The 576716-nt window shown below is 41.0% G+C and overlaps 9 protein-coding genes and 1 long non-coding RNA gene across 45 annotated transcripts; 4 read left to right on the top strand and 6 right to left on the bottom strand.

Annotated features, from left to right (window-relative positions):
* Positions 1-53861: 53861 nt before the first annotated feature.
* zgc:113279 (uncharacterized protein LOC553749 homolog) lies at positions 53862-71561 on the top strand. 2 transcript variants are annotated; one of them, XM_034239893.1, is made up of 12 exons: positions 53862-53975; positions 54056-54203; positions 55326-55447; positions 56918-56942; positions 57855-57901; positions 58003-58120; positions 58824-59118; positions 62079-62184; positions 62565-62711; positions 64164-64224; positions 65103-65266; positions 69581-71561. In XM_034239893.1, the coding sequence occupies exons 2-12, from the start codon at positions 54068-54070 to the stop codon at positions 69611-69613; spliced, it is 1254 nt and encodes a 417-aa protein (XP_034095784.1). In that variant the 5' UTR covers positions 53862-53975; positions 54056-54067; the 3' UTR covers positions 69614-71561. The 2 variants fall into 2 exon arrangements, with proteins under 2 accessions (XP_034095784.1, XP_034095785.1); XM_034239894.1 differs by having other exon boundaries at positions 53930-53975; positions 54059-54203.
* An 8748-nt stretch (positions 71562-80309) lies between these two features.
* atf5b (activating transcription factor 5b) lies at positions 80310-85113 on the bottom strand. 2 transcript variants are annotated; one of them, XM_034240005.1, is made up of 4 exons: positions 84430-85113; positions 83495-83716; positions 81960-83148; positions 80310-81534 (listed from the first exon to the last, which is right to left on the bottom strand). In XM_034240005.1, exons 2-4 carry the CDS (start codon positions 83631-83633, stop codon positions 81348-81350), a joined length of 1515 nt encoding a protein of 504 aa, XP_034095896.1. In that variant the 5' UTR covers positions 83634-83716; positions 84430-85113; the 3' UTR covers positions 80310-81347. The 2 variants fall into 2 exon arrangements, with proteins under 2 accessions (XP_034095896.1, XP_034095897.1); XM_034240006.1 differs by lacking the exons at positions 83495-83716; positions 84430-85113 and adding an exon at positions 83348-83455.
* Positions 85114-142380: 57267 nt separating this feature from the next.
* On the top strand, positions 142381-186926 carry LOC117562127 (alpha-2-macroglobulin-P). Of its 5 annotated transcripts, none has more exons than XM_034239936.1 (37): positions 142381-142639; positions 146017-146197; positions 147464-147620; positions 149484-149536; positions 152188-152208; positions 152692-152860; positions 152963-153047; positions 153538-153658; positions 153753-153867; positions 153963-154072; positions 154816-154971; positions 155684-155920; positions 156207-156270; positions 156758-156903; positions 157013-157162; positions 158834-159061; positions 159284-159359; positions 160512-160544; positions 160642-160768; positions 162865-163090; positions 163373-163499; positions 164950-165071; positions 165663-165714; positions 166320-166403; positions 168157-168333; positions 168666-168747; positions 175395-175551; positions 177669-177743; positions 178381-178546; positions 179393-179589; positions 180324-180539; positions 182396-182514; positions 183008-183098; positions 183245-183313; positions 183457-183562; positions 186172-186213; positions 186356-186926. In XM_034239936.1, exons 1-37 carry the CDS (start codon positions 142551-142553, stop codon positions 186376-186378), a joined length of 4449 nt encoding a protein of 1482 aa, XP_034095827.1. In that variant the 5' UTR covers positions 142381-142550; the 3' UTR covers positions 186379-186926. The 5 variants fall into 5 exon arrangements, with proteins under 5 accessions (XP_034095827.1, XP_034095826.1, XP_034095828.1 ...); XM_034239935.1 differs by having other exon boundaries at positions 160630-160768; XM_034239937.1 differs by lacking the exons at positions 160512-160544; positions 160642-160768 and adding an exon at positions 160820-160961.
* phldb1b (pleckstrin homology-like domain, family B, member 1b) lies at positions 186638-354536 on the bottom strand. 23 transcript variants are annotated; one of them, XM_034239914.1, is made up of 27 exons: positions 354400-354536; positions 354270-354317; positions 294333-294434; positions 288108-288231; positions 285836-286006; positions 252692-252817; positions 244323-245839; positions 225200-225511; positions 224018-224155; positions 223014-223151; positions 220504-220632; positions 217794-217949; positions 216785-216895; positions 216570-216659; positions 215383-215517; positions 213462-213566; positions 212398-212559; positions 211224-211364; positions 207353-207469; positions 206839-206941; positions 201302-201620; positions 200046-200136; positions 194729-194875; positions 193723-193942; positions 192513-192598; positions 192325-192354; positions 186638-189268 (listed from the first exon to the last, which is right to left on the bottom strand). In XM_034239914.1, exons 2-27 carry the CDS (start codon positions 354294-354296, stop codon positions 189128-189130), a joined length of 4938 nt encoding a protein of 1645 aa, XP_034095805.1. In that variant the 5' UTR covers positions 354297-354317; positions 354400-354536; the 3' UTR covers positions 186638-189127. The 23 variants fall into 23 exon arrangements, with proteins under 23 accessions (XP_034095805.1, XP_034095807.1, XP_034095801.1 ...); XM_034239916.1 differs by lacking the exons at positions 354270-354317; positions 354400-354536 and adding an exon at positions 352485-352655; XM_034239910.1 differs by lacking the exons at positions 354270-354317; positions 354400-354536 and adding an exon at positions 339134-339229.
* A 14721-nt stretch (positions 354537-369257) lies between these two features.
* arcn1b (archain 1b) lies at positions 369258-385428 on the bottom strand. The gene is made up of 10 exons (XM_034239992.1): positions 385192-385428; positions 383212-383475; positions 380179-380358; positions 379686-379894; positions 378605-378766; positions 374633-374798; positions 374108-374255; positions 373868-373976; positions 372961-373165; positions 369258-370618 (listed from the first exon to the last, which is right to left on the bottom strand). Exons 1-10 carry the CDS (start codon positions 385192-385194, stop codon positions 370529-370531), a joined length of 1536 nt encoding a protein of 511 aa, XP_034095883.1. The 5' UTR covers positions 385195-385428; the 3' UTR covers positions 369258-370528.
* Positions 385429-398135: 12707 nt separating this feature from the next.
* Positions 398136-416163, top strand: LOC117562156 (porphobilinogen deaminase-like). 2 transcript variants are annotated; one of them, XM_034239977.1, is made up of 14 exons: positions 398136-398374; positions 403307-403360; positions 403657-403729; positions 405076-405125; positions 405798-405853; positions 408854-408931; positions 409583-409660; positions 409738-409813; positions 409952-410065; positions 412056-412094; positions 412214-412333; positions 412429-412482; positions 413371-413457; positions 413889-416163. In XM_034239977.1, the coding sequence occupies exons 1-14, from the start codon at positions 398351-398353 to the stop codon at positions 414063-414065; spliced, it is 1080 nt and encodes a 359-aa protein (XP_034095868.1). In that variant the 5' UTR covers positions 398136-398350; the 3' UTR covers positions 414066-416163. The 2 variants fall into 2 exon arrangements, with proteins under 2 accessions (XP_034095868.1, XP_034095867.1); XM_034239976.1 differs by lacking the exon at positions 398136-398374 and adding an exon at positions 403036-403168.
* A 21355-nt stretch (positions 416164-437518) lies between these two features.
* ubash3bb (ubiquitin associated and SH3 domain containing Bb) lies at positions 437519-493891 on the bottom strand. The gene is made up of 14 exons (XM_034239892.1): positions 493610-493891; positions 447457-447510; positions 445860-446046; positions 445475-445673; positions 443410-443579; positions 443126-443334; positions 442606-442750; positions 440869-440992; positions 440647-440766; positions 440459-440551; positions 439979-440123; positions 439377-439483; positions 439150-439259; positions 437519-438542 (listed from the first exon to the last, which is right to left on the bottom strand). Exons 1-14 carry the CDS (start codon positions 493735-493737, stop codon positions 438405-438407), a joined length of 1929 nt encoding a protein of 642 aa, XP_034095783.1. The 5' UTR covers positions 493738-493891; the 3' UTR covers positions 437519-438404.
* Positions 493892-494710: 819 nt separating this feature from the next.
* On the bottom strand, positions 494711-520504 carry gkup (glucuronokinase with putative uridyl pyrophosphorylase). Of its 2 annotated transcripts, none has more exons than XM_034239947.1 (23): positions 520042-520504; positions 518994-519100; positions 518846-518890; positions 517308-517461; positions 515015-515086; positions 514797-514885; positions 513861-514008; positions 513141-513218; positions 511806-511897; positions 509657-509762; positions 509486-509565; positions 509318-509386; positions 508693-508753; positions 508579-508595; positions 508428-508485; positions 506297-506389; positions 506145-506205; positions 505948-506061; positions 505501-505558; positions 504614-504682; positions 504467-504530; positions 504266-504337; positions 494711-495382 (listed from the first exon to the last, which is right to left on the bottom strand). In XM_034239947.1, the coding sequence occupies exons 1-23, from the start codon at positions 520096-520098 to the stop codon at positions 495287-495289; spliced, it is 1860 nt and encodes a 619-aa protein (XP_034095838.1). In that variant the 5' UTR covers positions 520099-520504; the 3' UTR covers positions 494711-495286. The 2 variants fall into 2 exon arrangements, with proteins under 2 accessions (XP_034095838.1, XP_034095839.1); XM_034239948.1 differs by having other exon boundaries at positions 519012-519100.
* LOC117562135 lies at positions 501156-506547 on the top strand. 3 transcript variants are annotated; one of them, XR_004571495.1, is made up of 3 exons: positions 501156-501202; positions 504443-504554; positions 506318-506547. It is a non-coding gene; the product is annotated as an uncharacterized LOC117562135 (long non-coding RNA). The 3 variants fall into 3 exon arrangements; XR_004571494.1 differs by lacking the exon at positions 501156-501202 and adding an exon at positions 503346-503424; XR_004571493.1 differs by lacking the exon at positions 501156-501202 and adding an exon at positions 503361-504349.
* A 253-nt stretch (positions 520505-520757) lies between the features above and the next one.
* usf1 (upstream transcription factor 1) lies at positions 520758-535794 on the bottom strand. Of its 4 annotated transcripts, none has more exons than XM_034239949.1 (11): positions 535682-535794; positions 534979-535040; positions 534791-534840; positions 533717-533829; positions 529064-529177; positions 528136-528289; positions 527798-527885; positions 527585-527643; positions 527408-527502; positions 527166-527294; positions 520758-521513 (listed from the first exon to the last, which is right to left on the bottom strand). In XM_034239949.1, the coding sequence occupies exons 2-11, from the start codon at positions 534984-534986 to the stop codon at positions 521424-521426; spliced, it is 900 nt and encodes a 299-aa protein (XP_034095840.1). In that variant the 5' UTR covers positions 534987-535040; positions 535682-535794; the 3' UTR covers positions 520758-521423. The 4 variants fall into 4 exon arrangements, with proteins under 4 accessions (XP_034095840.1, XP_034095843.1, XP_034095844.1 ...); XM_034239952.1 differs by lacking the exon at positions 535682-535794 and adding an exon at positions 535561-535631; XM_034239953.1 differs by lacking the exon at positions 535682-535794 and adding an exon at positions 535217-535235.
* Between the last annotated feature and the right edge of the window lie 40922 nt (positions 535795-576716).

The following is a 576716-nucleotide window of genomic DNA, read 5'->3' as shown; positions in this document are numbered from 1 at the left end:
TTGTGTTTTACGTTGCACCTCAGAGACAGTGTGATTGTCAGGCCTATAAAGTTTGGCAAAAAAAAAAGTCAGCTGATCAAATACATTTGCCTCACTTTGAGCTTCACATCACTTGTGCCTTGTACCGCAGAGTTTGTAACGTCACAAATAAATGGTGCCAATCTTCAGTCAGATGTGAATGTGTAATCTAACATTTTCAGCAAGAATAACGGACAAAAGGAGTGCAAATACAATTTATTGAAATGTGAACTAAAAGTTATCAAGCATGAACCATCACCATTTTTTTTTAAATAAAAACGAAATAATATACATAAGTTACACTAAATGTTAATCTGTTCATTGACAGGCTAGGCCTGTGCAGGTGGTAACAGCTATGCCCAGCATGGGCTAAGTTCTGTAGGTGCAGCTGGTGCAGGTCCTCCTCCATCAGGTCTGGTCCTCCTCCCTCAGGCCTGCAGGGTCTTTCCCTGCGAGGAGGACTCCTTGCAGGGAAAGACCCTCAGCCCTCTCTGGCCAACGCAACAGACAGGACGTTCATAAAGCTGTGGTTTCCCCCAAAGTCTCTAATCATCCATCCTGTGAATATGAGAGGGGAACAAATAGTGTAATAGATGCTTTGGACAATAAGAAATATAAAGTTAACTGTTGAGTTGCTCAGTTTTTTAGATTGACAGGGTTTAATAACACAAACAAAAGGAGAGAAATAAAGATTGGTATTTCAATAAATTGTGTTGATTTTGTCTTTTGAATTGTTTGTCTGAAGTCAAGTAGCTAGAACTGTTACTTATAGTTTGAATGATACAGTCTGGTTATAATGTTTGGAGGAGGCATCACAGGTAAGAGCACCATTTGTTGTGTTCCATCCACAACAATTTGATGTGTGTGTATTTATTTATCTACTATTTCTTGAATTATTACTGTCAGTCCAAAACAAGAGATTTTGTTTTGGTAACATTTTTTTTTTAAAAACCTCTCTTTTTCACTACACTATCTTGAATACTTTAGTTTTTACGTCACTACATTTATCTAACAGCTTTAACATTGTAAAGGTGTCACTTCGGACTAATTATGACAGCATGTCCTACTCAGCCCTAGAGTCTCTAGGGCTCTGGTCCTACTATTTTGAGAGTTTGAACAAACCAGACCTTCATCTATTAATGTAGAAAATAGTTGGCACATTACACCATTATGAAAGTAATAATTAGTTAGCTCATTGTTCAAAATGAGCTCCAACTACAACAGTTAAGTCAACTCGTGCATCGGTAATAACAATAAATCAAATGATATAATATAATAGTATAACTTGTGTCTACTTTAACAACACTTTCCTAATTATACTAGCATACTTTTACTAAAGTAACATTAACATGTTTAAATGCAGGGCTTTTGTAAGAGAGTATTTCGTATAGTGTAGCATGGTCTACTTGACTTATCTAACCGAAGTGATCGTTACGTTACTTTGCAAACCGTCACCCCCAACCAACCAACACACGTTGTGATTCACTTCAATTAATGGTAACGGAGCTTGCTAACAGCAAGGCACAAGGCTACTTCACTAATTTAGCTAGCTAATGTAAGATACAAATGCTGTCGAGCCCTCACTGCTTGTAAAATAAAGAGCACAAACTGACTACTTACCCGAGCGGCGAGCCCCGCTGTTCTCCGTCATTTTTCTCCCGGGTTGTTGTGATCACATGACTGACAAAGCCGTGCTCTGATAGGCCAGAAGTCGGAGTAGCATTAGGGCTCGATTGCTTATCCTGTCTGCGTAGCCCGGATGATGATGCTGCATCGCAATTTTGGACATCGAATTTTATACATCGAATTTTTTTACTTCGAATTTTTTGACGTCGAATTTTTGGGATCTAAATTTGAACATTCGAATTTTTTTCACTTGAATTTTTACATTTTTATTTCACATAGGTAAATTCGGAGCAAAAACATTTAGATACATGATTTTCAAAGTAATTATTTTCAATGTTATAAATTCGGTGTCTAATACAATTCAAATACTTCTGTCTCTTGTTTGCTTCCATACGGCGGGCTTCAAACACGTTCCCTCCACTGGTTTCAACCAAGCACTAAATTAGATGTTTTCCAACCAAATACGGTTGAACTTACACTCCCCCATATTTATTTGTAAGTAGATTCGAAGATAGGCTACATAAGCTGAAGCTTGGTTGCTAGGTTACTAGCTGGGTGTTCTCCAATAAGGGGCCGGGGGATACAAAGTTAGTGATTACTGGTTCCATGTTGATTTAATTCAATACAAATTGTTGGGGGGAACTGAAAGGCTATTACCGCACTGGTTACTTTGCAGCCCGGACATTTCCCCCAAAACACATTTAGACGCTATCGCAACATAGAAGTACCTTTCAAATCCGATAATTTGTAAGACCTTCTGAATCATATTTAAGACCTTTTTCAGGCCTTAAATTCTGATTATCAAATTTAAGACTTTTTAAGACTTGTTAAGACCCCGCGGGAACCCTGATTGTAACTTTTTTTTAATTGTCTGAACTTCTCCCACCTCTGACAATAAATCCTGAGTGGTTACCAAAAAAAAAACCCTGCTCTGAAGGTTATTTTCATTTTACAAATCCTGCACTCAGCTTTGCTTTCTCCAATATCATTGAAAAGCAGCCAGATGCTGCTTCTTTTTTCGGTTTTCGCTCATTTCTTGACTTTTTCCCACGCGCTTGCATTTAAATCCGGCTCCCCGTCACCCCGTCGCTCTGTGCAGCTGGCCTGTACCACTACACATGCTGTGCCCCCACCCTTCTTTCACATAATGGTATGATCCTAGTGTGTCCTCGCATATGATTGGCCGCATGGTGGCCCAGCTAAATAAAGACCCGCCCCTGCCTGCAAGGATTCTCAGCAAGAGTAGGAGCAGCTGAAGATTCTGCTTTCCCCGACGGGAGTCTGCTCTTCTAGCGGCAGCTCGCGATCGGCGTGTTGGAGACCTCTGAATTAAAGTAGCAAGTCACCTCAAGTCAGAAGGCTCAAGTCCAAGTCAAGTCCCGAGTCATTGGTGTTCAAGTCCAAGTCGAGTCGCAAGTCTTTTGTGATGTTGTCAAGTCGAGTCTCAAGTCATAAAATGTGTGACTCGAGTCTGACTCGAGTCCAAGTCATGTGACTCGAGTCCACACCTCTGCTATTTACTCTGCTGTATTGTTACTTTCACATGAGTGAAGGATTCTCAACTAGTGTGATCCTAGTTGAGACAATAAACTAATGAACTCCCATCCTGTTGCAAAAAGTCAAAATAAAAACTGTAACCTACTGTAAATACTGCTCATAAAAACACTGCTGGGTTTCACTGCTCTAAAAAATAACAATTGCACATGAAAGAAAAATTGGGTTAGTTGATTAAACATGTATACTAAAGGAAAGTAAGGGGTGGGGCTCCGTGGAATGTATAGATTGTGGTGAAAAGTATTCATTTAAATAAAAAATAAAACATGAATTCTTTGCCCATTTTCTGATCTCTTGAAGACTTTGCTCAGCATGGCAGCCATATTCAGGAAGTTAGGGAACTTCCCTTTTCAGTTTATGAGCAGGGGCATGGGTAACTGTGCCAGGTGCTTTTACAGTTTATCTTAGTTAAACATCAGCTTCCCTCAGAAGTGGCCAAATCACCTCTCTCATGAACGGGGCAGACAGACAGGCTGTCGGCACACTGCGTAAACTCGTTCCACTTGTCTTAAAGAGGAAAACTCAACCTCGGGAAAACTGACTTTTATGAACACTCATAACAAAACAACCATATAAAAGGTTATTTGCAGGTCAGGTGCGTTTTAACAGACGGATCAAACATTAAACAGGTTTTAATTATGCGTAAAAGTCTTTTTTTCAGAGTGACTCAATGGTGGGTGGTTTATCATTCATTTATTAGGCTTTTGCCACGTGCAAGAAGCTGTGTTTCATATAATGCAGTCTTCATGTTACAATACAGAGGTGTATCAAGGGGAGAACAGAGACATTAACAATAAAACCAATAAATTGAGGGAAAAAAATACCAAGAAAACTCTAACGGGGAAAAAGGGACAAGGATATTGTGCCAAAAAAGTATTACATATTACAAAACCATGACCAAATCTATAATTTTTCTCAACAAAAGACTAACAGAAAGCCATTGACGCTACTAGCAATGCAAACACAACAAATACTTGGTTGCACCAGTCACTTCATTTTGTGTGTCAAACAAAGGTTGATTCCGCAAAAATGTAATGGGTACCCCAAAGTATCTATTCATATTATTTTAATACAAACAACAAGGACTTATATAAGGAAATGACCAGGTTTCCCCACAAAAGTGTGTATATGCAGACACTCTGAATGCTCTATGCTTTATACTTTTAGACAATATTTAAAGATTAGAAGTTGCATAACAGTTTTGGCTATGGCAATACTTAATAACTAAATATTATATTTTTCACTAATGTTTTGTGATAATATTCCTTGTCCAGTTACTAAGGGTGCAGCACTGTGTGAGTTCTCCTCTATCACAGTGAAGTATCTTTTAACCGCCTTTGACTCAAAAGCATCGCTGTGAGCTGCAGTGAAAGTATTCATGCTGCACTGAAACTCCTCTAATGAGCTACCTTCACCTCTACACATGTGGGGACTTGCACAGTTTCTACAGTAGGAAACAAAGTAAACCCTGGCTTAATACTCACACACACACACACACACACACACACACACACACACACACACACACACACACACACACACACACACACACACACACACACACACACACACACACACACACACACACACACACACACACACACACACACACACACACACACACACACACACACCACACACACACACACACACACACACACACACACACACACACACACACACACAATGTGTCCTGAAGTTCATTTTATTTGAAAGCATAATGGGGCATATAATGTTCCCTTTTACTATGTTATCCCATATGTTTGACTTATATCAACCTTGTGATTATTTGTGTGGCGGGGATGTCTGCAGAGGCAAACCCACCATTTCATAATAAGCCTATTGAACTGTTTCTATCTATGTACAGTACAACTAATGCAAAGACAGGCAGCTCTTTATGGCCCTGCAAAAGTAAAACAGAATTGAGAGTAAATGAAAAAGGAATACATTCAATTATATCAACATAACTTGTGGTGGCCTCAACGGCCTCACCTAACCAAAAAGCAGAGGAACAAACTGTCAGAGGAGCCAGCACACAGGTGGGGTTAATTCTTATACACTACTGCCACCTAGTGGTAAACTGTCATTACTACGAATCATGCAAACAAATACCATGTTGGAAGGCAACTAAACACTAGGCGGTGCTAGAGGGCTAGACATAAACTGTGTGCTCTGCTGCTAAAAACATATACAGTATATCTTAAACTGGATCCTGATGAAAAAAGATGATGCAAGGGAGGTTGAAGTTTAGTTATAGCAGACATTGGAGCATGTGCAGTTATAGGGGGGGGCAACAGGGGCCAGTGTCCCTGTAACACTGAACTGGAACTGCGAGTGGCCCCCCTAGGAAACAAGAGTCTACCAATTGTAATAGTGTAGCAGAAAAAACTTGGCTTTAAGTTGAACCAAAGTGGTGTTAATGTGTTTTTAATTTTAGTTATTGCAATTTAATAACACATTGTAAATTGGTTATTGAAACAAATTATGTAAGTATTTCATATAATGTTTATTTGTGCACTTTAAGAAAATAATTATCTTTTGTCCCACATAAATTGTGGCCTCATAATTATAAGATTACTGGGCCCAGCATCACCGCCTACAACTTAAGCACTTTAATACCAAACAATTAAGTGTGTCATAGAGCAGAGGCCTGTACTACGAAGCCAGTTCAACATAACCTGGATATGTTTGAGTTAGCCGCAGTGTTGCCAACTTGGCGACTTTCTCGTTAAATTCGGCGGCTTTCCAAACCATACGGCTACTTATTTTTGTCAAAAGCAACTAACGACTAATTTAACGACTTGTAATGGTGTTATTGGGACTTTTCTGGTGTTTGGAGACTCACATATTGTTCAGCAGTTAACGAGGTGCTGCCGTGAGCCCCTCTGCCCTCCCATAGTACTCACAGGTGCTCAGACTCACAGTTGCCTCCCGCAGCAGCTCAGCTGCAGTCAGAGCAGAGAGGAGACAGCCACACTCTCCCGCGTCGAGACTGCAAATGAATTGAATTGCGCATGAGCGGGATTTAAATGTAAAATGTAAATGTTTCTTCACTGTCACACTATAATAAATAACTGCCTTTGCTTTGCTTTGACTCACACACAGCCTCAGTCACTTAATCACCTTGTCCACAGTGTGTGTGCCTCTGTGACAAGCTAAACATCCACGTAGGTCATCATGTCACAGTCTAAACTGTATTCACAAAAGTACAGAAAGGAGTGGGAATCAAACCCTGAGTTTAAAGGATGGTTGAAGCCATTTATTGGAGATGACACACAGGCATACTATACTGCCTTTATTGTAAGGGAGATTTCTACTAAAACTTTCTACTTTCTACTTTTTCTAATAGAGACATTTCTGATCACTGTCGTCTGGATTTACTCTGGTGGTTTCAAGTTTTGATCCTCCTTGAAGGGGGTGGAACGTTTTTTTACCGCCATTGCATGATATGCAAATTAGGCAATGACGTCATTTAGGGACTTCTGGCGACTTTTCGGACAGCCAATAGCTACTTTCCTTACTAAGGAGTTGGCAACACTGGTTAGCCGGTTGGCCTAATCCAAAACATACGCACTCTCGCTAAACGGTCCTACGACCCTGGTTATCAAGTGGATCGCTCAAGCCAGCCGTGCCCTATCTAGTTAGGGGCACGTTCACATAAAAGGGGTGGTATTTGGAGCGATCGTCAACTATAATATTAGACATATGAAGAAGTTAAACTTTAAACATCCATGACTTAAACACTTTATCCAGGATAAAAGCCACATAGCTGCACCTGCAAGGTGAACACAGCTGGTAAAAGAAAGTGTTTGAATGCGTACATTAACAGGTTTATGATATCACTGCCCCGTCTAAGACACGATCTGACTTTAATGACTCGAGTGTTTCGTCAACTTAATGTGTTGCTTAAAATAATACTTCTGCATACAGTATGTGACACTGTAAGTGTTGCACGGCCAGATACGGCTCAAGAAGCTGACTCAGACAAGGAAATATATGATACATTATGATGTGATATGATGTGACATTTTTGAAAATTGTCAAAAAGTGCTAAAACTTCACATGTGTGCTAACAGTCCAGCCGTGAAGACATCTACGGGACAGTTTTGAGATTTATTCAAATGCCGTTGCCATGGCAACACAATGCTCGCCATGATAAACGGTTTTCTTATAACTTCAGTGAAAAGCTCCAAACAGCCTAAAACTTCACAGGTTTGGTAACGATGCAGCCATCAACATATATAAGCGTATTATGGGGTGTCTTCAAATATCGTTGCCATGGCGACAGATCATTCGCCATCAAGGTAGTTCAATAGTTTGCAGTTCAAATATTATGCTGCTTTTCCAAGCTTTTTTACTTTCTTTTCTCTTCTTAATACACATGCATCCACTACTACTTACATCTGATATGTAACTCCTTCAGCCTACTTTCAGCTACAGAAACCATTCAACTATTAAATTATTCAGCTATTTCAGGACATTGAGGCTATACATGTTGTTGTAAACCTTTTTTTTTAAATGTCTTTTAAATATTAAGCTTCTTCACTATTTTTCCTACTCTTCCAGTTTAACATTTCACTTTCAAGTTTTCAACAAAGTCATTGCAATGCATTTGGGCTGTAACAATTACATTCAAATCATTTCACTTTTCTGCATTTCTCCGCTAAGTTCAGCAACACACTTACTTGGTTTCTGTAGCTAAAAGCAGCTACCATTCAGCTAATAACATATTCAGCTTTTTCTACATTTTCAGCTAAATTCAGTCACAAATGTTCACAGTTTACAGCATTTGCACGCATTTTCTGCAGGAAATGCATTTTCTAGTTCTTCCTCTTATTTCAACCAATACTTAAACTCTCAATAACGTCAGCATACTTTCAGCTACAGAAATCATTGAAATATCAAACTATTCAGCCTTTTCGGCATATGATGGGAAACTTTCAACTTTAAAAAAATGTTTTATACTTTTTGAAATATTCAGCTTTTTAAACTCTTTTTTTAACATGGAACTCAATGGGAGGAACCTTCAAATCCTCTTTTAACTACACCGTGCGCCAAATGCTTCTCCTTCCACATACTTTCAGCTAGAGACTTCATTCCAACTTTAGAATGATCACAAGACATTCAGATTGTTCATATATTTTACACTTCTTGAGATATTTAACTTAGTTTGGAGCTTGGTAAAGTGGCCTTCTTCAGATTTTAACATTAGTGTGTATTGAGCAGCTCGTTAAGTCTAGAGTGCTTTGATCTCAAAACAGATTGGAGGAGTTCTTGAAATTCGCCCAACATTTGTTTTTAAACCTGCCATAATTCCCAAACCCTCCACTCCTTGGACATAATTTTTCATGAAAAATGTAGGAAAACCTGTCCTACGTTGAAAAATAAAAATTAAACAAAATGCCTCTTGAGGGCATGAAGAGACAACAACTTGTCAAAATGTCCACCTAGCTCCCAATAGACTCCCATGTTACATTTGTCCGGTTCTTTCTTCAGAACAGAGAGAAGTAAACTTTATACAAACTGCTCCCATCTCCACCTTTTACACACAAAACCCAAACAAAAACCATATATCATTTCATTGGGGTTCCCTGATGCTCACTGTCTGTTAATCTTTTGATAGGAGCCATAGTTTTTGAATAGGTGGCAAAATTGTCAGATATAATCCTCAATGCATTCTTAATGGGACTCAGTTCTGCAGTTGGTTACCATGGTGTTGCTGGGCAGATTGGGGCCACAAACCTGAGTGACATCATCTAAACAGAGCAGACACGCCCACAGACAGACTGGCACACACTGGCACACACACTGACACACACACACACACAACACACACACACACACACACACACACACACACACACACACACACACACACACACACACACACACACACACACACACACACACACACACACACACACACACACACACACACACACACACACACACACACACACACACACACACACACACACACACACACACACACACACACACACACACACACACGTTGACATTTTACCAAAAGCAGCTACCGTTTTTAAACTATAGTTAGAAATGTAAGAGGTGTATTTCTCCTTCAGAAAAATGGAAAGGCTCTCCTTTCACAGCACATCTCCATGGAAACCTTTGATATTTGGGCTCACGTAAACAGGTGTTTGATAACGTTGTCACCATGGTAACCTTTGATCTCTGGGCTTACTCACTACTACTTACATTTAATATCTAACTCCTTCAGCCTACTTTCAGCTACAGAAACCATTCAACTATTAAATTATTCAGCTATGTCATGACATTGAGGCTATACATGTTGTTGTTTATACCTTTTTTAAACCTTTTCTTTTAAATATTACAGTTTTTCTCAATTGCTAAACCCACTATTTAGAATCAAAATTAATTTCTTCAAAACAAGAACATAGCCATCTAAACAGAAACACACTTGCCATAACTCTGAATATATTTTACAAAATGCACTTACATGACCAAAACTGAAAATACAGGTCACAAAAAAGAATAAGTCGATCGAAACAGAACAAATTGTCCTCTAATGAGACAAATGTGTTTTCATAACTGAAACTCCGGTCACCATAATAACACATTCTACCATAACAATATACATTTCTTGCAAAGTGCTCTAAGGCACTCAAAACTAAAAATACCCCTTCCAAAACCAGATACCTTCTCCAAAAACAAACATTTGTCAGCTCATTAGAAGACTATTTGAACAGTCATTACTAAGTGGCACACTAAATACTGACTATAATCATCAATACACAAACCTCAAGCTATCGATATTGGAAACTGAACGGAAAACTGACAAGTTGGGAGAAACAAACTTACATATACTGTAGGAAAAACAGTATGTTACTGTAACTATGTCATTGTTTTTATTGTCTCATTTTCAGAAGAGCACCGTAACAGAAACAAAAGATGAATAGCAATACACTGGAAAAAAAATAACATGGGTAAATGATGTAAATCAGCAGTAAAGCAGAGAATGAGATCTATATAGCTTTACTGATCTGCTCTTTGGCATCTGTCTGGCCACATAGCCTCATCTACGTCACAGCGTATGTCTTCCCTTGCAAGGCAGCGTGGGAAATATCTCCTTGCGTGTCGACACCACCCTTGACAGGATTCCGCATTCATTGCGTCCAAAAGGGGCATTCTGTCATGAGGATGATGGTCATAAACCTTCCAACTCCAGGCAGAGAAGAACTCCTCAATGGGGTTTAGAAATGGGGAGTATGGAGGGATGAACTCCATGGCCATGTGTGGATGAGCCTCAAACCATGCCCTCACGTCACGAGAGTGGTGGAATGCCACATTGTCCCATATGACCACGTGAACCGACCTCACTTGATCCCTCTCTTCTGGTGGCACAAGTCGGTCATACAGGACATCCAGGAAGGCAAGGACACGTTGCGTGTCATATGCTCCCATTACAGGGATGTGAGCAAGGACGCCTTGTGTCGAGATAGCCGCACACAATGTTATGTTTCCTCCCCTTTGGCCTGGAACAAAGACTGTTGCTCTTTGCCCAATAAGGTTCCTCCCACGCAGTGGTGTAGTGGGGATTTTTTTACTGGGGGGACGCTATGTTAATTATGTCATCCCAAACAATGCCACACAAGTGCGCACGCGCGCAGTGCACACACAAAACGGGCAGACAGGTCCACAGAAACTACCGGTATGCTTAGTCCTACTTTAGTTACTGTACTTCAAAAAGCAGACGGCGCTGCACTCAACACACACATAGACTCAAAACCATGGACACACTGGCACATAAATTACAACAATTTATAGGCCTAAATTGCAAAAGCTACAACTAAGCAGACAGCTCTGCTTCTCTCTATCTCCACTTTCAAAATCTATTTAAAACTCATAACAAACAAACAAAATTCCCAAAGTTGTCCTGAAACTAACTTATTAAATAAACGAAACGAAAAATATAGCCTACTAATGCAAACATTGAATCTGGACTTGAAATTATTTTGATTAGGCCTAGCCTACATTGCAAATAAGCAGACAGCCTGCTTCACACACACACACACACACACCACACACACACACACACACACACACACACACACACACACACACACACACACACACACACACACACACACACACACACACACACACACACACACACACACACACACACACACACACACACACACACACACACACACACACACACACACACCACACACACAGATTGATACATCCGAAATGGATGAACAGCAGCCCAGTTTCCCTGCTGTGCAGTCTATCCACGGGTAGCCTCTTGTTTCCTCCGCCACATCTCCTCCGTCCACACCTCTGGGAAAGGTGAACTTGAGCTAGCCAGGGGAACGTTGCTAGCGCAGCTAACGTGCCCGTTAGCTAGCATTATCCACTACATCATCTCTTCTGATGATGTAGTACTAGTAGCAGCTTCACTTGTAGCTTCGGTGCTGCTAGCCTCTTTCTTCTTGTGAGTCAAGTAAAAAACGTTTTCCTTCCATTATAGAGCTTTTTCGTTAGCGTTGGGGGAAAGAGCTGCCGCAAAATCTGCGGGCGGTGAGCTGTCACTGACACATCCCCAGCTCGCCGCGGGGTCACGAGCGTGATGACGAAACATAATTTTTTAAGGAAATCGTTTTTATTTTTTATTATAGGCCATTACTGTGAAATGTATTATGTTTTTGTCATTATTACAACAAATACACACTTGCAACTGATAAGACTGGCAATGATTTTATATTTATTAGACTATTAAAAAAAAGATCATGCTCCAAATAAGTGGGGGTACGGCGTACCCCGGCGTCCAACGCCCACTACACCACTGCTCCCACGTCTCCTCACTTTGGAGAGGTTGAAGCCTGCTTCATCTACATATACAAAAACATGTGGTAATGCATTGCCTTCCAGCTCCATCATTCGCTAAAGAAAATGAAACAAACAGAGGACCGTTTTACATTACTGTAAGCAGTCCGACATACTAAAAATATAGGCAAGCCATCACTGTGATTGAGGTCCTTACCTGTACATACCGGTGCCTTAACTCCTTCACACGGTCAGAGTTGCGTTCAAAAGGAACCTTATAGATCTGTTATATTTCACACAGGCTCCGCCCTCTACTGGACTCTATGGGTACTACTCTCTATCATGCTGTGCGTGCTTTCACCTTACTGAGTTTACGTAAACGTAGCCGGCCAATCGGGGCGAGCCTACCTGAATGCGCGCGCAGGCCCACAGTATATAAAGGCGGCTACACCCGCCGCCCACTATCCTTTTTCTCTTCAGACGAGCTGACAACCGAAGAGTTAAACGAACGAATATTAGAAGATTAGAAGGAAAAATGGACTCACCATTACTGGAAGCTCGGCCATGCACCTGCGCTGGTTTGATCGCGGGCGCCGGTCTCCACCACCTCTGCTTAGAGTGTTTGGGGGACCAGGATATGGCCGAGGCGGTGCCATTCACGTCGCCATTCCAGCGGGGCGGATGGCTCCGTTTGCCGTTGTCGGGCACTTCCGGGTCCGGTCCATGGAGGTCCACCGCCCTAGGTGATGACCATGGCGGCGGAGCGCAGCTGCTACCGCGTGACAAGGCGACTGCAAATAAACACGGGTGTGTTGGGCATCTCGCTCATTGCTGGAGATGCCCCCACCTCCCCAGATCAGAGCGATTATTTGTAGCTTGATCGTAGCCGCCGCCGTTGTCTGCCGTGTGATATCCCGGTGAGGGATCACGCCGCATGGCACTTTCCAAAAGGACCGTGTTGTTGATCTCCCGGGCCGGGAGCCCCCGTGTTTACGGAAGGGCTCTTTGGATCGATCTCCTTGGTTACGTGGGTGAGGAGCGAGGAGTAGTCGCAGCGTGGCTGCTTCTTGCTCATCCACAGAGGAAATAACACTGTCCCACACTCCCCGCCCCCTCTGTAAACTCCAGTATAGGAGCCAGCAGGTGGGCGCGTGCACGTGAGTGGAATAAACCGAAGTGCTGTCAAAACACTGTGCGGGTTCAAGAGAGAGTGATGTGTGTGTGTGAGAAACGCATTCAGTGAAAACGATTGCATTTATCCCAGAGTAAGAGTCATCTCTCTCCACAATTCCACATTTTCCCATAATGTCTCGTTGAGATCGGCAAGGCCGTTTTCATACATGTTAATTGGACACCCATTGTGAGAGTGGCCGCGGTGCGTTCAGGGACCTCCGCAGAAGAACAGTGGGTTACGTAGTGTATGTTACGTACACGTATGTGTGTGTGAAATGCATTCAGTAAAAACGAGTTAATTTATTCCAGAGTAAGAGTAATCTCTCTCCACATTCCACATTTCCCCATAATGTCCGTTTCAAAGAGATGGCATTATGACGAACCCCCCCCCCCCCCCCCCCCCGAGAGCGGGCCGCGGTGCGTTCATGGACAGAAGAAGCTCAGATTAATGCCTCTTTCTCTCTTAGAGAAAACAGCATTATGGCGGAGCACGCGCTCTCACGGTACGTGCCATGGTGTGTTCAGAGACCTCAGTGAAAAATCGACCGTTTTGTTCTCTGAGTGGAACCTCATTATAGAAAAACGGCCCTTTCTGTGTCAGCCCCCCATGGGTCAAACTTCCTTTTATGGAGGGTTTGACGGCGGAGTGGACCACCAGAGAATACCACAGCCTCATAGCTGCGGCTCCGCAGCTGATTGCACATCCCCTAACACAATGTTATGTGGAATGGAAAATCAGTGGTGTATTAACAGGGCGGACGGACAGGACACTGAGACTGGGTTTTTCACTCTAGTTTTGCAGCATCCCTCCTCCGTTCAGAGGCATGAGAGAGGCAAATCTGTCATCCCAGGAGGAGATAGGTTTCCTCTCGGCATGTGCACTCTCAAGTCAGAGAGAAGGGGCACTATTCCCTGTACTTCCTGGTTCCCAAGAAGACAGGAGAATTCAGGCCCATTCTGGATCTTCAAATGCCTGCACCAGCACATTGCATTCAAGAAGTTCCATATGTTAACTATGAAACAGTTACTGGGACTGGTGCAGCCAGGTGATTGGTTCACAACCATCGACCTGAAGAACGCTTACTTTCATGGCGAAATTGCTCCAAAACACAGAAAGTATTTGAGTTTTGCCTTCCAGGGGATAGCCTACGAGTACAACAGACTGACGTTCGGCTACTTCCTATCCCCACGCACGCTACAACGCTGCAACCGCTGCGGGACCATGACATGAGGATGTTCTTTTATCTGGGCGACCTCATAGTCATGGCCAGGTCCAGGGAATGGGCAATGTTTCACACAGCCCAATTGATCCTACACCTAACCAAGTTGGGTTGAAAAAGAGTTGCGGTCAATTGGAAGAAGAGCTCCCCCATACCTCACCAGCAGGTAGAATATCTGGGGGTGATGCTCGATGCAGGCAGACTACGTGCCACCCTGACAGAAAGCAGACAGGCATCCCTGCTGCGGGCAGTCTGCAGGCTGTGTCAGGGGGCGACGGTGACAGCTTTGATCATCATGCAGACTTTGGGTCTCATGACGGCTGCTCACTCCGTAGTGCTACTCGGACTTCTGCATGCACGTCGCATACAGAGGTGGCTTACCGGCCTTCGTTTAGATCTCAAGACACAAACGACGTCTGGTGACCATCCCCCCCTCAGTAGGGAGCAACCTCCGATTCTGGGGGTCCCCAGAGAATCTGCGGAGGGGAGCTCCACTGGGGCAAGTGACCTCCTATATCACAGTCTTTACAGACGCTTCAGTGACAGGATGGGGGGGACGTGCCTAGAGAGAGCTGTAGGTGGTTGCTGGCCTCTGACAGAGGCTCGGCACAGCAACCTCCTGGAGCTGCAAGCAGTGATGCTGGTCCTACAGCACTTCAAACCCTTAATACAGGGCAAACATGTGCTAGTGAGGAGCGACAACCGCACCACAGTGGCGTACATCAACAGGCAAGGTGGAGTCCACTCAATAGCCTTGTTGACCGCGACAGAGAACCTGTGGTTGTGGGTTTCACAGATTGTGTTGTCTCTAAGGGCCCTGCACATCCCGGGACGGGAGAACGGGGGGGCCGACCTCATGTTAAGAGGCGGACCCCTGCCAGACGAGTGGAGGCTTCACCCGGAGGTGGTGAAGCAGTTCTGGACTCAGTTCGGGAGAGCAGAGGTGGACCTGTTCGCCAATCGGCGCAACAGCCACTGTGCCCTGTGGTTCTCCCTGGCCTGGTGGAACAATCCGCCCTTGGGGGTGGACGCATTTGCACACGAGCCATGGCCAAGGAAGTTGCTTTACGCCTTTCCACCGCTGCACCTTATCCTCCCCCCCCCCCCCTTCTGGATAGGGTGAGGCGGGAGCAGCTGTCAGTCATCCTAGTGGCCCCAGATCGCCGCCTGGCGCCGTGGTACGCGGGGTAACACAGATGATGGTGGGCCAGCCCTGGGCTATTCCTCAGGTCTGGGGAGTGCTGTCTCAGGAAGCAGGGGCAATAGGGGCGTTACCCACTCTGGGCCAACCTCTCCAGGCTTGGCTCCTGAGAGGGACAGGCTGAGACAGGTGGGGCTGTCTGACAACGTTATTCAGACTATCCAAGCAGCAGGAGCAGAATCCACCACAGCCTGTTACAGGCCAAAGTGGGCGGGATTCCGGCGATGGTGTGAAGGAAGGAGTCTAGAGCCTCTGTCATGCACGCTGGGCTCTATTCTTACCTACTTACAGATACTGGTGGACAGGGGGCTGGCTCATTCCACAATTAAGGTGTATGCAGCAGCCATTTCGTCCTGCCATGAGGGATTTGGAGGCAGGTCAGCCTTCAGTCAGCCGCTTCTGTCGCGGTTTTTGCAGGGGGTCAGGAGGCAGCGCCCAGTAGTGCACGCCTCCGCCCCACAGTGGGACCTGCCGTTGGTGCTCGAGGCTCTGGTCACAGAACCATTTGAGCCCCTGGAACTCTCCTCCCTGAAAACACTGTCATGGAAGACAGCATTGCTACTTGCCTTGACTTCGGCCAAAAGAGTGTCCGAGCTGACCGCTCTGTCGGTGCACCCAAGCTGCCTTTTGATCCGGGGTGACCGTAGCGGGGCGACACTCATACCGAGCCCCTCCTTTACTCCTAAGAGCCTAAGGAGTTCGTTCAGGTCAAGGACTATTCAATTAGGTGGCTTTAATCTTCCACCCCATATTGAGGCCAGGGAGGCTAAATTGCACCTCCTCTGCCCAGTGCGTGCGCTAGCAAGTTATGTAGAGCGCACTGCCATTAGATGCACTGAACAGCTGTTTGTGTGCTTTGGGGATGGTGTGGCTAGAAAAGCTCTCTCCAAGAAGCGCCTAACAGGATGGCTATGCGGGTGCATTACATTACATTACATTACATGTCACTTGTTAGACGCTTTTATCCAAAGCGACTTACATACTTAATACTGTGGGAAATCCCCACAGGAGCAATTTCGGGTGAAGTGTCTTGCCCAGGGACACAACGACATGCTGACTGCAGTGGGGTTTGAACCTGTGACCTCCTGATCCGAATACCAACTCACAACCCACTGCACCACATTACACATGCCTATGGACGGGCGGGGAGAGTCCTCCCCACTGGGGTCCGTGCGCATTCTACATGGGCTATGTCAAACAGCCTTATTCAGCAGCGTGAGTTAAGAAGATATATGCACGTCGGCGTCTTGGTCTACGCCAGGCTCCTTCATAAAATGTTATCTCCTGGACATGTCTGGCTCCTTCTCGTCGTCTGTGCTTGCCGAGGCAACGCATGACTGGTGAGAGGGGGGGTGGCTGTGGGTCTCGGGAGACATGGTGCGCAATCAGCCCCATACAGGGCTGGAGGCAGACTGGGAGAGCCTTCCTCACTATTGTCCATGCCCACTCTACACGGAGCGTGTGTGAGTGTGGGGGACGTGGTGCACTTATGTTTTCCCATGCTCCTGAGGGACCTGGGGAACATGGTGCGCGGTAGGCTCCAGACGGAGTCACCGCACAGATCTTTTCCATGCACACTCTACACGAGGTAAGCGTGTGTGAGTGTGCCTTATCCAAATTGCGGCCCCAACTTCTCTACGGTTACAACCGGATGGGAGGAAGTGGGGATGCAATGGATGTTAGCCAAAAGCCGGTCAGGGACGGTGTGGTGGGTCGATGTTGTTGGATGACAGGGCGTGTATACATCGAGCCTGTGTGAAATATAACAGGGGGTTACGTATTGTAACCCTAGTTATATAACCACAGGCGGAGCCCTCTACCTGGGGGCCCTGTCTTTCCTAGTCCGCTCGCTGAAGAATGTATAGGATAGTGGGCGGCGGGTGTAGCCGCCTTCATATACTGTGGGCCTGCGCGCGCATTCAGGTAGGCTCGCCCCGATTGGCCATCTACGTTTACGTAAACTCAGTAGGTGAAAGCACGCACAGCATGATAGAGAGTAGTACCCATAGAGTCCAGTAGAGGGCTCCGCCTGTGCTTATATAACTAGGGTTACAATACGTAACCCCCTGTTATATATCTCACAGGCTCCGCCCTCTACTGGACTCTATGGGTACTACCTTATCATGCAAGCATTCACCTACTGAGATTTCTATGGACGTAGCCGGCACCGGGGCGGGCCTACCTGAATGCGTGCGCATCTCACTTCCGTATAAAAGGAGGCCTCGCCTCCTGACCACCATCCTTTACTCTTCAGCGAGCGGAGGTGATAGCCTAGCACTGAGTCCGAGACGTATTTTTTGAGTGAAAGGAAGAAAGAGAAAGAAAGATAGCGGGCACCGACCCCCACCACCTCTGCTTTGAGTGTTTGGGGGACCAGGTGCCATTTTCACGTTCGCCATTTCCTTCAAGCTCCCTGGATGATGATCATGGCGGCGGGTGTGTGGGCTACTCGCTCATTGCTAGAGATGCCCCCGCCTCACCAGGTCAAAGCGATTATTGGGCCGCAAGGCCGAATAAGTAGCTTGGTCCACGAGCCTTGCCCCAGGCCCGGTTCCCCCGGGGACCGTGCTCGGTGGCTTCACATGATATAGGGTCGACCCTAATTCATCACAGGCCGCCGCCGCTGCCTGCCTTGTGATGTCCCTGGGATATCACGTCGCATGGCATTTTTTTCCAAAGAGGACTGTGTTGATCTCCTGGGAGCCCCCGTCTTTACGGGAGGACTCTATGGATCGATCTCCTTGCTCACAGGATAAGGAGTAATCGCAGCGTGGCTGATTCTTGCCCATTCCCAGCGGAAGAAACACTGTCCTACACTCCCCGCCCCCGCTGTAAACCCCAGTATAGGGAGCCAGCAGGTGGGCGTGTGCATGTGAGTGGAATAAACCGTGTGCTGTCAAAGCACTGTGCGGGTTCAAGAGACGCTATTGCCGGCGTGCTGTTGTCAGAAAACACACCTTGCCTGGTATAATAGCTCTGATTAATGCATTTCACCGTTGAAGGGGAAATACAGCATTAATGCGTGGTACGTTCAGGGACCTCCGCAGGGGAACGGTGGTTTACGTTTGTAAACTCTAGTTCTAGAGTGATGTGTGTGTGTGGGAAAAATGCATTCAGTAAGAACGAGTGCATTTATCCCAGAGTAAGAGTAATCTCTCTCCACAATTCCACTTTTCCCCATAATGTCCGTTTCGAAGAGACGGCATTGTGACGGCGCGCGCGGCCCCCCTCCCCTGAGGGCGGGCCGCGGTGCGTTCAAAGACCTCAGTAGAGAGAAGAGTCACCACATAGCGGTGTAGGAAGCAACCTAACCTCCTCTAGGGGGGTCCGGGGGCATGGTCCCCCGGGAAGATTTTTTTTTAAATGTTGAAGTTAAAAGCATCAATCTGGTGCACTTTGAGAGCAACATTAGGGACTAAATCTATGGATACATCTCAACAACACCCATGTGAAACAGAACTGAACAGATTTACTTTTTCTTTATGCATATTTTACAAATCACTCCCTTTTTAAACTGTAGTATGAGTTGGAATGATTTCATACCTGTTATTCTGTTATTCTGTTATTTCGTATAACTATAATGATCATATAAAGGTGTGCCTTGGAAATACTTGTTTTGCATCAATCTTGATACAGGGTACTTATTATATGTCATAGTTTGGATTCCTAAAGCTTTTAGTCTACTATTCCATCATTCAAGGGTGGTTTTCACAATAAGTAATGGTTTATTTTTTGCACAGACACTATCATTTACATTTTTTTACTATGTTCAATCTGAATTTACTTTAAAAACATCTATATTGATTCTGACTTTTTCTACATCCAACTCACAGGTTTATCATTGCTTTGAGAAAAAAGATTATTCATTTTACCATTTTTAGAAGTGAAGATATAGTCAATTGTTCTGGGAATGTCATTTTCAAACCTGAGACCTGAAAAACAGGCTTGGGGCTTAACTGGTTAAAATGTTTTACCATAATGTCTAATTGTGCATTGCATTACATCGCCCTATTTTATCTAGTTTAGCTTTTCTTGTTTTGTTGTTTGTAATGGCAGAGATTAGGGATGAATAAAGTACAACTATAACCATAATCACATTAAAGCATTTCAATCCATAGAAAGGTCTGTGCCACGCAATTTCAGTAGAAACAGGAACACTTTATTGCCCTTTTGTTTTACAGCCACGACTCGCACTAGCTGCTTGCCGCTCATTCAAAATCAAAAAGACCCACAACTTCCTCCCAGACACCCGCCCAAAAAGCCCAACCCTCAAGTAAAGGACCCAAAAGCCTTTTTGCGCTTATCGTTGGCACTGATAAAAGACTGGCATATTCCTTCAAGGTCCAATCTGTCCAGTTTCTTCTGGTGCACATGACATATGGCCACATTATTCAGCCTCGTTTGACTCATCGATGATCTAAGCCATGTCTTAAGCCTCCTCAGGGCACTAAAACTCCTCTCAGCCTCTGCAGAAGAGGCAGGGACGACCAACAGAAGCCTTACTAAAGCTTCCACCTGACCGAAGAGACCTCTCACCTCTGGCACCATTTCCCGAATAATGCTAGCAACATCTGAGCTTGTTTCATAGGTGTAATTAGCCCCAAACATGGCCAGCTGCACCTGCAGTAGTCTTGAATTCAATTCAGGATACTCTTCTACCACCTTGTCCATGTCTCCGTGTAGCAGCACATTTTCAAGCTGCTGCAGCTTGTGGAATCCAGCTTGTTCAAACCTCTCTATTAATTGAGTATTCACTGTGTCCAAGGCATTGTAGAATTGGACTCTGTACAAGGACTGGGCATCGGGATGGATATGGGCTGCAGCCTGACTGGTGTAATGCTTTGTAGGTTTGCGGACATGAGGGATCTGAATTGGTTGTAGGTCCAACTTTGTTGCCACAGCAGTTGCTTTCGAGAACAATACATCAAAATGCTCCTCCGTTCGTTTGACCTGCATGCTTGTTTTGACATGGTCTACAGCCTCCAACATGCCTGAAATGGTCTGTTTCCTAAGCTGCAGGGAGGTGTTCAGGCACTCCAAATCCCCCATCAGGTCTTCAGCCATTAAAAGGCAGAGCACAGTGTTCCCTTTAAGACATTTTCCATGAAGACCATTGGCCTTTGCTGAAGTTTCAGGTGAGCTGCATGATGCCATTTCTTCAAGGGCCATCAGCACTGACTCATACTGCTTGAGAACTGAGCGGATGGCAGGGGTACGTACAGTCCACCTGGTGGGACAGAGAGGCTTCAATGAGGTGAAAGTTGAACCATGCTCTGATTTTGCGATATTCTGGAAAATCAACTTGAACTTGCCAGATTGATTAAAGAAGCCCCCCAATTCATGGACCAGACCCATTGCATCTCTTACTAGTGTAGAGGCTCCACAGGCAGCCTGCGTAATTAAGTTCACGCAGTGGGGACCACAGTGACAAAACACAGCCAGCGGTTGTTCTTTCCTTAAAATGGCTTGTACTCCCTGCAATCGTCCAGCCATGTTTGCGGCACCATCATAAGTTTGTCCTCGGAGTTGAGACAGATGAAGCTGTAGGCGCGTCATCATATCACATGCCATCTTGGCTATATTTTGCCCTGTTGTTGATGACACTTGGTAGATTCCCAGGAATTCTTCCTTTGGTTGTAGATCTGCATCTACAGAGCGCACACATATTGACTCCTGCTCAGCTCCTGATATATCTTGGGTGCCATCAATGATAATTGCGAACTGGACCACTGGCATTGATGTTATTTCCGACACAATTTCTTTGATGATTGTATTGGCCATCACCTTCAACAGTTCGTTCTGCAATTTCGGACTGGTGAAATCGAGGGGACCTTTTAGCCAGGAGGTCAGCTCTGCATCGCCCGTTGCCTTGTACTTTAGAAGCTGGCTTAAATTCCCACTCTCCTTCTGATCGCCTCGAAAAATCAGACCTTGCCGCGCCAAGTACCTCACACCCTCAACAATCTTCATCAGATTTCTTCTTGCTTGTTGCTGCCATCTTTCAAGCTCATGTGAAAGTTGCACACAAATGCCCCTTTCACACCAGCGCTTTTTCAGCTCCGGCTCGGAGCTGGAGCCTGAAAAGCGCCGTTTTTTCCTGTTCACACCGCAGCGGCGCCGGCTCTTAGCTCCGGAATCCGGTTCACTTCCAGCTCCAAAAAATTGTCGGTCTAGAGGCAAGAGCTTCGGAGCTAAGAGGCGGCGTCGCTTACGTCTCTCTTACGTCGAGGCGTGCAGGAAACTAAACCCACCTCCCCTGAACATGGGTCGACTGTCATGCCTGCCTACAAGCAGTAGTGCTTATAAACACACTTTATAAAGTCAGGCAACACTAACCAGGCTTCGTGTGATTCTGTTTATTTGTACCTTACTTTGACCATCCGTTCACTGTTATTGATCATTGTGGAGAGAGGCAGACGTGTTGTTTTGTATTATATAGCTATCGGAAGGAATCAATACATGGGCTGCACAGGTTGTCGTGTCCGACTATCACAAGTAGAATCATAATAAAAATACGCCGGTAAAATGTGCCTGTAGAAAACGGTTTATGCCACAATAGGATAGCGATAGCAAGTAGTCAGTTTAGCTTCGGTTGCTATGCTAACATCACCCATTTTATACCAGAGAAACTTTCATAACAGCGTTGTGATGCCAAACAGCGTCAATTCAGACTGACACACATTTACTTAGGCTAAGCAGTGGCGTTTTCTCCCGGAGGCCAAGGGAAGCCAGGCTTCCCCTGTTTTTTCGGATTTTAGGCTAGTTATAATTTAAATAAATAAAAACACTTTGTTTTGTTTTGACTGTTTTGTTTTGCTCCTTTGCTGTGTGTTGCTGCCGGCCCGTCTCTCCCCCATTCTCATTGAGTATTTTACAAAGAGTGAAACAAACAGCGCCCCTCTAGATGTTATGGTGAAACAGTAGATTGCACTCACTGTTGCGAGAGGAGGCCAGCCGAATCTGGCTTCCCTTGGTGAAAAAAAATGGAGGGATTGACCAATCAGATGAGGCTCACGTGATGCCCCTGCCAACCTGTGATTGGTCAGGGCCATGCCAAGGGAAGCCAGAGGCGGCTGGGTTCCCTTTCCTCACAATCCAATCAAATCGCATCAATTTAGTGTTGCAGTGACGCATCCTAAAATCCGGAAGTAAGCTGCGCTCGGCTTCCCTCGACAAAAACGCAATGGGATTTCTCCATAGGATTTAGGAAAATAGCTCGAAATAAGGTCAGTGGAAAACGAACCTGTTAGATCAGGGGTGCCCAACCTTTTTTGAACCGAGAGCTACTTTTAAAGTTGCCAGTCTGCCGAGATCTACCAGTCCAAATAGACGGGCGTAGCCATTACTGACAGCCTCCTACCAGGTAAATACACACTTCTACTTGTATAAAACTTACCTTTGTACGATTAACACTTCATAAAATACTGCAGATCCTTTATCTTACTTCTTTCTAATCTACACACATACAAGTATTTAACTGAAGTTACACAACAGTGTTGTTGATACAGAGTTGGAGTGTATTCACACGTCACGTACTACAGTGGATAATGTTTTCAAAAAACATTGAACAGTGCTGCCACATATGACACAGGAAAAAAAGAAAAGACTCTGAACCCTTTCTTTGCCATTATATAAAAATAGTGTTGCTACAAAAGTATAAATTAGGCTTACTAATAAGACAACTCAGATCTAAAGCTACACAGGAATCTGCTGCCAAAGTGCAATAAAAAAGACAAAATTAATAGAATCAAACCCTTTTTTTGTTGCATTTTAGTAGATTATAAAAAGAAATGCCTTTTTAAAATAGGATGCAAGCAACACTAGTTTCTTAACCTGAATTGATAATAGACTATAATCAATTTAAGTTTGCATTCTTATACCATTTTGTACAATAATTATAATGAATAAGTTCAAACAAACTCAAACTTACAGCTGATTAATAACGGTATCTAACTTGAGTTTTTATCATATCAAAAACCTGTTGAAATGCTACTGTTATTTTTATTACGCATCGGCAGCCTCCAGGAATGCTTCTTTCACAACTTCGCCGTCTTTGAAAGACTTCATGTGTTTCGCAAGAACGTGACTGACTCGATAAGATGCTATGTTAGCAGCCTTGCTCTTGTTGTTGGGCCTGGTGGAAATGGACTGCTGTGCATTTAGCTGTCCTTTCAGGCCCCTCCCCTTTTGGGAGCGTAGGGCAGAATTAGGAGGGAATTCCGTCTCGTAGCGTTTGTGCACTGTTTTGAAATGCCGCTCCTAAATTACCCTTCTTCGATAAAGCCACGCTCGCATTGCAGATGTGACAGATGGACTTTGAATTGGAATAGATACAAAAATAATCATCCTCCCACTCGGAGTGAAAATTATATATGTTTTGCTTCTGCCATAATTGCGGTCTTGTGTGTGTGCGGACTGTCAATCCTACGGACAACGTTAGCGAACTAGTGCACTGCCCACTGCTCACCAGCCACGCCCCGACACATGGGGTCACGCCGGCCAATCACAAAGCTTTGATGCGTTCAAGTGCATTATTCTGCCACAGGAAGATTATGTTACAGGACATTAACGATAAAACAGAATATTGTTGTTCTATTTTTAGACACATCTCACGATCGACTGGGAATCTCCCCGCGATCGACCGGTCGATCGCGATCGACTGGTTGGGCACCCCTGTGTTAGATAAATGCAAGTTTTGTTCAGTCGGATAATATCCACATGTCTACCCTACTTTTATCATTTTCGAATCATAAATCTAATCGATAGAAGATAGATAGCGCCACTGCACCACTCTCACCGCCGTTAGAAAGTAGCAAGCAACTGAAGCAAGTGCAATTATGGAGGGTGGAGATTTGGAGTATTTCATCAAAAATAATTGTACTAAACTTCCGCTACAGCAGCAACAACAAATACAATCTGATGACAGGCCAATGCCCAAACTGGAGCTGTGTACAGCGAGGAAAAAAGGAGTGAATCGGACGTAAAACGTTAAAGGTCTCCTGATTTAGTTTGTGAATGAATGCTTATTAGAGTTTCGGCTGGAGAGTGCGTGCGGACCTGTCGGTTAGATAACAGGCGTGTGTAAGTCCTGCATCTGATACAAATGTGTGTAAAATGATACCGGGTGCTGTAATCACTCATCTGGTTACGTTATTACATTGACCACCACACCCCCGACCCAAAAGAAAGGACGTATTATTGGCTTCCCCTCATTTTTTTCCCACGCTACTGAGGCTGGGAACTGGGGATATGTATCAGCTGCTTGTGTGAGTCGGACAGTGAATACTTTAGAGCGGCCGCTGCAGTGTGAGCTAACCAGGAGCTAACGGGAGAATAAACTCCCGTGGAAGAGCAGCCAACACTGCAGCGGTCGGTAAATGCTGCAGAAACACGGCACTCTGGAGCAAAGTATAAGGTTGGAGAAGCCGTTATTCAATTTATTCTGGCTGTGTGATTAAAAGCAACACGATTATCGACCCGACGCAGTTCCCCGTTGTTGTTGTTGTGAGCGCCGTAATGCCGTTGGGGAGCAAATCAGCGATGTAAACGGTGACGTCATGACGCAGCAGCGGCAGCACCAGTCGGGTGCTGGGCGGTGTGAACAGAGCGGGAGCAGAAAAGGGAAACCGGAGCTGAACCAGAAAAGCTCTAGCTCGGAGCTAGAAAGGGAAAAGCGCTGGTGTGAAAGCCGCATAACAGGCTCTGGCTCCTGAATCCTAGTCATCACAGCTAATTTGTGACACTGGCTGTGTTTATGCACACTACATTTCTCCAGTGCCTTCTTCCAATTGTTAAAACCAGTCTTGACAAACGCTGAATCTGCTTTTGACGCAAGCTTAGACTTGTGTGCTGCAAAGTATTTAGCACAATAGAAACAGAGGACCCCTTTAACAGAGGGGCTGTAATGGAGCCATGTATGATCTTCAAACCACTTCTCCTGAAGGTAGAGTATTCTATTTGATAGGGTTTGACTGGGTAATGGGTATGACTTTCACATTTGGATGATTTGGGCAAAGTCCAAGCTCCTCCCCTTCCTTTCCTGTACCTTCATTTTCGCCTGCCTGGCTGCTCTCTCTCTCATTGTCAAACTCACTCTCCCGGCTTGATGGTATTATCTGAAATACATATGAGGATGATCTCATCTTAAATTAACATTAACATTAGACTGCTATGTTGTCATTATTCTGTCTTAACCATCAATATGGCTCCTTTCTGACTTACCTCCATGTCACCAGCGCACACTCTCCCTGTCTGGTCGCCATGCTCACATTCTCGCTCTCTCTCTCCCTCTCTCTCTTTACTCTGAACACACCAGAGTGAACATGGAAGAAATATCAGTAAACTATTGACTAGAAAGACTGTTGATACACATTATACATATGGGGGGACACAGGAGTCTGTACATTAAAGTGGACCTATCATGCTATATTTGAATAATATAGTGTAGGACCATACCTATATAAGGCATATTTATACTTTTTTGTTTTCAAAATACCAAACAGATCATCAATTCAAAACCTTTATTTATCCAGGTAAAATCCCATTGAGATCAATGATCTCTTTTTCAAGGGAGACCTGCAGCAGTAGGTTCCACAAGAAGACATAAACAACAGAACAACAAAAGGACATCATACAGCAAAATGTACAGGGATTACAATTTACATATTTAACCACAAGTACAGGTACCAACAGCATCTGATTTTGTAGCATCCAACCGAGCTTTAAAAACATGTAGTGGTACTAGCTTGGTAATTTTCCATTCTTTTTGCAGACTGTTCCATGTTAGTGGAGCTACACATCTAAAAGCTTTCTTCCCTAAGACAGTCCTAGCACTTGGCACATTTAATAAAACCACAGCATGCGATCTCAGGCAATAAGTACTTTCAATTCGCAGAGAGATCAGGGAGCAGATATAAGATGGTAGTTTATCCAACATGGCTTTGTAAATGAAAAAGTACCAGTGACTGAGCCTCCGTACAGCAAGTGATGGCATAACCGCCTTGGTATACAGGGTACAGTGATGCGTAAGTGCTTTACAATTTGTCAAAAATCTCAGTGCACTGTGATACGCAGCATCTAACTTGCTCAGGTAATTGGCAGGTGCATTCATATATAACAAATCACCATAATCCAGCACAGGTAAAAAGGTCACAGTGACTAGCCTTTTCCTGGCCTCAAGCGAGAAACAGGACTTATTTCTGTAAAAGAAACCTAGCCTAACCCTCAGCTTTTTAAGCAGGTTATTGACATGAAGTTTAAAAGTGAGACAGTCATCAAGCCAGATACCCAAGTATTTGTAACAGGTAACCACTTCAAGTTGTATTTCTTGCGTAGTTACAATATCCAAAGCAGTCTCTGGTGTATTTTTAGCTTTAGCTTTAGAAAAGAGCATTACCTTGGTTTTATCCACATTTAAAAGAAGCTTAAGCTCAGAGAGCTGAGCCTGAATAATGTTAAAAACAGCCTGTAATTTAACAACAGCCTCGTTAATCGAGGGACCTGCACAGTACATAACGGTATCGTCCGCATAAAAATGTAAGGTTGCTCCTTCGACATTTTCACCTAAACTATTCATATAGATAGAGAATAATAGCGGACCTAAAACTGAACCTTGTGGTACACCATTAGTGATGTTTAACCACTCAGAAGACAGCCCATCAAACTGAACACATTGGGATCTTTCAGAGAGGTAGTTTACAAACCACCCTACTGCATGGCTGGACATGCCTATACTGACCAGCCTTTGCTTCAAAATGCAATGATCGACAGTATCAAAAGCTTTGGATAGGTCAACAAATAGAGCTGCACAACTCTGCTTATTATCTAAAATACTCGTAATGTCATTTACCACTTTCATTGTGGCAGTGATGGTACTATGTTGCTTTCTGAAGCCTGACTGATGTTTAGACAGGATGTCATTGTTACATAAAAACTCCTTTACCTGTTCACTCACTAAGCGTTCAAGAACCTTGGCCAGAACTGACAACTTAGAGATGGGTCTATAATTGTTTAATAAGGTGGCCTCCCCTCATGCATTTTAGCCATTCCTCATTTCGCTCAAATTAACACTGAGCCTGACATTTTGGATTCAGTGAGAACAGCACCATCTTTTGGCCTTTTAAATGTACTACAGCTTCTACAGCTTCTACAGCTTCTCCAGCACTTTAGAAAGGCAAAGCACGTGGCTGTCTCCTCCTGATTGGTGGAGTTGGCCCAATAGACGTAGCGCCACCGTCCTGACGTCAGGACGGTGCTCAATCTGGATCCGTTTTTTTCAGATCCGTTGCAGCCCCTTTTTTAGAGATTTGGGCACGGAGGAAAATAGAGAGGGTTGTGTTTTCTGACTCTTGGTGGGTTCCCTGACGCACCGGGAACACATATTCATGTTTAAAAGACGTACAAAGGTGCATTTTGCATGATAGGTCCCCTTTAACATTAGACTGCTATGTTGTCATTATTCTGTCTTAACCATCAATATAGCTCCTTTCTGACTTACCTCCATGTCACCAGTGCACACTCTCCCTGTCTGGTCGCCATGCTCACATTCTCTCTCTCCCTCTCTTTACTCTGAACACACCAGAGTGAACATGGAAGAAATATTATCAGTAAACAAGCTATCTGACTGGTAACAATACTCACTTTCTCACTGCTCTTAACTTACTTTTTTTCTTTTCTGAGGCTGCCCAAAAAACTGTCTAATGTCACTGCCACCCTTCCTCTTGCTCATGCTTACAGCTTGACCTCGGCGATCTGCAGTTGCTGATGTGATGAATACGGGTCAGCAGCGCTGGATATAAGATAATTAAACATGTTTATTAGCAATTCTGATCGTTCTAAACCCAGCTCAAGCTATGATGCACACTGCAAACCTCCTGCGTGTGAGTATCTTTTAAATGCTTCTGACGATTATGAAATACTATTTCATAATAATTGTAGAGTATTTATTATTTAATTAATTCTGGCACCTTTGGTATTCCATAAGTGTCACACATCACAGTTTTAAATCTTTCCATACGCTACAAATTACAAAATAAAATAGAAATAATCCACATGAATAAATATCTATTGGATTACATCCAAAACGACACCGTCATTTTCCACATAGCTGACACTAGCCCGCCAAACCCTGGCTAACAACTGAAACCAGCTAGCCCACAGCTAGTTAGCTACTATTCCTGAAAAGTGCGGTTTTAACATCAGAACTACAAGTTACTTACACAAAGAAGCTAAACCGGAGGGTTCATTAACATTACCATTACGAAATAAAACAATATAGATTACTTTAGGGCTGACTAGAAAATATACCAGAACTGATGGAGGGCAAATTAAAACATGACTGACCTGCTTGGAGCATCAAGCTAACTGAAGGTGGACTCAGACGTGCAACAGCGAAATACACCCCCGGGTACAAAAATAAGGAACCAATTTACATATGAAAAGAAATATCATTTTGGTGAAGTTCACAATAACAGAAAATATAGATTTTCAAGTATACAAATAACCAAAATAAAGAAGTCATAGAATAGCAATTTTATTTTAATAAAAAAATAAAAAAATATTATTTTTTTGCTATTTATTGGGGGGGGGGGACATTTTGAGTGTATCTGAATATTGGGGGGATGTGTCCCCCCCAATGTATATGGTGAATACGGCCCTGGGTTGATCTGTATCAAAATCTGAGTGTCTTTTGTTTCCACAAATGCTACACTTAGCCTACACACAATGTTAACCGTACAAATTCCCTATTCGCTGCCCCAGCTGTAGCTCCTGTAAAGAAGGTGGCTAGTGGGCATGCGCAGATGAGAGGGATGAACCAACCCAGTCTCACAAAAAAACGTGTAATAACTACGTTGGTCCACAACGTAGGACGTAGTATATCTACAAAAACGTCTCTGAAATTGTAAGATGCCTACGTTTTTTTTCACCATTCATTCCAATGGCTGGCTTCTATGTCACGTGATCTTCAAATTTCTCCCTGCAGAAAAAAAAACATGGCCGACCTTCGTTTTATTCTCGGTGTAAAATGCCTATTTTAAGGTTAGTTTGGTCATTAAAATGCGTTTTGATGTCATTTCATGCGAGAAATATGAGTTGTTATTTAAGATTATGTGTGCAGTGGGTGTACACGATCTTTAGTTTGCTAGTTATTACGAAGATTACATTAATTGTGTCCATTCAACTTTTTCATTGTTACCAAGATGGTTGCTAGGGACGCTGCTATCGATATTATTTCTGTTATGTTGTGTAAAATGGTGTTATCTTTATTGCTACCCCATTCCCCGTCAATGTATAGTGTTGGTCCACAGTGCAAACGTAGGCCTATTAATTTAACAAAATCAAAGGTACAAGCTAGACTTTTTGAAGATCACGTGACATAGAAGCCAGCCATTGGAATGAATGGTGAAAAAAAAACGTAGGCATCTTACAATTTCAGAGGCGTTTTGTAGATATACTACGTCCTACGTTGTGGACCAACGTAGTTATTACACGTTTTTTTGTGAGACTCGGTTGGATGAACCGCAGGGAGTGCTATCTAAAGGAGAGCGCTATGCGGGTGCAGGGACATTATGGCCGGCGTATTGCTGTCAGAGAACACACTACGCCTAGAGCAAAGACTCCAATTAATGCAGTTTTCCATAGTGGTAAAGGCTGCATTATGGCGGAGCCCGCACTCACACAAGAGCGCGTGGCGGTGCGTTCAGGACCTCAGTAGAACACACTACGCCTATAAAGACTCCGATTAAATGCTGTTTACCGTAGTGGTAAAAACAGCATTATGGTGGAGCGTGCGGCGGTGCGTTCAGGGACCTCAGTAAATAATCGGCCCTTTCTGTGTCGACCCTCCATGGACAAATCTTCCCTTCACGGGGAGTTTTGCGGCGGAACGGGTCACCAGAGAGTACCATAGCTGCGGCCCCACAGCTGAGGGCTTTCCATTAACACAATGTTATGGGGAATTGAAACTCAGCTGTGTACTAACAAAGTGGATGGACAGGACGCCGAAACGGGGCTATTCACTCAGAGGAAATCTGTCTTTCTAGGAGGAGATTGGTTTCTTCTCAGCAGAGATTCTGGCTCTGGTGCAGAAACAGGCTGTGTCTGTTGTGCACCCTCAGCACAGAGAACATTTTCTTTATTCCATGTACTTCCTGGTTCTCAGGAAGACAAGGGCATTCAGATCTATTCTAGATCTCAGCAGCCCGAATCGCTACATTGCCTGTAGAAAATTCTGCATGTTAACTATAAAAACAGTTAATGGGGCTTGTGCAAACCGGGCGATTGGTTGACCACCATCGACCTGAAAGACACATACTTTCATGTGGAAATTGCTCCGGAGCACAGAAAGTGTCTGCGTTTTGCCTTCCAGGGGATAGCCATATGAGTACAACAGAGTACCGTTCGGCTACTCCCTATCCCCACGCACGTTCAGTGAATGTGTGGCCACTGCGCTTCAACCGCTGCGCGCCCACGGCATGAGAGTTTTTCTTTTACCCAGACGACCTCTTAGTCATGGCCGGGTCCAGGGAACAGGCAATGCTTTGCACAGCACAATTGATCACACACCTAACCAAATTAGGCTTTGCGATCAATTGAAAAAAGAGCACCCCCATACCTCACCAACAGGCGTTGTAGTTGGGAGTGGTGTTCGATGCAGGCGTGCTACGCGCCACCCTGTCAGAGAGCAGAAGTGCGTCCCTTCTCCGGGCGGTTCACAGGCTGCGACAGGGGGCGACACTGACAGTTATAACTGTCATGCAGACTTTGAGTCTCATGACGGCTGCTCACATTGTGGTCCCGCTGGGGTTACTGCATATGCGCCGCCTGCAGAGGTGGTTCTCCAGCCTGCGTTTGGATCCCAAGAGGCACAAACAGCGGCTGGTGACCATCCCCCCCTCAGTGGAGGGCAACCTCCGGTTCTGGGGATCTCCCGGGCGCCTCCGGAGGGGGTCTCCATTGGGACGGGTAACCTCCTACATCACAGTGTTCATGGGAACAGGATGGGGAGGGACCTGCCTGAAGAGGGCTATAGGTGGGCGCTGGTCTCGAACGGAAACATGACACAGCAACCTCCTAGAGCTACGGGCGGTAGTGTTAGTCCTCCAGCATTTCATGCCCCTAATTCAAGGGAGACATGTCAAATTGGACAGGAGCGACAACAGCACCACAGTGGCTTATATCAACAGGCAGGGCGGAGTCCGCTCCGCCGCCTTGTTGGCCACAGCGGAGAAGCTGTGGTTGTGGGCATCAGAGGTGGCTCTGAGAGCCCTTCGTATCCCGGGACAGGAGGACAGGGGAGCCGACCTCATGCCGAGTGGCGGCCCCCGGATCGCGTCGGGGCTCTGTGGTACTCAGAAATGACGCAGATGAAGGTGGGCCAGCCCTGGGCAATTCCCCAGTTCTGGGGGGGCGATGTCACAAGAGGCAGGTGCAATCGGGGCGTTACCCACTCTGGGCCGTCCTCTCCAGGCTTGGCTCCTGAGAGGGACAGGCTGAGACAGGGTGGATTGTCTGATAGCGTTATTCAGTCTATCCAGGCAGCTAGAGCTCGATCCACCACAGCCTGTTACAGGCCAAAGTGGCTGGGATTCCAGCGATGGTGTGAGGAGCGGAAAGTGGAGCCCCTATCTTGTGAGTTGGGCTCTATGTTTTCCTTCTTACAGTTATTGGTGGACAGAGGACTTGCTCATTCTACTATAAAGGTGTATGCAGCAGCCATCTCGTCCTGTCATGAGGGATTCAACGGCAGGTCAGCCTTTTTCTCATCCACTGATGTTGCGGTTTTTACAGGGGGTCAGGAGGCTGCGCCCAGTAGTGCGCGCCTCCACCCCGCAGTGGGACCTGCCGCTGGTGCTCGAGGCTTTGGTCACAGAACCATTTGAGCCTCTGGAGCTCTCCTCCATGAAAGCACTGTTGTGGAAGACAGCATTGCTACTTGCCTTAACGTCAGCCAAAAGAGTGTCCGAGTTAACCGCTCTGTTGGTGCACATTACATTACATTACATTACATTGCATTTAGCTGACGCTTTTATCCAAAGCGACTTACAATAAGTACATTCGACCAGGAAGACACAACCTTGAAGAAAACAGAATCATATAAGTACATCAGGTTTCATAGAGCCAAACATTTCAAGTGCTACTCAACTGGCTTTAGGTAAGCCAGTCCTTTATTAGTATAAAAGTGCTTCGTTAATAGTTCTAACGCTCGAAGTGGAGTCGAAAGAGATGAGTTTTCAGTTTGCGCCGGAAGATGTGCAAGCTATCTGCCGTCCTGATGTCAATGGGGAGCTCATTCCACCATCTTGGAGCCAGGACAGCAAACCCACGTGTTTTCGCCGATGGGAACTTGGGTCCCCCTCGCAGCGAGGGCGCAACGAGTCGTTTGGCTGATGCAGAGCGTAGTGCACGCGCTGGGGTGTACGGTTTAACCATGTCCTGGATTTAGGAAGGGCCAGATCCATTCGCAGCATGGTAAGCAAGTACCAGTGTCTTGAAGTGGATTCTAGCAGTTACCGGAAGCCAGTGAAGGGAGCGGAGGAGCGGAGTGGTGTGGGAGAATTTAGGAAGGTTGAAGACCAGACGAGCCGCTGCATTCTGGATGAGCTGCAGAGGTCGGATGGCACATGCAGGTAGACCAGCCAGGAGGGAGTTGCAGTAGTCTAGGCGTGAGATGACGAGAGCCTGCACCCGAGCTGTTTACTGATTCGGGGTGACCGGAGCGGCGCGACACTCAGACCGAACCCCTCCTTTGTGCCCAAGAACCTAAGGAGTGCGTTCAGGTCAAGGGTTATTCAGTTGGGGGGATTTAGTCTTCCCCCCCATGGTGGGGCCAGGGAAGCTAAATTACACCTCCTCTGCCCGGTGCGCGCGTTCGCATGATATGTAGAGCGCACAGCTACTCTGAGACGCACTGAACAGCTGTTTGTGTGCTTCGGGGGCGGGGTGACTGGAAAAGCTCTGTCCAAGAAACGCCTGGCAGGCTGGCTTTGCGAAGGCATTGCACACGCCTACGAGCAGGCAGGGAGAGCCTGTCCCACGGGGGTCCGTGCGCACTCCACACGAGCTGTGGCTGCATCAACAGCCTTATTCAACGGTGCGAGTGTGGAGGATATATGCACGGCGGCGTCTTGGTCAACGCCAGGCCCCTTCATAAAGTGTTATCTCTTGGATATGTCTGGCTCTTTCTCAACGTCTGTGCTTGCTGGGGCAACACAGGACTGGTGAGGAGGGGGGGGGGGCTGTTGGTCAGTGGGCATCTGACCCTCTCCCCGGGCGTAAAATGCCCTTACGTTTCTCCGGACCCCTGGAGGGTCGCGGGGGACGTGGGGTGCTCTGGGCCCTTTTTCAGGGCTGGAGGGCTCTCCATACTATAGTCCCTACACACTCTGCACAGGGTCAGTGTTTGAGTGGGGACATAGGGGGCTCTTGCATTCTCTCCGTGTTCTTTAGGGACTCAGGAGGGAGAGTGCATAGTGAACCCTTACAGGGCTGGGAGGTTTTCCCTGTGTGCCTATAAGTGGACGCAGGGGAGCCCTCAGCACTGTTTTTTTCGAGCACACTTTTTTTCGCGAGGCAAGCGCGTAAGGGTGTGCTATATCGGCCGCAGCCCAGACTTCTCCACGGTTACAACCGAGGGGGAGGTGAGGCTGCAAAAGCCGGTCAGGGACAGTGAGGTGGAACGGTGTGCTGGACGACAGTGCATGCATACATCGGGAGCCTGTGAGAGATATAACGTTGGGTTACGTATTGTAACCCTTGTTATATTAGCACAGGCGGAGCCCTCTACCTTGGGGCACTGTCTGTCCTATACCGCTTGCTGAAGAGTGGTGTAGGATGGTGGTCAGGAGGCGAGGCCTCCTTTTATACGGAAGTGAGATGCGCACGCATTCAGGTAGGCCTGCCCCGAGGCCGGCTACGTCCATATAAATCTCAGTAGGTGAATGCTTGCATGATAAGGTAGTACCCATAGAGTCCAGTAGAGGGCTCCGCCTGTGCTAATATAACAAGGGTTACAATACGTAACCCAACGTTTCATTCTGAGGTGGTGCCTCTTTAACACCCGGTCAATGGTTGCAACACTTATAGATGGAATGTTACTGAAGACATCCTGGTCTGCAATTATTCTGGCCTGAATCTCCCTTAAGCGGATTTCATTGTTGGCCACAACCATATCAACAATGGCAGACTCTTGTTCTGGAGTAAAGGCCTTTCCTCTGTCACCAGAGCGGGGTGCTCTTTCAGTTCTATCAATAAATATTTGAGAATGTTATGTACTGTAATATAAAAACAGTGATCGAAACCTACATAAAAATAGAAATGCATAAAGTGCTGTAAAAAAGGGTTACAGTAGCTTACCTATTTTCGTGCCTGAAGATCCTAATAATGGATGCCACTGTTGATCTCCGTATATTGGGCTGAACCCTTTGGCCAGCCTCACTGAGGGACATGCCATGGTTTATGACGTGGTCCACAATAGTTGCACGGGTGTTGTCCGAAACTACTGTTCGCATTGGTCCCCTTTCAACTCTTCCACCACGCATACGTACAGCCCTCCCTCTTCCTCTCTGAACATCAGGGTTCCCTCTTCCTCTCTGAACAACAGGGTTCCCTCTTCTTCTCTGAACAACAGGGTTCCCTATTCCTCTCTGAACAACAGGGTTCCCTCTTCCTCTCTGAACAACAGGGTTCCCTCTTCCTCTCTGAACAACAGGGTTCCCTCTTCCTCTCTGAACAACAGGGTTCCCTCTTCCTCTCTGAACATCAGCCCTCCCTCTTCCTCGCTGAACAACAGGGTTCCTTCTTCCTCTCAGAGCTCCTCTACCTACTCGATCAGCCATTTTGTTCACACAAACATCTTGGAGGGTGAGGGAGGTCTTTTATAGGATTCTCACTAATTACAATTACTATAGGAAAGTCATTGATATCAGCTAACAGTAACATCATTACTGTAAGGTATACAGTACATTCCATGCAGTTACCTTTTTCAATGGGGTGATTGACTGATAACAAGTGTTAATATTTTGCACATCAAGTGTCAATTAGTGTAGCTATATGGTCTAAGTTTATGAGGAGTAAGTGTTATCCACTGTGAGAAGATTATTTTGTTTTGTAGACATGAGTTACACAAAAGATTTTTGATGTTTGTGTAGAGAATTGTAACTTCAGTTAGAGAATTGTGTGATCTGTTTTGCAAAACACTGATTAGCATCTGCATTTTGTGTGATATCAATGATAAATGGTATACTGTTGTAGATAAATGGTTTTCTGTTTCGATGGCTGTGCTGTTGGTTTGATGAAAGGAATTTTGATTCTAAATAGTGGGTTTAGCGATTGAGAAAAACTGTAACCTTCTTCACTATTTTTCCTATTCTTCAAGTTTAACATTTCACTTTCAAGTTTTCAACAAAGTCATTGCAATGCATTTGAGCTGTAACAATTTGATTCAAATCATTTCACTTTTATGCATTTCTCCGCTAAGTTCAGCAACACACTTACTTGTTTTTTGTAGTTAAAAGCAGCTACCATTCAGCTAATAACATATTCAGCTTTTTCTGCATTTTCAGCTAAATTCAGCCACAAATGTTCACAGTTTAGAGCATTCGCACGCATTCTCTGCAGGAAATGCCTTTTCTAGTATTATTTGTTGTTAGACCCATATTACAACAATGTAGCACCAATATTAAACCATAATTACACTGTTTTTATACCCCTAATACACCCATATAAGACTGTTATTACACCCACATTACACATTAATACACCTCTATTGCACCATTATTGCACCCATCTGTTAAAACCTTGTTACACTGTTATTTCACCTATTATTTGACCCATATTACACCCATGTAACACCAACCTGTGACTTAAGTTTTTCATTGACATATCTACACTATAAATGTACAAATTACAATAAAGCCTTGAATCTTGAATATTACACCCATATTAAACCCATTTTACACATGGACACAGCCTGTCAAATGACTGTATCCCGAGGATACAGAATCCATTTAGGGGTTAATAAAGGGAAAATGGCACTAAGAATATTTTTGCTTTTTTAACAAGGCTGCAAAAATCAAATCAAATCAAGTTTTATTTATATAACACATTTATAAACGATTTTTGGTCGAGCCAAAGTGCTGTACATATAATAAAATTAGCCTACAGTAGAGATACTTTAGCAAATACAACAGCACAGATAGTTCAGAATATCAGTATGAGAAAAACGACACCCTCTATCCTTAGACCCTCACATCGTACAAGGAAAAACTTCCAGAGAAAACCCACAGTTTAAGGGGAACATGGGAGAAACCTCAGGGAGAGCAAAAGAGGAGGGAGTCCAGGGCAATATACATTTCATTGTCGTATGCAATGGCTTCAGATTTACTGATACTTGCTCAGAGAGCTATGTTTTTTATTTTAGTTGTATTTATTTGTATTTGTTTTATGTCTATAACTATGTTGCATCTTACTGAATTATGTATTTAAAAACATAAAGAATAACAACAATATAGGAATCCATAAAAGAAAGCCTGCCAAACACCCTTACTCCTTCAGGTATTTTAAGAATTTATCTTAAATAACATGTATTATTCTGCACTGTAACATAGAGTTCAAAGAGAAGAACTTAATAAGCATCCACCAGTTATTGTTGCAGCAGCGCTTCCATTTATGTCTGCCCCTCTGAAGCGCTTCACTGCCACGCTCATCATGCTGTCAGGTGCAAAGGCCTTTTATTTCTGCAGTCATAATATGAGTAATTTTCTTGTCTGTAAGCTGCTGCAGCCGTAATGCTGAGCATGTAAATTATGTAAAGTGCTCTGCCTTTGTCCCGCAAGAAATACATTTGTCGAAGCAACCGTTCAACATATTTTAAACCCTGCATTGAAAACAGCTGCTAGCCCTTTGTAGTGCTTCAGTGTCAGTGGAAAACTACTGAGGATAATATCTGACAAATTAATATAAAGTATTGTTCATATGAAGCATGTTGCATGTGTATTTTAATTATCAACAAATTAGGAGTATAGTTAAATGATTGATTGAAAATGTAAAGAATAGCCATAACACTACAGCTTGTTTTTCATATAGAGTATGGATACCAAATAAAACTTTGTAAATATGTCCTTAGAAACACACTGATTATAGAGCCAAACGTCAAAAATATATATCAACTCACTTTCTGCTGACTTGAAAAATAGGGTACATGAGAAACATTGCAAAAAGAAGAGACACATTTGAACCCAGAACGATGGTACTTGTACATGCTTTTATTATAAGCTGCTGTGATAATCATGACTCTCTTTTTACTGGTCTCGTTAAAAAGTCTTTAAAATCTTCAAAACAATAAAATAAAGTCATCACTGCACTGATGACCCGTATCTTTTAGAATTAATTTTAAAGGGGTCCTGTTGTTCTAATTTTCAGGTATTTTGTGCCTCTACTGTGACATGTTTCCATGATTTAATGTTCAAAAAGTGTGTTGGAAAGAAACATCTTTGGAAGCGCCTTTGGGATTTTGGCCTTTGCAGACCATTTACATCCACAAAAACCTATATTACTCACTGCAGGAAAGGGAAAACCTAAAAAGGCATAATAGGGCCTCTGATTAATTGTACTAATCTACAAAGCCTTAAATATTGTAGCACCTTCATATATCAGCAACTGAATATCACGTTACATCCAAACAAGAACACTATGATCTTCCACTGCCTTTTTCTTCTGAAGTTCCTAACGTGTCACACAAGAAATATGACGAGGCTGCGTTCTGTTAATAATAAATAAATTAAAGACTTTTCTTATTCATTTGTATTCGTAATATTACTGCATTACTGCATTAGGGCTGCATCCTTGCATGAATGGTGCTTTACAAATAAAATAAAGATTAATACTACCCACTTGATGTGAGACCCATGCATATCCAAACACCCTACACTGGTCATAAAAAGGGATATTGACTATAGATGACATTTTCATCTGAACTTTTCTTAGGTCAAGAGTTGGTTGGAACTGGCTAATAAGTCAAACAAAACCTAGACCATTTTTTGTATTTGATCGGGTAGAAATTAACAAAGGAACACATTTTAGTACTCAGATTAATTACTTTAGTAAAAGTAGCAATACAAATACTCAAGTTAAAGTAACAAAGTAATACGCTTTAAGTATTAAATAAATACTTTAAGTAATTGTTGTGCAACATTTCTAGCATCAGATAAGTTTGATTATTTTATTAAATGTGTTAAATGATTAATGTGTTCATCGCTTCACTGTTGCACTTGGTGAAAGTGGGGTTGACTTGAACTGCTTTACACACTACTGGGTAGCTTAACCTATATTACAATGTGTGTCGATTCATATTTTGTATTAATAACCCTAAATCTGAAAGATGCCTAATAAGTCAAAAAAATGTAATGGAGTATAAAGTAGCAACATGTGCAAATACCTATTTTGTAACAGTACTTGAGTAAATGGACTTAGTTACATTACACTGATGGCAATATGTATTATATTACCAAATATTTGGACTTTCTACGTTATGTTGTTTCCCTGACTCATTTTTTCATACATCTAAATCAGTTGTAAAATATATAATGAAAATGTATCTAAAAAACTATACATGAAAAAGACAGATCGGAAATCAGCGGCCCAATGAAAAAAAAAAAAAATGTGACGCTTGATTGAGTTGGAAATATTTTGTGTGATGCTAAAAGCAAGATTGCAGTGAGTGGAATGACAGCTTGCTTTGAATTGGATGAGGCGCTGTTTTCTCTGCTCCATGTAAATGCACCGTGTCGGGCATAAATCACAGCCAGGCTGGAACCTTCTGACCACCGGACTGATGGGAGGCAGTCATTTCAACCAAGCATTGGACTTGGTTATTATTATCAGAATTATTCCGCTCATTCTGTGGGGAAATAAGTGAATTACGGAGGGACAATTTTTTCTCTGTTTCCAGTTAAACTCTTCAACTCTGATTTGTCATTTACTACCTTTTAAGATGCTGACAATGGGCAATTTATCAGCTTTTAAAGCCCCTTACTGTTTGGGGAACCTACTTAGGAAGCCAGAAGACAAAATATTGACCTCTGATCGAGCAAATGTTGAGTCTGAAGTTGTTGGAGTGTACCTGAGAGACACATGCGTTACAGCCTAAGGTGACATTCTTATCATAAGGAGTTCAGCATGAGGAGGGATGGAGTTATTCAAGGCAGTCCATCAACAGTTTGGAACTCATGGCATTTTCCAAGACAATTTGTGTCTCTTGTATCTGTATTACAACAAGGACTTTGAACAGATGCATCACCAGATAATGACAGTTTTACAATTTGAAATGCAACATTTGACTTTTACTGCATAGTTTTACACAGGTGATACTCTGTGTTGAGAACATTCTGTCAAATGGCTCTTTGGCGATCCCCAGACATCAAACTGTCGGAGCTACCATGTCAGAAACTGCAGTCCCTGATCAACTTATAAAACTGCCATTTCACAGAGGCAGACAAAATAATCAACAATATGTGTTTGAAAGATATATTCAGGATTTCCAGATTACTCAGCAGTGAAAAAAGGTGGAAGAAATAAAGATAAACTGTAAAGGGCACAGATCATTGTACCATAGAAGATTACCACTGGATCACCTGGCGATGGAGATAAACAACGGTGGGAGAAGTATCCAGATGCTTTACTTGAGTAAAAGTACCAGTTTATACATTAGTGTCAAAAAACGTCATTACAAGTAAAAGTCCTGCATTTGAAATCTTACTTAAGTAAGTACAAAAGTATTATCAGCTAAATGTACTTAAAGTATAACAAGTAATCATTGTGCAAAAAAATTGCCTTTATGTGTATGTAACTATATTTATACATTTCTAGATAATACTGTTGCATCAAGTAGCCTTTTACAGTTAAAGACAAACAAAGTCTTATTGATTTTTTATAAATATTTAAATAATTGTACTCTTTTGCGACTTAAATAGTAAGTCCACTAGTTTAATTTTTAAAGATACATTTTGTTAAAAGTCGCTAAGGCTTAAATAAATATAATTTAGTAAAATTACATTATTTCCCTTTTAAGTTTAGTGGAGTAGAAGTATAAAGTATCATAAAACAAAGTAAAGTTCAAGTACCTCACAATTGTACTTAAGTACGGTACATGAGTAAATGTACTTAGTTAATTGAAGAACCCAGATCTTGTCCTTAAGTTAAAGTAGAACTACCAGAGTGCAAGTACCAAGTACCAATTACAAAAGTATTATCATCGAAGTGTACTTAAAGTACCAAAACTTAAAGTACTCATTGGGCTGATTGGCCTATTTCAGAATACTATATATTATATGTTTTGATTATAATTATTGATGCATTCAAGTGTTATCACAGCTGGTAAAGGTGCAGCTAATGACTTTGTATACTGCAGGGTAGCTTGTAAATTTACTCCAGGTGTAACTATAGTCTTATTTTAGTTTTGATTATATTTCACATTATTAATCCAAATGTGCAAAGTAACTAAAGTTATTATATAAAGGTAGTGGAGTAAAAGTACACTATTTACCTCTGAATTGTATTGGGGTAGAAGCAAGCTCGCCTTAACCTGCCATCAGGCCCTGGGGCTGATAGTTTTTGTAGGCCCCCTATTTAAACAACAAATCAAAGTCATTTATAGCCTCGGCAGGCTCTGTGATCGCACTTCTCCATTCTGCTCTACGCGCGCCTGGTCCTCTCCTCCAGATGAGTGACGTATCGGGCCTCCCTCATGTATTTGTCCGGTTGCCGTTGGCTCCTCTCCACGTAGCAAGTCCTCGTCGTCCTCCCATCTCCTCCAACGGATAATGTCCCTCCTATCTGTTTTTCCTCTCCCGCTACTCCAGCAACTCCATCGCGGCCGGCCCCCGCGGCCGGCACCGCTGCCGCTCGGTACAGATTCAGAACTCATCTGTCCTTCCTCCTAATCCTGGCCTACAGGTTTAAAATAACCTGTAAACTTCGGCATATTTTGTAATAGCTGCTTGTCTCGAAACTCCTTTTCCCTCAACAATTTCCTTTTCTGAGCGCCACTCTCAAACTTGTTCTTCTCCGACATTTTCTCCTAAACAACCTTCATCTGTCACTCAATCACTCGCAATTTGAATAAGTCACATGTGAAACATATTCTCATTCTGATTGGCTGTTAAGTGGTGCCCACTGACTGTTACGGAATCAACATTTTTGAGAAAAATCTCTGGAATCCATCGATCTGATTGATTAGCGGAGCAAATGATCAAAATAGTATGGAGGGAAGATATTTGCGTTTGGATTACTGGTCTGGGGGAAGCTCACGAGCGTGTGTGTGTATACCAAGCGGCAAACTGTGAGGTAGAGCCGGGAAGCCAATACGGAAGTGCCACACACTGCAGTTCATATATTGGCCGATAGGCGATGGCTGCAGAAAGGAGCCATTTCCATAGACCCCCATGTTAAAATGCCCAACTTTACAGCAGAAAAAACATGTTTCTACATGTTTTCTATACATTTTATTAGCGATATAGTTAGATTCCACCTTCATGATTATGGATCTGTGAGTGAATTGTTTTCTAACGCGACCCTTTTATTTATATTAGGTCTTAAAGTTTGTGCATAAATTAGGGCGTGGTCACATTGAGTGACGGCTCTGTCAAGTGCCTGCCGCTGTTAGCTTCTTGTCTCTCTGCTACCTGCTCCGTGAAGCTAGCTACAGGGACTCTGCCTGCTCAGCTCATCCAGGAAACACAACTTGTAGCCGGCCGTGGTTGTTTGTTCTTCATGCTTATATATCGGACTATTGTGACTCGCTCTGCGGTTAAAACAGACGGTGCATGAATGCGGTAAGTGAAATTCGAGTGCTTTATTTATGTGTTAATGATTTTAATCGGCTACGTAATGAATGGTAAGGCTTGGGTTAGCATGTAAGCTAGTGGTAGCTACATCGGTGCTAACGATTGTAATCGTAGCCTCCAAGTTAAAATCATAGACTGTATATATAAAGGTTAAAACTAAATAGACAAGTATTAAGTGGGATAATACTGTTGAACAAACGGCTTCTGTTTGAGGTTGATAAAATAAGGTTACATCCTTGTAACTTAGAGATATTTTATTATGTAGGTAGAACTGTATGCATCTAAGGTTAATTTAAATTGGCTATGCTCAAGTATGTAGACAAGCTAATGTCGAAGTAGTGTATGTGAAATCAACCTCACAATAAGATGTGTGTATATTACAATTATTAATGTCATATTTCAAGATGATTACTTAGATATTACAATATGGTTGGTTGAGCTGGAGTTCATTATCGAGCTTACACGTTAACGTCACAGTCATCTGAAGAACGAACCCAAACCTTGTTGTTTTTATTAATTGCATTACCAAATGGGTATCAAATAAACAGTAAGCATTGGTAACACAACTTCCAAAGTTACAGTAAAATAAAAAGGACCCTGACTCGGACAATACACAATCCAACATGTTCAACAGAAGAGAATCAGTTATATTGTTTGTACACATGGTACTTTACATATATATCTGTTTGTTTAAAGTGTCCAGGTGATGCAGACAGGCTGGACCAGAGAGTGAGAGACAGAACTGGACTCCTCACAGCAGTGAACTTCAGCACAGGTACAAAGACTCTTTTTTCATACTGTACAAAGAATCAAGAAAGATATTGGTTTAAATGAATGAAGTATTGACTTGAATACACTGATATACATTCCATTAAACAATACTAAATACTAGATCACCTACACATCAGTGAAGTTGAGGGTTTTTTCCATGCAAAAAGTTACATTTAGATATTTAGCAATATGACTTTGTCAGCTTTCTAATTTAATGTATTGAAGGCAAAGATATTGAACACATAGTGAGAACTGCTACTATTTATCTCTCAATATTGTCTGTAAAAAACGTGGTAAAAGTGATTATTTCAGTGAGACAACAGAGCAAGCTTCTACAGTTGCGCTACGTTTTGATAACAGTTCAATATTATTTTGATAATAACATATATTTCAATGTTGATGAACTTCATACTGTTCATTCATAATCTGATTGTCTTTGTAGCTCATTGTTGAATTACAAAATAATTATATCTACAGCCCCTAAACACACAAACACACCGCTTTCATAAATAACACACTTGTTCTGCAATAATATGTTTTATGTTTCCTGTCATTTTTGTTAGGAAAGGACATGCCTGAAAGACACGACATGTTCTCCTTCTCTGAGGGTCAAGAAGAACATCCAAGAGGATCATTAAAAGCTGATGTTATGAGATTTTAAGACCAGTACAGGACATTCACTAAGAAACTACTTTTATTGTTAAAACAGTCAGCTGATCGAATGCAGCTATTTCCACATCTACACTCCATCAGCTGATTATTTCTATTTGCCTCACTTTATGAGCTTCACAACATGTACCTTGTTTTGCAACGTCACAAATAAATGGGGCCAATCTTCAGTCAGATGTGAATGTGTAATCTAACATTTTCAGTAAGAATAATGGACAAAAGGAGAGCAAATACAAATACAATTTATTGAAATGTGAACCAAAAGCACATATGGACAGAAGGTGTAAACCTATTAAATGTATAAGTAAACACATTTAGTCAAATAAAGTTGACAGACTAGGCCTGTGCAGTTGGTATCAGCTTTGCCCAGCATGGGCTCCTTCATCAGCCCTGGTCCTCCTCGCAGAGGAAAGACCCTCAGTCCTCCTCGCAGAGGAAAGACCCTCAGTCCTCTCCAAACCAACAGACAGGACGTCCATCACACGGAGGTTTCTCCCTGAAGTCTCTGCAGCTCTCTGGACACCATGCTGTCTCAATCCGTCCACATTGAATATGAGAGGGGGAAAATGAAAATAATAAATGCTTTAGACAATAAGAAACATAAAGTTGACTGTTGAGTTGCTCAGATTTTTTAGATTGTCAATACTATTACTGTATAACTAATATCTCAGGTTAAGAGGCACATTCAAATAAAGATTGGTCTTTAAATACATTTTATCTTTTGAATTGTTTGTCTAAAGTCAAGGATCTATAACTGGTACTTAGTTTTAATGATATAGTCTGGTTATTATGCTGTTTGGAGGAGGCCTCACAGGTAAGAGCACTAACTAGCTACCATCACATGTACCTTAGCTTGACTTAAATGTATTAAACGTATAGTTAAGTGATATCAAAATATAAATAACTAATGTCATGCAAACATATTAATATTTGCTTGATTCCAGTGTTGAATTTGCATACAAACGTTAAGGGGTTTTAAGATTCTGAAGTATTATGCTAAAAACTCAATAACTTAGATTATTATTTATAGTTTCAAGTCCGCTTACCTTAGAAACGTAAAATGCGACGGCAGTGTGCAGATGGGGAGCATGTTAGCTTAGCTTGGTAGCTTCAGCTAGCTCTGGAACTTTCAGCTCGGTGGCAGCAGGTCCCGCCTCGGCTCCGCCTCTTTGCCCTTATTTGGAGCAGGCTGGAGAAGGCGGGAGTTGAACTCTGACGTCACTGTCGAGCCGTTAGTGGCCGACTCCGCCTACTAAGGGCTTCACGGCAACTCTGCAGAATCCTATGGGTGACGTCACGGACCCTACGTCCATTTATATATACAGTCAATGGTGTATACGTGTGTGTGTTTGTGTAATTTTTAGGGCCGGGACTTTAACGCGTTAATTAAGATTAATTAATTACACAAAAATTAACGCGTTAAAAAAATTAACGCATTTTAATCGCACTTATTTTTGCACCGCGGAACGTTTCTCACTGGATGAGTTTCAGGCGTACCGATTATACTGGAGCACCAACTAACGTTCATGACTTCAGACAACAACAAACCACAGTGAACAACAGTGGGAAATGTTGTTTTAAAAAACGGACGGATGGAAGCGTCGATAAGAGCACGGTTGTGTGCAAATTATGCAAAAAGGAATTCGCATATCACTGCAGCACATCAAGCCTCAAGTATCACCTCAATGCAAAACATATAGCAGCTAGCGTGGAAGCTAGCGTGGACGTTAGCCTATTTTATCGCGTTCACACCAAAAAGAGCCGGTACTCAAATTAGTTCATGAGAACCTTTTTACCCCCATGAAAGTCCCTGCTAGAGAGCAGAGAGCTGCTAGAGAGCAGGGACTTTCGTGCGGCTCTCTTGTGAGAAAAGAGCTATATTTCTGATTGGCTGGGCGGATTGCAAACCACGCCCCGTAAAACTCCCAAAAAGTTTTGTGAAGCCGCCATTTTATTATCCTCGCATTAGCATTATTAGCATTAGCCCAGCGCAGAAACGCAGAGAGACTAACTTATGGCAACACAAAATAAAACATGGGAGCGGTGGAGATGAGGAGGTGTCGGCGTTCTGGCGATTTACTCGGAAGGCTGCTGGGACTCCCAGCAGCTTCTACTGAAGCCTTCCCCAACTCCGGGGACTTCCGGCCGGGGACTTTGGGCGGCATTATACGCCGTGAAGTGGTTTGCGGCCTGCCAGTAAACCCAAAGCAGAAGAAGAAGAAGTGACGTCAGTGGTTTCATTTGCCTAATCCTCCCCCAGGTTCAAAGAGTTCTCATGAACTAAGTTCTCATGAACCTTTGTGGGAAAAGTACTGCGGTGTGAATGCGCCTAATGGTATACTAAAATCCATGTGAAAAAAGTTGCTTCTCACTGTTCTCAGGTCAAATATTTATATGTGATTAAAAATGCGATTAATTTCGATTAATTAATTACAAAGCCTCTAATTAATTAGATTAATTTTTTTAATCGAGTCCCGGCCCTAGTAATTTTGCGTTTGTGTGTATTGTGTTTGTTTCCCGGGGAAAACACTCACGAGAAACACCGGCTGTTGTTGTGCCTGCTGTGACGTCAAGTTACTCTGTTCTCCGCTTGTAATTATGCCGTTACAAGCTTCAAAGTTGTATTTATCACCTGAATTTGCTGAAACAAGTTTAATATTCTGAAAGCCAAGACTTTGTTTATTTGAAATCAGATGAAAACAAACTGTAACGGACCCTGCCGTGTTATCTATGATTACTATACACCTTACATTCATAATTTCAGCCGGAGGGAGGGGCGCTGTGGAAGTGCAGGGTGGCGAGGGAGAGCTGTCTTCTTCCCTTTACAAGCTTCAAAAATGTATCTATCGTGTGATTTTGGAAATAAAAGTGTCATATTCTGAAAGCCAAGACTTTGTTTATTTAAACATTTTAAAAAACACCCGACATTTTTTTTTGTTGAATTTTTTTTATTGGCTCATGATAGGCCCCCGATCTCCGTAGGCCCCTGGGCTTCAGCCCAGGTCAGCCCGTGCATTAAGGCGGCCCTGGGTAGAAGTACAAATTAGGAAAAACTTAAGTAAAGTACAAGTCTTTCAAATTGTACTCCAGTATAGTACTTGAGTAAATATACCAGTTACTTTAGCTCCCTTTTATTAACACTCAGTTTTTTTACACGGACCACTATTGCGGTAAGCATGTTGTAACTTCCGGTTGTTGTTGTTGTTGTTGTCATCTCGGGGTATCCCGTGTGCCTGTTCTGCTGCTAATAGCTTATTATCTTAACTTAATCGATCGTTTTAAAACTCTTGATCACGGCAACTGCCTGACGTTGTAATCACACGTTACTACAGCTTAAGCACTCACAACTATCCTTCTCTTAGCGACTGTAACTCCACAGTTGCCTACACTCTTTTCGGGTTTGCTAACGGTAGCTACTTTAGCTTGATATCTAGCCATGGCTCTTTCCCCACCCTCGGGTGCTATTTCCTGCTCTACCTGTCTCATGTTTGGTTACTTCCCTACCTCCTTTACTGGTACCGGTACATGTGTTAAATGTAGTATAGTTGTTAGGTTGGAGGCGGGAATCATAGCCATAGAAGCCCGGCTCCGCATCTTAGAAAGTAACTCAGCTACAGTAAAGCCCATGTTAGCCGGTGCGGACCGGCAAAAGGTAGCTCCTATTAGCCGTCCCCCGGCAACTCCCGAGCAGCAGGGAGACTGGGTGACTGTTCAGAAGGGGCATAACGTGAAACCTGCAGGTCCCCACCAACCCGTTCACGTATCTAATACCTCATTCACACCAACGGTGTTTCAGGGCCGGTTCGGAGCTGGAGCTTGAAAAGCACCGGGTTTTCCTGTTCACACCGCAGCGGAGCAGCCTCTTAGCTCCGGAATACGGTTCGTTTCAAGCACAAACAAATTGTCCGGCCAGAGCAAAAGCACCACAAACGTCACGCTTACGTCGAGGCGGCTCCTCCGCGGATGCATTTCCGGGAATGGTGGAGGCGTTACGCACGGCCGGACTTATCTCAGCCAATGACAGCTCTGCATGTATCCCCTTGATATTCTTTTAGTAACTGCTTTCATCACGACGCGATGTTTACAGTGAGAACAGCTGTGAGGTCCGTGCAGAAAGCAGAGCAGTGTGTAAAATATATATCACTCAGTATAACAGGCCAGGCGCGCCGGATTCATTTTAGATGTGGGGGGGGCAAAAAAAGTGCGTGTGTGTGGCCCAATCCCAAACCACGCCCTACACCCTACCCCTACACACTCCCCCTCCGTGACGGAGTGAACTCCGTGGAGTGACACATTAAGCTCCCTCCTGTCAGATGGAGGGAGTAAATACAGCGGCAAGCTTTGGGACGGCCTCCCCTCTCTCCGGCAGAAACAGGAAATGCCGTAACTGTATTTAGGCCTAACAACAGTTTCAAATCAGCATCTCTTTGACAAAAAATGTAAATTAATAACTCAAATACAACTCCAAACATCTTTAATTGTGTTACTTTTTTGTAAAGCTATTTTAGTTTTAAACCTGATGTTTATAGTTTCTTAGTTTTTGCAACAGTCTGTAAATATACACAACTTTATAATAAAATGTACACAATTACCTTTTTCTAGACTAAACACAGGTAACATCCTAAATAAAATAAAAATGTGGTTATCATGAGGTTGCTAACATCGCAATTTATCACTATCGTTTAGTGGTTTTGCAAAGAATTAACCACTCTCTGTTTTTGTACCATTCTGCGTTATTTGAAGTAGCATACCTTCTCTTTGCTCAAATAATCTACTAGCGGTCTCCTTTTTTCCGATAGTTAGCTGTACACAGGGTTCGAGTTATAAACTGAGCTCTATGGGGGTCTTTAAAACTAACGCATGCACCTTATGCGCGGGTGCACGCACGCGCAGGCGCGCACACAGTCACAGATTGCGCAATAATGTATTGCACACCTTGGAGGTGCAGACTCCAAGTCTCATTAAACATGCTGGAGCTCAGTTCTGCAACTTTCTTCGGAAGCACTTCTTTTAGTTTGAGCTCCGCTTTTTCAACAGCTCGTTTATGAGCAATATGTAAAAAATCGCGGTGTATGTAAAAAGATGTCCGCAAATGCTTCTGCACAGGGCTACTCACACAGTACCATTGGTCCAGGCATCAGTGGCGGTTCTAGACCAATTTGACTGGGGGGGCCACTGGGGGGCCAGTTATTTTCTGAGGGGGGCACAATAAATGCAGGACGAAAAAGAGAACTAGACAGTATGAAGTAATTGCGCATAAGAAAACAATGCAATAGTTATTGGTATTTGTTTCAGTACACTTATTTATTTCAGATAGATCTTATAGTTATTACTGTTAGCTTCAGCTTAGGTTATAGTGCAATGTTTGCACTAACACCATATTTATATAAAAATAAAGGCAATGAACAGTTACATCTCTACTTTACATAAGGGTGTCTGCACAATTTCACATTACAGAAACAAAATCCTGCGGTTTTTGGCAAACCGAGTACCAGAAAATATACATTTAAAAAAAAAAAAAAAAACGTTTCATTATTAGGGGTGCCACAGGGGGGTCAGAGGTCAGTGTTAGTGGGGCACTGCCCCCCCCCTAGAACCGCCCCTGCCAGGCATCCACCAAATGCGTTCCATATTTTTTCTCCGAAAGTAAGAGAGTCTTGGCTTCCTTACAGACGAGGCATCCAAGACCACCCTCCTTTGAAAACAGCCAGGGGTTTCTTTCTTTCCAGGATCTCCACTGATTGTGTCCCCAGTTAAGTGGTGGTCCTTCTGTAACAGTACCTCCTGCCTCCTCATGCCGCTCCGCTTCGGAACTTTCTACGTGTGTGCAGGTGGTCCCACATTCAACAGCATCAGGTCCGCTAGCAAAGACAGAATCCTCCGTAGCAGCAAGGTTAGTGCTAGCTGCCACGCTAGCAGGTGCATTTTGGTTGTCAAAAGCTGTTTCTTTGTGAGAAAACCAAAACTAGCCAGGCTTGTAGACCCCGTCGGCGGCAGTGGCCTTTTTTTGGGCGGCATGGTAATCGTCTGCTAGCCTACGGTACTCGTAGTATGTGTGTATCTTGTCAATATATTTGAATGTGTGTTGATATAACGGTTCATTCTTCGGGCGCGCGTCCCACAGCCTCACAGGCATAGATTGCGCAATATTTTATTGCGCACCTTAGAGGTGAAGTGCAGGCATATTGTCATTCAAGAGAGAAGAATACGATGCGTAGTTCTTTTGGAAAACATTGTTTTGTTTGCCTATTTACCTCGTTAACGTACATAATACTCATTACATTGAAAAATGCATTATTTGTGATGAAAATAATGGTTGTTGGTAATGTATATTAGCGACCCCCACAGATGTTTGATTTCACTGGGTCCGTGGGAGCTCAGGCCCCTCCTTATGGGAGCTCAGCTCCCATTGGCTCCCACGTAACTCGAACCCTGGCTGTACAGCTTTACCCCATACTTGCCAACCCTCCCGATTTTCGCGGGAGACTCCCGATTTCACTGGCCTCTCCCGGTTTCCTCCCAGGGTCATATTTCTCCCGCATTTCTCCCGATTTCTGACAAAATCAGATTGGACTGTTTCCACTCGGACTTTAATACAGCTACACCATTGTTTGGTTTCTATGGTAGCGCGTCTCTTTAGCAGCGCACGCAACTGAAAGTCTGAGAGGGTGGGGAAAATAGTCACAGAAAACAGAACAAGAATTGACAACTCTGCTCACTCCTGTCCTTCACATATGCTCCATAAAGGATGGTGCTACAGGCCGCAAGGCAGTGCCCTTACAATTACAATAAGCATGTTAATGTTAATCCAGCTCCGGCGATCCACTAGCACCCCTCCCCCGCGGTGGTTTTGAAATGCTCCCGATTTCTGAGGTCTCCAGGTTGGCAAGTATGCTTTACCCGCCTCAATGTCCCGACAACAAACCTCCATGCAGTCGGAACCAGCCTGTTTCGGTTCAACAACGGCGGCGGTGGGGGCGGCGGCGGTTTTGACAGTTTCTGCGGCCGCAGAGCTGCTGCTTACGACGCTGAAGTTGGCTTCCGATTCAGAGCATCCGATTCGACAGTTAAGGGGAAAGTTAAGGGACATTTAATTGACAGCGCTGAGCGAACAATCCTCCCTGTTTGAACCTCTTAAATCGCTGCATAGCCGATTTATTTGGACTGGATTATCCCAGAGACTCTAAAGATTCTTTATAACACGGTTTGAGATTTGTGAAACCTTAATTCTATTTGTGAAAATTAAAAAAAGGCAGCAGACAACGTCGTTCATCTGGCTTCGCTGTTTGAAGAAGGTCCAGGCTCCGGAGATGTGGATGTCAGGGATGTGACCTTCCAGTTGTTAAATTTAAGTTTAGATTGACTGTATTTAGTTTTCTTCTGCGCTGGTTCTTCTGACATGTTTGCAAGTGTATATATTCTTTCTATCTCTAGGTTAACGGCTGACACACACAGAACAACGTAACAAATAAAGTAAACAACGTAACAAATAAACAAATCTAAGCTTTTTTATTGGTTGTAATTTACATGGATACATTAGAATGGTGTAACAATGTCCTATTTGATTGGGTTAAAATGTAGGCCAACATATTCTTCCTGTTATGTCTGCCTGCTTTATTTTACCTAATGCAAAGTGACCTGCTCCATCGAAATCAGTCGCATTGACCCGAAGACACATTTTGATTCCTAGCTTTCTAATGATATCAGGATTGTTTTTGTAGGCTACTCCAAATATTAAGCAAAATATGTCACATTATATAATGACTGTTACAGAGTCATCATTTTGAGAAAAAGGCCTTTAAAGTGTCCTCTTCTCTGGATCGATCTGATTGATTACGAGAAACACCGGCTGTTGTTATGCCTGTTGTGACGTTAAGTTACTCCGTTCTCCGCTTGTAATTATGCCGTTACAAGCTTCGAACCTGTATTTATCATCTGAATTTGCTGAAACAAGTATAATATTCTGAAAGCCAAGACTTTGTTTATTTGAAATCAGATGAAAACAAACTGTAACGGACCCTGCCGTGTTATCTATGATTATATGCCATACATTCATAATGTCAGCGGAGGGAGGGGAAGCGGCGCTGTGGAAAAGCAGAGTGGCCAGTGAGAGGCGAGCTGAGGTCGTCCCTTTACAAGCTTAAAAAATGCGTGTAGCTACTGAGATTGAATATATATATAACAATAAAAAATAACAAAATGTACACAGCTAGATCAGATCACGTTTTAGATGCGACTTTAGAGTAGAGGGGAATTATTGAAACGGGATTTGTACAGTTTTCCGCGGCATCTGCGAAAATGTGGGGCAGGGCTGAAAAGTGGGGGGGCCAATGGCCCCCTGGCCCCCCCGCTTCCGGCGCCCTTGTAACAGGCCTACATTACTCTCTGTATTTGTATGCTGCAGTTTAGTAGATATAACAAAGAGTCAATATTTTAGCATTTTAAACCATTTAGTGCTTCACATAATAAAATACACAACGGCTGTAGCCTGATTATGCTTTAGGAGCTGTAGGTGTGTGTGGTACAGTGTGTAGGTGTGTGTGTTGTACAGTGCGTAGATGCGGCGGACAGACGGGTCTCAGTTGGTTTGGTGTCCTCTGCTTACTTTTAAAGTTTGTAAATACAACTTTTGGCCCGTAATTTCAATTCCCCATTTCAGCGACCAGAGAGAGAGGGGGGGGATATATCCAGTCTCTGATTGTGTTACGTTATTATGAGAGTGCTCTCATACTTGTTTGATTCTGAAATTGTATATATTTATATAAATATATGTGTGTGTATATATGTCCGCATCTTGTCTCATTATACCGCACTGTCAATGAATTAAAAGTAAATATATAAGTTGTCATGAACACATCTGTCTTATTATTCTTTCACACACAGTGACGTCAGGAGCTACCCACAATGCAACACGCGCCATATATATATATATAAATACGCCATTTTCCTGGAGGTGCAAATATCCTGGAAGTGCAAATATAAACAGCTAGCTAACGTAGCAAGGCAGAGCGCACTAGTTTTTTTTTCTGAATTAACGACCGAAGAAATCGCTGCATGTCTTCGGATTACATCTCTGGACTTGAGGGGTGTGCTTTAGGTCGTTACCAGCGTAAACTAGAGCTGTGTGGGTTGTTACAGACTGCCTGCAGATGTATGGAAAAACGACAGTGGCCATCGTCGATTTTGGCTGCATCTACGTCTAATTTCTGGAAACACCAGGTGAATACTCCACTTGTCACAATAATATTATCATGCCATTGCATATATGTGGTATTTTAGAGTTGACTAGATATTGATTAAGGCAATAGACTATGATATTCAGTACAGGAAGCTTAGCAACACCTAGACGGTGTACGGCTGCTTGCACCTCGCGTAAAACGGCGGATACCGGAAGTACGGTGTCGCGCTCGGCCCAATACCCGTATGTGTGTGTGAAAGAATACATCCATGGTGTCGGTTATAGCCTCCTCGATGCTCGGCCCTGGAAGTGCATTTAGAGAAATTAGATGTCCTTCAACATGGTGCGCTGAAATTCATTTCCAGGTCACGACCGGAGGACCAAGGAGTTGAGGAGTCGAGGAGGGGACATTTAAGAATTGAGAAGCCTCTAGAGTGCTGCTGTGCCTCCTGTCATCATTGATGGACGTCTCTTTAAAATGACCGCTCAGAGGAGAGGAGTTCTCATTTCTTTAACCGCCTGCTGCTTCCCCTCCTCTCTCCTCAGTTCCCCTCCTCAGTCCTCCGCTCGCATCTCCTGTGGGCGGGACTAAGTCTCGAGGATAAGAGTGGAGGAGGGGAAATTTGAGAATTGAGAAGCCTTTCTTGCGTATCTCCATGCTTCCCTGGTGGGAGGGACTAAACGCAAGGAAACGACGAGAGTGAGGGACGCAAGGATTCCATTTAACAGACTTGAGATGCAGCCACATGTCCAATTGATTCTGACAGGTCGCGTGGGAGTGGAGCGCATGTTTCCCCCAGGCAGTGGGCGTGGTCGTCATCCTATTATGATGGCAGACTGAGCGTCTACCTGACAAACAGGTGCAGTCAACTCGGTGAGCGGTTCGAGCTTTGCCCAGCCACAGGAATTGGGTAGGTTTTTTAATGTGTATTTTGAACGTAGCCTACATTGAGCTCAATAACGTTTTCTGACTTTTTAATTTAATTTTCAGTAGTTGTACAACATGGGAGGACGGTGCAAACTAAAGGAGCTCGAAGAAAGAGGTTATGAAACAGCCGACATTGGGGCAGTGCTCTCTCCACAGCCAGACTCACCTGTTCACGGCGAGACTTTCCAGGATGTGGGCGGTAAACGAAAAGGTAAAACAACTTATTCAACAAACAACTTTACTCGTTCAGTTTCAATGTAAGCCGGTTTTGGCCGGTGTTAACTGATTGTTAAACTCAGTAGACCTATTCCTAAACGGTATGCTATGTACAACAATGCCTTTAATTCTCAACTTTAAAGAGGCACTAAATGGTAGGTTTTGATTCTAAAAGCAATTAAAAACATATACTGAACATTCAGTCATTACCTTCATGAAGTGAGGATGCATGAACTGCCAACTGAGTGTATGAAATATGTAAATGTATAAACTGTAAAGCAGGGGTGTAAAGTGACTAAGTACATTTACTCAAGTACTGTTCTTGAGTTCAATTTTTAGACTTTTACTTTACTTGAGATAAGACTTTAGTTACACCTGGAGTAAATTCACAAGCTACCCTGCAGTATAACAAGTCATTAATAAGCCGCACCTTTACCAGCTGTGATAAACACATGAATGCATCAATAATTATAACAAATACGCATAATTATTCATTTAACTTTTAAGTATATGTTGTTGCTAATACTTTTGTACTTTTACTTAAGTACAACATCTCAGTACTTGTTCCACCTCTGCTGTAAAGTAACAACCTGTCAAGCAGTCTAAAGTAAAACATATTTTATGTAGTCAATCAAATTGCATACAATGGAAATAGCCTACTCAAGTTTGTAGGCTACAAGCTTCAACATTCTACTCAAGTATAAACTTAACTTAATATTAGTTACTTTCCACCACAGATGGAAAGCTGTTGGCTTTGAGGTATCTGACTGCTTTTGCCATTTTTTATAACAGACAGTAAAGATACAGGCAGAGGAAATAAATATGCACTGGGCAGTGCCACATGACGTTGTACTATATCAGAGCTATTTGAAGCTAGTTAAAGCTTGTTCAATCAAAATCTGTTATGTTTACTCTCAAGTCAAAGAAAACAGTGTATTTAAAGAGTGTGTGTTTCATATTAATAATTATCTTTTTGCCAGCAAGATAACTATACTGATCTAAATGCTACACATGTGTATATTCTGATAATGACCTCCAATTGAAGTGTTAAATATGTTGGTCTGTCAATTATGTATAGTTGGATCCTGCAATTAATCATCCATTGTTACCTTAACAGGTGAAAAATGTTCCAGTTATGATGGTGACAAGGTCTACCTTGGGGTCCGTGTCAAAATGCCAGTAAGGGATCTACTGAAAAAGATCCGCATAGACCAAGGCTGGGAAGATAAAGACTTACAGGTAATCTTTTGTTTTGCCCAGGTGTACTTAGCTCAGTGAAACAAATAAAAACTGATATTGGTTAAGATATTCATCAAGATAGGGATTTTCAGTAAACATTTAGACAATCATTAATATTAAAATAACATTTCAATCAGGAGAGGCTTAATGTTGTTTATAGAACATTTATTGACACATGCCATATGATAAATGTTAAGTCTTTGGCGATTAGACCCCAATCCTGAAATCGTATATCTAAAGGGGGAAATGCAGCCGTGAGCATATACAGTAGGGAACCCCCCGGGGTCAAGACACTGGTGATGATGCTGAAGATCTGGATTTGATGAGGAGGTGTGATAAGGTCTTTGGATTAGCTCTCCTCGCACTGGATATGATGAAAGGAGGTGTATGGGGTCGGCAGCATGAACACCTGAAGTCACAGCTGACTGCAGGAGAGAGGAGAACCATTTTAAAGTTTGGCTGCCGCACGATGATTGGCTGCTGGAGATTGAGGTCAAATGTAATAGGTTAAAAAGAAAGCCTGTGATGAGCTGATTATAAGCAGCTGCGGAGTGAATGTATACCAGTCTTCCTGAAAGAACTTGCGCAGAGATTCATTTCATTCTGTAATGCATTTTAAAGTTGGTTTCTTGATTGTTGCTGTCTTATATACATAAAGTGTAAAGAGATACAAAAGTTACATGGGCTCAAAAATAACCCATATTTGAAGAAGTTTTTGATATGTTTAAATGGCCTATTTGGATATGGTTCTTATTACTTCTGATGAGCATTATAGCCAAATATGTTGTCCCTCTTTCTGTCCATCTCCCTTTTTTTGGCAACAACTTCTTCAGAGAAGTCAACATTTGCACGATGAGAGGTCAACATTCTGTCTTCTGGCTCTCTTAGCAGGCTCACACAAACAGTAAGGGGCTATAAAAGCTGACAAATTGTCCATTGTCAGTATGAAAATAAAGGACAAATCAGAGTTGAACTGGAAACATAGAAAAAATAGCACTGAAATATGAGAAGACATTGGCTGATTTTAACAATCTAAATGTTAAAAAAAAACTAGTTACAATTCTTACAAATCAGCCATTTGAACTTTGGGTTTAAAGTTTCACCGAAATCGATTTGCATTTGATACACAGAAGACATGGGCTTATGAATGTTTTTGATTTATTATTTGGATTTGGATTATAAAACGTGCCTTTTCGTGATTGAATATCCACCAAGAAACTATATACATGATATGCGACAGTACAGTTTTGCTTAAAGGAAATCTTTGTTTTTTTATCTGCATAAATATGCTGAGCGATATAACTTGAGATGTTAACAAACCACTGACTCCTGATCTCAGGCAATGTCGTTATGCCTATTAAAAATCTGTACTTTTATACCTGTCAGCAGGGAACTCCTATGTTTGTGTCTCAAAAATCTGAATCATAAAACTACCACTGATGCTACTGTTGTTTCTTTTGGTGTGAACAGGAGATATACAGCAAAACAGTCAAAGGTCAGTAAAAACCAGATCTATTAACGTTAGTAACGTACTGTAGGTGTGGTGGATTTTTTGTTTCTTCTTTATCTACACTGCTAGCAAATAGCTTGATTTGGTACAGTGAGATGTCTGAGAGCAAATGTGTCTGAATGATCTTAATGTGTGTTATAAGTTGGTGCGCTTATAAATGGTCTGCAAAATCCCAAAGTTCGCTCCAGAGGGAGTTTCTCTCCCAAAAATACTTATGAGTAACATTTAAATTAGAAAAAAACTCACATTTCTGGTCATTGCTAAATAACTGGAAGCTTAAGCCTCAAAATGTGTGCAGATTTGAATACGAACGGCTTCCAGTTTCAGTGCCAAGTTCAGCAAAATGCTTTTCATAAGCTGAAATTCACAATAGGAGTAGAAATTGGAGGGTTAGCACTATTTAAATAGCAGCTGATTACATCATAACCAAATGACAGTTTAAACGTCTTCAATCTAACCGTGAGAAGTTGCAAGGGCTCAAAGGAAAACAGAAATCTCAACATATAAAGCCACACAGCTCCGTTGGGGTTCAATGATGACTAAAGGGAACTTACACGTTTCTGGACTGGAAAACTATTTTAAATTGAAATAATTTGTGGAGAATAAATTCTTCAGGAGCCAAAACAACATTTGGTGTCTAACTTAAATATATAGTAAATATATTTCTTTTAATCTTGGTTTAATAGGACAGTACAGATTTGATTAAAAAGTAAAAACATCAAATCAACTCTGGAATTATGAACGTATAACAAAATGTGTATGTTCTGTATGAATAGGTTGTTTGGCTAATAAACCAACAGGAAGGAACAAAAACCTTAGGCCAAATATATTCCACTCTTCTTTGATGGAAAACACTGTAAATCCTCTCAACCCTGAACTTGACATTTTCTTCAACAGGAGGCAAGCAACGAGTCAAAACTCGCAGGGGACGCCGAACCGCCAAGGTGAGTGTTGAGTGTACGAAGCAGGTTTATGGAAAGCTGTAAATAACGTGCCAATTTTAAGAAGCTGTTTATATAACTCTGCATACCACTTTGGCTCGCAGAGAAAAGGCTCCACACAGAGCCTGGAGGAGCTGGCAATTATCGTGGAGGTGCTAGAGGAGGACCTCAGGACTGGCAGCATCTGCCACTCCCCGCCACCTCTTATGTCCTCTCCAACTGGTAAGTCATGGAAACCTTGATAAATATGCTATTATTACCCTGCTACTTGCAATATTGATTTTCTAATTACTTTTATTGATTTTAAAATGATCGTACTATTTCACTATGAAGAAGTAGTCCATTCTGCTGCGGCACAGGAACATCAAATAAAATGACTGCAGAACTGATCAAGCTTTTTCTGCAACTGTTCAAGTCTGTTCACATTTTCTTTTCCATTAACCCGTCTTCTAACACTGCCAGAGCCCATAGTGTTCCTGTTAGTGTTTACTTCCTGTCTGTCTTCTTCTGCCATTCCCTTTAGTGTTTACCTTCTTCTGTTGATTTCTCTGACGTCCAGCACTATGTCATTTAACCTCTTTCCTTCTCTTGCTCTCTTTTTCCCTTCTTTTCGTCTGCGGGATAGTTAAACCATGAATCCAAAGGTTTGTGCTCTCCACAAATACAAATACAAAATAATATTGAGAAGAACTCCAAGGTGTTTCTGACGGAGGAAACAAATGTATTTTAAATTGACCCGACTTCTCTTTGTGGATTGATATGACTGCACATAGTCACTTAATCCTCCTTAGCAACAGTCTAGCGAAAAATAGCAGACCTCCGAATGTTTAAAGTTGACCAATCAGCATTGAGTATTCAACTAAGTCGAATAATAACTGCATCTATTACCAGCCCTTACATGCCACATCCTCTCACCGTTTCCCAGGCTATAACAGTGATGATTCTGATGAGATGATCCCCAGCCCCCAGTCCTACATGAGTTACTCCCCCCTCCCAATGGACTACCAGCAGACCTTGTCCCCTGATGGCGTCATGCACACCAGCCTCCAGCCTTCCAGCATGGGAAACTTTGGGAGAAGAGGGAAGTGTGTCGACCCCCAGAACCACGACTGGAACCTGAACAACTCCTCTTACTTCCTGGCTCAGCTTAAGAAAGAGGAGATCCAGCTCATGGACGTCTCAAACGCCGTACTGCTCGCTCCCGATGAACACGGCAGGACGTAAGTTTAGTGGCTGTAAATGTATTTGGAAATCAGCATCAGAGTTGGGTTTATTGCCAAGTTGGTTTACACATACGAATAATTGGTGTTGATGTATAACGGTGCCAACTTTAACACAAAAAAAGGAATTATTTGGTAAAAATTCTTAGAAAAAGGGATCAAATGAGTACTTCTGTGTTAAAGGAACACATTGCATTGTGTAAAATCTCTAAATGAGCAAACAAAACAAGACGACGCGTATTTTACTACAACACCCAGTCAGCCATCATGCGCCATCTTTATCATCTGATGCAATTGAGTTGGCGGTGAAAATGAAAATTCCAGCATCAATTGTCGATACAAATGTCCATTGTTAGACCAGCAGATAACTTTCTTAAAGGGGACCTATCATGCAAAATGCACTTTTGTATGTCATTTATACATGAATGTGTGTCAGGGAACTCACCACGTGTCAGAAAACACAGCCCTCTCTCTTTTCCTCCGTACCCATATCTCTAAAAACGGGGCTACAACGGAGCTGATCCAGATTTCCATCCGCTGTGACGTGTCCATCCGCTGTGACGTGTTCATCCGCTGTAACGTCATAGCGACGGCGGACCCACAGAAAGTTGCTATCAGAAACAATGCCTGACGTGTTTTGGACGTAATCTCGTCTTTGTTTACATTAGCAAGCCTCGCTAACACTCAGAGCTAACCTGTACTGGAGAGCACATGTGTTTTAAAAAGCAGGAAATAAAAAATGAACTCACCTTGTGATAAACCTGCAAGAGAAAAAGCATTTGAGCTCCATACTATTTCAGAAATAATCCTTGACGTGGTTTAAACAGGATGGCGTTTCATCACAGCAGAATTTAACTTTATATCCGGTAGAATTCTGATCAGGCATTAGCTCCGCCTCCTCTTCTTTTTTTGTTTCAAGCTAAGGACCCAAGATCCGCGTTTCTCTAACAGGGCTGCAAAAGAGGGGTTTGAGCAGAATGAGGCATGGCTACAAGGGGTGAACTCTTTGGTATTTTGAAAAAAAAACTTCACAGACATGTGTTCTATAGGTATGGCCCTACAATATATATTTCAAATATAGCATGATAGGTCCACTTTAAGTAGGGGCAATATTTTTGCGGTACTTTATACCGCAATTTACTTATTTTTTCAAGTTACATTTATTTACAATTGTGACATTTGAAAACTAAGAAAGTAAGACCCAAGGGGCACAGAAGAAACTGGTCTAATACTCCACATGCTGTCAACATTTCCAATATGTGTTATGCATTGGTAGTGCACAGGTTTTATTTAACCTGTGTGGCGTCTTAATAATGAAAAGCTGATCCTAGTTTGCTCTTTAAAGATAAAACATATCTATCTTAGCACGTAGAAGAATACTCCTAGAATGGAAATATTCTATACCACCTAAAGCATCTCTATGGCTTAAAGATTTAATGTTGTACCTGAACTTGGAGAAGATTAAATATAACCTGAGGGGCTCCTCAAAACTATTTGAATCTGTCTGGGGCTCTATGATAGCCTACATAGCTGAACTTAAGACACTATATATATATATATATATATATAAAGACAAAACAGTATTTATTATTGAGAATGATGATGGCTCACTTCTATTTAGCTCATAGGCGGCGCGTGAGGCTCAGGTTTGGGAAGGCTAAATAACTTCTTTTTTTATCTGACGCTGCCCGCGTCCGGCATCTATAGAAAAGAGATCAACTCAGTGAAAGCACCGCCTGCTGACCAATCAGAGCTCAGTGTGTGGAGTTTAAATCTATCAAGTCATATTACAGGATAAAGGAAATGCAGTTTAAACTGCCGTATGCAGAGAAGACGCAGACGTGTCGCACTTATCATTCATATCACACTGACATCACATCATCAATCAGATCATCGATCTCACAATATTTCCTTATCTGAGTCAGCTTCTCGAGCCGTATCTGGCTGTGCAACACTTAGTTACATTGTCACATATACTGTATGCAGACATATTATTTTAAGCAACACATTAAGTTGACGAAACACTCAACTCAAATGTAATAAAGTCAGATCCCCTCGTGTTTTAGATGGGGCAGTATCATAAAACTGTTGTACGCTTTCAAACACTCGGTAGTTATTTTTTAACGAGTTGTTCTGTATTCTCCTTGCAGGTGCAACTATGTGGCTTGTATCCTGGATTATATGTTTAAGTCATCATGGATGTTTAAAGTTCATATTTGTCTAATATTAGTTTACTTTTCATTAATGAAGTATGACACTGCGCTGTCAGTACACTTGTCCCTGTTTGTGATTGGTCAAATGTAGCTAACCCCGCCCCTTTCACGTGAACACGTTCTCAGCTGGAGAGAGAAACCCTGGCTTGATTTACCGAGTTGATAACCAGCGCCGTAGGACCGTTTAGCGAGATCGCGTTTGTTAGGGTTAGTTAAGATAACTCAAGCATATCCAGGGTCTGTTGAACTGGCTTCGTGGTACAGGGCACAGGTGGCTGCATAGCAGCGCTAATGTCAAAGACATTATATTTTTATTTTACCAGGATGCAGTGACACAAGTATTTGGGAAGGCTTAGCCTTCCCTAGCCTACAGCACCCGCCGCCCCTGATTTAGCTGCTTCACCTCCTGGCAGTGTGCATGTTTGCTAAATGTCACACCTTATTTACCTTAAGTGACACTTGATCACATTGTTAATACAGTTGTTACACCCATCCTTGTTTTCTTATTTGCCAAGTCAAAACGTCTGCTGTGAAAAAAGACCTGTTGTTGTTGTTCAGCTTGTTGATCTCGCTGAAGGCCGCAGGCTTCTTGTAATTAGAAGCAAAAACGGCTTTTCCAAATACCTCCGCTAACCACATGCTATATAACCCAGGTTCAGACCTGTTACCCTTTTACAGGACTGCCTTTTGGTGTCAGGAAATACTGATAGTGTGAAGTCATTTTGTAATGTCTGATGTTTCTTTCAGAGCCTTCCATAAAGTGGTATGCGTCGGGAAGAGGGCGCTAGGCTACGCTATCGCAAAGAGGATGGCTGCGCTCAACAGCCTGGACCTCAAAGACTCTGATGGAATGGTACGCTATTTAAACTATAAGATTTAGATCTCTTGTTAATGCAAAAAAACATAAACAAATATCAAGGGGTGCAAGATTAGCCTAACTGTCTGTATTGTATTACATAACAAATTCTGGACAATCAGAACTTTTATGCTTATACTTTCTGTAAAATACATGTTTAAGATTAAGGTTTTAAGAACTAATGTGCTAAAAGATTAATGACATAAATACCTTCTCCACCTTCTGCAATGCAAATCAACACACTCTGCTTCTAAAATAATCTATGCCACAGGTGGGTTGTTAAGATTGATTGGATCATATTGTATACTCAATTATTTATGTCCAATTAGCAAGTAAGTCACATTCTCTCATTAATGTGTATAACTCTCTGTTCATAGACCGCCCTGCTCCATGCAGCAAAGCACAACCAGCACCTGATGGTGGCAGATCTGATCCGTCTCGGGGCCAACGTTAATGAGACCAACAACCTAGGAAAGACCTGCCTGCACCTCAGTGCTGAGAAAGGCTACATCAGAGTCCTGGAGGTGAGAGCATACCTTCATCTCTAAAGAGGACCTATTAAGCTTGTTCCTGTTGGGAGTTGTATTTATTTGTGCATGTTAATGGTCTGCAAAGGCTGTAATCCCAAAATTCCCACCATAATTGTAGAGAGGCTTGAATGGTTGTCCATTCGCATGAATAAGGAAGTCGTACGTGATAAGCTAAAGTGCGGGATATCTCTAGTGGTTGCTCAATCACAACCGAGCCGGCCAGCTAACCAATCGGAGCAGACTGGACTGCAGCACAGGCAGTATGAGAAAAATAAAGACCTTTTTGAACATTAAAGCATGGAAACATGTCACAGTAGAGAAAACATATATAAATATGAACCTGAAAATGAGAAGAATAATGCCCTCTTAAACTGTGGTAATGATGGGGTTTCCTCTGTTTGTCATGAGACACAAGGTATTTCAGACGTAGGTTACTTTGAGTCAAACAAGTTATTCAGATCTTTGTTTTAGGCTTTTATGGCTGGAAGGTTTTTATTTGTGCGCGAGGTAGTATATCTGTCAAGTGATAAGAGGAACAAATGTGACAAAAAGCAACAGAGCCGGTTCCGTTAAACACATTGTACAGAAAGTCATTAATTTCTCATGGGTGCAGCCAAAGAGCAACTTGGGTAACCTGTCATTATGCGTCACACTGTTTTTCACAGAACAAGATTTTATTTGTGGTATGATCGTGGTATAATAACGCTTATTGTTACATTTCCTGGCGTCTCATCTGTGGGAAAAACTAAATTGTTTTTTTAACATTAAAGCGTGGAAACATGTCACACTAGAGGCACAAAATACAAATATGAATCTGAAAATTATCATAATACGGCCCCTTTAATATTCTGGCAGGCCAACTGTGTTTATGAAATAGCACATTCTAAGTGCAAACTGTAGATGTTGTTTGGCAAGACAGGCGTGTTCTCCGCAGATAGACAGCAGAACAACATTATAAGGGTCAACAAACACAAACTATTTGTATTATGGTGACTCACCAAGTCAAAAACAAAGTGGTATTTTTTATTAATTTGTATCTGCCCCTTAATGTCTTGTACAAAAAACAGATTTGACTGATGTAACTGAACAGCAATCATACTGTCAGTATTAGGCAGACGCCTCCAGACATCTGAAGACGCCAGGTGTGCGTTCCTTGAGATCCACTCTTAGTGAACAACACCACTGATATCCTGTGGTGGAAGTCTTCACAATCATTATATAGTAACAGTAGAAGAACCATAGTCTTAATATCCTTCATTTAAAGTAAAAGTATTGCATTACAAAATTGTTATATAAATTAAAGTGCAGTCGACTTCTTTTACATAATAAAAACAATATTTCCGTCTTGAGTAGAAGTATAAAGCAGCAGAAAATGTAAATATTCAAGTAAAGTATATTGTGTGTGTGAACTTCTATCCTGAACTAGTGTTTATGTTTTCCTTATAGGTTCTAAAACAAACAATGATGGATGGTGTGTATGTCGACGTCGAAGCCACTGATAGCTACGGTAAATACTGTCACCTTTCCAATTCTTTCCAAAACCCACTTTGTTGTCACATACTGACAATAATGCATGCTATCACTTAATTGGCAATATATGGCATGAAAGCTGTAGTATCAGGCATTCAGTATCTGTGACTGTCAAGTTAAATAGTTGACTCAACCAAAATAAAAAATAAATCCTGCGAATAAGTTAATATAATTCTTCTTGTCAGTTACCATTTTACAGATATGTTTAGATGTTGAAGACTGTTTGAGTGGATGTAGTCTAAAAAAATGTGTGTGTGTGTGTGTGTGTGTGTGTGTGTGTGTGTGTGTGTGTGTGTGTGTGTGTGTGTGTGTGTGTGTGTGTGTGTGTGTGTGTGTGTGTGTGTGTGTGTGTGTGTGTGTGTGTGTGTGTGTGTGTGTGTGTGTGTGGTGTGTGTGTGTGTGGTGTGTGTGTGTGTGTGTGTGTGTGTGTGTGTGTGTGTGTGTGGTGTGTGTGTGTGTGTGTGTGTGTGTGTGTGTGGTGTGTGTGTGTGTGTGTGTGTGTGTGTGTGTGTGTGTGTGTGTGTGTGTGTGTGTGTGTGTGTGTGTGTGTGTGTGTGTGTGTGTGTGTGTGTGTGTGTGTGTGTGTGTGTGTGTGTGTGTGTGTAGTGTGTGTGTGTGTGTGTGTGTGTGTGTGTGTGTGTGTGTGTGTGGGTGTGTGTGTGTGTGTGTGTGTGTGTGTGTGTGTGTGTGTGTGTGTGTGTGTGTGTGTGTGTGTGTGTGTGTGTGTGTGTGTGTGTGTGTGTGTGTGTGTGTGTGTGTGTGTGTGTGTGTGTGTGTGTGTGTGTGTGTGTGTGTGTGTGTGTGTGTGTGTGTGTGTGTGTGTGTGTGTGTGTGTGTGTGTGTGTGTGTTCTCAGAAATGAGCGTCATCCAGTGCGCTTCTGTGGCTCTGAAGGCCACCGTACGTCAGCTAAATAGCAGCATGACCCCGAGTCAAAGCAGACTCCAAATGCTGCGCCAGGAGCAGATGATGGAGACGCTGGAGTGTCTGCTGCAGATGTGCAGCTACCTTCATACCATGGTAGGACACTCTGTTAGATGCCATTCTGGTCTCTTTCATTAGCTTTTGCATGCATATTAATTGTGATTAAAGCTGGGATTTCTACACAGCTGCAGATAAAGACTAGGCCACACTAACATTAGTTTTATACTGTAAATCTAAAATCAAATTATTTTTTTAAGAACGTTGTGAAAACCATTAATGGTTTTATCTAACAAAATATTCTGCCTCACTCCATATTCCGTTGGCGTTTAGTACGGTAGCCGACAAGTGCAAATGGATTACAAAGGCCAGAAACATTTCCATTAGGGAAACGGGCTGCAGATTCAGAAAACTATTCAAATATAAAGAAAGAAAATGTGCTGAAACACATGCAAATTTAAGAAACTTTTCACAAACTAGTAGGGATGTAACGATACCAAAAAGTCACGGTACGATAATATCGCGATTTAAAAAGTCCACTGTACGATATTTATCGCGATATTGAAAAATAAAGAAAACACTTCTTTTTTTTACTTGAATTGTTTTCCTTTATTAAATAATAAATCTGATTGTACAGCATTTTAGTAGGATAGTAGTATTTTAAAGTGTCAACAATATAATAATCAGACCCTGCAATAGAATAAATCAAGTTTCACTTTAGTTTTTCAAGTAACTCAACTCTAACTCACTCACTCAGCATCATCAAGGTTATCTTTTAGGAATATGAGCATGTCCACATTTCCAGGTAGAAGCTGGGATGTTTGGGCGTTTACAATATCCCCTGCTGTGGAAAAAACTCTCTTGCTTGGTACTGATGTTACTGGGACAGAGAGATATGCTTTGGCCATGGGTGACAGCAGTGGGTCAAACTGTGCATTGTCTCTCCACCACTTCAAAAACAATACCGTTTTTGCCAAGAAGGTGTGGCTTATTGACAGAGATATAAATATACTGTTGGTACTTGTCAATGTCTCTAGGTATGTACATGTAGCCCTGTAAATACGATGTCCTTTATTGTTATCTGTTGTTTTATGTTCATGTTGTAACCTACTTGCTGCCATGTTGGACAGGTCTCCCTTGAAAAAGAGATCGATGATCTCAATGGGACCATCTGGTTGAATAAAGGTTTAAAAAATATATATATTTAAAAAAAAAAAAAAATTGCGGTATATTTTGTCAGTCTCATGACGGTATTGAGAAATGTATTTACCGCGATATTCGATATATCGTTACATCCCTACAAACTAGACAACACATTCTCTCACATAGTTAAAATAAGCTGATAAAACGTACACTTTAGGAAACTTGCCAACAACAATGACAGTGGGCCAACTTTATCAATCCCGATTCTCCGTTTGCCGCGCACAAAGACATGCACACATTTCTATTAACGGGGTAGTCTAAGAGACAAAATAAGCTTTGACTAAAAATAAAAAAGACATTCCAACTTGTTACAACTTAAAGCACTATTAAAATTCAATTTGTAGGAAATGATGGTGAATGACACGTGATCATGCTATGGGAAAACTAATCAAGTTTTTAAGAAGCAGTTCAGACTGGGGATGTGCATCTCCATCACTGAGGCCGATACGATGCGCATCTCGATACGTTGCCACGATACGATACATTAACGATACCTTTGAAACACCAGGCGATGCGATACGATTCACCCCTGTTGCGATACAGTTCGATACGATTTAATTCAACACGATGCACAATAATGATACAATTCAATATGGTACGACAGAGGATGTTGTTGTATTCCTTATATGCAGCAAATCATACATTAACAAATAAGTGCTTTACATATTTGGTTCTCTCTACTAGTACTGCGCATCCCATCATGCTGTTTATTTTTTACCTTAAAAAAAACAAACACTTGGACCTTTCACAAACTGGCCCTTTCACAAGTGTAGTAGTGTTCTCTGTCTCCAGAGTACAGTACAATGTTATAACACCTCACAGTTAAACAATGTAAGGATGCATTGCTCATGATTAACAATGTGCAAATAACAACTACCATAGTGGCCCAAACAACTGCCAGCCTGATGTGCTTAACACTCATTCATAGCCTAACTCACCAGTGAGCAGAAAGCAGTGGTTTCTATATGAACAATAAAGAATACAAATAACCTTTCACAAACAGGTATTTCATAACTGCTTACAGTGAGGAAGACATTTACATTATTATTGGCTGTCACAGGCTGCTGTAAACTAAACACCACTCTCTCTGACAGAACACCTCACTGAGTGATTTAACTCATACGTCTAACTTTCAGGTTTCTCTTTTCAGCCGCAGACCCCATGTCGCCTCTTTATGTGCGTCGCTAAGTTCCTCGTACTACTTGTGTACTTTAAAGCGGCTCAGCATCGTTAACAATTTGCGAGCGATTTTTCAAGTTGTCCGTCTTTCTTGAAAAATCCGAAGTGTTGCTAAACGTTTGATTTGTAGGTATTTTTCGGTGCGCTGTGTTTCTCTTTCTCCTCAACTCCGTAGTGCGAAGCAAAGATCGTGTCTACTGAGTGCTGACTGGATGAGGGGATTTTACAAAACGCTACAATCGATGCATCGCGAGTTCAACCCAAACTGTAGCCGATGTGCACTCTTTCAACCGGTGCACTCGCATCTTGAACGTTTATGCCGGTGCACCGATGCGAATTGGTGTATCTCAACATCCCTAGTTCAGACCCCCTCCCACACAGCCGGAGACACACACACTGAACAAACAGTGCTGTAGAGACTAAGCACGGATGTTCCTTGTTTGTGGTTGAGCTTTTTGGCGGGGCAGCACATCTTAAGAGCATGAACTAATAGAGTCAACGACAATGTTAAACTTGGTTAGCAAATGTACTTAGGCTCTATTGATAAACGTCCAAAAATGTCTGAAATTTTAGGAGGGAGGCATAAGTAGTGCTATTTTTTATTCAAGAAGTATTGAATAGGCCTTTTTTAAAGTCATTTATTCGTAAAGGTGAACTCGCACCCTGAGGCCTTGTTCCTCTCTGTTCCAATGTTGTTGTAGAGTACTGTTACTGAGTATTCTGGTATGCTTATGGCGTGTCAAACAGTAATTTGCTTCATGAAGATGAGTCGGCAAAAAGGCTGGGGCCATTTGACTTAAGTTTGCTTGACTGGTCTATTTTTAAATGTACTTGCTGTCACCGCAGAGCCAGCAGCATGCCTTTAGGGACTGAAATGTCTTTCCTCCAGTGGAACACTAAGTTCAGATTCTTGATAACAATAGGAGAGGATAAAAGGGAGGCTACAAGTCAACCGCCTCATGACTTTTTACTAAGACTACAATTTACCTTGAGCGGAATGATAATTATGGTGGAAGGAGCTGCCTATTCATATCAGGACAACAGAAAAGCTACACATCTTCTGTTGTAGACTGAAAACATACCTGTTTCTCTGGTACCTTGGCCATTGACGCCAAAAGAAATTAGCACTTGAAAATATTAGCCCATTTGAAGCTAATGCACCAGCAATGGTTTAGCTTACTTAAAGGTGATATATCTGCATTTTTCAACCAAATTATACTTTTTATTCTTTGTAAAAAGTGAAATGAACATCATTTTGTTGTTCTAAAATTGAAATAAGCAAATGTTATAATGCTTGATCAGCTGGCTTTTATAAAGTCATTTTAATGAATTATATTACTAAAAACCTCCAAATTGTTCAATACTGACCGCCAAACAATTAAACACTTTCCAAATATATTTATGTGAAACCCTATATTGCATTAAATGGCAAAAAAAAACTTGGACTTTGTGTTCCAATAAAATGTACTCTCATATTAGGTATTTTGTTTAGATTAATGTGTATTGCGCTTATTTATGTATCTAGTACGGTGGCTGACAGGTGCGTTACAACGGCCCAAAACATTTCCATTAGGAGACTGAACAGAAATATAAAAACACAAATGTGCCAACTTGACAAAACATGCGCAGCATTTAGGCAACATTCACCAAAACACAACTGCTGTAAACACAAACGCTGTTTCATAACTGTAAGCGTTTTGTCAGTATATTCAAAATGACTAGGTTAGGTAGCTAGCTTACAGCAGATCTGCAATAATATTGAGAATGAATCATGTGATTGCATTGTTAAAATAAGCCAATACAACAGTGACATTGAAAGTTGGCCAACTTTAAAATCCAGTCCCAGCTGTGTGCATCACTTTTTAGTGTCCCCGTTTCCGTTGTGTTTCGAACTTCTTGCAGCGTTTGGTATTTGCAGCATTTTGTTTGAACCTGTCGGACACCATAATCTTGATACACTTATGCAGACACTCATTTTACATTTGATACAGACTTTTGATGACTAACATTATTTTTCCTTCTCTTTCTCAGGGGAGCCTGAGTTTTCAATCTCGAATTGGATGACTCCCTGGTAGTTCGGCCCGGCAGGGCTTTACGGAGACCCGACAGTAATGTTCTGAGTTGGTTCAGGCTTAAATTCAAATGGAGAGTTTCATTTCTCTCTAAACTTGAGTTTTGGCCATTTAGGTAAAGCATCTGGAGTTTTGTGTGTGGTAAAAATGCCTGACTTGCAATCAGGTGTTTTTTGTAACCCGCACAGAAACGTTAGATACCCATAAGTTTGGTTTCTGTGAAACTTCCATTGTTTGTTACATTAGAGTAACAAGTTGTCCTCAGTTAGTGTGTCCGTGGAGATTTAAATGTACAATTCTATGAGAATATTTTTTATTATGATAAACAATTGGCTTTTTGGACCGTCTAGGGTCAACTATTGTTTTATAAGGCTGAAGAAGTGCCATAAAACAATGTTTTATGTAATATTGTAATATTAAGGGAGCACTGAACCACAGTTTGTAGTTCAGTGCTGTATACAGTATTCCAAAATGCCTGTGATTACATGAACAGGATTATTCTCTTGGAAGAACAAGATAATTTCTCATAGATTTTCCATGTCAAATCTTATAAAGGACGTTTGTACTGAGGACTTTTAAATAAGTATTTTATGGTGATGGGTAGTAAATCCACTTTTTATTTGAGTGTCATATGTGTTGTTCCTACTGGGAGTATGCAGTTTAATCTCTCTGTGTTCTATAGAGAAGCATTAAAAATGTGTTTAGCCTAGCTAGCTTAGCTCAAAGACATGACGCAGGGGGAAATGCAAGGCTAGAAAAGTCAAAAATGACAAAGTACTTATCGTATCATCTGTATTCAATACGGGCAGAATAAAATAAAAACATTGTGGCCTGACAAATGGTTATCTTAAGCATCAGAGCTAACAAACCTTGCAGCAGTGACGCAGCATTTTTTGAAATCTTGTCATTATAGTTGTCAGCTTTCCCCAAATAAAACATAGTTGATTTATTACTGTACTGGTAGTTAGCCAGCTAGCTAACAATACACAACATGTAAATAAGGCAATAGTAAGAGTTTCATAGAATGAATATCGTTCCTTGACTTATAGCTGGGTCTGTGGTCTGTACCTTGCATTCAGTCTTTGCGCTAAGCTAAACATGTCTGACAAATGCATAACCCACCCCTCTGTCCATCTGATTGGCCTACCGTTATGTCCTTACAGAGATACATTTTAAATATATATATATTTGGTGTTGGGTCACTGATGTAGACCATTCAAAGCTTTTAAATAAACTAGTATTAGCATATTATAACTTTTTACAGTTTTTTTAGGTGTAATAAATTGATCCTCAGATTCGTTTAAGACATATGAGTTTAGTTTGTTATTATTTTAATAAATCATAAATGTTCATTTCTGGGTTAAACTTAACCCAGAAATGAAAGCAAAATTCCCTGTGTAGACTCTATAAGAGGTTCTGTGATGACCTGATCTTAGTCTTCTATACTCTTTTTTTACTGTTAAAAAGATGGGAGTATTTTGCCATGCTAGATGTACTGTAGTAGACCACAGCTTGTATGACATGTATTGGTTTGGAACGAAACTTTAGTCGTGAACTTATTTAACCTTGAATTAAATGTCTGGGTGTTTTTCTATGACAGTTTCATACATATTCATTTATATGGTTATAATGTGAGGGGTTATATATTATAAGGAATTAATAGTTCTCTGAAAGTGCAATTTTTCAGTTATGCTCATTATTTTACCTTTGTATTTATCCACCAAGTGAACAATGTTTTTTCTCTTTTCAAAGTTGAAATTGTATGAAAAGTTTTGTTTAACTGAAAACTTGAGTCATGTGATTCTGGTTTATAACCAATTATATCTTGTATTTGTATTACTTTATAAGTCATGTGATTGGTGGTGGGCATGATGCATGCTGTTTTAACAACATGTGAGTTTTCATCATTAAAAAACTCTATAAACTTTTGGTTTATTGAACACTGTCTTTTAAATTATTTCTTGCTTGACGTTAAAGTGCAAATCTTTGAAAAATACATTGAAAAAACCCTAGAAAGCAAGACTTGATTTAAAGGTCCCCTATTATACTCTTTTCCATCAATATATTATAGGTCTCAGATAAAACATGTGGCTGAAATACCAAACCGATCACCCATTGCAGCATCCCATAATCCCCTCTGTTTCAGCCCTGTTTCAAAAGTGCTGATTCTCTGTCTACTGTATGTGATTGGTTACACAAGCCAAACAATTGTTATGACATCACAAAGTGGCCAAAATCTGATCAGCTCATTTTCAGACAGGTTTTATATAAATGGATCAGGACAAAAAGAGAGTGAATCTTTTTTCCTGAAACGTTCAGAATCCCTTTACACAGAGGGGACACATGTTTATGTATAAAAGACATGAAAAAGTGGATTTGACTAATAGGTGACCTTTAAGATGAGATGGATGAGTTATTTAACTGTCAAGCCTTCCTCCATTACAAAGCTATGAAGCAGAACACTCCCCAAGCTGTCGGCCTCTTTCATGTGTCACACAACTATTCCCTAGATGTGTTGGTGCTTGCTGGGCCAGCGTAGGTAGATGAATAGCTACGAGTTGTTTGTTTCTTCGCACCACAGTTTGATGGGAGAACAAACCTTTGGCATAACATGAGAAACCGTGTCATGACACATATACATATTATGACTAAACAAGATCCTGTGCCAGATGTAGAGAGATTATCTCAGGTCAGGTTTACACACCTTTTTGTACAACACATTTCAGAAGCTTTATCACAGAAACATTTAAATCTTGATCATTTTAAAGTAGTGTTTTTATGATTTGGCTGTGTTTGTCCTCTTTCACACATATTTCTATCTTAAAGTTTGTACATGTCATTAGTGAGATGAATCCCCAACTATGTGCTAAATTCACCACTTATTTTTGGTTTTTGACCATGTAATTTTCAATTTTATAGCTCAACTTACATTAAATGACACACAGGTAACGCTGTGTGCTGAAAAAGGAAATGAAAAGCAATCATAAACACATCGAACCCAGCCAATTTAATCAAAATTGAGTGACGTTCAATCAGCTGAGGAAAAAAACCGCTCTGACATCAATGATGTGGGTGCGGCCAGAGGTGCAACATGCTTGAGGGTTTAATTCCTGTAGCAGTAGTTTTATTCCTGTAGATGTGTGCCGGGGGCCTTCAACAGGAACACACAGTGCTGATCATGTCCTAGCTATTTGGCCTATCTCTCCATAAAGCTGTATTCACATGATACGAAATGTTGTCTTTGCTCACAATATAACTGGCCAGCTCAACAATTCGATCAGACTGGGCTCTGGTTTTAGACAGAGGGTGAAAAGAGGTATGAAAAAACCTTTTTGTACATTAATGCATTTAAACATGTCCCAATAGAGGCAAACAAATACAATTATGAAACCTGAAAATGAGCATAACAGGGCTGGTAAAACACAGAGTTGCACCACTTGTTTGGTCTCTCCCAGACTGGCCTTATTCTACCCCCTATCTACTCACCAAGCAGAATTAACCTCACCCCCCACCCCCTACTGTTCCTCCCCCACTGGCTGCACATGCTGCTCATAACATATTTAAAACCTTCTTGCTGGTGTACACACAGCCTCAAACAGAGCTGAAGGCCATTCTGCAACACTGTGCTCCCTCTAATCCTCTGCTCTCCACCATTACTAAAGTCTCACTGTAGGCCCCCCCACCCCCTTCCCTCTCTTTTCCCCCCGTTCTTGCATCACATACCCTCTCCCACATTGCCCACCCCGCCACCCCCCACTGGCTCTAACGTGATCCTGTGTTGCCTTGGTATTACCTCTTTTTTTTTCTTAAGCCAGTATCTATACTCACAACCTTTTCAATATTTCACTGAGCATGGTTAAACCTGTTAAGCCCGAAAGACCCCGGTACCGGGGCACTGCCGCAACATCTTGCAGGAAACAGTGTCTGAGGGCATGTTCATTTAATAAACTATGAATGTTTTATATCCATGTAACGGGAAGAAACTCATCTAACTGATCATTATTTTTATTTTTTTTAAATAAAATCCACAATGCTAACGCTGAGCCTCCGAAATCGCGACTTTATAAACAAAAACAGACATCAAAACATGTGGCGCTACGTAGCTAAAAATGCTAACATGGCTCACCTGTGTCATAGTCTGGTCAAAAGTGGTCTTCAATGGCATTAAAACGATAAAAACGCTGCTGAAGTTAATCCATAGGTTAATCCAATGTCCCTTTGAAATGATTTCTGATAATCCATGAGAAATAAACCTGCTTTTCGGTTTCCAGATGTCAGAGCTAGAGACAGCTTCACTCTCATGCAAAACAAAATTGTTTTACCATGTTTGTGAGTGGGGAGATTCCCCTTCGATTGTATTGGCTCTAACGGTCAGAAAGAGATGTCAATCACCAAAATCGACCAATGGCTTCCAGAGAAACGGTAAAACCCCCATGTTCACCCAAATCACCTCAGAGGTGGAGTCTTTTTGGCTAAACCTCTCTAAAAAGGTCAAATGTCACTTGTTTTGCATCAATCTTGATACAGGGTACTTATTATATGTTGTACTTTGGATTCCTAAAGCTTTTAGTCTACCTTACCATCATCCAAGGGTAGTTTTCACCAGTGCTTGAATTGGGCCGGCACTTCTGATTTTTACCCATGTGGTACCGGCACTTCTTACCTCAGTTTACCGGTGCTCAGTAAAATGCCGGAACTCAACCGCAGCATCTCATGACGCATCTCATGACCCATCTCATGACCCATCTCATGACCTATCTCATGACCCATCTCATGACCCATCTCATGACCCATCTATGACACGCTGCAGCGATAGACTAGAGCAGAAAATACATCACATAACGTTAGCATTTCGAAAATGTCAGCGTGGCTTAATAATAGTGCGAAAAGACAGCGGTTGTCGCCGGACAAGGATTCCCTCTCTCCTTTCCTGCTGAAAGATGGTGAGTGTACTCGGGACGAGGAGTCATTTAACCAGCCGCCAGTAGGAGTCAGGCTTTACTTTCTTTTATATCCATAAAGAAAAATTAAATCTGTTTACAGTTGTTTCATATGGATGTTGAGAGGTATCCATATATCTCTTCATGTTGCTCTCAAAGTGCACCAGATTGATGCATCTAACTTCAATATTTAAAAAAAAATCTTCCCGGGGGAGCATGCCCCCGAACCCCAGGGCCACTCCCCATTTATAAAATAGCACTTTACCACTGCACCCTCTCTAATCTCAGATGCACCCTGAGTCATTTTGTTTAAGTAGTGAGCCTTTCGAAAATATACAGTAAAGAGACGAACCCACCAGTATTATAGGATATACTATGACTTTGAGCCAAATAGGGCTGTATAAATATGACTTGAAACAGTTGCTGATTTTTTAGAGTACTGGCACCTTTTTTATTCCAATTCAAGCACTGGTTTTCACTATAAGTAAAACATAATTTTTGGATGGACAGTATAATTTAGAGTTTTTTATGTTCAATCTGAATTTTCTTTAAAATAAAAAACATCTATATTGTTCTGACTCTTCTACATCCAACTCACAGGTTTATCATTACTTTGAGGAAAAATATTATTAATTTAACCCTTTTAGAAGGGAAGATACAGTATGGTCATTTGTTCTGGGAATGTTATTTTTCGAGCCTGAGACCTGAAAAACAGGCTCAGGGCTAAACTAGATGCTGCTGGTGATGGAAGTTGTCATATGGAATTTGGAACGCCTCATGTTATTGGTTATTAACTGGGTTTTAAGCCACAGTTCTGAACACAAAACTAATTTCATGCAGTTTTTTTAGCTGCATTCACACTTGAAAATGACAACCCAGTCCAGTCAACGACTTGTTTTTCAGAGTGTTTTTGATGGACCACAATGCAACGCATAAAGGAAATTGAGGAGCTGTTCACGGCAGGAAAAAATTACAAAAATGAGGATGATTATAGACAAAACCTTGACTATGAGATGAGATTAGTGTATCAACTTTTGTTTACAAGATCAGGAATGAACTGTGAAGCTTTATTTCACTTTTTCTTCTCAGTTTAATAAGCAGCAGTGTTCCAAGGTTACCATTAGGTTTACATCCATCTGTGCATGTATTGCATCATTTCCAGTAATATATTTGTTTGTGTACTGACTGAAAAAACAGTATACAATGACAATGTGAGTATGACTTCTGTTGAGGTCAGACTTCTCAAGGAAAAATAATGAAGTTGCTTTCATTTCGATGTTCTCTCAATAAGACTCTCATTAAAATCAGCTACATGTCTAATGAGCTCACGCAAATCATAAAGCTCCTGATTTTCCAGAAAACCCCATCAATATGTTGGTCAAATAATGTTCAGATTGCCATGACTTTTTGTGTGGATTTTCACAAGCCAACTGATGACTTTTGTCTTTTAAATTAATTTAGCGATTTGCTATCATATGTTGTAGTCACCATTTGACCATCACTTTGAGTCAAGGCAATGTATACCACAAAGTAATAGACTACAATGAAATTAGCTGTTTTATGCTTCTTTGTATTTAAGAATGAATCGTCCTGTTTTTGTTCCCATACAAGAAATATCCAAATCCATTCTCGGTTTTGCTAGGAATTGACTAAATGTTTTCAAGCTCCCCAGAGGATGCGCCCTTTTCATTTTGAACACTCGATGACTTAAGGACAAAACATTCAACATTGGCAAAGTGAGACGGTTTGATCCAAATGATTACATGTTTTTTATATTATTCTAGGGGTTGAAATGATGGTCAACAATTGTGGTCAAGACTAAAATATGGTCCCCAGATATTAAATTCTACACACTTTGGTGATCCTCTAACATTTCCACTGGTGCCACAATAAGGTTGACATTTGTGTTTTTTGTGAGATGTCTGAGGATTTCCATGTCCCTTAAGGATGTTTTCCAGTGATTTTAGTGATATTTTCTCAAATGCCACCAGCATGTCAAAGGTTTAAGTTCCTCAGTAAAAAAAAACCTCTATATTAAGAATATATTGTCACCAAGTTTGGGACAGAAATGAAAGTTGCCAAGAGGATGTATTGTAAGGAATTGTCGACCACCTGACTTAGCTTCTAGCATCACGATCCAATTGACAATTTAGATTTTCCTTGATATAACTAAAATAACTGGTAGTTTACTTAGGATAATTAATAATAACTTTTAGATTCCTGACCTCACAGCTTGACACATACATGTACCTGCCTGGTGTGAGAGTGTTTGAAGAAAGATGTATGACCTTAGCCACAATGCCAATTTACGGTTTCAAAAACCAGAGTCCACAAATGAATGGGGAGACATCAACGCACTACGTCCACTTCTTATTTAGAGTCTAATTTGTTTTGGTGTTTGGGGCAGAGTAAAATATTTCAGTTTTTAACATTGAAAAAGCTTTAGGTCATCTGAGTTGGGGCATATTTAATTTTTGTTATGTGATTGGTTTCCTCTGGCTTGATCGGTATATAATTGGGTTTCAGTTGCATAACAATGAAAGTGATTCATTAAGATGTTGGCTTATGTAAGCATATATAAGGTGAACAGAATAGGTCATAGTACAGAACCCTGTGGTAACTAACTATGATTTCATTGAGAAATTGTCGTTAACATTAACAAACTGAGACCGTTCAGATAAATAGTACTTAAACCATTTTAATGCAGTTTATTTTATTAGTTGCTTAGTGTAGTTGCCCTGTTGTATACGATCTACATACAAAACAAATGTCTTGGTTTATGGAATACATGTTATAGATGAAACTATATTCTTGCATGCATTATCTTTTAGTGGAAACACTTTATTGGACATCCCGCCTACAAAAAGTTAATGGAGTATTTGTAACATTTCAACAGCTTTTTATATTCTTCCATCACTGGTGTTCTACTACTTTTTCTTCCTTGTTTGCTTCTATGCCTCTTCTTCTGTAATTAGTTTTGATTGAATTGGACCTTTTTAGAAAGAAAACTGTACAAAGCTCAACATCTGTACTGGAATGTGGTATGTTCACACTATTTCTTGTTGCAGGACTACTGTAGAAACAGCTGTGCGTGGCTTTTTCTCAGCTTAGAGGGACACCTGGTGGTGAGAGAGATCTCTGTACAGTAAATCTGAATGGAAATATGTGCGCTCACTAAAACTGGATTCACTTCTCCCTGTAAACACGGTATTTCCACCACTCTCACTAGAACCATTCATTTGAAATGTGTTGAAATGTGCATATCCAGTCAGTTTTAAACAATATTTTATATGATTATTTTTGATTGTATCCTACTCGTATGTGTTGGGTGATATGGATTTGATTCTTGGTAATACTATATTGTTTGCTTAGTATGTCAGAATACATACAGGCTACACAGCTTCATTCCGCTGATAGATTGAACATATATTGCTCAATTCAAAATGAAAACATTTGTAATGAAGCACAATTATGGCTCTGAATCAATCTTATGTATAGCAAATGTATCAAGGGATATCAAGTGTGTTTATTTGTAAAGGAATCCTTCCCCTGACCCTTGAAGTAGCCAGACTTTAAAAACATCAACAGGAAGACAGCAGGTCACATTTTCTTCAGTTTTGTCCTTGTTATAATGAGTTAACAATATCTATTGACACTGACTCACCCCATGAATGCACATCATGTGACCACATCTTGTTTTGTCTAATACTGTGAACCCTGCACATCCCAGCGAATATTCTGCACCTTTCTGTTTAACACAACCTCTTTTAAAATCTACATAGCCCTCCACTTTTAATATACTGTACTCTGTCATATTTTCACTTTTTCGTATATTTATATTACATGTAAATATTTCTCTTTATTTTTTAAATGATAAATCGTTTTTTATATATTTGTATATATAAATAGTTATTTAACTTTGCACCATACTTGATAATAAACTTAATTCTGATTCTATAATAACTGTCTGTTAAAAATCCAGTAATGTGACAAAATGGTATGCTTATTTCAATGTAGTCCTTTTTTTAAGCTTGGGGAAAAAAGACCAGGATGGGTAAATTGTTATTTTATCATTTTGTATAGTTATTTTATGCTCTGGTTTAAGGTATTTTTTACATATGACTGAAAGAATTGGCAGAAAATATGTTATTTAAATAATGTATATATAGTACATTGTTCATTCAAATGTATTTCCCCACATATTCTCTTGTTTTTACCTGTGCTTTTATCCTTCGATTACACTTATCATCTTAGATATTATGAGCTATGATGATTTAAACAATATATAACTCGTTATTAATGTTTCAACAAGACGTAAGTATTATTAAGTAGGCTCCGTATTAATGTTAGTGGATTAAAATGTTAAATAAATCCAACTTTAAATGATACATTTTCCCTCAACATGTATTTTAAATGTATTCGCTATATTTATATGCTTTTTTAAATAGTCATTTAGCCCACTTCTCTGCCTTATATTCATGTTATTGTATCATCTATTTAACAAATCAATCATCTGACATGAGTATTATGCAATGGCAGAGATCACTATTGAACAGGCTGCAACATCCCATTATAAATCGTGTGTCGGCATTACAATCCGTTTTCACATTGCATCTTTATCAAACAAACAGAGAGAATCAATAGATTTAACGGCATTCTCTGTCAACCCTCTACTTTCTTATTCTGATAGTTCACTCGCATCTCTCCTCCTCCTGCAAGTATTGTGTGATATTGCCTCATGCACTTGAAAGGCCTACGACTGCTAGGAGAGATACCAAGAGATTTCACACGCGCACACACACACACACACACACACACACACACACACACACACACCCTCAACGAGCTGGGAGATGAGATAGGCAAATGATGTTGTCTGTTGACTGCTGGAGTTTTGATATCACTCCTGCCCTTAGGCTCAATCATAATTCTGAAATATTGGTAACAAAAACATTAAAGATACTTATTAGTATTTTCATTTGAACATTTCCCTGTTTGGAGAAGTTGCCTCGATCCAAGCTCCTGCGTCTAGAGGGAACATGTTGTTTTGATGCTCAGATGTCAATCAAAACCTCACGGAAGAAACTGAAACGTTGACTTAAATGAATTATGTCAACAGATTTCACATAACTGTGTAATGTTAGTTGAAAGCAATACTATTAAGTCTAAATAGGTTCAACTTAATATGATTGTTTTCAACTAACCTAATAGATAGATGATATATATATACTTTATTAATCCCAAATTGGGAAATTCTTTAAATACAGTTTAGGTAAAGTGAACATTTCAGTTTTTTCAGTTCTGTCTTGCTGTGCTGCCGTCCAGCGGTGAATCCTGGGAAATAACTTTAACTGCATTGCAGCCCAGAAAGAGGGCAGCAGTTATTATGGGCAGGGTAATGGGAGTGCCCCTCTCTATCTCTTAATCCCACCCCTCTTATTCTGCGTGTGCTGTTCTGGGTGTGAGATACACTGAAAAAACTCAAATGTTGACTTCAATTAAATGTATTATGTCAACAGATTCCACATAACAGTATTAGGTTAGTTGAAAGCAATACTATTAAGTTGAACCTATTTAAACGTTATACTCTGGCTGTCAACTTACCTAATATAGTTATATGGAATCTGTTGACATAATACATTTAATTAAAGTCAACGTTTCAGTTGTTTCAGTGTATGGACAGTTGTGTTGTAATGTCTGCGGAATGAATGAGCAGCATGCAGTGAAAAACAGTGCAAAAGGCAGAGGTCAATGATACTACATAACTTGGTTTATTTGGCTGTCATTTTCCTGATGTATAATATCCTGACATTGACATCGGTTATTAGTAAAAGGACCTGAATTTCAGACAAATTGATGGATTGAAAGGAACATTCCCATGAAGTTACCCAACAACGATTTATTGTTGCGTCAACAGGTGATTGTTTGTCCGCGAAATACAGCCGAAAGAGACAAGAGAAGAAGAAAAAAAGGAAATAAAGCCAGTGAATGTTTCACATAGCGGGGAAACAAAGAAAAAAAGGCCTGAGCATGAATCACACTGGCGGGGGGCTCAGGGGAAAGTCGCCAGCTGATGAGAAATCAGTTGAAATTGGAGATCTTGAAGCCATGCAGTTAACAGAATATTGCCTTCAAATAACACTCGCACATGCTTTTTTTTCCAAAATCAAACATGCATTGGGTATTTCAGTGGGGGGGTAAAAAGAGTGTCAATACTCAACATTTTAGCAAATTCTATTAATGTTTCCGATTTGTAGAGCACACTCTTTTTTATTTCCAGAAATCCCTTTTATTTCAGTCATTTGATTGTTGAAAGCAAATGATAAATGAACATTAAGTAAAAATATAAAATAAAATATATATTTAGCGTGGATCTGCCTCGATGTGTGAGTCACAAAAAAAACACAAGCATATTCCGTCACTACTAACTAATTCAGTTTGTAAAATCATAGCAAGCACAGAGTCAGTCATCGCAAGGCTGTGAGTGCAGTTCGGATCACAGTGGTCACGGACAAGTCCAGCATCTCCTCCACCTCACTAAGGCTTCTTAGAAATAGTCACTCGTTTGAAAACTTCCCCGTTTCGTTCTCCTTTTTTTTTTGGATCATCCTCTTGGAACATATTTGTTTTGTTGTTGTTTAGAAAAGAACTATCAAAATCATGCAACTACCATTTCATTCCTGTGAGACGAAAAAGCCAGTCTTGACTTGATTTTTCTCTTGGTGCTGGTTTTTGGGGAGTTCTGGAAACGGAGGTCGGTGTGGGCGTTTCTTTTATTCATTTGTTTCAGGCACTGCCGTCTGTTTTGTGCCGCTGACTGCGAGCCTTGTAGACCTCGATGAGTAAATCTTTGACGTACTGGATTTCTCTCTCCACAGACTCCGCCTTGTCACGAAGCTCCCGGTTCTGCCCCTCGAGGCCGTGCAGCTCCTCCTCCAGACAGTCCAGCTCCACCCTCTTACGCAGCCTGTACCTGCAACACAAGGGACCGCTTAGTTCCACATTTCTGCTGCCTTGCATCTTTGTTAGCGATCCTTGCGAGCGTGACCCCTGAGCTACATCACACAGACATCTCTCCCCTGAGAAAACTCTGATCAGTTTCTTTTTCTTCCAACTTTTTACTATCATTTTTAAGACTTTTCCTGCATATTTAGCTTTTCACATCTCATACACAGACAGAGCAGACTTAAATAAATGGTTAGGTGGGGCTGAATTTGGCAGGCAGTGAGGGACTTTCCATTCCCCTCCTACACACTGCAGGACATTTAAAGCTTTATGTAACACTCCTGCCATGTTCAGTTTCTATTGACAAACTTTCACTTCTGACTACAAGTCTAATTTGTATACCTTTTTGAGGCATGCTTTCAAAACGAGGAGGAGAAGAAAAGAAAAGCTTACCTGTGAGCAGCAGTTTTGTTCTGGTCTCTCTTCTTCTGCTTCCTCTCTCCGGGGACGCCTTCCACAGGAACGCTGCCCATCACCAGAGCCGGCTTCATGGAGCAGTGCTCATCCTTTAGCCTCTGGGTGGGGCGGTGGATGGGGGCACCCATCAGCGTCCCCTCGCCCTCCCCTCTGGACAGACATTCGTAGCTTTGGTCTGCAAGGCATTCTGGATAGAGGTAGTGGCCATGTTGGGGCTCCACAGCCTGAGGCTGTGACGGCTGGTCGAGGTCCCCTATAAAGCTATGGTAAGGCTCCGTGCTGGCCATGGACTGGTGGAAGTAGCCGTCTCCGGCCACCATTGTCTCTTGGGGAATCCCCCCGGAAAGTCCTCCATCTTTACCGCAGTGCAAGACCTCCAGCCCCGTGCTGTCGTAACTTACATTGACCTTCACATTGTGCATCAACTGTCCTTCGCGCTTGTGGTGGCTGTCGTACGAGCCACCCAGACAAAACCCTCGAGCGATCTCCTCGCTGCAAAACATTCCCTCGGAAAAACAATAACTTTCCTCTTCCTTCAACGATAAAGCACATTCTCTCACCTTCTTGACGCTGCTGAAGCTGTTCTTGCTCACTGTCTTCAGCGTGGAGTAGTGGTTCACAGACAACTCCGCGCTTCCTGAGTAACTTCCCCTCGAGCCCCACGTATCGAGTCCTACTTCCTCCCCGACCTTCACTGCGTCGCCGATGATCCTCCGCCCATTATTGTGGTGGTAACGGTGGTGGTAGTTGTACGGAGCAGGTCGTGCAATTTTGGTTCTGGCGATTGGACCGCCACAGAAGCTGGCCAGGTCCAGTTCCCCTGTTGCCAAGGTAACAACCACAGGGCTGGTTTCTGATTGGCTGGTCCCATACGAGCTGTAGGGTAACTGATAATAAGACTGGGAGCCCATGGCTTGAGCACCCTTGTCACATTTTGAGGATTTCTCCAACTTGTTTGTTGTGGTTGTGGTCTCGGAGCGGAAGTAGTCCTCCAGCTGAGCCAGCTCCTCCTGCAGTAGAGAGGTCATGACCTCCAGATCCGAGGGCACCTTGACATCTTGTTCTAACGGCGAGGGTGGAAGGGATGAGCTGGGAGAAGACTCGGTCGTCGACACAAATGAAGACAAATCAACTTTTTCCGTCATCCAATCTGAGTGACCATCACCTATGAAAAAAATCAAAAAAGAATCATAGAATCAGTAAAGCAATCCACTTTTTTTCATTTCAGCTGATTGTGTAAAATAGCTGAAATAAAAACTACAAATTTAGAAAAAAAATCTTAAATCACGCAAAGAGGATAAATCAAATAAAAAATAAGCCCAAAATGAAAGAATACATCCGAGAAATCCAAGTGAACAACTAACCGATCATCTGAAAATGATTGAACAGCATCGTCTGCGTTCGATAAATATCCACTTAGCTGTACTCACTGTACGACATTAGCCCCGTGCTGCACTGCGGCTCCGACCTCGGGATGTGGAAAAATAAAAAAGCGTCTTGGCAAAACTCACCAATTAAGTTCTGCCTCTCCGCTGGCTCCGCCCCCTTCCTTGGCCGTGATTGGCTTTGGCTAGCCTGTCGGAGAGGGGGAGCGCCAAGCTCGCTCGTGGAAATGGGAGGAATATTCCTGCGAAGGATCGATGCCGCCATTGTGTCTTCTGCCTCGATTAAATTGTTCAAAAGCGAAAACCATGCAATGGGTGGATGAAATAATTGTGGAAACACCTGAAGACCTGTGGGAAAGAAATTAGGAAAATAAACAAATGTTAAAAATCTATATATATATTAATGTAAATTTCAAATTCAATCCAGTAAAGCGTTAAATATTTCCCCAAAAAGTAAAAAATAAAAATGTATATAAATATTTGAAAGCTAAAACAACAAAATAAAATAATTATAAAAGTGTATTCTGTTCAACTTAACCCTTTACATTTGTGAGCACCTGTAACCTCATGCTGTGAAGCCATTACTGATTAATGTCAAAACATAACAATTTCCCAAAAAAAACTAAAAACAGTTAGTTGAAATACTTTGAACAAACAATAAACATGAAAAGATAATAAAAAAACATTGCAATTTTTTTAAACATGATATAGTCTTAAGCACTACCTTCATAACCTAATTATAGACTAAAACATACATACATACATACATAGATAGATAGAAAGTTATTGTTCAGAATGTAAGTAGTAGTTGTCAAGTTAAAAACAGTATTAAGGAACAAAAAATAAATGAATTCACATTTTAAAATAGTCACAATTACTTTAACATAGTTATTTTAAAATACTAATAAAGGCTAATAAAGTCCTGTAAAAGATGTTAATACAAAATAAATTCAGGATTAAATTAAATGTTAATTTAAAGAGTGTCTAAAGTGGTTTGTTAGCTTTAGTAAGACTTTATTCACCTAACTTTCCCCCAAAGCCAGAAAGCACTTCTTACTCACCCCATAGTTTCAGAATAGTCTTGGAGTGCGTCGCGAGAGCAAAGCACGCGGAGCTTTATGGTGAGGAAGAAGACGGTCGAGGTTTAAAAAGCCATATTATCCCTTTTCATAGTCAGGGAGTCTTCATCAAGTGCTATTTCGACGAACAGAAATGCAGACAGAAAGTTTTTAAATCCGCTACTTCTGCAAACTCCTATTGCTCCGGACCGGATCACAGCAGACGAGATTCATCCGCAGTTTACAGAGTTCAGCTGGCCGTTACGTCATGAACCTGGGGACTTTCCCATTACCCAGAGACACGCTCAAATAATATCTCCTCATTCCCTCAATGTATAAACACACTGTTATTGTATCTCATCTGAATTTTCTCCTTTCATTTGACTAGTTGTATGTTATTCAAGTTGCCTTTTCATGGTAATATTGACATAAAGTACAAATAAGATGCATTTAAAATGACATACTGACTATAATTTCGCTTTAACAGTATTAAGGATTTATCTAGATACTGAAAGTATAGCAAAAAAATGTATATCGTAACTAAAACATAGTAGGTTGCCTGCCGGTAAAAGGTTGTTGACAGAAAAACATGGGCATGAACTCTATCTTACCTAAAAGTCCCGTCACGCAACAAAAACAAAACATAATAAAAACACGTAGAATATATTATTAAAACCCTAAACATCCTTAAAGAGTTGACCAGAGACAGTGTGGAGAGCATTCAGGGAGAATTAAGCAGACGGTGAAGCCGGTACTAGTTTTCGTAGCGCCACAGCGGAAGGACATCATGTTGCAGTTCGAAGGTGTAACTTTAGTTGCAGTCCTGTTGCATCAGATCCGCAGGGGATTCGCTGAGCGCTGTAACAATGTGGCCTCACCATTGGTTTATGTAGGGGAACTTTTTTATTTCTATTGGCCTGCCATCGGTCTTCCACTGATTGCTAATCATTACACATTAACACCAGCCTGGGACTGCTTTGTTGTAAATTATCACCAGTTAATAAAGCATAACCTACAACTAGGATCATAACCTGACAGACAGCCACTTAAAATCTATAACAACTCCAGATATGTTGCTTTTCTGAATGGTTCCCACTTTAACCTCAGTGTATGCTACTAAGTGTATTGCTGGATTAATTTAAAAAGATTCTCAATTGAATTAAAACATTTAGCCTGCTAACATAAACACTGAATACAATCCCAAGTAAAGTCACCTTATTCAACTTTTTATTTTAGTAATTAAGTTAACGGCTATTTCTACGGCTTCTATTCAAATGTTTTATCATATTAAACACTTTACTTTGTTGTATCTTAAGTGGGAAATATAATTTAAAAAAACATTGTGTGAAATTGCAAGAAATATAGATATCATGTCACTGTGTTGATGGTTAAATGGTTTTATTAAGTGTAATGACTAACGCAATATATTTCTTCATGATATACGTATTGAAGGACATTAAGTTCAATTGAAGTTAAGGATATACTTTATTATTAATCCCCCACTGTGTTCACCCATCCTCGTTTTTTTTAACCTAGTTGTATCTAACTTATATTCCTTTTTGGTAGATGTACAGTAGAAGAAGCTAGTAGAAGAAACTTAAGCAACCTCCACACATAAAGTAGTCCTTACAGACACCGATTCAAATGGTTTATTTGAATCTGCAAGGATTCAAAAGAGCAGTGAGGTTAGATTCAAAAAGTAACTTCTATGATCTGAATCCAAAACAAGATAGATGCTCACAGGTAACTCTGCCACTCATAACAGTCAGTTTGTGAATCATCAGTATCCAGCTCGTTGATATTTAAAGAGAAAGACCGATCAGTTTATATTTAGAGTATACATAGGAGTAATACAGCTCCTCATTTGACAATATTAGTGCAGTACAAAACCCTGTATATTAGGGCTGCACGGTATTGAAAAAAACGGACATCGCGATTTCCCCCCCCCCCCTTGCGGTATATATTGCGTTTTTTTTAACCTGTTAAACCCCAAAGTCCCGGTGGGTACTTTACTTTTTTTTTTCACGACACTGTGTCTCAGGGGATCGTAATATTTAAGAACCTATTCATGTGTTATACCAGATTAACGGAAATAATCTCAGCTAACTGACGATACAAACCATTTTATACCAAAACAAAACACAAGTCTCATAAGAAGCATCTAAATGACCCCTGAGCGAAAAATGCTAACGCACTTTGGCACAGAACTCAAGATAAAAGTACCCTTATTATTACTTATCGTAGCTGCATTTACAAGATATCCGATTAAAGCTGAGGTTCCACAGATTATTTAGGTATATAGTATCATCACTGAGTGATCTGAACTCGGACAGTGGAAGCAAACACAGACATCACAACACGTACCTTTACGTAGCTTCTAGGGGAGATGTCTCACCGTAGCTGTCAATCTGATCAAAAGACGTGTTCAATGGCATTAAAACGAGAAAGAAAAAACGCGGCTGAATCGGTTAATCCATAGGTTTTTAACGTCTCTGTATAAAAAAATGATTTAATTTATAATCCATAATTCCATTTGTTATGTAAATATCGCAGAGAAAAAGTTAGCTGCTAATAGTAGCCACCAGAGTGGCTGCTGCTTCCGGTCTTGGCGATGCGGAAGTCTCACACACACACATTACCAAATAAGGACTGTGTGATTTCCCCTCGATTCCATTGGCTCTGACGGTCAGAAAGAGATGTCACATGTCAAAATCCAGCAAGGTGGGCCAGAGATATGGAAAATCCACCCAAATGGCCCCAGAAGAGGTTTTTTGTGCTAAATCTGTCTAAAAAGGTCAAATATCAGGGGAAGTTCTACACACACCAACACATGAACAAATAAGGAGTGAGAGTGACGACGCGTAGCCAAAACCGGAAGCTGCATACCACCAAGGTGGCTACCATTAGCAGCTAACTTTTGTGATCCGATTTTTACATAAAAATGGAATTATGGATTATAAACAATTGCTTCAAAGCCACAGATACATTATCAACCTATGGATCAACCGATTCAGCCGCGTTTTTTCTTTCTCGTTTTAATGCCATTGAACACGTCTTTTGATCAGATTGACAGCTACGGTGAGACGATCTCCCGTAAAAGCTCCGTAAAAGTACGTGTTGTGATGTCTGTGTTTGCTTCCCCTGTCGCGAGATCGGATCGCTTAGATACTATACTTAAATAATCTGTGGAGTCTCAGCTTTAATCGGATATATTGTATGTGCAGTTTCGATAAGTAATAAGGGTATCTTTATTTTGAATTCTGTGCTAAAGTGCGTTAGCATTTTTAAAAAAAAGAATAAAACCACACGTCCCTGCGGTGTGATTAACCGTGTGAATACCGCGCATGCGCATACCGCGGTTATCGCCATGACACGGTATATCGTTCAGCCCTACTGTATATCCATTCCCACTGTGCATGTATACTGAAAGGTGTATCTGAGTAAAAATGCATTAACCGATACCACCACACACATCGTTCTTTACACGTAACAAATCACTGGGGTCACACACACACACACACGTGTTGAAACACATAACCTTCAAGAAAAATACCATCTTTAATTAAAAATAAAAGTGGAATGTTAAGATATCAACACTGCACTACAGTACACTGTGTTCACCTCACCACTGTTTATTCTAATTGTATTACAAAATGGTCAGCAAAGTCAGTAAGATATAGATGTGAAATATAGTAATAATATGTATTCTTTTGTTTTTGTTTGCTGCTGTGGACAACCATAAGTGGAGGTGCCTAAGTAACAGGTAATATATGAAAATAGATGAAAAAAACACACTTGTAATAATAACAATTAAGATATCATTTCAACAAATACTGTTTTCTTATAAACTCTTAATACATGTAATTATATTTAATAACAACTACACTAAAGTGTATTATCATAATTCAAAAATTGAAAAAATAAGAAGAAATATATTTAACAAAACAGCTCTTAAGTTACCTCTGGCATATTTATATTGAAGATGGAAACTGCAATGTTGATTAATGTGCACTGTCCGTGTTAAAAAATATATACATATCAATCAAATTGCTTCAAGTGGTCTGCCAATAGTTCAGATTGTATGTGTGTCATATAAAACATGCTTTTGGTACACCATCACCCGGCTCTCTACTCTTCTATGGTGATGAAATCCTCGTCTCCGTCACTTCATTATCATTCAACAGGCTTCACAAAACATGATCTTTATTAATGTTTAATGTGTGTAACGTGTTCTCATATGAGTTTTTTTATGACATGTGCTTGCCTCTTTATTTAATACTGTTTTATTTCGGTTTTTGATCTATACTGTGCCCCGTTGCGGTTACAATGTCCATTGAGTGAAGGATTTCTGATTCTGATTTGACCTTCTTTAGCCTCTTCTTCTCGGGCAGCACATACCCGGAACACTGTACCCACAGAACTAAGGAACATTACATCTCTCAAATCTTTTTCCAAATATGTAAAACAGTGGTTACCGAACAATCCAACTCGCTGTCACAAACTGGAGTAAGGTTTATATCATTGTTTTTCATCCATTCTGCTTGTATCTTTGCTTATGTATGTGCTTTTGTGTTTTATCCTGTTCATGTGCATGTACCTGTGCTTAATGCTGCCGTTGTGCTCATGTGTTTTTCTGTGCTTATGTGCTCTTGTTTGTTTTATTTTAACGCCATCAAACTGCCCTTTCAAAATCCAAATGAGCCCCCATGGCTAGATCTGGCACATTTACATGATGGACTAGGCACTCAAGTTCATTAATGTGCATTGTCCCTTCTTAAATAAAGAAATACAAAATACACATGATAATAAAACAAGTAAAGACATGTAAGTTAATGCAAAAGACGTAGAAGTTATTGACAGAGGAAGAGGAGTTTACAGACAGTGGAAACACAACACTCTGGTGACAGCGATTTAAACCAAATAAAATGTGTGTGTTCTTCTGAAAATCCCTCTGTAATGTGATGCCGGATGTTAGTCCCAGTTTTGCTGTCACTCTGTTTGAGCCGCTGCTCGCTGACCTCTGCAGACAGGCAGCGTGTCGGCCGGTGACAGGCGCACTATGGGATGTGTGGAGGCCTCATTAGTAAAACCAGGAGGACTCGGCATGTCTGCCCGGCTGGAGCTACTCTGCCTATCCTCTGCCTCCGACACACCAGAGCTGATTGAAGCAGCCAGGTCTTCTTGTTGCTATAGTAATAGGCAACACTGGCTTACCCCTCTCCAAATCAAAACATGTTTTTTGGCACCCCTGTAGCCGTGGGTTTAATATGGCCTCCCCCTCGGAAGCTCTTACACCCCCATTGTTTACACTCTTCCTCTTGCTATTTTTGCAGACGGTGCAGTTTTTATTATGCATCATGCGCCGCATTAAATCGTAATTAAGCGAGGTCGCAGGGATCAGGAGAAAGTTGGGGTGATGTGTGCAATACGCGTGCAACAATTTAATATTTCATCTGTTTCTAACCTCTAACAAATCACCTATTTGAATCAGTCGTGAACGCATTTTGTTTTTAATATTCAAATGTTGTAGTTATTACACGAGGATATAGAGAAACACTCTTTATTTCTTAGATTTTCAAGAAACAATAATAAATAAATAACTGTAATAATATACAGGCATTCACAAGACCAAGAAATAATACATCTAAATAAAATATAATAAATAAATATAATATAATAAATACATAAAATACAATAAATATAAATACAATTGAATAAATATTTTCTTTTAAAAAGAAAAAAAATGAATAAAAAGATAAAATAAATATTTGTCCTAAAGCTAGGAAAACCAATGTCTAACTGTATTTATTGCATGCAAACAAATTCAAATGATTAACCTGATTATAAAATGCTGATTTGTAGAAATAAAAGAAATCACAGCATCTCAAAAATGTAAAATCTCAGTGACCTTGATATAAAATTACATATCCTGATGAAATGAACCCCCCATACTGTAAATACATATTTACAGTAGCGTCCACATATTTCAGTGTTGTGTGCAATCCACAATGAATTCCTGAACTCGCAGCCGTTTTTCTGTATTGCGGCAAAACGATTGCTTGCTTTTCGTGCAGTATTGCCCTCCATCTGTCCGTTTGTACTGTACAAGCACATACAGGAGCCCTCTCCAGCAGTGCATCGTGGGATGGGAAGAGCCTCCTTCAAAGACGAAGGCGGCCATGCACTCCTCTACCATGGCACGTTGGTATCAGTTACACCATAATTTCATCACCAGCAGCTCCCTGTGAATCCCGCTTACATTAACTTTTTACAGGGATTGGCAACACAGACGCAGGGAAGCATGGCAGTGCCAGCACTTGAACCCATTTTAGGATTTTAAACAGTGGCTCCCGACGTATTGTTATTTGTTGATTAATTGTTGTATTTGTACGGACAAATGGCGGTGAAGAATCCCTGCCGTTACAGTGGGATTACATTGAGAGAAAAAAGGAGAATGGGGGATTAAAAAAACAAGAGGACGGGGGAGACTTCAAAGTGGCAAAGTATGCAGGGCTGTGTGTGAATGATGGCTGGCGTATTGTTTTGATAAGTGTTCCCTGAGGAGAGCATGTGAGGGAGCGTGTCACTCTCTCCTCTCATCTCCACACAAAAAAAAGGGGCACCGAGAGAACATAAAAAAAACTGCCGTAATTACAGCATTCATGCCTCACATACACACATGCACATTTAGAATAAAACATGCAGCTAAATGAACATGTTATAGTCCCTGAGATGATTATGGTGATAATACCGGTGCACAGGGAGCAAGGAGGAATATCAAATGTAGACAATTTAATTCAATCCCCTTGATACACACATGCTCGTTGTGGTTTTATTAGCTACTGCAATAGCATGTTCGGAGACAAAACACAATGTCAAATACACTGTGTGTTTCTGTATTTGTTTACAATGGAGCTGAAGCGTTAATTAATTGTGTAGAAGTAAATGCAAATGAAAGCAGCATGAATAAAGATGAGTTCATTAACCCATTATTGTGGCCATGAATGTCTTTTATATGATGGAATGGTTATGAAATTATGTTTCGACCTAATTTACAGATTTTTAGACTGCAAACAAATTTTTCTTAACATGAAAACAGACAAATTGCAGGTAATGTCACAGATGAAAGTGCAGGCTATTTGGCAACACATGTAAATATTCAGACAAAAGGATAAGGCCTTGACAACAAAAACAATACTATTCAACCCATTGTATTCTGTCAATTCTTTCTTTTGCAGTCCTCCCCAGTTGTTTTTTTTGTTTACCTCTTTTCAAAATCTTTGCTTTTGTCTTGAAATACTGCAACGTTTTATTTACTCGTGCCTTAAAAATGAAACAATTTGAGCCGGTCACCGCTCAGAAACATGAAGCCTTTAATGAAAGGGTGCAAGAAGATGCAGCTTTTTTCAAGGAGATGTCAAACAGAACAGTGAAATTGATTTGATTTATATCTGTGGCAAAAAAGAAATCATATCCGGATAGAAATTGAAGAGCAAAAGAGCAGGGATCCCTGTTCTAGGATGACAAGCAATGCAACAAAAACACTGTTTTAATGATGCAATGGGATCTTTTTCCCCTATGACTAATATTTGGTTTTATTAGGAATTTATTTTACAGATAAGGGTGGAACAGATCAGGGGTATGCTGTTGTTTACCAAATCCCAAAACAATAATATTCCGAGGCAAGATTTTAATAAAATTCCACCTAAAGGAGCACTTTACTGAGAGTGAAGTAAACCATTTGTAAATCATAGCGTTTAATAATTATCAGCACTAATTAACAGCTTAGTGGTTTCATTCCGTCAGATTGCTTTTCTTGCATGTCGTACCATTTTCTCTTTCTCACTGCATTTTCTTTTTGCACCTCTATACTGTAACTATCTACAAAAAAAGGCAAAATGCCTCAAACACACTGCTAAGAAAGATATATCTAAACTAATCTCTTTACAAGACCTACTTACATAGACCTGAATTGATGATAGAAACATGAACACACACACACACACACACACACACACACACACACACACACACACACACACACAAGGTATATTTACATTATTGGAGGTTTATTACACTGAACAAAAATATAAACGCAACACTTTTGTTTTTGCTCCCATTTTTCATGAGATGAACTCAAAGATCTAAAACATTTTCTATTTACACAAAATAACCATTTCTCTCAAATATTGTTCACAAATCTGAAAAGATCTGTGATAGTGAGCACTTCTCCTTTGCCGAGATAATCCATCCCACCTCACAGGTGTGGCATATCAAGATGCTGATTAGACAGCATGATTATTGCACAGGTGTGCCTTAGGCTGGCCACAATAAAAGGCCACTCTGAAACGTGCATTGTTGCTTTATTGGGGGGGGTCCGAAAACCAGTCAGTATCTGGTGTGAGGGGTAGGGGTAGGGTTAGGGTTAGGGTAATGTTATGAATCGAGTGGCCCATGGTGGTGGTGGGGTTATGGTATGGGCAGGCGTATGTTATGGACGACGAACACAGGCCACTCAATTCACAACATTACCCTAACCCTACCCCTCACACCAGATACTGACTGGTTTTCGGACCCCCCCAGACCCCCCCAATAAAGCAACAATGCACGTTTCAGAGTGGCCTTTTATTATGGCCAGCCTAAGGCACACCTGTGCAATAATCATGCTGTCTAATCAGCATCTTGATATGCCACACCTGTGAGGTGGGATGGATTATCTCGGCAAAGGAGAAGTGCTCACTATCACAGATCTTTTCAGATTTGTGAACAATATTTGAGAGAAATGGTTATTTTGTGTAAATAGAAAATGTTTTAGATCTTTGAGTTCATCTCATGAAAAATGGGAGCAAAAACAAAAGTGTTGCGTTTATATTTTTGTTCAGTGTACTTCAGTGTCAGTGAACTGAGAGAAGAAAAGGAGTGAGTGCTAAATACAATTATTTCTGTGCAGAGCTATTCTTTCATTGCAGGAAAACTGATTATATCCTCAAAGCGCTGGTATTTATTAAAGCTCAGATATTAAACCGCTCTCCAAGCAGGATCACACACACCGACACACACACATGGAGAATCCAGCAGAGCAGAGCAGTTTACATCCAGAGAAACCCACATTACTAGATTACTGTTGTCTTTCAGGGTGTTCCACCACGGTAACGATGCTGTGGTTTGGGGGGGGGGGGGGGTGTACCGAGCCGTCCCAGCGATTTCAAGTCATCGTGGTCTCATTACAGCAGGCTGTTGGTAATCCTCTGCCTTTGATGTGGGAGCTGAAGGGAGCTGTGTTTTACTGTAGTTTAAACAATGTTCTGCCTGCTCCCTCAGCACCTCCACCAGGAGCCCTGTGGTGGCGGAGCAGCCACAGCCCCACAATATGAGCAAATTGTGGGGGGGGGGGGTGGTTTGTTTTTCAGCTAAATAAAGGTGATACAGTAACACAGATGGAGCATTGTTGGGGGTGAATCTGAGATGAACCAGAAGGAGATTCATTCCGTTGGGGGGGCGGCACAACAATGGGCTCAGATGAAGCCTGCTTTCAATATATTCAATTCTGAATACTTTATTTATGCCTTAAGGGAGGATTCAAGACAGGCGGGCCACAAATAACAAGAGCACAGATTATCATTCATACACAAGAACCCACGAAGAAAACAAGAGATGGAACAACAGCGTTATAATCACAAAAAGTGCATTTATTTGTTTATATATCTGGTTTGAATTTAACGTTTATTTATAGGGTCTTTTTTAAATGATGTTCCTGATCACCCAATGCGACCAGTGTTCTTAAAACGTTGATGACCTATTTTAAACTTACTTATGTACTTAACCAATGTCATATACGTAACATATTTTACTTCATACGCAACGCAACTAATTAAAGGGGCCCTCTTACGCTAATTTTCACGTTTCATATTTGTATTTCGTGCTTCTATAACATGTTTACATGCTTTAATGTTCAAAAAGCTCTTTATTTTTCTCATACTGCCTGTGCTGCAGCACCTCTTTTCACCCTCTGTCTGAAACCAGAGCCCAGTCTACTCTGATTGGTTAGCTGGCCAGCTCTGTTGTGATTGGTTAACGTCTTAGTGAAATACTGCCTCAAAGCCTATCATGTACAATGTGTTGGAGCGCTAGCCAATACAGGCTTGAGTGTTACAAAGTGATGTCACTATGTTACGAAGGTAAACAAAGGAGTCCGGCCCAAGCATTTCAGAAAGGGGGGGGAGTGTGTGGGAGAGAAACTCCCTCTGGGGGGAACTTTGGGATATTAGACTTTGCAGACCATTTACATGCACAATAACCTATATAACACTACAGGGAAAGGGAAACCCCAGACATAGTGCCACTTCAAACACAAACTATGATATTATACTAAACCTAAAGAAGAAGTTGTCTCTCAATTTAAGTTAAACGTAGTCTGGAAGACAACAAGTCTCTCTCGAAATGTAATTGATATGCAGGTGGTTGTGTGATGAAGTAGTTTTTAGGACACATGGGTTGCTCCTAGAGTAAAAGATGTCTTTCTTCTTGTATTGCTCTTTTTGCGTAAAAGACTCAGTAATATTTTGAAGGATGGCTGAAAAAAACACAACAAACATTTTTTCTTTTTAAAGAGGCCGCTATTAAATAACATTCAGTGCTACGATCACCGTAAGGGATGCAAACTAACATAAGTGGAAAGGTGATCATACTTTCAATAAAAAAGTCCCCAGATGGTTTTTGCCTACACCAAAAGACAATCACATCACACTGACATCATCTTTGAATTCTGAAACTATGCAGGAAATCCCATCACTAAGTATTTTGCTGTTTGTTGGCCTTATTAATATAGCATTTGAAGGCATCCAAAGAGTCACAACTACACACTGGGAGGAATCCATCACAGATCAGGCAGATATTTCATAGTTTACAGTAGCCTTATTTGACCATAATGCAATGCAGCTGCTGAGCATGTTCTCTGAGTTAAAGATGGGGCCAGAGGCTTAAAAACACTATCAGATACAGTAAAGGTAAGAAATATCATCTTTAAAACAAACTGTGGCCCTTTTAACTTTTTTTAATCAGATCATGTTCTTCGAGAACATATAAGTTCAAAGTTAACATAAAGCCAGGAAACAGGGGGAAACCGCTAGCCTGGCTTTTCCCCAAAGGTTAAAAGATCCACCTCGCAGCATACACTGTATTACAAGCAGCACATGGTAAGTGTTTCTACAGGGATTAAAGCAACCAGTGGCTTCATGGTTTATTCCTGAACCTAATTTTAATAACTTTATGAAGTGAGTTGGAAAAAAAACTGCTCATCAATTCCCTGAAGAGCTCTTTGAGGCATTGGGGTGTTTCTATTCTTCATTGCTCCACTGGGCTTTCCCCATGGATGCTTATGTCATCATCTCAGAGAAAACAACCAATCAGGAACAAGCAGTTGCAATGATAAACAACAATTGCAACATGAATGTTACATTGTTTTTCTTGTTGTTACGAATTGTAATATTTCTGCATTGAATGACAATAGTTTTTATTTCCTATTTTACCTAGTGTAGCTCTCTTCACGACAGACACAGGTCGGGAAACGGGCATTTATTTCTTGGAGTTTTAATCTTGTAGCCTCCCCTCGTCAGTTACGCCGTGAGACCTACAACAACGAATTACACATATACATAGCCAAACACATTAGCATAGTGTGCTACACATATATGAATGAAAATATATAAAGGAAAATAGGACACATGAAAACATAAAACAAATACCTCGTTGGCCGCTTGTCGTGAAAGGATATTAATCTTAAAAGTTCCTTTTCCGAATAATGTCAAAATTATAACTTTGTCACAGACTTCAGCAGAGCTTCAAATAAAGACGTCAACCCACGTTGAGTTGTCCAGTGTATCAACAAAACACGCAGTACCAGTACATGAACAAACATTAGTTCCTAGGCACAAGAAACAACAAACACTTATCTTACGCTTATTGGTTTAACATATAAAACAAACTGTATTAAATCATGCCATATTTAACGATTATAATATTACATGAAATAAAGTACCCATTTATTGAATTCAACTATGAAACCAATTGTGTTGTTATTTTTGATTAAGGCAACTTTGTTACGTAATTTTTTTTTCAGGTTTATTTATTCTCTGTCTGTTGTTCATTCTTAAGCTTTGTTGTGCTAAGTGCACATCTAAAACGATGACCACATCTTACCTGCTTAGAAACAGGTTAAACATGTTAGGCTTTTCATAGTGAGAATGTTAGCATGAAGACATTAGCTTTCATTAGGCACCACTTCTTTGTGAGCTTGTAAGCCAACCCAGTCTCACGGCATTTCGTGTTATAGTCACGACATTTAATCTATTGATTTTAAAAGCAATGTATTTATATTGGTAGTATGTTTCGTGCCTGCACCACGTATTTTTGTCCGGTCGGGTCTTGGAAGACCAGAGGCTGTGGGTTGATAAAAACATGTTCTTACTCAATATCAAGCCACGATTATTGTTTTTTATTTTAAATCGTTTAGTGTCGGACTTTCTTTGCCGTCCGCGACAAAAAGAAATGGGGCTCAGAGCCTCAGAATACTGAAATCTGTATTTTTGTAATCTTTTTTTCCTTCTAATTTGTTATTATTTTCTAAATAACACACAATTAAACACTATTTGTTTGATTCTATGATATCGGGCTTTTTTGGCATCCGTCAGGAACTGAATTTAAAAATAAAATAACCAGAAATAGGGGGAAAGTAGAAGGTCAATGATAGAAATATAGAATATAAAAAATCAAAAAGATACTATAAGTGATCTCTACAATAAAACAGTTTAGTGCAGAATGTACAAAGATATTAATAGGAGGAGGTGCAAAACAGAAAAACGAATTAACCTTTATTTAAACATTAAATAACAGATTAAGGTCTTCTTTTAAATAAGAAAAACACTTTGGGGGTATCTATCAACAGATAAATATTAAGCCTGACAAAGTACTTAACGTCTAATATATTGCTTTCCTGCAATGTTAACTATGTTGAAGCACTTATTTTAACTGATATTATACATATGAATTATACTCTTATGTATGTAGATAGAATAAGAAATGTGCAGAATATGACAGTTTAATGGTGGCGGTACACACATATTGATAGATGTCTTGTAATGCACTGTTGAGGAACCTGTGACCCAAGTGTTTCATTCATTGCATAACTTCACCGTAGTTGTGTATGATATGTCAATAAACCTTTGAAAATCTTGAAATCTTGAAAGGGATGTGCAAAATAGCCATAATATACAGTCTTTAATGAACTATTAGTAGAGAATAACGAGTAATGAATATACTTTATAGGGATCTGCAGATAAATGTTTAGTCTTCTCAAGCACCAACTATCAAATATCTCTCCTGATTGTTGGCACTTGACAATCACCTTTCCCTGAATTTTACCCAGGTGTAACTAAAGTTTGATTTAAGGGTTGTTTATATTTCACATCATTAATCAGAATCTGCAGAGTAACTCAAATAAATGCAGTGGAGTAAAAATACCAGGTTAACCTCTGAATTGTAGTGGAGTAGAATTACAAAGTAACAATGAGCTGTCATGTGGGTATATATTAATGCTGCCCATTATGGAAACAAGCGATTTTCCCCCATGTATTAATTATATGTTTTACATTTGATAACACCAATGTGTTTCATACTGGCAACTTCTAATTGTGGGGAAAACGAAAACGTTCCCAGTAGAGACGTCCCATAGAACATTTTGCGAAACACAATAGCCAGCGTGTGTAGTTCTGGGAGGGGGTTTATGAACCCCACAGCTTCTGGTCTTCCAAGACCCGAGCGGACAAAAAGACGCGCTGCAGGCACGAAACACATTACCAATATAAATACATTGCTTTTGAAATCGTTCTGTGCGACACGAAAAAAAGGGGGAAATCGTGTTGGTGAACACGAATCAATAGATTAAATGTCATGACTATAACACGAAATGCCGTGAGACTGGGTTGTGTAAACTGCTAAAACGGCATGTTAGCATACTCACTTCATTACCAGAAATGCCAGATTGCTGATGTTAGCATAAGCTCGATAGTGCAGCATCACAGAGCTTTAATAGACTGATGCTGTGTCTCAGTGTGCGTTTTTAATTACTTTTGTTTAGTATTTTAGGTGTCGCTTAGCAGTGATAAATATGGCAAAATGAAGTGCAATTCCATGTACCCACTTAGTGTACTCATAACTGTAAATAAGTTAACAGTGGACACTCAATTGTCGCCAACTTGGCTACGTAGCAGAAGGAGAGGGGCTAACAAATGTGTGGCTCCTACAGTGAACACCGCACTATACAAATATAAGTTATACATATGGGCTGTTTTTGTTAGGATCTGTCTGTGTTGTAGTTTTGTATGTCTGGTTATGGGTATTTTCATCCTTGTATATTGTCTGGTCCTTCTTCCTGTGTTTTTCCTCCCGTCGTTAGTTTCCCTGGTGTGTCTAGTTGTCTGATTGTTTTCACCTGTGGCCCTTGTGTTTCTCCTCCCCTGCCCGGCTGTGTCTCGTCTTGTGATTACCCCTTCCTGTATTTAGTCTTGTCTCTTCCTGTGTTCAGTGTCGGTTCGTCTTCTGTTGTGAGTAAACTGCGGTGAGTGTTCTGTTCTGTCTCTGAATATTGTAGCCTTGAAATAAAGGAATTATTTTGTCACTTAAATCTGCATTTGGGTCCTGCTTCCTGCACACCGTAACATTACGAACCGACCAAGAATGGACCCAGCGGATTTTAATTTTGATTTGGACTTGTTATCCCTAGAGTACACTCTTCAGTGTCATTATGCTGAATGGAGTAGAACCTTGGCTAAAAGGGACAAAGAGGCTGTCCTCAAAAAGGCACAAATGGAGGTGGACAACATGCCATGGTTGAGAGGCTCATTGCCTGAGTTTCTCAGAGTTTTCTCACGCAGCCCTGAATGCCAGTCTCCATTCTCTGACCCTTTCTTGGGATCCCGCCTGGCGTTTGGAGGTCCACGGAGCCTCCAAAAGACTTCTAAAAGACGCAAGGTCAGGAAGCCAGCTCGTACTCAGGTACCGGTCCTAGCAGCCATGGTTCCGGCTCCAGAGCCGGCCCATACAGCCATGTTTCCGGCTTCAGAACGGGATCTTACAGATAGATGTCTTGTAATGCACTGTTGAGGAACCTGTGACCCGAGTTTTTCATTCATTGCATAACTTCACCGTAGTTGTGTATATGATATGTCAATAAACTTTTGAAGATCTTGAAATCTTGAAAGGGATGTGCAAAATAGCCATAATATACAGTCTTTAATTAACTATTAGTAGAGAATAACGATTAATGAATATACTTTATAGGGGTCTGCAGATAAATGTTTAGTCTTCTCAAGCACCAACTATCAAATATCTCTCCTGATTGTTGGCACTAGACAATCACCTTTCCCTGAATTTTACCCAGGTGTAACTAAAGTCTGCTTTAAGGGTTGTTTATATTTCACATCATTAATCAGAATCTGCAGAGTAACTCAAATAAATGTAGTGGAGTACAAATACCAGGTTAACCTCTGAATTGTAGTGGAATAGAATTACAAAGTAACAATGAGCTGTCATGTGGGTATATATTAATGCTGCCCATTATGGACACAAGCGATTTTCACCCATTTATTAATTATATGTTTTACATTTGATAACAGCAAGGCAAGTTTATTTATATAGCACTTTTCAACACAAGGCAATTCAAAGTGCTTTACAAAAAATGAAAGACATTAAGAAAATGGCATTTAAAATCAGTCATTAAAAATAAAAGCTAATAAAATAAACATTAAAAGAAAAAATACATGGATAAAAGTTTCAGTGCAGTCTAAGATATGAATAGTTCAATTAAACATTAAAAGAAAAAGTACATGGATAAAAGTTACAGTGCAGTCTAAGATATGAATAGTTCAATTAAACATTAAAAGAAAAAGTACATGGATAAAAGTTACAGTGCAGTCTAAGATATGAATAGTTCAATTAAAAGCAGCAACAAAAAGAAAAGTCTTCAGCCTGGATTTAAAAGTAGTCAGAGTTGCAGCAGACCTGCAGGTTTCTGGGAGTTTGTTCCAGATATTTGGAGCATAATAACTGAACGCTGCTTCTCAATGTTTAGTTCAGACTCTGGGGACAGTAAGCTGACCAGTCCCTGAAGACCTGAGAGATCTGGATGGTTCATAATTTAGCAGGAGGTCGGAAATGTATCCTGGGCCTAAACCATTCAGTGCTTTATAAACCAGCAGCAGTATTTTGAAATATATTCTTTGACACACAGGAAGCCAGTGTAAAGACTTCAGAACAGGAGTGATGTGATCCACTTTCTTAGTGTTAGTGAGGACTCCAGCAGCGGCGTTCTGAATCAGCTGCAGCTTCCTAATAGATTTTTTAGTGAGACCTGTAAAGACACCATTGCAGTAGTCGAGTCTACTGAAGATAAAAGCATGGACAAGTTTTTCCAAATCCTGCTGTGACATTAGTCTTTTAATCCTAGATATATTCTTTAGGTGATAGTAGGCTGATTTAGTAACTGTTTTAATGTGACTGTTGAAACTCAGGTCAGAGTCCATGACTACACCTAGATTTCTGGCTTTATCTGTTGTTTTGAACATTGCAGACTGAAGCTCAGCGCTAAATTTTATACGTTCTGCCTTGGCTCCAAAAACCATTACCTCAGTTTTATCTTTGTTTAATTGGAGAAAGTTCTGACACATCCAGTCATTGATTTGTTCAATGCACTTACTCAGTGTTTGAATTGGAGCATAGTCTCCTGGTGAAATTGTTACGTAAATTTGTGTGTCATCTGCATAGCTATGGTAACTTATTTTGTTGTTTTTCATTATCTGAGCCAGTGGTAGTATGTAGATGTTAAAGAGAAGAGGCCCCAAGATGGAGCCTTGAGGAACCCCACATGTCATATTTGTCAACTCAGATGTGTATTTACCTATAGAAACAAAGTTGTTTCTGTCCTTTAAGTAGGATTCAAACCAATTTAGAACTGTTTCCGAAAGTCCCACCCAGTTTTCCAGTCGGTCTAGTAATATGCTGTGGTCAACAGTGTCAAACGCAGCACTGAGATCTAATAATACTAACACTGAAGTTCTGCCACTGTCTGTGTTTAAGTGGATGTCATTAAAGACCTTTAAAAGAGCAGTCTCAGTGCTGTGGTTTGGACGAAAGCCTGACTGGAACACATCGAAACAGTTATTTAAATGCAAGAAATTACTCAACTGTTGAAAAACAACTTTTTCAATGATTTTACCTAGAAATGGGAGGTTTGATATGGGCCTGTAATTGTTCATTACTGAAGCATCTAGATTATTCTTTTTTAAGAGCGGTTTAATGACTGCAGTTTTCAGGGCCTGTGGAAAAATACCTGAGTGAGGAGATTTGTTTACTATATGAAGTAGATCTGAGGCCATGCAAGGCAAAACATCTTTAAAAAATCCTGTTGGAATAATATCAAGGCAGCAAGAGGAGGATTTCAGAAGTTGTATAATGTCCTCTAGGTTTTTATCATTAATCTGATGGAATTGTGTCATGGTGTTTGAATTGATGTTAAGTGGACACAGAGACAACACATTTGCTGTTCCTGATGCAGAGGCACTGACTGCTTGTCTGATTTTCTGAATTTTGTCAGTGAAGAAGGAGGCAAAATCATTGCACGCCCTGGTGGATAGAAATTCAGAGGCTACTGACACTGGGGGGTTAGTTAGTCTGTCGACGGTAGCAAACAAGGCACGTGCGTTGTTTTTGTTTTTGGTAATGATGTCAGAGAAGAACGATTGTTGTGCGTTTTTCAATTCCAAATTATAAAGGCCAAGTCTCTCTTTGTGTTTTTCCTCCCGTCGTTAGTTTCCCTGGTGTGTCTAGTTGTCTGATTGTTTTCACCTGTGGCCCTTGTGTTTCTCCTCCTCCTGCCGGGGGTCCTGCCAATCCTGTGTCCTGTCCCGTTGGGGGTCCCGCCGACTGCCCTCCTGGCGTGGGTCCTGCCAACTCCTGGTCCTCTTCCGTGGGGGATCCTGCCGAGGCCTGTCCCACCAGCGCCGGTTCCTGTCCGGCCGACACCGGGTTCTGCCCGGCCTCCTGAGAGCCGCGGTCTTCGCCCTCGAGCCCGGCCCCCTGTCCCGTCGGGGGTCCCGCCGTCTACTCTCCTGCCGGGGGTCCTGCCAGTCCCATGTCCTATGCCGATGGAGGTTCCGCTGGGGGTCCTTCCGGCTCCATGTCCAGTCCCGTTGGAGGTCCCGCAAACTACTCTCCTGCCGGGGGTCCTGCCAGCCCTGTGTGCTGTCCCGTTGGGGGTCCCGCCGACTGCCCTTCTGCCGGGGGTCCTGCCAACCCTGTGTCCTGTCCTGTTGGAGGTCCCGCGAACTTCTCTCCTGCCGGGGGTCCTGCCAACCCTGTGTACTGTCCCGTTGGGGGTCCCGCCGACTGCCCTTCTGCCGGGGGTCCTGTCAACCCTGTGTCCTGTCAACCCTGTGTCCTGTCCTGTTGGAGGTTCCGCCGACTGCTCTCCTGCCGGGGGTCCTGCCAATCCTGTGTCCTGTCCCGTTGGGGGTCCCGCCGACTGCCCTTCTGGCGGGGGTCCTGCCAACTCCTGGTCCTCTTCCATGGGGGATCCTGCCGAGGCCTGTCCCACCAGCGCCGGTTCCTGTCCGGCCGACACCGGGTTCTGCCCGGCCTCCTGAGAGCCGCGGTCTTCGCCCTCGAGCCCGGCCCCCTGAGAGCCGCGGTCTTCGCCCTCGAGCCCGGCCCCCTGAGAGCCGCGGTCTTCGCCCTCGAGCCCTGCCCCCTGAGTGGCGCGGTCCTCGCCCTCGGGCCCGACCCCCTGACTCTTCCTGCCATTACCTTCGCCCCTCCATAACCCCCTTTTCAAGCTCTGCCTTGCCCCTGGGCTGTCAGCCCAAGCCCGTCCTCCAGACCCCCTCCACCCACCCTGTTGGCCCTAGTTTTGTGGCCCTCCTCCGGTCCCCCTCCACCCACCCTGGTGGCCTAACCCTGTTCTGTCTCTGAATATTGTAGCCTTGAAATAAAGGAATTATTTTGTCACTTAAATCTGCATTTGGGTCCTGCTTCCTGCACACAGTAACAGTTTTTAACCAAACAACTGCTGTTAAATTGAAGCCATCAGTATTGGCTTAATTAATGCTCTGTAATGACTTTATACTGCGAACGATATGCTGGCTAGCTAGCCTATGGCTACTACAGTGAATTGTAACAAAGATATCTAAATTAGTTTCTTTAAGAATTAATTATTGTAAGAATTTATACAGTGCTTTGTAAAAACACAGTAAAAAAAGAATCTGCAATAGATAAGATGATTTCACATTTCACAAACATTTCACTTTTAACAAATAAGTTATCAAAAACTTGAGTGAGTCGTTTTTACAAAATGGACATTTCTACCAACCTTATCAGAGTGGGACGATTCCTTTTTAATTGTAAGCCACACAAAGCATAAGCTTTAAGGCAGTGTCCAGGTCTCTTGAACACTCATGGGAATCCAACCAAAACTGCGCTTAATACACCTCTAGAAACTATACGGCTAAAAGAACTGAGGGAACCAAAGGTAGCCAGCTCTCTGCTAAATCCACCACCTGAGGCTCAACATATCCCTGTTAAAGTCTGTACACACAGACAAACGCACACAACCCGTGGATTTTGTTATACCAATATGGGAATCATATGGCTGGAGATGGCCTCACTGACAAAAATTCTCTGGGATTGTGCTCATCGCTGGCTCATGTACCGCCGCTGTGCACTTCTGTTTGTCCCTGATCTTCAACATTTTGGTAGAAGTGTGGATTCCAATAAAGGCTTGTTAAACAACAGATTTCATTCTCCGACTCAAGAGGGTCTCGCATGGCCCAGAGGCGTAAGCTGCTCCTTTGAACATCTAAATCCCCATGCAGCGTCTGACTTCCCTTTGTTATTCGCTGGTGGATGTTCCTTCACTGTTTTTCCGTGTACTATCGCTCTGGAAAGGCTCCAGCAGACCGTGTAGAGGGAGCTTATAGCTGTAAAAGATCATCTCATTGAGATCATCAAGCCCCAGTTAATTGAACTTTAATATGATAGCTTTGTAGGGGTGCAGGATGAACATATTGTATTAATAAAGAATTCATCAGCCAGAGATGGGGAGCCAGATTTAATGAGCCCCTCCCTGGATTGGAGACGAGAGACATGAAACAAACAGTGTGCTCTCAGCCTGAATGTCTGCTGCCCTCTCCTGCCTGCTGCTGTGAACACGCACGCACGCACAGTCACACACATTCATTTTTTTAAAACACGATATAATCCACAAAAGCTAAATCAGACTCATTTAAAACATGTTATAATTGCTATCAGTACCAAGTTCCAGGAAGTACTGTACAAATGCAGTTCCCAAAATCCAAAATGTATTTTATTATCTTTCTGCTAATATTTGTGCGCGTACATGACCTACTTTTTTAATTTCAGATAAATGCAATGACATTACGGCAAACTAGCTGTCAAAAAAACTGTGGCCTGGTACTACTCCACTATTGTTTGCCATGCAGGGTACATACACAGGCTCCAGGGGCCCCCACTAACATAAAATATACACAATTTCACTCAGTCTGAGAGTAAAAGCTGTCTCGAAGGTTCGTTTTGCTTTCTTACAACGTTACGTTAATGTTAACTTAAACTTAAGTTTGCTATGAAGCTATATTGTTACTTCCCTTAATGGTCCCATGTCATGCTTTTGTCCCCTTGTGTGTTATGTATCTTTTTCTGCATGTAAACGGTCTGCAAAGTCACAAACCCTCAAAGTACACCCTGTAGCGAGTACAACTCTAACACAGAAAAGACCTGTCTATGCTGCCCCAGAACGCCTCGTTGGAGATTTTTCTTTTTCCATTTTTTTTCTTCCTGAGTATTGTGACGTAACCATACCCAGGTCCAAATGGACCAATCCGTGGAGCTCCTCACACACAAACTCACTCAGCCTTATCTTTTCTCATCCACGGTACTCCACGGAGTTTCGCCGGCACATACACTCACTCAGCCTTATCTTTTCTCAGCCGCGGCTCTGTGGATCGCCACTCACGTGTGTGTGCTCAGACTGAGTTCCGCAGTGTCTCGCTGTCTCACAGACCCCACGCAGCAACCAGGAAACGACACCAGTAATCCAGCTCACACTGTCCGCTCCTCGAGCCTCAAAGGGCGGAGCAGCGAGCCCTGTAACGTCCCGCCAACACAGCACCCAGACCCCACGCAGCATTCTCATCTGTTTGTCATTACTGGTGTCCTTTTCTGGTTGCTAAGAAACTCCATTGTAACACAAACACACATCAGAGCACAGTGGGCTCATAGGAAGGGGGGGGGGGGGGGGCAGGAGCTCCAACAAGGCGTGTAGGACAGTGAATACACATACTATACAGAGATGCTGTATGAGAAACCAATGTGATTTTGGAACATTGAACAATGTAAATCTATTCTAGTAGACCTCAACAATGGAATTATGATCAGTAGAAATTGCCATGACATGGGCCCATTAACAAGAGCTAGCTGTCTTAGCTAACAACAGTTAGTAGCTAACGTTTTCTGCAGTTTGTGTTTCCCCTGAAAAACGTGATGTAGTTATTTAAGGGTAAGTTAACTTAACGTTTTCTTACAAGTTGACAGTTAAGTTTTGTTTAAAATCGTCAATGTAATGCACGTTAGAGGTTTTGTGTTTAGCGAACTGTAGCTCACTCTACCAAAGGTTAGCATGTTAAGCTGTACTTTCTGTGGCAGTTCGCTTAGCCTGTTAAGCCCCAAGCCTATTTATCAGGTCTCAGGCTCGAAAATGACATTCCCAGAACAAATGACTATTATCTTCACTTCTTAAAGATTCGTTCACTGATTCGTTCACCGGTTCGCGAACGACTTCTGGTGATTTGCACGTTCGCGAACGATTCGTCTTTGTACTTAATTCGTTCAGTGAGTCTTCACTACTGCCGAAGTGCGTACAAGAAGTTTGCTGGCGTAAAATGTATGATATTAAAACACATTTTACACCTCACCTTGTTGCCCCATAAATTATGCTCTGGGAATAGGCTACATATTATTTAAGAAATATAATTGGCCATTGTTAAATCTCATAAATGTGTGCCTGACTATACGATGTATTACAGCAGGCTAGCACGTTATACTTTCAAACCCATGCACGTACTATGTGGCCTAACTTAAATCCCAAAGCATTAAACTCCATTTGGCCGAGTTCAAAGTGAATAAAAAAATATATCCTCTACATCGTTGACGATTTATTCATATTCTATGTGCCCATCTATGTTTACCTTTAGCTAGCCGCTAAGCTAGTGGGACGCTATGGAGCCCAGCTATCCGCCCTCTGAAGCTTTTAGGGCCGACAGGGGGAGGAGAATGTCCCGCTAACGCTGTGTGTGTGTTTCACATTAGCAGGACGCTATGGAGCTCAGGTATCCGCCCTCTGAAGCTTTTAGGGCCGACAGGGGGAGGAGAATACAACGCTGTGTGTATTTATCGCTAAGCTAGCAGCTAAGCTAGCAGCTAAGCTAGCTGGACGCTACGGATAGGGTTGCCAACCGTCCCGTATTAGCCGGGACGCCCCATATTTGAGCCAAAAGGGGCGTGTCCCGTACAGGACTTTGTTTGTCCCCGACTCCCGTGTAAAGGGAAAAATAAAAATTCTGTTTGCGCGCAATGCAGTGTGTCTGGCTGTGTGTTTGTGTGCTGTATGCGAAGGGCGCTAGGACCGCTCAGTTGACAGGCAAGGCACAATGCTCGCACGTGTGTGTGTGAGATTTTCTCCGGTGGGCCGCGGGCGCGGCATCATTGTTTGTGTGGCATCTCAGCCTGTTCAGTCGTGTGGGAAAATGAGCGCTGCCGGTGGAGGAGGTGATAATGAAAGAGGAGAAGAGAGAGAGGATGTGGTTCTGGGCCCTGGCCCTTCTAAAAAGAAAAGACTTGTGTCTTACAACAAACAGTGGGAAGAAAAACACAGTTGGGTAAAGCCCGTGAGTGGAGATCTGTCTCGGGTCTTGTGTGTGTCTGTCTGTCTGTCTGTCTGTCTGTTTGTTGATAGGAAAATGGTTGGTTGAAGGATAACATTAAGTCTAATAATGATGTACCGTGCATGTTCACATCATGTATACTTTGCATTACTTAATACCATTTTTCAACTATTTTATTTTTTAACATTTTGGACAAAATAGCCAATTGTATGTACATCGAGGTGCCCAGATGTCCCTAGTGCCCACCTATCCGATTTGAACATGCTGATATACAATGTGATGTAGTAGCCTAATGCAGGTGTAAGACCATTGTGTTTGTATTGTGTTTTAGGTATGCATAGTTTTCTATGCATTTTGGGGGGTTTGACCCCCAAAAACATTTTCGAACCCCAGAGGCTGGCTCCCCCAAAAGAATTAAATAACATATCCCTAACCTAACCCTAACCAGTGGTGTAGTGGGGATTTTTTTACTGGGGGGACGCTATTTTAATTAGGTCATCCCAAACAATGCCACACAAGTGCGCATGCGCGCAGTGCACTCACAAAACGGGCAGACAGGTCCACAGAAACTACCGGTATGCTAGTCCTACTTTAGTTACTGTACTTCAAAAAGCAGACGGCGCTGCGCTCAACACACACATAGACTCAAAACCATGGATACACTGGCACATAAATTACAACCATTTATAGGCCTAAATTGCATAAACTACAACTAAGCAGACAGCGCTGCTTCTCTCTATCTCCACTTTCAAAATCTATTTAAAACTCATAACAAACAAACTAAATTCCCAAAGTTGTCCTGAAATTAACTTATTAAATAAACGAAACGAAAAATATAGCCTACTTATGCCAACAACATTGAATCTGGACTTGAAATTATTCTGATTAGGCCTAGCCACACCCACCCCCCCCCCCCCCACCCCCCCCCACACACACACACACACCTTGCGTTTTGAAGACTGGTCAATCCGAAATGGATGAACAGCAGCCCAGTTTCCCAGCTTTGCAGTCTATCCACGGGTAGCCTCTTGTTTCCTCCGCCAAATGTCCTCCGTCCATACCTCTGGGAAAGGTGAGCTTGAGCTAGCCAGGGGAACGTTGCTAGCGCAGCTAACGTGCACTTTAGCTAGCATTATCCACGTCTTTAGGCGGCTCTTCTGATGATGTAGTACTAGTAGCAGCTTCACTTGTAGCTTCGGTGCTGCTAGCTTCTTTCTTCTTGTGAATTATATTATTTTTAGAAAAGTCAAGTAAAAAAACGTTTACCTTCCATTATAGAGCTTTTTCGTTAGCGTTCTTGAGGGAAAGAGCTGCCGCAAAATCGGCGGGCGGTGAGCTGGGGGTCACCAGCGTGATGACGAATCATCATTTTTGAAGGAAATCGTTTTTATTTTTTATTATAGGCCATTACTGTGAAATGTATTATGTTTTTGTCATTATTACAACAAATACACACTTGCAACTGATAAGACTGGCAATGATTTTATATTTATTAGACTATTAAAAAAAAGATCATGCTCCAAATAAGTGGGGGTACGGCGTACCCCCGCGTCCAACGCCCACTACACCACTGACCCTAACACTAAAACCGAAATAAAGTAACAAAAAAAAGTAACTAAATCCGCCAGAAACCCGAAAATCTTCGCGCGCGGGGGACACCTGCATGTGTCCCGTTTCTCCATTTCTGGAAGTTGGCAACCCTAGCTACGGAGCCCAGCTATCCGCCCTCTGAAGCTTTTAGGGCCGTCAGGGGGAGGAGAATGTCCCGCTAACTGTGTGTGTGTGTGTGTGTGTGTGTGGTGTGTGTGTGTGTGTGTGTGTGTGTGTGTGTGTGTGTGTGTGTGTGTGTGTGTGTGTGTGTGTGTGTGTGTGTGTGTGTGTGTGTGTGTGTGTGTGTGTGTGTGTGTGTGTGTGTGTGTGTGTGTGTGTGTGTGTGTGTGTGTGTGTGTGTGGTGTGTGTGTGTGTGTGTGTGTGTGTGTGTGTGTGTGTGTGTGTGTGTGTGTGTGTGTGTGTGTGTGTGTGTGTGTGTGTGTGTGTGTGTGTGTGTGTGTGTGTGTGTGTGTGTGTGTGTGTGTGTGTGTGTGTGTGTGTGTGTGTGTGTGTGTGTGTGTGTGTGTGTGTGTGTGTGTCACATTAGCGGGACGCTATGGAGCTCAAGTATCCGCCCTCTGAAGCTTTTAGGGCCCACAGGGGGAGGAGAATACAACGCTGTGTGTATTTATCGCTAAGCTAACTGGACGCTACGGTTCAGGTATCCGTCCTCTGAGGCATTTATGGCGGACAGGTTGAGGAGGATGTCCCGCTCCTGTGTGTGTGTGTAATGGAGCTCAGATGAGAGGGCTCTGATTACAGTTTTAATCCTCTGTCAAACTGCATGTTTTCTGCTATATTTGATGAGAGATAAAATGATTTTCTGCTACAGGAGTTTGACAGAGAATAACTGAAAGTACACCGTAAAATAACTTCATAGTAGCCTACTTGTGGTAGAAGTCAGCGGCGCCGGATTCATTTCAGAAGTGGGGGGGCCAAAAAGTGCGTGTGTCTGTGACATAGCCTACTTGCCAACCCTCCCGATTTTCGCGGGAGACTCCCGTTTTCCTCCCGGGGTCATATTTATCCCGCATTTCTCCCGATTTCTGACTAAATCTGATTTGTTTCATTCTAACATAACGAACCAAATGTTACTGTTTCCACTCGGACTTCAATACAGCTACACCATTGTTTGGTTTCCATGGTAACGTGTCTCTTTAGTAGCGCGAGCAAATGAAAGTCTGAGAGGGTCTTCAGGAGGAAGATAGTCAGAGAAAACAGAACAAGAATGGACAACTCAACCCTCTGCTCACTCCTTTCCTGTACATTAAACTATACAGACCAGCCCACATATGACAGCGCAGTTGCTCATTCCATCTCTTCTTTTTTCCTGCTACGCTCAGTTATTATGCTCCAAATATCTGGAACAAACTCCCAGAAACCTGCAGGTCCGCTACAACTCTGACTACTTTTAAATCCAGGCTGAAGACTTTTCTTTTTGTCGCTGCTTTTAATTGAACTATTCATATCTTAGACTGCACTTTAACTTTTATCCATGTACTTTTTTCTTTTAATGTTTAATTGCACTGTAACTTTTATCCATGTATTTTTTCTTTTAATGTTTATTTTATTAGCTTTTCTTTTTAATGACTGATTTTAAATGCCATTTTCTTAATCTCTTTCATTTTTTGTAAAGCACTTTGAATTGCCTTGTGTTGAAAAGTGCTATATAAATAAACTTGCCTTGCCTTACGCTCTTATTTGACAAGCTGAATGTTGACTGGTGTTTGACTGAAGTAAGCTCTGTGAAAAGTTCCAGTTATTAACTCGGTATTTACAAAGCTGTCATCTCCACATTTGGAGAAAGTTACAAGCCGTTTGACAGCAGTACATCTGCATATTTCACAGAAGGCTCGTTTAGTGGTTTTGCAAATAATTAACCACTCTCTGTTTTTGTACCATTCTGCATTGAAGTACCCTCTCTTTGCCCAAATAAGCTTTTATTGGCCCGTCACAATGTCCCGACAACAAACCTCCATGCAGTCGGAACCAGCCTGTTTCGGTTCAACGATGCCGGCGGCGGCGGTTTTGACAGCCTCTGTGGCCGCAGAGCTGCTGCTGGGGTTCATATGGCTGCGCTGGTTCTATGGTTGAAGGACCAGGCTCCGGAGTGTGGATGTCAGGGATCTGACATTCAAGTTGTTGAATTTCAGCTTAGTTTGACTGTATTTTGTTTTCTTATGCGCCGGTTCTTCTGACATGTTTGCAAGTTTATCTATCTAGGTTAACGGCTGACACACACTGTAACACATAACACATAACGTAAACAACGTAACAAATAAACACATCTAAGCTTTGTTATTATGGGCTCAGAACAGTCTCATAATACACACATGCACACAGAAGGATTCAAACTTGTATTTCCGGATCCATACTTGTGTTTTTCAATGCACACACAAATGTATTCCGTTTCATATACATGTAAATAAAATCCAAATACAGAAAAAAGTTTACATATGTATTTTTGATCCTCACTTATTACTTTCCCGTATAAATCCTCTGAACCTGCAAACACAAACAGCTTTCTGTGCACGGATCGCTTTGCATTCGTGTGTGGGTTTTTTTAGACTCCCCTGACGGTCAGCCGATTCGTACTTGTAATTTTTTCTATCTATAGCCAATCAGATGTCTCCTTCATTCTAAGCCAATCATATGAGCGCGCCCCCACGAGGGTAAGATTACTTCATATACGCATTTTGCGCATGCCGGTCAGCTCGCTAAACAGAGGGCGGAGCATCAGGTGATCATGCAGAGCAGCGTGTCTCCATCAGACTCAGCAGCTGATCTGATCTCTCTCTTGCGTCCGGTTATACTTCACTCGCGTTTATGTCCATATCGATCAGATCCAGCTCTCCTGATCGGCCTTTATAGAGAGCACCGATCAAACTATTAAGAGTGAATATCGGCCGATAATGTCTAGCACAGGCTTCGTAGTGCACTGATCGATTAGGCTAAGCTAACCTGTAGCTGCTCCCTCCACACTCACAACAACTTTATACAGACATAAATAAAGCAGCTGTATTCGCCATACAGGAAACACACATTTAAAACCGTTTTGCCTGCCATTTTTGTGTACACAAGCATTCATCAATGGTTTGGAAAGTGGCGCTGTACCTTAATAATATAAAGGCTTGTATTTGCGTGCATTGCCTGTTCGGAAAGTGTCAATGTACTGAGAGTGGAGGCGTCCTGACCATAGGTCCTGACACATTAGCGCCTGCAGGCAGGCTCCATGGAGCTGTCAGCTCCGGACTGCGCAAAATGCGTACATGAAGCGCTACGTCATGAACGCAAGAAATCTACCCTCGTGGGGGCGCGCTCATATGATTGGCTTAGAATTGAGGAGACATCTGATTGGCTATAGATAGAAAAAATTACAAGTACGAATCGGCTGACCGTCAGGAGAGTCTCAAAAAACCCACACACGAATGCACAGCGATCCGTGCACAGAAAGCGGTTTGTGTTGGTAGGTTCAGGGGATTTAAACGGAAAACAAATATGTGAGGATCAAAAATACATATGTAAAACTTTTTTCTGTATTTGGATTTTATTTACATGTATATGAAACGGAATACATTTGTGTGTGCATTGAAAAACACAAGTGTGGATCCGGAAATACAAGTTTGAATCCTTCTGTGTGCATTTGTGTATTATGAGACTGTTCTGAGCCCATATGTTATTGGTTGTAATGTACATGGATACATTTGAATGGTGTGACAATGTCCTATTTGATTGGATTAAAATGTACATATTCTTCCTGTTATGTCTGCCTGCTGTATTTTACCTAATGCAAAGTGACCTGCTCCATCGAAATCAGTCGCATTGATCCGAAGACACATTTTGAGTTGTATACACTGTTGGAAAGAGGAGATTCCTAGCTTTCTAATGATATCAGGATTGTTTTTGTACTATATTAAGCAAAATATGTCACATTATATAATGACTGTCACCGAGTCATCATTTTGAGAAAAAGGCCTTTAAAGTTTCCTCTTCTCTGGATCGATCTGATTGATTATTAGCGGAGCAAATGATCAAAGTAGTACGGAGGGAAGATATTTTCGTTTGGATTACTGGTCTGGGGGGAGCTCGCGAGTGTGTGCGTGTATACCACGTGTGTGTGTTTGTGTATTTTTGCGTTTGTTTCCCGGGGAAAACTTTCAGCAGAAACACCGGCTGTTGTTATGCCTGCTGTGACGTTAAGTTACTCCGTTCTCCGCTTGTAATTATGCCGAAGCTTCAAACCTGTATTTATCATCTGAATTTGCCGAAACAAGTGTAATATTCTGAAAGCCAAGACTTTGTTTATTTGAAATCAGATGAAAACAAACTGTAACGGACCCTGCGGTGTTATCTATGATTACTATACTCTTACATTCATATTAATTTGCCTTGCATTCATAATGTCAGCGGAGGGAGGGGGAGCGGCGCTGTGGAAGAGCAGAGTGGCGAGTGAGAGGCGAGCTGTGTTCTTCCCTTTACAAGCTTAAAAAATGCCTGTAATGAGATTGAATATAACAATCAACAATAACAAAATATACACAGCTAGATCAGATGGCGTTCTTTTTAGATGCGACTTTAGAGTAGAGGGGAATTATTGAAACGGGATGTGTACAGGGTTCCGCGGCATCCGCTGCTGCGAAAATGTGGAGCAGGGCCGTAAAGTGGGGGGGCCAATGGCCCCCTGGCCCCCCCGCTTCCGGCGCCCTTGGTAGAAGTCCAACTAGTACTGAGTCCAACAGTAAAGTACTTCATTGTAGGCCTATGTGTGGTAGTTGTCTAACTGAGTCCAACTCTGTGTAGACGGAACATCCAGTATTTCGGAGGGGCCCTAACGGGACCCTCCTCTTGAAAGAAAGGGATATAAGATAAAAGAACTGTAGGAAACAGTTCTGAACTGTTTCCGCCAGTTCTTTAAGTTCGTCGTTCGCGAACAGCTTCTCTTTAGCTTTTGGCGGAAGGCGGCGACTCAAACAAACGAATCGTTTTGTGGGAGGAATCAGTTAATCTCGTTCCCTTCAAAGATTCGTTCAAAAAGAACGAATCGTTCGCGAACGACCCATCACTATTGTGAGACTCCCGCAGGCATGGCGGACAGAGCGAAGCGATCGAAGGCAGTGTTGCCAACTCCATAGTAAGGAAAGTAGCTATTAGCTGTCCTGAAAGTGGCCAGAAGTCGCTAAATGACGTCATCGCCTAATTTGCATATCATGTAATGGCGGCTGTAGGACAGCGCATGGCAGAGGGGAGTACAAAAAACGTTCCCAACCCTTCAAGGATCAAAACTTGAAACCACCGGAGTTAAATCCAGACGACAATCAGAAATGTCTTTGCCTTTTGAGTATGTTTTGGGGTTTTAACATGACCGTTTGGCATATAAAATCCCCCTTACAATAAAGGCAGTATGCCCGTGTGTCATCTCCAATAAATGGCTTCAACCATCCTTTATACTCAGGGATTGATTCCCACTCCTTTCTGTATTTTTGAGAATACAATTTAGACTGTGCCATGATGTTTAGCTTGTCACAGAGAGGCACACACACAGTGGACGAGGTGATTGAGTGACTGAGGCTGTGTGAGTCAAAGCAAAGCAAAGGCAGTTATTTATTATAGTGTGAAAGAGAGTGAAGAAACATTTACATTCAACATTTAAATCCCGCTCAAAACCAGGACGGCTTGGCAGTTGGCGCATGCGCAATTCATTTGCAGTCTCGACGCGGGGGAGTGTGGTTGTCTCCTCTCTGCTCTGACTGCAGCTGCGGCCAGACAACTGTCAGTCTGAGCGCCTGTGAGTACTATGGGAGGGAGGCGGGGCTCACGGCAGCACCCGCGGCTCGTTAACTGCAGAACAATACGTGAGTCTCCAAACACCAGAAAAGTCCCTAATAACACCATTATAAATCGTTAGATTAGTCGTTAGTCGCTTTTGACACAAATAAGTAGCCGGAGGGTTTGGAAAGCCGCCAAATTTTACGAGAAAATCGCCAAGTTGGCAACACTGATCGAAGGTCTGGGTGCACTTTAAAAAATGTAGTGGCGATAGTGCAAGGTGCAATCTATGTACTCAATTAGTTGCTTGTAAAGGGGGTAACACAAGCAACTTAATGAAGCATTTGCAAACGAGACACTCATTGAATCTAAAACGGTGCAGCGTATTTGACAGCCTAAACAATGTGGCTGCTAGCGATACTGCTAGTGCTAATAGTGCTAGCGGGCTTCAGCCGCGCCGTGTGTAAATGTGACCTGAGCGAAGGCTCGCAGGCAGGTTAGCTGCTGTGCACGGGTAATATGTTTTGTTTACCTGAGTGAAGTCTTGCAGTCACATCGCCTTGTCTTTTTTTAGTTTATTAACACTGACAGTGTATTAATGTGAGCTCCTACACCTATAATAATTTGGCCTTTCATTGAATTCTTTATAAACCAGTTAAACTTACAGATGTCATTGTGAATTAGAAAACTGCTTTTAAATGTTGTTAAAGGTCAATGTTTCAATTACTAGGAATTTACATATTTTAAGCTCAAATACTTTGTTCTATGTTTAAACCTTCACACATTTTGACGTGTTTCAGTTCTGCACATCATTTATTTTGTGATGATTTAAAAGTACAATCCAGAATAATATACGTACACGCCTTTATCTTTATGCCATCTTAGCCTTTTTACCAATTTCTTCATATCACAGTTTTGCATGATGTCACTGTAGGACAATGTTTTAAGGATCTCTTGTCAAGCTAGGTTGTCAGTTTGAAATGTCTGGATGAAGATGTAACTGATTTACAATTTAATGTTAACAAATGTTTTCAAAAATGCCTATTTTCATCCTCTGTCTGAGGGAAAAACCCCAAAAGCATGATAGGGCGAGCCAGGCCCCTTTAAGTTATTTTATTTATTTTTGTCTGCTTCTGAGAAGCTAATGTATAAGTTATACAGTTATTTCTGCAAGAATGTTTAATCTTCACATCTTGTATTCATGTCTATAATTTAATAATTAATTAATTAATAATTTAATGTCTGACACACAAAACGTGTGTCAGAATCTCGACACAAACTGATGAACCCAAATGCACGACCCAGAGACAAAGTCTTGAATGTTAAAAAAATTAATTTTAATTTCACAGATCAGGTAATCCCTCTTAACAGAGTAGGTACTGGAAATAACAAAAGGTGCTCACAAGGAGGGAAAAAAAACTAGGCATAACAAAAAGAGAAATTAAGAAAAACTTAAGCCTACAAAATTAACAAAAGAAACAAAACTGACATGAGTGAAAGCGATCCTTTCCGAGCTGAGGCTTGGCACGACCATTCGGAGAAATAAACAAGACGAACTGACATAGGACAGGGGAGAGACAGGACTATTTAAACATGAGGTGAGTGGGAACAGGTGGAAACAATCGGGGCGGGGCAGACACTGATGACGGCGGGAAAAACACACAAGGGGAGGAAGAAACAGGGCCTGAAATGAAAGACAAGACACATTTGACGAGACAGAACAACGTGATCCGTTTCTTAAATTTGTGTCAACCACAGACCTTATTTCGAGCCATCCATCCACCCATCTTCTCCCGCTTATCCATGGTCGGGTCCCGGAGGAAGCAGTCCCAGCAGAGAGCCCAAAACGTTCCTTTCCCCGACCACATCAACCAGCTCTGACTGGGGGATCCCAAGGCGCTCCCAGGCCAGCGAAGAGATATAATCCCTCCACCTGGTCCTAGGTCTACCCCTCAGTCTCCTCCCAGCTGGACGTGCCCGGAACACCTCCCTAGGGAGGCGCCCAGGTGGGATCCTTACTAGCTGCCTGAACCACCTGAACTGGCTCCTTTCTACGCGAAGGAGGAGCAGTTCAACTCCGAGTCCCTCCCGGATGACTGAACTTCTCACCTTATCCCTAAGAGAGACGCCAGCCACCCTGCGGAGAAAACCCATCTCGGCCGCTTGTATCCGCAATCTCGTTCTTTCGGTCATGACCCATCCTTCATGACCATAGGTGAGGGTAGAAACGAAAATGGCCAGGTAGACAGAGAGCTTTGCCTTCTGGCTCAGCTCTCTTTTCGCCACAACGGTGCAGTAAAGCGACTGCAGTACCGCTCCCGCTGCTCCGATTCTCCGTCCCATCTCACGCTCCATTGTTCCCTCACTCGAGAACAAGACCCAGAGATACTTGAACTCCTTCACTTGGGTTGCGAACCGATCCAGTGAGTGCTAAAGGTCGCAGACCGATGAAGCCATTAGAACAACATGATCTGCAAAAAGCAGTGGTGCAATCCTTAGTCCACCGAACTGCAGACCCCCTCCCCCACGACTACGCTTCGAAATCCTATCCATGTATATTACAAACAGGATTGGTGACAAAGCGCACTACTGCCTAGGACCCGGACACAGCTCTCGCTTGGGGAGTACAGAGATTGGATGGCCCTGAGTAGAGACCCCGTACTCCTGCAGCACCTCTCACAGTTACTCCCTGGGAACCCGGTCATACACCTTCTCCAAGTATACAAAACACATGTAGACCGGATAAGCGTACTCCCAGGCCCCCTCCAGGATCCTTGCGACAGTAAAAAGCTGATCCGTCGTTCCACGACCAGGACGGAATCCGCATTGTTCCTGCTCAATCTGAGGTTCGACAATCGGCCTGACCCTCCTTTCCAGTACCTTAGAGTAAACTTTCCCGGGGAGGCTGAGTAGTGTGATGCCTCTGTAATTGGCACACACCCTCTGATCCCCCTTTTTGAAAAGGGGAACCACCACCCCGGTCTGCCACTCCTTCGGTACTTATTTCGAGCTATTTTCCAAAATCCTATGGAGAAATCCCATTGACTCTGAGATGAGGGAAGCGGTAGTGGTAAAATGCTAACTCACTTCCGGTTTTTAGGACTCGTCACTGCACCACTCTATTGTAAACTTTTCTTACAAATGTGTGTTAATCTACCTGAAATTGTAGGGACAGTTTGTTACTACTCAATGATCAGTGGCGACTGGTCATTAGGGGCAGCCCCACCTAGTGTCAGCAAAAGGTAATACAAATAATGATTCCAAAAATGCAAAAGATAAATTGAAAAATATATTAAATATATTTTAAGATCATGTTTCATCATCTGATTCGTCTGTTCATTGCTGTTTTAGTCTGTGTTCTTCTAATTAGTCTCTACAGTGTGTGCCTATTGTGCTGTTTAGAGCCATGTGGGACAAAACCCGATCCTGCCCCTCCCTCTTACTGTCTAAGTCAATGGTGACTGTAAAAACTACACTGTGCATGCTCAGAATATTTTCCTATTTAATGTGTGTGGCAAAAAAATAATGACCATTCAATAAATAAAGAACACAGAATTATTAAATATAAAACACAGAATTTGTGTGATTATACTAAATGATTTACAAATAAACACCACTGCATATTTACAACTGTTACACATGCTGATGTAACTCAAATGTTTCCAACTTGGGATCAATAAAGTATATCTTATCTTAAGATGATCGATGGCTACTGCCATATTTGCAAAATGTGCCTCTGAACCTTGACAAGTGCATGTTTCAGGCTCATCAATTAACAACAGGAGGGGTCACAGACATAAGCTGTTAAATAAAGCTCTTCTGACCTTAGCTGTCATGTGGGTATATATTCATGCTGCCCATTATGGGCACAAGCCATTTTCACCCATTTATTAAATTATATGTTTTGAATTTGAGTGTTTCCTATCCCCTAAACCTCCAGGGATGTACACAGTTTAATACTGGCAACTTCTTATTATGGGAAATACGAAAACGTCTTTTAAAACTACAATTCCCAGTAGAGACGTGCCATAGATAGAGAACATGTTGCGAAACACTCAAACATCCAATCACAGAGCTTGAGGACTATCACAGGGTTTGTTAAGCGAAGCGGAGAGAATACTTACTTCCGGGTGTAAAATTCTCTAAAGCAACTACTATCAGCTGCTCCGACCCTCGGTCCTGACGGACTCCAACTTGTGTTTATTAATCAAACAAATAAAGAAACACAAGGATAATTATGTGTTATTGTTGAGTAAAACAGTGTGTGGTTTAGAAAATAATACAAAATTAGAAGGAAAAAACTATAAAACAATACAGATTTCAGTATTCTGAGCCCCTACTCTCCCCATAACTGACGGCAACAAAAGTCTTACATTATTCAATTAAAACAAAGAAGTAAAAACAATAAGTGTGGCTTGATATTGAGTAAGAAAAAGGTTAATAAACGCTGTGAGAATGGATCTGCGGAGAGCATTTTGCCGCAATCTCAAATCGTCTTATTACCAACGTTCAGGGAGCTCTATGCAAGTCAATGGGACGCCCTGCCCGTTGAAAACTGACTCTCAAGGGGTACCCTGTCCGTAATAGAGTGACGGGGAGGGGCCCTGACCGACCGTCAACATGTGACGGGTTGGGAGTGAGAACATGTTGTTTATAAGTATTAGTGCAGGATAGTTTTTTTGGAGATGGCAAGGCATTACAGCACACAGGAGGCTCTGGAGATTATCATGCACTCTGAATGCGAGGATGGCTCCTCATCCTCCTCCGAGGACTCAGAGGCTGACACAGAAGAGGCCTCAGAGTCCACGGAGGACGCCTCAGAGGTGGGAACAGACCAGCTAGAGTCCAACTCAGACTCATCTGAAGCTGAGAGCAGAGGGGAGATGGTGTTTTGGTCTCCCACAAACACTGAGACGCTCCGCTACGTCCCAGCAGCCAGAAGTTTGATCCCGGTGTTGCAGTATAACTTGAGTCATGACAACTGGCGACATTCTATTATTTTCGTCATAGGAATCCGGGGCGTGTACATTGAGGACCCATTGTTGACTTACCAGGAAATAAACATGTTGATCGCCTCGTTTGTCGTTTACGTTCATCTTTTGCTATATCTGCCTTCCTAAGATCACTTTGATGCACATTCAGTACTCGTATGTGAGGTTGTGGGTGAGAGGTCGATATAATGACGCTTACAGGGAGTTATCGAACATTACAAAGTAGGTGACTGTGTGGATGCCTGTTCAAAACATTGCAAACTTGAATAAATCATTTATATTATATATTTGTGTCCGACTTTCATTTGTACATCGTTCTTAATGTGATATATAGTAGCTTTGATAGCTGTCCATACCTTCAGACAGCCTAAAAGTAAAACACAAGTCGTTTATTCACAGCCCGAACGCTCATCGAGATGACTGGATCACTCATGACAAGTAGTGATCAGCTCTGATTAAATTGTGATATAAATGCTGTAGCTATTCTGCAGGGAGCACGTTTTTTTTATGAAATACCTGTATCCCTCTCATCACAACAAGACTACACTGTGCAGGAAAAATAATTACATACATGAAAATAACCTTGATGCATAGGAATAAAACACACAAACTATCTTCCGTGGCTATACTGATATGTCACAGTAACGGTCAACCACAGAAAAGTAAGTCCAGCGGGGCACAAGTTGAATATATAACATTTGTACATTGTTCTTAATGTGATGTATAGTAGCTTTGATAGCTGTCCATACCTTCAGACAGCCAAAAGTAAAACACAAGTTGTTTATTCGCAGCCCGAAAGCAGCAACGAGATGACTGGATCATCTGCAGTGTTGGGCAAGTTACTTCCAAAATGTAATACAATGACTTATTACTGTCTTTTTTAAGTAATAGCCTACGTTACATTACAATATTACTGTCTCTGAAATGTAATGAGTTACACTACATTTATATTAGCCTACTTTTGAGTTACTTTACCAAAAGAGCATCAGGACTGTTGGAGGCATATGATAGCTATGTGATTAACATGATGATTCAGCCTCTATGGAGATAGACATATGACAAGCATGATCATTTCTGACGTGAAGCTAATCTGAAGTAAACATAGAATACTGCTTTCTATTCCTCCATCTTGTGACTGTGTAACTCCCTCTCTTGGATATCAGCATGTGAAGGACACTGTTCAGGAACTAGTTGATGCTCTGTATGTGATGACTACTTCCATTCTGGAGAGGATCACAGATACATGGGTCCTGAGGTTGAAGCTCAAGCCCGTGACGAGTGAGATTGTTCTAACAATTTCCAATAAAGGTTATTCTGAAACATAACTATCACTGTTGTCTTTCCTTCTATAACGGTAATGTAGGCCAAGAAAAACTTTGCATTGCATAATATTTAAACTTACATTTAGGAACTATAAATTAAGCCAAAAATATGTCAAGTTCGGGCTTAGCCCACCAAAAAGTGCATAGTTGCAACTTAGGCAGTTAAGCATTTTATATCAGTGGGTCCTAATGGTGCAACACGGAAGGCAGACAGAATTGCTAAGACACAGGTGTCACATGAAATGTAAATGTTCTGGAAAGTTCCTTATACTAAATCAGCCTACTATCACCTAAAGAATATATCTAGGATTAAAAGACTAATGTCACAGCAGGATTTGGAAAAACTTGTCCATGCTTTTATCTTCAGTAGACTGGACTACTGTAATGGTGTCTTCACAGGTCTCACTAAAAAATCTATTAGGAAGCTGCAGCTAATTCAGAACGCTGCTGCTCGAGTCCTCACTAACACTAAGAAAGTGGATCACATCACTCCTGTTCTGAAGTCTTTACACTGGCTTCCTGTGTGTCAAAGAATAGATTTCAAAATACTGCTGCTGGTTTATAAAGCACTGAATGGTTTAGGCCCAGGATACATTTCCGACCTCCTGCTAAATTATTAACCATCCAGATCTCTCAGGTCTTCAGGGACTGGTCAGCTTTCTGTCCCCAGCGTCAGAACTAAACATGGAGAAGCAGCGTTCAGTTATTATGCTCCAAATCTCTGGAACAAACTCCCAGAAACCTGCAGGTCCGCTGCAACTCTGACTACTTTTAAATCCAGGCTGAAGACTTTTCTTTTTGTCGCTGCTTTTAATTGAACTATTCATATCTTAGACTGCACTGTAACTTTTATTCATGTATTTTTTCTTTTAATGTTTATTTTATTAGCTTTTCTTTTTAATGACTGATTTTAAATGCCATTTTCTTAATCTCTTTCATTTTTTGTAAAGCACTTTGAATTGCCTTGTGTTGAAAAGTGCTATATAAATAAACTTGCCTTGCCTTGCCTATACAGCTTTAGCCTTTTTTATCTCATGAAGTCCCTAAGTGACACACCCTGAACCGTCTGGTGGGTCATGGTCCTTGTCATTTGCTTTTGTGTTCCCATAACAACATGTCCAAGATGTCCATGTGCCAGGCTAACACATGTGACAGAAGTAGCTACATTTGGAAAGGTTTTTTGTTGCTAAAGTTAACATTCAAGCCATTTAAGAATAAAAATGCTTACATGACATTTGTTAAACATTAAGCTGTCTTCGGCTCTTTTCGGCTGTAACAAATGTAAATGTCCCCTCTGTGGGACAAATAAAGGTTTTCTGATTCTGATTACATTTAACCTGTTGTGGAAACATGATTAAATTGGATAGGATAGTGCAGAGGAATGTAGCGCAGCTACAGGATGGGATCCTCTGTGTCCTCTCCACTTTCAGGGGAAGGGTCAGACGAAGAACGATCAGACTCCACCACAAGCATCTGATCATTTCTCTAAGCATGGCTTCACGTGGCGGCGCAACAAATATTCTTGTTACTCCTGGGGCAATCTCTGGTGCTATCATCCCCTTTGTGGTGTGATTGAGGAGGAGATCACGAAGCACTTTTGTGAACATCAGGCTTTTTCCATCTAAATGGTTTTGTAGTCCTACATCTCAACCTCATCACCATCGTGTTGTTCCTCAGCAGTTCCTCAGCAGCTCCTCAACCTCCTCAGCAAAGGACCTCATTGATTCCTCTGTATCAACGTGGGATTCGGGGCAGAATTGTTCCTTCTTCTCTGCCCCCATCTGATAAATGAACTGTTTGGCAAACTGTTTGGCAAAAAAGTGTTTTATCTTTGTGCTGACTCCTTTCAAGCACAGTTCAGATCCACACCAGATTCTCCTTCTCAGGGTGTTTCTGTTTCAGAGGATGAGTCCTGCAGCTGAAGTTACGGGCTGCATGAGACCTCTTGTCCCACAGAGAAGCTCCTCTTCATCTTACTGCTTGTTGCGTATCACAGGAATGAAATGACCATCCAGCCAAACTACACATATTTGAAACTTTGGCTTTGCAGCCAGGTGTTTTTATTTACTTCAAGGAGTATATGTATGGCTGTGTATGTCTGTTTGCTAAAGAGACATTATCAAAGGACTTTGAAGTTCCAAACAATTCAAAACATCGAGGTCAAGCTGGGTCAAGATCATACATCTGTTTACCTCAAAGACACATGAAACAGCACAAATGAAAAACAAAACGCCATGAGAGCACACTTACTCCTGTCTCATTCTCACACACAATCACTCACACACATACAAGGTATAAGGAGGTTTAATATGTAAGAGTGTGTATGAGTTTGGGAATGAGGGAGTGAGAGAAAGAGAGAGAGAGAAAGAAAGAAAGATTTGAGGTGAAAACTGCGACTTGCTGTAAACCAAATCTACTGTATATTGTTGTCTCTGTACACACAAACTGTACATCCAGACACACACACAAACACACACATTTCTCAGCTGATACCACTCTTCCACATCCATACCAACACACCTACATCATATTAGTTGCATACATGTATTCCAATGGCTGGCAGGGCCCCATTATACAACAGGCAAAGAAACCAAGAAATGACAAGCATGTAATTCAATGGTAAAATGTCACATCTGGTTTTTACAGTAAAAAGGACAAATTGAACTATTTTCCTCCAACATAAAACCCTGACATTACAAAATGCATGATTTTATACCGGTATGGCGGAGAGATCAAAATATGTGGTTATAATGGGAGTGGATGGGACATTTTTGTCCGCGAGTGGCTAATGTGTAACTTTTTTGTTCAATCTGATTTTGTGCAAAAACTAATAATCAACCAAAATCAATGTTGTTGCTAATCTTTGACATATCCAAGACTGTGATAAAAAAAAAAGCCGACCCCCCCAACATTTATTATATGGAAAATAACTGCCTTTTTGTGCATGTTTTTCATAGAAAACGCAAATTCATGTTTTCAAACTGGCAGTTCAAGCATTAAAATCCTGAACATAATTTAACATTTGGTATTTTTGATCAGGACTGAAGTTGATTGAAAGATTTAACCCCAAAAAGTTAAAAAATATATTAATCTGTTGTTATTTTAGAGCAGTTTTTGGAAGTGGACATTTTTGTCCCGAATGACTAATTTGTAACTTTTTTGTTCAATCTGATTTTGTGCAAAAAGTGATAATGCAAAAAAATCCATTTTGTTGCTAATATTTGACATATCCAAGACTGTTATAAAAAAAAAAGAGTCAGTCCCCAGATATGTATTTTTTGGAAAATAACTAATTTTCTCTGTTTTCCTCATGTAAAAAAACAATGGTTTCATGTATTCAAAATGGCATTTAAAGGGTTAAAATCCTGAAAATGATTACATTTTTGGTATTTTCTATTAGGGCGGAAGTTGCTTTAAAGATTGAACCCTAAAAAGTTGTGAAAAAAACCTTTTAATATAATGTTTTTATCAAAGTCTTTTGCAGTGGACATTTTTGTCTCGAATGACTAATTTGCGTAGTCCAATCGAATGATACCGGAGGGTTAAGGGTTCCTATAATAATTGTTTTGTATTGTTGATATTGTTTTGTTCTTTGTTTTTGTTGTGACAATCACTTAGCAATTGTGTAAGTGCTATATAAATAGTTGTGAATAGAATATCACCTCCCATCTTCAGAGCAATCTGACTATTATAACATTAGCGTTAAGAAAGCTTACTTAAATATCTGCCACAACATAAGTAACCGGATCAGAGTAACATTAAGTACAGTCCGCGCGCGGCATATCACTTCATAATGTATCATATATTTTCTTATCTGAGTCAGCTGAGCCGTATCTGGCCGTGCAACACTCACAGTGTCACATACTGTATGCAGAAGTATTATTTTAAGCAACACATTAAGTTGACGAAACACTCGAGTCCAATGTAATTAAAGTCAGATCGTGTCTTAGACGGGGCAGTGATATCATAAACCTGTTAATGTATGCATTCAAACACTTTTTCTTTTACCAGCTGTATTCACCTTGCAGGTGCAGCTATGTGGCTTTGATCCTGGATAAAGTGTTTAAGTCATGGATGTTTAAAGTTTAACGTCTTCATATTTGTCTAATATTATAGTTGACTTTTCATTCAGGAAGTATGACGCTGCGCTGTCAGTACGCTTGTCCATGTTTGTGATTGGTCGAATGCTCCAAATACCACCCCTTTCATGTGAACGCGCACCTAACTAGATAGGACACGGCTGGCTTGAGCGATACACTTGATAACCCGCGTCGTAGTACCGTTTAGCGAGAGCGTGTATGTTTTGGATTAGGCCAACCGGCTAACTCAAACATATCCAGGTTAGGTTGAACCAGCTTCGTAGTACAGGCCCCCGATCAAGAAGTTGTGAATCTTCAGGCAGAAAAGATGTAAACACCTGTTCAAAGTTCCAGTTTCCTGTACATGGAACCATGCCTGTCTGGGACTCTGTTCCACATGTCTTCAGTCAGTTCTGGACCCAATGACTCGGACACTAGTTCTACCGAGGCTTATTAGAGGTAAGAGTGGTAGGAGAGGAGTCGAGTTATCTTTGTATTTAGGCTGCAAGTCGACAAAGGTGATCAAATGCTGATGCTAATACTGATCCGATTCATTTGATATTGATTGTCTGCCAAAACAGCCAACCATTCCAGCCTAATATCTACTGGCTGGTCAATTTAGTAGGTCAAAGCTGGTTTTTTCAGCAGGGTGGCATGGTAAATGTATGTTTACGTTCACATAGATAGACTATGACAGTGTTCAGTAGCTGCCAATATACTTAAGGCAAGGCAAGGCAAGTTTATTTATATAGCACTTTTCAACACAAGGCAATTCAAAGTGCTTTACAAAAAATGAAAGAGATTAAGAAAAAGGCATTTAAAATCAGTCATTAAAAAGAAAAGCTAATAAAATAAACATTAAAAGAAAAAATACATGGATAAAAGTTTCAGTGCAGTCTAAGATATGAATAGTTCAATTAAACATTAAAAGAAAAAAGTACATGGATCAAAGTTACAGTGCAGTCTAAGATATGAATAGTTCAATTAAAAGCAGCGACAAAAAGAAAAGTCTTCAGCCTGGATTTAAAAGTAGTCAGAGTTGCAGCGGACCTGCAGGTTTCTGGGAGTTTGTTCCAGATATTTGGAGCATAATAATAACTGAACGCTGCTTTACCATGTTTAGTTCTGACTCTGGGGACAGTAAGCTGACCAGTCCCTGAAGACCTGAGAGATCTGGATGGTTCATAATTTAGCAGGAGGTCAGAAATGTATTTTGGGCCTAAACCATTCAGTGCTTTATAAACCAGCAGCAGTATTTTCAAATCTATTCTTTGACACACAGGAAGCCAGTGTAAAGACTTCAGAACAGGAGTGATGTGATCCACTTTCTTAGTGTCAGTGAGGACTCGAGCAGCGGGGTTCTGAATCAGCTGCAGCTTCCTAATAGATTTTTTAGTGAGACCTGTGAAGACACCATTGCAGTAGTCGAGTCTACTGAAGATAAAAGCATGGACAAGTTTTTCCAAATCCTGCTGTGACATTAGTCTTTTAATCCTAGATATATTCTTTAGGTGATAGTAGGCTGATTTAGTAACTGTTTTAATGTGACTGTTGAAACTCAGGTCAGAGTCCATGACTACACCCAGATTTCTGGCTTTATCTGTTGTTTTGAACATTGCAGACTGAAGCTCAGCGCTAACTTTTATACGTTCTGACTTGGCTCCAAAAACCATTACCTCAGTTTTATCTTTGTTTAATTGGAGAAAGTTCTGACACATCCAGTCATTGATTTGTTCAATGCACTTACTCAGTGTTTGAATTGGAGCATAGTCTCCTGGTGAAATTGTTACGTAAATGTGTGTGTCATCTGCATAGCTATGGTAACTTATTTTGTTGTTTTTCATTATCTGAGCCAGTGGTAGCATGTAGATGTTAAAGAGAAGAGGCCCCAAGATGGAGCCTTGAGGAACCCCACATGTCATATTTGTCAACTCAGATGTGTAATTACCTATAGAAACAAAGTTGTTTCTGTCCTTTAAGTAGGATTCAAACCAATTCAGAACTGTTTCCGAAAGTCCCACCCAGTTTTCCAGTCGGTCTAGTAATATGCTGTGGTCAACAGTGTCAAACGCAGCACTGAGATCTAATAATACTAACACTGAAGTTCTGCCACTGTCTGTGTTTAAGTGGATGTCATTAAAGACCTTTACAAGAGCAGTCTCAGTGCTGTGGTTTGGACGAAAGCCTGACTGGAACACATCAAAACAGTTATTTAAATGCAAGAAATTACTCAACTGTTGAAAAACAACTTTTTCAATGATTTTACTTAGAAATGGGAGGTTTGATATGGGCCTGTAATTGTTCATTACTGAAGCATCTAGATTATTCTTTTTTAAGAGCGGTTTAATGACTGCAGTTTTCAGGGCCTGTGGAAAAATACAAAGAGATTTGTTTACTATATGAAGTAGATCTGAGGCCATGCAAGGCAAAACATCTTTGAAAAATCCTGTTGGAATAATATCAAGGCAGCAAGAGGAGGATTTCAGAAGTTGAATAATGTCCTCTAGGTTTTTATCATTAATCTGATGGAATTGTGTCATGATGTCTGAATTGATGTTAAGTGGAGATAGGGACAACACATTTGCTGTTCCTGATGCAGAGGCACTGACTGCTTGTCTGATTTTCTGAATTTTGTCAGTGAAGAAGGAGGCAAAATCATTGCACGCCCTGGTGGATAGAAATTCAGAGGCTACTGACACTGGGGGGTTAGTTAGTCTGTCGACGGTAGCAAACAAGGCACGTGCGTTGTTTTTGTTTTTGGTAATGATGTCAGAGAAGAACGATTGTCGTGCGTTTTTCAATTCCAAATTATAAAGGCCAAGTCTCTCTTTATAGATTTCAAAGTGAACCTGGAGATTTGTTTTTCGCCACCGGCGTTCAGCTTTTCGACATTCTCTTTTTTCTGTTTTCACGGTCATGGCCTTTCTCCATGGAGATATTTTCTTGCCAGACACTTCCTTTACCTTAGTTGGAGCAATGGCATCTATAACATTTTTAATTTTTGAATTAAAATGATCTACTAGCTCATTTACTGAGATGTTGGCAGGGGCAAGTGTGGAAGAGAAATTCTGAGTAAACATTTCCCTAGTATTTTCAGTTAAATATCGCTTTGTGGTTACCTCTTTTTGAACATTTTTGTGAACAGAAATAGAGCTCTCAAATAAAACACAGGAATGGTCAGAGAGTGCAACATCAGTCACCACAACCTCAGAGATATTCAGACCCTTTGAGATAATTAAGTCCAGAGTGTGCCCCTTATTGTGCGTGGGCTCCGTCACATGCTGAGTCAGTCCATAGCTATCAAGAACACAAAACAGTTATTTAGCCCCTCTGTCCTGGGGGTTGTCAACATGGATGTTAAAATCACCAACAATGACTAGACGGTCAAAGTCAATACACACTATAGACAGCAGTTCAGTAAAGTCATCAAAAAAGCTTGCACAGTATTTGGGTGGTCTATAGATATTTAGGAACAGAGCTCGAGAGGAGCATTTCAGCTGAAGGGCCACATATTCAAAATAATCAAAGTTTCCATACGATGTCTTCCTGCATTGAAGGGAATCATTGAACAGAATAGCAACTCCACCCCCTTTCTTATGCATTCTTTCCTGACTCATAAAACTAAAGTTGGGAGGGGTTGATTCGATAAGAACAGCTGCACTGTTATTTTGTTCAATCCAAGTTTCTGTTAAAAACATAAAATCGAGATTGTGCTCAGTGATAAAATCATTGATTAAAAATGTTTTTCCTGCCAAAGACCTGACATTTAATAAAGCTAGTTTAAGTTTGTTAAACACACTATCAGTCATGTTTTTTGTAACAAGCTGTGGCTGACATGGAATCACTGCTAAATTAGATAAACTCACACAAACATTTGAGCGCTTCCTGTTTCTATGATTCACCGCTCTTAATCTATTACCTATCAACACAGATATCGGCAAAGCTACTGGCAGGCAGGGCCCCGACATGTCCTGGAAAGAGTTGAGAGTGCCATACGCCCTTGAGCCTGGACCCATCACATATCAGTAAAAGTTTGTTGTGTTTTGTACACACACATCCTTATCAGGCTTCGGAGACTGCAGATGCCCCCTCGAAGGGAGGGGAGGTGGTCGACGTAGGCACGGTGATGGAGACGGGCGAGATGGTGCGGGGGTAGAGGACATGCTGCCAGGGGGCGGAGGTGGTTGACGTAGGCGCGGTGATGAGGACGGGGGAGATGGTGCATGGAGACTCTGCAGTGATTTTGGTGGGCGTCGTTGAGGAGCGGGGGTAAAGGACATGGTGCCAGCCCTGCGTATCGCCTTCGTTTGGTCTTTGAACTCCAGGAAGGAATCGGTGCCAACCCTCTGTATCTCCTTTGTGTGTTCAACGATCTCCAGGAGGGTGGGCGAGGGTGAAAGGGTGAACGGAGTATCCTCAAAGGCGTTGACAGGGGGGGGGGGGTGACGGGCAGTGGAGACTCCTCCATGTGTCTCATAGGTCTCCCATAATCAGAACATTCCTCAGGCGGGTGCAGTGATAATTCTTCAGGGTTTTCTGCGTGATGTGTTGTGTCTTTCTCCTGTTTTGATTCCTCTTGTTACTTGTCCTTGGCAGAGGGAACAGTTTGATAACGCAGTCAGTTGAATATGTTAGAGATAAACAATTTCACTCCTGACTTGTTCAGGCAAACTCCATTTGCCTTGAAAAGATGTCTGCGATCCCATAAAAAGTTAAAATTGTCAATAAAATGAACAGAATGGTCAGTACAGGCCGTTGAAAGTCAGGTGTTCAGTGCAAACAATCTGCTGAATCTCTCCACTCCTCTTCTGACTGGCGGTAGAGGGCCACTGATGAACACCTCTGCATTTAGAAAGCTGGCAGTTTCCAACAAACATTTAAAGTCTTCTTTCAACACTTCTGACTGTTGTTTCACAACATCATTTGTTCCAATGTGCAGTACCACATTCTTCACAGTCGGATGTTCAGCCCCAATATGCAGGATCTTCTCAGCCAAGTCAGAGACCACATCCTTGGGAAAACAGAGTACTTTGGTGTTGTTCTTATTACACAGACCTTTTACATCTCTTACAGCAGAGTCACCCACAATCAGAGTTTCAGGCCCAGTCGTTAGCTTTCCCTCTAGCCTTTTACTTTTAGAGTAGCTATTGGTCCTTACCCTGCTGTGTGAAGAGGACAGGTTATCCAGGTCATCAGATCTCCGGTTCTCGGTCAGCAGAGCGTATCTGTTCTGGATTGGCACACTTGGTGGTTTAGGAGGATTGTTTGTAATTCTCCCTTTAGCAGCTGTCCACTGCTGTTTCCTAGTATGAATAGGGGTTGAAGAGGCGCTCCTCCTGGGTGATGACAATGCAGGCCAGCCGGTTGCATCACAGATTTCGGAGCTCTGGGCTCTGCCTGTTATCCGTCCTCCCAAATCCCATGGAAATGATTTACTCTTAGGCTTTGCACCCAGAGAATTCCAGGGAGGACTACCACTTGTAGATTTATTACCCGGTACACAGCCCTCCTGTTCCTTGGAATCCTTGTAGCTGTTAACTAGCTGTGAGTTAGCATACCCTTCTCCATTATTTTGTAACACTGGTAAAGTCGTGTCATTCCCACGACATAGTCCATTCACTTCCACGTTAACTTCCAACCGTTGCATTTTCATTTCCAACACAGCCATCTTCTGTATAAGTTTCTGGAAGTCATCTGTAGAGAACGGAGGCATTTTTCTACCAACTAGCTAAATAGCATGCAGTAGCCTACCAGGCTTTAGCTGTTGCTAGGCCACGCTATTGTAAGACTGACGTCGTCGTAAAAATGTTGAAATATGGCTGAAACCCTCCGTCTATTTACGAAGATGAACTGTCCCAGTGATAAGTTAATGTCCAGGAGCCGCTGCTCGAAGTTTTCAGAGAATAAGAATAGGAAAATCAGCATAAAAAGTAAGCAGAGGCAGGAGCAAGCAGAAAAGCGTCTGCACTGTAAGAAAGATAAGTGATACTTACACACAGTATCATTAACAACTATGTACAGTAAGTTAAGTACAGCCTGCTTGAATGTACTTTGACAGTAAATTGATATTATGAAGTCATCGAACTGTGTCAGTTTTAAAAGATTCTTTTTTTCCTGAATAACTACCAATAGGTATTTATATGCTTCATTAATCTCCATAAATCACACTGAAATACTTTCACGTTGGCAGCTACTGGGCAGCATGTTTCTCCCACAACACACTGGGAATTGAATGCAGCTCATGTGATGCCTGCACACCATGGCCATCTTTGATTGAAAGCAATAGTGCATCTTATCCTTTAGGGCTGTAAAAAGACATTCTGGAATATGTGACGTACTGTATAAGTAAGGGATAATGTGCATTGAGACGGTCATTAATGAAAAAAGAACACTGTCATGGTCAACCGGCGTCTCGACGCGAATACTAAATAAACTAACGACTTGACTCACAATATTGATTCAAAATAATTATATTGGTTTAGAAATTAACGTAGTCCGTTCCACTGCAGACCAACGGGTGGAACTGTGGCGACAACAACTTAACTTAAAATGAGGGCAGCACTGTTTTCTGTAACTGTGAAGTCTGTTCACATTTTCTTTTCCATTAACCCGTCTTTAAACATTGCCAGAGCCCATACAGTGTTCCTGTTAGTGTTTACTTCCTGTCTGCCTTATTCTTCTGCTGATTTATCTGACGTCCAACGCTCTGACGTTTAACCTCTTTCCCTCTCTTGCGCCTTTTTCCTTTCTTTATTGGGGACAGTAAAGCCATCATGAATCCAAAGTATATATTTTCTTTTAAAGGTATGTTTTGGTTTGTTCGTCTTTTGAAAACATTTTGGAGTACACGTAAAACGTACCCAATTGTACAGAGTAAACTCTGTGAAAACGAATACACTTTAGTCTAGCTGTGTAAATAGACCTTGAAACTCTTTTTGTGTTAAAACAGGCTCATTTGAGTAGTCACTGATAAACATATAAAAGCTATTGTCAGCGGTATTTGGATTGCACTGAAGGTACTATGAAAGCAATGCGATTAGCTCGTAAACTGCTCTTAATGGTCGGCTTGATTACTTTGAATTGTTTCTACATAGGCCTAAACTCTACCCTTCTTCTTTATTCCCCATAATGTCGTGAAATAAACTCCCCAGTGGACACATAAAGTCCTAATATTGACTCTTGGGTGCAAGCTTGATCCTAGACCCCGGTTTTGTGTACATTTCAGTTTAATTGCCCAGAGTAATGTTTCTGACCTCTGTCTTTACTGAAACGTCAAATGCTGCACTGTGGATACATCTCATAGCAGTATAGCAATAATGCTGCACACAGTCAGACTGAAATACAGTTCACTATTAACATTTCTGCGGAATTCAGTCTTATCTTTGATAGATTTTTGTAGCAGAAGAGATCAAAGGCGGGAGGAGACAAAAGATAAAAGAAGATAAAAGACAAGCTGGAGGACAGATATCCCGGAGACTGTCACTATGTCACCTCGAATATCATGTCAACCTGAAATGAATGAACGACTCAACACAATGCACTTTCAGCACTTGCCCTACAGAATGAATTGTTATGCAGGTTCCTGATGGTATTTGAAAACTGAAAATGTCAGGCCACGCCATCATATCTCCTCTGATATGTGTTCTGTTTCCGATCATCATGACCAGAGGGCGATTCAGAGGGAGGACTTTTAATATCCTGCCTGTGAGTTATTCCCCCCATATTGTACCCTGTTCTGTTTTTCAGAGGATGATGGGCCATTCCTCAAACCAGAGATTACTCAGCTGTGTGTTTAAATGACTCACCTCCCTCTGGTTGTATTGAACCTTGTTGTTGCCAAAAAGCACAGGTAGGGCAACATGACCCCATCTGCCTGCAGGATCCTAATGTTGGTAGAACGAGAATTCAATTGAATTGACGCTGTGACCCCAAGCTGTATCAAGTGTTTTCATATCAAAGTGAACCATATTAAAGGAGTATTTCAACTATATACACAAACATATTCTGCAAATGGGTAATTTCATATCTACAACAACAACAAACTACAGTGGGGCAAAAAAGTATTTAGTCAGCCACCAATTGTGCAAGTTCTCCCACTTAAAAAGATGAGAGAGGCCTATAATTTTCATCCTAGGTACACTTCAACTATGAGAGACAGAATGGGGGGAAAGAATCCAGGAAATCACATTTTAGGATTTTTAATGAATTAATTGGTAAATTCCTCAGTAAAATAAGTATTTGGTCACCGACAAACAAACAAGATTTCTGGCTCTCACAGACCTGTAACTTCTTCTTTAAGAGCCTCCTCTGTCCTCCACTTGTTAACTGTATTAATGGCACCTGTTTGAACTCGTTATCAGTATAAAAGACACCTGTCCACAACCTCAAACAGTCACACTCCAAACTCCACTATGGCCAAGACCAAAGAGCTGTCAAAGGACACCAGAAACAAAATTGTAGACCTGCACCAGGCTGGGAAGACTGAATCTGCAATAGGTAAGCAGCTTGATGTGAAGAAATCAACTGTGGGAGCAATTATTAGAAAATAGAAGACATACAAGACCACTGATAATCTCCCTCGATCTGGGGCTCCACGCAAGATCTCACCCCGTGGGGTCAAAATGATCACAAGAACAGTGAGCAAAAATTCCAGAACCACACGGGGGGACCTAGTCAATGACCTGCAGAGAGCTGGGACCAAAGTAACAAAGGCTACCATCAGTAACACACTACGCTGCTAGGGACTCAAATCCTGCAGTGCCAGACGTGTCCCCCTCCTTAAGCCAGTACATGTCCAGGCCCGTCTGAAGTTTGCTAGAGAGCATTTAGATGATCCAGAAGAGGATTGGGAGAATGTCATATGGTCAGATGAAACCAAAATAGAACTTTTTGGTAAAAACTCAACTAGACGTGTTTGGAGGAGAAAGAATGCTGAGTTGCATCCAAAGAACACCATACCTACTGTGAAACATGGGGGTGGAAACATCATGCTTTGGGGCTGTTTTTCTGCAAAGGGACCAGGACGACTGATCCGTGTAAAGGAAAGAATGAATGGGGCCATGTATCGTGAGATTTTGAGTGACAACCTCCTTCCATCAGCAAGGGCATTGAAGATGAAACGTGGCTGGGTCTTTCAGCATGACAATGATCCCAAACACACTGCCCGGGCAACGAAGGAGCATTTCAAGGTCCTGGAGTGGCCTAGCCAGTCTCCAGATCTCAACCCCATAGAAAATCTTTGGAGGGAGTTGAAAGTCTGTGTTGCCCAGCGACAGCCCCAAAACATCACTGCTCTAGAGGAGATCTGCATGGAGGATAGGGCCAAAATACCAGCAACAGTGTGTGAAAACCTTGTGAAGACTTACAGAAAACGTTTGACCTCTGTCATTGCCAACAAAGGGTATATAACAAAGTATTGAGATGAACTTTTGTTATTGACCAAATACTTATTTTCCACCATAATTTGCAAATAAATTCTTTAAAAATCAGACAATGTGATTTTCTGGATTTTTTTTTTTCTCATTTTGTCTCTCATAGTTGAGGTATACCTAGGATGAAAATTACAGGCCTCTCTCATATTTTTAAGTGGGAGAACTTGCACAATTGGTGGCTGACTAAATACTTTTTTGCCCCACTGTACATGGTAAAGTCTATTTCTGAATACTACTTCCTGTGTAGATCACTACTTTATAAATGATAATTACTGACTTTTTATTTTATTTTGAAAGTAAACAAATATAAGTTCAGGACAAATGTTAGATAATATTGCATAGCTGCAATACCAAATTAAACATTGTGCCCTTCAATACAAAAGGTTAAAAGTAAAAATTAACTTATTGCAGCAGTAAACAAAATAGATTTATTAGATACGTATAAATGGTCTAAATATTTTTTTTCCATTTATAGAGCTTTTCCAGTCATTACTACCTGCTCAGGGAACGTAGCCATGCCATCAGGAGCAAATTGGGGTTAAGTATCTCAAGGAACACATATACATGTGGAGTCAAACATCAAATTGTGTTTATTTAGCCCAAAATCACACATTTCTATCAAGGGGGATGTTATATAAAAATAGCCTCCACAAATCCCTCCTTTCACAGCTTTAAAGGTAAATCTAATCTACGTCTTTTGCTTTTTACTGCGTCTCTGGTGTAATTTATGAATCTCTGCTGGTTAGATATTCACCCCATCCACATTCTTGTTGATTGTGGGACAGAGGAATATTCATTCAAAACCTGCTGATATTTGGTTTCTATCTTTAAACTCATCAGGAGACAATCTAATGCTGTCTTTAGCTAAAAACTCCCACCTGGGACCATTTAGTTCTGCAGTCTGGGTTGTTCTGCAAGTATGGTTAAAGGAGACCTATCATACTATATTTGAATAATATATTGTCGGGCCATACCTATAAGGTATATTTATATGTTTTTTTTTCAAAATACCAAACAGATCATGCATTTTAGCCATGCCTCATTTTGCTCTATTTTCCTCTCCTCCACCCTATCTTTGAATGCGCTGCAGCTGACCACGCCGCAAAGGAGGGGGCCGAGTTACGAGTCATGTTACCATGCTGTTACCATGCTGTTACCATGCTACGGCAACCTCTCATTCCCCTGATAGGTGTAGAGTTGGCCATATAGGCGGAGCTCCTCATCACTGACGTCAGACTATTTTCAAATCTGTATCAGTCTGTATCAGATCCGATAAAGCCCCGTTTTTAGAGATTTGGGTATGGAGGAAAAGAGAGAGGGTTGTGTTTTCTGACACTTGGTGAGTTCCCTGACACACCGGGGACACATATTCATGTATAAAAGACGTACAAACGTGCATTTTGCATGATAGGTCCCCTTTAATTCAAGATTGAGTTACAGCCCTTTGATTGTTCATAAGATATTCTATAGTACCATTTCATACTTTCACATGTCAAACACATGCTCTTTCATTTACACATTTTTCTTTAAATCTCCCATTCTCTTCAACTTAATTTCTGTTTAAACCACATGTATGTCTTTTCTTATCTCTGTAAATTATAAATGGTATGCTTATTATTTCTAATGTTAATGTTTTCTATATTAATTTTAGACCTCCTATTTGTCCAGTACAGCTTCAGAATCCTTGGCCTGCCTACAAACAAAATAGAACTCCAACATCTTTAGGTGAACTAAATAACATATTTCAATAGCTCTGAATTTCTGATGAGCATCTGTGTTATTATTAAATCAAATCCTTGAAATCCTATTTAAAATCTAAATATAATAATGAACTGCTCATGTTTCTGGTAAAGAAACACACTAATGTTATGGATTCAATAACAACTAAAATCATACTGTTGAAGTGAATGATTGCCTGGCAATACTGCTTCTACCTGTCAGTGCTTCGATATTATCAAGCTGAAAAAATTAATACAGAATTCCATCATACTGTCATCAAATGTCTTTCTATTATGAATTTAAATTGCCCTGTGAAACTAGTCTTGTGTTCATTTCTATCCCCATAATGACCTAAACCTTTGTGGTTCCCAAACTCTTTCTGTCAGGCCCCCCCTTTGGAGAAAAAAAAAAGTCGGTTCCCCCCAACACAAGTCAGGCTCAGTGGCGGCGCCAGAGATTTATTTTGGGGGTGCTGTGGGGTAACTTGACGTTTCATAGAGGGTGCTCAAACATTTAGGGTTTCCCATTAATGTCCCGGGCGCTACAGCGGAATGTTCTACTGCAACAATCCCCACGCATATACACAACATACCCGCAACTGTTACAATGAAGGCTCGATAATCAGCTCACGGCATATAGGTGTAAGCAGGGGTAAAGTGCTATTTTTATAGGTGGTGTGTGGACCTTACATAGGGGGGTCCGGGGGCAAGCTCCCCCAGGAAGATTTATTTTTAAATATTGAAGTTAAATGCATCAATCTGGTGCACTTTGAGAGCAAAATGAAGAGATCTATGGATAACTCTCTCAACACCCATTTGAAACAGAACTGTAAACACATTTACTTTTTCTTTATGGATATTTTACAAATCACCCTTTTAAACTTTATTCTTTTTTTACTGTCATATAGTATTTCCTACCTGTTTTTCATTTATTCTCTTATTTTTTTATAATGATCATATAAATGTGTGCCTCGGATAATTGTTTACATTAATGGTGACCAAAACGTTTGAGACCCACTGAGATAACACTGAGAGAGTCCTTTAGCTCACTAAGTCTCTCAGTCTGACAGGAGAGGACTCTCCTCCACTTATATCCGTTAGCGTAGCTCGCTAGCACCAGAAGCTAACAACAACGATCTCCGATACCGGTGCGCTCTCTCTCGCTCGCGCACGCATACAACATGGCTCGTTTCACACACACACACACACACACACACACACACACACACACACACACACACACACACACACACACACACACACACACACACACACACACACACACACACACACACACACACACACAGAGCCGAGCTTTAATGAAACACAGAGAGCCAGACGTAATAGTGCTGTACTGTATCATATTATTTTCGAATCAATAATTTTTCAAATTATGATTTTTTTTTTTTAATCTTTTTTTTTTTTTTTTTTTAATAACCATTTTTTTCTCCTGGTCTCTCGCGCCCCCCCTGTCATACCCCACACTTTGGGAACCACTGACCTAAACAATAAAGTCTATGGCTTTTACTTCTAATTATTTACCAGGCTAGAGACAGGATGTTGTCTAAATTAAATTCTGTCTCATTACATTACTATGTTTTAGCTTAACTTAACTGTAATATGTTCTTTCTACATTTCAAACCCCACTTACTCTAACATCTGTTAAAATCAACCCGGTATCACGGCAAGACGTGAACATGTGACGATTTACCATGCTGGGAGACGTGAAGATGTCACGATTTCGTCCCTTCAAACGTGACAGTTACACGGTATTGTTAACATGGCCCAACCAGTGGAGATATACCCGGAAATGCCAAGCAAATGCTACCCCAACGGTCGGTTGTTATTGTCAATATTAATATAATAATGATTTATTATTAATATTATATATTAATAGTCACACTCGATTACGCCGATTTTCTTGTTGCCCCAGCTGGTCGACACCTCTTTTAGCAGAAACAAAGGCTACATTAATGTATTAAATCGATATTAATCCATGTGTGTGGATGTGGAATTAACGGACGTGACGTTGTGCGATTGCGTTGCCAGGCAACAGCTTCGGTTCATGTTAATTGACAAACTCTTCAACTAGAACCGTAATTATATTTAAAAACATGTTAGAAGGCCTCACGAAATACTTTAATGCAAATTTTAATTTAAATGTGAAGGAATGTGTGTCTAACCAAATACATCCGTCATAAAAAATACCGGAAACAGACGTAGGCAAGGCATGAGGCAAGGTCCTCAGCTCAGTGATTCAATGGTTTAGCCACAATGCACGTTGGGAAATGGCGAAAACATTTTTTTTAAATAAAATGATACTTTATTCCGAGTGTGCTTGCTTTTCTCTTTGAAAGTCATCATATAACGGCATTGTAATACACGGTTCGGCTGCGTTAAATATTACATATCTGCCGTAGTTCTCTATTTATAGAGCCCTGGTGAGAAGACTTCTAGACAAACAGGAAGAACTGCCGCCAAAACTGAAAACTTGACGTGGATCATAAATATATCAGCAATTAAACAACATCTTACATTTCTTTTCACACAATACGTCTCCTTGACACTCTTCAACACTCTTCAATACTAATTCGGCTGACTTTTATATTTGATCCAATTGGTAGATAGGCTGCATTTACACCATAACGGTGCACAGCTGATAGAAAGGGACACCTAGTGGTTAAAGCACGTTATTGAATTTTATTATTTTATTATTTTTCATAAAAATGAAACCATAAAAAGCATAAAACTGAATCAACTGTCATTAGTAAACCACTCAAATAAAAAGATCATAAGTGGTTTTCTTTTACATATATTTTAAGGATAATAATAGCAATGTAACACTGTCTATGACACTTGTAACACTGATGATTTGAAAAACATATAGAACAAATTAATTCACTGCCCTTAATAAAGTATTTAAATATACTACGGCTGTCAAACGATTACAATTTTTAATCAGATTAATCACAGCTTAAAAAATAATTAATCATGATTAATCACCATTCGAACTATGTCCAAAATATGCCATTTATTTATGTATATTGTTGTGGGAATGGAAAGATAAATGAAAGAAGGCGGATATATATCCATTTAACATACAGTATCTATGTTTATTATAAAAAAATTCTGCGTATCAAAATGAAAGACAACCCACACACCTATCAATCATCAAACCGTGGGGTCTTAATTCATTACGTGTTGATTTCTATCAACGGGGGAGTAGGCCTACTTCAGGAAAGTCGACAGAGGTGGGGGGGGGCGGCGGCGGCGGCTAGTGGAGTACTTCGTGACCACAGAGTATGAACGTTGTGATCAGCTGTTTTAGCGCAGTTCTCCAGTGAAGGGGGGGGGGGGGGGGGGGGGGAGTCTCCCTCCGCAGCCGGTTGGCGTAGTTTTGGCACAATTCCGTTGAACAGACCGACGTTAACAGCAGCCCTGTCTGTGCACACGGAGACCGACTCTGTCGTCCGGTGATCTAACCGCCTTCTGGAAAAGCTTCACAAGTACCTTGGTACGCAAATGCGCTTTGTGACACAAGTGACGGTACGCATTTCAGATTACGCACATAACCTGCGTACCAGTTATGTGCACCCCTGTACTAAAGCAAAAGTATTCTCCGTCGGGACTTCCTGCAACAACACCACGCCGTTATCAAAGATGTTCTATTGAGAAGACGATCACTACGTGACAAAAGTTTTCAAAACCGTGGCTACTGAAATCAATCTTACTAACTGCTGTCTGTGCAATTTACTCCGCGCGAGTTGGCAGACTTTATTTTACTTACTTTAACATCATTTGTCATGGTGGGGCTAAGCCAGACCCGGACTGGCCATCGGGAGGACCGGGAGGTTTCCCGATGGCCTGGCCTGTTAAGTGGCCTGCTGGCTTGAGGAATTTTTTTTATGTATTGTGAACGCAACGCTGCGCAAATGTGGGTCTGACTCTGCCTCACAGAGGGTGACTGGCTGTCTACATGATGTGGCCTGCCGACATGGCCACTTTCATACAGATCATACACTAATGCCCTCGATTGGTCTCGTGTCATTCAAGCTCGGGAGGGTGTGTATGTGTGGCGCGAGCAAGCGAGAGAGAAAGCGCGTGCACTGGTTACGTGTATTGTTGTTGTTAGCATCCGGTGCTAGCTAGCGGCGCTAACGGAATGAGCTGTCAACAAGGTGGAGGAGAGTCCTCTCCTGTCAGACTGAGAGACTGATAACTACAGCTCATGTGAGGTAAAGGACTCTCTGAGTGTTTAGATAGTTAACTTAGTCTAAGTTCACTGTGGGTCTCAAACGGTTTGGTCACCATTTATGTAAACACATATTTCCATTTGAAGGGGGAGTGATTAGTAAAATATGCATGAATAATACAAAAAAAAAAGTTAACTAGGTGAAAAAAGGTAGGATAAACTTAAAAAACTTGTTGAGAGCTAAAACTAGTCTTTGCTGCTGCCTCAAAGAGGAGCAGGGGGGAGACAGGTGAGGCTGGTTCAGGAGCCCAGACACACTATGCCATGTTAACTATAAATGAACCAAAAACAAATAAATAAACAAGTTTCAATGTTTTTTCATATTGGATATGGTATGTTATTGGTTATGGCCATGTTCTTATGATTTTATGATTATTTAAATGTATACAGTTCTGTTTCATATGGATGTAGTCTCTTTATTTCCCCCTCAAAGTGCACCAGATTGATGCATTAAAGTCCAACATTAAAAAAAAAAAATCTTCCTCGGGGAGCATGCCCCCGACCCCCCTAGAGGATTTGAGGTCCACCTCCACTTAAAATATGTTCACATGGATAGGTTCCTAAATAGATTTGCACTTTAAAAAAAAAATAGTAACCCATGTCCATATGTTTATTCTGGGGTAGTTTTAAAGTTTATGGCTATCACTATGGGCAGCAACGCTGTAAATATTGACAAATAAATCCAGGAAAATTACACAAAATAAAACTGGTAGTGGCCTGGTTGGGTGTATAATTCCCGGCCTGACTTATTGTCCCAGTCCGGCCCTGGGCTAAGCCATTTCTTGGTATGGGTGTAGCCTAGCCCAGCCATACCCTGGCGCTGCCACTGGTGGCACGTATGGGGCGGGCCATTCTGCACATGCGTTAAATGCGTTAAATATTTTAACGCAATTAATTCAAAAAACGAATTACCGCCGTTAACGCGATAATTTTGACAGCACTAAAATATACATTTCAGGTGTGCTGTTTTGTTTAGTAATGGCAATTAGTCTCTTGGCAACACGACCTTCCAATGAGCATTCGGCCGGCCTGAGGAAGTCCCTCCCTACTCTGGCACCATCATACGTAATTTGTTTTCGCTAACGTTTCTACAGAAAAAGTGGAATCTTCATAAGGCTGCTTCCTAGCTATGTGTAGCGGAGCTCACCTAAAGCTCAAGGCCGGAGTGATGTCCTGTTTATGAATAACTCTTTGTAGTCTTCCAGTGTCTGCACCTGACCTTGCTACTCTGTATTGCAGGCTAAAGACGTCTATTTATTCCAAAGTCACAGCCACATAAAAGGAGCACAATAAGCTTATAATGTAATAATAAGAATCAGTCTTTCTAATGTTATATAAAAATAGCCTCCACAACATTGTAATTGTAATGTTATGGTAAATTGTTCCTGCGATGCAAGAACAATTTCAGACTTGATCTGACAATAAAGTATTATCTCTATCTTATTGTAAACCAGCCTGTTGTGGGGGCCCAAAAAGTGCTATCTATATGTCAATACTCAAACAGCCTGTTGTAGTCATAGACTGTATATAGTCAGGCAAGTTGTTGCTCAACAGTTTTAAAAGTGCATGGTCATCATGCCTATACAATGGTTCCTTTATTCCCACCTTCTACTGTTTTTCACCTTCTTACTGAAACTGTTGTTGATTTTTTGAAATTATTTGGAAGAGGGGAGTACTGGACTGTGTGATTCAACTTTTGGGAAGTGGAACTCTTCAGGGAATAGGGAGGAGGCTGCCGAGCTCCAACGGATTTGGGGGGGGAGTGACTCCAGAGGGAGGGGTGGCGTTGGTTTGGAGTTATTAAAGCCAACCACCGCCTCCACCCCCCCTACGTTTGAGCAACTTGCCCTGCACATCACTGTCCACTCTCTCTGCATACGGCCTGCAGTCAGTTGGTCTGGAAGTTCGTGCTCCTCCGGTGCACTCTGCTCAACTTACCCCGCTGCAAAGCTCTGTCTCCGGTGTGCAGACATGGCACCGCCACCTGTGCTGCTAATGCTCGCGGTCGTCATCGCATCAGCGCTCGTGCAAACTGCAACATCGGCCACTCTCGATGGAACGTGAGTACAATGTTTTTTCCCCCCAAAGTGTCGGAACTCGTGTTATTGTTTGCAAAAGTTTGCTACGTGCGTCCCGGCACGCAGTGTTTGACGGTTGAGATGAAGTTGGCTAAAAGTTAAATTCAATGTGGTGAATGTTTGGCATCACTAAAGGACTTAAAATCCAGTATCGTGTCATGGAGAGGCAAAAAGTCTTGTCGTTGGCCTCAGGATCACTGTTATGCAATCTATAGTGTTGTGTGTGTGTATGTCTCAGAGAGTACCCCCCCACCTGCTAGCAATAACCACCATTTGAATTTTAAGCTACCAACAAGTGGTGTAATGTAACGAAATGCAAGTACTGTACCAATTTTGAGGTAATTTACTTGAGCATATTCATTTAATGCTACTTTTGTACTTACTCCACTACAATTCAGAAGTAAATCGTGTACTGTATTTCTACTCCACTACATGTATTTATCTTAGTTTAATCTGCATATTTAGATTAATGATACATTCACAATCTACCCTGCAGCGTACAAAGTAATTAACATGTGTTCAACCTTTACTAGATTTGATAACTCTGTAATGCAGCAATACTCATCAAAACATTATATTATTCTAAAATGGGCCAATATTCATAAGTACTTGTACTTTTGGTACTTTAAGTATATTTTAAGGCCAATACTCTTGAGTAACATTTTGTTTGCAGGACTGTTACTTGTAACCGAGTAATCCGACACTCTGGTTCTTTTAATTTTACTTACAAGATCTGAGTACTTTTTCCACCTCTGGCTGGCCATATCTGCTAAATTACTGAACAATGATAAAGTATTTGGTTAATCTACTAAATCAAGTGGTGACCATGAGTTTAAAGGAAACACTTTGTGCTGTTTTAGCCTTAAAGCCAAACATGTCTTGTTTTTTTCCTAAATCAAGATAGGCCTACTAGCTCTTATTTCCACAGACACACTCTGCATATTGATCGAGTTCTGACCTTTGTTTCGCTTCCCTGTGTTATCTGCTCTGTGCTCATCTTGACTCGCATGCCTTTCATAGTTTAGTATCAGAGTCAAATGACTTTTCCTCATCATGCAACTTTTGCTCAGGCTGAGATTACATCAATATTCTCAGCAGCACCACCCAAAACTCAATTAAATGTGTCCTTTATTTCTCATTGGCGGCAGTGCAGGCTCCTGTGTGCCAACCTATGGTGCCAACCAGCCTCAAACACAGCATATTCAGCAGAGTTTTGTTTGGGCGTGTCATTTCATGCAATTTACAATAACACCAGATTTCAAACACCAATTTGCATAGGTTTTTTTCAGTGGTGAAAGAGGAGCTCAATTCCAGGAAAAAACTTAACTGATTTTATTATATAAAATATATTTTGGAGAAACCAGCTCGAGTGCGCTAGAATTTGAAAATACACAACCGGAACAAATCTGCCACTTCCTTACAGAGCCCCTCCTCCAACACACACGAACGCGCACATGACCAATGAGGGCACGAGATAAGTTTATGCGTTTATGCCTATGGTTTATGCACAGATGATAGGCTGACAGGCAGGTCCTTTTAGCCGGGCCGTCTAAAACGATTGGTCGTGCTTTTTACAGTACTACGGCTTCCACAGATGACGTTTTTTTTTAATGGACTTTTTGTCAAAGCACTTAAGATATGCATTGCTATCGGGATGTTAAGAGCATTCCATGGAATATAACAAAAAGTGTATCTTGAGCCGGTTTCTCAAATTTACCTACCCCACCTTTAATGAGATTTAAAAATACATTTCAAAAGACTCCTCTCCAGTACAGTTAGCAGCACAAATGACAAGGTTGCAACCAAAAAGACAATATAAGAATTTAGCATAAAATCAAAGAGCAAATTAAAGGCCAACAAGAAATCAAAATACATTCAAAGCATGTTATTATTTTAGAATCACTTTTAAATGCGTCCAATTAGACCAGGTCCTGAAGGTTCAGAGGATTTTGCAACAGATTCTGAACTGCAGAAGCAGCATACTTGGATGGCATTTTTCCAGTTCGATATGGACTTTATGGAAAGCTAGTAGGAATAAGTCCTAGGAGCAAAACAACAACTTTCGTTTTTTATTGCAGGGTAGTTCTAAAAGTAAACATCCTTATAAAGTACAAAATGCCATAAGTTAAGTCTGCCAGTATACAAAGCTTCTGGCTCCATCTTTCTGGCTAAATTAGCGCAAAAAATGCATGGCAGAAGTAGTTGGGAGAAAAAAGACTCCTGGACAACTGCAATACTAATGCTACTGTCAGAATGTAGAATTCAACGAGGCTATCAATTTAGTAAGCTAGCTAGCGGGTATATAATACATAAACTGACAGAAGAAAAATGTATAAAATAAAAACATTTTGCAACTAATATTACAAAAATAAAACCCAAACTCGCTCTTTGATCGATGTCAGCTGCTGACACGCACCACTTATCAGAATGCCTTTATTAGTCCCACAGAGGGGACATTTACGTAGTTACAGCAGAAAAAAGAGCCACAGACAGCTTAATGTTACATGCATTAAAAAGTACTAAGTTATGATATAATAAAAAATAAAAAGTTACATAATTTTCAAAATACACATCCTGTAACAGTTCTTACATTACATTGCATTTAGTTCGACCAACAAGATACAAACTTGAAGAAAACAGAATTATATAAGTACATCAGGTTTCATAGAGCTAAAACATTTCAAGTGCTACTCAACTGGCTTTAGATAAGCCAGTCCTTTATTAGTATATAAGTGCTTTGTTAATAGTTCTGTCGCTCGAAGTCGAGTCGAAAGAGATGAGTTTTCAGTCTGCGCCGGAAGGTGTGTAAACTATCTGCTGTCCTGATGTCAATGGGGAGCTCATTCCACCATCTTGGAGCCAGGATAGCAAACCCACATGTTTTTGCTGATGGGAACTTGGGTCCCCCTCGCAGCGAGGGTGCAGCGAGCCGTTTGGCTGATGCAGAGCGGAGTGCACGTGCTGGGGTGTACGGTTTTAGGATTTAGCAGCCAGGTATATATAGCACAGTTTTAACGGCAATTCGGGACAGCCTTAGAACGCACTTAAACAGCTAGAATGGCACGTTTAATCACAGATGTACGATAATGAATACACAGCATAGGGTTTTTAAGTGTTCAGCTCCACCTTATGGCTTTAATTTATGTAACAGGTGATGTCAATAACGGCTAATTAATTCCTTCTGCTCAGCCTCAATGGGTAGTAGAAGAAATCCATGACTCCAATAGTTGATATAGGAGCATTTTTGCAATAACCAAACACATAAGAATGAGTACTAGAAACCCTGCTTTCTGTTCTGATGTGAAGCACACATGTCCTTTTTTTTTAAAACTAATGTAATGTCCTCTTTCTGGCTGCAGTATCTTTGCAGTGACTGTGAGCTCCCAGGTGAGAGGAGGGCAACAGGAGACCCTGTGTGCTCACATCCATGGCCCAACGAAGCCCGTCAATTTGACCATCACCCTCGAGATGGGCCCCGGCAAAACCACCATACTCGAGCAGGCTGTTGACAAGGACTTCTATCACTGCTTAAACTTCCAGGTCTGACTCAGCATGTGTACACCCATATTTTGGCAATTTGCAAAGTGTCGTCTCAAATTTCAGTCAAAACAAATACAATTTATAACTGCTCTTAGTCATTTGCTTCTGCATGTTTAGTGCCGAAGTCGAGTATGAAGATCGGGAGAGGAGGGAAGTTGTTGTTAGTGGTTAGATGCATTCATGAGCTTTCAAGGCACGTTCCTCTCGCCCCCCATTAAACTAATGGCACAACAACTATGGAATTATGATGTACCTAATCAGCCAGCTGGCTCCATGACTGAAGCTTTCAACACCAACAGTTCTCTATAAATTACTGCTCTGGGTTCTGTCACAACGCTGCTCACTGTTATGCAACTTATGGGCCTTGCTCCATATTGATGGAAATGACCCGCCGACCCCAATCAGCTCTGTGACAATAGCACTTAGTTTCACTTCGTTCACCAGTGTTCCACCCTGCTTCAGGCATAGTCTGGCATTTGTCTTTCTGCAACCAACCAAAGGCTGCTCTTTACCAAAGGCACCTGCATTCTTCTGGAAAACAACCCTTACCCTCAGTCTCACGACACACACATGCATACAGGAAAATGCCCATACACATTTTGGAAGTAGTCCCTGTTATATAATCGCAGTTCCATTAGCAAAAACATATGACGACATTTCATGATTAACTATGTCGCGGTATAGGTCTGTTTTGGTCTGCAAAGGGTAAAATCACAAAGTTCCCTCCAGAGGGAGTTTCCCCCCACCCAGCGCTCCAACACAACGTACATGATAAGCTAAGGGGAGGGACATTTTAGTCATCTCTAAAAGGTTGAACAATCACAACAGAGTTGGCCAGCTAACCAGTCAGAGCAGACTGGGCTCTGGTTTCAGACAGAGGGTGTGCTGCAGCACAGGCACTATGGGGAAAAATAAAGACCCTTTTTAACATTAAAGCATGTAAACATGTCACAGTAGAGGCACAAAATACAAATATGAACCTGCAAATCAAGTAACATGTCCTACGCTTTAAAGGGGCCAGATTATGCTCATTTCCAGTTTGCTCTGATTGGTAAACTGGCTGGCTTCGTTGTGATTAGCGCTAGCAAATAGAAGCACACGTGTTACAAAGTGATGTCACTGTGTCGCAGAAGTAAATAAAGGAGGCGTTTTAATTTAATGCAAAAACGTATGCAACACACTACAGGAAAGAGAAAACTCCAAAAAGCATAATATGGGCCATGTCACATACCCTCTCTGAAAGATGTATGTGTTCTTCTTTTACAGGTCCCCACAGTGCGTCAAAGAACTGTGGCATCCATTAATGTCAATATTATGGGTGAGGGTGTCTCGATGAGCAAGAAAACCAAAATCCTGATTGAGCGTCCTGCTTTCATCCACATCATCCAGACTGATAAACCCATCTACAAACCTGGACAGACAGGTTAGTATCACATGTTGTGGGTTTCCTGCTGTGTGGTGAAATGACTGCTCTGCTGCAGTCGTGTTGTTCATACAGCCCACATTCTCCCCTCTGCAATGCTTAACGATTCAGCTGCACTTGCACAATTTTGGACTACATAATGCTGAGCCACTACTTGACAACTTTAGGAATTATAACCATATTCAACACACAGAAAGATGGTGGTTGAGTTCTTGGTGCAGGTTTAATGCAAGAAATATCACCAAAAAAAAACAATCAAACCCAACCTAACTTTTTAACGTGCATTAATATAATGTGTAATGTGCTTTTTTTTAATCACCACTTTATTGCTAAATGAATATTACCGTGGTATATTTGCTATAGAAAGACGAGACAGGTGTCCTAATGTGACAACAACACTACAATTAGGAGAAACACGCTGCACTTTAAAAAACGATGCAAATACAAAAGAAACATTCACCAACCTGACTAAAGTACCCGCATAAACAAAACCCTACAAACTGAACATACAAAAACGCTGCAAGATGCTCAAATGAAAACGAGGACACTAAAAAGTGATGCTGGAAGATGAGCGCTTGTTGACGTTAGTCTGTTCCATAATTAAGTGTCGTCAGTATATTTGAAATGACTAGGTTGGCTACGTTCCCTATAGCTTACAGCAGATTTGCAATAATATTGGAAGGAATCGTGCGATCACATTGTTAAAATAATCCAATAAAAAGGACATTTTAGGAACGTTTCCAACAACAGTTACAGTTGGCTAAAATTATTCCCGAATGTGCTCCAGAGTGGATACATTTTAGTGTCCCTGTTTCCGTTGGGTTTTGAGCCGCGTTTTGTCTTTGCAGGGTTTCGTTTATGCTGCGCCTTCAGTAAACAATGTGCATGTTTTGTGAAGTTGGTGAAGATGTTTCCTCATTTGGATGTGTTTTGGCAAATTTTAGTCTTTATATTTTAAAACTGCAGCGGAAAATGTGCAAAAGTGTTTTGCTGGTTTTGAAGAGTGTTGGCACATGCTGGCCACTGTACCGTACATATGTAATCAAAAAGTGCTTCGGTAGTAAAAGGCCTTTCACGCAATCGGGTTGTATTTTTAAAAACCTAAAGAAAAGTTTCTATGGTGACCTCCCCTACAGTACTAGCTTAATTCAGCTTTCATCTGATTGGTTATCTGTCGAAAAGGCAGTGGTAAGAAGGTCTTTGTCATCTTTACCATAAAATCCTCTATGATTAGACCCTACCCACTCCATGGCTCTGGAGGAGCTTCAATAAAAGGACTAGTTCAGTGATGTCATCAGGGTTACTTTGTATTGTGTTTGGGGATTTTTCATGAAAAGCCAGTATTACATATAGGGGTTTTCCAGGCACCAGGGGTATCACTAAATACATTCTATAGAGTAGCATTACTTTGGACCTTTTGTCCCTTACTACTTCAGAGATTCTGCTGATCTGATTTTCTTTTTTAAATAATTCCCCTAACTTGACAAAGAGGGAGATATTAATTGCTGCAGTGCCTTTTTTAAACATTGTTTCTCATAAACACTAGACTGTGGCTGACTACTGTAGCACTTCACCGTCTACGGTGTAACGCAATAGGAAAACTTCAGAAATATGCTTTTTAACATAGCTTCACAGAGTCCGCTATCACTAGAAACTCAGTAAACTTTATCTAAGTTAGGCCTTTAAGAATAGTGCCTTTGTACCATGCAAGTTATCCATCAGATGTCCCTCCTCCCACTGGCTGTACAGTAGGGTTTTATTTAATTGATTCTCTGTTTCCCTTACCGATGTTATGTATTGCTGTTTGTGTTTTATGTTCAGAGAAAACATTAATGCTATTTTTTTCCTGCTTTTTATTTACAGTCCAATTCCGAATCGTCTCGATGGATTCCAATTTCATTCCTGTAGCCCGACTGGTATGTATATTTATTTGTTACCGCCTTTCAAAATGATTCTATGTCGCGTGATATATTTAGTTATTCCATCCAGGGAACTTTGCAATCTGGTGTGATTTCTACCAAGCAGTCACTGAATCTGAGGAGCGAGGTCTATTTTGGTTCAGGAGAGTGGGAGGTGAAAGAAGGGCTGTTTGTTGATTTAGAAGACAGCGTGGGCGTGAATCGCCGTGTGGAGTAGTGTGATAAATATGCCGTCAGAGTTCATTTGGCACACACTGCATCTGACCCAAACATCTGAATCAATACAGGCTCGCGGCATTTTCCGTTTGTGTTGAGAGGATAAAAAGTGAAATAAATTCAAAATGGATCATATCATGCCGGTAGAAAGCTAAAAGTAGTCCATTTAGCTGTGATATTGTGAACCATTTAAAATGCTCCTATAGTAAACAATAAGGCTGTCATAAGGAAGTGTAACAAATATTTGTATCCTATTTTTGAAATATTAAAGAGGCCATATTATGCTAATTTTCAGTATTTGTATTTAGTGTCTCGACTGTGACATGTGTCCATGCTTTATTGTTCAAAAAAGTATTTATTCTTCTCATAGTACCTGTGCTGCAGCCCCTCTTTTCACCCTCTGTCTGAAACCAGAGCCCAGTCTGTTCTGATTGGTTAGCTGGCCGGCTCTGTTGTGATTGGTCGACCGCTTAGAGCCCATCAAGTACAATGAGTAGGAACGCTAGCCAATACATAGGCCCTTTCTCATTTCATCAAATCCCCCTCCTCGACTCTTCGGTCCTCCGGTAGTGACCCGGAAATGAATTTTAGCGCGCCATGTTGAAGGACATCTCATTTCTCTAAATGCACTTCGAGGACCGAGCGTCGAGGAGGCTCTCTGGAGGAGCTCTAACCGAGGATACACTGATGGGTCCCCCACGGTCCTCCACGGCTCCTTCGCGAATGCATTTCCGGGAACAGAGATGTTTCAAAGAGTTGTGACGCACGGCCGGACTTATCTCAGCCAATGACAGCTCTGCATGCATCCCCTGGATATTATTTTAGAAACTGCTCTCATCGCAACGCGATGTTTCCAGAGAGAACAGCTGTGAGGTCCGTGCAGAAAGCAGAGCAGTGTGTAAAATATATATCACTCAGTATAACAGGCCTACTCTCTTTATTTGCTGTAGTTTAGTAGATATCTACAAACAAAGAGTCGATATTTTTCTAAAACCATTTAGTGCTTCACATAATAAAATACACAACGGCTAGCCTGATTATGCTTTAGGAGCTGTAGGTGCGTGTGCGTGGTGTAGGTGTGTGTGTGTGTGTGTGTGTGTGTGTGTGTGTGGTACAGTGTGTGCGTAGATGCAGCGGACAGACAAGTCTCAGTTGGTTTGGTGTCCTCTGCTTACTTTTAATACTTGTAAATAAAACTTTTGGCCCGTAATTTATTTTCCTCATTGTAGCGACCAGAGAGGGGGGATATATCCAGTCTCTGATAGTGTTACGCTATTATGAGAGTGCTCTGTTTGATTCTGAAATTGTATATATTTATATAAATATATACATATATATGTATGTGTGTGTGTCCGCATCTGTAGCCTGTTATTGTCTCATTATACCGCACTGTGAATGAATCAAAGTAAATATATAAGTGGTCATGAACACATCTGTCCATCAGACAGAGTGCTGCTGTGCCTCCTGTCATCATTAATGGACGTCTCTTTAAAATGACCGCTCAGAGGAGAGGACTTCTCATTTCTCTAACCGCCTGCTGCTTCCTCTCCTCTCTCCTCGGCTCCCCTCCTCGGCTCCTCCGCTCGCATCTCCTGTGGGCGGGACTAAGTCTCGAGGATAGGAGTCGAGGATAGGAGTCGAGGAGGGGAGTTAGGGAAATGAGAAAGGGCCATAGTGATATCACTATTTTCTGAAAGTAAACAAATGGCTCTAATGTAGGTGTTTCAGGCAGGGGGGGGAGAGAAACTCCCCCTGGAGAGAACACATGGAATTTATACCAGTTAAATACACCTAACACACTACAGGAAATAGCATAACATGGCCTCTTAAAAGTATTTAATACAAAATGCCTGGTAAAGTGATTCCGGTGTGTTTTAGTGCCATTTGAGAGGATTTTTCTGATTAAGGGGATAATAATATTGTTAATTTTAATTAATTCATAATATATGTGTAATACTGTCTGACCTACTATACAAGTCTCTAAACTAAAACATATGAAACATATTGAATATGTGTGAATATATAAAATGATGGAACAAATGTGTTCAAATCAAATGTTCAAAGTCAGAAATTGATTTATTTTGTATTATTATACCCCTGCTGAAATGTATAAGGTTTCTTTTTTAACTGTATGAAACTGCATCCAAAACTATGTAGCTGCTGCTTCCAACACTATCACAGATATATCATTATATTAGTAAGTGAATGAAAGTGTATTTTCTTTTTCTTTGATTTTCTGTATTTTGTACTTTTGTGTTCAACCAGGTAAGTCTTGCCCATTACCCAGTACTCCTCCAGTTTGTGGATTGTACATGTTTGCTATTGAAGCAGCTAATGATTTATATTCTGTGCATTTGCTTTACAGTTGTATTCTTCTCGCATAATATTGTACAAATTCTACATGTAACTGAAAATGTTCTTTTCTTTTTCAGTACAAAGTGGTGGAGCTCCAGGTAAGACTGACAAAAAGTTATAGTATGAGTAAATGGCTCTAATGATTACTGTACAAGACCCTTATACACATTGCCTCCTCATTATATAATTATATGCTAATGGCTACATAAATGCAGTGTTTTATTTTGAGACTGTTTTATTATTGGCCTATTGGCTATTTTAAAATAGTTTTGGGCTTTCCATTTGATTATGGCGACCCCTAGTTGTAGTGCCAAACATACAATCCAATCAACAAACATTGACATAAACCGAAGGTATTACACTTACTTTCACAAGTATTATATTGTCTTTATACAAACTGCCATCTGAATAATTTAAAAGATGTAACTATTACAGGAACAAATCCCTAAGGTTTTTGTTGCCTTATTATGAAGGATATAAAAACATCCTTGTGAGCACAGACACCATGAGCCACCACCATCAGTCCACAGTAAATGTTTGGGTCTAAACTCAACCTCAAATGTGCCTCTGCCTTCATGTAGGATCCCAATTCAAATCGCATTGCTCAGTGGTTGGATAGGAACCTTGTTAGCGGTATCCTTGATATTTCCCACCCCATAATTCCTGAGGCGGTTCAGGGAAGCTACCTGATCACTGCCACAACGGACCAAGGAGAGCAAATATCCCACAGCTTCGACATCAAGGAATACGGTCTGCTGCAGTTATTTGCTGAATATTACCAACATGATTGATATGTTTGATCTATGTACCTTTTCAGCAGTTCGATTTTTAAATAATTTTCCTCTCCTTCAGTTTTGCCCAAATATGAGGTAAAGGTTGAATTACCCAATGTGATCTCCATCCTGGACCGGGAGGCAACGCTAAAGATTTGTGGAAAGTGAGTGTCCCACATAAAAGACCGACAGTGGTTAGCAATGGCAATGAAGTTTAGCACAGTGGCTATTTTATAAAACCAAATTCAAAAATGTAATTCTCCTCAATTTTGGTATAACGAAAATACAAACTGGTACTACCGCAATTTTGCAAAAAAAATTATTTGCAAGAGTATACAACTGTTTTAGGAAATGGTGTCTGAGTGTGCGTTTCACACAGAAAACTGTTCACTGGTATCTGAAGGCCAACACCCCAATAGTCCAAAACATATCCCACTGGGCCGAAAGCTCATTTGTCCAATGGCCTATTGCTTCACAAATACACAAACAGCAGCTTATAGCTATTACAACCAAATAGCAACAGACCTTAAAAGTTATTTGGGGATTTTTGGGCTTTTGGAGAATAACGTACAGCACTGCAATAAATACACATTTTAAATGTCCATTTATCCATTCCTGAAGAGCATTCCTCAATCTTTGTGCCTCCTCCTGCAGATACACCTATGGGAAACCAGTTGTCGGTTCAGTCAAGGCAGTTTTTTGCAAAATTGCTACCCAAATGTACTGGTTTTCAAGTAAAAGGGAAAAAGATATCTGCAAGACTTATGAACTGACGGTGAGTACTCCAGATTAATGAAAGTAAGACATGCTGTTATTTCTCTCTAATTCTCTTTTTTGGGTTGAAATTGACTTGTGCTATTATCTTCCAGACTGACAAAGCTGGCTGTGCTACACAAACTGTGAACTTGGCGGTGTTTCGACTCAACAGGAACATGAACGATGGCAGCTTTGAGCTGAATGCAGAATTGGAGGAGTACGGCACAGGTAGCTTGACTCTTTACACAGGAACATTGACTGTTCATTGAGTAATCATCATTATTTCCTGATGAGCTGTGATCTGTATGTTTTCTACCATTTAGGAGTCATTCTTACAGGCACAGGGCGCACCAGCTTCAGCGCTATTGTCAGAACTGTTACCTTCGAGGACGTGCCTGAAGCATACAAGCCTGGCATCTTGTTCGAGGGAAAAGTATTTAGAGAGAGACCACTGGGAGCTACGATATAGCTGCCGTCACCACACCACATGATACATAGTTATTCATATCCATGCTAGTGGATAGTTAGCGATACCACAGTTTGGGAAATTATCCACAAACAGTTGAGAGGGTATCTTTGAAAATGCATTCCGTTACAGTGACCTGTAAAAAAAGAAATGTAACCTAATCTGAGTATCTAAATGTAAAGGTAATGTAACCTGATTTGTTACTTTTTGATAACTTCAATATCAAATAAATAAAAGAGGTAAAAAATATCAATAAGATGTTTTTTACTTAAATGTAATGTAACCTTTAGAAAAGAGAAAAACAAGATATTTGAAAAATGAGCATATTCAGGCAGTAGCCTATACACTAACAATGAAACGTATGAGCACACAATACAGTTAAAAAAATTCTGAATTCTGAGCTGACAGAAAATGCTCCGTTTTATATATACAGTTAAGCTCACACACACTATTTTATGACCATAGGTTCACCTACTGAATTAAAAGTAGGCCAATATCGCCATTGCTAATAGGCTAGCTTATACTGCATACATATTTACCATTTGAATATTTCTATCACACAGAGGACCAGAGGGAATAACCCCTTTAGGCTTAAACCCTTAAATGACCAGCGTCGCAAAGTGTACAATTTTAGTGCTACAGTACTTGAAAGTGTCACCTTGTTGAATGGATGAAGAACTTTTAGCTTCTGCGTTCTCACTTATTTACAGGTCAAAGTGATCGGTCCAGACAACAAAGCTGTCGCCAATGAGGCCGTGTATGTGTCTGCTGGCAACTCTCAAGAAGTAACGCTGACTACAGGCACGAATGGCAAGGCTTCGTTTTCTTTTGACACCGCCCTCTGGAAGGACAATGTGAATCTACAGGTTGGTTACTGCAGAATAATGAATGCAGTTCAAGAGCTTCCTATTTATAACCAATTCACTATTGATCAATTATGCAATCCAGAAACGTTCCACCCTATTGATCATGTTGGAGGTGAACAAGACGGGCGTAGATTATTTTTTAATTTATCCCATTTTGAGATCATTAAGGTTCATATGTAATAGTTAAAGGTATATAGAGTGCAGGGATAAGGCCTAACATCTGGAAAAGACTTGGTAATTTACCACTTCCGGTTACATTGTCTCAAAGTTTTTTCCAATGTGTTTGTGGTTAGCAGCCTGAAGAAAGGTCTGTGGCTAACACAAATGTACGAGATTTTCACATTTGGTTCTACAATATAAAATATGTCAGTAGGTACCCCACTGCTGTATATCCAAAGCTTCTATGAGTCAGAAAAATGGCGCTTGCTCCCATCATGTAGTTTGTTTATAGCTTTTTACTTCTGCTGATTGTGTTTTACTCTTCAGAAATCATAAAGCGGTGTTAATATGTGGAGATTATCCTGCGAAAAAAAACTTGTGTTGGCCACAAAGCTTATTTTCTGCATTAGACGGAAATCCAATAAGGAAATCCTGTTGCTTTTTGACGATGGAACCCTTGAGATGCTAGACTTAAAAAATACGCCAATACTGCACCTTTCTATAAGTGAAGGCGGTTGTTTTAAAACCTGAGATGTGATTGTTTGGTCTACAGGCGCGATCCAGAAAGACGGAAGTGAATGAGCCGTATGTGGCAGACCTGCGCAGACCAGAGTACAGGACTGCATACCACAACGTCATAGCATTTTACTCCAAGAGCAGTAGTTTCCTGAAACTCATGCAGGTGAACGGGAAGCTGGCTTGTGACAAAGACGCTACGGTGCGTGCTCAGTACATAATCCAGGGGACGGAGCTGAAGAACGGCCAGGAGATCCTCCAATTCTTTTACCTGGTAAGACTCGTGTAATAAGTTATGAGGTACTGTCAGTATTAGCTCATTGGAATGACCAGTTTTGCAAAGATCAGCCACATGTTGCCAGCTTTTTGTTTGTAGCTGAAGCACACTAACGGACTGGGAAAGTTAGTTGCAAAATGTCTTGGTTTTTTTTGCGCTGTTGTCTAGTTGGACAGTCTTTTGTTTTTCTAATCTAATGTCTGACTGAACTTGAAAGACTTTAGGATGCATTGCAAAACTATATCTAATTTAATTGATCTGCCTGCGTCCTGTTTCTTCGTAGGTGATGTCCAGGGGTGGAATTGTTCAGCATGGCAGTCTCCCAGTTGCTGTTCAAGCGGGAATTGGTAATAACAACTGCTACTTAAACTAAGATGGGCATCAACATGGATTAGTCTGGTCATGATTGTATTTCTGTTATTGTCAGCAGATGCCAATCACAAGGTAGCCACGCCCAAATGCACAACCTACTTCATTGTCTATTTGACTCTAAATGGGATCATAATGTACACAATTAACATCACGATGTATTAAAGATAATTAAAACTACTCAATGAAACCATAAAGAATATATTTACCGAATTATTATATTAGGGACTTTTTTTTCATAGACTTCTATGCATTCAGAGTTTTTGCAACCAGTGGAGTCTCCACCTGCTGGGCATTTATTTAAAAAAAAAAGGAAATATGTAGGTGCCTATTGGTATCTACATTAGCATCAGGCTACTTTCGCAGGTTATTATATTATGTTCGTTGAATGAGAAAAGTATATTATTTGTATTTACTTATTGTGATAATTGTAATTTCCTTTTCTCTCTGTGTGTCATGGTTCAGTCAACAAAGGAGAGTTGTCTGTGCCACTGCGTCAGGTTACAAACCTGGCCCCTTTTGCCCAAGTAGTCGTTTATACTGTGATGCCCAAAGGGGAGCTTGTGGCCGATAGCATGGACTTCCCAATCAGGCTCTGCCTCAATAACAAGGTATTCAACTTCATGGTTTTAAAGTCTTTACCATACAGTAGGTCTTTACTTCTTCACTTCTTTTGGGCTGTCAAACTAATGCTTCCCCACCTCGGTGTCTTCTCTGCAGGTGTCTTTGAGGTTCTCCTCTCTCCAGGAGCTTCCAGCAGAGAAGACCACGCTCACCCTGCAGGCTCACCCAGGCTCCATGTGCTCAGTCAGAGCCATCGACCAGAGCGTCCTGCTGCTGCAGAAAGAGCAGGAACTCACTGTTGACTCGGTATGAAACCATATCATATCTTTACGCACACCTGAGCATGATGTTTTTAATTAAAATGCTTAAAACAAGGCATGGATTTAAAAGGAGTAAATAGTATAGGTAGAAAACAAGGATTCTCATTACGCAACATATGGTTGCACAACCAAATGTCGTTGTAGCTTAGTCCATTATGCTAGACATGGAAACCCGATGGAACAGAGAGAAAACACTTTACAAATCGACCTAGTTAACATTAATTGAGCTTCCTCTTAATACTGGAGTCAAGTGCAATAGTATGATATTGGATGATAGTATGATATTGGATGATAGTATGATATTGGATGATACTACAGTATAGCCCCTGAAATATCTTTTGAATTGTTCAGTAATGATTGTCCTTGATCTGACTGGGGTGCATTCACACCTAATAGTCCGCTTCTCTGGTGCGCACCAGACCACAGTTTGTTCCATTTTTCAGAAGGTTCGGTTTGCGTTCACACGGGCAAAATTCTAACGGACTATAAACTTTAAACACAAGTCATGTGCACGGAAATGCTGTTCAACAATTGGTCAGACATTAAGGGGGTAAAAACACAAATCCTGGCAATTTCTACCGGAGCCTCCGCCATGGAGCATCGGCACTTTCGGCAGGTTATTCTCATGCTGCTGTTAATCTGGAGATCAACAGACTCTAGCGGCCCGCGCATATGATTATATAATCAGACAACGTCCGTTAAAAAACATTATAACACATAATGAGAGACGTTCTGCAGTAAGGAGGGGCGTTTCACCGACGACAGGTGTTCTTACTTTTATGTTGTTGACGGAGCATTTTTACTTTACACGACACTGTTCAACACTTAATTCCACTTCACTCTTTAACTAAACAACCGCGGATGTCTTGAAAGACTCTTTCGCTAAAGATTTTGAAGATATCCGCGTTCTTGTGACACGTAAATACTACGCTTCCTATGTTTTGGTGCGGACTGCGTTCACACCAGCAATGAACCGCTCCAGAGTTCGCAAGCAAGCGCTCCGAGACCACCTATTTTAGCGGACCAGAGTCCGGTTGTTTAGTTCACTTAAGAGGTCTCGGATTGTGTTCACACCGACCCAAATGAACCGCACCAAGCGGCTAAAAGCACCAGGGTTCGATTCAACCGGACTATACAAGGCAGGTGTGAACGCACACTCAACAGAATCGGTAAATGCAATGACATCCTGCTAAAGATAACATTCAGATCAGTCCTTTTCATTTATCAGTTAACAGTTTTTTAACATAGAGCTTACATTTTTGACACTTTTTATAGCCTACAGTTTTCACAGAAAGATTCAGCAGAGCTGACCTGTGGTGCTGTGTAGCTACTGACTATTCACACTACTTAATTTGAGGAATCAGTCTTTTGTTTTCCCGCAAACTAATATCAATTAACCAGTTATAGAAACCAAAAATCAAGTCTCCAGATAAAGGCATTACAAATATATTTTTCCCACTGTCCGCTGCCAGCTCCACACTGAATTTGAAATTAGCTCAGCAGTACAGCTGTTCTTTGCCTGCATTCTGCAGGTCTTTTTTCTTTTTAACTTAACTTTTTTTAAGATCATGATTTAAAAGGAACTTGAAACTTTGACTGATCTTTACCTCCTGTGTAAACTGATGACTTACCCTTACTCATGTGTGTTTTTATGCAGGTGTACAGCCAGTTGCCTGTGCAAAAGCTCTCAGGATACAGCTATGAGCTTGTAGACGCTGAGTCCGATCCCTGCAAGCTTCTGCCAGTACAAGAGGATGACATCGAGATAATAGAACCAGAACCAGAACTGGAGCTTGCCCCTGACGTAGAGCCAGCTAGTCGAGCAAAGCGCTCATTCTACTTTCCAGAGGACGATCAGAAGAATGACGTCTACAACATTTTTAAAGTGAAACATGTCATTTTTTTTATTGGTTTTAAATAATGGGCCGTAGATATTGAGATTGATCGATATAATATACATTTTTAAGGAGAAAATGTATCCTTTTGTAATTTCTGTCAGGGTCATTTCAAACTGTGTGACTGCATTAAAAATGTGTGACCAATCATATACAAAATATGACTTCATATTTTGTTGGTTGACTAATGTTCTCTCTCTTTCCCCTTCTAGGGAATAGGGATCAAAATTGTGACCAACTCCGATGTTAGAAAACCTTATGACTGCCATCCAGGGGTCTATTACACCGGTATGTTTTATAGTTTGCTACTGATATCCATTCTTATTGACAGTAGGGCAAGAAATATAATATACTGTACACTATTACAGCACTTATTCTTGAGGTAAGTTACAAAACAAGTTTGAAATACAACCCTTATTTTAATGTGGTATATTTATTAGACAAAGGAATGAGCCAACAAATCAGGTAAGGGAACACCTGTTTTATTAAAACACTTTTTAGTAAACTTGACATTTATTCACTTCCTAACTTGATTTTGTCAACTCCGTCAGATACACCAAAAAGCATGCCATTTTAATTAAATTAAAGTGGACCTATCATGCTATATTTGAATAATATATTGTAGGGCCATACCTATACAAAACATGTCTGCGAAGGTTTCTTTTCAAAATACCAAACAGATCATGCATTTTAGCCATGCCTCATTTTGTTCTACTTGCTCTCTTTTTTTAGCCCTGTTTTTGCAAGGGCTGAATTTGAGAAGTCTTCTTCACTGCTTGTGTGGCAGACTACAGCGTCACCTACAGGCCTGGCATATGTACTACAGCGTCTCCAGCGCTTTCGAACGGCAATGGCCGTGGCTGTCTCCTCCTGATAGGTGGAGAGTTGCCCATATAGGCGGAGCTCCTCGTTCCTGACGTCAGATAATTTTCAAATCTGTATCAGTCTGTATCAGATCCATTGCAGCCCCGTTTCTAGAGATTTGGGTATGGAGGAAAAGAGAGAGGGTTGTGTTTTCTGACACTTGGTGAGTTCCCTGACACACCTGGGACACATATTCATGTATAAAAGACGTACAAAAGTGCATTTTGCATGATAGGTCCACTCCATTCAACAAAAGTTCTTAAATATTTGATTATGGTGTTTATATAATCCATAATCTAAGGCAAAACATATCATTGCATGACATTTGGCTGATGTTATTAAACACAATACATTTAACAAAGAGTAGCACAGTTATTTAACAAAATTACAAAAACCTTCTTCTGACAGTCTTGACAAATGACTGATTCTGATGAACACTTTATTAGTATTATTAATAAAAAATATTATAAAAACACAAATTCACGTTTACTTTTTATGAAGTGTCAAATGTGATTTAACTATTACTTTCATTTAATATTTATATTTATAGCATTAATAAACACTTTTTTTTGGCAGACATGGATCTATCTTTCGATGACCACATGCTAAGTATGTGTTTTTGGGTACAGAGTCTAGCAATTTGATAAAAATTCCAATGAAACAGATAAACTGTTTTGTACCTTATCTCAATCAGAGGTATTTTCAGCCCAAGCAGCAGATGCAGACGGAGCATGGGACGAGGATGTGCCAGACATTGAGACGGTCAAAATGAACAAGAAGACTATTAGAACATACTTCCCTGAGACCTGGATCTGGGAACTGGTTTCTGTTGGGTAAGTTCACGTGCTTAATTCGATTTTTGTTTTGTATTTGTGTGTTTCCAGTGCTAGACTCTCCGATACCCATGGCCTTCAACATGATGCCACAAAGTTCAGGTGCTGTCGTGAGAGGTAAAGAGGAGCAGAAGAAAGAGACTCTCAGGACATTCTTCCCTGAAACCTGGATCTGGGACCTAGTTTCTGTGGGGTAATAATAACAACATATATATGAATAGGAAGAAAAAATAAGACATTTGTGACTTTCAAACGCGCGTGTGAGCAAAAACATTACGTTTAACAATATAGGCATTATATAATTAACAAGTTATTTTTCAGTTAGAAAGATTCATTTGTTTATTTATGTTGAAAGGAAATCAATGTTCATGATTAACCATCACATTTTCTGTCTAAATAGTGAAAAATTAATAAAGAATGGACAAAGTTGTACAATTTGAAAATGCTTCAAAACTGTCCATACTGTTACATATTTGCAACAGTTGCAAAATTGGTTCAATGGAAAGTTGGAATACAAGTGTCACCTAATTTATATGAAAAATATATGGTACAACATCATCCTCTATCTTTTTAGTTTGTTCCTTTTAAACAAAATGCCCTGAATTTGAGTTCCCCTAGTTTAAATGTTTTGCATATATCTAGGTATTTTATTATGAAAGGGAAGAATGTATCTTGTATGAGCTGCCTTTGTCAAGGTTGTTTGCAATAATGAAGTTTGAAATTTTTAATAAATGTAACTATTATTGTTTAAATAATGTATTTGTGTTAGTTGTGATAGCAGTGTGGCTCTCAAAGGCTATTTTGGTCTGTTCAGCACATCGTACAGTTAATAGTTATCCACAAAAGTTGTCGAGAGATATTAGGGTCAGGAGCAGGTAGTCATGCTACTCAGAGGATGCATCCTAATGACTTTTGTCACATAAGGTTAAGATTAGGGATGACGTTGTCTGTAGGTCAACCATTTCATACATTTTCATGTTAATCCATCCAATAGTTGTGGAAATAATTCAGTAGGGAGCAGACATTCATGATTCCCAGAGGCCACCATAACGTTGGTGATTATTTGTTTTCCTTTCTTTTCTTACTGACATTCATGGTGCCTAGTGAAATAAACCTGACACAAATGTGGTACATACATTTATGGTGCCCAGTGGATATAACTTAATTACCTTTTACCTTGCACCACCATGGAGTCAAAATTCATATTTATCCAATACTTTTGTTTATGACAAAATACCTGGAATACCAAGCCCCAGAAGTACCTTTTACCTGCATTATTGCCAACTAGCAAATGTTAATTTTGTACAGACATTCATGGTTCCTAACGGCAAACATGACATTGATGATCCCCTCATTAATCTTCAAGCACCACCAGGAGCGTGACTATTTAAGCTTTTAAAGGAAAACACTTTTTTTCCTTACTGACATTCAAGGTGCCCAGTGAAATAAACCTAATGACACACATTTGTTAGTCATTCATGGTGCCCAGTGGATGTATCCTAATTACTCTTTTTCTTGCCGCTGTCGTCATAATTCAAATGTATCCAATACTTTGGTTTACTGTATGACAAAATACCTGCAAAACTAAGCCCCAGAAGTACTTTTCACCTGTGTTATTTCTTATTAGCTAATTTTGTTGAGACATTTGTGCCCAGACAAAGCCTGATATTACAACTTTGTGTTTAACTTCAGACAGAGGCTAACATTTGTAGTTTTTGACTTAATGTCTTAGCAGGATGTTTTGTATTTACTTAACAACTTCTGATAGTGAACGTGGTTAATATTATACCTGCTTGATATTAGCAATTTAGCATTGACACTGTTAGCATGTTGATGTTAGCATTAACTCAAAGCAATTTACAGCGCTGCTAGCATAGCTGTAGACCTTTGTTTAGTTAGAAGTTGTTTTCTTGGGCAGCAATGAAGTTCCATTTCACCCAAATGCATTATTTATTTATCATTTCAGCTGTACTAAAGAATATTCACACTGAAATGTACTGAGCACTTAAATCTCATGTGCAGTAGCAATGCATGGAATGTGCTAAGCATATGTATTTTTTCATGCTACTTTTTTATTTGCTTGTTTGTTTGAACAGAGACAGTGGCTCAGTGAACGTGGAGAAGACGGTCCCTGACACCATCACTAAGTGGGCAGCTGGAGCGTTCTGCGTCTCGTCCGTGGGCTTCGGCGTGGCGCCCAACGCGGCGCTTGTCGCCTTCCAGCCGTTCTTTGTCAGTCTCACCCTGCCCTACTCAGTCATCCGAGGGGAGGTGTTTACACTCAAAGCAACAGTCTTCAACTATCTCTCCAAGTGCATTATGGTAAATATTCTAGCTGTTGCAGATGTAATTGATTTGAATGGATACACGTAGGACTGTGGATAGGGTAGTCAAATTGTCTTTTTTAAAACGTTTTTTACATGTTTAGTTTATTTGTTTATAGTGTCGTGGACAGTCTCCATTAATCAACTGTCACAAAAAAACAGTAAATGTGGCAGCTTTAGCCAACATTGCTAATTTCCAGCTCTTGACCCCGACCGGATGATAATGGACATGTATTTTATATATTTCTCTGATTATGTTTGTCTTTGATTGTGTCCGCAGGTTAATATCGCTCTGGCTGATTCCGACCAGTACACCTCCAGAAACTGCGACGGCTGCCAGTACAGTGTGTGTTTGTGCGGGGAGGAGAGCAGGACCTTCTCGTGGATTGTAACCCCAACCGCCCTAGGTACTGATGGCTGATGCATTCTGTTTCGAAACATTAACATGTTATTGCAAATTATACAGTATGAAGCAGTCAGTGTTTTTTTTCACGTAGTTTCCATTTGTTGGTGGTCTGTTGAAAGATCTTAATTATTTTTACAGGACATTAAAACAAGAGTTTGGCCTTTTTTACCATTTAAAGCTCCTGAAAAAACATGATTAGAATGATTGCTTAGTAACATTAGATTTGTATGACTAAAAAGAGCACTACAAGTGAATGTATGCTGTAAAAACATCCTTATTGATTTTGAATCCACCTATGATCTTTTTAACTAAACTCCTGATAGTGCAAAAACATGTGACATCACATTTGCCGAGTGAGCTTTTCCCTTTTCAATGAGTGAGAAAATCACAGAAAGAAATACACCCAAAAATCTCATCTGAAATATATATATATTTTTATATGTCATTCATAGGGTGTTAATTAAGTATCAAATTCTGATTGACAAAATATCAATTATAAAGTTTCTAGATATTTTTGGGGAAATTGTTTAAAAACTACAAAAACGACATCCATATTGGAGATAGTATAATAATGATAATCATGAAACACTGTGGTTTGAAGTAGTGATGTCTAGAACACTAAACCACTAATGTGGTCCAAATGTGTAAGCTTCAATGCTCTTTCTGGGGCACCTTGGCACCAATACGTTCTGGATTTGAATTTAAGATCCGTGCAAGATTTCAGCTTCAATAAAAAATTGTCTGACTGTTTGAGATGTTATTCATTTTAGTCACGGCTTTACCTCATAATTACGGCAAATAATACTTCCGAGTGACTGTTGTTGCTAATAATATAATGCAATCTTCTCATCTTTATAATTGAATACTGATTGTTTGTTACGTCAATGCTAAACATCCACTCTCAGATGAGACAGAACAAGCTAATTAATCTGCTTTATGGGCACTGGCAGCTTTTTGCGTCTGCACTGCTGGAAGCAAAGACAGGGGCTTGTTGTTTTACCGCTGCCTGGTCTGAAAGCTGAGGATTTCTATCAGCCTCAATCAGCAGTGATGGAGACGCGGCTCTGATGAATGTCAAATTGCGCTCCTCTAACTCCCCCTTAGAGGAATGCTGACAATCACTTGTACTAACAAGTCAGGTAGTATCTCTGACGAAACACTCCGAAACCTCTCCCTCGGGGGGTGATCTGTACTTGTCCTCCGTGTGAAGGATTGTGGGCTGTGAAGGGAGGGAGGGGGTGGGAGATTGAGCGCTATAATAAGGTAGCAAATGGGGATTAATGAGGGCGAATAACACGGGGAAACAGGGGGAGGAAGGAAAACAGACAGGAGGTGTGGAGGCTAATGAGTTGGATTGAAAAGCAGACGGGGAAACTGTTTCTGCCTCCGTACACAAAAAGTGACAGAGTGACAGGAAGCGCTAATCAATACGACTGTATGTGTACCCACAGGTCAGGTGAATCTGAAGGTCAGCGCTGAAGCCATGAAGACTGACATACTGTGTGGCAACGAGGTGGCAACTGTCCCCGACATGGGCAGCATCGACACGGTGGTCCGCACCCTGCTGGTGGAGGTCAGTCTCTGTCAAACACAACACACCGGAGAAACAAGGTGGCATGAGTTTGACTACTGATATGGACAATATCTTCATTAATATTTGGGGAAATGACCTATTTTAGGGATTTGAGAAGAATGAACCATCTGAAGCTGCAGACCACAAATGTATTGCCCTGTTATATTTGTTAATTGGCTTTGTTGTGGCCAGTCTTTTTGATGAATGATAGTGGCATGTCTATTCCGTGTTTATGGCACGTTGGCCATTTCTTTCTACTGAAGATGAAAATCGTAAATGTACTTTATTTAAAGGGTCCAACTTTAAGGTAAAATAATGTTGGGACTACAGTATTTCCAACGGCCGATTAATCCACGTTTGGTTTACTAGTTTGGGTCAGCTGGACGATGAATGTTGTTTGTGTTGATGAAGGAACATGGTGCCCAGGGCAACAGCATTTCAAATTGATTAATTTAATAGTTTTTGCACCCCGAGGAATAACTTGTATTTGAAGCTGGATACACACAAATATTGCACTTGTTACAATGCCTTCCAGTTTTCCTGAGGTATATCTTCAACCAATCTAATTCTCTTTGTCTCTTTCTCCACCAGGCTGAAGGAACACCACAGATGGTCAGTCATAACGCTCTCCTCTGTCCTGCAGGTGAGCACACACACAACCTGTGTATCAGCGTCTGTAATCTGAAGCCTCTGGGTTAACGGCCATCTTGATTATCTCTCATTCTGTCATGGAGTCCAGAGTCAGGGTCAGGGGTTGAGTGTGAGGGATGATAACATTTTATCTGCACCTCATTCATTGTTCAGAAGCCTTTTGTGTTTGTCAGATTGCAGATGAGTATGTGTGAAATAGTTTTAATTTTAGACCATGTTAGAACAAAAGCATAACAGCTGTATACGGTTGCTAAACTAAATACACTGACTCAATACAACCCTGCTTTGTTAAAAACATTCATCACTAAGAAGCCAGGAGCAGATTAGCTTAATTTAGCTTAGTTTAGCATAGAGACTAGAAAAATAGGGAAACAGCTAGCCTAGTTGTTTTCTTCTCTCTAAAACTCACTAATTATCATTTTATATGTTGTTTTTAATCTTTTTTTCTTTGGTAATCCATTCAAAAGAAATGTGTGCGGTTAAATGCTAAGCTAATTAGCTGCTGCTTTTATTTAATATACAGGCATTTTTCTTCAAGCTGGGAAAGGTTTTTTTTTTTTTAACCATTTTTTTTTTTTTTCTGTTCTTTGTTTCCAGAGGGGCCTGTGGAGAAGAAGATTTCCCTTCTGATGCCCGAGATGTTTGTGGCTGGATCAGCCAGGGCCTCTGTCTCTGTACTGGGTCAGTCACACAGTCTCTCTTTATTTTAACTCTAGTTATCAATAGGGCTGTGCAATTTAATCGATCCTGCGATATATATCGATATTTAGTTTTCCGAGAAAGTATCGATATTTCAGCCGCGGGTATCGATACATTAAGTCTGATAACTGTGTTCGTTATTCTCGCGTCCAGGAGAGAAGCTTTAAAAAGGAGACTAATTGAGTCTCTGAGAAGGTTCAAATGTATACTTTAATTAATAAAAAGCGCGGTAATGTTACAAGCAGAAGATGGTTCAGTCAGAAAAACAGCTGTGTTCCGCTGCTGGGGGCCGGCCCTCCACGTCTCCAATGTTCGTTGTTGCGCATTACAGAGGATTCAGACATTGTACATTAAATATATAACTAAACACGCCTTTTCTCCTCCTTATCTCTTTCAGGACTTTTAATTTAATACATTTTAAACGCTGTAATCAATACTCCAAAAATACCTCACGGCTGGTATCATTTCCGGTAGTTCCGGATGTTGTCTCATGCTACCCACGTCTGTAAACAAACGTATTCAAATAAACTGTACCTTCATTTAATATTCAGCAATAATAATATCTCGACGTCTATAGTTGTAGTGTTGAAATCAGTAGGTTTCGGTGTGCAACACTCCGTGTCATATCGCTACTAAATTCACCTCTGTAGTAAATGGTATATTAGCCACATGCTAAATGCTAACCGGAGATGAAGGATTTTCAGAATAAAAGCTTAACAACTGGTTGTGCACAAGAACTTCTGGTTTTTCAGTATAAAACAGCATTTAAACTGACGGTATGTTTAAGGTACTTTATGCCATCAAAACATTGATTTTAATTTCTAACAAGTCCCATTCAAATCCCCCGTGGTCCGCCACCTGCTGCACCTTTTAATTCTCCATTGTGATACTGCACTTTATGTACTTACGTTTCAAAGGCTTGTAAGCTACAGTTTGCACTGTTTCAATAAATGAAACTAATTTTCTCACCACATCTTTTGATTAATTTTGTCCAGCATTTGCAAGCTGTAGACTCTCTGTCAGAGCCATATATTGTATAATTGATGCTTTCAGTTTTCAGTTGAATTAATTCAATCCAAGTCAATGGAACACTCACAAGATGTCACCAAAATCACACTGTCCCTTTAAAATCTTTCAGAAAATGATATAAGTGTATCGAATCGTATCGTTGGCTGAATATCGTGATATATATCGTATTGTGAGCTGAATATCTAGTATCGTATCGTGAGATTAGTGTATCGCTACAGCCCTAGTTATCAATACTAGTTGTTCCTGTATTTGTAATAGTGCTGTCAATCAATAACAAAATGTAATCGTGTTTTTCACAATAATAATCTTTAAAAGTTTAATATAATAGCATTTACTTGTATTTTGGTGGGAGATAAAACAAATAGAGATGTGGTGGCGTGACAAACTGGTGAGAGAAATCGGATGGTTTAACTTAAACAGTATTTCTGAATTACTGACCTTGTCACGGAGAGCTCTCCTGTCTGTACTTTATATGTAGCTTGTCCAGATTCCTCTGCTTTCTCAGCCTTTTCACTGCCATGCAATTCATGGTAAACATCTGTGCTGAAAATACAGGAGGACGTTTGGGTCAAACTTGGTTTTCTAAACGCGTTGCGGTTTTCAGATCAATCTTGGCATTAACGTTGACTGCTCCAACTTTTCACCCTCCAACCTGCGAAGAATGAAATGTTGAGAGGGTGTTATATTTGTCCTGTTGCTCCTGCAGGGGACCTGATGGGCCGGGCCATGAAGAACCTGGACAAGCTCCTGGCCATGCCGTACGGCTGCGGGGAGCAGAACATGGTGCTGTTTGCGCCAAACATCTTCATCCTCAACTACCTGAAAAGCACAGAACAGCTGACCAAGGACATTCAGGAGAAAGCCACACGCTTCCTAGAGAGCGGTGAGTGCCATCTTTGACAGACAGTGAAAGTGGAAAATAGTTCACAAGGTGTTGCATCAGACAGTAGATCCCTATGTTACATGAATGTCACCTCAGTCATCTTGAAAAAAATCTCATCTCCAAGTATTATAAATGCTGTGCAGTATTCTGACATCTGATAGGCCGTCAGACTCTTGATGTATTATTTAAAGCAGCCTGCTGGGATTGTATCATCGTCTCACCAGCATGTGAAACAACAGGGCCTAACCAGTGTAGCCCCCAAGCACTCTTCTTCTTCTTTTTTTGTCCGTCTGCAAAGGGGATTTTTTTCTAAGTGTGTGTGATTGTTGCAGGATATCAGAGGGAGCTTACCTACAAGCACGATGACGGCTCCTACAGCGCCTTCGGAAAGAGCGATGAGTCTGGAAACACCTGGTCAGTAAACATCCTCAACATCTGTAACAACATGATGATTAGGATAAAGCTAATGACCTAACATTCGCTATATTTATTAACAGCTGATGGCAAAACCAGTGTCATATAATCTTTCAGATAAGAAGATCTTTTGTGCCTTATTTTGGAATACATTTTTAGTTGGGATGTAGCACAGCACACATTTCCTTTTATTAGAAGAGGCATTTTTATCATTGCTATTTTAAAATACATTGTATGTGTCTGTTCTGTGATGTGCCATTTATACATTTTAAATTATTAAAAAACCAAGACTGCTGTACAAAGAAATAACAACCACATTTAAAGAAAATACATTTGAAAGATGCAAAGTCAATTAGATCAAATATTTAGGAATAAGACAAAATAGTAACATTGATATAAATATAATTTATATAATACAAAAATAATAATACAAATGATGGGGGTTTGGGCCGAAGTGTTTTTAATTTCACCGACACAGAAAGCACATTTGGAAAGGGGGAATAGGAAATGTTGGGACAGTGTGAGTTTGCAGGAGCTGTCACTGGCCTTTTTTGGGAGTCTCCAGTAAAGAGGCCTTTTTTGGGGCAGAGCATATACACAAAATAATACGTTTTTTTTTTTAAATGCGGATTTTCTGCTGTTGAATATATGGCTTACATTTTATTATCTACGCGTAAAAACTTTATCACAAGGCACTGGTTACTTGCACAACAAGAACTTCAACAATACAAAAGTGGATAGATTTAGTAAATTACATTTAAATTAAGGAAAAGATTACTTTTATTCCTTGTCTTTAGAAAAGCTAGTTATTTAAGATTCTGGGCAAAAATATTTAGGTTTGTAGAGGTGTTAGTGAATAACCTTTTAACGTTGTTTTATTCAAACAAACTTCATTGATTTTTACTTTGGATTTCCCTTCAGCATATTTTTAATTGCTTGTGTGTGAATGCTTTATACCTCTACTAAAATACACAAGACCACTACATACAAATAAAGATTGACGCAGAGGAACTAAAAACTGCCTACAGAGTATGACCTGAGGTATGTTTTTTAATTTAAACTGCTGTTCCAAAAATAAAGCATAACAGATATAATACAAATGATGGTGGCGGTGGTGGCGAAGTCGATAGTGACTTGGCTTGGCAACTGGAAGGTCACCAGTTCAAGTCCTGGCAAGACCAAGTGCTACCGAGGTGTCCATGAGCAAGGCACCGTTCCCCACACTCCTCCCCAGGCGCCGTTCAAAATGGCAGCACACTGCTCCTAACACAGGATGGGTCAAATGCAGAGAAACAATTTCCCCACGAGGGATTAATAAAGTATATAAAAAAAAAAAGAAAAAAAAAAAGAAGATAATTATCAAATAAAGATTGACGCAGAGGAACTAAAAACTGCCTACAGAGTATGACCCGAGGTATGTTTTGTAATTTAAACTGCTGTTCCAAAATAAAGCATAACAGATATAATACAAATGATAATTATCCAATTGGTTTTAAAAACATTTTGATTACAATGTTTTCTAGTCTGAATTTAAGTTAGGTTGTAAGTAAGAATATAAAAAAGTAATGCCTTTGGGATCATCAATCACTGTCTCACTCTCTAACACACCCGCCACTTAAAGTTGACAACCATAGAAGTATCAAAATAATATGAATAATAGAAAATGTTCATGATTATATAACTTGACATGTTGCAGTTGCATCAGTGATTTAATAACATTTTAAAAGATTCTTTAAAAAAAAGCTGCTTTTATTTTTGTAGCTTTGCTGTTAAACTGAGTATTTTCAGCTCAAATCTCACACACTCCCTTTGATGAAAGAACAAAAATGACATGCTAACACAGTGGGAGACACACACACACACACACACACACACACGCACGCAAGGCAAGTTTATTTATATAGCACTTTTCAACACAAGGCAATTCAAAGTGCTTTACAAAAAATGAAAGACATTAAGAAAAAGGCATTTAAAATCAGTCATTAAAAAGAAAAGCTAATAAAATAAACATTAAAAGAAAAAATACATGGATAAAAGTTACAGTGCAGTCTAAGATATGAATAGTTCAATTAAAACATTAAAAGAAAAAGTACATGGATAAAAGTTACAGTGCAGTCTAAGATATGAATAGTTCAATTAAAAGTCTTCAGCCTGGATTTAAAAGTAGTCAGAGTTGCAGCGGACCTGCAGGTTTCTGGGAGTTTGTTCCAGATATTTGGAGCATAATAACTGAACGCTGCTTCTCCATGTTTAGTTCTGACTCTGGGGACAGAAAGCTGACCAGTCCCTGAAGACCTGAGAGATCTGGATGGTTCATAATTTAGCAGGAGGTCAGAAATGTATTTTGGGCCTAAACCATTCAGTGCTTTATAAACCAGCAGCAGTATTTTGAAATCTATTCTTTGACACACAGGAAGCCAGTGTAAAGACTTCAGAACAGGAGTGATGTGATTCACTTTCTTAGTGTGAGTGAGGACTCGAGCAGCGGCGTTCTGAATCAGCTGCAGCTTCATAATAGATTTTTTAGTGAGACCTGTGAAGACACCATTGCAGTAGTCGAGTCTACTGAAGATAAAAGCATGGACAAGTTTTTCCAAATCCTGCTGTGACATTAGTCTTTTAATCCTAGATATATTCTTTAGGTGATAGTAGGCTGATTTAGTAACAGTTTTAATGTGACTGTTGAAACTCAGGTCAGAGTCCATGACTACACCTAGATTTCTGGCTTTATCTGTTGTTTTGAACATTGCAGACTGAAGCTCAGTGCTAACTTTTATACGTTCTGACTTGGCTCCAAAAACCATTACCTCAGTTTTATCTTTGTTTAATTGGAGAAAGTTCTGACACATCCAGTCATTGATTTGTTCAATGCACTTACTCAGTGTTTGAATTGGAGCATAGTCTCCTGGTGAAATTGTTACGTAAATGTGTGTGTCATCTGCATAGCTATGGTAACTTATTTTGTTGTTTTTCATTATCTGAGCCAGTGGTAGCATGTAGATGTTAAAGAGAAGAGGCCCCAAGATGGAGCCTTGAGGTACCCCACATGTCATATTTGTCAACTCAGATGTGTATTTACCTATAGAAACAAAGTTGTTTCTGTCCTTTTAAGTAGGATTCAAACCAATTTAGAACTGTTTCCGAAAGTCCCACCCAGTTTTCCAGTCGGTCTAGTAATATGTTGTTGTCAACCGTGTCAAACGCAGCACTGAGATCTAATAATACTAACACTGAAGTTCTGCCACTGTCTGTGTTTAAGTGGATGTCATTAAAGACCTTTACAAGAGCAGTCTCAGTGCTGTGGTTTGGACGAAAGCCTGACTGGAACACATCGAAACAGTTATTTAAATGCAAGAAATTACTCAACTGTTGAAAAACAACTTTTTCAATGATTTTACCTAGAAATGGGAGGTTTGATATGGGCCTGTAATTGTTCATTACTGAAGCATCTAGATTATTCTTTTTTAAGAGCGGTTTAATGACTGCAGTTTTCAGGGCCTGTGTAAAAATACCTGAGTGAAGAGATTTGTTTACTATATGAAGTAGATCTGAGGCCATGCCAGGCTAAACATCTTTAAAACATCCTGTTGGAATAATATCAAGGCAGCAGGAGGAGGATTTCAGAAGTTGTATAATGTCCTCTAGGTTTTTATCATTAATCTGATGGAATTGTGTCATGATGTCTGAATTGATGTTAAGTGGAGATAGGAACAACACATTTGCTGTTCCTGATGCAGAGGCACTGACTGCTTGTCTGATTTTCTGAATTTTGTCAGTGAAGAAGGAGGCAAAATCATTGCACGCCCTGGTGGATAGAAATTCAGAGGCTACTGACACTGGGGGGTTAGTTAGTCTGTCGACGATAGCAAACAAGGCACGTGCGTTTTTTTTTTTTTTGGTAATGATGTCAGAGAAGAACGATTGTCGTGCGTTTTTCAATTCCAAATTATAAAGGCCAAGTCTCTCTTTATAGATTTCAAAGTGCACCTGGAGATTTGTTTATCGCCACCTGTGTTCAGCTTTTCGACATTCTCTTTCTTCTGTTTTCACGCTCATGGCCTTTCTCCATGAAGATATGTTCTTGCCAGACACTTCCTTTACCTTAGTTGGAGCAATGGCATCTATAACATTTTACATTTTTGAATTAAAATGATCTACTAGCTCATTTACTGAGTTGTTAGCAGGGGCAAGTGTGGAAGAAAAATTCTGAGTAAACATTTCCCTAGTATTTTCAGTTAAATATCGCTTTGTGGTTACCTCTTTTTGAACATTTTTGTGAACAGAAATAGAGCTCTCAAAGAAAACACAGGAATGGTCAGAGAGTGCAACATCAGTCACCACAACCTTAGAGATATTCAGACCCTTTGAGATAATTAAGTCCAGAGTGTGCCCCTTATTGTGCGTGGGCTCCGTCACATGCTGAGTCAGTCCATAGCTATCAAGAACACAAAACAGTTCTTTAGCCCCTCTGTCCTGGGGGTTGTCAACATGGATGTTAAAATCACCAACAATGACTAGACGGTCAAAGTCAATACACACTATACACAGCAGTTCAGTAAAGTCATCAAAAAAGCTTGCACAGTATTTGGGTGGTCTATAGATATTTAGGAACGGAGCTCGAGAGGAGCATTTCAGCTGAAGGGCCACATATTCAAAATAATCAAAGTTTCCATACGATGTCTTCCTGCATTGAAGGGAATCATTTAACAGAATAGCAACTCCACCCCCTTTCTTATGCATTCTTTCCTGACTCATAAAACTGAAGTTGGGAGGGGTTGATTCGATAAGAACAGCTGCACTGTTATTTTGTTCAATCCAAGTTTCTGTTAAAAACATAAAATCGAGATTGTGCTCAGTGATAAAATCTGCCAAAGACCTGACATTTAATAAAGCTAGTTTAAGTTTGTTAAACACACTATCAGTCATGTTTTTTGTAACAAGCTGTGGCTGACATGGAATCACTGCTAAATTAGATAAACTCACACAAACGTTTGAGCGCTTCCTGTTCCTGTTTCTAAGATGATTCACCGCTCTTAATCTATTACCTATCAACACAGATATCGGCAAAGCTATAGGCAGGCAGGGCCCCGGCATGTCCTGGAAAGAGTTGAGTGCCATACGCCCTTGAGCCTGGACCCAGCAAATATCAGTTTGCAGCGTTTAGTACACACACATTCTTATCAGGCTTCGGAGACTGCAGATGCCCTCTCGAAGGGAGAGAAGGCGGCCGACGCAGGCACGGTGATGGAGACGTGGGAGATGGTGCGGGGGTAGAGGACATGCTGCCAGGGGGGGGAGGTGGTTGACGTAGGCACGGTGATGAAGACGGGGGAGATGGTGCGCGTCTCTGCGGTGATTTTGGTGGGCGTCGTTGAGGAGCGGGGGTAAAGGACATGGTGCCAGCCCTGCGTATCGCCTTAGTTTGGTCTTTGAACTCCAGGAAGGAATCGGTGCCAACCCTCTGTATCTCCTTCATGTGTTCAACGATCCCCAGGAGGGTGGGCGAGGGTGAAAGGGTGAACGGAGTATCCTCAAAGGCGTTGACAGGGGGGGGGGGGTGTGACGGGCAGTGGACACTCCTCCACACACACACACACACACACACACACACACACACACACACACACACACACACACACACACACACACACACACACACACATATACATATACATACACACAGTCCTTTTTGGCATTTTAAACCAAACATCCTAATCATTTACTTTATGGGTAACCTGCCAGAGAATATTAATATTTGCCTTTAATGGGCTTAAAGCAGAGTGCCTCAGGGATTGAACAACCCTTTTCTGTTTGGAAGGGTGCTGGGCAGTTTGGCAGTCAGTGAGGTGTGTGTGGGTGTGTGTTTGTGGTGAGCAGGAAGTAGGGCTCTCAAGTGTTTAATTTAATTAGAATTCCAAACAGAGATTGGCTGGAATGGTCTAATAAACTTGAATAAAAGAGCTTACTATATTCAAATCAATGTTATTATAGATTTATTTCCAAGCTGAACATTTGCGCATTTGGTTATGTGTTGATTTTTTCATTACTCTTGGAAATACAGCTGCGGAAATGTTTTTTGAGTATGTAACAACATGGCAATAATCGCCTTTAACAGACAATTTGGTCAATGTTGTGTGTGAAGCTTGCTTTGTTGCCCCCAAGTGTGCAACTTGTGCACTTTTTAATTGGTCAATATAAAGATCAGCAGGATTGACCAATACTGTTTAGAAAGACTAAATGCTTAGTAATGTAATATATATATTGTGAACATTTCTTGACGCATTACATCTGAAATACAATATTAAAATGAGGGATGTCACATTACCACATTAATGCTCCGGATGTTTTAGAGCAGTGATTCTCAAATGGGGGTAAACATTCCAAGTAAATACTAATATTGAAATGAATGTGATTAATCACAGATTATTATTGAATCTATGTACAGCACTAATCAGAATATAATATGTGGATATTCTACTTCCCATCGTTATTGTGGGCTCTGAGGAATAGGATTGTGTTGCAACTCGGAGTCAGAGACGGACGGCTCTTATGTAACTGTCCCAAGGCTGGGTTCATTTGGGGGTAACTGAACACAGGCCCACTTGGTTGGATTTGTTTATAAAGACTTTGTGTTTGTATCCTTCCAGGCTGACCTCTTTCGTGATGAAGTCCTTTGGCGGGGCGAAACCGTACATCTTTGTGGAAGACAAGCACATTCAAGAAGCCCGGAGCTGGCTCTCCAAACACCAGCGGCCTGACGGCTGCATCAGATCTGTGGGGAAACTCTTCCACAACGGCATGAAGGTGACGACATCAGTCTGAAACTTGGACATTTTAGCTGGGAATATAGGGTTTCACATCATCTGCCTTTAGTCGTTTAGAGCTCTGCTTGGGTGATTTTCTTTCTATAAGACATAAACCAGAGAATTAATTCAATGTGAGGAGCAAATTGCATGTTGTCTCTGAGAGCTGTGTGCAGGGAGGGAGGATAGCCCCAGGCCTGCCAGCAAGCAGCACACTCTTAACGGCAGAGGAAATATCCCAAACTAATTATTTCTAGCCGATCCAACTACAACATTTCATGAAGCCAACCAACACCAAAATAAATGAAAGATGCGTGGCATCTGCCGGTACCTATGTTTTTTGGAAAGTAGTTGTATTAGATAAAAAGCTCTTAAAATAGATTAATCAGCTGATGACTGTGTTGAGCGACGGATTATTCTCAGTCACACACACACACACACACACACACACACACACACACACACACCAACCATACACACACACACACCAACCATACACACACACAGATTCCCAATTAGGAAGTTCTTAATACAATCTGAATACATGGCACATTCCCCTTGTAATACATTTTGAACATCTAACTTAATCATACACTTTAAATACCGTAACCCTTCTCACTTTCATCACAAGAAGGGGGTACACTTTGGATGCAAATGAGATAAGGTGTGTTATAAAGATCTGCAGCCCCGGTTTTCTTCTGGCACAGTCAAATGGCACCTTTTTACCAAGGCTTTCGCCACTGTATAGTTAGTTTAATAGGTTTATTTTTCCGCTACTTCCCCCCCCCCCCCCCCCCCCCCCCCTTAACCTGTCTGCCTTTTTTCCCCTACTCCCCCCCCCCCCCCCCCTACCCGACTTGTAAAGCGACCTTGGGTTTCCTGAAAGGCGCTATAAAAATATTATTTATTATTATTATTATTATTAAATGTAATGTTGTGGATAGAAAAGGGTTTACTACGGTGGGCGACAGGTGCAAATGTGCTACACCAGGTCCAACACACTTCCATTAGGAGAAATGTGCTTCACTTTCAAAAACAATGCAAATAACACATGTTAATAAAAAAGCATCTTCACCAACTTGACGAAACATGTGCAGTGTTTACTAAAAGCACTGCATAAACGTTTTTAGACGAACAAAAGTTTGCACACGCTTCTTCATTTAAATTGAATCAAGAGTTTAATAGCCGAGGGCCGTGCATCTGTAATAAAACACAGAAATGCTTCCAATCAGCAGTAACTGAATCAATGTTGTCACCAAATGAATAAACCTGCACATAAAGGGCTCTGTGGCTGAGTATGTTTCACACATTGTTTTAGGATAACGGCCTCAAACAAAGTGCAGGTAAGACATCAATACCAAGAACATGGTTAAAACGTTTCAATGGATGTCAGTCTTTAAGCCACTAAATGTGTTCTGCAACAGATTAGCTTGTTATTAGCCTAGCCTATGGCTGGAAATAACTTTAGCTATAGATAGCTGTTTATCATTTGCAGCCTCTACTAGCCTATTAAAAGGAGTGATGAGTCCACCTCAGTTTTGTCTGCGAATAACATCTGAAAATTGCAGGTCACTCAGTTCCTTAAGGCATGCTTAAAGTTAAAGCTTATCACTTACTTTCATTTAGATTATTGATAGGTTGATAGATATAATCGGGTAGCATCTGCAAAACAGTGAAAGTTAATGGAAATGTTCTCAAGCATATATAAGGTGAATAGAATAGGTCCAAGTACAGAACCCTGTGGGACTCCCCGAATCATTTAGGTTTGCACCAGCTTTGCCCAGCTCATTCATGCCAACGACATGTTCCAGCCTATGTAATGGACCTATAAGATATAGCAAGACCAATAACTTTTACTTTTACTTTTACAAGTGCTCTGATGCACCCTAAATTCTGATGGAAATCATTAAATAAAATAGTGTTGAGTGCAAAGAATCCCACACCTGTTAAGTGCAGCTTTTGCAGGATCCTACAAAATAAATATTATATTAAACATTACCGCAATAGTAACTTGTGTGCCATGTGCATGCATTTTTTTGTTCTTTAAGTTGCCAGTATTGACACTGACATGAATAAAATAGTGTTTTCTGACTGTTCCTCCTGTGATGTTTCTAACAGGGAGGAGTGAGTGACGATGTGTCTCTGACGGCCTACATCACAGCTGCCATGCTGGAGCTCGACACAAACACCTCGGTGAGTCTCGGTCACAACTCAAACTCTGATGAACTTTCATTGTTTCATTGTTGATATCCACCTGTTGCATTCCTGATTTTAGATGTTATCATATGATGTTTGTCTGATAAGTGCTTGTACTGCAACAATGATACATTTACTGTAAATATTCTGCAACCTGGATCCTTTAGATTAATTATTAAGTCAAACACTAAACATAAAAACATTGTTTTCATGCCCTGGTAAATATTACAACTTTGGGCTATTTACTCCCATAACTCTTTCAGACAATTTTGAGAGTAAAACGTCCAAAAATACACTGGTGTTTATTTGTTTCTAACTTTGTATATTTCTTAGTGTGGGTTTCTCTTTAATTCAACAAAGATATGGCAACTTGTCATTTAAAAAGGATTATCTTATTGTAAATAATTAACAGGGGGAAAAATAAATGTTTATCTATTACTTAATGTGGAATTTTACAAAAAATGCACTATTTCACTATTATCTTTCAGAGATGTGCGCTTGTGTTCTTTTTGACTCTTCATCTTGAAATAGGCTGTGTTTGAATATTTCCGTTCAAATGACTTCAAATTCGTATACAAAATGAATATGGTTAATTGTTGTTGTTGATACAGTTCTCTCCCTCCTTGTGTGACAGGACCCCGTGGTGCAGAGGTGCTTGAGCTGTCTGAAGGCATCAGTGGACTCCCAGCTAGAAAACCTGTACACCACCGCGCTGCTGTCCTACACCTTCACTCTGGCTGGAGACGAGGAGACGAGGAGCAAACTCATCACTTACCTGAACCAAAAGTCCAACACGCAGGGTAAGACGGTGGAATCGGCAACATCTGAACCTCCGTTTTTCTCCTTAAACTAAGTTAATGCTACATCAACACGAGCATAACGCTGGGAAAGGCTAGACCTCTGAAAACACTGTCTCATTGATACATGTTTTACTAAAGCTGAGTTTGTAGCATGAAATAGTATTAAAAAAAACTTCAAAGTTCAAATAGCAGTCAGATTTAAATATTGAAAGAAATCAGCACAACTGTTCAAATGGAATTGCTGACAGGAAGTAGATGTTGTAGTGTAAGCCTTGGACACATTCATATTTCTCTTTAACTACTTTAACAATTGCTTGCAATCTGACGTAAAGAAATATTAAACGTAAGTGGCATTTTAGTTCAAGTGGAAAGCCTGAACTCTGTGCACTGTAAGCTGTTTTTTCAAGCAATGAAGGCAGTTAAAAAAACAAAACATTTATCCTTAAGAAATAAACTGTTGAAATAATAGATTTCTTTTTTGTCAGGATATTGTTGTTGTTGTTTTAATGCGGATTCTAGCCACAAGAGACAATAAGACTGAACAGATAAGCGCAGATTAAAATGCATTTGTAGTCACAAGTAATACATAACACTTATGTTGTAGAATAAACAATATATATATCTTCTGTTTGAAGTGCAACGAGAAATCAAAACTCACCTTGAAGAAAACATGAATGCTTTTAGAACATGCAGTTCAGCCTCCATTAAGGATTATCCACCTTCATTTAAAAAACATTGCCAAACGACGATTAAAAGTTCTCTTACAAAAGCTAGCACACCGAGCTAGTGCACAGGGTCGGTCATTGCTTACCTTCTAAAGGATGAATCAACTGTTCTGATTGACAGGCGGCTCCCGTCACTGGGACAGAGCCGGGGCTTCTGGGAAAGGCCTGGACTCTCTGGAGGTGGAGATGACCTCCTACGTCCTGCTGGCTCTGCTCTCCGGTCCGGCCCTGCCAGACTTCGGCCTGGATTACTCCTCCAGCATCGTGCGCTGGCTGGCCCAGCAGCAGAACCCGTACGGGGGCTTCTCTTCCACACAGGTAACACGCATCACACACAGGTGGCTTATGGGAAAACTCTTCTTAGTGACACCCGGCATACAGTAGCAACTTAAACATCAGCTGCTGAGAGAGTTGATGGAGGCAACAATTGCATTAAAAAATGTTTATTAGTATATTAATCCTGCTAAAATCTTTTAATGCTTGCAATGATGGCACCCTCCTAATGAGTGAGCACCACTCAACTATAAAACACATACTGTACGTAACGTAAAACACCCACAGACCAGGTACCCGTTATAAAACCCTAGACATATACTCCCAAGGGGTTTCTCAAAATGTTGACCTGATGACAGGTACTTTCACTTTACCTGAGTTTTCTCATTTAATGCTACTTTAGGCTTCTACTCTACTATTCTTTGGAAGCCGACGTGGTACTTTTTACTCCTCTCTATTTATCTGACAGCTTAAGTCACTAGTTACTTTGAACACACACATTATAAGCTAATATAGGTTAAGATATTCAGTAGCAGTATACAAAAAGATTACTATCAGTCACCATTTAACACCTTGGATACAATAATATTGGGATCAAAATATACTTAGTAAGATCTTGAATGCAGGACTTTTACTTGTAACACTTCATCCTATAATTTTTTTTTTAAACGTGTAACCCTGATGTAGTGTAGATCTCGATAAAAACATATTTTAAGGTTACATTTAAAACACCTTCATACCAACATTTCCGTTCCTCATGTAACCCCTCTGGCCCTCAGGACACGGTGGTGGCCCTCCAGGCCCTGGCTAAGTACGGCGCGGCCACCTACAGCGCGGAGGGCAGCACGGCGGTGACGGTGACGTCTCTGGGAGGCCTGAACACAGAGTTCAGAGTGGATCAGAGCAACAGGCTGCTCTACCAGGAGCAGAAGCTGAGCGAGGTCCCCGGAGAATACACCGTCAGGGCCCAGGGCCAGAGCTGCGTCATGGCACAGGTATGGGGCATGGGTGTATAAAGAGAACTGGATACTGTGTCGGAGGAGGAGGAGGGGCCTCCTTCAGTCCTATGAGAGTGACGCATGGAGCCCAAATGGTCTGATGCTCTCGAGAGCAAAATGTCACAAATGACCCATCATGCCTGCCTGTCGAGAGCAAAGTGCCCGTATGTACGCTCATTAGGGGTGTTGAAATTAATCGTTTCTACGATGCATCGCGATGCAGACGTGGACGATTCTGCATCGATGCAGTGACGGAACATAATCGATTATAGCGTAGTAACGTTGCTTCCTGATTTTATGGCCGCGGCTTTACAATAACGTTTTTTTTTCTGTCACTTTAATATTAAATCGGTCGGTGACGCAGAGATCAGGGAACAGACGTGACAGCGGCACAGCGGCACAGCAACACCAAACACAAGAACACCAGTCCAGAACCAACAGCAGAAGGACCCGCTCTGAATCAGTCCGTGTCGCTGCGGCTCAGAGACACAGGGATTTATGTTTTAAAGAAATAATCGCGTTACAATCATGTCAGGTTTTTGGTGGATTTAGTTAAGTCTTGGATTGTAGAGTACGAATGTTCTCTTGCTATTTTCAGACGATACGTGTGTAAAGTTTGTGAAGGCAGGAGGAAAAAGCTTCCGCGATCACCGTCTCCTCTCTGCTGCTCCAAACCCCGCCCCCTCCCTGAAATAATGAGTGACAGGCTCATAGTAACCTGATAGAAACTTTATTATTCACTTAATCACTGAGATATAATGAAGCTAACTTAATCTCCTACATTCATGGGATGTATGTAACAGTAAGACAGAGAATGTAAGTGTGTACCCGCATGCAGTATTTTAGTTGTTATATGCTGTTGTAAATACTCCTGTTGTCTGCTGTGTTCAGACTCAAGTCCTGTGTGTGATGCCACATTCAGGACATTCAGTGTCCTTCTTTAACAGAAGGCCGTTGCTAGAAGCTGCAGCTAGACTGCAGAAACATTATTTTTTTGTTTTTGACGATGGAACAATTTCACACACAGATACTGTATAGGGATGCTAGAGCTATGCAATTGATTTATTTTGGTTTATAAATTAATGTCAAGACATTTATATTATTGATTTCTGAAGCACTTCCTAAATAATAAAAAGGGAGTTCATATGTATTTACTGCATGTATTCATTGATAAAAAAGAAGCCATGTGCAGTAATATACTGTAGAAAATTGAGGATGCAACGCATTGGTATGAATCGTGATCCATCGGGATGTCGAATCGAATCGGTGACAGGATAATCGTAATCAAATCGTGAGAGCAGTGAAGATGCACAGCCCTAACGCTCATAGAGCATGCGCACTTGAGTTCTCCTTAAGCCCCGCCCCCGATCTCCCGCTATCTGCTCAGTAGAATGGAGAGAGAAAATCAAACTGGATTCAGGTTTTAGCGCATTTTACACATTTTAAAACCATAATGATTCAAATTGGGGCTATACAAGTGTTCATACTGGTTCGTTTATTTTACTTTTTTTAAATTATCCGCTGATTTGCAGACGTCTCTTTCCCAATGTAAGTCAATGGGGAAAAGTAATGTTGGGCCCAATGATGCAGAAGTTGTAGAACCATAGTTTGGCCACACGAATATTTGCAGGAGCGTCCGGTGCACTTGGGTACTGGGGTCTTGGTACGGGGGCCTCGAAGGACGAGAAAAGAAGAGCAACACAAAGGGCTAAAATTGACTGCAATACAGAAGTAAACTAAGAAGTAAATGATATTTTAATCCAAAGATGTTTTTTTTTTAAGTTACTGAAATATTTGATCAAAGCGTATTGTTCCTTTGTACTGTGTATTGACTGTGATGACCTGTCTCTCAGATATCCATGCACTACAACATCCCCCCTCCCCCCGACTTCTCTGCCTTCAACATCACCACCAACACCATGACCAAGTGCAACATCAGCAGGCCGCAGCTCATCCTCTTTGTGCATGTCAGGTACTGTGTGTGTGTGTGTGTGTGTGTGTGTGTGTGTGTGTGTGTGTGTGTGTGTGTGTGTGTGTGTGTGTGTGTGTGTGTGTGTGTGTGTGTGTGTGTGTGTGTGTGTGTTGTGTGTGTGTGTGTGTGTGTGTGTGTGTGTGTGTGTGTGTGTGTGGGTGTGTGTGTGTGTGTGGTGTGTGTGTGTGTGTGTGTGTGTGTGTGTGTGTGTGTGTGTGTGTGGTGTGTGTGTGTGTGTGTGTGTGTGTGTGTGGTGTGTGTGGTGTGTGTGTGGTGTGTGTGTGTGTGGTGTGTGTGTGTGTGTGTGGAGAAACATTTGAGTTTCAGTAATACAGTGAAGGAAATAATCATTTGATCCCTTGCCGATTTTGTGAATTCACCCACTTACAAATAAATGAACGGTCTATAATTTTAATGGTAGGTTTATTTTACTAATGAGAGACAGAATATCAAAAAGAAAATCCAGAAATGTACCTCATACTCGTGTGTGCAGGTACCAGGGCAGGAGAGAGGAAACCAACATGGTGATCATCAACATCAAGCTGCTGTCTGGATACATTCTGGATAAGAGCTCCCTGGAGCTGGTCAGTTCTTCCACTGAATGGCACATAATGCAGATACTTTAATACACATGTAGTCTGTGCTAGTACTATCAGACTGTAGCAAATTCATACTACATAATATATTTTTATATTGGTGTATACTGATGGCTGTGTGTTCTGTGCCTTAGCTGAAGAGCGACCGCTCAGTGAAGCGTGTGGATCTCGACGAAGGATACATCAACATCTACTTAGACGGGGTAGGAAGCATTGAATGTGTGCCTCAGAGACTCATGAATTCATCCTTTATTTTGTATCATTTATTTAAACCATTACGCCCTGTGTGCAGAGCTTGTGATAAAAATAAATATTAAAGTATGAGTTTGTTCTTTTGTGGTTGCAGTTGAAAAAGGATGAGATGCTGATATACAGTGTGACACTGGAGGAGGATGTTCCTGTCAGGAATCTGAAACCAGCTGTGGTCAAAGTCTACGATTACTACCAGACAAGTAAGAGCTTCATGGTTACTTAGTTTGTAATGTCTGTGATGCTCAGTTTCTTTAAAGGTGGGGTAGGTAATTTTGGAGAAACCAGCATTAATTTGAAAATACATGGCCCCTCCTCCAACACACGAACGCGCACATGACCAATGAGGGCACGAGATAAGTTTGTGATGGAAGGCTGACAGGCAGGTAGGCCATCCAGTTATTTTAGCCGGGCCGGCTCAAATGATTGGTCGTGCTTTTTACAGTATTACGGCTTCCACAGATGACGTTTTTTTATGGATTTTGTCAAATCACTTAAGATATTCATTGCTATCGGGATGTTGAGAGCATTCCATGGAATATAACAAAAAGTGTATCTCGAGCCGGTTTCTCAAACTTACCTACCCCACCTTTAAGTTAACTAAATGTACGGAAGCCCTGAGAGGCAAGATTTATAAAATGGATCACAAAGGGAAAAAATAATAATAAATAATAATAATTTGGATTTATATTGTTTTCTCGCCTGTCTATGAGTCAAGAACACTTTATAGAAAAGGTATGCTAAGAAAATCTTTCTCAGATAAATAATATTAAAAGTTGTCATTTGTGAAAACGAGTTTTGCCAGCACGATTTTTCATCTTTTTCGATCCATAAACAGATTTTTTTTAACCAAAAGCACTTCCAAGCACTCTAAAAACAGGGAGCATGTACCTGAAATAAAACATGTCAGATTCATATGGTTCACTTCCCGCCTCTTGAGCCCAAAATAAGAATAACAACTACAAACGCATCCTAAAAATAGTTTATCCTGGCCAACTTTTAATTTGTCACAGATAAAATAAGAAATAGGAACTTAAAACATTTTTCTAGCAAAGATTTTCCTAAGTCATAAAAACAAATTCAACATTTTATTACAAACTTCTCATGGCTTCCATACAACGACACAGTTTCCTCCCTCGTATTACTCAACTATGGAGTCAGATTTGGGTCAATATTCTAGCGCGTAAAACAAGCTACTCACGAGCGGAAAATGTGCTTTTACACATGCCTAAAATGACCCTCGCGCGCAGAATAAACCCCCGCGAGGAGAGAGAGCCCTCTTGCTCGCTCGCGGGAGTGTCAGCTTCACTCGCTCGCGGAGTCTGTACGCGCGCGAAAAGTTTCTGGCACTTTGGGGCGGAGCCACTGGACTTTGATTGACAGCTTCCAGGAAGCCCGGAGTTGCCAGGTTTGATAAATGCATGAACTACCAAGAGCCGAGGTCCATAAAAAACTATTATATTCGTAAAGTGTACAGCTAATATATATATATATATATATATATATATATATATATATATATATATATATATATATATATATATATATATATATATATATATATATATATATATATATATATATATATATATATATATATATATATATATATTAGCTGTACACTTTACGAATATAATAGTTTTTTATGGACCTCGGCTCTTGGTAGTTCATGCATTTATCAAACCTGGCAACTCCGGGCTTCCTGGAAGCTGTCAATCAAAGTCCAGTGGCTCCGCCCCAAAGTGCCAGAAACTTTTCGCGCGTATATATATATATATATATATATATATATATAAATTTGATATAAAAAAAATGACACATTAATTCTAGGAGTGCAATACTTTTACAAACACTATAATAATAATATGAATTCATTATGACAACATCATACTATTACTATGAGTGTTCTATAGTGTGTTCAAATAACAACTACAGAAACACTATATATTACTATAGTAGTACTATTTAAAATAATAGTCTTAATACGGAAGCACCAACAAAAACACTATAGTAATACTTTTACAAAAACTATAGTAATAATATGCATTCACTATGACAATATCATGCTATTAGGAGTGTTCTATAGTGTGTTTAAAAAACAACTACAGAAACACTATATATTATACTATAGTTATACTATTTAAAATAATATAGGAATACTACAAAGATCTAGATACATAGTGTTACTATTGAAATATTATAGGGCTACTATAGATAATAAAATGGCACTACAGAAAAAACTATTGTAATACAATAGCTGGTGAAAAATACTACAGAACACTACAAACTTACTAAAGATACAACTCTTATAGTATACTATAGTAATACTATAATTCATTTATAGTTCATTTCGTAAGGGAGGTGCATATAGCAGACAGTAGCTAGCAGTTTTCCACTCAAAAATATATTGTTTTATATATATATTAGCTGTACACTTTACGAATATAAGTTTTTGTATGGACAACTTTACCATTCAATCTCGTCCAACTGATCTTGCAGCTGTCACTCCTCGGCTCTTGGTAATTCAGGCATTTATCAAACCTGGCAACTCCGGGCTTCCTGGCAGCTGTCAATCAAAGTCCAGTGGCTCCGCCCCAAAGTGTCAGAAACTTTTCACGCGCACGTAGACAGACTCCGCGAGCGAGCAAGAGGGCTGTCTCTCTCGCGAGCGAGCGCGGGGTTTAATCTGCGCGCAAGGGTCATTTCATGTGCGTGTAAAAGCACATTTTCCGCTCGTGAGTAGCTTGTTTTATGCGCTAGAATATTGACCCAAATCTGACTCCATACTCAACCCTGTTTCTGATGTTTGCAGGTGATGAGGCGGTCACGGAGTACTGCTCCCCCTGTGCAGAGAGTAAGTAACATTAAGATCTGTGATGACTTCATTCTTACTGTTGTGCCAAGTGGAATTCAAAAATAGGGTTTCTGTAAGTGTCGTATTGAAACAGTAAATGTGTGTAGTCCACAGGTAAATAACACAAAGTGTTCTCTTCCAGGTGACGTCATCAACGAGCTGTAACTCACTTGGCAGAATCAATGCGTCGGAGAAAGAAACTTCTAGATGTTCATTTTTTTCTTAGACTGTGTCTTCATTTGTTTTTACTCATTTTAACTGTTTTGAGTGAATTCCACAATTTTTAAACATTTTATTTTTTGTTTCTACTTGCTGATCCATTGTCCTGTAACTGTTGTTAATGAAGCAATAATTAGTCTCTCCTGGACACTGGAACCTACACATTAAAACCCGCTGAGGTGAAGAACAGCAGACGGAGATTGTGTAACAGTTCTGTTTTTAATAGATTTAACAAAATCCATATTATTCATACGTGAAAATAACGCATGAGACATACAGGGTACCAATAACACAGTATGGTCCGAGTAGATTGTGTGTGTGTGTGTGAGAGAAACAGAAACTATTTTCTAGAAAAGTACAGTCTCATGAGTGATAGGTGTGTTATACTGTGTGTGTTCTGCTGTACCAGTAAATACAAAAGGTAGATTTATACATCACTACCATACAATTTTCAATGTAACTGACCGACAATAAAATTTCTAAAATGACAAAAATAAGTAAAAATTGTCTTTTTCATACAATACCGTTTCATTTCAATAGTAATATTATTTTTTTCATTCAGGCATCCTCTTTACAGTATATTTAGTTTCCTTTCTTCTCGACAGATTACAACAGTAATGTACCAGCTACTATCAACAGACATGATTTAACAGCCTTGCCAGTGTTGAATAGTTTGGTTTGCACGCGGTAACTGTGCAGTGTACGGAAGCCCAGAGAGGCCAAATAAACGTTTTTTTTTAATCTGCCATTTTTTTCCCCCCTCCCCAACTTCATTTTAGATATTATTTAAATCATAAGAAGAAAAAAATGGATCATCAGATTTCTTTCTCACTTATATCTCTGGGCTTCCGTAGAAGGGGAAGTAAAGGCAAGGGGACAGAATATATTAAGGTCTTTTCACTAGTCTTCTTTTTTAATAGTAAACGTGTAACTATCTCAGGCACCACAACCATAAATTACCATTACATGAAACTAAACGCGAGTTCCACATGCTCTGAAAATCACAGTTTGTCGTCTGCTTCTACAAAACAAACGGCATCCGGAATCTGTTTACTACAAACCGTCTACAGACTCACAACGCGATGATCGACACTTGACGACAGTCTTTTAAAGCTGAAGATATTTTTTTAATCCGCTCTCGTGCATGCAAGCCTCCACTCAGTGAGGATTCAAAGCAGGGGTCTTTATCACTTCCAAATCAGTGAAGTTAAATAAAAGGTGACTGAACAGAGTTTGTTAGTTCAAACGACTACCATCAAAAAAGGCTAATTATATATTTAAAAATAGTCAAATGAATTGATAACCACATTTCCAGGGGGTTTGCATTATATCACAAGTTTACTTACTTTTGGCAAATATTGTTATTTGTAAAATAACAGCGTTTTTTGTTTATGTGATCTTACGGTTCATTAACAGTTGCAAACGATGCACAACCCATAGTGGTAACAGCAGCCGCAATCAATTATCTGTGAATTCCCCCATCAGTTTCAATAATGCCAGTGAACTAGCTGCTATGGATGTATAAAGAGAACTGGATAAAGCTTTGGAGGCGGGATCACTTTATCTGGGGTTTTGGACTAATAGAGCGCTTGAGTTTGCGTTAAGCCCCGCCTCCAATATGCCAGTCTTGTCTTAGTCGAATGGATAGAGAAATAAAGCTGAATTCGTCTTTTAGCGCATTCTAAGACTTGTAGACCCTCATGCTTTAAATAGGGGCTATTCAGGTGTTCAAACTGGGTAGTTGATTTACCTTTATTTTGTTCCCAATGCAAGTCAATGTGAAAATGTATTTTTTGGCCCATTGACGTCACAGGCAGAAACTGTAGTACCACCATTCGGCCACTTGGAACATCTGCTTTAACGTCCGGCTCTCGTCCCGGGGGATTAGCTGATTCCCACTGTGCTCAGGGCCTCTGGTATATCTGCCTGTAAGGATGCTAGAGGCATGTTAACTGCTAACTCTCCACATACGGCCTTTACAGCATTAATGCGATTGTAGATGTCAACAACACAAAGTCAAGGCACAGTTCAGGATTAGTACGTATTGTTGATCCTGTGGTGTCCTGTAGCACTGCACTGTGTGGCTTTAGGCTGGCAGTGATGATGATGATGGTGTGAAGAAATGGGATGTGTGTGGTGAGCATATATAATGTTTCACATAGAGTGGACTAAAATCATTTCCAGGTCCTGTTGACTGACATTTTCTCACATTTCATTCACAATAAGATTCTTTCAAATATATTTCCAATAATTGATTAACCCTTTTCAATGCGGATTATTTTAAACTCTTTCTGTCTTAACTAAACGTACTCATGATGGAACACTCAAACATTGGCATGACGTCATTTGGCAATATTCTCTAAAAAAAACAAAGAAATGAAAACAAAATACAAAACGTTCGACAAATAGTAACTAAAAGGTCTCCATTTGGCAATATAGAAAGGCTTTTTAAAAGTCTTTGACAGATTTTGGTTTATATACAGATGTGTGTGTCCCCTCCAAGGGCTCCCTTTTTCAATCCGAGCTGAATCACGTAGAAAATGTGGAGGTGAAAACGTCTACATAGTAAAATAAAAGTGTGAAAATAAAAAGTAACAAACAAGGCGTTGTGTCCGCCAGAGCGGCAACAGGAAGTGTCTGTAGAGTCTGTGTGGGGGGGGGAGAGTCCCTGCCGAAACGTTCCGCACTGTGTGTCTCAGTTCATGAACTGTGTGTATCCCTCGGCTCCTGTGACGATCACGTCCATCCAGATCCTCATGGCCTCCGCTGCGGGGGCCACCATGTAGTACAGCCGGTCGTGGGTCTTCACGCAGAACGTCAGGGAGGGGTTCGGACTCTGGAAGAAGGAGAGCGAAAATACAAATTAGACCTTCAAAGTGGTTCAGAGTACCATTTTTTGTTATTCAGGAATCTAAAGTATTGGATTCTGATTGGTTGATTTGGAAGTTTGAAAAAAAAAGTCTGATGAATTTAACATGAGCTATTGTCAAAAATGTGTTTGGATACCCCTAACAAAAGAACACCATTTAATACTTTTCTAATAAATATTTTTATATTTGTGGCGCCCACAAACATAACGGGAGTGGTTCAGTCTGTCGGGGATTGGACTTTGGACCGAAGGGTCGCCGGTTCACGTCCCGATCGGACCAAACAATACGGAGTGTGGACTGGTACTGGAGAGGAGCCAGTTCACCTCCTGGGCCACTGCCGAAGTGCCCTTGAGCAAGGCACCTAACCCCCAACTGCTCACTGGCGCCGGCTAGACTGGCTGCCTCTGCTCTGACCTCTCAACTGCATGTGTGCATATAACTGTGTGTATTTGTATATGCATGTTGTAAAAAGTGTGTACTGTATGACCTGTAAACGCATGTGTGTGTACGACAGAGTGGAAACTGAATCTTCTTCTTCATTTGGATTCATGATGGCTACACTGTCTCCAGTAAAGAAAAAAACAAGGAAGATGGTCCAATATATGTGAAGAGGTTAAATGACTAGAGGACAGTGAAAATCAACGGAAGACAGACAGGAAGTGAGCTCTAACAGGAACACTATGGGCTCTGGCCGTGTTTAGAGACTGGTTCATTGCCTAGAAAATGTGAACCGCTTGGACAGAAAACTTTGATCAGTGCTGCCGCCATTTTAAGTTTCGTTGCTATGTCACAGTTCCAGCCGTTGGTATGCAGTGGAGTATTTTAACTTTGCTGAAGCAATACGTTAATTTTTAAACAATATTGTGAGTCAATTCATTGGTTTATTATGTCATGTTAAAGGTGGGATAATGTGCAGCATCGGGATCCTGGTCACCCATGTAAGGGTCTCTTACATGATACATTTCAACCTAAAAAACATTAACACTAAATCAATTATGAAAAACCAACACTTGGCTCTGGGACTGAAATGTAAAGTATGACAGACACATCTGTATTCAATTCAGCCCAAAATACGAGCAAGAATACAAGAATACTTATGCTGTCAATGAGTTTTTGTCAAGCAGTGCAAGATATATGAATATCAACAATCCATATGACAAGTAAACTTTTAAGGGTGTCTTCTGCATTAAACTGGTGTTTTTGGAGGCGAACCACCCGTACAATTGATTTATTCCTTACACACATGTTCCACTCTGCGTCATCTTTAAGATAAGACTTTATTTATCCCGAAGGAAATTGTTATGCGAGAGTAACAAAACACAATAAACACAACAGCAACACTGTACACTAAAAGTGCAGCAAAAAGAGCAATTCAATATTTCTTTATTTTAATTAATTTAATCTTTGTGTCTAAGTGCCTCAGACTTTATAGTTTCTCCTCTGTAATGACAAGTATAATCAAAGTTGATCACACACACACACACACACACACACACACACACACACACACACACACACACACACACACACACACACACACACACACACACACACACACACACACACACACACACACACACACACACACAACACACACACACACACACACACACACACACACACACACACACACACACACACACACACACCACACACACACACACACACACACACACACACACACACACACACACACACACACACACACACACACACACACACACACACACACACACACACACACAAGAAGAGAAAGCACTAATGGTTCTGTCAAACCCTAAATAAAATAAAAATGCTTGTTTTTTTATCTTTTTTGGTGTTCTCATTACCCAGACTTTCAAGCAAAGTCTACCTCAAGATAGAAATGTTATGTATTAACTGCATCTCCTTTGTACGGAAGCCTTGGGAGGCAAATTAAAAAAGAAATTGTTTTTGATTATTTCCATATATTCTACATGCTAATTGCTTAATGTTGAAACATTTTCAATTGTATGCTTATATATATATACACAAACAAAATGATTACACATTTCTAATTGGTCAATTCGGATATTTCAGAGGTTGTTAATACCTGATAACACACCACTATATGTGGCTGTGTATTAAGCAGGCTCATCGGGCTTTGTGATCACCCTGTCCCTATTCTTTTTTCCATAATGAACGCCTTGCTGCACATTATCCCTTAGACACATATCTATCTATACAATCACCTCATTCTTACCTCCCCATATTGCAGTGGACTGTACACATTTGATTTAACGGACCGTTTCCTTATTTTATATCCCTAAATCTTATAATTGCATATGTTGTGCTGTTGGAGGAGCCTGGGATTTAAGAGTTTCAAAACTACCAGCAGCTATTGTGCATATGACAATAGAGCCTATGAATCTACACACTTTCAATTCTGAGACAGGAAACAGAAACGATCATTTAAGTTGTTGAAAAAGGCTGAAATCATTTGTGTTTTGTTCTATGTGGGTTTTTTCTTTTTGCACTTTAAACACAGGGTAGTCTATGGTGTTAGCATGCGACTTTGTTATTGTTGGCCTTAAAATGTATTTCAATCAGCACTAATCTGATTATTTTAGTCCTATTCAGAATATAGGGTAGTGCCCTCTTGTGGTAAAATTACAACTGCAACGCAAAGAAATATCCTAAAAAAAAAAAAAACTTACCTGCCTGTGTTTTTATTTTCACCTGTTCCAAAAGATCATGAATCTAAAACAAATGTTAACTTGTTCTCATTGGCCCGTAAAGGCTTCCATACGTCGTCTATCAGCAGGGACTTTATAAAACCACTTGACTAGTTTACACTGGGAGCACTGAGATGGACAAAGGGATCAAACAGGACTGAACACTACATTTTCACACAAGACTAAGGCTCGTGTCCGAGGCAACAAAACACAGATCTGAACCATGCATCATCAGGCTGTTTCACTCTATCACAATACACAGTGTTTGGTTTGGACACCCAGGGTTCAGTTAGGGGTAAAAGGGAGAGAACAGAAAGGCTCATACATACACTGGTCATATTCAAGTTGAAAAATCCCTTCTGTGACAGCAGCCGGCCAAAGCAAAAGCACAAACCGAGGAGAAGAGAAGCAAACAGCAGAATGTGCAGAGTTTTAAATGAAAGAGAGTGCATGAGGAAAGCAAATAAAGTGTGAAAATAAATGAGAGGAAAGCTGTCAGAGTCCATCCACTACAAACCTTAGTGGCGCTGCGGAGGTGGTCGTAGTACACCTCTTCTATCGCCTGGAAGTAGATCACTCCCTTCAGCTTGGTCTCATGTTTGTCTGTGGGCGGGAAAATAACATGGGTTTGGTCCAAGACTTAAACACATCGGCAAAGACAGACGTCTCTTGGGTGTCACCTAGAATAACACCGTTAAAAGAAGGGAGGAATCAAACTTTGATCATGACCAATTTATGGTTGCCGGTGATGGATGGGAAATGACAAGCGCAGCACTTTTTCCCCGTGTTTTCAAACCGATGGAGCTCTCATTGTATTTTCAGACTTGCCTGCATTCTTACGCTTCTCTGGTACATTATTGCAGTTTGTTTCATCAGCCACTGCAGAACTGCAGTGAGCAACCGGTGGGGAACTCAACAGCCGTCTCTACCTCCAGGCACAAACACTCCACAAGCCAACTTAAAGTGTAGTAGGTAGAAAACACGGCGCCTCATTTCCAGGAATAACAATTTCCTTTTAATACGCAGCTATTATCTGTTAATGACCTCTTTAGCATTCAAACAGCCCTGCATTAGCATCTCATTTGGCTTGCATCTAAACTACCAGTGTGCTTAGCGTGGATTAGCTCGTGACTCGTCACCTCTCGTTGTTCAAGGTCAACAGACAAGGGTGAGCGGTGCATCTCAATCAGCCTCCTCAGAGAGCGCCGCGCTGCGAGCATTTTAACTAGCGGCGGAGTAATCTCAGCACACCTCCTCACCCCGGCTCGCTTTCAACAAGGTACGCTTAAACAGCTTGAAGCAGAACCTTGTGAGGACTTCAAAGGGCCGAGTGGAACAAGAGTCCCCGAGCTGGAGCAGCACATTACAGTCTGCTGCTGCCACTCGCACACCTCACATGCTAAATGGGAAGTTTACTGCAGATACTCGAACATGTTCTGACTTCCTTAGATATTCAATTATATTCCACAAGGGGCTCAGAGTCAATGTTAATCAATATTCATTGAAATGAAGAGAACAACTTTTCTTCCTTTGGAACAAGCTACTTCATCATTATTCAACAATTTAAAAAATCTTTACTAGCAGATATATATCAGGATGCTGAACTCTCACGGCTCACTCCCACCTCTCCCCCCTGCCGCCATTGGACCTGGATTTGAACAGTAAATCGTCCCGGTAACGACCCCGCAGCACCGAGTATCCTCAGTATGTTCCTCCTCACTCCTTACCGACATAGTAGGAGAAGGTCCTCTTGAGGCGGTCGAAGACGAACCAGCGCTTCTTCCAGGACTTGATCTTCCCCCCCATCTTCACCAGGTAGCCCTTGCACATCTTCTCGGTGAGGATGAGGTGGTAGCAGGTCTCCACGCTGTGGCCCGACGCCTCCACGTGGGAGCGCAGGTCGAACTCCTCCTTCCTGATGGGCAGGTAGCGGGTCATGGGACGGGCCTGAGGGGAGCGAATACACCACAGTGCTCACGGTTACAGAATGTATTCAGAACTGTGCTGCTGGGCTCTGAACCCCAAAGTAAGGAGTCTGTTTTCAGTTTGAGCTGTGCTCCATTGACTCACAGTAGTGAAAGGACTAGTCTGCTTCCCACACTCTCCGACTTTATATAATAATGTGCTACTTCTTAGATCTCTTATTGCTGGGTTTAAACAAACAAAAGAGCTTTAACCACAGAAGAGCAAGAGGGCCACATTTGAAAAGTGATTTTATTTTTGTTCTGAGATTATAATCAGAATTCTGATTTTAAAAAAAGAAGTGTTTTCAAACATTTAATTTAATTTGCTTTTGTTGTGTTTTTAAAACTAATTCTCTAAATGTTTTTATTGGTTAATTATTGCTAATGTTTTTAGTTTCCTTTACTTTCACATGTATTTGATTAAAAGACATTTCATTATATAACTAAATGTCTTTTAATGGTCTATTTATTCTTTTTTTTTATTAGTTTTTGAGCTAAAACTCTTGCAAATGCTATTTAAATACATATTATTAATATTATTATTATATAAAGTAATTAAAGATTAGAAATTGTGATCCAACGTCACACATATGAGTATCTTTAATTGTTTGCATCTTTTTTTCAGAGAGATTTGGTGTTTTGTGACGTCGCAAACATTTTATTCTGATCCAAAACTTGAATAATATTGAATACCATTAACCATTACAACCTGAAACTTGAGTTCAGGGCTCTGTGTCCCCTCAGACTCGACCCGCTCTCCCTCACTGACCTGAGCGAAGTTCTTGGCCCTCATCTTGACCTCCCGCTCCACCAGCTGCTGCCGGTGGAAGGTCTCGTCCTGCAGCCTCTTCTCCGCGTCCTCCCTCCTCCTCCTCTCCTCCTCCAGCATCTGACGGCGAGCCAGGCCCTCTCGCTCCTGCAGGACAGACAGAGGGCTTCATTTCAGATGTACTTTAGACCCATGGAGGGCTTTGCACAGCATGCAGCTGACAGCCAGAACTCAGCAGACCTTCATGTACATTTCTCTGTGAGAGCTGCTCCGCCTCCTTGACTAAAGCAAAGGCGCTCTTGGCTATTTGGTAGAGTTATAATGAAAGCATATACAGGAACACACACTTGTTTATTTACATCATATCTACATGCAGAGACCTGAAGGCAACCAGAGGCCTGTACTACGAAGCCGGATTTTGGCGGATTTTAACTTCAGGGAAAACTCAGGGTTTCCAGTTCTACGACGCTGATTCTCTTTTTAGCAGGCTAGATCTCCATGGTAACTTATGCTGAACGGCTAACCTGCTCCGGAGCAAGTTAGGTTGCAGGCTAAGAGATCAAGTCAGTGAAAGCACCGCCTGCTGACCAATCAGAGCTCAGTGTGTCATATTACAGGAGAAAGGAAATACAGAAAAACTGCCGTTGCAGGAAAGACGGCCGGCAAAAATCACCGACTGTGTGAACGTGAACATTAATAGAATATCACCTCCATCTTCAGAGCAATCTGACTATTATAACATTAGCGTTAAGAAAGCTTACTTAAATATCTGCCACAACATAAGTAACCGGATCAGAGTAACATTAAGTACAGTCCGCGGCATATCACTTCATAATGTATGATCTCCTTATCTGAGTCAGCTGAGCCGTATATGGACGTGCAACACTCAATGTCACATACTTTATGCAGAAGTATTATTTTAAGCAACACATTAAGTTGACGAAACATTCGAGTCAAATGTAATTAAAGTCAGATCCACTCTTAGATCGTGTCTTAGACGGGGCAGTGATATCATAAACCTGTTAATGTATGCATTCAAACACTTTTTCTTTTACCAGCTGTATTCACCTTGCAGGTGAAGTCAGAAGTCATGGATGTTTAAAGTTTAACTTCTTCATATTTGACTAATATTAAAGTTGACTTTTCATTCAGGAAGTATGACGCTACGCTGTCAGTACGCTTGTCCATGTTTGTGATTGGTCAATAGGGTGGTCCTTAAAATTGAAAGTCGGAAAGTCTAAGCTCCAACCCCAGAATTCATTCTATTAGTCAAGAAAACTCTCCTGGTGAATTTTTTCCTCAATCTGACAACATGTACCCCTCCCTCATCGACCTGCAACATGTACCCCTCCCTCATCGACCTGCAACATGTACACCCTCCTCATCGACCTGCACATGTACCCCTCCCTCATCGACCTGCAAACATGTACCCCTCCCTCATCGACCTGCAACAGTGTACCCCTCCCTCATCGCCTGCAACATGTACCTCTCCCTCATCGACCTGCAGCATGTACCCCTCCCTCATACGACCTGCAACATGTACACCTCCTTCATCATAGACCTGCACATGTACCTCTCCCTCATCGACCTGCACATGTACACCTCCTTCATCGACCTGCAACATGTACCCCTCCCTCATCGACTGCACATTACCCCTCCCTCATCGACCTGCAACATGTACCCCTCCCTCATCGACCTGCAACATGTACACCTCCCTCATCGACTCTGCAAACATGTACCCCTCCCCTCATCGACCTGCAACATGGTAACCCCCTCCCTCAATCGACCTGCAACATGTACCCTCCCGCATCGACCTGCAACATGTACACCTCGGGCCTCATCGACCTGCAGCATGTACAACCTCTCCCTCATCGACCTGCAACATGTACCCCTCCCTCATCGACCTGCAACATGTACCCCTCCCTCATCGACCTGCAGCATGTACACACCTCCCTCATCGACCTGCAACATGTACCCTCCCTCATCGACCTGCAACATGTCTACCCTCCCCATCGACCTGCAGCATGTACACCTCCTCATCGACCTGCAACATGTACACCCTCCCTCATCGACCTGCAACATGTACACCTCCCTCATCGACCTGCATCATGACACTCCCTCATCGACCTGCAACTGTACCCCCTGCCCTCATCGACCTGCAACATGTACACCCTCCCTCATCGACCTGCAACAAGTACCACCCCTCCCTCATCGACCTGCAACATGTACCCTCCCCATCGACCTGCAACATGTACACCTCCCTCATCTCGACCTGCAACATGTACCCCTCCCTCATCGACCTGCAACAGGTACCACCTCCCTCATCGACCTGCAACATGTACCACCCCTCCCTCATCGACCCTGCACATGTACACCTCCCTCATCGACCTGCAACAAGTACCCCTCCCTCATCGACCTGCACATGTAACCCCTCCCTCATCGACCTGCAACATGTACCCCTCCCCTCGACCTCTAACAGGTCACCTCCCTCATCGACCTGCAACATGTACCACCTCCCTCATCGACCTGCAACATGTACACTCCCTCATCGACCTCATCGACCTGCAACATGTACACCCTCCCTCATCGACCTCAACATGTACCTCCTCCCTCATCGACCTGCAACATGTACAAACCTCCCTCATCGACCTGCAACATGTACAACCTCCCTCATCGACCTGCAACATGTACCCCTCCCTCATCGACCTGCAACATTACCCCTCCCTCATCGACCTGCAACATGTACCCCTCCCTCATCGACCTGCAACATGTACCCCTCCCTCATGCACCTGCAACATGTACCCCCTCCCTCATCGACCTGCACATGTAACAAAACACCTCACCCTCATCGACCTGCAGCATGTACCCCTCCCTCATCGACCTGCAACATGTACCCCTCCCTCATCGACCTGCAGACATGTACCCCTCCCTCATCGACCTGCAAGCATGTACACCCTCCCTCATCGACCTGCAACATGTCACCCTCCCTTCATGACCTGCAACATGTACCCCTCCCTCATCGACCTGCAACATGTACACCTCCCTCATCGACCTGCAGCATGTACCCCTCCCTCATCGACCTGCAACATGTACCCCTCCCTCATCAACCTGGAAGTGTAGCCTCAGTTGCAGCACCGTGGCTGCTGGTATGGCAGCCCAGGTCGATGAGCGAGGGGTAAATGTTGTTGGAATTTGAATAAGATTCACCAGGAGAGTTTTCTTGACTATCATAACGAATTCCGGTGGTTGGAGCTTAAAATAAATGAATTTGAAAATGTAAATGGCACTAAGGACCACCCTATTGGTGAAATGTTGCTAACCCCGCCCCTTTCATGTGAACGCGCACTCAGCCGCACAGAGAAACCCTGGCTTGAGTCACCGAGTTGATAACCAGCGTCGTAGGACCGCTTAGCGAGATCTCGTTTGTTAGGGTTAGTTAAGATAACTCAAACATATCCAGGGTCTGTTGACTGGCATCGTGGTACAGGCCTCTGGAGGGGAGAAATACAAACAAAATGGTGCATCGTTGTTTATAATACAGTCCTGAATTTGACTTTAAGAAATTCGTATTTATTCATCTGAAGTGACGTCAGAGACTGATGACGGCAGCAGCGATGGGTCCGCTCTCAGTGAGCTCTCACAGCTCTGTAGGGACGTTTGTTTGGAGTGTGAACGGCTTCAGATACAGTTTATTTTCATCATAGATAAATCTGACAATTCGTTTTGGAAGTCATCGATTGATCAGACTTAGAAAAAATATGAAAAATGTGCATCCCAGCCTCTCAAATTCCAGGTTGAGGCATGCAATGTATTGTTCTGTCCGTTTAACAGCAACAAATATTCACCTTAACATGTTATGAAAGCAGGACATCTCCATATAAGAGAAAACTAACGCTTCTGATATTTTTGCCAGAAAAATTACTTTCACAATGAATCTGTCAACAAAATGGGGGGAATTTGTGTGTGTGTGTGTGTGTGTGTGTGTGCCTTTGCAGAGCATGTACATGCACACAAACCTATACTGTATAACACACTACAGGAAAGGGAAAACCAAAAAGCATACAGGCCTCTTTAAGACAGTCAGAGTTGTATTCAACACACTTGTAAAAAAGCTCTTATGGTGACATGAGCTTTGAAGTAACTTCATACTATTCTAAACATGTTTACAGATTCATTATCTATCCATGTATGAGAGGAGTTATTATTAGTTAGTATGGTCCATGAAGGCAAACTGATCTGAGTCAAAGGAGTGACATCATGGATTAAATCAGCTTTACTTACTTTATAAATAGTTAAAACTGAACTCAAAAAACAAATCAAAGGGTTACATCCAGCTGTTTGATGTGAGATGGAGGAGGAAAGTAAAATAAACTAAACCCACAGAGGTATATTATTTTATTTTATAATAATTATTTATATTTCTTATGTCATTATTAGTTTAATTCGTGATCAATTATTACCACAACTGTCGTTAAAAAGGTTGTATTATTATGTATTCTTAATTTGTATTATTTATTTGTTTGGGATTGCGCGGTGAGGTGGGGGGGATACACACTAAAGCTATACACTTATTATAGAATTGTAATTAAACATGTTTTCTTATTTGAAAAGCAACTTTTTTAAGGATAATAATTTAATGAGTAATAAAAAGAGAACTTATTAAAAGGTGCAACATTTGCAACAGAAATTATGAAAAAATATATATAATGAATGACTTTTATATACCGAGATGTCAGATTCTTAGTTGTTGTAATCCCAATAAGCGTATACTGAAAAGGCGGATATTATTACGTCCGCTTTAATATGTTCCGTAAAGCCACCTCAGGAAAGGGCGTGTGTGCGGCATTAGAGACACCTTTTGTTTTCAACCTGAACGTTCCAGATAATGACCCGTCTGTCTCCATAGGTTTCAAGGACTTCAAATAAAGACTAAGAAACAAAACGATGTGTCCCATGTTGTCCTCCAGCCTTAGCGGTTCAGGCACACTTTGGAAAAAGGCCAAAAACCCCAAAGAACCTGACACAATGAGTGTATTATTTATAAAGGACTAGTTAGCAAAGGCTGCTCAGTGACAGGAGAAGTGTGGGAGAAGCTTCAGAGCAGAGAAGATATTTTTATTTCAGTCTCCTCGTCTTCATCAGGACACAAAGAGAGGAAGACCTTTGAAACTGGAGTTGCTACCCAGAAGCTTTTTTTTATCAAAAATTGAGATCAGTGAGAGCTATTGACAGAAAAACAGTCAGAACTCTCATCAATCACTCCGTATGGATTCTGGATAATCCATACTCTTACAGTAACTCTATTATCCAGTCTTACCCGCGATTCGATAAGTCTGGCTTTCTCCAGATGCGCCTCCTTCAGCATTTTCTCCATCTCCTCGATCTTCAGCGTGTCCACTCCTCCGAAACTGAATCAAACGCAGCAGCACAGGGTTAGCACACAACCTCCACCTGACTTCAAAATTCATCTGAGACATTTCATATCCTGACTTCTACATCTGACATCATTTCATATCAAATCAGTTTAATATAAGATGGGGTTCAAACATTATCTGTAGGGCAATAGCTGTATACTGTATACTATAGGCAGTATTGTGAACTATTTCCCCCACAATTCCCAGGAAATCCCTTTCATCAGTGTTTAAGACGCATGTAAAAACTTCTAAAAAATCAACATTGTAATTTAAATCCCAGAGAGCCACAAAGTGACTTTAGCTAACTTAAAGTCTTGGCATTGTAATCTACTTTAATAAAACCCTAACTATGTATTTACATGTAGTTAAGTTCATAAAAACTGTTTTCGTCAATGGATGTATTCATCCTTTTCATTTCTTTCTTTTAAAACCTGTTTTTGCTTTCCAAAGCTCTCTCGTCATTGTTATCTTAAACTTCAGGAATGTGGTGATACATTGTAATAGTCTATTCAATGTGTCTCTTCCTTTTTGTCAATAAGTATAGGAATTTTGGACACCGGATCGCTCAGTGGTTAGAGATTGCGGCCCGTATGCGGTTTCCATGGCACAGAATGCGGTTCCACTCCTTGATAATGATTTATCCTTTTTTGTCAACAATATTCCATGTCGATATCGTCACGGTAAGTGTTCCATGATGTCGGTGCCGTCTTATCAACGCCTCATCTTAAACGGCTCTGCGCTGACATTCCCCGTTCTGTTTCTATGGAGGGATCGGTGCAGCACTGCTGAAAATCGCCAAATCGAGTGCTGCGCTAACATTATTTAAAACACTTCAACTATGACCTTGTTTACCGCTGACATTTCAAAGCACAACCAATCAGATTAAGGATGCATGTAGCTCATAAGCTAGTAACGGACGGAACCAAACTGAACTAGTTGTTTTAGACGCAAAACTCTGCGCCCAACCTTGCCAAAATTACGTATCATATGAATGCAGCTATAGTCTTCGAAAGAAAAGTCGTATTTAGTCCTAGTTTTTATTGGGAGATCATTTAAATAATCTCAGGCTTGTAAACATTATTTAGGCGATTTGAATTCATACAAAATAACCCAAAACGACCCACCACCCTGGTAAAGGAGAGAGGATCTGCCTGTGTACCTGGACATGTTGTCAGGCGAGCAGGCTGAGTTGTTGCCGGTGGAGATGCTGGTGTCCATGCTGTCGGAGCTCTCCAGGCTCAGGGTGTCGTAGGGCTGCTCCCCGGCTGAGGGGGGGTGGTGGTGCAGGATGGAGTGGTGCACCAGGGGGGGGCCGCCTCCGGAGCCGTGGCTGTACGACATGATGGGGGAGTAGGAGGGTGAGGTCATGAGGTGTGACTGAGAGCCGTGCAGCGCCTCCCACTGGCACTGAGCCTCCACCGCCGCACGCTGCTTCAGCTCCGCCAGGCGCCGCCGCTGCTCATCGATCACCTGCTGACCTGGGTGGGGGGGGGGGGAGATGATCAGGGAAAGTTCTGACTTTAAAATGAAGCAGAAAATGGAATATCTAAATCCTGAAGAACCACAACCGTCACCAGCCACAGACTGCATGACCAGAACACCAAGCATTACATTACTTATTAGACGCTTTTATCCAAAGCAACTTACATATACAATACTGTGGGCAATCCCCACAGGAGCAATTTGGGGTGAAGTGTCTTGCCCAGGGACACAACGACATGCTGACTGCAGTGGGGTTTGAACCTGTGCCCCCCTGATCCGAACACCAACGCACTAACCCACTACGCCACATGCCTCCTCTAAGCACCAAAGATATAATGATGTTCTCCCTCAGTAACACGAGTACGATGGCCATTGTAAGTCAAACAAATACATACATTATTGTGTCAGGGGACAGGGGTCATATTCTGAGAAAAAGCTCAAGAGATAGACAGAAAACAATCAGGGAAAATAAGAGGAAATTTCTCTGAAAATAAAATGGTACATTTATTTCAGGAGAACATTTTAATAAATGTATTAAAAATATATATATTCTGGGCCTTTATGCGGAGGACTAGGGTTCCAATCCAGTCTGGGACTATTTGATGCGTGTCACCCCCTCTGTCTCCCCTTTATAACTCTTCAAGGCACTGGTGGCCCAAAAAATATTGTAAAAAACAAAACAAATATTCTTTGAGAAAAATCGTGCATATTTTGGTTGTCAAGGGACCAGATGGCTTCACTTCAGCAATATGAACATGGGGATATCCTTCCTCCTTTAAGTCAGTTTGTGGTTCTTATAAATCGACTTGACAGCAATGTGTCTTCAAAGTCTGGATGCTTATGATAATATGGTGACCCTTACGGTGGCCGACAGGTGCAAACGCACTACAACGGCCCAAATGACTTCCATCAGCAGAAACGCGCTGCAGCTTCAGAAACTTTGCAAATATAAAAACACAAATGTGTTTTTGTATGACCAGTGTGTTTTGACATATTTCTGTTTTTGTATTTGGATCATTTTCGAAGCTGCAGAGCATTTCTGCTGATGGAAGTGTTTTGGGCGGTTGAAGCGCATTCGCACCTGTCAGCCACCGTAGCTTCTGGACAAAAAACAACTTTTTTCCCTTATTGCTTAATCTGATTGCAAAGTGTTCGATAACGTCATCCACTGTAGGATGATTTTTACGTCATGTGGTTCCTTTAGAAAAAACTAATCACAATTTATTCAGGTTTTATCTAGTAAAATAACTAGATAATTATTAATCACAGTTTTTCTCGGATATGACCCTCGTTCCATGGCTTCTTAATTGTTTGTTTTCCTCCCACAATGGCCCTAATGCACTGTCGTAACCAAGCTTAAGGATGATTGCAAGAAAACCCATTAAGCCCTTCACCATAAAGTTCAGAATCCATCCAACTTCTCCCATCTCAACTCCAAGCTGCTGTGCACCGTCTAATAAGCTCTCACATCTGGAGAGAAGTGTCCAGGTCGATATCTCAAAAAGGAGGAGCTCGCTGAACGCTGAACATGCAAGATTTATTCTCCAGCAGCAGGAACATTCATAGAAAATAGATGGGAGACGAAAGCCTGCTTCGATGTAACAGACCCAAAAAAAAAGATGAAAAGAAATGTTCGCTGGGAAAGAGTTAACGACACACCAGAGATGAAGAAGACGGGGTCTGAAATGAACAGCTGCCAAGTGTCAAGTTCTGGTAAATGTTACCTTTGAAGGAGAAATCAATAAGAGTAACCTGCCAGACCGGCTTTAGTTTTAAATAGGACTTGAATTTTTAAGGTACATACAGTCTTTGGTCTGTTGAAGCTGCTTCCTGATTGGCTGTCTGCTGTATAATGCTCTGCCTCTCCTCTGTCTGCAAGGTTCATTAGCCCCCTGGTAGCTTAAAGCGATGATTCACATTGTTTGAAGAACGCTTTTATTAGATCCATCAACAGTGTGTTAGCTACAGTAGATGGTCAGCAGTTTGGAGAAATGGACTGAAGGTACAACATGGAAACCAAGCAGAGTGGTGCCTACAGTTAATCAGATTTTTTTGTTGGGCTTTCTTTTTAGGTTAGTTCTGCTGCTGCTACCATAAACAAAAGGTTCGGCTTAGCTTATTGCTTAGCCCCAATACTTGTCCTCCTGTCATCTACTAAGAGAAATACACTGCCAATAGATAAGTTCCACAAATAAACCCCAACTATCCCTTCAAACACAACCTAGCTTAATGTAAAGTAAACAATAGGGGAGCTCTTTGAGTGAGTTAAATAACTTCACTTTACTCTACAGAGAAATCCAGTTCATTCCAGACCTTGTTTGAGACGTATGTTTAAATCCTGCTGAACAAAAAGAAGAAAAGCAGAAGAAATAAGGACTCCTGGACGCAGAGATCCATCTATCTGCAGAGCTTCCATCTATGGAGTTCTGTCTGGAGGTCAGGGGCTCTGTGGTGCATGAGCGCAGGAGGAGACAATACACACACACAGATAGACATGAAGGAACTGCAGACACGGATAAATCAGACTAAATCGGGTTTCCAACCTAGTGACTGCATTTCTCTGGTTAAACAACACTAAAGCGCGCGCACACACACACACACACACACACACACACACACACAAAATGTATCTATCCTCATTGGGTCCCGACATAGAGGGTGGGAAAGACTGTCCTTCATAATGCTTGTTGACTTCGAACAGCGTATGTTTGAATTTATAAAAAAAAAAAAATTGCATCATACTCTTACAAATAAGAAAAGTGGGGGAAAAAAACCTCTAGTGAAGATTTGGACTAAATAAAACATTACATAATATATATATATATATATTATTATGTCATACACATGTGTCAGTTTTAAATATATTAATTGTAATTAATTACGAAAGGGATCCTGATTATTTTAATGTTTCTGTTTTATTTTCTTTTATTATGTCATGATAGCAGAGGTGGGAGTTACCCCGGCGCCGTCTGCGCCGCGTTACGGCTGTGCCACGGTTTTGTTCCGACCTCCTACAGCGTCAAACCTCACCGGGCGCGTTTCAGAAGCGGAGCGTCTTGCCTGCCGGCTCGCAGTTTTTGTTGATTTGTACAGACAAAGTTAATAATAATTGTAATATCCCAGTTATAAACGACATGAATCAAAGATGTGTTGCTGTATTTTAGTGGTAAAAAAAATGCATTCATCATCATAATTATTCTATAAATATAATGTACACTGTGCCTGTAAACCGGAGGAGAACGCTGGCATTTCTCCTCCTACTTGAAAAACTACGGAGGGATAGGGTCTGCAAAATTAGTTTATTTTGGTGATTGACTGGATGCTCTGACCGGTCCACTTCCTGCCCGGTGCTATGCAACGCCTCGCGTCGAAAATAGACCAGCCGCGTATCTTTTGCGGAGCCCAGCGCCGAGTCACTTCTGGGACGCTTCTGAGCCGTAACGCACCCATTGAGTAGAGTGGCTGCGATCTATGTGAACACCGCGGCGCGGCCGTAACGCAGCGTCCACATGGCGGCGTGCGTTGAAGCTTGCCGGCTGGTGTGTCTGAAACTCAACCAACAACCAATCGCATGAATCTCCCGCCCCGGACACACAAGCACGCGGTTTGATTGGCTAGAGCTTGTACTGGCATATGATTTGATTGGCTGACGCTTCCGTTGAAGCTTCAAAAGTAGAACATTGCTCAACTTTTGAAGCGAGTAACGAGCAAAGTGAAGCGACGCTCCCACAATGCAGTTCGGCAAAGCGTGACGTCACCCCATTCAAAGTGAATGGGCAGAAGCGTTGAACGCAGGCCGCCGTGTGGACGGGCCGTAACACAGACGGACCCGGTGGAATCCCGGGGTAAGTCATACATGTGTCATGAGCAAGTCTCAAGTCTTAACCTACAAGTCTCAAGCAAGTCCCAAGTCACTGTGGTGAGAGTCAAGCAAGTCAAGTCAAGTCATTGCTCAGGTCAAGCAAGTCACAAGTCAAGTCATACGTAATTCTGATGAATAACCCCAGTTTCCGCATTTAAATCAGTTAAAATATTGTGGTTATGAAAAGTTTAGTTTTATTTTCAACATAAACAGCAATAAAGAATGGGGCGCTGAAATGATAACCCTATAAGTTCTAAAAGGGCTTAAAGTGAAAACAGGAGTACAACACAAATATTTTACATCAACATGTTAAGCCTCCTGCCCTGGCTCCCCTTCAGCAGGGTCACAGCAGAGTAAATGACTGTTCATGGTAATTTGAAAACAAATGCCATTGTCGGACACACACTAACACACTGAACACACACACACAGAGCAGAGCTGAGCAGAACACAAACACACATCATGCGCCTTAGTGACCGGACCTCTCCTTCATAAAACGAGTAATAGGGGGATTAATCGGGCAGTTCGATGTGTGTAGAGGTGTGTGTGTGTTTGTAGAGGTGTGTGTGGTTAAAACGTAGCAGCCTGCGGTCGCTCTTTAGCCGTTCTAATGAAAGTAAACACAGTGAAGGCGTTGCATAAAAGGCACAGCTCTTTGCGCGCTGGTGCTGCACTTCTCAGAGGCGGAGTTACACGTCCCGCTGCCTCCTGGTGCTGTAGCGATTTCATGAAGTGAATGAGAGTCCGAGTTTGAAATATATCTAAAATAATGTATGCACTGCCATTTCCCAACATAAACATTACAGTCGGCAATGAAACGCTTGTCTCCTGTGTGCTCCACTTCCTACTTGGCGCTCCGGTAACTTTCTCGTGCGAACGAGATACAGTATTTTTTTCATTGGGGCTCCGTACAATACAAAAACAAATGCAAATATTTAATTTTAAAAAGTAAAGTCCTTTCGAGTCATCTGTCTGAAGTCAAGTCAAATCTTAAGTCATGAATACCAAGTCAAAGTCAAGTTAAATCTTTTATCAATGTTAGTCAAGCAAGTCCAAAAATATGCGACTCGAGTCAAGTCATGTGACTCGAGTCCCCCACCTCTGCATGATGGTGTCTATTTTGTTATGAGTATTATTTTTGCATGATTAAAAGAAACCTGTTGAAGTGAATGAGTTGTACGTGGCAATGTGTATTAATGATAAATTGCGATCATTAAGTTAATTCCTGCTCTAATTACTCACGACAAATACTTTCCCCTTAAATGAGTAAACAGTGTTAGGCAGGGAATTATGACTGAATCATTCATGTTGATTAATGGACACTGCAGGATGAATTCTTCAGGAGGTTTTACCTTTCTGCTGCAGAGCCAGCTGCCTCTTGGTCTCGATGTCCTGCAGGGTGGCAGCCAGGTTCCTGGGCAGACTGCCGGTGCTGTTGGCTGCCAGCAGGGGGCTCTGCAGGGGCAGAGGGAGCAGGTGGAATATTGAGAATGAATTCATTAAATAAATAAATACTGAACAAATATTTGCTTTCAACAATTATCAAGGTTTAAGGGGAATTTAAGGACGTTTTAATTTTCATTTGGATTGACAGAAAATCTCCCATTTATATTCCAAGAGTCCATTTTATAGTGTTACTGTACAGATTTAAATTACATTATTTCTGTAGATAAACAAACAAATAAATACGTAAACAATGTGTATCATGGGTAATTATATTGTCGTACAAAACTACAGTATAATACCAGTGGGGTCTATTCTTCCACACAGTAGAATGCTGTATAGAATAAAATATCTGAGTGAAGCCCCTGATAATAAAGACAAAATAAAGGTTGGAGACGTGTTTGACAGGAAGACGCTGCTCACCCTGGAGCTGGAGTTGCGTCCCAGCGTTGCTGCTCCGTGCTGCAGAGGGGGGACCGAGCCGGGTTTGGGCTGGTGGAAAGACAGAACCGGATCACTGTCCAGCTTAGAGCGGAACACCTGGGGGGGGGGGAGCACAGAGCAGGAGAGATCAATTTCAGGAAGTCCTGATTGATACAGACAACGTGAGGAATCCACACCATGTATGACGTGCAAGCATCTGCTGGGAAACAAAATGCTGAGAGGGACTCCTGCCTCCAAACTCTGCTGAAGAAACTCTCCTCTCTACTCTCTCATCCTCTCTGGACTCTCTCTGTCCTCTCACATCTTGGCAGGCTCGTCAGTCCCCTCCTGCTCCCTGGCTAAATGAGGCACTGCGTGCTAATAGAACCGTCCTTCGGGCAGCAGAGCGGAAACGGTGGAAATCCAAACACCATGACGACCTCCTAACCTATCTCCTCTTTCTCTGCTTTCTTTCAAGATAAGATCCAATCTTCCTATTCCAATCCCAACAAATTATTTTCCATCTTCTCCACCGACCTCTTGGACCCCCCCAAAGCCCCTTCCCCCTCCTGTCAAGCGACTTTGTTAACCACTTTGAAAAAAAGGTTGATGATATTCGCTCTTCTTTTTCTGACTCACCGCTGGGTCACCAGACCCACCGTTCACCCACACACTGACCTCCTTTTCCCCTCTCTCTCCTGATATTCTACCGTTTCTCTCCCATTTAATCAACACTTCTCTAACCTCTGGTCACTTTCCAAACAGTCTCAAGGAAGCAAGAGTAAACCCTCTCCTAAAGAAACCCACTCTCAACCCGTCTGATGTTATAAACTACAGGCCTGTCTCTCTCCTCCCGTTCCTGTCTAAAACACTTGAACGCGCTGTCTTTAAACAACTCCTGTTATCTCCATCAGAACAACCTTCTGGATCTGCACCAGTCTGGTTTCAAGGCAGGTCACTCCAGAGAAACTGCCCTCCTTGCTGTCTCTGAGGAACTGCACACTGCTAAAGCAGCATCCCTCTCCTCTGTCATCATCCTGTTGGACCTGTCTGCTGCATTCGACACGGTGAACCATCAGATCCTCCTTCACACTCTCCAAGAACTTGGAGTTTCAGGCTCTGCACTTTCCCTCCTCACCTCATACCTCAAAGACCGTACCACCAAGGTCACTTGGAGAGGGTCCGAGTCCGACCCTTGTCAATTAACTACAGGGGTCCCTCAGGGCTCTGTTCTTGGTCCCCTCCTCTTCTCCCTGTACACAAACTCGCTCGGATCAGTCATTAGCCCGCATGGTTTTTCATACCACTGCTACGCTGACGACACCCAATTAATTCTGTCCTTTCCCCGCTCAGAGACCCAGGTCGTCGCACGCATCTCTGCTTGTCTAGCTGACATCTCTCAGTGGATGTCTGCTCATCACCTCAAGCTCAACCTTGACAAGACTGAGCTGCTCTTCCTTCCGGGAAAAGATTGTCCCACTCTTGACCTAACAATCAACATTGGCACCTCTGTTGTTTCCCCGACTCAGACTGCAAGGAATCTGGGTGTGACCCTAGATAACAACCTGTCCTTCACTGCAAACATCGCTGCTACAACCCGCTGCTGCAGATACACGCTTTACAACATCAGGAAGATACGTCCCCAGCTGACACAGAAAGCGACTCAGGTTCTGGTCCAGGCTCTCGTCATCTCACGCCTAGACTACTGCAACTCCCTCCTGGCTGGTCTACCTGCATGTGCCATCCGACCTCTGCAGCTCATCCAGAATGCAGCGGCTCGTCTGGTCTTCAACCTTCCTAAATGTTCCCACACCACTCCGCTCCTCCGCTCCCTTCACTGGCTTTCCGGTAACTGCTAGAATCCACTTCAAGACACTGGTACTTGCTTACCATGCTGCGAATGGATCTGGTCCTTCCTACATCCAGGACATGGTTAAACTGTACACCCCAGCACGTGCACTCCGCTCTGCATCAGCCAAACAGCTCGCTGCACCCGCACCGCGAGGGGGACCCAAGTTCCCATCAGCAAAAACACGTCGGTTTGCTATCCTGGCCCCAAAATGGTGGAATGAGCTCCCCATTGAAATCAAGACAGCAGATAGCTTGCACATATTCCGGCGCAGACTGAAAACTCATCTCTTTCGACTCCACCTCGAGCGATAGAACTATTAACAAAGCACTTATATACTAATAAAGGACTGGCTCACCTAAAGCCAGTTGAGTAGCACTTGAAATGTTTGGCTCTATGAAACCTGATGTACTTATATGATTCTGTTTTCTTCAAGGTTGTATCTTGTTGGTCGAACGCACTTATTGTAAGTCGCTTTGGATAAAAGCGTCAGCTAAATGCAATGTAATGTAATGGAACATGGACAATGTTAAAATAAATAAAAAACAATAAGTGAAGGTTCCATGAGCAGAATAAATGTAGGAGGAGATTAGTCTCGACTTTTTCGAAACATAAACTGACTTCATGTTAAACACCAAAACAAACACTGATAAAGTGCCAGTCACAACAAAAACACGCATCATGCCCCGGTGTCACTGAGTTTGTTTTCGTTTGTCAGGATAAAAAGAAGACACCATCTTCATACCTCCCAAGGTTGTTTTATTATATCAAAGCTGAGGTGAACTTTATTTCTCGTAGTTTTCTGGAGGCATCAAGGAGGCTTTTTCAGTGTGTAGCCTGGTCTCCAAAGTTGGCTTGACATACATCAGAATTTGCAATAACATTTGTAGGGAAATGTATTGCATCCCGGAATTAAAAGATCATAGAAAATGTTTCTGGACTCTGTTTCTGGTTTTGAAACTACATGGGACAGTTCCCATTCACCTTATCCCTCCGCTCACAGAGTGATCTAACATGATGGCCTTTCAATCCACACTATATCCACAGAGATACTGTACGGCCCACTGAAATCTGTAAGAACACAGAGAGGATGCAGAGGTAAACCAAAGCGAAGGAAGAAGAGAGCTGGGTCTCGATTTATGGAGAAAAGGAGATATAAGCTGTGTCCTCATCATGGACATTGTAAGATCACTAGCTAATGAAATGGACAAGCTAATGGCGTTAGCTAGGAGTCAGATGGAATATCTGGAGTTAATTTAATGTGCTTTATGAAAAATGTACTGCACCAGGATATATCTGACAACTGTGTTTCCAACAATTGCTTCCGCACTGTGGGGGACGTTTCCATCAAAAGGCTTCCGTACTGTTTGGACCAACAGGATTTTAATTGTGAGCTTTGCCATGTCTTAACCATTAGCCTTTGCCTGAGTCTTTGGAGGGTCCCTGTGATGTGGAGGACTGTGTCCCAGTAGCTACAAGGACTTAATTAGGCATATTTTACCTCTTTTTCTAAATAAATATGTATTTATTTTATTCTAATATGGTGCAACTGTCACAAAACGTAACTTTCCTCTGAAATGAATAACATATTTTGATCCTGATTCTAATCAAAGTCCGTGGAAGTGTGCTTATGGAAGAGGGCTGAATGATGGCTGAAACAAACACAGGACTTCTGTTTTTGTCCCGTGGGAAAGCAAAGTTAATGTTGCTTTATTTTCATTTCCTTCAATCACATTAGAAATATATTTATTTTAAGCGGAAAAAATATATATTCTAGCCAAAGATGTTCTATAGTGATTTAGCTTTGTTTGAATTCACAATTCAAACCTCAAAAAAGCGACATCATCCGGGAGAAAGTGTGTTCAGTGTCGTTGTATAGGACGTTTCCATACGATGTGAACGCAGCTTTGTTCACACATGTAGACTTGTATTCCCTAGCTGAAGGTTGGCAGAGGAATAACAGCACAGACAAACAGCTGAAGAATGGGGGGGTAAAGAGGAGAAAGAAGAGCGGCCCTGTACCTGCAGCACAGGCCTGCGTCCCGACTGAGACTTGGCTGGCAGAGGGGGGGGGCAGAGCTGAGGGGAGCCTGACATCAGCTCCTGGTACCACTGCTCTAAATCTAGCTTGGGCAGGTGAGGCCTGCTGCTCTCAGAGCGGTACTGCAGAGGAGCAGAGAGCGAGCGCAGAGGAAATAAAGAAGAAGAGAGATTAGAAAGCATTCACAAACAGCAGGAAGAGGGCAGGAACATTTGTTTGATACACCCTCAAAAGCTTTAATTAAATTATTCTTAAATATCTTCAATGTTTTATTGTTGTCAGCAACATTATGCTTTATACCCTCCAGCTGCATATCCCTATTTAACATATCTCTTCTGTAATGTCGCTGCGCAATGACCCAGTTACTCATAGGGATATTTCAGTTTTCATCTCATTTTATGTTTTACTTTGTTCCTCGGAGTCATGTGCTGCGAATTACAATTAACAATATCTTAATGCATAAGAATAGACCTTTGTTTTCTAGTTGCAATTAACGCTGATGTTATTGTTTTTTACTACAGTTACAAGAACAAACTGCCTTCCATTGTTCTGAAAACGTTAAACAGCTTACAGTCTGTACAAAATACCAGAATGAGAAATAACAGAATGTATGCACACATTTAAGAGGAGATACTATTAAGAACTTAAGGATTTATTCATTATATATCAGGTGAAACTATAACTTCAAGCCAGAGCATGGGGACTTTAAAGGTGTCACAAATCAATAAACATGGTAATTCTGAGCTGGTTTTAAGTATTTAGTGTTTTTTTTACTACAAATAAAGAATACATAACTGGTTAATATTATTAAATATTACAATGAAACAAACCCAACACTTTTTGGTTGAACTGGTGACAGCTGGTAAACAAAGGCAGCCAAAAAAGGAAGAAAAGAAGGAAGGAAGGACAGAAGGAACGAAGGAACGAACAAAGGAAGAATGGAAGGAAGGAAAAAGAAAGGAAGGAAGGAAGGAAGGAAGGAAGGAAGGAAGGAAGGAAGGAAGGAAGGAAGGAAGGAAGGAAGGAAGGAAGGAAGGAACGAAGGAAGGAAGGAAGAAAGGAAAGAGGGAAGGAACAAAGGAAGAATGGAAGAAAGGAAGGAAGGGATAAACGAAGGAAGGAAGGAAGAAAGGAAGAAAGGAAGGAAGCACACACCTCTACAGACAGAGAGAGGGAGGAGCTGTGAGGAGAGGGGAGGCAGGAGAAGGCGGGGTCTACAGGTCCAGACTGCAGGGGCTGGCGAAGCGGGGAGGTAGGGGACGACTCCACCTGCGGCATCCCATACATCTGACTCAACTGGCTCACTGTCACATACTCCTTCCAGAGGCAACACACACACACGAACACACACAGGAGTGAAGACAGACATGTCAGCGGGACAGGCAGCAGGGGGGAAACTCACGCAGTCCACATACTGTACAGTATATATAGCCAACTGGTCTCTGATCATATCATTCAAATATAAAGCTGCCATCACCATGTGTGTTCTCTTGAGTCACATAAATCACTTTTTAATTTGATTACTTTTGTGACTTCTTGTGCATTTAAACAGAATAGATTTGAAAGCAAAACTTTGGATACAGTCACTGGATAAATGCAGAATAAAATGATACAAAAGTATAGTTTGCTGTTGATCTGAATGTTGATCCACACACATGAAAGTTCTGAAGTTCATGTGAAAACACTTCTTACGTAGTCTTCGGAAACTTCTGTTTGTCTATTAGAAATTCCAAATATAAGTATAAAGCAATGCTCTTGTAGAAAAGAATAATGAGCGGTGGAAGAAGTATTTATTTTCAAATAAACCCTTATTGGAGTTTCTTGGACTTGAAATTCCTGTTCTTACTTCTATTTTTAATAAAAATGTGATAAATATGTGATCTAATGTCCCTATGGTAAATACCAATATAATAACTATATATTTTATTGATTAATTTTATTTATTAAAATTATTATTTTGTCCATTTGAATATGAAATATATGCAAAATGAAATACAAATGGTGTTTTAAAATTGCAGTTGGTTATACAAAAGAGCAGCTTTGTACGGGTAAGAGTGCTCACTGCAGAGTGAGGCCACGATGCTCCAACATGTAGCAGAGAGCAGAGCCAACAGCTGAACAGCAACAGACCAGCAGAGGGAGCAACGTGACATGGAAACGGCAGGATGGAGAGACAGACGGGAGGAATCAGGAAAAGGACAGACAGGAAGTGATGGTACCTCGCCGGGGCCAGCTAACTCAGCGTCTACATCAAGCGAGCGGGGGGTCGTGCTGCCTTCAGGGCTGCCGTAAAGCTTATGGACATCAGACAGCTTCAAGTACTCCTGAATACCCATAGCCAACAGCAGTCAGACAGGAGGAGAAGCCATGAGGACAACACTACAGCGCACTGCTCATTACAGCTTATACATTACATTATCCAAAGACACACACACACACACACACACACACACACACACACACACACACACACACACACACACACACACACACACACACACACACACACACACACACACACACAACACACACACACACACACACACACACACACACACACACACACACACACACACACACACACACACACACACACACACACACACACACACACACACACACACACACACACACACACACACACACACACACACACACACACACACACACACACACACACACGTTGAGGGAAAACAAACCCGACTGTTAAAGTGCTGCTGTTACAACTAAAAAGTGGCGCGACAGACAAACAGGAACACACCAAGCAACACAAAGTGCCTCTCACACTAGTTTGCTGTTCCGACCACCAGGGATGTAGTGTCAATAAGAATTGTGACCTCCAGTCATCACAAGTTAGATTGAAATAGGGCTGTGCCGAATAGTTTGAAGCTTCATTCATAACCGTTTTATATATTCTAAACCGAACGAATGCTGGTATTCGTGCACAGTTAATGTTCTGGCTCCACCAATAATTCAGAGTGTTTCTAGTGACTCCTGCTCTTCACTTCTCATGTTGCAGTGTTTGAGTGTTTCTAGTTCCCATGTGACAGAAAGTTAGTCTGGCTAATTCCAAAATGGATGTGTAAGTCTTTGTGTTGTGACACTATATATCATCTTGAGTGCATTCTTGTGTTCAGATTGCAGACACTTATACATTTTTTATTTCATTGCTCATACAAGTCATCTCAACATCCCGATGTATCTCTGAGAGTGACTGTATGGACGTGTTTATCTTGCTGGACAACTGAGATATGAATGTGGAAAGTCCAAAAGATAAAATGGGTTAAAAAAAGGAATAGATGTATTCATTTGCAAGATCCATGGTAGGGCTGCTTGATTATGGCAAAAATCATAATCTCGATTATTTGGGTCAATAATTGATATCACGATTATTAAAAACGATTATCCATTTACTTTGAAAATGTATTGGAGAAAAAAAATGTGAACAGTATGTTTTTAACAGTTGATTACCCTGAACTTCAAGTATAATTCAACTGAAAAACCAAAAAATAAATAAAAAGTAATAATAATAATAAAAAAATAATCGTTTTATTTCGATTACGTTGTTTTCGTAATCGTTGCAAGCCATAATCGTTATCGCGATTAAAATACGATTAATTGAGCAGCCCTAATCCATGGCATGTTTTTATTTAAGGAAATATTCTAATTTAATCTATATTTATTGTCTTTTAGCTTTTCAAAAACAACATTGTCAATGCTTTTAAAAACGGTTTAGCCTCCGTCTTGAACCAGACAAAGCATCTAATCCAATAGCACTGAAATGTAAAGCTTAATATGTTTTTTTTCAGTGTGATGACATCTTAAAATATGACGGAACATTCAAGAAAACAACATTCAGTACAGCCCTATATACAACCTCTATCAGATATAAATGTTTGCTCCTGTTCAACAATGGTTATTTGTGTGTCAAAAGCATGGGAATTGAGGCTTCTTCTACTACATCCCTGGGCTCGGACCAAACCCAACTCAAACTGAAAGCTGCTGTGCTGGCTGCTCTAAAAACAAGCGACCCGAGTGAAAACCGGTGCAATTAGAGTGGAACTGTGACCCGGACAAAAACAGCAAAACAGCAGAGGGGGGAGCGGGGGGGCTTCATGCAGCGATCATTAGTCTGGTTACCTCTGTAGGGCTGCTGGGGTACAACTGACAGAGAGGAGGGGGATGTAAGAAGGAAGCAGAGGCTCGACAGAGGGAATGCTGGGAGGAGTGGACGTCCTCCGACAACAGGTCTGCCTCGCTGACACGGAGCGCATCCTGTTTCAACAATTCAGGAATAAGCCTTTAATGCCTACAGAAAACTGATGCAACACAACTTCTGCTCGCCAGAATAAATGAAGGATTGTGTGAATCAGGTTCTGCCGTTTGCCCTTCCTCTGTTAAAGGGTAACTTCTGTATTTGTCAGCCTATTTGTCTGCAACTGAGCAGAAAGAAAGTTGTAGCATTCGTTGACTTTGCATTTCAACGATATTAATGATGTTAAGAAGCTTTAAACCCCTCGATACTGAAAGCCTGGACCCTGCTTTAAAATGTTTCTCAGATTCACATTACACAAAAGTGTGGCCCAAATGTGTTAGTTTTTTTTTAAAGGGGCTCATTATGCTCATTTTTAGGTTCATATTTGTATTCTGTGTCTCCACTGTGACATGTCTCCACGCTTTAATGTTCAAAAAGCTCTTTATTTTTCTCATACTGCCTGTGCTGCAGCACCTCTTTTCACCCTCTGTCTGAAACCAGAGCCCAGTCTGCTCTGATTGGTTAGCTGGCCGGCCCAGTTATGATTGGTCAAACGCTAAGATAAAATAAGATAAGATCATATTCATCCCAAAAATATGGAGATTTCTCGTAGCAGCAGCATGTCAAACCAAGAGATGGCCCGCTCCTTACCGTGTGGGAGAGCAACTTTGGAATTCTAGCGTTTGCAGACCCTTTACATGCAGCAAACACTGCACTACAGGAAATGGAAAACCCAAAAAAGGCCCCTCTTAGCTCATGAATAGGGTCCAGGTAAATAATAGCTGGGAAACACAGGAGTTACCCTTTAAATCATCAGCTGTTGCACATGTGTGATGGTGATGTGGTGACCATGTAATGATTAGTTTGCTCCACACACCAATCATCGGCAACTCCACATTGTAAACAAACGGGCACAAACAATCCTGCCATTAGTCTGATCACTCCTTTACAACACTTAGAGTTAAAGGGGTTCATGGTGGTGAGGATGGAATCAGCTGAGGCCTGAAAAGTCCTCACTGTTTTCAGGCCAGGAGCACGGAGTGTGAGTTTGTGTTTCTGGGAGTGGTCTTACCTCTCTCATGGCAGTGGAGGACTTGGGGAAGTTCTTTCCTCCCGTCAAGCTGTAGTATCTCTTCTCCAGGGCGGACAGCCTGTCCTTCTCCTGTTAGGCACACATATCAGAATTAGAAAGATAAAACACAGGCAATAATCTGTACTTTAAAAAAATTAAAATACTCAGGGTGAGCTTTTATTCCATGTACTCATAGAGTGAGTGTTACTTGGTACCTTTTGGAGCATTTGCAGGGTGAGGGTCCGGTCTTTGGCCAGCCGCTCACACTCCTGAGACGCCTGCAGGCCCAGCTGGTTGGCCTGGCTCTCCAGAGCAGACACCTTCTCCTGGGGGGGGGGGAGAGAAAGACATCATTAATGCAAGCTGCTCTGTGACAGTGTGGCAGGACAGGATACATGGATGCCTGACTGCAAGGTGTCTGACTTTAAGACCTCTGTGTGGAAACGCCAGATGTCTGTGGTGGAAGTTATAATAGTATTGTTGAAAAGAAATATTGAAAACAAACAACAAACTCTCCAGATGTTGGTGTCTGTTTGGCTGCCTGGTGTGTGTGAGTGGACACTGTATTCTTTTTACACAGGATTCTAAATAACCTTTTTTTAAAGCTTTATAGTTCATTAAAATCTATTTTAAATCATTAATCATTTACATTTGTAATATTATTATCATAAATATATATATAATATCATATTAACTAATTCAATATATATGAATTATAAATTAAAACATACACAAATATATATATTATTCATACAATAAATGTACTATCTTTAAATAAGATGAATCCATTGTTTTTCAAATGGTCCCTTTTCTATTGAATTTCATTAAATATATGTATATTCATATGATGGCAGTGTTACTTTCAGCTATTTTAATTACATTTGGTTGCATTGTATTGTGGGTATTCTGTGTTGAAAGGGTGCAACTACTTTTAATACAAGTCTAATATCTTTCAAGAACATTTCTCGTTTGTTCTTCAACCTAACCACGACCATAGAAGTGTAAACAATAGGCTAAATGAAATGATTAATGATGATAAATACACAAAAACAATAACCCCACAAAACGTCATTGATTGGACAAATGTAACTAAATGGAGATCATTACTATTATTTAATTAATTCGGTATAAGAATGTCTACAGTGTCATTGTTTGCTTCAACTCCTACACAGAAACCGATCCATTATATACTGTGGTGCTGAAGCCTGTCAGGAGTTCCCTCACCTTCCTCTTGGCCACAATGCGATGGTACTCGGCTCTCTCCTGCAGCAGCTGCTGACTCATGGTTTCTCTCTCCTCCTCCAGGCTGCTCTCTCTCTCCAGCTGCTGAAACTCCAAGTCCTCAAACTTTTTGGTTCCTGTTTCCAAGGCATCTCCGTCCTGATGGAGGCCCAGGCACAACAACAGTGGTTACACACACTCTCCGTAACACACTGCTCAGTTTCAAAGCCATCCACAATGCTCAGAGCGTCGTTGCGTAAAGAACAACTAAATGTATTTTTTCACTTTCAATTGTTCTATGGAAGCTCTGAGAAGCAAATAGGATATAAATAATTCTGGTGATTATTTATTTCAAAGTATGAGCTTAATTGTTTTCTCTCCCATTAAAACATATTTGCCAGGATACTTTTTTAAAGATAAATCATTTATAATTAATAATAATTTCGTTTTAATTGATTTATGCTCTCATCTGCCTCTTGTGGCCAACATAAGTATTACCACAATGTCCTGACTGTTTCCCACCTGTTTTTAAGTCACATACCAAGGAGAGAAATAAATTAAGGGTCACCAGTTTTTATTTCTCACTTGCCTCTCAGGGATTACGTTTATTTTGCAGAATAGCTGAAGCTCTTTTTGAGGAACACTACAAGCACCGTGCTTAGTCAAGCAGCCGGTCAAGAAGAACATGCTTCTACTGCAGCGCAGACACTGGTGTGTGTGGGGACTACATGGACTGTAGTTCACAGGAGGCAAGGGACGGTGAATTCACGCTCAGGTTATTTAACGCTTTTAACTGTTTTCAATTTAGCACCCAAGAATGAAACGTAGTAGCAGACTGGGCCTGAAACCTACAAAGGAATACAAAAATAAAAATTATATTTCAGAGTCGGAGAGGAAATAACCCAAGACCTTAAAGGTCTACGAGACAAAAAACTTTGAATTCCTGAGATTAAAGTTGTACATTTATCAGAAAAACTCACAGATTTACAAGGAAAAACTGTTTCTCTGAGATAACAAACACGTAGAAAAATTAATGTCAAAATAATCTCCATGTTAAAATGCCTAATTTGACAGCAGAAATAAATGTTTAGAGCCTGGTAAAAAAAAATGTTTTGGTTTGTAAAACGTCTTTCCCAATTCATAACAACAGTAAACATTGTTATGTATTCTTGTAAACAGCAAACTTTAATCTCAGAAATTCGGTTTTCCCTGAATATAACCCCCCCCCCGACATTCTTTTGAACCTACAATGTTCTTAGAAATCCCCACCTGTTTATTAATGATCTGCAATTAGGACTCTCAAAGATTAAAATAAAAACGGACAAAACTGGTAGAGAAGATTCATCATTTCTTTTAAACAGCAGCATTCATTGACTTAAGAGAGTCACAGGATGAGAGCGGGGGGGACACAGAATGGATCTAGTCAGGGCCTATGTTAATTGATTAGTCAGCAGTTATACAAATAATGCGAGCCATGACAAATCACAGAGGGGGGGTGCAGATCAGATTCACACATGCGGTGCAGCGACTCTATCACATGATGCACATTTTACCAAAAAGCATCACCAGCAGCTGAGGGGCCCAGGAGCCGTCAGTGGGCTACTGTGGACCTGAGGGTCTCAGTAGCACGGAGGTGTGGTGCGGAGGAGGGGACATTCCTGTCGCCCGTGGCAACAGCACGTCTGTGAGGGAGCACTGAGTGTGTGTGTACGTGTGTGTACGTGGTAAACCATATGTAGTGGGCCCCTGCTGAAGGGTTAAAGGTGCCTGGAGCACTATGTGTGAGGGCATGTGCTGAGGCCTGGCACACACATGCTGCTCTGAGGCAGAGATACGTACAGGAGCAGTGAGAGGGTGGGGCTTCAGGCAAACTGTGTTAACGTTTTTTTTTTTTTTTAAATGAGAGCTGTCAATCGTTTTCTTCTTTTTTAAGATTTGTCGAGCCACTAGTGCCTAAATTGAAGAGACTGAGGTTGAAAAGGGGAGACAGAGGGGAAGACACCCAGCAAATGGTCCCAGGTCGGATTCGAACATGAGCCCTGGATCGAGTCAGTTCAACCCAGTTAGCAATACGGCAGCCCATTGGTTAAAATATATAATCACAATTAATTGCATGATTGTCCGTAGTTAACTCGCCATTATCCCTTAAAAATAACATAACACCTTCATATTATAGATATCACATTCTGCTTTTAGATAACCTCCCACAATGAGAGAGCAATGCATCACCCAACGATTCTTTAGTTTTTTCCACTTCTAAAATATAAACTTTGATCTCATGATTTACGGTTCTTGTATCGGTAGGTGTCTGCCTGCCTGAGTACTATTATTATTTCAAAGATAATATAATACACCATGAGTCCTAACGCCCGGAAATGACTTAGCCTTATTTCACCACTTCCGTCTCCCTCATCTCTAAGTCAATGGTTTTTGGAACTCGTTTATCGACCAATTCTCACAAAGCTAATGAGATTTCAACGTTTTGATCTATGACATAAAATACGTTTTTTTATGCTACTCACTAAAAGGTTTTGGGTGGGATGGTGTCTGGCTGATTTATTAGGTGTGTGTGTGTGTGTGTGTGTGTGTGTGTGTGTGTGTGTTGTGTGTGTGTGTGTGTGTGTGTGCGTGCGTGCGTGCGTGTGTGTGTGTGTGTGTGTGGGGGGGGGGGGGGGGGGGGGTTCTAGGTGCTTCTGTTGTACTGGTGACCCACCCTTTTGAGCTGTTCCTGCAACTGTTCCCTCAGGGACTCGGGACAGTTATGAAGCTGGTTCTCCAACTCAGCGTAGCCCTCCTGGAGGCTCTGCAGGGCCCGGCGCTCGGCCTCAACATTAGCCCTCTCCTAGAAAGACACAACACACACCCACACACAGGATGGATGGACAGGGGGGAGAGAAAGAGAGACACACTGCTCAAAAATCACGCCATGCAAATAAAAAGCTGTAGGGTGTTAGCAAACAGACATGTCGGGACAAATTTTAAGGGCTTGGCAGGGGACAGGAAGTAGGTGCTGATTTGTCAGGATGTAAGCAGTCTGGGATCCACAAATTGTATGTGGTCTTCAAATAGCCAGAACATATCATTCCAACTCTCCAAAGTGTTCATATACAATTCCAATAATATTGTATAGTGCTTTTCTTTCTTAAAATGTCCCCTGTCACAGTGACAATTAAAGGCTCTACATGCCCTTAAAGAACATACCGTATAAATGTTCTAACAATTATAACTCAATTAGGTTGAAAAAAAAAGTTGGTCTATAATTTACTTGGCCGCAAAATATTTTTAAAATTACGTGGTAAACGAAGCAATGTCTGACAGTCGTTACTCTGTCGAAGCAGTTAAAAAACTGAAACATCATGTCTCTTTGGTGCTAATCCTATGGAAGCCCTGAGAAAAAAAGCTCGGATGATCCATTTTTTAAGTCTGATCCAAACACTTCTCTCCTGTGTTTATGACAGCTGAAAATAAGGATCATTTTAATTTACCATTTTTCGTCAAGTCATATATTTTTTTTTCCTATGACAATTATTTAATCAAGTGTTTTGTTGTTGTAATACTCGTGTTGGCCACAACAGACTAAAGTGCAATCTGAAGTTACCTACTGTAACTCCAGCTTCTATGAGTATAGGCGTAGCCCTCTAAGGCTATCGCTATTGGGTAATCCCCTGCGCAGCACTGAAACATTTGTAGTCCACGCCCACCTGCTAGGTGGGCCCCACCTTCGGTCTCACTTCCGGTATAAATAGGAAGGAGGCCCGACAATCTGCTCCCACACAAACAGCTTTTCTTCAGCTATTCGTGGAGCCAGTGGGGCCCGAACCTTAGAGGGCTACGCCTATACTCATAGAAGCTGGAGTTAAAGTAGGTTTTGACGGACAGGATCGTAACATTTCCATCAAAATCCATTATTACCTGTCGGCCTGTACACAACTCTGTCGGGGGGGGGCAAATGCTCACAGACATTTCAATGATTTGTACGGCAAAGTTAGGTTTGGAAACGGTATAATTTTCTTTTGGGGGCGGGCATGCATAACACGGCATAACACCGGAGCCCCGCTGCGGGGAAACTTTGGCGCTCTTCTGACTTTGTTCTAATCTGTCAAATTGACGGAAGGCTTTCAGATTTTTCCGTCATTGCTAAAAAAAATCCGTCATAGACGGAAAATATTCGGTTAAGGCGACCTCTGGTCTAGACTCAGTAAATGGATCACACATTTTAGTTTTTTTCTCAGTTTGCATCTCATGGCTTCCATACATTTCAGTTTTGTGCTCTGGGATACGAGCTTCATATTGAGATGTAAAGTAAAAAGGACTACCAGGACTGACAAGAGTTTTCTTACGTCTTCAGGGATGAGGGTAAACTCAGGTGAAGCTTTCAGCAGGTCTAAGCAGTTTTTCCCCAACGTTTCTATGTCAAATGTAGTTTAACATTTCCCACAGAATATATATCTTGTCATCTTAGATGTATAAACAAATTTCAACGTACCCTATCGTACAATAACACAATCTAGAAACACACAATTTCAGATTTCTATCTTGCTTGTGTTCAAATGTGGTGAGTTGTATGTAAAAAGAAGAAGAACCCCCCTTAAACTACTAAAGAGAACATGCTAGTAGAGTTTCATCTGTCCACTATTGGAACACTTTACTCAAAGACCCGTGCACTACAGAGCCCAAACAGCCTTTAAAGGACAGCTTTCCTGACCAACAGGGTCTGTCACGCAGACAGGGAGGAAACAGGTGAGCACAGTGTGTGAGAGTAACTGTGAGTGATGAAGAAGCAGAGAAAGGATTAGGGGTTATTGGAGGTCAGTTAGTTAGCAGAGTCCAGCTAAGGAGAACAAAGATGGAATTTGACCTGAGAGCAAACTTCTAGGGAGAAAAAACATGCAAAAACAATTCCCAAAAAGGTCAATCCAATCCTTTTTTCAGCCCTTTATATGGCTGGAGTTGACTGTACCAAGCATTCCTGAGGTGAAGAATTGAATAGATCGACCCAGACAGGAATTCTGACTTGTGTAGGACACCAAAAGTGACAAACCATCAGAGTTCAGAGAGGTTTAGGAGACTGTAGGAGCACAGGCAGAGAGTGTATACGTGTGTTTTCTGGTTTCCAAGAATGTACCTCTCCAGATATTTGAATCCAGTAGACTTGAAATGTAATTGTCGGATTCAAATCCAGCATTTAACATGTGAGCTGTGTGTATCCACTGCTCTCCGTACCTTGTCCTTCTCCCTCCGGATGGCGCTCTCCAGCTCGTCCAGCTTGTGCTGCAGCTGGGTGATGATGTCAGTTTCAGCCTCCATCTGGTCCAGCTCCGCCTGCTTCTCGCCCTGCAGCAGGGCCCGCTCCATCTCCGCCTGGAGGGGGGGGGGCACTCAGTGTTACCGGTGAGCGGTGTGTACAATTACAGAAGTATTAGAAGCTAAATGTTGTCTAAGTATTAAAGTACTGTTCTGTTCCTTCTGACTAGAATATTATGATATCACCCGATTAATAATAATAAAGAATAAATGTGAGAGCAGCATGTCCTTTTTTTAGCTGATAGAGGTGGAGTTAATACAAACTACTTTATATAAAAAGGTCTCATACACAAATCTGTTTTCCTATTTTGGATTTTGGCAAAGTAGTGGATCATTTGAACATTTATCACAATTAAACCATGTGAGAAGTTTAAAGGAAAAGCAATCTATTTGGTGGAGTTGTTTACTAACTCCACCAAACTTAAAGGCATCTGAAATTGGACCTCCCAATACCCATAAAAGGGATGGTAACCACTAGTTTACTCTTAACAATGTGTTGGATTTCCAAAGCTTGTTATAAATTGTGTCAAATCTTATTTTATTTTTGTAAGATGTTTTCGGACTGCCAGTGCCTTTAGTGAAGTGGCCTGGTTAGACATCAGGGAGGACTCGCAGTGAAATGGTCCAAGGCATGATTTGAACCCGGGTACTCGCACACCGAGTATATGGGCAGCCAAATCTAACAACTGATCTATACGGTGGCCCGATTGTGTCAAATCTTTATCTGTCAAATAAATATAGCCGCCAAATATGGAATCAGCCTGAGCTTTAGGTTTTAGGCCCCCACAGAGTAACTGAGGCACAGTGTAATGACGCTGTGGAGAACACAAGTTTTAGGTTGGTTACAATGTAGGTGTTTTACTTGAGTCCAGCCTGTGTTCACACTGAGGTAAACAACAATCTGTTTCCGTCAGCTGTAGTACCTCTTGTTTGGACTCCTGGAGTTGTTGCTCCAGCTCCGTAAACCGGCTTTTCAGCTCATCGATCCGAGCGAGAACGCGAACGCGCTCGTCTTCCAGGTAACCGAGCTCCAGACGGCCCGAACCCAACGAGTCCTCGTGCTGCAGAGGAAGGGAGAGAGAGATGGGCGGTTTCAGTGGGTAGAAGTTTGGTAGAAGAATTTACAAGTTATAACCAATTCAAACCAGATAATGGAACATTACAGCAAAGTGCAATGCCAAATAAAGATGGCATTCACTAAAACCCGTATATAACAACAGCAAGAGAGGAAAAAGACATGAGGCGATAGATAGGTTCATGCAGGAGCCACTGTAATGAAAGGCTTCTAATTACTTAAAACATCTGTCAGACCTCCACAAACAGTCTAAAAGGCCAATAAATAGGAATACAAAATGGAATAAGTAGTTGAGTTTAGTGGTGTATCGCCGATGTATTCTTCTAATATTTACATTACAGCAATTATTTGTTCAATAATTTGTTGAATCAGTCCCTTGATTTTTTTAGCCAACGATTATGTAAAGACAACATAAACTAATAACTTTGAATTATTGACTGATATTGTTTGTACACATGCTGAGAATAGCGTGACAATCAAGCCGTTAATGACAAAGGCTCTTCTACGTGCTTTACAATAAGACAACTATGATTTCCTGAATTTTGATGGATTATTTTTAGAAAGCTGCATAAATAATTAACTGTTCACTGTTTAGCTATACATTTATAAAACAACAAAATAGACGAAGGAGCATTTTTACTTTAACTCCTTATTTTTAAATAAATATTTTATTTGATATTTTATTGGACATTTTACTTTTCTTATGTTTCTATAAATATATTATATTTTATTTAATGTTTTTTATTTGAAATTCTAAACTAACTTTTTTTGTATAGATATTTAAAACCAATTATTTCATCTAAAATTGAGCAGTCACAAAAATTGATTTCCCCCCACGATAAAAAAGGTATTGTGATGAAACCTGATAGCAGATATTCACATGCATTGGCATAAAGGACTTATGCACACATTCCTTTTGAAGCTTTCACTTGAAGAACCACTGATGAAGCAAAGCCATGTTCATTATTAGCACATGCTGGTTCCATAGTGGCATGCAGAGAGCGTCTTATGGAGGAGCGTCCCCTCTGACCTGTCTGTCCCCTTTGTGCAGAGCTGCGCTGAGAGCAGGAGACGTCCTCACCTCCTGATGCGTGCTCTCCGTGCTGCTGCACTCCTCCTTCAGGTTCTCCTCGTCGCTCTCCCTCTGCCTCTGCAGCAGACGCAGCGTGGCCTGGGACGGCGTTCCTCCCAGGATGTTCTCCTGGGACAGCATCCGCCCCGAGCCGTCCGTCAGCGCCCCGGGGAAACCCGTCCTCCCCGAGCCCAGTGGCTCCAGCTCGCTGCCGTCTCCTTTGTTGTACTCTGCGCAGAGGTTCAGGATGGTCTCCAGTCGCTGTCTCTCCTTTGACCAAAAGTATACACTCGATTAAACAGGGACTTCAGTTAAGGGTTTTCTCAAACCTTAGCAACAGATTGGTTCAGAAGACACATTATCACATACTTTACAGAGGCCCTGTTATGCTTTTGGGCTTTTCCCTTTCCTGTAGTGTGCCAAGTATGATTTTGTGCATGTAAATGGACTGAAAGGAAAAAATCCCAAAGTTCCCTCTCTGCCTGAAACGCTTCCATTGGACTTCATTGTTTACTTCCACAACACAGTGACATCACTATGTAACACTTGCGCTTCTATATGCTAGCGCTCAAACACATTGCACGTGATAGGCTATTGATCGAAACATATCAATGGGGAGCTGATATATGACTCATTTCTTTAATAAAAAAGGAGCTATATTAGTTTGTATATCTTAACACACTGATAATAATGTAAGCCTAGGGGTGGGCGATATGACGATATATATCGTCGTGACGATATTAGGTCTCCACGATATGCTTTTTCAGAGATATCGTATCTATCGTGAAAAAAAAAAAAAAAAACTATACAAAAAAAAAACTGATGTGAAAGACATGCTCTAAAGCTGTCTAGTCAGGATTCAGACAGTATTACACTTCATTTATTGTCTTGGTTGATTCTGTTGGCTTATATTTTTATTTTATTTGCGTGCATATGAAACGCTAACCATTCCCATTGAGATCATTAAAACTGTCATTTGAACGGCGATCAAGCCTGAAGCCACAGAGACGGACACGATCCCCTGTCCGGCTAGGGTTAGGGTTAGCCAACACACTCTCACTCCATAATCGTCCAGGAGCGACGTTTGGTCAGTGTCCGTGGCGTGCAGTTGTGACGCTCCTAGGCTCCTTCAGCTTCATAAAGGGACGCAAATAGCTTTCAACTGATTGCAATGTATTCCCATCTGCGGCGGGATTTGACGCTCATGGAAGCACGGCATTCGTTTGTGTCGGCTGCCCTTAAAGGCAATGTGAGCATCCATTCCCATTGGATAACGGAGAATTGTACACCCGGAAGTAAGTATTCCTCTTACTGTCGATTGAGTTTACAGTGATATCTGCACTACTCATCGACTAAAAAACACCAGATTATCCTTGTTAATTACACAACATTGATTGGTTTAAATTGTGTGCAATGCTTTTGTATTTTTCCCCTTCGATTCGGAGAAACAAATATATTTTCGGAGTAAAGGATGGCAGAAGACACTACACTACCCAGAATCCCCAGCTATCGTTTGGACTACACCATGTGCTCTGTTTGACAAACCCCGTGATAGTCCTCAAGCTCTGTGATTGGAGAGTGTGCTCCGAGGGTTACGCCGAGCCTCGAACAGCACTTGAAATGGGATGGAACCACGGCAGACTGTCCAAAACTGGATTTGAACGGCTGGGGGAGCGGGAGGGGAAGAGGCTCTCCGTGCGCGGCGCAGGGTGCTATGACAGCGGACGGAGAGTCTTCTCCTCCCGCTCCCCCAGCCTCACCTACTGATTTTAATTTCACCATATATCAAGCCCGATCGATTTCACAATGTCAGCGCACCTCTGCTTTCGTGTTGGTAGTTCAGTCCGAGTTGTTTGACACGCTAGTGCTAGTGCTACCTCAGAAAGTTCATTTTTATACTGAGAAACTGTGCCTTGAAGCCATATCAAAATGTTGAATTGTTCATTCAGGGATTCATTTCAGAAATAAAACCAGCTTGAAATGCTATTTTGGTCTGTTACTCCTTTTTGTTTTAGTTTCTGTTACCTTGTAGGTGCTTGTACTGTTAAGTAACTTGAAAAATAACCATAATAACCGACATGAAAAAATATCGTGATATATATCGTCTATCGTGATACTGCTTGAAAAATATCGTGATAATATATTTTTCAATATCGCCCACCCCTATGTAAGCCTACGGAACATTAGATCAAATCAAGCTGTGGTCGGGAATATGTCCCTTCTTTTTCATTTCCTGTGTGTGTGCAGGGTGGCGGGGCGGAGCTGCTGATGACAGCTGGACAGGGGAGGAGATAGCAGGCTTGATGCCAAAAGAAACATGTTTTATTTGTAATACATTCTACATTATATTTGCTGCATTCCAACAGAAAACACTGATCTGTGAAACAGGTGGGATGAAAGGTTCTGGGAGGTGAAACACTTTTATAAGTTACTTTTATTTGTAACTGTGGAAACACAATACTGTCAGTATGAAACAAAACCAGGGATTTAGCAGGATCAAAATATGCCATTAATGCCCCGGCCACACGAGGACGAAAACGGTCGTTTGCGTTACTGTTTAGTGTCATATAGACCGTTCGGCCACACGAGGACGACAGAATACGGCACTAAACGACTGCGGAAACGATAACGGGTCCCAAGGTGGATAGAACGGCATACGCAACGCTCTGGGGGGTCAATCGGCTCCGTGTGTACGCCCTATACGATCATTTTCTGATAATGATGAGGCAATAGCCCCGCCTCTCCCCACCTCTGCTGCTCACCCCCGCGTCAAAGTAAACTGCAAACTGAATTCAGATTATTTATCTTTCTCTCGATATGGACATAAACGCGAGTGAAGTCTAATCTGGCAGGACGGAGACACCTCTCAAACTACCTAAACTAGTTATAAATATGTTTATTTTTACTGTCGGCCGGGTCACTCATTACTGGATCAGCTGCTGCATGAAACAGACACTGGCGCTGTCCGAAGAGAGGGAGGAAACAGAGAGGCTCCGTGTATTTTATTATTATATTATATAGAGTCGTTATTCATTTGTTTTAAAGCTCAATAAATAACAAAGAAGACCTTTGACCGGCACTTTTATAATTTTGTCGGAAGGTTTAAACTTAATACACATTGACTGGCGAAAAACTCTGCCCGGTTCCCTCGGCCCCCACCGCGGAGAATAAACAGAAGGGCAACCATGACAACCATGCTTCTTCGCTGCTTTTGTGGAGGAAGTTACAGCGCCACGTACAGGCTCCTGCATATGTACTGCAGCTTCTCCAGCGGTTGGAGCTAAACGGAGCGGTCTCGTGTGGACAGACACTATCCGGTGAATATTGCGTGTGGACAGAAACTTTTTTGCGTTTGCGTTTGCGTTAATCCTATGCGTTTAGCCGTGTTTAGCCGTTTTCGTCCTCGTGTGGCCGGGGCCTAAGTCTCTTAGAGCAGACATGAAGTTTGTCATGACTTCTCTCCCCCCTGAAACAACACAGCCGCCGACAGGACTCCTCCGAATGCTGCACGGGAGTCAGATATGTGTCTGGTTGTCCAGCTGTCACTATGAGGGGTCAGCCCACCTATGGGGGGCCAACAGGCCAGACTCTTAATGTCAGCTGCTGTCTGCCTGCTGCTGCTGTAGCCCTGTGCTGCAGACTCAGCGTCTCTCAGGTCTGCACAGCACTGTGAGCCTTAAGGAACATGATGGCTATATGTTTAGTGGCAAAAATAACAATGATTCGCTCCTGTTATCCGTGCTCAGACTATATATTGAAATAAAAGGAATATTTAAAAAATAAAGTAAACAAGACTGGTATCAACACTAAAGTAAAAAAAAAAGAGCTTTTAATGGAATGGCAATGTCTTGCTTGAATGATGGGGTTGTTCACCCATATATTGAGGAAGACTTATTTAATATTAAATTAAGAGCTAGTGTGTGGACCATGCGTTAAGACTTTAGATATCCACTTTTTGGAACTGTATATGGATGGAAACCAATTTTGAAAATATCCTTGCTCCTTTTATATTAAAGTATTGAAATGATACCAATGGAGTGTTATTCTTTGTATAACTTCTAGCACAAAACATAAGATGTCCTGAATTTTGACGTTGGTTTTTTGGTCACTATAACCACACGTGGCAAACAGTAGTAATAAAATAAATTAAATTAAGTAAGTAAAATATAGCATTATTTATCTAAAGTTAGCTAACTTTGGATGTTAGCTTAAAAGCTATCGCTGAGCAACAGTTGGTTTAATTTCTTCTGAGCTGCATTTAAAAAAGTGCTATTTCCTCTTTCAAAATGTATTTAGTCTAAGATGTTTTAATGAAGAATGTAAGACATTTCTAATAAAAAACAAAACAAATATAGAGTTACGGTTTGACCTTATGTCAAATAAGTCTATGAACTGTGTTGCAGAGAGTGAGTATGATAACATTTGAATAAAAATAGAATTGATCTTTTTCGCTTGTTTTAAAAGCAAAGGGGTTTGGAGCAGAGGAAGCCCAATCTGTTTCCTGTCGCGTAGGAACACTTGGCAGCTAAATAAATGCCCTGGTGTATCTTCTCCCCCAGACTGCAGGAGCACAGCCTCCCACTGTGGGAGCATCTGCATGATGAGGAGCTACAGCCCCACCATTAGCTGCAACCTGTAATCTGTTAGCTTCTAACTGAGTGGGCGGGAGTAAAGACCCCTTTGGGCTGTGTAACAGTGCTGTACATTTTCAACAGAAAAGAGTCAAACTTCAAACATCTACTGGCAGGTAACTACTCATGAGTCCGCCCACTCAACATCTGCTTGAACATACAGATTAGACCACTCAGCGTTCTGACGCCCCGTGAGAAAGGTGATTGAAAGCCGGCTCTATCATTGTCTCGTTTCCTTGCCAGACAGCCTTCAGGCTAGCAAACCTGTATGATGCATGAGTAGCAGGATCACAGACAGATTTGAAACCATTAAATGTGTTATGGCCTCAATATAAAATCAACTTGACACAGAATCATATATGCAACCTGTGCTCAGTGCATGCTCCTTATCAGCTGTATGATGACAGTTTTGCGTGAATCCCATATTTCTGTGGTTCTCAAGCGGGACTTTTAAATGCCAGACACATTTTTAAGATCAGAGGTTGTTTTCCAGAGGCACTGAACATCCTAAATTACAAAATAAATCTGTAATCAAAACTTCACTTGGATCTGAGAATATAGAACAAAACTGCGTGTTTACTCACTCTCATGATGATCGCTGGGACAAGTTACAGCTCAAAGCTTGAAATGAGGCACACGCTCAAGCCAAGACAGATTGGTAACAAGACAGATGAACAAATACTGGCTTTAAAAGGCTGTACCACCACCACCCCTCTGTGACACCACCTTAACAACAAACCCCCCTCATCCTCTGATTGACAAAGCTCCATGGTAACATTCAATCACCTGCTGCTCCACACACCACAACCAATGATTTCATATTGATTCACATTGGAGCGGTCTTCTTTGATAGAATGTGGCAGGTGTTCATATTGAGAAACTGCTTCATTTACGAAGGGTTATAAAATAGATTTCAAGTGTACGCGGGTGCTAAGTAGGCTAATTGCCACCAATATAGCATTTGGTTTTGTTTGTACTCTAAAGTGTCATGTCGTTAGCCCTAGCCTATTTCCTACTTGTTCCTAGCTGTAACTTGAAAGCTAGCATGCTAACTAGCTACATAGCAAACAATTAAGTGGGACCATTTCTTTAACATTATGCTAATGATAATATTAACATATCAGGTCAACACTGCATAGACACTTTTACAAAAATGTAATATTGTGACATGAAATATCCATAGTGTGAATGTTTATATAAAGGCTGGTGGACCAGGTATATTTCAAGCTAACAAGCTAAAGTGAAATGCAATAAAAAAAAGATGGTGAGAACCATGGCAAATTGTTATGTGGTCACCAGATGTTTTATTACATCACCTGAATATACTATGTATAATGTATATAATGTATATACTGTAATGTAGATATGTAATGTCATACATAATATAGAGCCTAGATTCTCAACTTGTTTATAGTAATTAGCCTAGCAGTCTGTATGTTAAAAAGGCCCAACTAACATGATACATAAATATGTTAACAGCCTGGTACATATATGATTTGGCTTTAAGTTATACATAGCCTTAATAAACATGATGACAACGGTGAAATGCCAAACTCAAGGCTGAAAAAAGGTATGTTAGTCCACATAAACGGATGACCTCACAGTCACCTATTTTATACCATCATTGTTTCTTATTTATTTTTGGAACGAATTTTCATGTATGGTTATCATCAAATTCATTGTTTTGTCTAAGGAAGCTGATCTGCTATCAGTTGGAACAGCCTAAATGAACTCTGCTGTGTCACCAGGGCTTAAAGAGAAAAGCCAAGTCACAAGTCTGAAACCACCAACAATGTGATACACACACAAAGCTAAGTTTAGCCATGGTTTGCTAAAAACCTCCTGAAAAGCAGTGTAATCATACGCTGTAATAATATCAAATAACACAAAATGTCCTTTGATGATTAAAAGTGAGTTAGTTTAGTAATATCAGCAGCTGCTGTAAATCCCAATCACGTGAGTGTTTATAAAGAGCCTCAGTGCAGGGTGAAAGTGCTCCAGACTCAGTGTCTATCAGAGGTCCGCACTTCCAGACAACCGTGAGTTTTTAGAGGAATGCCTTGTTGCCAGAGTCTCTGAGCTCCCCACCCACAGACACTGGTTCACACATCCCTAAGGCCTCCACCGCTCACCTAGTGGGTGGCTCTCTGGGTGTGATGAAGACAGATGGAGCAGGTGATGTTTCTTTCTTAATATATGGCTATTCAAAGCTAATGGTTCATAATAAACCCTACAGCCAAGTTGACTTAAAATCGGCCCGTTAATTCATTGTAAACCTGCAGACAAACTGACCAACAAACCAAACCAGGTCATAACTTTAACTGTATTCAATACAATTATTTCATTGCTAAAACCATAATGAATAACCCTGAAAAACAAACCAGTAACTCAACTCAAAAGTATGAAATCCAACCCAAACTTTTTTTTAGATGAAACAACTGGAAGACGAAATGACTACACTCAATGTCATTTACTTATTTTGTTCATGATTCTCTTGAGACAGTTTCTGAAAAAGGGGTCTCAAACGTTCTCAGGTTTATGTGGGCCAGTTCCACTTTTCTGCACACCTTGCTAAATGTGAAATGGAAATAAGACGTTTCCATGCTCAAAATGACCAAACATAGAAAAAGAAACTAAGGGAAATGACGTAATGTCACTTTAAACTCAGTAAGGAGTATGGACTTCCTATAAGTAATGATTCCATCTCATGTATTGTAGACAGTATTTCTAACGTGACATCCCATGTTGTCAGTTTTCCCTCTTTAAGTCAGTACGATCTCATCACTTTACTATTAACTTTCCTTATTTTCATCCTCGCAGCAGTCGGCATCTCTTCCTCATGTCTCCCTCTCTCTCCAGGGAGTCAGCGTCTCCTGTTTTCTCTCATGCCCTTTAAAGTTTCTCCCTCCTCTTCCCCTTCTTCTCCCCGAGCGCCCTGGGGCCATTCCCTGCCTGCGTAATTCAGATCAGAGCAGCTACTTCAGAAGTGTACAGCCGTATTTTCTTCACCTTCGTCACAGGCGTAAACAGAGATCTCAGGCGCATAGAGTAAACCGGAGAAAGTTCAACAAAGCTGTATTATTCTCTACATATATCTGCAGGGGCGGCGTAACAGTCTGCTAAACAAATCCCATTCATGATCAGATTCTGATCCTTAGAGGGTCTTTGAGTCCCAGAGGGAGGAACAAACAGATGAACCTAACAAGAGATTTTTATTCTGAGGCTGCTTTTATCTTCTTCTCCTCCCCCTGTGGAACACATGAGCATCAAAGCCAGGCAGGGGGGATAGGACAAGCCGGCTCTCTGCGAACCTCTCAGAATAATAAGCTGGTGGTCCTGCGCGTTGATGTCACTGGAACTGATCTCACGATGAAACTGTGGAGTTGTTGCTCCCGAAGGAGGGCGTCTGGCATTTAAACCGCTGAAGCTTCCTCTTCAACTGGTATCCAAGCCCTGGAGGCGTCTCTCAAAGTGACGACTGGGGTTCCAATTATCATGTCAAACACTTCCAGCGTAGAAATAAAAACATCAAAGACTATATACAGTGATTAAAGGCAGGGGTTGTGTTTTCAAGTTCCCAAAAACACTGCTGCCGATAATAAGAAGGCTTGATTATTGTCCTAAGACTGAGATAAATTGGCAAGAACTGCAGTTGGTTGCATCAGCTAGGTTAAACAATTTGCTGTGCACAAGAAATGATGAGATGAAATGTCTATAAATCAATAGCAGCTGGTTGGTGCAGTTGTGCATGCTGTACTGTACAGTGTATCCATGAGTGTTTGGCCAGAGGAGATTTATAGAGCCAGAGTAAACGGCAGTCCCGAGCAAGCATTCGTCCAGCTGTCAAACTGGGAGATGCACACAGCCGCATGGAGCTCAGCAGCCACTTTACAAGGAGTTCTATGTAAACTGTGAGCTTTTACGGAAAGAAAGAATACTACAAAAAGGTTGTTATCTATTATGGCAAATGATAGTATTCTGAAACTGTTAGAAGTTTCTGTAACTACATAGCAGAAGTTCTTCAACAGGATCTCGTGGTATTCATTAGTCCAAATTAGTCAACGAAAACACCTAAGATATTCATCAAGAAACGACATATACAACCATGCTAGCAGCTTTGCGCGAATTGTCAGCACCCTCGTACAAATTGGGTTACTGAATGTCCTGAGTGTTCATTGTGGCTGGTGTGAAAACAAATATCCAAGTGTGAAGAAGAAGAAGGGTTACTTAAATAAAGTCGCCAACGACAAAGTCGAAATGGAGCGAAACAAAAGATTCATGAAACTTTTGTGTGATGCCGAAATTCTTGCACACATTTACGGAACGTCTACAGTTCGAGACCGCTACATGTCAGTGGTTCAATTTGTGTAATGTTGTGCCTCCTGCACGCTCTACCTAGGTACAACCCTCACTTAAACCCAACCGATTCAAAGTAATTTAGATCGATGTGAATTCCTGTTGTGTCAATGAAGAACTCCAGACAATGTGAGGACGTGAACATACCACCCTCTACATTCAACACCACTCTCGGTGCCAATGCCTTTCTCTCCAAACAGGCCTTTCCCCTGTACAGTTCACAAGCATTAACCCCCCAATAGTTTGTCTGGAACAGTGTTTGTTTCCAATAGACTGTATGCAAACACTTAAATAGTTTTTAGCACACACATCTAACGGACAAGTAGTAGACCATGAGGAGATATTTGTTGAACTTGACAACATTTTCTATTCGAAAATATATAACATTTCTGCATCTTTCAACTCAAATGACTTCCATCGACTGCCGGCATGACTCTCTGACCTCTTGACACACTTCAATAACCCCCATCTTTGATAAATCACTCTGGCTTTGATGTTGTGACTTATCGTCTGATAAATATGTGAAGTATTTGCCAAAAAATACCCCAGAGAATGGCTCAAGATGTCATTCTTACATGTAAGAATTCATGTAAGAATTCTTACATTCTTAACTGTCCATGTGACAAAATATATACTTAAGGGATTATTTTAGTACATATTGCAGGATTCTGATTCACTTAGTTACGTCACTTTTGAATTCCCGTACGAAGCAAGTTCCTACGTGCCCCTTAGAAACTTCCACACTACAGATTAAGTCAGTACCCCTGCCTAATGTGAATACATGCAACATATATCTCAAGCTCGACAGGCACAGTGAAGCAGTGTGAAGGCCTGAAAGCCCCCCTTTGTTAATATCAGACCCCAGTAGCAGTGGGCCTTTCCAAACATTGTGTATCTTATCCAAATCAGAACCATCACAGGAACATCCTCAGTCACTTTAAATCCCTTCAGAGAGAGACAGAGTTTGTTCATATTAGCAGCGGCATTGGTTACCTTCATGAGTGCTGCCACGCTGTTGAGGAAGAGCGGCTTGTCTTTAGCCAGAGCCAGCAGATAGAGCTGCCCCCTGCTCTGACCTCCCCTCAGCGCCGGGACAGTCCTGCTGCCAGCCAGCACATGATACCGGTCCATGACACACACACACTCACACACACACTCAGACACTGGGGATCTCCAGCAGTGTAGCGTTGTTGCTCCCTATGCCTCCATACAGCTCCTCCTGTACTGTAAAGTGATTGAACAACCGGCTGTGCTACTTGGGGACGGATGGAGAGCAGCCCCCCCCCCCCCCTCCCTCCCCAGGTCTTGTGAGAGGAGGTGAGGGATCTGTGTGAACAGGGGCGGAGTTACAGTTCAAAATATGTAGGGTCTTCCTCGAGTGGGAGGCGGCTTGCCGTTTGGTTCTAAGAAAAGCAGAGGGGCTAACTTTCAATATTTAGTGGAACATCACACTCTTTGTTTTGAAATAGACTACTGGATTAAATAATAACAAAATATATATGACTTTTATTTTACTTTAGGTAACAGGTCTGTAACAAGCTTGACGTTTTAGCTTTAGCAAATGCTGCATATTTCCTCATAGCCTCATCATTTCTCTTTTGCCTGATCAGTAATGCAGTGAATAAGGGCAACTCTTTGAAGTGCTTTGTGTGACGCATATAAATAAAAACTATAAAGACCTACAGACAGTTATATTTAAGTGAAGCGTATCAGGGGTTTCCAGGAGTCAGTGTGGCGATACATAACAAGGAGGAGTCCATGTCAAAAGGTGTTACTTCCAACCCTAATAACTCTGAAGCTACGGAGCCACTACAAACGTGATCCTTGATAATTTCACACATTTGATTTCAAATGTTTCTTTTTCTTTACTTTTGTTGAGTTGTGCATGTTTGCTAATATTTTGGACTGTCTTATTCTATGGGGATAATATGTATGCATTTATTTTTTTTTATTTATTTTTTTTTTAAATGGGCTTAGTTCCCCTTTAAGGTATTCAGTTTAATTTTCTATGGATTACTGCAACGCATATTTTAATATTGTTATTAAGACTATTTAGTTTTCTCTCTAAGGAAGTACGATGATTGATAAACGATGAAAATAAAGGTTTTCAATACCTATTCTGATATTATTTAATGCATAAATGCCAAACAATCTCTGGATCTTTTTCTGCTACTAAGATGTTTGGTTCATTCACTTTAAGAACATTACACAGGTAGACGACCCCCTCTAGTGGTGAGGTCACAACACAGTCATGAAATGATCATAGTATTTTCAATGTCACTCCTCTGCTGTATATTCTCTCATGATCACTTTAGCATCATGGAGAGAAAGTAGTCCGACCTGCCTCTGTGACATGACCCGTCCTAATCTGTAATTGTTTTCACACAGGAAATCCAAACAGGGCATATTTGTTGATGTTGTCTCAACACTGGATTACTGCAGCTGTCCTTTGGACAGCCTTTTTATCACTGTCCCAGATTAACAGTCACCTTAACTGTCTTTTCTGTTTGAGCCCTTTTAGTTCAAATTCATAACAGTAAGAAACGTAGTATCTGCCTAATGATGTGTGCACGTCCGCAGGTTGATCCCTTGTATTAACATTTCAATTTGTACAATGTTTTATACAAAAAAGGGTAAGGTGTGTGGCGTAGTGGGTTGTCCGTAGGTGTTCGGATCAGGTTCAAACCCCACTGCAGTCAGCATGTCGTTGTGTCCCTGGGCAAGACACTTCACCCCAAATTGCTCCTGTGGGGATTGTCCACAGTATTGAGTATGTAAGTCGCTGTGGATAAAAGCTAACAAGTGACATGTAATGTAATGTAATTCACAACTCTGTAAAAACGTTTAATTAGCAATTATAAAGCTACACGTTCTGATTTTAAGTACTGTTTTGACATACTTGATATAACTTACCTGAGTACTTCAATTTTATGCTACAAATAATTCTACTCCAGTACATTTTGGATGTAATTACTTTTTTTAATCTACTGCATTTACTTCTCTTTTCACCTTCTGTCTGAAATAAGAGCCCAGTCTGCTCTGATTGGTTAGCTGGTTGTGTGATTGGTCAAAGGCTTAGAGATGTGCCGACCCTTAGCCTATCACATACAATGTGTTGGAGATAAAAGCGTGAGTGTTACATAGTGATGTCACTATGTTACAGAAGTAAACAAATGAGTCCAATGGAGGCATTAATAGGGCCTCTTTAAGTGCTTCCTCACCACTGACAGTATACAGTGTAGGTGCAGGATATATTTGGCAGCCTGGGTGGGCAGATCTCGTCCCCCGGTAGCTGCTGGATATTTTTGGTCGTTGCTGGTGTTCTGTTCGACAGTGTGAGAGTATATTTGGTCTGTCAATCCTTTTGGACAGCAGCAAAGATGCCAACAATGCAGGAGGAACATTTCACCGTGTCACGTACAGCCAGTGATGGAAGAACTAAGAAGAAGTACTAAGTATTGGCATCGAAATATACGTATAATACTCAAAGTAAAAGTTCTGGTTATGGGTTCTGGGAATCTTCACCTATAATAATACATCAATGTATATTTAACGCTTCAACACGTGTATTTCGGTTTATTCACGGCATACATTTTGTTATTCTACAGTATTGTTGTTTTATAGTTATTTGTTCATGTAAACAACCCAATTTGTGTTCTTTGAAATTGAAAAGGATATTGCATTGTGTTTGTTACTTTCGTTGCAGTTGTATATGGCTTAAGTGTAATTTGGCTTGGCTTCCTATTTGTATGGATATGCTTTTATTTTGAAGGAGAGTTAGCGCTGTTGACAGGAAGTTGTTGTTGTTGCTATGGAAACAACGTGGCGGAGATTAACGGAGAAAAAGTCATATCTACATATAAAGACGGAGAAAGTAAACGATAACGTTTATGGTTAAGTGTTAGCACCCCCAGAAGAGGCACAAGCTCTTACGTTGATATTGGAGTTTTCAATAAATTGAATTGAAAAAACGAAAAAAAACGGGAAAAAAAACGATTATCCGAATAACGAAATTGAAACCCGAACAGTAGGCTACTCCAACGAACGAATATTCGGATATTCGGGTACAGTCCTAATATTTATTAGTTGATTTCAACTTTGTTTTATGTAATAATCTGTATCTGGAAAGTAACTAAAGCTGTCAGAACAATATTGGCTTCTATAATTTAAAACATGTAAAAGTACCTCAAAATTGTACTTAAGTCGAGTACTCGAGAAAATGTACTTCACTAAATCCCAGCACTGAGTACAGCAGACATCTGTGTCACAAAGACAGAGTAGAAAGGCACTGAGAGCACAGACCCCCGCCAAGGTTGTTTACCAACGTGAAAATGTATGTGTGTAACGGAACTGCTCTAAAATGGAATGGGTTCTTCATGGCTCTTTAATGACTACACCCTTTCAAGTTTCATAAAAATGGGGCCAGTAGTTTTTCCATAAACATGCTGGCAGACAGACAAACAACCTAAGATAGAATGTTGCCGTGCCGCAGCTCCAGCCGTTAATACACCATAAAACGGAAACACTTTTCTGAGAGGAAGCAATACAATAGTTTCAATATCATCATTTAAAATAATTTAAAATAATTTAAAATCAATATTGTGAGTCAAGTCGTAGGTTTATTTAGTATAAAGTATACAGCGAGCCTGTCATCAATGAAAAAAGAACACTGACAGGATCCTGATCAAACTGTCAGTGGTCTTTTTTTGTCATTCTCACGGCACATTACTCTACACCTATTTTGACCTTGATTCAATATGTTTGCATTATTCTCATGTCTAGGTTAAAATCATCATGTTGTGCCTTTTTCTGAGGATCTGTACCAAACAAAGATATTTTCTCTAAATCTGTAGAATGCAATTACTTGGCCGGGACAGCTTTTAGGCACTTCAAGCATTTATTCAGAATATTATTTTGAGACGTATTTTCTGCCTTTAAGCCTCTCATGTTGGGCTTTACCAAAGAAGCATTTAACAATGTTTGACATTAACCAACCTCCCCAGGGGAAATCACACCGGGATCATCACAAAGAGATAATGTATCACTTTGAACTCAAACGGCCAAGAAAAAAATAGCAAATGGCAATTCAAGAGTTTGCCTTTGTGAGTTGAAAGAGAAGCTTTCTTTATCCCTCTTTGAAGAAACACGTGCTGGTCTGATCTGATTCTGTGTAACAGAAAGTGATGAGGGAACCCAACGGGCTGCTCATTCAAAACAAAGCAGTATTCCTCATAACGTCATAGGAGAGATGAGGTCATCTTCAGTGGACTGAAAAACAGCCTGTGTGTCAGACAGACTGAGCACGCTGCGACTCGGCTAACAGGCCAAGTGTGTTAGCCAGGACGGAGTCAGACGGCCATGTGGAGAGAGCAGCGCCAGGCTGGACCCAAGAAAACAGCCCCCCCCCCCCAACAGACTGCTTACTACACAGGGCGCATCCTCAAGATCCAAAGAAAATGTCTCCTCTCATTTTACACAGCTGTCATTAAATGATAAGAGTGTTAGTTTTTTTTAATTTAATTTAAAAAGATACAACTCACAGATGATAATTCAGATCTTTTTAAAGGGTGAACCTTTCACTTTTTTCTTGTCAGTGTTGAAAAGTCTCCTCTGAAACACCATGGAAAACTTAAAGGGGCCCTTATCTACTTATTTGCAGGTTCATATTTGTATTTAGTGCCTCTAATGCTACACGTTTTCATGCTTTAAATGTTCAAAAAGCTCTTTATTTTCCTCATAGTGCCTGTCTTCTCACCCTCTGTCTGAAACCAGAGCCCAGTCTGCTCTGATTGGTTAGCTGGCCGGCTCTGTTGTGATTGGTCAACCACTTAGAGATGTCCGAACCCTTACCCTATCACGTACAATGTATAGGAGCGCAAAGTGGGTTGGTGAGAAACTCCCTCTGGAGTGATTTTTGGGATTTTAGCCTTTATCGATCATTAACATGCACACAATCCTATATAACTCACTACAGGGAAGAGAAAAGCCCAAAACATCAAATAGGGCCTATTTTAACACTTGGCTTGATAATAATAATGATAACAATAAGGTGAGGGCACATTTTGAAACTAGGTCCAGTGGCAGCCAAAGATCTTTCCCTGTCAAATATGGAAATATAATGGGTTTCTTCTGTTTCATATCCGATTAAAGTGGATATCTTTGAGTTTAAGACTGACAAAACCAGCCTTTTAACAAATCACCTTGGACTTTAATTAAGAAACTGGAATGGATATTTTTTCCATTCATTTCTGACATTTTATAAACAATTTATTGGCACATTATTTGATAAACAAAATTGGCAGTTGTAGCACTATTCTTTGTAAAGTATTCCAGACTGTGCTATTCACAGGGGAGGCATTTAGTGGACTCTTGCATGCTGGTTGTCGAGGCAACAAGAGTGCTCAATGACTAACAATTGAATGCCAACTTCATGGCCCAAGTTTATGACAAGTTTTCAAGCAAATATTTGAAGTCTCATAACTCATGATAACCCTGAAGACATTGTCAGCTATCAACAAAGTGGGGTTGATATCGTGAATGACCATAGAGCTATTTTTCTGCTATATATTGCAAATATTGAATATCTTAAAACATATAAGTCCTCAGGTTCTCCCAAATAGTTCCACTAATTAGGTTGGGATGCCTAGTTGACTCACTATAAATATTTCAGCACTCCCTAACAGATGGGGGTATTAATCAATTGTACAATGTAATTAATCTACATTTTAACAGCCAAGCTTTTTGCAGTGGGTGTAGTGTACTGCTGTAGTCTGGCAGCAGCCTCCCGCTGCCTCGGAGCTGTGTACTCCTGTTGATTCCACAATAACACTCTTTCCTCCCGAATAAACTTCGCCGAGGCTCCCTGTTCACACAACTTTGTTTTTTGGTAATCAGTTGTGTGAATGAGTAGCAGGCTGTGAGCAAAATGATTTAAAAACAGACGCTTTAGGGCAAGAAAAATGTGTCATGACAGTGAGTCAACTGTGACTAATTACAGGCCCTACAGCCCCACACCCTGCCTCCTCAAAGAGCTGAGAGTTTCTGCGTTGGAAAGTACAATAACATCACAGGCTGTGGAGGAATCCTGCCTCTGTACTCAGGCACCTTGTCCCTGTGTGCATGGGTGTCACTTTGTTTTGAAAAGTGGTGGTGACGCATTTTTTTAAATAAACAAAGACAAATAGAGCGGTACAGTGATCTTGATTGTTATAGGCCAACCCAGAAATGAACATCACAAGGGGTCCCTCAACAAAAAGCAATGGGATATTCTCAATGCAATACAGTATACTTCAGAAAATAAACTCAGTGCCCAACAAACGTTTGTGATAATTAACATATTTTGGTCAGCAGGATAATCTCCACATATTAATAGCACTTTGTGTTTTTGAAGCGTAAATGCAATCGGCAGGAGTAAAAAGCTAACGCTATGCTATAAACAAACTACTTGGTGACAAGAACATTCAACGTAGTTTCACCATATGTATAATGGTCATGTCTTCCCATAACTGTGTTGAAACATCCTGGATACGTTTTTCTTGAGGTAAGTTACCTGGTGTGTTTTTCCAAAGTATCACATGGTTTTTGTTCCATGTTTGAGCTATCATCTGTATGTTGTTCACGTTGCAGCTACCCAGTTCTGACATTTCACCAGCATACCCAGAGTTAATTATGCCTGTCCCTATATGCCTTATTTAGTTGACAAAAGTCCTGACCTCATGCACCATGAGCTGTTTGCACATATCTAATGTCAATATGTTCCTTTGTGTGCCTGCTAGTCCAAAGGTGGTTGTGGCGAACATACTTTCAACAAAATATTTAGTGTATGACTCTGGAGTATGAAGGCTGAGGTGTGCAGTATATCATGCAGAGAAATGATCCCCTACAGGTGTTGTTGGTGTAAGAGGGAAAAAAGCTCATAAATGCCAAGTTTTTACTGAACCCATCCTAATGAAATGTCTTTAGGTACGCTGAAAGTTGCACCTGAATACCAAAATAATATTGGGCAATGAAATGTGTCTATGCGTGAAAAGATATATCGAAATACAATCCGGTTCTACTGATTGCTTTTGAATAAAGAGAACAGAAGTCATGATATTTATAGTGGTGTCAATCGATTGAAATATGTAATCCTTTTGATCACACTAATAATGTGTGGTTAATCACAAGTTTATAATAGTAGTGTTTACTGGAATGTTCTGGTGAAATCAAACAAAAACACGTGTGGTGTAGTAATTAGAAAACGTGTGACAAACTGGTGTTAAGTCTGACTTTGTTTTGATTCATTATAACATCTCAGCTTAGTTTTGATGATTTCTGAATTATGAATTTCTGTGAATCTTTACTATCGCGTTACGTTTTCCAGACTAACCACCAGTGCTAATGTGTTAACGTTGACAGCCCTAAATATTACATGCTAGCTGCTGGTTTGCTAGCTCCTGTAACTCAAAGGTTATTTATTTACTTTTTTTTTTATTGAATAATGTCTACACTTGATATTTTAGTATATCTACTACTAGAAGTGTATGATATGACTTGTGGGTCAGGAGTCAGGACATCTCTGCAGCACCACAATACTTAATTCAGAATGATATTTGGACACATTTTGCCTTAAATAAACATTGCGCCTCCTTAGATCTATATATTGTCTACTATATTGTGATTTTGTATAAATTCCAATTATTTTTCAGCCTGAAAACTAAAAAAGCATATACATTTTCACCTACACGATTTCCTAACACCAGTAACTTGAGCGGTTCTCTCTCATTTAGCATGGCCCGCCTCACCCTTAAGGGTTAAACACTCTCTCATTGTATAGATCTGGCGCTGCCGACACACTGTTTAACTGCCGGGCCTCTATAGGAGGCACCAGAACATGACCTGGTACACAGACAGAGGGCATGTCGCCTCAGCCTGTCCAACAGAGCAGCCTTCAGTCAGCTTCACTCTGAAAAACTAATTTTGTAATTACAAGCCGGGCAGACAAACGACGTCTCACGCAGCAAACACATATAGAGGCTTGTTAAAAAGGACTTTGTCTCAGTAGTCTCATTCAGACTGGCGGACATGTTCAATATGTCTAACGCCGCTCCCTCCCCCGCTTTCGTTCAGTTTAGGAAACAACAAACAATGCGGTTGCTATGGGCTCATCTGGGCGCCCTGAGACCGCATTTCAGCAGCAGATCAGACGGCCAACAGTCGAGTTACTGACAACTCACAGAGAGGGTTTACTCCTTTCCCAAACAAACATGGAGCTACTGCAATCCTCCAACTCTGCTTCTCTAGAAGTCAACACTAGTTCAAGAAAGACTAAGAATATGTTCAACAGTTTCATTGCAAACTCTTGTGGTAATCATAAACAATTGTTATGGGTTACTACGTGCTTGAGGCAAGTTTCTAAAATGCCTGAAGACCCTTAGTACACTCTCACTGGAATTGTCAAACTAAATATAAAAGTCTAAGCTTACTTTGGCGACTAATCAATGTTGTGCAATAAACTCATTTCAACAAGAAAAGAATAGACTTGTAGACTCCAAGGCTCATCAATATCAATATATTCAGTTCTCCTCAAAACACCAAGATATTGCAAAAATAAATACATTCTAAAAAATCCTCTCATTCCTGCCAGAACTTCCGAGCAGTAATCTCCAATGATGAAAGAGTTTGAATATGTTTACGATTAGGCAACACACAAAACACCTTGGTTATACAAGCCATGCACATGATATTCAGCTGAAGCAGGTTACAGATTACTGTAACAGAAAAAGTCTTCCACTTTTGGAAGCATAAAAAAAATGACAACATTAAAATGACTCCTTACAGCATCTTCCTCGAAATCAAGTCAGAAGAAAAAAAAGACTCAAAGATAAAAAAAAATGTTTCAGTCCCATTCCCAAAGCTCATTTGGTAACTGTAGTCTGGGATGAACCCTTGCTATTTTTAGTGAAGCGATAATATCATCATCGCAGTATCTTTCTAAAGTGGTAAACTAGGATTAGGATTATATATCAGGTACAAAACAACTCTACTGTAAAACTGTAAAACTTGGTACAAACTAAATAACAGTCTTGTCCTGGTGACATGTGTTCCTGACTCACCAGTTTCTCCATCTCCTGCTCTCGTAGCCTCTCCTCCCTCTGTCGACGGTGGTACTCCAGCAGCTCATCCTCGTTGTCGCTGATCTCTGTGATGCTGTTCTTCCTCTCCCTCATTCCAGGGTGGGGTCTCCCTGAGGACATCTTCCTATGGGTCCTGGGGCTGGAAACAGGGGAAGATCCTGGTAGGGAGCCCAAACTGTAAGCAGGTGACAGGGAATTCCCAAAACTCGCCTTCCGTCCTCCCGAACCCCCACCGCCGTCCATCATCATGGAGGTAGGCGACGGACTGCGGGCTCGGACCCCCCTGCTGCTGCCAGTTGGCTCCTCGGACGTAGATCCACTCCTGCGTCGGAGCCTGGGACTCACCGGGATGAGCTTGCCCAGACTTGAGGGGCTTTCTGGAGTTCTTAAGGTTGGTATCATCCCTGGGAGAGCCCCTGGTAGTACTGGGACCCCTCGTCGAGCCATGGAGGGGCTAAGAGGAGGCAGCTCCCTCATACTGCAGCTCCCTCCACCGCCACCATTCAGCTCCATGTTCCTCCTGGCCATGCGAGGGCTTTCAGGGGCCTGCAGCGAACGCGGATGCTGCTGGAGCGGCGATCCTTGGATGATGTGGACGATAGGGTCCAGAGGAGGCTGGAAGGCTCTGTTGGGTTGGGAAAGCTGCCTGGAGGAGCTGGGGGTCAGGGGGAAATCAGCGAGACTGGTCTGTTCTCTGAAAGGACTGGCAGGTCTTTCCTGGAGCACTGTGGTTGACTTGGTCCTGGGACTGGAAGGAGACTGCGATGGACAGTTAGAGAATTTGGTAATGAGTCTTGGGCTGCTTGGCACTATGTGTCTACTACTGAGAGATTCACAAGAGGAGAACATAATCTGTCGGGGGCTCTCAGACCCATCAGGGCCAAGTGCTCTGCGGCTTGGCTTAGGGCTTGGAGGGGCCTCTGATAAGACCTTCCTCTGCAGCCTGGGGCTTTCCTGAACCTTCTGGCCCACCCCACCGCTGCTGAAGTTAGGCAGTATAGTCCGTGGCTGGGGGACAGGCGCACCCCAGCCGGCGATGGGATTGGTGGAGAAGTTGTAGCTTGAGGAGCGTACAGGCACTGGCGGAAGAGAATAACTCTGGTCCTGGGGTCCTCCAATAGGAGATGGGCTAGTAAAGCTCCCACTGCTGGCTGCAGATGGGGAGGAAAGGGGGGAGAAGGGAGGGGATGTATTCTCATAGCTGGATCCAACGGACATAGCCCCTGGGCTGGTAGGAGGGGACAGTAGATACCTGCCACCTCCATTGAGCATTGGGGACAGGGGGGAATGGGGAATGGATTGGCCTCCAGAAGGCTTTTGGCCATCCGAGGAAGAAGGCTGTGGATCATCCATGACTAGAGAGTCCATGATGTCCTGGAGGTCTTTCTCAATAGAGCTTACGATTGCACTGTGCTCAGACTGGACTCTTTCTCCATGAGTTTGGGGAGACTGGACTGGACTGGCCTGGTGATTCCCATTGACAAAGCTCTCTGTGCCTGAGGTTAAAAAGACAAAAAACAACTTTCATTAGTCTTTGTCAAAAATGTAATAAACATAGAAACTAGACTACAGTTATGTTTAATCTATTGTGCAACAGAGTCTGAATTGGAAGTATAAATATACTCATACTGAAGAATTCAGAAAAACTCTTGTCTTACAGTTTATAAAATGTTAACATAGAAATGTGTCAGAAAGGAGAGCATAAGGGCAGAGGAAGAATTAGTGGTGAGGAAAAAGGGAAGGACACAGAGGAGCAGATAGGCCTGGACATTGGATAGGGATCAGGAGACAATGTGCCTACATAACCCAATTACTGTGTGGCTCGAAAGCAACATAGGACACGGGGTGGGTAATCTAATCTTAACTGTCTGTTTGAAGTCACTATAGTAGATTATGACAACAGAAACGCACGGCCACGTGGGAGATTCAACAGCATGGCCTTGAGGCAGGGATCAGGTTGTATTAATGCAAAATGAAAGCTGTTTGAATAGACTTCTTGACTGTTTAAATAGAAATATGAAGATAAATGTTGCAGAGTCATCCATGCAAACACAGAGAGGTAATAAAAGGCCACAGAAAAAGCTGTCATGTCCAATAGCATTGTTATGATATTACAAATCGTACAAAATGACTGTGGGATAGTGCAAACGATTACACAAACATAAGAGAGAACAGAATACATTGTTTTGTATTACAGTAAATTATGATGTCAGAGAGAGACGTCCCAATGGCAAAACTGCTCTAAAATATAAAAACTTCACAAATAATGCATTAGCTGTGCTTGTTCAACAGAGATGGGGGCAGCTTCCTGCCTGCTCCCTTACAATGCAATACAACGAAGCTCTGCCTTCATGACAACCTGACCACAATTAAATCTGAAGATTGTGTCACGCAAATGTTACAGCATCGAGGTCTGCAGGCTGTCACAGTAATTCATTGTATCCATTCACCAATGCATGAATGTCAATGTCACATCGTGTCGCACGGACAACAACCCGTCTTGAATGTATGTACAGTCAAGAACGACGGGGGTGGGTTGACGAGAAAAGCAACCGTTTGCTGAGGGAAAGCCCATGCAATGATGTCATGGGGTACAGACGATCGGCTCGAGTGCACCAAACCTCATTTAAAAATATGGCAATTTAATATTCGCTTGACTACCGGTAATGCTGCATGTGGGATGTATCATGACTTAACACATTTTCTTACATGTGAGGACCCCAACAATTCGGCATTGATTGCATCGCCAACAAGATTTATTTACTTAAATATACACTTGATTCATCTGACATCCCTTAAATAACCCTAACCATAGACGACCAGAACACATTAGGATATTGTGACACAAAAATTCAATTATTTTAACGAATAAATGGACATATGTATCGATCTTCATTATGCCGAATGAAGGATGACATTCCAATACATCGAAGTAAGAATGTAATTGTGTCCCACACTGTGTTCACATTTCCAGAAAAGCAAGTGAACATAAAACCGACTGATTTTTTAATGAAGTTTCGCGTGACACCGGTTCCTATCACTTCTCACACCCAGAGCTCAGCAATAAGCAGTAGGGTTAACGTTACTCACATGAAGGAATACAACCCGGTCAGTTTCAGGGCAGTTCACCTGCAATATGACACACACTGAGGCCCACATCCTCCGGACACCGGGGACAGACCGGGTGTGACGGAGCCCTGCCGTGTCTAGCTCCACACACAGCGAGGGAGATATAAGATTCACCACCGAGGCGGTCTTTCAGCAGGGCGGGCGTAGGGGTGCTAAGCACCGCTGCTGCTTACAGTATCACGATGGTCAAGTTGCCTGAAATGTAACATGACGTTTTCCGGTCAAGACCTTCAAAATAAAAGCACGACTCACTTAATAAATCCGCTAGGAAAATATATATTCTCCTATGCTCCCATAGCGAAGACGAGCATATGATAAAATACATAGGTTACTTACTATAATATACATCTCAATGGGACAGACATAATGTGATAGACACAATCTACAATAATGCCTAGTAGAGTGTGACAAATACTAACATTGTTCCTAATGTTCTGAAAGATAATAATATAGCCTACTGCCTTTTGTACTTTACAGAGAAGACACACACAAATGAGACCGATAAGTCTCAAAACATACCGTTCCCCCCAAATCGGAAATGTACTTTAATTTGAAAGAAAAGGCGCCCTACTTCCTTTGCCATGGCTACCTTGACCTATCTCTTCTTCTCCAGGGTGATGTGAACTGCTGCGAGATTTACAGAGCTGTTTTTAAAGAGTCACAGCAGTGGATGTTATGGCTTGTCATTGTTATTGTCTCTATAATGCAGATTATGTCAGTTTTAGATGACACAGGGGAGAAGTAAAGGCATCCACAAATTATCCATACTGTGGCACTTCGCTCATATTTTGCTGGCATGAAAAACTAAATTTCCTAGATGAATTGAATTATTGTAGGCTTCCATTTTTAAAATACAGTGTTGTCATCCAGGCCAGGGGAAATGGCAGGATAGCTTTTTGTATTTAGGTCTGATTAACCAGAGCAACACAGTAGCCTGAACAAGTACAACTATCAAGGTCTAAAAAGCTGGACATATTTCTTCGCATTTGTTTACAAAAATACAAGCTTTGGCAGCATTCAAACACTGCATTTTTTGTAATAATAGTGCCGGAGAATATTATTATCATATAGGATCATATAGAAATATTTCATTACCAATAAAGTCCTCCAATGAAAATGACATTATATTAAAGTATTGATAGCCAAATGTACTTCTAAAGTAAAAAAAAAAGTCAAGTTAAAGTAATCATAAAAATGTTCTATGTGCATGTTATACCCACACATATTAAAAGATACAATTGAATAAGTGTACATGTAAGCAGCACTTCAATGTTGAAGTTGGTTAGGGAAGAGCTAATTTTGAAACTGTATTATACAATGTTATACACTTTGCAGCTGAATTTATATCAAAGCATCATATTTTACAAAACCATTGATGTCTATGTATTTTTTACGTATGTAAAATGTTCATCTGCAAAGTAACTACATTGGTCCATAGTATTGGTCATACAAATGGAGTAATATAAATTATAATAGTTCCCTCTGAATTGTTGTGTTTACTTTAAGTACAACATAGCATGAAATGGAAACGTTTGAATACAGTACAAGTACACATTTTTGACATTTTTCAATAGATAAGTAAATATGCCTTTTTAGATCTGACCAAATGTACTTAGATTTGTTCAAAATACAGCTCTATTTAAATGTGACTCTGTATTGGGAATATAGAACAACCTAAACAGATTTAATTCAAATTAGACATTTGGAAGGTGTAAGTTGCTTATCTATACTTTATCAGAATCAGCTATATTTTTAAGTATATGTAACATACAAGTGTATCTATGTTGTGCTTTCTGACTGAACTTTTCGATACAAAATTCTGAATTAAGACCTCATTGATGCACCAAAATAAAGTATTAACGGAAAAAATGTGTTTCCCCTTAGAGATGGAAATGTGGGTTTTAAACTGGTTTGGAAATGTAAATGAGAGGGCACGAACGAAGTGCTGACTGCTTTAAATGGGAATAACATTTTCTCCGCTTGCCTAGACGTATTTTATTTATGGTCCCTTAATTCATTGCATAATTAAAAAAATAGACATTTTAAGACCTGGAGGTGAAACCCATTGAGGAAGGGAGGGTGCAAAGATGATAGACAGTAGAATGGGACTAGAGGTTTATAAATAGTCCCTGAAAAAGATACTGTAACCCCATCCGTCGGCCATTTGAGTAAGCAGCTCAGAGCCACAAAGCCGTCTGCTGGCCAGGCAGAGGCACAGGAAACGTCCAATCAGTGAAGAGGTGTTCGCTGAAAGACGCCTGGCTAAAGAAAGCTGGTCAGTGGACCGTCACTGACCCAGTGAAGATAGCCAAAACGGAACAATAGACAGGTGAATGTGACTTCATAAAGATACAGTAGCTCACAACACAAGGACATTTTTTGTAATACATGATGTGCCTGTTATGGTACATTCACAAATGTAGCACAACAGGCACATAATAGATGGCAGCAGCAGATGTGCACGTTTATTTCACCCAAAATGATATAAGTGACTTAAAAAATCACTAGTGAGGTTCAACTCATCAATAAAAAGAAAACTGATTGGAATTAACGATGTGCAGTATGCTTTTTTTTACTAAGGTTTATTAAGAAAATTGTACATTTAAAATAAGTGTAATCCTTTATTATAATGCTAGCAAAGAGGCTTTTGATACATTGGGACACATTCCCGAAAAAATACTGGGATTGTATACATTTATTGTACATATTTGGACCACTTAACTTTAAACAAATAAATGAAAATAAGTTATTAAAGTCAGTTGGCCAGCTCAGTGACTTTTTAATGCATTGGGAAGCCAGTGAGGGATCAGTTACTGGCACTTACCGCCTGGTCTGTCTCCACTGTCACCATCACAACATCCTCCAATTGTCCAAGACTAGGCATTGCCCAATACAGTGGTGCAGGTTGACCTATTTTTGTACACAAATCTTTTTCAGGCTACTTCATGTATGTTCAGAAAACGTTGAATTTGAGACGAGGGAACCGGAAGTGGTAACATGCCAAGTCCGGATTTTAAGACTCAATCGTGCACCACTCTATTTAAATGGTGAAATAAAATAAGCCATTAAATACGGTTATGTACAGTTTCTTATTCCCTAATATTCACACCATTATTTTAGGTACATTGTGGTAGCTGTGGTAAGTAATACTGTCATTAGTTTAATTTAACTCGTTTTGTCAAGTTGTTTGAAGGAGATATTTTACAGCATTATGAAGTAGATATCACAGAGACAGGTACGGTGAAAAAGGTTTGTCTGGAGTCTCCTGCACCTCTTAAAAGTAAAGTTGTGGTTACAGACTCCCTCTTCCCCTATAAACAATAGTATTTTGAGGGTAATTCATTTGGAAAAAACTGACAAAGTTAAAGAAGTATTTTACTTTTTTTAATTATTCCATAGATAACGTGATGATATAGTCGTTGTAAATTATTGTGGCCACAATAATCATGTAGTGTTTATCGGATATTGAGACAGCCCTTACGTTCCTATAGATGGATATTATCATTTTACTGCATGCAAAAAAAAAAGGGAAAAAATCTATGCTTTCAAAGCAAAGTGGGTCAAATGGGTTTGGCTGGGTTTGCCCCTCCATAATTGCTCTGGCACTAGAATACACACACAGATAACAAGTGTAATTTCAAATAGTTATGACATATATGTACAGATTATCATGGGAGTGGTATAAGCAAGTTTCATCTGAACGCAACTCAGGAATGCATAATTGAGGAAAATGACACGTTTCTAAACAACGGAAGGCTTTCATTATTGGAGCAGGAGGTCCACAGCAGCCAGCATTCCTGTGCGCTATACTTATAATGTCCACAGTAAACAGAAGGAAATAACAAGATGCTATGACAGTTGTTCCGCTGCCAGGAGTAGCACTCGGAATATACAGTACACTCTCCCACAGATGCAGTGTGAGATGCAGAGGAACGAGATGCTCATAAAACATGCATGGCGTGAACCCCGGCACCGGGTCCCAGCTGGGCTCCATTCAGGCTGCAGGGTTTAACGGGTGCAGTATTTCAAAGTCTGATGGTGACAACAACGCTGCTGTAACAGAGCTGCAAACAGGCATAATGGGCAGTGCATGCCTCCCTTTAATGTGGTTATGTTAAATAGGACGATTTGAGGGCCTAGAGATGGTGAGAAGTATCTATTTCACACGCAAAACATCTCAGTGGGTTATTTTCGATGGCTTTGTGCGATGACTTATTTTTCTTTGAAGCCAGAAAATCTCTCGAAAGACAAAAAATAGGGCTCCAAAAAACAACAGATAAAGTGCTGCAGAGATGTGGATCTTTCCTAGACCAACCTGAGAGTCTCACAAGTTCCCTAGACACGTTTCTAATGGGATTTTTCCATTCCATTTTCAATTTTTCCAGAAAAATAAACTCCACAGCAAACTAAAGTTGTTGATACTTACACAGTTGACTTAGCAATATTTTCTTCATAAATAAAAGGCATTCATTAAATCGTCATAAGTGAAAGTCTAGATTTGGGCTTTAAATGAATGGCTCTATGTCAACAACAACAATAAGAAAAGACACTTAAAATGATCCACTTTTCCACCTGCAGAACCACACCTGTTCCTTTGATGAAATGGAAATGTGTTTTTAAACACCCACCCTCCCGATCTTTTTTCAAGTGTTTGGTGTGATGATGTTTAGAAGTCACGTAAAAGATTCAAAATCCATGAATGGAGTATTAACTTACGTATTTGTTTTTACACTTTTTACACAAATACATATTGACTTTGAGACAAGGTAATATAAATTGCAAAAATGCTGACTCATTTCCGAGTTTTCATTCCTGCAGCATTATGGTAATTTAGTTTAATAGAATATTGTGAGAGCCTTGTATTGGCCCAGTGTTGTTTATCACCAAATTAATCTACTGTTCTAGTCCCAGCAGGTTTCCCTGTGCTTCTACACTCCCCTCTACCCATGCCAGGCTATAAAAAAGGAATAGTGCTGGGTTTTACTGCTGTGCAAATATCCACCTGTAAAAAACACTGCCCTGCTGACGGAAATGGCATTTCTAGGCTTTATTATTAATGTGACAAAAGGTCAGTGTGTTTTACTCACAATTGGCCTATGTTTGTGGAGGAAAGAAACCCTGACAAGATGGTAAATGTCGCACTGCTGTGAGAAAACAGGCTGAAAATACAGTAAAAGTAATGAATGGGTGTAATAGGAGCCTGCAGGATTCTAAAGTACCTGGACTGAGTCTGTAGTCCCCGGCGGAGAGACCTCCTCCCTGAGGCACCATGCTCTTCATCCTGAGGGCTTCTTCAGGGTGGTTGAAGCGAAAGTAGGCCGACTGGCCAAAACACAGCATACAGCCTGGAAAACAGAACAAATATCATTTTAATATTTCGTTTTAGAAAACCCTCAGGAATATATGAAAGGAGGGCTTAAAGAAAATAACTAATTATTAACATATTAACATTTACTGTAATATAATTTCTTTATTGTCATTGCATCAGGTACAAATAAATTAAGCTATCTGGTCAGTGCATTTCCACATCAATAAGAAAGTATATGATTAATGCAATTTACAACACATATAAAATCACAGCAAGTGATTTGGTGAAGGAGTCAAAGTTGTTCTGACATCATCAGGAGAGAAACAAACAAGAACAGACTGTGTCCACCATCATCACCAGTGTTGCACACAAAATAAAACAAAGCATGAGGGCACAGACTCTTTGGTCCCTGTGTACAAACGATGAAGGATGAAATTTTGATAAACTGAGATGAGAAAAACTGCAGCCGATTTAAAACATTTTGAAGTAAAGATCTTTCAATAACTGCTAAAATTAGACATTAATAACTTCCACAAAATCTCACATTGATATATATTTTTCTTTCTGGGAAGCAGGAAGTTGCATCAGAAGTGCAAATCACTTTGAATGAGTAAAATACCCCCGACATCAAATAAATCCGTCTTCTCTCGGTTAATTAACTCCCATCGGTTTACGCAGTTGAACTGTCTGATGTGCCTCGCCCCGACATCCTGCGTCTACTGATAATGCAAGCAATTAGAAAGATAAAATGCTCTAAAAATGCTGTTTCTGGACGTATTCAATCCCAGAGTAAACAAAGTGATGAACGAAGAGATCTTCTACCAGAAGGTTGGTTACATGTTCGTTGGCTATGGTCAGGGTTGGGAGGGTTACTTTGTAAATGTAATCAGTTACTGATTACTGAATACATGGCTCTGAAAGTAATCTGAATACAGTTACAGTTACGTGTCTTAAAAAACGTAATCAGATTACTTTTAGATTACTTTTGGATTACTTTCTTTTTCCATCACAGATGGGTATGTTTTGGTGTACAGGAGACACAAAAAGCAAAAGGAAACTGAACATGTTTTACTGTTTTAATGGCTTATCAAGAGCACAACTGAAACATAACATCTGAAACGATGTAACAACATAATAAACTCTTTGGGGATGCAGCTTGGGATGTGAGGAGTGAGGGACACGGCTTAGAACGGGCGTGTCGCCTTCTGTCCTGCCAGTGTTGGCAGGACATGAATTACAATGTCGAACTCGGACTTCATTTTAAGGACATTTCGGCCAGGGGTGTAGAGCTATATTTGTTTAAGCACCGGATTGGCAAAACAGGACAGGAGAGTGTGTGCACCAGTCTGCCTTGATCTATGAATTAATGTCTATGACACTCACAGTATCTGCTGCCCGCAGCTGTTTTATAGAAGGAAAACCTCCTTCACTTCATGAAATCTCTGCAGCACCAGGAGGCAGCGGGAGGGTTAACTCAGCCTCTGAGAAGACGAGCACGCAGTGCCTTCACTGTGTTTACCTTCAGAATCATTTGAAAGGCTAAAGACTAAAGAGCGACCGCAGGCTGATGTGTTTTAACCACACACACCTCTACACACACACACACACTTTTGTTCCTCCATGTTTCGTTGTTATCGTTTCACTGAGCGGACCCGCACATTTTTTTCAAACGCTCCCTTTATTGGTCCATCTGCGGCGGTAATAGGTTTTGTGCGCTGTGATGATTCGGCTGTACCTTTAGTAATGAATATTAAATGTTGTGAGGAAATCTTTCCACCAATAATTCCAATAAGTAATCTAAAATGTATTCACTTCAGGTTTACGAAAGTAACTGTAATCAGATTACTCGTTTTTCAAATGTAACGCGAGTTGAATACAGTTACTTGATTTTTGTATTCTGATTACGTAACGCCGTTACATGGCAAACACAACGTTCCCCTACAACTCATTTCAGCTTTTTCAGGCGCATGGTGCTCTCACTACTATCATCTCTAAACTGTCAGGTTGATGGTCACATGCACTCGTATTTGTTGTTGTTAAAAGCTCAAGTTATATCAAAATACACGAGAGCTGCTTAACTACAGGTTATGCACCTGATATTACCACAGTTCATGTTTTAATCTCTTGGAACTAATATTCATTGACTCTTATCACTAATAATAGTGGTTGAAATGACTAAGTGTAACGTTAAATGTGTCGCTCATAGTGTCAAACCCACATAGAATAATCACCAATTACAGGAAAGCCCACACAAGTAGGCTGAACAAATGACCGAGTTCAGAGGTTCCTGTTGGATTTCCGATAAAGGGATTCAGCTGAGGATCACGCTTTTACTGAGAAACAAAAAATATCAACATCAGCAGCTAAAAAGCCACACTTTTTCCTAAAGAGATGGTGGAGACCAAAAACAGAGCAAAAAAAGAAAAGAAAGGACTTTTGGACCTTCGTTGATCAAAAGGACACAAACAGGATTTCATTTGCACCACAATGTTGCCTCCTCTCTGTTGGATATGCAACTCAGCAACAGGTTTTTTTAACCACTTTATAAAGTGTTGATTTAAATGTTGTGTATTAGCAAGTTTCTGCTCACCCACAGGATCCGAAAAAAGTGAGAGTTGCCAAATGCTGCTTTGAAATGTCACATATACAGTATACTGTAGTGTGCATGTCACTTGGGAGTTCTTCCAATGATTCTTCACCTTTTTTGCTGAATGAAACACTGTTGTGTCAGTGTGTGGTTTTGTCAACCTGTGCACACTGATTGTGAAGTATAAAGAACAACATAAACTGCTTTTGATTTTGCTTCAAGGTGTCTCTAGTGTGAAGCAGGCAGATAATATTAACACAGCCGATAGCCATGAACTGACAGTGTTGCTTCTCACACTAATCAGGCATGTATTCACATGACACAACCCAACACATACTCGGTTTCTATGGTAGTGTCAATCACATCCACTTACTGTCGTAGTTAGCAATGTCAAAACAAACTGTACGCATAACTAATTCATCCCACCATGCACAACAAGCTCGATGACAGATAAGCAATCTTGTGTTTATTGCTTTCTCAATATTGCACCATTGTCCTGCCGAGATTACGAGGGAAAGGTCTTCCCGCTCGGTCAGAGATAAGATCCCTGCCTGTTGTCACTGACAAACACGAGGCAGAAGGTAAAGGCGGAAACTTCTCCGTTACACAAGAGGCTGCGGTGATGTAGAACAAAGCCAGATGCCCTTTTATTTTGGACAGACGCACACTGACAGCTTGGAGAAAAGCACCTGATTACATCATGAGCACCGGGCAAAGGAACAGAGCGACATAGATGGAAAAACTGTGTTTATTCATTTGTTGTCATATATATTTCCTACAACATATATTTTTTTTTTTACTATTTTTTTTTCTTTTTTTATTGTGTGTCAGTCATCCACACCAATCAGAAGTGCTGTGCTCCACATGTACCAGCCATTGTTAATCAATCAGAAGTGGCCCATGATAGAAGGTGATAGACAGATTGATCCAATCACCTGCCAAGTGCTTTTGAAAGTGCCTACCCTTTCCAAATGGCTTCCAATGGAGCTTTAGATGCTTTGGTGAAACCAACCATCTGAGTCAGGTTAGTAATGCTCCATCACATGTTTCTATTACAGGGTGACTCTTAAACTGAAGCTTGACTTTAAAGCAACCCAACGGAAGTTTCATGTAAGTTTAGTTCTTTCACTCGTAGCTCGGGCTGCGGGGTGCTAGAGACGGGAGCACGTTGATACGACCTTCCTAGCCGGAGTTATGGCCGCATTTTACAATAAACTTCCGTTGGGTAGCTTAAAAACAAATATCGCAATTCGAATCGCAATATTTGTCAGAAAAATCGCAATTCGATTTTTTCCAAAAATCGTGCAGCCCTAAACCACACCATCACTCGTTTTAATTGTTTAATTTGATTTGTTGTTATTAACTACTGAGTATCATGCTCTGTTGTGATATTTCAATGGACTACACACCAGTGATGGATCAATGCACTCAGGACTTATGACTAACACTTAGTCATCTTGAGACTTTCAGATGCATAATAGTCGAGTATTGTCTCTGAACTGAACTAAATAAACTCAGAATGGAAGAATCTGATGAATGACATTTATTAAATGGAAGAAAAAATGGGTTGAAGAATGGGTGAAATATAGAACACCAACCATTACTAATGACACTATGGTAAGATGTGACAATACATTTAGGCATGAGTATCAATGATATATCCGTTATTTGTAAACTATATACTATAAGTTATTGTTAAATCATTTCTCTCTCTTTTTGCACATTTTCTGATTTGTGGATTATTATTTTGTTATTTAGTGTACTTTAGCATTAAAATAGCACACCATATGGAACTTCACCGCTTGTGAAGAACTGCTGACAAGCAGTGGTTCTAAATACCAGTTAAATTGATACTCTTTATTGGTACAATAAATACCACATGCCTACATGAGCTGTCCACATGCAGCATTTTGCTTATTTGCATTTCGTTTTTGTAAATGGAAAGAAGAGGCCAGTTTCCATCAGCCTTCCCTTCAGTGGTTACGACACTGTCCCAACTTTGGTTGGTATTTTCCACATTTGAAATTGTTTCCTTCAATATTTGGATGTCTCATCATCAGTAAATGACCGAGCCATAAGTCTGGTCATGAAAGAGAAAGACAGAAAGACGCTGAGTGGGATAATTGAAAGCGGTCATCAGGATGTTCATACTGCGGTCTGCGGAGCCACGTCAGCTCAGCCACCGTGTCTTCATGCAGTCATCCGACTCCCTCACCTAGCTCCTGTTTCCTCAAGGATTCTGGCAGCTCCTCTGCCTACAGCACACACTCTACCCTACATCTGACGTGCCCTAACATGATCTCCCCGGTGAAGATCAATTCAGCCACTTCTAAGGAACATGTTGAATAAAATAACGTAGCTGGAAGCGATGTGTTTCTGACACAGTCATCTCTCACTGAGATCTTGCGGGGTTTTGGTGACAGCTCTGTGGCGCACAGTCAGTTTTACTCAGCAGTTCTGTCGAACAATGAGCGTGTCAGAGACAGGGGTCGGGAGAACAATGATGACTGAGGATATTAACTTAGAGGTGTGGGTTGATGAAACATTGAGCCTGTTATGATCAAATAAAGATTATATGTCAGCTATTGTGAAGTTGTTTTTTTTTATTGTAATATTGATTTAAGGATTTGTTTTTAACCGCATATCAATATATTTTTTCCAACTGTGGCTTTTGTCATAATTACATTCCATCAGATGTGAATATTAGGTGGTGAAAAAAAAATGATGATTTTCTTGTGCTATGGAAGGGCTCAAAGATGTTTGGGATGAGTCTGTTTTCCTGGCTTGTCTGAAACACAATCATGACTTAATCTTCCAGAGAACTTCATAACAAAACGTAATGGTTGGAATGGGAAGTACATAAGAAGCCTACATCTACTCAAGAACTGTGCTTAAATAAAAATGGTGAGGCATTAACTTATATATGCATGTTATGTATTGTTATAGGTTAAGAAATTGACAAGCTAACTGCCAGTTAAGTAAAAAGAAAACTGAAAATAACACCATCTCTAACAGTGAAATGTTGATGATGACGCAAATGGAGATTTGGAGCTGATGTGATCCCCCATAAAACTCAGACTTGACAATAAAGTATTATCAGCTCGTATCGTATCATATCATATCTGAAAAAAGGTTCAAACAAATGTGTGCCATTACCATTAAGCGTTATCGTTTTTCAAGTTTAGCATACTGTACAGACAATGATATGCTTCCATTATCACACTCAGTTCAGTGCATCAATTTCTACATCCAGTTGAAATTGAAATGATCAAAATCCAACAGAGTGGTTCTGGTACCAAAGGCTATGTGTTATAGCCACATGCAAGGAACTGATTAGTGGTGACCAGTGTTGGGTCTAACGCGTTACTGTAACGTCGTTATTTTTGGCAGTAACTAGTACTCTAACGCATTACTTTTTAAATTCAGTAACTCAGTTACCGTTACTACATGGTGCGTTACTCCGTTACTGCGTTAGTTTTTTTATATAGTCAACAGCCAGGCGAACAGAGATGAGAACTGTACTTCAGTACTTGAGTAAATGTACTTAGATACTTCCTGTGTCACATGCGGAGACGCGCTGTGGGCGTGTTTGTGTTGTTTACTAACAAGACTATCATGGCGGCGGCGGAGCTCAAGTCTAGTTTCTCCACCTGGAGATATTCTCACTATTTCACTTTTGTCGAGCACAAAGAAAAGAAAGTTTCTGTTAAATGTAAGTTGTGTCTTGGCGGGTCAAAGATCCTATCTACTGCCCAAACCAGTCATTCAAATCTCTTAAAACATCTGCAAAAACAACATGCTGGAACGAAGCTAGTAGCTAAGACCACAGAGACTCAGCCGACGCCACTCCACCTCCACCTAAGCAACAGCGGCTGGATTTTAACCAAGGGACTGCTGGCCAGGGAAAAGTCGATAAAGCCATTGCACGGTATGTTGTAGAACACATGTAGGCTATTGCTACAGTGGAGTCACCCGCTTTCAGGGAGCTAGTTAGCACGATAGCATGTCCGGGCGGCACACGGCATATGGGACGGAACACTTTTTCCAACTACCTGGAGAAAGAATATACAAAAATGGAAAGCCAGCTAATATCGATGCAATCCAGATTGCATATAATGCATGTCAAGTTGATCAACAGATTGTATTATTCTCCAATGCAATAACAGTACTGAAATGAAGGCTATAAGGGCATTAATGGGAGACATTTTTTCAAGTAACGAAAACAGTAACGCATTACTTTTGGGTGTAAGTAACTAGTAAAGTAACGGAGTTACTTTTTTAATGAAGTAACTAGTAATGGTAACTAGTTACTGGTTTTCAGTAACTAGCACAACACTGGTGGTGACCGAGGCTCCAGGGAGTTCCATTCATGTGCTACATAGGGAATGTACAGTCATACACTGGGTATCTGTGAGTAGATCCCACCCAGCACCGACAGCATTGTTCAGTGTGTACTTGTTACTGTGTGTTCATGCAGAGGCTGCCAGCTGATGGATGCGTGGAGACATTTCTCCTCCTCTGCTCTGTTCTCGCAGGACACTGCTGCTGGCAGCTGACGCTCACACTGACCGAGTCCTCTGCTGCCCCCCGGGAGCCTGACCCGCACCCTTGCAGGCCCTGTGTGAGTGTGTGTGAGTGTGAGTGTGAGTGTGAGTGTGAGTGAGTGTGTGTGTGTGTGTGTGTGTGTGTGGTCACTGACAGGAGAGAGGCCGCACGGGATCAGCTCATGATGAGTCAGCAAAACAGAGAGCACAAACAAGTATTCGCAAACAAACACATTCAGAAACAGTGTACCATTTGATACGGTGGTACTAAGTTCTCTGACTGAAAACACTAGGATGTGTAGTGGAAGCTAAAGTTGCTCATAAAAGTTCACCAACCTTCATTGCAGGATATATATATTTTGGTAGAATAAAACATTTTCAGGTATAGTCTATTCATCAGTTTCTGCACTCAGTATCCCCATTCGTCTAAAGCTGGATGTTAATTGAACAAAGGGACTAATTATGACACACTTACTATGGGCATAGTAGTTCAAGATGAAGAGGTGGATTCAGGGAATGACCAGCAAAAAAAATGTGTTTTTCATTTAGTTCAATCCAAATGTCTTTTAATGGTCTGCTTTCTTGCAGGAATAGACCACCATACCGGGGAAAAACCAACATCTGATATCATACATTAGCAGTGGTGGAAGAAGTACGTAGATCCTGGAGTGGAACAGTATGATCCTAAAAACTCCATTACAAGTAAAAGTCCTGAATTGAAAATGTTACCCAGTAAAAGTACTATCATTAAAATGTACTTCAAGTAGAACAACTAAAAGTATTCAGTTAGCAGAATGGCTCTTTCAAGGTAATATAGAATACTATTTTAAGATTTTATCACCAAGACATGTTGCCAATTTGAGTTATTTGATTAAAATATGTATAGTGGTACAGTGGTATCATACAGGCAAATCATCTGTTTTCATGTGTACAAAGGAGCTAGTAGCTATGAGTGTTAAAAAAAAAAATGCCATAGAGAAAAAAAAGTACTGGCCTCCAAAATGTAGTGCAGTAAAAGTATATATGCATAACATGGAAAAGTAATGTATAGTTTCTTAAAATAGTACTTAAGTACCATACATGAATAGATGCTGCTAAAAGTTCTCTGTTTACAAGAAGTTGGTTAAAAAAAGAAGCGGAAGTAGTGCATAACTCATAAGTCATGTTGTAGGCTTTGTATTCCTTCCTGCCTTCCTTCATAGAGTATATTGTTTTTAGATGGCTAGGTAAAGCGAAATGCTTCTATAAAAATGTTTTATTGTCAGCTTAGTTGTTCGAGGGAGGGTAAAAGACTGATCGACTGGCAGCCTGAAAAGTGATACTTAACATAACTCACACATCATGACATTTTCAAGCAAAGCAGGCGGTAAATACAGGGAGAGTGACCTTTAAAAGAGCTTTTCAATACAAATATGATTTAGGGTTGAAATCGCCAAGCAGAGCCGATGACATTAGCATCAATTCATGGGCTGAGGACATGATATTTTGCTAATCAATCCATCTGGTTTACGCTTTCAGAAAAACGCTGCCGCTGAAGTCCATTACTGGCAGTCTCTTGATGCCAATTAGCGCTCATCAATTCAGCCATTACAGTGGCACGCATCTACTTATCATGATGGATCCTCCCGCTGTGAGAGACACACTGCAGGGAGTGTCAGACAATAGATCTTTGTGGAGAAAGTGGAGATTTATGATCAACAGAGTATGTATCTAGGTCCCTGGCAGGGTTTTGGAAATGGAGACGCTCTAAACGGGCCATGTATCATATTCTAAGGCTGAGGTTGGGATCATAAATCATGCAGATATTCATTATAGCGCACTCACGCAGTGTTGACACCGAGAAAACTGCAGTGCTTCATATGCAATCGCAGGAATGAAGGGTAGTTTAATGGAGGCAATTGGTGTAAAGTCAATACATTGGATATGGCGGATGTATGAAGAGAGGTCTGCTAGGACTTTTACAACTAAATCAAATGTTGTAGAAGGAGCAGGAAGGATAGGAGTTTGTCAATGGCTTATCTCAACTTTTTACAGAAACCATGTCTGTTTCTGGTCTCCAGTCTCCACCCAAACAATGAGGGGTTTCCCCACCTTATCTCCAGCACTGAACAGATCTGCTGCGGACGTGTTGTTCTTATATTAAACAGACGGCTGGGCGGAGGCGGTTAATGAGACCGGAGAGACGCCGAACCCTAATCACGCAGCGAAATTAACCACACCTCAAACCACTACATTTGTACGTCCTTATTTAGACTGGAAGGGCTCAAAGATGTTTGGGATGAGTCTGTTTTTCTGGCATGTCTGAATGTTGTTCAACACATACATGACATCCTCCAGACAACATAACAGAACCATAGACTGTATATATAAAGGAACAGAACTCAACATTTGCAATAGTGCAAGGTAAATAAGAAGCCTACTTTTACTCAAGAACTGTACTGAAATTAAAATAGGTGGGTTTTTAAAAATTTAAAATTAAAACCCACCTATTCCAGTTAGATGTTAAAGTGATGAACATGTCAATCCAATGTGATGATCCAATAATATAATATGTATTCTTTCAAAGCCTGGTGTGCTGAAGGGTCTTAAAGATATGATCTTCAATGATTTTAATGTTACGTTAAGTGTATTTTCCCTGGTTTGTTGTTTTAATGGAAGTCCTTGTTGATTGTATCGTATTGTACCGTATTGTACCATATAGTCGAATGAGTACTTCTGGTGCTAATACTCTTATACTTTAACATAACATTCTGAATGCAGGACTACTACTTGAACAGAGCATTTCTACATTTTGTTACTACCTTAAAGAGAAAGGTCAGAGTACTTTGTCCACCTCTGAATATTTCATAATGATATAATCATTTATACAGCCCTTTTCTGGTACTCAAAGATGCTTGATGGTGAATCTACCCTTAGCTGTCGTAACATCACCTAGTTAGGAGTGAATTATGATTATGATGTTTAATACTGTAGAATCTACAGCATGGATTATATCCCTACATAACAAGCACACATCTCTCTTGGTGGTCCATGAAAACTCTGGTTTTAACTTGCGAGGCCCCGTCTCCAAAGGTCACGTTCTTTACGGTGATCATAGGAGCTAATCAGCTCAGGTGACAGGGAAAGTTAACCCAGGGGTGATGACGGTTCAGCTTTCTGGTGATCTTTCCCACAGCAGGGAGGGTGGTCTCTTTGGCATTTGGAAATTACGTTTCAAAACTTGCTGGCTGTAAAACATGTTTTCAACCAAGGAATTTGGTTGGGTATTCAGATCTGCATATTTAAGCTGTTTCCAATCAAACTTTGAATGATGAAACTGACAATTCTGGTCTCTGCTGGTACTCAGATTTACTGTAAGTTAAAAGGGCATTCAATTAAACTCAGAGTATTGAATGGCCCATACTTGGTGAACCTAGTGGATCATCTAGCAGCTGAAATCTCAGCTGCTAGATGATCCACTAGGTTCACCAAGTAAACGCATACTCTGCCATTTGTTAACAGGCAGACAAACTAATTATCAGAGCCTCATAAACAAGGCCCGGCCGCCCCACTGACACTTTACCTCAGCCACATCATATATTCTATGCATTACATTATTGCACACAATGTACAACAATATGTTGTATTACTGCTGATTTGTATTCCATATTTTATTCCTTCTATTCCATTCCATTGCAATGGGGTTAGGGTTAGGGTTATATAAATACTGTTATATTTTACAAGATTTTAATAATTTTTTATATTTTTCTAGTTCTCTACCAGTGTTTTAAATTCTTGTTTTACCTTTATGTATGCACCTCGTACGTGTAAACCTACATGGTAATAAACCTGTTTCGGATTCTGATTCTGCAACTGCAGTATAAACAAGGTCAATGAGAGCTGTGAGACTCAACCAAACCCCACAGTTGCTATAAACCAAAGCACTGAGCTTAGAGAAGCTATCACAAGCTTATTAAACGTATACATACAATTAAACATATCCATAAAAGAAAAGTGAAAAAAAGATGAATCATCCTTGATTAAATTCAAGTAGATAATTTACAATGTTGCCAAAAGTAAAACATTTACACCTGCCTGAATAAAAAAATAAATAACAATCTGTGAAAATAGGATTCATATGCACATCATGAAAAGCATTATTCTTAATTTATAATATTGGTTACACGTTTGGGCGGTTGGAAAACCTGATGTTATTTTTCCCTATTTATGAAATTATTCTATCAACAAAAATAGTCACTTTTTAGCACTTTTCCTATATGATTAATGGCATCATAGCTATGTTGAACTGTCCAAAACACATTTGTGAGTTCTTCCCATTTCTAGCAATGACTGTGCCGTTTCTAGACAGGTGCATGACTCATGCATTTCAGAGAAGAACCAGGCCAAAGAGAGTAAATGTGAAACTTTTAGGTTATTTAAAACACACAAGTATCTATTTGCTCCTCCCTCACTCCTTCATAAGAACCCTCTGACCTCGATGAAGCATTTTAAGATTTTTCCAAGAACCAGTGGTTCAGGATATTTTCTCTACATAGCTGAGTTCAGCGAAACCAGCATGCGGTCGAAATTGAGATCTGTTTAATCAACGGCTGTGCGTCCAACACTTTCCAACGGGGAAAATATGACACTAGCTATTTTCATGATTAAAACAAAGTCAAATAGAAAAAGGACAGGCAGTGGAAATATTGGCTTCGCAAAACAGGAGGGTGACTAGGCGTGTGTGTGCATGTGTGTTCGATGTGAAATCCCCCCAGGTAATCAGTTAGATTGATTCTCTTCCCGGGGTGAGAGAGAACAATTTCTCCTTTCAACACTCCAGGAGCGATCGGTCTAATCACTGCCTTCATCACAGAGAGTGCACTAAAGCAAGAACAGCATCTTTCAGCAGCACTGGGCTCCAGATTGGCTGCACTTTACCCAAGAAACAACCAAACACTAACAAGGAATATGCTTATAAATTATTTGTTGCCTGTCATCCTTTATGTTGTGTTATCAACACTTTCCATATGGCACGTCTTCAGGAGTGAGGACACAAAGATCACCACTGCGTTCCCGCAAGGACACGATAACCCCATTCTCTAATGAAACTGCAGGAACACTAAGTGGATTATAGAGCACATACTGTAATGCAAATAAAGATTGATACAAATGGAGTCAAGGTGAAAATCTATAAATAGCACTCGTCAGTCAGCAAAATAAACAAAGCACAAGGGGCCTTCTTCGACATATTCTGCTTTTGGTGCACCATAAAACTGTATTTTCTGATGTAAGATGTATAATGACGACAATAAGCAATATACGTTGGAGTAGTTGGAAACGACCAATAATTGGCCTTTTGCGCGTGATAAATGTCTTCAACAATAAATACCAAACACAACCTCCAGGAAACACATCAATTTGTATTTATATTATATACATTTAAAGCTGATAATTGTATAGACAAAGTTCTAGCCATATTATTAACTGATACATTATGGGCAATTTAGCCCCTGCGATATATGAAACTACTGACATTTGGATATGGTATAAATAATGTAAAATACACCAAACCTTCATTCAATCATAAAATCAATTCCATTCATCTTTGGAGCAACTAATAGCATAATCGTTTGATTTTTTGGAACTATAAATAAAATGAAGTTGGTCTGTTCAGAGACTTGAACCGGCGTTCCTCTGGTTCAAGTTCCTACTAACTGCTTCCACAACTATAGATCAGCATTTGTTCCTGATAAGTATTTAAAAAAAAGAAAGATTGTATTCAAATTGTGACAAAAAGGGTCTAGAGACTCTTTTCCATGTGAGATTTAAGCTTTCATATTAATTCAATACATAAGAATGTTTTGTGTTGCATGTTAAAGGGGATATTTCTAATCCTGTGTCACAGTCCTCTAGAAAAGCCCATCTCCGCTCCGACTATGCACTATGTCACGATGGGAGCGAATATTAAAAGTAATGTGCATCTTCCCCCGATCTGGATTTGCTCCAAAAGTGAATGGGTTTTTCCTTGGCCAATACAACACCCTTCTACCAAGTTTCATGAAAATCTGGCTTTTAGTTTTTCTGTAATCTTTCTTAAAAGAAAAAAGACATAACCTCCTTGGCTAAAGAAAATAGCAAAACAAGTAAAAAAGAGGGTAGCTTTATCAGAAAGAATCTTCTTACAATATTAATTTAATACCAGAGCCGACAGGAATGATTATTGTTAACCCATGTGAGTACTCCTTTGGGAGCACTCAGGCCAAACAGCGCTAATGCCAAATCATGCCTCAAGGGTATTGTGGCATTTAGAGGAGAAGATGTTAGCAGTCTGTTCAACCTATCCGACTTGCGTCTTTGGAGCAAATATCCCATGATTTCTCTAATAACATCTGTGTTTTTTCTCCTTCACTCTGGTATGACCACATTAAATCTTTCCAGTGCGTCGGCTTAGCCCTGAGTACATTTCCCAGAAGATTAGATCAGAGGAAGCAGAGGTGGTCAGAGTGAGAACGCTTCGCATACTACCACAGTGAGTTCATGCTGAGTCAGGGGACTTTGTGAAAGTCTTGCTTATACTTTTATGGTGTGATAAAGACATGCTGTTAAAGAAATACGTGATTGTAACAGTGTCTTGGCTCTTTGAAGTGGAACATCATGGCTGCTGTCCAATGTTATCCTCAGATCTGATGTGAAAACATGATTGTCATTCAAACACCAGAGCAAAAGAGCATAGATATATAAATATTGTTAACAAACACTATTTGCAACACTGTGACGCTTCTTTTTATAATTTTCCTTTGTTGAGGCTTCTGTTCTTTCCCTTTTTCTCTTCCAGTAACATGGTCCTCACCAGTCACGCCAACAATCTATTCTTTGTTTTTTTCAGGAATAACCAAAATCATGAACCACATCAACTTTGCTGAGTACTAGAGGAAAAATCTACCATATTCTCTGGGGTTTGGACAGCAAAAGACTATGGCTGGAATCTGATTTGTTGGAGTAAGTACTGCCCTAACTAGTTATGTGTTAGTTCCACTTCTTAAAAAGGAGCCTGGACTCTTTAAAAGGATTTTCCAATAGAACAAAACAGCATTTTCAAATCTGTTTTGAGGGAAACTTTTATATATCATATATAAATATATATGATGATATATAAATATATATGATATATATATAATACGTAGGGATGTAACGATATATCGAATATCGCGGTAAATAAATGTCTCAATACCGTCGTGAGACTGACAAAAAATATATATATTTTTTTTTAAATATATATTTTTTTTTTTTAAACCTTTATTCAACCAGATGGTCCCATTGAGATCATCAATCTCTTTTTCAAGGGAGACCTGTCCAACATGGCAGCAAGTAGGTTACAACATGAACATAAAACAGATAACAATAAAGGACATCGTATTTACAGGGCTACATGTACATACCTAGAGACATTGACAAGTACCAACAGTATATTTATATCTCTGTCAATAAGCCTCACCTTCTTGACAAAAACGGTATTGTTTTTGAAGTGGTGGAGAGACAATGCACAGTTTTACCCACTGCTGTCACCCATGGCCAAAGCATATCTCTCTGTCCCAGCAACATCAGTACCAAGCAAGAGAGTTTTTTCCACAGCAGAGGATATTGTAAACGCCCAAACATCCCAGCTTCTACCTGGAAATGTGGACATGCTCATATTCCTAAAAGATAACCTTGATGATGCTGAGTGAGTGAGTTAGTGAGTTAGAGTTGAGTTACTTGAAAAACTAAAGTGAAACTTGATTGATTCTATTGCAGGGTCTGATTATTATATTGTTGACACTTTAAAATACTACTATCTTACTAAAATGCTGTACAAATCAGATTTATTAATAAAAATGGAAAAAAATGCAAGTAAAAAAATATATACAGTGGGGCAAAAAAGTATTTAGTCAGCCACCAATTGTGCAAGTTGTACCACTTAAAAAGATGAGAGAGGCCTGTCATTTTTGTTCCTAGGTACACTTCAACTATGAGAGACAAAATGGGGGGAAAGAATCCAGGAAATCACATTGTAGGGTTTTTAATGAATCTGCAATAGGTAAGCAGCTTGGTGTGAAGAAATCAACTGTGGGAGCAATTATTAGAAAATGGAAGACATACAAGACCACTGATAATCTCCCTCAATCTGGGGCTCCACGCAAGATCTCACCCTGTGGGGTCAAAATGATCACAAGAACGGTGAGCAAAAATCCCAGAACCACACAGGGGGACCTAGTCAATGACCTGCAGAGAGCTGGGACCAAAGTAACAAAGGCTACCATCAGTAACACACTACGCCGCCAGGGACTCAAATCCTGCAGTGCCAGACGTGTCCCCCTGCTTAAGCCAGTACATGTCCAGGCCCGTCTGAAGTTTGCTAGAGAGCATTTAGATGATCCAGAAGAGGATTGGGAGAATGTCATATGGTCAGATGAAACCAAAATAGAACTTTTTGGTAAAAACTCAACTCGACGTGTTTGGAGGAGAAAGAATGCTGAGTTGCATCCAAAGAACACCATACCTACTGTGAAACATGGGGGTGGAAACATCATGCTTTGGGGCTGTTTTTCTGCAAAGGGACCAGGACGACTGATCCGTGTAAAGGAAAGAATGAATGGGGCCATGTATCGTGAGATTTTGAGTGACAACCTCCTTCCATCAGCAAGGGCATTGAAGATGAAACGTGGCTGGGTCTTTCAGCATGACAATGATCCCAAACACACCGCCTGGGCAACGAAGGAGTGGCTTCGTAAGAAGCATTGCAAGGTCCTGGAGTGGCCTAGCCAGTCTTTAGATCTCAACCGCATAGAAAATCTTTGGAGGGAGTTGAAAGTCTGTGTTGCCCAGCGACAGCCCCAAAACATCACTGCTCTAGAGGACATCTGCATGGAGGAATGGGCCAAAATACCAGCAACAGTGTGTGAAAACCTTGTGAAGACTTACAGAAAACGTTTGACCTCTGTCATTGCCAACAAAGGGTATATAACAAAGTATTGAGATGAACTTTTGTTATTGACCAAATACTTATTTTCCACCATAATTTGCAAATAAATTCTTTAAAAATCAGACAATGTGATTTTCTGGATTTTTTTTCCTCATTTTGTCTCTCATAGTTGAGGTATACCTAGGATGAAAATTACAGGCCTCTCATATTTTTAAGTGGGAGAACTTGCACAATTGGTGGCTGACTAAATACTTTTTTGCCCCACTGTATATATATTAAAAAAAAAAAAATTCACATTTTTTTTCTTTATTTTTCAATATCGCGATAAATATCGTACCGTGGACTTTTTAATCGCGATATTATCGTACCGTGAGTTTTTGGTATCGTTACATCCCTAATAATACGTCTTTTTTTGACATATTAGTAATATGGTTCCAAAACAAAATCCACGGAAGTCCACCTATGGAGGAGTTAGGGGTAGATGGATAGGAAGCGTGACTTTCCCCCCAGAAGACTTGGCTTCATTCTCCGTCTGAAACCATTCACTGAAGACATATTTTTAATTTATATCTGTAACTTTGATCATGTAAAAAGTGTATTCATTTTAAGCCAAACTATGAAGTTTTACTAAATCTAATCAATAACTTTTGTTTTCTGTTTACACACATGTTCAAAACTGCAACTGTAATCCAGTATAAAATATGTTTCTCTCAAAACTAAATTGAGAATGCAGTTTAGTTTAATGGAACCAACTTTTTTAGGAGACAGAGTTGCATAAAGAAAGAAAGGCTGGAATCATCTAAAGTGGCGTAAAAACAACCAAAGTTAATGATCTTCCTTATAAATAATCTATTTCGCTACTTGATTTCAGAAGGAGGAAACATGACTATAGCACATTAAAGGGAAAGAAAGTGCTTTTCCTTCTTTTATCAGTTGCATAGAGTTTATTAAAGTGGCTTTAAATCCAACACCAAGTTGAGCTCCAACACATCTAAAGAGCTTATAATACATGTTATTTACTGCATATGGTACAGTCTTCTAAACACGCTTAGAAAAAATGATCTAAAAGCTGCAGTATTATAGCGCATTCCACTTGATACCATGATCAGAGCACTACATATACAGCAGCAGCTGAGGAAGTCTGCTTCCTAAGTCCTGACTCTGATTCAAATAGCTGAAACTCACCAAAACACCCTGCAGCTATGTACTTATGAAGCTTCACTACACTTCATTCCACTCATCCTGTCAGCCAAAAGGAATTCTCCTCACCAAGACCCCGTAGTTACTCCATTTGTATTCATTATCAGCTAACCATTAGGAAAAACAATGGACACTTTGTGATCTCACTGTTGTGCGTGACAGACAAAAGCTTTTCCAATAAAACACCAGCATGGGACGTCACTAAAGTGCAGAGGAGCCGCGGACAAAAGAGATGCCCAAAACTATGGCTGACGGTTTCTATGGAAAGCCGACGGTTTACAGCCTCAGCAAAGGCCAGGGAGTCGAATCCACCAGTTAATCAATGACTGCCTTTCCCGTCAAACAGAGACACACATACCAGAGGAAGATAGGGTCTGCTTTGAAAAGAGAGCACAAGGGAGGAGGAGGAGGAGGAGGAGGAGGAGGAGGAGGAGGAGGAGGAGGAGGAGGAGGAGGAGGAGGAGGAGGAGGGTCGCGGTCTAACCAGTCTGACACCACATGCCACGATGGAAAATATCTGCAGACAGCGGTTGCTCCTGGGCCGCTTCTTCACACACATTCATATGGTGGGTCACGACCAGTACAACATAACTGGAAATGGATAGTGTCCTTTAAGTGCCTTTATCAAACTGTGATTACAACATTACAAATGGAATACAAATATGCATCTTGTTGGGTAGGTTTGACAAAATAACTCTCATTCCTGATAAGGAAATGTATATTTATTTTCAGTGATATTTTACCTAATCACCAGAAAACCTTGAGGTCCCAATAAACAAGTTCCACATAGAAGCTAAATAGTTTCAGCATTTGTTTCTTCTGAGAACCTCACAATGATGAGAGCAGAAAGAGTTCATCATACTACAAAGACCTAAACATGTATTTAATTGAAGATGAAAAGAATATGACACAGGCAAAAAGTGTGTGATGAAAGTGTCAAAACCAAGGTACTGTATGCAGAAAAGCACTGTGCTCATTCTGATCAGCTCTTAAACAATGATTTCCAGACTTCCATAACAGTTAAAGCGATCAGAAAGTTAGACAGAATCAAAGCAGCGGAAGCCAAATATATAGATGTTTACCCCTTGATCGAGTTGAGCAATTAAGAACCCTGAATCCTGCTTTTCACAGCCACAAAACAGCATATTGCTTTTTCACAGTGTGAGTAGTACTCCTCCTGATGAGTAAACTGACCAAACGCAGTATCCAACAGACTGTCATCTGCAGTCTCTAGTGGACGCTCATCACAGTGACGTGTCGCAGGCTGGTTACCACTTGTCTAAAAACAGATGTTCCCTGACCCCCCACCCCTCCTTCCTCCCTTTGTCAGAACAACTGAAGCCAGTCCCCTGCTGTTAAACATGCTCCTAGAGGCAGATGGCTGCAGGCAGGGCATCAATACATATTCAAACAGACAATGTGATCTACACGTGGCTTAGGGGTCAACTGCTGCGCTAAGTGGCCTGATATGTGTCGTTTTTTCAACCTTTATATCATCGATCAGATAAATGCACAGGCTGTGCTTGATTTCATTAAGGTGTCCGTATGCATGTTGGTTTTGTCGGTTACTATTCATACCTCAAGATGTAGCCGATTGAGCCAATCGCACTTCCAAACATGGTGCTAACTTGCTTCCAGCATCTCCAGGTTTTTTAATAAATCACGTCGAATTGACAAGTGTAACCTCGCTGTACAATTGCTCATAAAGTAATTCATTATGGCTTCCTTAATTAATTAAACTTAATAGGTTGTGATATTTTCTTAGATTTGCATTTAGATTGGCTGCACATCACATCAAAGTGCCAAACACTTAAACACTTAAAATATCCAAACATTTGTGAATCTGCGAGATCATTGGGTATTAAAAGGAGCCCTATGCTTTTTTCTCTTTCCTGTAGTGTGTTATATACATGTAGGTTGCTGTGCAAGTAAATGGTCTTGATTGAACTCCTTGTTTTACACCCATAACATAATGACTTCACTACGTAACACTCATGCTTTTATTGGTTAGCGCTCCAACAAATTGTACGTGATATGTAAAATGCCCTTAAACAGAAAAAGAAAAAAATGTAAATACGATTAAATTATATATATTGCTTCCTACATAAGGCCCGATGTTCAAGGAAAATAAAAAAAAGCAACAAATGTATGAAGATTAATACTATAAAACTCAAGGACATTTACTTTAATGAAATTGTGTTGAGCATGGGCAAGAATAGGTATTTTGCTACTATGAATCTACACAGCTGGTCATGTCATACATAGGTATTATTCATATATTTTTTAGATATGGTAAAGTAGTGTGGACTTCAGTACCAATACCTTCAGTGTGAACACAACCTTGGTGTACTCAAGGTAACCCCGGTCTCATTTGGACACATTGCCTTGACCTCGGTGTAGTCAGAGGATGTACGGTCAGAGTCTGTGTCAACAACAACATGCAGGAACACACCAGCTGCTGCCAGCGTCCTTTCCCCTCTCTCTGTAATGAGCTGCTCCGTAGTCCCTCACACATGTCTGACCTGTGCTCCGGGCCCTCTGGGAGCCCACATCACATTCACAGCGAGCCTTGATGACTGTTTGCAGAGGGGTTCTCTCTGACTCCTCACATCCTTTCTTTACAATGGGGTCAACGCAATGTGTCACAGATGACAGATGTTGAGGAGGTGTGTTGGAGGGGAAAGAATGACCACACATGTAAAGAAGGTTTTGAACTGAGTGTGATCTTTAGTAAAAACTCTATGCAACTGTAAAATATGGACCCATGGGCCTCTGAATATGCAGAATGCATGGAAGGACAGCTCAATTCTATTCCAGTTACTAGCCCTGGTTAGGTCACATTGGAAACCAGGAATAGCAGTGTAACAGTAGACAGAGACAGTGAGGTCTGGTCATGCCAGGCTTGATGGGGGGGTCTGCAGATCTGTCAGACTTGTATAGGTTTGTAGTCTATAATCAGAACTCACATGGTGGCAGGGGGAAGTCAGAATGTAGAGTACCGGGGACTGAGTGGTTGGAGACAGCAAAGTTAAAGCAGGTGTTCATGTTTTGAGTGTGAAGTAATAGTCCAAACTCCATAAGAAATTCGGCTAATTTAAAGTTGTCTTGCATATTTACAAAATGTATTGGTGTTGAAGTATATTTAAACAGCTCAACAATGTCAAAATAGTATGTTTAGTAATTCGGCATAGAAATTAATTCGAAGTAGCCCTAATGTAAATCAAATAAGATGTGTTTAGCTGTGCTAATGCAGCTACAGTAGCTACCACCCACCAAGGGTAACCTTCAGTGGACGATGCAATAGAGAATAACAGGCAAGATCACTAAAAAAGTAGAATTTTTAAAAGCTTACATGAAAATTGTTTTGTTTATGTATGCCGAATTAAAAATAACATCCTATTAACTGGTTAAAAGTCGTCAGTAATGTTTTGTTACATCTAGGTTTAACAGTTAAAGACTGCAATGTTACATGTGTCCGATTTCTAAACGGAGTTTGGCGGAAGTGTGAGTTAAGAGTGAAAACAACTGAAAAAGTAACGGGAAGCAATGCAACAAAAAAAATCCCACTATGGGACTTTTGCCCACACTATGGGACCAACTAGTGCCACAAACTAACGAAATGGAATTACTTGGATCCATTCCAGTTTAAAATAACGATACTCTGTCAGTTGTCTCCCCACCGTTCGTAACTCCATCCACCGGCTTCAAATAATTACAAGACCGGCAAGTGCTGAAAGCAAACACCACCACAAACACCGACTTAAAGCCACCGAAACCTTTATAACTAGCCCACAGTAGAGAGCAAACAACTTACTTTAACTGAAATGAATGTAGCTCCTCTCTCCCTCCGTTGTTTTCATCGCCTCTGCTCCTTAAAGAAAGCCACGTGTTTTTTTCTCCGTATCTTCGAATTATTGAGGAACAACAGGAGCGTTTATGGGGTTTTGTCCCGACGCTCTTTTGTTATGATAATCCTAAAAGCCTTAATATATTCTGAAGATATCTGGAGGTCCACAAAAGCTGCTTTCCCACTTGTTAAAACACGGGTTCATCCAGTGATGCGTTGGTATCCCAGTTCATTGAAACCAATACGGGAGTTTACAGTCATGAATGATTGTCCATTGTCTCCTTCCCCGCTATTCCCGTAGTAAAGAAGCTTTTCCAGGGGCTGCTGTGAGAATCAGCCGGCTCTCAGTCACCTCTCAGCCCGCAGAGAGAGTCGGGCTGTCAGGGTGCGAGGACTGGGAAAGATACCAGAGAGGAGGAGCAGAGAGGAAGAAAAGAAGGTGGGGATCCTGAGCTGAGTCAGGGCTGTGCAATGAGAGAGAGGGGGCGGGGGTTGCTACCACTGGGCACACATCTTCATCAACAACACAGCAACTTCACTGATCAAAACAGTGATTCATTCATCGATATTGTAAATGTCAGATTGTTATGGAAGATTATAAGGGCCAGGAATGCATACGGCCTAGGGCACTACATATATTTAATGCATTTCCAAATGTTGACAGTAAAGCCAAAATACATTTTTAAAAATAAGAGAATGAAGTCTGCATTTTGAAAATAAAGTCTAAATACAATTTAAAGAAATGTTGGAAATTAAGAAGAAATGTGATTTCAAGAATGAAATTCCAAATGTTGAGGACTGTTCACTGATCAATATCAATAATTGATTAACCGATAATGTTAATGCCAGATTGTGATGGAAGAGTATAGTGTCGCATGCATTTGGCCTTAGCAAAAAAGATTGTTTAAAGATTTTTAATTAGCATTTTAAATGTTGAAAATTAAACACCATTTGACCATTTGACCTTGAATTGTTGAGGACAAAATTGAAATATTATTTTGACAACAAAGCCAAAATACCAGTATAGGAATAAAACTGGGAATATTGACTATAAAGTTTAAATTTAATAGAGAATAAAGTCGAAGTAATTAAAAAAAAAAAAAAAACAGTAAAAAATGTGAGAATAAAGTCTAAATGTTCAGAAAAAAGCCCTTTACACACTGGACATTTTGAGAATAAAGATTACATTTAGAAAAAAGTTCAAATGTAGGCCTATAGGATAAATGTCAAACTCTAAGAATAAATCTCAACTCCAAAAAATCCTCTTCCTCTCAGTTTTGTTGCTCTTAGCGTGGCCCTAATGATCTTCCGTAGACTGTGGCCTGAATTGAGCTTTCGTTTTTATCCACTATAGCAGGGATGGGCAAATGGCGGCCCGCGGGCCGCATGCGGCCCCCACCTCCTCTTTTTGCGGCCCTCAGATTAATTTATAAACAACGTAATTAAAAAAAATATATATTTAAAAAAAAAAAATAATCTTTTAATTTGTATTACTTGTAGTACTGATATCGTCCACTAGACTCCTAGTTACGTCGCGAGCTGCGTACATGATTTCAAATACCGCAAAAATAATCTGTGACGCATTTGTGTGTATTGTGTTTGTTTCCCGGGGAAACCCTCACAAGAAACACCGGCTGTTGTTATGCCTGCTGTGACGTTAAGTTACCTCTTGTAATTATGCCTTTACAATCTTAAAAGTTGTATTTATCATCTGAATTTGGCGAAACAAGTTTAATATTCTTAAAACCAAGACTTTGTTTATTTGAAATCAGATGAAAACAAACTGTCACGGACCCTGCCGTGTTATCTATGATTACTACGCTTTTCATTCATAATTTCAGCGGGAGGGAGGGGGGGGGGCTGCGCTGAGGAACAGCAGAGTGCGGGCGTGTTCACATTCCCCTTATTGTGGAATAAGGGGAATGCAGAGACTGGCTACAAGTGTTTTAGGTTTAAGTTAGACAACTAATGTCTGGGTTAGTGTTCATGACTTCATGTTTATGTCATCTTAATGGTTAATCTCAATACACACACATTCTCCGTGCTTTCCAATAGTTTCAAATAGCTTTATTCCACTGTTTAATAACCTGTTCAATACAAACATGCCACTTGTAAAAATGAAATAACATTTCTGTGAACTGATATTTGTTTAGTGAGCTTATTCAAGGATGTTTCCATTTTTTGGGGATGTTCCCTTTGATTGTAAAATGTCAATGAAGATGTCAGACTTAGTATATTTGTTAATAATTACATACAACACATGGAATTTGTGTGTGTATGTGTTCCAAGTGAATCTGCGGCCCCCTGGTGGCCAGTACATCAATGATGTGGCCCCCACCACCATCAAAGTTGCCCATCCCTGCACTATAGGGTTTAATGTCATGTCAATAAATAATTGATTTGATCTGATACAGAGCGGCGGCAACAGAGAATGCCAAGGTGTGTCTCTCTCTCATGTCCCACTTTTATCTCTGTATGAAAGAACAAAGGTGAAGCCAAGTATAACCACACATGTATTTGGAAGCCATAAAAATAAACATTAAAGGGAGTATTCAGGTTAAGTGTTCCCTCAAGGCATATTATTCTCCGTAATAAGTATTATGATAGTGTGTGTGCCATCATTTTCTTGGTTATGATATTTTGTCCTCCCCACTGACTTTAAATAGAGTCAATGTGGTCCTACTGAAACAACTGGCTATGTGAATGTTGTAAAATGTTGTAATTATTATCACTAATACATTATTGTGTAAGCAGTGTTTTCCTGTTCAAGCTTGTCATGATAGAGACGTACTACATAAACCTATTCAGTAACAGTGCATTATGTGTTCCTCAATGTTTTGAACGTAACATCAAAAGTAGCTATAGCCGGCCAGATATATACTAAAAAATAAAATGGTGACAGACACTTAAGAGTATCTATTGTATTATGAACAGTGTTTGACCAACTAGGTGTACCCAGAATGAGAAGATTATTATAGTCATAAAAATGGGCTACAGAATAATGGAACTACATGGATCAGCAGAAAGTCAAACCTATGATCATCATGTTAAAGAAGCACTTGAATGTGTTGGTTAAATCAAAGCAACAAACGGAGATATCCTTTGTGTGTGTGAAAGAAACTCCATCTGGAGGGAACTTTGGGATCAACATTTAACCCCTAAAAACGTCCGCTCATCTCGCTTTGAACAAACTGGCTTCACGCGCCCTTTAATTGTTGGGATTTCCGTGCACCAGCTCTTCTGATTTATGTTGTAAATCCAAGCAGATTACCACTAAATGCTTGTTGAGCACATTTAAATTTTTCTAATATTACCGACTTGTTGCTGCTTGATTTTCCTCACACGTCAAAGTCAAGTCAAAGCACTATGTATTTTCAAAGCAAAAACAAAAGAGTGCAGACAGCATTAGATTACCTGTGAAACACTCATCAGTGTGTAGTCATAGCTTACAATGATACTCTCTCAACTCCTTTAAGGATACATCAATGTATTACTCATATAATACTCATAACTCATGGGAGTGGTGGGGTCTGACCCACTTCCTGTAGAATCAGGTCTGTATCAGCCCACTTTAACACTAAAGGAAGTGATTACACCTTGTCATCAACAACATTTCATGACTACTGCAGCTCTTCACGCTGTCATTACAGCACTGACAGTGAACTCTGGTTTACCCTCACACTCATTCTTTAGCCTGACCCCCCCTCTGGGGCTAAAGTGGGATCTGTCTGGGATTCAGGGCCAGTATAAATAGCCCTGTGTCCTCGCTCAGGTTACCCTGCCAGAGTGCAGGATGAAATACCAAAAGACAGAGGGACACACAACACACATGTACCTACTGCACATACACACATCATAAAGCCATGCAGAACACTGAATAGCAGAGGTGAGATCAAGTCATCATTGTGTCACTGCATTAATTCCCCAAGTCCATAGATCTCAAGTCAAAAACTGTTCTTAACCAATCGTGGTGCCATTGTAAACACACACATTTTTCATTCTGCAAGTTTTTTGTTGACCACAGTTTAGTTTTTGAAGGTGAACACATTTGGTATATTTTTTTCCAACTGGCGCTCAATGACATATATTTGTTCTTTATTGTTCTTTTCTCCAACATGATTTGATTCTGTCGGATTGGTTCAAACTAAGTTGATCTGGGAAATTGAGTGTCAAGAAAATCAGAAAGTATACACATTTGCCATCTTCTGTTTTGTTTATATTTTGGTCAGTCAAACCTGAGTTTTGTATCTTTATGATTTAAAGCACTTGTAAGTTGCTTTGGGTAAAGATATCAGCTAAATAAAATGTAAGTACTTAGATCAGGGGTTTTCAAAGTGTGGGAAGGTGAGCATCCCCTCAGAGAATATAAGAACAGCCGCGCCCCCCCCCCCTCCCAATTATTACTGCTATTATTATTATTATTGTTATTGTTGTTGTTGTTGCTATAATGCAGGGGTATTCAATTGCATTTCAAAGAGGTCCAATAAGCGAAAATGTCATTAAATGCTGTTTTCGCTGTCTTTCTCTTTTTTGAGCACGCCATTTTAAATTGCTCACTGACTGCACCGATTTGATTGGCTGAGTAGCGTCACCTCCTTAAAACATTAAACCTTTTTATCTTTTTTTGATGATGCAGGAATCATAGTCCTGCATCGGGGCGGGTACCCGACGGGTGACCCGCAAAAAAAATTATTCGCAGGTGGTATTTTTTCAAACGTTTTTTTCCGGTTTCGGTTCTGGGTAAAACAAAGATGATGCGGGTCGGGTCACGGGTGTTGCATAATAAATATATTTAAATAATAATAATTTAATTGAATGTTTAAAGATTCCTCAGACCTCTCCCCCGCGGGACCGCGCATAATCATAACTTCTGCACCGCATCAATCTGCTGCTGAGTGCGCCACATTCAAAATGGCTGAGGTGAAGCTCTAGCGGAGAAAACAGCATTGTAAATAACTCTTCCTCAAGAGCGAAATCCAACGTCTGGGAGGCTTTTGGTGTCATCCTAGATGGAGAAAAGAACCAACATCCCACGCTTTTTGAGCCAAATACGCAACTGCGTGTGTTAATAATCCCCCCCCCCCCCCCCCCCCCCCCCAGGGAGGCGCGCCTCACACTTTGAAAACCGCTGACTTAGATAAAGGAATGTACTTTATTTAACAGTAACATCAGTAGATTAAATAAATGACGGAGACATGGAAAATAAACCAAGTGTGAAATGAGAAATAATATGTAGGAAGAATAACACATCGAGTAATGATGATGAGTAGTGTCCCTTCACCTCCTTCTCATAACTTACCGAGGTAAACTTCCATGTATTTCTATGACTTAATCAACAGTTACGTAGTTCACAGTTTCACTTCCTCATAGATTTTTCAGGAACTCCGTTGAGGAATATGATCTACATGCTTGTAAGTCAACCTACTCAAGTACAACATTTATAGTGTTTGTCTCATATGATAAGTTTAGGTGTTGGTATATTAGGAAATCTGTGCGGGGAGTTCAGTGTTATATATTGGAGAAAAAGCATGTGCCAAACCATACTTTCTGGAAAGGACGAGTTAACAGTTTTGAATTCTGTCGTAGAAACAATATTACAGGCTTGATGATATACAATTCCAATTCCATTTCAACCAACCAACCAATCAATCAATCAAAAATACTTTATAAATCCCAGAGGGAAATAACCTTTTGTGACAGTTATTATAAATATATATATATATATATATATATATTTGTATAAACATAAGTGGAAGAAGAAACGTGCAATCAATCAATGGAAGTGATGGAGATACAATTTAGAGTTCTGTTTAACCAAAGTTAATATCAGGCTTGAACTGTTAGAGTTAGACAACAGTGGATGTCTCCCAATGCTCCACGTATGTATTTCATACTAAAAAGACATTTTGGAACAAAAGTCTGCTCAGACAGTTGAAGCCTCATACTGTATATGCACTTTGCTATACATTGCTAACGCGTTTGTACTACCGGTTAACTAACAATGCATGTTTTTGTGAGGTTCTGAGAATACGACTGAATATATTAGACTTGGTCAATTTTCATGAGTTGTTTGACAGTTTTTAAAAATGATGTTTTGATATAGTTTATAACAAGCCCCCCCATTTACTTCAATTCATCAACACCTTTCTCTGCTTTTGGATTATTTGTGTACTATGGAGGAATGTGAGAAGATCAAAGCTATCTTGAAGAATTCAACGTGACACAACGTGACAATAATGAATCTACAACTGATGGCTTTGTAAGTTAAGTGTTCCTTGAAGTTGGTGCTATGTCTCAAGATCAGTGAGTAAATTGTTAGGAATCAAAGCCAGAAAGTATATTTCCTGTAACTTCTGAAAGTGTGCAGCTATGCAGTTCTATCACTGCTCATCTAAAAAACAGCGCTTAATGCAATGAGTAAGAACCAATTTAATACATTTTGCATTTGGTGAATTCCCTAACATTACAGTATATTTCCTGAACCTTCCCTTCAGAGATTTGATTGAATATCTGTATACCTTTTTTTCTAAGTTCCATACTCAGCGAGATCTTTGCAGTATATGACTTTCACTCAGTGGGTTTCTGTTAGTGGTAGACAGATGAGGCGTCGAGTTAACCTCTGCCCTCGCTTTCCTACTGTTACGGTTGCTGCCTTCCTGGTCGTCTGAGTGTTTTCAGCTGTGTGTGTGTGTTCTATGTAAATGAGCTGCGCAGTAGCCCTGACGTCATTGGCTGCCCATCCTCTGGTCCGCCCCCGAAGATTGTGATTGGAGCACGCCGGGCCCGACGCACTCCAATCGCAGCGCACAGCCGGCGCACACCTGCTGGGGAGGAGTACAAAGGCCGGGGACGGAGATCATTCGTGAGGCTCTGTGATGTGGGACAGACGCCTCTAGCTTCTTGATATGCTTGTGATGGTTTAGTGACTTCTGTGTGAAAGATATATTGTGTGAAAGATATATTGTGTGAAAGATATATTGTGTAACCGCGTGTTAACTTAGAGCTTCTGTGTTTAGTTAGATATTGCAGTGTAATTGTGTAAATAGGATTCAGAGTAGCGTAGCGGTTAGCGCCTGTTAGTAGCAGCTGTGTTTTCTACAGCTTTTTCAGTTACACGTACCACGTTCAGTGAGGTTTTTGTGATTATTTTTGTACTAATTATTTACTGTGTATACTCTGTCAAACTCCCTTTTGGAGTCTCTTTCTTTTGATTGTTGTCCACCGGGTTTTGCCCTTTGTTTGTGCCAGGCTGTAGGCCTTATTATTTTGGTCCACCATTATATTTATAATAAAACTACTTATAACTTTTACCAATTCCATTCTGGTTTGTGTTGCTTCCCTTTGGTTCCCCTAGCCCAGTAGGGAACGTAATACATGGGGGCTCGTCCGGGATAAATAACTTAATTCCTGGGGTTATAAGTGTTTTTTTATTGCTAAAAACAATTTGGTAAGGTTGTGTGCGGTTTTAGCTGAGTATGGCACTCCTCGATTTTGAGTCTTTTTTAGTCTGTCCTTCATATGAGCAGTTGGATCAGTGTCGTAAAGACGATTTATTTGAGATTGCGCAACATTTCGGTCTCACAGTGGCAAAACAATTATTTAAAAAATAGTTAAAGGCTCTGGTGGTGGATGAGTTGGTGGAAAGGGGTTTTCTGGTGCTGCCTGCACAAGCTGAGCTCACTGTGCCTATATATGTCCTTGCTAAAGGAGAGGGTAGTGACAGCGAGGGGAGCGAGCAGTGTAAAGCACCGTCCGCGCCGCCTCGCTATAGTCCACCGTCTCCTGGTAGTCCAGATTCCCGGGAAGGGAGTAGACTCAAAGTCCGTCTCGCACGGCTTCAGTTAGAGGCAAAAGACAAGGAGCAAGACAGCCAGTATCAGTTTCAATTGAAAATAAGAAAGCTGGAAATCGACAAGGAAGTCAGGATGCGTCAGCTGGAGCTAGACTCATAACTGCGCGCATCCGGTGCTTTTGACCATGCCGGAGGAAGCCTATCATCGTTAGTGCCAACCTTCCGTAAGACTGAGGTGGATGCCTATTTTGGTGCCTTCGAGCGCAATGCTACAGCGTTGCGGTGGCCGGCTGAAGTTTGGGCTCTGGTGGTAACGTGTAAACTACATGGAAAAGCTCAGGAAGCAGTTGCGGCTCTCACGTTAGAGGACAGTCTGCAGTATGACTCAGTGAAGGTTGCCATTCTCAGAGTGTATGAGTTATGGCCCGTCCACACAGCGGCGTGCGTTGAAGCTTCCAACGCTTCTGCCTATTCACTTTGAATTGGGTGATGTCACTTTTAGCCAAACTGCATTTTGGGAAGCGACGTGGAGCGTTGCTGGCTTCAAAAGTTGAGCAATGTTCAACTTTTGACGCCTCGACGGAGGCGTCAGCCAATGAAATCCCGTTTATGCAAATCTGCCAGTACAAGCGCTAGCCAATCAAACTGCGTGTATGCTGGGAGAGACTACGCAGGTCAATTTCCTCATATTCCAAAAAATTGAGGGAAAATTCATTATAGCGGTAGTGAATCACCCGGTGCTGTATGATCAGTCTCTGTTCATCTACCGGGATACAAACCGGAGGAGCGAGGCATGGAGGGAGGTGGCAGAGACAGTGGATGAAACTGGTAGGTTTTCGCCTGTTTGGGGATTTTATATCCAGTTTACTTCGTTTTAACATTGCTATTGCTTTGTATGTCGGGGGCGGGAGATTCATGTGATTGGTTGTTGGTCGCGTTGCTCACAAAAAATCCCCAAGCTTCAGATACGCCCACCTCCAAGCGTCAACGCACGCTGCTGTGTGGACGCTCCGTTAGTCCCTCCTAAAGTTTACCGGCAAAAGTTTAGACACCATAGGAAGGGTCCTGATCAAACTCACGCCGAGTTCGCCAGAGAAAAGGGAATGTTTTTTGTGGATTGTCTCATGTAATGCTACCGATTATTCTTCTCTGAGGGAATTGATCATGTTGGAGGAGTTTAAGAAATGTTTGCCTGATCGCATTGTTATGTACCTGAATGAACAAAAGGTAAACTCTCTCTCTGCTGCCGCTGTGTTAGCCGATGAGTATGTGCTCACTCATAAATCTGTGTTTCCTTCGGTCTTTACTGAGAGATCCCGCTGTGTGTCAGCCGCACCATTTACTCAGCGATCAAATGTGTGTGATGTAACAAGAGAGGAGAGAGAGTGCTTTTACTGTCACCAACCTGGACATATTATCGCCAACTGTGCAGCTCTGAAGCGTAAAGAACAGCGGCAGAATGTCCCCACCAAAAGGCATTGGCCTGGTTACACACACACGCGCGCAGGCAAGTAAAAGTGACTCTGATGTCTCATTGTCTGATCCTGTGTTTGTGCCGGTGCCTTCAGATGAAGCTGTGTCCGAGGAGAAGCCAGAAATTGTGGCTCCCCCTCGTGAGGATGTCGTGAGACCAGCGCAACACGCCGGCTCAGACAAGCCTCTCGACTTTTCGACCTCCCCGGTAACCCGAGAGCGTCAGCTCGTTTATCGGATCCTAGTGTTGGTGTTAGCTCTACAACATCTTAAGATTCATGTTGGACCCAGCCTTTGGCCAATTGTGGTGTTTAGCTGTTACGATCCCTTCATATTCTGCCCCAGCGTGTCCAAGCACAACCAGCGTCTCATGCAATGGGCTCTGATTGTGCGGGACTACAACATTAGACACCCGTCATTAAAGGGCTCAGAGAATGTGTTGGCCGATGCTTTGTCCAGGTTGAGTTTGTGATGTTAGAATGTGTGTTAGTAGGAGTTTCGTTAGTGTGCTTACAGTAGTTTCACACAACCTGTGGGTTTGTGTCTTAAGGGGGGGAGTGTTACGGCTGCTGCCTTCCGGGTCGTCTTTATTGTATTGATCTGTGTGGTATGTAAATGGGCAGTGCGATTGCCCTGACGTCATTGGCTGCCATCTCCTGGTCCGCCCCCTGAGGATTGTGATTGGAGCACGCCGGGCCCGACGCACTCCAATCGCAGCGCACAGCCGGCGCGCACCTGCTGGAGATGACTTCAAAGCCTGGGGACAATCATCACTATGACATAGTATGAGGGCTCTGTGATGTGGGACAGACGCCTCTAGCCTCTTGGTGCATTTACTTGTTTGGTTGACGTTTAGTGCTTTTGTGTTATGTGCTAAAGTTGTACTGTTTAGCAGCGTGTTAAACCCAGTGCTTCTGTGTGTGATAAGAGATTACCGTGTACATGTGTAAATAGGTTCCAGGGTAGCTTAACGGTTAGCACCTGTCGATCAGCAGCAGCTGTGGTTTTTGCACAGCCTTTTCAATTACATGTACCACATTTAACGTGAGGTTTTTGTTTTCCCTTTTATTTAATTATTACTCCGTATGATCTGCCAAACTCCCTTTTGGAGTCCTCCTTTGTTTGTTCATTAGTTAAGTCGGCGCCCTTTGGCCCTTTTGTTTGTTTCAGGCTGCTTGCCTGCCATTTTGTTTCATCCTTTTATAATAAAAACCATTTATAATTATTACCAATTCCAATCTGGTGTATGTTGCTTTCCTCTTCCCCTAGTCGGGACGTAACACCTACTTTCATTTAAAAGCAATCCTGTACCTTTAGAAAGCCAATCCCAGGGAATCACTTTTGTAAAATTCTCCGCAGCGCCCAAAGATCCACCCAGTATGAAGCAGATAGAAAATCAATTCCTCTCTTGCTTTCTGGTTTCTTCAATATCTGCATGCACAGGTCCTCTCTGTTAACTCGTTAACACAGGAACCTCAGGCTCTTCTGAATCGAAGGCTATTTAAAAGCCCAGACTGTGCTTTTTACTGCACAGAGCTGCTGAATGGTACTCTGTGTTTCCATTAAGGCATAGAGCCGATGGATTGATTTCTTACTGAGATCATACTCTTCAGTAAAAACACACATCATTTACGTCTGGTCATTGGTTTCCTCTAATGTTTCATCTACAGTGGAGAAAATCAAAAAATCCATACCAAGGAGAAGCAATGTCAAAATAAGGTAAAAATATGAGATTTTGATGTCACAGACTATCTGATTGCACTGACTCACTCAGGGTTGGGAAGATAACTTTAAAAATGTATTACAGGGCAACTGTATAGCTCGATAGGTGAGATGGTGGCCCATGTTTTGGGTCTTGGTCCCCAAGCAGAAGACCGGGGTTTGAATCCGGTCTGGGACCATTTGCTGCATGTCATCCCCTCTGTCATTCAACTCTGTCTCTACAACAAGGGCACTGGTTGCCCCAAAATCTTTAAAAAAATTAAAAATAATAATGACTTACTACCTGGAATTATTTTGTAATGAGTAACCTAATCTTAGCATCACAATATAAAAAGTAACCTGATTTATTCCCGTTTGGATTGCCTCAATATCAAATGCAGGAAAAGAAAAACATATGAATCATACAGAATATTTTACCCACTACACCAACACATTGCCTAAATGACAATCGAAAAGCAAGTTCAGGCAGTATGCCATTGACAACAAAATAGTATAATTTATAATGCATTCACCTCCAAATCTTTCTTCAAATGATATGTACACAGTGTAATGACAGTGTATTAACATCTCAAAGTACTGCTTGGTACTGAAGACTATTTTTGTTTCCCTTTTCTCCTTTTAAAATAAAACATAATGGTCGAGATAAATTGCAAATTAGCTATGGTTTCGTTGAAACTCATTTCACTCGGTGTTGTGAGACTCTTGACGTTTTTAGTCTGTATGTGTTTCCTAATATATATTGTAATTAAATTGTTTTGTAATCTAAATACGTTCTTTTTTTATGTAACTCTAATGGATTACAGTTAGCCTTATTTTTTACCCTGATTACAAAATCTTGTCACATGTTATCCGTTATTCCCAACCCTGCTCACAGTGCTCTCTGAATGCAGCAACAGGAAGCCTCCAGCACACTGAGTTATATAATACAGATGTTTGGGCTGATTCCTACCTTGCGACAGGCGGACGGGCTGAGTGACCTGGAGCCCGTCGATGGCACAGAGGTTCCCACAGGGGTGCAGCGTGATGACCCCCGACCTGTTCTCGATGTAGCAGTGCTGGGCAGCCACTCCGGGGCCCTGCAGGTTGATGTCCATGGGACCATGACCCATTGTGGTCCGGCCTGGGGAAGAAAGAGGATATTGATAAACCAATATTACCTGTTAAGATATATGTATATATCAAAGGATTTTTTTTAACTCTTTTCATTGATTTTCTCAGTCTTTAAACATTGAGTACCATACCATATTAAACAAACCGGAGCATATCCAAACCTTTATCCTTCCTCCCTACACATGCACCTACTTACATCATAAAATGAAAATTATAATAATAATTACAATACAAAATTCTAACTTGGAAATAAATAAATGAATATTATTTAAATAGATATTTGATATGACAGGCCAAAGTGTTCATAATCTAAATCCATATTTTTAGATCAAATGATGACCACTATAACCATATTATATGGAATTTAGCTTTAACTGATTACATTTAGGCAGGTACTTATTCTGGCTGAATTCAACAACCTCCACCAACAACTAAGGTCTGCCTGTCTGTAACCTAAGAGTCAAAACCCAGGGCATAATAAGGATGAATTTCTCTCACTGCCTTGTAGGTAAGAATGGAGAAACCAGCTCGAGTGCGCTAGAATTTGAAAGTACACAACCGAAAAAAATCTGCCCCTTCCTTCAGAGTTCCTTACAGAGCCCCTCCTCCAACACACACGAACGCGCACATGACCAATGAGGGCACGAGATAGGTTTGTGCACGAGATGGAAGGCTGACAGGCAGGTAGGGCATCCAATTATCTGCTGCGGGCCGAGGCAGATGATTGGTCGTGCTTTTTACAGTACTACGGCTTCCACAGATGAAATATTTGTATATATTTATTGTCAAAGCATTTCATTCATTCATTGCTATCGGGATGTTAAGAGCATTCCATGGAATATGACAAAAAGTGTTTCTGAATTGAATTACCTACCCCACCTTTAAGAGGCTAAAGTAGTAACTGACTCACAAGAGTTATCAAGATGTGTATCTTTGTGGCTGGACAACAATCAGAGAGTTCATAAAAGAAAGAGGGACAGCCCCCCCTACCTAGAAACAATAGTTTCGCTAACGCCCTCCAGAAACTAATAGACTGTCAAAGGCAATACACCTTTGCACAGACACAGACACACAGACACACACACTGACTCACACACACTATCCTTGCCTGGACATAATCTGTGGAATCTCCCTGCATACCAGCCTGCAGAGGCACAGACAGGCAGGAAAGCCTGAAATAGATGTTTATAGACCCACAAATTAAAAGATTAATGACACCTGAACAATTGCCTAAAGGTTCCACCTGAGAGTGCAATAAAATACAGTTTGCAACAGTTCGTTTTATATAACAAAAGCTGGCGTACTGGACTTTTAAATATAAATCCTTTATATTGAAGCCCCTGCTTGAATGTCCACAACATGTTGCTTAAGCCAGGGATATCTCTCTAACTATATTGTGGTGTCAGGAGTGCTCTCCTAATGTCCTAGACGGTTTGACAGACAGACAGGGCATCAAAGAAAGAGCTAAGAGGTCACCAGACAGAAACACAAAGAGGCCGACAAGGACGAGAGAGAGATAGATAGAGAGGTGATAACAGGGTCAGGTCACCAGAGATAGTAGTGTGTGTGTGTGTGTGTGTGTGTGTGTGTGTGTGTGTGTGTGTGTGTGTGTGTGTGTGTGTGTGTGTGTGTGTGTGTGTGTGTGTGTGTGTGTGTGTGTGTGTGTGTGTGTGTGTGTGTGTGTGTGTGTGTGTGTGTGTGTGTGTGTGTGTGTGTGTGTGTGTGTGTGTGTGTGTGTGTGTGTGTGTGTGTGTGTGTGTGTGTGTGTGTGTGTGTGTGTGTGGTGAGTGCGTGTGCATGTGTGTCTTTGTGGACCATTGTTCAAATCAATGTTATACTGCAGTGTTATGACTTAGCTCTGGGCGATATGGCATCTTTCACCCTGATATAGGTCATCTCACAAAAACTAAATTGCGATCTTGAATTGATATTACCTCAAAACATATTGCAATACACTTTCTGAGAAACTTGAGTTTGTATGTAATATTATGAATGAAGTCAATGTAATTGTGCATCCTGATATATCGTGATATATCGTGACAAAGACGTCAGTAGCATCTGTGTGATTCTGTGAAGCTAAGCTAAGTGTGGGTGTCACAGTGGGGTCTCACCCTCGGGCAGGGGCAGCAGGGTGATGGCGGTGCTCAGACGTCCGCTGCCCAGGCTCACCAGGTGGGGGCGCTCTGCCTGGAACTTCAGACCCTTCCCTGTCTCAAGGAAATCCAGAGGAGTGCTCTGGAGAGGAGAACAAAGGTCACAAATACAGTGTAAATTATTATTGCCTTTATTTTGGGTTCTTGGTTTTAATGTCCCGTTCAGCATGATCATCGGACGCTTCTTTCCTTTTTTGAGTTGAGCTCACAATAAACAACAGAACAGAAGCAGATTTTACATTGATATTAGAAAATAGATATATACAGTATAATCTATATACATGATTGTTCATCTTGTTTACTCATAACATTTTACAAATGCAGCTATGCACTTACTGTACATAAACCATGCATACATCAGAATCAGTATACCTTTATTATTAGGGGAAAAACGATACATGCGACAAGATATAACGCAAACATACTAAAAAGTGAGAATAAAAAGACGAAAGTAAAACAAACAAAAAACCCCATAGACCTCAGCTATCCATCTTTTCATCCATTCAATTTCTTTTGCCAAGATAAAAAAACGAGATATGCAATATACCTGTAAAAAACGGTGTGATTTTGGGGGTTCTTAAAGAGGGTCGTTATAATATTACATTATTTTCATTTCATTTATGTGTCTTAAATAAAGGCCATACTGTAATTAAAAAAGTTATCTTTGGAAATGTGACTTTATTTGCACTTTTTCCAATACAAAAACGTCTTTGTGATATGATACGCAACGTAATCCTGATGACATTTAATACGTTGTTATCCAAAACTGGACATTACGACATACTGCATGTAATCTACACCTCGAAAGTAAAGAGGATACTTTCTTTTCTCTATTTCCCCACAACTGAACTCCATGGACCTGACCAGTAGTGTTTCCTCTCCGTTAGCTGAATTAATGAGTTGTGCATGACACAAACGTATTGAATATGTGGCACTGAGGAGATAGCACTGATATTCCTGCACACGCTGCAGCTTTCCTGCCTCACTTGTGTTTTTCGCTATAGGAGGTCCTTTCCATAGACCGTTAACATATCTTACAACACACTGAGAGGAAGTGTGTGTATGTGTGTGTCGTCTACCCCTTAAAGCCTAAAGCGCCGCTGCGTGCTCTCGGCACAGCAAGGGAGAAGGGACGTCGCCATAGCAACAGCAGTTAAGAAACATGGAGCTCCTGGAGGGCGCTCGACGAGATAAACTTGTGAAGAGCAGTTTTCACCGCAGCGACGCCACAACATAAAGACTATTCTGCTTTTTAGACATCTGCTTAGTGTTAAATGACTCTTTCTCTTTGCCTCCCAGGGTTTAAAATAATACATTACATCTCCTGTTGTGTAACATCAATTATTCCAAAGATAGAACATGGTGAGAAAGAATGAAATATACGCCAGGCCTTCCTTTGGAATGATTATCCCTTTAGCGCTTGTGGATTTTTTTTTTTAAATTGAGTGATTTATTTTCAGTTTATTATTATTGTCTCCATGCTTTAATGTTCAAAAAGCTCTTTATTTTTCTACTGCCTGTGCTGCAGCACCTCTTTTCACCCTCTGTCTGAAACCAGAGCCCAGTCTGCTCTGATTGGTTAGCTGGCTGGCTCTATTTTGACAGCTAAGAGACGTCCCGCCCCTAATCTCGTAAAATGTGTTGGAGTATTAGCCAATAGAAGTGGGTGTGTTACATAGTGATATCACTATGTTACTAAAGTAAACAAAGGAGTCCAATGGAGGCGTTTCAGGCAGCGGGGGGGATTGTGTGGTCCAATACAGGAAAGGGTCACCCAAAAAAGGCGGAAAAGGGCCTCGTTACTTGGATCTATTAGCTATATTACTTCTTTCTTCAAATTAAACCCTCTAACTCTTAAACCAATCCGTCACACATGTGTATTAAGATCACACATTGGACATAATGATTTGTTGTGTTACTTAAGTATTGCTTTATGTAGTGTTTATCCAAATCATATCGAAATAACAGTATATTTCAATAAAAATACTGTACATCAAAATGTAGAAGCATCCGACTCACAGGAACCCCCAAGGTGGACACATTTTGCTTCACAATTTAACAGATGATTTAGCATCCTTTATAATTCAGCATGACTATAATTGTACATGCTGTGTGAAACAGTGACTGCTGATCATTTAGCATTCACGGCTAAGGTCAGCTCTGTGCCAGGTGAAGTGTTAAATGAACTCTGATGGGCGCCGTGGATTTACATTTTAAAACCTGCTGCGTCAGCGTTTTTTTGTCCCACTTTGGAGCCCTTTCACATTTGTTATTTACAATCTGTACGCGATCATTGACTCGGCTCTCGGCTGGCTAGCTAGCTGTGTGGGCTAATAGGATTATGTGATTGTGCTGTTGCCGTCTGTGAAGTGGGGTCAAGCCTAAGAGGATTGCTGAGATAGAGACTGGGAGGCAGTGGGGGGGCTTTACTGGGAGTGATGGCAGCAGAGGGGCGGGGCCAGATAGCCAACACTGCAGGACTCCTTCAACCTCATTGTCTGTGTGCTGCTGCTCCCATGTGGAGCACACTGCAACAACCTGATACATGCAGAGCATCATAGTGTAATGAGTGCATGCAACGTCAATTCTTCTTAGATCATATATTTGATTAAGTGTTTATCATCAACACTTTTTTCCCACCAGGTAACATAATCTGTGTTATTGTCAGTTTTTACTTTATTTTACATTTTCTAACATTAACTTACAAGTCAATTCCATGCACCTTCACTAGACTGATTGTATCTGAGTTTTTGTTACTTTATCTATTATAACTTATTTTGCATCACTTATGTTGTCATGCCTTATTTATTCTTAAAGTGTAAATTCTTTAAGTATGCGTAAAGTTTTAAAAACAATATATTTGAGTCTGAAACAGCTAATATACAAATAAATGAACTAAATAATAATAATAATAACTTTATTTGTATAGCACTGTTCATGCATGTATATTAATAATAAAGTTATTGGATCTGGAATCTTTCTGGCTTGAGTATTTTCAATACAAATTGGAAAAAACATAGTCCTTGCCAACAAGACTCGTCTCTAGTCGCTAAAGTCCTAAGTGTTAAAGACAGGACACATAATACCTTTGTCAGACCCCTGCCTTCAGAACTGCCTCAATTCTTCGTGGCATAGACTCAACAAGGTGCTGGAAACATTCCTTAGAGACTTTGGTCCATATTGACATGATAGCGTCACACAGTTGCTGCAGATTTGTCGGCTGCACATCAATCTCTGGTTCCACCACATCCCAAAGGTGCTCTATTGGATGTATATCTGGTGACTGTGGAGGCCGAGTACAGTGAACTCATTGTCATGTTCAGGAAACCAGTTGGAGATTATTTGATATCATTGCCTTTCTATTATCTTGAACCAACCTGGCCATTCTCCTCAGACCTCTGGCCACAACAAGGCATTTTGGCCCAGAGGACTGCCCCTGACTGGATATCTTCCCATTTTTTTCACGAGCAGTTGAACAGGTGTACCTAATGATATGGCCGGTGAGTGTATGTATATATATATTATTTGATTTTTTTTAAGGAAATGGCACTTTTGGAGTGGTGCAGGAAGGAGTCGTTAAACCCGTAAAAGACTTAGTAGGCCTACATCACCACTTCCAATTCCCTAGTGTCAAAGTCAAATCTTTTTGAATGTCTGATTTAATCCATGAAATAAGGTTTGTGGTTAACACAAGCTTACGAGAGTGACTAAATAAACTACTAAATGTCATCACACATACAAAACTCTGCCTTTAGCTTAGCATTGGTGATGCGCAGCCATGCAACTGTGATTTAAAGGCCCAATCCCAAACCGCCCCCTACACCCTCCCCCTACACCAGTGTTTCTCAAACTTTTTCATACCAAGGACCACTTAACCAATAAAAAAACACTCGAGGACCACCTAACTCCACAAATATCCAAAAACACATTGTTTTTTACAAATCGCCTGAAAATGGTACAAACAAGTGGCAACATGTGTGATGAAGGTGTTTATCTGGGCTATATCATGCAATCGAAAGTGAAACGTAAGCGTGCTCCATTGCGGAGATATTCGCGCGAGAGTGCGGAAAACTTAAATTACTTAATTAATTTCAAATGTGAAATGTTACCAATATACTCACGGACCACTAGGGGGCGCTCACGGACCACCAGTGGTCCGCGGACCACACTTTGAGAAGCACTGCCCTACACCCTACCCCTCCGTGTGCGCGTTCGCGCGGAGGGTCCGCCACATTAAGTGCTGTTCCAAACCAACGAGTGTGGAGCGGTGTGGAGGGGGAGTGGGCTATCAAGCCCTCAAACAGCGAGTCTGCAGCGATGCTGACTGGAGACCGGTCTCTACCTGACCGGTCTCAACGCTGTGTGTGTCCGTCAGGAAACACGCTGTTTACAAGTAGTTCCAGCAAACATCCACTGATAAACTGCGATGTTAACAACCTCATGATAACCTCGTATTTTTTAATTTAGGATCATACCTGTGTTTAGTCTAGAAAAAGGTAAATGTGTGCATTTTATTATAAAGTTGTGTATATTTACAGACTGTTGCAAAAACTAAGAAGCTTATAAACATCAGGTTTAAAACTAAAAGAGCTTTGAAACACAATGAAAGATGTTTGGAGTTTTATTTGAGTTATTAATTTAATTTTTTTGTCAAAGAGATGCTGATTTGAAACCGTTGTTACATACAGTTACGGCATTTCCTGTTTCTGCCGGAGAGAGGGGAGGCCGTCCCAAAGCTTGCTGCTGTATTTACTCCCTCCATCTGACAGGAGGGGCCTCATGTGTCACCCCACGGAGTTCACTCCGTCACGGAGGGGGAGTGTGTAGGGGTAGGGTGTAGGGCGTGGTTTGGGATTGGGACACAGTTTGTTTATAGCCTAACGATAGCTTTTTACATATAGGCTACCAATTGCATCCGATCAGAACATTCTTACAACGTGTTGTTAATATGTGGAGATTATCCTGCTGAACAAAAAATTATAAGTATCATGATGTGGGTCTGCCACAGAGTTTACTTTTGGCTGTAGGCCTATACCGAAATCACTGCATCATTCTATAGTGCCTTAATACGATTTTAGACACGAAAACAATTCCAGATTCTCACAGTTTCTTTAGAGAAAACATAACATTTAATAGGGTTTTATCTTCCATTTTGTATTCCTTATAACTACGATACATATAGAAGTAGTTACTGAACATACACACACTCACACACAGATACCACATCATTTTTTCTTTGTACTGTTTCTTTTCTGATTTTATGTAAAGCGTCTTTGAGCATTAGGAAAAGCGCTATAAAAATCCAATGTATTATTATTATTATTATTATCATTTTGTTGAGAATTACCCTAGCCCAAAAAATAGACAGAAATGTGTTTATTCCAAAATGTTCACACTTTTGTCCCCAATTGTAGCTTAACTAAGGACACACACACACACACAAACAAACACACACACACACACACACACACACACACACACACACACACACCCCTCCCACACACCCCTCCCCTTAACACCTAATGTGATTGACCCAGCAGGTGGGAAACACAGACATCCAATCTCCGGTTCTGTCTAATTACTGACTCTGCCTGAAGATTCCTGCTTTACACATCCTGACATATGCTGTCAGGACGCATCCCACCAAGCTGTACCACCTGACCTGACCTGCTGGGAACATGGAACAAAACTGACACTGAAAACCAGTGGTGGAAGTATGCAGAACCTTTACTTGAGTAAAAGTACAAATTCTGCAATGTAAAAATACTCCAAAACAAGTAAGTACCCTGCATTAACAACTCTGTATTTAAAGTATTAGAGTAAAAGTACTGGTTTGATTGATATAATGATAATTCATACTCAATCATCAATGTAAGAGCAGCATGTTACTGTGTTATCTGCTGAAGCTGGAGCTATTCTAAATGAATAGTTTTGAATCCAGATTTAAAACTGTAAAATTATTTATTTTTTATTTTTTTAATTGTGGTAAACAATGGTAAAAAGTAGCAGTAAACCAATGAAAATAAAGCGTAAATGCAAATACAGTAAGTGTATATTGCACAGTGGAAGCGGAAGTTTGAACTATCACACAACAGAAATACTCCACCATGACAGATAACATATGACTCCCACTCGTTCCTGTCATGTGCTCTCCCATCACCCTTATCCCCAAAACACACTCACCTTTAGCACCTGGTGTGTTTTCCTTCCAAACTCGGGCATGTTGCTGTTCAGCCGGTCCATGTCCACTGAGCTGTCCCCGGCTCCCTGCGACACATGCATGTCCTGAGGGAGGAAATGAGAACATTCATCAGACACACTATGAGTAACCAAAAGTGTCCACGGGTGACTTCATCTCTGCAGGACAACAACGGTTAGTAACTATCAAAATCCTGCTTAATGGGATTCCCCCTCCCCACTCTGCCTTAATGTGTCAAGGTGTGATTCATGCTGTCAGCGCACTCACGCACACAACAGATGGTAGACAGCATTTAGCGACGCGCTCAGAGGAAGTAAAACACGCACACACATTTAAATCTCTTGGCAGTTGACACATTCGTTGGAAATCAGCCACCTTGGCTGTTCTCTTGTCTCTCAGTCACTATGAAAAACACACTGTGCCTAAATTCCTCCCTTCTTACTCAGTAGTTTTGGGCCATTTCCATCAAGTCAGCACAGAGCAAACAGCTATAAATATATTCCATGTCCGTACACGTGTTAAGTGGCCAGATTCGGTATGAGAAGCACAGATAAACACATGGAGAGGTTTGAAAACACATTCACAGTGTATCAGAGAGTACACCCGGAGTCATTTGGATCCTTAAAATGTTTTGCAGCCAGGATGGAAAATATGTTTCTGATGTGCTCTGCCATCAGGATAACAACACACTGCTGCAATATCATCTTATTTGCTCTTCTGACATTCCCATGGAAGGATATTCAGCAACGGAGTCAGCCTCAGGAAGCAGTTAATCACAAGAAATAAAAACAAATGTTGGGAAAATGTCTATCTGGAAACACTTTTGTGCAAAACTATTTTCTGAGCCAGAGGGAACTAACGCAAAAATGCTTCCCAGCTCATGTTTAAAGCAATATTTCAACCAAATTTCTTGTGTTAACCTGTCTTTTGCTGCATCTTAATATAATAATTACCTGTCTCCAGTTGTCCAGCACTCGCAGAGCCTCCATTGCAAAGAGCTGCTCCTGGCTACTGACTCACTCCTATCAGTGTGGACTCGATTAACCGGGACACCTCTAAGACTGAATGACAATTTCTTCAATGCTGCTTCTTCTTGTCATGAAACACAGATTGTCTCTTTGTCTTGATCTCAGCTCTTTGTCTATAAGCAACCGGTGCAGTATCCTCCATAAGCTACCATTCAGGAGGAGGACCTGTTGCTGCTTGCTCCACTAAACTAAGACCTACATTCCTGACTGGCAGCACCAAAATCCCCGATAACAGAGACGTGTGTGTGTGTGTGCGCGTGTGTGTGTTTAAGCAGTGATCAAAAGAGACGACGAAGAAGAAAAGAGGAAAGAAGGAAGAGAGAGTGATGACTGAAGGGATTTGATACATAAAGCTCAGAAATAGAAGTGTAGAGTAGTGAATTTGTTGTAGGAGGAATCAGGGGCCCAGTCCAGTTAAAGTGTTTTTCTCCATCAGCATTTTAGATAACTTGTAAGTGATATGGTCGCCTCTGTGACAGCACCACCATCAATGATACCACAAAGACATTAGATTTTGGGCTGGAAAGTGACGTCACTTTAAGACAGCAGTCTTCATGGATTAGAGCCCAAGGCTATACTTTAGGTAATACTCGCTGAAGATGATTTAGGTAATCAGCACTAAAGGTACTTTAGGTTATACTCAGTATAGGAATTTAAGTGATACTCACTATAGGTCATTTAGTTAATTCTCACTTTAGGTACTTTAGTTTATACTCACTATAGGTACTTTTGGTTAAACATACTATAGGTAGGCTACTTTAGATAATACTCAGTATATGTACTTCAAGTAATACTCACTTTAGGTCATACTCAGTATATGTACTTTAGGTAATACTAGATGTACATAATGTAGGTAATAATCATTATGTACTTTAGATAATACTCATTATAGGTACTTTAGGTAATACTCACTATAGCAGCGGTTCTCAACTGGTGGGCGGACCCGTTTCGAGTGGGTCGCAAATGTGTGAGTGAAGACATTTTCTTTTGAAAATTTATTTTTTCTTTTGAAGTCCCGATTTTCTAACGCTGTGCATGCAGTAGGCGTTGGACTGGAAGTACCGGAGACCATCAATGGTTTTGAAAACTTCTGTCACGTAGTGATCATCTTCTCAATAAAACATCTTTGCTGATGTTTTTTCGAGTCTTCTGGCCAATCAGAATCAAGATTGTTGCCGGAAGTCCCCACGGAGAATAACTTTGTGGTAGAATTACTCTTTATACATCCATGAGTACAACTTCAGAAAAAAATGAACACATAATGAAATATGACCCCCGGTTTGATGACTGGCAGGTCACAGAACAATGGGGGCTATCTACCCTACCCACAATCTCCTCTTTGCCCTTCTCTCTGTGCAACCCAGTCTCATGGCATTTCGTGTTCACCAACACGATTTTTAATCTATTGATTCGTGTTCACCAACACGATTTCCTCCTTTTTTTCGTGTTGCACAGCACGATTTTAAAAGCAATGTATTTCTACTGGTAATGTATTTTTCTCCGGTCGGGTCGTGGAAGACCGGAAGCTGTGTGGTTCATAAAAACATGTTCTTACTCAATATCAAGCCACAGTTATTGCTTTTATTTTAAATCGTATAATTTCGGACTTTTGTTGCCGTCTGTGAGGAAAATAAATGGGACTCAGAGCCTCAGGATACTGAAATCTGTATTTTTAAAATATTTTTTTCCTTCTAATTTGTTATTCTTTTCAAAATAACACACTGTTATTTACTCACCAATAACACACAATTATCCTTGCTTTTATTTATTGGTTTAATTCCATAATCTCTGGCTTTTTTGGCATCCGTCAGGAACTGAATTTCAAAATAAAAATAACCGGAAACAGACGTAGGCATTTCGAGCGATTACCCAAGATCCTCAGCTATGGTTTTAAGCTCGCTGATTGGATGTTTTAGCCGCAATGCATGCTGGGATTTGGTGTTTATGTGATATAAAATCCGGAAAACATTTTAAAAGAATAAAATAATACTTAATTCGGAGTGCTCTTGCTTTTCTCTTTCAAAGTCATCACATAACGGCATTGTAATACACGGTTCGGCTGCATTACAGATCTGCCGTAGTTCTTTATTTATAGAGCCCTGATGAGAAGACCTTTGGAAAAACTGAAGAAATGCCGCCAAAACTGAATACTTGACGTGATTCATAAATATATCAACAATTAAACAACATCTTCAATTTCTCTTCACACAATACGTCTCCTTGCAGTATCAACACTAATTCGGCTGACTTTTACATTTGATCTAATTCATAGATAGGTTATATTTACACCATAACGGTGCACAGCTGATATAAAAGGACTGTAGTTTTTAAAGATATTACTGATTTTCTTTGAATGTAAGAATCTAAATACTGAGTCTGAAATAGTATAGCAATATGCTGTAAAATTATGTGAAAGCATGAATAAAACTACACATCTTCAGATGTTGTACATACACAAGTGTCCTACACTAATAATACAAAGTTATTATGGCTGTGTGTACCTTGTGTGCACCTCCTAGTGGTTAAAGCACGTTATTGAATTATTGTTTTTATGTGTTATATTTGATTAAAACAATATTAAGAGTACATACTTTCATAGGGGGAAAGTATAAATATAGAAATATAGAATATAAAAAATCAAGAAGATACTATAAGTGATCTCTACAATAAAACAGTTTAGTGCAGGATGTACAAAGATATTAATAGGAGGAGGTGGAAAACAGAAAAACGAATTAAGCTTTATTTAAACATTAAATAACAGATTAAGGTCTTCTTTTAAATAAGAAAAAAACTTTGGGGGTATCTATCTACAGATAAATATTAAGCCTGACAAAGTACTTAATGTCTAATATATTGCTTTCCTGCAATGTTAACTATGTTGAAGCACTTATTTTAACTGATATTATACATATGAATTATACTCTTATGTATGTAGATAGAATAAGAACTGTGCAGAATATGACAGTTTAATGGTGGAGGTACACACACATATTGATAGATGTCTTGTAATGCACTGTTGAGGAACCTGTGACCCAAGTTTTTCATTCATTGCATAACTACACCGTAGTTGTGTATAATGATATGTCAATAAACCTTTGAAAATTTTGAAAGGGATGTGCAAAATAGCCATAATATACAGTCTTTAATTAACTATTAGTAGAGAATAACGAGTAATGAATATACTTTATTACTCGTTTCCATTCATGTCAATTGCAGATACATGTTTAGTCTTCTCAAGCACCAACTATCAAATATCTCTCCTGATTGTTGGCACTTGACAATCACCTTACCTGAATTTTACTCAGGTGTAACTAAAGTCTGATTTAAGGGTTGTTTATATTTCACATCATTAATCAGAATCTGCAAAGTAACTCAAATAAGTGTAGTGGAGTAAAAATACCAGGTTACCAATTGTAGTGGAATAGAATTACAAAGTAACAATGAGCTGTCATGTGGGTATATATTAATGCTGCGCATTATCGACACAAGCGATTTTCACCCATTTATTAATTATATGTTTTACATTTGATAACACCAATGTGTTTAATACTGGCAACTTCTAATTGTGGGAAAAACGAAAACGTTCAGTAGAGACGTCCCATAGAACATTTTGCGAAACACAATAGCCAGCATGTGTAGTTCTGGGGGGGGGGGCGTTCGATTACAGTTTTGGATAGTCTGGCGTGGTTTCGTTCCATTTCACACAGCTGTTTGACGCTCTGTGTAACCTTACGGGGACTGTAGTCCTAAACGATAGCTGGGGATTATGGGTAGTGTAGTGTCTTCGGCCATCCTAAACTCAGAAATGTTGACAATCGCAATGATGCTCGAAATGTCCCTTATAGGCCTACGTCTGTTTCCGGTTATTTTATTTTGAAATTCAGTTCCTGACGGATGCCAAAAAAGCCCGAGATTATGGAATTAAACCAATAAATAAAAGCAAGGATAATTGTGTGTTATTGTTGAGTAAATAACAGTGTGTTATTTTGAAAAGAATAACAAATTAGAAGGAAACAAATATTTTAAAATACAGATTTCAGTATCCTGAGGCTCTGAGCCCCATTTATTTTCCTCACAGACGGCAACAAAAGTCCGAAATTATACGATTTAAAATAAAAGCAATAATTGTGGCTTGATATTGAGTAAGAACATGTTTTTATGAACCACACAGCTTCCGGTCTTCCACGACCCGACCGGAGAAAAAGACGTGCTGCAGGCACGAAACACATTACCAGTAGAAATACATTGCTTTTAAAATCGTGCTGTGCAACACGAAAAAAAGGGGAAAATCGTGTTGGTGAACACGAATCAATAGATTAAAAATCGTGTTGGTGAACACGAAATGCCATGAGACTGGGTTGCTCTGTGTGGAGCAACAAGTTCAGCTGTCAGAACTAAGTGAAAAACAAACAATGGCATAAAATATTATTAATATGTCGGGTACTAATAGATTTATATATTTTCTTCTCAGAGTGTACCAGAATGTGTAGTTATATGTTAGTATTTCTAAAAATCTCCTGGGGGAGAATCGCCCCAGACCCCCCTTCTGGGGTTTGTAAGTCACATTTTTCACATGTGGTGAATTTGCAGGATTGGCTCCAAGTCTGCCTTTTTATGAGTACAATACAAGTGTGTCTTTTTATGTTATACAGTTCAGCTTTGATTCTAGAAACTTGATGACCATCATCTCATTAAACCTTTTTTCAAAGCATACTTTAGTTCTGGGATATAAGGGATATATGCACTGTACTTCACTTTAATTAATATAGTATGCTGAAAAGCGTATACATATTACAGCACGATCTTTTGTTGAATAGATTTCAGTGGTTCAACATTTCGGGTCGCGATTTATTGACCAAGGAAAAAAGTGGGTCCCGAGGCCTGACCAGTTGAGAACCACTGCACTATTGGTTGTTAAAGTAATACTCACTAGGTACCTTTGGTATAACTCATGTAATGTAGGAAATAGTCACTTTTGGTACTTTAGGTAATGTTCAATAAAGCTGCTGTAGATAATACTCACTTTAGTAACCTTTGGTAGAGACACTTTAGGTATTACTCCTTAAAGGTACTTTTGGTAATACAAACTACCTGTAACTTATACTCACTTTAGGTAATTAAGGTAATAAATACTACTAGGTACTTTAGATAATACTCACTATAGGCACGTTATAGTTACTTTAAGTTGTACTCCCAATATTTACTTTTGGTAGAACATACAGTACTATAGGTACTTTAGATAGTACTGACTATAGTTATTTAGGTGATACCCACTATAGATGTTTAAGGTAACACTTGCTATAGGCACTTGAGGTAATATTCGCTATAGGTACTTTAGGTAATACTCACTTTAGGTATTTTTCATTAATATACACTATAGGCCTAGGTACTTTTGCTAAGTTACTTTGGGTAATACTAACTATAGGTTCTTTAGGTAATATTCAGTGTCGTTTCTGACTTAGTTCTCAATTTAACTTCTAAAACATTCTTGAGATAATACTCAATATGACAAGCACATTCTATACAAACTAGCAACATTAGTGTTACGAACTCAGACACTTAGGATGTAGGACCCAATTGCACGACACGGGAGACAGAGGTAAAGTATTTGTAAGATACTTTATTTTCCAATACAGCAGTGAACAACAAAAAGGGTAACTATCAATCTCTAGCCGAGATGACAAAAATAGCGAACAAAAAATGAAAGCGGTCACGTAGTGAGGAATGAAACTTTTCACGAGCACAAGAAACATCGACCTGGCCATAGCATAAGACAATACGAACTGACAAAGAACACTGGGAGACAGGGGGAATTTAAGCACATGGTGACAAGACACAGGTGGGACCAATCAGGGGCGGGGCTGACACTGATGAGCACAGGAGACACAGGATGGATGACAGGTGCAAACAATCAAGAAGCCTGGAATGAGAGAAAGCAAACATAAACAACATGAACCTCTCTAGCATTTCTGTCGGTGCACAACAATTAGCCATCAAAGTAGCCTCAGCTAGCCAGATAGCATTCTGATTCTCTCTGTCCTTAAAACAACACAGTGACGAAAGCAATAGGAGTTATTGCCATTTGTATTTTCTTAACATTTCTTTACTTGCTGTTACATTCTAATCTAAGCTCCCATATTGCATGTAAGTATGGGTGTTTGTTCTCAGCAAATCAAAGCCCATTTCTCTCAGACTGTGGGAGGATGTCCACAAACTCTCACTGAACACAAAGAAGTCTCAATCTCTCTATTTCATTATGGCCCTCCCTCCCTCTCTCCCCCTTATGCCAGGGCAGAAAGGCTGGCATTGTTTCATGAAGAGCAGGCATGGATGATCCCTCCTCACACATGAGGGATTCTTGCTTCTTTTTTTTGAAGGGGTTATGAAAGCGAGGGAGAAAGGAAGGCTCGCCATTTATTTGGGATGCAAAAATGTAGAAGCAGGGAGGGAAGCTTGACAGCCTGCCAACTAGATGGTGAACAAAAATGTTGATGTGAGGAATACAAGAGAGAAAAAAGATGAAACGAAATGCAGCTGCAGACAGGTTCTTTTGTTCTCCTCAAAGGCTTATCATTTTCTGTGAATTAATCCTTAAATTGAAAAACTCAATTTTGTTGAGATGTCATCTTAAAGTCTGCTTATATCAGAACTTGATTTATATCCATGTTGCAACATGAACGTATACATTGTTTAAGTTTACCCCATAATACAAAGTGTAAAACACAACTAAGAACATACTGAGTTTGCTTTGCAGTTAGATCAGTTTTTCCTGTTGGCGGATCTTATTAAATCATTCATGAATCTGGTTTATCTTCCTGAGAGCAAGAATAAGCAAACTTCACGGAAATGTTTCTCAAGTGTGAGATATGTATATGAAATATATATTTTGTCTTGATGGTGGGCTAGACAAAAGCTCAACATGTGTCCAAAATTAAAAAGGTGAATCCTCAGGGGAGCATGACTATCCACAGCAAATATAACCAAGTGCTTAAGATAGCGGCTTGGGTGTAGTTCAAGGGATACATCAAAATCATTTGAAAAGGAAATTAGAGTTGCGTCTGTGAATCTGTGTAGAGGAGGTTTGGTATGCTTTCCATCCTCCCGTCCACCAGATGTCCTCTGGGACAAATGAAGTGGTAATTTAAACATTCAAGGGGCCATCTCAGGGAATGTGAAGATAATCAGGAATGTCATAACGGATGGGTCATTTCATCATAACTCATGCAAGGATAACGTGCACCCATCATTCCTTTTGTATCAGCTCATATAGCTGTTCACTGCACAGCTGCTATACCACTACAATAGCCATTTCAATTCACAATTGTTCTATCCTACTCAATGCCATTTCTCAAGGGACTGTACATAATGTGTGTTTGCCCAGTTTAATTATTTTGTACAAAAGTAGAGTTCAGAATTACATTGAATCATATTGGTCCCTGTTTACCTATAATACCTCCTGTCCCAATCTTGACTCCTCCAAAGAGGTTCGTTTTTCAGCAGCATTACAAGAATTTGACTGAACCAAATGTCCTGAAACTTGGTGAAAGAGTGAAGGATTGGGCCAAGGAACACATTACATTTTGAAGTGAATTATGTATCAATATGTATTTCCTTTTGAAAATGAAGTTCCTTTGTAATTTGGTTTATAGTTTTATATTTCATCTCTAGAAAATATGTTTGGCTTAGCTTGTTTTTTTCCCTTTTCTTAGATCTTAAAAATGTTCATTCCGTCACACACTGAACTAAGTAAAGGACAGATGTACTGACTCCAGCAAGCATTCAGTAAACTTTCTACGAATAATTTGAAGTGTTGAAAGCAATTATGCATACAGACACAAATAACTTTAATCTAACCTCTTTTCTGAACGTGCAAAGGGAAGTTTCTTCTGCATAATCTATTTCAAACATTGCTTTTCTATGTCAGGTAATTATATTAAGCAGTGCTTAATTGCAACAACTGCATATGGTCCTGTTTTAGGTTTAAAATGCACCCACAACCAATAGCCTTTCTCCCTGAAAGGCCAGAGGTCACTGTTTGATGTTAGGAACAAATGATTGCCCTAAAGCAGCAAAGGGATAAACTCTGCTACCAGCCTGTTTCATGTTTGATCATGTGCTTGAATGATTTGGCCTGAGAATAGATGCAGTCTGTAGCCACAGGCAAGACGCTGGGTCTTAGACACTATACGATCACAGCAGACAAACACTGAAGCCTTGGAAACAGCGTTGAGGATTCAAAAGAATGAAGGGGAAGGAGGAATCAAGGCCATGCAGGTGAGTAACAAACTTCCTTGCAAACACCTGGCTGCTTTATAGAGCTCCAACGGACAAGGGTAGCTGTGCAAATAATACCAAAACACTCTTTAAAAATCAAACGGTCTAGTCTCCTTCCGTTCCCATTTTATTTGTTCTGCTTTCAAACAAAAAAACAGTAAGATGACTCAGACATCTGTCAACCGTAGTGTTTGCTTGTAAGATAACAAAATTCACTTTTTTAATAAAACCCACTTCCATGGTGAAATGTGGAATCAGATTACTGAACACTGCTAACAAAAAACGCTACTGTGTGTTGGAAAATGCCAATAAATAATCAAACTCTGCAAATGTTGCCAAGCCTCCTGGCTAGCAGCTAGTCCCATGAAAAATGACATATTTTTACCTGATGACCACATATATCCATCATTTTGAGTTACATGCCAGTAAGCACTCTTTCACAAGGCCACTGCTATTGCATTCCTGTTGGCACAGTGTGTTCCTTCTTTAAGTGTGTTGGTAGACGAGTGGTTACATAGCTAACGGCTATCAGCTGGCAACAAGGCAGTGCAGCTATGTGTGATATTTCCTAGGATTTAAACTTTAAAATGCGACAATTTTTTGGACTATAATAAACAAGTGACTACTGAGAGTGTTTGTTTTCCATGTGACCTGAGCACTGAGATTTTCTTTTCATTTTCTATGGTTACTGAATGTAGCTAACATGAGCTAAAAACCAGCTAGCTACCTGTATCTCACAGCATTCACAGCAAACACTAGATATTGCAAGATCACTTAAAAACTATTTGTACTTACATGTCAAAGAATATATAAGATTATATTTTTTCATTTCATTTAAGATATTGAGTAGGAAAAAAACAAACAAGTTCTCCCAATTCAGAACAAAGGGGTGTTCGGCACAACTAATGTATGTACACCTTTTTGCGATAGATTTCAACATGTGGTTAATGTTAAGAAATGCTTAAAGTTACTTTAAGTATGTAAATTGGATATTTTACAGTATTCTTTTGATTAGTTCATGAAAAGATCATGATATGGGTTCAAATAAAAGGGTACAAAGTACTACAATTAATAATATTGTAGTACACACATATAAGCAAAATATGATGCATTTCTTTGCTCTAAAAAATAACTTAACTAATATACTGCAGAGAAAATGTTGTTTTGATAAGTGCTTGATCCATTGCCGGCTATCATTGCCATGAGTTAATGGCTCGCAACATGGCTGCCGGAGAATGGATCACATTCATGAGTGTTACTGACTCTACATTAGTCAGCAGAGAGTGGAAGAATGAAGGGGGGACAGAGAAAAGATAGCAGGATGATAGAGGAGGCATATTCAGACAGTAGGCAGCAGAAGAGCCTGTGACACAAGATTTTCATCGACATAACTACACTGTAGCTATGTTCGTTTGACAAATAAAGAACCTTGAACCTTGAACACTTTCTATCTTTTCCAGCCAGCTGCCACCACACAGCTCCGCTCTGGTCTCCTGAGTTCTGATAATGAAGGCCGTTGGATAATCCTCCCACAGCAGGAACATCTTTCTTTCCATCCCTCCACATTTGTCACTGGTTGTCTACTTAATTTCTCTCATCTCTTCATAGTTCTTCTATTGCGTTATCATTTAAATGGCTACTATCTTTCTCTTGCTGCATTCTCCCTGACCTTGGGTTCTCTTTTTATACACACCAGACGGATAGACTACGAAAACAAATACGAAGGACAGGCTACAATTCATGTAATTATATTAAAGTTGCTCTTAACCTGTTAAGCCCTGAGCCTGTTTTTCAGGTCTCAGGCTCGAAAATGACATTCCCAGAACAAATGACTATATCTTCACTTCTAAAAGGGGTAAATTAATAATCTTTTTTCTCAAAGCATGGTTACACCTGTGAGTTGGATGTAGAAAAGTCAGTATTAATATAGATTTTTTTTTTTCAGATTGAACATAGTAAACAAAATGTAAATCATAGTGTCCATCCAAAATAAACACGTTACTTATAGTGAAAACAACCCTTGAATGATGGGATAGTAGACTAAAAGCTTTAGGAATCCAAACTATAACATAGAATAAGTACCCTGTATCAAGATTGATGCAAAACAAGTGACATTTGACTTTTTTAGAGAGGTTTAGAAAAAAAAACACTTCTGGGGTCATTTGGGAGGATTTGCCATATCTCTGGCCCTCCTCGGTAGATTTTGATGATTGACAACTCTTTTGAACCGTTAGAGCCAATAGAATTGAGGGGAAGTTCCTCAAATCCATCTAAACATTACCAATGGTGAATGAAGCACAGCATGCCCAAAACCGGAAGCTGGGTTGTAGCTCTCACACACTCTATATGAAATCTCTGTTTTTGACAACAAATGGAATGATGGATTATTAGTAATCATTTCAAAGTGACACAGACACATTGGATTAACCTTCAGCAGCGTGTTTATCGTTGTAATGCCATTGAACACAACTTTTGATCAGAAAACATCAAAGGTAAGACGTATTTGCCGTTTTGGCTCCTTAAAGCTACGTTGTGTGTTGTCTGGGTTTGGCTTCGCTGCCCTGGGTTTTGGTCACAAAGTGATGATACTTATACCTCTAGAATCTGTGGAATATCAGCTTTAATCTGATATCTTGTTTGTGCAGATCCGATAAGTAATAAAATATTTCTACCGTGAGTTCTGTGGTAAGTGCGTTAGCATTTTTTCGCTCAGTGCTAATTCAGAGGCTTGGTATTACCCTTGTGTTTCGTTTAGCTAAAAATGGTTCATATCGTCAGTTAGCTGAGTTTCCTCCCGTTAAGTGGGTATGACACATAGGTTGTTAAATGTTAAGAAGCCCTGAGACACAGTTTCGTGAATATTGTTGTTTTTTCCCCCCGACGGCAGGGGCATGGGGTTTAACAGGTTAACGCAATGATATAGAAACAGAGACAAGGGTCAGGTTGCTCTAGTGGCCATCATTGGCATCACACCAGTTTCTGTTATTTGGAGATTATTGCCATTTCAGGCAGTGATTATGCTGAAGTGTTACTTTGTTTTTCTCTGATGGGTGCAACCAAAGCGGAATGACACATTCTGTTTTTAGAAACAAACCACAGAAATCCAGTAAATAGTGCCGTGGGAAGAAGGGTGGATTCACTTTAGGCGCCTTTCAGACAAGACGACATGCTGACCACATGCAGTGTTTGTAAAAAGGAGTAAAAATGTGGCTGGTGATGGCATAACATACAAACGAAGCCGTTTTTAAATCTCTCCATTACAGCTGGAATGTTCTCCAAGATAAATTGTTCTTTCAGCTGCAATGAAATGAGGTGATTCGGATACAACATAAAAACAACAATGACAACATGGTTAAACATCTCAAAACCATAACATGAATTCTATTTTTAAAGTGTGCTTCTAGGGAAAACACAGCCAGGGAGGCATCCAGCACAAAGCTAAAATGGAATTTATGGCAGTTTGGAGGAAGCAGCCTTCACACAACATGTATGTGTGTGTGTGTGTATGAAACCACAGTCTGACAACACCCAGCAGACAGCCTTCAACAGCGCTCAACTGCAAAACCCTCAGACACTCTTGGTTTGGTCTGAGGCTGTCAATAACATTTCACCGCATCAATATGACGGCCTTAAGAATTCATCATAACAATATTATCACAATGGTCTAAAAAAAAAAAAGTTAAAAGTCAAATTCCTCTTGGATATGGTGGGTTTTGGCAGATTTTGGCAAATTACTTTGGGGGTATTGGGGGAGGTAGAAAGGAAGGGGAAATGAAAGAAAAGGAAATTATTAAGAAATAAACAAAAAAAATCTATGGAAGTTTGGCTTTGACAAATGTCCCCCATTTTTTTGTTACATCATAATCACTAGACCTCAGTGCTCCTCATCTAGTGGTGGAATCTTAACCCAATCATAGCATTGACAAGTTTAATGGGCCAATCCTGAATAGCTCTGATTAGTGGCACCTTTAGTTGTGGCTTCAAGAAACAACTGCTACAAAAACAAAAGCATCAACTCTCTATTTTATGAACTTTGACATAATTTTTTGTTAAAAATCCATGAAATATTTGCAAGAAAGTTAAAACTTGCAGAAATTGTTATCGAAGTTTTGAGGAACATGAGGTGTAGAATAAAGTTAGTGGTGCTTACGGAAATGGCAACTTCTGTTACATGATAAAGATATCATTTGTGATTTTTGATCGACAGTGATCAAGATCACTGTCGCAGTAAAATTATTCAATGTTAGTAGTTCTACGACAAATAAAATGACTGGTTACAAAAAAAAAACAATAACATTAAATACATTTACATGTTTGCAATGAAGAAGATTACAATGCAACATTCCTATGGGAATTTCCCCCGCAATATATCTTAGCCTTGAATCACGAAATGTGTACTCAGGCATATTCCCAGGCTTAAAAGATAGACAAAGAAAGATTTTGGGATCAACAGGCGGAAGTGTGTGACAGTTAGAGGAAGAAGTTGACAAACAGAGCGTCTTCATCCAGCAGTCTGAGTGTCACTATAAGTAGACTTCCTGTGCAGAGAACTGAGCCAGGGACCGTTTCCTGTGAGTGACACAGGTCAAATACGGGTTAGCCTCTGCTGTGGGACAGGACTGACCTCAACTATGAAAACTACTTCTGCTGATGTATGTGATTATCACATCTGCTCAGACTGCTACATTTTTGTTTGAATATTTGAGTTTTGCTCACAGCAAATAGGGAAAACGAATAATAAAAATTACCCAAGCTGATGATTATTATAAGTGTCTTAGATCTGTCTGTTAAATTTGGAGCTACAGACACAAGATGGTTATCTTAGCTTAGCATAACATCTCATAGGAACATGGCTTGATTTTGCATTTCTGTTTTTGTATATCTTAAACTAGCACATGTTAAAGGTCCCATGTCATGCTTTTCCGGTTATTACCCATCCCCTTGTGTGTTATGAAGGTTTTTATGCATGTAAACGGTCTGCAGAGTCAAAAACCCTCAAAGTACACCCTGTAGGGAGTAAAACTCTAACACAGAAAATACCTCCCCAAAACGCCTCGTTGGAGATTTCTCATTTACTTCCTGGGTATCGCTACGTATACCCAGTAGCCACGCCCAGAGCTATGGCCGCACCCTCTGCCAGCCTTTCACGAAACAAAGCTTCCCAAACCTTTCAGCGATTCATGACGGATATGTACAGCGTAGGGCACTGAAGAACGATGCTGTTCCTACTTTGTTTGGACCAGCGGGAGATTCGGGTACACAACCTGTAAGTATTCATTGTTGTTTGTGTATTTATGATGTTTAAAACAAACAAGGTATCTACCACAACTGTTTAAATGGGCAAACGTTTTTCGGACTGCTAAGTTGGGATCGCGGAAAAAAGCTCTCCACAGACCCATTCTCACAGCGTTATAAACCTTTTTCTTACTCAATATCAAGCCACACTTATTGTTTTTACTTCGGCTGTGAGTGTTTGTGTGTGCTCAGGATGAGTTTTGCTTGTTCTTGCTGTATTTGTTTCGCCGACACAGAAGCCCTGTCTGCTCCTCACAGCAGTTCCTCACTGCTCACAGCCTCACGAGCAGCTGCACGTCCCTTGACCAATCAGAGCACACTGGGCTCACAGGGGGGGGGGGCGAGCTCCAACAAACCGTTTAGGACAGAGAGTGAATGAATACCGGTGAATACACATACTTTACAGAGATACTGTATGAGAAACCAATGTGAGTTTGGAAAATTGCACAGTATAAATCTATTTTAGTATACCTCAACAATGGAATTATGATCAGTAGAAATGGCCATGACATGGGACCTTTAAATAGTTAGCTAAAGAGGTGCTGGTAGGTGTATGCTGTTATAGAGCCAGGTTAGCTATCCCCAGTCATTATGCTAACGGGTCTATTTTGGATCATCCCTTTGGTTTTCAGCCGACAGCTTTCCTCTAATCAACTGCGTTTCCAGAAACAAGAGGTTGACAACTGTTTTCAGATAAACGCTTTGATAAACCTACTGTACACTAGAAAAAAGACAAAGTAAGCAATCAGCTAGGGAACATAGTGTATAGCAGCTATTGAGGAAGACATTTTTCTCCGGATTTGGTGGAGACCAAACCATTTCTAAAAGGAGAGTGAATATTAGTCGTAGATTTATCAAGTGACCAGAAAAACAACTTCAAATAATGCTAATATAGCCCTGTGTCTGTTAAATTAGCCAAAATAGTTTAAACATGTGTTTACTTTCTAATGTGTGTTTTGGTGACAATTTTTAGAACAATACTATGTCACTTTCTGTTAACTAGAAACACTCTTTAACATTGTTCCGCTGTCCCTGGTGGTCAAATAAATTACATGTGTGTAATAGCTTTTACTGGTCATCTTCAAGATTATAGTGTTTGTGTTTGAACCAAAGTACCAGTTGCCGTCTCAATGATTTTATGATTGGACTCTCTGGAAGCTTATTTGCACTCTGTTTTTATTATTAGGTTTGGTTTGGATGCGCACGGACAAAACAGCCTGTCAGCATGGTAATGTGCTAATAAATGAATGATGTGCTGACATCAAATTCGAAAAAAATAAATAAATGCTTATAGCAGAAATAGTTTAAAATAAAATTAGTTTAGAACTTTTGACAATGAACTGTCATTCAAACTAATTGGTTTCAATGAGGAATCACATTTGAATGTTTCAGCTACATACTTTAGCATTTTTCCACAGATAAGTCTAGGCCTAACCTCCACACATTAAAATGCTAATCTATGCACAGCAAGTTACCAGTGCATCCCTCGCAGCCTGATAGCATGCATAAACAGATTCATTACTCTGGCACCAAACCATCAGCATTGGAGAGATGCCCTTATCAGCCGGCAGCAACACACCAGCTGCCCCGTCTCTGTCTCAAACAGACACACAGTAGTGAACACACACATCATAACATAATGTACACACTACGGTGGAGAGAAAGGTTTCATAAATTAATTGCAGGATTGGTGCGGAGAGTGAATGCAATGAGTAGCCTTCTTTTACAAATACGGAATATTCACTTTTGCCATATTCCAAAAAAGACAATATTCCAAAGAAGCTATTTACAGTACATGGCTAATGAAAATGAATATTCCATTTATATTCCCCTTTACATTCATGCATTTCATACTAAGCTAATGTGCCAAATGTGTTGTTTATCGCTCCAAACTATTAGGCAAGGCAAGTTTATTTATATAGCACATTTCAACACAAGGCAATTCAAAGTGCTTTACAAAAATGAAAGACATTAAGAAAATGGCATTTAAAATCAGTCATTAAAAAGCAAAGATAATAAAATAAACATTAAAAGTCAAAAATACAGTGCGGTGTAAGATATGAATAGTTCAATTCAAAGCAGCGGCAAAAAGAAAGTCTTCAGCCTGAATTTAAAATTAGTAAGAGTTGCAGCTGACCTGTAGATTAGTGGAACGACTGAAGCTGGTTGTCTTCTTACTTCTTTGTGTCAAAATAGCATGTTTCAAAGATTTCCACTGATGGCAAGATTGAAAATGAAGGAGTTTCGAGATTTGTCCATATCCAAAAACCTCTTGATACTTGAAGTCTTTCGGAGGCATTTAAGGTTATCTTTGGTATGTCATATCTTTTACCCAACACTTTCAAACAGTTGGCTAGTTGGTGTACAACACACACAGCTGGTTGTAATGGGCATAAGGCAAACTGAGATATAACAATCTCAAATGAGATTCATCTTCTAGAAGTGTTGTTGACATGACAAAAATATGCTCCTAAAGCTCCTCAAAATATGCCGTCTACATGACCTGAATCAAACTCTGAAAACTATCATAGCATATTCTGAATAATAGTTGAAAAATAGTGTGCATGTAGTGCAAGCCAACTCTTTAACTGTCTAAGAATGGTCATATAAAAAAAGCATGATCCTCAGGAGGCTTTCTACAGATGAATAAGGTTCTACAAAAGAAAAACAGGTAAAAAAAACAAAACAAGGAATATATTGTAGCGTGTGTTTGTCATCAAAGCTGTGAACTCATCTCTGAAACTGCAGAGCAGCACTTCAGAGGATCAGAGACCCTGTCATTATCTGATTATTGTCTCCAGTGACAGTAGAAATTATACCTCAAAGCATCCATGAAAGAATACTTGTTGTCATTATCCAAACCACTGTAATCCAATGCATCAAAGTGATGAGATAAGATACTGAGCTGCAGCCAGCTAGGAATGAGGTAGGAGTGTTTCTCTGTCCGCCTCTGTACTCAAGCAAAGTAGATAGTTAAAACTATTTTTCACCTTCACACATACCTTTTTGTGAGAAAAGTAAATTATAGAAAATTAGCTTTACAGCCACCAATTGCAGATATATTGAATACGCTCAATATTTCCATTTGCTGTGTCAAGCATTTCAATCTACCCAAACAAATCTTAGCTCCAGTCCAAGACTAACATTGTTGGTTATTAGCCGAGGACTAATAATGCCTTTCATCAGTCCTCGGCTTTGAGATGAAAAACATGTCCATCTTAAAGGATGGTTCATCACAGCCTGTACATATGATCAGGAGAGATTGGTTGCAGTATGAATACTTTACTGGTAATCTATAACGCGTCATGAATACAGGTTTTTGCAAAACTTCTTGCGAAATTACTGAAAATTGTTACTGCAAATAGCAACACAGTTACATTGGCCATAATAGGCCCATTAGCACCACTGAGCAATCTTTAAAGGTTGTTTTCTCAAAATGAGTTTTTTCTCCTATTCTGAGTGAGACATTTCCACTTTGGTGTATGCACTTCTGTAGCACGTACATACACCAAACCTTCCAGTTCTCATTCATAACACTCCGTTCGATGTCTCACTATGGGATGCGCCTCATCGCGGAGCAAACAGAAGCATCAATCTCATTACGCCAATCCTGATTGGCTGGAGATCTTGACGTCAGCGTCAGGGAAATCACCCCCTATAAGTAGCTTGCGCCACAACGCATGCGCCATTCAAAATAAGCACCTCTTCTCGCTTCAGAGCACATCTCTATGGTAGCCGGACAAGCTTCACGGTCCACAGACTGAACCCAAATATCCATTTCGGTCGACGGGCGCTTGCCGGCTACTCCTTCTGCTTCGCAGGAAGACGGTAATTATTAACGCTAGTTATTGTTGAAATCGACCTCGCCGCTCTCTTTCCCCGAAAAGTAAGCTAGGTCTGATTTTTTCAAGCTAGCGTTAGCTTGCTCCCTCACTACCGACACCACGGTAGCGAGGAAGTATTTTCTTTTCTCTTCCCCACGGAGGAGGAAAGGATTAAAAGGAGCATACTGCCACACCAGTCAGTATTCTCTGGGAATAAAAGACCCACACCGTCCTTTTCTCCGGATTAAGGACAGGGTGGTTACCTCTTTTTCTCCCAACCTACCTGTTGAGAGCGGGTCCTCTCCACGCCACGAGGCGAACAAGATGGACGCCCCTCTCCCTCACACCAGAGGAGTCAGGGACTCGGTGGCTCGACTCGGTGGCTCGACTCTGCGGCTGCGGGTTGAAGATCTCGGGCACAGACACACACCAGGTCTGCTCGTCCTGCCTCGGGCTGGATCACGCCCGAGGCGCTATCGACAACCCCGGCTCGTGCGGACATTGTGTCCGCTTCACCGTAAAGAGCCTCCGCCGACGGCTAGCACGCCAAGCTAGCCTGTCGGAGCAGGAACCCCCCATGTCCTCTGACCTGCCGGCCGGCAGTCAAGACGCGGGGGCATCTGCCACAGAGAGTGAACCCCTCTCCATGTCGGTCTGGGGCTCAGTATCTGCGATGGCCGCAGAACCGGATTCCCGCGCCCTGGCAGGCCGGGACCCGGTGGCGGCAAGACACGCGGGAACGGGACCCCACGCTTTACCGAGCTGGGGCTCCCAGTTAGACCTCACCATGGTCTCACCCGCGGAGGATGTCCTCGAGCTGAATTACGACGAGGACGAAGAGGACGCCTCGGTGTTCCTCCTGTCCGAGTCGGATGAACATGAAGAGGACATCTTCATGTCATCGGCTCAGGCTGCAAAGCCTGGAGCGAGGGCTGCTCTCCCAGACGATAGCATACCAGCTTCGCCCTGTCTGAGTATGGACCTGCAGGCCGTGTGCAAACGCGCTGCGGCCAGACTCGACATCCCGTGGCCTGAAATGGCCAAGGAGACCTCCAGGTCCCGCTACGAAGGGAAACATTTTCCCCAAGCAGCGCGGACAAAGAGACAACTCCTTCCGGTCTTCCCGGAGATGTTGGATGAGGTGTCGGTCTCGTGGAGAGACCGGCCCTTCAGCAACAAGGTCCCAATCCAGGGTGCCTCCTCCCTAGACTGTGACGGAATGGAGAAGCTCGGCCTGCTCCGCATACCGCCCATGGAACCGCTGGTAGCAGCCCACCTCCTACCGAGGATGGGCCCGTCACCAAGCAGGAACCCCACGCTGCCGGCAAAGTCGGACCGATTTCAGTCGACAATGACTGAACGGTCCTACAAAGCCGCAGCGTTGTCCCCCAGGGCCCTGAATGTGGCCTCGCTGCTAACCGCTTACCAAGCGGAGCTTTGCGAGGACCTGTCGGGTAACCCGGGTGCAGCCACTCTGGACGAGATGGCGGCGGTCACAGACATCTGTCTCCGTGTCCAACGCTGCGCCGTCCAGGCCACGGGTAAGGCAATGGGGATCATGGTGGTGCAGGAAAGAGCGAGATGGCTCAACCTCACCAACCTCCCAGACCGGGAAAAGGAGGAAGTGCTGGATATGCCCATCGTTCCCGAGGGAATTTTCGGCTCCGCTCTTGCTTCCATGCAAAGGAGGTGTGAGTCGAAAAAGAGGGAGGACGAGGCACTCCACCTCTGCCTCCCTCGAAGGGTCCAGCCGCTGCCTTCGCAGCAGCAGTCCTTCGCCCAAGCTGCCTTGAACCCTGCTCGGTTTAAAACACCGAAAACGCAGAGGTCGCAGCCCGCCCCGAGTCCCCAGCCCAGGCTGGAGACGAGGGCGAGCTGGCCCAGAAAATCTCCGGTTCCGGCTGCAGCTCAGGCGCAGCCAACCCAGAATTTCGGCCAGCAGGCGAGGAAGAAGAAGCGAGCGGTGTGACAGCCCCTCCTTCTCCCCTCCGTGACAGAGCTGGAAGTCCACGGTTCCCCAGCTCTAAATGTGTTCCCGCCGCCTCGAGAGATGCCTCAACACCATCCTCAAGTCCGCAAAAACACATGTCACAAATCTGTTTGTTCCTCTGTCATTAAACATGTGCCGCTGACGCATCCAGGCTTCAGGCCGAGGGCGCAGCTAAAAAAAAATGATAAGAAAAACAATAAAACCAATAAACAGCCCGCCAACTGTTCCCCTTCTGAGAGCAGCTTCGGCATCTCTCAAAAGGCGGATTACAGGCGGGTCTGTGAAGGCACCACCGTCACGCGCATGTGCAGTGCCGGCTGGGGTTTTAAAAGCACCACCGTCACGCGCATGCGCAGTGCCGGCTGGGGTTGTGAAGGCACCACCATCATGCGCATGCGCAGTGTCGGTGGGGATTGTCGAAAGGGGGCACTACTGTGTTCAGACACTAGAGGGCCCCATAACACAACAAATAGAGACTCAGAGGGGAAGAGATGTGACATCTCCACTGGCTCTAAGGAGCATGCAGTGGAAGATGCTCACATCATCTGCTTGGGTTTTCAAGACAGTAACACAGGGCTACAGACTCCAATTCGCTGTCACCCCCCCCTCGCTTCTCGGGCATTCTGCAGTCGCAGGCCCGAGGAGAGTCAGCCCATATTCTGGAGAAAGAGATTCTCTCTCTCCTAGAAAAGAGGGCTATATCTATTGTACCCGCCGAGCAGAGTCAGGGCGGCTTCTATTCCAAGTACTTCCTCGTTCCCAAATGGGGAGGGAACGGAATTCGGCCAATACTTGATTTGAGGGCTCTGAACAAATATCTAAGAAGATATAAGTTCAGAATGCTCACTCACACATCTCTGCTGCGGCTCGTGCGACAAGACGACTGGTTCACATCAGTCGACCTGAAAGATGCGTATTTTCACATCCCAGTATATTACCCACACAGGAAATATCTGAGATTCGCATTTCAGGGGATATGTTATGAATACAGAGTACTCCCCTTCGGTCTGTCTCTCAGTCCAAGGGTGTTTGTACGATGTACGGAAGCCGCGATAGCCCCGTTAAGACAACAGGGTATTCGCCTGGCGACCTACCTGGACGACTGGCTGCTTCTCGCACAGTCGGAGCAGGAGGCTGTTACGCAGACAAATGTCCTCGTAAAGCACCTGCTCAACCTGGGTTTCATAATAACATGTTGTGCCCCGCGCAGACTATACTCTTCCTGGGTTTACACCTGAACTCGGTGCCCTTTTCAGCTCGCTTGTCAAGGCAAGGCAAGGCAAGGCAAGTTTATTTATATAGCACTTTTCAACACAAGGCAATTCAAAGTGCTTTACAAAAAATGAAAGAGATTAAGAAAAGCGGATAGAGTGAAAGCTTTCAGAGCTTGTCTCGCTCTTTTCCAGCTGCGCAAACATGTTCTTTTCAGATCATGCCTGCGATTGCTGGGGCTCATGGCGTCAGCCATCCTGGTCGTACGACTGGGACGCTTACACATGAGGGAGTTTCAGCGCTGGGTGGCCGCCCTAAAACTAAACCCTGCGCGCCATGGCGCGCGGAGAGTGATGGTTACTGTGAAATGCGTAATGGCACTGCGCCACTGGCTGCACCCGACTTTTCTAGTACGAGGTGTGCCTATGGGTGCTGTCCTTTCACGGAAAGTGGTCACCACGGACGCATGTCTGACAGGTTGGGAGGTATTTATGAAGGTCGCCCGGTGAGGGGTCTCTGGAGCAGAGACCTCCAGCGGGCGCACATAAATTACCTGGAGCTTTTAGCGGTATTTCTCACCCTAAAACGCTTTCTGCCTTTCCTCAGGGGACATCACGTCCTCGTGAGGACAGACAATACGACCACAATATCGTATATTAACCGCCAAGGGGGTTTGCGTTCTCTCCAGTTACACACACTGGCGCCCAAACTTATCCTATGGAGGAGCGACGCACGTACCGGGAGTGAGGAACCTCGGGGCAGATCTACTGTCCAGAGGTATACCACTTTATGCAGACTGGACTCTACATCCAAGGATTGTGAGCCAGCTGTGGGTGCGTTACGGCAGAGCCGCGGTGGATCTGTTTGCATCGAAAGACAACGCTCAGTGTCAGCTGTTCTTTTCGATGCGCGATCTAAATGCACCGTTAGGCGTGGATGCACTCGCGCACAATTGGCCCCCGGGCCTTCTGTACGCGTTCCCACCCCTGGCTCTGATACCCCCAACTCTGGCCAGAGTGAGAGAGCAACGCCACACACTTATCCTGATAGCTCCGCACTGGCCAGCTATGTACTGGCTAGCGGAGATATATCAGCTGCTGTGCGGGCAGCCATGGCAGCTCCCACTACGCAGGGACATACTGTCCCAAGCGGGGGGGGCGATCTTTCACCCACACCAAGAGCGCTTGGCTCTATGGGCCTGGCCCGTGAGTGGTACAATCTAAATACAGTGTGACATGACGCTGACCCTGGCAGCTGCCAAGCGAGCCAGTGGCACTCATGCACTATCTGTACAGTTTTCATGCACTCAGTTTGCCCCAGGGCAAACAGAGTGTGGTTGAAGCCTGACCCTGCCTTTATCTTAAGGCGGTCGGTTCGGGTACCACATTTGACATTAAGGCATCCCCCCCGCCACCGTATTCCTCCGGGGAACAGCGGCCGGATTTGCCGTGTCCAGCCCGTGCTTCACGCACGTACAGGGACAGATCAAGGGTGCTTTGTCATAATGACCAACCCCTTGTGTCCTGGGCTAACCCTTATAAGGGCAAGCCTGTTACTAAGCAACGGCTCTCCCACTGGTCTGTGGAAGCAATTGCTTTGGGGCTCATACGAGTCAGAGTTCGCAGGCACCCTCGGGTCCGCGAGCTCTTTCGACTCAGAGTCTGGCTGCATTCTGGACTCTGTCCAGGATGTCTCCCATCAAAGACATTGGTGCAGCGGTGAGCTGGTCCTCGCCGCTCACTTTTGTCTGCCTCCTAACAGGCTGGACGTTCTGCTCCCAGTGTGACTCAAGCAGTGCTGGGCACCTGGTTGAGTCAGAGCTCTACCTGTTAAATTCTGGTTGGTTTGGTGATTTTCGAGATAAGCTCGTCTGGCAATACAGGAGCTACAATTTCCCATAGTAAATGGTAAATGGACTGTACTTATATAGCGCTTTATCCAGTCTTTAAGACCCCTCAAAGCGCTTTACATACTACATGTCGTTCACCCATTCACACCCATTCATACAGAGCAGTGTATGTTAGGACATGCACTAACATGCATACACATGCATACACATTCACACACCGTTGGCCATGCCATCGGGAGCAACTCAGGGTTAAGTATCTTGCCCAAGGATACATCGACATGTTGACTGCATGGGCTGGGATCGAACCCACAACCTTCTGGTTGAAAGACGACCATACTCCCTCGCAGCCACAGTCGCCCTAGTGAGAACTATAGGTTACTTGCGTAACCCCAGTTCTCAGAGTAACATGAAGTGAGATGTCTCACCAGACGGCCCTCCTTGCTATGGTGAAGCGAGAAGAGGTGCTTATTTTGAATGGTGCATGCGTCGTGGCGCAAGCTACTTATAGGGGGTGATTTCCCTGACGCTGACGTCAAGATCTCCAGCCAATCAGGATTGGCGTAATCAGATTGATGCTTCTGTTTGCTCCGCGATGAGGCGCATCCCATAGTGAGACATCTCACTTCATGTTACTCTGAGTACTGGGGTTACGCAAGTAACCTATAGTTTTATTCCTATCAATATTCTGAAGGTTTTTACAGAGGGTTTGTTCATATATCATTCATAGCCTGAATTATATAACATTTTATACCTAAAATCAATGGCTAAAATTGATATTTTAGGGCTGTTGCAGTATTTTTTGATTTATGGAGTGATAGAAAGAGATATCCAAAATCCCTTCCGTAAAAACTTTAGATTCGAATATGACTACAAAATGAAACAAGAATTTCGAACCTGACTTTATCCAATGTTCAGAAATGTGTTACTGAAATGTATTAAACATATGCGCTAGGGATGCACGATATTGGATTTTTGAAACCGATACCGATAACTTCCTGCTTCTCAAGACCGATACCGATAATGCCGATAATAATATAATATATATATATATATTAAATGTACCTGTAGTTTTTGCACACCTGGTGGTAAAAAAAAGACTAGTAGTGAGCAAATGACATTACTACTATGAACAAAACAAAGCCAAGAACAGTTTTGACTCTCATCAAGCGCCATCATTTCTATGATGAAGTTAGAGATCGTTTTAGCACTGGGGTCGTCTGGCAAACTTCTTGCCTTTTTCAAAAGCCTCGTCGATAGGTAAAAGCCCCGGTGCCTTTGCAGCTGGCTTTGGATTCGCCGCTAGTTTAGCAGCGCAGGCGTCTTCGTATGCTTTTAACACACCATCGTAGCGATGGCGATGTTTCAAGTGACAAATCAGGTTGGAAGTATTATAGCTCGTTGCCTTTTTCCCTCCTCGTGGAACTTCTGCATTGCATTTGTTAATACAAATAGCAAGCGAACTATCTAACTCTGAAACTTTGAAATAGTCCCATACTACCGGCGACATGTTTGTTTACTGTCCTGGCTTCACGGCCGCACACCATTTACGTCACAGCCAGGCATGAGTTAGGGAGCGCTGGATTTGTGAAAAACTCCCCTCTTCCTAAACCACTAATACAGGGGTGGGGAACCTTTTTCCTCTCAAGGGCCATTTCAATTTTTTCAACATCCTCCGAGGGCCGTACAAATTATTGACCTCTGCTTAAAAATCACAGCACATTCATTTGGCCTTTCTTTTATGCTGTGCAAAGAAAAAGCAACCTCTTAATCCAGATATCTTGCCATGACTCGCGCATGTGTGGCATACAGAGCCATTAGTGGGTTGATATACCTACATTATTAGTAATTACATGTTTAACATGATTTGCATTTAATACAGCTCATGTTCAGAGTGTGGTGAGAATTGTCTGTGTGTTTTCTGATAAGGAATGGTTGGTTTATTGTTGGAAAATGTAGTGTCTAACTCCGACCAGCAGAGGGCGCGTTCGCTACACGGTGTTGGGGACAAAGTGAAATCTCGCGTGAATACGTTCAGAGAACGTAAACATACACTTGAGTGAAGTCACGGTGTGTGTGTGTGGCGAACTGTGATAATAATATCAGGGTTTCCCACACATAGAATATACCTGGGCGGGCCGCCCAAGTATATTTCGCGACCCATTTAGTTTTTTTTTTTTTTTTTTATAATTTTTTTTTTTTATGTTTTTTTTTTTTTATTCGTCCGTGACCACGACGCCATCTGCGATCGATTAACTTGTAGACAATGATCCCTCGCTCCCTTGATCTGATCTCGCCTCCTTCTGGCCTGTTAAGTGGCCTGCCTCACACAGGGTGACTGGCTGTCCACATGATGTGGCCTGCCGACATGGCCACTGTCATACAGATCATAAATCAAAGCCCTTGATTGGTCTCTGTGTGTCATTCAAGCTCGGGATAACCTCAGCTCAGGTGAGGTAAAGGACTCTCTGAGTGTTTAGATAGTTAACTTAGTCTAAGTTCTCAGTGGGTCTCAAACGGTGTGGTCACCATTTATGTAAACACATATTTCCATTTGAGAGGGTAATGATTGGTCTAATGGATAGTGAGGTGGGCTGAAGATCGGAAGGCTGTGAGTTCAAATCCCGCCAGGAACACCACCACTAGTGTGCCCTTGAGTAAGGCACTTAGCCCTGAGTTACTCCAGGGAGAATGTCCCTGTAATCGGTCATTATAAGTCGCTTTGGATAAAAGCGTCAGCTAAATGAAATGTAATGTGATTAGTAAAATATGCATGAATAAATAAATAAAAAGTTAACTAGGTGAAAAAAGGTAAGATACACTTTTAAAACTTGTTGAGAGAAAACTAGTCTTTGCTGCTGCCTCAAAGAGGAGCAGGGGGAGAGGATGGAGAGGGGGGAGAGGAGGGAGACAGGAGAGGCTGATTCAGGAGCACAGACACACTCACAACTATAAATGAACCAAAAATAAATTAACAAGTTTCAGTGTTTTTTTCATATTGGAAATGGGATGTTGTTGGTTATGGCCTTGATTTTATGATTATTGAAATGTATACAGTTCTGTTTAACATAGGTGTTTCCATAGATCTAGTCTCTTTATTTTCCCCTCAAAATGCACCAGATTGATGCATTTAACTCCAAAATAAAAAATAAAATCTTACCGGGGGGGCATGCCCCTGGACCCCCCTAGAGGATTTGAGGTCGACCCCCACTAAAAATCACATGGATAGGTTCCTAAATACATTAATAAATACATTTATTTTTTTAAATAGTAGCCCATTTCCATATGTTCATGTGTGGGTAGTAGATTTAAACTATAGGGCTATCATTATGGGCCCTGCCTGTACCTGTTCGCTCTGCCATCGCGTGAAGGGTCTGCTAACAAGCGACCAACAGAAAGGTTAATGTTGTTGCACGTCACCTCAACCCCCCCCCCGCTACCACCACTCCCCAAAGTATATTTCAGATCTGTGGGAAACACTGGCAGTTAATGGACCAGCACCAGAGGCATTCCCATACACACAGGCGTTGGAGCTGTTCTTCATGAAATCCCAGAAGGATGAAGTGCTCTGACAAACAGTGCCATCTTTGCGCAAAATGATTATACCGGAATGAAAAGTCAATAAATAATGTTGTTAAAAATTATAAGTATATTTCATATCTGTGGGAAACACTGAATATGTATATTTTGGCTCTTTGCAGGTAAGAACGGAGAGTTGGAATTGTGTAATTGATGAGTGAATATGTTATGTGTGAGTTGATGATCCCGGTTGGACTTTATGTAGTAGTGTTTATAAACGTTACTTGTTCAGCAAACGTAACGTACTGAAAATGGCTAGCCAGTAGTTAGCACTGGTGGCCTTGTTAGCTTGAGCGAGCGTGAGGCGGGAAAGTAGAACAATGAGCCGGTCTAAAGAGCCCGGACTGCTCGTGTATAGTTAATAGATAAATAAATAAGTTAAAAGAGATACATAAGTGATTTGGTTAATGTGACAATGTTAGGTAGACATGATTGGCTGACTGTGTATCGGAGCAACAAATTGATATTGAATGTACAAGATGAAACTGGTCTGGAATAGCAATGCAACAGACATGATTATTGTTTGGATGTTGATGCAGATGTTCATTTTGTGTCTGTGTTAGTATAGAGAATACGTTCAGAGAACGTAAACATACACTTGAGTGAAGTCACGGTGTGTGTGTGTGTGGCGAACTGTGATAATAATATGTATATTTTGGCTCTTTGCAGAACAAAATAAAAGACTTTCAAATTAAATGTGTAGTGGAGGGCTACTTCACTCTGTACCACGCTAGTTATTTTGGTAGCAGAGGATGGTTAGATCCAGCCCCACGCCCAGCTGCATAGAAGCATAGATGGACGAGCAGAGGAGGACCATGGAGGAAGCAAGGGACGAAGTAAGCAGGATACTGCTGGCGCTGGAGGAGAGGGAGCTCATTTCCCTGTGTGAGCATCTAAAGTGTAACGCACCTGTTGGGGGGTTTGCCAGTAAAACAAGACGAACCCTCAACAGGTTGGTGGAGACGACATTAGATGAAATCGAGGAGGATGAAGAGTCCACAGAGTCGTATCAGCAGTATCTGCAGCATGTGCTGTCCTACCTGGCCTCTCTGAAGCCGACACCAGGGGAAACTGAGGCTGAGATTGTAATTCAAGAGACATGTGAGTTAGAGAAGCTGAAAATGCAGTACCAGAAGTTACAGCAGCAGATGGAAGAGGAAATCGGGGCATTGGAGGAAAAGATCAAGCGGAAGACACAAGCAGCAGGAGGAGACACTGCACCTGCCAGCGTGACCGCAAAGGAAGAGGACACAAGGACTGCCACCACAGCACCAATCAGACTGCCCGAGGTGACGCTGAGGCGGGAGTTCCGGATAATTGGACAGATTGGTGAAGCGGGGCAAAAGGACAAATTGTCCTACACAAGCCTCATCAACCAGATCGAGTCTGGACAGCGGAAAGGACATGGAGAAGCGGAGATCATTGAAGCAGTCACACGTGCTGTGAGCCCAGGTCTTCATCTGCGGGAGATGTTGGAAATAAAGCGAGAGCTGACGCTGCACACCCTCAGGATCATACTCAAGGGTCACTACAAAGTGGACTCCTCCTCCGACCTACTGCATCGCCTGATGAACATGACGCAAGATCCAAAGGAGTCAGCGCAGAATTTCTTATTCAGAGCAATAGAACTGAAAGAGAAGCTAATGAGAAAAGCCAGTGATGATGATGCAGGTGAGGAAGGTGAGCAGTTTAGCCCAGCGCTAATTCAGAAAAAATTCCTCCGCTCCATAGAGACTGGTCTTTACAGTGATGCGGTTAAGTTCCAGTTCAAGCCGTATCTCAGTGACCGTACTGTCACAGATGAGGTGTTAATTGAGCGAATCAGTGAGGCTGCAAACTTAGAACAAGAAAGACAAATAAAACTGAGAAAGTCAGTCATAAACAAGCCCCCAAAAGTCAGTGAAGTGCAGTCGGAGGTGTATCCACCGGACGCCTCAGCGGCAGCAGTTGACACTGTTACTCACAATGAAGCAGGGGGGAAGAGTAAGAAAAGTCAGGGACCCAAGACAGAGACAGACCCAATAGGAGCGCTCAGGGCGGAGGTTCTAGAAATTAAGAAGTTGATGTTACAGACAGTGGAGGCCACACAAGCTAGACCGATAGAGAAAACGTTCACACCCAGCCGTAGTCGGCCCAGGGGTTGTAGGGCGTGTCAGGAAGCTCAGATAGGTGACTCCTGCAGACATTGCTTTAAGTGTGGGCAAGAGGGGCATCTCTCCAGAGGATGTCGACGGGTCAGAGAGCAGCAGGGAAACGAGACCGGGCTGCCGAGCTGGGACCCTCGGTAGCCCGTGAATCATCCAGTCTCAACATGCAGAAACCTGTCCCCCCTCCCGCACCGCCTCAAATCTCATCAGTCAACTACCTCCCACCACGACGGAAGGAAAAACTCATCAAGTTGATTGGGAAGAGACACATTGTCCACTGCACACTGGATACGGTTCCAGTAGTAGCATTATGGGACTCAGGCGCGCAGGCGACCATCATTAATGAAGAATGGAGAAAGCTGCACTTACCACACAGCACGGTGCGACCTCTCAGTGAATTGTTAGGCTCAGACATTTTGTTGGGAGTGGCAGCCAACCAGACTGAGATTCCCTTCATGGGCTTGGTGGAGGTAGAGTTTAGACTAGGGAAAGAATCCGCCAGGACAAAGCCACTTCTAGTACCTATTTTAGTGTCAAGTGACCCACACGTAGCAGCGGAGCCCATAATTGGCTACAACGTAATAGAGGAAATAACAGGAGAGGGTAGTCAGACAACAAAGACAGAGACCATCCATACTGTGTGTCAAGCCTTCCCGATAACAGTCAAGACAGCACAAGCAGTGTTTCAGCTTATCCATGCCCCTATTAGTGAGGAAGATGTAGGAATGGTACACACAGGAAAAATAACAATCACTCTTGGCGCTGAACAGATCACCACAGTGTATGTTAATGTCAACACTGGGGCTCAGTATCATGGCCAAGACCTGCTTCTAGTCCCAAGTGAAGAGCCGACATTGCCAGAGGGGGTGGTGATAGAGGAGGGTCTAGTCAGGGTCCCCAGAAAAAGGTCAGGTTATGTACCAGTCCCCATCGCCAACACAAACAAATACAGTGTAACCCTGACTCAGCGCACTGTTGTTGGTCACCTGCAAACAGTCAAAACCGCCTATGCGGCCAGTGTTGAGCAGATAACCGGAGGAGAGGGATTCAAATCACCAACTAACACCGCATCAGCCCCAGGTGACACCTCAAAAAAACATAAACCCACCTGGTGGGACCCTCCGGTCGACCTTAGTCATTTAAACGAGGAGCAAAAGAGGATCACAAAACAGCTGCTGAGAGAGGAGTGTCACACGTTTTCATACGACGATGACGACATCGGCTCAATCCCCTCATTGAAACTCCACATCACGCTGCACGACACTACCCCAGTAAGAAAAACGTACATGTCAGTTCCAAATCCACTACACCAGGAGGTGAAAGAGTATATCCAGGATTTATTGAATCGGGGCGGGATTACTCCTTCACGCTCTCCGTACGCCTCACCGGTCGTGTGCGTACGGAAGAAGGATGGGACTTTAAGGCTGTGTTGTGACTACAGAGAACTGAACAAAAAGTCAGTCCCTGATCGCCACCCCATACCCAGAATCCAAGACATGCTGGACTCCCTCACTGGCAGCTCTTGGTTCTCTGTACTGGACCAGGGAAAGGCCTATCACCAGGGGTCCCTGGACAAGGAGAGCCAGCCCCTGACAGCTTTCATAACCCCCTGGGGTCTGTACCAGTGGGTCCGAATCCCGTTCGGGTTGAGTGCGGCGCCCGCGGAATTCCAGAGGAACATGGAAGATTGTTTGCATGGCTTGAGAGATGAAATGTGTCAACCGTATCTGGACGACAATCTGGTCCATAGCCCCAGCTTTGAGGACCACATTAAGCACCTGAGAACTGTGTTACAGAGATATCAGGGGCACGGGGTTAAACTCAGTCCCCGCAAGTGTGAGGTGTTGAAGAGGACGGTGAGATTTCTGGGACGGATGGTGTCTGGACAGGGCTACACTATGGACCCAGCTGAGGTGGCTCCAGTCCAAGCCTTAAAGGAGAAAGCGCCTACAACAGTGAGAGAGCTGAGAAGAGTAATGGGATTCCTCTCATACTACCGAACATACATCCCAAACTTCTCCAGAATAGCCCAGCCTCTCTACCATTTGCTCTCAACAACACCTGATCAAATGAACAGAGAGAAGGTCAGGGCCACTACCAGGAAGAAAGGGAACCTCCCACCTAACACTCCTATACAATGGACAGATAACCACCAAAGGACATTGAACTCTCTCATAGACAAGCTGGTAGAGCCTCCCCTTCTGGGGTACCCAGAGATGACCCAACCATTCGTTCTCCACACAGACGCATCCCAGGAGGGATTGGGAGCAGTACTGTATCAGAGACAGCATGGTAAGCTGGTAGTTATAGGCTATGGTTCCAGGACTCTAACACCACCGGAAAAGAACTATCACATGCACTCGGGAAAATTAGAGTTTTTAGCACTAAAATGGGCAATATGTGAAAGGTTTCGGGATTATCTTTATCATGCCCCACACTTTGTAGTATATACCGATAACAATCCCTTAACCTATATCCTCTCAACAGCTAAGCTTAATGCTACAGGTCATAGGTGGGTGGGTGAGATGTCCGAGTTTGACTTTTCCATTAAGTATAGGCCGGGAAAGAGTAACGCAGATGCGGATGGCCTATCCCGCATGCCATTAGACATTAATGCGTTCATGACACAGTGTACAGAGGAGGTGGGTCAGGAGGTGTTCAGTGCAGCAGTGCAGGGAGTCAGTGTGCAGGGAGACACCCCCTCGGTCTGGGTAGCAACAGTCCCCATAGAGACACTAGACTTAGTGAGAGATGCGAGTGCACACCCTCGATACAAGTCCCTGACACCAGAACAGATACGAGACAGTCAGGAGAGAGATCCTGTCATAGGCCAAGTTCTGCATTATAAGAGGGACAATCAGCACCCGTCCAGGAGAGCTCTGAAAGCAGAACCGGCGGACGTCAGAGTATTAATGAGACAGTGGGCAAAGTTGAATGTCAATGAGGAGGGAATTCTCTTTAGGAAAGTAGGAGATAAACAACAGCTTATCCTCCCAAAAGAGCATCGTCAAACAGTATTCCACGAGCTTCATAGAGAAATGGGACACCTCGGGGTCGAGAGAACTTGGAACCTGATCCAAGATCGATTCTATTGGGCCCGTATGTACTCTGACATAGAACAGTTTGTCACCCAAGAGTGTGAGTGTCTCAAGGCAAAGCGACCTCACAAAGCAACCAGGGCTCCCATGAGAACCATTGTCACAACACGCCCAGGTGAGCTAGTATGCATTGACTTTTTACACTTAGAGACATGCAAACAGGGGTTTGAGTACATTCTCATTGTGATCAATCATTTCACTGGTTTCGCCCAAGCCTACGCCACGACAAACAAATCTGCTAAAACTGTTGTTGACAAGCTGTTCAATGAGTTTGCACTCCGCGTCGGATTTCCAGAGAGAATTCACCACGACATGGGGAGAGAGTTTGACAACCAGTTGATGGACCAACTACAGAAGAGCTGTGACGTGCGGGGGTCCCACACAACATGTTACCACCCCCAAGGCAACGGGAAGTGTGAACGGTTCAATAGAACTATCTTATCAATGCTCCGCGCCCTCACAAGTAAACAGAAGGCTGATTGGAAGAGCTCATTGACAAAACTGGTGCACGCGTACAACTGCACCCGCAGTGGGGTCACAGGATTCTCTCCCTACTACTTGCTCTACGGAAGGTCACCTCGTTTGCCAGTAGACCTGCTTTTCAACCTACAGCCCAGAGAGGCAAAAGAGACTTACACTGAATATGTACAGAACTGGCAAAACCGAATGCGACAAGCCTATGAGATCGCATCCAAAACAGCGGCCCGGGAAGCTCTACGGGGCAAGAAAGGCTATGACAAAAGAGCACATGGAGCAGACCTGCAACCTGGTGGACGGGTGCTCGTGCGTAACCTGTCAGAGAGGGGCGGCCCTGGTAAACTGCAGTCCTACTGGGAAACTAAAGTGCATGTGGTGGTGAAGAGAAGGAGCAGTGACAGCCCGGTGTATGAAGTAGCAACAGAGGGAGGAGGTAAGAGTCGCGTATTGCACAGGAACCTCCTACTCCCATGTGACAGTCTGCCCTTGGGGAAACCGGAACCCGCCCCTGCAAAACAAGAGAGGAAAATACAGACACGGACAAGAACAAGACAACACCAAACCGGCGAACCAGAGGAAGATTCAGACAGCGAAAGCAGTGATGAAGTTGAGCTGGTGTGCCGTTTCCCTTACGAACAAGAACTAAGTCAGAGAGCTGCAGATTTGAATCCAGAGGCAGAGACATTTGCACCAGCTCTGACGATGCAAGACGGAGCTCCAGATCTGGAAGATACAACGGCTGCTCAAGAGGAGACAGAGACTGACAACAGAGGCATCACAGCTGATGGAGATGGTGAGAACCGCACGGCAGAGCCTGGGGAAAGTCTACAAGAGTCATCAGAGGAAGATGATCCTGACCTTCCGCCAGCGACCAGCTATCCGCAGCGACACAGGCACCGTCCCCGAAAGCTGACCTACAACGCTTTGGGTGAGCCGACGTGGGAGGGAGCGGCGGCCGAGAGTCTGCACATCGTGAGTATGTCACCAGCCTGCCACCCACCGGTCATGTGGCGACTGTGGGCATCATTAGACGTTGAGGTAATGGGTTGAACTCACATTACACGAACATTACCCTAGTTCGGAGAAAATGGACTCTGAAAAGTAAAATGGTGAAATGTATATGGACTGTGAAGAAGAGACAATTCCGGGAAAACATATTGCACTGGTACTGTACAAAAGAAGAGACTGGTAACAGACTAAAAGAACCGGGGCCGATATGAGTTCTGTTACATTTGAGAGTTGATCTGATTGGGATCCAGAGTACAGTAACTGATGTTTAGTGGTATAGGTCTAAATGGGTCAGATACTTGGATAAATGGGTACTAATTGAATTGAATGTCAAGTGCCACTTTAAAATAAGTAATACCATGTTTTCAGTGTGAAAATGCAATGTGTGAAAAGGTACACTTTGGGTATCTGAAATGTCTGGAGACATTTATTATTGGGGGGGAGAGTGTGGCATACAGAGCCATTAGTGGGTTGATATACCTACATTATTAGTAATTACATGGTTAACATGATTTGCATTTAATACAGCTCATGTTCAGAGTGTGGTGAGAATTGTCTGTGTGTTTTCTGATAAGGAATGGTTGGTTTATTGTTGGAAAATGTAGTGTCTAACTCCGACCAGCCGAGGGCGCGTTCGCTACACGGTGTTGGGGACAAAGTGAAGTCTCGCGTGAATACGTTCAGAGAACGTAAACATACACTTGAGTGAAGTCACGGTGTGTGTGTGTGTGGCGAACTGTGATAATAATATGTATATTTTGGCTCTTTGCAGGTAAGAACGGAAAGTTGGAATTGTGTAATTGATGAGTGAATATGTTATGTGTGAGTTGATGATCCCGGTTGGACTTTATGTAGTAGTGTTTATGAACGTTACTTGTTCAGCAAACGTAACGTACTGAAAATGGCTAGCCAGTAGTTAGCACTGGTGGCCTTGTTAGCTTGAGCGAGCGTGAGGCGGGAAAGTAGAACAATGAGCCGGTCAAAAGAGCCCGGACTGCTCGTGTATAGTTAATAGATAAATAAATAAGTTAAAAGAGATACATAAGTGATTTGGTTAATGTGACAATGTTAGGTAGACATGATTGGCTGACTGTGTATCGGAGCAACAAATTGATATTGAATGTACAAGATGAAACTGGTCTGGAATAGCAATGCAACAGACATGATTATTGTTTGGATGTTGATGCAGATGTTCATTTTGTGTCTGTGTTAGTATAGAGAATACGTTCAGAGAACGTAAACATACACTTGAGTGAAGTCACGGTGTGTGTGTGTGTGTGTGTGTGTGGCGAACTGTGATAATAATATGTATATTTTGGCTCTTTGCAGAACAAAATAAAATACTTTCAAATTAAATGTGTAGTGGAGGGCTACTTCACTCTGTACCACGCTACACATGCATTCACGTGCACGGTTGTGGCATGACCACCAAACAGAAAGATATGGACACAAGATGTGTAAATGTATTTAGTTTCCTATCCATGGACATGATTTAAGTGGGGGGGACCTAACCTCCTCTAGGGGGGTCCGGGGGCTTGCTCCCCCGGGAAGATTTTTTTTTAAATATTGAAGTTGAAAGCATCAATCTGGTGCACTTTGAGAGCAAAATGAAGAGATCTATGGAAACATCTCTCAACACCCATATGAAACAGAACTGTAAGCAGATTTACTTTTTCTTTATGGATATTTTACAAATCACTCTCCTTTTAAACTGTATTCTTGTTTATTAATAACAACTTTTTTTTACTGTCATATAGTATTTTATACCTGTTTACTTTATTATCTTGTTTTATGATAACTATAATGATCATATCAAGATGTGCCTTTACCTCACTGGTTGGAGAAAAAGCTTCTTATATTCGTTAGCATAGCTAGCTAACCAGATGCTAATAACAAAGTTATTGACTATGATCAGAATGACAGATGAACAGATCGCCACTGGGCTTACAACTAAGACACAGCCACGCAAAAACTGCAGTATGTGTAGCCTACGGATTTATGGGTACTGCAATTTTTTTGAAGTCCCGGAGCGGCGTTCTGGTGCTCTCCGTCAGCACTGCACCCCTGTCAGACGAGACATATACCACGTGATGACACGTTAGGCTCGTGTTGTGTTCAAGGACCATGACCGTTGCCAGGAAAAACAGGCACTCACTTGTTTAATTATTTTGCGGTCTAGATTTTTTTAATTTTTTTGCGTGTGTTTATAAATTACCTCGAGGGCCAAACCAAATGGTCTCGCGGGCCGTATACGGCCCGGGGGCCGGAGGTTCCCCACCCCTGCACTAATACCACAGTACTGGCAAAACGGGAGGAGCCGAGGGAAAAAACAAGCGCCCCTCATCCCAATCCACCCACACCGCAGTATTTTTTTCTTTTTTTTTACCCAAAAAATATATTGTATATTATCGGGACTATTAATACTGGTATCGGGTTTATCGGGATGACGTCATAATTCCTAATATCGGACCACTAATATGCGTATATTTAATGAGATTATGGTTCTGTAGGTGCCCCTACAAATAGAATCAAATGATATGGGAAACACTGGATAATACTAATAATAAAAAAAATGTTTTTATTATTTGTAATCATCTCGCGACCCCCACTTTGGGAACCCCTGTACTAGATAGTTCCGGAACTAAAGAGTTCCGTTTAACTAAGTTCCGGGAACTATTCCTGGGAAAAGTACTTGTGTGAAAGCGCCTAATGTCCTCGCCCATCTTTCTCAAAATACAAAATCAATACTTTTTTCCACAAGACACGGCACTAATGTAGTCAATATTTTCAAATGATCAATCAATGACATTATTATTAACACTTTTCATTCAGGGTGGAACCAGAGTAAACCTAACCCTTTTTCCTACTACAACGGTGCAAGTTGTTAAAAATGTGTTCAAATCGGGTACCAACTTTGACCTGCCGCAACCAAGAGCTCCATGAAAATAAGCATAATATGTCCTCTTTAAGAGACGCAGTTGCTGTATCTGGTCGGAGCTGGCAGATGCTACTCCTGGTCAGTCTTCTTTGGGGGGATTGTCAAAGGATAAAGTAACCCAAAGTTTCACAAATACTGACTGATGCAGCTTTAAAATGTCAGCAGTTCATTGTCAGACAGTAGCAAACCAAAACCCAGGATTTAAAGCAAAGATACATTTATTTAGTTTCATGAAAAATAAAGGAACAAAATGTGTCCTGTTGCCAGGGGCAACCTTAACTAAGTATTGAAGATGAAAAACATCTGGTTTACACTAGTAAGAGTAAGTGTCATGTTTTACATTCACCTTGAGCAGGGGGATTGAACAGGGAAACCGTTGGGAGAGGGAATGTGGTATCGGGTTACTCAATGGTTCCGTTGACTTTTGGCTCAGTGAAGACGTGGAGCTGGACAGGCATTCCCGCCTTGTGCGGACAAAGAGGCTCTTTCAACAGCAGTAATCCTCTGGAGGAGAGTGCCAACGCTGAGGCCTGCTGCTGGACTGCAGGACACACACTAAGGTTCACTCGATCTGCAAGACCTGGGATTTTATTAAAAGTGGATATTTTTCAAAGCTTTTCCGCCTTAGTGTTATAACTCACTTAACTCGTGTGTTAGCTTCAGAGCTCTTATATCAGCAGATCAATCTCCATCACAACCTTTTGAACTCCAGGAATTGATGAAGACCATAAACTTTGTTATGGGATCGAAAGCTCTGGAAAAGCTAGCAAGAGGAACTTGGTTTAAAAGGTTTTTTCAGCAATTACTTCAACAATATTAAATATTTGCAGCTTTAGTGCAAAATATACCTTAGTATACTTTTGACAATGGTTTGCATATTCCTCCCTTAAAAGTCAAGAACCTCCAATGGGTTTCCAATATAAATATGATGCTCTTTAACCTTCAAAAAGTCTGAAAATAAAACAGTCCAAGAGGGAAAACTCTTTGGTTTAGCAGTTTACAAGTCACTTCCATACTGATTGATTGTATATAAGAAGTGGAGGTAGCCATGGTTACGTCACCCATTGGTTTGTGGACTACTGTCTTCAAGCCTCAACTTTGGCATTTTGGAAGATGCCATACAATTTTTTTGGACTCAATATTGACACAATACGTTTGTACAATTTATTTTCTTGAACTTAAAACCCACCATGAAAGGTTTAAAGTTGTAAGATGAAAACACAACCTCACTGGACAACAGCCAAATTGGACAACAATGGTGCATGGGAGCACCCTAATCAACCATCAAGCCTATCCTGCGTTATTATCGTATGTTTTACCAGAATTCACTGTATGAATTTCTTGTTGTATTAAAGAGAACTTTCATAGGAGACAGGGAGCAACATTCGCATGAAAGCAACCTATATACTCCAGTTGGACGGTTTTCATGATCAGAAACAAATTCATTACCATCCTTAGGTTTTTAAACACAAAGAATACAGTAGTGATCAATTCTACCATAAATGTACCACAAACTACACCATATAAACCTGACTTGACAAGCATTAAAAACACTCATCTAGTTTAATGTATTAGCTAACCAATAGACAGTATGAGTGTACTGTCTATTGGTTGGCACTTACAACAACAATAGCGCATTTCTCACCAAAACAACCTGACATCATGTTTCCATCCATACCTCCACCCTAAAGGAGGAGCTTTAACTTCAACATGTACAACACTCATGTACACATTCACAGTGTCACTCACCCCCCCCTCTGTCTTCTATCCAGCTCAATGCAATTCGCAACGGTCAACTCATCCAAAAGTAAGATATCAAATCCATCCAGGGTCCATATCTTAATGCTTCCAACATCCACCCAGCTTATGTAGGAAAGAACATTGTTAGGGCTAAACTATGAAGGGAGTGACAGGGAGGAGTTGAAGACGGGGAGGGAAGGGAGGTCAAGGGGAGGGGGGGGGGGATGTGGGCAGCGTGGGATATCCCTTTGAGTCATGGAAAGGGATCCAAAGAGCAGACCAAACAGCCCTCTGTGTCTCTTTGTATTGTCCTGTCATTCAGCCTCATTACACTGTGGGGACATTCAACAGCCTCTGGAAACACTTACTGTACTTCCTATTGGAAAACATGCATAATATCACTACTGTGTTCCCCACTCTCTGGCCTGTTACTATGATGGAGAAAAGTTCACTTATGTTGGTAAGGTTGCATGGAAATCATTGTTCTTGTCTGTATTTTCCAGGGGTGGGAGAAGTACTCATATTATTTACTTAAGTACAAGTAGCAATTATACAGTGTACAATTATTCAGTTACAAGTAAAAGTTCCAAATGTGTACTAAAGTCAAAGTCAAAAGGTATATCATTAAATAATAATTAAGTACCAAAAGTAAAATAACTCTTCAGCAAAATGGCCATTTCAAGCACCAGAAATGTTAAAATTATTTTATTCAAATTATTGATGCATTTATGTGTTTATCACTTCAATGTTGGGGTTTTATTGAATTACTTTATACACTATGGGATAGCTTAACCAATAATAATATATTATAATAATGTTTCTATGTTTTCATTGGGTATCTTGCTAGATTTAGCAATATCCGTGTGTTATTAGTAATGTATATTTAATTGTATAGTGTACGACACAACGGTTAGCATAATCAGCAATGTATCTGCACTAGAAAAACTGAAACGTTGACTTAAATTAAATGTATTATAACAACAGATTTCACATTACTTTACTAGGTTAGTTGAAAGCAATAATATTAACTTTAAATAATAAACCTAATACAGTAGTGGGACATTTGTTGACATAACACATTTCATTAAAATCAAGGTTTCAGTTATGATAGTGTGAACTGAAATCCTATCTTAACAGCCAGACTGACAGAGTCTGTGTGTGTGTGTGTGTGTGTGTGTGTGTGTGTGTGTGTGTGTGTGTGTGTCCAAATAGGCCAGGTGAGCAGCAGCAGCCAAAACACCATGACATCATCTTTTACCAGACGGCTGCCTCCCCGCCAAATCCTTTGTTGGCATAGCAACTCCTCAGTGAAAACATTGTGTGTGTGTGTGTGTGTGTGTGTGTGTGTGTGTGTGTGTGTGTGTGTGTGTGTGTGTGTGTGTGTGTGTGTGTGTGTGTGTGTGTGTGTGTGTGTGTGTGTGTGTGTGTGTGTGTGTGTGTGTGTGTGTGTGTGTGTGTGCACTGCAGCATATGGCTTACAGTTGGTTAGATGTTGTAAAATGTCACATTATAAGCCACCAGTGTCCCAGACAGTCCTATCAGCGTGTGAGAGAAGAAACGCTTCTCAGAGAAAGGGGGAAAGTAAAGTGAAGTGAGCAGCACAGAGAATGATGAATCGCAGGCCCGAAGGCATGCAGCAAATAAAAGACAAAGACAATGAAGGGAGGAAATGATGGGGGAGGAAAAAGAAAGGGAGAGAAATCTGCAGAGGTCATATCCCAGTCTGCAGATGAAAGGCGTTCTGATTGGCTGCCTGCTCTGAGTGTGTGTGTGAGCTGTAGTGCTGCAGCTGTGGGAACGTCAGATTGTACAGCTGTGAGAATAACAAAGTGAGCAGTATGAGAGGACATACAGTTATGTCTGTCCCCTGAGCTCCTCATCCTCACTGGGTCTTTCCATCTTAGTAATAAGGTCCCTCAACATGTAAAACAATGATTTGTATTATCGTAGTTTAGATCATATTCATCTGTTGTGGTAACATTGTGCTCACAGTACAAGATCAATCTAAAAGCAACTTTAAATACGCACATTTGGAGTCATGTACCTGCGGAAAGTTCAATACTCTACTTTGTGGTCTGCTTTGTTCCTTGAGAGGAAATCTTAGGCTGTAGTCGATCAGTTAAAAGAAAAGTATTTCCCTAATCTCTTCCAATCCCCTTCACTTCTTTATGGGTTTAATTTAGGTGATTAAAAAGAAGTGATGGATAATCTGTAAGGTTTTAGGAAAAGACAGTCTGAAAAAAATACAACAGCATTTACACTGCTGCATATTTATACAATGGTGGATGTTATCAGTGTCATTTCAAATGTTTCCAATTCAAGCAATAGTTGGTCGGCATTTTTTATAATTTGCTTTGGTAAAGGATGCTCCAGTATACCCTATGCTAAAGAATAGTATCTCTTATCATGGCTGACACTTAGATACTTCAAAATCATTTCACTCAGAAAGGAACCTTCTTAAGTAAAAAGGACGTGCTAAATGCTCCACTTTGTTCACCAGCTAGTCTTTACCTCTCTCTGCTGTTTGCTGCTGGGCAGGTAGGGAACAGTGTGGTATCAGAACTTGTTTCCCAAACCAGCTGCAGCTGGAAACAAGGCTGATAAGAGCGCTGAGGGTGAAGCGAAAACAGTTAACAGTTGGCTGTAAAACCCAAACAATGAGCTGAGAGAAGCTAAAACTCCTGGTAGAGCTTAGAGGAACTGAGTCTGGTGCTAAATCTCTATTGTCTCCTCACTATGAGCAACATTGTTCACATTACATGTAGTAATGTTCTAAGGTTCCATTTTGTTCCAATGTTACAAAATATGTGAATTCCGCATCTGAATTGTTGTAAAAAATACTTAACTGCAAATGAATATTGTTCTTAAGACTACAGCGGTTATGGTACGTTGACAAGTTGAACAAGAAAGTCGGTGTGCAAACTGAATGGTAATGAACAGGTAATCATTTCATTTCAACCTACATGTAACTAATCAGTGCACTATACAATTCATGTTAGTGATCAGAGAGTTGGTTAAAAACCAATTAGGTTAAGTTTAAACTTTTAATCTAATCAGTTACTTATCAGTATCTTAACTTTACATTTTCAGCCCATCAAATGACCTGTAAACAGAACCTTAATCAAGTCAACTAGTGTATTCTTTACCATTACAAGGTACATCATCAAAGCGGATCATCGCCCAAGTTCTCCTCTGTATTGCATTTCTTTTATCTGAGATTTGTAAATTAATCGAATAACAACACAACAATAATATTGTCCATTCTGTAGGTAAGTATCTATCTACCTATCTCTGTTTCTTAGCCTATATCTAATAGAACTGCTCAGGTCTTGATAGATTGAGTGGGGAAGTTCATGAGATCTTTCTAGAGGGTTATCAAGAATAACTTTTATCATTATGACCTTTTCCCTCTCTGTCTGTGTCTGTGTATTCTCTTGTTCCGATTAACCCAGCCAAATCTTTTTTCTTGTTTTGTATCTATATCTACGCCGGGATCCGGAGTCGAGGCTGATCCTCTTGCTGTAGTCCTGTGTCTTGGATCCTCTATCCTGAGTTCTGGATTAAGTCGTGGACTTCGGGTCGTGGCTGAACCTGTCTCTGCGGTCCTGCCTTGGGTCTAGTCATGCTGCTTCCCTGATGGCTTCCACAGGATTGTAGCTAACATCCTCGTGGATTCATCTTCTTATTACAGACACATGCATTTCCTAACATTCGGTCTATATGCTGTCAAATGTATTATCTCTTCGATTTACACACGGCATCTATTGCACGTCTGGGAGAGAGATCCCTCCTCTGTTGCTCTCCCTGAGGTTTCTCCCATTTTTTCCCCTTAAACTGTGAGTTTTCTCTGGAAGTTTTTCCTTGTACGATGTGAGGGTCTAAGGATAGAGGGTGTCGTTTTTCTCATACTGATATTCTGAACAATCTGTGCTGTTGTATTTGCTGTAAAGTATCTCTACTGTAGGCTATTTTTATTATATGTACAGCACTTTGACTCGACCAAAAATCGTTTATAAATGTGCTATATAAATAAAACTTGATTTGATTTGATTTAAGTGCACACATTCATCCTGCCCTCAGTTTTTGCTGAAAACAGTCAATTACTGTCACATTAAATGAATGGACACAAGCCAATCAGTGGTTCACACCTATTCCAGTTTACACGGAGGTCAATTATCCCTCAAACTGCCACACTCTGATATATAATCTCCACCCGGACCCTGATGTAGAAATTGAGAGCATCTGATGCAAATTAAATTGATGTATCTCTGACTCCTACTCCACATTTAGCACCAACCACCTGCCAGCTAATTGCTCATTTTCCTTTTCATTCATTTCCCATGGCTCTTACACTAAGCAGCAATAATGCTGAAATTACAAGCTTATTACAATCCTACAAGGTCGTCTCGTTCCAGGAAAATCTGTGACATCCAAGGTCGACAGTATCGCTAACAGCAGAAGTGGCACCCAGAGGAGGCATTAGGAGCAAACACAGGGGAGCCAGTGAGAGAACGGGTCTGGATGGATGTTGAGTGTTGGGTTGAGGGTGATGGAGTAGGGGGGGGGGCTCTAGATAGAGTGCCTCTGTGCTGGCCTGATTATGCTCTCAACAGAATGAGCTCATATAACAAAGGATTTATTATCACTAGCTGGAGAGTTGCTGCGGTCTGGGAACTCTGCACAGCCGTTTTCTCTGCCAAGCGCCCGAAAAATGTGGCCCAGCTCTGCTTTGGTCGGGAGGTTCAAACAACAACGAACCCTGTATGGGTCTCTCTCTCACTCGGCCTATGAAGCAGCCAGTGTTTCAGGGGGGTGGGAAGAGCCAGAGATTATTTGACTGACACCCATATGCCCATGCTTTGCAGTTTTCCCTTCAATCTCCAACGTCTTTCCTCCAGGTACAGCAACAGGTCCATCTGTGCTAAGAGGGTTAAGTGATTATAGGGTGCTTATGACTAAATTCAAAATTAGGATATGGATTGTTTAAAACGGGAATATGTAATGTTTTATAAAATAATTAACATAAGACAAGTTTAATAAAATCAAAGTTCCAAATCTAAATTTAATACAATTTGGCAGTGATTCCTAGATGTTAGTACTCATACTCCAATTGACCATAGTCCTTCATTTGAAACAAAAAATATGTCATATTTGAAGTTGTTTCTTACATGTAGGCTACACATTTAAAAAAAAGATTAGCTGTCATAACTAAAATATTTTCTGAAAATTATTTTGTTGGAAGTGAAAATGTGACAAAGTTTGAACTTAACAACAAGGTTACATTAGCATTAGTCAAACGCAAAGGGATTTTTGCTAGTTCCGAGTTGAGCTGCTAAGCGGTGTCATTTCTAGAAATAAAATCCACACTCAGAAAATGTGTCAGAACCATTGCAGTAAATGGTGTAGCTGCTACTGTATATGCAATATGACAACTAGCTAACTGTGGCTAATGTTAGCAATCATTAGATATTTTAAAGTTTTGCTAAAACTAATTTCTCCTGGTTGCAAGTGAACCGGTGTTGATTAAAAATGTATTTCTACTTATGAATGCCACCATCATTTAACATCAATGAGAATATCAGTTATTCTAAAGTAATACCATCAACATTAACAAACAAAGCAGACACGTGATTTTGCTCACATAGCTAGCATAACAAGCTAAAACTATGCTAACATCAATTTGATATCACAAACATTGTATTGAAATTCAACGATCTACGTCATTACAGTGAGCAGAATCCACCTGACCAGCACAGCCTACACTATTGTGTCTGCTACTGATAAAGGACATACTGAAGAAACATCCAGAAGATCCCACCCAGGACAAATACAGTGCTAATCTTCTATGGATGATTTCTGATTAATATGAGCAGCATGGTTATTTTTAAGGTTTACGGATACATTCTTGGTTTATCATAGTAAAAACACATACAGTATGCAGTATGGGTATGGAACATTTCATATACTGTACGTCCTCCAATCAAAACTACCAACCCTATTCTCATGACCTCATTTATTTAGTCAATGATAGTAGTAGCACTCATAGTTATTACACTGTATCAAACTACTGGACAACATAACCAAATGTCACTCTAACTAGGGCAAAAATACAATAGGATAAAAAAATGTACAGCACATTAGCCACCTCCATAACTTATCAAGCGTTAGTAACGTATTAATTGAGTAATTGTTATTCAAAAATGTATCACAGAAACTCATTTTGTTGCCTTTTAACCAAATGATGTGCCTATTCTGTAACATTTGGTTCTGTTTGACATTATGAGAAGCTTCTGCCTTTTTACATGAAATGTGTCAAGTGTCTACTTTACCTGATGGAGTGGTGGGTGGGTGTGTTGGGTGGGGTGGTCCAGTAACACCACAGCACTAAACACACTGCTGCTGCTGCTCATAAAGACGAGATGGGTGCATAAACTGCTGCAGAGAAAAATACAAAACTCTGACTAGGATTCAAAGAGGAAGCTCCTTTCTTTGTTGTGTTCCCCCCTCCTCTCTCTCTGTTTTGTCGTAAGGGTCTCTCACTCACTGCCTCTTCTGAACACACACACACACACACACACACACACACACACACACACACACACACACACACACACACAGTCTCTCGCTGTCATAACACACACTGGGCTAAAGCCATGTGGCTGCTGACACACACTGTCTGCTGCTGCTAGTCCCCTCCCTCTCTCTCTTTCACTCCCTTTCTCTTTCTTGCCATTACACACGCACACACACACACACACACACACACACACACACACACACACACACACACACACACACACACACACACACACACACACACACACACACACACACACACACACACACACACACACACACACACACACACACACACACACACACACACACACACACACACACACACACACGCCTCTCTCTCCCTCTCTCTCTGAGGTGTTCCTGTCCGGTCAGCCTCGCCCCAACACGCTGACACAAGGCGCTCATTCTTTTGGATAATGAAGTGCTGCGTTGTTCATGAATAGCTGCAGAAATGTTCACCTTAAACATGACTGGAAGGTAAACAAGGTTGTGAAAAAGAGTGGAAACAAGTGCATTTATTCTCTCACACTGGAACTACTGTGAGTCATATTTTCCTACTTGTTCAACTCACCAGCGTGAGGTCGATTCTACGCTGGTTTATTCTAATTTACGAGCTGAGGTATCGTAGCCATGTGTTAACAAATACTAGCTCTGGCAGCCTTTCCTGGACTATTTTAACAAACTCCCCTGTGCCAGTCTGACTGCACAAAGCCCCCCCCCGACCTTCCCTTTTATTTACTGTTTATTTTAATTTTATTTATTTAAGTGCATCTATGTGGGTGTGTATGAATATGTATATATATTTGTATGTGCATGTATATATGCTTGCACATTATATGTACTGTAATGACATTTTGATTTGTGGTACAAATGTAATCACACATCTGCATTTTCATGTGCCCTGTTCTGTTTTGATATAAGTGAAAATCAATAAAAAAAGAAGAAATAATTATTCTAATTTACATTCTGTTCCAAGGACATGTATAATTTAAGGTTTCCCTATTATACTGTTTTTCATCAATATATTATAGGTCTCAGATATATACAAAACATGTCTCTGAAGTGTTTTGCTCCAAATACCAAACAGATCATTGTAACTTCCCATAATCCCCTCTGTTTCAGCCCTGTTTCCAAAGTGCTGATTCTCTGTCTGTTACTTTAGATGAAAATAAGGAGCCCCTCCCCACGCCCCTCTGAGAGATATTTGGTTAAAAAATAACCTAGGATGCTCTAGGAGGAGATTCAGGTGATAAGGTGGGGGGGGGGGTTACCTTGGTTGGTTATTGGCTAATGGTTACACAACCCAAAAATCGTTATGACATCATAAAGTGGGCAAAATCTGATCAGCTCATTTTCAGACAGGTTTTTACACTGAACAAAAATATAAACGCAACACTTTTGTTTTTGCTCCCATTTTTCATGAGATGAACTCAAAGATCGAAAACATTTTCTATATACACAAAATAACCATTTCTCTCAAATATTATTCACAAATCTGAAAAAATCTGTGATAGTGAGCACTTCTCCTTTGCCGAGATAATCCATCCCACCTCACAGGTGTGGCATATCAAGATGCTGATTAGACAGCATGATTATTGCACAGGTGTACCTTAGGCTGGCCACAATAAAAGGCCACTCTGAAACATACATGTTGATGTATAAAAGACATGCAAAAGTGGATTTTGCAGAATAGGTCCCCTTTAAAGACATTAAATGTAGGGTTTGGAAATAGTATTGAAGTGCACAACTATCAACATTTGTACATGTGTAAAAGAACATGAAAATATGCAGGTACTCAAAAGACCTAAGTTGTTGTTATATTGATGGTGGTGTAGAGCGCTGCACATCACTCAGGTGGGTTGACAATATTGACTATGCATGAATATGATTTACACAAGTTACAAACTGATCCAACTACATCATCTACTCTGTGCCCTGTATGAAAACATCCTCTGTAATGTTAGTCTACCTAACATCTTTTTTTTTTTATTTGTCACCTGTTTGTGAGTCACATTATATTTGGGAGTTTTGACAAGAGACTATACACTGGAGGATGTTGCATGTCCCTGTGCAATGTATCCTCTGCTCGTATAATGTCTTGTGAAAAGTTATTAGGGAATCTTCCAGCGTTTTTCTATGGATGTCTAGCAACAGGAGCGATCAGTATGTGCTAGCCCATGCAGTGCTAACCCTGTTTGTGCAACCAAACTACTAGGTAAGGTTTGGAAAAATATCATGGTTAAGGTTAAAACAACTGTAGAAGTTGTTTCCCTTAGGTACGAAACCAAACTAGTTTTCAGAACAGAAGTCTCCCAGCTAATGGTATTGCAATGATTAACCCCCTGTGGCCCAAAAAGTATTTTTCCATAGTTCATTATAAAAGAGGTCTTTTACACCTTTGAAGGACACTTTGTAGTGCAAACACAGTCAGTTACCACTCTGATAATCTGTGACGTCATCACAATGAAAAGTCTATGGGCTGAGGGCAGGACCAGTGGGAGAAAAACGAATGCAAATATTTAGTGTGTTCAGGATTTTGTGGGTTACTAAAGAATTGATCGCATACGTTTTATGTGATTGTTGCCATCAGAGAACATTTGCAGATGTTATTGACAGTGACCCCTATGTTGGCTTTATGCTATAGAAAATCTACATAAATAGAATATGATGTCCTGAGAGAGTCCATTTCAAGGATGGGGCCACACAAATATATACATCCACAATGTAACAGAGTGGATACACAAAAGTGAAATCAAACTTTCACAATACTAAAAAAACGGATTCACATGACATAGCTTAAAAAAGGGCTAAAGTAAGAATGTTTTTCAGAATCTACAGTACTTTGTGAAGCCAAGGAGAGATGCATACTCTCATCAAAGTGGTTCCTCTCTAACCTATCTCTTTATATAAAGTATACTCATTCTCTGTCAGCTTAAATAACACAGCTGGGCTGTACCAGAGAAAAACATCCCAACCAAAGACTGGCTGGCGTAGTCAAACTGATGTAGTTATGGCAGCTGCTGGAAGTAAGTAGTCTCCTTAGCAGACACTTTAAAATGCACAGATGATTTAGTTTATTTATTTATAGTGTCGTGGACAGTCCCTATCGATGAACTGCCACAAAAACAGTAAATGGAGCAGCTTTAGCCGACATGGCTAATTTCCAGCTGTTGTCCAGATGGTAATAGACACCCTTAAAATCACAATATATCAACAGCATTAGTTGTAAACTTTTCTTTTTTTTTTAAATAAAAAGGATGAAAGACAAGTAGATACAGGTGAAAGGATAAGAGAGGATAAAAGAGAACAATAAACACCACACGTTACTACATACAGCACATGTCACATATAGCACATCACAATCACATAACAGAAACGAGGGGCAACATCCATGATCACAACATGTAACACTCACGCCACATCCAACACAGACAGGTGTAGTTCTCAGTGAACCATGTTTTGAAGTGAGCTGTGAAGGTGGTATGTGTATGTATGTCTTTGATTTGAGTGGGTAGAGAATTCCAGTTTTGTATTGCTGTGACCGAGAATGATGACTGACCAAAAGTACTCTTCCTGAATGGGACTGATAGGTCGCCACGTGTGGAGCTTCTAGTGGTCCGTCTGGTGTTGTTACGTTGAGTAACCAATGAGTTAAGAGGTGGAGGGGTTGTATTATGCAGGATTTTGTACACCAGAACGATGTTCCTATACTTTATTAAATCTTCCCAACTCAGGATGTTATGCTTGTTGAGGATGGTACAGTGATGGGAGCGGTTAGGTTTCTGGTCCAGTACTTTGAGGGTTTGCTTGTACAGGGTTGCTAGTGGCTTCAGTGTGGAGCTGTTAGTTTGCCCCCAGCTTGTGAGACAGTATGTAAGATGTGACATGATCATGGCATTCATGTATCATTTGGCAGAATTCAATGTCATTGTGTTTCTTATGTATTTAAAATTTGCTAGGCTAAACTTAACTCTTGGGGTCACTTTTTTGACTTGTGTTTTGAATGTTAAATTAGAGTCAATAATGATTCCAAGGTACTTAACCTGAGGCACAATGTTAATATGTTCACCTGAGATGCTTATATTTGACACAATGTTGCATTTTCTTTTTGTGAAAAACATTCCAACTGTTTTGTTGACATTACGCTGAAGACAGGAGCGGTGTAGTGATCAGCACTAAAGCTGAGGTCAGTTTATCAGCAGCCTTTTGCTTTGTATTGGCATGCACATATATCACAGTGTCATCGGCATATAGCTGTGTTTCCACATCAGGACAGATAGCTGCTGCAATAGCATTGTTAATCACTACTGCAATGTCTGACCACCATTTCCAATTGTTTAGCAAAGTTACAACAATGCATGACTCCTGTTCTTCCTATAGCATCAGTATTTATGTATTTCATCAACAGGATATAGTGGCTGGTTCACACTTCTATTGAAAATATACTTTGATTCCTATTGACATCCATAAACCATGCTTTTATAGTGCTTTGCTGTGGGGTTCATGTTTCTGCCAACAGATTTTTTCACCAGATTAGCGTCACAGCCTTGCAAGATGCACGAAAATGAAAAGGTGTGCAGTTAAACCTAGAATGAGGGTTGAGTTCAAAGATGCCATGTTCCGAGCAAGAGGGTCAGAGGTATGGGATACGAAGCAGGGAGTGGGCCATTAATACCCTGACTTTACGCCCTGGCTGGTGTGTGCATTGGAAGAGTGTCCCTTTGTTTTATTGGCCCTTGCGTTGCAGTTAGTAAACCTACAAAAACAATTTGGCTAGTTTAAGGAAAAAGATTATGGTTTGGGTTAAAATAAACTTTGGCCATAAGGTCATGTGACTCAGTGGCCCAATTCCAGGTTATGTTTAACATTCAAACTTCAGGTTCCATTTCTAATCCAATTCAGGGTTCCAATTCCACATTTAAGTCAATTTTCTAATCCCAATTCCTGGTTACAATTTGACATCCACTTGCAATTCCACATTCCAATGACCAGGTTCCAATTCGAATTCCACATTCGAAATTGCAGGTTCCAATTCTAGGTTTCAATTCCACATTTCAAATATGGATGTAGATCTATATATTCAAATTGGATTTCTCAGCTGACAGTTTGTGCTAAAGACATAGGACGAGTTCAGGTTCCCAATCCAGGCTTCATATCCAATTCATTATTCCAAGGCCATGTTCCAATTCCAGGTTCCAATTCCACATTGCAATTCCAGGTTCCATTTTTAAATTCAACAATCCAATTCCCGGTTCAGAGGTTCAGCGAAGCAACACCACTTGGTTAGTTTTAGAAAAAGGATCACGGTTTGGGTTGAAATAAACTTTGGATTTACGGTCATGTGACTCAGAGACGTGACATCACATGACATAAACAAAACCAAAATGTAGCTTTTGGTTTCACAAGAGACTAGAACACATCTCTCATGGGTTAATGGACATTTAACACAGGACTAACACTAATACAAAATCAAAGAGCTGACACAATTATAAATGAATTATATTCAACTATGAATTTAAATCAAGGCAGTCTGACAGTGTCACATCACAGTATTCAGCCCGCAACAACAAGATTGCCTTAAGCAACTAAAGAAATCATGCAGGGAATGTACAAAAAGAAGCAACAAGTGCATCTTTGAAGTTTCCTTTGTATGGATGTGTCTGCATGGAGAGACGATAAGCAACATGACACGGCAATACGCCTCAAATGTCCTTGTTGGAGCGGTAAAAAAGCACCAGACATGCAGTGTGACCAGCCTGCAGGTAAACCACCGGGGGTCAAAGGTACATTTATCTTTTATGTGAACACACACACACACACACACACACACACACACACACACACACACACACACACACACACACACACACACACACACACACACACACACACACACCCTTCCACTTAGCATAAACAGACGTCAGAGACAGTAAAAGCTCTCTCTCCTTTCATCTTTAATGAAAAGCATATTTGGCTCTGCTCCCCTCCTCCCCATACTCCACACCAGCACCCACGCAGCCATTCAGGTCCTTTATAGAAACATACAGTGTGCAGCGCTGCAGGGCTGAGCTGAGGGAAGCGCTCATTATGAACATCAAAGCCCCTCGATGGGCGCTGACTTGATCCTTTGAGATGATTGGAGTATCTCACTCAGGCAACAAAAAGCTCGGACGTATCTGCGCGGGATGCACATTCAACTACCCAGCGATTCCGGGCCGGCAGGGGGGGAGGAATGTAAAGATTTTTGAAGGAAGTGGGTCATCATTTTTTGCCAGGATGTGCTTGCAGTTGACGAGTGGGGGATCAGACTCCCACATGTTGCACCCAGGCCCCGGGGCCATGCTGAAGGAAGCTGCGGCTCTGTTGTGTGCCACCACAGAAACATCTCATTGAACAACACTATCACAGAGTGACTGAGGATTCCTACAATAACTTCCACGTCAATCTGCATGTCATGCTCCATCTCTCAACTTGACATGTTGTTCCCGTGTTTTCACGACGGCCAGCAGGGATTTATGGAGACAACAGTCTGGGAGTGCTGCTGTTCTGAAGGATTACTGAGTTTAGCTGCAGGCATTTTCTTTATGGTGGTGTTTGAGACAGAGAGCAGGGGGACAGAAGGACACTAGTGCCACCTACTGTTGATCATGTGACCTGCTTCAACACTCAGGAGAAATCAGTGGCAACACATATGGCATTTACTTTCAATAAACGTTTGATAATAAACTATTTAGATTAAACTAAATGACTTTATTTTCTGCAAAGATTATAGCATTTGATGTGCATAAGAGACACTGTTTCTTTAATGAAGGTATACTATGTGACTATTTTCGCTTTTAAAACGTCTCAAAACAAAGACCTATGTGATATTTGTTGTAATCTTTTCAACAATTTTTTCAACCTAAGGAAATTCTACAATTGTGTAGTAGACACAAATTCCCATGATCCCACAAATTCCCCTATAAAAGGCAAGTCAATTAGCATCATTACAACAGGTCACATAAGAATGGTTATTTTAGATGGTTTTTTTGACAGATCTTGGTTTCAGGAAGTGAACTGAGTGGATGTTGAGAGTCAGACAGAATGTATGAGGGGGTGTGAGGAGAGACAAACAAAGAGCTGCTGACCTGCTGCTGTTTGAACGCTCACACTGAGGAATTTCCAAACACAGGTACAGATTTCACCCAATATCCTCTCTGTCTCTCTCTGCTCTTAATACAGACAGGTCAGTACATAATAGCACAACATGGTTCCTTCGTAAGGTGAACAGAAAAGTATAATCCATGCCTGCATGGTTCTAATGTAGGTTATGGTGCTCCAAACAACCATTTGCAAAGGCTATGTGATGCTAGAAATACATGTACCAGAGCTCTAATTGGGCATTTGTGCGCAGTGTAAGCAACTTCATGAGTTTCTGATAAGTAGCCTAAGTCACAGGATTGATGGACCTTTGTTTGTTACTCTCCTCACACCCCCCTCATACATTCTGCCTGACACTCAAGATCCACACTCACTTCACTTCATAAGCCAATTTAGAAAGAAATCAACTTTTAAGTTTCAGGAAACCTTTTTAGTTTTGAAAGTGTTCCGTGCTTGTGACATGATTTAAGAGTTAATCTAGAAAAAGTCAGTTTTTTGTTTTAAGGCCTTACTTCGCTTCGGTGTCCTTTCAAGGGACTTTGCCTTGCATGAGAATGAAGGATACAACAGAGCATGCCTTTCATAAATGCATGTAAATATTTCATTTAGATACCATGAAAAGGATCAATTGTAATACATTGTTTTATGAAAGTCATCACAGAAATGCAATTAACTACAAAGAGGCACAAACACATCGCAAAATTACTACATGAAAATCTAAAATAACAAAATTACCACAAAGAGACCCCGAAAATCTGAGGGTAAAATCGCAAAATGATTACAAAACCACCACAAAAAGATGTAAAATTATTACAAATAGATTAATGACAAAGATACTTAAAATGACTAAAAGTAAACTATTTAATCGTAGGTGTCTTGTATATGTAGACAGAGTGAGGGGCCGCTAACATGTCTGTGCCCAGGGGCCCATTATCTTGCAATCCACCCATGTGTAAAGGTCAGTGTTGGTTCCTTTAGACAGAACCTCTCAACCCACTACTGTGCAGGAGGCACTGCTGAATTTGACTTGCTTTTTGTCCTAACTCTAAGTTGATAAGTGAACATACAGTAGGACATCTCTTCTGCACCATCTTATCATGTATACATATATTCCAAAATACAGGTTTATATGATCAATTATATCACCTAATCTAAAGATCATATCATTTTCAGGTTCATATTAGTATTTAGTGCCTCTACTGTGACATGTTTCCATGCTTTAATGTTCAAAACAAGTTTAATTGTTCTCATACTGCCTGTGCTGCATCCAACCCGGTATCACGGTGAGACGTGAACATGTGACGCTTTACCATTGCTGGGAGACGTGAAGATGTCACGGTTTCGTCTTTTCAAAACGTGAAAAGCGTGACAGCTACACGGTATTGTTAACCCATGTTAACCAGTGGAGAAATAACCGGAAATACCAAGCAAATGCTACCCCGACGTAATGATTTATTTTGTAATAGTCACACTCGATTACAGCGATTTTCTTGTTGCCCCAGCCGGTCGACACCTCTTTGAGCATAAACAAAGGCTACATTAATGTATTAAATCGATGTTAATCCGTGCGTGTGGATGTGGAATTAACGGACGTGACGTTGTGCGATTGAGTTGCCAAGCAACAGCTTCGGTTCATGTTAATTTACAAACTATTCAACTACAACCGTAGTTATATTAAAAACATGTTAGAAGGCCTCACGAAATACTTTAATGCACATTAAAATGTAAAGGTAAAGGAATGTGTGTATAACAAAATACATTGGTCATTAAACGAAACCGGAAACAGACGTAGGCAAGATCCTCAGCTCGATGATTGGATGGTTATCCGCAATGCATGCTGGGATTTGGTGTTTATGTGAGGTGAAATCTGAAAACGTTTTTTAAAAATACAATAATACTTTATTCCGAGTGTGCTTGCTTTTCTCTTTGAAAGTCATCACATAACGGCATTGTAATACACGGTTCGGCTGCATTAAATATTACATATCTGCCGTAATTCTCTATTTATAGAGCCCTGATGAGAAGACTTCTAGACAAACATGAGGCACTGAAAACGTGACGTGGATCATAAATATATAAGCAATTAAACAACATCTTACATTTATTTTCACACAATACGTCTCCTTGCAGTATCAACACTAATTCGGCTGACTTTTATATTTGATCCAATTGGTAGATAGGCTGTATTTACACCATAACCGTGCAGAGCTGATAGAAAGGGACACCTGGTGGTCAAAGCACGTTATTGAATTGTATTATTTTATTATTAGATATTAATAGGAGGATGTGCAAAACAGACAAACTAATAAGGCTTAATTTAAACATTAAAGAGTACTTTAGGTTAAGGTCTTATTTTGAATAAGAAAAAAGCTTTAAGAAGAATATGGAGGGATGAAACCCTCTTGAAACCGCAGGTCCTTCCTTCCTGCAGCGGTCAGACTTTACAACCAGCACTGCCCCTTGTAGACCCTCCTACACACACCACAACACAGATTATAACACCCCTTGCTGCTAAATACAAACCAACTTTGTGCAATATGTGCAATATATATATATATGCCATTAATAACTGTAATTTATACCTGGCCACTAAATCAATATATATGCCGTTTTGTTTTTGATCTGTATTTTTGAAAATTATGTAACTTTTTATCTTTTTTTAAGCATATTGTTTAATATATTCTAACTTAGTACTTTTTTAGCATATTGTTTATTTTATTCTAACTTAGTACTTTTTTAACGCATGTAAGATATGCAACACTAAGCTGTCTGTGGCTCTTTCCTGCTGTAACGCTGCACATTTCCCCTCTGTGGAACTAATAAAGGTATTCTGATTCTGATTCTTTAATGGTCACACATGCAGAGCACACAGCACACAGTGACATTTGTATCTACAGATAAATATTAAGCCTGACAAAGTACTTAACGTCTAATATATTGCTTTCCTGCAATGTTAACTATGTTTAAGCACTTATTTGTTTATTATTAAACTGATATTATACATATGTATTATACTCTTATAAGATGTATGTAGATAGTATAAGATATGTGCAGAATGACAGTTTAATGGTGGAGTATAAACACATATTGATAGATGTCTTGTAATGCACTGTTGAGGAACCTGCGACCCAAGCTTTTCATTCATTGCATAACTACACAGTAGTTGTGTATAATATGATATGTCAATAAACCTTAGCTTATAAAATCTTGAAATCTTGAAAGGGATGTTCAAACTAGTCATTATATACAGTCTTTAATGAACTATTAGTAGAGAATAACGAGTAATGAATAAACTTTATAGAGATCCTATTAATATCTAATAATACAATTCAATAACGTGCTTTGACCACCAGGTGTCCCTTTCTATCAGCTCTGCACGGTTATGGTTTAAATACAGCCTATCTACCAATTGGATCAAATATAAAAGTCAGCCGAATTAGTGTTGATACTGCAAGGAGACGCATTGTGTGAAAAGAAATGTAAGATGTTGTATAATTGCTTATATATTTATGATCAACGTCACGTATTCAGTTTTGGCGGCAGTTCTCCTGTTTGTCCAGAAGTCTTCTCAGCAGGGCTCTATAAATAGAGAACTACGGCAGATATGTCATATTTAATGCAGCCGAACCGTGTATTACAATGCCGTTATGTGATGACTTTCAAAGAGTAAAGCAAGCACACTCGGAATAAAGTATTATTGTATTTTTAAAAAACGTTTTCAGATTTCACATCACATAAACACCAAATCCCAGCATGCATTGCGGATAACCATCCAATCATCGAGCTGAGGATCTTGCCTACGTCTGTTTCCGGTTTCGTTTAATGACCGATGTATTTTGTTATACACACATTCCTTCACATTTACATTTTTAATGTGCATTAAAGTATTTCGTGAGGCCTTCTAACATGTTTTTAAATATAACTACGGTTGTAGTTGAATAGTTTGTAAATTAACATGAACCGAAGCTGTTGCTTGGCAACTCAATCGCACAACGTCACGTCCGTTAATTCCACATCCACACGCACGGATTAACATCGATTTAATACATTAATGTAGCCTTTGTTTATGCTAAAAGAGGTGTCGACCAGCTGGGGCAACAAGAAAATCGCTGTAATCGAGTGTGACTATTAAAAAATAAATCATTACGTCGGGGTAGCATTTGCTTGGTATTTCCGGTTATTTCTCCACTGGTTAACATGGGTTAACAATACCGTGTTGCTGTCACGCTTTTCACGTTTTGAAAAGACGAAACCGTGACATCTTCACGTCTCCCAGCAATGGTAAAGCGTCACATGTTCACGTCTCACCGTGATACCGGGTTGGCTGCATCACCTCTTTTCCCCCTCTGTCTGAAACCAGAGCCCAGTCTGCTCTGATTGGTTAGCTCTGTTGCGATTGGTCAACCACTTAAGCCCCTGTCACACTGTCCCGAAATTGACACCCGATGGACACACGAATATGGAATTGTGAATTTCGCACGAAGATGGCCCCGAACCACACACGAAGGCAACATTTACATTACATTTAAGACATACAACTGCAATGAAAGTACCAAAAACAATTATGTTACAGTACTATGATACTGTACTGATATCTTCAGACTTTGTTCTTTACTTTATCCGTCTTTATATGTAGAAAATATTACGTTTTCTCCGTAATGTTGTTTCCATAGCAACAACAACTTCCTGTCAACTCTCCTTCAAAATAATATATTATATCCTTTTTAGTTTCACAGAACACAAATTGGGTTATTTACATAAAATGTTTACATGATTTTGTTGTGCAATAAAACAACCCGATGGACACACGATAAAGGAAATGTTCAAATTCGGCTGTGATCGTAGCAACATCGGGCCATTCGTGAGGGCATCTTAAGCCTTCGTATGACCGCCGGTGGAGTTTCTCAGGCTCCGGCAGCAACTTCGTGAGCGGTGGCAAAATCTTTGGCATGCCAAAAAATTGCCGAAGGACCTTGAGAAGGTTCATTTTCGTGTTGAATTCGTGTGTCAATTTTGCCCTTCGTAAGGCCATCGTGAGGGCATCTTGTTATCATCGGTGCCATCGGGCATTCGCCCCGATCAGAGTGAGGGTGAATGCACCGATGATAACACGAAGATGACACGATTTGACAAGATGCCCTCACGAGTGCCTTACGAAGTTGCCGCTCACGAAGTTGCTGCCGGAGCCTGAGAAACTCCACCGGCGGTCATACGATGGCTTAGATGCCCTCACGAATGGCCCGATGTTGCTACGATCACAGCCGAATTTGAACATTTCCTTTATCGTGTGTCCATCGGGTGTCAATTTCGGGACAGTGTGACAGGGGCTTTAGGGATGTCCCGCCCCTTAGCCTATCACGTACAATGTGTTGGGGCGCTAGCCAAGAGAAGCACAAATGTTACATATTGATGTCACTATGTTGCGGAAGTAAACAAAGGAGTCCAATGGAGGCGTTCAAGGCTGGAGGGAACTTTGGGATTTTAGCCTTGGCAGACCATTTGCACATAAACCTATATAAAACACTACAGGAAAGGGAAAACCCTAAAAAGCATAATAGGCATGCTTTAACAAAACGATAACAGCCCTCGGAGAGCGCAACCAAGGCTATTTTCATAAGACAAAAAGTATGCTTTCATCCACCGTGAATTGGCTACGCTTTGAAATATATTAAACTCCGGTCTTCCAAGTTTCATCAAAGCAGTTGAAAAAACAAACTGAAGACAAAAGCTCCTTTATTGAGGCAACTAAAGAGAACAACCTTTCACTTCTGTCTTGATTTGTTTTGTTTCCTTTCACTCTTCTTCCTCACACTCTGTTTGACACACTGCTCGGGAAAGCGTCACCTCTCAGAGGACGGCAACAACAGCAGCTGGCCCTAACAGGTGAGAGTGAAATAACATGATCTGTGGATGACCCTCCATTCACTCTCATCCTCTCTGTCCCGCAGCATCTAAACTTACCGTCCTCCATGGTAACCTATTGTCAGTTGTGACAGTGATGACATGATTCTGATGGCTGCATCATTAACAGTAATAATGAATGAGCTCCAGTTCCCTGCAGGGGGTCGGCCTCCTGCAGAGAGAACTCCTGCAGCCCATCATCATCTCGTGCTCCAAAAACAAAGTGGAAACTTGCAAGTGTTTTCAGCTAAGTGCCCTAAATGAAAAACGTAGATGGAGAAACAATGTTGTTGTCAATGGGAAATGTTTTACTTGAGCGACCGACATTTGGTTGAGTATGGTTTTTGATCTGATCACAGGGAGAGATCAAATCGTATTTGTTGTAAACGTCTGTAAAGGACTTTTATTCTGTAAAGCACATTGGTTGTAATAATGAAAGAGTGACAATTCATCTGTTCATTTGTACACAATGCTTTGTACTTAATAATGTGTACTTTGCGCTATGTTCTTAACTTACGGAAAGAATACAGAAAGGATCTCAGTATTTGATGTTAAGTTGTTCAAACTATTTTATAAGGATTTTGCATTGTATCTTAAAAGTGTGATTCGTGTCATCAATGTTAATCTTTTTACATTTTTTCATACCTTTATTTTATCATCAGTGATGACGATCATCAGGGACTTTAGATATACGCTGTATTTGTTTGTTTCTGAACACCAAATCAAGATAAACAAGAAAAGGAAATGTTTAACTTGCGTAAAGTAATGATACAGATAAAGAGATTTACATAATAATGTCAAATAATAAGCGTCACCCTTATACTTGCATTAGTGATAACAGTATATCTTTATTACTAAGGTTGCTGCTGGTGTTACAGCTTCTCCTGTTCCTGTTCCTGAGCTCTAATTATCACCCTGGTGTCACGACACACACTCCTGCCTTTGAACTGCAGGCTGGGCCGCTGCTGAGGACACACAGCTTTGATCACACACTTAAAGCAAAGGACTCAATGCACCATGATTACAGGTGAGTTATCCTTTTATTGTTAAAAAGGATACAGAGATAATAGTAATTATAATCATAGAAATAATTTGAAAAAACTGAATTATATTTGATGTACTATTGTTATTATTCTTTCTTTACTGTTATTTTCTTCTTATTTTTTGCTTTTTTTTATTGTGAAAGAATTGCACATATTTCATATTTACTTGAGAAGCTTATTCACCCGAAAGCAACTGTGAAGAAGTTTTCTTACCTGAATAGTTTTAATATTAGCACAGAGTTTATAATGTGTTTTGACAGAAGGACTAATAAAAGCGCAATAAGGTAAAAGAAGTGCGAAAAAAAGATTGCAGAGAAGACATGATAAAAGATATGAACAAAGAAAAACATGTCAACAAAATAAGAGAAACATAATAAATCACAAAAAAGTAAATCAACAAATAGGGTTCTTATCTGTCAGAGTTGTATTTATTTAGGTATGTGTTATCTTTGATGTCAGGCTCTAGTAATTGTCCTCAATACCTTATCACATCCCCAGAGTGTGTATCTCCCTGCTGGATGTTTCTCTTTCCTCTGTTTAGTTAGAATGATGCATGTATGTCTCTAAACACATCACTTCCTGTGAGCCAGAGGACTTCACCAGGAAGAAGCAAGCAGACACTGAGTGGAAAGGTTTACAAAGCTTATATTTGTTGGATCACTGCTGTGTTATGTGGAAAGTGTTCTCTAATAAAATGTCACATGTCTGAATAACAAGTGGAGACTTGAACAGTATGGGTTTTATTACATGAAAGGTTCTCAGTGTTAAGTAATAAGCAGGACAAAAAAGAGCATTTTCCTACCTTAAATCGCACTTTCTTGAGCATCATCTTTGGATCCAGGTGAATAAACTGTGAAAATAAAACGACACTGAACTTTTCCAACTGCTTAATCCAATCAGTGTGGACTGCCTTTAAAAAAAAATCAGTCTACCCTCTCAATCCAAATCCAGTAAAAACATTCAAAGTGAGTGACGGTGATCTCCGCAGTGTGGTGTGTCTGCCCGCTGACTGACTGTGTGTTTAACGCCAGAGACAACAGTGTCTGCTCCAGTGTGGCCCTGCTCTCCCTCCTCCCTCACCCCCTCCCTCCTCTGAGACCCTTCACAAAGCTAATCAGCCTGCTCATTCATTCGTAAAACAGACACACCCTCTTTTTATGACTGGAGGGCTGCTATTAACACCCCCCACCCCCTCTAACAAACACCTTACAGTCCAAATATGGCTGCTGCTAAGCTCTCTTGAACCTATCTGACCCTTTAAAGCCCCCCCCCCCCCCCCCCCCCTTTAACGCTCCTCATCTCCCAGCATTTACCATCTGTTGGTCCGCCCTCGGCGTCTCAGCCCAGCATCTGACTCTTCTCCTCTTCGTCGCTCTTCTTCTGTTCACTGTCTGCAAGAAAAGTAAACTCCCTCTGCTATGAATCAACATCATCATTCATGCTCCCAATAAACACTAAAACAGTCCATGTAAGTGTCAGGGTAAATTACAACAATGTCAAGAGTTACATTTTGGGAACATTTATGCCCTGAGCCTTTTAGAGGTCATATGTTCCTGTGATGACACAACATGTGACTGAATGGGGCTAAAGAAATAAGAGAGGCACTGTTTTGACACTCGAATAAGTGTTTGTTTGGCCTTTGACCCCATGCTGCTTCTCACACACACATTAAAAAGTGCCTACGGTGATGGAAGTATTCTCCAAATTCTGTATAAAAGTATACATTTCAAGCTGCTAGTAGTTTACTTGAGTATTTCCATGTTCTGCTACTTTATACTTCTATCTCGGAGTGGAATATTGCTCTATTTACAAAAATAGATGTATCTGACAGCTTAAGTGACTAGTTACTCTTGCATAAAAACACATGTTTGAAGGATTTGACAAGCCCACTACACAACATTTATAATATGCACTTACATTTGGAGTAAAACCAGAAAAACCTATCATGAGCTATGCTGCATTATATGTTGTTTTACTTTTTATACTTTAAGTACATTTGCTGATCATACTTTTACTTGAAACAGTGTTTTGAGATTGCAGTATTTCTGATTCATAAGCCCAGCAGTTAGTCATTGCTGACAACAATTCATATTTTGTGTCAAAATATTTACGTTGCTGATGCCAATTATACCTTAAGTTTGTCATACATGACATGAAGTGATATGTGATATGAGAAGAACATGACTGTTTCATCTTTACAGGTTGACTGTATGTATGATAACATCAGTCCTGACTGAAGTATTTCAATAATTATTATTATAAAGATTGCCATATAATGTGTCACTAAGATCCAATGGATGGACCCTAATCCACTAAGTTTCTCTAGCACCACCATGAGGTTAATATTGATGGTTGTCAGTGAAGCCTCTTGAAAGCTGTTCTCATTGACATCATATTTTAGCAAAATTACGTCTTATAACTTTGGTTATCCTGCAGTTTTCATATTATACGATACGATATACTTTATTGTCCCCGTAAGGACATTTGTTCTGGACTCTGTCCTGCAGTTCAGCATACATGTACATATACAAACATAGTGGACATTAAGAGACATACACATATCATCAGTCATACACCGTTTGAACAAACACAATACACAGACGCACATACTGACAATGGCGACCTATTGCACAACCCCTCATGGCCAACATTTAAAAAGTACATTTCATTACATTTGACTACATTTCATTTCATGTGAATGTTAAGAAGCTTAATGGACATAGGTAGGAATGAGTGCTTATAGTGGTTCAGCCTGCTCTTGGGAACCCTGAATCTTCTACCAGAAGCTCGGAGTCGACGCAGAAAGTACAATCGCTGTTGAAGTCTAGAGCACAGACCTTGAACATGCGCCTTCCAGCTGAGTGTATTATCTAGATCAGGGGTCCCCAAACTTTTTCCTGTGAGGGCCACATAACTTTTCCCTTCTCTGATGGGGGCCGGGTCAGTTTGTAACAGAAAAAGTGTGACGATCGCATGGGTGTCTAAACGTAAACATTTATTGTTTTCTAGAAAGCCACACATAACCAAATATTAATAACCCTTTCCGGGATCTTCACAGAAAAAAAGTCAGGAAATAAATAATAACACTATTAATGAAATAAATAACACTATTTATGAAATAAATAATAACCAAATAACCCTCTCTGGGTTCTTCACAGAAAAAAAGTCCATTGAAAATTACTGTAACTTTCTGTTGTGCCGTGCACAATCTTAACAGGTAAAAGTTTAGCTTAGTTGTCACAGCAGAATCTCTCAAAAATAAACGTGGATTTACGTAAAAAAAACTATTTTTTTCGGGGTTCGGGTGTTTTGTTTGATTTTAAACAAACAAAGTCTTGGCTTTCAGAATATGAAACTTTTATTTCCAATTTATTTATTTCTCACTCGCAATCTGCTCTTCCGCAGCGCCGCCCCCCCCTCACTCCGCTGAAATTATGAATGTAAGAGTATAGTAATCATAGATAACACTGCAGGGTCTGTTACAGTTTGTTTTCATCTGATTTCAATTAAACAAAGTCTTGGCTTTCAGAATATTAAACTTGTTTCGGCAAATTCAGATGATAAATACAACTTTGAAGCTTCGGCATAATTACAAGCGGAGAACAGCAGGCATAACAACAGCCGGTGTTTCTCGTGAGTGTTTTCCCCGGGAAACAAACACAATACACACAAACGCAAAATTACACAAGCACACACACTCACACACACACACACACGTATACACACACACTCGCGAGCTTCCCCTCCAAACGAAAATATCTTCCCTCGGTAGTATTTTGATCATTTGCTCCGCTAATAATCAATCAGATCGATGGATTCCAGAGAAGAGACAACTTTGAAGGCCTTTTTCTCAAAATGATGACTCGGTGACAGTCATTATATAATGTGACATATTTCGCTTAATATTTGAAGTACAAAAACAATCCGGATATCATTAGAAAGCTAGGAATCTCCTCTTTCCAACAGTGTATTCAACTCAAAAGGTGTCTTCGGGTCAATGCGACTGATTTCGATAGAGCAGGTCACAACATTTTGACAGGGGCTAGTCTAGGATTCGCGTGGCCAGACTGAAAAAAAAAATATATATAAATAAATCATAATGCGTCTCTGGTATTGTTCAGGGGGCCGGGCCAAATGTGGAGGCGGGCCGTACCCGGCCCGCGGGCCTTAGTTTGGGGACCACTGATCTAGATGGACACCAAGGTTATAGGTTATAGGTTATAGGAGCTGACCTGAGTTATGGGTTCATTGTGGATAACCACCGGCCTAAGGTCACCCACTGCCTTTGGGTCCCACACCATCTCCTCAGTCTTCTTCACATTCAGCATTAGATGGTTAAAATCACACCACTGCACACATCTCTCTATTTCAGAGTGATAAGCTGATGAACTGCTGCCTTTGTGCATTAAGCCAAGGATGGCTGTATCATCTGAGAATTTGATGATATAATTCTCCGGGTGGATTCTCGTACAGTCGTTTGTGTACAGTGTGAAGAGGACCGGGGAGCTCACACAACCTTGGGGGGCTCCTGTACTGATGGTCCGGGGCTCTGAGAGGGCATTGTTGACCCTGACATGCTGAGTGCGATTGGTTAAAAACGAAAAATACCATTTCAAGATAAAAGGATTTATACTGATCTTTATCAGTTTTTGAAGCAAGATGTGAGGCTGCAGTGTGTTAAAAGCCGAGCTGAAATCCACAAACAGTAGGCGTACATATGCCTTAGGGTCTTCCAGGTGTTTAGTGACCAGGTGTGTGATACTATTTAGAGCATCGTCTGTGCCACGCCCTTGCTTGTAGGCAAACTGAAAAGGGTCTAAATGTACATCAACCTCTTTCTTTAGCAGCGGCACCATGATCCTCTCAAAACATTTCATGACAATGGATGTCAATGCATCAGGCCTAACATCATTGTTTACCTTTGGACAAGGTTTTTTGGGGACAGGTTTTATTATTGATTTTTTCCAGAGGGTGGGGTATTGTGCCATCAAATTTAAGTTTGTATTCATAAAAAAAAAAAGTATGACCAAATACCCACTTAACTAATGACATTTCTCATCAGCCTGCTTATTAGCAAATGTTAGCATGCTAACACACTCATACATGAGGGTGAACATGGCAAATACACCTGCTTAACATCACTATGCTAGCATTCAGACATTAGCATTTAGCTCAACGTCCAGTCCAGCTGCAAGCATGACTGTAAAAAAAGGTCTTAACTTGTGAATTTCTGGATAATGTAAGCAGGGGCGCCGCCAGGGATTTTGGGCCCCATGAAAATATATCACATTGGGCCCCACCACCAGGCACAGGCCACTTTGTTTATAAATTACCTCGAGAGCCATACCAAATGGTCTAGCGGTCCGTATACGGCCCGGGGGCCGGAGGTTCCCCACCCCTGCTTTAATATAATAACATTAGTATTAATATCATAACCAAAATGTCTGTGATTAACATTTTTTTTACAGACTGATCACTCAATGCTTCAAACTGTCCATCATCCTAAATAGACTAAAAGCAGTTTTTTGTTTTATATAGATCATTGGCTATGTGGGAAAATACTGTGTTTGAAATGTATAATTTAAATTAGATGTTAGCTTTTTGTTATATATATATATATATATATATATATTGTATTCCAGTCTCCCTTCAGATATGTTAAGTGGCATGTCATTCAACACAATGCTGCTCACCTCCTTCAGTTGGGAGAAAAGCTGGTTCAGGTTCAGCCTTATGGGGGGACAGGGCCAGGGGCGGACTGGCCATTGGGAATACCGGGAGTTTCCCCGGTGGGCCGGTGCTGTGTGTGGGCCGGAGGGCCAAAAAAAATAAAAATAATAATAATAATTGTTTTTTTTGTTTTGTTGCCTAAATCCTACCGGCCCACATTTGTAAGTGTTCCAGCCCAGCCCAGCCCAGCCCAGCCCAGCCCAGCCCAGCCCAGCCCAGCCCAGCCCAGCCCAGCCCAGCCCAGCCCAGCCCAGCCCAGCCCAGCCCAGCCCAGCCCAGCCCAGTGGGCTGGGCTGGGCGTTTTGATAGGCTACCTTTGTTCTATCTATCAGTTTCAATGGGTTGGCAGGGAAACGGGGTTCAGGGGGAGTGGCTGTACCCGTAGGATAGAAAAGGGGGAAGTGACGTCTGACTCAGAGGTCGCGCGGCTGTGGAGAACAACGTGTTGCCCACATTATGTTACTGAGTTTAAGCTAGTTAGCTAGCAGGTCTATTGTTTTGGGTGCAGTCACTTTTGCCTCCACTTGCTGTTCAAATAAATGTTGAAAGAAAAAGTAAATCTGTTTACAGTTCTGCTTTATATGGGTGTTGAAGAAGAAGAAGAATTGGGAGGGATGAAACCCTCTTTAATGGTCACACATGCAGAGCACACAGCACACACAGTGAAATGTGTTCTCTGCTTTTAACCCATCCTAGTACCAGGAGTCTAGTACTAGGAGCAGTGGGCAGCTATTGTACAGTGCCCGGGGAGCAATGGGAGTGAGGGGGGAAGGGGGATGTCCGGTGCCTTGCTCAAGGGCACCACGGTAGGGCAGGAGGTGAACTGGGACCTCTCCAAGTAGAAGTCCACACTCCAAATGTAGGACTGGTCGGGGACTTGAACCGGCGACCCTACGGCTCACAGTCCAAGCCCCTACTGACTGCCATAGATTTAGTCCCTAATTTTGCTCTCAAAGTGCACCAGATTGATGCATTTAACTTCAACATTTAAAAAAAAATCTTCCCGGGGGAGCTTGCCCCGGACCGCCCTAGAGGAGGTGAGGTCCACCACCTGCCCACACCCCCTGTTAAATTGTCTCACCCACATTGAGGATGCTTCCTACGCCCATGTTTTATTCCATGTGTCAAGTCAGGCAAATTGGGTCAAAATGTTATTGCATCAATGATCTGTTAACATTAAAATCACTAAATATATGCTGTAACTATTTTTGCTCTAGGCAACTCAAGGGCTCAGGTAATGTGATTACTATATGAATTGTCCAAAATAACATTAAATGCATAGGGTTTTTTGTTAAGTAACATACTTTCGTCGCCGGCCCGGCCGATACATGCCGCACATTAAGTGGGCCTGTCTGTCAATTAATCCCCGGGCCACTTTTTCCCCCCAGTCCGCCCCTGGACAGGGCTGCTGAGCCTAAAGATGGATCTGTTGGACCTGGCACCAGGGGGAGGGACAACTGATTTAGTATGAATAGGCGCTAAAAATGTACCTGCATTTATTAAAGGTAGGTAGGTAAGAATGGAGAAACCAGCTCGAGTGCGCTAGAATTTTAAAATACACAACCGAAAAAAATCTGCCCCTTCCTTCAGAGCAGGGTTTCCGCTAGGATTTTTTCTCGCCGGTCAAATGTCCGGGCAGAATTTATTTTACCGGACAAATTTGAAACTTACCGGTCATATTTCAATAATAATAGTAAGAGTTGTGTAGCAGAGTTTCCGTTAGCAGGTAATTACCGGACTATGAGCAGATATGCTTCAGTTTAAAACTCAGTTCACGGGGCTCATTTTTATATTGCTTCAGTCTATAATCGTAACAGATCGAACAATTCAGATCCATTTTTCAATAAATGATTCCACAAACAACAAACAACATAATTATTACATTCAAACAAACTACTTGTAGTAGCCTAGATAACGTACATTATTCAAAAGTTTACATTAACTTTGAATAATAACACGGGAGAAACGGATCATCTCTTTTCCCCTCTCCCTCTCTCTCTCTCCTGACAGCCCGTCAGTTTCTCATGCAGCGCGCTAAACAGAGGCGGGGCTTCAGGTGATTATGCAGAGCTGCGTGTCTCGGTCTGACTCAGCAGCTGATCTGATCTCTCTCTCGCGTGTCCGGTTATACTTCACTCGCGTTTATGTCCATATCGATCAGATCCAGCTCTCCTGATCGTTCTTTATATAGAGCACCGATCAAACTATTAAGAGTGAATATCGGCCGATAATGACCGGTGGCCGATCTATCGGAGCCTTCCTAATTATTACCAGACATTTTGACCGGCAGGTTTTGAATTTACCGGTTTTTAATAAATTTTACCAGCTAAAAACCGGTAATTACCGGCTAACGGAAACCCTGCTTCAGAGTTCCTTACAGAGCCCCTCCTCCAACACACACGAACGCGCACATGACCAATGAGGGCACGAGATACGCTTGTGCACAGATGGAAGGCTGACAGGCAGGTAGGCCATCCAGTTATTTTTGCTAGGCCAGCTCAGATGATTGGTCGTGCTTTTTACAGCGCCACGGCTTCCACAGATGACATTTTTGTATGTATTTATTGTCAAAGCATTTAATATATTCATTGCTATCGGGATGTTAAGAGCATTCCATGGAATATAACAAAAAGTGAATTACCTACCATACCTTTAAATATCAGCTAAAAGAGCAGTGCAATTAAAGACCTCTGAATTTTCTGTAAAGATATTAACAGTACTTAATGTCAGCTTAGTAAACAAAAAAACATTAGCTAACAGACTAATTTCCACCACTCATGGACCACACCCACCTTTTCTTGTGAAAAACTGGGTGACATACATACTGACTAAACGAGCAGGCTCAAAGAGCCGGCTCGTTTAAGGGAACGACGGGAGCCGGCTCGCGCCCGCGAACGAGCCAGTTTTTTTTTTTGCGGAGGGATCTATATCGGCATGAAGGCACATTATGCAATGTGCACATTATCCCGCTTATTACATGGCCACATTCTCAACAAATTAACGACATGACTCCCAATATTAATTGAAATGCTTTTATGGATTTAGAAAATGATTTTATTGATTTATTGAGTTGTATGTATTTAAATTGACATGCATCCGCTAAGAAAAATAGTCCGTTGTTACTGTTTGAACTAACGTAGCAACGGCAGGAACTGCTTCGAGAGTGTTTTTGAGGAGCTTTTTGATTACAGATTTGAAAACATCGTTGCTTGCTTTAAAAGTAGCACAATTCATTATGTCAAACTTTGGAAAGTATCTAGATATCCCTGCCCTAATGCCAAAGTAACTGGCAACTGAATATGTGTCGCCGTTTGATGTCTATGTCTGGACCGCTGTGTAAAAAGGAGGGTTTCTGCCCCATTACTTCTCTTCTTACTTCAATAAGAATAAAACACGGAGGAGGGAGATCTCTTTTTCTCCCCCTCTTCTGACAGCCCAGCAGCTGATCTCAGAGCACGCTGCCCTCTCCTGCAGGGGGGCGTGGTCAGCTGCAGCTCACAGAATCATATATATACTTTATATAGATATGGCCCTACAATATATTGTTCAAATATAGCATGATAGGTCCACTTTAAGTAGCCTAATACAAGACAGAATGATGATGATGATCTCCGTGCTACAGCTGCTCCGTGCATGCATGCAGGTGACATGGTAATATCAAAGGATTAGAGACGGTTGGATGCTGCTGTTTTGAGCATTGCAATATATTTATTTTCACTATGTTATTTATTTATGATTATCCTTAGGCTCAGCAAAGATTTGATGTCAGCTGTTGCTGTCTTTTTTCTATAGCTAATAGTTAGGCTACTGAAATAGAGCCCTGCTGTTTTGTCAGGTTCTTTTCTTTAAATATAATTTTAAAATGTCGATACAGTAGCCCCTTTTTTAAAATAGTTTTTATAGGTGTTGCTATCTGTTTTGTGTAGCGTGATTCGACAAGCAAGTCAGTGCATTCATTGGGTGGTATCAGAGAGTTACACGGGTCTGTAAATGCAATGAAAACATTTGGCCACAGTAAATCATTAAACATGTCATTTTTACTTTTGAATACTTCAGTACAAAGGATGTATTGAATAATTTAAGTGATATGTGTGTACACACATATAAATCATTAGTCAAAACAGGGCTACATTTGATTTAATTAAAAGGTATAATATGTGGTAAACTGAAGAGCCGTTTGGGAGCCGAAAGAGCCGGCTCTTCTTGGTGAGCCGAGCCAAATGATCCGGCTCACCAAGAAGAGCCGGAATTCCCATCACTACAACACACGTATGTAGGCTAAGTACTAGCATCCCTCCTCACATGCTTTCACTCTCTTGCGGCTTTCACACCAGCGCTTTTCCCTTTCTAGCTCTGAGCTAGAGCTTTTCTGGTTCAGCTCCGGTTTCCCTTTTCTGCTCCCGCTCTGTTCACACCGCCCAGCACCCGACTGGTGCTGCCGCTGCTGCGTCATGACGTCACCGTTTACATAGCTGATTTGCTCCCCAACGGCATTACGGCGCTCACAACAACGGGTCGATGATCGTGTTGCTTTTAATCACACAAAGCCAGAATAAATTGAATAACGACTTCTCCAACCTTATACTTTGCTCCAGAGTGCCGTGGTTCATTGTTTATTAATGTGTTTATGCAGCATTTACCGACCGCTGCCGTGTTGGCTGCTCTTCCACGGGAGTTTATTCTCCTCCGTTAGTTCCCGGTTAGCTCACACTGCAGCGGCCGCTCTAAAGTATTCACTGTCCGACTCACACAAGCAGCTGATACATATCCCCAGTTCCCCTTAGCCTAAGTGAATGTGTGTCAGTCTGAATTGACGCTGTTTGGTATCACAACGCTGTTATGAAAGTGTCTCTGGTATAAAATGGGTGATGTTAGCATAGCAACCGAAGCTACACTGACTACTTGCTATTGCTATCCTATTGTGGCATAAACCGTTTTCTACAGGCACATCTTACCGGCGTATTTTTATTATGATTCTACTTGTGATAGTCGGACACGACAACCTGTGCAGCCCATGTATTGATTCCATCCGATAGCTGCTATAATACAAAACAACACGTCTGCCTCTCTCCACAATGATCAATAACAGTGAACGGATGGTCAAAGTAAGGTACAAATAAACAGAATCACACGAAGCCTGGTTAGTGTTGCCTGACTTTATAAAGTGTGTTTATAAGCACTACTGCTTGTAGGCAGGCATGACAGTCGACCCATGTTCAGGGGAGGTGGGTTTAGTTTCCTGCACGCCTCGACGTAAGAGAGACGTAAGCAAAACACAACAAACTCTTACTGATATGTGATGGGTCCAGGCTCAAGGGCGTATGGCACTCGCAACTCTTTCCAGGACATGTCGGGGCCCTGCCTGCCAGTAGCTTTGCCGATATCTGTGTTGATAGGTAATAGATTAAGAGCGGTGAATCATAGAAACAGGAAGCGCTCAAACGTTTGTGTGAGTGTATCTAATTTAGCAGTGATTCCATGTCAGCCACAGCTTGTTACAAAAAACATGACTGATAGTGTGTTTAACAAACTTAAACTAGCTTTATTTAATGTCAGGTCTTTGGCAGGAAAAACATTTTTAATCAATGATTTAATCACTGAGCACAATCTCGATTTTATGTTTTTAACAGAAACTTGGATTGAACAAAATAACAGTGCAGCTGTTCTTATCGAATCAACCCCTCCCAACTTTAGTTTTATGAGTCAGGAAAGAATGCATAAGAAAGGGGGTGGAGTTGCTATTCTGTTCAATGATTCCCTTCAATGCAGGAAGACATCGTATGGAAACTTTGATTCTTTTGAATATGTGGCCCTTCGGCTGAAATGCTCCTCTCGAGCTCTGTTCCTAAATATCTATAGACCACCCAAATACTGTGCAAGCTTTTTTGATGACTTTACTGAACTGCTGTCTATAGTGTGTATTGACTTTGACCGTCTAGTCATTGTTGGTGATTTTAACATCCATGTTGACAACCCCCAGGACAGAGGGGCTAAAGAACTGTTTTGTGTTCTTGATAGCTATGGACTGACTCAGCATGTGATGGAGCCCACGCACAATAAGGGGCACACTCTGGACTTAATTATCTCAAAGGGTCTGAATATCTCTAAGGTTGTGGTGACTGATGTTGCACTCTCTGACCATTCCTGTGTTTTCTTTGAGAGCTCTATTTCTGTTCACAAAAATGTTCAAAAAGAGGTAACCACAAAGCGATATTTAACTGAAAATACTAGGGAAATGTTTACTCAGAATTTCTCTTCCACACTTGCCCCTGCCAACATCTCAGTAAATGAGCTAGTAGATCATTTTAATTCAAAAATTAAAAATGTTATAGATGCCATTGCTCCAACTAAGGTAAAGGAAGTGTCTGGCAAGAAAATATCTCCATGGAGAAAGGCCATGACCGTGAAAACAGAAAAAAAGAGAATGTCGAAAAGCTGAACGCAGGTGGCGAAAAACAAATCTCCAGGTTCACTTTGAAATCTATAAAGAGAGACTTGGCCTTTATAATTTGGAATTGAAAAACGCACGACAATCGTTCTTCTCTGACATCATTACCAAAAACAAAAACAACGCACGTGCCTTGTTTGCTACCGTCGACAGACTAACTAACCCCCCAGTGTCAGTAGCCTCTGAATTTCTATCCACCAGGGCGTGCAATGATTTTGCCTCCTTTTTCACTGACAAAATTCAGAAAATCAGACAAGCAGTCAGTGCCTCTGCATCAGGAACAGCAAATGTGTTGTCCCTATCTCCACTTAACATCAATTCAGACATCATGACACAATTCCATCAGATTAATTATAAAAACCTAGAGGACATTATTCAACTTCTGAAATCCTCCTCTTGCTGCCTTGATATTATTCCAACAGGATTTTTCAAAGATGTTTTGCCTTGCATGGCCTCAGATCTACTTCATATAGTAAACAAATCTCTTCACTCAGGTATTTTCCCACAGGCCCTGAAAACTGCAGTCATTAAACCGCTCTTAAAAAAGAATAATCTAGATGCTTCAGTAATGAACAATTACAGGCCCATATCAAACCTCCCATTTCTAGGTAAAATCATTGAAAAAGTTGTTTTTCAACAGTTGAGTAATTTCTTGCATTTAAATAACTGTTTTGATGTGTTCCAGTCAGGCTTTCGTCCAAACCACAGCACTGAGACTGCTCTTGTAAAGGTCTTTAATGACATCCACTTAAACACAGACAGTGGCAGAACTTCAGTATTAGTATTATTAGATCTCAGTGCTGCGTTTGACACTGTTGACCACAGCATATTACTAGACCGACTGGAGAACTGGGTGGGACTTTCGGAAACAGTTCTGAATTGGTTTGAATCCTACTTAAAGGACAGAAACAACTTTGTTTCTATAGGTAAATACACATCTGAGTTGACAAATATGACATGTGGGGTTCCTCAAGGCTCCATCTTGGGGCCTCTTCTCTTTAACATCTACATGCTACCACTGGCTCAGATAATGAAGAACAACAAAATAAGTTACCATAGCTATGCAGATGACACACAAATGTACGTAACAATTTCACCAGGAGACTATGCTCCAATTCAAACACTGAGTAAGTGCATTGAACAAATCAATGACTGGATGTGTCAGAACTTTCTCCAATTAAACAAAGATAAAACTGAGGTAATGGTTTTTGGAGCCAAGGCAGAACGTATAAAAGTTAGCGCTGAGCTTCAGTGTGCAATGTTCAAAACAACAGATAAAGCCAGAAATCTAGGTGTAGTCATGGACTCTGACCTGAGTTTCAACAGTCACATTAAAACTGTTACTAAATCAGCCTACTATCACCTAAAGAATATATCTAGGATTAAAAGACTAATGTCACAGCAGGATTTGGAAAAACTTGTCCATGCTTTTATCTTCAGTAGACTCGACTACTGCAATGGTGTCTTCACAGGTCTCACTAAAAAATCTATTAGGAAGCTGCAGCTAATTCAGAACGCTGCTGCTCGAGTCCTCACTAACACTAAGAAAGTGGATCACATCACTCCAGTTCTGAAGTCTTTACACTGGCTTCCTGTGTGTCAAAGAATAGATTTCAAAATACTGCTGCTGGTTTATAAAGCACTGAATGGTTTAGGCCCAAAATACATTTCTGACCTCCTGCTAAATTATGAACCATCCAGATCTCTCAGGTCTTCAGGGACTGGTCAGCTTTCTGTCCCCAGAGTCAGAACTAAACATGGTAAAGCAGCGTTCAGTTATTATGCTCCAAATATCTGGAACAAACTCCCAGAAACCTGCAGGTCCGCTGCAACTCTTACTACTTTTAAATCCAGGCTGAAGACTTTTCTTTTTGTCGCTGCTTTTAATTGAACTATTCATATCTTAGACTGCACTGAAACTTTTATCCATGTACTTTTTTCTTTTAATGTTTAATTGCACTGTAACTTTTATCCATGTATTTTTTCTTTTAATGTTTATTTTATTAGCTTTTCTTTTTAATGACTGCCATTTTCTTAATCTCTTTCATTTTTTGTAAAGCACTTTGAATTGCCTTGTGTTGAAAAGTGCTATATAAATAAACTTGCCTTGCCTTGCCTTGCCTAAGCGACGCCACCTCTTAGCTCAGAAGCTCTTGCCTCTAGACTGACAATTTTTTGGAGCTGGAAGTGAACCGGATTCCGGAGCTAAGAGCCGGCGCCGCTGCGGTGTGAACAGGAAAAACCGGCGCTTTTCAGGCTCCGAGCCGGAGCTGAAAAAGCGCTGGTGTGAAAGGGGCATCTGCAAGTGCCGGTGCCGCACCGCGTTTGGAGGCAGGACCAAACCATTACATGTAAATAGAAGGGGGTGTACAGAGGCTTTGGGTAATTAAGTTTTGGAAGAAAATAAGTTAAATGAATCGTACATTTAGTGAGTAATTTATCAATATAACGTTCTATTAATGTGAATTATTGAGGATTGATGAAAGGTTACTTACATTTTTTTTCTTAATGTTCTGAACATTTTGGGGCCCCTGTCAGTCACGGGCCCTTAGAATCGTCCTAACTTTTCACCCCCTTACGGCGCCCTTGAATGTAAGACATTATTATCTATTACACTTTGAAGTCACACTACTCCAAAGCCTTTGACATAATGCTAATGCTACAGGTGACATTGGTTTTCAAGGCTTGATTTGAGAGGGTTACAAACCAAAAAGGCTGGGAACCACTGTGTCACTAAAGGCGCTGTGCTCTTTAGCAGTACAATAAAGATCAGACATGATGAGTCACTAATGTAGAAATAAAACCTGTGGCTCACAGCTCCATGTTTAGACTGGCTCCTGTGACCCTCACAGCTAATGCTAATGAGGGATGTCTCGTGTGACCAGACAGCATGAGTCATTTCCATGGTCATTTCTGAAAGATTAAAGTTGACTGTGGTTATTCAAATAAGAGCTAAAAAAAAAAAATTAACTAAATGAAAGACCTATAGCCTATTGAGCTCATGCAGGTAATACATGCTGTGTATAGTTAAGAAAATATGCATTCATGTGGTTTATTTAGCTACAATAAAACGTTCCGTTTGACCATCTGACTTTAACAGTTGAAAAAAGTTTTCCTGAATAGTTTGTTGTGATCATAGGTTGTGATACTAATTGTGTGCACTATGCTCCATGTCATAAATTGCAATTGGACTAACAACATTTACCTTATTCCAGGTGAGCTTTAATCTTTCAATGTACTCTAATACCAAAGACCCTTTACCAATAATCCTGACATTTATTTTTTGCTTCTAAGTTCAAAACAATACTGTATAAGATAGGCTAAACCAACTTTATTCAGATGGGAAAAAGTTAACTGTATAATGCTCCTAATTCTGAACTAAAGACAATTTAGATCACTATAAATATTTATTTCCACTTACCTCTCAGGGCTTCCGTACTAAATTACTGTTTACCTACATGGTACCGGATTTATGAAATGCCCAGAGCCAGAGAACTAGCTCCATTAAACAGTAATACATTCTTGTATAATTCCCAACTGGGTAAATTCATCTTGCTAAATCAAGCCAATCTAATTTGGCTCATTACCAACACAAAAAACCAGAGTCAGGCATACATTTTTAATAATACATTTTATTCCATTAAAGATTCTTTTTTCTAATTGTACACTGGAATGTTAAGATTCCCCATCAGTAATTTAGTTAAAAATGCTCAATCTAGTCATTTTCAACCCCACATCCACACTTTGCTAAATCGAAAGTTGGGGAGTACAAATGAAAAAAAACAAAAAAACGATAACATAAAAGACAAATGTTATAACTTGAATAATGTTGATGTACTACGAGAATGCAAGTAAAGGATGAGCGGGTGGATGAGCAGGCGGGGTGGGGTAACAGGATGTGATTCTTCTCTGTGTGGATAACAGGCCAACACACACCCACTCTGTACAGGATGTTAGATTAAGGGCTTGAAAGTTGTTCCTGGGTTAAGATCAAAGTACTTTTTTTCCTACTCCGTGATATCTGAGGGCTGGTCATTGGACTTTAATGGACCGGAGAGAAAAATGGCGTCTATTTTTGAGGAGTGGTTGTGTTGGCATTACGAAAAAAGATAGGAATTCCACAGATGCAGAAGTGTTCATTGGTAGGTAACTTCGCCTGCGTCTGAGAAATCCTCACAAAGTCCTGCTCTTCACTGTCAAATTTCATTATCCGGATAAGTGGTATAAACAATGATACAGTAAAAAAATATCAGTTAAAACTTAAAAGAAGAACGATTTTGCTGATGATAAATGCACACAGATTTAACTGAGAACTAAGTGTCCTCGCAAGAATGAAACAAAAAAGATAATCTATGGTGAGATATCAAGAGTAAATCACGATAATTTAACGAATAAAGAAAGAAAGGCTTATAATGATTGGGACAGCTTCAAATCGGCAGTTATTATGGATAGGGAAATCTGAAAGACAGAAAGCAAGAACCCTCGTTATCAATGAACCATTGCAATGTGAAGAAGACGGGGTGGGGAGGGTGCCCCCCCGCAGTCATCCTCTACTTACTCTCAAGTCCTCTTTACAGTTCTGCCTGGCGAACAGCATCGGTTTACTTTTTTTTTTTGTGTTTTTTTCCCGTTTCAATTAACTCTATATATAGATGATCCTCTCTCATACAAACATATAAATACACCACCGCTGCTCTGCTCCACCACAGGAAGAGGCTCTACCGGCGGGCTGATGTAGTCCTGTCGATGTACACAGTCTCTCAAATAGTAGACAGGGTGGGCAGGCAAGAAAATCTTCAATCTTTCTCTGTAGCATAGATTTGGACTTTTTTTTTGTTGGTGATTTTTTTGATTTAGTTGTTTCCTTTGAATTATTTATTTTTTTACAGGATTTCGTATTTGTCGACGAGAAAGGAGATTTCTGAAGAGAATCGAACGGAGGTGTCACCGTCTACGAGGGTCGCTTTGGTAACCTGGGAGAAAAGGGAAAAAAAAGAGAGGAAGGAAATTAACAACAAACAGGAAGCAACAACAACAGCAACAGGAAGTGGTTTATCGTAAATAACATTCCTGAGCACAGGCAGGAGAGATGAACTGGTTTTGCATAATTTTACATTTCTTTCCTGTAAGTATACCACTTTAATTTCCAATCTTTTATCCATAATACACCGTAATAGTACACATTTATCTGGCCATTAATTAGCCTCCGGCCAATATAAATGTGAGATTCGAAAATCAATCAAAATCATTATAATTTGGTTGATAACTTGTTCTGAAGTAAGATCTAAGAGGCAATGTACTCTGCCTTTCAACACAGTAGAGCTGCAATAAATTATGTTTCTAACATGCAGTTTTGTAGCTTTGACACTAATATTAAACCTTTGTGTCATCTTCCTATCAACTTTGCAATTGTTGTCCTCTCAAATAATATAAATCTTTACCCAAATTAGTTTTACACCTTCTTAGCCAAATTTAATCTGAGTTAGACTATTATTTTTATAACTGTGGTCATAGTTAATGGTTCACCACAAATAAATAGAGAAGCAATTCAAACGCTTCTTCCTATAAACATGAAGGAGGTGGTCAGAATATTAGGAAACCTCCCCAAAGTGATGCAGTCCATTACAACACCACTAACCCTGACCTCAATGTGTTAAACTCTCAGTGGATAGTGTGGGGGAAACTTCTTAAGCAATTGGAAACAGGACTCAGATGCCCCTTTCACACAAACGCGTTTTCAGCTCCGGCTCGGAGCTGGAGCCTGAAAAGCGCCGGTTTTTCCTGTTCACACCGCAGCGGCGCCGCCTCTTAGCTCCGGAATCCGGTTCACTTCCAGCTCCAAAAAATTGTCGGTCGAGAGGCAAGAGCTTCAGAGCTAAGAGGCAGCGTCGCTTACGTCTCTCTTACGTCGAGGCGTGCAGGAAACTAAACCCACCTCCCCTAAACATGGGTCGACTGTCATGCCTGCCTACAAGCAGTAGTGCTTATAAACACACTTTATAAAGTCAGGCAACACTAACCAGGCTTCGTGTGATTCTGTTTATTTGTACCGTTACTTTGACCATCCGTTCACTGTTATTGATCATTGTGGAGAGACGCAGACGTTTTGTATTATAGCAGCTATCGGATGGAATCAATACATGGGCTGCACAGGTTGTCGTGTCCGACTATCACAAGTAGAATCATAATAAAAATAAGCCGGTAAAATGTGCCTGTAGAAAACGGTTATGATAGCAATAGCAAGTAGTCAGTTTAGCTTCGGTTGCTATGCTAACATCACCCATTTTATACCAGAGAAACTTTCATAACAGCGTTGTGATACCAAACCGCGTCAATTCAGACTGACACACATTCACTTAGGCTAAGGGGAACTGGGGATATGTATCAGCTGCTTGTGTGAGTCGGACAGTGAATACTTTAGAGCGGCCGCTGCAGTGTGAGCTAACCGGGAGCTAACAGGAGAATAAACTCCCGTGGAAGAGCAGCCAACACGGCAGCGGTCGGTAAAAGCTGCAGAAACACATTAATAAACAATGAACCACGGCACTCTGGAGCAAAGTATAAGGTTGGAGAAGTCGTTATTTAATTTAATCTGGCTTCGTGTGATTAAAAGCAACACGATCATCGACCCGACGCAGTTGTTGTTGTTGTTTTGAGCACCGTAACGCCGTTGGGGAGCAAATCAGCGATGTAAACGGTGACGTCATGACGCAGCAGCGGCAGCACCAGTCGGGTGCTGGGCGGTGTGAACAGAGCGGGAGCAGAAAAGGGAAACCGGAGCTGAACCAGAAAAGCTCTAGCACGGAGCTAGAAAGGGAAAAGCGCTGGTGTGAAAGCCGCAAGAGAGACACGAAGAGAGCTGGAGCTTTGATGGCAAACACTGACGGTTTATTTGGAGCTTCGGCCGGAGAATTGACAAGACATGTCACGGGCTACGAGTTGACCACACAGTTGAGATACCACATCAATTCTGAAGAACCCTCCTGTAGCTCCAGGTTTTAACTAGTTCAGAGTGTAATAATCAACATTCTTCAATAGATAGACTAAACAGCTGAGGACACTGAATCACAGTTGTTGTCGCGGCTCGGGGTCATCTACACCCCGAGAAGGATGTGTTCCAGGTGTCCCACAACAATAACTATCTCTGACCGAGAGTTGCCCGGTCACAAACTGGTAACAACAACAAAATGCTAGGGCAGCCCTTCCTTATGGGAGATAACGGCTGCCCAAGGCTGGGCATCTGCGTCAGAAGGCGAAGGAGGACATGCAGGGCTAATTATTCCCTGACAGTTAGAAGAAGCTTCCGGTATCTCACCTGGATGTCGCAGTAGTTGCGCTTGGACACGAAGGTCACGGCGATGGGGAAGAAGTCGTTGGGCTGCCCAGCGATGCTGAACTCCATGCTGCCAGTCTTGTTGTTGGCGTCGATGACGGGTAGGCACCACTCTAGAATGTTCCGCCTGCTGTCGTGTTTGTACTCTCCGTCAAGATCCCCGATTAAAGGAGCACCCACTCCAGACCTGCAGGGGGACAGGAGTACACAGAGGGGTCAGTAGAAGAAGAAACAGAGGAACGACGATGTTCTGTTGGCATGCATTCACATTCATAAAACCTTACAGCTCACTTTACAAATGCTCTGATATATTTAAAGAAAATAAAAAGAGGAAATGTTATTATTTATATTTCGTTATTTTTAAGAGTTTCAATTCAAATAATTGTATTCACAATGGTTAAAAAGTTAAGACATAAAGGAGATATGTGAAATGGAACACCCCAATAAGCCTTAGAATAGGGGCCCAGACTCCAAAACAAAAGTATTTAAAATATATATCACACAACACATCTAGAATTGGAGAGAGAGTTCATGTTTAATACAGAAACATTACAAGCTAAAAACATTTAAACTAACCAAATATACTAAAGAATAAGCAAATAATTAAAAAAACTTACTACTCATACTTAATGTACATTTAATGCTACAGGGATACTTTTACAACTGCTGGCAATATGCCATCGCTTAGCAACTTTAACTTTGATGCATTTACATTTTTTGTGTCATGTCAGATTTAACAAAAAAAGAAAAATGACTCCCACCTAATGGAAAATAATACCCCCCCCTAAGTACCAAATACTTATTGATTTTCTCAATTCAACCCATTTAAAGCTATTCTTTGATATAACACATGAGTCTTTTTCTATATGAAATCAGTGGATGTACTTACGGTACAGGGATGCTGATGACCACGTCGTTGAGCTCGAGGCTCTCCTCCTGCAGCTCGTATTCGATGTTCACATCACAGCCAGTGGCGCTCTCTGAAGGCCAGCAGTTTACTGTGGGAGGAACCGGACACTTTTAATATGTCATACGTCACATTAGAGTCTTCATGTACAAACTAGCCTGTCAAAAGGAGACAATGAATAACTGTATGGCTCTACGAGTCCCTCAGGAGAAGCACACTCACTGGTTAGAGGTATGAGGGCCTCGTCTGTGGTCTGCAGTCTCCACTTGAGCACACCGACATCGTTGTTGAGAGGGAAGGACTTCTCCGGGTTCTTCAGGCCGATCACCGAGTCAGTTGTGAACAGCTTCTTGTCCACGTTGGGATGTGTCTGAGGAGGGGAGACCGAGACACAGTTAATACGTTATTCAATGTTGTGAAACTAAGAAAAGTTGTATGTGGATGCATGTACGCATTACGAAAATGAGTTTCGTTACCCATTCCTAAATGAAAGTAGTTTGCCATTTAAAAACTGCAAGACGTTCGTGGTGCTCTTACTCTGAAGGCAAACTCCTAACCCCTTTCATTTTAAATGAATCACTCCCTTTATCTTTTGGAATTAGTTTTTTATTTTATCAAGCTAAAATTGATAACAAAATGGCAATTTTGTTAAATTTTACATGATCCCTTACATATAATATAACCTTCATCTTTACTGTCTGTCACATTATTGTCTCAGAAAATGTTGAGGATCTTTGGTAAACGTACTTGCAGCTGCAGCCCTTTGTTGTCGTTGTTGTTGATGATGAGGCGGATGCGTCCACTCTTCTCGTCTGTGACTCGGAGCGTGACCATGCCCAGTAGCTCCATGTTCTGAAGACCGCCGTCACGGCCGCAGGTCAGCGAGATCTTCTCCTCCACACGCAGATGTACGCTGCAGAGGGAAACAAACCCAAACAGACTTCAAGTCATGGACACACCCCAGAGAACACTCAGGTAACATTTATGAGATGTGCAATAAAGATAATTTCACAATGAAGAGTTTTAAACCAAAACTCCTGCACATGTAACACATGTATTAGAGTGTGGAGTAAACACTTCCTTTAAAAAGAGCAAATGGGCTATTAAAAAACCATCAAAGACTATTCAAGGCAAGTACATTATTATTACAGGAGGACATGAGAGGATTCGCTTATTGGTTCTTAAGAAAAACCTCCCAAATATTGTAGATGGACAACCCTGCATGCATTTAATGTCAATATATTGAATTCCATGTTCAGTTAAAACAATATAATAATTGTAATAGTACATGAAACATAACACTTAATTATTTGAATTGAAAACTGCTTAACGAAAAGATTGGTGTCAGTATGACAAAAAGCAGCTCTTGTTGCATTCAAGTCCATATCATTAATCACTTTCGATAGTCAATATATGAACTTTTCGACTCTTGGTTTGCTATAACTTATACAGATTCTATGTAAAAGACATTTGACGTTCATGCTATCCCTCTTTTCAGCCCCCATGCAGCTCCTACAGTGTGCAGCTAAAGCAGCTAAAAAGGCGATTACTTCAGGTAATTCATCCAGATCCCGAGGCTGATCTGGCTCTTAAATTGTCTAGCTTCCAAACGTATTATCAGTTAACTTACTAAGCAACCAATCCATGTAGCTTAAGGCGAGACACGGCAGGCAAAAACATCGTTTTTCAAGTACTGGTCAATTTTGAGATTTTGTGCTATTTTGATTCCATAACATGTTTTCTTTCAGGCTTTTGGAAGGAAAACGTACAAAATACACATTTAAGTGTTTATTTTACTATAGTTTGTCTATTTACGTCTGTAGATTTCTCCTAAATTCACCAAAAGTTAGCATTCTAACGTAACATAAAGTACCGCGACCGCTGTGTGCACCATGTCAACAGAGATATCGTTGGAAAGTTGTGTCTCTCCTGCACAATCTCATCGGATCCAAATATGGTCATTTCCTTTGTATCAGCAACCAATCGTGAAAGCACAAAGGGGTCTTAAACCAAGAAACGAAATCTCATTGGCTGGTGTCAATTTCTGACAACGTGATTCGTTCAGATGCGTCACGTGGTGTGCTAAAACACTTCCTGGTTAGCTTTCCGCTAGAAATTGAAATCTCAAAATGCCAAAAGAACGGCGAAAAAAACGTTCACAGAGAAGACGACAACAATTGTCACTTGCACGAAGCAAGGTTATAAATAAAAAAATGACCCCGAACATGAAATACCTTCACGGAGTGCGTCGATGCGCAAGCTGTCATCCAAAGAACAGGAGGGTTTAGCTAGCGCCTCACTGCAATCTTTAAAGGTCGTTTTCTCAAAATGAGTTTTTTCTCCTACTCTGAGTTCGAAATTTCAACTTCAGTAGTACGTAGAGACACCAAACCTTCCAGTTATATTCCTATCAATATTATGAAGGCTTTTACAGAAGGGTTTGTTCATATATCATTCATAGCCTGAATTATACAACATTGTATACCTAAAAACATGGCGAAAATGGATATTTTAGGGCTGTTGACAGTATTTTCTGATTTATGGAGTGATAAAAAGAGATATCCAATATCCCTTCTGTAAAAGCCTTAGATACTAATATGACTACAAAATGAAACAAGAATTTTTAATCTGGCTATATCCAAAATTCAGATTTCGATTCCTGAAATGTGTTAAATGTGTAAACCGACAAGCTTGTTTGTATTCTGGAGCCGATAATCCCCATAAAATATAATAGACATTCTAAATATGTGATATATGATTTCAAAGTCAAGTCAATGTTTTGGCTGAAGCACAGCGACTACCGAGTGTGAAAACAGGATGCTGACTGCAGTTCCCTAAACATCCACCAGTGTCCACAGGGGTTATTTGAAGGTTCCACATAGCACCATGAAATACCTTATGGCGCATTTCCACTGCAGCGCGTAGCACGCTTTAAGCGTGCCGTGCCAAACCCGTTCCCGTTTTTTGTTGCGTTTCCACTAGGGCTAATTCCGGCTAGCGGGTACTGTTTCACAGTTTTTCTGGCCCTCCAAAATCGTGGTTCTTTCCTGGCCAACAACCGGGCTGAATATGCTAAACTACAGAGAGAATCGCTGGCAAAGGGGCTACAACTACAACAAAATGAACATATTTGACCGTGATTTAATTAGTTTCAAAATGATGCCGAAGTAACAACATACTGATACCGGTTAGTAAAAACCATGAATTAATGCTTTGACAAGTCTGCAGACAGACGGCAGGCGAAAAACCCTTTTAAAATGCGTGTTTTCTGAATGAAGGTCGGCTAAGCTAACGCTGTATCAGGGCTCGAGCTTAAGGACGTCCCGTCGTCGAAAAAAATAGTGTCGGGGAGGATAAAAAATAATTTTGGGACGAATTTGGGACGAGAGTTAAAATAAAAATACCCTGCTAACTCTACTACAAACGGCGATGAAAATGAAACCGACTGCACGTTTTGTGTAGCACACAGTTATTAAACCTCCTTGTCAACATAAACACACACAAAACATTTAGAAACCCGCGAAATACACACACATGTAGCTACAGCTGTGCCCGCGAATTCCTGGCCTGCAAATTCGCAGGTCTAGCTATGTACTGGGTGTGTGTATTTCGCGGGTTGAGTGATGTACAATGGCATCCCGTGGAGGAATTCTGAAATGTTTTACCGTTACATCACAAAAACGCACGGCAGAACCAGACCCTGGAGCACCGGCCTCTTTATTTACTTACTCCTCTTCATCCCCTATGGGTAATAAGGCTGAGAAGAGAACCCTCCATCGTATTTAGTCCTTAGCAATATGCTGCGCCTCTCCCCATGTAGGGATGGGTACCGAGCAGTCTATGGTACCGAGCCCCGGTATTAAACGGGCCCCGGGCCGGAATTATTAAAGACAGTGGTAACGTTAAGCTCCGACGTTATCGGACTTTTTATCGGTACTGGAGACATTTAAAAAATATATGTCATATGTATTATTGCTACATACACATTATATCGCAGTTTTAGTTTCGCCAACTCCGTTTCTAATATGCAATAAGACTACAACATGCGTCTATGATGTATTTTCGAGCTTTCCAATCCAGACGAGATCTATCTTTCTGTCTGTGTGCGAGGGGGCGGGGCCGTTTGTAAAGGTCTCCTGACTGTTACAGACTGTCATCCTGGTTAGTGGTTACTCTGGGTTCTGTCTTCAGGACAGTGTTGGATTTTTTGGTTAATTGGATGGGACTTGATTGGATTCAATATTAGAGTAATTTTCTCGTTTGTGTGTTTGTTTAAATATATTTGGCCTTTGTTTATGTGATTGAATGATTTACTCAAATAAAAAGGTTGATGAATTATCATCTAATGATTTTAACTAATGATAATGTAGAAAAACTAACATTTTAAATTCGGGATGGTCCACATTAATTTCGGGACGGCTTAGATTGTATTTCGGGACAGTTCCGGGAGGATGGGGAAAAAAGTTAGTCGAGAGCCCTGCGCTGTATGTGCTCCGACCGTAGTAACTATACCGTACTAAGCCATGCGAGGCCCTGCAGTTGAAATGCGCCATAATGGCGCATTTCAGAGCTGAAGCCACTTCTATGTCTATGACAAAGTATTGACTATTTTATCTGTTTTTCGAATAAAGCTTTGAGGCACTTGCAAAAACGAACAATTGCAGAGTAATAACCAATATATATATATAATTAGTCATAAAGGTTGCGGTGAGTCTTTACCCCTCCACATTGACTGGTGGCGGCAGAGCTTTAGATACATCGGAGCCTCTCTTCCCTGAGGTTGGCATGATGGTTTCACCCTCGGACTTGAGCTTGTCAACAAAGTTGTCCACCTCCTTCCCTTTAGCGCCCAGTTTCAGAGCCTTGCTGGGTCCACTTTGTCTGGAAAAAGAAAAACATCACAACAGGGTTTTTAACAACTAAAAACAGGCTCAACCATTGAACATTCAAAAGCCTGTAAACAACAATGAAACCCAATACTAGTTACCTTATGCTTCAACAGCTACAGGGCATTTCCACATTGCTTTATTATGTGTTGGTACTTCCGGTTAAAGCGTAATTACTATTACTTCGTATAGCGTTGCCACTTTTTTTTTGTTATTAAGCTTTTGAATGTGTGTCTGAGTTTATCCAAATAAAGCATTCTTGAGAATATATTTATTAGCAATGTTTGGAGCTGTAACAAGAGGTGATCAGCTTAAAGAAAGCACTTTTCAACACAATGTTTGAATGTTTTAGATGGGTAGCTAATGTGAACTAGATGAGGTTGATAGATCACGATGGTTTGTAGCTTGTAAAGAAGATGGCTAACGTTTGCTAGCTTGTTAGATAGATATATGGCTAGAAAGCTAATGTTTGCTATCTTAATAGCTCACTGACAGGTTAATTTAATCTCAATGTTAACATGTGTCCAAAAAATTTCAACACTGTGGACCTTTGTCTGTGAGAGTTTATTATCTGTCGACGTGAGCGTTAGTTAACATTCTGAGCGGCTGATATGCTTTGTTACTTTTTGTAGCTCCTCATAGCGGAGCCATCAACACCAAAAGACACTACAGAGTCATTTAAAAGTGTCCTCATATAGCTTTTGGGCAATTTTACAGCCGACGGATGTGGTAATGTAGACCATTCCATCACTGCATTGTAACTGTAAATGATCCAAATAAATGTTTTATTGTTAACAATCCTGCAAGTGCTAAATCGAAAGAACTTACACATATGCGTTTGAACACGAAGTGGGGAAAGGGGCGGGGCTTCATAAAGTGAATAGCAAAACCAGACTTATTTCTTGGAGTGGTACCTGGCGGCGGCTGGTGTGATCTTGGGCTTCTCAGGCTCCACGATGGTGTCTGTGATGATGGACCCTGAGGACATGCTGGTCATGCCGGGGGCGCTGCCGAAGCCTCCGTAGGTCGACACCTTCTTTCCAGAGCGCTCAGCGTCCCTTCTGGCCTGCTGCAGCTCCTTGGCCTTTCTCCTCATCTCTGCCTTAGCCTCTCTTTCCTGGGTCTGTGGATAAAAAACAAAAATATGTTCTGTTTTTAGAAACAATATAACAGTTATACACAGAAAGAAACACATGGTTTTCACTTGTGTTTTGATTGCTGAAAACCTGTGCCGTGTTGTGAATACATTTTCAACTAATGGATAGAAACGGTAACCTCATCTACCATGTGATACAATGCACACTTTGTATAAGGTGTAAAAGCACATTGCTGACAAGACAGCCCCATGGAGATGATTAAAATGTGTCTTGTCTAATAAACCAGATGGATGCAACAGTGTGATCTCACCTCTCTGACAGCCCGGAAAACCTTCTCCTCGTGGGAATCCATCTCTGTGAAGGTGCGGATCTGAGCCAGGTTGACGTTCTCTCTGTAGCCTAGTGCAACGATCTCATCGAAGGCAAAGATCAGGTCGAAACAGTGATCTGATATTTCGCTCTCCTCTAGCACACGACAGTATTCTGGGATCTGGAAGGGGAAGGAGGAACAAGTTAAATCAGACAATTAAAGAAAAGTAAGCATTTTGAGATAAAGTGAAAGCACAAGTGGCACGGGTCAGTAATCATTTCTACATGAGTCTTGGCTAAAAGCATGACTGCTGACAAATCCACTGAACACTAGTTGCTGTACAGTATTAAAGGCAGTGCTGGATGTTCAAAACTCTGTGTATTATTACAGAGGTCAGGCTCCGAGTATAATTGTGGTATTGATTTATGGTGGAGTTTTTGGTAATGGCAGGGGTAGACATTAAGGGTAAAATGCCACTGGCCCTCAAAAATCTACTAATAATGAAGAAAATAGTAATTTATGCACTAACTACATTACAACTTTTACTACAACATTTGAATCATCAGTTCTTCCTTATTTTCGTCAATTGTTCATATTTGGTTTATTAAAATAATGATATTGTGGTCATTGTTAAAAAATGTCTGCTATTATTATGAGTATTATTATTTGTATAATACGCTTTCTGCCTTCCTGTCATTAGGAGTTAGACATGTAATGGCTATGTAATAGATTAGATTAGAACCTAATTATCATTATCCTAAACTGCTGGGACATTTCCCTATAGCCAATACCTTTATATTTTCTACTCTTCACTTACTTGTCAGCATAGGTCGGCATTGATGTACAGAGCCGACAGAAGACCTTATTTATATTGGCATCATATTGAGAGGTGCAGCCAGTGACGCATCCTAAGACCAGGAAGTAAGCTGCTGGTTCCCTCGACAAAAAGCAATGGGATTTCTCCACATGGTTTGGGAAAATAGCTGGAAATAAGGTCTGTGGAAAACAAACCTGTTTGATAAATGCACGTTTTGTTCAGCCGGATAATCTCCACATGTCTACCCTACTTTTATTATTTTCTAATCATAAATCTAATCGATAGATTATAAAAGGGTTTTAGGATGCGTCACTGCACCACTAGAAGCCAACTCCATCGACCATCGATCCATCGTTTCGTGGCTGAAACTTTCTCTCCCTCTTCACTCTCCTTTAACTCCTCCGGTGACTTTCTTTTATTTGAATATTGTCTTTTGCCCGGCACTTGGCCGGTTACCGCTGGTATTAAAAACATTTTGGCGAATGGTTAGGTGGCGCGATAGTCTGTAGTGAAGGAGCGCGCTCCCGCTCACGGGAGCCTGCTCGCGCTGCGCTCCGCAGCAAACAGCTGTTTGCTTTTCACCCAACAACGACAACCGACTCACGGAACGCTATGGTGTAGCGTTAATAAACAAAATAATTTAACAAAATTGCTAGTCAAAATACAAATACCACAGGACCTTTTTTTTTTTTTTTAAACCAATATTTTTAGTGGCTCGAGCGGGCAAGTGGAAAGTACGTTATGCTGGCCCGGGGTGTCTAAATAGTGCTTCCGGGCCAGCGGGCCATTTATAATGATCGAGCCCTGAATGGCCTCGATCATTTGAACATTATAGACTTATCTCACTAGATATGGATATGACCTAGATCATTCTTGTTTAACTTCATTGCGTTTACATCTGTGTTTGTTTATATAACAGTTTAATTAACAACTTAGCCATCAGGATACCAGAATATTCCACAGGGTTTTTCTTATTAAATAATATTGAGCATTACACAGACATTGCACAGTTTTGTTAAAATAGCCTGAGGGTTCATTTTACTTTATAATTGTAATAGTGTGGTTTTTACTATTTGCTGTTTTCCTTAAAGGTGGGGTAGGTAAGTTTGAGAAACCGGCTCGAGATACACTTTTTGTTATATTCCATGGAATGCCGGCGTTCCTGTGTGTTGGAGGAGGGGCTCTGTAAGGAAGTGGCAGATTTTTTCCGGCTGTGTATTTTCAAATTCTAGAGCACGCGAGCTGGTTTCTCCAAAACTACATATCCCACCTTTAAATAAGGAAATTGTAGTATTTTCTCAATTCCCAATTAAAATGTATGTAATACGAACATAAATCCCGGAAATCAACCCACAATGGGTTTTAGTACTAACAAAATATATATATTCAATTTCCTGCTTGCTTTTATCCAAAACATAAAAGGGCAATAACATAAATTAAATAGTTAAAATAAACCAGCGGTGTGATATTTCTTGAAAATCAATAACATTTACTATAAAACACAGGAACAAAAGCAGTGCAACATTATTGTGATAAATACTACATTTTGGTTTTTAAACAAATTAACTTATTAGCTTGAAATTAATAGCTTTTAAGTAAGCTAAATACTATCGCTTTATGAGTTGTGGTCATACTGTTTTCTCTGATGATACTTATTAATATAACAACTACTTATTTTCCATATAATATTCTCCTAATTCAACACTTTTTGTTATGAGATATGATATAAAAGACCCAGTGTTGAACATGACTGGCTAAAATGTGAACATCATTTTCTGGTCTTTAGTTTATTTTGTCTGAGTTTGACATGAGTATTATATTTCAGTTAAAATTTAAATTAAGACAAAATTAAATGGTTCATAAATGGTTGTACTTAGGAATGTATAATGGAGTATTAAAGAAGAAAACAGTAATCCATTATGTTGTTTTTAAGCTTCATATGTACATAGTGTTGGATTTCCAAATGCATACTCCTACATATAAAGCCATGAATGCACACTGGGATGCTGAGGATTGCTATAGTACATGCTAAAATAACTCAAAGGAGAAAAACAAGAACCTGGCTGACAGCTTTCAGTAATTTGATGTGTGATACAGAAAGGGATCATTAAAGCAATTGCCATGCTCCACACTGCAATGTGTCATGTTAACTGTATATCCTCTTATAATGAACATCATTCCTAGGCATAGGCAGAAACAGCTGCATGTTTCCTTACCACGCGGGAGAAGAGTCTGAGGGTCTCCAGGTCCTCCAGGATGTTGCTGTTCTTGGTGGTGATGAGGACCATGTAGAGTTTTTCCAAGGGCTGGTACACATAGCGAACACTGTCTGTTTCCACAAAGGTGTGCTGCTTGCCAGTGTTCATCAGTTTAGGGAATGCAGCCAGGAGTCCCTCAATGCGTGTCCGGGTCATTTCCACAAACTGCCGCGATACGATGGCCTTGCCGGCCTTGGTGCACACCGCCGCTGCCAACAGCACCTGGAGGTGGAGAAAAAACGGACTGTTGTAGTACCTGCAGTGCTTCAGTTTTATTATTAATAAAAACACATTGTACATGCATACTTTATTTGAGCATGGAACTGTTCGCTCAAGGCAAAGGTAAGTCATGGGGATACATTAACTGTACTGAGCAAATAATACAGTTCCTCTTTCCTTTAACCCAAATTCCAATAATGTAAGCCTTTGTCTAGGGAGAGCACATCTTACCAAGTCGAACATCATTAAATGAAATGTTTTCTTAAGACACATTTGTGTTTAAAATGTAGCCAATCCACCCTCTCACCAGAGGTCCTACTTTATTATTTGTTTGCACTGCTTGAGGCAACCTACTGTGTTAGGTTTTTCGTGGAAGAAGACTGTAGTTGCTGCATGGCAACTAGCCATACAACATGGCATTTTATTAAAACAATTGCTACAACATGTCCCAAATTTGACATTGTTTATAATGAATTCAGAAAAGATAAGGTTGTGTTAACAATGTTTGTATGTCTGACAAGAAAACAACAATTCTAAAGGGGTCTGGTGAGGCGTTCTCAACACACTAGACTAGGACCACAGCAGTGTTGACCGGTAGCATGTGTTTCCAGTCAATTAACCAGTGGTGTAAAGACACTAAGTAGATTACTCAATTACTGTACTCAATTACAATTTTGAGGATTTTGTACTTGACTTAAGTATTTCAATTGTGTGCTACTTTGTACTTCTAACCCACTTCATTTGAGAGGTAAATCGTGTACATTTATTTAATACCTTTAGCTACTTTGCAGAAGTAGGAATAATGATGTGAAATATAATCAACCCTTAAATAAGACTTAAGTTACACATGGAGTAAATTCACAAGCTACCCTGCAGTATACAAAGTCATTCAAACAAGCTGCCCCTTTACCAGCTGTGACAAACACTTAAATGCGTAAATGATATATAGTTTTGTTCCTTTACTTGAGTTACATTTTGAATGCAGGACTTTATGCAGGATTGTGACATTCAGTGTATTTCTACATTTACTGAAGTACAAGATCGGAGTACTTCTACCACCCGAAAATAACTTACATAAAACTGTAAGTGAAGGTTCATTAAATTAAGCGTAATATGAGTACACTGTAAATTTCACTTAGGGAAATGAGGGAAGGAACTGTATGTATTCCACGTTGACAAGGGCTGAAGTTAGAAATGAAAGATACCGACTGCAACGGATCTGAACTTGATGCAGACAACCAACAACTGAGGTTAAAGTTGACAGCCCTTTATACATGATGTAACAACATATTAGTAAACATGATAATGTATATATAGATTAAGATAACTCAATGACATTATACCGTGTTGCCTGGCTTTAGACATAATGACAGCAGGTAATGTTAGCTCGGGATAGGCTAGTGACAGGAGCTAACACTAGCGCTAGCTTGTCAGGCTAGTTAACGTCAGCAATGTCTGCACACTCTGAATCAACTACTAACCTAAAATATGACTCTGTATAATGAAACGACGATTCATTTAGTTAATTTAAAGACATTCATATGAAGTTAGTATTGTCAGAGCAGTGGAAACCAACGTGTGGTTTTCCTGTTATTTCGCTCTTGGACAGGCTAGCTAACTGATACCCAGGTTTAGCTAGTTGCAGGTTAGCCAGTGTTATGATCATTGCTAGGCCCGATGAAAGCCAGGGAAATACCCGGATATTAGACTGTCACTCACCATTTTGGTCTCTCTCTATGGAACGACGATCTTCCGTCTTTCGTGTTTCTTGATTTGGTGATTTCTAGTCAGTCTGGAATAGAAAGGTGCGAATGTACAGCTGACTTCAAGTTGTGTGATTGTTAGCTAGCTAGCGTCAATACGGCAGCAGGACAGAGCCACGTCTCCACCGGAAGAGCAGCGATAGAACTGCCCACCGTGGAAACCAGTGACGTGTTCCCCAAAATGTTGGCCGTGTTGCATAAATAAGTTACTCGTTCTACTTCCACACACAGACGCTCCTTCCTCTTTTCCTCTTTTTCTCTTATTGAGACTCTCAATAAGAGAAAAAGAGGAAGGAGCGCACTATCTATTACTCTCAATTTGAGAGTAATAGATAGATAGATCCATATAAATAGATAGATCCAGCTACCGATGTCTACCTTTCATCCATATTCCGTATTAACAAACCATGGTTGTAAGCATTTTCATTTCATTTTGAGTTCATACTGTATAGTCTACTGTATTTTATATATGTATATAAAAAGCACATAGGCTACTTGCAAAAAACAACCTTACAAATGAAATACATTGAACAGAACTTCTATATTATTAAACATGTATTTATTGTACATTTATAAAGTGTATCAAATGCATTTAAACATTTCAACCAACCCTTTGACCTTCATGTAGCAGAACTAAACTGGCGATAACTGGTTTGTGTTCAATTAAATACATGGGTTGGAAATATGCACCGGTAAAGCACAATATCAACTGACTTTATTAGACATAAGAGGCTTTTCTACCTGATCTTAAGATATGTGTGCTTATTTGTTGCAGATTCCGGAAACATGTGTTAAAATTATGCAAACATATGTAAGAAAGCGAACAAAAATATCATCTTATTTAAACCTTGAGGATTATGTTTTAATTTGACAGCATGACATGTTCCATTTAGATTATTATTCTCCACCACGATTATACAGAATTCATCTGTTGCAGTACTTTTATTTGGTCACCAGATGACACTGTTAGGGTTAGGTGCATAAAGGATTTAGAATCTATGTATTCAATAGGAACAGAAGCACAACACATTTTCATCCTCCTTTTCCTGATATTCCCTAAGAAAAACGTAGTTTTGTTAAGTAGGTTAGAAAGCTATGATAACACATGCTTCCACTCACTCCCCAAAGAAGGTCTGAACCTTCTCTTATAGCAATATGTTTATATACATATAACAAAGTTCTCCATAAATAAACAATAAAATACAACATTTATTTTTTGTTTTTACAAATAACCCAATAATAAAATGAACTGTAGGCCTATTAGTTCCCAGTAATACTTATTATAATGTTGAACATCCACTTAAAATAATCATACAGCAATAAAACAAACTCCATTTAATGCAACGTCTGGATGCCAACCGCCTTTAAAAACACACATATGTAGAAGAAGCCAAACGTCAGATTGCAGAGGTGGGAGAAGTACTCAGATCTTGTACTTAATTAAAGCAGTGGTTCAGATCATTTTTCTGCCAAAAAAAAGTTGGGCCCCCCCCAACACAAATAGTCACGTAATGGGCCAAGTTAACATTTATTAAAATACATCAATATGAACTAGAGAAAAACAGTGCTATTTGTATAGGTGGTGTGTGGACCTAACATCCTAGGGGGGTCCGGGGGCATGCTCCCCCGGGAAGATTTGTTTTTAAATATTGAAGTTAAAAGCATCAATCTGGTGCACTTTGAGAGCAAAATGAAGAGATATATGGATACAGTGTAACGAATGTAACGATCACAAAGGGAGTCGGAAACAGGCTGCTAGTTATTAGGCTTTAATAACTATTCTTCTTTACAGATGATCACAGGTTCAGGAACAGCTTGTGGGTTCAACCTCACACTAACACTAACTCCTACACATACCCATATATATAACTAAACACCAAACAGAAACAGAAACAGAACTGTAAACAGATTTTCTTTTTCTTTATGGATATTTTACTAATCACTCCCCTTTTAAACTTTATTCTTGTTTTACTGTCATACAGTATTTCATACCTGTTTTTCATTTATTCTCTTTTTTGTTATACCCATAATGATCATATAAACGTGTGCCTCGGAAATAATTGTTTACATTAATCGTGACCAAACCGTTTGAGACCCACTGAGATAACTTTGACTAAAGTTAACTATCTAAACACTCAGAGTCCTTTAGCTCACCTGAGCCTCTCAGTCTGACAGGAGAGGACTCTCTTCCACCTTGTTGTTGAAAAAGCACCTCCGTTAGAGTAGCTCGCTAGCACCAGAAGCTACCAACAATGATTTCCGGTATGGTGCGCTCTCGCTCGCTCGCGCACGCACACAAAATGGCTCGTTCCACACAGAGCCGAGTTTGAATGAAACACAGAGACCCAGTTTATTATACATACTTAGGCTACATAGCTTACTTACATACCAACCCAGTCTCACGGAATTTCGTGTTCACCAACACGATTTTTAATCTATTGATTCGTGTTCAGCAACACGATTTGCCCCTTTTTTTCGTGTTGCACAGCACGATTTTAAAAGCAATGTATTTCTACTGCCTGCAGCACGTCTTTTTCTCCGGTCGGGTCGTGGGAGACCGGAAGCTGTGTGGTTCATAAAAACATGTTCTTACTCAATATCAAGCCACAGTTATTGCTTTTATTTTAAATCGTATAATTTCGGACTTTTGTTGCCGTCTGTGAGGAAAATAAATGGGGCTCAGAGCCTCAGAATACGGAAATCTGTATTTTTAAATATTTTTTCCCTTCTAATTCGTTATTCTTTTCAAAATAACACACTGTTATTTACTCACCAATAACACACAATTATCCTTGCTTTTATTTATTGGTTTAATTCCATAATCTCTGGCTTTTTTGGCGTCCGTCAGGAACTGAATTTCAAAATAAAAATAACCTCAAACAGACGTAGGCCTATAAGGGACATTTCGAGCATCATTGCGATTGTCAACATTTCTGAGTTTAGGATGGCCGAAGACACTACACTACCCATAATCCCTAGCTATCGTTTAGGACTACAGTCCCGTAAGGTTACGCAGAGCGTCAAACAGCTGTGTGAAATGTAACGAAACCACGCCAGACTATCCAAAACTGGAATCGAACGCCCCCCCAGAACTACACATGCTGGCTATTGTGTTTCGCAAAATGTTCTATGGGACGTCTCTACTGAACGTTTTCGTTTTTCCCACAATTAGAAGTTGTCAGTATTAAACACATTGGTGTTATCAAATGTAAAACATATAATTAATAAATGGGTGAAAATCGCTTGTGTCCATAATGCGCAGCATTAATACCCACATGACAGCTCATTGTTACTTTGTAATTATACTCCACTACAATTCAGAGGTTAACCTGGTATTTTTACTCCACTGCATTTATTTGAGTTACTTTGCAGATTCTGATTAATTATGTGAAATATAAAAAAACCTTAAATCAGACTTTAGTTACACCTGAGTAAAATTCAGGTAGGTGATTGTCAAGTGCCAACTATCAGGAGAGATATTTGATAGTTGGTGCTTGAGAAGACTAAACATGTATCTGCAATTGACATGAATGGAAACGAGTAATAAAGTATATTCATTACTCGTTATTCTCTACTAATAGTTAATTAAAGACTGTATATTATGGCTATTTTGCACATCCCTTTAAATATTTTCAAAGGTTTATTGACATATCATATACACAACTACGGTGTAGTTATGCAATGAATGAAACACTTGGGTCACAGGTTCCTCAACAAGACATCTATCAATATGTGTGTACCTCCACCATCAAACTGTCATATTCTGCAAATTTCTTATTCTATCTACATACATAACAGTATAATTCATATGTATAATATCAGTTAAAAATAAGTGCTTCAACATAGTTAGCATTGCAGGAAAGCAATATATTAGATGTTAAGTACTTTGTCAGGCTTAATATTTATCTGTAGATAGATACCCCCAAAGTGTTTTTCTTATTTAAAAGAAGACCTTAATCTGTTATTTAATGTTTAAATAAAGGTTAATTCGTTGTTCTGTTTTGCACCTCCTCCTATTAATATCTTTGTACATTCTGCACTAAACTGTTTTATTGTAGAGATCACTTGGTGTATCTTCTTGATTTTTTACTTTCTATATTTATACTTTCCCCCTATGAAAGTATGTACTCTTAATATTTTTTTAATCAAATATAACAATAATTCAATAACGTGCTTTAACCACTAGGAGGTGCACACAAGGTACACACAGCCATAATAACTTTGTATTATAAATGTAGGACACTTATGTTTTCGTACATCTGAAGATGTGTAGTTTTATGCATGCTTTCACATAATTTTACAGCATATTGCTATACTATTTCAGACTCAGTATTTAGATTCTTACATTCAAAGAAAATCAGTAATATCTTTAAAAACTACAGTCCTTTTATATCAGCTGTGCACCGTTATGGTTTAAATATAACCTATCTGTGAATTAGATCAAATCTAAAAGTCAGCCGAATTAGTGTTGATACTGCAAGGAGACGTATTGTGTGAAGATACATTGAAGATGTTGTTTAATTGTTGAATATATTTATGATCCACGTCAAGTATTCAGTTTCGGCTGCATTTTCTCAGTTTTTCCAAAGGTCTTCTCATCAGGGCTTTATAAATAAAGAACTACGGCAGATCTGTAATATACAATGCAGCCGAACCGTGTATTACAATGCCGTTATGTGATGACTTTCAAAGAGAAAAGCAAGACCGCTCGGAATTAAGTATTATTTTATTCTTTTAAAATGTTTTCCGGATTTCATATCATATAAACACCAAATCCCAGCATGCATTGCGGCTAAAACATCCAATAAGCGAGATTAAAACCATAGCTGAGGATCTTGGGTAATCGCTCGAAATGCCTACGTATGTTTCCGGTTATTTTTATTTTGAAATTCAGTTCCTGACTGACGCCAAAAAAGCCCGAGATTATGGAATTAAACCAATAAATAAAAGCAAGGATAATTGTGTGTTATTGGTGAGTAAATAACAGTGTGTTATTTTGAAAAGAATAACAAATTAGAAGGAAAAAAAGATTTTAAAAATACAGATTTCAGTATCCTGAGGCTCTGAGCCCCATTTATTTTCCTCACAGACGGCAACAAAAGTACGAAATTATACGATTTAAAATAAAAGCAATAACTGTGGCTTGATATTGAGTAAGAACATGTTTTTATGAACCACACAGCTTCCGGTCTCCCACGACCCGACTGGAGAAAAAGACGTGCTGCAGGCAGTAGAAATACATTGCTTTTAAAATCGTGCCGTGCAACATGAAAAAAAGGGGCAAATCGTGTTGGTGAACACGAATCAATAGATTAAAAATCGTGTTGGTGAACACGAAATGCCGTGAGACTGGGTTGTACATACATACTTAATATACATCCATGCCCAGACGGCTACTTGTACTGTAGCATATTATTTTCGAATCAATATTTTTTGAATTTATGGGATGACACTTGGTGAGTGCCACTTCCTTCAGACTTCCTTACAGGGCCCCTCCTCCAACATACACGAACGTGCACAACGTGAGTGGCGAAGTCCGGCCCATCTACTTCCGGTCCATGGGACCTTATTTCGGAAAAATAATGTATTGAAGTCAATGGAGAGAGAAAACTTATCTTTCGATCACGTTTGAATTGTGCCATGAATTACACATATGTTTGTCAATCTTACAAAATTATTTCCATGTCAAAAAAGTCACAGTTTGTCGTGAAACTGTTGAAATATAAGACTATGAAAAATACGCAACTAGAAAGACTACATATCCCAGAGTCGCGTAAGTGATGTTACAATTGTTTTTCTCCACTAAGAGATAGCTAAGATCAGCGCCATATAGATATAATCTATCTATATGGCGCTGGCTAAAATAAGATAACTTTAACAAGATGCCTGTGTGCTTAGTACCAGGTTGTTATCATACCAGCAATGGGTCTTGCTCGTTCTTTCGCTTCCCATCTGATGAAAGGACCAGGAGTGGCTGGATCAAGTTAGCTACCTAGCTAGTAGCTAGCACGTTAGTTAGCATTACAGCCTTGTCATTTTTATTAGCCTTAATATGAAGTAACATTAAGTAACCCAAAAATATTAAACAGTAAGAGTAGTAGTCATATTTCGTGAACCCTTTGAATTGTACTGTCACCGGGGTGATCATTCTATAATACACAATTTAAGCCCGGGGGAGAAATGCTAACGCTAGCATCGGCGATCGCCGATCTTTTCTACTTCATGCTATCTACACAAATGGTTGACATTAAACATTAAAAAGACCAGGCAGTTCAGAGAGAATCAAAGGAACGCAGGCAGGCAGCTTTGCATGACATTCTTCTAGACGTGTTTCATTGTGGTGATAGTGAGGGTAGTCAATCGTTTTGTTGACAAGACGGTAGTGACGGCCATCTTTGTGACGTGTGTTGTTCTGCGAGACCAGAGGTGTAGTTCATTGAGCGTTTCACACAAACAAATGTGTTTTACTTCACAGTTTTACGACACATTTACTTGCAAAATTATCTTTTAAATTGAAAAACATCATATATGTAATTCGATAATCTTTCTCTCTCCATTGACTTCAATACATAATTGTTTCGAAATAAGGTCCCATGGAGGTCCACCGGAAGGGGAGGGACTTCGCCACTCTACGAGGGCACGAGATACGTTGGGGCACAGATGGAAGGCTGACAGGCAGGTAGGCCATCCATACGCCACAGCATTTCACAAAACACTACAGCATTTCACGAAACACAACAGCATTTCAGAAAATGCCACAGCATTTCAGAAAACACAACAGCATTTCAGAAAACGCCACAGCATTTCACAAAATACAACAGCATTTCACAAAACGCCACAGCATTTCACAAAACACAACAGCATTTCACAAAACGCCACAGCATTTCAGAAACACAACAGCATTTCACAAAACACAACAGCATTTCACAAAACGCCGCAGCATTTCACAAAACGCCGCAGCATTTCACATTGGACGGAAAGGGTATTCCTTAGGGAGATCACTTCTTGTTTGTGATTGGACAGAGCCAGCCATAGAAGCACTGCTGTGATTGGTTGTTTTTGCTGCCAGTCAAGAAATGACGCTGCGTGATTGGCCCAACACATCAGCCGTTAGCTGTTAGCACACACTCAGAGCTCACAGCTCCTCATATCTGTTCAGAAACTGGACAAAAGTTAAAAATATACAAAACACAGACTGTCTATGTCATTTTTAATGCAGTCGCTGCTTTATTTATGTCTGTATGTATGACGTTGTTGTGAGTGTGGACGGAGCAGCTACAGGTTAGTTTAGCCTGATCGATCCGATTCCGATAGGATTTACATGGAGATACGGCCCGCCCCCTCTCCAGCGTCTTGTTTGAATAACAGGAGTAAACACAGCATTCATTCTTTATTAATTCATGGTTTTTAAGGGGCTTATCTCCATGTAAATACTATGGTAGACCACTCAATATTCGCATCGCTCGAGTTTCACGGCGGCTGTCAGCTGTGTTTGCCCCTGTCATTCAAACAAGAGGCGCTGGAGAGGGGGCGAGGCGTATCTCCATGTAAATCAACTACAACAAAATGAACATATTTGACCGTGATTTAATTGTAATACACGTTTCAAAGTGATGCCGAAGTAACTACATACTGATAACGGTTAGTAAAAACCAAGAATTAACGCTTTGACAAGTCTGCAGATAAGACGGCATGCGAAAAGCTTTTAAAATGCGTGTTTTCTGAATGGAATCGGACCCATCAGGCTAAACTAACCTGTTGCTGCTCCGTCCACACTCACAACAACGTCATACAGACATAAATAAAGCAGCAACTGTATTCGCCATGACATAGACAGTCTGTGGTTTGTACATGTTTAACTTGTGTCCAGTTTCTGAACAGATATGAGGAGCTGTGAGCTCTTGAGTGTGTGCGAACGGCTGATGTGTTGGGACCATAGACTGTATATATAAATGGACGTAGGGTCCGTGACGTCACCCATAGGATTCTGCAGAGTTGCCGTGAAGCCCTTAGTAGGCGGAGTCGGCCACTAACGGCTCGACAGTGACGCCAGAGTTCAACTCCCGCCTTCTCCAAATAAGGGCAAAGAGGCGGAACCTGCTGCCACCGAGCTGGAAGTTCCAGAGCTAGCTGAAGCTACCAAGCTAAGCTAACATGCTCACCATCTGCACGCTGCCGTCGCATTTTACGTTTCTAAGGTAAGCAGACATGAAACTATTCAGCAAAACTATAAATAATAATCTAAGTTATTGAGCTTTTAGCATAATACTTCAGAATCTTAAAACCCCTTAACGTTTGTATGCAATTGTGCTAAATTCAACACTGGAATCAAGCAAATATTAATATGTTTGCATGACATTAGTTATTTATATTTTGATATCACTTAACTATACGTTTAATACATTTAAGTCAAGCTAAGGTACATGTGATGGTAGCTAGTTAGCGCTCTTACCTGTGAGGCCTCCTCCAAACAGCATAATAACCAGACTGTATCATTAAAACTAAGTACCAGTTATAGATCCTTGACTTTAGACAAACAATTCAAAAGACAAAATGTATTTAAAGACCAATCTTTATTTGAATGTGCCTCTTAACCTGAGATATTAGTTATACAGTAATAGTATTGACAATCTAAAAAAACTGAGCAACTCAACAGTCAACTTTATGTTTCTTATTGTCTAAAGCATTTATTATTTTCATTTTCCCAATCTCATATTCAGTGTGGACGGATTGAGACAGCATGGTGTCCAGAGAGCAGCAGAGACTTCAGGGAGAAACCTCCGTGTGATGGACGTCCTGTCTGTTGGTTTGGAGAGGACTGAGGGTCTTTCCTCTGCGAGGAGGACCAGGGCTGATGAAGGAGCCCATGCTGGGCAAAGCTGATACCAACTGCACAGGCCTAGTCGGTCACTTTATTTGACTAAATGTGTTTAATACATTTAATAGGTTTACACCTTCTGTCCATATGTGCTTTTTATTTAAAACATTTGATTAACTTTTGGTTCACATTTCAATAAATTGTATTTGTATTTGCACTCCTTTTGTCCATTATTCTTACTGAAAATGTTAGATTACACATTCACATCTGACTGAAGATTGGCCCCATTTATTTGTGACGTTGCAAAACAAGGTACATGTTGTGAAGCTCATAAAGTGAGGCAAATAGAAATAATCAGCTGATGGAGTGTAGATGTGGAAATAGCTGCATTCGATCAGCTGACTGTTTTTACAATAAAAGTAGTTTCTTAGTGAATGTCCTGTACTGGTCTTAAAATCTCATAACATCAGCTTTTAATGTTCCTCTTGGATGTTCTTCTTGACCCTCAGAGAAGGAGAAAATGTCGTGTCTTTCAGGCATGTCCTTTCCTAACAAAAATGACAGGAAACATAAAACATATTATTGCAGAACAAGTGTGTTATTTATGAAAGCGGTGTGTTTGTGTGTTTAGAGGCTGTAGATATAATTATTTAGTAATTGTAATGTTTTTTTTTTATTTCAACAATGAGCTACAAAGACAATCAGATTATGAATGAACAGTATGAAGTTCATCAACATTGAAATATATGTTATTATCAAAATAATATTTAACTGTTATCAAAACGTAGTGCAACTGTAGAAGCTTGCTCTGTTGTCTCACTGAAAGAATAACTTTTACCACGTTTTTTACAGACAATATTGAGAGATAAATAGCAGCAGTTCTCACTATGTGTTAAATATCTTTGCCTTCAATACATTAAATTAGAAAGCTGACAAAGTCATATTGCTTGTTAACATCTAAATGTAACCTTTTGCATGGAAAAAACCCTCAACTTAACTGATGTGTAGGTGATCTAGTATTTAGTATTGTTTAATGGAATGTATATCAGTGTATTCAAGTCAATACTTCATTTATTTAAACCAACATCTTTCTTGATTCTTTGTACAGTATGAAAAATAGAGTCTTTGTACCTGAGCTGAAGTTTACTGCTGTGAGGAGTCCAGTTCTGTCTCTCACTCTCTGGTCCAGCCTGTCTGCATCACCTGGACACCTTAAACAAACAGATATATATATATATATATGTAAAGTACCAACTACCAGTACAAACAATATAACTGATTCTCTTCTGTTGAACATGTTGGATTGTGTATTGTCCGAGTCAGGGGCCTTTTTATTTTACTGTAACTTTGGAAGTTGTGTTACCAATGCTTACTGTTTATTTGATACCCATTTGGTAATACAATTAATAAAAACAACAAGGTTTGGGTTCGTTCTTCAGATGACTGTGACGTTAACGTGTAAGCTCAATAATGAACTCCAGCTCAACCAACCATATTGTAATATCTAAGTAATCATCTTGAAATATGACATTAATAATTGTAATATACACACATCTTATTGTGAGGTTGATTTCACATACACTACTTCGACATTAGCTTGTCTACATACTTGAGCATAGCCAATTTAAATTAACCTTAGATGCATACAGTTCTACCTACATAATAAAATATCTCTAAGTTACAAGGATGTAACCTGATTTTATCAACCTCAAACAGAAGCCGTTTGTTCAACAGTATTATCCCACTTAACACTTGTCTATTTCGTTGTAAGCTTTATATATACAGTCTATGATTTTAACTTGGAGGCTACGATTACAATCGTTAGCACCGATGTAGCTACCACTAGCTTACATGCTAACCCAAGCCTTACCATTCATTACGTAGCTGATTAAAATCATTAACACATAAATAAAGCACTAGAATTTCACTTACCGCAAAACCGCATTCATGCACCGTCTGTTTTAACCGCAGAGCGAGTCACAATAGTCCGATATATAAGCATGAAGAACAAACAACCACGGCCGGCTACAAGTTGTGTTTCCTGGATGAGCTGAGCAGGCAGAGTCCCTGTAGCTAGCTTCACGGAGCAGCTAGCAGAGAGACAAGAAGCTAACAGCGGCAGGCACTTGACAGAGCCGTCACTCAATGTGACCACGCCCTAATTTATGCACAAACTTTAAGACCTAATATAAATAAAAGGGTCGCGTTAGAAAACAATTCACTCACAGATCCATAATCATGAAGGTGGAATCTAACTATATCGATAATAAAATGTATGGAGCCAGGGGTAGAAACATGTTTTTTTCTGCTGTAAAGTTGGGCATTTTAACATGGGGGTCTATGGAAATTGCTCCTTTCTGCAGCCATCGCCTATCGGCCAATATATGAACTGCAGTGTGTGGCACTTCCGTATTGGCTTCCCGGCTCTACCCAAGCCCCCAGGAAGTGCGCCGGACTCAGATGAAAATATTCGTGCTGGCCAAACGGCGGTACTACACTTCCGTTTGGTTGCCAGGCCCGGAAACACTTTTTCCCATTGACTAACATGGGGTCTGTAAATAGTTGGATAATTTTTTTTAAACTAAATAAACTACCCAGTATGATCACTTGTATAGCCCTTATTAAAAACATTCGTTCCTCAAGTTGTAATAATGTGCTAATAACGTTATTCTGAGAGTTATTTCCCTCTGCATTATGAACGCGCATCTAACCCACGGGACCGCGCCGTCCGGCACGTTCATGTTACGTGTCCCGACCAATCAGAGCACACTGTGCTCACAGGAAGGATGGGGGCTGGAGCTATTGGAGCTACAACGAGCCGTTAAAGGCAGAGAGTGAAATTCAGTGAATACACGTAGTTTACAGAGATGCTGTTTGAAAAACCAATGTAAGTTGCGTTTATCTTTACCCATGGATGCACAATAAGAACGGACCCATATCGTTACTGCCATCCCACGGAGCTGTAATAATGGATATATTGCACATGTTTGCTGTAATTCATTATCATACTACATGGGCTGTATGATTACATCTTGTACCGTAAATGTTGTATTAAATAAAGTTAATATTACCGACGTTATTAACGTCCCTGTAGCTTCGTATTACACTGTGTATATATATATACATACAGTGCAATAATTATTTCATGCTAAATGAAGCTCTGTTGCTTGGATTTCACTAGATCCTGTTACAGCGTAATATAAGTACATAACGGTTGATGTGGACATTAGCATAATGACTAGCTAGCCGCTAGCTGCTAACTGCGCCTCGTTAATAGCAAATCCATCATAATAACAAATCATTACCATGCTGTCATGAACGTGCGGTGCTGTTACGTGTACGCAAATTGACGTGCTTGATGTGAACGAGCATTTTGGTTAAAGTTGCGCATGCGCTATGAGCGCACATACGGGTACTTCTCAGGCATGCCGGGTAATCTGTGACGTTTCGCTCTCTCAAAAGTTGGGCCATTTTATCATATGCGCTAATGAGCAGCTCTCATAGGAATGAATGAGGCCCCGCCTCCCACGCTGTATCCAGTTCTTATTATACATCCATGGCTCTACCCCACAGTTTGCCGCTTGGTTGGGACATATTTCGCTGTCGGGTGTTGACCAATCACGAAGCGTCATTTCTTGACTGGCAGCAAAAACAACCAATTACAGCAGTGCTTCTCTGGCTGGCTCTGTCCAATCACAAACAAGAAGTGTTCTCCCTAAAGGAATACCCTTTCCGTCCAATGTGAAATGCTGTGGTGTTTTCTGAAATGCTGTGGTGTCTTGCACTTCAGGGCCACCGTACATCCAGTTATTTTAGCCGGGCCGGCTAACATTATTTGTCGTGCTTTTTACAGTACTACGGCTCCCACAGATGAAATGTTTTCAATTTGATGAACGTTTCTCAAATGTACCTACCCCACAATTTCACACACCTCTTTAACTCTATTTAAAATGTGATCTCAAGTTAACCACATTGTGTGTATTTACTTGAGGTTTATTCTTGCTTATGTCAACTTGGAATATACGATCATAATTGTACATGGATCGATCATAAAACCCTCGATCACTGACCCTCAGGCTAACCGCTGCTCGTGGAGAGAACTAGAAACCAGGAAATGAACCAGGAAATGACCTCTGGACGGTCCAATGACATCACAGCCTCGGCGTTCACTCATGGGGCTGAATGAGAGCAGCACCCTGACTCTTTTCAAGGATTTCGTGTTGTTTAATGGTCTCTGAGTCAAGCAAATCGCGCTGTGGATCCTTGCAAGAACGGTGGGGCGAACCGGGTCAACGGCATGTCGGCGGAAGGAACTTCTCCGGTAGGTTTTAAGCAAATTAACCCGGTGCTTTGCGCCATGCATGGAGAACCTTCTGTACTCGCTGTGGATGGCAAACGCCATTTCCGTATGCTCTGTCATTTGGAGAGCGGTAATTGGTTTATCCGTGTGTCGGTTCCAGTGCTTGGGTTCTCATTGGTCGAGCAAAAAGAGAGTTGTCAAACCTTGACACCATGGACACATGCGAGCTAGAAAAAGCTAATGAATATGTTTAAGAGTTGAGTTTGAAATGATAAATGTTGAGGTCATAGATTACGTTTTTAGGGTAATAAACTGCGATAACAGACTAGTAATATGTTGTCAACATTGCTTAAATAGCAAGCTGTAAACGTTACCCATCCAGTCGGCGTCCCTGTTTAACTTTGCAACCCAGAATGTTAGGACACTCCAAAACATATGGTGGTTAACTTCCATTAAGATATATAATGGGAATTGCAAAATAAACCACCAGAGGAGTTTCGTTTTAACTGCTTTAATAGCTTAAAGGATTAGCATAGCCACTGCAGACTTACATGGGTTAGGCAGCAACATGCCACATTGTACTGATTCGAGGGAGGATGTGGCTCATTGGTTAGTGTGCTGGACTTCGAATCAGGGGATAGCAAGTTCGAGTCCCATTGCAGTCAGCATGTCCTTGTGTCCCTGGGCAAGACACTTCACCCCAAATTACTGCAGACTGCAAGACACTTCACCCCAAATGACTCCTGTGGGGATTGTCCACAGTACTGAATGTATGTAAATCGCTTTGGATTAAAGCGTCTAACAAATGACATGTAAGTATAAGTCCTAAATACCGAGTATAACTATTATCCATTGAGCATCACCAGAAAATATACAATATTACTAGGAGTAGTTTTTCTTGGAGTCAGTTGATTAATAATTTAAACATTGTGCTGAAACGTATTATTAATATTCTTTTTATTATGGATACATATGTTCTATTCTTAATCTGTCTTTTATCATTGTTGGTTGGTTTTTAAAATTGTCGAAAAATAGTAATAAATCGCATCTCATCATCAGTGAAACCTGCAGATGTCATTTAACAGGGAAAACAAATTGTTTGAAAAACTGAGACAATAACGTTAATTATTTTTGTAATCAATGTTTATTTATATAGCCCAATATCACAAATGTTACATTTGTCTCAGTGGTCTTCACAGTTTGTACAGAATATCAGTATGACACCCTCTGTCCTTAGACCCTCACATCGTACAAGGAAAAACTTCCGGAGAAAACCCACAGTTTAAAGGGAAACATGGGAGAAACCTCAGGGAGAGCAACAGAGGAGGGATCCCTCTCCCAGGACGGACAGACGTGCAATAGATGCCGTGTGTAAATTGAAAAGATAATACATTTGCAACATAGGTAGTCCAAATGTTTGGAAATGCATGTGTGTATAATAGGAAGATGAATCCACGAGGATATCCATCCAGGACTTATGATCCAGGAACACAGCCACGACTCAAGATCCAGGGCTCGCGACACAGGACCGCAGGATCATCCATGACTCCGGATCCCAGCGTATATAGACACCAAAAAGAAAGACATTTGGGGAAGCTGGGTTAATTGGAACATGAGAGTACACAGGTATAGACAGAGAGAAGGAAGAAGTAAGATGTCCCCCGACAAACTAAGCCTATATCAGCAAAACTAAGGGCTGAATCTAATCAGCCCTAACTATAAGCTTTATCAAAAAGGAAGGTCTTAAGCGCACTCTTAAAAACGGATAGGGTGTCTGCCGCCCGAACACAAACTGGAAGCTGATTCCACAAATGTGGAGCTTGATAAGAAAAGGCTCTGGCTCCCATTGTACTTTTAGAGACTCTAGGAACAACCAACAACCCTGCATTCTTGGAATGCAATGCCCTAGTAGGACAGTAGGGTATAATGAGTTCTTTAAGGTAAGATGGCGCCTGCCCATTAAGGGCTTTGTAGGCGAGAAGAAGAATTTTAAATTCTATCCTGTGTTCTATAGGGAGCCAGTGTAAGGCAGCCAGAACAGGAGTAATGTGGTCCCTTTTCCTAACTCTGGTTAGTACACGAGCTGCAGCATTTTGAATCAGCTGAAGCGACTTGACTGACTTCTTGGTACACCCTGATAATAAAGAGTTACAATAATCCAGCCTTGAAGTAACAAATGCATGGACTAGTTTCTCTGCATCGTTTTGAGGCAAGATATGCCTGATTTTTGCAATGTTACGTAGATGGAAGTAGGCGGTCCTTGAAATTGATTTTATGTGGGCGTTAAAGGATAAATCCTGATCAAATATAACACCAAGATTCCTTACAGTCTCACTGGAGGCCAAATTAATGCCATCCATAGTTAGTATATCTTTAGATAATTTGTTTCGTAGATTCTTCGGGCCAAGTACAATAACTTCAGTTTTGGTCGTGTTTAACATCAAAAAGTTTAAGGTCATCCACGTTTTTAAGTCCTTAAGGCAGTCTTGAATTTTATTTAGATGATTAATTTCATCAGGCTTGATTGATAAATATAGTTGAGTATCATCCGCATAACAATGAAAGTTTACAGAATGATTCCTTATAATATTGCCTAATGGAAGCATATATAATGTTAATAATTAATTGATTATCAAACCAGTTGATTTCTCAAATGTTAATGAAATATACTGAGTTGTGGATGATGGTGTAGGCATGGCAATACTAAAGTAAAGTACAGATACCTCAAATGTGTACTTAAGTACTGTAAGTAATTCATTCTTCCACTGCTAATACAATACAATCCACTTTATTTCTATAGCACATATTAAAAACAGAGGGTTTACCAAAGTGCTTCACAGCAAACATAACATTATAATAAAATATAATATTACAATAATAGATAAAAGGCACACATAAGAATAGATAAAAGGCACATAAAAGCTATGGACAGACAATAAAAGCATACAAATCGATAAAACATAACTCAAACTGACTCGAAAGTGAGGGAAAAGAGGTGGGTCTTCAGGCGGGACTTAAACGTTTGAAGAGTGGGGGACAATTTGACATGGGAGGGGCAGGTCGTTCCAGAGCCTGAGGGCTACCGCTGAGAAGGCTCGGTCTCCCCTGGTCTTTTTCCTTGTTTTTGGGACTACCAGCCGCAGCTGATCAGTCGACCTCAAAGCCCTTGAGGGGGTGTACACCTGTAGAAGGTCAGAAATGTACTGAGGGGCCAGCCCATTGAGCGATTTAAAAACAAACGATAACATCTTAAAATGAACTCTAAAATGGACAGGAAGCCAGTGGAGGGAAGTCAGAATAGGTGTGATCTGCTCATGCTTGCGTGTTCCTGTAAGCAGCCGAGCCGCAGCGTTTTGTACAAGCTGCAGGCGTGCCAGCGAGGTCTTGTTTAGGCCGGCATAAAGTGCATTACAGTAATCTAGACGAGTAGAAACAAAGGCATGAATTACACGCTCAAAGTCTAAAAAGGATAAAACCGGTTTAATTCTGGACAGGAGCCTCAAGTGATAAAAACTGGACTTAACCACAGAGTTTATCTGTTTATCTAATTTAAAAGTACTGTCGATTTTGACGCCCAGATTAGTGACCATGGGTTTTGCATATGGTTGCAGGGTATATTTGCTAACAGCACAAACATCATTGAGTTTCTAAGTTTTACAAAGTAGCCTGACTCCTAGCAAACCAACATTCAAACTAATAACATTGGCTAAGGAACTCCAATGAGACCAATTCTAAAGCAATTGGATGCATGATCTCATATAATACATACAAACCTTTATCAATGATGTTACTCTACTATAATGTAATACAGATAAATATGTTTTATTAACTGATGTTAATTGTATATTAATCTATTTGGAGTTCTTTTAGATTGTTACTCTTCTCTCTGACAATTAGTGTGGTTTTCACCACTTCGAGCCAATCAAAAGCTTCCAGACACTTTTAATGACAGTTCTCATCATAATTGAGAATATCTTCACATGAAAGTGTTTAAAAAGTTGTCCAGCTCACTTACATTCTGGAAATGTTTAAAAAAGTGTGTAATTTTAAACATTGAGCAAGTATTTATATATATTTTCAAAGTATCTTTTTTATATGCAGAGGGACCTTATCTAAGATAATTTTGTACTGAAAAAGGCTGTTCACAAAATAAAACAACATAAAGGAAAGGGATTAATTGCCATTTTAAGAGTTTTAAGCATCATTGGACAGTTTTGGGCATAATATCACTTCACAGAATTATTGTAGCCTGCAAAATCATTTACGTTTTCATACTATCCCATGCCTACCAATAACACATATCGACACATTAAAAACTGCTTGTTTATGACATGCAAAGTGTTTGTTTAATTTAGTTTCCTCAACGAACCAGCAACATGTGCTAAATATGTTGATTTTACATATATGTATATTTCCTATTCTATGGCAGCTAGCTGTTTCTTTTTATTTTTTTATTTAGGAAATATAATGCCTTGCCAAGAATAAAAGTCTGTAACCCAAGTTGCTCGAGAACACTGGGACCACACCTCATATTCAAACCCTCCTCAGCGGCCCCTCCCTGCCTTTCAATAACGAACTCAATGAATCGGCACTTATCTTTTGGAACCAGAGATATCTGGGGTGGAGGTCCTGTAGGAGGGGAGAGAGGGAAGGAGGGGGTGTCCGGTAAAAAGACCACTGTATCTAGACAAGAGGCTATATGACCTCAGCTCCTCACCGAGACACAGCAGGCAGCCTCAGCCTCTCAAACACACAATAGCCTCCACAGTGCACAGACACAGAAGCATGGAGCAAGGACCTTACAAGTACATCAGGGTGAGGCCGGCGGAGAAAATGTTTCAGCATTACATAGAAAACTAGTTCTAGACGAGGTTGATAATGAGTTTGGACCATTGTATCTTTATGGAATTTGGCAGACTGTGAGTTTAAACCTTTCTTTTTTTGTCCCGGCAGGATGGAAATGGCAAGGTTAGTCGTGTCTTCCGGATTGGAACCCGCAAGAGCCAGGTACAGTTCTACATTAATTAACCAGAGCTTAACTTTGATTGCTTCTTTTTTATAAATATATTTAAAAAAGAGAGGGGCTTTTGCATCAGTGTATATTTAAATGTTTGAACATGAGCCTAAGCCAGTTAAATGTGAGTTATCTTTATCTGTAAAGATACAGCAGAGCAAGAAGTCTGGAGCTCCTCCCGCAGAGATAACGTAGCTCAGCCTCAACAATGTATTTTTAAGATAACATGATTTGACTGTCACTGTATGGCTATTTGAAATATATCAGCTAACATGTTCTTTTATCCCAGTTGGCTCGCATCCAGACTGACAGCGTGGCAGAGAAGCTGAAGGAGCTGTACCCTGAACTTAACCTGGAAATAGGTAAAAACCCAGCCTTTATTCTATATCACATGACCCTGTAGAGGTGTGGGCACATTTGGCTTGAATGTAAGACGTAAGACTCTGTGGAGATCAAATAAGATTTGTCCCCAGCTAATCTTGCTCACTACTTCATCCAGCCTCCTAAACTAATGTATGCCCATTAGTGAAATTCCCTTTCATCAGGCTGTCCCAGCACATCCCTTCTTAATGGTCAGTCTCAATCCTACCTTAAAGAGCTCATAATCAGCAACCAGCTTTCTATCAGGGAGGCAGACAGCGTCCTCACATTAAAGACTAGGATTATAGTTAGGGCTAGGTTAAGGCTTCCCTAGAACTTCCTCCAGTATCCTATTTGTTGGTATGTTTTACTCTTTTCTTGTATTTTACATTCTAACCTGTAATTTAAATATATGTTGTAATTGTATCTTGTCTTTTTACACTGTCATTCATATTTGTTGATCTATAAAGCCTTAGTTGTTTCTTGATATTGGGCTATATAAATACAAACATTTGATTTTGATTTAAAAGACACACTCTGTATTAACGGTGTGTTATGTCATCATTGACTGCTGACTCCTCACTACTCTTACAGCGATCAACAACGGCTTCATTATTAAATTCAAAACCTGCCAGTCAAAATGTCCGACGCTCCGATCGATTGACTGCCGATCATTATCGGCCGATATTCACTCTTAATAGTTTGATCGGTGCTCTCTATAAAGGCCGATCAGGAGAGCTGGATCTGATCGATATGGACATAAACGCGAGTGAAGTGTAACCGGATGCGAGAGAGAGAGATCAGATCAGCTGCTGCATAATCACCTGAAGCCCCGCCCACTGTTTAGCGCGCTGCATGAGAAACTGACGGGCTGTCAGGAGAGAGAGAGAGGGAGAGGGGAAAAGAGAGGATCTGTTTCTCCCGTGTTATTATTCAAAGTTAATTTAAACTTTTGAATAATGTACGTTATCTACTACAAGTAGTTTGTTTGAATGTAATAATTATGTTGTTTGTTGTGGAATAATTTATTGAAAAATGAATCTGAATTTTTCGATCTGTTACGATTATAAACTGAAGCAATATAAAAATGACTCCCATTAACTGAGTTTTAAACATCAGCATATCCGCTCATAGTCCGGTGATTACCTGCTAACGGAAACTCTGCTACACAATTCTTATTATTATTATTGAAACATGACCGGTAAGTTTCAAATTTGTCCAGTAAAATAAATTCTGTCCGGACATTTGACCGGCGAGAAAAAATCCTAGCAGAAACCCATGTTTCATGAGACAGTACTGGTGTTTCTGCAAGTTATATCTGGTTAATCAAATGTCTTCTCTCTTCCAGTTGGCATGTCAACGTTAGGAGACAAAATCCTGGACACAGCTTTATCAAAGGTGAGGCTTTTCATGGGGCTTTACATCAGCACACAGAACATTCTAATTTCTAGTTTACATATTAATCAAATAATCCCCAAAACATGCAGACTTAAAGCAGTCAGTATTTAAATGACATATAGTACATTACAGACTTTTATAACAATGTATTGCTCTCTACCCTAAACTTTCCTTGCCTTGCCTCAGTCAGAATCGCAGGTGTCTAATTTATGATATATTGGGAGACACTACAGGTGAATAGGGTAAACAATTATACTAATAGATATTACTACAATACACAAAACCAATTTAAATTACGACAATAATTTTCACTGATTACAAGTTTAAAAAATGTCTGCCTTTATTTTATTAAACATGTGTAAATATGGTTAAAAATGATTGTTTCATTCTCGTTGTCATTTTAGATTCAACGTTTTTTTTTAACTGGATATTTCTTAGGACTACAAACACACAAAGACAAACTAGTTGACATGTAATGGAAGCAAAATAAACTCATAATTGACCAAGGCATGAAAACAATGCTTTTCCCTATAGTGTTAACGCTTGATTACATACCATACATGACATGTAAGGTCAATTTTGATTAGCTTATAGTAGTAGTATATTTTTCAATGCAACAGGTAACAATGCACCCTAAATCCCTCTCTGTTTGTGTGTTTTCTCTCAATACAGATTGGCGAGAAGAGTCTGTTCACCAAAGAGTTGGAGAATGCTCTGGAGAGGAACGAGTGAGTGTTAGCGCTGTCATCTGTGGCTGACACACACTGGCTGCACACCATTGTTTCAACAACCAACACCGAGCGGTAGAGCTCACTGACAGGGATCACTTGAGACAAAGCATAGCGTCAGTTACAAACACTTGGGCCCTAGCCACACGGTGATGAAACGGGTCGTATCCGCTACAGTTCTCTATCTTATAGACCAGAGGTGCCCAGTACGTCGACCACTTCCACCCAGAATGGGAGGAAGAATATTTGTTTGTGATGTCACATTCAAAGGTTATTTGCCTTATTTGTAAAGCAAGCGTCGCTCTGCCAAAGAAAGGTAACGTGGAGAGGCATTATCGGAGTGTTCACAAGGCATATGACAGCGACTTCCCTCCGAGGAGCGAGTTGAGAAAGAGAAAGGTCATGTATTATTGCTACACAAACATTATCTCGCAGTCTTAGTGTCGCCAACTCGTTTCTAACATGCAAAAAGACAAAAAAAATGCGTCTATGGTCGGTGTATTTTCGATCTTTCCGATCCAGGCGAGATCTCTCTCTCTCCCGTCTGTGTGCGAGGGGGCGGGGCAGTTTACACACACGCAGCTGCTACATGCAGCAACACACGCCGGAGATGGCGGAGAGAAGCGCTCCAAGGTGTGGTTAAATGTTACCCGTCTTGAGGCGGACAATGCTCGTTGCCAAGAGTGTTTAGCATGTAAGGGCGGTAACACGAGCAATTTGTCTAAACATTTAGCAAAAGTGCTCCACATTCAGACGGAGGAATGCACCGGGTTGGACTGTGTTTCTAGCAGCTCTGTAGCGAGTAACTTTTCCATGTCAGGTGTTATGTATGCTAGCAGCACCACACGGAGTTAACTCCATTATATAAACATGGGTTAATGATTAGAGGTAACTGAGTTATTTATTTTGTTAAAGTTTCAGCTCTTCTGTTTACAGTTCTGTCAGATTATTTAATACGATTTGTTAAAACATTGTTGTTTCTTTTGATGTGAAATATTATTTATTTAATTTAAATAAAAAGCAATGTTAATTTTGTAAACAATTTGTTTAGTTAATTTAATAATATATGTATTTTTGAATCAAGTATTCATCTTTATTGTCTTCATTGTTAGTTTCCACATGCCTAAAACAACCTCAAGCTAAATCTAAAAGTTGATGGCTAAATAAGAGCGCTTGAGAAATTGTGCAAGGCATACAGTAATAGTCCGATTAGTCGATTAATCGTTTCATTAATCGATAGATTAATCGATTATCAAATTAGTCGTTTGTTGCAGCCCTATTATCCCATGTATAAATAAAACGTGTTATTCAGCAACCCTTGCAATTTGGGATTTTATTTTTGGTTGGTAGACCTCGGTGAGCTGGTCATTTCAAAAGTAGCTCACCAGCCAAAAAAGTGTGGGCACCCCTGTTATAGACGGTTCGGCCACACCAGGCCGACAGGGAAATGCGGATAACGATAACGGGTCCCAAAGGGGGTAGATCTGCGGACGCAACGCTCTGTGGGGCCAAACGGCTCCGTGAGGCCAAACGGCTCCGTGATTACGCCCTATACGATCATTTCCTGATAACGAAAATACTGACGGGCTGTCAGGAGAGGGGGAGGAAAGGAGAGACTCCGTATATCATTCTTATATTATTATATAGAGTCCTTATTCATTTGTTTTAAAGCTCAATAAATAACAAAGAAGACCTTTGACCGGCATTTTATAATTTTGTCTGGAAGATTTCAAATTTAACAGACACGTTGACCGGTGAAAAAAAATTCTAACTGAAACTCTGCCGCACGGTTCCCTCGTCCCTTGGAAGAGGCGGAGAGGTGGGTGTTTTTCATCTGCTGGTGGACTACCGGAGAGATTTACAGCAGGAGCACACGCTTGCCTCAGGGAGGGAGGAAAAGAGCCAGAGCCCTGCCTCTCCCCACCTCTGCTGCTAAATCCACAGCGGAGAATAAACAGAAGGGCAACCATGGTAACCATGCTCGGGAAGTCTTCTTCACTGCTGATGGTCTATTTTTTGGCGGAAGTACAGCGCCACTTATTGTTATTGATTAGTGCATCAGTGTTTCTTAGGGTCAAAAACACTAAACTCATAACTGAAAATGAAAGCGTTTAGTTTATTTAATAAAAGAGCACATGTTCAATGTGAAGAGTGACTGTAGATATAGATTAGTTGCAATTTGATTCCAAATAAATAAATTAAAATAATTTAAAAAAAACACCTTTAATTTCAGGGGGGGCACCCACCGTTGGTGGGGCGCAGCGCCTATTGCGTGTGGATGGAAGACTTTTTTGCTATCGAATTCGGTTCGTTTTCGTTTCCGTTTCTGTGTGGCTCCAGCCTTGGTGTCAATAGAAAGCTTCAGGTATACATGAGAGTAACCCATCCAGGTCCTTCCCATCTACGTCATGGCCCAGCCCCTTTGTGAGTCAAACATTCGCTGTCATTGGACTGGAAGTTAATACACATTCTGAGGTCCTTGCCAGTCAGATCAAAAAAAGTAAGAGTACCATGCATTATTTTTACTGAATGGAGTCTAAATATTATTGTCAGTCAGGAAAACAATTACACGATGATCGGCGTCAATATACGATTAAATTAAATCAATAGGGTATCCGTGTCACTGAAACTTGGATTTCCTTGGCTTGTCGGTGTTTTGGATTTCAATGCAGCAACTACAGTCACTTCTTTAAATTGTAACATTAAAACTGAGTAAGAAAAGTAGTATTATCGTACCAGTAGCAAGTATGAATTCAAAGCAGTTTATGCCAATAAAATCTCCCAAAAAACTCAGCAATCAGCTGTATTAAGGTACTTTCTTCTATCCACAACCCCCTCTCAGGACTCCATAAGAGCAGCTCTCTTTCATTTCCTCTCCGCCTCAGATGTAGCAGCTGCTGTGACCATGTTAAATATCCCCAGGACTGAATGGCTGTATTATACCATGAGACATAAAGAGCCTGTATATATGATGTAATGTTCCTGCTCTCTGTCCCACAGGGTGGACCTGGTGGTCCACTCCCTGAAAGACCTCCCCACCACGCTGCCTGCAGGATTCACCATTGGGGCCGTGCTCAAGTAAGTGCTCTCACAGTGGTGTGCAGTAATTCTGTTATATCAGAACCCAAAGACTCTATTTATTCCGGGGGGGATTTGGTATTGTTCCATTTGAATGAAATAAATAAAAAATGTTTTTATTTTTTTGTACATTGTACAACAATATAACACATATTTATTACAGTGCACACAAGGAAAAATAGTTTGAGTGTTCTTCTTGAAAATTATAATCAAACATTTGACCTTTTTACACCGGTTAATTATCTTTATCTCCCTGCTTTAAAATGGGTACTGATTTTTTATATTTTTTACTATGTTTGATTATAATTATTTTGCATTCTATGAATACTTTTTAATATATTCATATTATTTACATATTATTTATCTAAGGTTTTTTTCTTCTAATTATCAGTGTGTGGGAGAGAAACTCCCTCTGGCATCTATCAGAAATCTCATTGTGTAAACAATTTAGGAAAACATTAATGGTCAACCCTACAATATCATCACAATATCAAGATATTGATCAGAAATATTGTGATACTTGATTTTTCCCATATTGTCCAGCCTTACTGGGTATAGGAGCTGTGCTTCAGCACAAATAATATAGGACATACTACTTTGTAGTGCTGGTTGTCAGCTGTAACCATTCACTGTGCTTTCTGCTGATTTTAGGAGGGAAAACCCCCATGATGCAGTGGTGCTACACCCGAAACATGTTGGCAAAACTCTTGACACTCTGCCAGACAGCAGGTACAGTCCAACTACATGTGTATTTCACTCATATCAGAAGTATGGATAGCTCATCTTCATCCTGTGTGTTTGTGTAGTGTGATCGGCACCAGCTCCCTGCGCCGCGCCGCCCAGCTGAAGAAGAGGTTCCCCCACCTGCAGTTCAAAGATATCGTATCCTTTCTAGGAAGCAATGTTACAACATGATGATCACTGAGAATTAGATGGGAATTGGATTGAATTTACTACACTCTGCCCATCTTTAGCTTAAGTGTGAGTCTCAGAAGTGTTGTCCTTAGCCTTGTTCTCCAGCGTGGGAACCTGAACACACGTCTGAAGAAGCTGGATGAGAAGGAGGACTACGCCGCCATCATCCTGGCTGCTGCCGGCCTCGGGAGGATGGGCTGGGATGACCGCATCAGCCAGGTAACACTTCATGATCATCACAAGCCCTCCCTGTGAAGTCTCTCTGGGTCACCATTTGTCATTTCAAAGTATTGTTGGGTTGTATGAGGGTCTGATCTGTAGATGGTGGTGAGAACACCCCAGTTTGGAGTAACAGTGAAGAGTAAAAGTATTTCAGACATCTAAAAATATGTAAATTAGTCACGTTTAGGCTATATTTAGAATGGTTTCCCCATATTTCCTTGCCGATATAAAGGGCTAAAGGCGTTATATTTGCTGTCTTCAAATCCACCAGACTCCATTGACAAAAACTGTAGTTCTACCTTGCAGAACACAGGAGTCTCTGATCTCCCGCTGTCTCGATTGGTGTGTTATTGTGTGACTTTGGAGTTTCAATTGGTTCATTTCGATTTACCAAAGTTGCACAAAAACACACACAAACTAACCGATCAAGGCAGCGGCCATTGAGATGATGTTACATTTGTAAGGCACACCACTGCACTTAATTGTTAAAATGTCTGTTTTTTCAATGGAGTCTGGGAGAAGAGGAGAGAGCTTCCGTAGATAAGTACCTCATGTAACTAAATGTTAACACATCTGAGCTACACCCTTTAATGCAGGGGTGGGGAACCTCCGGCCCCCGGGCCGTATACGGCCCGCGAGACCATTTGGTGTGGCCCTCGAGGTAATTTATAAACACACGCAAAAAAGAAAAAAATTAAAGAAATCTAGACCGCAAAATAATTAAACAAGTGAGTGCCTGTTTTTCCTGGCCAAGGTCAGGGTCCTTGAACACAACACAAGCCTAACGTGTCATCACGTGGTATATGTCTCCTCTGGGGTGTAGTTCTGACGGAGAGCACCAGAACGCCGCTCCGCTCCGGCACTTCCAAAAATTGCAGTACCCATAAGGAGCCGTACACATGCTGCAGTTTTTGCGTGGCTGTGTCTTTAGTTGTAAGCCCAGTGGCGATCTGTCATACTGATCATACAGTCAATAACTTTGTTGTTATTAGCATCTGGTTAGCTAGCTATGCTAACGAATATAAGAAGCTTTTTCTACAACCAGTGAGGTAAAGGTACATCTTTATGATCATTATAGTTATAAAACAAATAAGAGAATAAAGTAAACAGGTATAAAATACTATATGACAGTAAAAAAAAGTTGTTATTAATAAACAAGAATACAGTTTGAAAGGAGAGTGATTTGTAAAATACCCATAAAGAAAAATAAAATCTGCTTCCAGTTCTGTTTCATATCGGTGTTGAGAGATGTATCCATAGATCTCCTAATGTTGCTCTCAAAGTGCACCAGATTGATGCTTTTAACTTCAACATTTAAAAAAACAAATCTTCCCGGGGGAGCATGCCCCCCGGACCCCCCTAGAGGAGGTTAGGTTCCCCCCACTTAAATCATGTTCACATGGATAGGAGTCTAAATACATTTTCACACATCGTGTGTCCATATCTTTCTGTTTTGGTGGTCATGCCACAACCGTGCACGTGCATGCATGAGTCATGGCAAGATATCTGGATTAAGAGGTTGCGTTTTCTTTGCACAGCATGAAAGAAAGGTGAAATTAGTGGGCTGTGATTTTAGTATTTTTAAGCAGAGGTCAATCATTTGTACGGCCCTCGGAGGATGTTGAGAACATTGAAATGGCCCTTGAGAGGAAAAAGGTTCCCCACCCCTGCTTTAATGCTTTATGTATCTTGGAGGATACAATCATTTGACAGGCTGTGTCCATGTGTAACATTGGTGTATTTTTGTGTAAAATGGGTATAATAATAAAAGTGCAAATAAAGTGTAAAATAGGTTGAATAACAGTGTGATATGGGTATAATATGGATGTGATAATGGTGTAACATGGTTGTAATAACGGAGTAAAATGGTGTATAAATGTGTAGTATACGTTTATTGTATAGAATAGCAGTCACTTATTTTTCCTAAATATTTATATGATTGCCCATTTAAGGTTAACAATCAAACTGTCTGATTTGTACACGTTAGATCCTGGGGCCTGAAGACTGTATGTACGCTGTTGGACAGGTAAGAACAACATGGAAAATATAAATATTAAATAAACAAAAAAGTGAAACACTAGCTAATAATGCCAAACTACATCCATATGTGTTCTTGAGGGGAATAATCCATGTGTGTGTTGTCAGGGGGCTCTGGCAGTGGAGGTTCGGGCCAGAGACTTAGACATCCTGGAGATGGTGTCGGTCCTCCATCACCCGGAAACTGTGCTGCGCTGCATCACTGAGAGAGCTTTCCTCAGATGCCTGGTACACAAACACACACTCGCATATAAACACACAAACATTGAAAACTATTAAGAAAATGTCAATCCCCATATATTCAATTTACCTGTCGTTTTTAGGAGGGTGGGTGCAGTGTTCCGGTGGCAGTAAACACTGAAGTGAAGGACTCTCAGGTAAGAACACTAGGCAGAGGCACACACGGTTTTGGCGCAGTGGTTAGAGCATTGATCATCAGATCAAGGGGCCTCGGCCGCCACTGCATCAGGCCTTGGGCAAGACACTCTACCCGCATTTGCTCCTGTGGGTAATGTCCACAGTATTGACATTTACATGTCTAATATGTGTAATATGTAATTGTAAAGCGCTTTGAGCACCTGTAAAAGCGCTCTAATTAAAAAATGTAATCCATTATTATTATTATAAACACATTTGGATAGCATAAAATGTGTCATTTGCTAAGCCCCTCTCCCTGCTAGTTACTGTTGCTATACCTGTCAAGCTTCATGTAACACACACACACGCAATTCACAGCAGAAATGCTGGCAGATTTATAACTAACAATGCTTAGTCATCATTGAAACCATTTTTTATATTTCCAGCTGATGTACCCTAACCCAAGACAAGATACAAAAATTAGAGTTACAGTTTAGAGCTGTAATAGTTAGCTTTCGGATCATAAATAGGATAAGTAAAATGTAGGAAGGTGAGACTGTTAATTTGTTTTAACATACTCACTGTATACAATAGAAAACTATACTTCGACACAGACGTTAAAATAATGATTTACTAATTTGAGAAGTACTTGAACTGAGGTCTTTAGCCTATACATTGTTAAAGGATTAAGATTAAGACAGAGCTGCTAATGCTAACCTACATATGCTATCATTGCACAGTGAGACGTCTGACATAGTGGAATCTAAGCACCAGCACTTCATTGTGAGTGAATACCCCACTCACATCATTGTTCCAGTCTCGAACAAGGTTTTTTCTAACGTGATCTGTAATTCTGCAAAATAATGTTGACTGATGTTGATGGTCAAACTGTTTTTGTGTTGTTGCAGCTCTACCTGACGGGGGCAGTGTTCAGCCTGGATGGCTCAGACAGTCTGAAGGAAACCATGCAGACAAGCATCGCTACGGATGACAAGGTAACAGCTCGATGACCACTGAAATTGTAAGAAACAACACAGCGTTGATCGTTCAACTTCACAAAGAGTAATAATTATGGGTTTGAACCAAACCCAAAGCATATTTTAACCTTGGGAAATGATTATCAATACAAAGCAAAGGCATTTCAGGAATGTTGTGCATGTAGAGCAAAAATGTGTCATAAAAGCCCATTAAGATCATCTCGAGGAGACTGACTTTGATTTAGAAATTGAGGAAAAAGTTATTGTGGTTGTCACAGCAGAACCTGCTTATTTTGGGTTCATACTGCTATACAAAGCCAGAAAATTCAGCAGCGTAAATGAACACACCTCACTAAAGGACTGGAGAAACTGCGAAGTGTTGTGTTTTTTTTACTTTTCCTTCACCATACCACATAGCAAACCTTCTGTTGGTATTGTTTGTGTGACAGAGCGTGGACGAGGAAGTGGACGAGCGTGTGCAGCGTGTGGGAGTGACAGCCAGTAAGATCTGCGGTGGCGCCCAGGACCGGGCTGAGCGGCTGGGGATCGACCTCGCCAACCTCCTGCTGAGCAAAGGAGCCAAGGAGATCCTGACGGTGGCCCGGCAGCTCAACGACGCCAGATAATCCCGCCCCCCTGGAGGAGATTGGGTCCTGGAGTGCAGTCAGTCACAGCCAAGTAAAATCTTGAATTCCTACACATTTGACTTGGCGCGAGAAAACGAACAACTTTGCTGCCCCTTGTGAGCTAAATCAAGAAAATATTGAGGATTTGAAACATTACTTGAACCAAAGTCCTGCATAGTTTGATCATAATCAGCTTGTTAAGAGTCACTATGGGTCCCAGCCTGTTACATGAATACCTCATGGAACCATCATCTGAGCCATTTAGAACCCGCCTTAATACAAAATGGCCTTCCAACATCGTCCTCAGCAATACAGTACCATCATTGGCTGATATCCTTACAATAAAATCCCTTTTTTAAAGCATATCGGAATCAGATTATTAAAATAGTATGCCACTTGAATTCAACGTTTTCGTACTCTTTTTCCCAACATAACCAATCAGTGTCCATTAGACCTCCTCTTTTGCTTTTTACATTCTCCGTTGGAAAGGCTCGCTTTGATGGTACCAAAGATTCCGGGGATGTGTGCACATTTTTTCGAGTGCCGTAGGCATACGCTGCACTGAAAATGGGCCTCATTTAGGTGTGAAAGTTGAGAAATGTAAATATAAATGTGAAAAATAGTATTTTTTCTAGAAGCTTCACATTTTTTCATCCAGCTCAAGTTGAATGCATCATTGTCAGCTATGGAGGCTATTTTAGACTATGCTAGTTCCCTTTTTACAGAGAAAGAATATATTTAATACACATGATGAGAACCTTGTGGGAGGATTTTGTTTTACTCCGTTGGTTAACGCTGGAGCAATAAATGCTACTTTTTTTGTGCACTGAGTTGTTATACTGCAAAAGATTGTCCTGTTCATTATTTGCTGATGTCTCTTAGAAGCACCAGTTAGGCTTATGATATTTAAATATGGTGTACATGCTACATTTGTGTGTAAAGTATGTAATCGACTGTTTATAAGGTATAGTACACAGGAGTGAACTCGTCAACTGGCAGTAGGGGTAATTACCGTTGTTAGAGATGTTAAGTGGCCAAACAAACCTTATTTAACTGAAAATACTACAGGCTATTTCTTTACATTATGAATGTTTACGGCTGCATTGCCATACTGAATAAATAGTCATCATTATGGTGCAATTTGCAACATACAAGTTTTTGGTGTAGTTCTTCCAAAGCATCTTTGCATTCATAATGCAAAGCTCTGCCTTCTGTATCTCATAATCACACCATATTTTTCTTTTAATTACAAAATAAAGATCTTGTCGTCATGAGATCGTATTCTTGTAATTATGGCTTCTGTAATTGTATCACATTCAATTACAAAATACATATTTCCTTATTACGTGATTTGAAACTTGTAATAATGAAAAATGGATCTCTTTTTTTATGCTTACAGTATATTTTTCTCTTTTACTATGAGATATAATCTCTTATATTAAAATATCCTATTAATTAGACTTTTTCTCAAGTTTTTAGATGTGGATGTCCTAAATAAGAGAATATCTCATTAAGATATACAGAAGTCATAATTACAAGAATATATACTTTGGTGAATGTAATTCAAATTAACAAGGAAATTAATGAAAACACATTTGTATTTGCTGTAATGCAAGATGCTGTAATCTTCATTATAAAACTGAAGTGTTTCCAAAAGCAAAACATTTTCAGACTTGTTTATTAAATAAAAATGTCTTGAATGCCATTTTTTGTGTTAGTTTCTATCAAAGTGCCATTGCTTCAAATGTCTTTCTGCATATCTGCCTTACATTTACAATGCCTGTTCTCCTTCATTCTGCATCAGTATACTCGCTGTACAGTTTTGTGTGATGCCATATCATATTTCTTTTTATTTTATAGTTCTTCATTGTATATTTAACCTAATTTAAACCTCCCGAGACAATGTTAGCCATATTTATTTTTCAGCTTTATTTTCTGTATGAATTATCATAGAATGTCTCTGTGTTCGGTTTCTTTACCACAGTATTCATTGTTGCACCAATCTTGTAATTGTTTTGCCAGTTCTGGGAACATCATGTCAAATAAAACCACTGATTTCAAGAAACAAATGTCAATAAAGCTATGTGTTAAACCTGTCGATTATTGTTGTCCTGTTTATTTTAATTAAAGTGGACCTATCATGCTATATTTGAAACATATATTGTAGGGCCATACCTATACAAAACATGTCTGTGAAGTTTTTTTTTCAAAATACCAAACAGATCATGCATTTTAGCCAGGTCTCATTTCGCTCCATTTGCTCTTTTCCAGCCCTGTTTTTGCAAGGGCTGATTCTGCTTTTGTGGCAGACTACAGCGCCACTTACAGGCCTGGCATATGTACTACAGCGTCTCCAGCGCTTTCGAGCAGTCTCTCATTCCCCTGATAGGTGGAGAGTTGCCCATATACTGTAGGCGGAGCACCCCTTTTCTGACGTCAGAAAAATTCAAATAATAATCAGCTCCGTTACAGCCCCATTTTTAGAGATTTGGGTATGGAGGAAAAGAGAGAGGGTTGTGTTTTCTGACACTTTGTGAGTTCCCTGACACACCGGGGACACATTCATGTATAAAAGACGTACAAAAGTGCATTTTGCATAATAGGTCTCCTTTAAGTGTGGAGAGCTCAGACTTGTGTTGCTGATGATTTACATCACTTTCCTTTCTTACCTATATACTGAAGACTTCAGTCTACAGTGAATTGAAAAACAACAATTCCCTCATCGGGGGGGGTAGGAATACATGTAACTTAATCCAAATCACCTGATATTTATCGAGGCAAAAGTCAAAATGCCCGTGTTGGTAAAGGAAAATCAGGGATTACCGAAGTCATAAGGGATCCATCATCTACATTAGGAAGCATGAATGTCTTCAAAATTGTACAGAAATAGATCTTTTAGTTTTTGAGACATCAATTAAAAAATGTCAATCTTCTGGATGGTGCTAGCAGCTAGGTGAACGGGATCCCTAATCATAATGTATCATAATTTCTAGGAAACTTGATGACAAATGGACATGTGAGTGATGTGACCTGCAGTTGGCACTAAAGGACAAGTCACATTATCTGTAAATACATTCCTGGGACCATGAATGTCTGTATAAAATGTCATGCCAATCAATTAAAATGTGTAATGAGTAAGATTTGAGTCTGGACCAAAGTGAAGGAACATCCAAACCAGCATCGCCATCATAGTTTGAAACTACACTTACAACCAGTGTTGTGCTAGTTACTGAAAACCAGTAACTAGTTACCATTACTAGTTACTTCATTTCAAAAGTAACTCAGTTACTTTACTGATTACTTACACCAAAAAGTAATGCGTTACTATGAAAAGTAACTTTTTAGTTACTTAAAAAAAAGGCTCCCATTAATGCCCTTATAGCCTTCGTTTCAGTACTGTTATTGCATTGGAGAATCATACAATCTGTTGATCAACTTGACATGCATTATATGCAATCTGGATTGCATCGATATTTGCTGGCTTTCCATTTTTGTATATTCTTTCTCCAGGTAGTTGGAAAAAGTGTTCCGTTCCATATGCCGTGTGCCGCCCGGACATGGTATCATGCTAACTAGCTCCCTGAAAGCGGGTGACTCCACTGCAAGCCCCCAGGAAGTGCGCCGGAGTCTGATGAGAATATTCGTGCTGGTCAAACGGCGGTACTACACTTCCTTTAGGTTGCTGGGCCCGGAAACACTTTTTCCCATTGACTTACATGGGGAAAGAGTGGTCTGTAAATCGTTGGATAATTTTTTTAAAACTAAATAAACAACCCAGTATGAACACTTGTATAGCCCTTATTAAAAACATTCGTTCCTGAAGTTGTAAACATGTGCTAATAACGTTATTCTGAGAGTTATTTCCCTCGGCATTATGAACGTGCATCTAACCCACGGGACCGCGCCGCCTGGCACGTTCATGTTACGTGTTCAGTGCTGAGTTTCTCTTTACCCATGGATGCACAATAACAACGGACCATATCGCCTTACTGCTAGCCCACGGAGCTGTAATAATGGATATATTCAGGGGCGCCACCAGGGATTTTGGGCCCCATGAAAATATATCACATTGGGCCCCACCACCAGGCACAGGCCACTTTGTTTATAAATTACCTCGAGAGCCGTACCAAATGGTCTAGCGGTCCGTATACGGCCCGGGGGCCGGAGGTTCCCCACCCCTGCTTTAATATAATAACATTAGTATTAATATCATAACCAAAATGTCTGTGATTAACATTTTGTTTACAGACTGATCACTCAATGTTTCAAACTGTCCATCATCCTAAATAGACTAAAAGCAGTTTTTTGTTTTGTATAGATAATTGGCTATGTGGGAAAATACTGTGTTTGAAATGTATAATTTAAATTAGATGTTAGCTTTTTGTTATATATATATATATATTGTATTCCAGTCTCCCTTCAGATATGTTAAGTGGCATGTCATTCAACACAATGCTGCTCACCTCCTTCAGTTGGGAGAAAAGCTGGTTCAGGTTCAGCCTTATGGGGGGCCAGGGGCGGACTGGCCATTGGGAATACCGGGAGTTTCCCCGGTGGGCCGGTGCTGTGTGTGGGCCGGAGGGCCAAAAAAATAAAAATAAATAATAATATATATATATTTTTTTTTTTGCCTAAATCCTACCGGCCCACATTTGTAAGTGTTCCAGCCCAGCCCAACCCAGCCCAGTGGGGTGTGGCCCACTGGGCTGGGCTGGGCCGTTTTGATAGGCTACCTTTGTTCTATCTATCAGTTTCAATGGATTGGCAGGGAAACGGGGTTCAGGGGGAGTGGCTGTACCCGTAGGATAGAAAAGGGGGAAGTGACGTCTGACTCAGAGGTCGCGCGGCTGTGGAGAACAACGTGTTGCCCACATTCTGTTACTGAGTTTAAGCTAGTTAGCTAGCAGGTCTATTGTTTTGGGTGCAGTCACTTTTGCCTCCACTTGCTGTTCAAATAAATGTTGAAAGAAAAAGTAAATCTGTTTACAGTTCTGTTTTATATGGGTGTTGAAGAAGAAGAAGAAGAATTGGGAGGGATGAAACCCTCTTTAATGGTCACACATGCAGAGCACACAGCACACACAGTGAAATGTGTTCTCTGCTTTTAACCCATCCTAGTACCAGGAGTCTAGTACTAGGAGCAGTGGGCAGCTATTGTACAGTGCCCGGGGAGCAATGGGAGTGAGGGGGAAGGGGATGTCCGGTGCCTTGCTCAAGGGCACCACGGCAGGGCAGGAGGTGAACTGGGACCTCTCCAAGTAGAAGTCCACACTCCAAATGTAGGACTGGTCGGGGACTTGAACCGGCGACCCTACGGCTCACAGTCCAAGCCCCTACTGACTGCCATAGATTTAGTCCCTAATTTTGCTCTCAAAGTGCACCAGATTGATGCATTTAACTTCAACATTTAAAAAAAAATCTTCCCGGGGGAGCTTGCCCCGGACCGCCCTAGAGGAGGTGAGGTCCACCACCTGCCCACACCCCCTGTTAAATTGTCTCACCCATATTGAGGATGCTTCCTACGCCCATGTTTTATTCCATGTGTCAAGTCAGGCAAATTGGGTCAAAATGTTATTGCATCAATGATCTGTTAACATTAAAATCACTAAATATATGCTGTAACTATTTTGCTCTAGGCAACTCAAGGGCTCAGGTAATGTGATTACTATATGAATTGTCCAAAATAACATGAAATGCATAGGGTTTTTTTATTAAGTAACATACTTTTGTCGCCGGCCCGGCCGATACATGCCGCACATTAAGTGGGCCTGTCTGTCAATTAATCCCCGGGCCACTTTGTCCCCCCAGTCCGCCCCTGGACAGGGCTGCTGAGCCTAAAGATGGATCTGTTGGACCTGGCACCAGGGGGAGGGACAACTGATTTAGTATGAATAGGCGCTAAAAATGTACCTGCATTTATTAAAGGTAGGTAGGTAAGAATGGAGAAACCAGCTCGAGTGCCCTTCCTTCAGAGTTCCTTACAGAGCCCCTCCTCCAACACACACGAACGCGCACATGACCAATGAGGGCACGAGATAAGCTTGTGCACAGATGGAAGGCTGACAGGCAGGTAGGCCATCCAGTCATTTTTGCCAGGCCAGCTCAGATGATTGGTCGTGCTTTTTACAGCGCCACGGCTTCCACAGATGACATTTTTGTATGTATTTATTGTCAAAGCATTTAATATATTCATTGCTATCGGGATGTTAAGAGCATTCCATGGAATATAACAAAAAGTGAATTACCTACCATACCTTTAAATATCAGCTAAAAGAGCAGTGAAATTAAAGACCTCTGAATTTTCTGTAAAGATATTAACAGTACTTAATGTCAGCTTAGTAAACAAAAAAACATTAGCTAACAGACTAATTTCCACCACTCATGGACCACACCCACCTTTTCTTGTGAAAAACTGGGTGACATACTGTCGCCCTTTAGTCCCTCTCTCTTTTCTTTCTCTCCTTTCTCTTCTTTTCTTAGAGCCTGACTTTGTTGGTCGTTGAAACATGGTACAACACACGTATGTAGGCTAAGTACTAGCATCCCTCCTCACATGCTTTCACTCTCTGCAAGTGCCGGTGCCGCACCGCGTTTGGAGGCAGGACCAAACCATTACATGTAAATAGAAGGAGGTGTACAGAGGCTTTGGGTAATTAACTTTTGGAAGAAAATAAGTTAAATGAATCGTACATTTAGTGAGTAATTTATCAATATAACGTTCTATTAATGTTAATTATTGAGGATTGATGAAAGGTTACTTACATTTTTTTTCTTAATGTTCTGAACATTTTGGGGCCCCTGTCAGTCACGGGCCCTTAGAATCGTCCTCACTTTTCACCCCCTTACGGCGCCCCTGGATATATTGCACATGTTTGCTGTAATTCATCATTTGTAAAATATTATACTACATGGGCTGTATGATGTAAATCTTGTACCGTAAATGTTGTATTAAATAAAGTTAATATTACCGACGTAGATTAACGTTCCTGTAGCTTCTTATTGCAATTGTTTTAGTTACTTGTGGGCTACTTAACATGAATAATCACAGTTACTATCATTTTACTCCATCACATTTCAAAAAGAAATAAGCTATTGTTATTTTAACTCCACCACAGTAATCCATCATCAGCTTTACTTTTTAGATAAAGTTTTAACTCACAATTGATCATAACAGGCTTCAACATATACATTTTTATATATTACCAAGTGGTTTCATATACAACCCACACAAGTATCATGCTAAATGAAGCTCTGTTGCTTGGATATCACTAGATCCTGATGTCAGCGTAATATAAAAGTACATAACGATTGATGTGTAACTTAGCATAATTTACTAGCTAGCCGCTAGCTGCTAACTGCCGCCTCGTTAATATAAATCCAGTACCATGCTGTCATGAACGTGCGGTGCTGTTACGTGTACGCAAATTCACGTGCTTAATGTGAACGAGCCTTTTGGGCGGCGTGGTTAAAGTTGCGCATGCTCTATGAGTGCAATGGCGTCGGCTGAGTCTGGGTCTGTGCCGGTCTTAGTTACTAGCTTCGTCCCAGCATGTTGTTTTTGCAGATGTGTTAAGAGATTTGAATTGCTGATTTGGGCAGTAGATAGGATCTTTGACCCGCCAGGATACAACTTACATTTAACAGAAACTTTATTTTCTTCGTGCTCGACAAAAGTGAAATAGTGAGAATATCTCCAGGTGGAGAAACTAGACTTGAGCTCCGCTGCCGCCATGATAGTCTTGTTAGTAAACAACACAAACACGCCCACAGCGCGTCTCCGCATGTGACACAGGTGCGGCTTTCACACCAGCGCTTTTCCCTTTCTAGCTCCGAGCTAGAGCTTTTCTGGTTCAGCTCCGGTTTCCCTTTTCTGCCCCCGCTCTGTTCACACAGCCCAGAGCCCGACTGGTGCTGCCGCTGCTGCGTCATGACGTCACCGTTTACATCGCTGATTTGCTCCCCAACGGCGTTACGGCGCTCACAACAACGGGGAACTGCGTCGGGTCGATGATCGTGTTGCTTTTAATCACACGAAGCCAGATTAAATTAAATAACGACTTCTCCAACCAACCTTATACTTTTCTTCAGAGTGCCGTGGTTCATTGTTTATTAATGTGTTTCTGCGGCATTTACTGACCGCTGCAGTGTTGGCTGCTCTTCCACAGGAGTTTATTCTCCCGTTAGCTCCCGTTTAGCTCACACGGCTCTAAAGTATTCACTGTCTGACCCACACAAGCAGCTGATAAATATCCCCAGTTCCTCTTAAGTGAATGTGTGTCAGTCTGAATTGACGCTGTTTGGCATCACAACGCTGTTATGAAAGTTTCTCTGGTATAAAATGGGTGATGTTAGCATAGCAACCGAAGCTAAACTGACTACTTGCTATTGCTATCCTATTGTGGCATAAACCGTTTTCTACAGGCACATTTTACCGGCGTATTTTTATTATGATTCTACTTGTGATAGTCGGACACGACAACCTGTGCAGCCCATGTATTGATTCCATCCGATAGCTGCTATAATACAAAACAAAACGTCTGCCTCTCTCCACAATGATCAATAACAGTGAATGGATGGTCAAAGTAACGGTACGTCCACACAGCAGCTTTTCGAAAATCTTGGAGCTGGGCGTGTCTGAAAGCTTGGGGATTTTTTGCGAGCAACGCGACCAACAACCAATCACATGAATCTCCCGCCCCCGACATACAAAGCAAAAAACCCCGGGGATTTTATGCGAGCAATATATATATATATATATATAAGCTCCCCAAACAGGCGAAAACCTACCAGTTTCACCCACTGTCTCTGCCACCTCCCTCCATGCCTGGTTCCTCCGGTTTGTATCCCGTTAATAGTTCTGGTCGTAAAGAACCGGGTGATTTGCTACCGTAATTTCTCGTTTGGAATATGAGGAAATGAACTGCGGTCTGGTTCTCCCTGCTTACACGCGGTTTGATTGGCTAGCGCTTCTACTGTCAGATTTGCATAAACGTGATTTGATTGGCTGACGCTTCCAGCTCAGCTTCAAAAGTTGAACATTGCTCAACTTTTGAATCCTGGAAATCTTCGCTTCGCTCCCCCACAATGCAGTTCGGCGAAAAGCGAGGCAAAGTGACGTCATCCCCATTCAAAGTCAATGGGCAGAGAAGCTGTGGAAGATTCGTCTAAAGCTGCTGTGTGGACGTACCGTAAGGTACAAATAAACAGAATCACACGAAGCCTGGTTAGTGTTGCCTGACTTTATAAAGTGTGTTTATAAGCACTACTGCTTGTAGGCAGGCATGACAGTCGACCCATGTTCAGGGGAGGTGGGTTTAGTTCCCTGTTTCCTGTAAGGGAGACGTAAGCGACGCCACCTCTTAGCTCCGAAGCTCTTGCCTCTAGACCGACCATTTTTTGGAGCTGGAAGTGAACCGGATTCCGGAGCTAAGAGGTGGCACTTTTCAGGCTCCGAGCGTGTGTTGGGGCAAGGAAGTATCTAAGTAATATACAGTCTATGATCTAAGTACATTTACTCAAGTACTGTACTTAAGTACAGTTCTCATCTCTGTTCGCCTGGCTGTTGACTATATAAAAAAACTAACGGAGTATCGCACCATGTAGTAACGGTAACTGAGTTACTGAATTTAAAAAGTAATGCGTTAGAGTACTAGTTACTGCCAAAAATAACGTTGTTACAGTAACGCGTTACTTTGTAAGTTAGTTAGTCCCAACACTGCTTACAACATGTAGAAAACATGATGCAACATTTTATTTTATTGTTAAGATGGTACGAGTTGAGCAGTATCTTTCTCGTTAACCACAACCACACAGCAGCTTTTCCTCATCATGTCCACTCAACCAGTCGAACTGCAGCCTTCCGTACTGAGTCTTCCCGCTGAGATTGGAAGTGAAGAAGCTCTGCTGGGAGTTCATTGGGATCACATAGTGGTCCTTAAAGTATGCAGGCTCTCGGGTGTCTTTCATCTGAACCTTTTGCACCACCCTCTGATGTGCTGCTGCCTGGCCTGGCTGCAGTGATGGGATGATTGTAGCAGGTTGTCTGGCATTGGAAGGCTTGACCGTATGCTCTTTAGCGGCCAACCTTGCTCCCTGTGGAGAAGAGAAACCTTGGAGAGCAATACGTTGGTACAGGTTCTTCCTCCATTCCGGCTTGGAAATGTTGCCTTTTTGTTTTTTGTTGGGGAGGTTAGTTTGTTCAAATTGTAGAGATAGATCAGAGAAGAGTTGGTCGCTGGGGCCTTCAAGACCGCTAACGCTTGGGGGATGAGTTGGAATAGTGGACATCTTAGACCAAAATTCAGGACGGCGATACAGTCCCCCAGTATTAGTCTGAACTGGGGAGTCGGTACCCTTAGAAGCAGAAAGTCGTTCACTTTTTGTGGAATATTTTCCAGGGTGTGACAAGTTTTTGTTGCCATACTTGGACTTCTTGAAGAGTTCTAAGGCCTTTCGATCAAGGTGCACTACGTCTCTGACGTTTTTACACCTGCTGGTCAATGGGCGAAAGCTTTCATCTCTGATTGGTGGACATTCAGGAGACCCAAGTTCTGGTTGTGGTCGAGGATCCTCTGGTGTTGGTGGGGTAGGCTTCAGTGGATGAGGAGTCAAGTTTTGAGGTTCGGTAGGTGGTTTGTTCAAGGTTATCCTGGGTTCTGTAAGTATGGAAAGGTACATGCAACACAAAGAATGTAAAATTATAAGAGTGGTCATCTCAATACTGTAAGAAGCAATGGGCATCAGGCAAGAACGTTTTCGGAGTCCTTTCCTAAACATATATTTTGCCGACCTTTTTCTGCAAGGTTTGCTTGTACAAGTGTCTCATGTTAGACTCAGCACAACTATACCTTTAACACCTCTGTTCTTGCATGAGGCCCAATGTCTTCACGCATCAAATTAATACGCTATGTTCTCTTGAAGACAGTAACCTTGCTTTGAGATGACAGCAACTGGAGACACCACAGGACTTCCTGAAGACACCACAGGACTCATCAAGGAAGGTCTTGGAAGCTTCAGGGTTTCAGTTGGTCCTTAAAACAATCTTAAATGAAGTTACATGACATTTAGGACAAAAATGTTCCTAAATATATAGGTCCTAAAATGTATTGTTGTGTTAACTTCAAGTTATCAAGAGGGTTGCGAAATTATTTTCTTACCCTAGTAGATTCATTGCTTTTATATAGGCTACTTATGCAGGCCCGGTTCTACGGGGGTGCATAAGGGTGCATTGCACCCTCAGTTGAGTCGTTATGCACCCTCATTTGAAAAATAAAAAGTAAGAAAAAAAAAAATATATCAAAAAAATGAAAAGTCAAAAATATTACATATATAATAACAATAATAATAATAGTAGTGATAAGAAGAAGAAGAAGATAGTTGAAATAAAATAAATTGTAATTGTGGTTAAATAACATTGTCTGCTGCATTTATTTGGTCAATTTAAACGGTAACGTTATTATGTCAGGTGCGCGTGACCTGTGCCGCTGTGCGTTCATCATCTGCAAGGTGCTTACACAGCAGTCAATGATGGACATCAGAAAATGGTTAAAACAACCAGCCCTTATCACTAGCAGTAACACTGCATCTATTGCAGGTAATAACAGTTCAGATCATGGGGACATTACGTTACCCGCGGCCACTGTCGTGGACACTAATACCCGACTCGCCGGCTTTGCCCGCCTCGCCCACGAAGGCGGAGCAGCCGCAGCCATCTTCATTGCCCCAAACACCGCCACCCCTCAGCAAGTGCCAGAGGACCTCGGCAAAACAGAGCCTGCCCAGGTATTTAAAAAAGTACCCAACTCGCCTGTACAGTGGGGTAAGGCGCTCATTTTGCAGCTCATGGTTACAAAACAGAGATTGGCTGGAATATTCATGTCAAAAAGATGCCATCTTCTGCTATGCATGTAGACATTTCGGTTCAAGTAAGTCAGATGCCTTCACCACAACTGGCTACAACAACTGGCGCCATGCTCTTATACGTGATAAGGGACTGGGAAGGCATGAATCATGCAAAGAGCACATAGATCCATAGATCTCTTCATTTTGCTCTCAAAGTGCACCAGATTGATGCTTTTAACTTCAATATTTAAAAAAAAAATCTTCCCGGGGGAGCACACCCCCGGACCCCCCTAGAGGAGGTGAGGACCCCCTAGAGGGTGTTAGGTCCACTCCCCACTTAGACAAATAGCACTTTACCCCTACAAAAGGGGGTAAAACAATTAAGTTAAACAATTGTCCTTAAAACAATTAAGTTAAATTCAGGTATATTTAGGACAAAAAGGTTCCTAAATATATAGGTCCTTAATACAGCATCAACCCTCTCTAATCTCAGATGCACCCTGAGTCATTTTGTTCTGGAACCGGGCCTGTACTTATGTATTGTGAAAACATGCCAAAATAACCATCTAGGTGGTTTGTTCAAGGTTATCCTGGGTTATGGAAGTATGGAAGGGTACATGCAACACAAATAATGTACAATTATAAGGATGGTGATCTAAATACTGTAAGAAGCAATGGGCATCGGGCAAGAACAGTTTTGGATTCCTTTCCTAAACATATCTTCGCCTACCTTTTTCTGCAAGGTTTTCTTGTACAAGTGTCCCATGTGAGTCTACAGCAGTTCTAACGTCACCTTGAGACCATGGCTGTTGTGGATTACATTAGCTATGATAGTATTTGGTCACAATTCAAAGTACTGGAAAGATAAAACATGTGCTCATCATAGTGAATTACAATTTTTCCCTGTTGTGAACAAGAAAATTGGTTCCAAATTACATGACAATTCATCTCAAATGTAGCTAACATCTTGGTGGTGCATGAGGTTTACCAAAGCTAATCAGTCAGTTTGCAAGCCATGATGCACATCACACTAACAAACATAATAACAACAACAACAACAACAACAACAACAACAACAACAACAACAACAACAACAACAACTGTACTTTACATTTGAGTTGAATTCTGTAACATTTACAAACTCCAATATATTTTCACATTGGGTTTTTATAATTTTCAACTTGAAACAGGTTGTCAGAGTTAATCATAGTCTGGTTTGATTTGGATCTCTCTTAAATCACATGGACTTCCCACTTAACAACACCTCTGTTCTTGCATCATGTCTTCACGCATCTAATGAATACAGTATGTTCTCTTGCAGACAGTAACCTTGCTTTGAGATGACAGCTACTGGAGACACCACAGCACTTTCTGCAGACACCACAGGACACATCACGGAAGGTTCTGGAAGCTTCAGGGCTTCTGTTGGTCCTTAAAACAATTAAGTTAAATTCAGGTATATTTAGGACAAAAAGGTTCCTAAATATATAGGTCCTTAAACTGATTTTCTGTTTACTTCAAATAATCAAGAGGGTTGTTGAAATGTCTTTCTTATCCTAGTACACTGAACAAAAATATAAACGCAACACTTTTGTTTTTGCTCCCATTTTTCATGAGATGAACTCAAAGATCTAAAACATTTTCTATATACACAAAATAACCATTTCTCTCAAATATTGTTCACAAATCTGAAAAAATCTGTGATAGTGAGCACTTCTCCTTTGTCGAGATAATCCAGCCCACCTCACAGGTGTGGCAAGATGCTGATTAGACAGCATGATTATTGCACAGGTGTGCCTTAGGCTGGCCACAATAAAAGGCCACTCTGAAACGTGCATTTTTGCTTTATTGGGGGGGTCTGGGGAGGGGTCCGAAAACCAGGCAGTATCTGGTGTGAGGGGTAGGGGTAGGGGTAGGGTTAGGGTAATGTTGTGAATCGAGTGGCCTGTGTTCGTCGTCCATAACATACGCCTGCCCATACCATAACCCCACCACCACCATGGGCCACTCGATTCACAACATTACCCTAACCCTAACCCTACCCCTACCCCTCACACCAGATACTGACTGGTTTTCGGACCCCCCCAGACCCCCCCCAATAAAGCAAAAATGCACGTTTCAGAGTGGCCTTTTATTGTGGCCATTCTAAGGCACACCTGTGCAATAATCATGCTGTCTAATCAGCATCTTGATATGCCACACCTGTGAGGTGGGATGGATTATCTCGGCAAAGGAGAAGTGCTCACTATCACACATTTTTTCAGATTTGTGAACAATATTTGAGAGAAATGGTTATTTTGTGTATATAGAAAATGTTTTAGATCTTTGAGTTCATCTCATGAAAAATGGGAGCAAAAACAAAAGTGTTGCGTTTATATTTTTGTTCAGTGTAGTTCATTGCTATAGACTACTTATGTATTGTTAAAACATGCTAAAATAACCATCTAAATTGCCATATTAGCATACATTGCTAGTACCTTTGGAAATGAAGCTGGATGTTTTCTCTCTGAAGGGCACGGAAACATATTGGAGGGGAGCTGTGATGGTCTCTTGAGGCTTGAAGTCTTCTCGTTTCTCTCCCAGTTGTTTAGATCCATTGTCATGACAGGTTAGTCTAGAAAAAAAAGTTTACATAGAGCTGTCTTTTCTAAATTGCATCAGAAATAGCAATCATAATTTATTGTAACACTTACAGGATTTTCTCCACAGTCTTTCTTGAATTGTATGTTGAACGAACTTCTTGCCTCTGAGGCTCAACATTCATTTGTCCTTCATCAGATGTTATCTGCTGGTTCTGCAGAGTAGTCTGGATGTCGTAGGAGGGCTTCAGAAGGACAAAGCCATCTTTCTTGTCTTCTTTATCCCTTTCTTTATTCTCATACGCCCTTTCGTGTCTCTCCACCTTGCCTTTCTCATTTTTCTTATCTTCCTTTTCTTTCCCGCGCTGTTTCACATCATCTGTCTTTATTTCCTCTTCCTCTTCCTCTTCATCGTCTGCCAACCAGAACACTCTTGTGCTCTCATCCTCCTCATCATTTGTTGTGCAGTGCTGAAGACTATCAAAGATATCATCCAAATAGCCCGTAATGTTAATAGCCTTTCCATTCCTACTCCAGCTCCGGATCACAGAGTTGGGGATGTATCCATCTGGAGCTATGGGCCACTGCAGAGGCTCCATGTTCACATCAAAAGTTTGAGACATAATGTGATATCTGGCCCTCTTCACATGCTTAGCACTTAACTTAACTACTGGAAGAGACACAAAATTACCACAATGACATCAAAAATTACTACAAAAAGACAAAGATAGCTGTTTCCGGTCTTCGGTGCTGAGGCTAAGCTAAACGGCTGCTAGTTCCAGCTTTAAATTTAACAGACCAACATGAGGGTGGTATATGTGCTCTCATTTAATTATTGTGAGTAAAAAGATTACGTTTATTTTGTACTATTGGGTTAATGAAAGGATTTCAAATTAGCCACATCCTACTTCTGCGCTACCTTCCTTTGAATAAGAAACACATATAAATGCCAGAAGCTTATCATATCAGCCAAAAACAATATGTGTAACTCACCAGGATGACATTCTTTCTCCTTGTTGTTCTTAAACTACTTCTGAGCAAGTGCTTTCTGTAGTTTTGTATTACCTGCTGTCAGCTTAGCTTAACTGGAAAGCGCCCCCTTAACTTCTGCTGTGATCGATTCATTGTTCAAATGTAAACATTGCAAATGGAATTTTAACAACTCATCTACGAAATGGAACTGACAACAGGGTTACCATTCCAAATATAGAAACAGGGCTTTCTAGAAAAATATTGTTAATTCCCGATGAGAGTTTTGAACTGAGGCAATTTAACTGTAGGATGAAATGGGGCTTCCCTGATTTATTGAACTCCTACACATGTGACATTAGGATAAGACATAACATATTTAGTTATCATAAGTAAATTAGGATAAGGATACACACAGGGTAGATTGTTCTTGTAGCTCTTACCTTCTGTTAGTGTGTTCACAACCCTATCTGCCACACCACTTCCTGTAGCTCACACCACTCTCTCTTTTCTTGTTTAAAATACTTAAACACTCCAATTGATTTGGAAAATAAAAATAGTATTTCCATGCACCTCCAGTATACTACACCCCAGAAAAAAAGAAAAGCCAGATGCATTTTACATAAGAACGGCATTACTTAAAGGTGGGGTAGGTAATTCACTTCAGAAACACTTTTTGTTATAGTCCATGGAATGCTCTTAACATCCCGATAGCAATGAATATTGCTTTGACAATAAATACATACAAATTTCATCTGTGGAAGCCGTAGTACTGTAAAAAGCACGACCAATCATTTTAGCCGACCAGGCTAAAATAACTGGTTGGCCTACCTGCCTGTCAGCCATCCATCTCGTGCACAAACTTATCTCGTGCCCTCATTGGTCATGTGCGCTAGCCTTTCGTGTGTGTTGAAGGAAGAGACAGATTTTTTTCGGCTGCGTAGTTTCAAATTCTAGCGCACTCGAGCTGGTTTCTCCATTCTTACCAACCCTACCTTTAAGTGGATGATTCAAAGCCTTCTCCTGGCTACCCATTGCAGCGAGACATACTAAATTATATATTTACTGGTCTTAACCTGTTAAGCTCTGAGCCTGTTTTTCAGGTCTCAGCCTCGAAAATGACATTCCCAGAACAAATGACTATATCTTCCCTTCTAAAAGGGGTAAATTAATAATCTTTTTTCTCAAAGCAATGATAAACCTGTGAGTTGGATGTAGAAAAGTCAGAATCAATATAGATGTTTTTATTTTAAAGTAAATTCAGATTGAACATAGTAAAAAAATGTGAATTATAGTGTCCGTCCAAAAAAGAAAACATTACATATAGTGAAAACCACCCTTGAATGATGGGATATTAGACTAAAAGCTTTAGGAATCCAACTATAACATATAATAAGTACCCTGTATCAAGATTGATGCAAAACAAGTGACATTTGACCTTTTTAGAGAGATTTAGAAAAAACCCCACTTCAGGGGTCATTTGGGTGGATTTGCCATATCTCTGGCCCCCCTCGGTAGATTTTGATGATTGACATCTCTTTTGAACCGTTAGAGCCAATAGAATCCTAAATCCATCTAAACATTACCAATGGTGAATGAGCGCAGCATGCCCAAAACCGGAAACTGGGTTGTAGCTCTCACACACTCTATATGAAATCTCAGTTTTTTACAAAAATGTTATGATGGATTATCAGTAATCATTTCAAAGTGACACAGACAAATTGGATTAACCTTCAGCAGCGTTTCTATGCGTTTTAATGCCATTGAACACAACTTTTGATCATAAAACAGCAACGGTAAGACTATTTGCCGTTTTGGCTCCGTAAAGCTACGTTGTGTGTTGTCTGGGTTTTGCCTTCACTGCCCTGGGTTTTGGTCGCACAGTGATGATACTTATACCTCTAGAATATGTGGAATCTCAGCTTTAATCTGATATCTTGTTTGTGCAGATCCGACAAGTAATACAATATTTATACCGTGAGTTCTGTGGTAAGTGCGTTAGCATTTTTTCGCTTAGTGCTAATTCAGAGGCTTGGTATACCCTTGTGTTTCGTTTAGCTAAAAAATGTTCATATCGTCAGTTAGCTGAGCTTCTTCCCGTTAAGTGGGTATGACACATTAATAGGTTGTTAAATGTTAAGAAGCCCTGAGACACAGTTTCCCCCCAGGCGGGGGCTGCCGGGCTTAACAGGTTGGGTATACAGACACGTAAGCCTTACCTCACTATGTATTTAGTCATTAAAAGTGGAGTTCAAAATAGGCATAGAAGAGGTGATCATTTGTACACAATTGGATGATTTTGGTAGAAAAGGAGTCAAGAATAATCTTGTTGGAACAACTAAACTTGAAGTGTATTTATTTTTAGGTTTGAACTATGGCTGTGGTGGAAATTCCACACTTAACCCAACCAATGCATCCAGTTGTCTTAAACTGAAACCCCCATCTTTTGGAAAACCCAATTCTTCCCACTTTTTTAATTGTTTTAGACTATCGTTGTCTCTGTCAAACATTGTTTGCATTATTGAAAAGAAGACTGGTGCTGGACTAAGATCATCCTCAGACGCAGCTTTACTGTTATAACCACCCACTATCTCTCTATAGTTATTTTGTCTCTTGTGAGATTAACTAAATCTGGTTTTGATTGATTGATTGATTGAAAAGTTTATTAACAGCTTGTATATTGGGTACAGTACAGTACAGCTCAAAACATACAATTGTTAAGGGGATGCAGACCAGAGAAAGACTTTCGTCTTGTTTACATCATGGTCCCCCATTTCCAATTCATCATGTCATTTAAGACATATAAGACATATTTGACATACAGATGGCTTATTTACAATTTACATACAGGTGGTTTTTTACATACAAATTGCTTATTTACAATTTTCATTTTAGATTTCGTTCTAATACATCCTAACGGGACATTTAAGACATACCAAGTCTACAGATATACAGTTAGTAACAGAGTCTAAAATGCGAGTATATACATAGATGGGGGGGGGGGGAAGCTGTCCATTGAACGACAGGTTGAGATTTGTACCATTACCGGGGCCAGTTTTGCAATGCTCTCCCCCGAAGGTGCTCTTTAAGAGAGGTTTTGAAGGTAAGTATAGTTTTACTTTCCTTTACAGTTGTGGGAAGAGCGTTCCACCTTGATGTGGCATAATTGCGAAACGTGTATTCCCACTTTTTTGTGCCAAATCTGGGTTTCACATGATTTGTGGAGCTCCCTCTGGTGTTATGATCATGGTATTCCTTGACCTTTGGGAATAATTTTGACATGTACATGGGTACCATAGAGGTGTAGTGGATCTTGTAGACCAGGCCCATTGCAAGTAGCTGTACTCTGTCGTCTACTCTGTCGTCCAGTTTTAACCAGATCCACCAGATAATAACAACCACTACATAATAACTAGACACGTCTGTCTAAAAAGAGTCCTCGGTAAAAAAAAACTTGATTCTTACACAGAAAAGCAATGTCATTTATAGAGATGAGACACAGGAAGGAAGGCAATCGACATTACAGTCCTAAATTGGGTGGGGGCAGACAGAATAGGCGCATTCACACTGTGGTACTTTTCCCACAAAGGTTCATGTGAACTCTTTTATCGCGTTCACACCAAAAAGAGCCGGTACTAAAATTAGTTCATGTGAACCTTTTTACCCCCACGAAAGTCCCTGCTGAGAGCTGCTAGAGAGCAGGGACTTTCGAGCGGCTCTTTTGTGAGAAAAGAGCTATATTTCTGATTGGCTGGGCGGATTGCAAACCACGCCCCGTAAAACTCCCAAAAAGTTTTGTGAAGCCGCCATTTTATTATCCTCGCATTAGCATTATTAGCATTAGCCCAGCGCAGAAACGCAGAGAGACTAACTTATGGCAACACAAAATAAAACATGGGAGCGGTGGAGATGAGGAGGTGTCGGCGTTCTGGCGATTTACTCGGAAGGCTTCAGTAGAAGCTGCTGGGAGTCCCAGCAGCTTCTACTGAAGCCAGTCCCCAACTCCGGGGACTTCCGGCCGGGGACTTTGGGCGGCAGTATACGCCGTGAAGTGGTTTGCGGCCTGCCAGTAAACCCAAAGCAGAAGAAGAACAAGTGACGTCAGCGGCTTCATTTGCCTAATCCACCCCCAGGGGCTTTTCAATCAATGTTTATTTATATAGCCCAATATCACAAATGTTACATTTGTCTCAATGGACTTTACAGTTTGTACAAAATATCAGTATGACAATACGACACCCTCTGTCCTTAGACCCTCACATCGTACAAGGAAAAACTTCCGAAGAAAACCCACAGTTTAAAGGGAAAAATGGGAGAAACCTCAGGGAGAGCAACAGAGGAGGGATCCCTCTCCCAGGACGGACAGACGTGCAATAGATGCCGTGTGTAAATTGAAAAGATAATACATTTGCAACATAGGTAGTCCAAATGTTTGGAAATGCATGTGTGTATAATAGGAAGATGAATCCACGAGGATATCCATCCAGGACCTATGATCCAGGACCACAGCCACGACTCAAGATCCAGGACAGAGGAGCGCAGGATCATCCATGACTCCGGATCCCGGCGTATACAGACACCAAAAAGAAAGACATTTGGGGAAGCTGGGTTAATCGGAACATGAGAGTACACAGGTATAGACAGAGAGAAGGAAGAAGTAAGATGTCCCCCGACAAACTAAGCCTATATCAGCAAAACTAGGGGCTGAATCTAATCAGCCCTAACTATAAGCTTTATCAAAAAGGAAGGTCTTAAGCGCACTCTTAAAAACGGATAGGGTGTCTGCCGCCCGAACACAAACTGGAAGCTGATTCCACAAATGTGGAGCTTGATAAGAAAAGGCTCTGGCTCCCATTGTACTTTTAGAGACTCTAGGAACAACCAACAACCCTGCATTCTTGGAACGCAATGCCCTAGTAGGACAGTAGGGTATAATGAGTTCTTTAAGGTAAGATGGCGCCTGCCCATTAAGGGCTTTGTAGGCGAGAAGAAGAATTTTAAATTCTATCCTGTGTTCTATAGGGAGCCAGTGTAAGACAGCCAGAACAGGAGTAATGTGGTCCCTTTTCCTAACTCTGGTTAGTACACGAGCTGCAGCATTTTGAATCAGCTGAAGCGACTTGACTGACTTCTTGGTACACCCTGATAATAAAGAGTGATCGCTTTTTCCAGTGTGAACGCGATCTGTACTTAGTTCATGCGAACTAAAGAGTTCACATGAACTAAGTTCACATGAACCTTTGTGGGAAAAGTACCGCAGTGTGAATGCGCCTAAGGAGAAGCACAGCATGTTAATTCAAATTAACATCCATATGATAATTGCCTGACAATGGTCAGGGCGACTCCCTTCGGTCTGAGAACATTTCATAGCGAGGAAACGTACATATATATTGAATCACTATAAATTCCCATCATAATGGCTTTAGAAGCAACTCATGTCATAGACAGGACACATCATTTTCAATTCTGCAAGATGATTTTTATTCTAAAAGGCAAAAGAAATGTACCCTGAATTGAGATGTTTTCATCAACAAGGCTGTGATGACAACCGTCTCACAAACGTACTGATCCTTTAAAACAGCTTCTTTTTCTGCACCAGGGTAGAAAGTCAGAACATCAGGAGACATGACTTTATTCCCAACAGGCACTCACAACAACACAGTCACTCAATTACTGGAACATGTCTTAAATGCAGTCAACACCTGAGATACCGAGCATACAAATTGTGCATGCTGTTAATATGTTTGCTTGTAACATCTGAATGAAAGGTTGATAAATAAATAAAAATGCAACTGGAAGACTTTTTTTCCCTAAAATATGATTATTTACAGCTACTCTGAATTTTGAAGAACATTTACCAAACTCAAACTTACAAAAGAAAAAATCGGAACAGAATTAAGCAGTTACCGTAGATTGTCAATAGTGCAGGTTGTGCTGTTATATAGTTACTGTTCCTTTTACATACAATACATTAATGACAGAAGACACTGCTGTACTGGATGTGCTACCAAAATAGGCGATTCCCTGATGAAGACGTGAAGCCAGCACTGATATGTTTTCCCTCACTGAAGAAGGGCGAGCAGCGGTGTGAATGAACGGTGAATATGCTGCTGGGATCTGTACACAGAAGCAGGGTTTTTGCTGTATGATATTACACTCTCTTTACAGTCTCATTCAATTTTGTGAACTAAGCACATACTCAAACTAAAGTTGTGCAAACTTTCAGTTACATTGGACGCAAATTTGTTTGTTGTTATTGTTTGTTTAGTGGGGTTTAAATACTGCCAAGTCAAAATGGTTTACAGTATCCTATCCTAAGTAAAAAGCAAGTGCTACAAGGTTTAGCATCTGAGATACTGTACAGTATGTTGGAACTAATGCTGCTGTCAGATGGTACTCATGAGCTTGTGGTTATGACATGGGTGTACACAATATATTTGTTGTTAAAGATGTTAAGTCGAAACAACGTGTCAAGCTACCATGGCTAACATTTTAGTAAGCTAGCAAGCATGTAAGGTAATGCATTAAATGCAAATACATAATGACGTCAATAATTCATATCATCTCTTTACTTGAAGATGCTCACCACAATCTCTTTGGAAGGCAACATAAACATAATCATGCTAATGTTAGCATAACATGTTTAATTGTTATTGCATGATGACAGGCTAATAACACATGCTAAAACCTAAATTATAAACACCACATGGTAAGCATGGTCACGCTGATTTTTAGCAAGACCTACTTTGAATATTTAATTCAATTAATTGTAATGGGTGTAATGTATAGGCTACTCTTGTATGCTTACAGCTAATGTTTAATTTTAGTAAGCTAGGTTTAGTAAAGTCAACCAATTTGAGTTTTGAGTTATCCAGTTCATATTTAGGGACCACAAAATGTGAAATACATATTTTATTGAGGGGAAATGAGCCTGCAAGATATAGTCTAAATTAAGTGTAAATGAGAAAAAAACAGGTAGCTAAAATTGCAGTGACATCAGTCTGATCATTTAGAATTGAATTGGCCTATAAGGCATGCTGATTTCGAGAGAGGCCTCAGTAATGTTAGCAAATTGAGACATTGAAATTAAGTTGAGTTCAGAGATGACTTCTATGGAGGACGGAACATGACTTAAGTATAAATAAATAAATGTATGAAGAAATACAGGAATAAATAAATAAATATGTAAATAAATAAATAAATACAGGAATAAATAAATGACGAAATAAATACAGAAATAAATAAATGTTGAAATGAATACACAAATAAATAAATAAAAGAATAAATGCATAAATAAATATGGAAATAAATACATCAATGTATAAATAAATAAATAAAAGTCGAAAATAAAACAGAACACACGTTATTATATATCTTTCATTTATTTCTACATTTACGCGACATACATTTATTTATTTATGTATTTATGTGTCCGTATGCTAATGAGGTGGGAGCGGTCCTAACCTCAGTCTGAAGCAGGATTCGCCAATTGTTGGAGCCAGGCAGAAGCAATAGATTTGTGGCAAGTCACATCATGTCGAGCTGAGCCAAGTCCTCTATACATCGTTCCACACGAAACTGGACATAGTCTTTTGGTTCTCCGTTCTCTAAATGGTCCGCTAATGATCGTAAATGATCTCCAATGGCTCTTAAATCAATATCCATAAATAAACCTTACAACTGTGGATAAACCATGGATGTATAAAGATAAGGGCTAAACAGTAAAGCTCCTGCATTCGAATCAGCGCGGTTATCCAGGCGTTAGTAGTAGAGCCCTCTGCCAGAAATGATCACACACTCCTGTAACCAATCCTGCTTCAGACTGAGGTTAGGACCGCCCACCTCATTAGCATACGGACACATAAATACATAAATAAATAAATGTATGTCGCGTAAATGTAGAAATAAATGAAAGATATATAATAACGTGTGTTCTGTTTTATTTTCGACTTTTATTTATTTATTTATACATTGATGTATTTATTTCCATATTTATTTATGCATTTATTCTTTTATTTATTTATTTGTGTATTCATTTCAACATTTATTTATTTCTGTATTTATTTCGTCATTTATTTATTCCTGTATTTATTTACGTATTTATTTATTTATTCCTGTATTTCTTCATACATTTATTTATTTATACTTAAGTCATGTTCCGTCCTCCATAGACTTCTGCGACCAGGTTGTTTAAGAAGTAGCTCACCTATTTTTTTTATTAAAGAAAAAGGAAATAGTCGTCAGAAAACGGTTGATGACTTCAAAAATGGGAGGGAGGTAATGCGTTCCGCTCTTACACTCTCAACACAGTCTTTTTACCTGGGTGCAAGCAAAGCACGCAAACAAATAATTGGTCAATACTGCTCAAAATGCGATGCAATAACAACATCTTGTCATGTTGCCTCAAGAGTCTGCATTCATACAGTTATTTGTTTATAAAAACAACAACAATAAAAACTAAATTTTCAGGCATTTTTGTTTGTAATAAATTATTTTTCTTTAGGCTACACAGGACAATATTATCTGTTATAAAATGTGCTTATTTCACAAAATGTTCTGAGACTGGGATGACAAAGTCAGCTGGTGTTCAGTGAGAGCTCTCCCAGCAGTGCAGCCAACACCCGTACTGCCAGACTAATTCAATCTCACACTACCTGCAAAAAAAAAAATGTAATACTGTAATTATTGTAAGTGGACATTTGTTAAATCATTGTTTAATCCAGCCTCAGAGTCAGATCAGTCAGTTCGACAACCATTAATCGGCTGCAACTTTTCTTCATATTCAGGCATGAAGCTTAATCATGGCTCACTGCTGAGCCACCAGCTCTGTGAAGAGGCGGGAAAAGAAAGCTTCCAGTATTTGAGTGGCACTGGTCTGAAACTTGTTCCTGCAGTCAGTGGAGGGGAAGGAGCACAGTCTGATCAGGTGGGACAGAGTTCAGATCAGATGTCATTCTTGCATCAGTGTCTCCCTCCAGTCCAAGGAGTGGTTTGGTCCGTGTGTGAGGGGGAGGATGGGAGGGTCCACTAACTGCCAAACCCCTGTGTCTCCCTGCTCCTCACAGGAACAGAAGCCCAGGTAGGGGATCTAAGACCAAGAAGAAGAAACAATAATACGTTTGAGAATTAGTTTTAGAGTGAATTTACCCTTTTTTGTATTGAACCCCTCCTTCATTATTAACTGAACACTGTAATTGCTCATTTGACATTCTGCACATTTCTTGCACGACAAAGATGTGTTTCATCATTTGAAAAAGAAGATAAAGGTTTGGTACATTTAAATGTTGCCTATGTTTATTTTAGAAGAATGTTTTTTTGTGATTACATTTTTTCATATGGTACACGTATTCTCAAATATGGCCATTTTGTGGGGCCACTTCTAATCTATATGATCCATATATTTCTACTTCTCTACATTTAATTTCTTACTTAGGGAATACTCGAGTAAAGTACCTCTAGAAAGCTAAAGTTGCCCTGTCTGCTCATTTACATTTGAAATACAAAGATATAATCAGCTTCTAAACATGTGTTAGTTTAACAGTTGTTTTCCATAGGCATGCAAAGTGTTTTGTTTTTTCATTCATTTATTCAGCCAAGTTGGTCATTTCTTTTCTTTTCCAGTAGCAGAAGGAACCACATGGAGTATTGATTGATAGATAGGAAATGTCTAAAAGCAAAACATCTATTGAACAGACCTTTCGGACTACTTGGATGAAGTCCTTGGCGCTCTGTGGGCCGCGGCCCTGCAGCTGCCGTGTGCACGCCTCTAAGGAAGACGCGTGGGCTACAATCAGCACGTTGTTTCCTACGGAGAGTGGAAACCCAGGCAGGATGGAACATCAGCAGTGGACAAACCCATGAGCATGCAAAACAATAAAGGATGAGGTTCCTCTCTTAGCAGGAGCTCTGCTGTGTTTCTCACCAGTGTTTCTGCAGTCTGACAGGATATCTTTGGTCACTTGGTAGCTCCGGCTCATGTAGGTCTCGTAAGGTTCGGACACACTGAGCTTGCTGACTGGGATCAGAGGTCTGCATTGAGACAAAAAGAGATTTTTACAAAACCACTGGTACATAAAAAAAACATTAATAAAAAAAAAATATAAATCTTGATTAACTTTGAATGGAAGTGCACTGTGGTTTGGGGTTGTTGTTTTCAGTTAAAAAGATCCAATTTAACAGCACTCATCAAACATACAGGTCAAAGCTATCGACAACTTCTGTTAGTGAACTGGCAGAATGGATAGAAAACACAGCAACATCTGCTGCATGTTAAGCATGTAAACTGCACAAATAAACCGTACATTACCTTATCTACATCTTTTATTTTTTAATTCGAACCCAGGCGGGTAAAACTAAGACATGGGGTTCCAGCCTACCAGGTGATCTACTGCCAATCAATTGACAGGCAAACATTTAGGGATGGCTTTGTAAAACTATGTGGGACGTTTTGCAGATGACACATTCTTCTACATGTCTAATGAACACAGCATTTGAACTGCACAAGGTGTGCCTTGTTTGTATCACCTGTATGTTGTGTCCACACTGAAGTGGGCTGCAGCCAGGTCAGTGGGGGGGATCCACGCAGGCAGGGAGGTCCCCGAAACCCACTTGGTCCACTCAAAAAGCCCCGGTTCCACTCGCACCTTCAACTTACCATCCTGCTGCAGACCTACACACACACACACACACACACACACAACACACACACACACACACACACACACACACACACAGACACACACACACACACACACACACACACACACACACACACACACACACACACACACACACACACACACACACACACACACACACACACACACACACACACACACACACACACACACACACACACACACACACACACACACACACACACACACACACACACACACACACACACACACACACACACACACACACACACACCACACACACACAGCTCTTTAGCTCATCTTCAAATTAAAAGGAAATCCAGGCAAACTTAACCTCTTCTCTCACCTTTCAGGATGTTCTGTGCAGTCTGAACACATCGCAGAGAAGGAGAACAGTACACAAAGTCGATCACTGTGTTACTCTCTAACAGAGCCTCACCTGAGAAGAAGCACATATGAGTCACATTAAACAAACAGATTTCTTCCCCTGCCAAGGTGTAGTGCATCATTTAAAAAAGTATTTTAGTGACGTACCCACAAGTCGAGCCTGTGTGGATCCGATCACAGTGATGGGAGCGTCCATGTCGTAATCTCTCTGCCCCCCCCACAGCGGCAAACTGGGAGGCATGTTCAGATTGGAGCGTACATATCTGCCTGCAGAACAACAGAGCACACATTCTCAACTGTAAAGCCATTTCCTTAAGGCAGTGAAAAGTAGGAATGTTTTTGACTTATTGTCTACCAGCAGCTTTTCACCTTTACTGTCGGAGCAGAGGGAGTGCCAGTGTTTTCCGAACACCACGTCCATCCTCTCCCCATGCCGACAGACGAAGAGCGTCCGCTTGGGCTGCCTAGAATGACTGCTACTTATCCGCAGGACCTGCAGGGAATAAAATGCATCAATACATTGCTTTGTACAAATATTTAGGCGTGATGTTTGACAGGTGGCAGTGAAGAGGCAGAGACTATGGCTGCAGCCACACGGAGACGATACAGGTCGTATCCGTTACAGTTATCTATCATATAGACTGTTCGGCCACAGGAGGCCGACAGGGAAACGTAGAAACGATAACGATAACGGGTCCCAAGGTGGGTAGATCTGCAGACGCAACGCTCTGGGGGGCCAAACGGCTCCGTGAGGCCAAACGGCTCCGTGATTACGACCTATACGATCATTTCCTGATAACGAAAATACTGACGGGCTGTCAGGAGAGGGGGAGGAAAGGAGAGACTCCGTATATATTTCTTATATTATTATATAGAGTCCTTATTCATTTGTTTTAAAGCTCAATAAATAACAAAGAAGACCTTTGACCGGCACTTTTATAATTTTGTCGGAAGATTTAAACTTTAACGGACATGTTGACTGGAGGAAAAAAATGTTTCTGAAACTCTGCCACACGGTTCCCTCGTCCCTTGGAAGAGGCGGAGAGGTGGGTGTTTTTCATCTGCTGGTGGACTACCGGGGAGATTTACAGCAGGAGCACACGCTTGCCTCAGGGAGGGAGGAAAAGAGCCAGAGCCCTGGCCCCTGCCTCTCCCCAACTCTGCTGCTAAATCCACAGCGGAGAATAAACAGAAGGGCAACCATGGTAACCATGCACGCTCGTGACGTCTTCTTCGCTGCTTTTGGTGTATTTTGTGGCGGAAGTACAGCACCACTTACAGGCCCGGCATATTTACTATAGCGTCTCCAGCGGGTCGAGCGGTCTTGTGTGGACGGACACGTTTCTGGTGCCGATTGCGTGTGGACGGAAGACTTTTTTGATATCGAATTCGGTTTGTTTTTGTTACCGCCTCCGTGTGGCTAGGGTCTATAAATGTGGATATAGAGAGGGGTATGACATGCACTGTTACCACTCGGCTACCAAGGCACTTTTTGTCATAGGGGAACCATGAGGGTATTTTCTCTTGTCTGAAAGAAGCCCTTTCCTGTATTGTGTTCAATAGTTTTTTATGCATGTAAATGGTCTGCAAAGGCTAAAATCCGTGTGCTCCCCCCAGAGGGAGTTTCTCTCCCTCACCCTGCCTGAAACGCCGCCATTGGACTCCTTTGTTTACTTCCATAACATAATGACATCACTATGTAACACTTGCGCTTCTATTGGCTAGTGCTCCAACGCATTGTATGTGATAGTCTAAGGGGCGGGACATCTCTAAGCTGTGTGAACAATCACAACAGAGCCGGCCGGCTAACCAATCAGAGCAGACTGGGCTGTGGTTTCAGACAGAGGGTGAAAAGAGGTGCTGCAGCACAGGCAGTATGAGAAAAATAAAAGAGCTTTTTGAACATTAAAGCATGGAGACATGTCACAGTAGACGCAAAACATACAAATATGAACCTGAAAAAAACGGCATAATATGTCCTCACTAATGACATTATCGAAAAGGTTTTGCCAGGATCATCTTTTTTATATTCTTTTTTCATCTGTTCTGCCGTTAGGGGGGACATGAACAAAAACAGAACAATAACAGTTATAAAGGCTAATGTACCTGCATTGGATGACAGATGAGACTGAGGGTGGGGGTGTCTCCAGGACTGCTGTTCTCCATCCGTCGGCTGTCCAGCAGCCCGTCAAACATCCCTCTGTCCTTACTGCTCCTGTCACTTGGCCCACAGCTGAAGAAGGAATGGGAGCTGTGGGGGGAGAGCAATTCAATAATTGGCAATACCTTCCTCCATTAAAATAAATTGTTATACTTTCAGCAAATATAAGTTAAAAGGCAAGATGTACATTTTAAGAGGGACCACAAATGATTCCCATTCGTTTTTAACTGGCTAACATTTGGATCTAAAAACACCTCAGTGCAAGACTAAGTTAGAATGGCTTATGATTGACTGGAAAATTGCACTTTTGATAAACAAATGATTTAATTTAATTTAATTGTTTCTTTACATCCCCAGATGAAATTAACAGTATTTTTCTTTGATATTATTACATTTTTTAAAACTTTTTATATAGTTTAGGCATTTAGGACCATCTCCTGTGCCAGTGTGGCGTGCACTGCTCACCCGTGGAACACCCAGGTCTCGGACTCATCCGCCAGGCTGACATAGTTCTCAGGCAGCAGGCCGGACAGCCCTGAGCCCAGCGATGTCCCGTACACCCAGCCCTCGCTGGTACTGCTCTGATCCACCGGAGACATGAAGACAAAATCTCCAGGAACCAGCTCCAGCTCATCCTCGTTCTGAGGCGAGTAGGGGTACATTACCCGCAGCGTCTGCAGAGGAACTCATTAACTAACGTAGTGACATTTACAACTCATAAATAGGCTTTGGTTTTGAATATCACCCACCTCATGGTTTGCAAAACGAATGTCCCGGGAAAACAAGACTGCCAGCCAATCACAGCCCAGCTTAACTTCGATGCCCTTGGCCAGTTTCTCCAGCGAAGGCAGGTGATTGGTGGGGAAGTTGTAGGCCAGAGTTACATGGAGCTGCTTCTTATGAGGCTCCACATGCACCTCTGGAAGAAAAACGTCCGTAGTTCAAGAAGTTTCAGTAAGGTCAATGTTCCATAATCATCAGAGAGTCCAACCAACAACGCTCAACATTTCCCCATCAGATTCAAAAGACACACTGATCTTTACCAGAAACAGAAATATGACAGTGCGTTAGTGCCAACACCATGGATCTAATCTGATTTGGCTCTGAGCTGCCTGAAATACTCTTTGGCAGTCAGTATCTTTTTCGCCTGTGTTTAAAGGAGAGTTACAGCGACAGATGAGCGAGAGTTTTAATAACCCGCCACGACCGCCACCCTGACCAATCATTTACTGACATTGCTGGGGCAGACAGCCGGTCACCACACATTACACGGCCATGGTATAGTGATGAACTGATGCTGAACTCTATACCAGCGGTGAAAAGGAAGCAAGTACATTTACTCAACTACTGTAATTAAGTGCATTTAATGGTGCTTGTACTCTACATGAGTGTTTCCTAGGGCTGTCAAAGTTAATGTGATAATAACGCGTTAATGCAACTTCCTTTGAAAACCACAATTCATTTTGTCACTAGTTTTTGCACACATGTTCCTTGACCCTCAGCCCACTCCGTAGTTTGGGAAATCAGGCAGCGATGGTGCAATAAAGTTGTGAATGGCGAGCAAAAGAAAAAGCCTGAAATGTTTATAAAAGTATATATTTGTATAACGCCTCCATCATATTTGTCCATAAGTTTATTGAAAACATGGAAAATATCCCTTTAAGGTACATTTAATGTCCAATCTGCATAATGAATACTTGGTACGTGAAGCATTTCTTGATGCTAAAACTATTAATCTTTTACTGTAGTTACATTGTTAAAGGTGGGGTAGGTAAGTTTGAGAAACCGGCTCGAGATACACTTTTTGTTATATTCCATGGAATGCTTAACATCCCGATAGCAATGAATATCTGAAGTGCTTTGACAAAAAATCCATAAAAAACGTCATCTGTGGAAGCCGTGGTACTGTAAAAATCACGACCAATCATTTTAGCCGGCCCGGCTAAAGTAACTGGATGGCCTACCTGCCTGTCAGCCTTCCATCTGTGCACAAACTTATCTCGTGCCCTCACTGGTCATGTGCGCGTTCGTGTGTGTTGGAGGAGGGGCTCTGTAAGGAAGTGGCAGATTTCTTCCGGCTGTGTATTTTCAAATTCTAGCTACTCGAGCTGGTTTCTCCAAAATTACCTACCCCACCTTTAAGTAACAAGGACTTTTACTTGTAACACTTCCTAAACAAGTGGTAATCCCAGGGCATTGTGTTTGTATTTATTCATTTGATTCTTTATGTAAACAGGCAGGCTCATTGAGAGCAGAGTATGAAACACAAGCACACACATAATGAAGATAATGCTGTGTTGCGCTTCACTGCTAATGCTTGTTGAAGTGACTGATTTCTGGCTTTAACTTATATAAAGCCACATGAGGTCAGGTGAGGCTGTCCAAAACACTTTTCCCAAATAGAATGCATCGATATGTTGTTGAGTTCTTCTTAAACACGATGATGATTTATTCAGCAATAAACTCTGGTTGACTCTCCGGGAAACAAAAGAAATCCAACTTCCAAATGTCACTACTGTAATCAGGCAATCGATTGTCAAAAATACTTAAAATAGTGTGCCAAATAATGCGATCTTCTATGTAAAATAATGCGCCAAATAACGTGGTCAGAAAACTGTAGGCCCTCCGCCATCTTACTGGAGAACACTAAAATGATCTCGTCTATTTAAAGCCCCGCTCACCACAGGTGCCCACAATCAAAACATATTTATATAAATACTAGCTTTCATAAATATATTTCAAAGATTATATTTCAACTCAAAATATATCTAAGATATGCTCATCTTAAAAGGCTCCAATGCTTGTGCTTCCTACCTGCCTTCCTGGCGGCCTCTGTGGAGAAGTCAGCGGCAAACTGCTTGAGGACGTCGGCCACCGTCTCCTCCACGAACAGGCCGATGAAGTTGGAGGATGTGTAGAGCTCCAGAGGCAGAGGGCTGGGGAATCGACCCCGCCACTGCTGGACGGACGCCTGCAGGGCCTCACACAGGGCTTCCACTTTGTGGTCTGCACACTGTGCGGAAGGAGGGTTCATGGGAAATTGGAAAATGTAAAAAAATGGTTCTTTGTTGTGCAGACAGAGATAAGTTAGGGTAATGAAGTACATGTCTGAAATAGTCATAACACACAGGATGAAATCACAGTGCAACTGATATTAATGAACATTAATTATTGTCCTTCGTGAAGCTGTACAACTCACCATGAAGAACTGGCAGAGGGTGATGTGTGGGAAAATGTTGTGTGCTTTGTTTTTGCCACATGTGACGCGGCTCTGCTGCCAGAAGTGTGACAGCTGGTTCTGCAGGGGTCCGCTGGGCCGCAGGTAGAGGACAAACTCCCTGGGCAGAGGGTCGTCCAGGAACGGGTCATCTACATGAGAGAAGAGCCTGGAGGGAGAGGGAACAAGCCTTCAGTTACTTTGAAGCTTCTATTGAGGTTTAGAAATGATGCTTCGAATGTCTGTCGTCATTATAATAATAAAGTTATTCTATTCATTCGAGTACAATGACTGGGGCAAGCAGATGCGCAAAGTGGGGCCATACAAAATGGATTGAAGCAGAATATATATATATTATTTAAAAAAATATTTTTTTGTGCAACCAGTCCCTTTATTATAGAGATAACATAGTAATGGGGAAGCAGAAGCGACAACATGCGTCAAATGGTCCCAGGCTCACTTGGCGCTACAGTACATGGGCAGCCAGCTAATTCACACTATTGGTCTTTACAACACTCAGGAGTTTTTGTAAATGTTCACATTTGCCTGAATCATACATATGCAGCTACAACTTGAATCTAATTCTACAAATAGTATCATACTTATAATAAATTCAAGATCCACTTTAATTAATCCCAAGGGGGAATTCAGTTTTTCCCTCTGGTGTTATTTTATAATTACACATAGGACCTATAGACATACACTGATGGAAAGGTGTCATAGTGAAAGGGCTGCCAGTGTTCTGGCGCCAGTGAGCAGTTAGGGCTCAGTGCCTTACTCAAGGACACCTTGGCAGTTCCCAGGAGGTGAACTGGCACCTCTTCAGCTACCAGTCCACACTCCGTATTTTTTGGTCCAATCGGGACCTGAACCGGGGACCCTTCAGTTCCCAAGCTGAGTTCCCTCCAGACTGAGCTACTGCGTCCCATATTGGTCTATCGTACTCCTTAGATGCAAACATACCAGCTTTAAACACAATTCATATGAATAGACATTTAAAAGCATTTGAATGTCAATGTTATGAAAAAAACATTGATGCTTCTGACTCTTCAGTACAGCTCTTTCGATGGTAACATCACTATACCTTGAAGTCAATGACAACAAACATTTTAAAAGAACTCTTTGGCATTCAATATTCCAATGATCCTATTTGCTCTACAATAATTAGGGGGGACTTTGTTCTGCCAAATGCATTCAAAATATGCAGCATGCTTCAATTTACCAGCACTTTGATAACATAGTGTGTAAATGATAGGTAGCACTTTTTTCTAATTTGGTGACATTTCTTATCACACATATTTGTATTAAATCTGTTGAGAGGAAGCTAATGAAATTATTAAATATATCATTATTAATATTATATTATTATTATTTTTGTTATTTATTTGCCTACAGAGGTTGCATTTCATTTCTCAAAAGTAAGAGGGCTGCTTGAAATGAATCAATAAAATCATTATTTCTCAACAATATACACAGGATATACTGTACCAATTTGTACAACAGAGGGCAGTATAACACAGATTTTCCGTAACTTTGGATGGGTCTATAAACTATACATAAATGTAATGTTTTCACTCACCAGTCACATGCTGCTTGAACACTCCGACCTCCTGTTGATACCAGAGCTTTCAGTCTGTAAGAGAGCAAAGCAGGAAAATAAAATCTCATTATTTTCACATTACATGTTATTTAGCTGACCCTATAATCCAAAGCAACTAACATACACTTCAATTTCCAGACATGCCTAAGAGAGCAATTCAGGGTTAAGTATCTTGCCCAAGGAACCGTACAAATATTGGCTACAGGTCATTTGAACACCACTGAGAATTTTCATCTACATTGTAATCATGTATAGAGTGAAAATATGCGCAGTAACAGAGTTTGAATAGCCAGCACTGCAGCAAGGAGAAATGTGGAGAAGATACTTCTATCTGAATGAAGTTAATCATTGATCTTCTCTTTACAGGAGTCTGCTTCCTCAGGAGTTTTCTGGCAGATGGCAGATAAAAGAAAAACGGTCTTGGATCCACACCTATGTGGAAGCTCTGTAGATATTTAGAGATGAAAATTAAGGCTTTAAAGACGATAACCAAACAAAATAAGGTTTAAAGCTGTTGATGGAATACTGCCACTCTAAATGGGAACAACAAATAGAAATAGTAGAATAGTAGAGTTTTTAGATTTATTTCACGTCATTACATTGTAACTTTAAGATTAGGAGTCTATAAACTTGGGCTATGAAACCAATAGAATACCATTAAAAGTGTTAAATTCCTCCAGGCGAACTGCAAAGTCGATGGTCCTTTTCTGTTGGTTTGTCACTACGAGTCACAAGACCTGTTGTTAATCTAAAAATGTTGAGCAGTGCTTCTTTAAAACATTTCATTATACATTTGGTGAACTAGAAAGGCTTTTGACGTAGAACTCCGCCAACGCTGTTTCCATAAGTAAAACAGTACGTGTATCCACCCCATGATTCGTATCCTCCCTAAATCTACTCTTCCTTGGCTCATGCTTCAACTTTCCACCAGGTTTCAGGACATTTTGGCCAGAAGATGTTTTGACAATCTTGCTGACAAACCAACAAACCAAACCGTACATTGTGAAAGGTAACAATTCAGTTTTGTATTCTATATCTATGTGTGCATCTAGACCAGGTGACGACAATACCTATTGACGCAGCAACCACTGTAAGTTATATTCTTGTTTAATTAGACTTCTCTGTTTCATTTATTCTACTCTGTATAATTGTTCTGTAGTTATTGTAGCTAAAACGGCGCTTTTGAGAGATTTTAAATCTCAGATCTGCTCAAGTGAACCTGTTACACAGGTCTCAGTAGGGGCACTCAAGCCTGCATTACAATATAGGCAGGGCCAGTCTGCTGTCGCCCATCAGCTGTAGAGAGTTAACTAATTAGAGGGGCGTGGCCCCACAGCTGTGAGAATTCAGCAATCAGGCATAGGTAGCTCTTTCCTGGAGCGTCAGCTTTAGCGTCAGGCAGTCGAAGACTGACAAAGACATTGGAGTCCTGCGGGAGTAAGACTGACAAAGACATTGGAGTCCTGCTGGAGTCACGAGGGAGACAAAGAGGAGGCAAATCCTACTCTGATTCAGCTAATTACCGCTGGTGTCTTATTTCTCTTTTCTTTAGTTTTCTAGCCCCTCAGGCTATAATCATATGTATTTTCTCCATTCCTGTTCATGTGTCTTCTCGCAATTATCACTGGCCCTGTGTATCTCCTAATCGCTATAACCGGCCTGCTCTCAGCTATCCCACATGCTCCACTGAGATCCAACATCTAGTTTCAGGTGGCCTGTGGAACTGCCAGTCAGCTGTTCCTAAGGCTGACTTCATCTCTGGCTACGCCTCCCTACAGTCCCTGGATTTTCTTGCTCTCACTGAGACCTGGATTACTCCATTCAACACATCCACCCCAGCAGCTCTCTCCACAGCATATTCGTTCTCCCATACACCCAGACCCACTGGCAGAGGAGGTGGCACTGGTCTCCTGCTCTCTCCCAAATGGAGCTTTTCCCTCTTCAAGCTACCTAACTTCACTCCTTCCACCTTTGAATTCCATGCCGTCACAGTAACCCATCCTATACAATTAACCATTGTTGTTCTCTACCATCCACCAGGCGCCTTGGGGGACTTCTTGGAGGAATTAGATAATCTCCTCTCACACATCCCTGAAACTGGCCCTCCCGCTGTACTTCTCGGAGACTTCAACCTCCAGACAGGGAAGATAGACGAACTAACATCTCTGTTAACCGCCTTTGCTTTCTCACTGTCTCCTTCCCCACCAACTCATAAAGCTGGCAATGTCCTTGATCTCATATTCTCAAGGAACTGTGCTACTTCTAACCTCTCTGTAAACCCGCTCCACACATCCGATCACTTCTTCATTTCATTCTCTCTACCCCTTTCCAAACATAACAAACTAATCTCTTCTCATCCTGCACCTTTCCGCCGTAACCTTTGTTCCCTCTCCCCCTCTACCTTTGCCTCATCGGTGCTCTCAGCCCTCCCTTCCTCGGACTCGTTCCAACTACTACCTCCTAACTCTGCTGCAGAAACTCTCCTCTCTACTCTCTCATCCACTCTGGACTCTCTCTGTCCTCTCACATCTCGGCAGGCTCGTCAGTCCCCTCCTGCTCCCTGGCTAAATGATGCACTGCGTGCTAATAGAACCGTCTTTAGAGCAGCAGAGCGGAAACGGTGGAAATCCAAACACTGTGACGACCTCCTAACCTATCAGGCTCTGCTCTCCTCTTTCTCTGCTTCGATCTCTCAGGCAAAAAGCACTTTCTTTCAAGATAAGATCCAATCTTCCTATTCCAATCCCAAAAAACTATTTTCCATCTTCTCCACCCTCTTGGACCCTCCCAAAGCCCCTCCCCCCTCCTCACTTCTGTCAAGCGACTTTGTTATCCACTTTGAAAAAAAAGGTTGATGATATTCGCTCTTCTTTTCTGACTCACCTATACTCACCGCTGGGTCACCAGACCCTCCTTCCACCCACACACTAACCTCCTTTTCCCCTCTCTCTCCAAGTGAGGTTCTCACCCTCATTACCTCTGCCCGCCCTACCACCTGTCCTCTGGACCCCATCCCTTCAAACCTCCTTCAGACTATCGCTCCTGATATTCTACCGTTTCTCTCCCATTTCATCAACACTTCTCTAACTTCTGGTCACTTTCCAAACAGTCTCAAGGAGGCAAGAGTAAACCCTCTCCTAAAGAAACCCACTCTCAACCCGTCTGATGTTATAAACTACAGGCCTGTCTCTCTACTCCCGTTCCTGTCTAAAACACTTGAACGCGCTGTCTTTAAACAACTCTCCTGTTATCTCCATCAGAACAACCTTCTGGATCCGCACCAGTCTGGTTTCAAGGCAGGTCACTCCACAGAAATTGCTCTCATTGCTGTCACGGAGGAACTGCACACTGCCAAAACAGCATCCCTCTCCTCTGTCATCATCCTGTTGGACCTGTCTGCTGCATTCGACACGGTGAATCATCAGATCCTCCTTCGCACTCTCCAAGAACTTGGAGTTTCAGGCTCTGCACTTTCCCTCCTCACCTCATACCTCAAAGACCGTACCTACAGGGTAACTTGGAGAGGGTCTGAGTCCGACCCTTGTCAATTAACTACAGGGGTCCCTCAGGGCTCTGTTCTTGGTCCCCTCCTCTTCTCCCTGTACACAAACTCGCTCGGATCAGTCATTAGCCCGCATGGTTTTTCATACCACTGCTACGCTGACGACACCCAATTAATTCTGTCCTTTCCCCGCTCAGAGACCCAGGTCGTCGCACGCATCTCTGCTTGTCTAGCTGACATCTCTCAGTGGATGTCTGCTCATCACCTCAAGCTCAACCTTGACAAGACTGAGCTGCTTTTCCTTCCGGGAAAAGATTGTCCCACTCTTGACCTAACAATCAACATCGGCACCTCTGTTGTTTCCCCGACTCAGACTGCAAGGAATCTGGGTGTGACCCTAGATAACAACCTATCCTTCACTGCAAACATCGCTGCTACAACCCGTTGCTGTAGATACACACTTTACAACATCAGGAAGATACGTCCCCAGCTGACACAGAAAGCGACGCAGGTTCTGGTCCAGGCTCTCGTCATCTCACGCCTAGACTACTGCAACTCCCTCCTGGCTGGTCTACCTGCATGTGCCATCCGACCTCTGCAGCTCATCCAGAATGCAGCGGCTCGTCTGGTCTTCAACCTTCCTACATTTTCCCACACCACTCCGCTCCTCCGCTCGCTTCACTGGCTTCCGGTAACTGCTAGAATCCACTTCAAGACACTGGTACTTGCTTACCATGCTGCGAATGGATCTGGCCCTTCGTACATCCAGGACATGGTTAAACTGTACACCCCAGCGCGTGCACTACGCTCTGCATCAGCCAAACGACTCGCTGCACCCTCGCTGCGAGGGGGACCCAAGTTCCCATCAGCAAAAACACGTGGGTTTGCTATCCTGGCTCCAAGATGGTGGAATGAGCTCCCCATTGACATCAGGACAGCAGATACCTTGCACATCTTCCGGCGCAGACTGAAAACTCATCTCTTTCGACTCCACTTCGAGCGATAGAATTATTAACAAAGCACTTATATACTAATAAAGGACTGGCTTATCTAAAGCCAGTTGAGTAGCACTTGAAATGTTTGGCTCTATGAAACCTGATGTACTTATATGATTCTGTTTTCTTCAAGGTTATGTCTTCCTGGTCGAATGTACTTATTGTAAGTCGCTTTGGATAAAAGCGTCAGCTAAATGCAATGTGACTAGAAGGGATTTTGGAGAGCGCAGATCTCCGCCAAGTAAAAAAGAATACATGTATCCACCCCTTGATTAGGATTTAAACGTGAGGAACAGAATACTGGCACATTTTCACCAAGTTTTATTAAAATATTTCCATAATCTTGCTGACAAACAAATAAACTGAACCGAAAATATAAAGTCATTTAGGGAAGGTAACAATTTAGTTTTGTGTTGCAATAAAACCATTTTTAATGTACAACACTTTCATTTAAAAAAGGTATTTACATATTATTTTCATTCCCACCTTTTAATGCAAAAGGTCAGCGTGTGTAAATGAGTAATGGTACATTTATGTCAAGTTATGAGACAGACTAATGGCCAAAGCAAAATGGATTGCAAATAAGATGAAGCGTTGACTCTTTAATATATCATTTCATAATACATTTGGTGAACTAGAAGGGTGTCAGGATTCTCTTGTTTTGTCACGTTTGTAGTTTTGTATGTCTGGTTATGGGTATTTTCCTCCTTTATTGTCTGGTCCTTCTTCCTGTGTTTTTCCCCTGTCGTTAGTTTCCCTGGTGTGTCTAGTTGTCTGATTGTGTTCACCTGTGGCCCTTGTGTTTCTCCTCCCCTGCCCCGATGTTTCTCGTCTTGTGATTACCCCTCCCTGTATTTAGTCTGTTCTCTTCCTGTGTTCAGTGTTGGTTCGTCTTGTGATTTGGCTTGTCCTCTGTGAGTGTTCTGTTCTGTCTTTGTTAGTATAGCCTCGAAATAAAGAGATTTTCACGTTAATCTGCATTTGGGTCCTACCTGCTTCACACACCGTAACATTACGAACCAACCAACAAATGGACCCAGCAGATGATCCATGGGAGGTAGAATTACAGCATTTTACCTTCTATCTGGCTTGCTGCTTCGATTGGTGGAAGGGAGCGTCCAGTGTTCGGCAGAAGAGGGCCGCTCTGGTAGAGGCGCACCGGTTGGCAGCAGAGAAACTATGTTTTGTTGAATTCTTACCTGACTGGATTTTGGACTTCCTTGAAACATGTGATTCCCGGCCTGCTAGCCCCAGGCATGCTAGCTCCATGTCTCCCAACCTGGCACCATACGCCTTGGTGGGTTCCGCCTGAAGTCAACCCGTGCTTCTGCCCCAGTTCCTGCTCCTGTCCAGGAGTTGTATTCCGGAACTCGTCTGGCTTATGGAGGTCCACGGAGTATTCAGGCGGCTGCTAAGAGGAGTCGTCGCAAGGCCAGGCTAGCAGCCCGAGCCCCAGCAGCCATGGTTCCGGCTCCATTTCTGGCCCCAGCAGCCATGGTTCCAGCCCCAGTTCTGGCCCCAGCAGCCATGGTTCCAGACCCAGCTCTGGCCCCAGCTGCCACAGTCCCATCTCAAGTTCCCTCTCGAGTCCCCTCTCCAGTTTCTTCTCAAGTCCCCTCTCCAGTTTCCTCTCGAGTCCCCTCTCCAGTTTCCTCTCCAGTTTCCTCTCCAGTTCCCTCTCGAGTCCCCTTTCGAGTCCCCTCTCGAGTCACCTCTCCAGTCTCCTCTCCAGTTACCTCTCGAGTCCCCTCTCGAGTCCCCTTTCAAGACACTTCGCAAGTTCCCTTTCGAGTCCCCTCTCAAGTCACCCCTCGAGTCCCCTCTCGAGTCCCCTCTCGAGTCCCCTCTCGAGTCATCTCTCAAGTCTCCTCTCCAGTTCCCTCTCGAGTCACCCCTCCAGCTCCCTCTCGAGTCCCCTCTCAAGTCCCTCCTCTAGTCACTTCTCTAGTCCCTTCTCTAGTCCCTACTCAAGTCCCTCCTCTAGTCAATTCCCTAGTCCCATCTCTAGTCACTTCTCTAGTCCCCTCTCCAGTTCCCTCTCGAGTCCCCTCTCCAGTTCCCTCTCCAGTTCCCTCTCCAGTTCCCTCTCGATCGAGTTCCCTCCTTTAGTCCCTCCTCTAGTCCCTCATCTAGTCCCTCATCTAGTCCCTCCTTTAGTCCCTCCTTTAGTCCCTCCTCTAGTCCCTCCTTTAGTCCCCTCTCTAGTCCCTCCTTGAGTCCCCTCTCTAGTTCCCCTCTCGAGTCCCCTCTCGAGTCCCCTCTCGAGTTCCCTCCTCTAGTCCCTCCTCTAGTCTCTCCTCTAGTCCCCTCTCGAGTCCCCTCTCTAGTTCTCCTCTCGAGTCCCCTCTCTAGTTCCCCTCTCGAGTCTCCTCTCGAGTCCCCTCTCGAGTTCCCTCTCGAGTTCCCCCTTGGTTCCCCTCTCGAGTCTCCTCTCGAGTCTCCTCTCGAGTCCCCTCTCGAGTCCGTTGGAGGTTCCGCTGGGGGTCCTGCCAACTCCATGTCTTGTCCCGTTGGAGGCCCCGTCGACTACTCCTCTGCTGGGGGTCCTACCAATCGTATGTCCGTGCCGGTGGAGGTTACGCTGGAGGTGCTGCCAACTCTATGTCCTGTCCCGTTGGGGGTCCCGTCGACTACTCTTCTGCCGGGGGTCCTGCCAACACTATGTCCTGTGCTGTTGGAGGTCCCGCCGACTACTCTCCTGCCGGGGGTCCTGCCAACCCTGTGTCCTGTCCCGTTGGGGGTCCCGCCGCCGACTCTTCTGCCGGGGGTCCTGCCAACCCTATGTCCTGTGCCGTTGGAGGTTCCGCTGGGGTTCCTGCCAGCTCCATGTCCTGTCCCGTTGGGGGTCCCGTCGACTACTCTCCACCTTAGACTCTGCCTTGCCCCCGGGCCGTCCGCCTGAATCCCCCTTTTTGAACTCTGCCTTGCCCCCGGGCCGTCCGCCCGAGTCCCCCACCTTGGACTATGCCTTGCCCCCGGGCCGTCCGTCCGGGTCCCCCTTTTTGGACTCTGCCTTGCCCCCGGGCCGTCCGCCCGAGACCCCTTCCTGGTCCTCTGCCGTGCCCCTGGGCTGTCAGCCCAAGACCCGTCCTCCAGACCCCCTCCACCCACCCTGGTGGCCCTAGTTTTGCATATCATTATTTTCTTAAAATGTGTGTTTACTATCTACTTTGAAGAACTGAAGAGAGTGATCAATCAGTCAGTCAAAGAAATCTAAATACAATACTTTAAAGAAGAAAAATCAAAAGAGAGCTGAGAAAAGACTGAACTAACTGGCTTCAAACAGCGTTCCCAATTCAAAAATATATAAAAGTCCCGATTTCACAAAACAAACAATGTTGCAGCTAATGATGAAAACAGAATACATTTTCATTTTTGCCATGGCAACTCCACATGTTTTAATTTGCCGGGAAGCATTACAAATGATGAAAGAAAAGGAGAGAATGATCCATTCATGCCTCCATCCTTACCTCAGCAGCACCTGGAGGCGCAGCTGATAAGCAGGAGGAGGAAAAGGCAGATCAGATTGCGCACATTAGAGCCGCAGAATCTAATTAGTTGCCACTCAGGAGATAAGAGCTTGTACATACTAATGTGGTTTTCATCTCTCGGGGGCTAGCAGCTTCCCTCAGCATGGCATGAGATGTTGTTCCTGTGGGATGGGACGGGTTGTGTGTGTGTACAGAACAAGTGCATTATTATATAGCACGCACTCTTATCGACCTCTAAAATGAAAAGCAAGCATTCACACACAATTTCATACAATGGTAGCAGGGGATACAATACACCATGCCACTTGATTATCAAGAAGGATAGATATTCATATGTTTAAGTATCTTGAGTTAAGTGTCTTGCCCGTTGAAACTTCTATGTGTAGACTGCAGAGACCAGGGATGGACATTTATGGGTGGCCCGAGATTATATTGGACTTTCCACGGAAACCCTGAGTTTATAATTTCAAATATATAACTATTTAAGGGACCTTCAGGGAAACCCTTTTAGAATGATAGCACATCAGCAGAGGGCAATGCAGATTTTCTTTTAAACAACTGGTCTTTATACACAAGACCCAAATCACATATACCAAGCAAAACGACAGCTGGCCTTTTTGTATTCAACTTCACCACAGAGAGCTCAGTTAGCAGCCGTTCTGACCACAGCGGAGACATCAGTCAGCACACTGCGAAACACACGGCTTGGGTTGTGTGAAGCTGCTGTGTCCCACAGGTGTAGACCTACATACCATTGCATGTGTGTGTGAGAGAATCAGAAAGAAGGAAGAGAGAACGAGAAGCAGCGGCTGAATAAGGAACCACTTCAACGCACACCCACACAGCAGTAAACAGTATATCTAGAGAATGTAAAGAAAAGCTTTGCCACATACTAACACCTGGTTTACATAGCAGTAATAACCGTCCCATATCTAACACAAGGTTTTCAAAACCATGAGAAAGAAATGGTTTGGGGAAGTAAGTCCTGCAATGCATATGGTATCATAACGTAAGTCATTGTGCAAGACAAACACAATGTCCCATACTGTAGATACTGTATTTGCCTATACATTATCTAAATTTGTGCGTATGAAATACAGACAATCAAGCATATCATTCATACTGCTATGCTAGGACTCAAGCGGACGAGACCTAATCCTGGTTACTTAGAATGTGTTTGAAGAGTTTGTTTTGACCCTTCCCCAAGCCGTTATTACAGGAGAAAAGTAAAAAGTGAAACAGTGTTTGCTACAGTGTTACCCGCTAACGTTAGCATGCCCTGCTTCCTAGCTTAATACCCATAGCCACCATACTACTAAGGCCTTCCAAGGCCAAGGAGCAATTCACACCTCATCATTGTGTGGGGTTACAGGTTGTGTAAAGAGATGTTGAGGACTAGACTAGCATACCCACTGTAGCATTTCTTACTGTGTGGAAAACGGATCTGAATGCCTCTAGGCATTGACTTCAGGCTAACATGAGCAGTTATGTCCTGCCATATTGTATTTAGTGAAGTGGATGCTCCCACAACCTTGTACAAGTGATTACATCATGATACCATGTATCTTGTCATAAAGTGTATTTAAGAGCCTTTTAAAGGGTTTTCCTTTAATAAACACTTGGTTGTAAACATACAGTAACACATGGTTGAACTCAACCAACTCATGCAAATAATATTAGCTTATGCCAACTAGTTAGCTACAGTTGATCTGACAGAAACAGTTTCAGCTATTTCAGCCGATAAAAGAAGAGTAATTTTTTAGATAAGTTACATTTAAGCACATATATTCTAAGATAGAGATACAAAATATACATAGCAATGAGGAATTTGACGATAGACTTCATGTTTTTCTTCATAAGGTAATGATCAAAACGTTAATCTTGTAAATATATATAATCTCATAATAGAAAAGTAATTCATATATTGTGTTTGAGGCTGTATGTATTGTCAGTCTAAAAAATGTCTCCAAAGGCAATCCTAAAGCTTGGAGGCTTCAAAAAATGTAAAAAATGTTAAGAAGCAATACTACGGCATTAATCATTGAACAACGGGCATGGGACAACATGTTTCGAAAGAAAAATGTGTATAATGGGGGCAAAGACCTTTGCACAGATAGTTGATGAACAGATGATTCACAACTCGTTATTTGTGGCAACATGGGCCCTTTTATGTCTGGTGACAAGTAAACATTGTATTCCTCGGTAAGGCCTTCACATGTGGTGGCAGCGGTGTTTCTCTGCATCAAGACTTGTATCACTTTCAATCACCTTATTCTGCCCTGTATGACAGAACCATGCAGAATCAAATCAGGCATTACGTTCACAGTAAAGCTGAAGCACTGCAACATGACAATAAAAAAACAGCCAGAAAACTATGAAACATAAACAGATGGGAGCCAAGTCCGAAATCCAGAGCTTGTTCAAGCGACCCCTGCTCCAAAGCAAACACATGTCACTAGATTGATATCTCGAATGAGCCAAACAACACTTTGTGACACTGAGCAAGTACTACAACTATTGTTGAGTTTTACTCATTCCTGCCAAATGTGGCATAACCAGTGAGTTAATCTAACTGCCACATAACCTTTTTACATCGGGACGCGTGGTATTTTATAACTTCACTCAATTAATAAATCATCTAAGGATCAATGGTGCAATTTATCACATCTTGTGGTTCTTAACTCTGTGCCTGTTTGCTGCTGATGCTTGGTGTGAAATAGTATGTAAACCACAAGGATGAGCAAATTGTCAGCAACTATGAACTATCCAGGGTTAAAATGTGGAATAAAGAGATACTTGAACAGTTTTGTATTATAATTCATGAATGTAGGGAACTTGTTAACATCTAATTTAAAAAGGATGGTAAAAATTGTAGCAGCAGAGGTCGACATATGCTGACTTTTACTCCTTAGGGAGGATCAAGCTCCAGAAACACTAGATATTACAATTACCATAAAGCAACTCAATAGCTTCTTTCCTTATATCACTGTAGATCTTCAAAGCCTGGTTAACGTCCTCTTTTTTCAGATTGTATACCACCAGTGTGTAGAGTAGTTGTTCCTTCTCAAGCCTAATTCCAGATGACCCTGATGACATCATCCAGGCTACTTTGTCAGACTTGACTAATCTCCACAGACACAGGAGACATTACAAAACTGTTCTTAATGATTAAGTGGTATTCTCCATGGTGAGTAAACTGACCTTTGCTATGTAAAATAGTTGTTTAAATTCTTGAGTTGATTTATTAGACTTAAAAAGAAAAATGTTTGAGCTGATATTACCCTGATGTTCAAAACATGACTTGTGATTCTTTGTATCTGAATTACCTTTGCTGATCACGATTTAGAGGATAACCTTTGTGTGGGGGAATAGTTATAAGTAAAGGCCCAAAAGGCACCAAACCAACAACTAGTTTTGACGAAGCCACCTGCTAATTTCCGTGTTGCCTTCATCTTTGCCAAAAGGCTCACTTGAACACATCACTAAGACACCTATGTTCGGCCCCTTCGTGAATGGAAATCACTCTCCATAGCAGCAGGTGGTGAGTACTAGAATCAGATGAGATGAAGGTTTACAATGAGCAGATTATGCCCACAGCACAACACACACACAGCAACAACATGGTCAACGTACGCTGATCGAGGTCTCTAACTTGACCAACGTTCAATAATCGGCTTGGTGTCTCAAGGCCTTTAGACAACAACTGTAGCTGCATGTCAACATGAGGGGTTGGAAACCCAAATTTAAAGTGATTTTTCTCAGTTTTGTACTTGTTTCTGAATCATGGCTGTAAAATAACCACAACATAAAAAAGCTGTCAAAACATATCTTTTTGGATTCCCCATGACGTCCCACGTTTCCTTCCTCTGCTGCTGCCTTTCAGGGTTTCCATAGCCGTGGGTGGTTTGTTTCCTAAGGCGAGCCCTAAGCTAAATCGAAATGTCGATTAGAGGGTATGGCAACCCAAGGAGGATCCCATGTAAACAGAGCAAGGAGATTCTTTGGAACTCATTTCAGTTTGGATCATGAAAGAAATCAAAGCTGATGTCTTCGGAGAGCTGATGGTAGAGCAGACTGTCCTGAGGTTTGTTGATCAAAGTGCTCACAAAGGTCTGGTGGGAACAGAGAGCTGCCTCGCTAAAGGCCAGCTACTCACCACTCCCTCCGTCCTAATGATGACAGTGCAGCTCTGCACCATCGCTCCCCACCCTCCACACTGCTCAGCTTAATGCTGAGGAGCAGAAGTCAGTGGCTTCAAGCAGTCGCAGTCACAGCAGAAAATGAAGCTGTCAACAGACATACCCTCAGAACCATGACTTCTGTATCTCCTTCACCCTTCTTCCTAGAGGAACTGGGTCTCTGGAAAGCACTGGAGGGACACTCCAATGGGATTTAAAATGTTTGTTTGTTAGAAGACTGGTGGTACAAATCCAGCTTCCCAAAGAAAATATGAGCTTTACTTTTACTTAAGCTACAAATTATGTACTGTAGCAGAAAATGACAGCAAGTGACGATCAGACATGACACCTCAAAGAAAATGAAATTAACTTTGAAGAAAAATGTAATGGTCAGTGTAACAAGCTGGAACCTCAAATAACCTGCCTTCAAACTACTCAGACACTTGCTATCCAGGGCCGTAGTCATTATTTAATAAATATTGAAGTCATAAGCCAAACCCCACCCCAAACACACACAAAAGTCTCTATTTTGTTTTTTTAAACAATTTGACAAAATATATACTAAAACTGTATTTTGCCGCCAACAATGTTGATATCTGATTTTTTTTTAATGCTGTCAAAATTATCGCGTTAACGGCGGTAATTAATTTTTTGAATTAATTGCGTTCAAATATTTAACGCATTTAACGCATGTGCAGAATGGCCCGCCCCATACATCCCACCAGTGGCAGCGCCAGGGTATGGCTGGGGTAGGCTACACCCAGTGGCGGTTCTAGAACATTTTACATGGGGGGGGCAAAGGGGGGGCAAAGGGGGGGCAAAGGGGGGGGCAAGAGGTCATGCCAGGGTGGCATAGGAGGGCGGACAGTACGTGGTATTTTATACTGTATATAACCTATTTATTGTTAATTCATGCCCTAATACAAGTGTTCTTAATGCACAAGAGAAACAAGGTGTTCAGACAAACAATCGGGTGCCCTTTGAGTCCCCCAAGCTTACCTCAACCATTTTAAATGAAAGGAAACTACAAAATGTATTTAAAAGCAATGTAAAATTAAATATATATTTTGTTTTAAAAAAAATTGGTTGTCTTAGACAGACATATTTGCATGTCCTCACTAAGCATTATTACATATTAATTTAATATTAAACAAATCAAAATGGCCAATTATCCCAACATGTTGCTGCTAATATAATCATATGCTTGTCAACTTTAACTGATCAAAAATCAATTCTGAAAAAATACTTGAATTATCTATGAAATTGCAATATTGTCCCTCAGTTTGTTTCAACCCTGTCACGCCATACCATTTACCCTCCTATTACAATAATGGATCAGTCCATGTGTGATCTGCATTGAGGGAATTACATCACAAAAGTGTCAGTTTCTTCTCTTACCTATATTTCAGTTTTTGTATTTTCAGATTAAGATTGACAAGCTCAACATTTCAACTATGTTGTATGAATTAATAATAGTAAATAATTGTTTATTACAAAAATAAACAATAGTTTTGCAAAATATTACAATTTTATAATGTCCTTGACTTCCATGTGGTGCCATATCTTAGCTAAACAAGGTCTCATGCCTACTTTTTGTCAAAAACTTCAACCATGTTACATTTTTTTCAAGGAAATTCCTAGTAATTATTTATATTTTGTGCCTGAGGTGGGAACATGTAAGTAGTCCACTACCAGATGTTATGACCAAACATTTTGGTTTCATTTTTCAAAGATATGAAGACCCAAAAGGCACCCGATTCAGAGAATACTCAGAATTCTGCATACTCTAAGTACTTAATTATAATTAAGTACACAAATGACATCACCGCCATCTCTTCAGAGAGCTACAGGTGACCTGTGCAGCAACACATTTCAATCAATATTTGTCAATACTAAGAGCTGCTAGATTGTGCTGCTGTAATGGAATATATAAGGAGAATAAGAACATACCATGTGGTCCAGCTAGAGTTTCATCTGCCTCCTGATCCCTGCCTCTGGCCCTCTTTCTGATACTTCATCTTTATTCCTCACATATATTTATTCTTCTTCACTAATGTCTTAATCTCATCCTCTTCCTCCTGCTCTGACCCTCCTGGTCTCTTCATCTCCTCCTGGCTTCCTCCTGCTCTGACCCTCCTGGTCTCTTCATCTCCTCCTCTTCCTCCTGCTCTGACCCTCCTGGTCTCTTTATCTCTCTTTTCCTTTTCCTGTTCGTCCTGATCACTTCTCATATGTCTTTTTGCTGTTGTTGAATCACACCTATACTCTGGCCTGCAAGAGTCTACTTGTGAAAAGCACTGGTACAAATGCTTGTATAACTTTACACGTTAGGGCCATGTAGCCTAGCTAATATGTAGCATATCATAAATATAACATCAGAAAGTATTGATCAAGCGCACACAGGCAGCTGTGTTTGGATCCAGTTTTTACGGTAAAGGATGTATCCTGGTTTCATTGATCTGGCCTCATGGCTGTGATGTGTAGTTTACGTGGATTTAATAGGAGGCTACCGCGTAGTTTAACAAAGTGATCGATCTCCCAGCTAACGCTGTCTGCGTAGTATTTTGTAACGTAACGCCCCAAACAGCGCCCGTCTGTTAAACGCTATCGATTCAAACGGCAGCGTTTTATTAATATTTAGTTTCAAGCACTCGTCCTTAGTAAAAACAAAACTAGTGGAAATGGAAATGCTCCCAGAGGAAGCTGATCCATAGGTGCTGGGACAGCTCGCTCCCTCTCTGCAGCGGTGTGAGTCGCGGTCTGTGTGAACGCCGCTCACACCGCATCGTTTAATGCAGGGCCGTAGCTGCGTTTTTAACGGGCCTAAAATGATATTTAAAATGATTCACTTTTAACTAATGTAATGCTTGTTGTGTTGCTTGAGAAGCTTGTGGAAATAGTGTAGGTTTGTTTTAGTACAGTTTTAGGGAAACAAAAATTAGGGGGGCAGCTGGGGGGGGCAAGGCTCTACAGTGGGGGGGGGGGGGGGCAGCTGCCCCCCCTTGCCCCCCGTAGATCCGCCCCTGGTTACACCCATACCAATACATGGCTTAGCCCCACCATGAAAAATGATGTTAGAGTCTGCCAACTCGCGCGGAGTAAATTGCACAGACAGCAGTTAGTAAGATTGATTTCAGTAGCCACTTGTCTGGAAATACAGAAGACCAGAAACGGTTTTGAAAACTTTTGTCACGTAGTGATTGTCTTCTCAATAGAACATCTTTGATAATGTCTTCTGGTCAATCAGAATCAAGATAACGACGTGGTGTTGTTGCAGGAAGTCCCGACGGAGAATACTTTTGCTGTAGTACAGCATGGTAGTACAGGGGTGCACACTGGTACGCAGGTTATGTGCGTAATCTGAAATGCGTACCGTCACTTGTGTCACAAAGCGCATTTGCGTACCGACGTACTTGTGAAGCTTTTCCAGAAGGCGGTTAGATCACCGGACGACAGAGTCGGTCTCCGTGTGCACAGACAGGGCTGCTGTTAACGTCGGTCTGTACAACGGAATTGTGCCAAAACTACGCCAACCGGCTGCGGAGGGAGACTCCCCCCCCCCCCCTTCACTGGAGAACTGAGCTAAAACAGCTGATCACAACGTTCACACTCTGTGGTCACGAAGTACTCCACTAGCCCCCCCCCCCCGTCGACTTTCCTGAAGTACTCCCCCGTTGATCGAAATCAACACGTATTAAGACCCAGGGTCGGCGTCATGGGGGGTCATTCGCGGGCCATGCCCCCCCAAATGAGTCACTGTGCCCCCCCAACGCAGGGTGGGCAAGCCTTGTCACTTTGCCGATTTTTTCTTTTTTTTATCATATAGGCTAAGTGAAAACGTTTCCACTAAAGGTTTTTTGTGTGAAATACATCAGAAATAAATAATACAAATATAAAACACAGCCTGAGGTGTGCTCACTGCTGCTCTCTGATTGGTGTGTTGCTTGACCAATGACCCCCGACCTTTTTTTGTTATCATTACGTGGCTGAGTGTTTAGATGAAAGCCCAGTGGCGATCTGTTAATCTGTTACACTGATTATACAGTAAAGCCATCAAAAATAATATGATATACAGTACAGTACAAGTACATGGGTCTCTGTGTTTCATTCAAGCTCTGTGTGTGTGTGGCACGAGCGCATTTTGTGAGTGCGCGAGCGGTAACGTGGAATGTTGTGGTTAGCATCTGGTTAGCTAGCTATGCTAACGGATATAAAGGGCTGTTTCTACACCAAGGTGGAGGACAGTCCTCTCCTGTCAGACTGAGAGGATCTTATAACGTCAGCTCAGTGAGGTAAGGACTCTCTCAGTGTTTAGATAGTTCACTTTAGTGTAAGTTATCTCAGTGGGTCTCAAACGGTTTGGTCACCATTTATGTAAGTATTTTCGAGGAATACCTTTATATGATCATTATAGTTATTAAAGAGAGAATAAATGAAAAACGGGTATGAAATACTATAGGACAGTAACACAAGAATACAGTTTAAAAGGGGAGTGATTAGTGAAATATCCATAAAGAAAAAGTAAATCTGTGTACAGTTCTGTTTCATATGGATGCTGAGAGATGTAGGCTATCCATAGATCTCTTCACTTTGCTCTCAAAGTGCACCAGATTGATGCATTTAACTTCAATATTTTAAAAATAATCTTCCCGGGGGAGCATGCCCCCCGACCCTCCTAGAGGAGGTTAGGTCCACCCCCACCTAAAACATGTTCACATGGATAGGATACTAAATACATTTGCACACTTTTTATATGATGGCCTATGTCCATATCAAATCAAATCAAGTTTTATTTATATAGCACATTTTTCAACGATTTTTGGTCGAGCCAAAGTGCTGTATATACAGTATAATACAAAAATAACCTACAGTAAAGACACTTTACAGCAAATACAACAGCACAGTTTGTGCAGAATATCAGTATGAGAAAACGACACCCTCTGTCCTTATATGTTTCTGTTTTGGTGGTCGTGCCACAACCGTGCATGTATGCACAAGTCATAGGTGCACTATACAATAGCACTACACTCTGCAATGTGTGTGAAAGACAATAGACTTTACAGCATGTTTTTTTTAATTGAAGTTGGTGTTTGTGTGTTGGTTGTTGACGGCAGTGTGTGCCCCCCCTTGGTAAATGATTGCCCCCCCATTCAAGTTGTTCTAGAGCCGACCCTGTTAAGACCCCACGGTTTGATGATTGATAGGTGTGTGGGCTGTCTTTCATTTTGACACGCAGTAAAATGTTATAATAAACATAGATACGTATGTTAAATGGATATATCCGCCTTCTTTCATTTATCTTTCAATTCCCACAACAATATAAATAAATAAATGGCATATTTTGGACATAGTTCGAATGGTGATTAATCATGATTGATTAATTTTAAAGCTGTGATTAATCTGATTAAAAATTGTAATCGTTTGACAGCCCTAATTTTTTTATTCATAGGCCTAAACATATTAAAAGTTAAATGTAGTGAGTAAAATATACACTTCAATCATACATTTAATACCAAAAAACCAACAATTCAGACAATCGTTAAATCATTTAAGTCCATTTTCTAACAAAAATTAAAATTTGCACAGAATTCATTCCCTCATATATTTGAGTTTTTTGCACTTGGTCGGACAAAAAAATTGCATCTGAACATGTCACAACAGAAGTTAGCATGTATTTGTCCAATTGTGGTTGGTGTCCACTTCCTGTTACCCCATGATAATGTGACTGCCTGCCTCACAGCCCCAACAGACACTATTCCAGGCTCTCCACCTGTGAGAGGACAGCACAGTGTGGGCTGAGAGCTCAGTCAATGAAAGCTCTTTGTAGGAAAATGTCTCTTGATGATTTCTCCTATCAGTAATGAAAACAGAGGAAAAAGTAAAAACAAGCTGTTGAGTGCTTCATTGGTTTTTCCTTAGCTTCCCCTAGAGCTGATGAATCCACTCAATGGTCAAACTCTCAAACCTCACATTACACCAAGTCTGAAAAAGACTTCTACTTCAGCTAAACAACAGCTCTTGCACTGTTGTCACCCACATACAGAGTTATCCTATTATCTTAAAGGCATTTATTGTGAGAAAACCACTCTTTCTCGCCCACAGAGATGTTAAAGTACATTTTCCAAGCGTAGAGAGATCCTCTGTTTAAAGCTTGACGCAGAGACAGGAAGAGAAACAGACAAGGCTGCGAGCAACACGCCCACGCAACACAACACTGCTCAGACCTATACATCGTGCAGCACAACAAAGTTTAAAACTGAAAAACTAAGTACATTTCAGCATGCCAAAAAACACAATAACACAGTAATCAGAAAAAACGAAGAAGTAGAGAGATAGAGAGAAGTACAAGACACATTGATCCAAAACATTAAGAATGAAAGCAAAGAGAATCGAGGATAGTAATGTGTTCTATTTGAGTGTTCATGGCATGTACACTACTATCAAATACTACAGTCACAGGATAAGAAATAATCAAAAGTAAAGGTCCATATTGTGTATACTGCTTCATTATGTTCTCTTCCTATGCATCATTTTATTATTGTATATACTGTATTTTATTATGTTGATGTCCATTTTTGCGTATGTCCTGGGAGAGGGATCTCTTTCTGATATTGCTTCCATCTGTTCCATTAAAGGTTTTTTTGGGAGTCTTACCTTATCCCAAGTGTTGATCTTAGTATAAAGGGTGTTACATAGTCAGGTGTTAACTAGAAGTGATTGCCTGAAAAAGATTGTGGTACAGCATATAGTGCATATCAAGAGAAGCCAGATGTTACTCTGATATTAACAATAGGTTGGCTAAACTTTCTCGCTAGCATGGAACGTGAAAAGTGTCCTCTCATTTGTTATGCACTGCATGGAAAAGATAATATGTAGCTACTATATGTCAATACATTTTACAATACAACTGTTAGTTATTCTATATTTCAAATCATTTGTAAACTATGTTAGTTGTAAATGATTTCAATGTGTTAAAAGACTCTCTATAACCTTGAGTTCTGGTGTCTTGAATGGAAAATGTTCGATATTTTCGTTTCCTAAATGAATAATCTACCTCTTGATGATGTATTATTTCCATTGATTATTCATTTACACATCCAGCATATTGTATCTAGTAGGGCTTTGTTGAATCAGGGATTGCCATGACTCAATGTTCACTGAGAAAAGAAAACCCCTACTATCAACACAAGGTAACCCTTTGGGCCCACATCTTTAGTCATTGATTTTCCGTACCATAATGTAATACTATCCTCCAAAGCGTTCCACATTTGCTGGAAGAAATTAACTGTGACATTTAGTGTCATTTATTGAGTCAGAGATGTGTCATAAAGTCCTGTGACATCAAAATGTTTAAAACAATGGTAATCCCTTTGCAAATGTAAAGACTTCAAGGGGAACACTTTCTCATCATCATGTTTGAAGGTGTTGGGGAGTTCTACTGCATACGTCGTACAAAAAGCTTTAGTTTCTCTAGAGGAAGTTGTGTGATGGCTGGTGGACTACACGTTTGAAACTGAATAACATATCTGTGGGAAGGGAATTAGAAATAAATTAGCTTAATGTACAAAAACAAAACAAAAACCAGTACATTGCAGGTTTTACAAGGTTGTATGTAATAGTGTTGGTAGTTAAATGTATACAAAGTAATACCTATGCAGTAGAACATTATCACACACAAAAACTACGTGTTCTTCTATAGCACTTATCACACCCATCCTGATTCACACCATAAGGTCACTTCACCACAGAGCTGAGTATGTCTGGTCTTATTTCACACACAGTATTACCAGGGGACTTCTCATGATTAAGATGTTTCTATTGATATTCATGCTGTGTGGAGAGATAACTACACCTCCTTCATTTGGACATAAAGTACTGCCAACATTTTAATGAATAACTGCCAACACAGCTCCCATAATTCACGACTGGGAAAATGGCAGAAAGAAAAGATTGCAATAAGAATACACCACCCCCAAAATCATATGCAATCAATATCATCACATGACCTCTGTGTCGTGCGAGATATGGTAGCTAATATGCGGCAGGATTATTGCTTGACAAATTAGAAACATGGCTGTAATCATTACCAATTATTACACTTAATTGAACCCGATTCTGATTGGTCAATTTGGACATCCTGCTCACCCTTGCAATAGTGACGCTTTTATCCAAAGCGAGTAACATACACTTCAATACCGTCTATATGCCTATGGGAGCAATTTGGGGTTAATAATATTGCCCAAGGACAGTTTGAGATGTTGACTGCTGGGGCTAGGGATCAAACTACTGACCCTCAGATTGGTAGACTCCCATTTCCTCAGGTCCACAGCCGCCCATTATCCCCTACTGCACCAAACTGCAAAAATCTGTTGTGTGACCATATGATGCCGGACGTTTATGTTCTGAAATTAAATATGCTTGTGATTTCTGAGCCAGCGACACTTCTGTTTCATATAGCAGCTGTCAGTGGGCAGCAGTTCACTTCCACAAGAGCATATTAAAGTTGAAATGAAGCTGAAATATGACAAGGTGTTGTGGCATGTTAAGCTTTTTACTGTTGTCTCAGTATTCACTGGGAACATTTAACTGGATTGTTAAATAGCAGTTGCCGGGGCCAGTTGTCCTTATTTAAACTCCCATGGACAAATGTGGAAACAGGACCTGACACCACCAACTGCTCTGACACATGTCTTACTCCAGCTGATACACTGGGCTGATACTTGCCTTTTCAAAATGTAATATAACAATCTGCTGGAAGCCTTTGAGCTTTGCAGCATTTTATCAAATCAAACCCACATACACATACTTCACTGATAATTACATGCGTTGTTGGTGTCATGCTGTTTATCAGCTGTCCAGAAATGGGCCCACCCATGTGAAAGGAAACAAACACCACAAACACACACACACACACACACACACACACACACACACACACACACACACACACACACACACACACACACACACACACACACACACACACACACACACACACACACACACACACACACACACACACACACACACACACACACACACACACACACACACACACACACACACACACACATAAAAGCCCCTGATATGAGATGACACATGTACACACGCACAGGCAAGCAGCAACAAACAAGAACCAAATACGTTGGTGCAGAGCCACCCGCAGACTAAAAACCTTGAATGAACACACACACACACACACACACACACACAGACACAGGCACACACCACCCACTCGCGGGAAGCCTCGCTCGCTCAGTTCTGTCACTGTGGGAAATCCCATGGCTGTGTTTCCTCTAACTGCATGCATCCTTACACTTCCTGTTTACACACACACGCACACACACACACACACACACACACACACACACACACACACACACACACACACACACACACACACACACACACACACACACACACACACACACACACACACACACACACACACCACACACACACACACACACACACACACACACACACACACACACACACACACACACACACACACACACACACACACACACACACACACACACACACACACACACACACACCACACACACACACTGTAGAGACTTGAACATGTATATAAACACGTGGAGAGAAATGGGTCACCACAGTATCCACGGTAAAAACCACAGGCTCTGCGACTCTCTGTCTCTCTCTGTATTTTTTAACACAGCAGCTCCAAATCAGTCCAGACAGTCCAAAGGAACATTCTGCATGTGTGCACGAGTTGTAAGCAGTTAAATCAAAGAGAGATTATTTCTGAAGAGGAAAAACAGTCCAGGATTTCAGAAGAAAAACTCAGAAAAATAAACAATGTTTCTTTGTCTTTTCTACCAGTACATAGTAGCGCTAGTGTCAATAATTTATTGCAATTTCTGTCACTGTTAATGTGTAAAACCTGATTCAAAACTCTATAACAAAATGGGCATCATTATCCCCAGAGAGTGGTGCAGTGATGACATCTTTTTTTAAACAACCCGGAAGTTAGCATAACAAGAGTTCCCTTGAAAAATCAATGGGATGTTGGAATATTCCAGCCAATATGATCTGTGGCAAAAACACGTTAATGATACTTAACACGTTCTGTTCAGCAGGATAATCTCCATATGTTAACAGCACTTAATAATTTTTGAATTAAACAATTAAAACACCAGAAGTAAAAAGCTAATGTTAGGATATAAACAAACTACATCAGGGTCACGCTAAGCTAAAGGTGGCAAATGTTCGGCGTGATGGCGCTTATTAGTCTAATTTAGTAGCAAAACCGTTGTCTTTAAAACAGATAGGAGCTTTAGATATTCCGGAGTGGGGTATTTAATGTCATAGACCAAAATGTGAAAATCTTGTAAGGTTGTGTTAACCATAGACCTTATTTTAGGCTTCTAACCACAAACACCTTCAAAAATACGTTGACTTCAAGACATGGGAAGCAGTAGTGGCAAAAAGCTAACTCATTTCTAGATTTAAGAAAGTGGTCTTACACTACTCTATATTCAAACTAAATTATATCTCCTCCATGAGTTATGGACTTTCTTATCAAACCTTTGAGAGTGGCTGCTCAAAGCAGCCATAATCACTTTTGATTTCCCACGTGGTCGGACAACACGAGTCAATCTCGATTAAAATCCCCTAAAAATTTAATTTTCAAATGGGTCACAGTTTGCAGACCTGGCACAGCTCCCTCTGGAAACACTTAGACCTTTTTTAATCACATGCGCCATAGTCCTCCAACACCTGCAAACATACCTTTATAAAGAAATGTCCCCTTTAGACTCTAAGGGGGTTTCTGACTTCATAACTACAGGAAAAAAACTTTAAATACACGTATCTAACTTGGAGAAGAATCCCACTCTTTTTTATGGTTCATTTTTAAAAGATGCCAATTTTCAATAATAATAATAATTTTTTTTTTTAATAGTATTTGTTATTATGGTCACTAGCCTCAGCACTAAATAGAATATAATTGGGAGGGATAAAACCCTCTTTAATGGTCACACATGCAGAGTACACAGCACACACAGTGAAATGTGGCCTCTGCATTTAACCCATCTTATACCAGGAGTCTATACTAGGAGCAGTGGGCAGCTATTGCACAGCACCCGGGGAGCAATGGGAGTGAGGGGGGAAGGGGGATGTCCGGTGCCTTGCTAAAGGGCACCACGGCAGGGCAGGAGGTGAACTGGGACCTCTCCAAGTAGCAGTCCACACTCCATATTTTAGGTCTGGTCGGGGACTTGAACCGGCGACCCTACAGCTCCCAGTCCAAGCCCCTATTGACTGAGCCATTCTGCCTCACTTTACGTCCAGTTCCTGTGAATTGCAGTTATGTTCTATCCTTATACCACAGGGAATGTGTGTGTTGTCCTCCCAGGTAATGGTTTAGATTTACAGTGGTTCTCAACTGGTCAGGCCTCGGGACCCACTTTTTCCTTAGTCAATAGATCGCGACCCGAAATTTTGAACCACTCAAATCTATTCAACAAAAAATCGTACAGTAAAATATACTCTTTTCAGCACACATTATTAATTAAAGTGAAGTACAGTGCATATATCCCTTATATCCCTTCACAGAACTAAAGTATGACTTTAAATAAGGTTTAATGAGATGATGGAATCAAAGCTGAACTGCATAACATAAAAAGGCACATGCTGAAAACCCAACCCCAGAAGGGGGGTCTGGGGGGATTCTCCCCCAGGAGATTTTTTGAAATAGTAACATATAAACTACCCATTCTGGTACACTCTGAGAAGAAAATAAATAAATCTATTACTACCCGACATATTAATAATATGTTATGCCATTGTTTGTTTTTCACTTTGTTCTGACAGCTTGCTGCTCCTCACAGAGAGAAGAGCAAAGAGGAGATCGTTTGTGTGAATTACTTTAAATTGTGGGTAAGGGTAGATAGCCCCCATTGTTCTGTGACCTGTCAATCATCAAACTGGGGGTCATATTTCATTATGTGTTCATTTTTATCTGAAGTTGTACCCATGGATGTATAAAGAGTAGTTCTACCGCAAAGTTATTCTCCGTGGGGACTTCCGACAACAATCTTGATTCTGATTGGCCAGAAGACTCGAAAAAACATCAGCAAAGATGTTTTATTGAGAAGATGATCACTACGTGACAGAAGTTTTCAAAACCGTTCATGGTCTCCGGTACTTCCAGTCCAACGCCTACTGCATGCAGAGGGTTAGAAAATCGGGCCTTCAAAATAAAAGTTTGACTTTTTTTCCCCCAAAAAAAAACAACAAATAAATATAATTTTTTTCTAAAAAAAAATGTCTTCACTCACACATCTGCGACCCACTTGAAACGGGTCCGCGACCCACTTTTGGGTCGCAACCCACCAGTTGAGAACCACTGGTTTAGAACATCATCACATATTAAAAAGCATCAACAGTGAACAGTATGTTCTATATTCTTTTAGAAAGTGCAGCTTTTACCAAAATAACTTGTTGGACCTAAATCTATTAATACATATTAACCTGAAACAGAAAGCTAAGCTAATATCAAGGAGAAAGGTCTGGTGACCATTCTGTGCTAATTCATTTCTGAAAATACTAATCATAATCTAAAAATGTAGCAGGCACTTTCTGTGGAGTATAATGCAAAACATGATTTAAATGAAAGCATATTCTCTTTATAAAGCTTATATGAAAAAATATGGTGTGGATTGAAATCTTCTCACCCTAATAGACAAATGTGTATTTTGGATCATTTATTTCCCCTAGTCTGAAAGGAGACATTAAAACAAATAATTGAAACTCTCAAAATTGAGCAGTGCATTAAAAAAAAAGTATCTGCATAAAAATAAGGCTCTACGAATACAGTATTGTTGAGCTGGAAAATGTTGTTGTGTACTACAGCCCAACATGCCTCTGCAGTGTGTTTGACAGTGTGCTGGTGAATGGAGATTTCTCAAGGTTGCTCTTACGCTGCTTTAGTGGCTCTGGTCGTATTGGCACGAGTTTGTGTTTGTTCTCCGAGACTTTGTTTCTAAACTCAGCCAGCATTGTGATGTGTGTGGCGGATGAGGAGACTTTCCGTCACAATAATAGAACCGATAATGTTTTTCCTGTGTTACTGTACATTGTTTCAGGGAGTATGCAGCTGAACAAAAGCACAGACGAGTATACAGTGCACTTGAGCAAACTTCCCCACAGAGGTATTTTGGGATTTAAGCTGCTGTTGGCCTATATTTTGTGCCAACTCACGACAATTTTAAATATGCAGAGCATTTTCTCCAGGAGTTTCCTCTTGACCTCCTTGAAAGCATTTATAGGCTGGAAAGTTGGCATTCACACTAACACCATGAAGCACTATGAACAAATTAAATCATGGATGCATTCAAATTACTGTGCATTTCTGCATGGATGCTTGAGTCTAGCGAGCAGGGACGCGGACTGTTTTACCCTTTACATGATGGGCCATTTGCTTCAATATGAAATCATACAAATTACAAAAGAACCACAGCAATAGTTTTACTTCTTATACAATTTCTGCCAGTTATTATAGTGTGGTGCAGTGAGGACGTATTTTTGTAGGCCGAACCAGAAGTAAGCTTTGCAAAGGGGTCCCTCGACAAAAAGGAATGGGAGTTTCCCATTGCGGGAAGTAAAAAGCTAACGCTAGGCTACAAACTAACAACATTGCGGCCGCATAGCTGCACATCACCACCGCTAAGCTACAGAAGATTCCCTCTCTTTCTGTCCTGATCCATTTATATAAAAACTGTCTGAAATGAGCTGATCAGATTGTGGCCACTTTATGATGACGTTTTTTGGGTTGTGTAACCATTAGCCAATAACCAACCGAGGTAACACCCGCCCACCTTATCACCGGAATCTCCTGTAAGAGCATCATTGTTTTTTTTACAACCAAACACTTCACAGAGGGGCGTGGCCAGCAGCAGCTCATTAGCATTTAAAGCTACAGACACAGAATCAGCACTTTTGAAACAGGGCTGAAACAGAGGGGTTTATGGGATGCTACAATGCATGATCTGTTTGGTACTTTGAGCAAAACATTTCAAAGACATGTTTTGTATATATCTGAGACCTATAATATATTGTTGAGAAAGAGTATCATAGGGGACCTTTAGGTCGGAGAAACATTTTTGGAAATGTCATAGGCCTGTTTTAACCACAGACCTTATTTCTAACCACTAACACCTTGAAATAACCGTTGACTTCAAGACAAGGAAAACATTTGAGGGTTCATTTTTTGTATTTCCGGATTTTAGGACTTGCACCCCTCTATTAGCTTTTAATATGAATGTACCCTGTAAAGGGAGTACGGATTTTAATGTTAATATTCTTCATCGAAATGCAGAACATTATTTTCCTTTTTTGGTTTTTATTGTTGTGATGTTCAAATACATTGGTTAGATGGTTATTAATATCCACTTGATACATTTGATGGGATGTTGTATCTTGTGGTCAGTGGAGGAGAAGTTCAATCTTTATAGACATTTAGTTGCTGATCATTTTTGATAAGGCTGACATCCACTCATTTAAATGGACCAGATTAAAATGCTGCTTAATTGAAGACCTGAGGAAATAGCTAATACGAGTAAGTATGTCTTTTAAATGTCAGTACTAACTACATTTAATGGACTCCCATGCCTTGTATAAAGTATGTGCACACTACTTTATGTTTTGTAAGAGCTCCTAGTAGCGAGAAAACACCGACAACAATGACAAAGTAATTCTGATTCAACCAACTTGATGCTGCTGGAGCTGTAAATAAACACAGAACCTATGTCTTCATTTGCATGACTGTTCATTGTTGTCTCAGAATTACACACAGCTGCTGTGCCCTCACCAGAAGTGAGGATGCTATTGTTATCTAGCTAGCTAGCTAGCAACTTTATTGTTTGCGAAAGAAAATCATGACAGACTTCTCCATTAACGCAATAAATGAAAAGCTGTCTTCTTTTTCTTATTCAGTACATTTAATATATATAAAATAAATCTAACCTGAATAACTTGTATTAGTTTAGTGTTGTGTTGACCTGGAGCAACCGTAATTGTAGCTCCTGTAGTCCTGCGACTTCCGACTCATACCCAAGATGGCAGTCGTGCAGAGTTGTAAGAGCCAAGCAATCCACTGGTACTCTTGGTGCATTTTACCATACTTTGCAATAGGATATTATCGCCATGTAAGTAAAAAAGTATGCTAATTGAGACAGAGCAAAGCACTATTTTGCTAACTAGCTAGTCTGGATATGTTAGGCATCAAATTGAGTGCCAGGGTTAATGGCAGCAGCTGGTTGGTTTATTCTGAGATACTTTTGAAGTGTTTAAAGATGTTCTAAAGAGTAACGTTTTTGAATAACGCAAAGAAAAACAATCTTTATATGTGTTTGCTTAAGCCAACAACACAGCTAACACTTGCTCGTCACTTTTATATACTTTATTAATTTGACAATTTATTTCATAATAACTTATTTATTTTATATTAAACACTTTACAGCCCTTTTTAGTTAATGGAAGCAGAAAGACTCAAAAAATATCCTATCGACGTTACATTTCTATAAACTTGACTTTAATCCGGACACACACTGTGCCCACACACACACACATCCCCCGATGGAGAGCAGAGAAATCTCATTTACAAGTAACATGTAATGTCCCATCTCTTTTCCTTTGTCTTTACAATCAAAGCTTCTATTAGGTTTTTGAATTAAGTATTGACTGTGTTGTAATATTAAATAAAGCCATATTGTTGACTTTTGGGTATTACAATGGTCTGTAGTTATGAGAAATGCTTGAATCTTTGAGCACCTGAAAAAGCTCTTAGAAATTAAATGTATTATTATTATTATATCCATCATTGGAATTTAATTCTACAAATAGTATAATCTAATAACATCGGTATAGCCTCATCCATATCTTCAAACACAATGAGTGGATACAGATAAGCAGTGCAGCATTCCAATGTTGATTAAGAATTGGATTTTCAAGGTTATAAAATAAGTTTCATAGCTTGAAACTATTTGGTACAGCAATAACATATTCTTAAAAAACAAGTGTCTCTTAAGGTACTATTTATTGCAGGGCTCTTGCATTTGAAAACACATTTGTATTGCTTTTCTGCTGGGCTAGCACTGCCTCTAGGAACATGTTTAAGGAGCTTAAACTCTAATCTGCTTGGTAATAAGAGGAGATTCAGCCTGTTTGTTATTCATGGTGAAAATTAACTCTTGGTTTAGAGCCTGTTGTTGGCGTCTTCAGGGAAACAATAAGCATCTTTCTCCACAACTCATTTGTGTTTGTCTTCCAAACTCATTAATCCTAATTGGTCTTTGCTGCAGAGAGAGACCGACGCTGCAGCCGCCCAAAACCCACAAAGAGTGTTCACTGTTCTGACTGCGTATTCACTCATGCCAGTCCAATTACACATATTCATAAACTGGCACACACACACACACACACACACACACACACACACACACACACACACACACACACACACAGTCACCACAACACACACACACACACACACACACACACACACACACACACACACACACACACACACACACACACACACACACACACACACACACACACACACACACACACACACACCACACACACACACACACACACACACACACACACACACACACACACACACACACACACACACACACACACACACACACACACACACACACACACACACACACACACACACACACACACACACACAACACACACCACACACACACACACACACACACACACACACACACACACACACACACACACACACCCCCTGATGGAGAGCAGAGAAATCTCATTTATATTCCACTGCTGACAGTTAGGCTTTGACCAGCCGCTTTTCTCACTGGCCTTCCTTACTGGACAGACCATAGTCACAGTTCTAACATCACTGTGAGGTCTACTGTTGTAAAAGATCTCTCAGCGTGTTCTTTTATTTCTGTCCAGCAATATGATCAACATCATGATTACAATAAGACCAGTCACTATGAAGCAAAACTAGAATTAACGCATTGCAGTTCCTCAGCCAACCAGTCGAGTTGTAGGTTGCGCCTACATTTGTATAACTTTAGACATTGTGCAGAATTGTCATAATTAGTGTATGAATTCTTGAGTTATGGCTAAAAACATGTTGTGTGATGTAACTCCAGTGTTTGACTGCTTGAAAAAAAGTGGCAGCTAACATTAGAGTTACACCTCACAGCCCTTCACTACAGCGAAGTCCAGTTGGTTGAGGTATGTTGAGTAGCCAATAGCTAGCATTGCAAACGACAACTACTTGCTAGGAATGTTAGCCTTACTTTGAATTTGCCTAACACGTACTTGTGTGCTAGTGTGTCAGCTCTATGTGGCTCGGCAAATCGCCACTGACAGTTGGGTGAATAAAGAAACTCCGTAGCTAGGAGTTTCTACACAAATGAAATGAGTTTGCCCGATGCCGGGCCTAGAAACAGTTGTTGTTGCAGTATGTGTTGGCGCAGAAGCATACAGTAATGTGAGATGTGCTGTCAGAGGTAACTACAGTCAGTGACAGACCCTGCCCTCTGTGTTTAGCTACACAGCTGGGGACACAATCAGTTAGAGATCTTGACTCTCCCAGGTGGTCAACATGCTTAAGAGATAAGAGTATCAATAAATAACAAACATCCATAGATAAGCAGTATCAGGATTGGTATCAATACAATCATGACGACACCCAACCCTTTAACCATCACATTTGTTTAATTTCATCCTTGAGTCCAAGTGGGCATCTTTGCTAAATTTGAAGAAATGCCCTCCACTCAGACAATTTAAATACGTGATAACTCTTGTCACAGTTATCGATGACCCAGAGGCATAACAATGAAATCCAACATAATCTTCATATCTTTGATTAAAGTTGCTTTCATCGTTTTTTGGAAACTTTTGGGCAGAAGAAGACACAAAGTAGAGCGGGAGAACAGTGGAGACTGAAGATTCTTCTTCTCAACAATGAAGTCGTTAAATGCTGCCTCTTGGTCACACTTTAATATTGTGTTTCCACGTAGTGAAAGTAGCAAGGCACACACTGATAGTTCAAATCAAAGAAATGATTCTGTGTGCGGGAGGCCGGGGCAAATGTTCACGTCTTAGGAACAGTAGTGTGTTTTGTAGCATAGGGGAATGATCTTCCAACCTAATTTCTTCCCCTGTTCAATAATTGACATCCTACAGACCAAACCATTATCATCGTTTTGACACAACATCTCACTGTACAAGAGTAAAGCATAACAGAGTGCTCTTATCAACTGGAGCGCTCAACACAATCATTTTCATCTCACGCACCATATGGGAGCACGCACTTGAATATGCTAATGTGCTCACTGAGAGACACTGAGGTCACTGCAAAACGAAACAATAGGCAATATCCAGAGATCTACCGTCAACCAAAAATATGCTATCCTTTAACACGCTTTTGAAATAATCTGACTATGGTCAAACATTTTCAAATTTCAAATGAATAGTCTATGTGCAAAAATATTTTGAATTTGTATTCCAGAATTTGGAAATATTCCGGTTCCTCATGATCCAGGTTTTCTTTGAGCAAATTACATTTTTATTAATTTAAATCTTTGTTCATTTCTGTACATTTTTAACACAATTGACATTGTTATACTACAGAAGGTAAAGATTCAAATTTACTTTATTTTTCACATCATCCAAAATGTCAATCTGTATATTTATTCTAGAGATCTCTTAGATTGAGCAAACTGCATTTGTCACGTTTGCGAGATATTTGTGAATTAGAGCCAAAATGTGCAAATGAATCAAACATTTACCATTTGTGTTCATGTAAAAGCAAATGTTCTATTTATTAGATGCTCTTTGATTATTAGTGTTAGAAAGGAACTTGAAGTTTGAAAAACTAAAAGACATTTTGTGTTTTTTTAAGGCTGGTTAGTTTAAACCCAAGCGTACAGAGTGTCAAACAATATTGTTCAGTCTGACTATTTTAATGAATGTGAGAATGACATACGTATCTCTTTATACTAAACTTACCTAATGATGAGCAATCATGGATTCATATCCATCCCTGATTGCTTCATTACAATCAGTCAATTTCACGTTTTCTGTGTAACTGGCAAATACATTTCCCAGAGGTGAAGTCACTTCTATTTTTAAAGCTTTCTTATTGCTTTTCTCCAGAGCCCAAGGTATTGATTTCTGAAGGATATGCTTCACAATTTAGAATGATCAATACCGAGTGCACATTACTGACTAACCAATTTGGAAAATATCCCTGGCTCACTTGCCTCTGGCTCATAGTGTCTGATGGTTTTACTCCCTCTTCATTTAAAAGCATTTGGCCTGATCCAGAATTCATGGAAGGCTGAGCAGCGTTGTCCTGTCCAGAAGCGCCATCAGCTTTACATGTAGCTGTAGATTAGATATCACGTAACGTTAAAGTGCAGTCATGTAGCTGTGCTTTACTCCACATCAGCTTGACCCTTGTCTCAGTAAACTGATTGTGATGTGATTTTCAGGATGATGCCTGCTCTGCTGCACTTGGATATGCCAGGTTCTCTGTGCCGGGTTCTACAGAGTATAATGGGTACAGGAAGAATAAAGAAAGAAGGCAGCTACAGTATAGATACACTACACAATGTCAATATTGTTATACTGTATCAATTCTTTAAAAAACGAACCTTTCATTTTGATATTAATCATTTAAAACCATTGACTTAAAGAGGACGTATGGCGCTCATTTTGAGGTTCATATTTATATTCTGTGCCTCTACTGTTTACATGCTTGAATGTTCAAAAGCTCTTTTCTCGTGCCTGTGCTACAGCACCTCTTTTCACCCTCTGTCTGAAACCAGAGTCCAATGTGCTCTGATTGGTTAGCTGGCTGGCTCTGTTGGGATTGGGCAACCGTTTAGAGATATCTTGCCCCTTAGCAAATTACTTCAAATGTGTTGGCGCGCTAGCAAATAGCGTGAGGGTAGCCTAGTTATTTCACTATGTTACAGAAGTAAACAAAGGAGTGGGCGAGAAACTCCCACTTTTTTTATGATTTGATGTATTTTAACCTGCACATGTGTCTTGGAGTATTTTTCCAAAGTGATTTATAAATAAAACATGATTATTAATATTATTATTATTGTTATTAAGGTACCCGTAGTTATCTGTAACACGAATGTTTTCACAAGTGTATCAGCCTTTGGGAAATTGTCCCTGTACCTATTGCCAGATTATTGCCAGTACACATCCCTGATAAACTGAGAAAACGCATTGCAACTCGCTTTACCAACAGGCTCTACAACACACCCACATATCCACATCCAATAAGGCCTGTAATTAAATGTCTCATCAAATCTGTTTTCCTCCCAAATCATTTCAATCCAGTCATCCAGCAGGATTACCGGAGCACAGGGGGCGTTGGATGGGGGGGTGAACGGAGCAGGAAGCCCGTCCAAGTTGAAGGAGCCTCCTGTCTCCTCAGTGAGGAGAATGTGAGGGCAGACGGTAGGAGCTGCTAGAGCCGCTCCAGACGCTGTATTGGCAAAGGTACTACAGGCACAGATGGCTCACACACACACACACACACACACACACACACACACACACACACACACACACACACACACACACACACACACACACACACACACACACCACACACACACACACACACACACACACACACACACACACACACACACACACACACACACACACACACACACACACACACACACACACACACACACACACACACACACACACACACACACACACACACACACACACACACACACATCACATCACATCAAATTGGGCATGAGATGAACTGCCAAATCAAAAGTGCGCTCAGATGAGCCGTGTGTGCAAGTGTGTGTGTTCAAGAGAGTGTGAGGGACAATCTGACATGACAGCAGAATCCCGGGACATTAAGGACACACTCTTCTTTCCCGCTATATGGCAAACCAGACTTGTAAATGAAAGTAGAAGAAAAGTGTAAATTCACTCTTTTTTTTGCAGTCACAATGCAAATGCAGAGTCTGCTCTCTGCCCACCCGGCAGCTGCTTTTGAATTTGATCTTGCATAGTAAGACTTGCAAAACTGAGAAAGAGAAAATTAATTTTTAATAAGTTCTGGAGAGCGGGAGAGCTGGTTCATGAGAAAAGGCAACAAGGCAGGGTCTGAATAATGATGGTTTGAAGGCTGAAACTGATATTGTTAGAGGGTGGACTGCTGTTCTAAGCTGGTACGATCATGCTATATATGAATGAATAAATGATGTCAGTGTGGAGAAACCTGTTAAACATCACACTGCCTCCTCTAGGCAACCAGTGTCCAATATATATAGACTAGTGTCTATATGGATTTCTAAAGATATATTGAAAGCGATTTACTGTAGAGCTGCTAAGGTTTGAAAATTGACAGAAAATAAATCGCAAAAAATTGCATAAAATGCTGTTTTCAGTCTCTTTAATATTTAGATTTCCCGCTTTTCTCTTTATTATATTAAACTGAATATCTTTGGGATTTGCACTGACAAACTGTGGTTAAAGTCCGCCTCGAGACAAATTGTAAAATATGTCAAAATACTCTGTTATGGTATATATTTTCTTTAACAATGGCTCTGCAGATAAAAAGTTCTGAAAATGGGGCAGAGATATTCTAGATGCGGCCCCGCCTACTAATGCACACGCTAGCATTGTGCACCAATAAGCTTTTATTACCAAGGAGGTCATGTTTGTTTCTTTGCCGGAGTTCAAATCAACGCATCTGCATACAGCGATTGGCTCTTCTACATTTGTACACAATCTAGTGCTATGTTGTTCACAGGCATCTTCCCCTTCAGTAGAGGGATGTTTAAACGTTTCTTTAATATAAACACTTTACAGCTTTTCAAGTCAGTATAGTCAAGGTCAGGCATTTAAGGTGACAGAACATAAAGGACATTACAACAATAATATTAAAAGCCTAAAGAGAAGACACAGTGGATCAGACAGATTGTCAATGACTCATTTACGAATATGAGGTTTTATTTCATGCTTGGTGTGAGACATAGTGAGATTCTAATATTGCTGAGCACAGACACGGTACTGTCTCAGGAGTGTTGAAATGTAAGGGGCTGCCCGTGAGTAAGAATCTTACGGATAGTGTTTTTTATCATCTGGAAGGGACCCAAAGGCTGCATGCTACGAGGCTTTAATCCTGGAGTAAAGCACTGCAGTGAGATTTGGGGAAATCCCACTAGGTTAAACTTTTTTTTTTTTTTGAAAAACTTTTACTATAAATTACATCATGTCCGAGTTCAAGGCCATGCCAGCGTTCAAATACTCAGAATAAAAAAAAGATATACAAATGACACCTTTCAACTTATATGAGAAAGTGCTACGTTGACTGCTTATACACAATACCTTGATATAGTGACAAATACATTGCCCTATAACAACTCATCTCATCTTATAATGAGATAAAGTCAGTAAGAAGTGGAGCGGTGGTCATTTCATGTGAACTTGACTTCACTCATTTGAAAAAGGAAAAGATAATGTAGTTGTGATACAGTATTACTATAAGTAGGACATTAAAAGAGGAGATAAGATCCCACTGTGTGAGAAAGATGTCAGCATACTGCAGTTCATCTGCACATTATAAGAGAACTTTTTTTTCACTGTTAAAACAAGAAATTGGGTAATTTACCATTTTCTCCATTAACATCCAATTTGGAACACCTAATTCCCTGAGTATACTGAGTATCTATCTGATAGTGTTACTAACGAACATGTAGAATTACTGGCTTCCCACCAACAAAAACATGTCTATCAAGATCATGCTTTTGCAGTGGTGGAAGCAATGGATTGCAGAATTGGAACATGGAAATGAAATGTGGAATTTGGAACCTGGATCCGGAATGTGGATTTGTAAAGGGAACCTATCATTTGAATTTGCAATAAGACCAGCAGTTCAGCCAGAAATGGCATACAATAATCATTTACCAGTTTATTATCCCCTAAACAAGTCCTTCATTTTAGCTAGTGAGGCCATTTTCCTCCACGCATGGTCCTATCTCTACCTCAAACTGTCAGCTTACAGATGCACTTTGAATATAGTGATGTAGTACAGCCATGATTGGAATGTGGGTAATTATCTGGTACCTTGAATTGGAATTCTGAATTGGACATTTTTATTCGAAATTATAATTGGGATTCAGAACTTGGAATTGGAACTTGGAAATTAAACTGGAATTGGAATGTGAAATTCAAAATGGAACCTGGAATTTGCAATTAGCCATTCACAGTTCAGCCAGAAATGGTTTCACATACATGAATTATTTACCAGTTGAATTTTCCTTTTTTATTCCTAAATTTTTTTAAATCATAGTGTGGCCATTTTTAATCCAAGCATGGTCCTATCTCTCTAGCACAAACTGTTAGATGACAAATACACTTTGAATATTGTGATGTACATCCATATTTGGATGTGGAAAATAAATTGGTAGTCTGAAGACTGAATTTGGAAATTGAATTTGAAATATGTTATTTGGAATTGTAACCGCCAATTTGGAATCAGACTTTTACATTTGGAATTGGAATGGGTAATTTGAAACAGTACCTTGAATGTGTAAATAGCCCAGCAGTTTGGGGTTGAATCAGGGACGTTTTAAGAGACCTGGATAAAGCGTTGGAAGCAGGGCCCCATTCATCAATATCAATGTTACTCTGTGACCCTGACTCGTGAGAACAAAAAACCCAGATCTTCAGAAATTGGGTCCATAGAGCATTCGTAGTTACATTTTCCTTAAACCCCTGAATCTCCAATCTGCTGTGTGTGTGCTGTGTACATGTGTGTCACAGTTAAAGAGGATTTATTTAAAATCTTTCATTGACATGTTCTTGGTTTTGTTCATTTATATCACTTAAAAGAACATTAGCAGCCTGTGGTTATTACACCTCACTTTGCCCTCTTGGAACTTGGATAGGCCATTTGTTTCTTATATTCAATTTTGACAATATTGTTTTCTGATAAATATGTAATCTAAAGAGTGAGCTCAGGTGAAAGAAACCGTGTGAGACTGGTGGAGTGTTGTGGTCGAGGTGGGTGCAGAGGGAGGGAGAGGACAGCTATCAAGCAGCCTGCAGGTCTGACTCGGCAACTGCAGACTGACAGACTCTGTCCTGGGAGCTGCGCACAGAGGTTAGACTCAGGCTGATATTCTCCATTTATTAGAAACCTGTCAGCACCCTCAGCATAAGCCAACCTCACTAGCAAATCCACAGCAAGTGATTATGCATTTGACCAATAACGCAACCCTTTATCGTAGCATATTATTTAAATAAAAATGTGTTTTGCCTTATTGAAATTGCAGGAAATTAAACAAATGTGTTGACAGATGGAAAAGACGAGGTACTGATAAAAACAACAAAAGTTGCAACAAAAGCGCAATTGAAATGACACCAATGAATAATGATCTACATGCAGCATGTGATTTAACAGTCTAATAATGTTTCTACTCCACTGAAGACACATCAAATGGTGGCAGAGAAAAGGATCATCTGACAGAAGGATTAGCACAACCAGCCGATTATCACGATGCATTCAAATACTTATATTTCCAGAAGAGTTCTGAAGTGATTCACAATTTTCTGTTGCTTTTCTGAACAGTTGAATGAGACTGAACAGCTTTGCCCATGGATCCAGTTAACTCATTTACAAAGTATCACAAACGTCTTACTTTCAAACCACTTGCATGATTACATTAGAGTTTCTTAGATGATGATAATTCCTTTTTTAATTGTCCTTACAATACAAAGACTTTTGCATTAAAAACTGCTTCACCCAACTTAGAGAAGCTGCTTAGACATACAAAACAAATGAGTACCCCATTATATCTTAAATGCTCTTTTAGAAGATTAATAATCTAACTTAATGCTGTTAATACAGCTTTAATACGTTTGGGAATACAACAATGTCTGAATACTTTTACATTTGTATATCAGATTTGAAGATATAACTGACACAAAATACTGGAAATCATCAGACCAAAAATACGCAACCTACTAACCTATTTATATCAACGTTCAAAAGTCCCTATCGCTCAAATCGTGAAGCTTACTCACTCCTACACTTTAATGCTGCTCGTGTTGCATCTCTCCATCTTTGCCTGAGGCCGAGGGCTGCTTTTGACACAAATCCTCCAGTTTCTGGAGCGAAACAATGAATGAATGTGAAATCATCTCGGAACGAGAGCTAAATAATACTGTGGGTCATTATTAACCATGCCTTTGATAACAACCGTAGAAGACATTTGCCTGTGGGTCATTTGTAATGCAAAATTGCCTTTACAACCTTAAAAAAAATCATGCAACCACGGTGAGATTTTTGAGTGGAGACAAAGACCCCATAATCTGATAGCGCTGCCTGTTTGCCTGCTTCCGGACAGAGCTTCAAATGAACCATGATATGATCGCCAAGCTGCAGTGGAAGTGCACCAGTGAACAACAGCAGACGGTGATGCAGCTCTCATATTTCAGGAAGGAGACTAATGACATTGATATGACCTTGTTAGAGACTCCCTATTTGGGCGGACATACTGTATAATGATGACACATGACATGTAATAATAACCATATTGCTTTGATTTTACAATCATTTTCAAAGAGCTGGACAGGCAGAATGGAAGTAAGCCTTCAGAATCAGCTCGTATTAATCTGCATTTCAAAGATAGTGGGCTAAAAAACAAGGAAATGACTCAATAATTCATGAGTTACCAACTCCACAGCTCTTTAGAGTTCCCGTAGCAGTGTGCAGGATTCAGAGATGTAGCCCACTTGGACCCACAAACTGTAGGCATTTTCCTTTCCTCCTTCAAATCAGTAAATATGCAACCCTTGAGCTGAGCTATACAGAAAGTACATTTCCTATGTAGACAGCTGTTGGAGCGAAAACACTGAGAAAGTGAAGTGTAAATATGGCGCTGTGAATGCAAATGTCATCCATCTCAATGCTTTCAACTGTTCATCTAAAGCCCAGGAAAAACATTATAGTTCTCAGTACATTTATGACCAGTATAGCAATTGTGAAAACCACATTATCTACACAGGAAGTGAGTCGGCGTCCACTTGATGGAACATAAGAACTCAAATCTAACTTCATGAACGGACAACAGCTGTATGTCGAGCGAAAAGAAGGTCAGAGTCTCCCTTTCGATCTATAAGACTTTGTTAACACTGCATTGGTACATCCATGCCACTGCAATGCAGATTAGTCTAATTGTAGCTGTTTGAAAGTGCTACTAGGCTGTTATGAAACATATTTGACATCTCTAGCAGGGGTATAAAAGGAATTGACACACTTTGAAACACAGAGAACTAACTTTAATTGTTTTGCCCAAACAAGAAGCAAAATAAGATAATGATCCCATCAAAATAATAAGACAGCTGTGGGTACATTGAAGCAGATGGGGATACTATGGTGAAGCTCACATTTCTTCATCCTTCTTACTTTTGAATGTGTATATTTCTACCACTCTCCAGAGGTCACACATGCTGACCACAAGACCGAGGACTTCAAAAACTGGGGGGATATAATAAATACCACTTGACTTACTTAGCATTTTATCATTCCCGGTTCCCTCGTCTCAAATTCAACGCTTTTTTGAACATGGTTGTGGTTTGAAGCCTGAAATAGGGTCTGTGGTTAATACAAGCTTACGAGATGTTCACGTTTTGTTATAAGACATTAAGTATGTCGGTAAATACCAGACTGGTGAATGTCTGAAGTTCGTTGTAGAATGTAGTCCGTTAAGCATTCAAAAATCTAAAAGTGTTTTAGAGATTATCCTTCTGAACAAAACGTGTTAATCATAAACACGTTCTGGCCACATGCTTATTTTATGCCCTATACTGAAAGCCAATGGGGGAATCCCATTGCTTTTGGTCGAGGGAGCCCTTGTGAAGCTAACTTCCAGTCAGGCCTAAAAAGATACGTCATCATGCCTGACTCAATTGCCTTACGTCAAGATTTTAGATTCTGCCAAATGAGCTCACGGCTCAAAAATTATATTTGTGAAGAATATGTTTCTGAACGAAATGTGTCAATTTCATCAATCCCATTGACTTGAGGTAACCAATGCGATGTTAAGTTCCAGGTCGACCTACACATACGTCATCCCTGAAGCAGTCAATAGGGAACATTAAGTCTTAGACATCAGCATGAGAGCTTGTTAATGTTTGCTGAACAGAGGTCCCATAGAGCTTGTATGTAGTCTTGTAAAATGCAGGAACATGACTTGTTTTACTTTCAAAACAATATGCAAATGATAATAAATGAGTGTATATGGAATTCCATTCCATTAATTGTTTTGTTTTTTAACAAAGTCTCAAATGGGTTAATTTACTAGTTTTGGTATTGACTTATACATTTCTGGAATGGTGACATTTCTATACCAGTACATGTCACTGGAGTTCATCAAGGACTACTAAGGAAATGCCAAGTCAGGTCTTACTTTGGTAGAAAACATTGTGCTTATGTATAACCCCATTATTTATAGAGAAAGGGTGATTGAGAAATGATGTTTCAGGGCCTTTAAGAGTGAGAATGTTTATCTCACTCTTAAGAGATGTTGGTATCCTTCAGCCAAGATTTTTTGTATGCGTGGACTGAGAATACGCCCGTGCAAGTTCTGATTTTCTTTGTATGACCTTGGATCCGGAGCTCTCTCTCTTTAGCTCACAATGATTCACTCTCTTGTCATTCTGTGCCAACCATGTGCCAACCATGTGCCAACGTGCAGAGATGTTTAGTCAGCCCTGTCCGGCTACTCTTGTAAAAGTGAGCATGACTCTACTTATTTTATGTATAATTAATCATTACATTAAGAGTAAGCTGAATGCACAAGGCTGTCATTTACAAGGTATGAGTGTTGGCTTTGTTAATGGCTGGAGGTGTATGTTTTGGAAGGAAGAATCATTTGCACAATCAATGTTGTATTCCTTCAATTTTTTCCCCTGGAGGGGTTGTACAATCATCCTCATGTCAAGATGATGGAAATGTCAGTTGTTAATAACAGCAAGATAGATATTTTCATTGTCAGCAACTGACTGGTGAGCATGCTCCTTTTACATATTGTGGTTTTAATAACATTATTTCACATTTGATTTGACCTAACAGTCTTTCAATCTTAAATCAAATGACATTCTAAGGATTTGCATTCTTGTCTGGGGAGAAAGGGCAGTAACATCCCTACATTGGTACTCAGAATAATGAGAGAGAGAAAGACGTAACAAAGATCCCCAGCCTCGACTCCAACTGGGGGTGTTCTAGTTCATCTGAACCCCTAAGCTATGTCTGCATCCCACTTAAACTTGAAACTATTTAAGAACTTTCCATTCATGTGACCAATATAAGTTTTATATATCGCTTCTACGGCAGTTTATTTGTACACTACGCTACTCTCAATACTCATTTATTAAATGATTCATGGTAAGTACATAGCCCTAGTTGAATCAATATCGTTCCGATCTCTGAACCCATCAGCTCTGACAGTTTATCGTCTGGGCATAATGGCCAATATTTTTGGGGGTTCTAGCGTAGCCAGCTAATATCCCGATAATGGGACACAACTTCCTCAATTAGCAGCATGAGATGAAATAATGGAGTTGGAGTTAAAGGGGATGATGTCTACGGTAATCTCTTGAAGATCTTAGATGAAAGAGCAAAATCAATGTCAGACGATGGGTGATGGGTACCAAGATTGCCTTTCAGTCAATGTGTTCCACCTCTTTTGTTCTCAAAGATAATTGCCTACCTGCATGAACCCAAAGCCCGTTCAATCACGATTGGTCAACAATACTCGAACTACACTGAACTGAATTGAGAATGAAAGCAAAATCTTGTCTTGTAGCCTTTTTACTGCACTCATATGCAGATGTATTCATAGCGATTCATATTTTTTTTAGCACTCTCAGCTCTACATTTGTAAGTCAATGTTATCAAGTTAAAGTAAAGTAGTGATAAAGCCAGTGGGTGTATCTACTCTACACTGGTAGCAATGTGGGGATGCCCCAAACCAAAACAATAGATGAACATCTTTCTACACAGCAGCAATCCTTTTATAGCAAAACCAGGACACAAGAAGTTGGTCAGGAAATGTAGTGGGTCAACCCCTTAAGACAGAAAAAAGAGGGAGTGAGTCAGACAGACAGACAGTGTCAAGGCCAAGCAGTCATGGGCTGGTATTAAAGAGGTTGTGGCTTCCCTGAGGGAGTGTGTTCTAGGCCAACGATGGCCTGCCTGCCTGGGGGCCTGTCATCATATGCTGTGTCCATTCAGCAAACCACAGCACACTTCCTCTGACATACACCATTACTAACACTTACACATGTACACACAAACGCTCTTGAAGTGTGACATCTGTCTGGGTGAAAGGGGTGGAAAGACTTCCAAGGTTAAGTGTATACTATATACTGAAAAAGAGAAGTGCAAAAGTGGTTTAAACTATACGGACACAAATAGGTGATTTCACTAATTAAAATGACACATGACAATACTGAATCTAGCATAAACTGTTTATGCGAGCTTTTCCATCTGCTGCTCTGACCAGCTGTATTCAAAGGGTTCTTTCCTTGGAAATCCACTGGGAAATGGGAGGTGATATTTTTTTTAGATGTTTATTTAGCTAAATTAGAAGTAGAGGTTTTTGGATAGTCAATGAAAGCCATCATACATGGCAAATGATGTCACGGTTATAGCAGGGACATTTCACTCTACCATGTTTGGCTGGTTCCAACACTTCCTCTGTTAGTTTGTAATACATATATTCTCAGTTCATTTCTCAATAGCTAAAGATCCAGTGGTACAGTGACTAAAATCATCAAATTAAAGTATATAGCCACACATCCTTCATTACAAAATTATAAATGTGGCCTGAAAACTGCATAATAATGCAATTTATGTTTCCAACAGACAACACCAACGCATGCGACAAAATAAGACCAAATGACGTATTACATGCAGGCAACCAGAGAGGGACTGTTCATTTGATTACATTACAGATTACTCTAGGTTGAATGCTCAAACAAATGCAAGGAACACTCTGAAAACACATCAGATCTCAATGGGGAAGAAAATCATGCTGGATATCTAAACTGATATAGACTGGGTAATGTGTTAGGAATGAAAGGATGCCACATCGTTTGATGGAAATTAAAATGTTTAACCTACACTGGGCTGAATTTAAAGACACCCCGAACATCTAAGTGAAACAATTATTTGGTAGGCTAGTCCATTTTGCGGAAATTCCATTGCAGCAACTAAAAGTGGTACTCAGTAATGTGTTTTATCCTAATGTGCTTTTCTGCATTCTTGACAACATCAGGGAATGCTTCTTATGAGACGATGGATGGTGTCCTGGGGTATGTCCTCCAGGATATGGAACAGGGCATCACTGAGCTCCTGGACAGTCTGAGGAGCAACCTGGCGGAGTCGGATGGACCGAAACATAATGTCCCAGAGGTGTTGGATTTAGGTCAGGCGAGCGTGGGGGCCAGTCAACGGTATCAACTATTTCATCCTCCAGAAACTGCCTATATACTCTCGCACATGAGGCCGGGCATTTTCGTGCGCCAGGAGAAACCCAGGACCCACTGCACCAGCGCAGGGCCGACAATGGGTCCAAGGATTTTGTGTGGTGGACCTGCTAATTTTGGTGTTCTATAGCAAATGCCAACTGAGCTCCACGTTGCAGGGCAGTGAGCACAGGGCCCACTAGAGGATGTTGGTTCCTCTGTAGGTCCGGTATCAGGTAGAAGTAGTGACACTGACCCTAGCCAAATGCAAAACTAGTAAAAAACAATCAGAAAAGATGATGAGGGAAACATTTCAGTGGCCTCCGCCTGGAAAACAATTCCTGTTTTGGGGGATGTCTCATTGTTGCCTCTCTTGTGCACCTCAGCTCACAAATCAGCTGAATGGTTAACAACCCCCTCTGCTACTTAAATGACCACATCCATATCCCAGAAGTTTAATTGACTTGATGCTATACTCCGATTAAAAAGTGTTCCTTTTTTTAGCAGTGTACATAGGTCTAGTCTTTTTTGGACATTTAAATGTGTTTAAAAAAACCACAAGCTAGGTAGGTAACGATAGCAAGTTAGCTGACAACAAACATCTTTTAAAAACCAAATTACAGTGTACAAAGTAAACACTATCCAGCAGTGTAACCGTTACAATATGAGTATTATCTGCTGACTTCACTGACTCAGTGTCCATTCAATCTGAAGTAACAGAGCCAGGAATCTCTTTTTACTGTGGTGATTCACTACGGGTCAACTCTGACACACAGACCTCTAGCCCAGTGGTTCCTAATCTGGGGGGCGCGCTAAAGATCGCAGGGGGGGGGGGGGGGGGGGGGGGGGGCGCCAGGCCTCAGATGATTTGAGGCCAAATATCATAGACTTTTTTTTGTTTGTTTTTTTCTTCATTTTTTTTAAAATATAATTGTAACGCACAAATTATTGTCGCTAAAAGCCTCGTCTCTACATTACAATAAAATATAAAAAATAATTGATTAATTAATTTGAATACAAATTCAAGTTAGTAGCTATAAAAGGCATAAAAAGACAGAAATGTATAATTCTTTCTTTAATAGAAATGTTTCTTCTGCCCGTAAAGTGTCCAAACCAGGGTTTTCTGGATAAGCGCATTTTTAAAACATAGTCATTGTCCATGCCGGTTTCAGTTGGATTATTTGTCACAGTTGCTCCGATCAGATCGGTCTCCTCCATTTTGTAGATTATTTACGACTTTTGAATCCACATGAACACATCGGCAAAATCCGGCTTACTTTGAGCATGTGTTTTAAACAGTTTAATCCCTTTGTGAATTGTTTCCACTTCCATTGTTTTCCGTCCTTTCATTTCTTCATACAGCGGGAATCCAAATTAATGAATCCTGAGTCCAATAACCATCAAAGTCACTCCAATAGTGCTCCTTAATTACGCTTTCATCCTCCTTTAACAAAATACTTCACATTCATCCAGTTTGTGACAGTAGTTGTAGCATTTTTTAGACTTTTAAGCTTTAATTACCGCTGCCCCCCCCCCGTGTGTGTGTGTGTGTGTGTGTGTGTGTGTGTGTGTGTGTGTGTGTGTGTGTGTGTGTGTGTGTGTCTGTGTGTGTTCATTCAAGGTTTTTAGTCTGCGGGTGGCTGTGCACTAATGTATTTGGTTCTTGTTTGTTGCTGCTTGCCTGTGCGGGGGGGGGCGCAACTTCCAACAGGAGTCATTTGGGGGGGCCCTTGGGAAAAAAGGTTGGGAACCCCTGCTCTAGCCCATAGCAGCTGTGTTAGCATGGGTAACATTATGGAAAATGTGATTTTAGCATTCTTTTCTTTCTAATTGAGAACTAACACCAAACTAATACAAAGTGAACATACTACCAAAAAATGCATCACGTAATAATGATCAGTCCAGCAGCGGTATTCCAGGATTTAGTATAAACTGCTGCTTTCCTGGCCGGTGATACAGTATACAGCAGTGTTGTGTTTACAGTGAGAGCCTGTAGCAACAGTACGGAATCGAACTCACGGATCTGGCCAAGTTAAAGACAGTCGCTCCATTCAGAAACAGCAGAGGACACAGGGTGAACCGTATGACACCTCCCCTCCACAAACACACAGTCATGACTCCATGACTCCAGTTTCCTCAATAGTTTACATATGACAGCTTCTCAAGATTATAGGCGAAACATACGTTTCCTACTTATGGTTAATTTGACACAACTGCAATTGTGAAAGACTGAAGAAAATGTTTTTTTTTCTTCATTGTATTTACCACAGTATTAACCATACAATTAAACCCAGAAGAGACGAAGAAAACCTCCCCAATTAATGTATTTGATGCACAGTTACTCTCAGTGGTATAAGTACTCAGACATTTTACTCAAGCAATAGTAGAAACAGTCTACAAATACTCTGTTACAAGTCAACATCGTGCATTTAAACTCTCAGGTAGGTAAAAGTACAAAGGTATTGGCATCAAAAAATACTTAGAGTACCAAAAGTAAAAGTATGTGTAATGTCCCGTCGTAGAATCATATATTACATTAGTGGAGGATTTATTTGTATGCATTAATGTGTTCATTACAGCTGTTAAAGATGGAGCTACTTTAATTCAGAGATCCTTTATTGGTCCCACAATGGGGAAATGTACATCATTACAACAGCAGATATTGCAGATAAATGGCTGAGTAGGCTATGCACAGTAAGTTAAAAAAAAAACACACCATAGTAATTACTTTAAATACTGCTGCTGGATATCTTAACCCCTAATTATACATCACAGTTTATTTATTAGTCCATTTATATTTTTGTTTTAACTAATAATCTGAATGTGTAAAATATAACTCATTTTGTCAAATAAATGTAGTGGAGTAGTAGCCTACGATATACAAAGTACAATATTGGCACCGAAATGTATGTGGGGTAGAAGTATAGAGTAAAGTAGTATACAATAAAAATACTCAAGTGAAGTAAAAGTACCCCAAAATCATACTTGAGTACAATACTTGAGTAAATGTACTTTACTATGACACCACTGCTTATTCTGTTAACTTTGGTAATTCTGTCTCGCGCCACTCAGGTCTTTTTTTGCTTTTCTTATTGAGTTATATGCAACATTGTTCTTCATTTTTACCTAAACATTTCTGCTATATGATATTTTATTCGACTGTATTCCACTATTAAGTTGTGTTGGCTGTATACAGGGAAACACAGCTAGCTGCTCACAGTGAAAAGCGACGCAGGGAAACGGCAAGAGAGTGGAGAGATCCTGCGTGTGACCCGTCCGCTAACTCCCACAACAAAACCGTTACACACCGGCCGTGTCCCCGCCTGGTCCCCGGTCGACCTCTGAGAGGCATGTAATCCCCCAGCCAACACACACATACGGGGTTAAGGTCAGGCTACTTACGCTCTCGGTCTGGGGAAGCCCATAGATAACAGCACGTCCAGGTTGGAGCCACATTTCACTGAACCCGGTCGGTTCTGCCGGAGCCTCCGAGGGAGGATTTTACTGTAGAGGTCCTCTTTGGCAGCCATGGTCCACTGGGTGCCCTACTCCGCTACAAACCCGATACAGTCCACCACCACACCTGCAGCTAGTCCATGAGCGTCGGCCGGGTCCGCATGAGTGAGAGGGGAAGGCAACAACACGGAGCGGAGCTGAGAGCAGCGCTGTGCGGCCAGGCAGAGCCCTGCTACGCCGCCCACTGGAGGAAACGGCAAATTAGATCTGCTCACTGAATACACACAGTAGCCTACAGGGAAACAGTACACAATATATGAGAGGGTTAAAGGAAAACATGATCATATCATGTTATTGGCAGTGGTGTAAAGTAACTAAGTATACTAAAGTACTGTACTTAAGTACAATTCTGAGGTACTAGTACATTACTTGAGTATTTCCATGTTATGCTACCTTGTAATACAACTCCACTACAATTCAGAGGTAAATATTGTACTTTACTCCAATACATTTACAGTTATTTAGCAGATATGGATTAATGATCAATTAAATATGATCAATTATTAATTAAATAAGACTAAAGTTACACCTGGATTCAATTCACATGCTACTCAGCAGTAAATAAAATAATACAACATTTTAAAAAAACAAAAAACATTTGTTCCACCTTTACAGGGATTGATAAACACATTGATATATCAATGATTATAATGAAAATATATAATATATATCATTCTGAAATGGGCAAAGCGAGTACTTTTACTGTTGGTAATTTAAGTATATGCCAAACTTTTGTGCTTTTACGAAGGTAACATATTGAATGCAGAACTTTTACTTCTAACAGTGTATTCCTTCACTCTGGTAGTTGTTCTACTTAAGTACAAGATCTGAGGACTTGACCCACTTCTGCTTATTGGTTATTTAAACTAGTTTGAACTGGGCTACTGTATAGACTATATTTATGTCCAGGTTGAATAATGTTGCTTTGAGAATTGGAATTGGTACATGACTATTACAGGTGAACAATACAGCTGAGAAAACACTGACAACGATACAGTTGCTTTTAATTTGTGTACAACAATTACATTAATTATACAAAGATAATATCTATAAAATATCACATGTAGAAAAATAATTACATAATTTTCACATTACTGCGATTGATATATTTGACTTAAGGTCATTCTCGTGCAGAACCTTACATTTCCATGTGATCACCATTGTCATATAATCTGAAATAAAAATGTAAAATATGCAGACTCTCTTATTGTCCAGAGATCAAGTGACGCAAATCCTGATGGATGATAAAGCACCATTTGATCAATCTGATTAATAATTACACACAGTATCCCCAAATATTTAATCACCTAATGACAACCCTGATTTTTCTTTTTTTAACAATGGCTTTCTTATATTTTCATGTATCAGAATACCTTTATTCATCCCACAGAGGGGACATTTACACATTTGATCATAAAACAATCATGATCTCCGCTGTCTGTTTTAGTAATAAGGGCTATGAAATGATATCGGGCCTCACTGAGGGTTGCACTCTGCTATATCCAGCCGATGGCCATAAGCTGGCCTCGGGTAGCCCTGACTGAGTCGTGGGGAGATGTGAGGCTAGTGTTGGCCGCCCACAGTGCTGGCAGATGGGTTGTATGGAGCGATGACACAGAAGACACAGCCTGCCTCCTGGAAAGCTTGCCTCATTTCCACCTAGTGGGAAAAACACAGACTGCATTAAACAGCATTGATTCACAAATAAAGTACACACTCAGAATTTGCAAACTATAACAGGTTAATTACTGTTAAATCTTAAGACCTCAAGTCCAAGATCCTGTCAAATTACACTATATGGAATTATAAAAAGGCCTGAGCTTTGACATACTGCGACGTTAGGAATAGTTTGGATCTACTAACAAAACAAAATTTGATTTATGACTCTGATGTATCTGAAATAACCCTTTAAATAACACAAACTACTAACCATCCTGCAACCGTCATGTTCCGCAAGCAAAAAATACAGTTTTTGTCAAAGATGGCTTCGAAAAGAGCATCAAAAAAGGGCTTTTTGACGGCAAGTACCTGTACCTTCAGCAACACGGGTTACCTGACATCTTTATTCTGTCTAATTTGTATTTCTTTATACATTTTATTAAACCTAAAGATGTTCTTACAGCCCTTTACATAATTTGGTAATGAATTCCACAGTTTAACGCCAACTACAGAGATACACAGCTGCTTTAAGGTAGTCTGTGCAAAAATACTATTATTTTTATTTTATTTTACCTTGATTTAACCAGGATAGGTCTCATTGAGATTAAAAATCTATTTTTCAAGAGAGTCCTGGCCCAAGAATGGTAACAGCAGTTTCAGACAGTTTTACAGTTACAGACAATTAAAAAACACACAATCACAACACAGTCTTACACCAAGTTTAGCCAAAGCATTTACAGACACAGCGGCCTGCTTCAAGGTCAGTTAAAGTTGCTTTGAGTGTGTTTAATGAGACCAGCTCTCTGAGTTTCAGCTCAGTTTGAACTTGAAGCAGGTTCCAAGCTTGAGGGGCAGCGTAACTGAACGCCCTTTTCCCAAGTTCAGTACGGACCTTTGGTACAGTTAAAAGGAAAAAGTTCTCGGAGCGAAGCCGATAAGATCCTGTGCATTTTCTGTTTATGTACATTCTTAGATAAGGGGGAAGAGCACCAAGAATAGCCTTATATATAAGGATGTGCCAATGTTTCAGTCTACGCGTGGTCAGGGAAGACCATCCAACACGAGTGTATAGATTGCAGTGGTGTGTCAAGGTTTTGAGGTTTGTGATGAATCTCAGTGCACCGTGGTAGACGGTGTCCAGCGAGTGAAGGCACTGAGAAGATGCATTCATATAAACCACATCTACATAATCCAGCACAGACAGAAATGTTGCAGACACTAGTCTCTTTTTGGCCTCATAGGAAAAATAAGACTTGTTTCTAAAGAAAAAACCTAATTTTATTCTTAATTTTTTCAAGAGTTCCACAATGTGTGGTTTAAAAGAAAGCGAATTATCAATTATAATTCCAAGATACTTATACTGCAACACAGATTCAATCTCCGTCCCCTGCAAGGTGGTGATAGGAGGAAGGTTCAAGACCTTGGATTTTGCTTTCGAGAACATCATTAGCTTTGTCTTGGCAGCATTTAAAACAAGTTTCAAATCACACATGTTGGATTGTACAATGTTAAAAGCATTCTGGAGCTGACAAAGAGCCTGCTTCGGGGTGGACGCAGAACAATAAATAACTGTATCATCAGCATAACAATGCAAATTTGCATTCAAAACATTGTTATTAAGACTGTTAATGTCAATAATAAATAACAATGGTCCTAAAACAGATCCCTGTGGCACACCCTTGGATACCTGAAGAGATGTTGAAGTTAAGCCTTCTGCCCGCACACACTGATCTGCATGATAGATAGTTCTCGAACCTGAAAGACCAATACTAACAAGTCTTTGTAACAGTAAGGCATGATCCACTGTATCAAAAGCCTTTGACAAGTCAATAAAAATTGCTGCGCAATGCTCTCTATTGTCTAAGAAGTAAATAAGATAATTTACTACTTTTAAGGCAGCTGTTGTAGTGCTGTTTTTTCCTAAAATCAGATTGAAACTCAGATAAAATATTATTTGTTGATAAAAACTCCTTCAGTTGGAAATTTACCAGAGATTCCAGTACTTTATTTAAAACACATAATTTGGAGATGGGTCTGTAGTTGTTTAGGAGAGTGGGGTCACCCCCTTTTAACAGTGAGAGAACAAAAGCAGATTTCCAAATAAGGGGAATTTCGTTTGACTCCAAGGACAGATTAAAAAGATAAGCCAAGGGCAAAGCTATAAAATCAGCTGCTAACTTTAAAAAGTAAGGCTCCAGGTTGTCAGGACCTGCTGATTTTCTTGGTTCCAAACTTTTCAGGGCTTTATGCACCTCTGAGACTGTTACTGGAATAAAATTAAACGGTTCACCCTCCCAGATACCACCGTTAGAGCTATCAGTGGCTCCTTGAGCTATGTTCTGCGAGGTAAACAGCGAACCAGAAGCAATACAAATGTTCATTAAACCAACCAAGCATTTCTGCCTTATCAACGATTTGAACAGAGTCCTCCTTCACAATGCAATGTGGAAGCTCTATAACATTTTTGTTTCCAGCTAGTGATTTAATAGTTTTCCAGAGTTTAAGGGGATTATTAAGGTTGTCTGAAGTTTCAGTTAGGAGATGATCTGCTTTTCTGATTTTAACGGTAAATGCATTTCACAGCTGCCTGAAGAGCAGCCAATGTGACCCAAGACCTGTACTCCTGGCTTTTGACCATGCCATAATGCGCTCGTGTAGTAAATCAGAAAGATCTGATGTGAACCATGCATTGTCTCTGCCTTTTACTCTGTAGTTTCTTATGGGGGCATGCCTATCAACTATTTTAATAAAACCATCATAAAATAATGTCCAGGCAGTTTCAACATCTGCAATGAGATTGATTTTGTCCCAATCAAATAGAAACAGGTCGTGGAAAAAACCCTGCTCTACAAAATGTTTCATATCACGCTTTATGATGATACAGGGTTTTGTATTCCATACCGTGGCAATGACACAGTGGTGACTGATGTCATTTGCAAATACAGAAGCAGGGGTGTATTTATGAGAGGCATTTGTAAGGATTAGATCAGTTAAGGAGGATTTTTCAGGAGATTTCAGATTGGGTCTAGTGGGACTGCAAACAATCTGAAAGAGATTTAAGGAATTGCAGTATATTTTAACATCATCAGATGCTGGTAGAAGCCAGTTCCAGTTAAGGTCACCCACAATGACAATTTCAGTATAGTTAAGACTGGACAAAAGCTGCATTAAAGATGGTAAAGCGTCGCTGACAGCTGAAGGTGGTCTGTAGCAACCAACAACAGTAATATATGGAGCGCTTTTGATACTTCCAAGTTAAGAGGCAAAAGTTCAAATGGTTTTGTCAGTGATTTAGAGAGAATCATTTTACATGAAACTTTGATTCAACTTAGACTAAGGTGACCAGATTTTCAAAATGAAAACCGGGGACATTTTGAGTTTTGCGGTCAATATATCATTAACATATCCAGTTGTCTTCACTGTTAAAGAAAAAAGGGGGACAATTCTGGTTTAATGTAATTCGAACATTTGAACTGTTTGACCAAACAGAAGGAAGATAGCTCATATATGAGACTTCAAAGGTCTTTTATTTTGAAACTCTACATCAGATTGTCCAGATTCTCTCTGAGTGATTAGATGGGGTGACCTGCTATCACCCTGAAGTGAAATAAGTCTTTGATACTGGATAGTTTTTGTTTCATTCTTATCTAAAAACAGAGGGATGATAGCTAATATATGAGACTTCAAAGGTCTTTTATTTTGAAACTCTACATCAGATTGTCCTGATTCTCTCTGAGTGACTAGATGGGGTGTCCTGCTATCACCCTGGAGTGAAATAAGTCTTTGATAATTTAACAGTTTTTTTATTTATTCTTGTATAAAAACAGAAGGACGATAGCCCATATATGAGATTTCAAAAGTATTTTATTTTGAAACTAAGTATTTGATTGACTTCGAATGACTCTTTGATTATGGACGGTTTCCATTAAATAATAATCAAAATATAGATGGACAATAGATCTAATTTGAGATTTTAAACAGCATACATTTTAAATTGTGCTTCAGAAAGTAATGTTGAGCAAACTATGGATAAATCAAGTGTTGTGAGATGGTGTCAACATCAATTGAAATTAGTCACCCAGTGGAAATGTCAGATATGTCTTCATAACTGTATCCTTACATTTTACATTCACTCAGTTATAATGTGGTAGTTATACGTAGTTTGTTTTAAATGATTATTGATCACATTATATAGTACATATTTCTTAATTTAAGCTCCAGTATATATGAATATGTTTGGTGTGTTTTTTAGGTATATTTGTTATTGACCGAGTAAACGCTTTTATTTTGAAGGCAGTTTTTACATGCTTCTACCGTAATGCATAGGATATTCGCGCACCGCAATACAACGTGCTTTTGATTGTGTTTTCCGAAGTGGGTGCTGGCTTGACCACAGTCTGTTTACCCAGTGTTTCCTGACATGAAACGTTTTATTTCACCTTGCTATGTGTTTTTAACGTATATTAACAAACGGGGACATTTCCGGGGACAGGCCAATACAAACGGGGATTGTCCCCGGAAAACGGGGACGTCTGGTCACTCTAACATAGACTGCAACACCTCCACCCTTTTTAGGTCGATCAGTCCTATACACATTATAGCCGTCAATGCAAATATCCTTGCTTGAAATTGATTTGGTTAGCCAAGTTTCAGATATCCCTACTATATCAGCATCGGTTGAATGTGCCCAAATACGAATCATATCCATTTTAGCAATCAAACTGCGCACATTCAAATGGATGAGATCAAGACCAGAACTTGATTTAAAATCTGCAGGGGTGTTAAAATTAACACAATAATCTGGTCCAGGGTTAGGTTGCACATTTCCGGGAAAAAAATCAACAATAAGAGAACAATTAGACACCTATAGACAGGCCTAGGTGGACGTTTTGACGGCTCTCACTTAGTGTTTAAAAAAAAAATCACAAAATCATGAACATGACTTGAAGAAATACTAAAGTTTAGCCATGAGGCTAATCAGACGGGCCAAGTCCACAGATCCGCACTTGACAGATGCGGGAGAGAGGATCAGAGGGAGGGGGCTCAACATCGTGCCCAGCGGACTGCAAGAGGAGCACGTTCCCCGTCCTGCTAAAACCGGGGTTGGGAGAAATGGACGGGATATTTCGGTCCCGTGGGGACTTCCCCCAGTGCTGCTCCAAATTAAAAGGAATAGGACAGCCAAAAGCAGTGACATAATTAAAATCCCGCGAAACGTGGAGAACCCGACCAAAACAGACTCTTGAGCTCCACGCCACAGGACAAGTCATGCGGCTTTCACACCAGCGCTTTTCCCTTTCTAGCTCCGAGCGGGAGCTTTTCTGGTTCAGCTCCGGTTTCCCTTTTCTGCTCCCGCTCTGTTTACACCGCCCAGAGCTGCCGCTGCTGCGTCATGACGTCACCGTTTACGTGCCTGCTTCATAAAATCCAAACCGCGCGGATATCCCTCACATCGACAACAACAACAATGGCCGATTGTATTGAAGCGCTGTTCGCTTTGGTTATCCTCTTACGAAACGAAATGGAAGGCATCGGACGACTTTACAAGGGACGACTTTACTTGGAACTTTACAAACATCACATGCGAAATGCAAGACTTCTTTGTGGTCTTCAGCATCTACTTAAACGACGAATCTGCCCCTGCCCCCGCGTCGACGTAAGAGAGACGTAAGCGACGCCGCCTCTTAGCTCCGAAGCTCTTGCCTCTAGACCAGGGGTGCCCAACCTTTTTTGAACCGAGAGCTACTGTTAAAGTTGCCAGTCTGCCGAGATCTACCAGTCCAAATAGAGGCGTAGCCATTGCTGACAGCCTACTGCCAGGTAAATACACACTTCTACTTGTATAAAACTGACCTTTGTACGATTAATACTTCATAAAATACTGCAGATCATTTATCTTACCTCTTTCTAATCTACACACATACAAGTATTTAACTGAAGTTACACAACAGTGTTGTTGATACAGAGTTGGAGTTTATTCACACGTCACATACTACAGTGGGTAATGTTTTCAAGAAACATTGAACAGTGCTGCCACATATGACACAGGGAAAAAAGAAAAGACTCTGAACCCTTTCTTTACCATTATATAAAAATAGTGTTGCTACAAAAGTATAAATTAGGCTTACTAATAAGACAACTCAGATCTGAAGCTACACAATAAAAAAGACAAAATTAATAGAATCAAACCCTTTTTTTGTTGCATTTTAGTAGATTATAAAAATAAATGCCTTTAAAAAAATAGGATGCAAGCAACACTAGTTTCTTAACCTGAATTGATAATAGACTATAATCAATTTAAGTTTGCATTCTTATACCATTTTGTACAATAATTATAATGAATAAGTTCAAACAAACTCAAACTTACAGCTGATTAATAACGGTATCTAACTTCAAAAACCTGTTGAAATGCTACTGTTATTTTTATTACGCATCGGCAGCCTCCAGGAATGCTTCTTTCACAACTTCGCCGTCTTTGAAAGACTTCATGTGTTACGCAAGAACGTGACTGACACGTTAAGATGCTATGGTAGCAGCCTTGGGTTGCATTCCAATAGTCCATTTAGCTTAGGAACCTTCCTAACGGAAACAACCGATTATGACCGAGAAATGATATCATGAAAGTTACGGTGCTTATTAAGCTTTTTAAAACATATGTGGTAAGTTGCCAAAGTGCTTTGTTCTGAACGTTCATCAGTATTATAATCAAAAAGAGAAATATGAACGTTAGTTTTTACGGAAATGATCAAATAAAGTCAACATCTCAGTCTTTACTGAGCTGTGTGGGGGTTGTTCAACTTTTAAAAGATGTTTGAATGGTGATATACACAGTGATAGATGTTAAGGACTAACGTTTATAATAAATACATCTGTATTGATTTTAAGATCTTTTCATACAATCATACGTATTGGGATCATTTGTATTAATGTGGACCGGAGGGAGAGGGTGACGAGCATAAGTTTCACTTTCCTTTTTTATTTCAATTCCAACTTTGGTCCTGAAGAATATGTTTCTCTGTTGTCCACGTTCATAAAGCATAAAGCATCAGAGCACGGTGCAGAGTCTCTAGATGAGTTTACAGTAGCCCCTCGTTCTTATTAAACATCCATGTTGTAGTCCGCTGTATAGAAAACTGTAGTTTCCATAGTTTCCCCACAGCAGCAGCAGACGCACATTCATGACGTCAGCTGGCGCATCATAAACACATCGGATAGTGAAAGTGCATTCGGATTCTCTAAAGTACCGCGGTCTCTTCTCCTAAATCCTTTTGAATTCTCCTATCCACTATCCCTTAACCCTGTGACGTTTCACTCAGAGGTCAAGGAATAGGAGATAGGGTTAGAACTTAGGAGCTGATTTTTGGATTATCGGAACGCAACCTTGCTCTTGTTGTTGGGCCTGGTGAAAATGGACTGACTGTGCATTTAGCTGTCCTTTCAGGTCCCTCACCTTTTGGGAGCGTAGGGCAGAATTAGGAGGGAATTCCGTCTCGTAGCGTTTGTGCACTGTTTTGAAATGCCGCTCCTAAATTACCCTTCTTCGATAAAGCCACGCTCACATTGCAGATGAGACAGATGGACTTTGAATTGGAATAGATACAAAAATAATCATCCTCCCACTCGGAGTGAAAATTATATATGCTTTGCTTCTGCCATAACTGCGGTCTTGTGTGTGTGCGGACTGTCACTCCTGGTGTGGTGTTGACGGACAACGTTAGCGAACTAGTGCACTGCCCACTGCCCACCAGCCACGCCCCGACACATGGGGTCACGCCGGCCAATCACAAAGCTTTGATGCGTTCAAGTGCATTATTCTGGCACTGGAAGATTATGTTATAGGACATTAACGATAAAACTGAATATTGTTGTTCTATTTTTAGACACATCTCGCGATCGACTGGGAATCTCCCCGCGATCGACCGGTCGATCGCGATCGACTGGTTGGGCACCCCTGCTCTAGACCGACAATGTTTTGGAGCTGGAAGTGAACCGGATTCCGGAGCTAAGAGGCAGCGCCTCTGCGGTGTGAACAGGAAAAAACGGTACTTTTCAGGCTCCAGCTCCGAGCCGGAGCTGAAAACGCGTTGGTGTGAAAGGGGCATCAGTGCAGAACAAAATCAGGGTCAATCCCATGTAAATCCATTCCGGGAATTTTCAACCACCCGATCAGCTGGGGACGATGCGTGTAGTGAAGTCACATGTAAACAGGAAGCCCGACCCGATACATCGCTGGTTTAAAAGTTAAAAAACTGGATCAGTAGGGATCGTAACACAGTCAGAAACAGATCAGTGCACAATTAAAAAAGCCAGGAACTTCGCTTTAGGATGAGAAAAATAATTGGACCCATCAAGATCAACGATGTGTAGTCCGGTTGCCGAGTTGAACAGGCTCCAAAAGTCCAAGTAGCCGGTATTTCCGCCGGTAAGTCACACTACTACATTTACGATTAGGATTTGAGATGTAGCAGTTGAAAAATTGAAAGTGTCCGCCAGACAATTTAGATGTAATCACTCAATCATACAAGTAATACAGACATACGGACACAGAACGAGGCGTGCTGCCAAGTTACATTTCCATCCAAGTTGCTCATCCTCTGAAGTTAAAACAAATTTGTTTTGTATATTTTCTGGCAGTATGGTATTTGTTGCTTTATGCATAACTAAAGAAGTCTGTAATTCAATTCAATCTTTACATGTTAACAGCCTCGACTCAATAAACAGTTAATTTGTGTGTTCTCAGGGATGTGCATTATGCAAAATGCTCACTGCTTTTTTCTGTAGTGTCAATAAAGGTTTTAAATTACACATATCTTATGGAGTACAAAGGGAACCAAGACGAAGAAAATAAATATGAGGCTCCAATCTCACATAATGTAGTCTTACCAGTTTCTCTTCATCCAGACACAGACCCACCACGGCCCCCCCACTGCCGGGTAACTTCACCGCCGATCCAAACTGCAACGAGCAGTAAAACTTCATGAATGCATAAACAGAAAAATATTCCACACAGATGGAGATGGATAAAAGTGTGAATTAATAAATAATGCTTGCTCTATACAGGTGGAAGAACATTTCAGTACCGACCTGCCTCGCCAGCTGAACCATCTTCAGGTTCCCCGGACCCAGACAGTCATCAGTGTACACAGACCTGTGGGATATGTTGTTACTGTAGGTAAGAATGTACCTGTAGAACCTTCTGCCTAATGCCTAACATCAAAATATACTATTTACCTCCGCAGCTCAAAATTCTGGTCCATCAGTTGAGCCAGGCGCCTCCAGTCTCTGTCCTGTAGAGCCAACCTGAGGAGAGAACAATATTGAATCAGCTTCACATATAATGGTCCTATCTCTGAAATGTCACAACATAGCCAACACTTCCACAGTATTTCACACAACAAGTCAAGGAATCCATCGGTTCTCTGTCCGTCCGTCCCTTCGTCCGTCCATCTTCAACCGCTTATCCAGAGTCTGGTTATAGAGGAAGCAGTTCCAGCAGAGAGTCCCTTTCCCCGGCCACATCAACCAGCTCTGACTGGGGGATTCCAAGGTGCTCCTCCTAGGCCAGCGTGGAGATATAGCCCCTCCACCTGGTCCTAGGTCTACCCCTCGGTCTCCTCCAAGCTGGACGTGCTCGAAACGTCGGCCTGGTGGCATCCTTACTAAGCTCTACTCCGTGTTCCTCCCAGATGATTTAAATTCTCACTTATCCCTAAGGGAGATGTCAGCCACCCCCGGAGGGAACCAATTTCGGCTGCTAGTATCCGCAATCTCGTTCTTTAATCATAGGTGAGAGTAGGAACAAAGAGCGGTAGATTGAGAGCTCTGCCTTCTGGCTCAGAACTATGCGGTAAAGTGACTGCAATACTGCTTCCGATTCTCCTGCCCATCTCACCCACCATCGTCCCCAACAGATACTTGAACTCCTTCATTTGGAGTAAGGGCTCGTTCCCTACTTAGATTAAGGGTTCAGGAATCCCAAAGCCATTTCACGACAGTTGAAAAAGAGCCAGACATAATTGTAGTCAGGCTTTTGCCATGAGATGTTTTAACCAAACCTCCAGTGCTTTTTATTGCATACATTCTTGATCAACAATCCACTTCAAAGTGCTCAAACCAACCTTGCTTGATCGGTGAGCTCAGCAAAACTCTTCATGGCCTCGACAACCAGAGGCTCCCCTGTGGAAAGACAAAGCAGCATGAAAGTAGTCCAACTAACTATTTCCTTTTAATAAATCCAACATGAACAGAAATATGGAAATATGCACATGAGCTTGCATGTTATTTTTAAAAAAGAACTGAGGATTTTTGTTCGTTTTTAGAAAAACTGAAATGTCTGTCATTACATACGTAGGAAAAGTTAATCCTAATTACACACAATTATACAAGACAGTATCTTCTAAAGGGGTGTGAAAGAGAAACTCCCTCTGGAGGGAACTTTGGTATTTTAGCCTTTGCAAACCATTTACATGCACTGAAACCTATATAAAACACTACAGGAAAGCATGATAGGGCCTCTTTAATTAGCAGTGAAGATTTTCGGAGTCATTTTCCATAAGAAGACTCACCACTGAGCCAGCGCTGTCTGATGTTGCTGTGGATGCGTCCAGAGTCGCTGGGGTCGCTCAGGTAAGCCAGCCAAAAGTGTGGGAGCCCACTCATGTCCATAGAAACATAGTTCCCTGACAACAGGAAACACACATTAGGAAAGACATTTCTTTGTATCATTCACTTATCATCCACGGACAGATGTTGACTTCAATACCGTAGCCCTGCTCTGCCATGAGATTCTTGCTGAAATCCATGTAGACTAAGCCTTCATACACCTGTAAAGACAAAGGAGTATTGCATTTAAGTTAAGTGACATGGTTTGATGTTGTGACGGTACATTTGTGGAGAGTATATTTCTTTACTGACCTGAACAACTCTGTCCTGCAGGCCCGCAGTGATGAAGAGCTCATCAGTCTCCACGTTGAGGATGAAGTTGGCTCGGATCGGCTTTGGGAGATCCTGGAGAGTCAAATAGGAGATACATAAACAAGTTAAAGACACAATAGATACCTTGTATGTCATTTTCACTTATATGTAATAAAAAAACAAGTGTTTTTTGAGTGTTTTTTTGACCATGTAAGACTAAGCCATATTAATTAGGGGTCATGTTTGGATCTAATCTGTCACAATTGTGTGTTATTATGTTTGTGCGTAATGTGTCACTGTCCTAATCCTATTGCCAAGGGCAGAGATACAGTATTTAGAGGTGCTGTGTCATATGATTGGGTGTGTTTGACAGTTTTTTTTACCGCTGTAGCAGCAACGTGTGGTGATGTTACGTTGGCGAACATCTTTTGAGCGGCTCTTTGGTACGAACGAAGGGAACCGAGTCGTACTTGGTGAGAGCCATTCTTCAGTGGTACAGGTAGACGACGTGTGTTTCGGGTGAAAAAATGAGCCAATCGCGAAAACGCAGCAGCATTTGGATGCACTTCAACAAAAACATAGGCAATGATAAAGCGGAGTGCAACAGTTGTAAAGCTAAAATATCATTTAAAGCAGGGTCAACAAATAATCTCCACCGCCACTTAAAAAAACGGCTCTTTAGAACGGCTCTCGGAAAGGAACAGAGCCATAAGATCCGGCTCCCTTCAAAGAGCCGTAATTCCCATCACTAGCAACGTGTGTAGAAACTGCTAGCATTGTATGGACTTTACTTTTATAATGCACATGCTCAGAAAATAAATGGATTGTATTAAGCTTCAACAAAAGAGCATGCAGATTCTTGATTGAGGCCACACAGCAAACGGTATCTTATTGAAACAGAATCGTTTGTCAGCCAGGACACTCCAGGGTGTTAAATGCCTCGGTAGCTTTAGTATTTGACTAAGCTCCTATAAACTAGTTGGGAGTCTTTCATGTCACTTGTTTAAAAAATACTTTGATGAATACAAAGAAACACATTGCAGCTGATGTTTTTTTCATTATCACAAACAGCGTAAGATATGACAGCATATCAGGGCCATTTCAGGTATCAACAATATGAAGGGAAAGGGGTAATATTCAGTAAAAAAAACTAAAACTAAAATCAACTTAATCTTAACAAAGAATCTTGGCTGCCAGCTCTAACCACTGAGCTATCAAGTGACCCGTATGGTATCCGCTGCAGAGTGCGCGAGTTTGAGTCCGGCACACAGAACTTAAAGGCATTGTCGACCCCTCTGTCTCCACCCTTTCAACACTGTATCTCTCAATAAAGGCACTCTTTAGGCCAAAGATATCTTTAAAAACAAATAAATAACTTGGATAATCTCTCAAATAAAATTGGTAAATCTACTTTAAAAATAATAACTCCACACCTCACTAATGTTATTTAAACTTCTGTGATGAGTTTTTCATGTCTTACATCAGTGACTATCTCTGATATTATTTTCTCAAATGATTAACCCACTTCCTCGGCTATGTATATTTGTTGTTCTTTGTTTCATCATATGTTTTTTAAAATCCTTTTAGGACAAAATGTCCTCTCCATTAAAGGCAGCTCATTGTGGAATAGCCTCCCAACTGAGATACAGGATTGTCCCACTCTCAATAGTTTTAAAAGGTCCACTAAAAGAATGGTTGAGAAACAAACAGATGTGCAATCACCGCTAAATGCACTTTAATACAGGGGTATCTCCTCTTGCACTTTATGTAGCTCTTCTATCTTCTCTTGCACTTTATATGTTGTTGCTGCTATATTGTACTGCCATGTGGTAAATGCTTGTGTGTGCTGCTCTTGCTCTTTTGCATATCATGACATGTATTTGTTTTTGCTATGTGTATCATTTTCATGTTCTTAAATGTTTTATGTGAGGGACTGCGGATGGAAATGAGCTCCAAGCTGAAATCCGGCATATTTACACTATTTGCATTTTTTTGTTTTAAGTGTTCATTAATGTGCATTGCCCCTGCTAAATAAACCAACAAAAAAAACTGCTGTAGTGGTAAGGTGTAACAGAAAAGTCCAGATAGCTTTGATGTTTTGGTAACTCCATCAGATGGGACAAATCCTTACATTGTCTGTGATATTGTAGAACTTCATGAGACACTTCAGAGTAGCTGAGACGATGGCACTGTGAAATAAGAGGGCCGTACATTATTTAAATAAAAAGCATAGAAAATTACCTAAAATGACCTTATCTAAATGATCAGACAGAATGTTTTACCTGCTTCCAGCGAGGCCCTGCAGTAAATCAGAGACAGATAATTTCATCATTACGGAAGGTTTTCACATTAGACCAATACACTGACTGTTATCCAGTATTTAAATGGCTGCTCACCACTTGCCGAGGAATGTTGGTGTCATACTTCAGTGTGAAGTTCTGCTTTGTCAAAGCAATACTGTGGAAAAAAACACAGCAGACATTGAAGGAGCATTATAAGCTAGTGTGACTCTCATTAACAAATAAGGTAAGGTAAGTATTTAGGATTAATTATTTTAAAACATAATGAAAAGACAAAAAAGTGTTTTATTATTATTGTATTTTCATTATAAGTATGTATTGAGTTTTGCACACAGAACACACAGATATGATACACATATCTTTGATTCAGGGTGAATACAAAAAATAAATTCACGTCCCTTATAATGATGGAACTATTCAGTTTAGGGGAGAGCCCCACAGTGTCAGATTGTTTTAATAAATACGTCATGTATTTAAAGCAGTGCTTTTAATTGTAACTAAGTATTTTTACAATATTCTATTATCACTCAACGAAATTATCTGAAAACTTTATTTATTTATTCACTATTTTAAATTGCAAAAGTAACCCATAGTGTTGGAGAAAGTTAAAGCAGTATCCGTGGTGATATATAATGTATATGATATACAAAGTTGGAGGTAAAAAGAATGCTCAAGCTAATATTTAAATTAAATATTTTATCCAATAATAATCTGACCTTACCCTTGTTTGGAGCAGAACTGGTAGAACTTCTTGCAGGTAGCCTGCAGCAGCCGCAGGCCTCCCAGGTACCTACAGGTTGGGGGGGGGGGGAACATGTGAACAGAACATGTGGAAGAAGCCTGAACATGACTTGTGTATTTTTGCTCATTTCACGTGTGATGTACTCACCCTTCCTTCCTACTGATGCAGAACAGATCTTGCAAGCTTCCAAACTCTGTGGGGTCGTTGAGGGGATGAGGGACTAACACCTACAGAGTCACAGCAGAAATTCACAAATGTTTTCCACAATATGTCCCAAATGAAGTTCTATTTCTTTACTCCTGAATTTGTAAGTGTTACCAAAGTCTGGCTCTCCACAAGAGTGACCTCGGCCCAGAAGTTAGAGATGGACATGGCGATGGTTTTCCCGTTGAAGCCATCCGAGGGGTTCCCCATCAATCCAACCCTGTGAAGCATCATACAGTTGCAATAAAAAGTATGTGAACCCTTTGGATTCTCCACACATAGCGTTGTGTGTTCCTTCCAAACAACTCAACTTTGGTTTCATCTGTCCACAGAATATGTTGCCAGTAGTGCTGTGGAACATCCAGGTGCTCTTTTGCAAACTTCAAACGTGCAGCAATGTTTTTTCTGGACAGCAGTGGCTTCCTCCGTGGTGTCCTCCCATGAACTCCATTCTTGTTCAGTGTTTTACGTGTCGTAGATTCGTCAACAGAGATGTTAGCATGTGCCAGAGATTTCTTTAAGTCTCTAGCTGACACTCTAGGATTCTTCTTCACCTCATTGAGCATTCTGCGCTGTGCTCTTGCAGTCATCTTTACAGGACGGCCACTCCTAGGGAGAGTAGCAACAGTGCTGAACTTTCTCCATTTATAGACAATTTGTCTTACCGTGGACTGATGAACATCAAGGCTTTTAGAGATACTTTTGTAACCCTTTCCAGCTTTATGCAAGTCAACAATTCTTAATCGTAGGTCTTCTGAGAGCTCTTTTGTGCGAGGCATGGTTCATCATCAATGCTTCTTAAGAATAGCAAATTCAAAACTGGTGTGTATTTTTTATAGGGCAGGGCAGCTTTAACCAACACCTCCAATCTCGTCTCATTGATTGGACTCCAGGTTGGCTGACTCCTGACTCCAATTAGCTCTTGAAGAAGTCTTTAGCCTAGGGGTTCACATACTTTTTCCACCCTGCACTGTGAATGTTTACATGGTGTGTTCAATAAAAACATGAAAACATATAATTGTTTGTGTGGTATTAGTTTAAGCTGACTGTGTTTGTCTATTGTTGTGACTTAGGCCCCGGCCACACGAGGACGATAACGGTCGTTTCCGTTACCGTTTTGTGTCATATAGATCATTCGGCCACACTAGGACGACAGAATACGGCACTAAACGACTACGGTAACGATAACGGGTCCCAAGGTGGATAGAACGGCATACGCAACGCTCTGGGGGGTCAAACGGCTCCGTGTGTACGCCCTATACGATCATTTTCTGATAATGATGAGGCAATAGCCCCGCCTCTCCCCACCTCTGCTGCTCACCCCCGCGTCAAAGTAAACTGCACACTGAATTCAGATTATTTATTTTTCTCTCGATATGGACCAAAACGCGAGTGAAGTCTAATCTGACAGGACGGAGACATGCAGCTCTGCTCACCTGCAGCTCCTCCCGCTGTGATGCAGCGGTGAACGGCGCAAAACACACACTTCAAGTCAGATCATCACCCTTAGCTATTTTAATTACCTCTCAAACTACCTAAACTAGTTATAAATATGTTTATGTTTACTGTCGGCCGGGTCACTCATTACTGGATCAGCTGCTGCATGAGACAGACACTGACGCTGTCCAAAGAGAGGGAGGAAAAAGAGAGGCTCCGTGTATTTTTATTATTATATTATATAGAGTCGTTATTCATTTGTTTTAAAGCTCAATAAATAACAAAGAAGACCTTTGACCGGCACTTTTATAATTTTGTCGGAAGATTTAAACTTTAATACACGTTGACTGGCGAAAAACTCTGCCCGGTTCCCTCGGCCCCCACCGCGGAGAATAAACAGAAGGGCAACCATGACAACCATGCTTCTTCGCTGCTTTTGTGGAGGAAGTTACAGCGCCACGTACAGGCTCGGCATATGTACTGTAGCTTCTCCAGCGGTTGGAGCTAAACGGAGCTGTCTCGTGTGGACAAACACTATCCGGTGAATATTGCGTGTGGACGGAAACTTTTTTGCGATTGCGTTTGTGTTAATCCTATGCGTTTAGCCGTTTTCGTCCTCGTGTGACGTCCTTAGATGAAGATCAGAACACATTTTATGACCAACTTATGCAGAAATCCAGGTAATTCCAAAGGGTTCACACATACTTTTTCTTGCAACTGTATGTTTTGAAATCTGTTCATATAGTGTATTTCAGGCTGTAGGGCTCTTGTTGTGAGTAGGAGGAAGAGGGAAAGTTTGAGTGCGTTGTTTTGAGGTTTTTCTTACCGGGCAAAGGATCTGTATGTGATTGGTTTAGCAGGGTTGTTTTGTTGCTTGGTGGAGTAGTGGGTGAGCCACTTGGTGTAGTCTGACAGGCCCTGAGATTTCAAGAGGATGAAAGAAAAGATGTTAGAACTACTAAAGGGCTTTGAATGTAATCAGAGGGATACTATATTAAATCAGAAGTAAAATGCATGGCCACTCTTCTAGATTGAGAGCTACATGAATAAAGTGACCAAAACAACCTTTAATCACCTAAGAAACATTGACAATGTTGGCTTTAAATATCCTGTTAAAGAGGCAAAAAACTATGTTTAGACTCAAAATAAATCTCTCTTTATCATCACTAAGGATCAAAAGGTCAGCCACTTAGTCACTTTAAGAATATAAAGAGACCCGTATGTGTTTTGGGGGTTTTCCCTTTCCTGTAGTGTGTCAAATAGGTTTCAGTGTATGTAAATGGCTGCTAAGGCTAAAATCCCACACTTCCCCCCCCACTGCCTGAAACGCCTCCATTGGACTTCATTGGACTCCTTTGTTTACTTCCGTAACATTATAAAAACACTTGCATTGTTGACCAATCACAACAGAGCTGGCCAGCTGACCAATCAGAGCAGACTCGGCTCTGGTTTCAGACAGAGGGTGAAAAGAGGTGCTGCAGCACAGGCAGTATGAGAAAAATAAAGACCTTTTTGAACATTAAAGCATGTGAACATGTCACAGTGGAGGCACACAATACAAATATGTTAATTAACTCATGCTTTGTTCAAAATAGATTAGGTCATGACAATGTTCCTTTTCCTGATCTTATGAAACGGTCAATGGCAAAATGTCAATAAACTGGTTCTGGAGTTTTTACCAGAAAAAGGAAAATAGGGTTTCTTTGCTAAGCTACATTCAATTCCAGTTTTATTTTAATTGTATTATTGTTATGTTAAGATGTATGTACTGTATATAAACATCTTAGTATTAAGATTGGTGTACTTTGTAGAACTTTGTACTTAGAACTTGACTTTATATAATCTGTAATGAGCTCTTAGATCTTCTACTGTTAATAATAATTATTACTATTACTGTTGATTTTTTAATTATAGGAATAACAAAAAATACTTTGCATTTTTTTTTAAACTATGCTCCAACATTTTGAAAGACCCTACCGAGATCTATTACAGAAGTAAACCCTTTTCTAAAATGCCAGCTAAAAACCTTCAATTTAATTTGGCCTATAATTAGTTTGCACAGGGAAGAGGTCTGAGTGGATGCCCGTTTAAAACTCTGGTCTCTCAAAAGGGAGAGTCCTGTTGGCTGGCTGATGATGATGAACTGAGGTAGAATACAAACCACTTGTCCAATGAGCTGGAAGCCAGTAGGAAGCTTCATCCCAAACACATCCAGTTGCTTCTCATTGACGAGCCACTCCTGAAGAGACAGGAGCCACACATTATTATTACTTTATTCATTCATGACAATGCACTTGTTTTTTTTGGAGTAAAGTAGGACTGATTACAATCTTAATGAGTCAAATTTTGACAAAGAAAAGTTTAATCAAAATGAAAATCAAGGTCATACAGTAATTGTCCATAAACCTACTTTTTAAATCATGTGCAGATAGAATAATCACACAAGGGCAACATTAGAGTCAATTGACCCCATTATACATTTCTCGTAGGGCTCCACAAATATTGAGAATTTAATCTAAATCACATATGGACTAGTGCAATATTCAAATTGTTTAAGCACAATATTGGTCAAAGGCTTAATATGTGTTCAAATATTATTTGAATATACAGTAAGTATTGTGGAGCTGCAGCGATATCCAAGCCTACAGATCTACACTCCTGACAAAATGTATCCGTCTGCTACAAATTATCTTTAAACAAAATAAATCACACTGTAATCATTTAATGTATTTTCAATGAAAATTAGAACAATAATTCCAAAATGAATGTTTACTTAACATTACTAGGCAATTAGTTAGTAGAGTCCAGTTTAATCTTGTGAGGGGGCAACATTTACAGTTTATAACTTTTACAGTTTATAACTTGATTAGCACTTACGAACCCAGAATCGTCCGAAGGATGCCTGAGGCTGCAGGCGCAGGAAGTCGGACAGGTGGGACAGTGTGTCTCTCTGGAGACAGTAAAACACAACGCTGGCCAGCCGGGACGCTGTGAGCCCGTCCTGAGGTTTCTCCAAGAAGCGTGTTACCCTGATTCAGAACACTACAATAGATTAAAATCTAATCTGCAAAATAATGAAAATGCCACACACAAAGTACTTTTGTAAAAAGGTCAAACATGAGACATTTCTGCAATATTGGTTTTCATTTGTTTGTTTTGGCTTGGATAATTCTTCTGTGGATAACTTGGCTTCCAGTAAAACCTATTGACCGATGAACACTAAACAAATCCTCATCGCTAGAAGTAGAAGAAGCATTCGTGGTAAAGGCAGCACCTCCAATGATCCAAGGCTATTTCACCACGCCACTAAACTCTTTTGTTATTGTTTTGATAGAGACCCCTAGTGGCAGAAAATAGCATACTGTGCATGTGTTGCTGCTGTTACAGCATGTGGTGCTTTTTAGAGAAGTGTGCTAGAATGAGTCCTAAAACTCTAAAATGAATTAGCATTTTACAACATCCGAATTCGTTGTCACGAGGTCAACGTTTTTTTTTTAAATGTGATTTTGGTCAGAAGCCTGGAATAAGGTATTTGGTTAAAACAAGCTGAAGAGATTTTGAAGTTTGGTTCTTTGAAATTAAATAAGTCAGTAATTACACCACTGAATTTCCGAAGCTTCTATGTGTCATAAAACGGTGGTTGCTAAATAACTAATTAAACTACTAAATGTCCTCAAACCACAAAGGATATTTTCTGCAATTTTCCGAAATCTAACGGGGAAATATCTCTGATATTTGACGAGGGAGGCCTTGCGATGCTTCAAAAATACATCACTTCTCCATTTTATTAAACTATAGGTAAATAACGTCTCCTCACCTGTGGGTGTCGGGGCAAACCTCCACTATGCCTCTGGAGCTGCTTTTCTCACTTTCCTCCAACTCGTAGTATATGATTAACTCTCCAGGCTGCAACACAGACAAAGGGCTGCTCATGACTTTAAAAACCTATTTTACCTTGATAAAAACTCTTAACACACACTCGGTTGTATGCTTTTATGTCCACCTAATAGATCAAATCGTATTTTGGCGAATCACCTCTGACCTGAAGAAGCGGATCACTTGAGCAATGTCAAAGTTCTGGTCTGCACACAGCATGTCTCCTGCAATCTGATCACACACAAAGAAAACCGTCACTGAAAGACACCCATTCATTCAATTCTAATAGCATATACCCTGTCAACACAATGAAATCAAACTAGGCAGCAGGGCTGGGTAACAACAGATGAATGTGTAATCAGAATAACGTGATCAGATAACAAAAAACAAAAAAATCTACTAGCTGCATTTTAAAAGGTTGCAATAAGAGTACCAGCTACCTATTTCATTTGTATTTTGTTTTTTATCTATTGTGTTATTAATAACGTGTGCATATTTAGCAATTTTTTTCCTCGCTTTATCTGCACTATCCTCTGGTGTAATCATGTTAATTTCCCCATTGCAGGACAAATAAAGTTTGAGGCAGGGGGGGGGGGGGGGGACCAAAAATACCCACGCCCACCCAAAGGATGGGGAGTGGCGACATTAACCCGATAAAACCTGGAGAATGTGCCAGAAGATGCCCACGACGCCGCGGGGCAGATGGTCTCCAGGGGCACCTCTCTCAGGGCAGCCCAAGATGTTGAGATGCTCCTTGTAGAGTGGCATCTCAGCCCTGATGGCAGGGGGCGGCCACTGGCCCCATAGGCATGTGAGATGGTATCGACAACCCAGTGGGGCAGCCGCTGTTTAGAGGGCACAACCTCTTTTAGTGCCGGGAGCGGGAGCGAGAGCACTGCCTTCACCAGCTGAGTTAAATAATGAAGCTTAGCAGAACATGCAAGATGTTAGCCAAGCGGCTGCTGCTAACAATCAAAGCAATACTCTACCGGGAGTGGGAGCGAGAGCACTGCCTTCACCAGCTGAGTTAAATAATGAAGCTTAAAAGTATATGCAAGGTGTTAGCCAAGCGGCTGCTGCTAACAATCAAGCAAGTCCAAGTCAAATAACACAAATGTTAAGCCCAGATCATTAGCTTCTAAAGAAAAGAACGGCATAGAACCGTAGTTACAGTAGTAACCGTGGCCAGTGCTTACATGGCATAGAACTGTAGTTACAGTAGTAACCGTGGCCAGTGCCTACGCGGCATAGAACCGTATATACAGTAGTAACCGTGGCCAGTGCCTACGCGGCAAGTGCTTACACGGCATAGAACCGTAGTTACAGTAGTAACCATGGCCAGTGCCTACGCGGCATAGAACCGTAGATACAGTAGTAACCGTGGCCAGTGCCTACGCAGTAAGTGCTTACACGGCATAGAACCGTAGATACAGTAGTAACCGTGGCCAGTGCCTATGCGGCAAGTGCTTACACCGCATAGAACCGTAGTTACAGTAGTAACCATGGCCAGTGCCTACGCGGCATAGAACCGTAGTTACAGTAGTAACCATGGCCAGTGCTTAAAAGTGTCAGCCAAACGGCTGCATACTAGCAATAATATAATATTGGGAGGGATGAAACCCTCTTTACTGGCCACACATGCAGAGCACACAGCACACACAGTGAAGATTGCTCTCTGCATCTAACCCGTACTAGTGCTAGGAGTCTAGTACTAGGAGCAGTAAATACGATATAGGCTAGTTAGGCTGAGTCACGCTACTGCTAACTAAATAAAACGAGAAACGCAGCTAAAGCTGGAAACTCAAAATGCCAATGATAGCTCGGGCACAACGCCACAAGCAGAAAGTACAAAAGAGCACAATAAGGGCAACTTTATGGGAGAGGAAACGGGAACACTGTCGTCACCCGTCGCGAAGCTGCACGCGGCCAGCTGCATGCAGAGAAATCACTCAGATCAAATGTTCAAACTGAATGCTGTAGGCTACAACAATGTAGCCACGGTACTCTTGCACAGCGAGAAGATGAAAGGAACAGATCCTCTGACGACATCGGCAGATATAGCCGGTGTCACGTGGGGTCACAGGTGACTTTGTTGTTATTGGTACTCGAGCTGCGCATGTGCGCAATGGACATATCCAGTGCTAAAGCACCGCCTCTGGCAGTTAGTAGGGACGAAATAGAACTCCCTCTGGATGGAACTTGGGATTTCTGCCTTTGCAGACCATTTACATGCACTAAAACCTATAAACACGCTACAGGAAAAGCACAAAGAGCCTGATAGGGCCCTTTAATCTTTTTGAAATCCAATAGATTTTGTTACTTATACAAAAAAATGTAATGCGATTTGTGCGCAATAGCTGACTACATTTGTATCAGTTATCTGATCCAACAGTGCTGAGCAGCTTTTTAAATAGAGATGCTCCAACACCAATAGCAGATTAATTCACCATACCACCATGATGTCGTCCTGCAGCTTTCGGCTGCGTATAACCAGCTCCAGATCAGCCACGGCTCCGAGGCGGTCCTCCAACGTCGTGCTGCCGTCATTCACAATGTTTTCAACCGGGAAGTCGTTAGCTGTGGCCCAGCGCTCATAGTACTTATACCTGGTTGGTGAAACACAATGAGAATGGAGCCACCAGAATATAAAACATTCACTTTGTAAATATCACTTTTTCAGAATTGTGGGAATTGTAAATTCAAAAAGGCAAAAATATTTGTATCTCAAGTAGGGGTGTAACGGTTCACAGAATTCACGGTTCGGTACGTACCTCGGTTTGGGGGTCATGGTTCGGTACAACAAGAAAAAGCAAAAAAAAGTCCAAAATGCATGATTTCAGGTTTGTTGTTATTTATTTTTGAACAGTAGTGCAAGTTTCAGTATAAAAATAAGGAACTCTAACATTTTGAATAATTAACTGTATTACACAGTTAAAAAGCAAACCACAAACAGTACCACACACACTCAGATGGCCATATATTATCTATAATGGCTGATGTCAAACAAAAAGGTTTCATCAAGCTGTAAAACTAAAAAGAATGTCTTGAAAATATTACAAAAGAAATAATAAGAAAGTGTTTCCAGCGCGCATTGCCGTTGAAATATATATGCCAATAGCTTCCGTTATTTATTTTGGTCTCTCGGCTTTCATGTCTATTGGCTTCTTAAAAACAGCGGGGATAAGCTGTTGAACTGCTGTTGTCTTTTGCCGGGCTCCGGTGATTGGCAAATCTGGCTGATGCCTTCTGATATGATTTAGCATGTTTGGCGTGTGTTACTATTAGCATACCACACCGCTGTCGAACAACGCCAACACACCGTCCTCGTCCGATCCAAGCCCCCAGGAAGTGCGCCGGAAACTGAGGAAAATATTCGTTGTGGCCAAACGGCGGTACTTCACTTCCGTATCAGTCGCTGGGCCCGGAAATACTTTTTCCCATTGACTAACATTGGGAAAGAGACGTCTGTAAATCGTTGGATAATTTCTTTTAAACTAAATAAACTACCCAGTATGAACATTTGTATAGCCCTTATTAAAAACATTCGGTCCTCAAGTTGTAAAATGTGCTAATAACGTTATTCTGAGAGTTATTTTCCTCAGCATTATGAACGCGGATCTAGCCCACGGGACCGCGCCGCCCGGCACGTTCATGTGATGTGTTCAGTACTACATGAGTTTTACCTTTACCCATGGATGCACAATAAGAACGAATTATATGATTATATGAATACTTTCGTGACGTTTCGCTCTCTCAAAAGTTGGGCCATTTTGTCTTCATGCGTCAATGAGCAACTCTCATAGGAATGAACGAGGCCCCGCCTCCCACGCTGTATCCAGTTCTTATTATACATCCATGGACTGCATGTGCCGAACCGTGACGTCCGAACCGTGACGGACGAATACGGATACCGTTACACCCCTAATCTCAAGTGAATGCATTAGGCTTCCGTATTCCAAAATAGCACCAAATGGGTATATTTGAACTCACTTGTCCGCATTAGTCACCAAATACACTTCTGTGAAAAGCTGTCGCCTGGAGAGAGATCATAAGAAGTTAACCAGTCAATGTTTTCAAAATAAATGAAAAACAGGAATTAGGAAGTATCATGTTGGGGCGACTTGCGCCTGTCACGCACATGTTGACGGTTTCCCACCAAAAGTCGAGGATCTTCCTTCCTCCCACGCCAGGAAGTAAAGCCTTTGGTACTCCAGTCAGGTGGCTGTATAAGCCTGTTTCATCATTCTGGGGGAGGAGAGATGGAAAAACAGGTGAACTCAAATACGGGTTATTCAACTACCTATACTATGATGACAGTATATAGAAGTAATATACACATGTTCATCTAGAACAGAACTGAAGGAGTAGTATGTGGGAGAGAAACTCCCTCAAGAGGGAACTTTGGGATTTTAATGTTTGCAAACCATTTACATGCACAGAAACACATACTAAATCACACTATAGGAAAACTAAAATCACAATAGAGCTTTTTAAAGAAAATAAAAAAATAAAAGTATTGCTACACTGGCTGTGTACATGTATAATGTTTTATCATTTATTAGTTAATTCATGTGTAGCCTACTGAGAATGATTATCTGCAAACTAACTTATTTAAAACATAATCATTTTTGTAGCGTAACAATTCAATTAAGTAGTGCAGTACTTAAATTTACGCAATAACAGTCCGCTGCAGCATGTGTTATTAAGGTAAACTTTGGATTCCCTAGCTCATTGTATGCGTTTTACATAATGTACAATTTTATATTTAAAACAAAAAAGGATAAATGTTCACGTGGGGTTGTATGATACGTATAGGTGACATTAAATAATGTCAACTCAAACACAGGTGTCCGTGTCCCTAAACACTACACGTCCCCCTCTGATAATAATAATGTTATTTTGGGGAACATCATGAGCCAACCTTAAGAAGTTAGCTCCATAATTGTGTCTTTCTTCCTCGGTGAATGTAATTGTTAAAAAAAGAATTCGGCAGTATAACGTAACTTAACATATCTGTGATTCTGTGCATGAGGTGGTGGTCTAACAGGTAAACAGACCAGCCGACTTGTGGTAAAAAAGTAGGATTCTTTAAGGTAGTTCTTTGTACCATTATTGCTACATACCGAATCCGAACTTTGCACTCCTTCAGCTTATCTCCTTTCTGCTGCAACATTCAAGCTACTCACCTTAATTTGAGCCTCTAAGACGGTGCCGTGGCCCGCTACCAGCAGTATACAGATCATTGGTGAAACTTCACTGTGTCGTTATGTTGCTTTTAAGTCAATAAGAATAGAGTCCAGTGGTTGAAAATATCTTCGGTATCTCCAACAGCTTAATTTCCCAGCGTCAGTGAAGTAACGTACTTCCGCAAAGATCCTTCAAAATAAAACACCCATGACTTTTTTAGTAGTTCTTCTTGGTAGAGCAATACATACAAAAACAGCGTACAGTGGTGGAAGAAGTACTCTGATGTTTTACTTAAGTTAAATTAGCAATAATACATTGTAAAAATATTCTGTTACAGGAAAAGTCCTGCATTCAAAATATTAGTTCAGTAAATAGTACAAAAGTATTGTGATACAATTATACTGAAAGTACCAAAAGTACTTCAAACTTTTGATACACAAATTATTGATGTATTGATTTGACTTTTTGTATCTGAAACAGTAAGTCCACTAGTTGAATGTTTAGAGATCGCATTATGTCAAAAGTTAATTTAGTGCACATTTTTCAGCTAAAAAGTCACTAAAGCTGTTTAATAAATGTACTAGAGTAATTAATTACTCAAGAAAATTACAAGTACTTCCTAATTTTACTTGAGTACATGTACTTAGTCCACAATATACAATGTATACTCATAAGTCATGACTATGATACAAGGAAATAAAAACAGGTTGTCATATTTTAACCAATTTACCGCCTTTAATAAACAGTGGCTTATGTACGTACAGTATATTATTTACTTTTTCCTTTTATTATAAAGACATACATAGCCTACCTACAATGAAAAGCTAACCAACCTCTGTTACTTTATTAGGTTAAATGGTAGCAATTAAATTATTGTCCCCAGTAAGGTTTTATGAAACGTACAAAAATACAAAGCAAAGAGCTGAACTATGAAGTTGGTATCATCTGGTCTTAGTGATATTGATTAGATCAAAACAAGTCAAAGCATGGATACACTGAGACATTAACATGAGTGCATTTGATGCAGAGAAGCACGGTACTGCAGAGGTTAAAAAAAAGTGACATGAGTAGCTGGTCATGTTTTGGAGCTTACTGTACTGGAGGTTAATGAACAATCATAATGTTTGTGGAGGAAGGCATTCTACAAGGGCTTTGTTTGACTGATGACTTTCAATGACATTCTTTACATTTCAATGTTGTAAAAAGCATTTAAGATAATATTCAAAGATTTCATGATGCAAAGATGCTGGATTTGAATACCAATGACCATATTCAATTGTTTTCATGCACTCTCGATCACAAATAAAGTATCTCAAAGCATTTCAAGTACTCTTTTGGCCCATACGCGGTTGTCTTCAAATACCCCGGGGCATCAGGGTTCTCACTGGGGGTCTGTACTGGATGATCCCACAATGCCGTGCTGTCGTAGGAGGTTCCTCAGGATCTGATTCTTGGATTTCCAGTCCTCCACCTAAGCAACAGCAACAAAGATAGTTAAGAAGTGGTAATACTGCCTCATCAGCTGACTCTTGACCTTCTTTCATGCAACAACTGTGACTAACTCAAGTCATGTTGAAGTCTGGACAAAGGAGCATTAAGTGTTTCATTAGAATGTAGGTATCCACTACATGCTTTAGAAGATATATTCTGGCTTTAAGTAGACACATCCTGATTATAAGTTAAACCAATCACCAGTGCCACATTTGCATCTAAAATACGACGCAAACACACTTATTAACCAATTTTGTCAAGAAATATGTCAAGTATGTATTGTAGTACTTGTAATATGTTGAAAATATATTATTCTATTGCCTTAAAAAAATATTCTGATCAATAACTACAAGATGTAACAGATGGCTAGATGTTTTTTTTAACCTGCAAGCCATTGTATCAACTCTTAAACTAGACTGTTCTACGCAACCAACAGCAGGGTTTACTCATCATCGATTATGCAACTGTTTTGATAATTTTTTAATCGTGCAAGTACATTTTCAACCTATTAGAAACATTTGATTCAAATTGATTGCTGGGCATTTAGCATTTGTTTCCTGCCTGAATTTCTACTTTTAGATATAGCGTTTTCCCCATTTCTGTTATGTATTTCAACCAGATGAAATACATAATAACAGCATTATGGATCGCAGATTCATAACATTTAGTAAGCATGTAATCCTAGTACAGTACAGTTTTGCTTAGGGATGCTCCGATCGATCGGTCACCGATCGAGATCGGCCGATACTCTTTCTACCGATCGATCGGTGCTCTCTAAACATGCCGATCGCGAGAGCCGATCGCATGACGTAAAATACATGACACTTTTCTCTGTGTGCGGCAAAACAAGCTCGCCAAAATGGCTTCACCGGTCTGGCAGTATTTCAAGGTGTCCGAAAAAGACAGTAAAATAGCGGAATGCAACGTGTGTGTGAAGCAGAAATCCTGCAGCTCCACCCGCTGAGACGGACCGGTGAGCGGAGCAAAACACACAAGAGTTAGACCTACTTAGCTATTTGATCTACCTCTGGAACAAGCTAAACTAGTTATTATAAATATATTTATTCTTCACTGTCGGGTCACTCATTACTGGATCAGTGAGCTGCATGAGATACTGACAGGCTGTCAGGAGGCAGAGAGGGGGAGAGAGGGGGGAGAGAGAGGGGGGAGAGAGAGGGGGGAGAGAGAGGGGGGAGAGAGGGAAAGAGAGCGCTTCCGCTCATTTCTCCCGTGTTATTATCCAAAGTGAATGTAAACTTGAATAATGTACATCATTTGAATGTAATAATTAAGTTGATTGTTGTTTGTGGAAGTGTGAGACTGACCATTGAGCGGCCCAGACCAAGCAAGGAGGCAGAGGCAGAACGTCCAAAAATATAACCCGACGTGGGCATTTATTAAAATCATGTGCACAAAGTTCACAGCCTCAATCCTGCAGTTCTCCTTGCACACATCCTGCAGCCACAAGGATCTCACACACCCCCAGTTACAAGGAAACAGCACCTAAATACACACATACTAACAAGACACAGGTGAGGGGGGAGGAGACAACACAGGACACCAGGTGCACACAATCATCAGCCACAGACATCAACATATTATTTGCACCCTGATTACTCTCAACCACTGTCATCCTTACACCAGCATAACTACTCTCGGCACTCTCGCAAACTCCCCTATCTTTTCAGGCGGAGCCGAGGACCCGACCAGCACCTGCCAGACAACATTCCAATAAATACGGTTTAATCAGTTAAAAAATACTACCTCAATAATTAGTACAAATTATGTGCAAATATGTAATGTCAACTGTACTGTGCAATCACGCTAATAAAGTGCAATATTACCCGGCCTGAAGCCGTCAGTCCATAGTGACGAAGTTACCTTCGTCACAGGAAGCTCCAGTGAATGAGCCCATTATCTGAGTTTTAAACATCACTTTAAATGGAAGATTTAAAGTGATGTTTAAATCTTCCATTTAGGCCCCGCCCACTTGATCGGATCGGCGATCGGTATCGGCCGATACTGATTCCGGCGATCGGCCCCGAAATTGGCGATCGGAGCATCCCTAGTTTTGCTTGAGACTTTGGAGGTTGGAAACAACTTGTTTTCTCACAAGACCTGGGTCATAACAAATGTCACACAACAGCTTAAGGAGAAATGAGTCCTATATTGACACAGAGTGGCTAACTGTGATTGTGGGTGGTTGATAAACCAAACATTCCCTTTTCAGTTGTCAGTGTACACATGTTCAATTTATGAGTAGAACACATAAATCAGCAGGCGGATTTGTCTGTAAGTTATGTTCAATTTAAGACTTTTTTAGAGTAGCTATAAACCTGGAAATATGTCAGCATTTCACAATTTCCGGTTCCCTTGTCTCAAAGTCATCAATTTTTTGAACATGTTGTTGGTTGGATGCCCGAAATAGAGTCAGAGGTTGACAAACTGGAGAGATTTGCCTGTTTTGATCTACGACGTAAAATACATCAGTAAATACCCCAATCGTGAGCGTCTGAAGCTTCTATGTGTCATTAACACTAGAACCGCCAGAGGTCGCTGTATACCTAAAACCGCCAACGGGTCAAATTTACCCGCTATTGATTTTCAAGGTACAATGTTCTTTTATTTATCATGTAGAACAGAGATTTTTTCAGAGGGTGAAACATAACACCCTTTGAGGAAGTCACGGACTGGGAGACCTTAATATTTTATTGAAAAAAAGTCACATACAATCAAAAAGCTGCGGGTAAAATTGACCCGTTAGCGGTTCTAGTGTTAAAACAGAGGCTGCTAACAAGTGACTAAATGAGAATACTAAATCAGGGTATATGCAGGAATCCTGAAGTCAAATTTAATACCTTTTAAGACCTTTTTTAAGACCCTTTCCATACATTTTAAGACCTCATCGCAACTTCGAGTTCTAACCGGTTACATTGGCGACACACTTTACCTCACATTTACTATATTGATTGTAAGATAGCACAACTAAACAGAGTGCAGACAGACTACTGAAGCCTCCTCTCCACATGAACTTCAACCTCTCTGTGAAGGTCAGGTTTAATGCAGTATGATGCTTTGTTGCTTCTGTACTCTGTGCTCTTTCATTCCAGTAAAACTCCTCAGAAATCATTAGAAACCAGTATTTGACCAATAAACAAAACAATTGACAAAACTTTGAACTATGAAATATATTAAACTTTGGTGAGCTTCAGCGGGGTAATGCCATATAGGAGCTCCCTCACAAATACCCAGGGGTTAAATTGGGCTGGGGCTGTCCGGGGCTAAGCCCGGCACATAGGACGATGCTCTGACGTCATCACCCTCACACATTTGTCATATGTTTACAAAAAACGATATATATGTTACGACTTTTCTCGTTCTTAATATAGACTATATTTAGGGTCGATATGTGTTGACCTTACTTTAAAATAGCAGATCTCTGTGACCGGATATAGTTTGGCTTAGACCCCGGCCCCACGAGGACGCATACAGTAAAACACATACACAAACGCAAAAAATGCTGGAAACGCTGTAGTACATATGCCAGGCCTGTAATGGCGCGTTTCCACTGCAGCGGGTAGCTCGCCGAGCCGTGCGGGGCCCGTTTTTGGTTGCGTTTCCACTTGGCCTAGTTTTGGCCCGGGGCTACTTTTTCACTTTTTTTCTGGCCCGACTAAATCGTGGTTCTAGGGCCAGGAACAACCAGGCTGAGTCGGGCTGAGTATGCTAAACTAGAGAGACAATCGCTGGCAAGGGGGCTACAACTACAACAAGATGAACATATTTGATCGTGATTTAATTGTAATACACGTTTCAAAATGATGCCAAAGTAACAACATACTGATACCGGTAAAAACCATGAATTAATGCTTTGACAAGTCTGCAGACAGACGGCAGGCGAAACACCCTTTTAAAATGCGTGTTTTCTAAATGTAGCTTGGCTAAGCTAACGTTATATATGCTCCGACCGTCCACACTCACAACAACGGCCTATACAGACATAAATAAACCAGCGACTGTATTCGCAATAACAGTCTGTGGTTTGTACTTGTTTAACTTTTGTCTAGTTTCTGAACAGATATGAGCTAACGGCTGTGTTGTTTTTCTGGGGCTCTCATTGAAGATGACGTCACGGCTCCGCCTACACTGTGTTACTATAGTAACTGCCCCAGTTCCTAAACTGTAATGGAAGCGCAGCATTAAAGTGAGCCGGGCCTAATAATGCCTTGTCACTACCCGATCCGTCCCCCTGCCCGATCGGTACTGCGCATGTGCGAGATGGTCCGCCATATTGGACAACTCCGGACGGCAACCCAAGATGGACACTTGACACAGTGGCTTTTAGCAAAGCTCAAAAATAAAACGAGAGAGAGATGAGTTATTGTTATTACAACGTGACTTCACTATTATTTAACAACTCTTTTTATTGGGTTCTTTTATTTGGGGTTAAGTACATTGTCAGAATAAGTGAGAAATGTATTTAACTTCTGTTAGACAGCTATCATACTGAATAAATATTGACTGTGAATGTATGCAAACATGTATGGCATATGGCTGTCTAACAGAAGTTACATTAACTTCTCACTTATTCTGACAATGTACTTAACCCCAAATAAAAGAACCCAGTAAAAAGAGTTGTTAAATAATAGTGAAGTCACGTTGTAATAACAATAACTCATCTCTCTCTCGTTTTATTTTTGAGCTTTGCTAAAAGCCACTGTGTCAAGTGTCCATCTTGGGTTGCCGTCCGGAGTTGTCCAATATGGCGGACCATCTCGCACATGCGCAGTACCGATCGGGCAGGGGGACGGATCGGGTAGTGACACATAACCAAACCGAGCGAGGCCTGCAGTGGAAACGCGCCATTAGTGGCGCTGCTGCCGCCACAAAATACACCAAAAGCAGCGAAGAAGACCCCGGAGCATGATTGTCATGGTTGCCCTTCTGTTTATTCTCCGCGGTGGACAGCGTGTTCTCCTGCTGTATATCTCTCAGGTAGTCCACCAGCAGATACCCCCACCCCCCCCCCACAGAGCAGAGCAAGGCAACGAAACTTAAAATAAGAAGCAGCATTTTATGGCACGCTATGCATGGGGCCACCTTGAGGGGGTTTCCCGACATGTTGTTTCAGTAAATTAAAGGGTGTTTCATGTTGTCGTTGCTGTGGACCTTCTTAATACCTTGGAAAATGCCGTTTAATACTTTTTAATACTTTTTAATACTTTTTAATAGCCTTCATTTTCGCTAAATTGATTTATCAACTTTTAATACTTATTAAGACCCCGCGGACACCCTGTAAATGTCACCACAACGAACATTGGCCACCTTTAGCTTAGCAGTCGTGATGCACAGCCATGTGATGTAGTTTACATTTACGCCTCAAGAAGGTGGTGTTAATATATGGAGAATCTAATGCTTGATCAAATGTGTTATAAGAGTACGTTTGCCACAGATCTCATTCTTTGCAATATTCCTAATCCAATGGAAGAATCTCATTTCTTTTAATCCAGAAGCCCTTGCCATGCTAACGTCATCACTGAACCACCACCACTATATTGTTTCCATGGCTGTCCACTTTACTGACAAAAAGTAACTAGACTTGACAGCTGTCTAAAAACACGTGCAGTGGTACCTCCTGTCTGAGTAGCTGGTTGTCCATCCTGAGGCGGTCCAGGGTGCTGATATCCTCCCCCAGCTTCAAGTTACTCTGTCGGAGCTCCTTGATGTAATCACAGGCTTTGGACAAGATTCCTCCTTTACTCTGAAACAAAACACAAGACAATTTAGGAATTATAGAAATGGCCAGCTCTTTCTTTCCCAATCCTTTTTAGTGTAACAAATGTTGTGCTTCTGGAAATAAAAATAAGAGCTCACCTGTCCTGTCTTGGTGTAGTCAATGTTACAGTCTGGGATTGCCTTTGACAGCTGCACTATCCAGTTGTTAATCTTGTCCCTGCGCCGGCGCTCAACTGTTTGAACAACATTAAAAATTGAATTTATAATCCATACCTGATCGGATATTAAATTGATACACTGGACATGAGCACTGACCTTCGTTGTGCTGAGCTCGCCGCTTATCATCTCTGGAACCCCGGGGAGCTTCTTGCTTTCTAAAAAAAAAGATGAAAGCAAAGATTTTGCTAGATATAAGATACACTTTATGATTCCCAAACTGGGAAAACATTTTTTTATAGAAGATGTTCTACGATTGACTGCGTATTGATGAAACAGTGCTGTATTTCTGTTAAAGGAGGATGTAATTACGCTATGTATGGCTGAGTGCGCGGTGCGATTGTCCTTTGATTGGAACCCGTCAGAACTTCCTGGGGTGACATCATCACGTAAAGCTGCCCTGAAAAATAAAAGCTTACTGTCAGCTACAGATAAAACGTTAAGCTCTCATTTATAGTCTCTATCACATTAACATCTATACAGATAAAGTATAGATTTATAAAATATGCATACCTGCACATTTATCCTTGCAACCTGATAATATATCATATTTAAGTAGTTATTATAGAAAAATAGCATTACATATTTTTTCCAACAAGAAAGCAGCCTTAGCTTTAGCTGCATAAACACACACACACAGCAGTGCTTACCTGTAGGTGTGGTCTGACCCAGCAGGGTGTCGGAGGCCTGCACTGTGGTTACCATGGTTCCCGTGGTGGCGTCTGCGATGGTGGCAGGGTAGTATGTGTACTGCGCCTCCGAGCTGCCGTCTCCCTCTAGTTCCTCGGGCTGGGAGAACACAGCCTGACACCAAACACACACTCACATCAGCACTCCTCACAGGTACACAGTAAATGAGCGAGTTTATCCAAACACTGCATGTCTTAGCTCGAAGAATACATTTTCCAGGCATACATTTTTTATATTATATGAATGATAATTTAACTGGGAGAATGTGATTCTTGAATGTGATGGCCAGTGCCGACAATATTATCGTTTATCGCAATAATTTCCGGGAAAATGTATCGTCCAGCAAAATTAATTATCGTGACAGGCCTAGTGATGGGGTGCAATCTGCTACAGAGAGGAAGATCTATCACTCTGTTTGAGTTGCGAGAACTACAAAACTCTGTCTACAGCGGTGTGGCAGAGTGGGGACTCTTTCCTTACTAAGAATCTTTGTAGGAAGCACTTTAACCCTGCTTATATGTAAAGTACATTGATTTTTTACAGTTTATGACCATTGCTTATGATGAATGACAATGGCTCCTTTAATACATTTACATCTTCACTTCCTTGTTTTAAATCCAGCTTTTTATAAAAAAAATTACCAAGAATGTGCATTTATTTTTTCATATTTGTATTAACGTGTAGTTGCCTGTTTTTTAATATGTAAGTTCTCCGGTGCATGACGGATGACATATTTCTGATTCTGAACCAGACAAGTTTCATTAAGGCCTGTCTTCATGTTACATCTATTTCGCTAACCTCTGTCTAAACTATGCTTGATTTTTGTTTCAAATGAATAGTTTTTGCCTTTATAGACACTTATTCTCGGTTGGTCAGTGTGGTTCTCACCTGTGTGACAGCCTGAGTGGATGCTGGGAAACCAGTGACCAGGCTGACGGCTGCAGCTCCATCTGTTTGATCCTCCAACTGGCCATCGGACACCTGGATCACTCTGTAAGTCACCTGGGACACAACATGTCACACTGAGTGATCAATACATTATCACTGAGGAGACCAACACACAACTGTCGAGCATACGGGGTTTGTGCAGCATTTTAAAAAACTAAAAATGTCCAGACTCTCAAAGCCTTTATCATTAAGATTAATACATACTTTATTTAAGAAGCACTATTATGCTATTTGGGTTGTTTCCCTTTCCTGTAGTGTGTAACGTAGTTTTGCATGTAAATGGTCTGCAAAGGCTAAAATCCCTGTGTTCCCTGAGTCTAGAGCAGGGATGGGCACTAGGATGGTGGTGGGGGCCACATCATTGATATATTGGCCACCAGGGGGCCGCAGATTCACTTGGAACACACACACACACACACACACACACACACACACACACACACACACACACACAAATTCCATGTGTTGTATGTAATTATTAACAAATATACTAAGTCTGACATCTTCATTGACATTTTACAATCTTTCAGGGAACATCCTCTAATAAGCTCACTAAACAAATATCAGTTCACAGAAATGTTATTTAATTTTTACAAGTGGCATGTTTTTATTGAACAGGTTATTAAACAGTGGAATAAAACTATTTTAAACTATTGGAAAGCACGGAAAATGTGTGTGTGTATTGAGATTAACCATTAAGATGACATAAACATGAATTCATGAACACTAACCCAGACATTAGTTGTCTAACTTGAACCTAAGACACTTGTAGCCTGTCTCTGCATTCCCCTTATTCCACAATAAGGGGAATTTCAACACAGGCACCTGTCAGCCCTCACTCTGCTGTTCCTCAGCGCTGCTCCCCCTCCCTCCCACTGAAATTATGAATGAAAAGCGTATAGTAATCATAGATAACACGTCCGTGACAGTTTGTTTTCATCTGATTTCAAATAAACAAAGTCTTGGTTTTTAGAATATTAAACTTGTTTCGCCAAATTCAGATGATAAATACAACTTTTAAGCTAAGGTATAATTACAAGCGGCAACTTAACGTCACAGCAGGCATAACAACAGCCGGTGTTTCTTGTGAGGGTTTCCCCGGGAAACACTCACAATACACACAAACTCGTCACAGATTATTTTGCGGTATTTGAAATCATGTACGCAGCTCGCGACGTAACTGAGAGTCTAGTGGACGGTATCAGAACTACAAGTAAAATAATTCGGCCCCCGGGCTGCCATTTGCCCATCTCTGCTCTAGAGGGAGTTTCTCTCCCACACACACACTGAAAAGACAAAAATAAAGACCTTTATGAAATGAGTATAATATGTCCACCTTAACCCCTAAGGGGATATTGCAATTACCTAGTGTCACTATGAATGCAATGGAAAACAACAAAGTTATAACTATGAATGTTGAGAAAAAGTTTAAATATTTTCTTTATACGCACAACAATCAATGTATCTTGGCAGTTTTTCATACCCACTTTGATTGTATGTTATAATCATGATTATTTAATGCTGAGCTAGCTCATTTCATCATGAGTAATTGTGTAGCCAAAACACCAGATTATTTAAAAAATCAAGCATTTATCCAACATTATGCTCAAAATTAAGCTTACAGCTAACCTTAATGACATAACTGTTCAAAATCAAGCTCTGTCCAACACTTTGTAAGAATTCTGAGCATACAGATACATGTAGAGAGATTTAATCTACCTTCTACTTTTAGTTCTCCATTAAGTGAAGTGGGTCATGAGTGCTGAGACCAGGGGGTATTGCAAACTGGCACGATTATCAAGAAAGGTGGAGTCACAGACAAGATTTGCACTTCAAATGAGTTGCATGTATCAGGGTAATACTGTGTTCTGAGAACCTGACAACAAGGACAGTCTGAAGGGGGGGATTTGGCAAATCAAAGCAGCTGCTTTTGGCCTTAACTTATTTTGGTTTTTTTTAGGGGGCGGGTTGGCTACAGTCGTCAGTCATGTGACCCCCCAAGGTCTTGTGAAGAAGCTGTTGGTTCAGGAGAGAATAGGCTTGTTTGAGATGAGCTGCGGCTCGTCTTGAAAGTAGACGAGAATAGCCGATTGCAGCCGGGGGAGTACTCAAAAAGCTCGCCTGAAGTCGGACAGCTCGGAGTCGGCTTCTTCTCTTGGTTTTTTAGCGGATTGCAAACAACTTTAAGGTGCATACCGCCACCTGCGGAGTCGGCTTGACTCGGTTTGCATTTATAAAGAATGCACAAATGTGTATAATCATTAATGTCAGATATGTACTAAGTAAATACATTTGTTCCTGCTCAAGATTAGATTTAACTTTATTGTTATTGCACAGATTACAGGAGACAACGAAATGCAGTTTAGCTTCTAACGAGGAGTCAGTGGCGTAGCTATGCACGTCTGGCCCACCCACAGCCAATCAGCGCGTTATAGCGCAGAGCCGGGAAGTCCAGAAGGAAGTGCCACACACTGCAGTTCATCTAGTGGCCAACAGGGGATGGATGCAGAAAGGAGCAATTCCCATAGACCCCCATGTTAAAATGCCCAACTTTACAGCAGAAATAAACATGTTTCTAGCCTGGATCCAATCAAACTTATTCTGGATATAGTTAGATTCCATCTTCATGACAATGGAACAGGGAGTGCATTTTTTTAACGTGAGTAAATTAGCAAGTAAAGTAAGTTTTGCCGTGAGTGAATGAAAGTCTTATTTCTTCTTGAGATCTGCAGTGAAGCGTGTACACATTTGCTGAATATGAAAATACTCTCAGTGTGTGCCCACTGTGCGACTGTCAAGGATAAACAACCTGTGGCCGCCGAGCCAGCCATGTGTAGGGATGGGTACCGGGCCCCGTGGCTGAATTATTAAAGACCGTGGTACCATTAAGCTCTGACGTTATCGGTTGGTACTGGAGAAAGACATGTAAAAAATATCTGTCATATGTATTATTGCTACACACACATTATATTGCAGTTTTAGTGTCGCCAACTCCGTTTCTAATACGCAAAAAGACAGCAAAATGCGTCTATGATTATTTTTAGTATTTTAGATCTTTCCAATCCCCGTCTGTGCGAGGGGGCGGGGCAGTTTACACACACGCAGCTGCTACATGCAGCAACACACACACATGGAGGAGATGGCAGAGAGAACGCGCTCCGAGGTGTGGTTAAACTTTACTTTACCCGTCTCGATGTGGACAATACTCGTTACCAAAAGTGCACTTTCTAGTAGCTCTGTAGCCCCATCCACGAGTAACGTTGCACGTCAGGTGTTATGTATGCTAGCAGCAACACACAGAGTTAACTACATGATACAAACATGGGTTAATGATTGGAGGTAACTGAGTTATTTATTTTGTTAAAGTTTCAGCTATTCTGTTTAAAGTTCTGTCATCAGATTATTTAATACGATTTGTTAAAACATTGTTGTTTCTTTTGATGTGAAATATTATTTATTTAATTAAAATAAAAAGCAATGTTAGTTTTTGTTCACAATTTGTTTAGTTAGTTTAAAACGATAAGCGGTATCGATAAAAATAGTAGTAGGCCTACTGTTAAAACCTTAACGATACCCATCCCTAGTCATGTGGATGTCAGTTTTACACACATTCTGAGGCCGCCGTGCCTATGTTTTTGTTTTCACTGCTAATTTATGCTTATGTTCAATTAGTGAATTAAAAAATCATTAAAATCATTAATGAATTTTCAGCTCAGACCCCACGCTTAATAAGTCTCCCCCTGGCCCACCTACATTTCTCCAGGCCCACCCACACAATAGTTCCTGGCTACGCCACTGGCAACAAGCAGTAAAGTGAAAAGTAATGTGCACAATCTACAGAATAAAATATAGAATGAATTGAATGATGAATAAACAGTGAGGGGTATGAATACACTAGATATCAGCCTGTGAACAGTATGAACAGTGTGTATGAATATGGTAAGATATATAAAGTATGAAAACGGTAAGCAGTGCAAGTATAGTATAAAATATATAGATATTAATTTCATGATGATAAACATTGTGGAACAATGATGAAAAATGGGAATGGAAGTGGCAACGTAAAACTGACACAAAACAACAACAAACTTTTGCCGAGCCAATGGAGAGTTTCATCACCAGCACGTGGTAAAAACCACCAATGAGCGCTCAGCTCGAGATACCAGCGAGTCGTTTCCCATCAAGCATTTAGCTTCCGCAGCCCGTGGAGAGGAACTGCGCCGCCTCGCCGCGCCTCGCTCTCAAGTCTGCGGGCGTCTTTGTCCCGCGAGATTTCAACGTCTCATGTAGGCGGGACTCCAGAGCAAGTCGGACAAAATGACTAACCATCATGCAACGCACTAGAAAGACGGCGATCGCAATTGCGCAGGTCTGCGTCGGTCTGGCTCGTCTCAAACAAGCCTGATATCTACAACTTGATGTCTTTCTCCACAAATATAGATTGTTAATGCCACTTCACTCCAGTGTGCTTTGACTTTGTCTTCTGTTCTGTATCTGCATTATAATCCTAAAGTACATTTTTAACTTTGATGTCTCTTTCTGATTTTTGTCTGTGTGTTTTCCCCTGAAGACTTAATTAAAACTCTTTCCTACCTGTCCGCCTGCTCCTTCTGTCTTGAAGAGATATTTGATGGGTTGGTCGGTGAAGGTGGCGGAAGACTGAATGGTGGCAATAGCTGCCGGGTCCTCTGCCGTGGCTACGGACCCTGAAGGAGCAAAAAGTCACGGAAAATGTTAGTAAACTTTGAAAAAATCTTACAGAAATAACAGCTTTATTGTACTATGGTACATGTCATTCCACAACCGTGTGCCATCTTATAGGTACAGTTGAAATGTAAGGATATATAGTAGGCACACACAGCATGTTTTCATGGTTAAAATGCACTCATATGGTGGTTTTATTAAAGGGTTTCATCCTCAACCCATATCAAATAATAATTGTTTTTAACTTTAAAAAGGTTGTGTCGGAAACCAGGTTGTTTAACTTGTGTATAATAAAACATACACAGAGCATAGCAAATAATTGTAATGATACACAATATATAAATGTAAATATTCTTTGACATACTGTAAAGATAGATTTAATAGGCAATGATGTGTTTTTATCAGTGGTGTAAAGTAAATAAGTAGATTTACCCAAGTAGTGCGCTTGAGTAACATTTGAGGGGCTTGGACTTTATTTATTTTCAATGTTTTGCTACTTTGCACTTCTACCAGACTAAAGATCAGAGGTACATTGTGTACGTTTACTCCACTACATTTAATTAAAACCTTTAGTTTGTTTGCAGATTTGGATTAATAATTTGAAATATAATCAACACTTAAATAAGGCGTTAGTTCTACCTGGAGTAAATTCACAAGCTACCCTGAGGTATAAAAAGTCATTAAAGCTAGCTGCACCTTTACCAGCTTTGATAACACTTTAATGCATCAATAATTATAATCAAAACATATAATATATATTATTCTGGAATGGGCCAATCTGCATGATGAGTACTTCTACTTTTGGTACTTTAAGTACATTTTGATGCCATTAATTTTGTACTTTTATTTAAGTAACATTTTGAATGCAGGACTTTTACTTGTAACAGAGTATTCCTACACTCTGGTGCTTTTACTTTTACTCAAGTACAAGATCTGAGTACTTCTTCCACCTCTGGTTTTTACCTTCCTCGTTGACGGTTACACCCCCATCTGGTTCAGGGCTTTTCTGTTGGCTGCACAAATGGAAATACAAGACAGGTGTCATGTTGTTGTTAACGAATGCACTACTAGTTAGAGGATGTGTAGTCGTGTCTATCAATGTCTTTCTGTTGTTATACGTTGAGAATAGCGCATATTACGGTCCCGCTCACCTCTTCATTGCTGCCGACAGTCTTGGACGACGAGACCGCCTTCACTCGCGCCCTCAGCCAGACTGTGAAACAAGTTCATAAGTTAGACAATGGAAATAGTGAAACCTAGATAAAAACTATACAATACTGACTACTCATGTCTCTTAACGACATGCCCCCAAAGCTTAAACCTGGAACGGTGTTTTGAATAAGGTTTTGGTAGCTAGCTTTGAGGCTGTGCGAGCTGAGCTGAAGTTACCGTGGATGGTACCGGAAAGTAGCCGTCGTCGCCTTCAAAATTAAAGCATAAAATGATGCGGGCCAAACAAAAAAATCCTGTGTGCGGTGAAAAACGGTTTTATGAAACCACGTTTTTATTTACTTGCCAGATTGCTTACATGAGTTGTGTATTTTCGGTTGTGTGCTATTTCACTCAGATAGCTAACCATTAGTATTTGAACAAGTATGTTGCTTCGGGGCTTCGCACCGGAAATCATGCTTTCTTGTAGTTAGCTTGACGGGGATTCTACATTTCTGCTACATTACCACTCGGCCCCAGCGGTTTTTACAGATGTTTAACAAAGCACTTTCCATTCCTCTAACCTTGTTCGGGCAGTGACTGCAACAGCATACACAGCCAATCTAAAACGAGTTTGAGGGGCTATAATATACACACTGCTAAATTATGTAGAATATATTCCATTCTGAACAAAGGTCTACTTACGCCGCAGTGGTCCCTCCCCCGATATTTGTCAACAGACCAGCATCGATGACAGCGTTACGCATGCGCGATAAGCAAGACATTTGCCTGATTCCAGATCAGTTCATAAGTATTTCATATTCATTTTAATAAACAAGGAAATACAAATATCTGACGCACGGGCTGTTGTTGATACTGCCACATTCACGGGGGAGGAGGTGCGTTCAGGAGCAGGTGGAAATCTGATACACTCGGTATCAACCCATCATTGGACAGTTCTCTTAGGTAAAACTTATCGTTTAAAGAGAAATCTTGAATCCATGATTATTAAAGATATTGCACAGATCAATGTATACATTTATCGTATAAAATGTTTAAAATAGTTATGTTGATACATGAGAAATCGGAAAATCAAAATATTGCGAGATTAACGCTGCACAAATGAAGGCAGACCACAGCCGATAGGGACCAGTGTTGAGGCGAGTGTCAGCCGGACGTCGGAAATAATATATTCGGTTTAAAAAATAAACAATAATACAAAATATATATATATTCTGTAAAATGAAATGGTGTGGTATGGAATTATTAAAAGATAACAAGTGAAAACAATGCCATTACTAAAACAAACTCAACATTTATTCCAGAACAACTTTGCTTCACTGATTCAAGTATTTTTATATTTGAATCTACACACTGAGGCAATTTAAGAAAAAATAAAATGTTGATATGCATGTGAATCCTTAACATGATGGCAGCATGTCAGACCAGAGGGACAGAAAACACTGGACTGCGCCCGTGGGTCGATCCCGCGAAGGGACAGATAACAGTAAGAATTCTGGAGGGGAATTGTTGTTCGAAGTAACCACTGGGCTAAGTCAGCGCGGATCTACGAGCAGGTGGGTGGCACCATAAACATGACAACAATGATATGTGAGACATATATAGAATAAAAGGAAATTAATCTTTCTTCCAGTCAATAACTGCTATCGTGGATAAAGAACATTGAGAACAAAAAGTGATATGATAAAATAAATACAAAACCAAATAAACACATGACTATCGAGAAATAAATAAATAAACAAAACATGCAAGACTTTTATTTGCCAACATGTATGTTTCTATGTTTGGCCGTGGGAAATGTAGGCTACTGTAAAATGACATGGCACGTTATGGAATTAATTAGCCTAGTTAAATACAATGTAGGCTAATTTACTGAAACAAAATCAACATCAATATTAGATATTCTTTCAGAGCAACTTTGCTTCAATGCTTTGCTTACTATTTTAATATCCAAACTGAGACAGTTTTGAAAGTAGGCTAAAAATGTTGGTATTTATGAGAATCCTTTACATGGTGACAGCATGTTAGACCAGGAGGACAGACAACACTGGACTGCGCCCATGGTTCGATCCCGCGAGGAGACAGAGAACAGTTGGCGTTCGAAGTAACCACTGAGCTAATCCTGCTTTCAGCTGTTAATTCCATGAGTGACATTATAAACATGATAAGAATGACGCGTTCCTTGTGACATAAGGAAGAAGAAGATGAACCTTTATTAATGAATGAAGGAAATTAATATATTTGTTCCTGTCCAGAAATGCATCATGGATAAAATGGAGGACTACGAATTACAATTGCATGTAGAATAAATGCAAAACCAAATAAACATGCGACTAAAAAAAGGAAATATTAAACAAAAAATGTAAGACTTCTTCTTTCCAAACATTTATGTTTTTATGTTTGGTCGTGGGAAACTATATTTACCTTACAATTACATGGCACGGTATGGAATTATTTAGTTGACTACAATTGAATTTATTGAAACAAAATCAACATCAACATTAGATATTCTTTCAAAGCAACTTTGATTCAAGTATTTACTATTTTAATGTCCAAACTGAGACAGTTTTTGAAAGTAAAATGTGGGTATTTATGAGAACCCTACATGACGACAGCATTTGTGACCAGAGGGCCAGAAAACACTGGACAGCGCCCGTGGTTCGATCCCGCGAAGGGACAGAGAGCAGTAATTCTGGAGAGGAATTGTTGTTCGAAGTAACCACTGAGCTAAACCAGCGCGGAAATTCAGGAAGGTAGGTGGGTTATAAACATGACAAGAATGACGTGTTGCTTGTGACATCCTTATAAGGAATAAAAGGAAGTCAATCGTTCTTCCAATCCATAACTGTATCGTGGATAAAGAATATTGAGAACAACAAATGATAAATGCTTGGATAAAATAAATACAAAACCAAATAAACACATAACTATAAATAAATAAATAAAACATGTAAGACTTTTCTTTGCCAACATGTATGTTTCTATGTTTGGCCGTGGGAAATATTTATTGTAAAATTACATGGCACGTTTTGGAATTAATTAGTTAAAGGTCCTGTTGAGAACACGGCGTGCAAAAGTATACGGGTCGTGCTGCAGCTAGATTTTCCTGTCCTCTGTTAGAAGGTGTCGGCGACGGACATGCGAGGAAGAACGGCTTTCCACAGGCTGTAACTACTTTATTGATTTCCAGGGTAGTGAATTTTACATGCAATGGTAATTGTATGGGTGTGCTATCTGTAATATAAAGATAAACACGTATGAATAAACATGTATTATAGAGGGATAATTACCAGTGACATTGTTACACAGTAAATTAGCTGGCCTATGTTGCCCTCTATTGGCCAAAGGCCGGAACAGAATGGCGATTGAAATGACACGTTATTACATAAAGTAATTAACTATTATAAACAATCACGCATGAGAAACATACAGGAATGCACACAATGAAGTCTCTATAATGACTACAATATAAAGAACACTGCATACATTGGCCCCTGCATCAACTTGGCGTTACATTGTTCATTATGCAATGTGAGGGAGCGTGCCTGGTGCGGCCGCACCTCGTGCTGTCCCATAGTCAGCATGACAAAGTTAGCGGCTATTGCTAACTGCCTTCTATTGCAGAGTAAGCTCTGTATTATGAACATTAACCCACCAATAACCGAACTAGGCAAGAATATATGCACTTACATTTTCATGCACGCACACGCTTGTCCACAACACACAAAATGAACAACCAGGCCCGATTCCAGAACAAAATTACTCAGGGTTCATCTGAGATTAGAGAGGGTGCAGTGGTAAAGTGCTATTTTTATAAGTGGGGAGTGGACCTAACACCCTCTAGGGGGGTCCTCACCTCCTTTAGGGGGGTCCGGGGGCATGCTTCCTTAAAATATTGAAGTTAAAAGCATCAATGTGGTGCACTTTGAGAGCAAAATGAAGAGATCTATGGATACATCTCAACACCCATATGAAACAGAACTGTTTCAGAACCTCTCCTTCCACAAAGCCACTGACTTCATGTGCTCTTTGCTTGATTCATGCCTTCCCAGTCCCTTATCACGTAGCCTGTAAGAGCATGGCGCCAGTTGTTGTAGCCAGTTGTGGTGAAGGCATCTGACGTTGAACCGAAATGTCTATGCATAGCAGAAGATGGCATCTTTTTTTTACATGAATATTCCAGCCAATCTCTGTTTTGAAACCATGAGCTGCAAAATGAGCGCCTTACCCCACTGTACAGGCGAGTTGGGTACTTTTTTAAATATACCTGGGCAGGCTCTGTTTTGCCGAGGTCCTCTGGCACTTGTGGGCCGCCGAGGGGTGGTGGTGTTTGGGGCAACGAAGACGGCTGCGGCTGCTCCGCCTCCGTGGGCGAGGCGGGAGGACGTTATTGTCCACGACAGTGGCCGCGGGTAACGTAATGTCCCCATGATCTGAACTGTTATTACCTGCAGTAGATGCAGTGTTACTGCTGGTGATAAGGGCTGGTTGTTTTAACCATTTTCTGATGTCCATCACTGACTGCTGTGTAAGCACCTTGCAGATGACGAACGTGCAGCGGCACAGGTCACGCGCACCTGACATAATAACGTTTCTTACCGTTTAAATTGACCAAATAAATGCAGCAGACAATGTTATTCAACCACAATTACAATTTATTTTATTTCAACTATATTCTTCTTCTTCTTCTTCTTCTTCTTCTTCTTCTTCTTCTTCTTCTTCTTCTTCTTCTTCTTCTTCTTCTTATTATTACTATTATTATTACTATTATGATTGTTATTATATATGTAGGCTAATATATATATATATTTTTTCACTTTTCATTTTTCAAATGAGGGTGCATAACGACTCAACTGAGGGTGACCTTATGCACCCCCGTAGAACCGGGCCTGTGAACAACACTCTCAATTGTCAGATCGCTACTAGTGTCCCTGCGATCCTGTTACGACAACAAGTGTACGTTAAGGCCGCTACACACCAACCTGAGGCCAAAGAACGCGTACCGAAGGCGTCCCGACATTTAGCCTACGTCTGCCACGTCACCTGCATCGGCTACGCCGCCCGCCTACGCCGCTCGCCTACGCCGCCCGCCTACGCCTACGAACACACCTCAAAGACTTCAGTCGACGAGTGGCAATAACTGTCCTTACCAGCAGGTAGCGGTGGTGTGTATTCGTCATTCAAAAGAGGCAACAGCCAATCAGAGTGATTTCTTTGGCCGATTCAACATGTTATATTCAACATGTTGAATCGGCCACGGGAGGTCTGAAAATGTGCCGTAAAGCAACAACGGTGCGGGACACACCAACCTGAGTAGGGCGCCGCGAATGCCCGACTGCCTCTGACTCCCAAAATCGGGTAGGTGTGTCAGGGCCTTTAGTGCTGCAACATGGTTGAAACCATTCGGGCCCATGCTAGGGAGTGCAAGGAACAGTCCAAGTAATGGGGGAGTTTTATACAGGTCCCATGTCAATATTTTCCGGTTATTACCCGTCCCCTTCTGTGTTATGAAGGTTTTTATGCATGTAAACGGTCTGCAAAGTCACAAACCCTCAAAGTACACCCTGTAGCAAGTAAAACTCTAACACAGAAAATACCTGTCTATGCTGCCCCAGAACGCCTCGTTGGAGAGTTCTCTTTTTCTTCCTGGTACCAAGTGACGTAACGACGACCCAAATGGACCCATTGGTCCAAATGGACCAATCCGTGGAGTTCCTCACACACACACACACACACACTCTTTTATCGTTACGGCTGCGCCGCTGCGTTTGCAACTATCGCAGCCACTCTAGTCAATGGATGCTATTCCACCAGACGCGCCAACCCAGTCTCACATCTAAACGTGTAATAACTACGTTGGTCCACAACTTGGGATGTAGTATTTCTACAAAAACGCCTCTTTTGTAGGATCCCTACGTTTTTTTTCACCATTCTGTTATGTTTTGCATGGGGCTTTTGTTGTTTTTGTGTTTTACCTGTTGTCTGCTCCTTTTACCCCTCACTACTCTGTCTTTCTGTCTCTGCAGGGCTGGTGTGTGACAGGGGGGCGTGGCTGGTTACTCCTGGCGGCAGATGAGGCACACCTGTCCCCACTCACTTGATTACCTGCTCTTTAAGAGCCTGGCCCTCACCTCACTTCTCTGCCAGAGTATTTTTCCTGCTGTCCCGCGGTCCGGAGTGCCTTTCTGCAGCCTGGAGCCCCTCTTCATCGCCTATGGGCGCAGGTTTCTTTTTTGTGGACAAGAAGGATAAGACCCTACGCCCTTGCATAGACTACAGAGGTCTTAATGAGATCACAGTCAAGAACAAGTACCCCCTTCCACTCATAGACTCAGCCTTTGTTCCCCTTCATGAAGCCACCATCTTCACTAAGTTGGATCTTCGCAATGCGTACCACTTGGTGAGAATAAGGGAGGGGGATGAGTGGAAGACTGCATTCAATACTCCCAGGGGACATTTTGAGTATTTAGTAATGCCTTTTGGGTTAACGAACGCACCTGGGGTTTTTCAAGCTATGATTAATGATGTATTGCGTGACATGTTAAACAGGTTTGTTTTTGTGTACCTTGATGACATTCTTATCTTCTCTCGCACTCTTCAGGAGCATGTCCAGCATGTTAGGCTGGTACTGCAGAGACTTCTTGAGAACAGACTGTACGTTAAGGCTGAGAAGTGCGAGTTTCATGCCTCTTCTGTGAGTTTCCTGGGTTTTATCGTCGACAAGGGACAATTAAGGACTGACCCCACCAAGGTCCAAGCAGTGACCGAGTGGCCCACTCCCTCTAACAGGAAGCAGTTGCAAAGGTTTCTGGGCTTTGCAAACTTTTATAGAAGGTTTATTCGGGACTATAGTAGGGTAGCAGTGCCTCTGACTAAACTCACCTCTGTCAAATTGCCTTTTGAGTGGTCTCCTGCAGCTGAGGCAGCTTTTGTAAGACTGAAATGTTTGTTTTCCACTGCTCCTGTGCTCTCTCATTCTGATCCAGGGGTCCAGTTTGTGGTGGAGGTGGATGCCTCTGATTCTGGAGTGGGGGCAGTTTTATCCCAGCGTTCCCCCGCAGACCAGAAGCTCCACCCTTGTGCGTTCTTCTCTCGTCGGCTGACCCCTGCTGAGAGGAATTACGACGTTGGTAATCGGGAGTTGCTGGCAGTGGTTCTGGCCCTTCAAGAATGGAGGCACTGGCTGGAGGGAGCCAACCATCCTTTTATAGTATGGACGGACCATAAGAATTTGTCTTACCTTCGCTCTGCACGCAGGCTCAACTCACGCCAGGCTCGGTGGGCTCTCTTCCTGGGACGGTTCAACTTCACCTTGACCTACCGGCCTGGCTCCAGGAATGTGAAGGCCGACGCCTTGTCCCGGCAGTTCGCTTCCCCAGTGGAGGACTCAAGAGATGCAACCATTCTGCCATCTTCCTGTGTCGTGGGAGCAGCTAGATGGGAGATTGAAAGGGTGGTCCAGGAGGCCCAGGAGGACCATCCAGCGGCTCAGGATTGTCCACCAGACTGGTTGTTCGTTTCCCCCGATGTTAGATCTCCAGTGCTCCAGTGGGGACACACGTCCAAGGTTGCCTGCCATGCAGGTTTTCATCAGACCCTGGCCCTTATTCGACAACGCTTCTGGTGGCCCACTATGTCCGCAGACACAAAGGAGTATGTCTCAGCTTGTTCCGTCTGTGCCCGCAGCAAGGCCTCACATCAGGCCCCCGCTGGCCTTCTTCGCCCACTTCCCATTCCCCACCGGCCCTGGTCCCACATTGCGGTGGATTTTGTGACTGGTCTCCCACCATCAGACGGGAACGACAATATTCTGACCATCGTTGACCGTTTCTCTAAGGCTGTGCACTTCGTCCCCCTGACTAAACTACCTTCTGCCCTTGAGACTGCCACTCTTCTCACCCAGCATGTTTTTAGGCTGCATGGTATCCCTCAGGATATTGTTTCAGACAGGGGTCCGCAGTTTTCCTCCCAAGTTTGGAAGGCCTTTTGTCGGGCATTGGGGGCGTCGGCCAGTTTGTCCTCTGGGTACCATCCCCAGACCAATAGCCAGACGGAGCGGGCAAATCAGGATCTAGGAACGGCTCTTCGTTGTGTTGCCTCTCGAAACCCAGCCTCATGGTCTCTTCATCTGCCATGGGTTGATTACGCCCACAACACCCTGGTGTGCTCTGCCACGGGTATGTCACCCTTTATGGCTTCCAACGGCTTCCAACCTCCCCTTTTCCCGGTTCAAGAGAGAGAGGTGGCAGTTCCCTCGGTACAGGGGCATCTTCGGCAAGCCCGCAGAGTCTGGCGTGAAGCCCGGACAGCTCTTACCCGCACCTCCGCCCGGAACCAGAGGATGGCGGATCGTCATCGACGACCAGCTCCGGATTACCAACCGGGCCAGAAGGTTTGGCTTTCCTCCCGTGACATCCCTCTTCAAACGGATTCTCGGAAACTCACTCCCAGGTACATTGGACCTTATGAGATAGAACGGGTCATCAATCCTAGTGTGGTTAGGCTTAAGTTACCTCTTGCCTTGAAGGTGCACCCCACTTTTCATGTGTCACTCCTTAAGAGAGTTTCCTGCAGCCCTCTTTGCCCTCCGACCAAACCCCCTCCACCCCCCCGGCTCATCGACAACCACCCGGCCTTCACTGTACGGAGGTTGCTGAAGGTTCGTAGGTGGGGCCGTGGATACCAGTATTTAGTGGATTGGGTGGGGTATGGGCCAGAGGAGCGACAATGGGTTTCTCGCTCGCTCATTTTGGACCCAAAACTCTTGAGAGACTTTTATGTCCGTTTCCCGGATAGTCCTGGTAGGCCGCCAGGAGGCGTCCGTTGAGGGGGGGGGTAATGTTATGTTTTGCATGGGGCTTTTGTTGTTTTTGTGTTTTACTTGTTGTGTGCTCCTTTTACCCCTCACTACTCTGTCTTTCTGTCTCTGCAGGGCTGGTGTGTGACAAGGGGGCGTGGCTGGTTACTCCTGGCTGCAGATGAGGCACACCTGTCCCCACTCACTTGATTACCTGCTCTTTAAGAGCCTGGCCCTCACCTCACTTCTCTGCCAGAGTATTTTTCCTGCTGTCCCGCGGTCCGGAGTGCCTTTCTGCAGCCTGGAGTCTTTTGCAGTTGTTTAAGGAGTTCTTTTTGAGTTTTGATCGGGAACGTTTTCCCGCAGCTTTGTTTTTGAATTACTACGGCCAGCCAAGCTCCCTGTCGTCAGTACCTGCCTTGGATTACTTGGTGAAATAAACTCTTTGAAACTTTATTTTTGTTCAGTCTCTGTTTTGGGGTCCCAGTAGTATCTAACCGTCACACATTCATTTCCAATGGCTGAAGTCTATCTCACGTGATCTTCAACTTTCTCTCCGCAGAAAAAAAAAAACCTGGCCGACCTTCGTTTTATTCTTGGTGGAAAAGGCCTATTTTAAGGTTAGTTTGGCCATTAAAATGCATTTTGATGTAATTTGATGCGAGAAATATGAGTTGTTATTTCATATTATATGCGCAGTGGATGTACATGGTCTTTAGTTTGCTAGTTATTACGAAGATTACTACAGGAAATTGTACCCATTCAACGTTTTCATGGTTACTAAGGTGGTTGCCATGGACGCTGCTATTGAGTGCGATTGCAACCCTGTCTCCTAAAAATTACGTTCCCAGATAACTAAACTGCATTCTCAATTACGCTTAGCGAGAAACGTATTTTCTCCCACGTTACGTTTGTTATGAACGTATCTTAAATACGTATCTTAAATACGTTTATTTTCTACATATCTTTGCCATTTATTGTCTTGCTTATAATAATGATAATAGTCATTTATAAATATCATTTTAGAGCACACATTTGAAATCGAGAATCAGGCTCGATATATGGTTAAATTAAAATCAGTAGGCGAGGCTGTAATTTCGCCAGCTGTTACTCTCATGTGCGAGGCAGAAAATAATAGTTTTAACATGCCAAAAAGCTGCTGTGTCGTTTATTGCACCTCAAACATTAAAACAAATCCAGAGTTACATGTTTCTGTACTTCCTATAAGAAGAAAGGACAGCAAAAGAAGAGCTCTGTGGCTTCAGGCTTGATCGCCGTTCAAATGACAGCGTTGGTTTCCCAAAAAGTGGGCGGGGCTGTAAAGTGACGTAGATTTTACTCTCATCTATTATTCAAAACCATTCTATTTATTCTAACGTAAATTACATGCCAGTGTTTTATCTTTTCATTTTGTGATTTGTTTTTGCATGTTTAACTGGGAATGTTTTCATGTTGAACCAGAAGTACGTCACTTCACTTTGTCTTCTTCGTCCCTTTTACGTTCCAGACAATGCATGGCTCAGCGTAACAGACAGAACAGCGACCCCAGGTGTGTCTGCATTGGAATTACATCTTCATTACTGAAGGAAAATACTTTAGCTAGTGTTTGTTAACTGGGTTTTTAATGCAGTTGGCTTTTCTTAATGGTTACAATATTGCTATGAGTTATATCTGAAGCAGATTATGTTTATGAAGATAGGTAGCATACATGTGAACTCTCATTACAGGAACAATACCGGAAACAGACGTAGGAAAGATCCTCAGCTCGCTGATTGGATGTTTTAGCCGCAATGCACATTGGGAAGCCTGTGTTTATGCGATGTGAAATCCGAAAGCATTTAATAAAAGAAAAATACTTTATTCCGAGTTTTCTTGCTTTTCTCTTTGGAAGTCATCACATAACGGCATTGTAATACACGGTTCGGCTGCATTAAATATTACACATCTGCCGTAGTTCTTTATTTATAGAGCCCTGATGAGAAGACTTCTGGACAAACTTGAAGAACTGCCGCCGAAACTGAATACGTGACGTGGATCATAAATATATCAGCAATTAAATAACATCTTACATTTCTTTTCACAAAATATGTCTCCTTGCAGTATCAATAGTAATTCGGCTGACTTTTATATTTGATACAATTGGTAGATCGGTTATATTTATACCATAACGGTGCACAGCTGATAGAATTACTTCAACCTTTATGAACACTTTAAAGAATACTTTAGGTTAAGGTCTTCTTTCAAATAAGAAAAAAGCTTTGGGGGTATCTATCTACAGATAAATATTAAGCCTGACAAAGTACTTAACGTCTAATATATTGCTTTCCTGCAATGTTAACTATGTTGAAGCACCTATTTTAACTGATATTATACACATTAATTATACTCTTATGTATGTAGATAGTCTAAGAAATTTGCAGAATAGGACAGTTTAATGGTGGAGGTATACACACATATTGATAGATGTCTTGTAATCAGTGCTTGAATTGGAATGAAAAAGGTGCCAGTACTCTAAAATCAGCAACTTTTTCAAGTCAATTTTATATATACAGCCCACAAACAAGAATTTGGCTACTATAATGCTGGTGGGTTTGTCTCTTTACTACTGTATATTTTAGAAAGGTTCACTGTACTTAACATTTTTTATGATAGGCAGCGGATATGGCTAAAGCTCAGTAAGGTCAATATTAACTGAAAATATAGCAATCAAAGTCTAGATCTTCTGCTGAAGACACATGAAGCAGAGACCTTTCAGGTGAGAGCCCCTCTGGTGGTGTTCAACATTAATGACAAGGGAACAAAGCTCTGGTCAGAAGCATTTTTTATAAAAAGCTTTAACAAAATTAAGTATTTCTGTACATTTTGAATGCAATCTAACTTTCCAACTCAGAAAACGAAAAACGAAAAAGTGCCAAAAGTCTTCTCACATGGCTGAGCTGCTTTGCAATATACTTCACCACTGAAGAATACAAATATGTATAAAGTAAACTATGATGCAATCTAACTTTCCAACTCAGAAAAATTATGAAGAGCATGAACAAAGAACATGTAAAAACAAATGCAAAATTTGCACAATCTAAAATGAGAAACTGTAACTGCAAGTAACAAAGTCTGAGCCATGGTAAAGAGTTACATTGAACACCAAGCTGATCAGATAACTCCCTGGTTGGTCTGAAGTCCTTCTATCTCCAGGATCTGTACAAATCGGCACATTATGCCAAAAGTCTTCTCACTGGGTGAGCTGCTTTGCAATATACTTCACATTGTTAGAAAAGGCTCCAGAAGGCCTTGGGGACATCAGTATCAGGGGCTGGAGCTGGACAGGCTCTTTCATCAGCACTTCTCCTTCCCTTTGCCAGCCAGGACCTCACATACTGTTCCGGATTGAACTGTCCTAGTGATGGTCCATTACATTTAATGAAAACCAGGCTGGACAGTCGGCTGACAGAGAGAGCATTCCTTTTTGCAGTAAGGATATCGTTCATGCAGCTGAATGCCCGCTCACACTCACTAGTGGAGACAGCGATGGTTCGGACTGCTTTCAGTAGAGGCTCCATGGCAGCAGGTGTACGGGATGCCCTGGTTTCCTTGTATTCGCGAAAGCCCTGAACAGTCTCTCTTCTGTCCACTTTCAGCACTTCGCACAAACGTAGCACCTCTACGTCCCCATACTGTACGTCTAACTCCTCTTCAGGCCAACTTCCAGGATGGATAACTTTCATGTCCTGGATTAGCTGATTGTCCCGGGCCTCCCGGCCATGTAATGGGATTTCTCTTGTGCTGACATGAGAGGAGGTTGTGGAAGTCATTCTGTGTCTCAGATTCTCTACCATACTGCGGAAAAACTGACCTGCATGAATCTGTACAAGCCTGCCATTCTCACGCAGGGCAACACCCTTGAAGGACTTCTCAGCTAGAGCTGTATGAACTGTAGTCATGTGTGGGCCAGGCATGGTGACCATGGATTCAAAAACTCGTATTTCTCGAGTTAAGAGCCTATCTGCCGTAGGCAGTGTCATCTCTCTTTTTTGGAGTTGCCGAGAGAGGTCGCTGAGCTCTGTGAGCGCATCGTACATCAGTCCCAGATTGCTGACAAACGTTGCAGATGTGAGCACATCATCCAGGCCCTTGTACTTTGCTCTGTCTCTGGAATCCCTGCTCGTGTCGTTTGCAGCATTTGTGAAGTGATCATGAAGCACTCGGTAGTTTTCCCAGACTGCTCTGACGCTCCTTTCACTTGAAGCCACCCAGCGGATGGACAAAACACGCCCTATCACCAGGAGACGCTGTCCGACTGCTTGCGCACACTGCGCTAACTGCCTCTGATTTTTGGGGGAGGCATGGAACAAGGAATAGAGTTTGTCAAAAAAGATCTGGAAATGATTGAGCCCTGAGACCTCCTTGACCACATCCCCAACTGCCAGCTCTAGACGATGATTGGAGCAGTGCCACACAAACAGGCTTGGGAATTTACTACACAACTGGGTAGCAACGCCTGTTCTCTTCCCTAGCATGACTGAAGCCCCATCACATGCAAAAGAAACGAAACACTGACCTAAAAAGTCCTCGTTAAAATCTCTTCCAAGACACTCCATTAACGCCTTTGTGATGTCATCAGCCGTTGTTCCATCCAACTCGATCAGCTCCCAAAAAAACGTTTCGGGCTCAGCATCAGCTAATGCTGAGCGTAGACACACAACAAGCACCGTTTTACCACTAATAGTGGTAGATTCATCGACCAAAACACAGAGTTTTCTTTGGTTTTCTGTAATGTCTTTTGCCATTTTTTTCTTCAGCTCATGAGCTATGTGGTCGATGATTTCGCCACAGGTTTTATTGGAGTGCAAAACCCTGCCCACGTTCAGCCCATTCAGTTTCTGTACATTCAAATCAATTGGCATGTCTGTGAATGGCCGGCTATGTTTGCCAATTTTATATGCCGTTCGAAAAACTCTGATAGTGGTGTCTAATTCAGATTTATGCATAGACTGCACTTGATGTTGAATAGTTTCACGTGAAGCAGATGTAAGGATGTCAGCAGCTTTTACATGGGCTTGTGATTCTTTATGTTCTTTGATTTTTTTTCTCAGGCTAGCTTGTTGTTTGCCCTTGTCAACACCGAAATGAGACACTGCACACTCACCCCATTCAGTTGACAGTTTCAGTCCTTGTCCAGTGTGTATTCCCAAAGATTTGACATCTCTGCATATCCGACATCCTAGCTTCTTATCTTTAAGAAGGAGCCATGCATTGGTCTTGCAAAAATATTGCACCTGGTCCGTTGTCCAGCAGTCAGGTGCATCGCTTTGCCCGGTGTTGGTGGTGGCAGTTGCGCCAACAGCAGCTAACTTTAGAGGCTCTGGAGGAGGCGGCGGAGCTAGTGCTAATGCTAATGCACTAGAACTTGGAGCAGGAGGATCAACCAAAGAAAGCTCCCCATCAGACACAATTTCCAACACAGGCACAGCATTCTCTGTATTTGAAGTTTCTTCCGGCGACAACCGCTGTCTTTTTGCACTTTTATTAATCCACGCTAACATTTTAGAAATGCTAATTTGTGACGTGACTTGCTTTCCTTCTCTCGGGGGCGTGCCTGCTCTGTTCTATCACTCTACATAGCCACCCACTGGGTGGGAGTTGCACTGCATAAACACAACACACGTGCATCTAGGTATGTAAATTGTAAAGCATTAAAACATGGTTTTACTAACAGTTTTCAGTATGTTGTTACTTCGGCATTATTATTATTATTATTTTGAAACGTGTATTACTATTAAATCACGGTCAAATAGGTTAATTTTGACATAGTCGTTTCCACCACAGTATTTACATGGAGAAGATAAGCCCCGCCCCCTCTCCAGCACGTTCTGTTTGAATGACAGGAGTAAACAGCTGACAGCCGCTGTGAAACTCCAGCGGTTAGAGCGATGAGAATGTCCGTTCGGCACCTCATGACGCATCTACTGAGTACCGGGCGGCTGTATATATATATATGGATGTATAATAAGAACGGCGGGAGAGTGTTGAGTACTGGCACGGTGCATGAGTACCGGAGTACCGCCAGCATGCCGGTACTGAGCAAGAAGTGCCGGTACTCCATGGGTCAGAACCAGAAGTGCCGGTACTGTGTACCGGTGAGTACCGGCCCAATTCCAGCACTGCAATGCACTGTTGAGGAATCTGTGACCCAAGTTTTTCATTCATTGCATAACTACACCGTAGTTGTGTATATGATATGTCAATAAACCTTAGAAAATCTTGAAATCTTGAAAGGGATGTGCACAATAGCCATAATATACAGTCTTTAATTAACTATTAGTAGAGAATAACGATTAATGAATATACTTTTATAGAGATCTGCAGATAAATGTTTAGTCTTCTCAAGCACCAACAATCAAATATCAACCTGATTGTTGGCACTTGACAATCATCTTTCCTGAATTTTACTCAGGTGTAACCAGTGTTGGGACTAACGCGATACACAGTAACGCGTTACTGTAACGCCGTTATTTTTGTCAGTAACTAGTACTCTAACGCATTACTTTTTAAATTCAGTAACTCAGTTACCGTTACTACATGGTGCGTTACTCCGTTACTGCGTTAGTTTTTTTATATAGTCAACAGCCAGGCGAACAGAGATGAGAACTGTACTTAAGTACTTGAGTAAATGTACTTAGATACTTCCTGTGTCACATGCGGAGACCGGCTGTGGGCGTGTTTGTGTTGTTTACTAACAAGACTATCATGGCGGCGGCGGAGCTCAAGTCTAGTTTCTCCACCTGGAGATATTCTCACTATTTCACTTTTGTCGAGCACAAAGAAAATAACGTTTTAGTTAAATGTAAGTTGTGTCTTGGCGGGTCAAAGATCCTATCTACTGCCCAAACCAGTCATTCAAATCTCTTAAAACATCTGCAAAAACAACATGCTGGGACGAAGCTAGTAGCTAAGACCACAGAGACTCAGCCGACGCCACTCCACCTCCACCTAAGCAACAGCTGCTGGATTTTAACCAAGGGACTGCTGGCCAGGGAAAAGTCGATAAAGCCATTGCACGGTATGTTGTAGAACACATGCAGGCTATTGCTACAGTGGAGTCACCCGCTTTCAGGGAGCTAGTTAGCACGATAGCATGTCCGGGCGGCACACGGCATATGGGACGGAACACTTTTTCCAACTACCTGGAGAAAGAATATACAAAAATGGAAAGCCAGCTAATATCGAATGCATGTCAAGTTGATCAACAGATTGTATTATTCTCCAATGCAATAACAGTACTGAAATGAAGGCTATAAGGGCATTAATGTAACGAAAACGTTACTTTTCACAGTAACGCATTACTTTTTGATGTAAGTAACTAGTAAAGTAACTGCGTTACCTTTTAAATGAAGTAACTAGTAATGGTAACTAGTTACTGGTTTTCAGTAACTAGCACAACACTGGGTGTAACTAAAGTCTGCTTTAAGGGTTGTTTATATTTCACATCATTAATCAGAATCTGCAAAGTAACTAAAATAAATGTAGTGGAGTGAAAATACAGGTTAACCTCTGAATTGTAGTGGAGTAGAATTACAAAGTAACAATGAGCTGTCATGTGGGTATATATTAATGCTGCCCATTATGGATACAAGCGATTTTCACCCATTTAGTAATTACATGTTTTACATACAACACCAATTTGTTTCCTATCGCCTAAACCTCTAGGGCTGTACACAGTTTAATACTGTCAACTTCTAATTTTGGGATAAATGAAAACGTCTTTTAAAACTACAATTCCCAGTAGAGACGTGCCATAGAGAACATGTTGCGAAACACAATAGCCAGCATGTGTAGTTCTGGGGGGACGTTCAAGTCCAGTTTTGAATAGTCTGCCTTGGTTTCGTTCCATTTCAAAGAGCTTGACGCTCGGCGTAACCTTGGCGCACTGCCACTCCAACATCCAATCCCAGAGCTTGAAGATGAATCACGGGGTTTGTCAACGGGACTGTAGTCCCAAACGATAGCTGGGGATTATAGGTAGTGTAGTTTCTTCGGCCATCCTAAACTCTGGTCCCGGTCGGAAAATCCAAAAATCATCTCCTAATGTCTAACCCTATCGTCTATTCCTTGACCTCTGAGTGAAACGTCACGGGGTTAAGGGATAGTGGATAAGAGAATTCAAAAGGATTTAGGAGAAGAGACTGTGGTACTTTAGAGAATCCGACTGCACTTTCACTATCCAACGTGTTTATGATGCGCCAGCGGACATCATAAATGTGCGTCTGCTGCTGTGGGGAAACTACACTCTAAAAACAAATGCCTTGGCTCAACAAAGAAAATCAACGCAACAGTTTGCATCAATGTTTATTGAGTTAAGACAACTTCTAATGAAATTGTCTTAAAGCAACAAAGTTATTTGCGTTAGGAGAGAAGGCTTTTCCTCTACAATCAGAGGTGTAATTACCACTTACTTAATAATTGGTAGCATAAACACAAGTTTTGAAGTTGATTATTCAAAAGATTAAGTTGTTCCAACTAGTTTTACCACATGATTTAAAAGGAATTTAAGTTGTGTGTACTTAATTACCATCATTGTGAACACACATTTTTAAGTTGACAACCATTTATAAATTAAGTTGCTCCAAATATATTGTGCTCAATAGTTTATTTTCTTAGCTTTTTCATGTTTTTGCCTTTAAAGAAATTAATTGATGATTCCACAACAAACATATTAGGCAATTCACTTTTTATTTTGAACTGCAGTTGTTTATTTCAACACATGATGTTTCAATCAGGAGAGAATTCATTTAGTTTGAACATGTATGGACACATGCCATATGATAAGGTGCATGAACACCTGAAATCACAGCTGACTGCAGGAGAGAGGAGAACCATTTTATAGTTTGGCTGCAGCACGTTGATTGGCTGCTGGAGAATGAGGTGAAATGTAATAGGTTAAAGAGAACGCCTGTGATGAGCTGATTATATGCAGCTGTGGAGTGAATGTATATACACCCAGTCTTCCTGAAAGAACTTGCGCTGAGCTTCATTTAAATCTTGAAAAAAAAGATAAATAACACAAATTTAAATGGCCCCACAAATAATAAATAAACACATTAGCCATATTACCATGGGAAATTAAAGGGGACACAGCAAATAAATGCTGCAATCACAACGAAGTTAGAGGCCTTTGCATATTTAAAACCAGTGGCAGATATGTCAAATCTGTAAAGTTTTTGTAAAACTATAGAAACAAACTCTCAATGGCCACCAGTCTGCAGATCACACACATCCATGTTACAAAAGATGTAACAAAGATGTTTACACTGCCGACAGTCATTATTTCAAACAGTATGAACACATTTAAAGCAGAATGCTTGCTCATTCATTTGTTTCCCTCGACCACGATGGTTGCCATCGTATGGTCAGATCCTGGGTGGACCGGTCACTGATGAAGGCGATATTCATGTCCTTTTGAAGCACATTAAATAATAGGTTAGCGCATAAGAGATAATGAATTAGGTAATTCCATACTTTTTAAACTGTCACTCTTAGTGAATTCAGAGCCATTATTACCAGCTGCTAAAGCAACGCTGGTATTGTTTTCCCCTATTGAGTCTGCATGTGTGTGTCGTCATGGCAATGTGGTCCTGAAGACACACAGAGGTGGTTTTGAGTACTTTGCCTAGTGTTTAAATGCATGTGGACAGATTTTGTCAATCACAACCGTGCAAGCTTTAGTGTATCTTCTCATCTGTTTTGCTGGTTCCATACAATATTTGAACTGGTTAAGTGAAGAGCAGAAGCCACTTTTCAAATGTTACACAATCCTTTTCCCATGCCATTGCTGTCAACACCTATCCATGCTGAACGTTGCTAAGATATTATTGATTGGGGTGTGGCCAAAAGTGCAATATGCTTCAAAATGTAACTGACAGAGAGCAGTGCTTTTGTCCTGTGTTTTTACACTGGGCCCATGGATTTTATGTTATTTCAAGATTTTGAATTACATCGCTAAACTCCTTGAAAAGGTCCTCTTCCTTTTCTCCAAGGTACACGACAAGGCAGCGGATGGCTATTGTTCTCTGCGTACTTCAATTATATTGTGCTATCTTTGAAAAAGGTAAAAAAGAGAAATTACCTAAATTAATATATTCTGAATGGGTGACTGCCAACAACTTGCATTTCAATGACAACTCTAAATAACGATCCTACCTCAAGAAGTATGTCCTTGATCTGCTTCACCGAGATTCATTTTTAATAAAAAGCGATATCACAATAGTAACCAAAGTATTTGTACTCTCACAGTAGCCTCTACTTTGTATCCTCTCACAGAACTATTCGCAGTTCAAAGGCTGCTAATTTTGGTCAAACAGCAATTTGCCTATACAGTGCAACTAGAGCGATAGAACTTTTAACAAAGCAGTTATATACTGATAAAGGACTGGCTTATCTAAAGCCAGTTGAGTAGCACTTGAAATGTTTTGGCTCTATGAAACCTGATGTACTTATATTATTCTGTTTTCTTCAAGGTTGTGTCTTCCTGGTCGAATGTACTTATTGTAAGTCGCTTTGGATAAAAGCGTCAGCTAAATGCAATGTAATGTAATGTAATGTAACTGCTATCTACTGTATTTCAATGACAAAAGATGACACTCACCTTAAAATGTCCTTTGTATAGTATTTCTATTTGTCTTAACTGTCGGAACTTGTCCAGGCATGTTAAGTGGGAGTGGACTTCAAATCCTTAACTCAAGGTGCAGAACAATTAAGTTATCAAGCCAATTGCATTACTTACTACAACTTGAATTTTGTTTTAAGTCAAGGAACGCAGAAATCAGAGTTCAAATTACACACAATATTAAGTTGATGTAATTACCAACATTATTACGTCAACACAACTTATAAATTAATGTTTGCAACTTAAAATGTTTATCTAAATCAATTAACTCACATTTTTATCTTGCAACCATGCATTTAATTAAGTGAAACTGAAAGGTCGCCTGAATTCGTTTTTTAGAGTGTATGGAAACTACAGTTTTCTATACAGCGGACTACAACATGGATGTATAATAAGAACGAGGGCCTACTGTAAACTCATCTAGAGACTCTGCACCGTGCTCTGATGCTGTTTTATGCTTTATGAACGGGGACAACTTTGGTCATATTCTTCATGACCAAAGTTGGAATTTAAATAAAAAAGGAAAGTGAAACTTATGCTCGTCACCCTCTCCCTCCGGTACATTAATACAAATGATCCCAATACGTATGATTGTATGAACTATGAAAATATCTTAAAATCAATACAGATGTATTTATTATAAACGTAAGTCCTTAACATCTATCACTGTGTATATCACCATTCAAACATCTTTTAAAAGTTGAACAAACCCCACACAGCTCAGTAAAGACTGTGAAATGTTGACTTTATTTGATCATTTCAGTAAAAACTAACGTTCATATTTCTCTTTTTGATTATAATACTGGTGAACGTTCAAATCAAAGCACTTTGGCAACTTACCACATACGTTTTAAAAAGCTTAATAAGCACCGCAACTTTCATGATATCATTTCTCGGTCATAATCGGTTGTTTCCGTGAACGGCCGACTGTTGTGTGACGGCAAATGCTGCGGCCGCAAGGCATTGTGGGGCAGCATTTTCTCCTCTCCTTTCGGTGAAGGAGGTCCAGTGGTTCCTAAGCTAAAGGAGGTTATAAAGGAAGTTTGAAACCTCCTTTCCTATCATCTAGAGCAGGGATGCGGCCCCCACCTCCTCTTTTTGCGGCCCTCAGATTAATTTATAAACAACGTAATTAATAATAAAAAATAAAAAAATAATTATTTTTAATTTTTTTACTTGTAGTACTGATACCGTCCACTAGACTCCTAGTTACGTCGTGAGCTGCGTACATGATTTCAAATACCGCGAAATAATCTGTGACGCATTTGTGTGTATTGTGTTTGTTTCCCGCGGAAACCCTCACAAGAAACACCGGCTGTTGTTATGCCTGCTGTGACGTTAAGTTGCCGCTTGTAATTATGCCTTTACAAGCTTAAAAGTTGTATTCATCATCTGAATTTGGCAAAACAACTTTAATATTCTAAAAACCAAGACTTTGTGTATTTCAAATCAGATGAAAACAAACTGTCACAGACCCTTCTGTGTTATTTATGATTACTATACGCTTTTCATTCATAATTTCAGCGGGAGGGAGAAGGAGCGGCGCTGAGGAACAGCAGAGTGCGGGTTGACAGGTGTCTGTTGACATTCCCCTTATTGTGCGTCAGCAGAGACAGGCTACAAGTGTCTTAGCTAGGTTCAAGTTAGACAACTAATGTCTGGGTTAGTGTTCATGACTTCATGTTTATGTCATCTTAATGGTTAATCTCAATGCACACACATTTTCCGTGCTTTCCAATAGTTTGGAAGAGTTTTATTCCACTGTTTAATAACCTGTTCAATACAAACATGCCACTTGTAAACATTAAATAACATTTCTGTGAACTGATATTTGTTTAGTGAGCTTATTAGAGGATGTTCCCTGAAAGATTGTAAAATGTCAATGAAGATATCAAACTTAATTTGTTAATAATTACATACAACACATGGAACTTTTGTGTGTGCATGTTCCAAGTGAATCTGCGGCCCCCTGGTGGCCAGTACATCAATTATGTGGCCCCCACCACCATAAAAGTTGCCCATCCCTGATCTAGAGAATTCGAACGGCACTTATCATGGCTGCCACTGAGGGACTTCCGGGTCATTTCATTCCGTTAGGAAGGTTCCGAAGCTAAATGGACTATTCGACTTCAGCCTCTGATTTTTTTTCCGGATATCATATTGCATTAACACCATATCCCAACGTGCATTGCGGCTAAAACATCCAATCAGCGAACATGAAAACATTCCCAGTTAAACATGCAAAAAAAAAATCGATAAATAAAAATATAAAACACTGGCATGTAATTTACGTTAGAATAAATAGAATGGTTTTGAATAATAGATGAGAGTAAAATCTACGTCACTTTACAGCCCGCCCACTTTTGGGGAAACCAACGCTGTCATTTGAACGGCGATCAAGCCTGAAGCCACAGAGCTCTTCTTTTACTGTATTTTCTTCTTAGAGGAAGTATAGAAACATGTAACTCTGGATTTGTTTTAATGTTTGAGATGCAAAAACGACACAGCAGCTTTTTGGCATGTTAAAACTATTATTTTCTGCCTCGCTCATGAGAGTAACAGCTGGCGAAATTACAGCCTCGCTGATTTTTATTTAACCATATATCGAGCCCGATTCTCGATTTCAAATGTGTGCTCTAAAATGATATTTATAAATGACTATTATCCTTATTATAAGCAAGACAATAAATGGCAAAGATATGTAGAAAATAAACGTATTTACGAGACGTTCATAACAAACGTAACATGGGAGAAAATATGTTTCTAGAAGATATGTAGAAAATAAACGTATTTGAGATATGTTCATAACAAACGTAACATGGGAGAAAATACGTTTCTCGCTAAACGTAATTGAGAATGCAGTTTAGTTCTGTGGGAACGTCATTTTTAGGAGACAAGGGCTGAAGTCGAATAGTCCATTTAGCTTAGGAACCTTCCTAACGGAGTGAAATTACCCGGAAGTCCCTCAGTGGCAGCCATGATAAGTGCCGTTCGAATTCTCTATGATAGGAAAGGAGGTTTCAAACTTCCTTTATAACCTCCTTTAGCTTAGGAACCACTAGACCTCCCTTGACGAAAGGAGAGGAGAAAATGCTGCCCCACAATGCCTTGCTGCCGCAGCATTTGCCGTCACACAACAGTCGGCCGTTCACGGAAACAACCGATTATGACCGAGAAATGATATCACGAAAGTTACGGTGCTTATTAAGCATTTAAAAACGTATGTGGTAAGTTGCCAAAGTGCTTTGTTTTGAACGTTCATCAGTATTATAATCAAAGAGAAATATGAACGTTAGTTTTGACTGAAATGATCAAATAAAGTCAGCATTTCACAGTCTTTACTGAGCTGTGTGGAGTTTGTTCAACTTTTAAAAGATGTTTGAATGGTGATATACACACTGATAGATGTTAAGGACTTACGTTTATAATAAATACATCTGTATTGATTTTAAGATATTTTCATAGTTCATACAATCATACATATTGGGATCATTTGTATTAATGTGGACCGGAGGGAGAGGGCGACGAGCATAAGTTTCACTTTCCTTTTTTATTTCAATTCCAACTTTGGTCATGAAGAATATGTTTCTCTGTTGTCCACGTTCATAAAGCAACAGCATCAGAGCATGGTGCAGAGTCTCTAGATGAGTTTACAGTAGTCTTATTAAACATCCATGTTGTAGTCCGCTGTATAGAAAACTGTAGTTTCCATAGTTTCCCCACAGCAGCGCATCATAAACACGTCGGATAGTGAAAGTGCAGTCGGATTCTCTAAAGTACCGCAGTCTCTTCTCCTAAATCCTTTTGAATTCTCCTATCCACTATCCCTTAACCCTGTGACGTTTCACTCAGAGGTCAAGAAATAGACGATAGGGTTAGACGTTAGGAGCTGATTTTTGGATTATCCGACCGCAACCAGGGTTGCAACCGCACTCGATAGCAGCGTCCATGGCAACCACCTTAGTAACCATGAGAACGTTGAATGTGTACAATTTCCTGAAGTGATCTTCGTAATAACTAGCAAACTAAAGATCATGTACATCCACTGCACAAATAATCTGAAATAACAACTCATATTTCTCGCATCAAATGACATCAAAACGCATTTTAATGGCCAAACTAACCTTAAAATAGGCATTTTCCACCAAGAATAAAACGAAGGTCAGCCATGTTTTGTTTTTTTCTGCGGAGAGAAAGTTGAAGATCACGTGACATAGACGCCAGCCATTGGAAATGAATGGTGAAAAAAAACGTAGGGATCCTACAATTTCAGAGGCGTTTTTGTTGTGGACCAACAATTATTACACGTTTAGATGTGAGACTGGGTTGGACGCGCCGCGTTACGGCTCAGAAGCGTCCCAGAAGCGTCCCAGAAGCGTCTCGGCGCTGGGCTCCGCTCAAAATAGGATGCAAGTCTATTTTTGACGCGACGCGAGGCGTTGCAGAGGCGCCAGGCAGGAAGTGGTACGGTCAGAGCATCCGGCCCATCCCCAAAATAAACTAATTTTGCAGACCCTATCCCTCCGTAGTCTTTCAAGTAGGAGGAGAAATTTGAGCTAGTTGAGCCTCGCAGATGGGGCTGCTGCAGACTAGGGGGGAGTTTAGGTAGTTTCTGTTTTGTTTGGTAGATATGACTGCTGTTATCTGTGTATGTGCTATTTGAGAACGGCTGCAAATGTGTTAAGTGAGTTTACAATGTTTACATGAGTGTTTGTTATCTGTCTCGCCGTGGTTAAATAATGTTGGTGTTTTCCTGTTAGAAGTTTGATCCTGGAAAACCGTTTGGCTAAATTAGTTCTAAAACAAGTCTGGGTTTTGGTGATATCTTTGTGCAGGATGCTACAGTGGCTTATGTGTAAGTAAGTAGATGCAGGAGGGGAGTGCAAAATGGTAATTTGTTGCAAGTGTCTGCAAGTGGTTAGTTATCTGTAAGCTTCGGGAACATAAGCGTTGCAGTTCATGCCTTGGTTGGGTGAGCTTTGCGTAGTTTGGTTTCCTCTTTGTGCTGTGCTTCTGAGGAAGACTTGGTTGGCTAGTGAGCCGTTTGTTTCAGAGGAACCTTTGGTGTGACGCTTATGTTGATTCTAGTTTGTGATAGCTGGAATCTTGGTGAAGGCTTTAGCAAGCTTTGTCTAGCTGCAGGTAATTTGTCGGACACTGGTGAATGTTTATCTGTTTTTGGACCTCCTGTTAATGCTCTTCCATGCATGGCCCATCATCCATCACCCTTCTCTTCAGTGTGTGTTCTCTCTGATCTCCATCTTTCCTGTAAACTCTTAAAAAGCTTCCTTAGGCACTGATGTTGCAGGGTTGCATCTCTTAAAAGGCTTCTTCAGGCACTAGTTGCTGGGTTGGAAAATGGAGACTGGGTGAACACCGATATTAAATTCAAACCGGTCAGTATGGAACATGTATATGTCATTTTGAACTTTGCATTTAAATATTATTCTGTGTTGGTTGCTACGTTTGGACGGTGTTCCTAGGGAAAACCCCTTTTTTAAGGGGGGGGGGGGGTGTTACGACCCCCTCCACTCCACTAGGGGTCTCTGCCTTTGTGTTCTGCTTGCTGGCTCTTGTTTGTGTTTCAGGTGATCAACCTGATGAGCCACACCTGGGCCGTCGACATAAAAGGCCAACACCAACCCATACTGCCCTCTCACTCTGCTGTTGGACACGGCCGCGTCTTTGTTTCTGCACATTTTCACACACCCATACACGCAATCATTACTGATAACTGACTTCCACATTTATTAGGTTTCTTTGAAGACCTTTGGTTTTTGTGGTATTGTAAATAAATATGCTTTTGTTACACTTAACTTGTCTGCTCTCCCATCTTTGTTGCAGCCTATGAGCCAGGCCGTAACAAATGGTATAGGTATAGGTTTTTGTGGCTTTATTTTACCCGTAGTTTTTTGTTGGATCTCTGGGTAGGGGAGGGAAGCTCTGGGTCCTACGGCCCATGATGTGGCTGGCCCAGGCCCCCATCTTCCTTTTGTTTGTTTTTGCCAGTCCTCCAGACCTTGTTCATTTGCCGGTTGGCCCATGTGAGTAACGGCTGTGCTTCAAAATAAATGATCGCCGTTAAGTGCTGCGTGTTTTGTGTGTTTTCTTTTTATGTTGCGGATCTTCCCACGAGCCACTACTACGGTGTAGGGGGCGGGCCGTAACACTCGCTGTCTCGCAGCAATCAGGAAACCACACCACTAAGGGTGCGTTTCACTTCGGTTAAATGGATTCCTTGCATCCCTCACTTGCGTCGTTTCCCTGTGACTAGTCCCTCCCACCAGGGAAGCATGGAGAGACGCAAGGAAACCACGAGAAGCAGGGGTTGCGTCTCACTTCGGTTATTTTTCATTTCCTCGCTCCTCGGGCTCTGGATCACCGGAAGTTGATTTGTCTGCGCCATCTTGAGTACCGTCCAGTGGCCTTATTTTTGCCGGAGGACCGAGGATCAAGGAGTGATAACGGAGGAGCGATAATCGAGGAACTACCAGACTATCCTCCTGTGAAATCCTCAGACACTTGCCCCGCCCCCTTACTGTGTATCGCTCACTGATTGGACGATGCAGCACATGCACTGATCTGGCTGCTGTCCAATATGGTCTAGCTGCAGCCGCAGCAAGTACACAACACGCCTCCTACACAACACGCCCCCTACACGACACGCCCACCTGACACAACACTACGGTGGCTGAGAGACATTGATACCGTACATGGCAGATTAAAAAATGAATTACAAATGTTATTGTAGCATTTTAAGCAACTATTAGGCAAATCAATGAATAACCTAGTCTATCCGTTTGAGACACAACAGTATATGACTTTAAGCACAAATCATTTAGTCTAATTAATCAATTAAAACAAAAAGGGGGCTTAGTAAACTTTACTTTTTAGTACAAATACAATAGGTAATAATGAGATCATCTATTAATGTTTGTCTAACTGCTACACATGTATTTATTATACATAAATGTAGATATTTATGAACATTGTAGAGTTATATTTGTATTTATTCATGTTAGCAAACTATGGATAAGCTTAAAATGAGAATAATTTGGGTAAAACTGTGAGCTGCATTTGGGGCCTGTTGACATGTGTTTTTGAGGACAAAGGAAGATGGGGGAAGGTGAGAGCATGTCCTGATTTGCATTCAACTTAGAACAAGCTACAGTGGTTGTAATATTAAGAGAGGTCCCTTGGGTTTCTCTGGTGCTTATCAATAGTAGCAGTTAAGTGAATACTGTTCAAATAATACCTGTGTTTGTGTTTTATATTGATTTCTCTGTTTTATCCTTTCATAAATGTAAGGACTACAAATGGCTATAAACATTCTGGGCTGCTTGGAGTAAACAGGGTTTTATTGCTCTGTGGGGGAGGTGTAGGTATGCAGGCCTTGAGACCTTTGGTTGTAAGGTGAGCCTGTTTGGTTTCCTGCTGGCCAGCGTTGCGTCTCCCAATGAGATGACCTGAAAAGATGACCAGCTGACCTAACACCAAACCCCTCCTTCTTACTCTGGTATATATCCGGAGGATCCCTGGCGTTCGGCCTCTTCTTCACATGCTGCCCTCGGGTGAAAGTAGCTCTGCAGTATGCGAACGAGTGCAGGAGTAAGCCGGTATTACTCCTTAAGCATTACAATATAACTGTAATATATCATGTTGTATTGTAATGATTGTATTGCATTGTCATATTGCCATTAAAGTAGATTATTGTTAAAGGTTACTTTGTAGATATGGATTCCTTCCTGTATTATAACCAGCTTCATAGGAACGCGCGGAGATTTGAAAAGCGGATCAGATATCCCTTTAAATCCCTAACAAAATGGTGACCCTGACGTGATGATATAACGAAGCTGAGGAAGAATTCAGACGCTTTCAAACATCTCAGACAATCAGCAGGACTCTGCAACTTTGCAAATAAGGTAAGCAGACGATGAAAGTCACCTGTCTGTAATTGGATACGCTAAAACTTTAGGATTGTCTGTAGGCGTTTCACAGTGTTTTTATAGTTTAAATGGAATATACAATGCATATTTTACTATGTTAGGAAAGTTATATACAAAACGTAAACGTTGATCGACAGGTAGACGAAAGTCCTGCGTGACGTAAAATAGAGCAGTTTGGCGTGGATCTGCAGGTAGATTATTCCTGAGTGGCGTAGAGATGGTGCAGTTTGTGTGAATGCGAGGTTTGAATCCTGCACGGCAAAACCTGGAAACTCGATAAATCAGATCGAGTCGCCGTTTAAAACTGGGGTTTAAATAACAGACCAATGCTAAAAGCTTAAAGCCTTAAAGTCTGTTATATATTAAACCAAGGTAGAGCGTTTCCCTTTGTCTGGAAACTTCTGCTGCTGCCATCTAGTGGCTGAACGGGGGTATCACACCCTTGAAACTTCTGCTGCTGCCATCTAGTGGCTGAAAGGGGGTATCACACCCTTGAAACTTCTGCTGCTGCCATCTAGTGGCTGAAAGGGGGTATCACACCCTTGAAACTTATGCGAGCTTAGAGTTTAATCATTACATTGCTGGCCGGTATTGAAGACGGGAAGCACGTTCCCAGTATATTAATTATAACTGATTTTGGTAAACTGGTACAAAACAATAAGGGATTGAACATTTTTTACAACGACAGCACCAGGAGATGAGTAAACTCAAGAATCTGTAGAGTGTAAATACATTGTGCAAAACACATTTTACACTCGAACTGTTTGCAAATGTAGACAATATAAATAAATGTTCAGAAAGAAGACATAGGCCTACACTTGATTCAAATTTCATTACTGTGATCCGATTGGTGTGCTCTGCAGGTTTACTATTGTTCGAAGTAACAGTGGGATTTAAAATGAGAGAAGATATGGAGATGTTCTTTCATAGTGTGTGGAATATGTGATGCTGGAAACATGTAAGTATTTCAGAGTTGTGTTGGGTAAATATGTAACAATGGATGAAACAATTTTTGGAGTGAGTTTTTGTAATATCATAAGTAGACATTAATTATGTTGTTTAGATGGCATTTAACAACTAAGACAGATAGTATGATTAGAAAGAGACAGAGTGGAAAGGGTTGGATTTATTTAACATCAGTGTGCTAGACTTCTTATAGGTAATGTGTACCGGGACCTGGACTCCCCCTCTGAGTTAGAAAGGCTTTGATCCCGACCCTCCAAGCAGACAACGAGACCTAACCCAACAGGAGACTCCTCCTTCTCCATCGTACAGACAGAGAACCAGAGCTGAACCAACAACAACAACAAGACTACATCAAGACTGCAGCCAGAACTATCTCCACCTGTGGCATCCAGAACCAAACCAGCATGCTGACATACAGAGAGATACTCTCATCGGTCCCTCAAACAGGACATGAAGTTCCAAACTGCGCCGCGAGATTTGGCACAATAGACATGAGAGCAGAATCCGCCCTCCATAAAAACAGCAGAGAGACTGTAAAGGAGGAGTGCAACAACAGTGGCATGATGGGGCTGCAGATGTGACTGGGCCAATGGCTGCCTACAAAAGTTACAGTGGATGGATTCAACAGCTGATGGACTGAAGAGAAGACAGAATCAGAGGAGTTGGCATGGTCGATTAGAAGTGAGGAGGCCGGGGTCACGGCTTGAGAAAACCAGGGGAGGAGGAAAGGAGACCGGGAATGAGTGAGTTATACATAAACACACTTATTCACGAAACGCACATTTAAATAACTTGAATTAACTTCATAAAGACAGAAAGATTTATTAATCATTTGGTAAATTAAAAATAGCAGTAAAGAGGAAACTATTAAAGTAAAATGATAATCATCCTAAAACACACTGACAGAGTATAACCATATTCTTCAATATTTTCATCATGTTAACAATTCATTCTTTAAGACATTTTTATTCACGTGTGAATAAAGTAGTGATCTCATTGGTTACAATATTGATCACCATTAAAAGGATAGTTTTAGGAACCACTCTATAGGACAAATCTTTGTTTGTATTAATGGCTAGTGCCAAGCCACATATTAAATTCCAATCTAAAGTGTTGATTTCACCATTGTGGCATAGTTATTACCAGACTTCGGTTTTAAATCCTTGATAAAGGAGGGAGTAATTGTTGCATGTTCGGACACCCAAGGTTCCACACACTGCTAAAGAGTTTATCATTGTTTTTTAAGTAGACCAGAATTATAATGAGCTATGAAATGCAGAGCGACACAGATCCTAGTAATGTTTTGACTCAAGATAATAGTTATGTACAAAAGTTTCTGAAATAGATCATTAGACATTTTAATACTAATTAGGTGTAATTGGATTGCAGTAGTAGTAGTACTCGAAGGAAGTGAGTTTTGTACCAAGTTTCAGGAAAAGTGGGAGGCGGAAGTCCCAATGACAAGTGAGAATCATCTTGAAAATTATAGTTGAAATCGTGACATATTTTTGTAGACAAAGGATACTGGCCTATGCTGAAATGTCAAAGTCTCTGCAGAGCACGACACATGGCCAAAAAAGACGGAGACCAACTGACCTTTGACCCTGACCGACAGTGTAACTTGACAAGGCACTGTGGATGACTGACTCTGGGGTGTACCTGACCAAACTTGACATGACAACCAGACAGTGTGAGTGTGAATGTATGCCGACATGTGATCAGTGTAACTGCATGATTCTAAAACAATAACTAACCAAGCATGTTTTTGGACTAACATATTATTTTGGAGCTCCAAGGGAAACGAGAGGTTTCCTAAAAATTCCACAAAAAGGGGAAACCGCACATGTGATATTTTCCTCTCACATGAGTTGGCGGTTTGCAAATGTAAAACTACAATCTGAAGATTCTGTTTCTTTTAGGCCTGAAGGACGGAGAGGAACACTTCTTTTCACTGAAGTGTTCACTGTGGAAATAATGATAATAATGTTCGTTATGTCCCTAACCAATTACCTGACAGTTTTTGTTCCCCTCCCATTACAGGCTTTTGTTACACATTATTTCATGTGTAAAAGGGGGGAGTGAGTATAAGGTATAAATGTTAACATGGCTGTAAAATTCACAATTTAAATTTTTCTTTTAAGGATTGACAGAAACCTTCCGCCCCAACCCAGATGTTCAAACTGAGCATTGAATGTAATTAACCTGCTCCATATCTGGGGATAAGATACTGTTTGATGAATGTTGAGATGTTTCTAAATATTGATTTGAATTATAACAGGGTAACACAGAAGCAGTGGCCAAGGGGCTACTGTGAAACCGAAGAAGTTGACCTGTGATAATGAAACAATTTTGTAATATTTTAACAGACATTAGAGTAACTGAGGTTTGAAATGTAGAAAGAACATATTACAGTTAAAGCTAAAACATAGTAATGTAATGAGACAGAATTTAATTTAGACAACATCATGTAACTAGCCTGGTAAAGAAGTAAAAGCCATAGACTTTATTATTTAGGTCATTATAGGGATATACATTTCATCTACATTTATAATAGAAAGACATTTGATGACAGTTTGTTGGAATTCTGTATTCATTTTTTCAGCGTGATAATATCTAAGCACTGACAGGTAAAAGCAGTATCACCAGGAAATCATTCACTTTGTTAGCATCGTGATTTTGGTTGTTTTTGAATCCATAACATTAGTGTGTTTCTTTACCAGAAACATTAGCAGTTCATATTAGATTTGGATTTTAAATAGGATTTCATTTAAAAATAAACACGGATGTTTGTCAGAAATTCAGAGCTATTGAAATATGTTATTTAGTTTACCTAAAGATGTTGGGGTTCTTATTTAGTTGGCACAGTCCAAGTATTAAGATTCTGAAGCTGCACTGGCAGATAGGAGGTCTACAATTAATTTAGAAAACCTGTTCACAGACGGCTGTTGTTTCAAGACACCCCACCAACAGGCTCCAAGTGGGTCAAAAACAGCTGAGCGTAGGCTTGAGGGAGTTGTATCAGATTTCTCCACACAGGTCGCTGGCGCCAAAAGGGGGACCCGAGAAGCACGAGGCCGACACAGCAGAGTTCGTCTGGCTGAAAGTCATCAGGACAAAGTGGCTCAACCCCAGGCTCTCCGACCCCGACCGAGTGACCCAGCGGACCTCTTATGCCGTCTGCCTGGGAGAAAAGGGGGACAGCTCGTACCACGGGAGCCAGTGTGCGGCGGGGAAACCACCTGCTAGGACCAGGGGACGACATCAGGACGGACGTGGCCCTGGCAGACGTGGACTACTCGGAAGCAGCAGACTGGAGGAGCAGGACCCTGGAGACATCCTTACAGCAGACGACCCGGGAGGCATCATCAGCGGGCCGGAGAAGGAGGACCCTGGAGACATCTCTACAGCATCGACCCGGAAGCCGCCATCAGCGGGCCGGAGGACGAGGAGGAGGAAGACATCTCTCTAGCAGGCAGCCCAGAAGCTGCCGTCAGCGGATTGGGGGACAAAGACACGGCAAGCCAGGACGGCACAGGGGACTTTTCGAGGCAGCAGAGGAGTCTACTTCGCTCTGATCAGTTCTACCCGTGAAGGGAAAGCTGCATCTCCCCCTCCCTATTAGCTGTCCTTGTGGGCTATTCCTCCGAGGGGGGGGGGGGCTGATGATTCTAGCACTCAGCTACCCCCTCATGGTTCCTTCACTGCCATGGAAAGTGGTGTTCTGTCTCCATGAAGGTTTCAAGTACTCTAAATACCAGCTTCGGATGGATTTATGGACACAGTAGAAAATAATGACAGTGGGTATATTTCAAAATGCCTTGTCTAAGTTTATCTCTGGAGAAGGAGATAAAAAGGGGGATTTGTAGAGTTATATTTGTATTTATTCATGTTAGCAAACTATGGATAAGCTTAAAATGAGAATAATTTGGGTAAAACTGTGAGCTGCATTTGGGGCCTGTTGACATGTGTTTTTGAGGACAAAGGAAGATGGGGGAAGGTGAGAGCATGTCCTGATTTGCATTCAACTTAGAACAAGCTACAGTGGTTGTAATATTAAGAGAGGTCCCTTGGGTTTCTCTGGTGGTTATCAACAGTAGCAGTTAAGTGAATACTGTTCAAATAATACCTGTGTTTGTGTTTTATATTGATTTCTCTGTTTTATCCTTTCATAAATGTAAGGACTACAAATGGCTATAAACATTCTGGGCTGCTTGGAGTAAACAGGGTTTTATTGCTCTGTGGGGGAGGTGTAGGTATGCAGGCCTTGAGACCTTTGGTTGTAAGGTGAGCCTGTTTGGTTTCCTGCTGGCCAGCGTTGCGTCTCCCAATGAGATGACCTGAAAAGATGACCAGCTGACCTAACACCAAACCCCTCCTTCTTACTCTGGTATATATCCGGAGGATCCCTGGCGTTCGGCCTCTTCTTCACATGCTGCCCTCGGGTGAAAGTAGCTCTGCAGTATGCGAACGAGTGCAGGAGTAAGCCGGTATTACTCCTTAAGCATTACAATATAACTGTAATATATCATGTTGTATTGTAATGATTGTATTGCATTGTCATATTGCCATTAAAGTAGATTATTGTTAAAGGTTACTTTGTAGATATGGATTCCTTCCTGTATTATAACCAGCTTCATAGGAACGCGCGGAGATTTGAAAAGCGGATCAGATATCCCTTTAAATCCCTAACAACATCTAAATATAGTTGTTAAAGGTGTTAAGATATAAATAATCACATCATGGGGTCATTAAGGTTTCAAACGTTCATGTAAGGTAGGCCTACTATAACATGAAGACATGATTTTTAAAACTAATTTCTGAATTTCACATTAGCCTGTAGTTTAGTATGTTATTGATATGGGCTGGACACCCCTTCACAATGATCATCATTGACTTTTTTTAGACCAAATTAGGAGGGCCAGTCAGGCCACTAATGAGCTCAATCATTCACATGTATTATTATTACTTTATAAATTAAGAGTACTGGGGGTCTATTACAAAACCTTTGAAGGAATCGTCATGCATTCTGAATGTTTCTGTACTTTAAAAACAGGCATCATGGCTCAAGATCCTGTTCTTGTTTAAGATTATTCAGACTAATTTGTGAATTTAACATCCATATTCACTCTTCAAAACTGAAACTAAAACATTTTTTGTTAAACCATTGCAGGCCTAAAGCTCCACGTCAGTGACCTATATTTTATTTTCTTCCATCAAACAGAAAATGGCAAACAGCATGTTTTTAAAGATTTAATCTTTTCAGAAACAAAATATCAACTTTGAACAGAAGGGTTTAAAAACACATACATTTGAAACATAAACCTATTTGTCATTTCAGAATTCACTTTTATTGTCTGCGTGAAAGGCACAGTAGGCTATGAGCGAATACATATCAACATTCAAAAATTACAAAGTCGTACAATATATACCATCTGCTACTGTCTAGTGTTAGGGATTAATTTTGTCTTTATTTAAGATATTTGACCTTTCGGCCTGTTGACATTTACGACGAAGCCTAAGTCTGTTATCTGTCTTAAGGAATGGGAAGTCTCAGCGATTGCTGACATTATCAGTTTTATGACCGGTCAACTCTCGGTCACAAGAGCCATAGAGTCAGATGAGTGATTCAGTGTCTCCAGGTGCTCACGGATACCTTCCCCCAATATGCTGATTAACTCTCGGTAAACTAGTTAAAGGGTCTACCAAGATGGGAGGCTGATCAGAATTGACATGACAACGCACCCGTGCAGTCAGAACCTTTGGCTGCTGTGACTTGTGATATGAATTCTCCGGCCGATGCTTGTATTAAATCTCAGTGTTTGACATCCAAACTCCTGCTCGTCCTGTGTCTCCTTCATGAGTCGGTGACTCCCTCTGCATTGCTACACAGAAGTTTCCTCCACATCTAGGATTAAGTATGATGAGACTTTTCAGCCCGCGAGCCCCAAAATAACAGTGCCAGAGACTGGCGACCCCCGACGGGATAGTGATCTCCAGTGTGCTGGTCAGTGTGGCGGCGGAGGGAGCCGAGGGCACCACCGGAGGAGAGGCGAGCGATGACCGCAGCATCACCGTGGTGCAGATGGGGCAGAACGGGGAGTACCTGGGCACGGCGCAGCTCCCTGTACAGACTGAGGGGACTTGTTACACGGATCCCATCACCGGGGAAGCTGCCGGACCGAGAGTTTGATCCTACCTGCGGCGGGAGAAGGCGGTCTGCTCGGCCAGCCCTTGGCTCTGGGGTCCCTCCTTAAACAAATAAATAAAAACCCCTTAAATAAAACATTCATCTTAACAGATAAGATTTGATCATTTATTTTAAACGTCAGGCCTACAGCATAGCCACAAACCCCATCTAAAAACAGAGGCTCTGTCCTAATTACCTGATTGCATCCACCTGGGTTACTTGGCTCAACCAAATAACTTTATATAAGTTTACTTTAATGTGAGTAGTAATATTCATGCCCCTTCCATCACATTAGTATGCATACAAAGTGACAGGTGGTGTGACAGGTAACACCTCTCCCTATGTCAGAGAATATTTTTAATCCGATCTGTGTATTTAGAGGTTCTCAGTCTTTCTGGATAACTGTTAATCACAAAGATATGCTTTAAGTTAAATCACAGATTCTCCTGCTTGTAATGTGATCCTGCGTGTAACCTCAGGAAGACACAGGTCAAGAGGTCCTCTGACTTCCTGTGGGGGTGAGGGGTTTGGGCACAATGAGGAGTTGCAATACAAAGGTGCCTTTGTTCCGACGTCTGGCAATCATTAAGTAAAAGCGCGGGTTTTCTGGGTTCCTCCCCTTTGGAAGGAGTGTATCGGCGCTATTTTCTCTTTGTCTCCAGAGAGTTGGTTTGGCTGCTTCCATGACAATATGTGAAATGCCTAATGAACTCTCCGGCTGTATTTCTCTCTCAATAAATAGCAGTGTTTGGCTAAAAACGATCCAGCTTCCATCATTTCACGACCATTGGCTCTGCATTGCTGTACAGAAGTTTCTTTCAAAAATTGGCGTGGCGAACAGGATACCAAAACATCTTCAGAACTGGTAAGTGTAATTTCAAATCTATATTTGGACATTGCCTTACCAGAATCTGTGATTGACGGTATCATAAAATTACCTGTGAAACTAGCGGCTGCATTTTTTGTTGGTTTCTCTAATCTTTACATTTGGGGGTTTAACCATAACCTGGGGAATCAGTGTCAAATGGGGATTCTGTCCTGGCCGATTTCCCCTGTGATTGCTGCTGGGGCATGTGCCTACAGAGCAAGCACAGCTCATGTAAAAAACAATAAGAATATTTGGGGCTAATAATAACCTACGAATATCGATTTTGACCGATTTCCTCTGTGTGTGTTTCTTGGAATTAAATTACCAGACAATTACACACAGCAAATATTCGGAGAGACCTTAAAGAGAGCATCAGTAAAGTGGACTTCTGCATTAGGAGCAATGTGATGGATTTGTATTGAAACAAATCGCCGAATTCTGGAGATTTCAGCGGTAAACTGGTTAAATCAACAGCACGCATCGCCTCCAATCTCCCTGTTGCTGCTGCACGGGTGTGTGTGTGATTACACCCCCCACTGCGGGGAGCCGCAGGCGAGGAGGAAAAACAAGCACATAGTGTCATATTCTTTTCCTCACACCATTGCAGTTTTGGAACTAAACAAAACGGTCTAAAAGGCGACGCGCGCCACAGTTTCCTACTTGCTGGAGAGACTGGGCGCCTGTCCGGGGTGCACACATCAGAATAGGTTAATTGGTCATTAATGGGAAGGGTGGTACACGAGAATGTGACATAGTGCTGTGTTTCATAACTGATGGGTTGTTGAATTTGGCTTTTGTTGGTAGAAAGGGTACTGGATACATTAAAAGTCTCTGCTCTCTGGACGGGACGGGCAAAGCACCACTAAATTAGCATAGTGGTTGTTGATTGAGAATAAATTAGTTATTGCTCTTCAACAGATTCCGTTCTTAGCACTTGTACAAGTATATATGAGTAAGAAGGCACTCATATTAAACAGATATTTCCCTACCCCCACTGAAATCTCCCTAATTCGGATTAAATTAAGTTGGATGACTTTTGCTGTCACGCTGATGTTTGTTGCGAGTTCATGTTTGTTTGTCTAATTGTTTCTATATTGGTTTGTCTACCCGCCGTCTTGTGTATGTTTTGTAACAACTAATAACGAATCAGTCCATAGCCAGGGTAAAATGAACTAAACTTTAGTTATCTCACCAAAAGTAAATGACTTGAGAAAAATGAATAAATGATGTAAAGCAAAATTATACATTGTAATATAAATGTGCTGCAAATGTGCTGCAAAAGGAAAATAAATAGCAAAAGAGTGTTTTTCTGTCCTGCATCTGTCTTACAACCGAGACCCTCAGAGGCATCACTGCTCATAAATACCGGCCTGAGGAAATCAGGGTTGCAAAAAAAATCTGTCTGCTCAAATAGGTCAATGTTGTATTATTTGTTTCATTTATTCTTAAATCTATGTATTGTATGGTAATAATGAATTAGGAAGAAACGTAATGTATTGAACACATTCCGAAACAAAGCAGATAAGACAGAACTAGACTCAGACATAATTGTGATTGAAACCTTTTGCGCTGTTGCTGCAAAATGAAAACTTTGTTGATTGTCTGTTCCAACTGGCCACTGGAATAGGATAATTGATATAAGTTGAAGTTCAATTACAGTTTTGAATATAGTTTAACATTCTTTATTAAACTGTTTCAAATTATTTCTAGTACAATTGGTCTACAGACATTACTACAATTCTAATAGTTGTTAAACTACTGAGCTTATGAACAATAGAGTAAAGGTTGCTGGTTAAGCCAGGATCAATATATTTGTTGAGGTTTTTATTGTGTGCATAATAAATGTGTTTAAATGAATTGAGCAATTTTTAAAGGAGTATAATGTTGCAATCTCTTTAAGATAAGTAATTGCAGTTCCAAGATAGATGTTGTTTTCCCTGGGCCTCTCCTTCACAAGCCCACACAATAAATCATGAGACTTCCAAATCTGAACAGTTAAAAAAACAACAAAAACAAAAAAAACAGTTAAAGAGAGTATTCACCCAGTTGTTTTGATTTCTTAAAAAATGTATAGTCTAGCTTCCTTCGAGTTCAGTCTAAGCTACGAATTGTTTCTCATAAACATTCGCACCGCTGGTTTTAAACCTTGAGCAGACAAGCTGCTCACACACACACACACACACACACACACACACACAACACACAAACACACACACACACACACCACACACACAACACACAACACACACACACACACACACACACACACACACACACACACACACACACACACACACACACACACACACATGCACACACACCCACCCACACCCACACACACACACACATCCACACACACACACACACACCCACGCACGCACGCACACACACACACACATGCACACACCCCCACCCACACACACACCCACACACACACATATGCACACACCCCCACCCACACACACACACACACACACCCCCCCCACACACACACACTTTGGATGTGTATTTGCCTTATCCACTTTGTGTGAGGAATAACAGATGATTTTAGCAGGCAGAACAACTAAAGCAGCAGGTAATAATAACAGAAACGCTAAAGAGTCACATCTGATATAAATATATAAAAGCATTTATTTTAAGTTTAATAATTTTGGCAGCACTGTTGAGCATTTTGACAATGCATTTTCATGCCTCTGCAAGGCTTAGTCTTTCTATCTGTATACAGGGGTGGCGCCAGGGGGGAGCTAGGGGGTGCTGAAGCACCCCCCAGGATTGCCAAAGCACCCCCTAAGCACCCCCAAGAAATATGTGTTTTTTTTTTTTTTTTCGAAAATTATTATTATTATTTTTATTAAATTAAATTAGAAATATTATTGATTACATCAATGCATATGTGAAACAAACACATTTTTGACCAAAAACATAAAGCCAACACAGGTGATATGATTAGGCCAATGGTCAGCACCCATTCGATTTTTGACCTACCCATAGGCTAAATTACTTTGTGACACTTGATTGACTTCCTGTTAGCTAGAGCGCCAAATGATTTGCTAACAGCAAAGTGAAAAATTGATCGTTTTCTAGTCCTTAAACGACCACGTGTGGACACTCAATCAAAACCAACTGAAAGCGAGAGGGATTCTGCACATAATAGGCCTCGTGAGTACAAGTAGCTTACTTCTGGGTCTCTGTGTTTCATTCAAGACCCTGCTCTGTGTGTGTGTGTGTGTGTGTGTGTGTGTGTGTGTGTGTGTGTGTGTGAGTGTGTGTGGCACGAGCCATTTTGTGTGCGTGCGTGCGCGAGCGAGCGAGAGAGCTCGCCTCGCGCACCAGTGGGTGCGCGAGGCACCCACCGGAGATCGTTGTGGTTAGCATCTGGTGCTAGCTAGCCAAGCTAATGGATATAAGGAGCTTTTTCAACAACAAGGTGGAGGGAGAACTCTCTCCTGTCAGACGGAGAGTCTCAGGTAACCTCAACTCAGGTGAAGTAAAGGACTCTCTCAGTGTTTAGATAGTTAACTTTAGTCTAGTTATCTCAGTGGGTCTCAAACGGTTTGTTTTAAAAGGGGAGTGATTTGTAAAATATCTATAAAGAAATAGAAAATCTGTTGACAGTTCTGTTTCGTATGGGTGTTGAGATGTATCCATAGATCTCTTAATGTTGCTCTCAAAGTGCACCAGATTGATGCTTTTAACTTAAATATGTAACAAAAAATCTTCCCGGGGGAGCTAGCCCCCGGACCCCCCTAGAGGAGGTGAGGACCCTCCTAGAGGAGGTGAGGTCCGCTCCCCACTTGTAAAAATAGCACTTTACCCCTGCCTATATGCCGTGAGCTGATTATCGAGCCTTCATTGTAACAGTCGCGGGTGCACTGTGTGTGTGTGCGTGGGGAGTGTTGCAGTAGAAAATTCAACTGTAGCGCTGGTGCATTAATGGGAAACCCTAAATGTTTGAGCACCCTCTATGAAACGTCAAGCTACCCCACAGCACCCCCTAGAGAAAATCTCTGGCGCCGCCACTGTCTGTATAGCCACTGGTGTTAAGTAACTAAGTTCATAAACTCAACAAGTACTATACTTGGGCACAATTTTGAGATACTTGTACTTTATTTAAGTATTTAAATGCTTTGCTACTTTGTTCTTCTACTCCACTACAGTTCAGAGGTACATGGTGTACTTCTACTCCACTAGATATATTTAATACCTTTTAGTTACTTTACAGATCTGGATGAATGATGTGAAATATAATCAAGTGTTAAACCAGACTTTAGTTCCACCTGGAGTAAATCCGCAAGCTACCCTGCAGTATACAAAGTCATTCGAACTAGCTGCACCTTTGCCAGCTTTGAGAACACTCCCATGATCAATCATTATAAAACACATCATATATATTATTCTGAAATGGACCAATCTGCACAACGACTACCTTTACTGTCGCTATTTTCCACTATATTTTGATGAGAATACTTTTATACTTTTACTTGAGTAACATTTTGAATGCAGTACTTTTACTGTAACATAGTATTCCTACACTCTGGTACTTCTACTTTTACTCAAGAACAAGATCTGAGTACTAAAGCTAACGTTAGACAGAAACATTTTTCAGTTCACTTCCCGCTCTGCCACTCCGACAGGGAGCTCTGCTCTGAACACCTGAACGCCCCGTTCTAACAGCTGTTCACCAGCGGTCCAGTCTGTGCCACAGTCACTCCGGACCACATAGTTAATATTAACGAACGCATCCGTAGGTAATATAGCCGCTGGAGCTAGACAATCTTAGTGGAAAAGCAGAGCCTTATTATACATCCAAAAGCAGAGCCAACGGGCAGGAAGACTCGAGCATTCATTATAATATAAAAAAAAGTACACCATGCGTGTCATGATGGCACATAACAGCTCGCGGCTGCAAATTACTCCGGTTCCCAGACCCCCCCCATACCCCGATAATATTTGTATTGCAGATCTACATGAATCACACAAACGACCTATTTTGGATTCAAAACGGCCAATTTCGCCAAAAGGTGACAAGTTTGCATCCCTGCTTGTTCTCCTTTTCATCACAGAGCTGGGAAAATGGTGTATTGATTACTGATCCGTGCATGTCCAATTTTAACTGACTTTAGTTCTAATGTTAATGTTAATTTGATTTCAACCCATAAGTAATTATTTAAATTAACTCTACATTTCACATGATGGATTAGTGTTCCACATTTTTCCCACTAATTTGTTTTGTGATTAGGCCAATGGTAAAGAGAGACATTGAAGACCCTGTGTCCTTTTTGTTAGTACGTGGTTCCATTTTGTCTATGGCTTTGGACGGCTTCACTAAGAGTCACCCAGTTCTGCTCTGCTGCAGTCCGGCTGAGTGCAGTCACAAGAGGCTTCTCAATACTCAAATTTCCCCTCCTCGACTCCCCTCCTCGGTTCCCCTCCTCGAGACTTAGACCCGCCCACAGGAGATGCGAGGAGGGGAACCGAGGAGAGAGGAGGGGAAGCAGCAGACGTTTAAAGAAATGAGAACTCCTCTCCTCTGAGCGGTCATATTAAAGCGACGTCCGTTCATTATTATGTAGCAACAGCTGCATCAGCTGTCGAGTGTTTTGTCACAGCGCTGTATTTTATAATCTCTGTTACATCAGCTGAACATTGTTCCCCCACATATGTACTTTTAATTCAATTTGCAACAAGGCATAGTATGTCAAGAATGTATGAATATGTATAATGTAACACAGGCCTGCATCTCTTCTGTATTGTGGCGCACTAAAATATTAGTATGAAAATACTCAATAAAGTGCTATATACGTTTGATATATTCACACATGCACACACACAAACGCCTAAAAAACCCAATGACTGTCGATAAACTATACACAGTATGTTTACCTTTTTAAACTAGGCTTAATGATAAGTCATCAAGTCACACGTCTTTGACAAAACACCTGCACCACATTTCTAATCAATTACCAAATCATGAGGGACCTGACAGCCTATATAAGGTCCAGGCACACCTCTGATTTATAGTCTCAATATTGAGAATGAAGACCGCAATAGTGTGTGCCTTATGGCAGTGGCACGAGCAGAAAACAAAATCCCGTGAGGAAAGACGCCGTTCCCAGTGCTGGAAAGCGAGAATGCGCAATGCCATCCTGCTTCATCTTGAGGTATTTATGAGTGTTTGTTTACAAAATGTTTGAAATGGTTGAAAAATAGCTGGCTTTTTTAATTGGAATACAAAAATTACCAACTACTTGTAGCAAGACAATCATGACACATATAGGCCTAAGCCAGAGAGTCA

Source organism: Gymnodraco acuticeps, unplaced genomic scaffold (assembly GCF_902827175.1).
Source record: "Gymnodraco acuticeps unplaced genomic scaffold, fGymAcu1.1, whole genome shotgun sequence".
Lineage (NCBI taxonomy): Eukaryota > Metazoa > Chordata > Actinopteri > Perciformes > Bathydraconidae > Gymnodraco > Gymnodraco acuticeps.
This window is presented reverse-complemented; position numbering and strand designations above follow the sequence as displayed.

Bases quoted from the DNA above. Each gene is read 5' to 3' on its own strand.
- arcn1b (XM_034239992.1), bottom strand. The intron at 374,256-374,632 runs GTACGTTTACCA...TCCCCTCCTCAG, and splicing joins ACAAAGGGCTGCAGCTGCAA to ACACATCCCAACGTGGACAA. The intron at 373,977-374,107 runs GTGAGTGTGCTT...TTCCTCCCACAG, and splicing joins GGCCCTCATACCTCTAACCA to TAAACTGCTGGCCTTCAGAG.
- LOC117562127 (XM_034239935.1), top strand. From the start codon at position 142,551: ATGGCACCGCCACCTGTGCTGCTAATGCTCGCGGTCGTCATCGCATCA. The intron at 142,640-146,016 runs GTGAGTACAATG...TTCTGGCTGCAG, and splicing joins TCGGCCACTCTCGATGGAAC to TATCTTTGCAGTGACTGTGA. The intron at 154,972-155,683 runs GTTGGTTACTGC...TTTGGTCTACAG, and splicing joins AGGACAATGTGAATCTACAG to GCGCGATCCAGAAAGACGGA.
- atf5b (XM_034240005.1), bottom strand. From the start codon at position 83,633: ATGGCGGCATCGATCCTTCGCAGGAATATTCCTCCCATTTCCACGAGC. The intron at 83,149-83,494 runs GTGAGTTTTGCC...TTTTTTTCATAG, and splicing joins GGAGAGGCAGAACTTAATTG to GTGATGGTCACTCAGATTGG. The intron at 81,535-81,959 runs GTAAGCTTTTCT...CTTGTGTTGCAG, and splicing joins AACAAAACTGCTGCTCACAG to GTACAGGCTGCGTAAGAGGG.
- usf1 (XM_034239949.1), bottom strand. The intron at 528,290-529,063 runs GTGAGAACCACA...GTTTGGTGTCAG, and splicing joins CCACTCAGGCTGTCACACAG to GCTGTGTTCTCCCAGCCCGA. The intron at 527,503-527,584 runs GTCAGTGCTCAT...TTGTTCAAACAG, and splicing joins GCGAGCTCAGCACAACGAAG to TTGAGCGCCGGCGCAGGGAC.
- zgc:113279 (XM_034239893.1), top strand. From the start codon at position 54,068: ATGGGAGGACGGTGCAAACTAAAGGAGCTCGAAGAAAGAGGTTATGAA. The intron at 54,204-55,325 runs GTAAAACAACTT...TTACCTTAACAG, and splicing joins TGTGGGCGGTAAACGAAAAG to GTGAAAAATGTTCCAGTTAT. The intron at 55,448-56,917 runs GTAATCTTTTGT...TGGTGTGAACAG, and splicing joins GGGAAGATAAAGACTTACAG to GAGATATACAGCAAAACAGT.
- LOC117562156 (XM_034239976.1), top strand. From the start codon at position 403,139: ATGGAGCAAGGACCTTACAAGTACATCAGG. The intron at 409,661-409,737 runs GTACAGTCCAAC...GTGTTTGTGTAG, and splicing joins GACACTCTGCCAGACAGCAG to TGTGATCGGCACCAGCTCCC. The intron at 413,458-413,888 runs GTAACAGCTCGA...TTTGTGTGACAG, and splicing joins GCATCGCTACGGATGACAAG to AGCGTGGACGAGGAAGTGGA.
- phldb1b (XM_034239910.1), bottom strand. From the start codon at position 339,214: ATGAGCAGCAGCAGCAGTGTGTTTAGTGCTGTGGTGTTACTGGACCAC. The intron at 224,156-225,199 runs GTCAGAGGGGAC...CTTCCTCTGCAG, and splicing joins TGCACAAAGGGGACAGACAG to CACGAGGACTCGTTGGGTTC. The intron at 220,633-223,013 runs GTACGGAGAGCA...GTGTCTTTCTAG, and splicing joins TCCGGAGGGAGAAGGACAAG to GAGAGGGCTAATGTTGAGGC.
- ubash3bb (XM_034239892.1), bottom strand. From the start codon at position 493,737: ATGGCTGCCAAAGAGGACCTCTACAGTAAAATCCTCCCTCGGAGGCTC. The intron at 443,335-443,409 runs GTGGGTGATATT...GTTCCTCTGCAG, and splicing joins TTCGTTTTGCAAACCATGAG to ACGCTGCGGGTAATGTACCC. The intron at 439,260-439,376 runs GTGAGAAACACA...CACTCTCCGTAG, and splicing joins GTCAGACTGCAGAAACACTG to GAAACAACGTGCTGATTGTA.
- gkup (XM_034239947.1), bottom strand. From the start codon at position 520,098: ATGATCTGTATACTGCTGGTAGCGGGCCACGGCACCGTCTTAGAGGCT. The intron at 509,387-509,485 runs GTGAGTACATCA...CCCAACCTGTAG, and splicing joins TGCATCAGTAGGAAGGAAGG to GTACCTGGGAGGCCTGCGGC. The intron at 506,390-508,427 runs GTAAGGATTTGT...TTGACTCTCCAG, and splicing joins TCTACAATATCACAGACAAT to GATCTCCCAAAGCCGATCCG.